This window comes from Hippopotamus amphibius, chromosome 10, assembly GCF_030028045.1.
Source record: "Hippopotamus amphibius kiboko isolate mHipAmp2 chromosome 10, mHipAmp2.hap2, whole genome shotgun sequence".
In the NCBI taxonomy this organism is placed as follows: domain Eukaryota; kingdom Metazoa; phylum Chordata; class Mammalia; order Artiodactyla; family Hippopotamidae; genus Hippopotamus; species Hippopotamus amphibius.
The window spans coordinates 61,556,651-62,133,366 of record NC_080195.1 but is presented as its reverse complement, the minus strand read 5'-3'; the positions used below and the strand labels follow the sequence as shown (position 1 = coordinate 62,133,366).

Here is a 576,716-nt window from a genome sequence, read left to right as displayed (position 1 = left end):
GTGTAAACAGGGCTGTTAATCGCAGCACTACATGTTCTTCTTCATGAGCTTGGGCTTCCTTCAGTGTGGTGGCTGGATTTACAAAAAGGGCTTCACAAGAGCAAGTGTTCCAAGAGACTCAGGAAGAAGCTGCAAAGACTTCTTATGACCTGGCCTTGAGAATGTATAACATCACTTCCACCATGTTCTGTTAGTCAAATAAGTCACTAAGGTCAGATTGAAGCAGAGGGTAACTGACAAGGTCTTATTACAGAAGAGCATGTGACTGGACAGAGCAGGCAAGAGGCGCCTAGTAGGAAAGCAGAACTTATTACATCCATCTTTGGAAAAGACAGTTTGTCACAGTCTTCTCTCCAGACATGACAACTCACATCCCTCTCATATGCGTTATAGAATTACTCCCGAAGTCTCATCAGCCCCAAATCCACATGTTGTCATTGATATCAAGTATGGGGGAGGATGTCCCCTCAGTTCTGGGTTCAGTTCTTTAAGTACAGCTCCTTGGGAACAGTTCTTTTCTAGGTTCTGTGTCTTATCCTCCACCTGCAGCTTACCTAAGCCCTCTGGAGTGGCAGTGCAGGTAGGGACGAAGGCAAAGGAGGCAGAATGTTTACATCCAGTACAAGAACATTTTGTCCTCCCTAGGCCTGGCAGGTGTTTAATGCTGCCTTTTTCTCTGTGTGCACTTGGTGGGGTCGTCAGTCTTCTGCACTGGGCTCCTCGGACTTCAGCTCTTGTGTCTGGGCTGGTTCATTTTGCTGGTATCTCATTGCCCTCCTAGCCAGGTCTCTCGAGCAGGAGTTAAAATGAGGAGTGGCTTCTGGCCTAGTTGAATTAAATAACACGTCTCCTTAGCTCAGGTAATTCAACCAAAAATGATAAATTGGCATATTTATTTATGAACAAAAATAAAGTATAACCAATTACCTTCCCTCCCATTTTTCTACCTCTAGTCCCACGGTAGAATGGTGTCACTGAAGGAACATTCTTTCCCTTGCAAGAACATGTAGCTTACTGAGTGTCAGGACGTGTTAATTGTTTATCCTGGATAACAGCTCAATTCTACAGGGCCTCACATCTTTTGAAGAGTTGGAGGAGTGAGTTTGGGTTTCATAGATGTATCCAAAAAAAAAAAAAAAAGAATGTCATATAAACTATATTGGCTTTGGTGTGTGTCCAGGACTCAGAACTTTTACAAATTTCCCTCCTTCTGCTATTTCCCAAGTTCCTACACATCAAAACCACATCTTCCTGATCACTGCCCTCAAGCCTGCAACATCAAAGACTAGGATCATCTCTCATCGCTTTATTCTTTCTCAAGGTCCAGGCAGAAGACTGCAGCTCCGTTATTATAAACTCAACCACTTTAATGAAAGTAATTTAATAAATTAGAAAAAAGTGGAATTGTAAGCCCAAAACACTAAACCAGACAAAGATGTCAATTTAATTTATCTCTGTAAAAAATGTAATCAATCAGGAAGATAAAATAGTGATGAAAGTTTAGATACTGATTAACAGAGCATAAAATACATGAAATTTAAAAACTAATAGAAATAAAAAGAAAATTGGGAAAAACAGAGTAGAAGACACCCCTCTACCAGAGGTTGACCTTTCCAATGATAAAATAATAATAAGGCTATAAAGGACTTGAAAAATAGTTAACCCAAGTGATTTAACAGCTATATATATAGAATTTAGATGACATGCTCTTTGATGTCTCTTGGCTTTAAGTCATACTGTTCCATTTGTTTGCAAAGCCTCTTCCTGCCTTCTCCATTTACTCATTTTAAGTCCTTTCTCAGATGCCAGTTTCTCAGTGATGTCTTCTTGTCACCAGGATTAAGGATAGCATCTTATAAATGCCTTTGTCCTACACTTATGTCACTGTGACTTCTAGTATGATTGGTTATTTTCATGCCCAGGTTCTGGTAGATTACAAAGGCAGCAGTAATCTTTTCATCTCTGTATCCCCAGTACTTAGCACAATACCTGGTGGCTGTGTTGAAAGAAAAGGTAGTAATACAATGCAGGCATAGCCCACTTTATCAGTTTAAAGTGGGGGCAGCAATGAGAACATTCTTTCCCATCTGTGAAAGCCCATTGACAGAGGCAAAGCAGAGCTGGGGGTAAACCACAGTTTGCTCAGTGGTTAGCCCTTTGAGGCCATAGCAGCCCATTACACCAAGATGATTTAATTAATTCTCAAAATAGTACACTTGCCTGAAGTGCTCTATCATTTCCCACCTGTGAGGGAAATGGCATCAGAGAACAAAGTTAAAAGCAACTGAGCAGAGAACATAGTAGGTTGAAGGTATTTCAAGATTGGGGTTGACAAGGGGAGGATATATATAGGCCCAACCACAAAGCAAAGTGTCATCCCCTTCCTGACTAAAGCACAGCATCTAGAAAAGCCACTCGGGCCTGTAGGCACAGACAGCTCTGCTTTGTGTGCCAGTGTGGTTTGAGGTGTGACACCCACACCCCTTCTCAGGAGCCCGTCTGTGCAGCTGAGAATGAACTGGCCCAATAGCACTCCTCCCCATGAGGAAACGGGGCCGAGAGCAGCCTGTCTGTGCATGTGTTGGGCTTATCAGAGCGCTGGAGCGCTGGAGTAGCACTGGGGAGATGTCTCCTGAGCCCTTGCTCACCACAGCTGGAACCCTGGGTCTGGAAAAGCTTCTGAGAAGCAACTTGTGACTCTGAACAAGAGGGGAGACCCTTGCCTGCTTGTGCTGTGCTAGGTCTTATTCAGCTCCCAGGTGTGAGCACCTCACTTACCTGCTGAACTTCCTACTCTATCATGGTAGTGACTGAGGGGAATTTTCATGAAGAAACAGATACAAAACAAGAGGAAAATAAACAAGGGAGTGTGATAGCAAAAACAGACTATAAATTGAAATTAACTGATTCCTTTCAGAAGTATTTATGGAGGGCCTACTTGAGATGAACTCTTCCTAAGTTTCTCTGGGGAGGCTTTTCAGAAAAAGCCCGATGGAACCACTTATTGGAAAGGTAAGAAGTTTGGTGGTTTGGTGCAGTCACAGGTGAACCTGCTGGTGAAGAATCAGGCCTTAGCCACATCATATCCTTGGGAAGAGATTGTTCTTTGTCATTCTTCCTTGCTGTGATTCTTGTGTTAAAAAGCCCTGAGGTGACGTCCAGTATAAATCAATCCAGTCTTGGAGCACATGTTGTCTGGTTTTGACAGCCATAATGTAATTTAAAAGATTTGATAATTTAACCAGTATCTCAATAGACCATGTAAGAGGAAAGTCTATTTTAAAGCAAAGCAAGCATCTTCAAAAATCTTCTTTTACCATCATCCTCCATTTTGTACCTTCCACCCAAAAAGTGTCTGTTCCCTTCAATTCTCTCTTTCCCATGTTCAACTCTCCCAAACTCCCTCCCACCTCCACCCCAACCCCCTCCCACCACCACTAACTCTTGGAGCAAATGCTCACAACCTTATTGTCATTTTAGTTCCAGATCAGGCATATCAGTGGTGAATTCCCTGCCTTTGTCAGTTCCCTCCCCATTTCTCATTTTTTTAGAACCAAGAAGTGCCCAGAAGGTGATCTGAAATGCAAAAACACCTTTGGAATCCTTGAGAAAGAATGAAAATTGAGAATGTTCATAAATTAATCAATCATTCATTAGTGAAATTTCTGTTTTTCTGAAATGCACAATCAAGCAAGAGAATAAAATTGCCTGATGTTTTTCCTCAAGTTCAGTTTTGGAATTACTTTGGAAGGTGGACCTCATATAAGAGGAGAAAATCTGATGAAGCATTGTGCTGTAGATAAGGCTGGATTTGAACAAGTAACAGAGGTAAAGTTCAGCTTGATTCTTTTTTTTTTTTTTCCAAGTTCTTTATTGGAATATAATTGCTTTACACTCTTGTACCAGCTTTTGAGGGACACCAAAGCAGCTTGATTCTTTACCGTGGAGCTGGATGAAAATACAGATGTGAATGGTCACTTTATTATTTATACTACATTTATACCAGTAACATCTGAAGTCAAATTAATTTATAATGTACTTGATGGTAAAATAACTGATGGAATTTTAGCAAGAGTTTTATTGAGTATGCTATCAAATGGAACGTATGTACAGATGTGGGGAAAACTGGTACCAAATCTAAAAGGAACAAAACTCCCAAAGTGGATGTTCACATGGCCACTAACCCTCCTGAATGGAGCGACAAGACACTTTGCTTCAAAGTCTGCCTCTGTATGTTTAAGAGAAGGGTAAAAAAAGCATCAATTTAAAAGTTACATACTTCGTAAAAGAAGTATTTTGCTGCAAAGATATACATTTTCTTAGCTACGGTAAGTTACTGGTCAGAGTTTTCAAACTGAAGATGGAGTTGCTATTTTTTTCCTGCGTTAATAAAAGAAAAAGACACCATGGCAAAGGGTAAAATGGGGAAATGTGTATACATTTATTTCTTATTTGAAGCATAAATTGGCACTCATAAATTTAGCTTATTTAGCAGATAACTTTTCAAGTCTGAACCATCAGCACAGAATTTCAGGAGTACACTGTGAATATTTATCAGCACGAGACAAAATAAATGCAAACAAGGAAACATTTAAGCATAGGGTAAGGGTTTTGATAATAGAGAAATGAATCATTTAGGACTCATTTCATTTATAGAACTGGGTTTAAAAAAGACACTACCATTAATCATCTTTCTTGGCTGAAAAAGGTCTGTTGAAAATAACTTCTTGGAAGAATTAAAAGAGAATGATCAATACATCAACAATATGTCTGTTAGTTGATGAGGTGACACACGCAAATCGCCTTCATAAAAATTTACACATCCAAATTTCTAACAGTTGCTTGAAAATTTTGTTCTTTAGATGTCCTGAACATCACAGAATAATAATTTTCCTGACCTTGTTTATAAGCAGTGAAATAAATACTGTCATGTATTGTATTAGTTAGCTAGGGCCACCATAACAGAGTATCATAGGTCGGGTGGCTTAAACAACAGATATTTATGTTCCCACAGTTTTGGAGGCAGAAGTCAAGGTATTGGCACATTTGCTTTCTTCTGAGGCCTCTCTCTTTAGCTTGTAGTTGGCTGTTTTCTCCCTGTATCTTCACATTGTCTTCCCTCTCTGTGTCCCTGTGTCCTGATCTCTTCTTATGACACAAGTCATATTGGATTGGGACTACCCCCCCCATATGACCTAATTTTACCTTAGTCACTTCTTTTAAAGATACTATGTTCAAATATAGTCACATTCTGAGGTACTGGGGGTTAAAACTTCATCATATGAATGGGGGGGGGGGGCAGGTAGCATAATTCAGCCTGTATTATGTACATACACATTTTTATGTGAGTCTAGTTTCTTAAGTTGACATCAAAAAAAAGTAATTTCCAAGACAGTGGATCTGATACACAGTGTTCTCTCTCCTCAGTTTATAACATTTAATAGTTGAACCATTGATTGCAACAACATTTTACTCATTAGACAAGAAGATGTGCACAAAAGTCTTTTTTTCTTCTGGCCCCCTTTTTAAACATTATTTCTATATTATAAAACAAATGTCAATATATTATAAAGAGAATGTACTACGTATCTACAATGCTGAAAGAAATTTCTATTAGAATAAGCTTGCTCCCAGGCCCCAGGAAGAGGAAAGCAAAGTCCATTTCTGCTCAGTTTAAAAACCTTTGTTCTTTTCAAGTTCCAGCTCCATTCCCATGAGCATCAAAACATCTATTATGACAAAATTTCTCAATAACAAAATGAGGTAGAAAAAAATTGTAAAAACACTACATACCAACCTAAATTAAATACATTTAAGCAAGCATTTGCAGATTAAAAAAAAAAAAACACTGAGGGGGGAAAATAGAACAGCAAGATGTGAAATGATGGTTTACTGAAGTAAGAAAGAAAAGGCAATATTACTTACAAATAAAGACTAAATTGGAGCATTCCCCAGGGAGAGTATATCCAGTTGAAAATATAATGAGAAGCATTAAAGAAAATAATGAAAACAACTGTGAGAACAAAATTGAAGAAAATATGCAAAAATATTCAAAGAACAATGATTGATGTAGATAAAAGGCAAAAAAGATCTAACATATGTATAACCAAAACCCCCAAAGAAGAAAAATGAAATGATGTAGCAGAATATTTAAAACCATAATACAAGGTAACTTTCCATAAATAAAATAAGGCCTGCATCTACATAGTAAGAGACACACTGTGTACCCAGGAAAATTGACCCAGAATGGATAACTCTAATATATATATTAGATAGATATATATATATAACATATTATATACATTAGTAAAAATATTAGCTTGTAAGATGAAGAAAAGAATCTGGCAAAAGAGTATGTCAATTAAAAATAAAAAGGAAAGAGAATCATGTTGTCCTCAATCTTCTCAACTGCTACTTATATGAAAGATAGCAGAGGAGCAACATTTTCAAGAAACACAAGCAAAAAAAAATACATGAGGCAAGGATTTTCAGCTAAACTTTTCTTCAAGCATCAAGGTTATGGGAAATAAAATTGAAACAAAAGAATTCAAGGGTTACTGTGCTAAGGTACTATACTTGAAGAATTAACCAGAGAATTAGCCTTATTCAGCAACAAGATGACTGGAAAACTTGACAAAAGGGTACATTTAATTATAGGTCCACGTGGAACACAAACATGAAAGGAATAGTGTAAAAACAGTAGATAAAGGCTTTGAAAAAAGGTTAACATTGTGTCAAAATGACACAAGAAAAAAAATGAGTGGACAAGGGAGAGTGAAGGGGGAAGTGGAGTAATTTTACTAATTGTTGCAAAGATAATAAGTGAGAGTCAAAGTATATCACTTAAAAGTGATAAACCAAAATAGCACAAACAAAAGGCATTTTGATAAGTAAAAATAGTAGAAAGAACTAGTATAAATGTAAACTCTAGAAAAAAAAAACTTTCTAAAAATCCCAAAGATATTTTAAAAAAACATAATCATTTAGGGAAAACACAATAAATATATTGCAAACAGTAAACGTAAAAATCCAGTGAAAGAGTTAACATCAAACACATTGGTGATATCAATAAATCAAAACTGTTTCAATTCTCTATCAAAAGAAAAAGATTATTAAATTAGCTCACTGGCAAAACCTTGTGCCATATACAAAAGCTACATTTAAAATAAAGTGATTAAGAAATGCTAAAAATTAAGGGATAGGCAAAGTTATACCGATATATACACATAACAAGAAAGCAGAGTTTGAAATGCTATGATAGTAAAAGTAGAATTCAGCCCCCAAATTTAAATGCTACAAAGACAGATTCTTTATAATGCTGAAGGATGTGATTCAGCAAATATATTTAAATGCCAAATAACACAGCAACCCCTTTCATGAAGCAGAAACAAAAGATGGCAGGAGAAATAAATAAAACCTCAGTATTTTTTTTTATTGTGGATAAGAGTCATATAAATAAAATTTACCTTATTAACAAAAGTTTAAGTGTACAGTATAGTATTGTTAATTACATACACATTGTACAGAAAATCTCTAGAGCATTTTCATCTTGTGTGACTGAAACACTATAGTCATTCAACAGAAACTCCTCATTTTCTCCTCCCCTTCAGCCCCTTGCAACCATCATTCTACTTTCTGCTTCTGAGTTTGACTACATTAGGTAACTCATGTAGGTGGAATCATGCAGTTTTTGTCTTTTTGTGATAACTTATTTCAGTTAGCATAATGTCCTCAAGATTCATCCGCATTATAGCATATGACAGGATTTCTTTCTAAGGCTGAATAATATTTTTTTGTGTAAACATACTACATTTTCTTTATTTATTCATCCATCAATGGACATTTATGTTGTTTTTATCTTTTCTCTAAGAGGTGAAGAACGCTGCAATGAACATGGGACTAACTCTTTGAGACACTAGTTTAAATTCTTTTGGAGAAATACCTAGGAATAAGGTTGCTGGATCATATGGGTAGTTCTAATTTTAATTTTTTGCAGAACCTCCATACTATTTTCCATAATGGCTGCACCATTTTACATTCTTAGACAAAACACTATTCATGATAGACTTTAGCTTACCGTTCCAAAACCAACATCGATCACACAGGCAAAAATATAAGTAACAGTATAGGAGACAAACAATACAGTCAATAAACTTGAACTTATGTGTAGGCATAACTGTATCATATATGTTTACATTCAAAGTATAGAAATTATGTTTTCTTCTCAAGTACATACTAATGTTCATGAAAACTGATCACATAAAGTCATATAGAAAACTTCAACAGTTTCTATAAATTAGGAATGAAACAAACAAATAAACATTCTATTATAGTGCGATTAAACTAGAAAATAGTCACACAATTACAAAAATAAACAGTCTCTTCCACTTAGAATTTTTGATACTCTATTCTAAGAAATATAAACCAGTATTGTAGACTCTCTCAAACTGAAACTGAAAGCACTACATATCAGAATCGGTAGGATACAATTTAAGCAGCAATCAGAGAATTTCTAGATATAAACATTTAAATATTATTAAAAAATAATAAAAATATATATTTAGGGGCTTCCCAGATGGTGCAGTGGTTAAGAGTCCATCTGCCAATGCAGGGAACATGGGTTCAATCCCTGAGCTGGGAAGATCCCACATGCTGTGAAGCAAAGTAAGCCCACATGCCCCAACTACTGAGCCTGTGCTCTAGAGCCCGCAAGCCACAGCTATTGAGCCCATGTGTCACAACAACTGAAGCCTGCGTGCCTAGGGCCTGTGCTCCACAACAAGAGAAGCCACTGCAACAAGAAGCCTCCGCACTGCAAGGAAGAGTAGCCCCTGCTCACCACAACTAGAGAAAGCCTGCACGCAGCAACGAAGACCCAATGCAGCAAATAAACTTTTTTTTAAATTATAAATATATATATATTTATATATACAGAAAAAAGAAACTTAAAAGACTAGAAAAACAAAATTCTATCCAGAAGGTAATAAATAATACATAAATAAGGCATAAATTAATGAGGTAGAATTTTTACAAATTGGAACTTGATTATTTAAAAATACTGACTCTTTTAAAAACTAATGAAATAGACCAGCTGACTTAAGGGGAAAAAATGAGAAGTTATTAAGTATACAAGGAAATGACAAGAGAGACTTATCATTGAAACAGTACCTTTTAAAAAGTAAACAACACATTTGCGGAATTCTACATAAATAAATTTGAAAATTTATATGAGATGAATACATTTCTAGGATAATACAATTTTCCAGAATTTATACTACTAAAAGAAGAAAGTTAAATGGGACAATTTTCATAGAAGAAATAGAGAAATTTATCAAAGGATTACTTCACAAAAAATACACCAGGACCAGAGAGTTTCACAGGAGGGAGTGTACAAACTTTTCAAAGACCAGATAATTTCAATGCTATGAAACTGTCTTCAGATATAGAAAAAAGATGAAAAACTTCCAAATTCCTTTTATGAAGCGAGTATAATTCTGACATTCAGTGTTTACACTTGATAAAGTTCGCATACAAAAAAGAAAACTATATACCAATAAATCTTGAATATTGATGTAAAAATTGGGGAAATATTAGCAAGTTGAATTCATCAGCACATTTGAAAAAAAGAAATCATGACCCAGTATGATTTATCTCCAGAATATAAGGATTATTCAATATTAGAGAATTTGTTAATTTAATTCACCATATTAATGGAGCTAAGGGAAAAATAATTTGAATATCTCCATACATGTTGAAAGATCTTTGAAAATAAATGGACATTCATTCCTGAAAAAAACACTGAATAAAACAGTAATTGAGGTACATCCTTAGCTTGATGAAAAGCATACAGTTTAGTATTTAAGGTGATCACTTTATTTTATGGAGGAACAACTCTAGAAGTTTTCCCAATAAGATTAGGAACAAGGCAAGAATGCCCACTCTTGCCATAATTATTTCTCATTGTATTAGAAGCTTCTAACTAGCAATATTGTTTTTCTTAATGTGGGTGGTATGATTTTTATAAACACTCTCTAAATTGTACATATGTGTTTTGTGCATTCTTTTGAACATGCATTTCACAGTAAAAAGGTAAACAGTGAGACATAAGGAAACCATCTATAAATAGATTAAAATGGGCTGTTTGATGTAATTTATTTTCATTTGTACATTTAAGATTTGTGGCTGAAGGATATAAAGCCAGGCATTTTCAGCAAAATAAAAGGAAGCACCGTAGATGCGAAACATGCAGCATGAGATATAAAATGGTCTGTGGCCTTTTTATTGCTGGTGATAAAAATCTAAATCAATGGCAGTTGATGTATTGTCAAGAAGAAAAGTGCAAACATTTTTAAGATTTAAGTATGAAACTTCCATTTGCAAAAGATAGCCAACGAAAGTTAAATGCAGGTTTCAGCTCCAACATTTAAAGAGCTTAGACGTCATCACTCCTATCCTTAACTATAAAAACAAGTTGTACAAACTAAAAATCAACACCTTTTCTTGGATTCATCGGAGAACTGAGTTTGCAGTGAAAACACTGCCCTGAAATCTAGAGAGACAGCTGAATCCAACATCACAGTGAGATTTCCTTATCTAAAGCAGAGGCCTCTGAAGGAATAAACTGATAGAAATAACTTAAATGGTAAATCTGATGACTTGCTGCTGGACTAGTGTAAGAGTGAGTAACTCCTGGGGGGGGTCTAAGTTTTAGGGGTTACCCCACACTTTGATCAGCTTTACCTCCAGGAAATCTAATAAGTTCTCATGGTGAAGATATGAGAAAGATACTCCTTAAGGCTCTGGCACGGGGCGGGAAAGAATAATTATTGTCAAATACATCTGCCCGGAGCCCCCCTCATAAGAAAAGCCTACTTTTCACGGGGAAAGACTTTATCAGAGCCTTGCTCCAGGGCTATGGTAGAAAGGCATTCGTCTCACTCCGTCCCCATCTAGCCATCCTGCCTCACCTAAGGGAGGTGGGTGAGAGCTATGAAAGAAAAAACACATGTGAAAGTCATAGGCCAGTGACATAGGCCTACATTTTAGTGGCCACTTTGGGCTGAGATTTAATGGCAAGATTACAGTTTGCCTCAACCCACCCAGCCTGAATACACACACACCCCTTGCCATCACATCAACAGGGTTCCAGTATAATCACAGTGGATGACAGCTGAAAGACCAATAAGACACTGATTCTCCCTGAAGAGGAATACTTAGGGAAGCCCAGAGTCAAGATGGGAGGCAAAAAATGAAGACGCTAGAGAAATTTGAAGCCTCTGTCCCTATAGCTACAGCAAACATGAAACCAAGCCCAACTCCTAGCCATATTAATGTAAATCCTCACACTGGAGACCTCCTGTTTCCAAATACAACATATCTGGCTTTCAGCAAGGTTGGCAAAAGGCAAGGAAAAACAGTCTGAAGAGACAAATCACCAGAACCTGACTCAGACATGACACAGACATTGGAATTATCAGACAGGAAATTATAAATAACTATGACGAACACGTTAAGGTCTCTAATGGAAAAAATAGACAACATGCAAGAACAGATGGACAATAGAAGCAGCAAGATAGAAATTCTAAGAAAGAATCAACAAGAAATGCTAAAAAGTCTTGACATGGCTGAAGAATCGTGTGACTGAAGATAGTGCAAGTGAAAATCCCCAAACTGAAATGCAAAGAATAAAGAATAAAGAAAATGGGACAGAATGTTGAAGAGCTGTAAGACAGTTTTTTTTTTTTTTTTTTTTTTTTACAACGTAACATATGTGGAATTGAAATACCTGAAGGAGAAGGAAGAGAGAAAGGAATAATAGAAATATTTGAAACAATGTCACTGAGAACTTTCCAAAGGTATGACAACACCAAGTCACAAATCCAGGAAGCCACAGAATACAAAGCCTAATAAATATCAAAAAAGTACACCTAGATAGATCATTGTCAAGCTGCACAGAACCAGAGACAATAGGAAAATCTTGAAAGAAGCCAAGGGGAAATGAACAAAAAAACCCTACCTAGAGAAGAACAAGGATGAGAGTTACAGCAGACTCGTTGTTAGAAAAGAGACAAGCCAGAAGAAGCCATTGAAACAGAAAATATTCATCAACCTCAAATTCTGTATGTAGTAAAATTATCCTTCAAAAGTGAAGGAGAAATGAAGACTTTCTCAAATTAAAATGGGGTGAATCCATCACCAGCAGACCTACTGTGCAAGAAATTTTGAGACTTTTTTCAAGCAAAAGGAAAAAGATATAGGTCAGAAACTTGGATGTATGTAAAGAAAGAATGTATTTTAGAAAAGGAACAAGTTAAGTAAAATAATTTTAAAAAAATTTAATTGATCTAAAATATAACTATTTAGAGCAATAATAGTAATAATGTATTGGGTGATTATAACATTATAGATAAATGAATGAATGACAGCAATGTCACAAGGGAGGAGCAGGAATACTCTGTTAGAAAGTTCCCACTACACATGAAGTGGAATAGTCTCATTGAAGGTAGACTTAGTTAAAAATAAATATTGCAAACTCTAGGACAAACAGTAAATTTTGTTCTTATAAAGTATAACTGGCGTGCTAGGAGAGGAGAGAAACTGGAACCTTAGATCCAAACAGAGAAGACAGAAATAGAAGCCTCTGGCAATTAATAGAAAACAGTTCCAAAACTGGTTATTAATCCAAATATATCAATAATCATTCTAAATGTGAATGGTTTAAATGCATGAATTAAAAGACAAAGACTGTCAGGGTGGATTAAAAATATCCAACTATTTCTGGTTTACTAGAAATCATTTTAAATATAAAGACACTGATAGGTTAAAAGTCAAGGGATAGAGAAAGAGACACCATCATTAATTGTGATAAATGCACCCAGTGTAATGTAGGATAATAGGGGAAATTGGGTGCGGGGCATATGGGAATTCTGTGCTATCTTTATTATAAATCTGTAAGTCTGAAAGTGTTCTAAAATTAAAAGTTTATTCAAAAGGCAGATAATAAATTATTTCAATGAAAACCAAAGCAAAACAGTTAAATATAAAATACCTTTGAATTAAAAAAAGAAGCTCCTCTGAAATATGCATCTTAAAAATTACAGCATCTCTTTAGCTTACTCCAAATGGTAAACGGTAACCGTATATTAGGCTGACAGAATAAATAATTCAAAAACTAATCTTCTATAAAATCTGCTTATTGTTCACTAAGAACTGGTACTAATTTATCCATTTTTATGAATTTGAGCTTCAGGAGAGATAAAAATTTTTTAAATACATGACAGAATGAAGTTTTCCACAATATTTAAGTACAGTGTGGATAAGTCCGTGTATAATTTAGGACCGTCTAGGTTTACCAGTTTGATTTAGCATTAATTCCATCCTGTTGGTAAATGAACATTGAGCACCTCCTATGTTTGTGGAACTGATTTAGGCATGATGGAGAAACACAAAAATGCATAAGAAATCGTCTCTGCACTAAGCAGTTTGTGTAATACACCTTGAAGTCCTTTAAAGACAATTTCTATAATATTTACCCTTTCCTACAAATCCAGATTTTAAAAATACCAGTAGACTCGGTAAATAAGTTGGATCTTTGCCTCATTGGGTTTTGCTGGACGAGTTTGTGGGTTTCACCCATAAGGAGGAAATTTGATTTCTTCTCAACCACACTATAGTTCATTTTACGTTGAGTACTATTTTTTTATTACAGAAATTTTTCTGCATTTCCTTATGTGACTAAAGCTTTTTTTTTTCTTTTGGTTATAATAAATTCAGTGTTGTTCAAATATATAGAAGTTCCTGAAAGAGCTGTAGCATTCCAATATTTATCCTTGGCCAGGATTCTCAAAATGATTGATTAGACTTTTATTTTGTCTGGGTGTTTTTTTTTGTTTTTGTTTTTGTTTTTGTTTTAAGCTCTTTATTGGAATATAATTGCTTTACACTCTTGTACCAGCTTTTGAGGTACACCAAAGTGAATCAGCCGTATTTATACACATATCCCCATACCCCCTCCCTCCCGCGGCTCCCCCTCACCCTCCCTGTCCTGGCCCTCTAAGGCATCATTGAGTTGATCTCCCTTTGTTATACAGCAACTTCCCACCAGCTATCTATTTTACAGTTGGTAGTGTATATATGTCTGTGCTACTCTCTCACTTCGTCCCAGCTTCCCCTTCACGCCCCGCCCCCCAACCCCATGTCCTCCAGTTCTCTACATCTGCATCCTTATTCTTGCCCTGTCACTGGGTTCATCAGTACCATTTTTGTCTGGATGGTTTTAAGGGCTTCACTCTGACAGCTTTTTGGTATCAAATGACGTAGATTTCTGAGCAGAGTGATAGCCCTGTGCCATGATCTCTGTCACCCAACAGTTTTGCTTTTATTAATAACCGCGCAATAATGAGCTTTTTGCATAAACATTGATTGCTAGCAATTTGTTTTGATATTTCTAACACGAAGTCTCACTGATATAAGAAGAATGGTGGCACACGGGAAAAATATATATGAATATTTACTGGAATAATTTAGCAAGGGGAACTCTCAAGTATGAAAATGAGAATAGGCAAAAGAGCCTTTTTAAAAACTTAATTCTCTCCATAGTGAGAACAGGCTAAAATTGAAAGGGTTTGTACCAAGGTATGCAAAGTACTTCAACAAGACTAAACAAATAGCAACTGTATACACACTTATGTGCTCCTTCCTTCTCCCTTTTTTGTCTAGAAATGTAGATGCTTAAAAATAATCACTTTATTTTATTATTATTTAGTAACTCTGCAGAGGTTCCTTGAAAATGGTAAAATGATGCCAGTTAAGACAGTGGTGGGAAGGGGAGGGTTATGGGTAGAGTGGTGGTTTCCCACAGGAAATCCATCTTGCAGCTCATAGTAAAACTGACTTCAAGGGCAGGTTAATGAGATCACAGCTTGCTAATCATTCTGAAACCCATCATTTGCCATTTCCAAACAAGATGACAATTGCCAGGCAGCTTTATCTTGTAACACCAGAAACCCTTAGTATCTTTTAATACTGCCATTGCAAATTTATCTGCATGTACAGTTTACAGAAAGATTCAGAAACCGATTATTTTAGCCAGCTGTGGGTTTAGCAGCACGGAACACCAACCTTACTGTAGTAAAAAGACCTTGCAAGTGCTTTTGGTGCATTCATTGCAGATGAAATCATAGGGAAAATCTCTTCTCTCAAAGTATACTTGCTATTCAATTTAGCAAATATTTAAGAGAATTCTATGTGAAAGTCTCTGAGTTGGACACTTTGGGAGGTGCAAAGATAAATAAGGTAAGGCCCTGCAAGATGTGGCCATGGCCAAGGAGAAGCGATGAAATGATTTGTAGTGGTAGATGGAACAACTGTCATAGCTGCAAGCTAAGAAAATTAAACTTTTGCTCTTTTCTCCACCCTACCCTTAGCCGTCAACTAGGTTAACTCCACAAATACTCAGTGACAGCGTTGTCCAAAGCCCTCCATTACAGAGCCAGATCTAAGGCCAATATCACCGAGCTCCAAAATAGTCCTCCATCCCAACCTGCTCCTCCCTCTCCATCACTCATCAGACTCACAACCACTAGAAGAAACACCAGTTACTTTACCCCCACTTACAGAGTGCTTCACATCCAACCATGCTGAATTCTACAGAGTAGTTTCCACTGGGGCTTTTAAGATCAGTGCTGACTGTTCTTGTCCTGGGGTTAACAGAAAAATTCTTGCTGAGTCTTTGAGGCAGCAGTTCTGGATGAGTAGGGTAGTGCATTGGGGAAATCTCAGGTGTCCCTTTGATTTTCAAAATTTCTTAGTCATATTGATAGTCATGCTTCTGCCAACAGACAAGTCTATTGAATCAGGCCTTGCCCCACATGTCTCACAGATGGTATCAATCTATACTTGTTGAATGAATAAATACAAAGAGCAGCTAGATTACCTCTAGGAGCTGCAGTTACCGTGTGTGTTGTTATCCTCTCGTGCGTTCCAGGCTGTTTTGAAGGGAGAGGAAAAGCACTGTACGTCTTGTGGGAAATTCAGATTAGATGTGAAATTAAATGACTGAATGCCATTTAGGAAAGTTAGCTATAGTAGTTACTTTTTTAGTTACAACAAACATTTGCTGAGCACTTACCTTGTGCAGTCACTTTCTAGGTAGTGGGGAAGCAGTGCTGAGGAAGACAGACACGGGACCTGACTTCCTGGAGCTTAGAGTCTCGTGGAGGAAAGTAGACCATAAACAAATACAAGCAGAATAATTTCTCTTTTAATGTGTAATGCAGGAAACAGGATATGATAGCTAAGAGTGTACCTGGGGAGATGGGTGCCCTACTTTAGTTAGAGTTATAAAGGAAGGCTGTCCTGAATATTTAAGTTTGAAGTGAATCATTGAGAAGAAGATGGAAGAAGCTTTGTAAAGAAACATTTTACCCTCTCCAAGCAGAGGGGAGGACAAGCACAAAGGCTGGAGGTAACAAAAAGTTTATCTTGATCAAGGGGGGAAAGGAAGCTAGTGAGGCTCTAGAGGAAGAGCTGGCACATTTTCCTTTCAAGGGTCTGACAGTAAATATTTTAGCCTTTTCAGGCCATATGTTCTCTGTTAAAAGTCAGCTCGGTTTTACAGCACAAAAGTAGCCATAGATGTATGTGAATGAGAGCGTGGCTGGGTTCCAATAAAACTTTATTTGCAAAATCAGGTGATGGGGTGGATTTGGACTGTAGGCTATAGCTTGCCATGCTCTAGACTATAGAGCAAAAGAAAGTGTTACACATTGAAACTGGAAAACTGCAGAGTCCAGAACATGGGGCCAAGGGCATAGCAAGAAGTTGGAATTTTATTCTTAGTGCAATGTAAAGCCATTGAAAGCTCCTGCTAAGCAAGGGAGTGACTTGGTCTAATTTAGTTTTTAAAATATTATTCTAGGTGCTGTATAGGAACAGATCATAAAAGGCATCAGTGTAGAAGTCCGGAGGCACTTGGCAATGGCTTGGGCAAGAGATTGAGATGCTTGGCCTCTAGGGGGCAGCAGAGAGATGGTGTACAAGAATTAATAGTCTTCTCAAATCAGGACATGAAAATGGATTGGATGTGAGCGTGAGAGACATGTCAACGCAACAAGGATGAGTTCTAGGTTTCTGAGCTGAATTAGGTTTCTAGGTGATGATAGTGCTGTTATCAAAATATGGAAGATGGAGAAGGAATCAGAAGTTCAGTTTCAGAAAGTTTTTGTTTGACATGTCTGTGGGACACTCTGAGTCATCCTTCAGAAGAAGAATGACTGAATAAATAACTACAAGGGCAAATGGACCATCTCTGAAGCAGGTCAAAAAGAGAAGCAAGGCCAGTATCCAGTCATTCACAGTAGAATAGCTTTGGAGGGAGTACACCAAAGCCCTTCTGTAGATCATGATATATATATATAAGTTACATGAGCCAACTTAACTCTGGACTTCTGTTAAACTGGCTATAATCATTACTTCCTGTCTCAACATAGAGGGCAACCTCCTCCTCCAGCGTAGGAAGCTTCATGCCTCACCCCGTGTCTGCTTCTGCACTGTCAATGAGCAAGCCCCACACAGCAGTGAAAGGGGGCTGATTGCAGGCAGATAAAAATAACTATTGTAGAGATACAAGATGCTAATTGTGACCAGCAAACAAAGTTTTCTAGTTAGTTGTGACCTGCAAATGTGCTGCTACACATGTGTTTCTCTTTTGGGCTTTGACTACATCCTAAAACACAGTTCAGCATGTTGATTTTTCAGAGCTAGTTTGCTTGCTTGAGTAATCTAGTCACAAACATAAGAAAAAATGTAACCATGTTTTACTGCTTTTCTTAATTCAACTTCAACTGGATGCTCCTAGGAATACTGCTGCAGAAAATAATCATAGAAATAGGGAACAAGTTGCTGAACTATGGATCAGAAAACATACTAAATACTGTTTCCCAGTCCATTCTATATTAGTAGCTGAAGTTTCAAAAGATATTTTTTGGTCAAATATGTTTAAGAAGCATAAAATTTGTTGAAGTAGGTTTATCTATGGCAGAACATCTTAATGCAAATAATTAATATCATCCATGCTTAATATGCCATGTGAAATCTCACAAGAATGATACAATATTTGGTGTTTTCAAACTTATTGAAAACATATCACAATTTGATAAACACACACGCATACACACATTACATATATCGACTATATATTTTCAATAGAGTCATCATCCTATCTTATAACTTGGGTCAGTTTGGATTAGGCTTTGCAGTCAGTGGCAGAATATCCAATTTTAGCTTCTTAAATAATTAGGGGTTATTTTCCTTAAAGAGCAAGAAACCAAGAGATAGGCTTGTGGCTTTATTCAGCGGCTCATGTATGTCAGAACAAACTCTTAAAAATTCTCTTGACCTTTCTTTTTCTGTCAGTTGCAAAATAACTTCTGCAGCTGCAAGTACCACAGCTGTGCACGAGAAAAGGAAGAGGGAATTAGGAAGGGGTAAGAAGATATCAGCTTCATCTATTCATTTTTAACAAAGAAAACAAAATATTTTTCAGAATTCCTACTGCAGATATTACCATCAGGCTCACTGACCACGTGTAACTGCTGCAGAGAGCGGGAGGGTAGGTGGAGGCTCTGGGAAGCGGAGAACAGGATTCTCATAATTGGTTTAGACACTCATGTTACTTCACCTGGCCCGGGAACATCATGCTTCAAACAAATTAGCCACAAGGAGAAGCTGGATCTTGACTAGGCAACAGATAGTGTCTGCTACGCAGGCTGTATTACGAGGCAGACTTAGCATAACTCATTTGTCATTTGCTGATTGTGGTGAACATCATAATGTACTGCCCAGATCTCCCTTCAGGGATAAAGGACTGATTACCCAGCTGCTGGTAGGGTTGTTGGAAGGAAAACAGGCCTCAAGCTAACAGCTCCCTTCAGGTATCCCTGCAAGTGAAGAGTCACCTGACCAAGGATGTACCCCCTTCAAGGCCGTCTTTATCAACCTGGGCCTGCAGTGGCCCCCCACACCCCCGTTCTTGCATTGCAGCTTGACTCTTCCCTCTTCCCAGTCCTGCTTTAGTCTCGTGTCTTCCACAGATTCACCTGATCCCAACTGCACTCTAGGAAACCTACAAGCTAATCTCTCAGGGTCTCCTTCCCGAGAACCCCACCGGCTACAAAAATAGAAATTAGATATACTCAAAACATGTTTCTTTTTCTTTTTTAGTTTTGAAGTTTGTTTGACTTGAAGCAATATTTTAAAAAAATTAGAGTTATTAAAGTTAAAATGTAGTGTTTAAGGCTGCCACATGGCACTGAAATTCTTTGTCACGCCAACATTGGCAAGTGTGAGAATATTTGCATCTGTACCAACTATTTATTTCCCCAACTGAGCAAACACTTGATTTGGTTTCTAATTTTTTTGGGGAAACGGCTTTATTTTTCTGAATTAATTAATTAGTATACTTTGTAAAATTACAAAAACAGGTGAAAGTTTAAAATAAAGAAAAAATTATCTGTAATCATGACACATCTGTTATTAACCTTTGAGTGGTATCTGTCCAGACTTTTAAAAGGCGTTAACAGCTGTCTCTTTAACCTTTTATTCAGTCTTAGGAAAGTCTGAGGATTTGATCCATGTTCATTCTTCCATGCATTATTAACTGAAAGAATTTTTAGGAACAGAACTAGAGCAGTTCTATACTAAAAGAGGATCTGGCCAAAACATACCTCATCATTGACAGCGAGTGATGAATACCTGGTATTTATGAGATGCAGCTGCAGAGACGTGGGGCTAATTGCATACACCTGAGAGAACAACGTGACAAGGACTAAAGCTTAAGGGTCCCCAGAGCTGATGATTCCCTGAGCTATGAGAGCTGCATATATTCATTTCTATGACTGTATGTGCTCTATAATCAGCATGGCAGGCTCATTGCAAGCTATGCCTGGGAGGTCCAAGACCACAGCTTTGTTGTTGTGTGTGCTGAGCTATTTCCTGTTTGCTTTCTTAAAACTAAATAACCACTGGTGCTGGGTGAAGTCTAATGTGTCCTATTAGTGTAATTGTTAAGCTGAAGTCTAAATAACTACAGCTGGCAGAAACAGACATTTCTATTCTCACACAGATAATACAGAACTCCATTCTCATTGTAGAAGATTCAAATAATATAGAATTTCATGAGGTAAACTCTCCTTCCCTGCATTCTCCCTCGTCTCTCATTTTTAATTGCTAATTTAATTTACTTATTTTGCATAGGTCTATCCAGATTTTCCATTAGTTCTCAAGTCAGTTTTTGGAAGTTTGTGTCTTTCTAAGAATTTATCCATTTCCTCTAAGTGTTAAACTTATAGGTTTAAAGTTTGTGTTTCCTTATAATTCTTTCTTTTTTTAAAAATTTATTTATTTATTTATTTGTTTTATTGGCTGTGTTGGGTCTTCATTGCTGCACACGAGCTTTCTCTAGTTGCTGTGAGCGGGGACTACTCTTCATTGTGGTGCATGGTCTCCTCATTGTGGTGGCTTCTCTTGTTGAGGAGCATGGGCTCTAGGCACGTGGGCTTCAGTAGTTGTGGCACATGGGCTCAATCGTTGTGGCACATGGGCTTAGTTGCTCCTCGGCATGTGGGATCTTCCTGGGGCAAGGATTGAACCTGTGTCGCCTGCATTGGCAGGCGGATTCTTGACCACTGCGCCACCTAGGAAGTCCCTCCTTATAATTCTTTTAGGTCCTATAGGATCTATACTTATGCTTATCAATTTTATTAATCTTTACAAAGAACCAGCTTTTGGTTCTATTGATATTCTTTATTATTTTTCTGTTGATTTCTGCTCTGATCTTTATTATTTTCTTCTCTCTACTTTAAGTTTGATTTCTTGCTTGTCAAAGTAGAAGATAAGATTATTGATTTAAACAATTTCTTCTTTAATTATGTAAGCATTTTATGATCAATATTTCCTCCTAAGCTTTGCTTTAGCTACAGCTACAGCCCATAAGTTTTGATATGTTTGATCTTTATTTTCACTTAGTTTAAAGTATTTTGCAATTTCTCTTATGAGTTCTTTGAGCAGTTATTTAGAAGTCTGTCATTTATTTTTCAAAAATTTTGGGATTTCCCAAATATCTTTCTATTACTGATTTCTAATTTAATTCTGTTATAACAAAAGTATTTTGTATTATTTCAATCCTTTTAATTTTTTTGAGACTTGCTTTCTAAACAAGCATATAGTTTATCCTGAAGATTGTTCCATGTGTGCTTATAAATAATGTGTATTTTGCCATTGCTATGTGGAGCGTCCTCCTTAAATGTCAATTAGATCCTTTTTACAATGTTCAAGGCTTCTCGGTTCTTACCCATTTTCTCTCCATTTCTATCAGTTGAGAAGACAGGAATAGCTAAGTCCCCAACTCTGGCTATTGTATTTTCTATTTCTCCTAAAATTCTGTCAGTTTTTGCTTCATTTGTTTTTGGGGCTCTGTTGTTGTGAGCATATGCATTTGTAATTATATCTTTCTGAGGTATTGACCCTTTCATCATCATGAAATGTTACCAACAAAATCATCTATAGTAATATTCTTTGTCTTGAGGTCTATTTCACCTCATATTAATATAGCCACTCTAACTCTGTTATCATTACTATATATGTGCATTTTTTTCCCATCCTTTTACCTTCACCTATTTGTATCTTTGAATTTTACCTATTTCTTTGGTAAACAGCGAGTAAGGTCTTGGTGGGTTTTTTTAAATCCCTTTACTTCTGCCTTTGAGTGGAGTTTCATATTTAATGTAATTATTGATATAATTGGATTTATATCTGCCATCTTGGTATTTGTTTTCATATCTCATTTCTTTTTTGTTCTTCTATTGCTCTATTACTGTCTTTTGTGTTAAACGAAAACTTTTTGGATACCATTTTAATTCCCCTGTTGATTATTTTAGCTGTATTCATTGAGATTTTGTGTTGTTGTTAGTTTCTCTAGGGTTTAAAATATTCATTTTTAACTTTCACAATTCACTTAAAGTTAGCACTGACATAATTCCATCAAAATATAGCACACTAGTAAAGCTCTGTGTCATTTTTCCTTATTCTTCTGTGCTATCGACATCTATATAAAACCTTCATATATATTGTAAATCTAATAATACTGTGTTAGAATTATGACTTTAAACAATCTTCTAATTTTAAAGAAATTAAGGAAGGAAAAGAAAAAAATTATACATACACGCATACAGTTTTTATTTACTCACATATTTCTGGTAACCTCCATTTTTTCCTGAGATCTGAATTACTGTGAGGTGTCATTTCCTTCAGCCTGAAGGACTTCCCTTGTTTTGTTACATTTCCTAGCAGTGAATTCTATCAATTTTTCCTTATCTAAAAGTATCTTTAGTCCACCTTTTTTTTTTAAGGCTAACTTAACTAGGCTACAGAATTCTTGTTTGCCTTTTTTTCTTTCATTCAGCACTTTAAGTATGTCATTTCTCTTTCTTATGGCCTCTGTTGTTTCTTATGAAAAGTTAACTGTTAATCACATTGTAGTCCCCTTTCACACAAGTTGTTTTTCTCTTGCTGCATTCAAGATTTTCTCTTTTCTGTGGATTCCAGGAATTTGAATATGATGTGTTCAGTTGTGTTTTCTTTTATTTGTGTATCAACCTGATGTTCATTGAGCTTCTTGGTGTTCATTGGGTCTGGAAATAAATGTTTTTCATTAAAATGGGAAGTTTATAGCCATTATATATATTATTTTTTCCAGATCTTTATTGGAGTATAATTGCTTTACACTGTTGTGCCAGTTTCTGCTGTACAACATAGTGAATCAGCTGTATTTATACACATATCCCCATATCCCCTTCCTCTTGAGCCTCCCTCCCACCCTCCCCATCCCACCCCTCTAGATACATCACCCATCGTGGAGTTGATCTCCCTGTGTTAGGCAGTTGCTTCCCACTAGCCACCTATTTTACATTTGGTAGTGTATATATGTCAATGCTACTCTTTCACTTTGTCCCAGCTTCTCCATTCCCCCACCCCCACCGTGTACTCAGTCTGTTCTCTACATCTGCATCTTTATTCTTCCCCTGCTGCTGAGTTCATCAGTACCATTTTTTTTTTAGATTCCATATATATGTGTTAGCATATGGTATTTATTTTTCTCTTTCTGACTTACTTCACTCTGTATGACAGACTCTAGGTCCATCCACCTCACTACAATAACTTAATTTCATTCCCTTTATGTATAGCCATTATATTTTAAAATAATTTTCTGTCTCCCTATTGCCCCTCCTTTTGTGACTCCCAATAAATATATTCTTGAAATTGTTCTACAGATCTTTGAGACTATTTCTTTTTTTCAAATCTCTTTTATTTTTGTTCTTAGGATTAGACAATTACTATTGATCTATCTTCTAATGCACTGACTTTTGCTATTTCAAATCTGCTGTTGAGTCTACCTAGTGAATTTTTTATTTCAGTTACTGTACTTTTCAAATCTAGAATTTCCATTTGGTTATTTCATCTCGGTTTTCAAGAGTCAATTTTTATTGACTGCTTTTTCTCCCCTGAATATGGGTCACACTCTTCTGTTTCTTAGCATGTCTTGTAATGAGTCTGTGAGATTTAGATAAAATTGTAGCACCTGTGTATTCTGTTTTATTTTTCTAAGGCTCATTGTATTGTGGGCTTCTGTTGTTTCTTTGTTTTAGTAACTTTCCTGGATATAAACCACAGAATATCTTCTGAAACTGACAATGTATCTGGTCATTTTTTTTTAGTATTTTTTTGGGGATGCCCTGGCTTCATGGTTTAGTGGTCAGCCAGTGATTTGGGCAGGCACCTTAGTCTTCTAAGGCTTCCCCAGATGTTGCCAATTGAGGTATGTATGTGAAGAACACCTTCAAAGTTGCAGCCAGTTCTCAAGTCAATCTTGGTATACCATATCAGGAGGTACATGACTTTAGTTTGTTCCATTATTGACAACATTAACTTTGATACTTAGTTAAGATTGTATCTGCTAGGTTTCACTATCAAGAAATTAATATTTCTCCTTTTAAATTAATAAATAATTTGTAGACTTTTTGATCAAAGTTTGTAATTTTAAAATAGGTAAATATCACTTTACTCATTGATCATTTACTTACTAGCTTAGCACCTATTGACGTCTTTTTCTGAATCACTTATTAAATTGATAATTTCAAAATGCTGGATGTTCTCATTCTACTGTTCCTTCCACTCTATTCTTTTTTCTTTTTAAGCTCTTTATTGGAATATAACTGCTTTATGCTGTTGTGCCAGTTTTTGCTGTACACCAAAGTGAATCAGCTGTGTTTATACATATGTCCCCATATCCTCTCCCTCCCGTGACTCCTTCCCACCTTCCCTATCCCAGGCCTCTAAGTCATCACCCATCATCGAGTTGATCTCCCTGTGTTACTCAGCAGCTTCCCACTAGCCATCTATTTTACATTTGGTAGTGTATATATGGCACTGCTTCTCTCTCACTTCATCCCAGCTTCTCCTTCACCGCCCACCCAGGGTCCTCAAGTCTGTTCTCTACATCTGCATCTTTATTCTTGCCTTGTCACTGGGTTCATCAGTACCATTTTTTTAGTTTCCATATATATGCCTTCCACTCTATTCTAAGAACCAATCTTCCCTTTTTATTTATTAATCCATTTCTTTATTTACTTATCAACATGTACTCATAGATTCTTTTCTTTCTCTTTCCTATCTCCAGATTTTTAAAGTTAGTCTTATCAAAGTATGATTTTACATAGATTAAAAATGGACCATTTTAAATTTTTCCCAAAAGAGTTCCCTTTTGTCTTTTCTTTAGTCAGTCCCTCTTCCAGCCTCTAGCCCCCAAAACTACTGATCTCATTTCTGTTCCTATTTTAATTTTAACTTCTGATTTTTCGTTGCTAATATAAAATTGTATATATTCATCTTATATTATGAAACCCTGCTACACTTGCTATTATTCCTAGCAGATTGTTTTTTGTAGCTTCCATAGAATCACGTCATCTGTGAGACCTCTTCCTTTACTTCTTGCTTTCCAATCCAGATGCATTTGATTTCTTTTGCTTATTGCTTGGGCTAGAGCCTCTAGTACAATGTTGAATTAAAGTGGTGAGAGTATATCCTTGCCTTACGTATATATACATTAGAGGGAAAACATTCAGTAATTGACGAGGATGACATCCTTAATGATTAAGGATGATGTAAGTTGTAGGCTTTTTTAAAGTACTCTTAATTATGTTGAGGGAGTTCCCTTCTGTTTTTAGTTTCCTGAGAGTTTTATTTCTTTTAGTCAGGAAGGCATGTTGAGATTTTGTCAGATCTCAGTTTTTCTGCCTCTACTGAAATGATCACATGGTTGTTTTTGTTTTTTGAGTTTTTTTAGTCATTAACCTGATGATTTACATTGATTGATTTTCTCAGGTTAAACCATCCTTTTGTTCCTGGGGTGAACTCTACTCAGTCATGATATATTATCTTTTTAATATATTGCTGGATTAGTCTTGCTAAAATTTTGTTAAAAATTTTCCCATGTATGTTTATGAGGAATAACTTTCCTGTCGTTTTCTTGTAGTGTCTTTATCTGATTTTGTTATCAGGTTAATACTGACAGCACCAACATCTGTATTTACTGAGTATTTCACATGTAGCAGATATTGTTCTAAGTAATTTACATATATTTATTCACTTTTACATTTGACATTATTTCAGACTTTACAAAACAACTGCAAGAATACAAAGTATTCTCATATACTTTTCATTTAAATTCCTCAAATGTTAACCACTTGCCATGTTGGCTTTACTAATCTCTCTCCCCTCCAGCCTCCTTTGAGTCTTTTCACTTTAAAATTTTTAATTTTTCTTAAACTCTGGGAACTTTTCACATATAGTTTCCTTTATTGTATACTCCTTCCATCATTTTAATACAACCTCTGGATAAATTTTATTCTTAACTTTGTTTTCCTGTGGCAGAACCAACTTATTATTTAGGACATCTCAGGTATTATTATAGGGTCAATGAAATGCCTTGATGAATCTAGTTAAAAATTTCAAAATTGACTGCTCTTATTCAGTCTTCTGTGCTCTGGAGAATAAGTCCACTTACAAAATTGTAAAGTCCATGTGTGGCAGGACAGATGGTACCCATCGAAAATTAAGTTCATTCTCAACCCCTTATGCACACATTGATCTTTCTGCATCCATTCTCTGTTCTTCACCTTTCTTAGACCATGTGAGGCTGACTTCTGCAGACTGTACTCTGAGGGCTGCCTTTCCCTTTGACTTGATCGGGTTTGAGCAATAAGCAAAAGGGGTGGGAGATTGAGATTGGAGGGCAGAGAACAGAACTGGGATGTTTTCCCACAAACTCTTCTTTGTCTGGTCATAACTGGCAATGGTTGGATTTTTTTGGGGGGGATGGGGAGGTGTTTAACTGAAAGCCATAGTTCCTGCCAGGCAGTCCTTTCTTACAGCTGTTTATCTCCATGGGTTCCAGTAACTGATATTCCCCTAATACCTTTAAGCCTAGGAGTGGTCATGGGCTTCCTCTGTTATAACTGGCAAGTGCTTCACCATCTCCTGTTCTTTCCATTAGCCCTGGCTGCATCTTTGTAAACAGTCCCTTCATTAAATTCATTCAACTCCTCCTTTGGACAGGTGCACCTGTTTCTAGCCAGGACCCTGACTGTGCATTACTTCTTGGTGTTCCTGCTTCTACTCTATGTTCCTCTTCCCTAGGGTCCTCCAACTAGAGCTTACCTTCTCCTAGTAAGGTCCTGGCCCCAAATCTCTTATTTTGATCAAAATTTCATCTAATGTATGTCTTACTTGAAGGAGGATCCACTGGAACTAGCCTCACTGTGTAAGCTATTCTGGGGATGCTAATTTTGTTACCTGTCCTGAGGCATTTGAGTTTTAAGGGCTAATTCCTTTATACTCTTAAGCAAAACATCTCAAGATGGAAATTCCGATAAAGGTGGTAACGTTGATATTCCCTGTGGTGCCCCTCAAGTAAGCCAGGCCCCAAATGTGGGAGGAGGCCAGAAGGTAAGACCCTGTTCGACAGGAAAAAATAAAGTTGCTAAAATACATACCCCAGAACTGTATTCTACAAAATGCTTTGAAAAAAATAAATGCTTCTCTTCTGTGATAATTTTTGGAAATACTGCATAATAAATCCTCCTCTTGAGAAATTACCTCTTAGCTCACAAAAACTACAAGTCTTACGATAAATAAACTGGTTTTAATTTGAGCCAGTTGTGTTTCAAATAAGAACAAAATTTCTCAGAATGCTTTGACTTCGCTAATAACACTCCCTCTAGGGCAGCACACATAAATCTGTGTAACGGGGCAAATTGTTTTCTTCCAGAAAATTTGGATGATTGAGCCTTTTACATGTAGGAAAATAGACTATATCTGCTGTTAGCTATTTCTCTCTTGTTTCTGAATTTTTTTATCTACTCTTTTATTTCAGTGTTTGATTTTCTAAGAATCTGTTTCTATCAGGCTATAATAAATGTAATAAAAAGATCTGAGAGTCTTATGCCAAATCCATGCAGTGTTCTATTGCTTTTAACTTGTTTTTTCTTTTCCATCTGAATAATTACCTTTCCTGGAGGATCTTAGAGTATAAACGTGATAAAAATATGAATCATCAATACAGTCTAACCAGATGCAATTGTAACACTATAATTAATTTTAAATAATTTCACATTTTAAAACGGTATAATTAGAAACACAGGGGCCCCTTCCCTCTTGTCTGTCATACAATTGTTTGGTTACTTTGTACTAGCTTCAGTCATACCAAAGAATGATTTATCAGAATAAAGAAAAGAAATCACACAGAGAGATAAATTCTGTTTCTGTGAAACAAAGGTATTTTAAAGAGCCTTTAAAATAAGGAAGCATCTTTTATTCCAACTATAAAAGTAGTGTAAGTTACTGTAAATAAGTTTAAACAACAGATAAAATATATAAAATAAATGTCAAAGTCCCAGGTAATTCCCTGCTAATACCTACTCTTAATATTTTGGAACTCCTTGGACTTAAAAAATATGTGTGTGTGTGTATGTACAGATATAATAAATATACTATGTGATAAAGATTAATTATAAAACTAATAGATAACTATAAAAAAGAGGTTGGAAACTGGGTTTCTTTTTGTACTTCGGGACCCATTTTTCTGAGTGTGGAAGCTCTGATTGGTAGCTGCCATTTTGATGTTTTCTATTTTCTTTTGACAACAAAACCTCAATTTTGTTGACCTTAAAAATCCTCCTTTGACAGGGGTCCATCAAAACCACATACCATCCCCCCAAATTTCCTACAACATTTCTAATTGCTTCAGTCTTCTCAGGACATTTCTGCTCAGTCTAGCTATCTTCTAAACTTCATTATGATAACCCCTCTCATGAAAAAGCACACAGAAGCCTCATATTTATTTATTATTTGAACATGACCCATGAAGGCATCATTCAAATCTCTGAATGCACTCACTCATATATTTCATGACAAATGTATATCCATAGGTGTTTTTATATTCTGGTAACATCTTCATGTGCTCAGCCACCTATATTTAATAAAAAGCTATCATTTTTCCCCTGACAGATTTCAAACATCTGTGGAGCGAATGCACAGACACGGACTTCCTGTGTGACCTTGGACAATTGTGTTCTATCTCCTGAGTATATAAATCTATGGCACGGGGAACATTGTGATGCAGATCACTTTTCAAGAACATTATAATAATTAGAAATCGTGAAGTGGTTCGGATTTATCAGCCCAAGTTTGACTATTTTGGAGATGCCAATCATACACGTTATGTACAATCATGTGCATTAACTATTTTAAGCCATGAGGTCATCACTCAGAATGTGACTGACCCGAAGAGGAGGGTATACCCTTCCACGGTCTCTGTTTCCTCTGCTTTGTCTTCCCCGGATCTCTGCAGACTTGTGTGTGTGAGGCCGCAGACTTGAGAGAGGCAAGCCTTAGCCATCCTCAGGCACTGTCCCACCAGCAGGTTTTGTTTGTCTGTCTACCTGTTGGGCTGTCCTGAGAGTTACACTTCTTGAGCTAAACCACGGAATTCTAACATTTTTACCTGTGTCATTATTGCGGAGTCTGACCTTCTCTGCATCCAAAGCCATTTACTGAACACCCTTATTGTTTCTAGAATTGTGCTTTATGGGTTAGCCAGGATGAGGGCATCCTTGTACCTTCTTTTCCCACCCTCTGCACTGTTCTTGCTCTAACAAGGGGATGCCTGCATCTCAACTTCCCGTCTTGAGACTCTCTCTACCATGTCCTCTGCATGCCCCAGTTGGTATAAATGGGGATCTACTTTGCCCCTGTGCTAAGCTCCTGCTTAGGTGATCTATGCAGTTCCCTTTTGAGCCTGGGGCTTCTACCCTTCTTGCCCGTCATCCTGTTTTAGGGTAGCTTTACCGCTCATGGCTGCCCCGCAGCGGGGTCCTCTCCTCTTGACCTGATGTGCCAGATACCCAAACCTCCCTGGAAGTCTGGGAACCAGCTCTTCAGCAGTCTCCATTCTTGAGTTCTTTCTAATTCTTGGATGGATGCTTTTGACCCTCTGTTGTGTTCTGGTCCCTACATGCATCTGAGACTTCTGTTCCCTTGAGCCCTTGGTCTGTGGGCATCCAGGCCTGCTTCCTACAGCCTGCCACCCTGCTAAAGGACGGAAGCTGAACACAAAGTTCTCTGGAAAAATAGGTTTAGAAAAGGTTCTGGTAAGAAAACTTTTCAGGTTTCCTTTTTTGTAGGACTTTTCTAAGCCTTTAATGTACTAATATACATCCATAGAGGTGAAAATAATATACAATTTTTGCAAACACATTTGTTGGCGTCTTTTTTTCCAAGAGTTTCTTAAAGACCTGGAACAAAATGTGTTCTAAGAAACATATTCTGAAAATGCTTTTTTAGAAGATTAGACGAGGGAATCCCCATGGCCTCTTTCAGTTTTATAGATTCTGATTCACTGATTCACAAGAACTGTTTTGGGAGAAAGTGATCAAAGTGGAAAAATCTGTTGGTGTTTAGTTAACTCTGTCCAAGGAATAGAGAAGCACTGTATTTTATTTACTAGGGAGTTGTTTTCTATGATGGAGCAGGGAGAAAGCAGAACACTAACATTCTTTTATTTATTCGATCTCTGTGAAAATGTTTATTGAGACCTGCAATGTGCCAGGCATTATTCTAGATGCTGCAGTGTTGATGATGGATAAAATCAGTGTTCTCCCTGCCCTCAGAAATCTTAGAGAAATCAGCTAGAGCAAGTCACCTAGTATCTTTGCTCTGAGTCTCTGCATCAAAATTCCCATTTTTAAGTTTCCTTTAAAGTTTGAGTTCAAGTTTTAAGTACTTAAATGTTAAGTACTTAACGTTTAAAGTTTTGTAATAAACTGGATTCAGACTTGTCATTCTTCTGTAATTAAAGAAAATGGGTGAAGTACATAAGCAAATATGCATAAGCACACAATATGTAGCAGGTATACCTACACAGAAACACATATAAACCGTATACATAGATATGACTGAGACAATTTTTATCTGATGTTAGGAATAAAATGCTACTATTGACATATATATGTGTGTATATATATACATATATATGTGAGTTTCTCAGAGAATTTTCCAGAACACCTATGTTAAAATAAGCAAGGGTCATTGTGAACATGCAGAATTCCACTCCAAATATTCTGATTCAGTAGGGCTCAGGAATATGCGTGTTAAACTAATGCCAAATAACATAACTTATGCACACTAACATTTAAGAACTTGTGATAATGAGACTCGGGGGTGGGAGAGAGCTGGAGCTTGTCACCATGTGGCCCTTGACGGACAGAGGGATTCACAGGGGCTGGGGCATGGGGTTGGTGGGAAAGAAGGCAGGCCTCCAGTCTCCCTGCGGGAAAATGTACAGAAGGTACCTGATAGACAGTAAGTGTTCAAAAAGTGTTAATTCCCTTTCCTCTGACATGCCTCAAAAACAAACAAACACACACACACAGACATCAACAGCTGAGCATGCCTGGGGGCTTCTTACTGTTTCCTCCTCAGTTTAGTATATTTTATTTTGTTTTCATGTGACCTCACTTGGGAGGAGATTCCTAGATTCTCTCCAGAGAGATGGGAAGTCCCTCCTAGTCTAATTTATACCTTGATTTTATTGTTTGTTTTAAAATTAGATTTAGGTACTGATAAAAATTCAAATACCAGAGTACAGAGGCTTGTGGGATTTTTCTTCTCATGTTTCGCAAAAAGTTTAACAGCCTGCTGGTTTCAGATCAAAACTCTAGAAGCCTCCATCACCACATTTCCTGTTTGTAACTGAACAAAGGACACAAAAGATTTTAAGAAACAGAAGAGAGAAAAAACTGAGGTACAGATAAGACAAGGTTTACTGCCATACTGCTTCTAACATAACAGAGCAACATTACTCAGAAAAAACAGTTTGTGGGAGCATTTGTAATCCACACAATTGCCTATGGCTACAGAAGGATTTTTCTGAGAAAGGAAGCATGGCAGGTAAGTGGCATTTTAAATTCTTCTGTTCAATTCCTATGCCTAAGACTTTACATAATAATTTCCAAGCCTCTAGCAGAAAGATGCTTAAGGCTTGGAAAGTAAATTAGTTTACACAAATATTTTAAAAATGTGAGATAAACTTTTCCACAATTAGAACATATTTTGAAATATATTAATGAGCATAAATTGACTACTTTCTCGTAAAAGAAAAAGTTGGACAGTGTTTTATAATATAAAGCTAGTTGTAGCTATTCACTAAGTGTTCCTTGGGAATCACACCATTTAAAGTACTTGTTATTTTTAAAGGAACTTTCATTGACCATACATATTCCTCTTTAGTTTAATATAAAGCAGGTTAGGAGTAACAGCATTCTGGGATTGATATGTACACACTACTATATTTAAAATGGATAGCCAACAAGGACCTACTGTATAGCACAGGGTACTCTGCTCAATATTATATAACATCTTAATTGGGAAAAGAATTTGAAAAAGAATTGAGACGTAAATGTATAACTGAATCACCTTGCTCTGCACCTGAAACTAACACAACATTGTTAATCAACTATACTCCAATAATAAAACAAAAGTTAAAAAAAAATAAAGCAGGTTAGGAGTAACAACATTCTAATTCCTTGGATTTTAAGCGCCATATTATCTTCCCAGAAATAATTCAGGCATTGACTTTCATAGAGATGACAATCTGCAAAGGCCAGTGAAAATGCCATCACCTGTGGAAGGGACCATGGGAGTTGAATCCACATTGATTAGCTGAGTGTCTGCTCCATGTTGACTATCATTCCTCCTTTATTGTTTTATGTACTTTCAATTTCTTTAATAAACATTTTTTTGTTATGAGAGACAACAAGCCTATTATATAGAGTGGGAGAACTGTGAAACATATATGAAAAAAATTTTACATAGTTTTTATCACCTTAGAAAATAAGTTATTTTGTTGTATTTCCTTCCAACTTTTATTTCTATATATTCTACAGTTTGCTTTTGATAACTAAAAAAACAATGTACATAAAATCATATGTTTACCTTTTTTCACTAACATTATTTTATAACCATCTCCATCTTTATGATAACTTCTGCTTAGTTGGTTTACGTGAATGCACAAGGTGACATCTATTGGGTCATAATTTACTTGGTTATTTGCTTATTGTTAGACATGAAAGTTGTATTCAGTCTTTTTATATTTTAAATGACAGAAAGATGAACAACTCTATAGCTTTTTCTATATTAAGGGTTATTTTCTTAGGAAAGATTTCTAGGCATGGAATTACTGAATAAGAAGTTATGAACATTTTAAGTCTTATTATTGTCAAATTGCTTTTCCAAGGGTGATGCCAATTTACTCTCATCCTAGAAGTGTTTCTCCTTAACAAGCTGGTCTCATTTTAAAAGATCTTTACTAATTTGATAAGCACAACATGCTAACCCATTGTTTAATACGTATTGCTTTGATTATAATGAGGATGAACAGTTTTGCATGGGTTTTTAAACTGTTTATACTTCTATCATTTGTGAATTGTCTGAATACATCTTTTGCTTTTAATTGCACTAACGGTATTTTTAATATCAATGTATATGAGCCATTTATAAAGATAAGAGATATAATTTCTGTGAATTTGTTTCCCAGTGTTTTGTTCAATGGATTTTAAAAAAATTGATTGGATAAATCACACAGGGAACATAAACTGATGTATGATTTTCACAATTCTCTTTATCTTTTCCAGGTACATATATTAGCAAAGGACAAAAACAATTGTTCCAGTTTTGCTAGTGCCCTGCAAGAAATGGACATAGCAACACTACGAACAATTGCTATGAGCTGACAGTCATGGGGAACTTGGCAAGGGTGGGAAGCCTGAAGGCAGTGAATATGATATTCAACTATTTCCCATTAATTAATTTTAAATTTGGAGGGGATGATAAAATTTCCTCCATCGCATTTCATAGTTTAGATTTAGATACCGTCAGGTGTAATACAGAAGCTCTTCCATTATCAGCTAAGACCTGTGATTCCACAGAAGAGAGAAAATGTATACAGTATTTGCCATTAAAGCCTCATAGATCTTAAAAACCAAGAAACAAAACCAAAACCCAAAAATCCTTCATGTGAAAGGGGAGACTCACCTTATAGTATTTTTTACATGAGATAGGTGAAGTAAAAAATAAAATGAGTGTGAGCACGATGGAAAAGTGAGGTTATTCCTAGTTGAGTAAAACAATGCATGAAAAGAAAAACCCAAATCTTTCCTTTTCTCGTACCTATATGCCTTGTAGTCACTGCATCAATAAATGTGGCAGCATAATTTCTACAGTTTTATGCATTCACATAAAAATCAATATTAGCTAAATCAAATGGCAAAAACAACTCCTTCGGGCTACCATTAATTTAGTTTAAACAATGATTCACAATTTAGTTACACATCGCTGTTTTGAAAAAAAGGATTTTCATTGTCTTTACTCAGTTTTCTCTTCCCTTGAGTCTCAATCATCTTTTGAGAACAATGAAAGCCTGTCTTTTAGAGACTAGATAGGACTCATTTATGAATCACCTTTGAAACTCAGATGTTCTTTAAATTAAAAATAGGTCAAAGACAATTTTCATCATTTAATTTAGGTAATATTTGACAGCAATTTTAAGAAAAGTTAATCCAGGAATGATTGTCATTTAAAGGTCACAGCGCTAAGAAATAAATATCCACAAATTGCCAGTTAAGAATACATAAATATTGGACTCTTCCAGGCATTTTTTTTTTCATTTAATTTTCTCAGTGTTCCTGAAATAAAAAGAAAAGAGAAAAAATTAACTGGCCTTCTTAAAACATTAAAAAAACATAGTAGTTACAGTATTTTGCTGGATGAAAGTTGCCACACACCCATGCCATCTTCAGAGGCTCTTGCCAAGGTGCTTCTCCAATAGGAAACAATAGGTACTTATACAAAAGGGAGCAGCTCCATACAGATAAAGAGAGGTTCATCTACAGCAGGGATTTTGGCACCACTTCAATCCCAATAGGATTTCCCAAGTTTACCAATTCCAAGTTTAATTATGAAAAAGACAGAGCCTAGTCCTGGAGGAATCATAACACACTGTCTTAATATCTACCCTCCATCTCACTCCTGTATGTCCGCTTTCCTCTGTTAAATTCAGCCAGTATTGGCTGAGAGGAGTCATGATGTACTAGAAAGAGGGGACCTTCACGTCTCACAGTTAGGGATCTGAACTCCAGTTTTACAGTTGGCTTAGTGTGAGGGTCAGTGTTTTGCAGAAAGTCACACCCTAGTAAGTGACTGCTCTCCTTCTCTTCCCCTACGCTGTTCGAAAACAGACGTTCCAAAGCCATATATTGCTGTTGTCGCTCTCCCCATCATGGCCCCTCCCTGACATACATCATTCACTTCTCAAATAACCTTCTATTCGTAATAGACACTCATTTAAGTTTGGCAGTTTTCATTTTGGATTAAAAACAGCATCTTATTTACTTGAAAGCCATGGACTAGATTTGAGAATCTCTTCCAGGGACCCTGTCCATGACTCTAATGCCTTTTATTGACGGGATGATGGGGTCACATGGTGGTGGCAGAGGCTGTGTGGGCAGTGGCAATGTGCCACATCAAAGAGTCATCAAGAATGTGCCTCGTCTGGCACCTAATGGTCACCACATTGAGAAACATTCATTTTATGAGTAGAATCCATGGGAACTGCAATATCATAACTTTTATGTTGAACTTTCTGGGGTGCCTAAAATAAATATACACATTTATGTTATGCAAAGAAGAGATGGTCACTACTCTGAAAGAGTTTACAAGCCAAGGCAGAGAAACCACCAAGGGAAGCCATGTCCTATATACTATAAACTCACACACTTGTCTCAGTTACAGATCTCCTGATGGAGGAACAATTATGGCATTATATTTATTGCTTTTCTATTGTTAATTGTTTAAGAAAAGGCTCTTGTATGAATCAAATCTGCCAGCAGAAAGACATTATATTTGCTTAGCTGGGTTTCCTTCCAGAGTACATGTAATTGTGAATTCCAAAGACAGCCCCTGCCAAGCACTTTTGGCTTTAAGTGAGTCACAGGTCTTATAATTAAACCTACTACTATTAGCCCCTGGTAACTGAAAGCTAGTTAGAAACTTGTCATGGTTTTCCTAGCTGTCATTGTCTCACTAATAACTTCCCGAAGCTTTTTGCTTTGTAACAGTATAAATAGCTAAATTAAAATTGTGTAGGAGTTCTTTTAAAATTGATAAAAGCTATATAAATGAAAGTAATTATAATTAATGAATAATGATACTAAAGATTGCATTTGTCAGGCAAGAATTTTTAGGCACTTTGCACATCCACTATTACAAGCGGCACTATCTGTATTGGATAGATACCCACATGGGGCTAGAGGACTTTCCATACTACATATGGAAAGTAACAGGGTAAGGGGAGGTACGAAGCATGTGTGTGAGTGTGTGTATGTGAACATTTATACAAATCTACGATTCAAGTTGAAAATCTCCATCATTTAGCTATTCAATATCTTCTCATCTCTCTGTGTTTTGTTTTGTTTTTCAAAATGGGGGCATTTATTGTTGTCAATCAAAAAATTACGAAAGATACCCAGAATGCGATGAAATACAAAGCTTCTAAATGAAAATCTTCCTACTTGTAACTCAGATCACATTACAAAAGAAAAATATCTTGGAAAACAGAAGGGTTAGAAAGAAATCATAGACTCCTAAAATCAGAGGAAACCTGGAGACCATGCTAAACCAACCCTACACATTAGAATTTAGTGTGTGTTTTAAAAGGCTACCAGTTGATTATGTTAAACAAATTTACCAGTTACACCAAGAAAAAAATCCAGCCCTAAAGGAACTTATAGTATGGTCCAAGTTCTTACCTTGGAGTTGCTGACGAAAATTATTGGGACTTTCCTAAAGCCTTCAGGGTAAATGTAGTCTTGTGATATTGGTTTAGTTATTTCTTCGTAGCTAAGAGCAAAATTATCTTCTTGCAGCAATTAATGGACTAATACAACTTTTCAGTGCTCCCTTTAATTAAAAAGGAGAAAGGAATATTTCTAATTGAAATATAATTTTTGCGAATGATAGGATAATTTATAGCTAGAATTAGTGTAATTTTAAAAATGAAATTAGGGCTTTCTGCTTACTGCCTTGAAGTACACCTTTTTATACTGTGCTATATTTTATTTATCCAAACCACAACTATTTATTGAGTATATACTGATTACTAGACGCTGTGAGAAATGGAAAAAAGTAAGTACAAAGGAGATTGATTTTATTAGTTCTCCCAAGGGTAATAAATTCTAGAGGTTTGTTATAATTTTCTATGTATTTATTTGCTCTCTTACCCTTCCCCCAGAAAGAGTGGTATTAGAAGTACACAGAAAAGTAGAAAGGATAACAAAATAATTCAACACAAAGAGAAAATAAGGAGCAAGGGGTACAATTAGTTCAGAAAAAGGAGTAGCTCATAAACCTAGAGATTTACTTAAGATAGATGGTGTGTCAAATGATACTCAAGGCCAGACAGATGACCAGTGACAATATTCACATGGATTATAAGAGTAAAAATGTACCCATTCTTGAGGCGATCTTTAGCTTCTTATACCTGATACCAAGTGATGTATCAAACAATATCGTCTAGTCCATGGCATGTCTATAATTAATAAATTCAACAGCAAGTTTCATACAGTTGGTTCTTTTTCTTAAAATGAGTTTTATCTTGCCCTGATACCAAAGGCAGAAAATGTACAAAATGGAAGAGAACAAAAAGAACAGCAGAGAGTTAATTTTTATTTTCTGACTACAACTTGAAGCTGTAGAATTAGGTTGAGAGAATTAGGTTGTAGTTGATGAGCAGTTTCACCAAAGCTACAGTGAGTTACTCTTCTCACAGGGATCTATTTCCCAGCCACTGGGAGAAAGGTCCTTTCTCAATAGTCCTAGAATCTTCACTTTGTGTTTTCCAGGGTTGTGGATGTTTCTCGATGTCATACTTGATCAGAAACTTTCTGTCTGGTTATTACATTTACCCTTCTTCATCCACTCTTCATTTACTTTGTCAGTTGACACATGTTTAGTGAGCAGCTACTTTGTGCCGAATAGGTTGCAGAAATAATAAGAATCTTACTAGTAGTAAGATAATAAGATAATAACAATAGCTACCATTTATTGAGCATTTATTAGTGAGAAACGCCATTCTACAAATTTCATTGTGTGCCTTAACGAATACCCATCATAATAGGTACAAGGAGGAAATTAAAGTGTGAAGATAAAGATCAGGGACGCTCACAGTCTAGGGCGGGGGTGGGGGGAGGATTTTTATACATAAATGATTACCTCAATATTTGTTGAAATATAAAGGGATATATGAGATGTCACTTGGTGAGGAACAGGCAGCACGGACTGAGTGCTTCAGAGAGAAGGTACTTTTGAAGGATAACTAGGAGTTTGTCAGATGGCCAAGGGGGAAAGGATTTCAGGAGAAGGGGCAAATACACAGACATAAAGGCATAAAATGCTAAGTGTGGTATCTATTGAAAATTGAAAGTGCTTCAGAATAACTAGAACATGGTATGTTATTGGGTGGGTATGGTAGATAAGTCCTAAAAGACAGGCAGGAAATTTAAAGTAATATTTTGTGGAGATAACTCTTGGTAAGAAAAGAAAAGTGTGATATCATCTATGTGTAGGGCAGAGACAGGAGCAGGCACCTTCTCCTGAAAGACCTATGTCACAGGCTCTAAAGAAAAAAATAAAGGGACGATTTCCTCCAGAAACCTTGGAGGAGAGGAGTGTATGCGGACAGTGTGTGTAAAGATAGTAGCCGGGTTAAGAGATGGAGTAAGGACTAAAGAAAGAGCCGTAAACATAAAGTCAGGGCCAATGGAACTAATAGGAACAGAGGCCAAATTGACCTGGGAAGGGTCTGCTTGGTACTGTGTTTTAAAGTATTGGCCATCAAGACATCAGAATTCTTTGAGATGCGCATATTCTTTGGTTCAGCAATTCACCTTCAGGAATTTTTACCTTAAAACAAATTAAGGTTGGGTGTATAGTTTTAGCTAAAGATAATTATCACAAGATTTCTTATATAACTAAAAATTAGAAGCAACTTACATGTCTAACAATAAGGGATTGATTAAATAAATTATGGAAAATCCATACAATGGAATAGAGGGCAGCTAAAAGAAATGGAAGAATATCTTTCTTATAGGAAAAGAGGCATGCTATAAAGTTATGGGGGAAATGTAGATAACTGTATAGTCAGTATAATTAATTAATTTTAATATTTGGCTGTGTCGGGTCTTAGTTGCAGCACGCAGGATCTTCGTTGCAGCATGTGGGACCTTTTGTTGCAGCGCAAAGCCTTCTCACTAGCTGTGGCATGCGGGTTTTCTCTTCTCTAGTTGTGGGGCTCAGGCTCCAGGGTGTATGAGCTCTGTAGTTGTGGCGCACGGGCTCTAGAATGCATCAGCTCTGTAGTTTGCTGCACACAGGCTCTCCAGTTGTGGCACGCAGTCTTAGTTGCCCCGCAGTATGTGGTATCTTAGTTTCCCAACCAGGGATAGAACCTGCATCCCCTGCATTGCAAGATGGATTCTTTACCACTGGACCACCAGGAAAGTCCCTAGTCAGTATAACTAAATCCTATGGTCCATAACAACTTCTACACAGAAAATAATGTTTGGAAGTGTATTAACCAAGATGTTCACAGTGATTGTCTCTTGGTAGAAGTATTACAGTTGACTCTCATCTTTTTGTTTTGCTCACCTGAGGTTACTAATTGTTTTTAACTCTGAACATGGATGATGTGTATAATAAGTCTGGCCTCTTTGTAGCAATTAAAGTTCATTTACTTAAGTGTCACCAAACACTGACTGTAGAGGGGGAGTGATGAGAGCCTATATTTGGCTGAATGAATAACCTAAAATGATAGTTGTGACATACCTCAATAGAAAATACAGTGTGCGCACTCCAGTTTCTTTAAAATGTGGATGAGCCTAGAACTGTATCTAGACTGTGGGTCCTTAAGGGACATACACAAGGAAAAAAAAAAGAAAACTTTTTAATAGAAGTAATTAATTTAATCATTACTTTAATAATCTAAACCAGAAATAACCCTGTATTGTGACAGCAAAGAGGGAAACTGAGACTCATCTGGCAAGACAGTTTGCTGGCCCCATTGTTCACTGTCATAGTTAAATCAATCACCTGAAAAGGGTTATTATTAACAGGAGGTGGGGAACGACTGAGCTCTGAAAATTTGCCTTAAAAATTCGCTTCAACCCAGGAATTCTACTCCCAGGCACCTTTCTCCAGATAAGTCCATGTACATGGAAAATGTCCATCCAATGGAGTTTCTTGCATTACTGTTTATAAAAGAATAATGTTTTAAAAAATAAGAATGTCCATCTTAGAGAATTGGGTATATAAATTATATTATAGCAACACTATGAAATTCTATGCAACCACTAAAAATAACATGCTAACATGGTAACAATACCCCAAACACACTAAGTTTTTTTAAAAAGGCTAATAAGTGTAATATTAGTGTCCCATTTATGTTTTAACAGAGGACCTTAAATGTTATTCTATATTTTGATAGTTGGAATTTTTAAAATTTATACTCAGCAGGCACTTGCATTTTTTTAAATAAACAGACATAAAAATCAAATAAATAATTCTAAAAATACATGCAGTATCATGAAATTACAATTTCTGATATATTTAAAATAGTTTATTATAGAATTCTATAAATATTTATGGGATTATGTTCATGATGAATAACTTAGGCCCCTCCAAATCTTAGTGTTTTTAACCAAATTAATTGGTAGCTTTATTGCAGAAGATAAAAGTCTATTCCAAGTCTTCTCAGTTTTCTTATACTTTATGAAATATAAAATTTCCCTTAAAGAAAATAAAACCACACAGCTCACTACCATTATCAGTTAACTTTTCCCATTTATTAATTAATTCTTGAAAAATTTTTATAAATCCTGTACTATATGTCTGGCACAGCAGAATAAAAGGCAGAAATGGTCCTGTTTTCTGTGGAGCTTATAGTATTTTGAACACCTAACTACATGGTACAAACTTAAAGAGGTAGCAGACACTAGTAGACAGAGTTTCTGGTGTTAAAAGAGCCACAGACTAGTTCAAACAAAAGCAATGTATAGATGAATAAGAGATATGCAAATTATATGCATATGTGATATACATGTACATGAATATCATAAATATACATTTCATATATTTAATCACCTCCATGCCTAACCATGCTCATTTAAAAATAAATGATGCCGATAAGTAAATAAAGCAACTCAAATACTCAGGGCAGTTCAACAATCACTGCAATGTCAATAATTCAAAGAAAATTAACAATTGAAATGTCAAATCTGAGATACAGAAAATGAGTAAAATAGACCAACACAAAGAACATCTGGATTTAGGGAGTCTTTGACGGTTTAAAGACAGGCTAGGGACATAAAACTAATTTCCCTCCTATTAAGATTTTGCCTCTTCTGCTTATTGTGTTTAACTTCGTGGTATTTGGATTTCTCTGAAAGTTCCTAAAATGCCCTAGGCAGTCACACAGAGAGAGTTGGGACTATGGAAGAACATAATCTCTATTGTAGCTATTTTCACATTGAATTTCTAATTATGTGTTTACACATTCGTGTTCCCAACCAAACACAGCTCCTTGAGGGCAAAGATTCTGTTTTCTTTACCTTTTAGTTCCTAATACAGGGCATAGTTACTGGCATGGAAGAGATGTCTAATTGATACTGACTGAATACACAAGTATATAGTATTATGCAATCACAAGTTATTTTTCTGGGGTCAGCATTCACATGGGTACATGACTACTAAGATAAGTAGCCAAATTTATATGTATGTATGTAAATATATCTCATTTATATTTTATAATATATTTACAAATATATTTGTAATTAGGCCAATTATCTTAGTAGTCACTCATATGTGTAAAGATTGCCATAAATAATCAAGGGCAACTGACAGGCAATATCCCACAAAACCCCCTTTACAGCTCAGGAATGAAAAAAAGAGGCCTTTGCAGAGGGGAAGAGAAGCAGAATCAACCCTCCATTATCTGCTCACACTATGAGAAAACTCTTTATGACCAGTCTTGACAAAACTGGGTTACTGTGATTCCAGTATTATTGTTTTATCCCAACACACAGTGTCCTACAGCGGGGGTCCCCAACCCCTGGGCCGTGGAACCCTACAGGCCCCGGGTCTGTTAGGAACCAAGCCGCACAGCAGGAGGTGAGCGCCGGGCGAACCAGCGAAGCTTCATCTGCCGCTCACCTTCGCTGGCATTATCGCCTGAACCATCGCCCCCATCGCTGGCATTACCACCTGAACCATCCCTCCGCATCGCTGTCATGACCGTCTGAACCATCCCTCCCCATCTGTGGAAAAATAGTGTCCACAAAATTGGTCCCTGGTGCCAAAAATGTTGGGGACCACTGTCCTATAATACTGGGATTAATAGAAGGTGATAAGTGATTCTCCCTAGTAATGAAAGCATGTATTCAATATGCCTACAGACTGAGGATTCAAGAAAGGGGAAAAGTATAGCCAATTATGATTCTGCATAATTTGGAAGTTCTTGATTTTGAACCAAAGTTTTTATAATCCGTCACTAGTTATCAAATCTTAGTAGCGAGACTAAAAATGTCTTCCATTTCATCATCACTAAGAACGTAGGAAACTTGCTTCCTCTTACCCAGGCTGAATTTGAATACCCATCTTGAAATCTGTAAAAAGCCTTTGGCTGTCAATGCTAATTAATTTCTTGACAGGAGATTTGTCCTTCGTTTTGAATAAATACAGTGGTTTTAATTGTGGGACTACCTAGTTCAAAACAAATGCGTAAGCAGTTACTGTATTAAGTGTGTGTTTGCTTTTGTTTGCAGAAAGCGCTGGATGCCACTTTTACGTCTGGGCAATTCTAGCCTTCCTGGGTTTAGCTCTGACTATATCACTGATCTTTAACATTTTCCACTATGTGGAAAAGCAGCGACGAGGTAAGACATTTTGAGAAATAGCCATATGATACCTGCTTGAATGGAGATTGAGTCACTGGAAAACCCACAGAAAAATACAATTTTATGAAATGTTATTCAATAGGATATTTTTATCTGTAGAAAATCTATTTGATACATTTTTTCACCATGAGGGTTCTCTTGATTTAAGCGTGTAATCATGTTAGAAATGTAAATAGACTCCCAAGTTTAGCTTTATCTCTACCAGAGGGTATAGAGTAGGAAAGGACTATCCTGTGAAAATGTATTTTTCCATCTTCCAGTTGAAAACTCATGAAATTGTAGCCTATTCTGGAGCGTCTGTAAAGGTTCTCTCTGGTGTGTAATGAGCAGAGTGAAGACTAGCTCTTTAAGGTTCCACTCAAGTCTACTCAAACTTCTCAGCATCCTTCACGGCCTTGAGAGTGCAGCAGGCTCGGGTGGAATCAGAAGGGAAGTGGAAAAGGGATAGACTGAACTGTGGGCTTGTTATCAAACACTCCCAGGATCTAGGATCTGCCACCAACAGCTTCTCTTTTCAGTAAGCTGGGCAGAAGTTTTAATCACGTGGCTTTCACCCTCCTGTGCCATGATTGAATTCGTGTGGTGCGCAGCAAGTGGCACAATATTTGCACACTGTAGGCACTCAGCACAGGGTATGTATACTGAATACAAGGATGGGTAAATGGAGGAATGAAAGCTCAGCTATTTCTGGGAGTGCACAATGTTTTAGAGCCAAAAAACTCTTGGGGGCAGGACATTTAAGTGGTAAATAGAAAAGGTAAATACATTTTCTTTAAACAGATGAAAATAAATAAGGCAAAGTTAACAAAACTAAGTTAGACACGTGTCCAAGAAAAAGTACATGAAACTAAGTTAGAACAATGGTCAGATTCCAGGGAGAGTCCTTGATCCTCCTAAGAGTGTCTTCTCAAGTGTTGATGATGCTAATGTAAGGTATGAAGAAGGCATTATTGTCATGCAGATTTGAAAAAAAAGATGAGAGGCACTAGCAAATGAAGTGACATGGCTGAGGTCGCACATCTATTCAACACCAAAATCAAGGATAAATGCTCAGTTTTTCTCATTATCTGTTTAGAACAGTTTCCGCCAGCACATGCTACTTTTAACTTGTTGACCAAGTGTCCTTAGCCAGAAACCCAACACTCTTTTAGGATCTCTGTTATACCATTTCTATGCCTAAGATGAAATTCCAGCTAAGCAACACTTTTCATTAGCAACAATTTCAGTAGCTATTTTTTTTCATTCATTATACTGACAGATTTTACCAAATATCAAGAAACAGATCATCTTAACTATACATATACAACTATTTCAGAGGATAAAAATGAGGAGACATTTCCCAACTCTTTTATGAAGATAGTATAACCTCAGTACCTAAACCAGACAAGGACAATACTAGAAAGGAGAACTATGTAAATAAATATCTAAATAAAATGCTAACCAAAATAAAAACCAACATTATTAAAAAAAGAAATGTCATGACCAATTGAGATGTATCCTAAGAATAGCAAGAATGGTTTAACATTAGAAACCCTATTTTTACAGTCTGCCACTTAACAGATTATAGGAGAAACCCACGCAATCATCTCAATAAATGCAAAAGCAAAACGCATTGCATTAAATTTAACACCTATTCATGATTTTAAAATAAAACAACAAACAAACCTCTTAGCAAACAGAATAGAAGAAAACATTTAGCTATAAGCAGCATCTTCTCATCAAGGGTGGTGTGGGGGTTAAGATTGTGGACTCTGATATTAAAATATTTGGGATTCAAATCCCAGCTCTGCCTGTTAGCTGTGTGACATTGGGCAAATGTTACAAATTGTTTTGTTGTTATTGTTTTTTATTGGAGTATTATTGTTTTACACTCTTGTGCCAGTTTCTGCTGTACAACAAAGTGAATCAGCTGTATTTATACATATGTCCCCATATCCCTTCCCTCTTGAGTCTCCCTCCCTCCCTATCCCACCGCTCTAGGTCATCACCAGTCATTGAGTTGATTTCCCCTGTTAGGCAGCAGCTTCCCATTAGCTGTTTTACATTTGCTAGAGTATATATGTCAACACGACTCTCTCACCTCATCCCAACTTCCCCTCCCCTCATCCCACATCCTCAAGTCTGTTCTCTACATCTGCATCTTTATTCTTGCCCTGACAGTGGGTTCATCAGTCCATTTTTTTAGAGTTCGTATATATGCATTAGCATACGGTATGTGTTTTTCTCTTTCTGGCTTACTTCGCTGTGTATGACAGACTCTAGGTCCATCCATCTCACTACAAATAACTCAATTTCATTCTTTTTTATGGCTGAGTAATACTCCATTGTATATATGTGCCACATCTGCTTTATCCATTCATCTTGATATGCATTTAGGTTGCTTCCATGTCCTGGCTGTTGTAAATAGTGAGTAGCTATTTTTTAAATCAAATATTTTTTCAGACTAACAAAATTTTTATGTCAGTGCAAGATGACCCATCAAACATCTTCTAAAAAGTTTCCTTCCTTTATAGAAAGGAGAGCTAAAAGAAGTACTTTTCTGTAGACAATAGCTTAAGATGACTATATTTTAATTTCTTTATTTAAATATTTAATGAATGCAGATAATATTGTCACCTGAATTAGTACTAGGTGAGTTGAGAGCTATAAAAGGTGAAATAATTTAAGGTGGGAAACAGGACAAAAATAATTATCTGAACGAGTACTTCACTCTTCCATTGAGTTCAGAGGAAATCCTCTGGAGATTTGTGTGGGGCAGGGGAACAAGTGGGTTCATGTGTTTAACTTAAACCCAACTGTCTAGCTTAAATTTATCGAGCAATTTGACCTATTTACTTTCAACCTAAATAGTCCTTTTTTTTTCAGCCCTATGACTACATTGAATTGTGGTGAATATGAATGTTTAGAATAACTTTTTATCAATGTGATCAAGATCAGTACTGGTCTAATTTTACTGACCTATTACTTCTGCCCCAGAAGTACTTGGCTGTACTAGTCTTTTACAGCACAATGTGAATAGGTTTTCCAATTCTCATTTTGGTTGTTTGTGCATTGGAACTTACTTATCTATAATCATTCTATTTTTCTACCATACAAACTCTTTTTGGGGAGTTATTTGCTAATGATGATTCGTTGACCACTCTATGGGGATATATGTATACATGTGGCTGATTCACTTTGTTGTACAACAGAAACTGACACAATACTGTAAAGCAATTATATGCCAATAAAGATAAGAAATAAATAAAGACAGTTGCCTAACTAAAAAAAGCAGGCTTTTTTTTTCCCCTAAAAGACAGATTTCTTTTTTTTTTTTCCCTTCTTTTTAATTGTACAAACACTTACCGCCTCAGGCATGCTGTACATAACTCTATGGCCTAAAATCAACAGAGTAGGAAGGAGTGCTATAAAAAACCAGGAAATTGTACATTACATTTATTGATGTACTTTTAAAAATCAATTTCAGTTCCCTCAATTGTTTTTAAAATCATGGCTTTTGAAGTCAAGGTGACCTGATTGAGAGCTCTGTTTTCAGGGTCTACCTGGAAGATCTTGTCTGAGTAACATAACTGAGTTTCAAGTTTCTTACCTACAAAATGTAGAAAATACTATCTAGGCCATAGGGCTCTTGTGGGAAGTATGTAGACACCTTACCACAGTGCTAGAGATTTAGTAGGTGCGTCCTGGACAGGGTACAGCCCACGTTACTATTCCTGGTGGCCCTGGTGCTTGCTTCCCTCCTTCCACAAATGTCTGTTAAAGGTTTACTGTGGCTTCATGTTATCTCGTTTAATTTTAGTCTGCTGTTTCAGTGAACAATAGTTTCTCTGGCTTCTTCACCCCTCCCACCGTCCCTGAACTCTCTAAGTCCTCTCCAGCTCTCATCCCACTTCTTGCCCGCATCTCTTTATTATTGAACTTCTCTACGATACCCTGAGTTGTAGCGATAACGGTTGTGTTCAAAGTCACATACAGGTTCATTTTAGAGAGTTTTCTGTAGGCTTCCATGGAATTGGTTCTAAACATTAGTCTGTCTCAAATTAATTTATTTGAGCAGTAAAGAGCTAAAGATGTCTCGAATGCATCCCTCTTCTGTACCCACACCAGCCCCTTCAGGGTGATCTCATGCCCTACAGAGGCACATGAGCCCAGTGGGTTGCCCTGCTGCAGAGTCCTGCCTCTGCCTTTCTAAGAATGGTAAAAAAGACAGAGCCCCCGGGGGAGGGGGAGAAACGGACACCTAGGGAGAGCGGGGAGCCGAGACGTGCCAGAGTGCTCCAGCCCCCAGCGCAGCCCCCCTGGCGCTCAGGCCCCTCACCGCAGCCCTGCCGCATCAAGCCCACCAGCCAACGACACTACGCCCTCCCCCAGGTCCGAGCCAGGCCCAAGGGGCTCTGTCTGATGACTCCAGGCAGGTGAAGTGTCCAGAAGGGGAGTCACAGTTTTAGCACTGGGTCAAGTATAGGGATGGGGTATTACCGCGTGCCCTCATGTGCACCTTCCCATCCTTTTAGGACTCCCTCTTTCCCCCACACCCCACCCCACCCCAATCCCTCAGACCTGCAATCTGCTAGGAATTATGATACCCCCCACTTCCAGCAGGACTTGGGTTGGGTCATGGGTAGGCACCCACCCCCCGCCCCACACACACACCCCATCTGCCACCCCCACCCCGACCCTGGGCTCATGGGTCCAGAAAAAAACAAAAAAAGACTGAGGGTTTACTCAACCTTTACTCCTCAGCGTTACCCTGGGTGTCGCACTTTATAGGTGTGTACATCTAAGATTAGCCTTGGAACAGTGTTTGTTGTTCCAAAAGAAGGCCCTTTATTTTTACCCCATTTCCCCTTTTTCTCTCTGCAGCCCTTTCCCAGCCACTTAAGTATTACTAATGGCTGCCATCCTTTCTACTTCATGTGAGCAAACAGCACTGTCTTTCTTTCTCACCCAGAGATTCCAAGTGGATTTGGGATTAGCTCTGCAAACGGTTTGTCCTCCTGAAGACGCCTCCCTGCTCTCTTTCTCTTGGACAGGCAGACTAGAAGAGATTCGATCACATCAGCCACCTTTTCCGCCCCTTGGTCTGTGCCCACAATGCCCCTGCATCTGGCCTCATGTAACTTTTTATTTTTACATCTTTGTGCTATTCTTTGTGGCTAAGAAACTTGCAAGATATGACTCCACCTTGGCGAACAGTCAGTGAATAAGTTTTGCTGGTGTATTAAATAGCTTACAAAAGAAAATCTCTATCCCAGCAACAATGCAGTATCTACACATTCAATCAGATAGACAAGATAAGCCTCTCCTTGATGTTTTCTGTAGCAGGGCTAGGTAGAAGCTTTGAAATGGAGTTCTCCCTTCCCCCAAAATAAATCTTTCATTTTTATGTGATTCTTTGTCCAAATCTGTTCTTTAGGAGGATTATATTTATTTCTTTTTCTGATAGGAATGCATTCACTTTTTCTTCCTTTAAGTCTAAAAAATATTCTTTAAACTTTCTTTTCTGTTTTGAGAAGGATAAAGAACTAGATGGTTTGCTCATACATCAAAGTCCTATCAGTGTATCTCCTATTTGCTAGAAAATCATGGCCCATATTTCACATAAAAATGTATCATAAAATTTGTATTATGGAGTTTAAACCGTGTGCTCTTTTTTTCTTGTTGATATGTATCGCACATGGAAGGGTGAACACTATAAAGGGGAAAACAAATGAAAAAATGTCAACTCACACCCTTTCAACCATGAACCTGACCACAGTGTTTATATCTGAATCACAGGAGAGGATTAAGAAAACTCATCCAGCTTTTCTCACACAGAGTCTTGCAAACGTAACTGCTTTATAATAAAATAAAAACTGTTATTTTATTAAATATAACTGAAATGTTTAAGCAGCTTTTAAATCATGCCATTTATTTTTAAATAAACCTATAAGCCCTCATGACAGAGCAAGCTTTTCAGGAGCCTGAGCTGTGGACCTTTCTCCTTTGCTGTAACCGCGAAACCTTTGATTGCTATACCCCTATTTAAAGAGATCATATTCTATCACACTTCTTATAGTATTATAAAACTAAAACCACACAAGTACTTATTGTCCCGCTCCAGATTATACATTTAAATTTTAAGTGGTGTGATATGGTGACCTTGAACTTTTAAAGTTCCCTTTCAGGGTGCTCCTTCGATACAGTTTGTTTTGATGTATAATGTCCTTTATCCAGTACTTATTTTCTCCTTCTTCACGTGTTTCAGTTCCCTCTCCTTCCATCTAAGTATCACATTATTATATCGTATCCTTTTTATAGTTGTTTCTCTTTCCTTTTTCACACAAAGCTTTTTGGGCTAAATTTTTTTTCCCTTGCTTTTCTCTGCTGCTAATACATCGAACTACATTTTCCTTTTCCTTCTATAGAGCTATCCTTTTACAAATTACAGCAGTTTATTTTCCAGGCACCATTATTTAGACTCTAAGCACCTCCAATTGGAAAATCTACCTTATCTTTAAGAAATATTAGTCTGTTTGGAGAAATATTTTTATTATACCTATTGTTTTCTTATTCCACTATTTTTTTTATCTTTTCTTTGAATTTACTACTCAGTTGGTGACAATCTTCTTGAGAAAGGTAAGATTTTGTTATTTCATTTCAAATCAAGATTTATAAATCTTTTATCTTTAAAATAGCATTTAAATTATATCGACTACTTTTCAGCTAATCCATTTAATGAAGAAACTTCGCAATTCAAATCTGCATAATTAAACATGGCTTGTTATAGGATATGGATTTAGAATGTATAACATTGATGATCAACTTTGTCATTTTCTAAAAATATTTTTACATAAATTACTTCATTTATCTTCCACATCTACTCCATGATATAGGCATTATTAACACTACTTTATCAATAAAGTAAGAATCAGAATTTTACAATGCTTTGCATGTTCATTTGCAATGAAATGCATTTAAGAGCTGGTACCCAAATCCAGCTCTTAAATGTATTACCTTATTCCTAACTTTGAATTTATCCCATGATACATCAGGCTACAGGTTGACTAAATTCTTGTGTATGCACTTCAACTTCAGGTGGATTTGAATAATAATTAATGACCCGAGTATAAATATGTACTTCATACAAAAAGAAATCAATACATACTTTCTATTTTCTAGTTAACAATTTTCTAGTCCATATTAATTTTTATTCCTATGCTTACTGATATTATTTACATTTCTCAAGCTTTCTGATTTTGCTGGGCTTCCAGAAACTTGTGGCTACTGTGCAGCCATAGACTTCTCTAGGCTTCTCCCAGCATCCATGTTGCGTTCGTATTCACAAGAGTAGTCTGCAGGTAGTTGAAAGCAGCTGCTTCTCTTAGATGCGGTCCATGGTAAGACATTTACTGTGGGCTAGAAGAAGCATATTTCTGACAGATTCCAAATGCCTTGCATTCATCACTTTCCATCCCATAGCTGCTTGATGTTTGTGCTTTGCAAAAACTTCCTGCATTTGGTCCTTCACAGAATTCTTCCAAGCACATTGACTTGTGACATGTCCGTTTCACCCTCCAATGTGGTGATTTTAATAATTTGTTTGAAACATTATTGAATAACGTTTCTCTAAGAGTTAATGACCTCTCTGGAGAATAACTCAGCATTGTTGCACATACATCTAACTAAAAATAATCTTTGTAGTTGTTTGGTGACTTGCTCAGTTATTGGGAAATGTTTTTGTTAGTTTCTTACCAACGTAGTGTTTTTCAAATGTTAAAACTGAAAGATCACCATTTGATTGCTGTTGTCTCTGAGTCACTGTCAGAGACTTAGATAATACTGGGCTTCACTTTTTTCTTTTTTTTTTGTCTGTGTTGGGTCTTTGTTTCTGCATGTGGGCTTTCCCTAGTTTTGGCGAGCAGGGGCTGCTCTTCACTGGGGTGTGCGGGCTTCTCAGTGCAGAGCATGGGCTCTAGGCGCACGGGCTTCAGTAGTTGTGGTACGCGGGCTCAGTAGTTGTGGCGGATGGGCTTAGTTGCGCTGTGGCATGTGGGATCTTCCTGGACCAGGGCTTGAACCCGTGTCCCTTGCATTGGCAGGCAGATTCTTAACCACTGCACCACCAGGGAAGTTCTGGGCTTCACTTTCTATGCCAGTTTTCTTAAGATTTTGGTTTTTCTTTAACGCCAGGTTTAAAAATATGCAATCAAAATATAATAAATATCATATTATATACATCTATCCAGTTCAAAGAAAATTGATTGATGAACAGGTGATACAGACTTCATAATTTTTATCTTTATTAAAACTGAACTCAATTTCTCTTAATTTCCTCCAATTATTGCCTCTCTAAAAATTTCTTGAAAGTATTTTTTCCAATTTTGAATACACATATTTAATTCAAAGTAAAAATACCTCCTTTCATTTGGTGCTGAACCACCACCTCCAAGTTTCAACAGTGGATACTTCCTGAGTTTGGCACATAATTTTTTTGTGATTTTACAATCTTACATCAAATCTCTGGTCAGTCTTGTTTTTGCAGACCAGCATATTGTTTCATTTAAAAGTCATTCTACTGTTTTGATTAATTTTAGAGACTGTGTTGCCAACTTTTTCCAGATTTCTTCTCTCTAGAACCCTTATCTCTCCTTAACTCTCTATGTTTATCATGTGGATGAAATGGAATCACCACCAAAGAACCTTCCTGAACATGATTTTTATGTTGTTGTCACATACCAAGAAAGGTTAATGGGTGCTGCAAAATTAGGTAAATAAGGACATAAAGGGACTTTTTTCTAGGGACTTTTTTTTTTTTTTTTTTTTGATAAGGAAGAAAAGCCCATTCAAACAAGCAAAGGCAAAGAGGGAAATTTGTCAGAAGGAAGCAGAGGTGTTTTGTGGAACCCGAAGGCAGAAAGCACAGCTGTGCCCACAGCAGACTGCAACCATAGAAAAGGCAGGGACAGGGTTCCAGTGTACTCAGCTTGGTGTGCACCCTGCATAAAATGGCCACACATCTGGGCTCTGCATCGCTTCCAAACTGCACTGTATTTTCATTCCAGATTACCAAGCAAGAACATGATTGGCCCAAATCAGAGAATATCTTTATCCTTACGTCAAACGGTGGTGGTCAAGTGGCTTGATTAAAGATGTTAACTGACATTGAGGCTAAGCTCCCCTGAGAACATGCTCTAGAAAGTTTAACACATGTCAAAATTTCTTTTAATTTGTCTATTTTTAATATTTTTCAGATAAAATATACATGTACTCCGATGACTCCTTTCCCAGGTGCGTAGAAAATGAGTCATAGATAATGATTCCCAAGTAATAAGGAAAAGTAACGAATGTTATATTGCTTATAGGTTTGGCTCAGGAATGTTTCACTTGGGTTAAAAGAAAATGAAAAGTGAGTTTTAATTACTTTTACTTCCATCTGAAAAATAATAACATTTATAACATTATTATCTGCCCTAGTTACTTACTCATCCTGAGTCAATGAGAGAGCTGGATGAAGGACAAAATGAAACTCTAACCTGGTATCTACAGAATCCTCAATTTCGGATGCAGATATCCTAGATTATGATTCAGCTCAGAGTGTAAGAATGTAGTCTAATTAAATATAGAATTGCGTGGCTCTTAAGAACTCAAGGTGGACAGAAATCTGGCAATACCTAATACAATTTAAGATAGGTATGCACACATGCGTAAACAAGGATGCTTCATGCTGTGCCATTTCTAAGGGTATTGCCAACAAATAATTCTAACATAACATGCAATTATAGATATAACAACTTAATCTCTTATACTTATTGAGTTGCAGAAAAATTTGTATAGTATAACATCTTTTTAAAAGAAGGTTTATAATATAAATCATAGTAAAGAAGTTTCATTTTCTTGGACAGTATATTCTGACTCAAACATGTCATTAGACTGGAAATTTCTCTTTTAGGATTAAAAAAAATCTAGACTATTTCCTAGAGGACTTTTTAAGACCTTTTTGAAATGGTAAACTGAAAGGCTGAAACGGTCTTTCAAAAACATAGTCTTCTCCTATATAGTGAGAAAGCTCTGTAAGCTTTTTATTGGCCTCTAAAAGGTCTTTTTAAAAAAAAAATTCTTCATGTGGAAATGTCTCTGGAAGATTCAGATCTGGGCAACAGGCAGACCCACACAAAAAAGAAAATCTATATTTTATGACTATTTTTAGCATTGAATTCTATAACATGAGATAGTTTGAGTTGAGTTCATATCAAGAGTGATTTGCTGATTTTGGTTACAACAAAAAATATGACAAAAAGAACCCTACATAACCATGGAGAAGTTTATCTGATGATTGGTTTGATACTTGTTATTTGAAAGGTAGTTAAGGTGCAATGTGATAGAAAGTCTTGTGGTACGATCGTTCTACCAAAGACTGAGTTGGTGGTTTCTGCATTAGGTTGGGAAGAATCAGAAAGGAAAATTGGTAAATACCCATCTCAAAGCAAGTAATCTCTTAGCTGTAGGGAAAATTCAGAAAAGAGGCTGGTTCTTTCATAACATACGTACCTTCAATAAATGTTCATTCAACAAATAAGCATTTGTTAGACAATAGAGATACAAAGATGAAAAGATGCTGGTCCTTCCCTCAAGGACTGGATAATCTGTTATCTATTGTAATAAATCATTTAGGCAAAATTTGAATATATAATGTAGATTGTATCTATAAAAAGAGGCTGGCATATTAATTCACAAGTTTCTGTATGTACTTGGCAGCTTGCCTATTTCTCTGATTATGTAGTTTGAGAGCCAAAGTCGCCTTTATAGGAGAGTGTGGAGGCTTCAGGAAAAAAAACAAATGAACTACCTTCAGCCATTAAGACACAAACATTAAAACAGCAAGTGGAAATAAGGGCTATCTTTTTTAGGTAGGGCTAGAACTGTGGATGCTTCCTCAGTTCTTAGGTAGTTTGAGGCTAGGTAGAAGGGAGGCAAGCTTCCTTCACACTGGGTTCCCTGCTGCGCTGTCTGCCTGCTTCTACTCAACATCAACTTAGGTGGAAAGCTATGCTGGAGAGGAAAGAAAATTGCTTCTCTGATTTTATCTTCCAGCTTCCCCAAATCCCTGCCCTTCCTGCATTAGTAAGTCAGGAACGTGATCACTTTAAGGACAGCAAAGTGTCTATATCGAATAGAAAGTCCAATATGTACTTCCTGGCATTTACCCCCGGGGCCACTTTATTTTTCCTTTAAAGGTGATTCTACACAATCCTTGTCTTGTGATCTGTGTTAAGAGGATAATGCAATGAGAATATCATGGGTTTGAGATCCAAACAGTTCTGAATTTTAATCAAACTCTTGCAATTACTAGGTTTGTAATGTTGGGAAAATGAGCATTGGTGAAGTGGAATTTTATCATCTGAAAATGAGTAGCTGATAAAAAAAAGGGGGGGTCTATCTTTGAATAGATAGAAATCACCAATGAAATCTACATGGCAAATCTTGGTCTCATTGTACGTGGCCCGTCTGTAGCATTTGACACACTGACACTCTACTTCTTGAGACACTTGCTTCTCTAGACTCTGGGCCACCCCCCTTTTGGTTTTTCACCTCAATTATTAGCAGCTGCTTCTCCTTTGCTGATTCCTGAACCTTCGACAACAGAGTGCCCAGGGCTGGGTCTAGTGAATCTCTTCTCTATCTACACTCATTCTATTAGTAATTTCATCTTCTCTCATGGCTTTAAGTAACATTTATACACTGGTGAAGTCCAAACATATATCTGCCTATTCAAAGAAATATCTACTAAGCAAATTAAGTTAACACTTACCGAAAAAAACTGCTGATAGACCCCTAAGCTTATTCTTTTATCAATCTTACAACTTCCCAGCCCCTTAAAATAGTTTTATTTAGTTTTTGCAGAAATGCCTTTCATTTTATTTGGATATTGGAATCCTACATTTATGTCATAAAATTTGGGAGCTGAAAAGAACAATAGGGATTAATTTAATATCCTTGTTTTATAAGTAAGGAAATTGAAATTCAGAGAATTTATGTCCAAAGTCACCCACGCAGAAGTAATGATTTTTTTAAAAATTGAATTTACTCATTTAATCTACTTAGATAATAAAGTATTTGAGGCATTTTCTTTAAAGGACTTCACAATAAAATAATGGTAAAATATAAAGATTTTAAAAATAGAAACTAGAGAAAATTTATGTGAAAGTAGAAAATCTGAACCCTAGTAAAAGATGCAATTAATATTATTTTAAATTTTGGATTGTCAGTAAATGTGCTGATTAGTTAGAGTATCATTTCAGACATGTTGAGAACAATGGAGAATCTCATCTGGTCCAAAACTCAGAGGTGCACTAGCCTCTGGGCATATTTATTAATTTATTTTAAGTAGTAATCAATCTTCAATATAAAACATGGTTGAACATTCGTGCTTGAAGTTTATTAGATATTTGCAATAGGCTGGAGCTATTTGGCATTGCCAAGTAAAAATATACTTTTTAATTTGTTGATTAGGCAACTGCTTCTTTATAATAGTTTATATTTGCGATGATTAATCATTTGAGACCTGCCTGTAGACACAGGGCACTGCATTATAAATCATGTCTTATTTTCATTCATAGGGAATGAAATGATGTTCATTTTTTGGACATGATTTGTCATTTGTAGGTTGTATCTGCTATCTATGTGAGCTAGGAAAAATGGATAGTTTGTCTTATTAAAAATTCTTCACCTTTTGTTATTATATTCTCTGCATAGCCAGAGAAAAACCATGAACAGGAACTACTCCATATCCCAATATTAAGCTGTAGTGAATTACCAATGGAAAGAAAGGTTATGGGTGAGTTTCTTTGTTATCAGATAAGTGAAATACATGCCAGCATCTGGACTTTTCAAATCATTTCATACAAGTATCATTTGATCTTTTTCTTTTTTAACGATACCTGCTTACTGTTTACATATACTGTCCTCTTTCAGAAGCATGGGAGTAATATAGGTGTTATGCCTTGAGATAAGAGTTCTTTTTCCTTTTGATGCAATTCCCTCCCGATCTCGGCGATATGTAATCTCAAAGTTAAAGCAGTTGCTGCTGTTTTATGAAATGCCACTCTCACTGCCAGAAATGTTCTTCTGTTCCCAACCTGCTATTGTGAAAGCTAGTCACCAGGGCCATTGTCACCGTCTGGTGACAATGTCTACTGTAATCCTAATAGGATTATTCAGATGAGACTATAAGGAAATTTAATCAAACATCAAGAGCAAATAGTATTCAGAGCTTTAGGACCAGACTTGCATTACAATTCTAGCACTGCCAGTTCCTGTCTGTGTGTCTTTTGACAATTTACCTCTATAGCTTGCAAATTCCTTATGTACACAATGGGGATTTTTAAAAAAATGCATCTCATGGGGTTGTCCTGAGGGTTGAATGAGCACTGGCATAAAGAAAAGCTTTCACAATTGGTATTTATTGATGATATTACACATAAGATAAAGGAAAGTACGTTAATCTATCTGAATCTCAGACTTATCTGTAACGTGGGAAATAATATTTCTGCAGAATTTCTGTGGATTTTTGATATAATGCATGTAAAATAGCACAGTATTTGGGTGTAAAAGGTGATCAATCATTTTATTGCATCTGCTAAGCTCAGTCTACACTATTTCTCTGGCCTTTTATTTTCTAATCATGGCTGTCAGTTAATATTTATTTAGTAAACAGAGTGTTAGGGGTCTGTTCAGGGTGATAATCTTGGCAAATAAACAGGAAGTACAATGTATAGTTTAGAGCACAGATAATCTAGGTTCTAATCCCAGCCCTGCCATTTGCTAATCTTGTGACCTTCAGCAAATTCTATAACCAGTCTGTGCCTCAGGTTCCTTGTCCATAAAATGGGAATGCTATCGTGTCTATCTGGTCGAATAATTGTGAGAATTAAATGAATGAATATGTATAATGGGCTTCAAGTAGCATCTAACACACAGTAACTGCTAAATAAGTGTTTGCTATAATTATTCCCCCAAAGAAGGTCCAAACCACAACTTTTCAGATTCATACACACACATGCAGGCACACTTGCATTTGCTCACTTACTTGCACATCTACCGTTGGGTGGTCAAGGCTGAATAGGAGCATGTAATAATTTACCCAATATTGAATTTAGCTGAGAAATTAGTTATGAACTATGTGCAAAGTAGATTCTAACAAGGCAAATTATTTCCTTACTCTAGGGAAGAGGAGTATGATCTTGAAGACACACCAATTTATGGTAACTTAGATAGCGTGGTCCCAGGTAAGTTTTATTTTTCTAGAAATTAAATTTATCTATAAATCAATTAACCCCACTTGATTCCACAAAGAATTCGAGGTAGCTTATTTTTTGTCACAGTCATATGTAAATGTTCCAATGGTAACCATAAATTCAAGTATTTTTAGCATATCATTTAGTATATATTTCCAAAGCTGCCTGTTGTAAATCGTATTGCAACATTCAGTGTAAATCAACATCCTGTTTTTCTATATTCTCTTTATTTCACTCTATAGCAATGAGAATACCGGAAGACTCTATTACCATGAATTTTGACACACACAGAATTCTGTGAAATAAAGCTATTTCTAGAACAGAAAATGGCCCAGGAAAACAATGCTTTATGCTCAGTATACAAAAGCAAATTTTCAAAGAACATGCTCTCTGGTTTCCCTTGTTTTAACTGGTCCTTTTAAAGTAGAGAACCTACGGTTACATTGATGACAAGCAGGGAAAGAGAAGCTCCAAATCATCACTGTGTGGGTTATACATTTTTTTGTTCTTTCGTAACAAGTACTCTTCAGTTCCCAGTATCCCTTATTACTTGAAACATCCCAACCACCCCCCAAATAAAATGCCCCTAAATGCCTCAAAACAAACAGCTGTGATCTGATCCCAGAGCTCTGATGAGAGAAGCTGTGAGAGGAACACTAGCACTTGCCCTGTAAGCACTTCACTTAATTCATGATAGGAGATTTGGGTGTTAACTCCTGTTGATCTCTGAGTCTCAAACACAGATTTCCAGTAATGGGCTAAATTTATCTGAAGCTCTATGTATAAAAACAGTATGCAATCTCCTAAAGTTAAGCACATGAGAATTTTATAGGAGTCAAGAATTTAGTTTTTGTCTTTCCCCCATTGTAAAGTGTCCTCTGAGCTCTGCTCTCTGAGGAATCAGAAACTGTTTTTCAGGAATAGACTAGTAAAAATAATTTCCTTCCTATTTCCCCTTGCAGAATTGTGGTGCCCACCTGTAATATTTGAGGACTTAATTTCTTATGTATTCTGGTGGCTCAAAGCCCACCATATCTGCAATGCCCATGTCTAATGAGCACAGGTGTTCCGCCCACAGGTTCTGATTTAGTGGTTCCATGGCAGGGCTCAGGAACCTACTAATCTAACAAGCCTCCCAGGTGATTCTAATGCATGTTTTCCATGGTCCATGCTTTGAGGACCATCACTCTATGGGCCTCTGAGTAAAACGTCTTACAGAAAAAATTACCAAGCCGTAGTCATCAACAGATGTGTCCTGTGCTTTATGCTACCTGCACCATTTGTAATCACACGTAAATAGAGGAGAACACAGGCAATCCTTTCACTCGTGGGAGCTCCATAGCATCTAAACAGTAAAGTTGCGACTGTCAAGTCCTGCAATGGTATAAAAAAATTAATATGATCTAGTCCTTATCCCAAGTGTCTAATTGTTAATGCTGTGGGGCACCAGGCTTCTCCACAGTCTGATCTGCAGAGAACAGTTCGTACTTCCTCACCTCTTTGCCTCTTCACCAAAAAGACTAGTCAAATGATCCCTCAGGGTTTCACATTTATAGCTAAATGTTGTTTGGGTCATGTATTTTTATACATGCCAGCATTTTTTATTTTTCCATTGTAAATCTCTTTTCAACTCCCAAGAACCAGTGGATGAAAACTGCTATGAACAAATGAAAGCCCGACCAGAGAGATCTGTGAACCAAAGGCAAGAATACGCCCCACCTTCACAGGCAAGTTTTGTTTTTTGTATCAAGGGCCAAGTTCAGCCTAGGTCGCAGCACAGCTGCATGTTTCAAAAACATAAAAAAGCAGCACATTCTGATAAACATCGGAGGCAGCCTGTTAGAAATTTTGCATTCTGAATCAGTGTCAAATTCTGGAGCCTGAGCTCTAATGAAAATCTCAAAGGGAAATAAATAGTACTCAGAGCTACACTTAAAGAGTCAAAATTGCGTACAACTACAAAGGCAGTAGATTTCAAGAGAAAAGTGGATTCTCTTCCTAAATAATTAAGCTTTTCCTTTCAGAGCAAAAAAATAAAATTACATGCATCATAGAAATAAATATAAAATTTGACACATGCAGAATGCTTAGAAGACCTAGATGTCAGGAATTTATGGCGGATGGGGTGAAAGAGGCCTTTAGTGAAGAGATAAATTTACTAACTATAAAAGACCATGGGACTTCCCTGGTGGCACAGTGGTTAAAAATCCGCCTGCCAATGCAGGGGAGACGGGTTCGAGCCCTGGCCCAGGAAGATCCCACATGCTACAGAGCAACTAAGCCCGTGCGCCACAACTACTGAGCCTGCACTCCAGAGCCTGTGAGCCACAACTACTGAGCCTACATGCTGCGACTACTGAAGCCCTCACGCCTAGAGCCCATGGTCTGCAACAAGAAAAGCCATCGCTATGAGAAGTCCACACACCACATCGAAGAGTAGCCCCATCTTCTCAACTAGAGAAAGCCTGTGCACAGCAACGAAGACCCAACACAACCAATAAATATATTTTTTAAAAGACATACTTCTGTTTTATTAAAAAAAAAAATGAGTGTAAATTTAATACAAGTCCGATGGCTATTGTCTTCTGGCAAGAGATTTACACAGGGCTTGTGTGGGGATAGGCAGGACTAAAGCCTAAGTAGAAACTGAAAAACCCAAGAAGAAATGGGTAGTTTATTCTTTTCCTACCACAATCAGCTCAGCTTCCTCAGATGTAGCCCTGCCGTTGACAATTCTTAGCATACGTCTGACTGAAGTGCTATAAATTTCAGTTATGATGGTTCTTTCTTCCCCTCTCCGCTCTCGTCCCTTTTTTTATGTGCTCTCGTGCTATTCCCTAGACGCAGTCACAGGGCCAGCATTTCCTATGCAGCTGTTACGTGTCAGGCTTGTATTATGTGCCTTATAGGCGTTATCTTTTTAGATTCCTGTAAGGGAGACAGCATGATTATTCCTATTTGACAGAGGCTTGCAAAAGATGAAGAACTTACGCTAGGGACTCAGGAACCAAGTGGGGAGACAGCATCCAAACTTAGTCCTGCCTAACAGAAAACATTCTCCTCCCCAAATGGGTCACAATTTGGAAACTTCCCATTAAGATAGAATTTCTCTTTTTCTTTATGTGCATCCCATTAAAAAATCAAATTCTTGGAATTTTTAAGAAACCAAGATGTGGTGAGGTTTAAACAAAATGTAAAGTCGCCCTCTCATGGGCAGATCTGTCATGTGGTGTTCAATTAATTGTAAGTTATATTTTTAGATAAAAGGTATGAAAAACTCCATGTTATAACATGGTCTGCAAAATTCACGATAATAAGAAAATCTCTCAAGGAAGGTTAAAATATAACTACACCACCTGAAATGCAGAGATTCACAGCACCTTAGTTATGAAAGAACTGAGAATTCTCAATAGAAGTTGCTGTTTAATACATGTGAGTTAAACAGGCCAGCTTCATTTGTGCTGCGTCTGGTTTTTACTCAGGTGGAAATTATGCAAAGCCTTAAAATGTCTTTAAAAGTCTGCTATTTTATAAATTATATATTTAAAGACAGTTCTAAGGAGATTTGTCTTTATTTCACCCTTCTCGTAAATTTAATTTCACAAATTAGAGGGAATCTCTATTTTTTAAGTTAATTTTTATTGGAGCATAGTTGATTTCCAATATTGCATTAGTTTCAGGTGTACAGCAAAGTGAATCAGTTACACACATACATATACCCACTCTTAGAGTCTCTTCCCATATAGGTCATTACAGAGTATTGGGTAGAGTTCCCTGTACTATACAGTAGGTCCTTGTTATCTGTTTTACATACAGCAGTGTGTATATGTCAATCCCAGTCTCTCAGTTTATCCCACCCAGAAGTAACTGCTCTATATTTGCTCAATTCCATTTTATTAGAATAATCATTATCATCAAAAACACCACCTAGTTAGCTGCTATGATACTTAGTTACTTTGGTCAATTACAAAACCATAAAGAATCTATAATATGTTGCAATAAAGCTTGATGTGTACAGTTCGGAAGTTGTAATGTCATTATCTAAGTCTGCTATTAACTAGGAAGAGTTGATCAGGAAACCTAATAATAAAATGAGTTCATGAGAGTTCCCATATCCTAAAAAATTTGAGAAACACAAATGTGAACTTGTTTCTCTTCTCTCATGCTCACGTCAAAACCTCTCACCCATCCCTCCCTTCCCTCCTATGTCAGGAGCATCCTCTCCCCTTTCCAGAGCCAACACTCCGACTTGCGCTCTTGACTATTTCTCCTACTTCTTTCAAGATCTTGCACCTTCAATTATTTAATTTGTCTCCATTTCTTTCTTTAAATGAATTCCTATTTACCTACCAATATACACAAATCTCCCCAACATTTAAAAACAAAAACAAAACAGCAAAGCTTGACTTCAACCTGTTTTTCTCTCTAATTCCTAAGCTGGTTTTAACTTTCCTCCATAGTTTCCATTTCTTTTCATAGATACACATTCTTTTATTCCTGTTTATATATTTTCCACCCATCTATTCAACTGAAACAGTACTTCGGATGTCGCAAATGACTCTTACACGTACAATTTGTGGTCCTTTCTCAGGACTCACGTTCTTTGAACTCTGCAGGACTTGATAAAGTTGACCAGTTGTTGACCAGACCTACATTATTTGGAATGCTTTCAATTATAATTGCAAAAACCCAATTCAAACCACTTTAGCATAAAAGGGAAATCACTGGCTCATATAACTGGGAAATGTAAGGGTGTCTTGTTTTTGAAATGATTATATATGAGGGCTCTCTCCATTTCTCTCCCTGCTTCTCTGTTACTTACTTCATTCTCTTTTATTGCCAACAGACTCTTCCACTGAGGCTGGGGGGGCCACTGGAGACTCAGATTTTCTTCCTCCCAAATCCAGGAAAAGATATCTTTTCTATTTCTGCATCTATACTTTAGTGCCAAAGATGCTGTGTAATTGGCTCTACTGAAGTCACATGCCCACTCTTGGGCCAACTTCTGTTGGCAGGAGGATGGGCAGTGTAATTGGTTCTAGCCTGGGTCAGTCACATGCTTAATCCTGTGCTGAGGTGGAGTACAGAATTGTAATTGGTAGGCTCTCCAGGACCAGATAGAGGAGAGAAATTTCCTGAAGGAAAATGGAGAATTTATCAAAGAAAGAGAGCAGAACAAAGTGCTGGGCAGTTGAAAAAGATATCCACCACTTTGTATTACTAAGTGCCTTTTGATTATTTTTCCCACTTCATTGACATCTTCTCTATCTAGGCAAAAGCAAAGCAGTTCTTAAAAGCACGAGGTGTGTTCAGGAAGCAGTGAAATGTACAGTTTGCTGGAAATACAGAGTTTATGTAGGCAACTACTGGGAATCAAAATAGAAGGTGTGAAGTATAAGCATAGGAAACCTTGAATGCCATGCTATAAAATTCAGATTCCAGGCTAAAATTTTTGAGACAGGATGGTAAAATATGGAAGTTATGCCTTAGGAAGATAATCTGAGGACAGAGTGTGGGCTGACTGGCAGAGTGTAGAGACTCAAGCAAGGATATCAGTTACCTACCCACAATTTTCCAGAAATGATTATTTTAGGAATAAAAAGTCAGACAAAGATACCAGAGAGGTTGTAAATAGAGCCATCCCCCTTGCTGGTAGAGAAGGTCAGACATTTAACTTTTAGCATGAAAACAAGTGCCAACAGGGAGAAGCTTATCCACACATTAGGGGGTTTGTGAATCCAAATGTTGCTTCTTTACACCAGACCCCACAAATTGATATAACTTTGGCTTACTCTGAAAGGTAAATCCTTAATACAGAAAATTTTGGTTTATTCAATGGCTGTCCTAAAGTTTTAGCCTACAGCTCTGATAATTATAATACCACCTTACTTTTGGACCTTGAAAAACCAGCTTTGAACTATGCAGGTCTACTTCAACACTGATTTCTTTCACTAGATGTGTACTACAGTGCTACACAGTGAGTGGTTAGTTGAATTTCTGGTTATGGAACTGCGGATATGGAGGGCTGAGTGTAAGATTATACGCGAATTTTTACCTGCTCAGGGGCTTGGCATCCCTAACTCCTGTGTTTTTCAAGGGTCAACTGTATATTATCTCTATTTGCTAATAACATTGTAAGATAGGTACTCTCATTTTATAAAGAAGAGATTCAAAATAGTTAAAACAAAACAAAACAAAAAACCCAAACAACTGCCCAAGGTCCCATGGCCAGCATATTACAGAGCTGGAATTCAATCCTGAACGTTCCAACACCGAATTCAAGGTCTTGTCTTCAGGCCTATTGCTTTCTGGAAGTTTCTCTAGTCTCCTGTCCTTCTTATTATTCTAGTACTGACCCAGCTCTAGGCCAGGGAAGATTACCAGGCTTTCTTAGATGCAAATGAATATCTCCAAGACTAACCTAAATGAGCTCAAAGGGGTCTGGGGACAGGTAGGCAAGAAGGAAGTAATAGGGAAAAATGAGAAATGCAATTCGTGCCAAATGCCAGTCATATAAACATTCACTGTTATTCTTATACATCTGAGTCTCAAAAATGTAGAAAAATTTGGGACTTTTGTGGGTACCATCAAATGACCAATTATTAAACGTATGTAAAACAGATTTTTTTAAATTTATTTTGCTGCATTGGGTCTTTGTTGCTGCACACAGGCTTTTTCTAGTTGTGGCGAGTGGGGGCTACCCTTCGTTGTGGTGCATGGGCTTCTCGTTGTGGTGACTTCTCTTGTTGCAGAGCATGGGTTCTAGGCTAGGCACACGGGCTTCAGTAGTTGTGGCACATGAGCTCTGTAATTGTGGCTCTAGAGTGCAGGCTCAGTAGTTGTGGCGCATGGGCTTAGTTGCTCTGTGGCATGTGGGATCTTCCCAGACCAGGGATCGAAACCATGTCCCCTGCATTGGCTGGCGGATTCTTAACCACTGCATCACCAGGGAAGTCCCCCAAACAGATTTTTGATTGGTTAAATTCCTACCGGTCATGCTTTGTTCTCAGTTTAACAAATCAGAATTTTGTTACTTGATAGGCGAAACATAGGGCAAGCACTCCCTCAAGTGAAAGCAGGGGTAGAGGCAGGTAAAAACCCATCTAAAAGGTTCATGTATATTTTGATTATAAGAAAGAAATAAAGCTATACACAAAAAGTTCATTTAAGCATTTTCCACTCCAAAGCCTTGGATTGACTGTTGTTTTTAATTATCATTTTAATTGACAAATTCGGCAAAAAAGTTAGATGAAGCCCAGAAAACAAGCTGTGTATTTTTTGTAGGCCCTAGAAATTCCCAGAGGTCGTTGAAGTTAAAGAATGGCTAACGATGAAAAATTAACATGTCTTTCTTTCTAGGAAACTGAATCACGGATGTTCTATGCCTCACTAGGTCGCAGCTGTGAGGGGAAGCGCAGAAAGCCCAAGAAACAGAAAACTTCTTTGTCAGACAAGGATGAAGATGGACAGGCACATGCAAAGGATATGAGCCTTTCTAAGACTACTTTGGTGGACAGTTTCCCACCAGAAAGCGAGGCAATAGAGGAAAACATTCATGATGACCCCATCAGGCTGTTTGGATTGATCCGTGCACAGAAAGAAACTGAAAACTAGCTGGACTAGGATCTAGCTCGTGATCCGGCTCCTACTGGACGTGATTGTTAAAGAAATGAAGATCCCGTATGACACAGCATGATTTCTCAGCGTGATGATCTGATTGTCTATTGTTGGTGGGACAGTGGCTTATCTTTTATACAGAGCTTATGTTATGCACACCAAATGGAATACCATACAAATTAGTTATTTAAAGTAGTTATTTGAATTTACTTTGAAAAATACCTATGCAGTCAAATGTAAATGAAATCAAGTTTGCAAACTGATCCTAATGAAATCATAACTTCAAAACAATTATTAATACTCAATGAAATAAACCAAAAAAAAAAAAAAGGTTTTAAGCATAAATATGTTTTGGATCATGTTGAAAGAAAAATAAAAGTCAATGTTTTTTTAAAAAAAAAACAGTTCTCCTTTGTCCTCAATGTGAAACACCCCATAATTGGAAGAAATTTCTGATTGAAATGGGAGACATTAAAACTTCTTTCTAAGAGAAAAAGGATAATCTTCCTAAGAAATATTTTTCACAAATGGAAATGTCTGTTAGTTCTAAAAATTATTATAAAATTAATGCATACTCCTTGTAACAATAATAGTATCAAAAAGAATTTAGATATTTCACTAGCCAGAGATAATTACCGTGATTGACTTTCTGTATATTCTTCTAGATATTTTTCTGGGCATGACCATGTATATACCAATATGTATGACCAGTAGTTATTTTGGTTTTTTTTAACCAAAAAAAGCAAAAGGGGGAATGATTATTTTATACATATTATTTAAACTTTTTTCATTTAACAATAATATATTGTAGATTTATTTCCACTGTTATTTTTAACTATAATTACAGTTATAATTTTAATGCCTGCATAGCATTTCATTGATGATTATACCAAAACTTATTTAAATAATTTTGAAGTACATTTAGCTCACTTCCAATCTCTGGTTTTTTTTTTTTTTTTTTGCTTTTATAAATAACATTGTAATGAGAATGGATCTCTGCACATATTTGGTACTTGTCTGACTTATTCTTGAGGCTAAATGCCTAGGAAGAGAATTGCTGCTTTAAAAGGTGTGCATTGTGTAAATCTCTATAGAATACATTTCTGAAAAGCCAAGAGTTTGGTCAAAGTGTGTGTCCTATTTAAACTCTGATAAGTGCTCTTAAATTGCCCTCCGAAAAAAATATTTTTAAAAAACTTTATCTTTCCCCATTTGGAGTAGGCATTTAATTGGGTGTCAAATCATCATTGACCAAGAAAATTGTATATGACAGCTATCAGCCCCCTCTCTGAGCAAAGCTTAGTAGATTTTAGCCACCCTTTGAATTGTTTGTGGAACTCCTGTGGCAGTTTACATACTAAGTTATACAATGATGAGGGAAACAAACAGAGACTCTGAACTACAGGCTAGGAGACAAGATGAGTTAAAGAAATGTGTAGCTACTAGTAAGAAAAATACTATTAAGAAGACAGAAGAATGAGAGAATAATGGAAAGAGAGCATCTCTGAAGAGGAAATTTTAATTCTGAGAACTGTACAATGAGAAGGAGACACCCAGGTAAAGAGAGGAAGGAAGAGCACATTTTGTGTAAGAATTCTATCTGTATTTGGAAGTGCCTACTTATGTCAATAATTATTTTCCATTATGAATCTGTAGAAAATTAAATGCTCATGGCAAAGTAAAATGTTTTAAGTTGTCCACAGTGCCATAGGAAATACAAAAAATATTAATATCTAAAGGCAGGAAAAAAGGAATCAGGTTTCTAATTCCAGAGAGGAGCCAATAAAAACCCACAAGAAATAAAGTTAATAATTAATAATTACATGTTGACTTTAAGTTTTTATGTTTAATTTAAAATAAAATATTTGCTATCCCATATGTTTATGTTGTTACATTTCTATATATACCATGGTTCAGTAAAAATAAAGTTACATTGTATTTTTGGCAGCTGTTTTTTCCTGTAAATATTCCACATCATTCACTTTACCTGGCACCTAGAAATATTTGAACTTTTTGCCTCTGGTTTATATCATTTGAATTCCAAAATATTTTATAGTTTTGTGTACCAGATATATCTGATGCACATTAGTCAGGAAGGTTTTTAGCTACAAATTTAAATTCTTTAATAGATATAAGGCTCTTCAAGTTATCTATTTTTTTTTTGTTGAGTGGACTTTGTAAATTAGTGTCTTTTGAGGAATTTGTCCCTCTCATTTAAGTTGTTAAATTTATTGGCATAAAGTTGTTCAAAATATTCCCATATTATTCTTTTAATATCTGTAGAATTTGCAGTGATTTCACTTTTTTTTATACATCTTTATTGGAGTATAATTGCTTTACAATGTTGTGTTAGTTTTTGCTGTACAACCAAATGAATCAGCTATATTTACACATATATCCCCATAACCCCTTCCTTTTGAGCCTCCCTCCCACCCTCCCCATCCCGCCCCTCTGGGTAGGAGACCTAAATAGACATTTCTCCAAAGAAGACATACAGATGGCCAAGAGGCACATGAAAAGATGCTCAGCATCACTAATTATTAGATAAATGCAAATCAAAACCCCAATGAGGTATCACCTCACATGGGTCAGAATGGCCATCATCAAAAAATCTAGAAACAGTAAATACTGGAAAGGATGTGGAGAAAAAGGAAACCTCCTGAACTGTTGGTGGGAAGTGTAAATTGATACAGCCACAGTGGAAAACAGTATGGAGGTTCCTCAAAAAACTAAAAATAGAACTACCATAGGACCCAGCAATCCCACTACTGGGCATTACCCTGAGAAAACCATAATTCAAAAAGATACATGTATCACTTCTCTTTGATACTGATAATTTCTTTTTTTCCCATCTAGAGATTTATCAATTTTATTGATTTCCTGAAGAACATTATTATTCACATAATTTTTCTATTGTTTTCACATTTTCTGTTTCATTGACTTACACTCAGATCTATATTATATCCTTTCTTCTGCCTATTTTGTGTTTCATTTGTTCTTCTTTTTAGCATTTTAAGGCAGAAACTGAGGTCATTAATATACGAGGGTGAGTCAAAAATTATCTGCACTCTGGCTGTAGAATTTATTTTAATTAACTTTTAGAAAAGCCAATTACATCATTTTTCAACATAATCTCCTTGCTTTTCAATACACTTGTCCATCTGTCAACAAGCTTTCACATTCCCTCATTAAAAAATGTTTTAGGCTGAGCTGCAAGCCACGAAGGCACCGCTGTCTTCACTTCATCAGAAGTGAATTTGGCTCCTTCTTGATGGCTAACACTTGTGCGACCTTCCTTGAACTTCCCTATCCATTCAAACACACTTCTTCGCAACAAAACACTTTCTCCATACTGAGCACAAAGTCTTTGATAAATAACAGCAACAGGTACACCTTCAGACCACAAAAAAATGAATCACTGCACACTGCTTTTCTTTTATGCAAATCACAAATAAATCCATTTTTGCTCACACCACAGTTACAGATGAACTGAGGCAACGTTCACAACTGCACAGCAGTGACTGGGGAGGCAGTAGCCTTGAACAGAAAGTGCTGATAAGACAGTGCGACCAACAGAAGTTTTAATATAACCAGGAGTGTGGATAATTTTTGACTCATAAAACTTCTTGTCTAAAATAGGCAATCTCACAAATTTCCCTTTTTTAAAATATTGTTTTGCTTTAGCTGCATCCCACAAATTTTGATATGTGCTTTCATGTTCATTCATTTCAAATACTTTCAGTTTCCCTTTGGATTTCTTCTTTGACCCACGGGTTATATATAAATGCATAATTTCCAAATATTTGAGGATTTTCCAGATCTCTTTCTGTCATTGACTTCTAATCTAATTCTATTGTGGTCATAGAGCATATGACTTGAATCTTTTTATATTTATTGAGCCTTTATTTATTGTCAGAATATAGTCTATCCTGGTGGATGATGGTGTGCACTTGGGAAAAAGATGTGTATTCTATTGTTGTTGGTAGAGTGTTCTATATATGTCAATTAGGTCAATTTGGTTGTTAGAGCTTTTCAACTCTTCTATATCCTCACTGATTTTGCCTACTTGTTCTATCAATTATTCAGAGGGGAATGTTGAAGGCTCTGATTATAATTGTAAGTGTGTCTATTTCTCCATACCACTCTGTCACTTGTTGCTTTGTGTTTTTTGAAGCTCTATTATTGTGGGCATATATATTCAGAAGCATGATTTTTTGATGAATTTAATCTGTATCACTATGAAATGACCCTCTTTATCCTTGGTAGTATTGTTTTCTCTGAAATCTACTTTGTCTAATATTAATATTGTTATTCTGGCCCTTTTGATTAATGTTAGCATGAAATATCTTTTTATATCTTTTTCAACAGTTACATCTTTATATTTAAAATGCACTTTTTGTAGGCGTATAGTTTTTTCACTTTTTAAAAAAATCCAGTCTGAGAATCTCTCATTTAATTGGGGTATTTAAACTATTTTCATTTAATGCAATTATTGATATGGCTGTGTTCAAAGCAACACTCTTGATATCTAATCTCTATTTGTCCCAACTGTTCTTTATTTTTTCCTCTTTTTATGACTCCTAGATTACATCACTATTTTTTTATGATTCCATTTTATCTTCATTGTTTGATTTTTAGTTACAAATCTACATTGTGTTATTTTAGTAATTTCTTAGGTTTTATGATAAACATCTCTAACTTACAGTCTATATTTATTTAAATGATATACCTCTTTAAATCTTAAAAGAGTGAATTTTACTTCTCTGAACTTTGTGCTCTTGGTTTTACACATTTTATACATTGTTATTATTTTCTCCTTTAAAAGACCAATTATCTTTTTTAAAGATTTAAATAATAACAAAGTCTTCATGTTTATCCCTGCAGTTAACATTTCACAACCCCTCAATATCATATATTAACACATATATGTGGAATATAGAAAAATGGTACAAATCAACCAGTTTGCAAGGCAGAAATAGAGACACAGATGTAGAGAACAAACATATGGACACCAAGCGGGGAAAGCAGGGGTGGGGGGGCGGGTTGGGGCGAATGAATTGGGAGATTGGGATTGCCATACATACATGACTAATAAAAATATCAAATTCTACACTTTAAATACATGCAGTTTATTGTATGTCAATTGTATCTCAGCAAAAGTTCTTAAAGAAAAAATAAAGTCACTGGGGATAGAAAAGAAAACCAAACATTTCACAACCACTCAATCCTTCGTGTAGATCCAGGCTTCCACCTAGTATCATTATTCTTCAGCTTAAAGAACTTCCTTTAACACTTATTTTTCACGTCTGCTGGTGATGAATTCCCTCAGCATTTATGTATCTGAGAAAGTATTTATCTGTCTTCATTTTTGAAAGATATTTTCATTGGGTAAAAAATGTCAAGACTGAGTTGACTAAATGTTTCTTTCAGTGATTTAAAGATATTGCTCTACTGACTTCTTAGTTGCATTGTTTCTGAAGAAAAATCTGGTGTCATACTTGTCTTTGTCCCTCTGTGAGTTCTTATTTTTTTGATTGTTTTAAGATTTTCTTTATGGCTGGTTTTAAACAATATGCAATATTTCCTTAAATATGTTTTACCCCCTTTCTCATTTCCAGGTTCTTCAATTAATTGCAAATTATCCCACATTTTACTTATGTTTATTTCAGTCATTTTTTTTTCTGTGTTTTATTTTGGATAGTTTCTCTTGCTATGTCTTCAAGGTCACTAATTCTAAAATGTCTCTCTGTCAGTTATCCCAGAGAGATATTTTTAATCTCAGACAATTCAGTTTTCATCTCTATAAATTCAGTTTGAGTGTTTTCTTTTTGCATCTTTCATGTCTCTATCAAACATGTTTAATCTTCTAACTTCTTGAACACATTGATACAGTTATAACAACTGTTTTAATGTTTTTATCTAATTCTATCATCTGTCTTTCTGAGTTTCAACTGATTAATTTCTCATTATGGGTTGTATTTTCCTACTTTTTAAAATTCTTGCTAATTTTTCATTAGGCAGAAAATATTGTGAATTTTACTCTGGTGACAGATATTTTTATAATCTTATAATATTCTTGAGTTTTGTTCTGGAAATGGTCAAGTTACTTGGACAATTTGATCCTTTAGAGTCTTGCTTTTAAACTTTGTTAAACAGGACCAGAGTAGTATTTTTAGCCTCAGTAATAGGCTAAAGTTACCTCGGGTTAACATCTATTCTGACCCTCATGAATTATGAGGTTTTTCACTCCGGCTGTTGAAAGTAAATACTATTCCCAACCTTTTGTGAGCCATAGGCTCTGTTTTCTCCACTCTTTTTCCCCCAAGCTTCGGTAGTTTTCTTACATGCATTCAGCTGAATCCTCAATGTGGGCTCTTTACACATCTCCGGGGTTCTCTCTATATGCAGCTTTTTCCTCTTCAGTACTCTGCCTTCTTGGTTTCTCTTGACCTGCAGCTTAATCTCCTCAGTTCTGGAGATCAGTGGTCAATACTTATACTCCCTCTACCTGCTCTAGGGCCTGAAAACTTTCTCCAGGCAATAAGTTAGGGCAATAGTGGGGGTCAACTCATTTATTTCTCAACCTTCAGGAATCATTGTTCTTCACTGCCTGATGTTCAATGTCTTGAGTACCATCATCTCATATATTTTGTCTGGATTTTAGTTGTTTAAAGTGGGAGGGTATATGCTCAAGTGAGAGGATAAATCCAAGATGTTATTCTGTCTTGACCAGAAGCAGAACCCCAGCTAACTCATATTACTTTAGTGTAATTTTACAATATATTTTTAGTGTAATTTTGTAATTCTGTAACCTAATCAGGACTCTTTGAAATGTCAATTAATGTTATGAATTACTGATCATCATGCAATTATTTAAAAAAATATATATATATACTTCACCTGTGACAATTCTCAGGGATTATGTCCCAGGAGGAATATCACTATAAATGTTCACATTTCAACTGAAAAAAGAAAAAGTACAGAAGAAAATATAGAGAACATTTTTGACTAGAAAAACAGATGAATTCCAAAGTCTTAAGATTTTCACCGAAAATATCTTAAGGGCCCCAAAAGTTCAACTCAAATCTCAAGTATAGAAGAAATAACTCATTTTCCTTTGATATTAAAGGACTTATTTCTAGCAGAGTAAAGGCAGGATGATTAGTTTTGAAATATGCTTAAATCTCTGAGGTTTTGCCTTCACTTGATAAACAGAATTGATAATTTATATTGAGACACTAAAAACAAGAAACATTAAAATTTAGAGAAGATAAGAAAGAATACAAATTCGACAGATGCGTTAGTAATGAGGCTTGCCATTCCTTTAACCTCTTCTAAGGAAGCTGCCCTACCCATTCACAGTTTCTACCACCTAAGAAGTCATGGCTGAGTGGGCCAGAAGTGGGTCCCTGAATCAAGACAGTGCATCCTGGTAAACCAATCTATAGATTGGACAGTTATCAGTAGGGGCAGAGTCAAAAGGATGCTATTAAATAGAACTGGAGCCTTGGGAAACAAGGCACAATTACAAGGGGGCAGAAACTAAGAGTAAACACAAGAAGATAGTTGGTAGAGAATGGAATTCAAGACTATAACTGATCAATCAGAAAATCATTATAGCAACTATTATTTATTAAGAACTTACTAATTACAAGACACTGGTCTAAGTACTTATCTGTATACCTAATTTAATCACATAACACCCTAAAAGAATGGATGCTATTATAATCATAATCTTACAGATGAGAAAGCCAAGAGTGACAAAGCTTAACTTGCCTAATATTGCACAAATAAATTATAGATTCAGGATTTGAACAAGCAGTCCAAGTCCAGAGCTGGATCTGTTGAGAAGCTGATCCCTTCAGTTGGTTAAGAGCACCTTGGCTCTAGTTTTGGATTGTCCTTACACCCTACCTATTTAATTATAATAATCTCTCTCTATTTCTAGTATTTAAAAACCAAAAGAGGCTAACCAAAACAAGTTGAAAAAAAGTATTTTTTAAAAATGTTGAAAAATAATATAATTTATTGTTGTTTTCACATACTAAGAACCTCTCTAGGATGAATCTAAGTCCACCTAATGACAGCCTGTGGCTTTCAAGAAACACCAAAACATCTACTACAACATGTTCATATTAAAGCGATTTTACAGGTGAGTATTTTATTAATGCTACTTGCTTTTAAATGCTTTAGCCTTTCTTTATCAGTCTTCTATCCCACTGACTCAATTTGACTATCTCAATACTGACTCAAATTGATTGAGGCAGTAGTTGGTAGATTAATTTTAAAAACTGGTCCAAGGGTTGAGTAACAAGAAGGTACCATTAGCATTTTAACTTAAAATGTATAAACATTTTTTATTAAACTTTTGATGCAGGGCCAAGTCCATTTTTTAAGAAAGTCTGTGATGGGAGTTCCATGCCATCTTTCTTGTATAAATCTCACTACCCATAAAACACTGTCTAGCCCCAGTTTTAGTGTCTTTAAAGTAAAAGAAGAACTAAAAAACACGTGATGAAATCTAAATGCAGAATCCTTCTAGACCAGAGGTCCCCAGACTTCTTGGCACCAGGGACCAGTTTCATGAAAGACAATTTTTCCACAGACCTGCGAGAGCAGTTGGGGGAGGAGGGGGGATGGTGCAGGCAGTAATGTGAGCGATGGAAAGCAGCAGATGAAGCTTCATTCACTCATCTGCTGCTCACCTCCTGTTGCGCAGCCTGGTTCCTAACAGGTCACTGACCATTACCCTCCAACTCTAGGGACTGGGGAGGCCTGCTCTAGACCTTTTCTTCCAAGACGTTTATGGGAACTTTACCCACATCTAATCTGGCAGCAATTTTTTAAGCAAGTTACATTTATTGTTTTCTTGGCAAAACAGTGAACTTAATTATCATACAGAAAGTTTTAACCACACCCACATGTCATTAGGATACATAATAATTAATTATCTTATGTAATTACAATAACAATATAGCTAGCAAGTTTAGAGACAAACACCACTGACTCTTGGGAACAATCCTGGTGGTGGAAGAAATTCAGCAGGCTATAAGAGTGTTATCTACTTGCCTTTACCACACAAGCAATAGTAGTACCTGAAATTCTACCAACAGAAAAATTAATTTTTGAATTAAGAATTTGTAGTCTTTTTTCAAAGAACACAGAGAGGAAACTATTGAGCCAGTAGGGGCAACTGACAGTAATCCTCCAATTTTCATTCTCCCATTTATTCTTTCTAGGTACAGAGTCGTGATTTTTAACTGGTGACCAAGCAGGCCTTAACACTTTCCCAGCTTGAAAAATTTTGGACAGATTTCTTCCTGACTATAGGGCTATATTTCTTCCTGACTATTTCTTCCTGACTTCCCTTCTCCTAGGGTATTTAATTTAAAATAGTTGTAATTGCAAATTACTTCTCTGTCCCCTTTGAAATGTGTATAAATTTCCTTAGGAGCCTCATGGCAGTTTGAGGACCCAGGGGATATCTTTCCCAAGGTCCTGGGAACCATTCTTTGAAATATAAACATCAAGGAAGATAGTGTCCTTATTTCTCAGTCTCCTTCGGAGGGTAGAAACCTAACTAGTGGGTACCTTACTCCAAGTTGTAAAACTACCCCCTGCCATAGAGATAGGAGAAAATTTACTTTTCCTTTGGGTAAAGCCAATTAGTAAACAGGTGGCCTAAGTGTACCCTTATCCCTGCTCCTAAAAACTTTCTAGTCCTTTGTTTCAGTGGAGTTGAGTTCAGTCTCCCCCTTCTATTGCAACAGTCTTGAATACAGTCTTCCTTGCCTGTTTAACTTTGTCCAGTGCAATTGATACTGGATGCATAGCTGTTAGAACAACGATCTCCCCTGAAGCTTGGTGTGGCCTACTTTGGTAGCCTTTTTCTCTAGCTGGAATAAAGATGTGATGGCCGACACATGATTCAGCCATCCCACTCCTGGACAGAAAACTCTAATATGAAAAAGTACATGGACCCCAGTGTTCATAACAGCATTATTTACAATTGCCAAGATATGGAAGCAAGCTATGTGTTCATCAACAGGTGAATGGATAAAGATATGGTACATATATACAGTGGAATACTACTTAGCCATAAAAGGAATGAAACAATGTCACTTGCAGCAACATGGATGGACCTAGAGATTATCATACTAAGTGAAGTAAATCAGAAAGAGAAAGACAAATACATAGGATATCACATACGTGGAATCTAAAATATGATATAAATAAACTTATTAACAAAACAGAAATAGACTCACAGACACAGAAAACAAACTTATGGTTACTAAAGGGGAAAGGGGGTGGGGGAGGGATAAATTAGGAGTCTGGGATTAGCAGATACAAACCACTATATCAAAAACAGATTAACAAATTCCTACTATATAGTACAGTGAACTATATTCAATATCCTGTAATAAGCCATAATGGAAAAGAATATGAAAAAGGATACACACACACACACACACACATATGTGTGTGTGTGTGTGTATATATATATATATATATATATATAAAAAACTGAATCACTTTGCTATACACCAGAAACACAATATTGTAAATCAACTATAATTCAATTAAAAAAAAAAAAGATCCGATGGCTGAATTTGAGCAGCCACGTTAGATCACAGGTTGGAAGCCACAGGCTAAAGATGACAGAGAAACAACAGGAAGAGCCTAAGCCCCAACACATGAAACATCACTCCAACCTTGGACCAACTATATCCAGCCTAGTTAATGTGAGAGCGAAATTTGTTTTATTTAAGCCATTGTTATTTTGAGTTTTCTGTTACTTCCAGGTGGGCCCCATCTAAGTAATACATTCACAAATATCTTGGTTTCATTTTTTAGCTAACTTTTTCTCCAACAGGAAATAAGGAGTGCTAAAATAGTGTCATTTGGGGTGGGGGGCGGGTGGCAGAAGGAGATCCAGTGGTATATCTCCACAGACAGCATCTGTTTCATACCACTCAGAATAATCTTAGAGATAAAAGAAAAGCCAGTTTTCAGGGAGATAAGTACATATTGAAATTCCTCACATATGCATAAACTTGTTTCCTCTCCATAAAATTTAGACTATTTTATATATGACTTTGAATTCTATACTTGCATACTGTAATTGGTTACTATATTTACAAGTTCAGAGGAAATGCAATCAAAAGAATAAAATTGTGCCTTAAGGAGAGCTCTGAAAATAAAATATTTGGAAAGACATTTACAGATACTTAATAAATATTAAACAACCAGTTTTAAAAGACCAACCATTGTCTCTTAATTGATTATACTCCATCCGCTCTAAATCTTACTATCAAATTGTTAGGGACAATAACACTTGCTGTGTTTTTAATTACTAAGTTGATATCAGTTTGACCTAATTCATTCAGCCCAACTGCCCCTGGAAGATAAGGTTCCAGTAAAGATGTAAGTCAAGTGGCCTGCAGAGTTCAACTCTGATATAGGTCAGAGGAAAGCAATGGAGAAGAGAGATGATCGGATTCTAACCAGGAGGCAGGTCCGCAGCCTCTTGCTGTAGCGCACTTAGGTGAGCAAGTTTCCTTGTTCCTCTAGCCAGAAGTGCTGCAATGTCCCTTGCTCTACAAGTTTTTAAATCTTTGATTACCTTAAAAACAAAATACCTTTGCCTGGGTCTGTTGACATCTTTTTGTCAATTTTGCCATTCTTGCATTCTTTGCATTCAATGAGGAATAGCACATACCTCATTTGCAAAATCAGAATGTAGAAGATTAATATTATAGGCACCTTCTTTCACTGTTAATAAGTAAAACTCCATTCATCTCTTATTCCATTTCTGGAAATAAAAAGGAGGTCGCAAGACTGCTTTTTACTTTTTATGCTAAGTAATGAAGTTTACAAAGCCTCACCTTCGAAAAAGTACCAGTCTTCACAATTAACAAGAGGAGTCTAAAAGAAATGAGATGTCCCCTCTCTCCTGAAGTTACAGAGATAGAGAGCTTTCTGCATCATAAAACAAATTCAAATGGTCTGATTTGATAAGGTATTATATTGAGAACATTCACAAGAATATCAACCTTGTTTCCTGCGCAACAAGAGAATTGTGTGAATATTCATAGCCATTACTAAATTGTACTGTCCTATTAATATAAATTTGTCCTTGGAAGCAGCATTTGAAGAAAAGATTCTTGTAAGACTTTGCAGACTTTAGAGATTGTTGCCATGCCCTGTAATAAAAGAAATTTGCAGTTCTGATTAGTCATGTTACCTGACTGGGTAGTATTATTGTAACTGCCATCTCAGTGTTTTTAAACAATATAAATACTTGTTGTACTGGTAAGTCTTATCAAGAAATAATCACTGGCATTTTCCAATTCTCTGACCACCATGATCGAAAAACTTAAAGCCAATAACTGCAACTCCTCTTGCTTTAGCAAGGAGATCGTCTACTAACTTATCAGGGATAATATTTCACAAATATTTGAAAATGGAGAAGTAATCCACCTATAGGTGGCCTACAAGTAATAGATCTAAAACAAGGGTACAAAAAAATAAAAATGAAAAAAGATATAATAAGGATATAAGATAAAGGAAAGCTGACATAGCTATAATAATGTCAGGCAAAATAGGCATGAAAACAGAAAGCAATGATAAAGAGGATCATTGCACTTCACAAAGTTAACATTTACAAAGAATATATAGTGATTCTAACTTGTATGCACCTAATATCATATCTAAAGCCAAAATTTACAGAACTAAAAGGAAAAAGTAAAAAAATAGGAGACTCTGAGGAGGAAAATTTCCTTCTACCCTTACTGGTTCTTCTGGCTGGTATAATAATTAAATTGAAGACAGATTAACAGAAGAAAAACCAATTTAGTTTTGTACGTATGGGGTCCCCCAAATCCTGAGACTCAGAGAAGGGATCAAAGCAGGAAGCTTTTATACATTTCAGACAAAGAAACAATTTGTGAAGAACTGTCAAGACAAAGAATCTTAGGTCTGAGTACTAATTAGTGAAGAATCTAAGCAGAATTTGTTCACACAGCCTTCTCTGCCCTAATTCCCTATCTCTGGTGGTAGGGATGCCTCTCTCTCCTGGTGCGGGGAGGCTACCTTTCACATGGGAGATTTATTTCTTGCTTTCATGGGGACAAAGGAGGGTCAGAGCGTCCTTCTGGGCCTGGCTGTTTCTTAACTTTAAAATAATCAATATGCCACTTTGGTGTGTTTTGTCATGGCCTTCCCTGAGCCACATCAACTTAAACACAACTTTCTCTGTAATTTATGGATTAATACATAAAGAAATCAATAAGGATTTGGAAGATGCAGAAAATATAGTTAATATTGACCCAATGCAAAACTTATAAGCTGCTGTGCTCTGGCGAAATGTTATGTGGTGAAAGGGTTACAAGTCGGCCCAGATCTCAATTCCCTCTGTCCTACGGAGTGCAGACAATGGGCATCCTGAGGCTCACAGATCAGTCTCCTCTGACCTCAAGTAACCTCATTCATTTATCCTAGTAATACAGGATATGAAAGCATTTGAGAAGAACTGAGACAATGGACTTGTAGAGAAAACAATATTCAGTAATGGACATTCTCTTCAGGAACAGATGGAACATTTATGAAAATTATTGAGCACATTCTAAGCCATAAACTAAGCCTCAATATATATCAAAAAAGCAGAATTACACAGAACCATTCTTTGACAACTAAGATAGAAATTGATTTTTTAAAAAATAAGTTAAAAATTAATAAATTTGGAAACTATAAAAACATTTTTAAATAGCCCACAGATAAAAGAATAAATAATGAAAGTTAAAACTGAAAGGTAAAACTGAACTATAATTCCACCTACTTGTGGGTTGTTTTTAACTGATACTTAGAAGGAAATTTATAGTCTTAAATGTTCACATTAAGAAAAAAAAATAAGGTGAAAACTGGAGCATTAAATATCAATTGTAAAAAGTTGGAAGTAAAAATTAACATCAATAAGTCTAAATAGAGAAATAAACAAAGCTAAGAGAGGCAATTAATTAGAAAAAAAACAGAATTAACAAAGCCAAAGTTTATTCTTTGATAAGGCATAATGCTTTCAAACTTCAGGATCAGTGGTCTGCCACTGAGAGTAGTTTTGCTCTCCCCTCTCACAATGTTTCCCAGGGGATATCTGGCAATGTCTGGTGACAAACTGTGATTGGCAATACAACCTGGGGTAGGGAGTGCCACTGGCATGCAGTGGGTAGATGCTAAAAATCCTGCAATGCACAGGACATCCCCCAATAACAAAGAATTATCTGACTCAAAATGTCAAAGTTGAGAAACCCTGTCTAGTTCGATGGATTAAGAACAAGGAGAAGCCATTAGTATACAATCTTAGGAATGAAAAGGGGCTCATCCAGGACACGGAAGCAACCTAAATGTCCATTGACAGATAAATGGATAAAGAAGATGTGGCACATATATACAATGGAATATTACTCAGCCATAAAAAGGAATGAAACTGAATTATTTGTAGTGATGTGGATGGACCTAGAATCTGTCATACAGAGTGAAGTAAGCCAGAAAGAGAAAAACAAATACTGTATGCTAACACATACATATGGAATCTAGAAAAATTGTCCTGATGAACCCAGCGGCAGTGGAAGAATAAAGACACAGATGTAGAGAACAGACTTGAGGCCCCGGGGTGGGGCCGGGGAGAAGAAGCTGGGACAAAGTGAGAGAGTAGCATTGACATATATACACTACCAAATGTAAAACAGATAGCTAGTGGGAAGCTGCTGCATAACACAGGGAGATGAACTGGATGATTAATGATGACCTAGAGGGGTGGGGTAGGGAGGGTGGGAGGGAAGCTGAAGAGGGAGGGGATATGGGGACATATGTATAAATACAGCTGATTCTCTTTGTTGTACAGCAGAAACTGGCACAACAGTGTAAAGCTATTATACTCCAATAAAGATTGAAAGAGAAAAAAATGGGGGCTCATGTCCACAAATACAGAAAAATATTAAGAAAGATAATTAGAATATTATTAACAAATGTATGTATGCAAAAATGGGTAGACATTTAGACAAAATGCACAAATTCCTAGAAAAATACCAGTTATCAGAACTAAAGAAAAAACAGAAAAACTAAAATGTTCTATAACTGTTACAGAAGTTGACTCAGTAGCTTACAATCTTCCTACAGAACACAGGTGCTCTCCTACTCTGCTGAGGAAGAATACAATACAGTGCACAACAGAGCGCCATTTGGCAGTATTTGTAAAAATTACAAATTCATTTGCTGTTTGACAGCATTCCCATTTTAAAGAATTCATTCTGTAGACATATTAGGATATATTTGAATATTTTTACACAGCTTTTATTGAAGCATTATTTGCAATAGCAAAAGTCTGAAACAATAGGAATCTTGTTAAATGATCTCTAGTATAGTCACTAAATGGAATACTATGTAGCCATAAAGAATGAAGACACCCTGTGCGTTGATGTGAAAAGCTCTCAGGACATAGATTAAAATTTCTTTAAAGCACAGTCTGAAACGGTGTATAATATATGCTGTCTTTTGCATAAGAAATTCAGGGGTGGAGGAATAAGAATATATATATATTTGCATTTACTTGTATTTGTATAAAGAAAAATCAATACACACACACAAAAATCAAGAAATGGGGTGACATGGAGAAGGTTGGGAGTGTGACTTCTCACCCGGAGAACAGATAAAGAGAAAATAGTCCTTAATCTGTTTTATGAGGTTATGATCATCCTGATAACAAAAACAGATAACAATGGTATCAGCCCAGCCCACTTAAGAATATAGATACAAAAAATTCTAGATAAAGAAATTAGCAAAACAAACTCTGAAATTAAAGTCAGCTTGACAGGAGATAGCACTTTACCACATCAAAGATCGCAATATATGAAGAAAATGCAACAATTTTTCATTAAAAAACAAACAAAAAACTTTGAGAAATTTAGAAGATCAAGAGCCAGAGAAAGATGCCTCCTATTAGTGCTCCTATTTAACACGATTCTGTGGGATTCCTTTTGGCATGATAAGAAAAAACAAAAGGTAAATTGAAGAAATAAAACAATTATAACATTATATTATTTATTATAAACATTAAAAATTCCTAAGTTACAGAAATATTACAATTATAGAGTTTATAAGAATGCCAGACATAAAAAAATTAAACAAAAGCAATTGCATTTTTACGTACCAGTAACAGAATACAATCAATTATAGTTACCACTTATAAATAAATTAAATGCTGCCTTTATGTAAATCTAGCAGAGAGATGCAAATTTAAATGGAAAACATTAAAGTTAGTTTAAATAAATGGAAAGAAATACCAGGTTTGTGGATCACAAGAGTCAAAGTTGTAAAGATATCATTTCTTGCTAAATATATATATATATTCAATGTAATTCCATCCACATCCCAACAGGGTTTTTCTTGAAAGTTAAAGGCTGATTCTAAAATTTATATAGAAGAGTAGAGGGCCAAGAATAGCCAAAATACTTTTGAAGGAGAATAAAGTTGGAGAGAGAAGTTGGTGCTGGTATGTGAGAGTGCACCAAAAAAGAGGGGAGGGGCTTCCTAGGTGACACAGTGGTTAAGAATCCGCCTACCAATGCAGGGGACATGGGTTCGATCCCTGCTCCAGGAAGATCCCAGATGCCACGGAGCGACGAAGCCCATGCACCACAACTACTGAGCCTGCGCTTTAGAGCCCTTGAGCCACAACTATTGAGCCCATGTGCTGCAACTACTGAAGCCCACGCACCTAGAGCCTGTGCGTCACAACAAGAGAAGCCACGGCAATGAGTAGTCTACACACCACAGCGAAGAGTAGCCTCCACTCACCTTAACTTAAAAGAAAGCCCGCGCACAGCAAAAAAGACCCAACACAACCAATAAAATAAATAAATAAATAAATAACATTTAAAAAAAAGAAAAGAATTTTACAAAGAGGGGAGGGGGAAAGAGAGGAGGGAAGGAAGAAGGGGAGGAGAGAGAGAAGGAGAAAGAGATAGAGGGCTTTTGCAAGCATGGGGGAGATGGTGAGTATTTAAGGGGTATCTTCCAAGGGCAAATGCATGTGCCTTACTTACTCTTGGGGCGCCACATTTGGCTGTGAAATGTCCGTGGAAGCAGGCTTTCAATCACAGACACACTGGGAGCAGTTAAAGGTTTCTGAGACAGAACTGGGGGAGGACTCCTGTGAGTATCAGGTCAACAGCAAAATGCTGTGGCAGGAGCAAAGATGGCATCAGGGACCTCAGGTTCGGGCAACAGGAAAGATTCCCTCTAGGGAAGTGGAGGGGTCTCTGCAAACACACTCGGGACTGAATTTCACACAATCTTAAGCGCAGGAATGAAGCCAGAAATAATTTGATTTACACAATAAAAGCAATGTAACTTTTCTTGTTCCAGAGTCTGATCTACTCAGAAACACCAACCCAAAGGAACAGGGTTTCCCTTGCAGAAACAAATCACACCACTTCGGCCAGAGAAAAGGGGGAAAGACAAAAATATGGAGCGTGACTTCTTTTGAGGCTTTTGTTTCATGATTGCCCAGATTCACCTTGCCTCAGATGGCTCTGGCAATAAGCGCACCAAATATTAACATAGCAAAGTAATGAAACTGACTTTTTAAATGTTGACATTGTTGTATCCTGATTATTTTATTTGGCTGCTGTTTATCAGTATAAAGCTGTACAAAAGCAATACAAATTTCTGTCTTGAAAATTTTATTGGCCTCACTTTCTATCCAGGATAATTAAACAAGTGAAGATAACTGGGCAAATGAAGATGAAAAAAAGCATGGTAATCACTTATTCTAATCTCATCAGCGGATAATTCATCTAGCTCAGACATGCTACTATTCAATCTACCTCCTTTCAATCTGGGTAATGTTGCGCTCTAATTAGGGGAATTAAAGCTTACTCTGTTATAAAGGAACGTTCCATAAGGTAGGAGAGCAGAAAAAGCTAAGTTATCTGCACGTGCTTTTTTGCTTCATAGCACCTGCTTATGTGTCACCAACAAAAGGCAAACTCTTTGCCTCTACTTCCAGCGTCAATTGGTGTTGAGTGAAAAGTAAATACATGTTTGCTTAATAATCGATAGCTTGTGTTCAATAAGGAAAAGGAAGTGATTCTGAAGAAAAGCGAATATAAAAGGCTCTGCTAAAATTTGAAACTGGCCCCCTTTTCCCAAAACTAAATATACTTATATTAAATCATTCCACTGGTTCTTTGGGCTCAGTGATTTTATCATGATTTATTTATAATGGCTTTTTCCTTTCATCGCTCGATATGGGGTGGAGGGAGGAAGCCCACCAAACAGCATAATAACAAACAGCTGTTGGATGTGATAGACATTTCCTAGGAAAGAAAATATGCGCAATATTATTATTCTCATCTTTTGGTTGTGTTTTGAAAGCTGCTTGTCACAGAACAGTTTGTATATAATGTATTTATCATGTTACATAAAAAGTGAGCGATTATACAATGAGCCTAATTGTGCCCTGTGTGTTGGAAACAGCTTTTGCCTGAGTAGGGCCAGAAAAGGATTCTTACCCAAAATCCAAAACCCACACTGACTCCAAACTGCTGTCCTTTACTTGTCATGCTGCTCACCGCTTGGTTCAGATATTTCTGCTTTATGCATGTATGCTTCCAAGGGAGCTCAGAGAGCTCAGAAAAGCACTGTAGTGGAGCCATGAAATCTGACACAGCACCCCCTCCCCCAGTAACTCTCAAGGGTTTTGTGGGGCCCCTCCAGGATCTGCTGCAAAGCAAAGGGTTTTGTCACTTTTCTGGCAATGCATAAACTCAAGAGGAAAGCCTCTCTGTTTTGTACTGAAATTCAGTTTCATTTCAAAAATTCAAGTTGAGTTAAATCAAACCATTTACTATTTATTGCACAGATTCTTAAGTTCTTCAAGGAGCAAAGTTCTCTACCAGACAGAATGTCGAAAAGGTCAGGGCTCCCTTTGATAAATGCTGAATCATGATTTTGTTTCCATTTTTCTAAGGTGTGGGCTGAGTAGCTTAGATACAGATGTAAGAGTCAAGGAAAGAATTTAAGGATTTTATTTTTAAATTACAAATTTTTGCAAATCTACAGAGTGGCTTAGCAGATGAGAAAAGAATCTACTCCTCTCTGGGCCTCTGCCTTGCCCACTTGCTGCTTTTGAGACAACTGCCCAAAACAATATGTCCAGCTGAGGTGGTCACATACTATACCACTCAACCCGTGGCTGACCCAAGGGTAGTCACTGACCACTGATCTATAATATGACCTGTTACAAGGATTTTTCCAAGTCAAGGTGTGATGACAATTCAACATTGTTAACTTTTTAGACTGGAGATTACTGAGAAAAAAAAAACCAAACATAATTTGTAGTGGGTCTAGAATGAGAAAGTAAGAAGCAGAGGGAGAAAGAATATCTGAGAAATAAAGTGGCATAACACTAGAACAAGGGTCTATATATAAGTGCTCCTACAGGAAGCTTTACTAGAATTCACATTGTATCACCAGAGCTGCCATCAATCAGACCATTAGAGCTATTGCTGTGTCATGAAGATGTTTCTGTCTCAATGAAACTTGGATGCATAGGTCATTTATTCATTCAACGGATATTTACTGAGCACTTAGTATATGCTAGGCATTGTTCTTGATGTGGACCACACAGCAGGGAAATAGCAGACAAGACACCATGTCCCTCACGGGGCTTATATTCTAAGGGGGAGAGGCAGAGAATAAACAAAATAAATTAATAAATTGTATGATCTATTAGAAGGAGAATTACTGCAGAGAAAACAAAGCAAGGAGAGGGACATGGTGGGTAGGGGGAGTGACAGGTAGATACACTTTTAAATGTGGTAGTCAAGAAAGGCCTAGGAAGGTAATAGTTGAGCAACAATCCGCAGAAGGTGAAAGAGCTACCCATGAACATACCTGGGGCAAGAATGTTCCAAATGAAAGAAATAGTAGCTGCAATGGTTCTGAGGTGGGAATGTGTCCAACATGCGAGCAGAATAGCATGGAGGCCACTGTGGCAGCATCAGCGTTGAGTGAGGGGAGAAGAGGAGAAGAGGTATCAGAGGTAAATGGGGCGGGCGTGGGGGGGAGCGGCGCAGAATGTATGGGACCTTATAGGCCATTGGATTTTGGCTCTGGTGACAGGGAGCCCCTGAAAGATTTGGAGCACAGTGATTAGACTCTGTTTTAATAGAGTCTCTCTGGCTGCTGTATTAAATTTAGATAGTAGGCAGTCAAGGGGAGAGCAATCATGAGATAACTGCAGTAGTTCACATGGGAGATGATGATGGTTTGAGCCACAGTGATGAAGAGTGGTCGGATTCTGGGTAAATATTTTGAGAACGTCCGTGTTCTTTTCTGAGTTTTTTTAGATTCTTCTATTTATCAAACTCAGGACGAGAGCATTTGTTGAATGAAAATGCATTAATTGAAAAAAGTTGACTGACTTCTCCTTCCAGGAGGATGGAATATGCCTAATTTTCCTTTTTCTCCTGCTAAGTGCAGTTAAAACCCCTGAGCATTATACATGCAAACATAAGAAGATTTGAGAGGTTGAGAGAAGAAGCAGACCAGCTAGGGAGTTAGAGTCCCAAGAAACAGTGTAGTGAGTTCCCTGGGTTTTCTTTTCATCTCCTGTGTCCCATACTTGGGACTGAAGAAGCCAAGCAACTCGAAAACGCCAACAAGCCCAGGCAAAAAAGCTTACCCTCTCTAGCTAAAGGACCAGGAAAGAGGCAGCCTGGCAAGACAAAAAGCTTTTAGACAATAACCGCTTAACTCCAGGCAAATACCATAGAGAAAACCGTGGCCCCACCTCCACTCACGCAAGCAAAGGCTGGGTGAGAAGCCTAGACTTCCACACTCAGGACTCTGTAAGAGACATCACAAAACCCCCAGCAGGGTGGTGTCAAAGAAGGCCAGCAGGGAGCCAGGATTTTCATCCCCCTCCCACCCCAGATGGTAGCAAGGTCCTCCTCTCCATCCCGCAGTGTCAGTGGGGGTCATGTGGAGATCATGGACTTTCACCTTTCACCCAACCATTTAAGGGAGCCCTTCTCCTCATCACCTGGCAGGGCGGGGGCACCAGAGGAGGTTTAGCAGAGAGTCAGGACACTCAGCATTGCCCAGGAGTAATGAGGCCACTCAGCTGAATGATTAAGACAAGCAGTAGGTGCCAGCCCTGAGATGACAGAAATGTTACAATGATCTGAAAAAAATTTTAAAACAGCCACAATAAAAAAAAAAAGCTTCAATGAGCAGTTATAAGCATGCTTGAAACAAATGAAAACACAACCTCAGCAAAAAAATAGAAAACATAAAGAACCAAAGAGAAAGTTTAGAACTGAAAAATACAAACCTCACAATGAAATCTGACAGGCTCAGTAGATGGGCTGAACAGCAGAATGGAGAGGACAGGAGAAAGAATCAGTGAACTTAAGTTTGAACAATAGAAATTACCCAGTATTTTTTGAACAAATGAGAGAAAATAGACTGAAGAAAAAGAGCATCAGGGAACTGTAGGATTATAACAGAAAATCTATCATTAATATCATTGGTATTTCCAAAGGAGAGGAGGAAAAGGCCAGAGCTTAAAAAGTACTCAAAGAAAAAAAAAAAATGGCTGGAAATTTCCCAAATTGGGCAAGAAACAGAAGCCTACATGTTCAAAAAGCTAACCAAACCCCAAACAGGTTAAACCCAAAGACATTCATGCCATTAACGGCTGTGAATTTTGTCAAATGTCTTGTCTGAAACAATTGATATGATTATGTGATTTTTCCTCTTTTGTCCCTTAATATGGTGAATTACATTGATTTTCTGAACACTGGACTAACCTTGCATCCCTGGAGTAAACTATGCTTGGTCATGGTTTATAATTCTTTTACTATATTGCCGAATTCTATTGGCTAATATTTTACTGAGGTTTTTGCATCTACATTCATGAGGGAAATCAAGACCCCTGCAATATTTTTTTTAGATATAAACAAGTATATTCTAAAATTTATATGAAACTGCACAGTAACTAGATATAGCTAAAACAATTTTGGAAAAGATGAAGTGAATGTAATCAGTCTACTTAATTTCAAGACGTTATATAGCTAAAGCAATCAAGATTGTGTGTCATTGGCAGAAGGATGGACACGTATCAATGAACAGAATAGGGAACCCAAAATAGACTCACACAAATATGCCAACTAATTTTTGACAAAGTTGCAAAAGCAACTCAATACCGGAAAGATAGCCATTTCAATTAAGGGTGCCGGAGCACACAGACATCTGCAGGAAAAAAAATGAATTTTGACTGAAGTATCATATCATATATAAAATTTAATTCAAAATAGATCACAGGCTTAAATGTTAAAACTATAAAACATTAGGGAAAATCATAGGAGAAAATCTTTGGGATCCAGGGTTAGTCAAAGAGTTCTTCAATGACACCAAAATCACCATTTATAAAAAGAAAAATTGATAAATTAGTTTTATCAAATTAAAAACTTTGGACTATGAAAGACCCTGTTAAAATGATGAAGAGATAGGCTACAGACAAAAAGTGTTTGTAAAACACACATGTGACAAAAGATGAGTATCTGGAATATATAAAGAACTCTCAAAATTCAATTGTTAAAAAAAAATCCAGTTGGAAAATAGACTAAAGACGTTTCACTAAACAGGATGTACAGATGGCAAATAAGCACATGAAAAGATGTCCAACCATTAGCCATTAGGTAATCTCAGAGCTATAATGAGATATTACTACATATCAGAATGGCTAAATAAAAAATAGTGGCAAATCACAAGCTGGTGAGAATGTGGAAAAACTGGATTATTCACACATTTCTGGTGGGAATGTAAAATGGGACAGCTACTCTGGAAAACAATATGGCAATTCCTTTAAAAACTAAACATACAGTTATCATATAACCCAACAATCACTTTTGGACATTTATCCCAGACCTGTATATAGATGTTTATAGCATGCAGCTTTATTATAATCACCAGGAACTGGGAACAACTCAGATGGTTAAGCAAACTGTAGTATATCCATACTCTGGAATACTACTCAGCAATGAAAAGGAACCAGTTATTGAAACACAACAACAGGAGTGAATCTCCAGAGAATTATGCTGTGCTTAAAAAACCAGTCCCCAAAGTTTGCATATTGTATGATTCCGTTTATATCATGTTCTTGAAATGGTAAATTTAAAGAAATGCAGAACCAGTTAGTGGCTGCCAGGGTTTAAGGATGGGGTGGAGGCAGGAGGAAAGTGGGCGGGGCTATGAAAGGGCAAGGTGAGAGATCATGCGGTCAGATAAATATTCTGTAGCTTGACGGTCAGTGTCAATATCCTGGTGTGATATTGCACTATAGTTTTGCAAGATGTTACCACTGAGGAAACTGAGGAAACGGTACAGAGAATCTCGCTGTATTTTTCTTACAGCTGCATGTGAATCTACAATTATCTAAAAGTTTAAAAAGTTCAATTAACCAAAAGCAAGTTACTGCATGAAAATCAATATGGAAACAGAAAATGTTATCCAGTGATTCCACGGTTTTAAGAATTGTGCTCTGCCCACACAATTATAGTAACGGTAATTAATTAAAATCTTTTTCTTTCCAAAGACTTTTATTTTCTTCCAGATAATAGCAGATCTACATAATTCCACTCCTTGTGTTTTTACAGCAATTCAACCACACATCCTTCAAAGAAACAAGGAAAGGCAATGACATAAACCCTTTCCAAGATCTCAAAAGGTATTCTGAAAATGTCATGAAAATCCTTCATGTGCACTAAATAATTCAATTACCATTATTTGTAAAAGTCTGAGCCTAACTGTCCTTGCTTTCTTTCATAGTGCTTCTCAAGATCTGCAGTTTTATACTCCTAATGTAATTTATTTGTTTAATAACGCCTATCGGCATGTAAACTCCAAGAAGGCATGGTCCATGTCTGGTTTTATTGTCTCTTGTCTCCATAGTGTCTCTCTCAGGGTCTGGCAGACAATAGGTCTACAATAGATATTTTATGAATTAAAGAACAAACTAATGAATGCCTCTTTCTGTCTCAGCCCACTTCATCAATTCCACTCTCCTAACGGCACAGAGCTTCATGGACTTATCTTTCTGTTTAGAGAATTCACTGGGCAGTAGGCTCAGTGGGGGCTATGGTTAGATAGATGTGGATGTATCTTCCTCACTTCATTTCAGTTCATACATTTAAGGGATATCCAGCTCTCCCTGGGATTATGGCTGCTGCTCCTGCCTCCTATTCCTATTAGAAGTGGATGAAAAAAGGAAACAAAGAGGATATGGAGAAAAGGGAACCCTCATGCACTGTTGGTGGGACTGTAGATTGGTACAGCCACTATGAAAAACAGTATGGAGGTTCCTCAAAAAATTAAATTAATATGTGATACAGCATTTCAATTCTGTGTATTTACCTAAAGAAAAAAAAAACACTAATTTGAAAAGATATAGACACCCCAGTGTTCACTGCTGCGTTATTTATAATAACCAAGATATGGAAGCAACTTGTATCTGTTGATAGATAAACAGATAAAAAAAGATGTGGTATAGTGGGAAGTTGCTGTATAACAAAGGGAGATCAACTCGATGATGGGCGATGCCTTAGAGGGCCAGGACAGGGAGAGCGGGATGGAGTCGCGGAAGGGAGGGGACATGGGGATATATGCATAAATACAGCTGATTCACTTTGGTGTACCTCAAAAGCTGGTACAAGAGTGTAAAGCAATTATATTCCAATAAAGAGCTTAAAAAAAAAAAAGATGTGGTATATACATACGTATATACAGTTGACCCTAGAACAACATGGGGGTTAGGGGTGCTGACCCTAACTTCACAGTTGGCCCTCAGTATTCTTGGTTCCATATCCACATAATCAACTAACCATGGATTGTAGAGTACTGTAGTATGTATTTAGCAAAAAAAAAAAAACCTGTGTAGAAGTGGATCCGCACAGTTCAAATCCATGTTTTTCAAGGGTCCATTGTACAATGAAGTATTACCCAGCCATTAAAAAAAAAAAAAAGAAAAGAAATCTTGACATTTGTGACGACATGTGTAGATCAAGAAGCTTTTATGCTAAGCGAAATAAGTCAAAGACAAATACCACATGACCTCACTTATATGTGGAATCTAAAAAACAAAACAAACAGAAACAGACTTATAGATACAGAGAACAAACGGGTGGTTGCCAGAGGGGAGGGTGGTGGGGGTTTGGGGGAAATAGGTGAAGGGGATGAAGAGGTGCAAACCTCCAGTTATACGACAGATGAGCCTTGGGGATATAATATACAATGTAAGGAATACAGTCAATAATATTATAATAATTTGTACGGGGCAGATGGTTATTAGACGTGCTCATTTTGTAACGTATGCAAATGTACAACATGGTGATCTGACGTCTGAAACTAATGTAATATTATACATCAACTGTATAAACAAACAAAGAAACTTGGTATCCACTCAGCTGAGGATAACGCAATTGTGCAAAATCACTTTGTGTCCTAGTTCATGTAATTAGATTTGGTTAGGGACTCTTTTCTTTGAGGTACAAGACCATTAGTCTGGTTTTCCACATGACTTCTTCAGTCAAAAGGTCATCCTAACAAATCATAGAGAAAAATACGTGATCTTCTACTGTAATAACTATAGTACCTGCATTTTAATGTTTCATGATCCAAAACATGTCATTCTATTTTTCTCATGTGATATGACCTTAGCATTTTAAATCACGGTTCAGTCAGTATATAAAGTATACTAGCTGTAACCACACTACCTTTGTTGAAATGTATTTCTGCCTAAAAGAATGTAGCCCAAAATACCGAATAATTTTCAAAATAGAAAACAAGCAGAGAGTGTGTGTTTTAATGGACAATCTTAGCCTATGTTGAAAAAAATAATACATTTTCCAACGTTAATCAAACCAGAGGGCAACATAGAGAGCGACTTATTTGTGTAGACACCAATTATTTTACACTGAGAGGTCACTGAGCTGTCTGTTATATGTTAATTATGTTGGGCATTCAGTTCTACTGCACAAATTTCACAGTTTTTCACAACAATGGCTCTGGAGGCTTGTCCAGAGAGAAGCGAGAGCAGTTGAGAGTATTTATGTAGGAATTGCATTTCTAATGCAACTATCTTGATTATCAGCCTCTCCTCCAACTCCCCATTTTCGCCTGCTTTCAAAAACACACTTTCCTACCCCTGGTCTTAATTTTGCTCACCTGTCCAGCCCAACTCATATTAAATTGGAGGATAGATTTTTAAAGGATGCAGTGTGTTTAAGCCCTCAAAATTTTTGGCTGGATCACAAACTACCTTTTTAGACTACTTTGGGAAAAATCCAAGTAACAAATAATATTTTGAAATCAAACTGTTTTGCTTTCAACAGTGTCTTCTTAAAGCATCAGTGAATAAAAGCGCTGAACAAATTGCCATACCTTCTTTATGTAATGTTTCAGACATTTTTTGCTAAATCACCAAAAAAGTCTCTCCCCCAAAGGAACAGTATTGGAAAAAAATTAAAGTGACCGGTGCTTCAGATGGTGATTTCACGTCTTTTCAACTCTTTTTTTATGTCATTGAATTATTTGCAGAACAGTTTTCCATATCTAAACTTGTATGTGGATTCTTGGTAATGCAGCTGTTAGAGCAAAATGTCTGCATGATACGTAAATATCTGCCTCATTTTTTGTTGTTAGTTTCAAATAAGCTATTTTTAAAACTTACTTGAAGTCATCTTCCTGTAAATGTATATCTCATTCCTGAGCTTTACCAGTTTTAATTATAGCTGTGGAAAATGAAGTTTGGATTGGCTTGATACGAAACTGTTCATATTCAAATTGCCATCAATTTTCAGGCTTAAAGTTTTTTGTTTTGTTTTTCTTTTTTGTGACCAATACAACATTATCATTTAAAATTATGTCAACAGAATGTCTAATACCACCTTTCTAAAGAGGCAAATGGTCACAACAAACATTCCCTGAATATTAGTGCCTGGTAGGTTTCTAAAAGTGTTGTTGGAAAGAAAGTATACTGAGAAAATATCACTAGTTATAAAAATGTAATCAAGAATTTGTTTAAGCCTGCTTTAAATGTTCAAATTAACATATCTGATTTCTGTGAAAAATGAAGATATATCTCAGTAATATTTTATGTAACCTAGTGGGCTACATCTGAAGGGAAATTATATGTCAAAGGATTTATAATGACATCTAATTTAAAGATATGTTGCATTTTGGATAGAAAATATGAACAAGAACAGAATTGGTTAGATAAATTTTGAGAGCATTCTGCCATTTCCCCCTTTAATTGGCAGAATTCTTAAAATATACTGAAAATAATAAAAAGCCATGAAAATGACATTTGGAAATTTTTTTTTCATCATTTTTTTCAACCTCTCTCTGTAATCTTTAACCCAAACCCTGGGAAAGAGTATTTCCCTGAAGATTCATGCTGCTCATTAAATGAGGTCTAGGTGACTCCATAGGATAATCCTCACCACCACAGCCTGTAATTAGCCTTAAGGGAAAAAAAATACTACACGTATTTATTCATCTATTTCATTTTACTGCTTTCTGGAAACAGGCACTGCAATTAAAGAGGAGAAGGAAGCCTGTAGAAATTAAGAGGTAGGAGAGAGTGGAGAAAGACATGCTGAGTCCGTGGGCTCAGGTCTAGCTTCTCATATAGGGATGGACTTTTCATTCAGTTATTCAAAAACTATTTTGCAGTGCCTGCCATTTGCCAGCTGGATGATAACCCTAAGGATAGAATGAGGGAAATAAAAGACGTGTAAATCAATGACTGAAAATAGAGAAATAAAGGATCTTGTTAGGGAATTTGGAGACATTTACCCAGGGATGTATCATTTGAGCTAAGCTCTAAAGGAGGGTAGTACTGGATAAATAGGAAAGAAAAATCTTTTCTGAGAGTGGTTACAGCAGGCAAAGGCCCTGTGTCGAGAGGAAACATGGTGAAGAGGAACTGAAAGATGGTCAAAGTACCCAGTATGAAGAAAGCACAAAGGAAGCACAATGTGAACTGAGGCTCACGGACAAAGCTGGGCAAGGTGGAGCCTTATAAAGCCTCCTATTAAAGACCTGTGGAGGGTTTGAATTCCAATCATCAATGAATTACCTCCCTTAAACACAGGCCACCTTGGCTTGAAATCCTTTCATTGGAAGATAGGCATATGGACCAAGAGCTAGTTGCCCACACTGCTAATCAGGAAGCAGCAATCTGGAGCAGGAATTTGGACCGCAGTAAAGCCACACAAAACACTGTGGTTCCCAAAAGCCCATTTTCCATCTACATGCTGATTATGGATGTCTGCCCTTGGGTCATTAAAGTGGTGAATAAAACAGGGTATCTGAAGGCAGACCTGGAGAGAAGTGATAATACAAGAGTGACTGGCTGTTTTTACTATTTTTTGGAAAGTTATACAGAGACAGATTTCAGACCATTACAACAAATAACTTCTTCACAGAGTGACCCGAAGACTGGGTGGGATTTCAAGGAGGAAGACTGTTCTCATGTTTGAGATGTTCATGTAGGGACTTGACAGATGGGTCAGATGCCTGAAGCAGATCTGGTGGACTGATATGCAGTAGCCTATCAGTTGACAATTCTTGATATTTTTTATTATGCTGTGAATGTTATCCTGTTTAATGGGTAACATTTGTTGCCTCAGTAGGTGGGAAACAAAACTGACCCTTGTTTGTCAAAGGCCAAGGCAAAGAGCCTTGAAGGATTCAGACCATAAATTTTTTGTCCTAAACAAAATTTTGGGAGTATTTGGATATATATGTGAAGAGCCAGGCTACAGCATCCCCTATTAAATATTCTTTAGAAAGAGAGAATTTAATGTGAAATATATAATAGCATTAGAAGCTGAGATTTCTGAAGATTATCTGTGTCCTATTTCAGGTACCTGATGCCTGCCTTTAACCTGGTCCAAACCCAACTCAAACCTTGTTAAGAAAGGGGAAATCAAGAGCAGCGTAGCCCTCTGACACCAAGCCTTCTCCTCCATTCTTAAGTAGAATTCAGGAAGATACGAAGCCCATAATTTCTCCCATGTCCCAAGGAGTAGTAAAAAGACATTTTCTATGGCCAAAGTGGGATAGGTGTAGTATAATGCATTCAGTGCTCCTGGGAAGCACTTAAATGTGGCACAGAAACTTTTATGGGCCAACAAGATATAGCTGTGACTTGAGTGAACCAACAGTTGAAGACTAGAAAGGCAAGGTCATCAGCACGTGCTGTTCATTTGTACTAATTAGTTACTTCAGACATCCATTTTAGTCATCTGTGCCTGCGCCATTTTGATTTTTAGATATTTTTAATATATTTTGATGATTATCCTTGAGCACTACAGAAGTCAACTCGACATATGGCAACACACACCAGATTCTACCCTCCCACACGTCAGTGTCATGGGCAAAGCCCGTTAACAATTCCCAGGAAATAAAAGTGGAATCTTGGTGATAAATAAAGTCTAACCTTTTTCTCTCCTTTGTGCTCCGCCTAGTTTCACTTGCTCATAGGGGGCCATGTGCAGAGGTCTTGCACCTGGCCCTTGAGACCAGAGTTCCTCCTGCAACATGGCTGCAGGGAAACTCAGCTCCCTGGCGGCATGAGGCCACATGCAGAGATGCAGCTCCCACACTGAGAGCTGAACCGTGAGCTGCTCAGCTGCACCAGCCCCACGAGAACTCTGCCCTTTCCCTCCATGCTGAAGGGATCCCTATAAAGCAGCCCACAAGGGCCTTTCTTGGGGAGGGCTGTGCTCCACAGCTCGAGCTTGCTCCTCACCAGTCTTGGATCAAAGAATAAAGCTTTCCTTTGCTTCTGAACCAAACTCTGTCTTGTTCCACTGGCTTGAGTGACACTGGGTAGAAGGACTCTTTTTGGGGACTGACTCGAAAGGGTTGGTGACATTAGTATTCAGTAAGTTCACCTATTACAGGTGAAAGAGAGAATGGAAAAGAGTTTCTAAATTGTGATTACATTTCCATTACTGAGAATGGCAATCTTAAGATAGTTTTTAAGGTCAATTGTAGAAAAATACATTACATTGCCCACACACCTGACTCTGTGGACTAAGAGTTCATGCGTACATGGACATTACACACACACACACTCCCCACAGTTTGTAGCAATGTCATGTTGCTATTTCATTAGTGGCTTTTTATGTAGATTCATTTTCTGTGACATCTATCAATATGAGACAGGCAGTGATAATTCAGGACTCTGTTTACCATCTAAAACAAAAATCTCTTCCACTTTGGAGAGGAAAAATTACTTATCTGAAAACAAAACAAAAAAATTCAAAATATAAAGTGACCACAAAAACCACTGAATCCAATCAAACTTAAGAATTCTCCCAGTAAATATCATCTAGGTTTCAGGACTCAGCAAGGATGTGTTTCTTTTATACAAACTTTCCACCCATAGCTCAATTCTCACAGGCATCTCAAACCTAATGAACTGTTCACTAGAGTAGAACAGCCTAAACGCCATCCTTTTTAAAATTGGCGGTAGTCACTTTAAGTCAGAGAACATTGGCAAGCTGTTCCCTGCCTCTGAGCCCAGCTGTCAGAACCATTTCAGCTAAAACACATCAAAGCCGGTATATACATCTTTTTGTCCGCATCTGGTTGGTCCCTTATGCATACTTCCACTGTTTTTAATATTTATTGTCTTTCATTTAAGTGCTAGGGAAATAAGTTTGGGAACAAGATGTAGAGATTAAAATAGGAATCTATTTGGTGAGGCTGGTATTTTAGGAGTATAGGGTGGTTGGTGGTTAGGGGAACACAGGAAGTTGCATTCATTAATCTTACTAATTTTGTATTCATTACTTTTTTCACCCTTGAAACCACAATGCTGGGAGCAGAGTTAGGAATAGAACCCAAGTCTTTCGACTTCAAATCATGATTACTTCTATCGCACCAAACTACCTTTAATCATATTCTGCATCGTAGGTTGTGGAAGCAATTTTGGGAAGCCCAACAGAGAGGAATCGTAACTCTGCCTGGTATCATTTTACACCAAATGAACTGAAAACACAAGAACAATGGATGAGACTAACTTGGCTGATGGCAGATAAATAATAAATGGACAGCAAAGAACAATTCTAATTACAGGGATTAATGTCCAAAGAAGCAAGGGAACTCAAAAAAAGATCATGTTGTAGCTCTATTACTTTTATTTTGTACCAAAGTATCATTCTCATCTTAGTTTCCCTTTCTCCAGTATTCCTCTTTCATATAGACACATTTAAAAATTTTTAATAGAGATATGTAAATAGTCTCCTTTTAAAAAATCTGACACAGTCTTGTCTCTTTCTGGTCTTGAATTTGAAATGAGAGTCAAGGATTAATGTCAGTATAACACAGAAGCTGCTTTGGTTCCTACATGAAATTTCCCATCTTATTAGTATTTTGAAGTGATCAGGGAAAGATTTTTCACAATTCAAAACCTTAGCAACAGATCAAGATGGCGGAGTAGGAGGACGTGCGCTCACTCCCTCTTGCAAGAGCACCGCAATTACAACTAACTGCTGAACAATAATCAACAGAAAGACACTGAAACTCACCAAAAAAAAACACCCCACATCCAGAGACAAAGGAGAAGCCGCAATGAGACAGTAGGAGGGGTGCAATTGCGTTAAAATCAAATCCCATAAATGCTGGGTGGGTGACTCACAAGCTGAAGAACAGTTATACTGCAGAAGTCCTGAGGGTTCTGAGCCCCATGTCAGGCTTCCTAACCTGGGGGTCCAGCAACAGGAGGAGGAATCCCTAGAGAATCAGACTTTGAAAGCCAGTGGGGTTTGATTGCAGGACCCCCACAGGACTGGGGGAAACAGAGACTCCACTCTTGGAGGGCACACAAAAAAGTGTGCTCACCAGGACCCAGGGGGAAGGAGCAGTGACCCCATAGGAGGCTGAACCAGACCTACCTGCTGGTGTTGGAGGGTTGCCTGCAGAGGTGGGGGGCAGCTGTGGCTCACCAAGGAGACAGGGGCACTGGCGGCAGGGGTTCTGAGAAGTGCTCATTGGCATTGAACCCTCCCAGAGTCCACCATTAGCCCCACCAAAGAGCCTGTAAACTCCAGTGCTGGGTCGCCTCAGGCCAAATGACCACCAGGGTGGGAACACAGCCCCACCCATTGGCAGACAGGTAGGTTAAAGTGTCATTGAGCTCCACCCACCAAATCGGATTAAAGTTTTACTGAGCTCCGCTCACCCAGCCCAACCCACCATCAGTCCATCCCATCAGGAAACACCCACAAGCCTCCTAGACAGCTTCCTCCACAAGAGGGCAGACAGCAGAATCAAGCAGTATCAGCAGCATTTCATCTTGTGAAACTGAATATCACAGCCACAGAAAAACAGAGAAAATGAAAAGGCAAAAGACTTTGTACCAGATGAAGGGACAAGATAAAACACCAGAAAAACAACTAAATGAAGAGGAGATAGGCACTCTTCCAGAAAAAGAATTCAGAATAATGATGGTGAAGATGATCCAGGACTTTGAAAAAAGACTGGATGCAAAGATCGAAAAGTTGCAAGAAAAGTTTACCAAAGACCTAGAAGAATTAAAGAACAAACAGAGATATGCAACACAATAACTGAAATGAAAATACACTAGAAGGAACCAATGCAGATTAACTGAGGGAGAAGGATAAATAAGTGAGCTGGAAGACAGAATGGTGATAATCACTGATGCAGAAAAGAATAAAGAAAAAAGAATGAAAAGAACTGAAGACAGCCTAAGAGACCTCTGGGACAACATTAAATGCACCAACATTCACGTTGAGGTCCCAGAAGGAGAAGAGAGAGAGAAAGGACCTGAGAAAATACTGGGAAGAGATTATAGTTGAAAACTTCCCTTACATGGGAAAGGAAATAGCTCCCCAAGTCCAGGAAGCACAGAGAGTCCCAGGCAGGATAAACCCAAGGAGAAACACACCAAGACATATAGTAGTCAAATTGACAAAAATCAAAGACAGAGAAAAGTTATTAAAAGCAACAAGGGAAAAATGACAAATAATATACAAGGGAACTCCCATAAGGTTAACAGCTGATTTCTCAGCAGAAACTCTGCAAGCCAGAAGGGAGTGGCACAATATATTTAAAGTGATGACAGGGAAGAAGCTATAGCCAAGAACACTCTACCCAGCAAGGATCTCATTCAGATTCGATGGAGAAATCCAAAGCTTTACAGACAAGCAACAGCTAAGAGAATTCAGCACCACCAAACCAGCCCTGCAACAAATGCTAAAGGAACTTCTCTGAGCGGGAAACATAAGAGAAGAAAAGGACCTACAGAAACAAAAACAAAACAATTAAGAAAATGGTAATAGGAACATACATATCAATAATTACCTTGAATGTAGATGGACTAAATGCACCAACCAAAAGACACAGACTGGCTGAATGGATACAAAAACAAGACCCATATATATGCTGTCTCCAAGAGACCCACTTCAGACCTAGGGACACATACAGACGAAAAGTGAGGGGATGGAAAAAGATATTCCATGCAAATGGAAATCAAAAGAAAGCTGGAGTAGCAATACTCATATCAGATAAAATAGACTTTAAAATAAAAAATGTTACAAGAGACAAGAAAGGACATTATATAAAGATCAAGGGATCCATCCAAGAAGAGGAGATAACAATTATAAATATATATGCACCCAATATAGGAACACCTCAATACATAAGGCAAATGCTAACAACTATGAAAGAGGAAATGTAAGGCAGAAATAGAGACACGGGTGTAGAGAACAAACACATGGACACCAAGTGGGGAAAGTGGGGAGGGTTGAGGGGGGATGAATTGGGAGATTGGGATACCAAATTGTACACTCTAAATAAATGCTGTTTATTGTCTGTTAACTGTATCTCAATGAGTTCTTAAAAAAAAAAGAAAGAAAAAAGAAAAAGAAAAAGAAAAAGGGGTAGGGCCAAAAGAAACAAATGGAAACAAAGAGCCCATGGGTAGCAACCTGAAACTCATTGGCCATGAGTCTTTAAAAATCCGGGCTTCATGAAATTTGTGTCAAACAGGTTTTCTTACATTGTGTTTCTAAGCAACAAATCTTTTTGAGGTACTGAGGTGTCATTCCCTGCATTATGAAGGTTTCATGGAATCATAGAAAACTAGAGGTGGAAGGGACCTTAGAGATTTGCCCTCCACTCACACCCCTTTGTGAACTGAGGAGCCTGTGATTGAGGGGTAAATAGTCTGTCAAAGGTCATAAGAATCCAGGTCTGTGTCTTAGTCCAGTGCCCTTTCTGCCAAGCCATTCTGCCTTCTGAAATATTTCTCGATGTTGTCAGTCATCCTACTGAGAAAACTTGGTATTCCCTAGGTTTAATTTGAATGTCCAATTTTGCCTACCTACAGCTGTCCCCACAAACAAACTCTGAATATTGAAAAAGCTATTCCCTATCCACACTGTTTTAATGATTTAGGTTTCTTCAGCAAGCATAAGACCCTAGCTTGGTTTTAAATGTCAGGACTTTTCTGTATTTCATTTTCATTTTTAAAGGTTATTCTCATATAAATTTGGGGGTGGGGGGGAGCAGAGGAAGCAGGCTCTACCCAGCACTCATATTGTTTCTTTAGTGCAATAACTCTTCCTTTAGGCCTCTTCATTTGCCTCTCAGACATATAATTTTAAACAAACCATATTTTCTCATTTATTTCCCCATTACATTTATGTCAATGCATTTTGGAAAGAAAAATGAAGGAAATATTTGCCCCACCGAAACCATTCCCTTGCCCCCACAGCCTACTCGTCTGCTTTAAACTACAGTTCTATGTCAGTAGACTGTTCTCTAGGAGGAATGTCCTCTCTCTGTGCCAGAAAGAACCAAGGCTTAATTGAAGGAACAGCTGGACACCTGAGCTGAGAAAGAGAAATTGCATTAGAGCTTGTTCTCATCCTGGACCAGCTGCTGCTCATTTCTTTTCCCTTTTTATTTCCCTTCTTTGTCGATACTTGGGCCAAAGAATCAGGCCATTTTCCTTCTGCTGCGTCTTTAACTATTTAGAGATGTGAGTGATAGGATTTCAGCCTTCTTTTTTAAAGGGAGGGGTAATTTTTTTTATAAGGTAAAGATTAGCTCCTTTAATACCTTCCCTTTCATCTTTCTTCTTAAAATAGTGTCCCTTTCTTCAAAGCCTTGAGGAGTTATTTTTTTTTTTTTAAAGAGGAAAACACATTGGAAGATCTAGGATCTTGTTAGATGCTTGTAATTCTGGTTGGGCTACTGCCCTTTGATAAATGGGAATGACAGTCCCCAAAATTAAACTTGTTGAGGTTCTACACACATGAGGCCCTACTTGTTATGGAATACCTTGCCTGAAATTTTACTGTAAAACCATTAGGGGGGAAACACATGGCTTTCTGATAAATACAATAAAAATGCAAAATTCAAAAAAAAGTCACTGAGCAGAGGCTCTGATTAAATCTTATCATCTAAGGGAGAAATTTAAATTTACTTTAAGATATCCAGTTTATGAAAGTAACATGACTTCATATTTCAGTTAGGACTATTTCCTCAGACTCAGCAGAAGAAACCATAGAGCAGAACATGACTTTGGGGAGATGTGGTCTTCAGAGACAGAGACTGGAAGGAAAGAGTATGGTCCTGTTTCTCCAGCCTGTTTTTTCTACCTCACCTACCCACAATTTAATCTAAATCCTTTCATACCTAAATTCCAGCTCATCTCCTTCTCAGGACCACCATTAGCAAAACTATGAAGTAGACATGATTTTATGATTTGTTTTCTAATGACAAACAACTAGCATCTTCACATCCTTCAACTACACCCACAAACCCATTTTTCTAAGAAGCTGACGAGTTTGTGTTCTGTAAGCCTGCCTGCTCTTCTCACAGGAATGGGGGGTACTGTTCCCACCTCTTCTCCACAAGCCTTGGGTCAACTCGAGAAGAGGTAGATGTGGTGTGAGCATTGGGTACAGTGACGAAACAGAGCTTAGAAATCTAAGAGGCAGCATCCAAGAAAAAACTAAAACCAAACCTGGTAAACTAGGCAAACCAGTCATGATACCAATGGGGGTGATGAGTGGAAGAGGAGGATCCAGGTAGGAGGCAACAGGGTAACTAGAGCCTGGGGAAGCCACCTGAGAACTACAGGGTTCAAACCATATAGTGGTAGATGGGACCTGGGATAAAGCAGAGCTTGGATGCTCTTACTATGGTATCTATGAGTGGGGAGGTATCCTTAAGTTGTCTCCTTAGCTCACCCCACTTATTCCATTTGTGCTGGTAATTAAGCTATAAACCCTCAGCTCCAAATCTTTCCTTCCATATTCCACTCTGTGATGTTAGGCTGAGGTCCTAGTGACTACATTGCTCTGTTGCCAGCTGTTTCCCTGTTATACTAAACCTGTAACATGTGATACTACCAGACAATAATCTGGGAAAATATCACTTCTTTGAGCTACCAGACATAAAGTGGGGATAACAGCCACATCACTGGGCTATTAGTATTAAACAAGCCCACTCAACACAATTCCAGGGTAAGGACTCAGTACACAGAGGGAAAGAAGGGGGTAAGTTTCCCACCCTAAAGAGAACTGACCCTTCAATCAGTCAGGGCCCAGGATCAGTCAGGATCCCATCAGGGAAACAGGAACCACACAAGATATTTTAACAGAGAGAATTTAATACAAAGAATTGGTTTAAAAAGACATTGGAGGACTTCCTAGGTGGTGCAGTGGTTAAGAATCAGCCTGCCAATGCAAGGGATGTGGGTTCCATCCCTGCCCCAGGAATATACCACATGCTGCAAAGCAACTAAGCCTGTGGGCCACAACTATTGAGCCCATGTGCTGCAACTACTGAAGCCCACACACCTAGAGCCTGTGCTCTGCAACAAGAGAAGCCACTGCAATGAGGAGCCTGTGCACCACAATGAACAGTAGCTCCCTCTTGCTGCAACTAGAGAAAGCTGGTGTGCAGAAACGAAGACCCAACACAGCCAATAAATAAATAAATAAATAAATAAATAAATAAATAAATAAATAAATAAAAAAAAACACATTGGAGGACTGGAAAAGCAAAGGGAAGATACTGAAGTAACACAGAAATGGCAGGGAGCAGCTCCCATCCTAGACTGGGAAAACAAAGGAAAGAGGTTGAGGTTATTAGAACATAGAAGCTTGGAAGGGAGAAATGAGACCCAGTTTTATGTGGAAGGGACATTGGGTGCCTCAGAGGAATGTGGGTGAAAAAAGAGAAATCAACTGCCACTGCAAGATGGGGCTAATGCTGGTGTGAGACTGTAATGATGTTTTCCTTTTCACTTCTACTGCTAGGAAGCTCAGAGCCCAGTAGGTAGCCCACCTTTGGCAAATGAGCAGGACTTTGTGGCATTATAGTTTTTCTCACCTTACTTTGTGATCATTTTATTTCAACATGTTTTATATTATATTATGTACTTTCTAAATCTCCTCAAAATCTATTGGAAGATCCTAGAATATTTCTACCTCCATCTATATAACCTTCATCTGTGTCTTCATCAATACATTTACCTATAACTTTCCTACCTCCACTTATACTTCATTTCTACTGCCATGTGTGTGTCTCATCTATAACTCTATAGTTTATGCACATCTGTAACTATGGGGAAGATAGGGACAGTCCACTCCTGTCTTTGTAGTTTAAGTTGGGTGTTTTTAACCCAAATTCGAATATGAAAGTGTAATTAGGAAACTTTTAATATAAAGACAGCTCACATCTGCTCTTCAATCTCCACTGTGTTTCCACAAGAAAGCATGGCATTGACAGAGGTAATAACGGGCCCGTGATATAGAACCCCAAACTTTAAAAGTTCTAACTCATCAAGAAATCCCATTCATCATTTCATTTTTGGGAAAGGATATAAAAAATGAAATGTCAGAGCTATAATGTCAGGACCGTTTAAAATGTCAAGTGCTTGTTGTTGCATAGCCTGGCTGTCTGCTGTTCTGATCAAACCTCCAACTGGCATAATAATTACAGATGATGCATCACATTTTCATGCACAACTGGACCCAGATTTATAACAAATCAGATGGAAACACTCTCATTGCCCAGCTGGAAATTTTCTCCTTTTACTACATAGTTTAAGACTTTTCCTTCAGAGCAGAACATTAGTACTGATTCAAGACAGTGTTCGGGGTAAGGAATGAGACAGAAGGGCAGGAAAAAAAAGTTTCTCAACAGACCAGAACTCAGTCATTTATAACATACAGATGCAACAAGAGCCAAGAGGCAGCAAACACATTTGCCAAATGTACGTTTAATCTAAGAAGAAGGCTAAACTGTGGAGACACTGCCCAGATAATCCAGTTCTATTTCAAGATGCAGACTAATTTAGGTGGGCAAGAAAATACACACGGGAGCTCTATTTTGAACTGATAGCTACCGAGGCAATCCTTCAGTTTAATCATCGTGTTTTAATCTGTAGAGAGGGGACTAATGTATAAACAGAAGCAACATTGTTTCTGTTTAGGATCTTTCTGACAGTCTCTGTGGGACTTAAGTGGGGTATTCATAAGCAGACACCAATGATAATGAAAACCTGAGATCAATAGCATGTATGTACAGAAAACCGCATTTCTTCTCCACTGAGAGTTTTACATCCACTGAACGCTGGCTAAGGCATTCCCATAGCCACTTCAGTTTTCACCTTCCCTAGATCACATTCGTCAGATAGTTTGGAAGAAGCAACTGTCCTGCGTCTGTCTGGCTGCTTCCCACCACAGGTTGAAGCTCTTGGAAACAATCTCCAGAAGATCCTGACTTTTTGTGCCAATGATAAATTCTTCTAAAGTCAATTCTCCCAGAAAATAATAAAACAATTAGCAAGAGTCTTTGTCTATATCACTAACATACACAGTATATTCACCGGCATTTTTATTGATATTCTTATATCCTTTCATCTCAACCACTCTTTTTTTAAGCTCTTTAATGGTATATAATTGCTTTACACTGTTGTGTTAGTTTAATTTCTTTTCTGTACACCAAAGTGAATCAACTGTATTTATACATATATCCCCTCCCTCCTGAGACTCCCTCCCACCCTCCCTATCCCAACCCTCTAAGTCATTATCCATCATCAAGTTGATCTCCCTTTATTATGCAGCAACTTCCCATTAGTTACCTATTTTACATTTGGTAGTGTATATATGTCAATGCTACTCTCTCACTTCATCCCAGCTTCCCCTTCGCCCCCACCCCCACCCCAGGTCCTCAAGTCCATTCTCTACATCTCCATCTTTATTCTTGCCCTGTCACTGGGTTCATTAGAACTTTTTTTTTTTTTTTTTAGATTCCATATATATGAGTTAGCATATGGTATTTGTTTTTCTCTTTCTGGCTTACTTCACTCTGTATGACAGTCTCTAGGTCCATCCACCTCACTACAAATAACTCAATTTCATTCCTTTTTATGGCTAAGTAATATTCCATTGTATATATGTGCCACATCTTCTTTATCCATTCATCTGTTGATGGGCATTTAGGTTGCTTCCATGTCCTGGCTATTGTAAATAGTGCTGCAATGAACAGTGTGGTACATGTTTCTTTTTGGATTGTGGTTTTCTCTGGGTATAGGCCCAGTAGTGGGATTGCTGGGTCATATGGTAGTTCTATTTGTAGTTTTTTAAGGAACCTCCAAATTGTTTTCCATAGTAGCTGTACCAGCTTACATTCCCACCAGCAGTGCAGGAGGGTTCCCTTTTGTCCGCACCCTCTCCAGAATTTATTGTTTCTAGAGTTTTTGATGATGTCCATTCTGATTGGTGTGAGGTGATACCTCACTGTGGCTTTGACTTATATTTCTCTAATGATTAGTGATGTTGAGCAACTTTTCATGTGCTTGTTAGCCATCTTTATGTCTTCTTTGGAGAAATGTCTATTTAGTTCTTCTGCCCATTTTTGGATTGGGTTATTTGCTTTTTTGATATTAAGCTGCAGGAGCTGCTTGTACATTTTGGAGATTAATCCTTTGTCCGTTGCTTCGTTGGCAAGAATTTTCTCCCATTCTGAGGGTTGTCTTCTAGTCTTGTTTATGGTTTCTTTCTCTGTGCAAAAGCTTTGAAGTTTCATTAGGTCTCATTTGTTTATTCTTGATTTTATTTCCATTTTTCTAGGAGGTGGGTCAAAAAGCATTTTGCTTTGATGTATGTCATAGAGTGTTCTGCCTATGTTTTCTCTAGGAGTTTTATAGTGTCTGGCCTTACATATAGGTCTTTCATCCATTTGGAGTTTATTTTTGTGTATGGTGTTAGGAAGTGTTCTAACTTCATTCTTTTACATGTAGCTGTCCAATTTTCCCAGCACCACTTATTGAAGAGGCTGTCTTTTTTCCATTGTATATTTTTGCCTCCTTTGTCAAAGATAAGGTGCCCATATGTGCTTGGGTTTACCTCTGGGCTCTCTATTCTGTTCCATTGATCTTCCTTTCTGTTTTTGTGCCATTACCATACTGTCTTGTTCACTGTGGTCTTGTAGTATAGTTTGAAGTCAGGAGGCCTGATTCCACCAACTCCGTCTTTCCTTCTCAAGATTGCTTTGGCTATTCATGGTCTTTTGCGTTTCCATACAAATCGTAAGGTTTCTTGTTCTAGTTCTGTGAAAAATACCATTGCTAATTTGATAGGGATTGCATTGAATCTGTAATTGCTTTGGGTAGTGTAGTCATTTTCACAATGTTGATTCTTCCGATCCAAGAACATGGTATGTCTCTCCATCTGTTTGTATTGTTTTTGATTTCTTTCATCAGTGTCTTATAGTTTTCTACATACAGGTCTTTTGCCTCCTTAGGCAGGTTTATTCCTAGGTATTTTATTCTTTTTTCAACCAGACTCTTAATTCCTTAAATATCTTTATATAGAAAAGCATTCGATGGCAGGGTTGTGAGGTGAAAATACAGGTGATGAATACAATCTCTTAATTTTGAGTTGAGAACATCTCGTACTGTACCTCTATTCACATATACACTTACATCTCTACACAGTTGATTATTTGACCTTTAATCTTGAAGATATGACCAACTCGTAGGAGCACGAAAATTGCAGACTTCTAAGATCAGAAGGAAATGACTGTTTGCAAAGCTGTTTTCAATATTCCTCTCCCTGAGGAAATAATTTCAAGGACCATCCAAAGCTGTGCAGAGGATAAATATTTATTCATTCACTAGTTCTCCTCTCCTTTTCTGATTTTTTGATTTCTCATTGTATCTCCTTGACTTAAGCTTTAGGGCTACGCTGACCAGTCCAGTGCTATAACTATCACCTTATATCCATGAGTTCCAGCTGCCATGTTTCCCACTACCCTTGTCCCACAAGACAATTTTTCAACATTGGAGGTCAGGGGTGAGGGGGTTCTCTGTTGACTTAAATCATTTGGATTGTAACTATGGGTATATTCAAGTTGAAAAGTACAGATGAATTTTCTGATCTCAAGGAGACTGCACTTAATAGGGTTTGTGGTTCAGTGGGAAGTCAGCCAAGGACAAATGAAGTACACTGAATAACGAACTAGGGAATATGCACCTGGGGCAGAAAGTCAGCAGAAACTGATAGCAAGTGCTGTACTGTCCCTGCACTTTTTAATGGGTAAAGACAAATATCTAAACACCACAATAGTGGCTCAAATATCAATAAGCATAAATCATCACATTCTCATCAGATAGTTTCCTCTCGGTTTCCATGGCAAAATACTAAAATAAGTTTGTTGTTTTTTTTTTGTTTGTTTTGAGAGAAATCTAATCTCTGTTCCTTATGTTTTCCTTGTACCAAAGAAGTCTGTGCAAAACCCGAGTAACAGAGGCTAGGATTAGAATTCCCTGTGTATCCCAGGGAAAGTGCAGCCATGGAATAAACCAAAGTGAAGTAGGGAAAGGTGAAGCTAAAAAGGTGTGGTAAGTGTGTGGGTGGGAAGGGTCATGTGGGTGCAGTGGTGGGGGGGCAGGGGATCATTACTAACAAAAGAATAACTGTCCTTTACAAAGGGAAAACACACAGCTAAGTTCACAACCCAAAAGATTTTTCAAATTTCTAAGGACTCAGCATGACCAAAAGAGAAGTGGGAGTGGAGATGGGGGGCTGAAATCTGTTTTGACTGCTTATTTATAATAATACTTCTCTATTATCACTGCTGGCAAGGAAAGACGCTGTACCTGAAGGTGCTGGGATATAGTTGCCTGTGTTCAAAAGCAATGCAGGTTACTGATGTGGAAAAGAGAAAAAAAGATACAATGCTTTTGGAGGAATTTTTATTGCAATATAATTGACATATAACATTAGTTTAAGGGGTACAACAGAATAATTCAATATGTATATATTATAAAATGATTACTACAGTAAGTTTAGCCAATATCCATCACCTCACATGGTTACAATTTTTTTCTTATGATGACAACTTTTAATATTTACTCTTAACTGAAAAAATAGAATTTTTTGCAGCTGTTTTATCACATTTTTAAAAATACTCATGAATGCTGCATATTTGCTTTTTTCATGTTATATAATCACTTACCAAAAAAAATTTATTTTCCAAATTAAGCCTACCTACAGCAACTTATAATGCTTACTATTTCTAACATACGTATTTTGAAGTTTTCCTCACATTTCCTTCTAAGTCTTAGCACTCATTCATTCATTCAGCAAACATTTATTAAGCCCTAACTACAAGTGCCATTTCCTCTACCACATGGCTCCACCAGCACAGCCAGCCAGGGTTGTGAATGTGGGAAGTGCTCAGAAAACCTAGGCTGATGAATTGCTTTCCTTTATCTGATATTCTTACACACTGCTTCCTAATCCTCTAATTTGCCTGTGAATTTACACCCAGACAAAATTAAAAGCATGGTTTCTGGGTCTCCCTAGAAAGGATTACCTGTGCAGTTCCAGAAGCTTCCCATTGAAAGATCAACCAGCCAAGAGCTGAAGCTGCTAAGAGATGATTGAGGTGGAGATCACGGGACTCAGGAAGACCTAAAATGATGTTTGAGTTTTTGTTATTTTGTTTTCTATTTAAAAACACATTTCAACCTTTGTAGGGCATAATTTAGAAATTGCACAGTTTTTACGTGTTGAAATATACGTATGCACATAATTGATATCCACGTTATTCAGGGCTGTTTTTGTGTTGGTGAACCCATTCTCTACTCCTGGGGACTCTGAAGTTCAGTGTTATGGGTGCTTTTCCATGACCCACTACCAAGTTCAGCAGTTTTATTGGTGGTAGGACAGCTACTCATGAATCTTGTCTTTAGTTTTGTTTTTGCAATCTGGTTATTTTGTTACTTATAGATCATGTATTTCTTTCTATCAACATCTTAAATGCCTTTATAACATAACCCCAAAATTGCCTTTTCCCTCCAAAAAAGTCAAAATTTACTGTACCTGCCCACATTAGCATTTTTTTTTTTTTGCTGAAAGAAGTCAACTTGGTTAGAAAAGAAACCAACGTGTCAAGGAATTGTTTTTCAGTTCTAATTCTTTCAAATAAGAACTTAATGAAAATTTGTGCTGGGGCTGGGAAATTAGCAAAGATGGGACTGTAGAGTCTCAGGAGATGAGTGACCAGATTCAAGGGAGGATGCAGGATTTTAAATGACACAAGTTCTATATTCATTAGTAAGGTGGCACTAGAGGCATTTAGCAGCGTTTTATAGCAGAGTGTTAAAAGCTGCAGTTTTTTCTCTTATATAAGGAAACTTGATTTCCTATTATCTCCTGGTAGTTCCCAGTTTCCCAGTTTGATTCCACAGTGTTCCAGTCTAAAAACTGGTCCTTCTGGTTAGCCGCTCAATAAAAGTTCTTCCTTTATGTTCTGTTCCTGTTTTCTCTTACTCCAAATATCTGCCCAATAACCACCCTCCTTCATTTCCTCTGGCTTCCTTCTGTCTCTTTCCACTTTCACGGTTTATTACTATGAGCCACTTAAGTCTCCTTTGCCCCTGGGCTATTTGGCGCTTGGTTGCCTGGACACCTTCTGCTCTTGAGGTTGTGAACAGCATCTATAAATCTTCCTAAGTCCTGTCAAGGATGACTCCTAAGCGGCCCATTGTAGCGTGCTGATTGCTATTCCTCCGGGAGTAAAGGCTGCAGGATTTCATGCTTGACCATTTATCCTTTGTCTTTCAGCCCCTCCATTTTCATTCTTCAATAATATTGAATGTTGAGCTTCAGTTTTCTGGCCTTGAGATTCTCTTCAAGATCTCCTTCCTGAATGATTTTGTTCATGAAATAATAAAACTAATTTGTTCAATGACAGCAACGATACATGCTCAAGGTAAACAACCACAACACTACAGAAAGGTGAAATGAAAAGAATCCCCCTTTATCCTCTCCCTGCCCCCCCCACCCAGTTCTGCTTTCCACAGATAATTAACTTCTGCTAATCCATCTGTGTTTATATTTTGACATTTGCAACGCAAAGTTTAAATATATGTTAATTTCCAAACTTGTCTCCTAGATGCCTTTCTTCCTACAGATAGCATTGCACATTGCTTTTGTTTTATTTCTTCCTTTGCTTTTCATATACATCTTATCAGACACTCATTCACTTTACAACTATTCAGGGAGCACCTATTATGTGCCAGAAAGTGAGAGAGCACAGGAAATACCAAAGTCCATAAAGCAAATAGCTCTTGCCCTCATGGAGCCTATGGCTCTTCATCGTTTTATTTTCTTAGCATTAAACCTATACCTCTCTTTTGATTAATCTAACTGCAATTTGCTAACTACCAAGATAATTATGTCTAGAGTTCTATATAGCGGTTGTGTATTTTTCTGTTCCAACAGATTTGATGTTGGTCATTCTTTTGCAAGCGATTTGCATTCAAATTGGGATTTTCATATGTGCTCCTGAAGGTTTTTTGGTTGCATCCGAGTGTGCTGGCATCTTCTTATCTTTGGTTTCAATATTCATGGGATCGTCAGATACCAATGGCGTGCTTGCTGCTTTTTATTTTGAGAAATCAAAAAAGATATATGTCGGCACAAAGCCAACACTATTCTAGTTCACCTAATTAAACATCTCCATTTCTCCCAACTGATGTTTTGATAACAACAACAGTAAGTCTTATTTGAGGTATATACACTTGGGCTTGTAAGAATGCGAATAGACTCTCCTCTGTGATGCTCACATTCCCTTTACGTGTGAGTGAAGCGCTTTATTCTCTTCTGTCAAATACCAGTAAAATCCTTTTACACTTCTGCAAATATCAACCCTCTACGTCTTCATTACTTTCTCTTTCTTGTCCTCAGGTGCACTGGGCTGTCTGTTCAACAGCACAATTTTGGCATCTTTTTTCTTGATACATGGTATGACCCAGCTGTCCCTTGACGAGATAATACAGCCTCCAATAGTTTCCATATAAAAGCAAATTCTATCAGTTTTAATTCTGTATATGCATTTGCCAAGAAACAGTGGTCTGTTGTTATTCCAAAGTGCAACTAGTTTATTTGATATCTTCATTTTATAGAAGCCAATAACATTTTTTCTTAAAATACAAGGTTTTATATCAGAGGAAATGATTTGTGAGATTAGATCTGTAAACTGTCCAGAAATCATAATGTATCCCCTTCCTTCTGAGATATTCTTACAGGTCAAAGTTCCTAGTTCCCTAATCTCAGGTAAACTCAGTTATTGCCTGAGCCCAACACCTTCTCTCTTCTAGGTTCACATCCTTTTTCAACTCAGCTCTATTTCCAGGCTCCTTCCAACCACATTCCCCATTTTATTGGTTCCTTATACTTTGTTCTTGAGGAAACCGCATAGATAGTAAACAAAAAGTCCTGCATAATTTTCTGTTTTCTGGAATATTTCATCCATCTCTTCAAACTGAGCCATCCTCATACTAGAGAAGTCACTTTTCCTATTCCCCCCACCAGCACTATGAGCAAGATTCATTGATATTTTCAAACATTTTTGACCTGTCCTTTTGAAATTCACTTATGATACTGTCTTAAACATTCTTGATGTTCCATCTACTTCCAGAATATTCATCCTTTGATCAACGATTTTGACTCTGGGTTGAGTGGTTTATTCTCTCTACTCCTATCCCCACCACCTCTAGGATTAAAAATTAAAACAAAAAACAAAATCTCCAGCATTTCTCCTGTTTGATGATTATTTGGAATACGCATCTGAAAATAGCAACGTTTTCACCGGCCTCATCAGGCCCTCCTCTCTCCATTTTTCTGGTTCTTTTCTAGCTTTACTTAGCTTCCTTATCAACTCTGGGTAGTCTGAATCTGTTCCTTGCGAGCGTTCACAAGAACTGACTTGTTTTCTTCTCCAACCGTGTAGACCCAAACAGGAGTGATGACACCAAATGTCTTTGATCTTGGTGAACCAGTAAGTGAGCACATGGGCTACGGACTGAGATGAGGACTAGGTCCCTAAGAGGAAGATCGATGCTCTTGATACATTTCCAAGTTGTTTTTCTGAGAATTATACTCTTGTCCAGGTGTTTGGTCTGTTCATAGTGATGATTTCATTTGAACTCCCTCCCAGCCTCCTCCTTCTCACATCCTGCCCGACTCAGCAGCCACTGTCTGACCACTACAAACGGCCACACACAACATGAGTCCCTACTGCCCTCTAGTGTCCACTATAAGAAGTGACCCATGGCGGGCGGGTTGATTCTGTGGGTTGATGACCGTGACTCCCAAACCCTCATATCTCTATCCCCTCCCCAACCTGCTTTTTAATCTCTTACTAAGATATTTTCCACAGTGTCAGACTTTGTCTTTGAAGGATCGTCCCTAGATATGCTGCCTCAATCTCAAATCTATAGGCTCTATCAGTCTACAGATTAAAGCCGTTAGGTGTAAGCACCCCCCCTTCTCTTGGAATGTCTGTCATCCCTTCACTCCTGCCTCTGAAAAAGTGCACTTTCTCTGAGATAAAGAGGAGAGCAGATTTTAGGGTAAAAAAGCAGCTGAAGAAATGGGCAGAAAGAGTAGAAATGTAGAAAAGATAGAGCAGAAGTGGAGGCAAGTGTGGACGGCTCTTCCAGAAATGTGTTGTTAGAGGGAAGGAAAAATCTGATAGGAGAAAAAGATGGCATAATTGAAGTTAGGAGGGAAAACAAGTTTATTCATAAGTTGATGAGAAACCTCCAGTAGAAAGAAATTCCCAGAGCAAACAGCAGAGGGTCCTTCATCTCCTATTCTCCCACTTTTTTTCCTTTTATCTCCCTTTACTCTTCTTTAGATATACCAAAGTGTCAATCTTGGTGCATTAAATACAAATATGGTCAATAAATATTTATTCAATTGAATTGTATCAGCTGGAGAACACTGCACTGGTCAAATTAGGAAGCCCAAATGATATCACAGATAGGGTTTGCTTGAAAGGTTCATGTTTTTGTCTAGACAACATCCCTCCTGCTCGGTAAGAAAGTGAGCCCAAGGTGAGGAGCTACTTTACTGTCATTGTTTATATCAATCTTATGAAACACCAACTTGGTAAATTCTTCAGGATTCAGAGTTTGCTGGTCATTGAGGGCTTGTACTGCTTGCAAAGAAACCAAATCAGAGAGTTCAACTTTTCTGGAAGCAAATTCATCTTGTGACATTTCTTACCGCAGTGTGACAGAATTGGGGGAATTGTTTATGTCAGTTTTGCTCTCCAACCTGTTTCAGTTGTTAAAAACAAACAAGATTGTATGTCAGCTCTGGGTAATGAGGCTTGGAAAGTAAATGAACTGAGTATAGCATAAAGTCTTATTTTATACAAAGCGATCCACTCAACATACTAAGTAAAAAAGATATTGAGCCCACTGCAGAAAGCATCGCAGTGGTAACTGCCATAAGAATTCTAGACCCAGAAAACAGTGTTATCATTTTAGACTAATTATCTTTGATCTTGTGATGAACATAAAAGGATGTTCTGTAACCAGCTAATGCTTCCTCTCTGGTTTCCGCCACTGGCACCTTTGGCTTTTTTGTGCCCTTTGCAGAGTGATCAACTGGGAAGACAGATACACATGCCTCGGAAGGACACTGGGTTTCTCTCACACTCTGCCAGCATCTTTTCCTCATGAAAGCTGTCAGGGGACACAGGGAAAATGACATTTCCAGCTTTCCTAGAGGGATGATTTAACCACCCTTCCTCTCCCCACCCTCGCCCCAGGTGATTAAATTAAATGACCCATATTTGATGTAGAAATTCATAATAAAATGAAAGAGACAGAGAGAATGGATTAGTCATCTGGGAATTTGAACATAACTTTCATGATTGAACAAGAAGGAATCTTTAGAAAAACTGCTGGAAACATATTTCAGTTAGAGGCATGGTCTTAAATAGGACTATCTCTTGCTGCTTCTGAAGCACTACTAATCCTGAATCCAAGGATTCACCACAGTTAACAGTGGCAAGGCTCCACTCTTGGCCTGAGCAAGCTGAGATCTCACAGTTAAATAATACTTAGCGCAATAGTTAGATACACACAGCCTCCTATTAGATGACAGTGTTCAAGGTTTCTCAGGGTCTTAGCAGAGGCTCCAAAAGTCTTGAAAATTTGGCTACGTGTCCAGTATTCCCACATCGTGAAGTACTATTAGACGGTGTGCATAAGTCATATGAAAAGATTATGAAATTTCTAGAATTTGTCCATCACCCAACTCCAGGCAACATAAGTGAGAGTGGAGGATTGACTGGAAGGTGGAGGAGGCCTAAAGGGATAATAATTCGGAGGGAGTTGTCAGGATGCCTCGTATCCTGCCTTTTCCAAGAGAAGAACAGGGCTGGGGGTGGGCAAGGAGGCACGGTTTGTTTCCTTCTTTCCTTCCTCATTCAGTACGTCTACTCTTTCTCCCCCATCTTGTCAAGTCCTTCTCTGAGCCCTCTCTGAGTGTGAGCAGGAGGAGGGAGGAGAGAAAAGGGGAGCAGGACAGCCCTGACTTGGCAGGTACGGTCATGATCATAGTTTCAGAGCTCTCCAGAGAGCACGTGTTTAAAGCCCACTCTTTCTCTTAGGCCTCTCACCCCCTTTTCACTACTGAGACTCTCCTGCAACTCCCTAGACATGAATCTTGCACTTTGATTCTAGCTGATCCCTCGAGGCTGCTTCTACAGGCTCCAAGTCTGGGTGTCTAAACATCTGCACCACTGACATTTTGGACTCAACAGTTCTTTCTCGTCCTGCATTGTCCTGTGCGGGGGAGAAACGTTAGCAGCATCCCCGTTCCCATAGCAACACTGCACCCTCCCCACTCTGCAGCTGACCACCAAAATGTCTCCAGACTTAGCCAAATGTCCCCTGGGGGAAGGAGTGCAAAATCGCTCCTGCTTGAGAACTACTCTCCAGATCTACCTCCAGCTTTCTTCTTCTGAGGATTCCTTACTTCTCCAAGTGGCCCAGCTGAACAAGATCCAAGACAGCTTTCTGCCAGCTCCCTCTCTCAGTAGCCCATATCTGATCCACGAAAAAACCCAAGCATCCTTTGTCCCAGCAGATTCCAGGAAAGCAGATACATCCTAAACTTCATTCTGCTACTCTGCTGCCACGGTCTGCTCTTCAGATTTCTCTAGTGTGACTCAAACTCTGAAACACTGTGTTCCCCAAACTGCAGGGAACCTCCACACCTCACTAGTCTCCTCAAAACCTCATGCTATTGATGTGAGGGCTCTTACACAAGAAATTCTCTCCAGTAATGCTTCTCCAAAACCCTTATCTTGATCATTTTACACCCTTAAAGTGAGGTTAAGATGTAATTACTTCTTAAGCCGGAAAGAGAAAAACAAATACTGTATGCAAACTCATATATATGGAATCTTAAAAAAAATGGTACTGATGAATCCAGTGACAGGGCAAGAATAAGGATGCAGATGAGGACGCGGGGTTGGGGGGGAGGGGGGTGAAGGGGAAGCTGCGATGAAGTGAGAGAGTAGCATAGACATACATATACTACCAACTGTAAAATAGGTAGGGGGAAGTTGCTATATAACAAAGGGAGATCAACTCAATGATGGGTGATGCCTTAGAGGGGAGGGACGGGGAGGGTGGGAGGGAGTCATGGGAGGGAGGGGATATGGGGATGTATGTATAAATACAGCTGATACACTTTCGTGTACCTCAAAAGCTGGTACAAGAGTGTAAAGCAATTATATTCCAATAAAGAGCTTAAAAAAAAAAAAAAACCCCAACAAAACAAAAAACAAAGATGTAACTACTTCTTTTGTAAATTCTGCCTATAATCTAGTACTTCCTTCAAATCTCCTGATACTTGGGCTGAATTCCATTTTAACATCCTGTTATGTTCTGAGAGAACTTATACAGCATGTATCATTTTTTACCCTGTTTTTTTTCCCCACTTGCCATTATATAGAAAGTATATTTGTAGACCACTGATTTTTTTTATAAGTACATATTTCATTGCATTATTTTAAATTTCGTCCTTTAGGTTGTTTTTTATTTTTACTATCTTAAATGATTCTGTGATGTAAATTATAGAACTTCTATCTCTGGCAATGTTAATTATTGTTTTTCCTGACCCAAAGTAAGGAACGTTGACTCTAAAGTGAGGATAAATTTTAGCCTGTTAATGCCAACCACCCACTTTCCAGGCACGTTTTATCCATTTATGCTCACTCCACGCTCTTCTCACAGTGCCCTTGACAGAATTACATCGTTTTTAATCTTTATTAATTTTAATCAAAGACAAATAGTATCCAAACATTAATTTCTGCTCTGTGCTTTTATTATTTCTGTTTCCCTTTTATTTTGTTCTCTTTCTAAACTTTAAGGAAAAACTCAACTAGCTACTTAATGTTTCTCTTTTCTTGACTCACTAAGTTATACATTTTAACTAATGAAAATCTATGTAAAATTCCCATAAGATTTAGAAAAAAATCACTTTTATCCTTTTGTTCTTCCTAGTTCTTTTGAGAATCTGATGACCCTCTCCCTCCCCTGAAGCAGATGGATCACATACAGGCAAAATTTTGCCCTTGATTCCAAGAGGGGCCAAGGATTCCTAAAGGTCATAGATCCATAGATTCCAGGATACGAACCCCTAATCTGAGCACTGCTTTGGAGGCACCCCCTAATATTTGTATGCTGTACTACATATTTAATGTTTTTAAAATAAGTATGCTTAAGAGGCTAATTAAAATTTTTCATGGGGTTGGGCACTCGAATATTTTAGATTCCCAATTTTGTGTTGCAACATGTAATATGTATGCAGAATTTCTGAATTTTGATGATTACAAAGTTCAGTTACAAAATATATCTTAGTACTTTCTGGTGAGATTAAAGTGGAAGTAATATTAGTATTATCATACTCTTGAATTCTTTCCATATATTGGTTAACTCTACATTTGATAAATAGTTTTAAATTTTTAACAGCTTTGTCCATTTGTTAAAATAGTCATAATTGTAGCTCTATCCTTTGATTTTTCCTCACATTTTTGCTAAGATTTATACCATACATTATGTTTGTGACTCAACTCCATGTATAAATGAGAGCATTTGGACCAGATCATTTCTCAGACATCTGATTCTAGTTCTGATTCTGTGTTACAAATTCAGTGTATTACATTCATGATGTTTATTTTACTTTATATCTTTGTTCAGACACAGTGCCCAACTTAATAATCTTTTACTCTGGGATCCATTTTATCTCACACCATGGTAATCGCTATCCTCACTCCGTTGGCAGAGGATGGGGAGTAAGATTTATAAAGGGACTCCCTGAACTTTAGAGATGGAAAGGACCTGAGATCCCGGAACTATTAGAAAATACTTTAGTCAAACTCCCAGAAAGATTAGTTCGTCGGGTACCTTTATTCTTCATCCATGTCTCTTGCTGTATAAACCATCTTGTATTTTAGCAGCTCCCCATAAGACTTTCTGCACCAAGGCAGAGAAAAAAAAAAGTTTCTTTAGGACATCATGTTTATTTTTCATCTCAATACTTTGCTAAATTTGTCAGCTTCAGAGTAGACCGCACGTTGAAGGAAATGCTGATACCCAGTTGGCACATTCAGTAACCAATAGGATGGTGAAACTGACATTTCTTCACCCATTCCAAATATATAGCCCAAGAATAACTGACCACATAGGGAACTGTCACTGACTCGATAGGGAGGAAAGTTGAATTAACTATATAATGTCCTGCAAAGGATACTTTACTACTTCACTCACCATGAAGGTGTACAGTAGTTCCCTTTTGTCAACAGAACCATTTCCATCTTCATCATATAGCTTAGAATACGAATTTTTGCTTCATTTTCCCTCGTACTCCTAGATTTACAGCAGCAATAAACTCTAAGAAGTCAATAAATCCATTCTATGGAAATCAAGGAGGAAAGGGAAATAAATATTTAAGAAGACCAATTATTTTTTATTTGCAAAGTCATCAATCACAAGCAGGACTTTCAGTACAATTTAATACAACAAGATTTTGGCATAAAACGTTTCCTTGGCACTTCATTAAAAAAATAGATATAAAGTATATAGAAACAAGTAACTTTAAATAAATAGGTGAGTACCTTTTTAGAGAAAACGTCTACTTCTCATGACAAAAAAAGGTTCTGAAATGCTGTGATGGAAGGCTGTGTCCTCACCACTGAGCACCCTACAGCAGGAGTCTTCTGAATACCTTCAGGTTTGTCCTTCACTCAGCAAGAACACCAAGTACCAATTTTTAATTGAAGGGAAACACATCAAGTAGCTAAATTCTGTACTGTTTTAGAGAAAATGGTTGAAGTTTTTGGACTCCTAATCTCCAGGATTCCTTTTAATTGCATTATTTCCAGTATCAAAATTAGTTTTTTTTTTTTTTTTAAGTTTTGGTCTCACTGAGGGGACTGAACCTGTGCCCCCTGCATTGGAAGGTGGAGTCTTAACCACTGGACCACTAGGGAAGTCCCCTCATTAGCCTTTTTTAATAAAGACTTTGCTGTATTCAATCTTAGAAAAGATTGTTTAAGGGTCGCAAGCTTAGGTAGTTCCCCTCATCCTGTTTTAAATCGGAAAACAGGATGCAGCCTGTGTCATTCTTAAGAATCATACACTTCTTAAGAATGACAGAGAGAGTAGCACTGACGTATATACACTACTAAGTGTAAAATAGGTGGCTAGTGGGAAGCTGGAGGCACAGGCAGATCAACTCAATGCATTGTGATGACTTAGAGGGGTGCGATAGGGAGGGGGTGTGGGGATATATGTATAAATACAGCTGATTCACTTTGGTGTATAGCTGAAACTAACACAACATTGTAAAGCAATTATACTCCAATAAAGATGTGAACAAAAGTACAATAAAAAAGGTGTAAAAAAAAAACATACACTTCAAGCCTTGCTCAGCCAAATGCTCAACTATTTTAAGAAAGGTGGCCAGCTCTAAGGAGGTATGTGACCCACTCTCCGCGGTGTTTCCATGTGCTTTCAGCTGCTGATGGTAGTAGCATCTTCAGCCCAGGAAAACATGTTATCTCTTTGGAATATTTGGGATGTCGAGTCCTATTCACAAAACAGGATGTGACATAAAGTACCCCTTTCCTTTGGAAATAAAGGGCTTATTGGTCTGTAAAGAGGTATGTGTTTGAATCTTAAGCTTTTGAGTCTAGTTCCACCAAGTCTCTAAAAAAAGTAACTGAGAAACCACCAGCAGTTCTGGATGTGAAACAAAACCTGTTTGGGCTGGTTAATGGCTTTTTTTTTTTTTTTTAAGAGGACATCTCAGCTCTTGGAAGCCATTGTGTTAATCACTATGGCATTGTCTTCAAAATGTATTAACTTTAAAATTTTCTACACTGTGAATAGACAGAAAAAATATTAAAAAATCATTTCACTACCTTTGGGTATTATTTTTTACAACAGGCATCTTTATCCTATCAATAATTAATGTCTTATTAGAGATAAGACTTCTGCTAACAGATAGGAGTCTGGTAGAATGGTGTCCTAAAGGTAGTTGGCTCAAGTATCCAAACCGTTAAGAGGTTTTACCTTTTCTCCATCTGCCTTTCCTACTGCACTCTAGCACTTCACTTATTAATCCCTAGCAGAGCTATGGCTGAGACAGGGGAAATATGTTGTTACAGAGTTGAAATTTAAGATGACATCAAGACATCTCCAGATTTGGTGGGACATGATCATTACAGGACTGACCAGTGTGGAGGATATAAGCTGGGTGGGACAGTATCTAACCATGGGTACCTCTGTGCCTAGGTCTTACTCCTGTGTCTCCAGGGCTAACCAATCAACACAACCGTTTCCTGGGTAGTTATTGTGCATGTTTACCAAAAGGTCACAGAAGCATCCTCCCTGCAAAGACTGAGCTGCCTTGTTATAAAGTGGATGTTCCAGCGTTTCCCTAAAACCTTGTATTTCATGATGATTCGTTTCACATTGTGAGTCCCGCTTCAGTGATCAGTTTTCAGTGTCACCTGCATGATGAATGGCAACGTCTAGATTGAGCAATGTTGTCTCTTTAGAACATTTGGTATTTTATGATGAGGCACAGTGGGTGGGTGGTCCTAACGCCTTCCAATCCAGGCTCTGAAAGCCCTAGGCAAACCCTACCAGGAGACAAGCACAAATATTTTCACCGTGTGGTTTAACAATGGGCAATCTGGCTAATCTACAGCCAGAGCTGATTATGGGTGAGGAAACCTTTCTACTTAGACAACTGCAGCCTCTTTCAAAGGCTCCTGCAAGCAAAACATTTCCTGTTTTCACTGCAGCATTCTGTTATGTAGTCAGGCAAATTAATCCTCACAATCCGCGCCAACTCTTCTTTCCAATGATCAACCTATTAAGATTTGGTAGGAATTTGCATTGGTGAGACAACTCCGGTGAATGTCATTTAGTAGTTTGTGTTCACGTCGGAGAGGGTTTTGGGTAAATACTTCTGTCAAACAATTAAAACGCAATTGTTGTCTGAAGCTGATCTACAGATGTCAAGGAAGGGAGAGGGGACTAAAGAGTGACAGAAGGCGAAATGTCTCTGCAGTGTGACTAGGGAGCATGCAATAGAGAATATCCAAAGACATTTCTTTGGGGAAATCCAAAGGAACACTGTTAAGCTTATATTTCTGTGGTTGAGCTACAGGAGCCCGCGTGGCACACAGAACTGTCTGGAGAAGTCTGACACTTCCTGGCCTTGATCCAGAAAGGGGTTCATAAATTCTCTGCATCAGAATCATGTGGGGACAATGAAATATGCAGAGTCTTAGACCCTGACCCCCGTAACAGCATCTAAACTACTTGGTTTTGGGTCCTAGAGGCTGCATTTTCAGATGTTCCTCATGTGAGTCTTAAGTGTGCTAAGACCTGGGAACCACAGACCTACCTTGTTTTTTCTCATCCGTGTCTCTTTGTAGGCAATGTTAACACCTAAACATCTCCGCAAGTGGCTCTCGTAATTGTGGCTTACCCTCACATGAATTTATAACCTTATTAAGACTAACTAGGAAAATCATGACCCACATGGTTCAGTCTCAGAATGAGACAGTCATACGAACACAGCCCAGCTGTCAAAAATTTCACAATAGCAAGTCTCTCACTTCTGTAATAAACACGACTTGCAAGACACTTATGGGTTTCTTCACAACACCCCCTTCCTCTCCCATCTACTCCTCCACGTACATGGTACTGTTCAGTCTTCAGCGACTTCCACTGCCCCATTCCTTCACTGCCAGCCTGACTATGAGAACATTTCATTCTCTTCCCATTTTTCTCATAATTCTGCATCACAAAATTCTAAAAAAAACTGAGTTTAGCAAGGGCAAGATCCTCCTTTGAGGTTGGAGCAGGGAAAATTGGATGCAGACAAAGCCATTCTGGTGAGCCTCAGGAAAGGAGACTTTGGGAGCTTATATACAAAAATATTTTACTCCCAGCACATTTATAGATTTATACATCATGTTCTTAGGATGGAGTAGATTACAGGGAGAGTTAAACGGGGTTCAAGATATGGAAACGTGAGAGGTTCTCAGGTTTCTAAGGGATTTTGGCTACATTAAAGTTATTTTATGGAGGTGGGGTTCAAATGAGAGAAAAATACATGGAAACTTCAAATTTAAGCATTCTCATCGTCTCTAAAATGTACAGGAACTCTAAGGCATAGTTTAAATCTATAAAGAAAGTATAAAAAGATTTGTTTTTTTTTCTAGCAAAGAGATGAAACTTGAGACGTCTAATAAAAAATAAGATCAGTCATGTAGTGCTTTTGTCCAACAGAAAATCCACAGGTGAATATGATCTCCAGGTGATGTTCACCACCTGCCATAGATTACTTGTTTGAAGAGTACGGTCAACTTGAAATGAAGGTAGCAAGTTAAATTATAAAGCTGACATGCATATGAAAATAACTGCTTTACTATGTAGCACTAAGTGTAGGAATGACCATTAATATGTTTTAAGTTGGGGAGAAGCCCACGTCCCAAGCACCGTGCTGGTCACTCTCCACGCATCTGTCTCATTCTAACAGCAGCCTACAGGCAGCGTTATTCTTATTTTACAGAAGAAACTGACTTTCAGATGTTAAACTAGGTAAAGTAGCAAAACTGCAGTGTGAGTGGATCCAGGATTTCAGATCCAGTCAGCCTTACTCTAAGACTGTTTTTCTTCATATCACCCAGTATCGTCCTCAAAATTCATTACAATTGAGTTCTCCTCCTGAAAGAGGTGGTGGTAGACTGATGGGACATGTTCACTGCAGTGGGCTGCTGTGGATTCCTTTGTGTAAACGACTCAGTAGTGCCGTGGTAGGAGTGTCTGAAGATGCTGCACCTTGGAGCCTGTGTTTCCTTCGTAGCTGGTGCTGCCCGAGGTAAGGCTGGCCGTGTGCTCTAAGCCGCTTAGCCACGGGGAGATTCGTGAGCCCCCACCGCCAGGCCCTCCCTAACCCTGCCACCCTAGCCACCTGGCTCAGCAGGACAGAAGGTGTTCGTCCTCCTCTGGCCCTTTCCTGCTCCCATGCTCCATGAGTACTTCCATCCTTTCTGGAATCCTTGGCCCCTCTCTCCAGGCCCATGGTTTAGCCTCCAGCTCCCCACAGACAACAGCCTCTCTCTACATACAGTTTCCCCCAGGAAACGTTCCCAGCTGCTCCTCCAGGACAGCTGATCCGCTGAACCAGCACTCACACTGGTTCTCCTTCAGCTCATCCTGTTCTTAGTCTTCACCCACACTCACAGCTAGGAATCCAGAGCTTGCCTATACTGTCAGCTGGTCCTTGCTTGGGCTCAGCATTTCCCCCTCTTCGGGGCCTCACACCTGCAGTCCTTTCTGCATGACAGCCCTCACTCCTCCATTCTCCCCACCCTGTAAAACCTGTGGGTAAAATCTCACTGTAGATATCATCTAATCTGCTCAAGATGGTCCCGCCATCACTCTGTTTGCCTGAGTGACCTTGAGATACAGATATTGAAAGGTTATCTCAGTGTATTTCAGAGATATTCTCTTTAGGGTTTTGTCTCAGTGATAGAACCACAAATTTACGAACTGGGTAATATCATTAGGGAAACTTGGCTTCATTTTATTGATTCAAATCATAGAATTTCAGCTCTGCAAACAGTCCTTCATTTTGCAGATGAAGAATGGACTGGACTAGTAATAACAATTAACAATCATGACTGCAGTGACAACTGTTGGTTTTGATGTAATCCTTGCTGTACACATAGGGCCAGGCCTCGTGCTTTACACATGAGCTCATTTAACCCTAACAAGGCACTAACGCTATTAACCAAGAAGTACAGCATCTGGGTTTTAGTAATAAGATCATGGAAAGAGAGATGATTGTTATCACAACAACTAGCCATAAAACTCCATTTGTCCTAGTGTACTCTCAGGAAATAATCCCAATCCAACAAAAATCCACCAAACTTTAGCCCAGATTAAGACTCTTTCCTCCCACAGCATTAACTTTCTGCTACTTTTCACAGAATCACCATCTGAAAAATTCACGAATCGTCACAGCCCCTAACCTGGAGACATTTAGATGTTTTCATTCTTTTACATGTGACACTTTTCAGTGACATTTTGTCAGAAGTGGCAGGTCAGTAGCAACATATGAATTGAAATTTCTGTCTGAAAATGGTTATTCAGTTGGTGAGAAGTAAGGAAACCCAGAGAGCGAATATAAGCACATCACATGGTTGATCAACAATTGTTAGTGATATTTAATCTTCATTTTAGGAACCGAAAAGAAAGTAAGCAATCTAAGGGCCATCTTTGTCACGTCAAATACATGTGAATACTTTTTAAACACTTTTGTGAATTTTTAAAACCAGTAAGGGAAACGTGATGTTTGGCATTTATGACCTAGCTCATTTTCACCTACTGACGCTTCTAAGAGCAAACATCGTCTCTTTCAGCCATGGATTTGCTGGGATATCCTGAGGAGCTCGCCTCTGTGACACAAATATTCTGCTGGCCTGGTAAATTGGTTCTGTAATGTGATCATTATGCAGATCAGACACAGTTGTTCTTGTCTTGACCATGACTGTACAAAATTCAAGGATTCTGGGACAAAGGCCTTCTCAAACAAGCTCCTGATTGTTGATAGGTTTCCTGGATGTCGAGAAGCCCTGACCATCTGCCCCCAGAATGCAGCCAGCTGCGTGCCTGGCCCACTGTGGATTAGAAGCCAGTCTCATGTGCGTTTGGGGGAAGGCAAGATAATTGAGTTTGATCACTTCTGCACAAGCTAACTACAGAAGACTCATCCTCGACTATAGCAATGGCAGCCTTGTGCAAGGAACTTCCTCAAGTGGCCAGTGTGGGTTTCTTCTCATAAGCACCTGTCTCAAACAGATACTGCAACACATAAAATAAAATCCAGCCTCACTCTTATTGTCAGCCTGTCTCCTAAGACTATTATTTCCCATGGAAGAGCCTGCATCCTAGTTCTTTAATGACTAGGTTAGGCGCACAGGGGATGTAGGCCATGGCAGACTAGATGGTGGAAAGCATATACCTATACGCCTGGCTTTCACACTTTTTTTCTTACTATAACAAAAAGAACAGTCAGAGGAACTGCTTCTGAATTAACAGTTTGGGACCCAGAATTGCCTTTGTATATGCATCCATGATACACAGCTCTTTGTACCCATGGGCCTAGAACCCAGTTTTTTTTTGCCACTTTATGGTCTTTTTTATATAACAGCAGTGCTGGCTGCATGATTGAACCATCTGACAGCATAGAACATTTAGGTTCAGTTGGACTGATGTGGAGACCCAGCCCCTGGTATTTTTAATGCCCCCAGGTGCTTCTGTTACCGAAGCAAACAAACTTGGGTCGGCTCGCCTGCAGGCAATAAGGCAACCTACTGATACCGGGTTGTGGCGAAGGAAAGTGCAGTGCTTGATTGCAAGGCTAAGCAAGGAGAATTAGCAGCTAATGCTTGAAAGACCTGAACTCCCCAGTAGATTTCAGGGAAAGGTTTTTAAAGACAGGGTGAGGGAGAGGGTTGCGGGTTCTGTGGACATTCTTCTAATTAGCTGATGGTGAGGCAATCAGGAGTCAACATCAGCTTTCTAATTCCAACCAGTTTGGGATCTATGTGCTCATGGTCAGCATGGAGTTTAACTTCTTCCACCTGCTGGGGGTTTCAGTATCTGCAAAACAGCTCAAGGGTATGGCTCTGGAGGAACTAAAGGTCCTTGACTTTTTAATGGCTATTATTTTGTCTTGCTTGACTGTTTTCCTTTGTTTCTGCATTTTCTCACTTTCCTGATTAAATTTGCTCTTTGGAATCTGGGGAAGGCCTAAGAGGCTAAAGCTTTCCATAAGCAAGAGGCAGGCAGAGGACATGGGGTGGTCTCTCCCAGGAAGGCCCCACAGGGTCCTACTCAGTTGGACTTCTAGTACATAGCCAGAATTGAGAACCACAATTCCAACAGATTTTGTTAAAGTGAGTTACACCAGCTTAAGTTTAAATGTACTGTACATCAGCAAGTATAGCTGATATCTTTAACAGGTAAAAGTCTGTGAGAGCCTCAGCCGAAATGTTGGTAATTGGTGGTATAGGTGAAAATGCTTTGTAAGTTATAAAGTGCTAAACAAATGAGGTATTTTTATTAATCACCAACCTGGCTTCCTAAGAACATCTATGCTGGTAGTTCTGAAGTTAGTAGCCTTGGTCTTTACCCTTATTGAGAGATTTAAGCCTAGTTGTTTACAATCTAACAGATGGTCATTTGTTTCCAGCAGCAGTAACTGCAGTCACCTTGCAGGCCAGACCACCAGATACAGTGTTACAGGCTGCAAGGCAGCCAGGGGGTTAATGATCAGGACCAGTTAGGACACAACAACCAGTTAGGACGGGTTGCCTGCTGCAGTTTTGCAGTTTTTAAGGGCTTTCACACAAAGAGAAGCTTAGAAAACAGATAACCAAAGGTCACTTCTGAATTTCAAGTAGAGCCGGGCCTCCCTCTTCCAGGTGTCCTGGGTTAGATTAAGAAGACAGTCAAGACTCTAAGATGATTCCCGTGTAATTAATTTCATTTTGTGACTGGCAACCATTGCATGGGGCCAGTGTTGCCCCAAACAGCAGAAATGAACGTCTGATGTGCTCAGATCAATAAAAGACAAGAAATTGCAGGGAAGTAACCCCTGCAACTTGCAGGCATGGCTTGTTGTTTAGAAATATAATTGGAGCTCGATAACAAAGAGAGTCAATCTCCGTGGGTGCTGAGGTCAGTGTTATCTGCATTTTACAGATAAACATACCCTCCCTCTGTGGGCTGTATTACACATTTTTTTCAACGTTTTCTCCAATATCATTTCCACATGAGCTCAGTGATAACGTAGGTAGGATGGGTTTTGTCTGTTTTGGAACTGAAGACTTTGACACAGAGCAGTCGTGAGCCTTGTCCACCACTACGCACAGCAGTAAGGAGCCCAGCAAGCCCACTCTTCCCGAGGTACTGCCTCTGCTGTCTCCGCGGTCACCGGCCAGTGATTTAGGAGATTCACAGAAGGGCTCGTTAAAAAGAGCAAGGACTTCTGATGCATTAAACCAAGAGTTGACTTGTGCGCTTATTGGTAAACTATCACACTGCGGTCATTAAATCCCACAGCTCGCCCCTCTTCTCCACTTTTCTTTCTGTAAACAGGTTCATCACCCGTGTTTCTAAGAATTCCTCACCATGCCCTCACTCTTGATTCCCAGGATCTGTCTGAGGTTGCTAATTTAGATAATCTGAGAATTTGTATTGGCGGTTTTGTTTTATCCTAGTGTTCCAATGTATCCTTGCTGACAACTGTTTTTCTGGCTCAAACCACCACTATTTATGGTTTTGTAACAGAGAAGGAACACAACTAAGCACATTGAAACTGTTTCCCTCAGTCTTTAGCCTACGTATTTTACTACTTTAGCCCTGTATGTCAGGAGTTAAACATTAGAGAAAGAGAAAAATGTTTCTTGTGCCCAAATAGCTCATTAAGTTCCCTAGAGAAAGTTCCCATCCCAAGGTCCTGGGTTAGTTATGGCCATAACTTGTAGATAAATTCACTTTTAGCCTGGAAACCTTCTGACTAAGCAGGGATAAGAGTGGTAAAGTTAAAGTAACTGCTAACAGCTTGACTTTTTACCGGAGTTCTGTGAGCCAGCCTACCTGAGCAAGCGGAAGAACAAAGAAATGTGATGCTTGCCTTCAAGGCCAGGTGGCTACAAGGAGCCTGCAATCCCTTCACCCTTTAGTCTGAAATCCTCCCACCTCCCCTTCTTCCTTAGCAGAAGAGAAGCCAGAATCTACCCCAAGTTAAGATAGTTCTTTAGGACATTAGCCCACCATCTTCTCGGTCTGCTGGCTTTTCGACAAGTCACTCTTCCTTGCCCCAACACCTTAGCTCCTGCCTTATTGCTGGCCGTGCGGCAGGCGAGCTGTGTGAGCTTGGACTAGGTAACAGTTTGAGTTCCAAACCCACAGACTAAGAAAAACTACTCTACCTCCCTAGTAAGACCTCAGAGTCTTACAGGAGACAAAGCTTCTGACAAGTCTTTTAGGTCCATTTTCCCCCTTCCATTCCTTCTGTACCAGTGATCAGGCTCCTGTTACCCCATCTCTGCCCTCCTGCTGGTACATTACTGACAAAAGATTACCCTTAGAGAACCTTAGATTCCGTTTAAGAGCTGACAGTGGCTCTCTGTTTGCAGAGCACCAGTTACGGTTTGTCTTGCTCTAGCCACAGGAAGCCAAGACGCTGAGATAGAGAGACTCAAGGCAAAGAGAGAGCTTTATATTTGTGGCAAGGCAGCCAAGTGAAAAGACAGAAAGACCCCAAACCTCCCTCCCCGAAGGCAAGGGGCAGGGGTATTTATGGGATGAGGAGGGGAGAGTGAGGGAGGTGGAGAAAGGTGATTGGGAAAAGGTGAGGTTATGGTCCTTCTGCGCAGGCGTAAGTAGGCTACAGGCCTCTGTGTGTTCAAAGGGTCACTGAGCGGACACTTGCGCATGCCCACTTGGAGGGTCGGTGGTCCTATCGAGTCTTAATCCTCTCAGCTGACTCCAAGTTCCTGGAGAACAAACTCAGGCAAACATCTTATTGTTTAGGCTATGTGCAGCTTGCAGGACATGCAAGGCTTAAAACCACCTTGATTAGTGAAGGCAGGTGAAATGGATTTAACCCCCGGTTTCACACCCAGATGCCTAGGTGTGGCCCTGAGGGCTGTGCATTGACCTTCACACCTGTTACAGAAGCAAGAATATAGACCAGGAGCCAGAGGGACTGAGGGCTGGCTTTCTGCTTTGAGATTCTCCAGACAAGTCACTCCTGGCATCTCGGTGCTCTGAGTCCCTCATTTCTCGGCCACAATGTAAGAATAAATGGAGTCCTAGCAACAGACTTGCCTGCATGGAGCAAAAGATATAGGTGAGGTGCCTAGAGTGTGTGCTCCCCAGTCATGCTCTAGCAGTAATCCTCTGCCTTAGTTAGGTCTCCATTGTCTCTCCCCTCTCCTACCTTGTACTTTAATTTGAGCCATTCTCTTTGTTGAAATACTCAACTATTTTGTTAAAGGTGGAATACCATAGCAATTTAGGGTGCAGCCCTTGGAGTCAGACTGCCAACATTCCAATTCTGCTGTGTAGTTTTAGGCAAGTTACTTAACCTCTCTGTGCCTCGGTGTCATCTGTAAAATGGAAATAATAAAAATAGTACCTGCTCTTATATTATTGTTATGAGGATTTTAGAAGATAATAAACATAACGTGTTTAAGACAGCGACTGCTTCAGAAATGTTCAGCAAGTGTTAACTTTTATTAGTAATAATTCAATCTCTTCACTTCTTTCAAGATCTCAAAATGCCTCAAGTTCTCCAGAAAGCCTTTCCTAACTAACTCTACAACTTAGTTTTTGTTGCATCTTCTTATCCCAGTAGATATACCCTGAATAGCACAGCCCTGCTATAGTTTGTCATATTATACTGGCTTATTTTCTTCTTAAGGTATTTAATCTTGACATGCCTTTTATCCACCAGATTGTAAACTCTTTGGGGGCACAGAAAATCATGTCTTCTACCTACCTGCTCACTCCCATCCCCACACCCCTCTAAAATTCAAGTGTGATTTTTCTGCTATTACCTGCCCTGATGGGGTGGGATTGAAGAGTTCCCCTGGCCCTTCCATCCAGCTTGCCTGTCTAGGAATAGGAATAGGCTGGACCATTACTCACAATACTGGGCAGGTTTTAAAAGCAGCCCTATGATACCCAAGACCCATCTGGAACCTTGAAGCTAGAGAGTACAATGCATTTCCCTCTTTCAATCTTTGACTCTTTATTTACTTTTATTTTTTGAGGGTGCATTTGTCATCTTACTAGATTTTAAACTCCTTTGATGACAGCGATCAATTCCTATTCATCTTTGTGCCCATCTTCCTTCCACCATGCCTCCCAGGAGCTCAATAAATTTTTGCAAATGCAGTGGGATAATAATTTGGTGTATTAAGGATGTGACTCTGCTCCTGGTAATCCCTTCTATCATCCAGCTCTCCCACATTCAGTAAAGACATTCATTGCCTGAGAGATAAGCCATTGTAGCAGAAAAGCAGAAATCAAGAATTCATTCTTTGCTCTTGAGTTTCAATAGTTTAAGCCATTTGGGATTCAGAGCATAAAATTTATGCCACAAACAAAAGATTTGGAAGAACACATAATTAGAGCCAGTTTCTCTAGTTTCTCCTGGCTACTCCCAAGCTAGATAAAAAATTTCATAGGTTGGGGAAGTGTGGAACAGGGAAGGAAAAGTGAATGGCAAAACAGTGGGGCAGGGGCCCTGCTCTGGGAGGGTCAAGGCTAATAGGAAGGACTGGGGAGAGACACACCAGATATGGTTGGCAGATGTAAGAGGAGAAGCACTAGTGATTTACTGGGTAGAAACTCACCAAGGTCCCCGGAACCTAACATAGCTTGGCGGGGAGGCTGTAAGGCGTATTTGGTCAGACAACCCTGAGCCAGCCTAACAGGCTTCCAAGCCTAGGAGTATAAAGTAGCTGAGAGAGAACCTGACTAGGAAGCCTAGCTGCGAGGAGACAGCAGCCTTCTAAGTGAATCAGGAGATGAGGAAAGATTCTATCTCAGCAAATACCAGTGTGGACAGATGCTCCTTTGGCCTCTGTTAATACCTTGAGTTTTAGATGCAGCCATGGGGTTTTTATTGCAACCCTCGAAAGTGGAGGGAGAAATCTCCTTGGTAAAATGGGGACTCAAAATATAAATTAATTTTATTATGAAAAGAAAGGTTACATTTTTAAAATGTCTGAGTGTGTGAGCTGAAGTTCTTGCCAGTTACACAAATAAAAAATACATTTTAAAATTTCCCTTGAGATAATCACTCCAGTTGGGCACTAGGTTAAAATTTGAAAGACACAGTGGCTTTCCTTGGGGAAAGGGGGACTGAAGGATAGAGAGAGGAATGGAAAGGAAAGAATTGCATATATAAAAGAAAGGGTACTGGAGTTGTCACTTCCTTTATTATTTTATTTAATGACAATATATATTTGTTCATCATCTACTTTATGCTACTACTGTGCTAGGTGCACAGTCTGGGGAAGCATGCAGGATTTAAAGGGGATGATTAATCCTTTATTTTTATTATTCAACTTCTGCACTGTTGTCTCATGAGGATGAATTCATGTACCACTTCCATTTAAAAAGAGGAAAGAGACATGAGGAAGAGCAAATTGAAGATGTAGTGTGAAGAAAGCAGTGCAGCTGGAATGCAAGGAGTGCAGGATGAATAGCAGTGCTAGGTGCTCCTTCACTGTCAGGCTCCGCCCGGACTTCAGCAGAGCAGAAGTAAGATCAACGGCATGCACTCAGGATGCATAGAGCCCAGCGTGCAGGTTCACGCCTATATAGGAAGTAGTTTCCAGGGAACCGGGCGTTTTGCATCCATCTCCAGGTGAAGCACATAGATACCTCGGTGAGAGCAGCGCACGTCCACTTTCACTGCTTTTTAGTAACCAATAGCCAGCAACAAAATCTACATTTCCACAGTGTTTCCTGTTTTTGGAATATCGGTGCTGGCCCAGACCCAGCTTGAACACTCATCAACCTTTCATCAGCTTCTGCTTTGGCAGTGAGCCGTTAGGCAATGACTTATTTTCCCTAGCAAGTCAATGGCATAAATGTGGGGGAAGGAGGTGGCCCTGGTGAGTCCTTGGAGCCCACTTAACTTCAAGTCCCACTGTCTCACCCTGTGCGGGTTTAAAACTGACCATGAGAGCCACACGGTTTCATTGTGTTGTATTTTTTTTTTTCAGTTGTTTTTTTTTTTTTTAATTTGGAGTATAGTTGCTTTACAATGTTGTATTAGTTTCTGCTGTACAGCAAAGTGAATCAGCTGTATATGTGCATCTATCCCCTCTTTTTTTGGATTTCCTTCCCATTTAGGTCACCACGAAGCATTGAGTAGAGTTCCCTGAGCTGTACAGTTAGTTCTCATTAGTTATCTGTTTTATACATAGTAGTGTACATATGTCCATACCAATTTCCCAATCCATCCCACCCCACCCACCTTTCGCCCCCTGGTATCCATACAAAATAATCAGAAAGAAAAAAGCAAGTACCATATGTTAACACATGTATGTGGAATCTAGAAAACATGGTGTTGTACTTTTTAATGGAGACTTCATGTTTTGACAAGGTTACTCACTACCAAGTTTGGGCCAGACTAGACCCTCAAATTCAAGTCTGTGGGATTTCCATAATGGAACGGACAATTCCTAGTTGTAGAAACGAAGGAATATATGTTCTTTCTTGCACTGAGACAGACCTTAGTTTTGAGGAGAGCAGTTTCCACCACTGACCTTCACCTACAACGATTTGCTAATATCTTTTGTATCATTTTTTTTATTTCTCTTTTGTTATAAAATTTTTAAAAATCAGTTTTAATTTTTTTATCATGTACATTATACACATACATATCTAAAATTAAACTAAAAGGCTTATAATTTACAACTTTGAACTTCTGGGTTATTTCTTCTAACATTTCATGCACATGTTTGCAATTGAGATGCTTATTCTTCTTATGTCTTGTCCATTTTAGACTTTATCTGTGTACTTCCTGTTATAGCAAATGACAAGTATTCAACTCTATGACCCCTGTACACATCCCAGTGGTGTGCTGGAGCTATTTTACCTGCTGGTAGGAGCTGATTGTTAAATTTTCAGAAAATCTGTAAGCCAAGTATTAAATGATTTTTAGCTTGGAATTGGCCACTGTGGGAGTATTTATACTGTGGAAACCAGCAAATATTACCAGGGCTATTTCCCGTCCAGAAAACTAGTTGTTCCACATTTCCCAGCATACCACTGTTCTCCCTCCATACTCTCACAATTGTAGATTAATCTAAAAGTCAGGAGTTTCATTTTCATGACTCTGGTGAATTTTGTTCTCTGCACAGCTCATTGGTATACCAAAATTACTGACTTCCTCACTTTATGTGGAGTTAATAATTGCCTCATCGTGCTGACACCTCCTGAAGTCAATGGACAGTCGACAAAAAGTGAGGCAACCCGTAATTATGTGCTTATGAAGTATTCTCGCCAGACAAATGAATCTGAATCTATTTAAGATTCAACAGCTAAATACCAGTTTATGGGTAATATGAAGAATAGAAAGTTAGTTAGATGACACAAGAAAGCAACCAACTACATCTAGAATGGTAGGATATTCTACAGGACCAATAACTCACTTTTCCTAGTAAAGCAATAGCATAAATGGAGCAGGGAGGTGGTTAGGAAATTATTATTATAGAAAAACCAGTCTTAAAAGTCATAACCCCCCTATTTCCATATATGGACCTTGTTTGGACAAACTCAAATCAAGGAAAAATTTAAAAGTATGCTTGAGACATTCAGGAAAATTTGCCCATATACCAGGTATTAGATGACATTAGGAATTATTGTCACCTTTGCCATTTATGGTAATGGTATAGTAGTTACGGCTAAAAAATGCCCTCATTAGTAATAGATGAATAATGAAATATTTGCAGGTGAAATCATACGTTTGAATAATTTTTTTCTTTTAAAAAATCCTGGGAAAAATATAGGAGGACAGATGAAATAAAGTGATAAAATTTTGGTAACGCTGTAAATGGAGGATGGGTCTATGCGAGATTACTAGATTATTCTATTTTGAATAATTTCAAAATTTTCATAATAAAATTTTCATAATAAAAAATATAATTGCTTCATTCTAAATCTATTCAATAGTTTTCTTTGTGCTTATTAGCCTTGTTAACTTTTTCCAAATGTACCACATCAGATTGGTTAAATAGTTAATGAATTAATATTGTTTTTGAAATCCTCAAACACAGTAGATAATCCATCAATGTCACTTCTTCAGGTTTTCCTCCCTGAGTTGCCCTTCCTCCTTTTCAGTTGGGAGGAGTAGCACACTGGGCTTTCTGTACAGCTGGTGATCTGGACGGCCCTTCTCCATGACCCTGGACTGCCCACATCTATTTTCCTATGTTGGATTCATTCCCTCCCTCTTTGCTGATCTAGTCCCTCATTTTGCTGGAGCACCTTCTCCAGCAGCTTCCTAAGAAAAAATAAGTGTGAGGAAAACTTTTCAGTCCTTGAATGTCTTTTCCCCCCCACATCTGATTTGGCTTGATACCTTCCCTCTCATAATTTTGGAAGCTGTTCTCCATTTACTTCTGGTCTTCAGTGTAGGTGTTAAGAAGCTCAACACTATTTTGATTTCCATTTTTCCCCCTTTTAGGAAAATTACAAAATTTCTCAGCATATGCTATACATTGATCTCTATTTCTTATTGTGCCAGGCCCTTGTGAAATGTGTCTGATAGTGTCTGATTTTTCTGGTTTGTTTCGTTGTCTTACGTTTTCTCTGGGTTTTATTTCCATGACTCTCATTCACAGGATATTAGACCTATCAATCCCAATTTAAGGGTTTTATTTGGAAAAATGCTGTGTGGAAGGAAACAAGAAGGAAGTCAGGGGGACTTCCCTGGTGGCACAGTGTTTAAGAATCTGCCTGCTAACGCAGGGGACAGGCGTTCAAGCCCTGGTTTGGGAAGATCCCACATGCTGCAGAGCAACTAAGCCTTTGCACCACAAGTACTGAGCCTGTGCTGTAGACCCCTCGAGCCACAACTACTGAAGCCCATGCACTTAGAAGCACATGCTCCATAACAAGAGAGTCCACTGCAATGAAAGGTCTGCGCACCACAACAAAGAGTAGCCCCTGCTCACCACAACTAGAGAAAGCCTGCACACAGCAACGAAGACCCAGTGCAGTCAATAAGTAAATAAATACATAAATCTTTTTTTTAAATTTTATTTATTTATTATTTTTTGGGGCTACACCAAGTTCAATCATCTGTTTTTATACACATATCCCCGTATTCCCTTCCTCCCTTGACTTCCCCCCCACCCTCCCTCCATAAATCTTAAAAAAACCAAACCAAAACAAAAAAAACCCCAAGGAAGTCAGGGAAGGCTGAACGAGCTGCCAGACCAGGATGCTAATCTGACCCGGTGAAGAGAGCCAGAGAAGGGTGGGTGGAAGTGTCCTTGACACTCCTGAAATCTACAGCTCAACAAAGCCACCTGGGACTCTCTGAGGCAAAGCCAGCTGACAAAGGAGTCCCCTTGTCTCAGGAATGGGTTGGCCTTATTATTTCTGCTGCACTCAATCACTGGGCATATCCTAAACCCAGGCACAGACTCAGCTCAAGTGAGTGATGGATTTCAAAGTGATGCACCTGGGGCCCTGGTCAATTACCCTCCCGGGAGGTCTGAGGTGCCAACATCATGGCCACTACTGTAAAGCAGGTTTTATAATCATCGTGATGTTGAGGGTGGTAGTCTATGTGCTGTGCCTAGAACAGGGGCAGGCACATTACGAGCACTCAGAAAGCCTTAACTATTTTTACTGAGTGCCAAGGAGCACTAGCGTGTGACTAGCCAAAGGAATAGTGGTAAATTTTATACTCCAAATTTTGGAATCTATTTACTTTAAGCACTGTTCCAATAGGGTTGGTTAACTTGAATATAAGCCAAAGCCAGTCAGAAATGGCAGAGTAGGAAGAGACTGGGAGCTTTTTTAGTACTCTAATAAATCAGAAAGCTGGGTAAATTGTGTTTGACAGCAGGGAAAGGGACAGAAAAACAATAAAAGAAAACATGACAGAAGTGCGTACTTTCAGGATTTCTGACATTAGGAAACTTAGCCCCAGCAACTTCAATCAGCATAGGTGTTTCTTGGCATTTCATAAATGTAACAACCAATGTTCATAATAATGACTTTATTATCAAGAAAATGTTTTACCAGCACCTTGAGGAAGCAGGGAAGTGTTTTAGGATGATTTCCATCCAGAATAGTAAAACTGCAGAGAAGCTCCATAGAAAGAGTAAACCCTCCAGGTTTCTGGACAGTTGATAGTTTTATTGACCTAATTAAATACATGGCTTTTTTTGTTTTCCTGTGCATAATTGCATATCATTTCTTGCTATCACTTCATAATGAATAATCCTTACTCTTCTCATTTTATGACCTGATTTTATGTTGAGATCGCCACACCTTTCGTGGCATTAGTCATCACTACCTGCCTAGGTTTACTTGCTTCCTAAGCAAACATGAAATCTCTATGATAAATCATGAAGAGCAGAACTTTCAAATCATTTCAATTGAGCTCCTGAGATGGGCTTGGCCATCCCATGACTGTCGCTGAGAGGAGTCTCACTCCAACGGCACACACGCCCCGGACACTTTGGACACTGTCTGCCCCCTGCTTCCTCGACAGCACGTTCCTGTTCTTGCATATGCACCACTGACACCCACAGGGCTTCCACAAACATTGGGCTATAACAATAAAACTGCCGGCCTGGGACATGACATCAACACCTTTGGAGAATAGCTAAAGAACCTGACCGCTCATCTTCTAAACTCTCAGGAATACCATCATCAGAGCCTGAGAAGCTGCCGTCTACCGCAACAGGCGTCTATCCTGAACTTGGGAAGGTCAGCAGCCGCCACACGAGTGAGACACAGACCGTGACAGAGAAAGAGAGAGAGAGAGGGAGCGAGCGCTGAGAGAGACGTACACAGGCAGAGACAAAGAGAGACAACATGCCAGTGTGCACACAGCGTCCTGTCTTAGTCCAGGCTGCTGCAACAAAAATACCATAGACTGGACGGTTTAAACAAAAATCTATTTCTCACATTTCTTAGGCTGGGACGTCCCAGATCAAAGGCATAGGCAGATTCAGTGTCTGGTGAGGGCCCACTTCCTGGTTCATAGACAATCGTCTTCTCACTGTGTTCTCACGTGGAGGAAGGGGCAAGGGAGCTCTCCGGGGCCTCTTTGTAAGGGCACTGATCCCATTCACGAATGCTCTGCTCTCATGACCTACTCACCCCGCAAGCCCTCTCCCCCCCACCAAATACTATCACATTGAGGTTGGGATTTCAACATATGATGTGAGAGGGGAACATAAACATTCGGTCTATAGCATATCCAAGACCTTTTTCAGAGTTAAGAACAAAAGCAGAATCTACCTCGTTTTTCCACTGATTTGTAAGCTCCCTGGGTTAGAGCTGGGTCTGCTTGCATCTACACTAGGTAAAATTTATGAAGAGGAAAACACTGTCATGATAAGCAGGCAGTCCTTAATTCATATTTGAAAACAAAGCACAAAGGACGATAATGCCCTAAAAGAAATCTGTTCCTGACGTGGCTGCAGGGATTAAAATAGGTGTTAATTTTGCATGGGTTTAATTTTCCCCAATTCCTGGCTGTTGCATCCAAGTCATCTCTTTTTTTGTTTGTTTTGATTTTTGGCTTAAGAGCTCAAAAGGCTGTATTAGATTCCATGCATCCTAATGCACAGCCAGTTGTTTTAACTGTACTGAGTCAATTATCCCTTCCTTCTCTTCCAATATCACGCACAGCCTTCTAAAGCCATCTATTTTTCTACCAGTAGTATTTCCCCTTCCCTTTTATTCTAGGTGGCATCAGCACATGTTGAAATATACAGATCCACAGGTAAACCAACTGAAATGTACAAGGAAAAGCAGACAGGGAGAATTCAGCCTAGTATTTCAGATTGTTACTCTTTTGTCTTATTTTTTTCTATTCCATATTTTCTTTTCTCATTTTTATATTTTTTAAGACATGAAATTAAATGTGCTGCAGCTCCTCAGGAATGAGTAAATTCAAGACAATAGTTGAATAACAATCTTCAGAAACTAACATTTATCTGTATTTAAAACTGTAAATTGTTTTGTTTTTCCCCAAACTAAATTGGTCAGATATGAAAAAAAAGAAAAGGATTATGAAACATTCTAACTTTTGATTTGAGTATGAACAACAGGTTGGCTAATTTGTATTGATTTTATCTGCCAATCTAGATGCAATCACACTTTTCAAAGCAGATTCCTGTAATTTGCTTTTCTATAAAATGTCACCAATGCATTAAATACTTTGAAAACAGTCTTTGTAAATCAATCTGCACTTATTAGATTTGTTTAAATGATAGCATTAGAATTCCACGCCGAGATTTAATTTGGTTTTAAAATAACTCCCTACATGCAGAACATTTCCAAGGGCGGAGAGGCTAGTCCCAATTATTTTCATGCTGGCAGTGCTAAATGTGTTTAATGACTCACTTACCTACAAGCTGCGGGTTCTCTGAAGACCTCCCCATTCAGTGGAACACACATATTTTACCTCAGGCTATTGTATATTGTAAAAAGGGGGAAATGCAGAACCATAGCCAAATGATGAGTGAAAGTTCTTACCTTGTTCTTGTCAACAGTATTACAGACTTGATCAACATGTTGACTGCCTGTTTGATTCAGACCTTGCAGACCCAAGCATGTCTTAAACTCCCGCAGTGTTTGCAGACTGGATGGATGTTTCATTATAAGATTTCTGAACCACACACAGGTCTCTTTAGCAGGAATTGCTGTCTCACCACCAGTTATAGATTCGCTCTCCCCATCCTGATTCACAGTCTATGGCTTTTTCTCCAGCTGCTTTCATGTAAGTTCTTTCTGGATTTAGTCCCTCACTCATCACTAGAACTTGAGGTTAGCATACACCATTAGAAAGCTACTCTAAACCTCTTACAGCTATAGGCTAAATAGGAATAGAAAGCCAGTGAGATTAGTTCATTTGAACAATTTTAAGACCAAGGTTACTCACTAACTGATGGGATTGTTGCTTACTGCCATTCAGAAATACAGCTTTCTGTAAAGGACAGAGACTATATTTTAGCAGGTAATCCTTGCCATATTGTTCGCCATAAATTACGCCTACATTATTGAGTGGTACAGTGGGGTTTGATTGAAGGAACTTAGAGTTGCAGTCAGGAAGTCTGCGTTTTAGGTTTTGTTCACCACTTGTTAACTACACTGAAATGTTACTTTGGTTAAGTCTCAGTTTCCCATCTGTAAAACAGTATCAAGAGTATCTGCCTTCTCACATCTGAATATTGTGAAGATAAATTTAGATGAACATTTTCTGAAGCCATGGAAAAATTAAACATTCTGAGTATTGTTAAAGTGAAAGGAATTCTATGTACAAGAGAGGGAAATAGGTAGAGATAACCAGATAATAAGTATTAAGAAGAGGTGTATGTGTAGTAGGCTGTAAAGTGTGGTCTTGCAGATAAAGGAAGATATTGGGCTATGTCTTCCAGCACTAAATCAATACTTGCCACTGCCCGCACCACACCCCGCTTTCTGTTCTTGTCTTTTGTCTCTCAAACCTGCATCTACCCATACCCTCTGCCTGCTAATTTTATCCCACTCTAGTTCCTGAGCTTATCTGGTCCCAGCCAAGCCCCAATTGCCAATAGACTTCAGAGTTGAGCCAGTGGGCCTAACATGTATTCATGATATAGTAATGGAAATGAATTGCCCTGTGTGGTCCTCAAGCCATCTTTCTGCCAACCATGCTTAAGAGTAACAGAATTACATTATTTCCACTTGGAGTCATCTTGTCCCAAGTTGGATATCCTCCCCTAAACTTACTCCATTTTTCCTCCCAGTTCTCTCAGTTCATAAGTCTAGTCACTGCTTTAGTCCCCATTCCTAGTCCTAACTGATTACCTGTTTAACACCCCAGATTCCCCAAGAATTGGAGCCACTGGGCCTAAATGAACTGCCTTGACAGGAAGTAGGGAAGTTATGGTTAATTTTCTTTCAAACATACCAATGTAGATTTTTGATAGAAAATTTCTGTTTCATAATTAGAGTTAAATAACAGGTGTTTGGTAAGATCATAGAAATTTAGAACGTATTCATTTGGAAGTATTACTTGAAACCTCTAGAGTAGATGAGATTTCTTATGCAGAGTGAAAAGAGAGAAGATGAGATAATGACTCAGCCCTGGGGATTATTCAGTTAGGAAATATCAGGAATATTCCGTTAAAATCTTCAAAAACCATTCTCTAAGGCAGTCCCCCTTCAGACTGTTTCTAACTATCTGCCAGAAAAATGCTCGGAGGCACTGACTTCTTATCGCTGTTAACATTTATTAATGACCAATTTTTAGATTAAAGGAAGAATGGATACTGATGATGGCAGAGGAAGATAATGAAACTTTTTAAGTGGCCAAGAAAATACCTGTGGAAGGAAAACTTTGGATAGATCAAGAATGCAAGGACCTGAGGTCCAGAAACTGTGTTTGGTCATATAAATTATGCTTTAAAAAAATCTGCATAATGATTACTTGAAATAAAGAGAATTCTTACACTGGATACAATATTTGTATCCAAAAATCAGAAATCTTGCTATATAAAACATTAACCAGTCATAAGATAATGGGAACAAAGATTCATTTATAATAGGCAATAGAATAAATCGAAGTAATTACAATAACTATACCTATAATGTGCTAGATGTATTTGAAGAAAAAATTTAAATACTAATATAGGTCACTAATGAAGACCTGAACATACAGAAAGGCATATTTCAGTCTTGGATAGAAAGACTTTACATACATATATATGTGTGTGTGTGTGTGACTGTGTATATATATATATATATATATATATATATATATATACACACACACATACATACAATTCTCCCTATATTAACCTACAATATTACCACAAACCCAACAAAATACAAATAAAATTTGAGGGGTGGCTAGTGAACTAAAACCTGATTCTAAGTTTGAATGAGAATTACACATGCAAGGATACAGAGGAAAATTCCAAAAAATAAAATTATTAACTAGCCCTACCAAAACAACATGGATCCAACAAGAGAAAAGATGAAACAATCAATGGAAAAAATAGAAATTTTTTTGTTATTTAGAACACAGTGCAACTACAATTAGGAATTTAACAAGCAATTAGGTGGCACTGCAGATCACTGGGGAAAAGACTGATTATTCAATTGATGATTGTGGGACATTATTATGGCTACCGGAAACATACACAACAAAGATAGATTTCTAACTTACTCCTTACATCAAAATAAATTTCTAGCTCAATCAAAGATTTAGCAATATGATTATTAAAATCATTATAGAAAACAAAGTAAAATGTCTTCATAATTTTAGCATTGGAAAGTACTCTCTAAACATGACTAAAAAACCCAGAAGCTATAAACAAGCAAAAAAAAATAAACCAAAAATTTTTGAAAATCTCAAAATTCTACAAAAACATTAAAAAATGAAAAATTATAAGAAAATATTTGTGATACATATCATATAAAAAGCTAATTTCCCTAATATGAAAATAGTTCCTACAAATAGTAGAAAAATATCACCAAGTTGAAAAATGGACAAAGACCAAATTTAAAAATTCAAATGAATTTTAAACATGAAAAGATGCTCAGCCTTACTCATAAGAAATGCACATTAAAGCTACAGGTGTATACCACTTTTCACCTATTTGATCAACAACATAAGAAAGTTTGATAATTCACAGGGTAGGTAAAGATGTGAGGAAATAGGAAATATATTGTTGAAGGGAGTTTATTAATATAATTTTTATGAAGTGCTACTAGGCAATATGTATCAATAATAAAATGTACATACCCTTTGGCCCAGCAAATCATCTTCTGAGATTTAAGTATAACTGCACACGTGTAAAATGAACATATTTACAAGAATGTTCACTGTTGTGTGCATGTAAATCCAAAAGGATAAGAAACTGTAAATGTGAAAAAAAAATAGTAACAACGAAACATCAGAAAGGGAATGTTTAAAAAAAAATCCCTTTTAAAATTGCATCAAAAAAAAAAAAAAAACTTAGGAATAAACCTGACCAAGGAGGTGAAAAACTTATATGCTGAGAACTATAAAATATTAATATAGGAAATTGAAGATGATTCATAGAAATGGAAAGATAGCCCATGTTCTTGGATTGGAAGAATTAACATTGTTAAAATGACCACACTACCCAAAGCAATCTACAGATTTAATGTGATTCCTATCAAATCCCCATGACATTTTTCACAGAACTGGAATAATCCTAAAATTTATATGGAACCATAAAAGACCCAGAATTAGCAAAGCAGTCCTGAGGAAAAAGAACAAAACAGGAGGAATAACCCTCCCAGATTTCAGACAATACTACAAAGCTACAGCAATCAAAACAGCATGGTATTGGCACATAAACAGACATATGGATCAATGGAACAGAATAGATAGCCCAGAAATAAACCCAAACACCTACAGTCAATTAATCTTCAACAAAGGAGGCAAGAATATACAATGGAGAAAAGACAGTCTCTTCAGCAAGTGGTGTTGGTAAAGCTGGACAGCTGCATGTCAATCAATGCAGTTAGAACACACCCTCACACCATATACAAAAATAAATTCAAAATGGTTTAAAGACTTAAATGTAAGACACGACACAATAAAACTCCTAGAAGAGAACACAGCCAAAACATTTTCTGACATAAATTGTACCAATGTTTTCTTAGGTCAGTCTCCCAAGGCAACAGAAGTAAAAGCAAAAATAAACAAATGGGACCTAAACATACTTCTAAGCTTTTGCTCAGCAAAGGAAACCATAAACAAAATGAAAAGAAAAACTATGGACTGGGAGAAAATACTTGCAAATGATGTGACTGACGAGGACTTAATTTCCAAAATATATGAACAGCTCACATAGCCCAATAACAAAAAAAGACAAACAACCCAATCAAAAAATGGACAGAAGACCTAAATAGACATTTCTCCAAAGAAGACATACAGATGGCCAACAAACACATGAAAAGATGCTCAACATCACTCATCATCAGAGAAATGCAAGTCAAAGCCACAATGAGGTATCACCTCACACCAATCAGAATGGCCATCATCATAAAGTCTGGAAATAACAAATGTTGGAGAGAGTGTGGAGAAAAGGGAACTCTCCTGCACTGTTGGTGGGAATGTAAGTTGGTACAGCCACTATGGAAAACAATTTGGAGGTTCCTTAAAAAACTACAAATAGAACTACCATATGATCCAGTAATCCCACTACTGGGCATATATCCAAAGAAAACCATAATCCCAAAAGAAACATGTACCATAATGTTTATTGCAGCACTCTTTACAATAGCCAGGACATGGAAGCAACCTAAATGCCCATCAACAAATGAATGGATAAAGAAGATGTGGCATATATATACAATGGAATATTACTCAGCTATAAAAAGGGATGAGATGGAGCTATATGTAATGAGGTGGATAGAACTACAATCTGTCATACATAGTGAAGTAAGTCAGAAAGAGAACAAATATTGTATGCTAACTCACATATACGGAATCTAAAAATGGTACTGATGAACTCAGTGACAAGAATAAGGATGCAGATACAGAGAATGGACTGGAGAACTCAAGGTATGGGGGGGCGGGGGGTGAAGGGGAAGCTGAGATGAAGCGAGAGAGTAGCACAGATATATATATACTACCAACTGTAAAACAGTCAGTGGGAAGTTGTTGTATAACAAAGGGAGTCCAACTCGAGGATGGAAGATGCCTTAGAGGACTGGGGCAGGGAGGGTGGCGGGGACTCGAGGGGGGGGAGTCAAGGAAGGGAGGGAATATGGGGATATGTGTATAAAAACAGATGATTGAACCTGATGTACCCCCCCGCAAAAAAAAAATTAAAAAAAAAATAAAAAAATAAAGAAATGCAAATGATAAAAAAAAAAAAAAAGTTTACAAATAACAAATGCTGGAGAAGGTGTGGAGAAAAGGGAATCTTCCTAAACTGTTGGTGGGAATGTAAATTGGTGCACCTGGTATGGAAAACAGTATGGAGAGTCCTCCAAAAAACTAAAAATAGACCTGCCATACGATCCAGCAATTCCAGTCCTGGGCACATATCCAGACAAAACTATAATTCAAAAAGATATATGCACCCCAGTGTTCTTAGCAGCACTATTTACAACAGCCAAGACATGGAAACAACTGAAGTGTCCATCAACAGATGAATGGATAAAGAAGATGTAGTGTATACACACAGACATGTGCACGTGTGCATGCACACATGCGTGCACACACACACACAATGGAACATTACTCAGTCATAAAAAAGAGTGAAATAATGCCATTTGCAGCAACATGGATGGACCCAGAGATTATTATACTAAGCAAAGCAAGTGAGAAAGAGAAAGACAAATGCCATATAATATGACTTACATGTGGAATCTAAAACATGACACAAATGAACTTACCTACAAAACAGAAACAGACTCACAGACACAGAGAACAGACTTATGGTTGCCAAGGGCAGGGGTAGGGGAGGGATGAACTGGGAGTTTGGAACTAGGAGATACAAACTATTATATATGTATAACTGAATCACTTTGTTGTACACCAGAAACTAACAAAATATTGTAAATCAACTATACTTTAATAAATTTTTTAAAAAGAATGGAAAAAAAAAGAATGAAAACACAAGCTTTATAAAAGAAAAAAAGAAAAGAAAAATGTAAATGTCCATCATAAAATGGACATTTACATAAACTAAATTTTGATCTACTTACAGAATGGAATAATAAAGAGCAGGTTAAACATAATGAGACAGGTCTACATGTACTGATCCTGATATGGAATGATCTTGAAGACATATTAAGTGGAAAAAAATAACAGCATCTTTTGGATGCTATTACACCCATATTTATATCCATATAATGATTTATATGGTTTTATATACATTGACTGATTTCGTATGAATTCATAAGTAACTGGTAAAAGCATGCCTCTTGAGAAGAGTAAAGACAAGAATGGGATGAAGACTTTTCACCATATTCCATTTCAAATGTTCTGAAATTTGTACTATGTACATAAAATTAAAATCATACAATTACACAAACAACTATTAAATGTTTTATTGCTTTCATTCAAAGTTGCAGGCATTTCTAAACAAATAAAACAGTCATCAAGAAAAATGTAAAACACAAATTCTTACATATATGTAATATGTATTCATATTACGCTTAGAAGATTGGTTCTTTCACTATAACTCAATAATAAAATCATATAGAATATATCTCAAAGTTTTTTGGGATGTATATTATCTGCTTTACTGAGTACTGGCTGTAGTGGAGAAGAGGTATAATGTCTTTCTTTTTCAACTCAAGTTTCAGGAGGTGGTTCTATAGTCCTTTGTATATTGCTCTTAAAAATCAGTGTTTTCCAGTGTTTACAATCTTTTTAGTGAAAACAAAATTTAAGCCTGAACGACATTTCCATCTTTCCTAGTAGCTCACATGGGAACTAGAGAACTCTAGAAATGGTTTCTGAAAGAACAGGAAGAGTTAGGAAACAGAACTGGGAAATATGCAAATTGTAAATCAGTCTCCATTTCTAAAATATAAAATGTTCTTACTGTTAAACAAGATAAACTTTACAATAACAAGTACAAAGGAGATATTTTTAAAGGAATTGTCCTTTTCTTCTTATTAGCATTTTAAAAAATGGAACGTCTTTTCTGACTTCTAATTTTGAGAAGTACTTTCCTTTTTTTCTAAAAGGAGACAATGTCCTGTATCTGTAGTTACTTTATTTAAAAGTCTTCTGCAAAAGGAGATTATCTTCTTTAAGCAAAGCTTCTAAATAACTGTCAATCTGCTCCAGGTCTCCTGCTGGACCACCCTGGAAAAGAGAAGCAACAATCACAGGAGGGGAAGAAGCTACAGAGCTTATTCTGTAATCTGAGCGGCCTTGGACCAGTCTTCCCTATGATTCATGTAGCAACAAAACCCAGTTTGCACTTGAATAATGCTTTTAACCTTTTGAAATGTTTTTGCATTTAATCTCATTTTATGCTCACAAGTGGTTAGGAACATGGATCTTTTTTTTTTCCTTCTTTCTTTAGTGGAGGTTAGTGCAACTCTTTCCCTTTTTCCTTCTATTTAATTACTTGCCATATTCCTAAAGCCCCTGCTCTCATCTCATTTTTCTGTTATAGGCTCTCATCTTCCATCTTAAAACTCGTGAATTTTTAGCGTTAGAGTCAAAACAGATGGGTAGGTAAATTCTGACTTCTCTGTTTCTCCTTTTTCCTCTGCAGCATCTTTTCCCACAACCTTTGGCTTGCTGCCCTGATCTGTCCCCATCTCTCTCTTTCTCTCAGTTCTCTACTGGGGTAATCTCAAGCTATCCTTCCTTGAGCTTCTTGATCCATGAACAGCTAAACAAATGCTACCTCTTTACTGACCTAAATCTCACTCCCTCAGACCCAGCCATGGGATCAACTCACTCTCCAATTGAGCTGATGGATAAGAGAATTTTTAGGAAGGACCTTTCAGAAATAATCCCAATTTTATTATTCCAATAAGTGTCTGGCACTACCATAGTTTCTCCATCCCTTATCTGGTTCCATTAAATGTATTTCTGCTTTGCTCCCTTTGCCCTTGATTTGCTCAGTTCTCTAACATGTCTGAACTGTATCGAGTCCCAGCTTTGTAACCAGGACCCTGTTTCTGCAGAGGGGTTACCATGATATCGATATTCACTAGGATTTCCAAATATTCACTGACCCTGAGGAATGCCCTGTGTGACCCTTTCTGACACCGACAGCTCTCAGCCTGTTCAGTCTGGTCTAATCCTTTGGCTCCTGCTCTCTACCCAGCAGACCAGACTTCCTCCTAGGACCCCAGGTTGGTTCTATGCCCAGCTTCTTCATGTGCCACCCCAACCATCTGCTCCGGGCCCACCTCATCTCATGTCTCTGCTTTACTCCACTGTAGCGCTCGGGCACTTAGAGGCAGTGAAAATGGAAATTTCAAGTAGGGGATGAGAGTAAACATATTTGGGCAGGAGCCTTTTGAGTACCTCTCTAATGATACTGGATGAAACGTTTCACACTCTGTGGGCTAAAACCCTTCACCTCTTTACTAAATTTTGTGAATAAGACAAATTAGGTTAGTATAATTACTCTGGCTACTGTGAGGGGACCCAAGGGTTTGACATAGAAGAGTAAACTACTATTATTCTTTTTGGCTTGCCAGATTTGCTACTGTGAGAATCAAATAATTTTTATGAACTTTCTTGATAGAGAGTGTTGTTGCATTACTATGATAAAGAACTGCTTTGGTCTCTCTAGTTTTTCTTGTTAGTGAAGCAACAGTTATCACTGAAACCCTGTGATGAGGCTCCACCAGACCTCTCACATGTAAAAACATTCACCACCCTGTGCAGCCACAAGAACCCAAAGGAGCTCCGCTCAGCTCCCACTCTCACAACTGAGTTAGGTAGTATTGCTGACAGAAGGCAAGTGTAATTACCATTATGTGAAAACAGTTAGCTGTAATCATCCTTTTTTATTTTAATAATGAAACATTTTAACTATTGCCTAGACCACCCAAGAAGAGAGGGATATTCTCCTTGGGCCATATACTTAATCAAAAATACTTTGTGTTTTTATTTTCTATTTACTATAAGAAAAATCCCAGAGAAACCAAAAGAGGTATATTTTTTGAAGGAGCAATGGACTCTCACATTAACGGACACCAGGACAGTTGGCTTCAAAGTCCATGCTCATCACGTTTGATACTGATGTGCAGCAAGTTTTCTTGTCTGCCTCTCCCCGATCCCCTTCATGGGGCAAGGCCATGCTCCAGGCCTCCAGGCAGGGCTCCCTGGGAGACAGCTCCTGCCCTCTCACCTTGCATGGCCCAGGAAGGACCTCTCTCCTATCCCAGACTTAGGGCCTATGTCTGAGTTTTCTATGGGTCCTGAGATAATTTTCTCCCTGTCAGAGCCTGTTTCCATATATTTTTTAAAAGCAGGTTAGATGATATCTAAGGATCTTCCAGGTTACCATGACAACAAACTGAGCCAAAGGCTGGTCTTGAAGCAGCCCGGAGAGTGCCCAGGTGTGCATCACCAGTGCTGGGGAGGCAACACAAAGTGCTGGGTGCTGAGTGTATGATGCCAAGTTGCTCCAGACATAGACCTGCCCTTGGGGGGCCCCCAGAGAGCTCTCTGACCTCCTCTTAGGGAGCTTTCCTAGAAGTCCCACTCAACAACCTTTGTTTATACCCCAAGGAAAGCTCAGAAACATAAACATAGTTCCTGAGCTCACTGTTGATTTCTCTATTTCTAGCATCTACAGAAAGAATTTTCAACATTGGTCATATATATTTTAATTTTTGATGTGTTCTCCCCAGCATTTCTATATGCTGTAGTAGAAGGTGGGCCTTTCCTCTCTGGCTCAATCTGTCACAGAAGCCAATTCTTTACGTATTCAAATGTATAAACAAACAAGAGGAGCAGTAATTCATACTTACATGATATTTCCTGATCTCTCTAACCTATTAGAAGAGTCTATTTTTTTTAACCTATGTATTAGGATAAAAATTAAAATATTTTGCTGTCTGAAAAAATTAGAAAAAAATTTCCTACTGGAAATATGCTATTGAGGAGACAGCATGATCAAACTATACCAACAGCCCAAGAGCACAAGCAAAGATTCTGATTTTCTAAAGGGAAAAAATAATAGGCCTTTGAAAAATGTTCTAATTTATACTTTCAAAGTTCATTTATTTGTGGTTTCAGCATCCTTTTAGAGAAAGTAAGGGCTAAGTTAAATGATTCGTCCGAAGTCAGTAGGTGGAAGACATTAGGAGAGGAAGCTGGCCCAGTGTTCCCTCCACAATGTGTGTTCCCATCACACAAATAAATTGTCATTTCTTACCAGCTGAAGTTTCTGTAATAGTGCCGCCAGTTTTACACGAAGATTATTCAGTTTATCTTCAGTAATTTTTCTTTTTCTTTCACATTGTCCCAGAGATACTTCATTAGCCACTCCTCTTCTGTTTGCCTCACAGATAATGGACTGCATCTTTCTCTTTAGTTTTTTTTCATATTGGACCAGGTAAACATCACAGATCTAGGAATTTTTTAAAACAGTTTTAGTATATTTTTAAAATGTTGCTTTCCTCTCTAATAGCAGAATTTCGTATTCCAGTTCTGCATATATGTACCAAGCGTCAACTCTGTATGTATGTTCTATGCGTGGTCTGGATTTAAGATATGCTGGTCCCTTAAGGGACTAACAATCTCATGGAAGAGGAAGAGACAGGAGGAAAAATGTACAATAGTCCAGTAACTATAACATAAGAAGGAAAGCCAAGGTCAGCTCGGAAATCTTTGCTTTGGAATGAAGAAGAAACCTAGTAATGGTTGAATTTGTTCTCCTACCAGGTTTACCATATTCTTTAAGGCACAAAGGGGACAGGTGCCTGTGACCACTCTCCACAGCACCAGTAACTCATACGTGACAACAGAGTGGCCAGTCACTTGGGGTGTTCTTGGCAGATCATGTGTGATTTATAACTCAAGCCTGTAGCATCTGAAAAGCACAGAAGCTACAGTAAGAGGAATTCCCACTCTGTCACTCTCCTTGGGTTCCTTAATTTGATGTAAAGACCATGGTTATATACTAACGCATATGTCCTTTGCTAATTCAAGAGTCTTGGTTATTTTCTAAGAGCTTGTGTTGTGCCTGAGACACTCACAGACTAGAAAGAAATAACGGAGTGGCCAAATGCTTCAATTTCAAAATGACATTAATTGCCTGTATCAGCATTCTAAGAGGGCCAGGGAATATTCTGAGAAAAGAGATACAGGGAAAATCCTGTTTTGATAAACACCTGAATGTTTCTGAAATAAGGAGATTTCTGTGTTCTAACATGCTGGGCTGCCAGGAAAATTCTAAGGTGGCCTTGTTTGTCTACTGGGTCCACCCTGTCCCCCTTCACCCTCCTCCACCACACTCACTAACACGTGCAGGCCCTTCATCCCCTTTACACTCGTTGACCTCACACATTTCTCCTTTTTCTATAAAATTCTTTAAACAAACAAAACTGCCTAAGTATACTGAATTCTGTTTAACAGACATTCACTACTTCCTAAATTCAAGGCACTGAATTTTATTATAGGCGATGAAGAGATATGTAAGGTTCAGTTTTTGCCCTCAAAAAGCTTCTAGTCCACAGAATGAGATAACACAAGTATGAAAATATTGTATCTTAAGAGAGAAAATGTACTGTGCCCCAAGTAAGGCACAGATATTAATAGAATTGAGAGGAGGCTGCAGAGTCTCTATTAAATTGAAGAGCATTGAAGTCCTGACATAAGGTACATGAGTTGGATTGACATCAGTAATTTACCTCCAATTATGTATACTTTTCACGTGCTATTAACCGAGACGAGTATTTGGGAGCAGGAACCCAAATACCACTCCATAGTGGCAAACACTGGCCACACATGCGTGCGTTTAAATACACACACACATTCACACATACATATCACGTGTTGTTTTAAAGGTGAGATTTAATTGTGAAAGCTGCAGACTGCCACGTAAAGAAATCTTAGATTTTTTAGATTTACGTTGCCTGGATGTTTGTGTGAGGGCGTGAGGAATTAGATTCTGAAATCCTTGCCCTGACTCTGCCTCTTCTAACCTTATTTCCTGAGTTCTAGGCCTCGCTCTTCCAGGCATACATTAAGCTCACTCCTGCCACAGGCCCTCTGCCCTTGCTGCTTTCTTTGTTCAGTAAATTCAGCCCCAGATCTACACAAGGCTCACTCTTGGCCTCAACCAGTATTTAAAACATGGCTCAGACATCCCTTGCTCTCTGTATCTGAAATATCATCCCCTTCCCCAATATACCACCACTGTCTATCCCCTGGTCTTATACAATTATTTTAAGGGACATCACATTGTATGTTTATCGATGTTTTATTTAAGTGTTTGTTTTCTATCTTTCCCTCTGGAACATAACATCAATGTAAAAAAAAATGGTTTTGTCCACCTCTGTATGTCCAATGCCTACCACAGGGCACTAAACAGTGGAGGGTTAGGACAGCAGATGTTCAGCATTCACAGCTAGGGGATTTCAAACGTGTGGGCCAATCCTGCCTTGAAATGCAGGCTACATTCTGAGATCTTGGAGGGGAATCTGTTTTTGAACATCCTCAATTCAACCTACAAGAAGCTGGTGGCTTACAAGTAAGGCAATAACCACCTCCTCCAGGAAGCTTCAGAGATGCTTCCTGTGGATGCTTCTGTCAAAGCCAGGACCATGGCCTGAAGGTAGCGTAGGGTAATTAACTCAACACAGCTAGAATAATGAGGACAGAGTCATGGACAGTTCAGAAGTACGCAGCCAATTATAGTTCTTAGTTTTCAGAACTTTAGAATTTTACAGCTTTTACCATCCTGAAACAATAGCCAGAAAACACTTTCTCATAAGAAGCAACAACAATAAGAAAACAAACCAAAACAAATAAAATTAAAAAGAAATATAAAATATGAACAACAACATCACTTAGAAAAATAGCAGTACTGCTCATCAGCAATAAAAAGAAACACACGACTGATACACCTAACGGATCCGAAGGGCATCACACTGAGTGAACAAAGTCAGTCATAAAGTGACACCTACTGTATGATTCCATTTCTATCCAAGGGATAGCACAGGGAGATCTTTGTGGTAATGGGAGTTCATATCCTGATGGTGGTGGTGGTTTACAAATCCATGCATATGATAAAATGAGACACACATTTTACCAATTTCAATTTCCTGGTTTTGATGTTGTACTATAATTATATAATTATGAAAGACATAAGCATTGGGAAAAATTGGACAAGGGGTACATGGGATCTCTCTACTATTCTATAATTTGCTGTGTATTTATAATTAACTTTTTAAAAAGTTCAAAAGACAGTACTGTTAATGCCGTATGACATTAAGAATGTTTATGCATTCAAAATCATATTCCATCTCTTCTGGGATACCAAATTGTACACTCTAAGTATATGCAGTTTACTGTAAAAAATAAACAAAAAGTTAAAAAAAAAAGAATGAAGGCAAAATCAAATTCCATCTCTTGAAGTTCACTATTTTGTAACCAGCAAACCTTCAAACACTAAGGGCCAGTTTAGTCAGTTTCCTGATTTATGCTTCTTTCTTTCTCAAGCTAACATCTTCACTGAGGTTTCTATAAAAGGTAACAATTTTGACAACTTTTAAAGCTCAATGTAAAAGGACTTCTGGTTGTTTTAACATTTTAATTAAGGTGAGTAGAGAACTGTAACAGGATGAGAGGCTTAGTTCTGCTGGTTAAACTCACACTTGTAGAGGTATTTGTGGCGGATCAAAAATAGAATTCTTCCAAACCCCATTAATTCAGAATGGAATTAGGATTTGAAAGAAAGGATATTCAAATGAGATTTTAATTTTCTGCCTTGAATTTAAAAAGTCAGAGCTCTGGCAGCTCTGGAGCTCCAGAATCCTAACAAGTTTGCACAAAGTAAGGCAGGACTACAAGATCTACAGATTTTGCACCCTATGTACAAGAACATGCATGTGTTTGTGTGCAGACACTACAGCAGAAACAATCGACTTTGATTCAATGCATGACAGTAAGGTCCAGATACATTCCAAGGTACTTATTGATGCCGCTAGGAAATAAGAGGATTACTAATTTCAAGGATTCAATAATATAGTTGGGGAGAAAATAAAATACAAGAAACTACTGTAATACAAGACAGAAAATTTAATGCTAAAATAGAGTTTTAAGGTTCTCTCAGAACACAGAAGTCAAGATTAATTTCACATGGAGAGACTGAGGTCGTAAAAGGTAGCATTGATCAGGCTCTACGAAGGGTGGGCAGGATTTCAAGAGGCCAACTGTGGCCTGGGAGAGTGGAGACGAGTTTTGGGGGGATAGCATGGGGAAAGGTTTCAGACGCAGGCCAGTCTAATAGGCTGGATGGAGCAGATGGCTTGCAAGAGGAAAGAGTGAAAGATAGCGGTTCAGGCTGAATTGCACAGGACCACCAATGCTGTCATGAATCATCTGCTACTCTAACAGTTAAGGAAACTGCTGATGTGGTCAGGGCGAGGTGACCAAAGAAGTCTGTGACTTAACAAGGGTCCTCCCTGTATTAAACATACACATCTTAAAGCAAGGTGCATAGAGTTATCCCCTACATGGATCTCAATAAATGATTTTAATAGTTTTTATAACCATCCACTTAAAGCTACCCATCATTAATAAAGTCCTTAAGACCAGTTTCATGTGAGGAAAACCATGATTCCAATTGTTCTGTATTTTGCTTGCAACATCTCAGTTGCAACAGAAACCCACAGTCTCCTGACTGCTTATCTTGCTTTGATTCTTTGAATTCCACTTGCCCTGAACATTAAAAAGATTCTACTCATCATCTATGTTAACACTTTGAATAAACACTTATTCAGTCTGACCTCCAAGACCCATCAACTTGGCTGCATTACTGAGTGTATACACTGAAAAAATATCACTTAATTTAGAAACAGACATGGAGGACATGTATAAGCTTGGATACACTCAGATGTATGACAAACTAATTCTTAGCAAATTTTTAAGTTTATGTGTAAATATTTAAATCAGAATTCTGGACTTCCTAGGTAGCACAGTGGTTAAGAATCCACCTGCCAATACAGGGGACATGGGTTCAATCCCTGCCCCAGGAAGATACCACATGTCGAGGAGCTACTAAGCCTGTGTGCCACAACTACTGAGCCTGTGTGCCACAACTACTGAAGCCCGTCCACCTAGAGTCGGTGCTCCACAACAAGAGAAGCCACCGCAATGAGGGGCCCATGCACCACAATGAAGAGAAGCCCCCACTCACTACAACTAGAGAAAGCCTGTGAGCAGGACCAAAGACCCAACACAGCCAATAAATAAATAAATAAGTAAATAAATTTATATATATATATATATAAAATCAGAGTTGCCCAATCAGTAGATAAAGATCTGTCAAGAGATCCTGGAGCCTTACTGGTGATTTGTCAAGCTGGCTGCCACAGAAAGAGTTGGGACAATTCCTGGTGGGACATCAGACAACTTGCCTACCACATGCCCTCCCCACACACATTTTACTGTCAGCATCCCCCCATATACATCTCACTATGTAATGTCAAGGTTTCTGATAAGTAAAGGATAATTCTTTTATACCAATAGGCTGAGAAGCTGTAGTATAGCTACTGCAAATAATACATGCAAACTCTAATACAAGGCTGAAGTATTACAGTCTGGATAAGCATGAGATGGAATATAGTGGGGTAGTGAACCTCAATACAATAAAAACCATATATAACAAACCTTCTAAGAACAGGAACAAGACAAGGGTGCCTACTCTCACCACTAGTATTCAACATAGTTTTGGAAGTTTTAGCTATAGCAATCAGAGAAGAAAAGGAAATAAAAGGAATCCAAATTGGAAAAGAAGAAGTAAAAATGTCACTCTTTGCTGATGACATGATATTATACATAAAAAATCCTAAAGATATTACCAGAAAACTACTAGAGCTAATTGATGAACTTAGTAAAGTAGCAGGATACAGAATTAAAACACAGAAATCTCTTGCATTCCTATACACTAACAACGAAAAATCCGAAAGAGAAATTAAGGAAACTCTTCCATTTACCACTGCAACAAAAAGAATAAAATACCTAGGAATAAACCTGCCTAAGGAGACAAAAGACCTGTTTGCAGAAAACTAGAAGACACTGATGAAAGAAATCAAAGATGATACAAACAGATGGAGAGACATACCATGTTCTTGGATTGGAAGAATCGACATTGTGAAAATAACTCTACTACCCAAAGCAATCTACAGATTTAATGCAATCCCTATCAAATGACCAATGGTATTTTTCACAAACTAGAACAAGAAATTTTACAATTTGTATGGAAATGCAAAAGACCCTGAAGATCCAAAGCAATCTTGAGAAGGAAAAATGGAGCTGGAGGAATCAGGCTCCCTGACCTCAGACTATACTACAAGGCCACAGTGATCAAGACAGTATAGTACTGGCACAAAAACAGAAATATAGATCAATGGAACAGAATAGAGAGCCCAGAGATAAACGCACGCACATATGGGCACCTTATCGTTGACAAAGGAGGCAAGAATATACAATGAAGAAAAGACAGCCTCTTCAATAAATGCTGCTGGGAAAATTGGACAGCTACACATAAAAGAATTAAATTAGAACCCTTCCTAACACCATACACAAAAATAAACTCCAAATGGATTAAAGAGCTAAATGTAAGGCCAGACACTATAAAACTCTTAGAGGAAAACATAGGCAGAACACTCAACGGCATACATCAAAGCAAGATCCTTCTGACCCACCTCCTAGAATAATGGAAATGAAATAAAAAATAAACAAATGGGACCTAATGAAACTTAAAAGCTTTTGCACAGCAAAAGAAACCATAAATAAGAAAAGAAGACAACCCTCAGAATGGGAGAAAATACTTGCCAACGAAGCAACGGACAAAGGATTAATCTCCAAAATATACAAGCAGCTCAATATCAAAAAAGCACACAACCTGGGCTTCCTAGGTGGCACAGTGGTTGAGAATCTGCCTGCCAATGCAGGGCACACGGGTTCGATCCCTGCTCCAGGAAGATCCGACATGCTGCGGAGCAACTAAGCCCGTGCACCACAACTATTGATCCTGCGCTTTAGAGCCCGTGAGCCACAACTATAAGCCCATGTGCTGCAACTACTGAAGCCCACGTGCCTAGAGCCCGTGCTCCACAATAAGAGAAGCCACAGCAATTAGGAGCCCGTGCACCACAACGAAGAGTACCTTCCACTCACCGCAACTAAAAAGAAAGCCTGCGCACAGCAACAAAGACCCAACACAGCCAATAAAATAAATAAATTAATTAATTAAAAAAAAAAAGCACACAACCCAATCCAAAAATGGGTGGAAGATCTAAACAGACATTTCTCCAAAAAAGACATACAGATGGCCAACAAACATATGAAAAGATGCTCAACATCATTAATCATTAGAGAAATGAAAATCAAAGCCACAATGAGGTATCACCTCACACCAGTAAGAATGGCCATTATCAAAAAATCTAGAAACAATAAATGCTGGTGAGAATGTGGAGAAAAGGGAACACTCCTGCACTGTTGATGAGAATGTACACTGATACAGCCACTATGGAGAACAGTATGGAGGTTCCTTAAAAAACTAAAAATAGAACTACCATATGATCCAGTAATCCCACCACTGGGCATATACCCTGAGAAAACATAATTCAAAAAGATACATGTACCATAATGTTCATTGCAGTACAATTTACAACAGCCAGGACATGGAAGCAACCTAAATGCCCATCAACAGATGAATGGATAAAGAAGATGTGGCACATATACACAATGGAATACTACTCAGCCATAAAAAGGCATGAAATTAAGTTATTTGTAGTGAGGTGGATGGACCTAGAGTCTGTCATACAGAGAGAAGTAAGCCAGAAAGAGAAAAACAAATACCATATGCTAACGCATATATATGGAATCTAAAAACAAAAACAAAAACAAACAAAGCAAAAAACCAAAAAACCAAAATGGTACTGATGAACCTAGGGGCAGGACAAGAATAAAGACACATGTAGAGAATGGTCTTGAGGACATGCGGGGAAGGGGAAGCTGGGATGAAGTGAGAGAGTAGCATAGACATATATACACTACCAAATGTAAAACAGATAGCTAGTGGGAAGCAGCTGCATAGCATAAGGAGATCAATTTGATGCTTGGTGATGACCTAGAGGGATGGGATAGGGAGGAGGGGAGGCAGGTTCAAGAGGGAGGAGATATGGGGATATATGTGTAAATACAGCTGATTCACTGTGTTGTACCGGGGAAACTGCACAACACTGTAAAACAATTATACTCCAATAAAGATCTGAGGAGAAAAAACAAAGTAGGATAGTGAAAAGCGCTTTGGAGTGGGAGAAATCTGGATTCCAATCTTGAAACTACTACTTACTTGCATCATGACACTGGAATGTTATCTTTCTGATTCTCCATTTCCTCATTACTAACATGGAGATAGTGGCACCTACCTCCCAAAGTTGTTGTGAGAGTTAAATGAGGTAACATATATAAAAGGCCTAGTTTAGTATCTGGTGCTAATGGCTCTTAACCAATCACAGTGTTAGATTCACTGATGAAAATAAGGCTAGTACTAGAGTATGGTCAAAAATATGTTGGGGGAAAAAGCTGTCTTTTATGCTAATTAGGAAATGTTGACAACTAAGTCTTCATGCTGAGAATGTTCAATTACTGCTTTTTCAACAAAACACTGTTCAGAAAATAAATTCACTTTTCAGCTGAACAATGATGAGAAATCCAGAACTATAATCCTTCATTTCCAGTTGCTTAAAACAGGCCAGTAGGCACTCAGGCAGAAACATCAGAGGCAAATTATCAACAGGGATATTACATTTAGACACACCCTAAAATCCAAACACTTTGTGACACAGATTTTCTAAGAAGAAATCTAGTTTAGGTTCTAATTTTCATTTCAAAGTTTGCCTAGTTATATGCTTTGGTGAACTTCCTTCACAATTCTATTTTATTTGTAAGACATGACTATTCAAATACACTCCATTCTTCACAAAGAGATGAGGCAGCCCCTCTGCTTAGAGCTGTTCTGTGCACAACTCCAGGGGGCATCATTCACCTCCCAGAATTTACAGATTTGCATATTATTATGAGAGTTTTCCAGAAGATGGCTGTAAACATAAGCACTTGGAAGAAGATGCTAGTATACGTGCTAGTGATGGAGCTGGTGCACCTCTTTGAGCAAACACAGGTGAAGTGTCAGCAGAGACCTAAAATCTCAATATTATAAAGTTCTAGACTGTTGTGGCCTCCATGAAGTGTCTGGGAACCTCAGTGGCTGTACTGGCTCCAGTGCTAATCCCCTGTACTAGCTAGGCCAAGTTCACGTTTTGGAGTCTCAGTTCCCTTGAGTGTGAATTAAGGAAGTTGAGGGCATATGATTTTTTGAGATATTTCTCTAGTAGAACTGAAGGACTCTATGGACTCTTCCCTGCCACTGCCAATGAAGTCTTTAAGAATTAGATACACAGTATTATAAGAAAACTGTAAAAAACAAAATAAAACAAAAAACAAACAAATACATACACAAAAAAATCTACCCAGAGAGAAAGAAAGGCTGTAATGAAATACACCAAAAATAGCAGTGATCTTGGAATGGTTTGGGACTATGGATGAATTTCTTAAAATTACTTTTATTAGCATTACTTTTATAGCTACTTTTAAAATAGAAAAATCATAAACTGAAAAAAAAAAACTGTTGATAGAATTTTAAAAACCCAGAGAGATATCAAATTTTCCAAAATAAAGACTTTTATGTACACAAGATTTCTGATTTAGTACAGTGTCTCGAGGATTAAGTGAATCTATTTCTTAAAGACTCAGAATGCCATGTTTCCTGTTCAAAATATAGTCCTACTCTGTTTCATAAGCTTTATGGTTTGGAAACATTTGCATCTTTAAAATTCAAAAAGATGTTGCTTTGTGACATCTGATATGCTACACATTAATCTAAGTCTTGATAAGTGAATGAAAATTTGGTTTCCTTTCAAACATACCATTTGGAAATGTATATTATTTCTCCTTTGGAATACAGGATCATTTAGAATATAAATGACTACATTGAAAGGAAGCTTACCTGGTCGAAACACATTTTCAGCTTTTTGTTTGTCTGCTCTGGGCATTGCTCCAGCTGTTTTCATAAATGATAACAGAACAGGATATTAACTTTTAGGGAATGAGCTGTCTACAGTAGAGTTATAACATGCAAGTATCTAGTATAAAAAGCATCAAAGCCTAGAACTTGACAACATTGGTACTGTGGATCTTTTAAGCTGGGTCTAATTACATTATACAACATGGTTTTAAAATTTTGCAGATGAAAAAGAAAATCAAGGTGAAAAAAAAGTAAATGATAAATAAAGCAATTGGAGTCTGGATATCTTGGAAGGGGATGCCACAGAAATAGACTGGGGAGAGTCACTGGCATGTGGGATAGTATCTAAAGTCAGAGACTAGTTGAGGTCACCTAGAAACATTTAATAGAGAGAAGAAAGTGGTCCAGGAACAAGCCCTCAGATGCACCAACATTTAGAAACCAAACAGAGAAGGAGCTGTCAGCACAGAAGATGGGAGGGAGGGAAGTAGCAAAATGAGAAGTGTGTTGTCATGAAAGCTACACAAAGAAAGTGCTTCAAGAAAGAAACAGTAGTCAGCTGGGCTGAAGGCCTCCAAGAGGCCAGGTAGGATAAGTGACTACTGCATTTGTCAGCACAGTGATCACTGGTGGCCTGACAGTCCCAGTGAAGTCGTGGAGTCAGAAGCCCCAACGGGAAAGAATGAGGTGAGAGTAGATGGTGAAGAAGCACAAACAATGACGTAGGACTTCAGCATCAGATGAAGGCATACGGCACCTCTGCAAACTAATCACGTGGTGCGCTTTTCACTGATACCTTGTCATGTGTATCCATCCTTTCCACAAGCATCACCGAGCACGAGGGTGGATTAGGAGCCCCCCGACCCTCCCGTACCCGGTGGACCTCCTCCAGCCCCGTGAACAGCTCTGGCGGCCTCGGGCCTGCACCCCTCACTCGGCTCCACCACAGCCTGCTGGGGCTCAGCAGCTCGGGCACTGCCCACCGTCAGCCAGTGCCAGGCTCACCCTGAGTGCCCTAGGTAGCTGCTCATCAAAGTTTTCCTTCCCATCATCTATAGCACTGCCCCTGAGAGGAGATTCGGTAAATGCAGTTTTCTTCATCTCTCCCTGTGATGTCTGAGTGATTCTAACCCAATCTGCACTTCAGTGCCTCATAAAAGGTGGCTGAGGAAGTGCAGCCAAGGGACAGACACTGGTTTTGGCACAGGGAGGGAAGTCAAGAACTATGTCCTGTCTCTTCTCTTCTCAGCGACCAACTCCTCTCAGTCTGTACAATCTTCCCAGAGTTTATTTACACCTCGGCCACGCTGGTTTCCAAAGCAGCTTTAATGCTGAGTCACCCACTTGGTATAAAGATCCCCATCCTCACTCACGTAACCTGTTCTAGGTCCTCTCATCGGTAACCCTTTACTATTTTCTTCACTGAAGATTCAATTCAGGGTATTCTGTGGTCCCCTCAAAGTTTAAAAAGAGCCAGCTTACCTCATAACTTGTTATAAGTTCCTCCAGAGATGTCTGGCCAAATTCTGATGGTAGCTGACACTCAGGAAGAAAATACAGAAGAATCTCCCTAGGAATATAAGTGTAGCAGGGATGGGAATATACCAGGAAAAAGAGATGCAGCACTCACCTGTCAGAACCGGCTCTGCCTCCTGGGTTTTGTTAAATAGCTTGGCAAAGATGAACATTCATGCCTGCCAAATAGTTTGTTTTTATCCCTGGCATCAAAGTGTTCTTCCAAAGGCACTGGGTGGGGACAGGGAGGTGGCCAGGGCTATAAAGGCAAGGGAAGACTCCTTGTGCTGATGGGAGTGTGTCTTCTGTATCTTGACTGTGTCAGTGCCAATGTCCTAACTGTTATACTGTTCTATCGTTTCGCAAGACGTTACCACTGGCAGAAACTGGATAAGGGGTACAAGGGATATCTCTGTATTATTTCTTACAACAGCACGTGAATCTACATTTATCTTAAAATAAAATGTTTCTTAAAGCAAGCAAGCATTAGCTCACAATGCCCGCACATAACTAAGCAGTCCAGGAAAGCCCTGCGCCTACTTGATTTGTTCTCCTTGGCAGAAAACTAAGTCAGCATTGCAGAATTCTTGGAGGAAAAGAGGCGGACTGCAGGCTTACTGACTTTTTTTCCTAAGAAAACCAAAGAACTTAACTCTCCGGAGTAAGTTTTACATCAGGGCCTCCGGGAATACTCCTAGAAATCCCACATGGACTCAGCCCTTCCCAGACAGCAATGGCCGTTTTGACAGGTACTGCGTTTTGTCAAAAGGCAGTAGCACCCACCCTTCTAGTGTGACGGCTTTTCTAGGATTAATCACCTAGATGACACATATTTCATTCCTGGGAGAACACGAAATCTAGAAATTTACAGATACCACATCTTAAAAGTGTACACAGTGCTTTATGGTGAAGTGTTCCAAGAACTTCATGTATATTATCAAAGGCATTTATAGAATTTTTCAATTATAAAATTACATAGCACACAAAGGACAAAATATAAGCTATTTCTTATATAATTTACATTCCTAGTATTTTAAGCATACTATTTGTGGCAATATTCATTTGTAATTTTAAGGAGATTCAATTCAAAACGTTAAAAATTCTCAGCATTTCACAATATCAAATGTAAAACACACACACACACACACACACACACACACACTCCTCAGAACTCTTTGTCTGGCCAGTAAGAAGATGAATGGGGAAGAGGCAGGGTGAAAAGGGGCTTCTGGGTATTTGAGCTGAACAGAAATCAGATGACATAGAAAGAAAAGCTTCAACTAGAGTCCCTGGGAAAGGGAGTCTGTGGTCAAGTTTATGGTGGGTTTGGTGGAGCAGAAGCAGTGAGCGGTTTGTTAAAAACAAACCACCCCTTTCCCTCCCTAAATCCAGCCTCCCTTCCTCTAACACAGGGTTGAAAAACCTCATCTGAGTATTGGTCCTTTTCATGGTGGGTACAAATTCTTTGGGTTTAGATTTAGAGCTAATCAGCAATGTTCCAAGGAAGTATTTCTAGAAAAACAGATATTCGGAGGCAGTGGCATTTGGTGGGGAGAGAGAGAGGGTGAGGGGGCAGGCTGGGGAGAGACAAAGTTCTGAATTAGTTCTGGATTATTCTCAGTCTGTGAAATCTCTACATCAAAATTTACATGAAACACCATTATAGCCTGAATAATGTCTCACACGTGTGTACTATTATTTCTAAAGACCGACGATAAAGAGACACACACACACACACACACACACACACACACACACACACACACACGGAGAGAACAAGAGAGAGAGAGGGAGGGAGGGAGATTATCTTAAAGTAAAACACTTTACATAAAGGTTTTACTGGAATCACTTGTCACAAGTAGCTCTTGTCATGTTGTATTTTCTCAACATCCTCAAGCTCATTAACTCCACAGACATTCCCTGAACCCCTATCAAAACACAGCCTTTATCTGGTGCACTTCCAGAGCCTGGCATCACTCCCCCATGCTAGGAACCCAATACATTCTTATTACACTGAATTCAGCCTAGTAGGGAATGCAGACGAGCAAAGTATTCCAATAAAGGGTGACAGAAGCGAGAAGGAGCATGGAGCACCATGGCTACCTAGAGGAGAGGCCCGAACTTGTATTTGGGAAGCCCCAGTGCAGGAGTAGGAGTTAGCTAGCTATGCTGGGCAGGGGGGTGCAGCCTGTGAAGAAAGCATTCCAGGCCGACTGCACTATATGTTGGGGAACTGAGTATTTTATAATGGTATTGAGAGCCCTGGTCAGATCCAACCATTCTTTATAAAGTGCTAGAAATGCGCTACGTGTTGCCATAGGCTTTATATACAAAACTTCATGTCATCTTTATGGAAGCTCTTTGATGGAGGCGTCATTCCTATTTTGAACCTGTCTGGTCCCCTAACTGTTAAGGACTCTCATCCCCACCCCCACCTGTACTCCCCTTCTTTGCCCCTCTCCCTCCAGGACCTCAGTATCTAGCTCTGCGCTCTCTCCTCCAGCTGGCGTCTGCTAAACAGCTCTTCCCTTGGGGGTTCTGTCCCGGGAGACTGACTAGAGAGGAAGACAAGTCGTCCTGCTCCTGTAGTTTACAAGCACCAACACGCAGAGCTTTACCTTTTCCTTTTCCTGAAAAATTAATTCAGGAAAACTGTTAGATCCTATTAAAAACTGTAAGATACCAAAAATCATAAATGTAGGGTCTGAATGCAGATGCTTAAGAACTCCTTAAAAATTCCTCCATTTATTGTCTTGAGTCTCTTTCTTCGATGATATCTTCGGTGACACCTTCTTTTGTTCCTGAGGAGGGTATATCTTAACAAACTCCTCTCTACCCTCAAACTTCAGGTGTCCTTTAAGACAGACACAGTGATCCTCTAACTCACAAAAGGTCCTTCAAGGAGGTGCTCAGCACAAAACTGTAGGAGTAAACTGCTGTCTGGAGTATCCAAGTGGATACCGTGTATTTTGGGGGGACTCATGAACTAAGTGCTACTATTCAAGGGGAGTCTTTTCCCACCAGGAACACCCCTTCTTCCCTTGGAGCATTTACGTGTAGTTCTACCCCCAAACTTGATAATAAAATCAGGATTTGTCTTTATTAACATTCTCTCTCTTCTTGGGGGTTCAAGAACTAAGTATCCTAAAGATCTACTAGAGCTATTGTGTACATCAGGACTGTAATAGGCTCTTGGCTGTGATGCCCATTTCAGCTGAATTCCTACAGAAACCGTATCCATATCTGCAAGTCTGAGTTGGAACTTTTTATACAGTCCAACTAGTTGAGTCACAACAGTAAGTCAGCCCTGTCTCCATATATGATGACCAAGCTTTGAAAAGTGCCAGCTAAGGGCCATTTCCAGGCCATGGTCATATCCTTTCTCAACGCAGTAATTTTTCCTTAAAAAAAATCTCTTTCTTGCATTAATACAACTCTGCTCTTTCTAGGCATGAGCAGAGATACCCAGATCCTGGTTATCCTGCTGCTCTTTTTAAAGAGTAACCTAGTTAATAATAAGCCTGGCTTGGCTAAGCAGAAGTGCAAGCCTCCTACTTGAGGTGGAGCAAAACTCTCTTCTTCAACCCAGTGAAAGCTTAGGGAAACACCATGGCTCCACTTTCTCAACCAGGAATCAAGTCCTGATTTTTGATAGACCTCAATTGCTAATGTATTTTTAAAAAAATTTTGTGGTCTTTTCTTTTGCTTCAGTAACTGGCAGCAACCTGTAAAAAGTGACCTCTCTTTAAATTTTATTTTTGGCATTTTTAAGAGTTAAGATACCATAAAGCATGTCTGCACTTTTGTAGAGGTGAAATAAATGCTGTCTGACTCATTATCAAGTTTACATATACAATGATAAACTAAAACAATGCATTATATAGGTTAGCATTTATGAGTAAGGACTGTGAGACCAGACTGCCAAGATTCAAGTCCCAGCTCTGCCATTTGAGACTTATGTAATGTTGGGCAAATTATTTAACCTCTGCATACCTCAGTTTTCTCATCTGTAAAGTGGGGATGATAAAAGTATCTATTTATAGGGTTGTTATAAGATTTAAGTGAGTTTGCATATGCAGAGCTCTGAGCACAGTGCCTGGCACATAGTAAGTGCATGGTAAACATTATTATTGTTTTGAGAGTTGATACTGCTTCAGTATTTTGGACCATTTGATACAATTTAACAACCTGGATCTCAGGTTACCTTATTTACCTCTGACTTACTAACACAATTCAGTTGCACGCCATTATTTAAAAATACTTTAACATCCAGCAATACTATTCACTGCTTTTTACATTAATCCCTTTCAGTTTAATTAAAAGTATTCTTTGAAAATCTACTAATACATGTTAGACACACTGTGGAAGATTCAATCAGCTTTCAAAGGATTTGCTATATTTGGGGATTAAACAAATTAATACACATAAAACAAAAAATAATGCAAGACAGGAAAACGCTAAACTGAGCATAATCAGGTGATAAAACAGACAATGAGAACTACTATTTTTTATTAATTTAGAACATGAACCTAATAGAAGAGGCCCACTCAGCAGTGTAGGAAGGGACAGGGTGACGTCATGTTCAAAGTGAACCAAGTGGAGGGAACACTCCACACACTTCGAAGGGCCTGACTGCTCTCTCAGCTGCGACAAGCAAGGCAAATCTGGAGAACAGCTGTGAGTGTAAAGAACACGGTGCCCTCCACACTGCACACAGCCAGCCACAATCGTCATGCCTGGAGGAATTTAAAGTCTAGTTAACGCAAGGACTAATACGTGGCCCAGACAACAGAATAGTGCAGTACAGGGGAAAAAACATAACAAAGAAGACAAGAAATCTGTTTTCACTGGTGAAAAAGTGAGAAAGCATACTACACGCTGCTAAGGGCAAAAGGGAAAACTGGTAAATAAGGAGTTCTTTTTGTTCCAGTTAAAGCCTTGTGCTGTGAACAATTTTTTCCCACTGAATATTTTTATAAGACAATCACCACAAAAAAAATTCAAGCTGGTACAGAAAGGAGCTTATTTATTAATTGATTTGGCTTTCAGAGTGTTCAGTTGATAATAGTATGATGATTTCAAGTACTAAAGATTCTACATGTTCATTAAGGAGATGGTTTCTGGGAAATTTTAATTTTCTACTGATGTCTAATTACAGAAGTGGATGCACCTTAAAGTCTTAGTATACTCAATCAGATTATCTCCTTTTTCATCACATGTAACTCATTAAAATTAATAGTAATGATACACTTAGATGCAGAACAAAAATTAGCCAAGTGAAAAATAAAGAAAATGATAATGCGCAGCTGTACCTCCAAACTCTGCTGCAACACAGCCAGGCAAGTCTGTCCAAGCTCACAGTGCAGGGAATAGCAAAGCGTGTGTGGATGTGTGTGGATGTGTGTTTGTATGTATTACAAAAAGTGTGTGTGTATATGTAATTATCTACTTAGGTATGTGTGTGTGTATACACTTACACACACACACACACACACAGAGATTAAGAGCATGAGATCCCAAATCAGGGAGCCTGGGCTTAAACCCAGCCTTGTCCTTAGTAGCTGTGTAATTGTCTTTGTGACTTTGAGTGTTGCTTAATTTCTCTCTTTTAGTTTAGCTTTTCTTTTTAAAAAAGTTAAAAATAATACCAGGCTTGTAAGTTCGTGTAAGGAGCTAATGTATACAAAGCATCTGGGTGAATGTGTAAAATATCATGATGACTCGCAAATGACAGCTATTGTTATCAAGAAGGCCTAGTTCACTTGAAGCAATGTCCCAATTACTGGACATGTCATATACATACGTTTTTAATAATATGCACGCACTTACTCAGATATGTACAGGCACATCCATATATGATGTATTGCATGCTACCACGGCTTAGGGACCAATTGACATGACTGATTCTTAGAACTAGCAAGAAAGAATCCGTGATTCAAATGTATGGCTACCCAACATCAAAGATGAGGATCTTACACACTACCTCTGGACAAACACTGACAGAAGGTAAGAAAATGGTTGGAGAATCCCATTCTCTAGGGACTATACTGTAGGCTATGGCAGCATGAGACTGACATCCACCCAGATCATTGGATGAATGGCCTTTTTCAACCTCATAATGCGTACAACCCTGAGGTCTGGCTTGCTTCTGTCCCATTCCCAGGCTAGTGCAAGCGTGCCAACCCAGGCACTGTGCAGATTCGGCGGTCAGAACTTAGTGTTCAGGAGTGCAGCACTCTGACTTCATTCGGTGGTCAACAACGTGTCTCTGGAGTCCTAGCGTCATTAGTGAAAGTGTGTTCTGATGCAAAGTCCACGGTGGATCCAGGGGCCGTAGCTCCCTGTACATACACTCTACCTCTACACCCTTCTCTTCCTTCCTCTTTCTATTCTTTGCCAACTTCCTTCTTCAGGAAGATTTTGTCAGTCACTGATTGGAAAGTCAACGTAGCTGTCCTAAGGGAAAATACCATTCCAGCTAGAGCATGTGGTATGTTTCCCTCTGCTGAAAGCCTCTTACGTCACCCAGGCCCTCACAGTCTGTGAAATGCAACCAAACCAGTTGGCTGTGCTAATTTAGTGGTGTTTCTGCTCCTGCCCCCCACCCTCTCACATGGCACCTGTCTGAGAGCAGACTCTGTATACTAACTCCTTTGACTTGATTATAAAGCCCCCTCCGATCACTGGTCCCTACTTGGAAAAACTCTTAACCTTGGACTTTATCCCCTCCCTGTCTCTGTACTTGGAAAACTGAGATCCAGACATTTAAAGCGCTCATGAGCCATGCCCACAAATGTTAAGATTCTACACTGAAGCAAAAAGTAAAACTTACTTTCTCTCAATAAGTTCAGCATCTAAAGCAACAAAAGGAGACTTTTTAGAAGGCATAATGTCATGAGGGTCTTTGTGAGGCAGGAAAAAAAAAAAAAGAAAGGAAGGAAGGGAGGGAGGCAGGGGGAAGGTAACAAGAAAGGAAGGAAGGAAGGAATTCGGTAAGAACGCTTTTCCTTTTTGCCCTCTTCATTATAAATGGCCCTCATTCATTTGCTTTGCTTTGTTTTTTGTTTTTGTTTCTGTCTTGGTACGTTGGGTCTTCGTTGCTGTGTGCAGGCTTTCTCTAGCTGTGGTGAGTGGGGGCTACCCTTCGATGCGGTGCACAGGCTGCTCACTGCAGTGGCTTCTCTTATTGTGGAGCACGGGCTCTAGGTGTGTAGATTTCAGTAGTTGCACCATGTGGGCTTCAGTAGTTGTGGCACGTGAGCTCAGTAGTTGTGGAATGTGGGTTCAGTAGTTGTAGCACATGGGCTTAGTTGCTCCATGGCATGTGGGATCTTCCCAGACCGGGGATCAAACCTGTGTCCCCTGCATTGGCAGGCGGATTCTTAACCACTGCACCACCAGGGATGTCCCCATTCATTTGTTTTCAATAGCCCTTTCTCTCCTGTCTTCTGTCCTTACAAATTCTGGTTCTTTATTACACTGGAGAGAGGACTAACATCCACCATATTGCCAGACCATGTAACAATAGGGCAGTTAGTGACAACAGTTCCATTTCAAAAGACACGTAACCCACAGTATATCTAAATCAGTGTAGTTAGGAGACAAGTCATAAAGTCATTCTATTGAATTTTCTCACTAATGTTACCACTCAAATAGAGAAAAAAAATCAGGAGTTGTCACTGCTTAGAAGATTCAATAAAGCATGTGGGAATATGTTAGTAAACATCTTTACCTTAAATTAGATGTCAGTTTTCTTACTGTTTCCTTGACAGATGTGCTTTGAGAAGGCTTTGTCAGTGAAGAAGCAACTTTACAACCACCACTCACAGAAACTCTGGCTTTGTATCCAGAACATGGATTTAAATCTTCCACGGGCATACTGGGCAAAAACAAGGCAAGGTTTATAATTTCTAAGTAGAAATAACATTAGATATTAACAAATTCAGAAATATTAATACACGACAAATGAGATGTTAATACACAACAAATGAAAGCAAGGACAAAAATGTAATGCTGGAAACTCATTTACGTAGCTATATAAAATCAATTCTCAATTATAAGAATTACTATTTACTCCTGACAAATCTTGTTTCAAGGTTTTGGGGTAGTCACAGTCAAATAGAACGGGCAGTAATTTATTCTTAAAAACAGTAATCATATACCATTTGTCTCTCATTTGCCGAAAGAGGCTTTTAAACTCAAGTTCTACTTTAGCCTGGGGGAGGACAGGTACAGAAGGTAGGTCCAGAAATAAAGCAAAGTCAGTTGAAAGGAATATTTAGTGAAGATCTGGTGGAAGAGAAGTGTTCCAGCTGAAGTGTAGTGATCCTGGGGTAGAAACAAGGTAGAGCTGTTGAGAGACACAGGAGAAGGCCAGGGCTGCAGGGGTGACATGCAAAGGAAGAAGACGCAGAGAGAGGAGGTGAAGGCACTGGTCATGGGGCGGGGACTGGAGTTTAAGCAGAGCAGGTGTTACCATTGCAGGGTTTCTTACATGGAAGTGAGGTGATCTGAATGATATATGTTTTAAAAGAATAACTGGCTGCAGCATGGAGAACAGCTCACACTGAGGATGCATAAAGTAGTGTGTAGTGTATTAATGAGACCCCAGGCTTTCAGTATCGTGGGAACAAAGAACTCAAGAGGGCTGGGGCACATGCAATGCGGGAGGCAAGCTGGGTAGGCAGGCAGGGACCAGAGCACGCAGGGTCTTGTTTGTCATGTGAAAAGGAGACGTTTGTAATCCCTTCGTGCTAACATCCGTGAATTAAGACCACAGCTCTAGAGAGTTTCTTATGCTTACAATGTATGCGCCTTTTAAAAAAATTTGGATAATAGTTTATATCAAATGGAATGTGCTTCTACTGTCAACAGTTCTTTGGCATGAATAATACTGTCTAACTTCAGCTGATACTTTAAGATTAAGAACATTATAACTAATGCTTAATTGTCTGTTAAAGAACACACACAGTGTCTGAAGCCTATTAATTATAACCTCCTTTGTGCTGAAATTTTATTAAAGTCCTTAATTATTTTCTTTCTTTCTTTCTTTTTTTTAAACCATTTTTGGGATGCTGGAAATTCATGCTGGTGTTGGGAGTGGAGGGTAAAATGCACTACACCAGAGCACAGAGACTCCTCCCTGAACCTTTGTTTCTTCTTATGCCAAATGATAATAGTGCAGACCTCACAGAGCTGTGCTGAGGATCAGACAAGACATACACAGAATTTAGCCCCGTGAGTACTAACAGGAAGCGCTCAGTAGATAGCACCCAATTGTCACTGTTACCATAACTGTCTTTATTATCACTACCACTACTAATAAATTTGATAAGATTCTTCTATTAAGGTTGTTTTACCTGGATCGTAGCTCTAACACTCATATTGTAGTTATGATTCAAAGACTATTTAAAAAAAACCACAAATTCATAAAAATGTAAAAGCAATATGTGAAATAATACACAAACAGACACAACATGTTTTAGTTTTTGGGTGGATTTTAAATTTCATCTCCAAATTTAATCAATAACTCTAGGTTAAAGCATCATCCGTAATGGCTTAGCAACAGCACTGGGAAATAATTACATAATTTATTCAATCGACAAATACTACAGGCTGCCAGCTCTGAGGCAGGTGCTATTCTGGACACTAAGGACACAGAAGTGAGCAGGACAGGCCCTGCTCTCATGCAGTGAGTTAGCTTCAAGTGAAAATACAGAAAATAAGAAAGCTAGAATGTAAAGTGTTAAATAGATGATAGAATAAGATACTTTCAAACAGTAACAAAGGCTCTGAAAAAAATACAATAGGATGATACGATCTGACAGTGTGCCTTGTGAGAAGCAGGGTGGGCCATTTTAGATGCAGCATTCGGGGAAGACCTGTCAGAGGCTAGAGCGGTCGAAGAGAAAAGATATGAGCTCTGTCCTTTAGGAAGGTCAAAGGCAGAGGGAAGACAGATACTCGGACAAGTCCACCTCACACGAGGAGTTGCTCACACTGTGTGTCAGAACATGGTTGGTATTTAACAAATAATCACTGAAGCTGAATGAACTATGATGCAGTTTGATTCCTGCAATGGTGACTCTGAGAACACATGAGCTTGCCCAGGAGAATCGGGCCCCCCAAAGAAGAGAACACGTGACCTGGGATGTGAATGAGAGGGTAACAGACTGGTGCACGAGAGGGCGTTCAAGCCCAGAAGCAGTGAGGACAAGGAGGTGGAATTTGGTGATAAAACAGAACTGTCAGTAATTTTGAGACTCTGAGAAGCAAAGTGGGGGCTAACTTGGGAGGCAGGAGCAAAGGGGCTTGTGCCATGCTAAGGAGTTTGTGCTGCATCCTAAAAAGGGGGGCGGGGGGCGATGAAAGGCTTTTGAGTGGAAGAGTTGGAGACATGGGATGTGAGGGTAAGAGTGACTACTCAATCAACAAGTGCAGGAAAATAACAGCTCCTCTCTGGTTTAGTTTTGTGTTTTTTCTTGTGCTTAATTCAATGTGCCCCTCTGCAAAAAAAGCACAGGATCTGGCTTCAGCAACACTGGGTCTGAATGCCTGGAAAGCAGCTTAGACAGGTTTGGAGCAGTGTGAGGGTAAGAATTTGCTTCCTTGAAAGCCTTTTTTTTCACTCTATTGGATAGCCAAAATAGCTGATTTTATTTAAAAATGACAAGTCTCACGTCAAGAAAATTCTAGCATACGATGATTATTATGCTTACATACGTGTATGACAATTAGATAACGAGCCACATAAAAAAACCAGCTCATGATTTCATAGTCATATATTAGATATATGTGACATTTTCAGTTCTTTGACTATATCACAGTCATTTGAATTAGTTGCTTGCTGTGAGCAGGAAGTTAAGCCTGTTCCAGTTCATTATTCCCAAATCCTCACAAAAGAAAATGAAAAGGTTTGGGAAAAGGCTAAGAAATCTAGCGTATTCTATTCTTTCCTGTCTCCTTTGTAAAATCTGGTTCCACTACTAATTGCCTCTGCTTGTTGCTATTATTTTCTTTCTTCTTATATTTAAACACTGATAATTACTTTTCAACAGTATAATTGTACTCCCGTGGATTTGCATAATCGCAGTACACTCACCTTTCCCGGTTAGGTGATGAAGAGTTTCTCTTTATTTCTGGAGTATCACTGCACAGCTCCTGTTTTTCTTCAAAAGAACATAGACAAAATGAAGGCAATAAAATTTTAGCGATCGCAGAATAAAGTGAACTGAAAGAAGTGTTAGCAGTTCATTAACAACTTGTACATAATTTGGCTTTGTATTCAAACATTCGTTTGTAAAACTGCACCAACATGTTCTTAAGGCAATTTATAATAACCTCTTAATAAAATGTGTATAGTATATAAGAATCCAAGGGCCTCTGCAGCTTGTTTTTTGTAAATTCCTTTGAATGATGCTCATTTTCTGTTATTGGTGTGCACGGGGTGACTAATTGGAACTGTCCAGTGTCCCTTCTCTCAGCAGCCTCTGCCCAGACAACCACTTGTCTTCCCCCAGTATCTTACTCTCTTTCATTTTGGGTTCAGGTTCAAAGACATCCTGATAGATCCCAATCAGAAATGTGCCTCCAGGAGAGAGCAGAACTTTACAGCAGGAAGAGACCTATCGTCACCTAGTCCATCTTCTCACTCAGGGAACCTCAGAATCAGAGGTTCAGAGAGGTCAGTGATTTGTTTACAGTGCACTGAAAAGCAGAAGTGCTTTGAGCCCCTTGGATTGGTTTCAAGAGTGTTTTGGGGAGAGTCTAAGGAATAAGTCAATGTGTTCTTCTTCCAGCTATCTAGAATTCTTTGGGATAGCTATGATTTTGTTCCACCAAGTAAACCGTTGCCAATAAGTTTAGGGCCACTGAGGGCCTAGTGGAACAGGACAGCAACAAGGAAAGTTTTAGATGGAGAGTAAATGGCTGAGGACCTGCCTGACTCCTCCAAGGAAACACAGAATAGACAGGGAGGTTTTCCAAGAATACTGCAGGCACAGTTGGTTTTACTTATGATCTGCATGCAGAGTAAAATTTCTTAACCCAATAGCCAACTAATTCATAATTACAGCCATTTGAAAATATTTCACAATTTGTTCCTTCCAAATCCAGGATGAGTATTTGAAATCAAATATTAATTTTAGGATCAAAATTGTATTAACAATTTTTCCATTACAATTTGGAAATCCAACAGGCACATACTTGAAGGCCCATGAAATAGTTTGAAACTTCTGTAAAAGATTGGCTTTAAAATTCAGAGAGTCTTACAGAAGAAATCTTGATTGTGGAATGGCAAATTATCCTAATTTTGATGAAAAAGTGTGATTTCTTATGGACCTCACTAATGGGTTCAAATATAAAGATGTGAATGAATGACTGATTAGGTTACCTAAGCAACAAAGTATAAAAGAAGAGACCGCTTACAACCAAGAGTGAACACGAAATAATGACATGGATCAATACAAAAGCAACTGGGAGTGAAGGATTCAAAATGAACTGAGACCTGTTTAGGAGACTAAGAAAGGCTTTAAAACCTATTTCAGAATAAGAAGATGACAATGGAAATAATGGTTCTGTGCTTAGGCCCAATGGTATAATATTACAATGAAAGAGACAGCGGCATAATAACAACACAACACATAACAAAAGAATTCTGGTAATAATAATGACTGGACACTAAAAATAAAATTTTGAGTCTAGTTTGTTTCTAGCTTCTCTATGCGGGGAAATTGTCTTTAGATTGAATATTATAAGATGGCAACTTTATGCTTAAAGGAAGCTCAAGTCTCTCACCTAAGACAAATGACATTCCATGGACATGAAGGAACAAATAAATATGTTTGTTGAACTACTCTTAGTGATCTCAGAGGAATCATGCAAAATGAAGAAAGAACTAAATGAGTGAAAACAGAGGAATGTCATCATAATTTTCAAAAATAGTTTCTGAAAATTATAGACTGATATCAATCCTCAGCAAATTTCTACATAGAATTCCATGAGGAGGGTGACATACACCCACTGTTGGGAATTTCAGGCAGGGAGCCAGTGCTGGGGGCATTATTCTCAGGCAGGAGGTGTCCCTCTGCACCTTTAAAACAAGTGAAGTTGGCAGCTCACTCTCTACCCACCTCTCCTCCCACTACTGGAACAACAGAGTTAATTTTTTTAAAATTCAAACTGCTATCAAACTTCTGATCTATATCATACATAAGATATGCCACGTAAGTCATATGGAAAATAACTCAAGACATTACAACTGATATACGTAAACTGGATTCTTTTTTCTTTACCTTTCTTCATAAGAGGAACTTCCTTTTTTTCTTGTTTCAATGAAACATCAGTGTCACTTTCATCTAAAATCTGAAAAACAAGCTCTTTATTTAAAGCTGTACAAAAACAAAGAACATACTGTAAGGTGCAAAAATGACCTTGAACATCAATGCCATATCAGAGAGAGACCATGAAGTTGCCAGAAATACAGTTTAGGGACATGGTATGAAGGGAAACAATCATACGTGCTGTCGAAAATTATATTGGCATGCAGCTCAAGGACAGTCTCATTAGAACTGTCATATTTACACCTATCATTTCTTTAATGGGATTTTTACATTTCTACCAAGATTCGTACAGATATTTTTTTAAAAATCCGTATCTTTTATGGATGTAACAATGACTCTCACACATGGGTCAAGTGTTTGACCACCAGGAGCAACCACGGAGCCTGTGCTATTTTGAGAAGGGCGATCACACCCCTAGTTGCTACAGAGCAGACACAGAGGATGAGCTCAAGGTCAGCACAAGGAGAACTCTGAGGAGGCTGGGGCCTGAGGGGAAGAACGTGGGGCTGGGGCTGGGGAGTGTACCTGGGAAGCTGAGGGAAGGGACATCTTGTCGTTAGACAGAATCGCAGGAAATCTGCTTAAAAGGGGTTGCAGAGCCTTAATGTGTCGAATGCAGGAGCCAGGAGGGTTGGTGGCACCTGGGGTAAGGGGATGTGTGTGTGTGGTGTTGGGGACGGAGGCCGAGGGGGGTCGGGAGACGTTGGGGGTGGAATATGGTGACCACAAACCAGCTCTCCCATCACTTTGGGAATCCTGTCAGCCTGTTTTACAAGGCTCACACAAAAGAAACTTGCATTTTGGGAACGCACTTCTTTAGATCAGAGTGAGGGAGAAAGAGAGAGAGAGGGAAAGAGAGCGCGAGAGAGAGTTTGTTTATGCCATTCAGGAAAACAGATCCAGAAGCTCCTTTCACGCATTTTTTAGTGTGTGAGAAGGTGGGGCAAAGGCAGTAAAAAAGGAATCTGAAGAAGACAGGGGTAAAGCAGAAGCTGTGTCTGCTCCTTGATCAGAAGACCCCTGAACACGTGCTGAGACACACGGGGCTCTGACTCCATCCCCTGGTATGAGGCGTGGAGCTGTCAGTTGTCTGGAGGTCACCCACTGTGTGTGTATCCTTCGCCTTTCATGCCCCCTCTAAACTGCTAAACAAACATGGGATGGAGAGGCTATCAACCCTCCTTTTCTCTCCTCCCAGGAAACAAAGGCATATATTTTACATGGCATTCTGGAAAGGGCGCCCTATCAGGAAGCAGGTTAAACGGACACACATGTAACCTAGCAACGGAAGAACTGTGAGGCCATCCATCACCATCATTTTCTATTTTGCCCAAATCAAGAGAAAGCAAGCCTTGCAGGTAGGGGGAAATAAATAAAACTGATTCTAAGCTACTTTGGTCCATTTCAAAATATTTTTACTTTTATACTGTGAATAAATTCATGCCCCAGGAAGTAAGTAAAGTGCATATATGTTTTAAAGTTCATTTTGCAAAATGACTTTAAAATGGATATCTTATTTATTTCTGATGCAACATAAAATTTAAAATTTTCTTCTGATGTGTTGATATGTAAGGCAGATCTACATACTTTAAGTGCCTCTCCTTTGAATGAATATTGTTTTGACCAGTTTATAAGCAGCATAGACTATTTCCCACCACAGTTAACAGTAATAAGATAAGTGCATGAGAGGAACTACTTAACACTTTTAGTAATAATCACTTTGTAATAATCTGTGATGCTTCTGCTCAGGATGTGTTCATTTTCTTTGGTAGCTTCTCCTTATGATGGAAATCAGACAAGATAAAAGTATCCAAGCTTAACAAAAATGACAGCACTCCCAGTAGGGAAATCTTGGTGGTGGTATTATTAACACAGCCTCTTGAAATTATTTTTGCATTTTACTGTTTATTTCTCTGCTTTGAGCTCTGCTGTGTGGGGGCTGTTTCCATGAGGATCAGATATGTCCCCTTACCCCAAAAATGTTACTTACACAAAGCTTTACCATCTCTATTGCAGGAGATATTCCCTTGTTTTCATTTCTTTTCCTATATTTCCTTTATTCTTTGGCATAGGAATGTTTAAAATATTTTGGATAAACAATCCACAGCCTACAGTATTTCCTTTTAAATGACACTGTGTAAATATCTGAGTTCATAGGGTGCTGCCTTTTTTTTTACGATGTACTTGCAGCTTTGAAGGTCTGAATTTTTTCAAGCTAAGACCAGAAAACATGCAGTTGTCTTTCCAATAACACTATTTGTATATTTTGATACTTGCAAAGCTCTTTCACATATGTTACTTCATTTCATTACAGAAATGTTTTCCAGTCATTTAGGCTTAACTGTCTCATCCTCTGCAATTTGGGGATATCTCTTTCCTAAGAGTTTACCTCCGTTATGAAATAGATAATACTTCCCACACAGTACATGAGATTACAGTTAAGTCTTAACAAGGGGTTTTAGATACCTTAATTAAAATTATGTTAACAATGAGTATAGTGGGATTTGTCAGTTCTCCAAGGGATGCAAAGGATCTGCATAATACCTTGTGCTCAATTTTGTGAAGTGTCTATTTAAGAGAATAAATAAATCACAAATAAGCAGAGAGAGGAAAAAGAGCATACCATAGTCAACTGCGTAACACTTTCTCATTCAGCTCTCCTTAAGGAAACTTAAGAACTGGCTGATATCACTGTGTCTGGTTTCTTTCCTTCTCTTTCTTTGTCCTTCCATACCCACTCCATTTTACCCAGGACCCATAAAGGCTACCAGACCAGTGCTTGCCCTCCTGCCAAGTTCAAAGGCCCCTCCTGTTTTCACTCTTCCATAGTTAACACTACGTTCTAGGTGCCTCTCTTCTGTTCATGAGTTTATTCAATAAAATTGAGTTCCCAGTATGAGCAACTCCACTGTTATGATGAAGACTACAAAGTCCTTCCTTTATGAAGCTTATTTTCTAACGAGGGAGAAAGACATTAAATAAATAAATAGATGGATATGTAATAATGCAAGTTCTTTGAAGAAAAACATCACAGGTAAGAGAAGGAGAGTGAACTAGCTGGATTACCCAGCCGCCCCTCTGGGCTCACTGTCCTCTTCCACACCCTCCTTTCTCCAGGTCTTTGACTTGCTGTTGACTTGTTTATTCCCCCAACTTTTTTCTAGTCTTTCCTCAAACATCCCCCGCCCCCGTTGGGCCTTTCTTGCCCCTTCTATATAAAGCTGCTCTCAATCTCACCACACCCACACTGACACTTCCTGTCCCCTTCCTCTGCTCTGCTTCTCTCCTCGGCACTTACCATTGACTATCACGCAATGTATTTTACTTATTTATCTTGTCTATTGTCTGATTCCCCCATTAGAATGGAAGCACCACGAAGACAGGGAACAGTGCCTAATTTTTTCCTGCCGTATCGCCAATGTCTAAGACAGTAACTGATCCTCCATATACTCACAGAACAAAACAAAGTTGAAAAGCAAGTCAAGAAAGTCCATGTGTGTTGCTGGGGGTGGGAAGTAGTAGAGTCCAGGCATTAGGAACAACAAAGAAAAAGGCTGTGAAGGAAAAATAAGCTTAGGGTGTTGGAGGCCAAGGAAGGCGAGGATGACTAGACTGGAGTGAGAGAAGGAATGAACAGTAGGCAGTGAGGACAGCAAGGAAGGCAGGCCAGGTCATGTAGTGCTCTTGGAGGGCACTACATTTTGCTCTAAGTGTGAGCAGAAGCCATCGGAGGGTTCACCTCTTACACTGTTGATGGGAATGTAAATCGCTGCAGCCACTATGGAGAACAGCATGCAGGTTCCTCAAAAAACTAAAAATAGAACTACCATATGCTCCAGCAATCCCACTCCTGGGCATATATCCAGACAAAACTATAATTCAAAAAGATACACGCACCCCTATGTCCACAGCAGCACTATTACAACAGCCAAGACAAGGAAACAACCTAAATGTCCATCAACAGAAGACAGGATAAAGAAAATGTGGTACATATATACAATGGAATATTACTCAGCCATAAAAAAGAATAAAATAATGCCTTTTACAGCAACATGAATGGACCTAGAGATTATCATACTAAGTAAAGTAAGTCAGAAAGATAAATATGATATATCACATATATTACTTATATGTGGAATCTAAAATACGATATAAATCAACATATCTGTGAAACAAAAACAGACTCACAGATACAGAGAATTTGTGGTTGCCAAGGAGGAGAGGAAGTAGGGGAGGGAAGGAATGGGAGTTTGGGATTAGCAGATGCAAACTAGTGTATACGGGATAGATAAACAACAAGGTCCTATTGTACAGCACAGGGAACTATATTCAACATCCTGTGACAAATCATAATGGAAAAGAATATGAAAAAGAATATATGTATATGTGCATAACTGAGTCACTTTTCTGTATGAAGAAATTAATACAAAATTGTAACTCAATTATACTTCAATGAAAATTTAAAAAAGCCATTGGAGGGTACTAAGTAGGAGAACAGCATAATCTGACATATTTTGGATGGGATACTTAGATTTTTACCCTGTGGAGGCCAAACGAAGCAGTGGAATCTTTTACAGGGCTACTGCTGTAGTCCTGGTGAGGGATATTAGTGACCTGGCCAGGTGGGTAGATGTGGAGGTGGGAGAACAGAGTATGTATTTGAAGGCTGATTTAGCAAGATTGGCTGACGGGTTGAGTGCAGGATGTGAAAGAAAGAAATTCAGGTGTTTGGCCTGAGCAACTGTGGGTGACGGTATCATTTACTGAGATGGGGAAGCATGAAGAAGTCCCTTGGAATCCTTTCTGCTCTTGATTTTGATAATCTTCTGTGTCCCAACTGTTCCTGGGTAATTATTATTTTTCTGTCTACTCTCAATCCTTCAAAGAAAATTTTGGGTAGTTAAATTAACACCTTTACGCAAATAATGGTTTCACTGCATCTTCAACTCTAACTTCCCGTTTGTGCCCCAGTTATTTCTAACTGACATCAGGACACTTACGCTTGAATATCTTGCTGAAATTTCAAATCCTCAGTCTCACCTCTGCTCACTTATATACCTCTGGTCAAGTTCTCTTTCTATTTATAAGAACATTTTTGTTCCAGATTGCCATCTCAAAACTGCTGTCCCTGTTCAGTCTACCATACGCCTTCCCAAGTTGTACTATTTTTCCTTCAAAATGTTTCATTTTTCCTTGTCTTCTCACACTACAGTCTCCAGGCAGCAGCATCCTACTGGGTTTTTGGTCTTCAGTTTCTACTCTTTCCAGTACTGCTCCATTATCACAACATTTTCATAACACAAAGAATTAATTCTTTAGACAAAATCTCCATGATTAAAGGTTCCTGTTCAAAACTTGCCTACATGTCCTGACTACTTTCTCCCTCAAGTACAAACCCTTATGTGGTTTCCAAAACTCTTCTCAATGTGATTCTAAGATATCTGGAAATATTTTCAGTCTTTCTTAATAAGCATTCTCTGTAATAACCAAAAATTATTCAGAATACTTCAGAATTCCCTGTAAGCACTAGGTAGACTGCTGCCTCCATACCTTTGCCCACACAGTTCTCTCTACTTGAAATGCAGTCTCTCCTCCTTCTCTTATGTCTTTCCCACTTTTTATTTTTTTAAAAATTTATTTATTTTATTGGCTGTGTTGGGTCTTCATTGCTGCACATGGGCTTTCTCTAGTTGCGGTGAGCGGGGGCTACTCTTTGTTGTGGTGCATGGGCTTCTCATGGTGGTGGCCTCTCTTGTTGCAGAGCATGGGCTCTAGGCGCGTGGGCTTCAGTAGTTGTGGCACACAGGCTCAATAGTTGTGGCTCACGGGCTCTAGAGCGCAGGCTCAATAGTTGTGGCGCATGAGCTTAGTTGCTCCGCGGCATGTGGTATCTTCCTGGGGCAGGGCTCGAACCTGTGTCCCCTGCATTGGCAGGTGGATTCTTACCCACTGCGCCATCTAGGAAGTCCCCTTTCCCACTTTTTAAGACAATTATGAGTCCTACTCTTTATGAAATATCTTTTTTATTTGCTCTAGAACATACTGAAAAAGTATTAATAGTAAATTACAAATAGTTTTAATTACTTTTTAATAGCCAAGCATCATATCTGCGGGACGCAGACAAGACTGGGATCCTGTAGCAGCCTTGATTCTTGCCATGACACTTCAAAACAGAATTCAAAACTTGGGTCCATCTCCCAAAAACATATGCAACTAAACACAGCATTAATAACTATACAGATTTTACTGAAAATTGTGTTTTACATAAGGCAAAAATCAGCTTAACATTACCATGAAGCAGCTCTACTTTACTTCTCCAATTGCTAGCTGCCTCACCTCTCTCTACAAAACTTCCCCTCCAGATTCTCCAATCCTGCAGCACCAGTATTTTCCTGCTTGTGGGATTACCTCCTTTCCCCTCCCTCCCACCCCTTCCCCCACACACAGGGTCACTCTCTAGCTCTCCCTTTTCTTCCACAAAGCAATGTCACTCTCTCAGTTTTCATTCTTTGCTCCCATCTCTTGGCCCATCCAAAGGCTGAATTTGCCTCCTTTGGAATTACAAAAGGTGTTTTTTTTTAAATGTTTTTCATAACACAAAGAATTATTTTCATTCTGTTACAAATCCTTCCATTAATTCTCATAATAACCTTGAGAGTAGGTAATATTATTATTCCCCTTCTATAGATAAGAAACCAGAAGACCATAAATTGACACAACTGACATGGCATGCAGGTCTGAATTCGAACCTGGGTCCATCCATCAGAGTTCAGAGCCTGTCTCCTTTGCATAAAATAATGCTAACTCATGGTTTTGTAAAAGTGTCTTCCAACTTTTCTGCTCCTTGAGAGTAGAGATCATGTATTTTTTCTTTTCTTTTCTTTCTCTGGTGTCCTTCAAAATCTCTAACGTACTATTGTTCAGTAAATGTGTCTTGAACTGGTGCATGGTTGCTGATAGTTCACACACTGGCACTTGAATATTTAGATTCATTATAAATTGCCCACAAGGCTTTCCTCTAGGTCGGGGCTGTATCACACATTGCATTGTGTCTGTAAGTCTGTTGGTGAGTTGTTGGATGATACCGTGGAGGATGAGTACAGGCAATTTTTCCTCCGAAGCCCTTGGGGCAGCTCTGGCTTGTATCTCATAAAGGGGCTGCTTGTCTGTGAAATTTCTGCCACTGTTAGCAACAATCACAGGACCATACAAGTTCACAGAGAGGCAATGATAAAACCATCAACCAGGAAAATCGACTGACAAATATCTTGCTTTTGAAATTAAGGGAACTTTAATAATCAGAAAGCATGTTATTGCCATATCAATGCAGTTTCCCATTTAAAAAACTTTTCTGTCAGGAGTCAGAAAAAATTGTGTATTTAGGGTGAATGCAGCTGATTTAGGGACTGGCTATACAGGTTATTCACTTTTCTTCTTTTCTCACCTCTTTTGGGTTACGGAGTCATCTTCTTTCATTGTCATATACTGATGCCAAAACAGGGTACTTACTGTTGTTTTTTGTTTGTTCATTTTGGGGTTTGGGTTTTTTTGTTTGTTTGTTTGTTTTGGCTACCACAGAACACAAACCTAGACACTGGAAACTCAGCTCTTCCAGACATTCCTCAGCTTTTTTTTTTTTTAATTAAAGCTGAAATTCTTTTTTTTTTCTTTAAGAACTTTTATTGAGATACAACTGACATACAATACACTGCATATATTTTAAGTGTACAATTTTTTTTCTTATTAGTAGACATTCCTCAGCTTTTATAACATACCATGGAGACCCCATCAATGGTCCTAGACATTCAGAGTGGGTTGATGCCTTTTCTAAGCTGGCATCAGCCTCTTTTGAAAGATGCCCTAAAGAGCTAACCAGACGTAGTTGGTAAAGGACTTAGGTCGTGCTGAAATAGGAAGATGGTTCCATCCACTCACTTCTTTTTTCATCAGTCTTTCTTCAGCCCCGGAAAGTATCACACAGGGGACTAGATGCTGGAGGTTACAGCTTTCAGAGTAAACCCCAGAGACTCCATTGCCAAACTCTTAAAATATATCTGTCAGTGATGATCTGCCCATTGAGTTTTTTAAATGTCTGCAGACTGGGAAAATGAAATGAATCCATCTGCCAGTAAAAACACCTAAATGACCACAGAGGACAAACGAGCCAAAGCCAGTCCAACCAAAAAGATAGTATGGTTCCTGGTTATTAAACAGGCAAGTCCAACCTGATTTAAAATAACCACACCCACAGATATTCTTTCACTGCCTTAGCAACTGATATTCAGAGCAGTAACTCAAAGAAGATAAAATATGGAAAAACAACAAATACTAGTATAGGATAAAGGTAAATGTTGCTTCATATTAGAGTCAGAAGATTTGCATAATGTCAACTTGGAGTACATGCTCCACCAAGATGAACAAAAGCATGCACTTGGGTAACAAAAAGTTAGTACTTTTATCACTCTGACTTGAGTCTCAGAAAATTATTCCTGCTCAACTTCTCTAACTTGCTCTTGGCATTGGAAATTTTATCCCCCTGGTGTTCCTGCATTTTGAAACATTCTTCCAATGGATCATTTGCTTGCCTGACCATCTGTTGTGGTTTGGCAACCTAATTTGCCCAGTCATCTTTCAGAATAGATCTTCTAGGATGTCTATTCTGTATAGCTGCTTTTTATATCTCAACTGATGACATAACTTGAGACTGCTTACCTCTTTGACAAGATGCTTGGGAATCTAGTCCCATTGCTTCATTTTTATTTTTATTGCTCCTATTAAGCATGGTGCAGTGACAGCTGATCAGATCACATTACTTTGAGGAGCACTGGGGTCCTACGGAGCTCATATGCCAAATTTTTGCCTGGAGTAAAGCTGAACTGCCAATTTATCACATAGCTGTGCACAAGGAGTTTTTAATTGAACTTAGACAAACCCTTAATTACAACAGCACCACGGGGCATTGCTCCGGTAAAGCAGAACTGCAGCAAGCTTCACTCAGACACTGATTCCCCTGACGTGTAAGAGGTGGAGTAAGAGTTTCTACTTCCTCCTTATCTGGGGTTAACTGGGACATATTTGAAATTTACACACGGGTTTGTAAATGCTCGAGACAGAAAAAGTTCAGAACATCCACTATTCATTAAAAGAGAGGGCAGGGTGTGTGTTTAGAGCATGGAAAATGGGAAATAATAAGATTTTCTGGAGGCCAAGGGTCAGAAAACACCAGCTTCAAGGGAGGGGCCGGCAGTACAGTTATGACCACAACCATATTACTCGACTCGTAATCTTGAGCAAGAAGACTCTCCTCTCCAGGAACCATCCCTGCGGTGATGATCCTGATGATTACTATAAGACTGTAGGCTGACTGGAAAGAAAAGAATCATATAGTGAGCACAAAAGAACAGTACTGTGTAGGTCAGATTTGGGATGGAAAAGTTAAAAAAAAGGGCTAAAGGGAAGTTAGCTTAATCTGGGCAAGGAGTGAATGATGGCTTGATTTTTTTAAAAAAATGAATTCAAGACTCTTGGCTGGAGAATGCCCATCTATGAAACTCTGGAAACCTATCTAAGCCAAAGTATGCTGAGTGTTAATCAATGCAGTATTTATCTGTACCTTCAAATCCTCATCCCTGAGCAAAGTGTATCTGTGCACTCCAACCAACTTGTATGCAATGGCCTGAACTGATGCGGGAGTCAGCACGTGGAGATGAGTGATAAAGGGAGAAGTCATAAGGAGGAGTGGTTAAGAAAGTGGGAGCTGAGGTTGAACAGCTACAGTGTAAGGGGACCAATTCCTGACTGTGACCCTGAGCATACACATTTTCTTCATCTGGAAAATGGGGATGAAAAGAGAATGTACCTTCAGGTTATTAAAAGGATTAGATGAGATGATACATGTGAAGTACAGTAGCTGAATTTCATCACAGCCACACAGAAAAAGGAAAGGCTAACTCCACTAAAACACACGTGCACACATACACATAGTAGACTTCTAGAAAAATAGTTTTGCAAAGCTGAGATAATAAATCTGGATCACACAGTTGCCCTGAAATGGAGGAGGGAATGGTAGCTGTGCTAAAAAGATTGTGTAAAATAATGAAAGAAGTTTGCTGCAGTGGAGACTGATGGCCCCATACATAATGTCTCCAAAGGTCCAATCAAGTGGCTATCTAGGGCATTTTGAAGAGGATTAAGATGTCCTTAAAAAAAAAAATCCTCATTATTTTCATGACAGTTTTTTAATCTCTAAAAAATGCCTGGAGTTTAACTGAATCCCAGTTGGAGATTTCCACAGCCCCCAACAACACGCAAGAAGGTCTTACCAAGAACGCTCTCACTGCATGGACTTTGAAAATGAATGGCTCATGCTGGCTGAAAGGCCAGCATAAATTAATATCAAAAAGGAAAAAATGCCACAGAAGTGACACCCGCAAACTATGTGATCAGAAGCAACTGGAAATAAGGAAAATGAAGCCCAACAGCACATGAAGGATTAGGAAGCATGTGAAATGTGATACACATAAGATACAAACATTACAAATGACTCAAAAATAAGGATTATCCCAGAAAGGATTATTGAGAAAGTGAAAAACAAAAGAAAACATTTCTTTTTTTAGCCTCCAGAGACTGTAGGCCTTGCAGAAAAAGGAATATAAAAAAGCATTCAATCAAGGATTACGGGGAGTAGGAGGAGGAGAAAGTTAGGAAAACAGCTGAAACTGTTATAACCCTGAGCCCCAGCAGATGAGGTGATTTTAGAGATTATATAACAATATAGCTGAAATAATCAGCAATGGTCAGATTCAACATAAATCTGAAAAGTAATAATACTCTTATCATTTCACTTGAAATTGCACAACTGTTGGTACAAGAGCAAGAGTGCCTGAAACTTGGAAGAGAGGGAAATGAAGTGCCCCAATATGAAAAAAAAAATCCTTCCCGAAGGCAGACTGACAGACATTAACAACACACAAAAGAAAGAATGTGCCGATCAGAATAGAGATGTTCTCCATCATAATTCAAAGTCACATGCACTCCAATGTTCACTGCAGCACTATTTACAATAACCAGGACATGGGAGCAACCTAAATGTCCATCAACAAACAGATAAATGGATAAAGAAGATGTGGTACATACATACACTGGAATATCACTCAGCTGTAAAAAGGAACGAAGTTGGGACATTTGTAGAGACATGGATGGACCTAAAGACTGTCACACAGAGTGAAGTGAGGCAGAAAAACAAATATTGTATATTAACGCATATATGCGAATACAGAAAAGTGGTACAAATCAACCGGTTTGCAGGGCAGAAATGGAGACACAGATGTAGAGAACAAACATGTGGACACCAAGTGGGGAAAGCAGGGAGGGCTGGGGGGGAATGAATTGGGAGATTGGGACTGCCATATATACATTACTAATAAGAAAAAATATCAAATTGTACACTTTAAATATATGCAGTTTATTGTATGTCAAGAAACAAACAAATAACAAAAAAAAAAACCTTTCGATATGTATCGTCTAAAACAAAAAAGAATAGAGATGTTCTCCATATAACGTGAGAAAAACACACTCAGAAGAGCACAGGGAGGCATAGGATGAGGGTGCTGGGCCAATGCTCTTTTAATGTTATAGTTGCAATTGGTAACATCATCCCCACCAGCCTGTGTGGGGAAGTGGACACAGCAGGCTGTCTTAGCTGAAAGCCCTTTAAATATTCAGGCACATAGCTCACCAGCACCATCAGATTGTAACTGGCCAGCTCACACAGACAGGCATAAAGGGAGAGAACACACCACGAAAGTTGGAATGTGTCTTCCAACTGGACTGAGGCTTGATTTATGTTTTAAATGACTAAGCTGTCACTATGATATTATACAACAGTCTCGTGAGTTGGGATAATGTGATGTCATTCCTGTGAGATGGACTTTCTTTGGTGAGCTGAACATATATTTTGGAGCCATTACACCTGAAAATAATACCCTGGGCTGCAGTAAATTCACCAAAGTAATAAAAACCATTTAACTGCAGTAGGCGATGGGTAGCCAATTGCTCTTCCTTAAGTGATAACCCCTTGCAGCCCTGCATACCCTCCTTCTTTAAATTTGACAGCTGCAGGGTCAGCACATGCGCGCGCACGCACGCACGCACACACACACACAAGCACCACAGTTAGAAGATGACTGGGTAGGAGCCCAGGGGTTAAGAACAATCTTTTTTAATTTCTGAGTTTAAGAAAGTACAGGCAGACAAGCATTCAGAAGCAATTATTTCCTGCCTGAATTGCTACAACCACAGCCAAACAGAAAAATTAATGGGCACCTCTGGATAATGCATAGTGTTTATCCAAGTTAATTAGATACCTTGAATTTGAAAACAGACGTCCTGCTAGGATCACAGGGACACAAATAAATCATACCACACACATTCACACAAGTAACATAAGAAATTGAGAAATATTACATAAAAAGACAATTTTAATATGTCATACCTAATTTGCGAAAAAGCACTTGCTAAAAGCTGCATGCAAAGCTTAGAGAGGTGGCAAAACAATGGCTACATGAAAAACACACAAAGACTTTGAAGACCTGCAAAGTAGGTGGTGACTACTAATATTCACAGGTACAGTTATACCACATTTGGCTTCAAAGAGGTAAAGAGGCTGAGCTATTTACAACTCTAGTTGTAGTCTTCTTTTCTGGCCTCTGATTAAATTTTGACCCTTTTCCTTTTGAAAATATATTGGTGCTCACTTTCTGCACATCCTGTTCCTTTCTGTCAATACGAAGGGTTTTTTTTTTTCTGTTCCCATTCACAAATCACTCCTAGAGCTTTTCAACATCCCTTCGGATACTTTCTTAAAACAATTACAATGATGGATGAAATGATATGATGGTTGGGAGCCATGGGGTGGCAGGGGAGGGGGAGGATACAGATGAGACAAGACCAGGCATGCGCTGATAATCGTTGGAGGTGGGAAATGGGCACACTGGGGTTGACTGTGCCATGTCTGAAAAGGTCCGTGATGAAAACTTTTTAAAATAAAGCCTCTATTATTGCTATATCATGTACCTTGTGACCATGTTTTTCTGCTGAAGGGCACATAAATTAGATTAAAGTCAGAAGACATTCTGCTCCTCCTTGGCTCATTTATAACTGAAACTTTATCCACAATCCTAAATACCATTTTGAGGTAACTTACCTACAGACATGTACAGTGGGGCAGGCCTTTTTCTAAATACCCTCACTTCTCATGTCAGAAAATGACAACCATCGAGGAAACTGCATTTATTCTTATTTCGTTTGAAGTTTAGTTATAAGCTTCTTGGCAATCGAGGTACAAAGAGAACTATAGTGAGTGATAAAATCCATATTCCGATAAAAGAAAATATCAAATAGATTTTTCCTGATATTAAACTCTAATATCCAAATGAACCTTTTTATTGTAACACAAAGGGCTCTCTATAACATAATGGACAATGTCTTTAACATGGCTTCACAGATGAAGTGTTCCTCATATTCCTTGAGTCAGTTTTCCCTATACACTAAGGGCTTTTACACTTGGTTCAGTGAGGGAAAGCAACTCTGCTGGGGTCTGCGGTACAGTAGTCCAGACATGTAGGTCTTTGATATTGACTACCAGGTTAGAGTCAGGGATACACAATCTAGACAACTAAATGAGAAGTATGTCCATATTTCTTGAAAAGACTTCTCTCAGCAGGACTTTTTAGCTGTGGCTTCAGTCAGTTTAGAATTATACTTTCTGGTGAGAATCTACGCTTTGGACTTGGGCATGTAGGTTTTGAGATGAACTTCAAGTTTTGTATACACACACACACACACACACACGCACACATTAACAATATTAAAGCTTTCTCACCCTGATAACTAAAACGAAAAGCATTACGGACTAGTGGTCAGGAGGTATAAGTCCCAGTTGTATTTTCACTAGTTTGTATACCTTTGGGCAAGCAACAAACTTTTCTGAGTCTTGTTTCTTCACCTAAAAACTAAAAACTAGGTTATTCACCAACATGTTTCAGTTACTTTGAGGCACTAATGTGAAATGTTTTTTGGATTCCGCTAATCTTTACAAATGTGAATAAATTTCAAGGTGTCATTTAGTCAGGAGAGTTTATCTCACCTCGATTATATCTGGATTGCTGTTGTTGGTTTCAACTTCAATCAAAGCCTTACATTCCTGCACAAGGTTTTGTCTCTGCTTCCTCTTCATTTCCCAAGAAAAGGCCTATAACAAGAAATTAACAAAAAATATATAAGGATTAGTAGCTATCAATGGCACACAGTAAACCACCTTCATTCTTTCCTTCCTTCAGCCTCTGTTAACTGCTGACTTCTGTAGGATAAACAGAGGAAATTTGATTTTTGATCTTTTCCCTCAAGAAGTATATGACTTAGACAAGCACATGTGAAGTTTAAATAATAGAAAACAGCAACAAAATAATATTATAATGCAAGTTAAGTATGAAATGAGTGGTGTAGATTATGTGCTCAACAGTGAATCAAAGGGCTTGTAGTATTTTGCAAAGAATCTGCATGAATTACTGTCTACATCCTGAATATGTAATGTCTCATATGGATATGTACATTGTTCTCAAAATTTATGTAGATGTTGCTGGGGGAAATAAGATATATATTCATTTCAAAATATCTATGATGGCTTTCTTTTATTATGTTGTTCTTAATCAGTAGATACTGAATATGCCTACTATTAGGTATATTAAGTCTGCAGTCACTTAAAATTTCTTTGACAGTTTCAACATACATTTTATAAAATATTGGCTATATTCCCAGTGTTGTACAATATATCCTTGTAGCTTATTTTATACATAATACTTTTTACCTCTTAATTTCCTACACCTATATTGCCCCCTTTTCCCTTTCCTCACTGATAACCACTTGCTTGCTCTCTATATCTATGAGTCTGTTTCTTGTTATATTCACTAGTTTGTTGTATTTTTTGATTCCACATATAAGTGGAATCAAAATCATATCATACAGTATTTGTCTTTCTTTGTCTGACTTATTTCACTTAGCATAATGCCCTCAAAGTCCATCCACATTGCTGCAAATGGCAAAATTTCATTCTTTTTTATGGCTGAGTAGTATTCAATTATACATATGTACCACCTCTTCTTTAGTCATTCATCTGTTGATGGACACTTAGGTTGCTTCCATATCTTGGCAATTGTAAATAATGCTGCTATGAACACTGGGGTGCTTTTATCTTTTCAAATTAGTGTTTTTGTTTTTGTGAATATATACCCAGGAATGGAACTGCTGGGTCATGTGGTAGTTCTAGTTTCAATTTTTTGAGAAACCGCCATACTGTTTTCCACAGTGGCTGCACCAATTTACATTCCCACCAACAGTGTACAAGGGTACCCTTTTCTCGTCAACATTTTTTATTTGTGTTCTTTTTGATGACAGCCATTCTGACAGGTGTGAGGTGATATCTCATTGTGGTTTTGATTTGCATTTTCCTGATGATTAGTGATGTTGAGCATCTTTTCATGCTCCTGTTGGCTTTCTGCATGTCTTCTTTGAAGAAATGTATACAGTATTTAGGTTTTCTGCCCATTTTTTGACTGGGTTTTTTGTTTTGTTTTTTTTTTGATATTGAGCTGCATAAGCTATTTGTATATTTTGGAGATTAATCCCTTGTTGGTCATATCATTTGCAAATTTTTTCTCCCATTTGTAGGTTGTCTTTTCATTTATTTATGGTTTCCTTTGCTATGCAAAAACTTTTAAGTTTAATTAGGTTCCATTTGTTTATTTTTGCTTTTGTTTCCATTACTCTAAGGGACAGATCCAAAAAAATACTTCTGTGATCTATGTCAAAGAATGTTCTGCCTATGTTTTCCTCTAGGAGTTTTACAGTATCCTGTCTTACATTTAGGTCTTTAATCCATTTTGAGTTTATTTTATTATTAATTACAAGGAAAAAACTGCAAAAAACACAAACACATGGAGGCTAAACAATATGCTACTAAACAACTACTGGATCACTGAAGAAATCAAACAGGAAATCAAAAAATACCTAGAGATAAATGAAAGCAAAAACATAATGATCCAAAATCTATGGAACACAGAAAAACCAGTTCTAAGAGGGAAGTTTATAGCAGTACACGCTTATCACAGGAAACAAGAAAAATCTCAAAAAATCTAACTTTATACCTAAAGGAACTACAGAAAGAAGACCAAACAAAACTTAAATTTAGTAGAAGGAAAGAAATCACAAAAATCAAAGCAGAAATAAATGAAATAGAGACTTAAGAAACAATGGAAATGATGAATGAAACTAAATGCTGGTTCTTTGAAAAGATAAATAAAATTGATAAACCTTTAGCCAGACAAGGTTTTTCTTTCATCAAGAAAAAAAGGGAGAGGGCCCAAATCAAAAATATCAGAAATGAAAAAGGAGAAGTTATGACCGACACCACAGAAATACAAAGGCTTATAAGAGACCACTACAAACAACTACATGTCGATAAATGAACAACCTAGAAAAAATGGACAAATCCTTAGAAAGGTACAATCTCCCAAGACAGACCAAGAAGAAATAGGAAATTTGAACAGATCAATTATCAGTACTGAAATTGAATCAGTAATTTTAAAAAATCCCAACAAACAAAAGTCTAGGAACAGATGGCTTCACAGGTAAATTCTATCAAACATTTAAGGAAGAGTTAAGACCTATCTTTCTGAAACTATTCCAAAAAATTACAGAGTAAAGAGCACTTCCAAACTTATTCTATGAGGTCAGCATCACTCTGACACCAAAACCAAAAATCTTACAAAACAAGAAAATTGCAGGTCCATATAGCTGATGAACATAGATGTAAAAATCCTTAACAAAATACTAGCAAACTGAATCCAACAATACATTAAACGATCATATACCATGATCAACTGGGATTTATCCCAGGGATGCAAGAATTTTCAATATCTGCAAATCAATCAATGTGATACAACCCACATTAACAAACTGAAAAATAAAAACCATATGATCATCTCAATAGATGCAGAAAAAGCTTTTGATAAAATTCAACATCAATTTATAAAAACTCTTCAGAAAGTGCAGAGTGAACATACCTCAATACAATAAAGGCCATATATGACAGACTCACAGGTAATATTATACTCAATGGTGAAAAACTGACAGCATTTCCTCTGACATCAGGAACAAAACAAGGATACCCACTCTCACCATTTTATTCAACATAGTTTTGGAAGTCCTAGCCACAGCAATCAGAGAAGAAAAAGAAATCAAAGGAATCCAAATTGGAAAGGAAGAAGTAAAACTCACTGTTTGCAGATGGCATGATACTATACATAGAAAATCCTAAAGATACCACCAGAAAACTTTTAGAGCTCATCAATGAATTTGGTAAAGTTGCAGGATACAAAATTAATATACAGTAATCTGCTGTATTCCTATACACTAACAATGAAATACCAGAAAGAGAAATTAAGGAAACAATCCCACTTACGATCTCATCAAAAAGAATAAAATACCTAGGAATAAACATACCCAAGGAGGCAAAAGACCTGTACTCTGGAAACTATAAGACATTAATGAAAGAAATTTAAGACCACACAAACAGATGGAAAGATCCACAGTGTTCTTGGACTGGAAGAATCAATACTGTTAACGTGACCATACTACCCAAGGCAATTACAGATTCAGTGCAATCCCTATCAAATTACCAATGGCATTTTTTCACAGAACTGGAACAAATAATTTTTAATTTGTATGGAAGCACAAAAGACCCAAATAGCCAAAACAATCTTGAGAAAGAACAACAAAGCTGGAGGAATTACACTCCCTGACTCCAGACTATAGTACAAAGCTGTAGTAATCAACATAGTATGGTACTGGCACAAAACAGACACGTAGATGAATGGAACAGGATAGAAAGTCCAGAAATATACCCACATATTTATGGTCAATTAATCAATGACAAAGGAGGCAAGAATATACCGTAGAGGAAAGACAGTCTCTTCAATGTGTGGTGCTGGCAAAACTGGACAGCTACATGTAAAGGAATGAAATTAGAATATTCTCTAAGAACATATACAAAAATAAACTCAAAATGGATTAAAGGCCTAAATGCAGTCACTTTTTGATACTGAAAAGACACCTTCATACTTGAAAACATGAGAAACCACTAGAATGAAAAATTTATGATACATTCCTTTGATTGGAATGACTACAGGTAGAATCAACTTCTTGAGGGCAAAAACTGTCTTATTTATCTCTGAGTCCACAGCGCCTAGCCCAGAGTAAATGCTTAATACATGTTTGTGGAGTGAAATGAATTAATCAAGGAAATTGAGGGAAAATTCAAAGGAATTAAAAGTTGCAGATGTAGGAAACAACTATATTATTTTTATTGTGAGCCCCATCTTCAGGAAATGGTGGGGGGTGGTTAGGATAAAAAAAGTGGAATTTTATGAGAAATTAGAGGACATGATAAAAACAATTCTCCAGGAAGAACAATTAATTAATTACCTATATTAAGAGAGCTGAATTATGGTACATATAAGGTAAAACACTGGCTAATTCCAGAGTCATTTTTATCAAGCTTTTGGAACACATGATAAGATTGAGTTGGAGTGTTTAGGCTGTTTTCCTAATTTCATCTACTTAAGCTAATACCAAAATTAATCACACTTCCTGCACCTCCTGTCTGGTAGCAGTAATGCCTAGTGTGTTTATTGGATAGATTACAATGTACTGCAAATAATCCTCAAGTAATCAAAAGCTGTTTGAATTGCAGTTTAAACCTGACTAAATTCATTTTTCAAGTGCTTATCAAGAATTTCAGTCTCCAGATTTTCAAAATCTGAAAATCACTTCCAGATTTCTTGAGTATAGATTATCTTCTGAGGTAAACTTATCTTTCCAGGAGTTGACATACAACACGTCTTCATTTATTTACCTTCCACTTGCTAATCAATCCACTCCAATCTGGTTTTTATTTTCTCCAGTCCAACAACAATAAAATTCTTCCTGTTATCATCCCAACTACCTCTCAGTCATTAAGTCAATGGACTTTCTAGGCCTTTGGCCTAGCTGTGTTAGCCTCTCAACAGAATTCAGCTTCTCTGACCCTCGGACCTTGAACTGCCTTTTTCCCTCTTGGCTTTAGTGATAAGATAAAGACCTAGTCTCTCCTCTTACAGCTCTGGCCATTGCTTCACAATCACTTCTGCACACTTCTCCTTACACAGCTAGCCATAAATGCCGAAATCCCTCAAGTTTCTGTCTAGTCTTTTCCTTCTTACCCTTTCTCCTTAGTTGACGTGTTCTCTTAGAAGTCTCTAAGTAAGATGCACTCACACTGCTCCCCATGAGCCAGTCACCTAGGATTCCCTATTTCAATGAATGGAATAACTATCCACCCAGGAGCAGGAGCCAGAAGTTCTGTAGTCATTCTTGCCATTTCCCTCTGCTTCATCTTCTACACGCATATCCCACAAATGGGTCAGTGTTCCCTCCTCAAGGCAAACACACAAGGAGACAAAGGTTTCCACTCCTCTGCCCTCCACACGATCACCCTCACCCACACCACTGATATTTCCCCACAAGGCCACTGCAATAGCCTTTTAACTGCTCTGCCCACATTCACTTTGCTCTCTACTAATCCATCTTTCATACTCAACCAAAGCAATCTTTTCTAAAGGAAAATATGACCACACCAATTCCCTGCTTAAATTCCTTCAGTGGTTTCCCATTGCTTTCAGGATAAATACAAACCCCCTTATCAAAGCCTATAGGCCTGCATGGTTCTGACCACTCCCTGCCTATCTCACACCACAGCCCCCTTTCCCCTTTCTGCCCCACTAGAACTCAGCTGTTTTCTTAAGGTACTTGGTATTCCATGTTACCTGATTAGCAAATGATGTTTGCATTGATTGGAAATGCTCTTCCTCTCTGTTTACCCACTTAATTGGAATTCAGTCCTACAAGTTATGCCATCACTTTTTCAGGGAAGACTTCCCTGTCCTCTCAGAGTCAAATCTCCTATTACAAGGACTCATGCTACAGCTATTTTAGGACTCGTGTCATAAAAACTGCCACAGTAGCAGTTCGCATTTGTCTGTATAATCACTGGATTGTCTGTCTCCATCACTAGACTGTAAGTTCAATGAGGGCTTGGGATCATATGTGGTTTTGCTCACAGCTGAATCCCCTGTAGCTGGCTGGCATACTAAATAGCACATAATAGATGATTTACACACACACACACACATACATATGTGAATCTCCACATTTAAAGTCTAAAATGTATTATTTCAACACCTGGACTAACTTCAACTTTGCGATCACTTGTATGTCGTTTTTGGAGCAGGCAACCTACGCATAAAATAGGCCTACAAATCCCAAATCTTGACATTCCACAGTTAATGAATGGAAATCAGGAGTTAAGGGAGATATATCTGTACAGTGATAATAGCTACTTTTCATACTAAAAGCATGCAGGGTTTTTTTTTAATCTTTTTAATATGAACATTTATTTAGGTCCTTCACCCATTTAAGCATGCAGTTTTTAGACAAAGCCAAAGTTGAGTATCTGCTGAACAGATGAATTTGTACATTCAAATATGATACATAATTCAAAGTAAAATTCTGAAAATTGTAGACAGATTCAGCTTAGCTTCTATAGTCTCAAGAAAAGACTTAGGGCCAAAACTTCAAAATTATAGGGAACTGAATTTCAAATATTTTAAGAGAATGAGCTACCCAAAAATGAAATGAGAAAAGGCTGCCTTAGGAGGTAATGAGTTTCCATCACTAAAGAGCTTAAAGAATCTATACACCATTTTCCAAAGATATTATAAAGGAATGTGTGAGATATTTCTGTAATGTAACTATTATTGGGAATAATTCCTTCTGAAAGAACCATGCCTAAAATTTTGCCTCCTACCAGGCTTAACACAGTATCTTACACAGGGCAGAAGCTTAGTGGATATTTGCTAATCAAGTTAGTTTCTTGCTTTCAGAGCCTATGGCAACTCATTTAAATATTTTCCATGTGGTCCATATTCACCCTTTGAGGGTGAATTTAATTTTTGGAAACAGTAAAAAGACATTAGACATCAAATTTGATGAACAAAGCAGATAAACTAGGCAATAAATTTTGGCTTGTAAAATACTTTTTAAAAGGTACTGAGATAACATCTGTAGTCATTTAACACTGAACCTGGCACAGAGTAAATGCCCACTCAATTCTGCGAGGGTGAGTCAAAAATTATCTGCACTCTGGTTATATTAAATCTTCTGTTGGCTGCACTGTCTTATCAGTGCTTTCCGTTCAAGGCTACTGCCTCCCCAGTCACTGCTGTGCAGGTGTGAACGTGCTGCATCAGTTCATTTGTAACTGTGGTGTGAGCAAAAATGGATGCCCCACTTGCGATTTGCACGAAAGAAGAGCAATGTGCAGTGATTCGTTTTTTGTGGTATGAGGGTGTACGGGGTACTGTTACTTATTGAAGACTTTGTGCACAGTATGGAGAAAGTGTTTTGTCATGAAGAAGTGTGTATGAATGGATAAAGAAGTTCAAGGAAGGTCGCACAAGTGTTAGCCATCAAGAAGGAACCGGAAGCCCGTCCACGTCTACAGCTGATGACAACATTGAGTGTACACATGAAGTGATTTCTGTCAAATAGACGAGTGACAGTGGATTATGTGGCAAATCATTTGCAAGTCAGCCATGGCTCTGCCTATGAAATAATCCACGACAGACTTAGGTTTCGATCTTGCATGACAATATACATCTGCACACTTCTGCCCACACTGTCGACACTCTGCAAAAACTTCGTTTTGAGGTGCTAAAGCATCCTCCCTATAGTCCTGATCTTGCTCCATCAGACTTTCACCTGTTTGGTCGCCTGAAAGCAGCCCTATGAGGACAAAGATTCACTTCTGATGAAGAAGTGAAGACAGTGGCACATTTGTGGCTCGCAGCTCAGCCTAAAACATTTTTTAATGAGGGAATACGAAAGCTTGTTGACAGATGGACAAAGTGTATTGAAAAGCAAGGAGATTATGTTGAAAAACGATGTATTTGTCTTTTCTAAAAGTTAATTAAAATAAATTCTATAGCCAGAATGAGAATAATTTCCGACTCACCATGTTAAGTGTTGTTATGTACTGAATCTGAGGGCAGATTCTCAAAGAGGAACAAGTATAACATTGTAAGAATGAAAGTGTAATGATTCTTTTTAAAAGAAACAAACTCATTTAGATACCTGGAAATTCTAGGGTGGTACATTCATTAAAATCAAGTTCAGCACTTAGCTACACTATCAACATCATATCTCATTTTTCCAGAACTTTGACTACAGGGATAACTACCTATGTAAAATTTGGCTAAGCATTTTTGCTATAAAGCAGTGAATGCAAAATCCTCAAGATTATAGGTTTATCCTATATGAATATTTCTCTCTTAAATACATATTAAAATTTTTTTTCCCATGCAGGTATTCTTTAGGAGCCCTTCAGTACTGATATTAACAAACTGACTTTTCCTCCAAAAGAGAGAATATAGGAAAAAAAAAAGAAATTGGGACCTTGTCTAGGAAACTCAGATTACAATGTGTATGCTGTAATTAGAGTGCTTTAAAAATGTGAAAATGAAGCAAAACCTTTACAGAATGCTATTTCTGGAAAAGTGAATTACTATACATTTTGTGAATAAGAAAAGAAAAAAGAAAAAAAAAACACACACCTGGGATCTCTCAGCTAGTTTGACATTTTCCAGCAGGATGGCTGGATGTCTCCACTGTTGAGGTTTCACTTTCTTCCGTATAGACTTCTTCACAATTTTAGTCTCTGAAACATATTCCACATCGGAATCCGACCCTTCTGTGTTTCTTTTCCAGCCTCTATGGTTGACTGAAAGCTCAAAGGATGAAAGAGACTCATGCTTCAAGTTATCATCAGAAGGCCTGATTCTCTGAATTTTCATATTTCCCTTAAATAAAAAAGAACATGTTTTTAATTTTGGTAGCTGGCTTTTTTATAATTAATTACCATTTCCCTTATAATCTTATGACATTAGATGGGATTTATTACTAACAAAAGTTTTAAAAATCAGAAGCTTAGAATTTTGGCAAATGTATGTTGCAGATACGTTAGCAAATGTATACTGCTGTAATGGCTCACTCAGAATTTGATTTAGCAGAACTGAGCTGAGTCAAGAAACTTTGTGATTTTGAGGAAGCAAAAGACCCCAAATTGAGAGTACACTGCTTCCTGACTTCCTCCCCACCAGAAACTTTCTTGCTTTTGGATCCCTGGTGCATACAGGTCAGTAATCTATTTATCTAAAGTTTGGCTGGGGCTTATCAATCCCATCATTTGCCTGTTAAGAGGTGTGAAGAACCAAAACTGTAAAGAGTTTTCCATAATTTTTTTGTGTGTGATTGGTATAACTCTAAAGGTTCAAAAAATTTTAAATTTTAGATAATAACAGACATCTGAGGAATATAATGTAATATGACATTTAGTAGAAACAAGAAACAACGTAGGAATTATATATACAACATATTTCTAGGAAAATATATATCCATAGACAAACACACAGTCTCTCTGATTTTAAATGTATGATTTTATATATACATATATATTTTCTATGAAATATATCTTAAAATATATGGGAAAGATACAATTATAAATACATTAAAATATTTAAAATGGTCATCTCCAGGCAGTAAGACAATGCATGATTTAAATTTTCTTATTTATATTTTATTTTCTGAGTTTTTCCTAATAAACATGTATTACTTTAATAAGAAAAAAATGATGACAGTGAAAAAATATCTAATTACTGCTTCACTTTCTGCACCTATTAAACCATGATGACATCTGGCCCTTGATAAATCTTATCCTTCACATGGGAAATGTTACAAATGGCTCGATTCCACTTGAATTACTCACCTTAGGTGCTGAATTTTGGCAGGTGATAGTCAATTCAGTGAGCCTACTTGTTGGTATAAACTGAGGCTATTATGGAAAAACATCATTAGACAAATGTAAGTAAAAATAACTTTTAACTGACATAATAATTCAATATTCTTCATTTCTTAAAGAAGTGCCAAGATCACAAACTCTCACCAATCATTATTAAGGAATCCCTTTCTGTTTAGACAGAGAGCAACGACGTATGATTGGTAGCGACCAGACAATACAAGACAATCCAATGAAGTATTATCGATCAAATATCTTATGAGCAACACAAGGGGCCACTGTATCAAACGCTGTCTCCACAGCCCTCATCTCCTCTCTCTGGAGACCCTTTTTCCCCACTTGTAGGTCCCAGCATTTGGAGTAAATATTGACCTTTAGCAACAGCTCTCTATAGTTCAGAGCTCTGGGCCTGAGCTTCAAGGGACTTTTGAGGGTAACTGGCCTTAACTGTGTTCCAGTAACTGAGATGCTGCCTTACCCTCAACACCCAACTCCTGCCTTATACTCAGAGGCACAGCAAGAGAGCGAAAGCATTTGCTTCTCCTGAAAAAGAAGGATCTCCTACGCTAATATTTTTTTTTTAATAAATTTATTTATTTCTTTATTTTATTGGCTGTGTTGGGTCTTAGTTGCTGCACACGGGCTTTCTCTAGTTGCGGTGAGTGGGGGCTGCTCTTCGTTGTGATGTGCGGGCTTTTCATTGCAGTGGCTTCTCTTGTTGTAGAGCACGGGCTCTAGGCGCGTGGGCTTCAGTAGTTGCGGCACATGGGCTCAGTAGTTGTGGCTCACAGGCTCTAGAGCACAGACTCAATAGTTGTGACACACAGGCTTAGTTGCTCTGAGTCATGTGGTATCTTCCTGGGGCAGGGACCGAACCCATGTCCCCTGCATTGGCAGGCGGATTCTTACCCACTGCGCCACCTAGGAAGTCCAACGCTAATATTTTGATGTGATAATTGCTACACTAAAAAGCCAAGATGTTAATGAAATTAATGAAAATAAAGAGTAATATGGGCCCTGCACCCCAGTCACTCCCCTTGGAATGAGATCCCGGTTATGGGATCTGCGTGCACCTCCTTTTTGGTGCACCCACTTTCTCTCACTGCTCCACAGACACCATCATGGTATCCAGCTCAGTGTCCACACTCTCTAGGAGAGAAAATTTACCTTGCTCTGTCTGCTAAGTACCTTAACATCCAAACTGGAGTCCTGACTCTGATTAAGGGCTGGATCTGCTGAAAAATTTTCCAATGTTAAAGGCCTGCATAGATGTTGAAATACAGCCTTTTCCTCTGTCCTGAGATCTAAATGCCCCTTGGTGGCATCTTATAAGCTGTATGAACCTTTAAGGCAACCTTTCCAAAACTGAACTATTTCCCCACTTTTCCTGTACCCATGCGCAACCTGTACCTCCTCATGCAGTCCCTCTTTTGACTAGTAACATCACCAAACACCCAGACATTCAAGTTAGGCTGTCCTGGGCTAACAGTCACTCTCAGTCCACAGGTTTGCTCCACCCTGTTTAAATGACTCTATTGTTTTTTGCTTGAACTATTTTCTATAACCTCCTCATATTCTTGCTTCCAGTTCAGAGGCTTCTCTAGACCTGTGCCACAACCCCTTTCTATGCCACATTATTCCCTTCATTAAAATAAGGAAGACAAGGGAGAAGAGGGGGAAAGAGAAGGGGAGGTAGAATTCTCAAAACTGGATGCATGTGATTAGAATCACCTGGCAAGCCTTTAAAAAATACTACTGATGCCAAGTCCTTACACCCTGACATTCTAATTCAGTTATGTGGGGAGTGAGGCCAGGCATCAGTAGTCTTTAAAGCTCTCTGAATGATTCTGATATTCAGTCAGGATTGAGACCACTAGCTTAGAAGATAGAGTCTCATTTCTATAGCACCTGCCACATGGTGTGGCAGACAGCCCACATTCAATTCAAGTTTATTAAACAAAGCCAAACAGCACCCAGCATGACATACAAGCAGCTTTCAAATGGTTGCACCTAAACTTTCTAAATTCTTCTTCTGAATGATTTTTCCCTCCAACACCCCTTGTTGCCCTCATACACTAAATGCTCGATCACGTTTACTATTCCTCAGGTTCACTTTCACGTCCCTGTGCCATTTGTATCACCCATTTCCTTTACCTGGAATGACCTTTCTCCAGTTGCCGAATTTCACTCATCCTTCAAGTCTCAGTTCAATTATTACCCACTCTGAATTCCTCCTCCAATTCTCCAAGGGAAAATTAATTGCTCTACCTTCTATACTCCCCTGACATTATTTTTTATATGTTTATATAGATATCTCTCTCTATATATATATATATACAGATAGATTCACAAGGAACAACATACATTTTAAAAGGCATAGTTTTAAGTCTCCTCATTACTCCATTCTCTATTTGTCCAATTCACATTCCACTAACAAGTAACCACTGCTACTAATTTCTTGTTTATCTTTCCAGAGATTTGCTCATATATCATATAAAAGCATATTTAAATAAGGTTTCCCCACTTTTTTAAGGTAGGGAAAAATGGTAGTATATTATACACACAGTCTGCATATTTCTTTTTCATTTAAGGATATATCCTACAGATCTTTCTCTATTAGTACTTACTTCATTCCCTTTTACAGCTGCATTGTATTCTTTCCCCACCTCCACTTTTGAGGTATAATTGACATACATCACTAAGTTTAAGGTAGTGGTTTGGCTTACGTATATTGTGAAATGATTACCGCAATAAGTTTAGTTATCAACCATCATCTCACATTGACACAATAAAAAAACAGAAAAAAGAAAAATATTTTTCTTTGTAATGAGAACTCTTAGGATCTAGTCTTTTAATAACTTTCATATATATCATGCAGTGTTTGCTATAGTTAACTATGCCCAAAGGTTTCCTTGATCTCCCTCCCTCTGACCCTTCCCTACAGCTCTTTCATGGGCAACCACTAATCTACTTTTTCGCAGTGTAGATCAACTGTATTTTCTAGATTTTTATCTTATACGGAATCATAAGTCTTTTTTGTCTGGTTTCTTTCACTAGGAAGAATTATTTTGAAATTAATCCATGTTGCTTTGTGGATCAATAATTCATTCCTTTTTATTGCTGAGTAGTGTTCCCACTGAATGGACATACCACAATTTGTCCTTTCACCTATTGATAGTAACTTGGGTGACTTCCAGTGTTTAGCTATTACAAACAAAACTGCTATGAGCATACAAGTTTTTGTGTAAACATATGCTTACATCCATGTGTTTATTTGCTATCTGTATATCCCCCTTGGTGAAATATCTGTTCAAATGTTTTGCCCATTTTTTTAAAGCAGAGGGAATTTACTAAAGTGATTGGTAACAGAAGAGATGGAAGAGGCTGAGAAAACTACCATGGAATGGAAGGTACCCCAGGTATTAGCAAAAGCAGGAAGCTCTTAGAACCCTCAGGTTGGAGGGACAATAGAAAGAACTAATAGTACCAGTTCTATAGGTCAGGAGCCCAAGAACAGTGTGGCTCAGCTGGGTCCTCTGCTTAGAGTCTCACAACTGCCTATTTTTTAAGTGTGCTGTGTGTTTTACTATTCAGTTTTTAAAGTTCTTTATATACTCTAGATACCAGTCCAGTATCAGATACAGTTTTATAAATGTTTTCTCCCAGTCTGTGGCTTGATTTTTTGATTTCTTGTGTCCTCTGAAGAGCAAAGTTTTAAAATTTTGATGGAGTCCAATTTGTTAAATTTTCTTTTATAGCTCATGCTTTTTGTATCATATTTAAGAAATCTTTGCCAAACCCTAGGCCACTAAAATTTCTTCCTACATTTTCTTCTAGACAGTTTATAGTTTTAGCTTTTTACATTTGGCCTATGCTGCATTTCAGATAATTTTTACTTGGTTTGAGGTAAGAGTTAAGGTTCATTGTTTTGAGATACATGACTATCTCATTTGTTGAAAAGATTATTTCCTTATCCCAAAGAAATGTGTTGGTCCCTTTGTTGAAAAACAACTGACCACAAACATATGAGTCTATTTCTGGACTCTTTATTCTGTTGCATGGTTCTATTTGTCTCTTTTTATGCCAACACCAAATTGTCTTCATTACCACAGGTTTATAATAAGTGTTGAAATTAGATGGTGTCAACCCCATCAACTTTGTCCTTTTTCAAAGTTACTTTGACTATTTGACTAAGTCCTCTGCACTCCATATGAATTTTATACGTTTTGCAATTTCTAACCAAAAAAAGCAAAACAAATGAAAAAGCAACTAGCCTGAATTTTGATCAACATTGGGTTAATTCTATAGATCTATTAGAGAGAAGTGACATCTTAACAATATTGAGTCTTCAAACTCATGCTCGTAGGTTCTCTCTCCTTTTATTTGCTTTATTTACTTTTTTTTTTTATCAATGTTTTGTACTTTTCAGTGCAGGTCTTACCTATCTTTTGTCAAATTTATCCCAAAGTATTTCACATATTTTAATGCTATTGGAAATGGTATTATATTTTAAACTTTCAATTACAATTGTCTGCTGCTAGTATGTTAAAATAGTTGATTTTTATATTCTGATTTTGTACCCTGCAACTTTGCTAAGCTCATTTCACCAATTCTAGTAACTTTTTAACAGATTCCATTCAATTTTCTACACAGACTATCATATCTGAAAAAGAAAACCAGTTTTACCTCTTCCTTTGCAGTCAGAATGCTTTTTATTTTTTGTCTTTATTATATTTCTAGAACCTTCTGTACAATGCTGAATTGGAGTGGTGAGAGCAAACCTCCTTGTCTAATTCCTGATCTTAGGGGAGAGAGTTTAGTCTTTCACTAATAAGTACAATTTTAGCTGTGAGGTTTTTGTAAATGCCCTTTATCACATTGAAGGAGTTTTCTTCTATTCCTGATTTGCTAAGAGTTTTGTTTTTGTTTTTTCTGTCAGTAATGGCTGTAGTTGCCTCTTTTTTGTCATTTATATCTTACCGGATTTTGTTTCCTTTTTTCTTTATGATATCTTATTTATATGTTATATATTTATATGGTGCCATATTCATATTCTACTGGATTTTTTTTCCTTTTTTGTAGATATCTTTTTTAGCTTTTATACTAGTTTGTTTCTTAGACACATCACTATAAGAGGCTTTCCAGGACTAGCTCTTGGCCCATAATTTTCTATAGGAGGGTAGGTGGAAGATAAGAGTCTAGGCAAGTTTGTTGTGTTTTGTTTTGTTTTTCACAAGCAAAACCTCTTTTCTTCTCATCTTTACTCAAAAAAACACAGCTTCTGCAAATATGACTTTTTGCAGTAATTTCATGTGCATTCCACATCTACTTCTGTGAACCAAAGCAGGTCCAGTAAGGTTCCTGTTGCTTCCCACCTACTGCAGATAAAGGCTATATATAGCTTTTCTATCTCTGGATGAACCCTTCTTCAGTAAGTGTATTTGTGCTGATTCTTTAAGGGTGCTATTGCTGGGCTCTTCCTTCCACTTCTCTTCCTTTCCTCCTGTGGAGCTCCTGCATTATCTTGATGGCTCTGGGCAGCCCTGCAGTATTTTGGTATGTTTCCTAGCCTGACTGATATTGGAGTCTGCATTTTCGCTTTCTGTTTTCTTGTTGCTCTTAGAAGACTCCCAGGAAAAGAACAGGAAGATGCTGTGTCTCTATAGCCATATTTATAGCAGAAGTCTCCTATGTCCCTTTCTACCTACATTTATCATGGTGTCATATCATACATCTTATAGTCAATAGTATCACACATCTTATAGTCATGGTAAAGTGTGTCTCTCTCTCAATAGGCTGTAAACTCTCAGTCATTTTTTATCTGTAGTACCTATCACAATATTTAGCACTTTATAGGTATTCAATAAAATGCTGATGATTAACAGGATAAACAGATGCTCCTAAAGCCTACTGCTCACCTCTTCCACTGTTGAAACACTGCCACAAGTCTATTCTGCACTCATAATGGGACTACTTCTCCACTACCTACCTGTCAGATGTTATCACAGCTTTAAGATGCTTTATATAAATGCCAGTGTCTTGTTCCCAATATAGCAAAATGGATTGAGCCTAGCTTAGTAACAATGTATGATACATTGAAATCATTTGGGTTTGTATCATTTTTGGTGCTAGCTTAAAGATAATTACTTTTTGCTATAAAGTTTTATTGTAATGAGTTTTGACCTGAACTACTAATCACATCGCTAGAGTTGTGAATAATAAAAATTTTTAAATTCCATTAAGTTTTCCTCTTTTTATATTCATTTCAGAGTTGTGTTTCTACAAAAGAACTTCAGACATCATAGAAAAACACAGCAAAAATGTCTCAACTACATTTTGAATAGAAAAATATCAACAATGGTGGCATATCTTTGACTGCATTTTTTTTGTAAAACAGAAATCCATGTAACATAGCTAATCTATTTCAAATTCTGTCTCAGTTACTTAATGAGTAGTTGTTGACTAGCAGTAACATCTTTATTATCACTGTCACCTTTCCGTCACCTTTTCAGATTTCAAAGAATCATTATCACCCTAGAAAGCTTTCTAATGTCAGCATTTATTTTTATATGACACTCATAAACTTTCCCAGCAAGACTGTTACATTTCTTTACGTGTTTGGAAAGTCCTGGAAATCACAGATTCAATAGCAAAACATGATGTATCTCTGGCAGCAGGAAAACTGAAGGATCCTTAACCCAGGAATAAAGGAGAGAAAGTCTGTGGTGCGTAAGAATCATGTGGGGAGCTGGGCGGCAGTGCAGGTTCCAAGCCTTCTGTCACAGAGATTCTTGTTCAGTCTTGTTCTGATCTCAGGAATCTGCATTTTTACAAACATGTGAAGTCCTTACACAGATGGCCCAATCATCATAGACTCACAACCCTGGAAGGCAGGGGATTCTCCCGTTTAATTTTATATCCATGCTTTGTGAGACTGTAGAGGAAATATTTTTACATTTCTGCACCATGAAGGTTTTCTGGTCAAATTTTACCAAAACTTGAGACCTAGCCTAGAAAAACAAATCTTGGAATTTAATTTATGACTAATTATTAGTGAGAGAGCAGCTGAAGAGATTTACGTCCCTGGAGGTATGTGTTTACATTTCAAGGAAGGAATGAGATCTGGTGCCATGGAGACATAGCTGGAGAAGCTAGTCTTACCTTGTCCCCAAGAGATTTATTTATATCTCAAAGGATAAGTACGAACTCAAAATCGTTCTCAAAGAGCAGAGAAATGTGTGTGTCTGATGGGCGGTGGGGCGGGGTTAGGGAGATGGCTGTCTCTCTCCTATATAAATATCCAGATTCATTTTTTCACAGATCCTTGCTGGTGGCACAGACTCCGGTATATATAGGATAACATATGATCTGCCTCATCTCATCCGTCGCCCCAGGGGTACAAATTAGGGCAAAAGGGAATTAGCACAATTATTTGCCATAATTAAATAATGATCTGCTCTGCTCCAGAAACCTCATGTTTGCATTCAGAATAAAATTAATAATATAGATACTTAAAACTTAGCCTGTAAATGAAGATGGGCAACTAATACTCATAGGCTCTAAAATTGGATGGGTCTTCACAAATATCTAGTTTAGTGTCTTTTTTGCTGGGCTGGAGGGGGAGGGCTACACTATGATCAAGGACTAGGGACATCACACAGATCTGAGGTCACTCAGCTTATAAACCACAGAGCCAGGACCTGAAGCTAGGGATCCTGACAGCAGGCCAATGTACTGTCCAGCATACCCCGCTGCCACAGTGCCCTTCTTCAAGGAGCCCCTAAGCGTGCTCCCTCTGCACAGCTTTCCAAATTGATCACTGTCTTCTAACTCTGCCTAATAATATAGACAGAGCTCCTCAAAAAAAAAAAATCTAATTACCATTAGCTATTAATTTCTCAATTTCTCCCACACTTAAGAGCTATCAATCCAAACTGAAAGCAGGCTAGCAGAGTAGTTCAAACAGATTTGAACTAAGAATCAATCTCTTTTTTTTCTTTCTTCCTTTTTTTTTGCCAAGCCACACGGCATGTGGGATCTTAGTTCCCTGACCAGGGATCGAACCAGTGCTCCCTGCAGTGGAAGCATGGAGTCCTAATCATTGGACCACCAGAGAAGTCCATCAATCTCATATTTTTGATCTAGCTCTGTCCCTACCTTCTTTCCATGACCTCAGTCAGAGAGGAAATATAGTTTAGGAACAGAGTGAGGGGTCTGGAGCCTGACTGTTGGTTGAAATCACGGTTCTATGGATTCCTATCCCACCCTTGGCAAGTTACTTCTCTGTGCCTCAGTTTCCTCACCTATAAAGCAGCACATGTAACAATCACAGGAAGGTCATAAGGATTGAGTCAGTATTTTTTTTAAGCTCTTTATTGGAATATAATTGCTTTACATTCATACCAGTTTTGAGGTACACCAAAGAGAATCAGCTGTATTTATACATTTATCCCCATATCCCCTCCCTCCCGTAACTCCCTCCCGCTCTCCCCGTCCTGGCCCTCCAAGGCATCACCCATCATCAAGTGATTTCCCTTTGTTATACAGCAACTTCCCACTAGCTATCTATTTTACAGTTGGTAGTGTATGTATGTCCATGTTACTCTCTCACTTTGTCCCAGCTTCCCCTTCGCCCTCCACCCCCCAACCCTGTGTCCTCCAGTCCATTCTCTGCATCTGTATCCTTATTCTTGTCCTGTCACTGGGTTCATCAGTACCATTTTTCTTTTTTTAGTATATATGAGTTAGCATACAGTACTTCTTTTTCTCTTTCTGCTTACTTCACTCTTTATGACAGACTCTAGGTCTATCCACCTCATTACAGGTAGCTCCATTTCATTCCTTTTTTATGACTGAGTAATAATATTCCATTGTGTATATGTGCCACATCTTCTTTATCCATTCATCTGCTGAGGGGCATTTAGGTTGCTTCCATGTCCTGGCTATTGTAAATAGTGCTGCAATGAACATTGTGGTACATGTTTCTTTTGGGATTATGGTTTTCTTTGGGTATATACCCAGTACTGGGATTACTGGATCATATAGTAGTTCTATAATTTAGTTTTTTAAGGAACCTCCAAACTGTGTTCCACAGTGGCTGTACCAACTTACATTCCCACCAACAGTGCAGGAGAGTTCCCTTTTCTCCACACCCTCTCCAACATTTATTGTTTCTAGAGTTTTTGATGATGGCCATTCTGACCAGTGTGAGGTGATACCTCATTGTGGCTTTGACTTGCATTTCTCTGATGATTAGTGATGTTGAGCATCTTTTCATGTGTTTGTTGGCCATCTGTATGTCTTCTTTGGAGAAATGTCTATTTAGGTCTTTTGCCCATTTGTAGATTGGGTTATTTGCTTTTTTGGTATGAAGCTGCATGAGCTGCTTGTATATTTTGGAGATTAATCCTCTGTCCGTTGCTTCATTGGCAAGTATTTTCTCCCACTCTGAGAGTTGTCTTCTTGTCTTGTTTATGGTTTCTTTTGCTGGGCAAAAGCTTTTAAGTTTAATTAGGTCCCATTTGTTTATTCTTGACTTTATTTCCATGATTCTAGGAGGTGGGTCAAAAAGGATCTTGCTTTGATGTATCATAGAGTGTTGTGCCTGTGTTTTCCTCTACGAGTTTTATAGTGTCTGGCCTTACATGTAGGTCTTTAATCCATTTTGAGTTTATTTTTGTGTATGGTGTTAGAAAGGGTTCCAATTTCATTCTTTGACATGTAGCTGTCCAATTTTCCCAGCACCACTTATTGAAGAGGCTGTCTTTTTTCCATTGTATATTCTTGCTTCCATTGTCAAAGATAAGGGGCATATATGTGCTTGCGTTTACCTCTGGGTTCTCTATTCTGTTCCATTGATCTTCCTTTCTATTTTTGTGGCAGTACCATACTGTCTTGATCACTGTGGCCTTGTAGTATAGTCTGAGGTCAGGGAGCCTGATTCCTCCAGCTCCATTTTTCCTTCTCAAGATTGCTTTGGCTATTCGGGGTCTTTTGTGTTTCCATACAAATCGTAAGATTTCTTATTCTAGTTCTGTGAGAAATGCCGTTGGTAATGTGATAGGGATTGCATTGAATCTGTAAATTGCTTTGGGTAGTACAGTCATTTTCACAATGTTGATTCTTCTAATCTAAGAACATGGTATGTCTCTGCATTTGTTTGTATTGTCTTTGATTTCTTTCATCAGTGTCTTATAGTTTTCTGCATACAGGTCTTTTGCCTCCTTAGGCAGGTTTATTCCTAGGCATTTTATTCTTTTTGTTGCAGTGGTAAATGGGAGAGTTTCCTTAATTTCTCTTTCTGCTCTTCCGTTGTTAGTGTATAGGAATGCCAGAGATTTCTGTGCATTAATTTTGTATCCTGCTACTTTACTAAATTCATTGATTAGTGCTAGCAGTTTTCTGGTAGAGTCTTTAGGGTTTTCTATGTATAATATCATGTCATCTGCAAAGAGGGACAATTTTACTTTTTCTTTTCCAATTTGGATTCCTTTTATTTCATTATCTTCTCTGATTGCTGTGGCTAAAACTTCCAAAACTATGTTGGAGAATAATGGTGAGAGTGGACACCCTTGTCTTGTTCCTGTTCTTAGAGGGAATGCTTTCAGTTTTTCACCATTTAGAACGATGTTGGCTTTTGGTTTCTCATATGTGGCTTTTATTATGTTGAGGTAATTTCCTTCTATGTCCATTTTCTGGAGAGTTTTTATCATAAATGGATGTTGAATTTTGTCAAAAGCTGTTTCCGCATCTATTGAGATTATCATATGGTTTTTATCCTTCAATTTGTTGATATATCATGTTGATGGATTTACATATATTGAAGAATCCTTGCATCCCAGGGATAAACCCCACTTGATCATGGTGTATGATCTTTTTAATGTGCTGTTGGATTCTGTTAGCTAGTATTTTGTTGAGGATTTTGGCATCTATATTCATCAGTGATATTGGCCTGTAATGTCCTTTTTTTGTGACATCTTTGCATGGTTCTGGTATCAGGGTGATGGTGGCCTCATAGAATGAGTTTGGGAGTGTTCCTCCTTCTGCTATATTTTGGAAGAGTTTGAGAACAATACGTGTTAGCTCTTCTCTAAATTTTTGATAGAAGTCACCTGTGAAGCCATCTGGTCCTGGGCTTTTGTTTGTTGGGAGATTTTTAATCACAGTCTCAATTTCAGTACTTGTGATTGGTCTGTTCATATGTTCTGTTTCTTCCTGGTTTGGCCTTGGAAGGTTGTACTTTTCTAAGAATTTTTCCATTTCTTCCAGGTTATCCAATTTCTTGGCATATAGTTGCTTCTAGTCTCTCATGATCTTTTGTATTTCTGCAGTGTCCATTGTTATTTCTTCTTTTTCATTTCTAATTCTGTTGATTTGCATCTTCTCCTTCTCCTGATGAGTCTGGCTAATGGTTTATCAATTTTGTTTATCTTCTCAAAGAACTAGCTTTTAGTTTTATTGATCTTTGCTATTGTTTCCTTCCCTTCTTTTTCATTTATTTCTGATCTGATCTTCATGATTTCTTTCCTTCTGCTCACTTTGGGGCTTTTTTGTTCTTTTTTCTCTAATTGTTTTAGGTGTAAGGTTAGGTTCTTTATCCGAGGTTTTTCTTGTTTCCTGAGGTAGGGCTGTATTGCTATAAACTTTCCTCTTAGAACTGCTTTTGCTGCGTCCCATAGGTTTCAGGTTGTTGTGTTTTCATTGTCATTTGTTTCTAGATATTTTTTGATTTCCTCTTTGATTTCTTTAGTGATTTCTTGGTTGTTTAATAGTGTATTGTTTAGCCTCCATGTGTTTGTATTTTTTGCAGTTTTCCTGTAATTGATATCTAGTCTCCTGGTGTTGTGGTCAGAGAAGATGCTTGATATGATTTCAATTTTCTTAAATTTACCGAGGCTTGATTGTGACCCAAGATGTGATCTATCCTGGAAAATGTTCTGTGTGCACTTGAGAAGAAAGTGTATTCTGTCGTTTTTGGATGGAATGTCCTATAAATATCAATTAAGATGAGATGGTCTAATGTCTCATTTAAAGCTTGTGTGTCCTTATTTATTTTCTGTTTGGATGATCTGTCCATTGGTGAAAGTGGGGTGTTAAAGTCTCCTACTATTATTGTGTTACTGTCGATTTCCCCTTTTATGGCTGTTAGCATTTGCCTTATGTATTGAGGTGCTCCTATGTTGGGGGCATAGATATTTACCATTGTGATATGTTCTTCTTGGATGGATCCTTTGATCATTATGGAGTGTGCCTCCTTGTCTCTTGTAATAGTCTTTAAAGTCTAATTTGTCTGATATGAGTATTGCTACTCCAGCTTTCCTTTGACTTCCATTTGCATGGAATATCTTTTTCCATCCCTTTACTTTCAGTCTATATGTATCCCTTGGTCTGAAGTGGGTTTCTTGTAGGCAGCATATAGAAGGGTCTTATTTTTGTATCCATTCAGCCAGTCTGTGTCTTTTAGTTGGAGCATTAATCCATTTACATTTAAGGTGATTATTGACATGTGTGTTTCTATTACCATTTTCTTAATTGTTTTGGGTTTGTTTTTCTAGGTCTTTTCCTTCTCTTGTGTTTCCTGCTTAGAAAAGTTCCTTTAGCAGTTGTTGTAAGGCTGGTTTGGTGGTGCTGAATTCTCTGAACTTTTGCTTGTCTGGAAAGCTTTTGATTTCTCCCTCAAATCTGAATGAGATTCTTGCTGGGTAGAGTATTCTTGGCTGTAGGTTTTCTCTTTCAGTACTTTCAATATATCCTGCCAGTCCCTTCTGGCCTGCAGAGTTTCTGCAGAAAGATCAGCTGTTATCCTTATGGGTTTTCCCTTATATGTTATTTGTTGCTTTTCTCTTGCTGTTTTTAATATTTTTTCTTTGTGTTTAATTGTCATTAGTTTGATTAATATGTGCTTGGTGTATTTCTCCTTGGGTTTATTCTGTATGGGACTCTCTGTGCTTCTTGGACTGGATTAATTATTTTCTTTCCCATGTTGGGGAATTTTTCCACTATAACCTCTTCAAATATTTTCACAGACCCTTTCTTTTGTTCTTTTTCTTCTGGGATGCCTATGGTTTGAATATTGGTGCACTTAATGTTGTCACCAAGGCCTCTGAGACTGTCTTCCATTCTTTTTATTCTTTTTTCTCTTTCCTGCTCTGTGGCAGTTATTTCCCCCATTCTATCTTCCAACTCACTTATTCATTCTTCTGCCTCAGTTATTCTGCAGTTTATACCATCTAGAGTATTTTTAATTTCAGTTATTTTGTTGTCCATCACTGTTTTTTTGCTCTTTAGTTCTTCTGAGTCCTAATTAACTGTTTCTTGTATTTCCTCTATTTTGTTGTCGGATTTTGGATCATCTTTACTATCATTACTCTGAATTCTTTTTCAGGCAATTTTCCTATTTTCTCTTCATTTCTTTGGTCTTGTGGATTTTTTTCCCTGCTCCTTTGCCTGCATGGTGTTTCTTTGTGTTCTCATTTTGTCTAATTTATAGGATTTGCTGTCTCCTTTACCTATGCTGCCTAGTAGTAATTCTTCTTCTTTCTGCCCTCTGCTCCCTGTGGCTCTGTATCTTTTCTCTTTGATGGGCAGGGCTGTGTCAGGTGGTGAGTTTTTCAGTATCAGTGTGGTTAATATGGCTTTAGGTAGTCTGTGTGCCGATGGGTGGGTTTGTGTTCCTGTCTTGTTTGTAGTTTGGTGTGAGGTGTCCAGCACTGACAGTTGCAGACAGAGCCTCAGACAAAGCCGAGTCTTAGACTCTGATACAGGGCTCTGTGAGACTTCTCTGCAGTTACTCTTCCTTGTGTCTGAGGACTCCCTAGTAGCCTAGCATCCTCGATTCAGTGCTCCCTCCCCAGAGCCTCCTACTTGACTTCTGATGGAGTAGTCCAGACTTCAGAGGTTGCTTGTCCTGGCAATAAAGGGGTTTAAAGAAGGCTGTCCAAGCCCCAGACTGACGGCAGAATGTTGAGTCAAACAAATACTAAGTCAAGGAAACACATACATACATAAGGCACTAGAAAGACATGACAGAAGAACCCCAGTATGCCATCAGACACTCAAAGAGAAAACCAACAGAAATTCAAATCCAAAAAAAGAAAGAAAAACAAACAAACAAACAACCCACACACAAACACAAATCCAGGGAGATTCTGAAAGTTAGGATCAAATATAATAAAGAGCAAGAGTACCACCAGACAGACTGAAGATTCTTAGAACAAAATCAGACAATTATACTTAGAACTAAGATAAGGAAAAAAGCCAATAATAAAAACCAAAGCAGTGTGTCATCTGGAGAATAAAGCAGGAAACAGAGCAGAGTGATAATATTGCTTGTAAGTATATTAAGATAAAATGAACTAAAAAAGGATAGAAGACAGGGCAACAGAAGAGCGTAGTGTGACTGTAAATATGAAAAGAAAAAGAAAGAAACAGAAATGTATAAAAGATAGAGATGAAAAGAAGGTAGGAGAGATACAGTCAGCACTACAAAAAACGTAGCTGGAAATAGAAATATATAAAAAGGCTAAAAATAAAAACAGGATAAAAAATAGAATAAAAAATGTTATAAAACGTGTAAATCCCTTAGGACTAAGATCATATTGAATAAAATAAAATTTAAAAATACTAGAACTGATCCCAAAATGGACCAGATCAATAGAATTAATACTAATATTTCTGTTTCCTTGGGGTCTCAGCTGTAAGTGTCCTTCTACCTGCCTTGGGTTTTTTGTATTACTCTGCAACCAGCAGAGCTTCCTTTACTATTTGTCTGTAAGCGCCAGTGTGTGGGGAGAGAGAGGGTACAATAGTGGATCCTTCTCCTGGGAGTGAGTGAGCAGTGGTGCCCTGCCTGGGTCACAGTGGCTTGGGCGGCTCAGGCCGAGAGAGCGACTCCAACCGCGGCTCCTCCCCACTGTTACGACTCCGCCGGGGCGCCCTTCCTGGGTCACGGTGCCTCAGTCGTCCATGGTGGTGCCTGTTGCAGAGGGATGCCGGTGGCTCAGCTGTAAACTGAATGTCTCCAGAGTTGGGCCACTCTGCGGACTTTCAGCTCTCGGCTGAAGGCACTTTAGGCCAGCCCCGCCCGGGGGCCTTTGTTATCCCTGAGTGCATTAGCCAGGCCCAGAAGGGTCCTTCCTTTGCCTGTCACAGGCGCCAAGAGAGAAGCTACACTCGCAGCTCCTCCCCCTGCTTTTGAGTCAGCAGTATCAAGCTGCTGCCATGGCAGCCCAGCTTTCCACAGTAGGCATTCTCTGCTGCGGATTTCTTCCCTCCTGTCCTCTCAGTCCGTCTCCCCAGTGCCAAGAATGTTTCTCACCCTGAACCAGTTCTCCAGTTCCCACGTTCCAGCTCCCAGACACCCTGTTCAGCTGTGAATCGATGTCTCAGTCTGGGCACGCTGAGCTGTGGTGTGGACCTTCCATGTGTCTCACTCTTTTCCATCTGCCACAGCTCAGCTGCTTCACCCTCTTTGAAGAGTCCCAAATGTCTCCCTTCTGACCCAGGGAAATTCCCCACTGGAGAAGGGGTTTCCCTGTCAGATAAGGGATGTTTCCCTGAATTCGGCAATCTCCCCCCTGTTTCAGATCCCCCCACCCCAGGGTGTGGGACCCATCCCTTTCCTTTCTATTCCTCCTCTTTCTCCTTTTTTTTTTTTTTCCTTCTGTCCTACCCAGTTATGTCAGGATCTTTGCAGTCCTTTCTGGTGTCCAAAGTCATTTTCTGGTGTTCAGCTGGTTCTCTGTGGGAATTATTGTGTCTTCTGGTGTATTCCTGATGCACCGGATGTGAGATACATCCATGCACAGATCATGTACACCGCAGCCGTGTTGCAGAAGAAGAAGAGGGTAAAGCAAATGATGCAGGCAATGATGAGCATCATGGAGAGGCCAATGAAGAAGGAGGCGGCTTTGAAGGCACCCGAGGGCAGCATGGAGAAGTCTGTGAACCTGCCCCTGCAAGTCAGCTCCCAGGAGAAGCCATTGCCAATGCAGTAGTGGAAGAGCCCAAAACAGTCAGCTTGGGGGTGTCCACACTGTCGCCGATCCAGTAGGGCTGGATGAAGCACACCACACTGACGATGGCAAAGAGTTGGTATATTTAAAGCACCTCTAAGGGTGGCACATTCTAAGTGCTGTTATCATTTAATCCTTCCATTCATCCTTCCCATTTAAGTTTCCACATGTATGTAATATGTACAGTTAGAGAAATCATTCAGGGTAGTTTTTAGAATTCACTAAAATATACATAATTATGGAAATCTTGGGGAAGAAATTGGAGAGGTGAAGAAAATTCGACATATGAAAACTATGCAACTATTTTTACTAAAAAAAAAAAACCCTGTGGTGATCAAATGGTGTAGGATACACAGAACCAAGCAGCAGATAAACCATGAAGAAAATGAAGTGTGAACTTCGGGACCCACCCTTACATAGGAACTTCCATGGCCCTGTCCCTAACTTCATATTGATAATTTTGCATTTTCTTTTTTGAAGGGGATCCCACAAAATGCATAAACCTCAGACTCCAAAAAACTAGATCTGCCCTTGTTCAGAAGTATTTTAAATAATCCTTTAAATAATCCTTACTGTCAAATCCCAGGTATTACTACTAGTGGTCTTGGTTAGAAGACCTTCTTGAGGTTTCTCAGAGTAGAGGAAGGATGATTCTAGAACACTGCAAAGCAAACGTCATGGACGAACATTAGTTATTTCTCTAAGACTGGATTAGAACTGCCAGGTGTGTCAAGAGACTCCACACCTTTTGTCAGAGGCTGGGCCCAGACAGGCAAGGCTGACTGGAGGAGTGGGAGGTTAAAACACATACTGGTAAAGGAGAAGGTGGAAAATGTAACTCAAATGAGCTTAAGTTTAAATTCTGCTTAAGCCTACAGGAGATAGGACAGAAGAAAGAATCAGATTCAGACCAAGGATATAATCAGGAGACAAAGTTTCACAAGGTTAAATCAAGAGGCCCAAGCTATGTGGTTTGAGTTCAAAATTAGAAAAATCATGAGGTACATTTCCTTAAACTGAATTCAAAATGTAACACTGGGTCCTGAGTAAGAAGTGAGATTAGGTCTAAGGGGATGAGAAACAAGATTCAAGCTCAGAGGGGAGGACTCAGGAGGACTGGTGCTTAGAGGTACAGGCTCAGATGCACAGGGTTCCTTCAGAGTGAACCAGAGGGCAGCCTGCTCTGGAGGAAAGCCGAATATCTGAACCTCGCTCTGAGCAGGTGAGTCCGGAATACGAGGCAGCCTCTGCCTGTTCCTTATTAGCACCTGCACTCATCAAAAACTGGCTGTGGATACAGCTCAGGAGCTCATGAAAGGTTCTCAGGGCAGAGATCAATAGGTGTATTTGCATTGAAACCCAAATTAGTATTCTCTCCAGTGAAAATCACTCAGGCAACACACCTCAACCTCTATGTTTCTCTCATCTCTACGGATGTGACTAGGAATTACTGATTGACATGCAGAAAGGGATGTAGTGTGGCAAGACCACCCACTACTGTCAAAACTACTTCTGTCCTTCGCAGAGGAAGGATGTGTTCCCCCTGGAGTTCCCACTGTCCCACAGCAGCATTTGGTCACCTCTGTGAAACCCAGGAGCAGACAACAGTGGTAGGTATTCTTGGTCCCAACCTCCAGGACAAAATAAGATGACTTATAAAGCCAGGAGCTGGGACTATCATAGGCTCTCCACACCACACTGTGCCCTGAAGCCAGGCTGTTCTGATGCCCCTATCACAGGTACTATCCTGGCTTATTTAGTAAACTACTATGCTACTCTGTCAGGTAGTCTGACATCAGCAGCTCAAGAAACGATGAATCAGAAATAATTTGGAGGACTATTTTCTTATACCATATACAAAAATAAACTCAAAATAGGTTAAAGACTCAAATATAAGACCTGAAACCATAAAACTCCTAGAAGAAAACATCTGCCATAAAATTCTTGATATCAGGCTTAGCAATATTTTTTTTGGACCTGTCTCCTCAGACAAGGGCAACAAAAGAAAAAATAAACAACTGGGACTACATCACACCAAAAAGCTTTTGAACAGCAAAGGAAACCATCAACAAAAGGAAAAGGCAACCTACTGAATGGGAGAAGATATTTGCAAATCTGACAAGGGGTTGATATCCAAAATAAATAAAGAACTTACATAATCTCAGTATCAAACAAACAAACAAACAAAAAACACAAAAAACCCCAAACAACCCAATTAAAAATGGGCAGGGGACCTAAATAGACATTTTCCCAAAGAAGACATAGAGATGGTCAATCAACACATGAAAAGCTACTCAACATCACTAATCACCAGGGAAATGCAAACCAAAACCACAATGAGATTAGATGCTACCTCACACCTGTCAGAATGGCTATTCTCAAAAAGACAAAAAAATAACAAGTGTTGGTGAGGAGGAAAGGGAACCCCTGTGCACCGTGGTGGAAGTATAAAGTGGTGCAGTCACTATGGAAAACAGTATAGATGTTCCCCAAAAAATGAAAAACAGAACTATCATACGGTGCAGCAATTCCATTTCTGGATATTTATCTGAAGAAAACAAAAACACTAATTTAGAGAAGTCTATGTACCCCTATGTTCACTGCAGCAGTATTTACAATAGCCAAAGATGTGGAAACAACCTGAATGCTCATGGACAGATGAATGGATAAAGAAGATGTCGCATATATATACAGTGGAATACTACTACACCATAAAAAAGAATGAACTCTTGTCATCTGTGACAACATGGGTGGATCGAGACGGTATTATGCTAAGTGAAATAAGTCAGAGAATGACAAATACAACATGATCTCATATGTGGAATGTAAAAAAAAAAAAAAACGGACAAAGCAAAACAGAACCAGACTCATAGACACAAACTGGTGGCTACCAGAGGGGAAGGAGGTGAAGAAATGGGCAAAAAGGTGAAAGGGATTAAGAGATACAAAATTCCAGTTATAAAATAAATACATCACGAGGATGCAGTTTATAGCATAAGGGATATAGTCAATAATATTGTAATAGCCCTTTATTGTGGCAGATGGTAGCTAAACATTGTGGTCATCATTTTGTCATGTATAAAAATATTGAATCACTATGTTATATACCTGAAACTACAATAACACTGTATGTCAATTATGATTCAATAAAAAAAGGAAAGAATTTGGATGTATAAAAATATTGAATCACTATGTTATACACCTGAAACTACTATAATGCTGTATGTCAATTACAATTCAATAAAAAAAGAATTTGGACAAGCAAATCAAGCTAAGGACTTGTCTAGTCTGATAAGCTACTATTAGACATCTACTGTGCCCAACACTGAGCCAGATGTGGTGGTGGGAGGTATATGAGAAAATGAACACACGATACCTGCCCTCAAGGAGCTTCTACACTAGTTCCTCACGAGCAAGAACAGCTTGTTTGCTATGCTGTGGACACAGAGCCAACAAGTGTGAGTATATCATGCATTATCCCTTTTGGAAAGGCAATGCATCACCATAGAGAAATGGGATCTTTGTAGAAAGAGTAATAAAGTAAAACATTTCAATTACAGGGAGTATATTAGCCTCTTGTTAGCAAGGGTCTTTAGGTGTCATAAATTTTAGATCATGGCAGTTTATGGAAGGAGGCTGAAAAGTACTCAGTGAATAAATATATTTTCTAAGGCATCTGTCCCCATAGTTATACAGATTTGAAATCTCAGCATCCTACACAATAATGACACATTAAAAAGATTAAATTCTAAATGTGAAAATGCATTCACGTTCTTCTTTATAAAGTTACACTCAGCTATGCCATTTCAATTCGAAAAACACAGCTAAAAGTTCAGCAAGCCTTCTTTGCTCTACATTTACTGCTAAAACAACCAGTGTGGGAATTGTCAGACTACATGGTTTCAGCTTTTGTGTCCACATGAGCACCACAAAAGAACAGAATGCTCTTGCTGGAGTTCCTTTTCAACAGGCATGGAATTTTACAAAGGCTATTCATTTGACGCAAAGACTGTGAATGTGTCAAATGAAATCCAAATATAGTCTCTATACTCCCACTCAAAAGCAATACTTTATTTTGGCCAAGTGTAAGAATGTTGTGATCTCCAAGAATATATGCAGAAGGTTTTAAGTCTAACCTACATAACTTCAACCAATCCAATGAAAAATATTTATTATCTTTGTACCTATTTGTGAAGAATTCTGCATAAATCAAATTGTTCCTTCAACCCTTCACTTGTTGACTGGTTAACCCCTACTATGTAAAAGGTCCAGGCCTAGCTGTTGTTCGGAATGCAAAGATGAATAAAAATGGTTCCTTCTTTCAAAAATCTTACAGTTGAATATAGGAGACAGATCAGATACACAACTAACTATAGTACCAGGTAGAAAGTGACACATGCTCTTGAGAAAGACACACATTGAGGGCAAAGGGAACTGGAAGGAAGGAGATATTTTTACAGGTAGGGAAATGAGAGAAGACTTCATACAGCAATGACATTAGTTCTGGATCTTGGAGGACTGGGGAAGGGGCAGAGGTCACTTCGGACAAAATGGCAGGAACGAAGGCACCCAGCAGCATGGAAGTGGAGAACGCAGATAAGGAAGATGGCGCAGTTCAGTGGGAGAATCCTGCAGAAGGGCAGAGATTAACTCCAAAAAAAGGACTAGTGTCAGATTAGAGAGAACCTGAACTATGGCTCCCGATGAGAAATAATCATTAATCAGAAAAGATTAACCCAGAAAGATCTAGAGAACACATAAGCAACATGGCACATTTGCACAAATGTATTGGTTACATAAATATACTACCCATTAACTTATACACAAATGGGTAAATATAGAGTAGGCTTCATTCAGGGAATCAAGTTATCACCTGGCTTTTAATGATTTGAAGTCATTAAGTGGATCTGAAGTGATACCAAAAATCCCTGAATGAAATGGACCTAAAACTACACTGTGTGCATGATTATGACATAGTTGTCCTGTCGTACAATAGAAGGTAAAAGAGATTGTAAATTGTGAGCTAGAACTGAGAAAGAGGCAAAAGTGAAGACTGGAAAGCCCTCAAATGCAGAGGACTTGACTCTGTAACTCTACCTTATGGTTTTAAAATTACTGTCTAGGTTTACTGAAAAACAGAATAACCATTATCTAGATGATAGGCCAATTAGCAGCTAAACAATCAAGAGTGACAATGAAAATGAAAATGCTTCCTTGCTTGGCCAGCAGGTGGCACTTGTCACTCGATATAGAAAACAGCAGGTGATGAGGGATGAGGGGAAACGTGGAGTTAGGAATTCATCTACTCAGAAAAAAGAAAAAGCAGAACGGGCTATTCCAGAAGCACAATTTATAAGGAGGCTGTTGGCTTGCTGACCCAGCTTATCAATTACATCTTGGATTTCAGCCCTCCTATTAGGTTTTACACGTTTCCCTTAACAAATACAATTTGCATTATAACAGCTTGTTGCCTTTGTAAGTGTTCTCATAACACTTTTGTCTGTATTTATCATATGACACTGTGAGCACACTGGTGCTGGAATTAGGCAAAAGGAAACAAAGTCCAGCTTCACCATTTAAACATGTATGACTGATTCAAGTTGCTGAATTTCTCTGATATTCACTCCTCTTCTGATGTTATAGTTGATATAACTAGCTGTAATGTGTGGGGATTAAATATGATACCATCTGTGGAAATGACAGCTTTGGGCCTAGCAATTTCATTTTCTCCTAGAGTACAAGATCTAATCATTGAGGTACCTCTTCTACCAGAAAAGTTGTCTGACTCACTGTGAATATTCTCTAACTAGGGCATCCTGTGGGTGGGGGACCTAGAATTTAGACTTTGTCACTCTACATACAGTAGGGTGTATGAGGGGTGGAGAAGAGGCTGTAGCTGCTGAATTCTGATACTAGTACCATAATGCTACCCTTCCTACCATTATTCTATCCCTTTTGGTTGCCACTGACACAAAGCCCAGAACCAAAGAATCTAAGGTCCAGAAAGGTCTTTGATTTACCAAGTTAATGCTTCATTTTTGCAGATCAGGATGCCTTCTGCCATTAAAGCTGAAATGCAAGAGAGTAAGAAACGGGGTATGCAGATTTAGGTCATTTTTATATTTGCTCCCCAGATTTAATCAATGGATAAGTGAACAGTGGTAGTGGGAGGCAGGAAGAGAGAACAGGAAGTAGGCAAACCATAATTTCATGGTGTGCAGCTCATTATTTCCTGGGCACCGTTAACAGACACAGTGGAATGGAAATATACTAGCTGTTACTTGATTTCCCAGTGGTGTCTATCCGACACCTAAATCGCATCTGCACTGAACCTGAATTACACCAATGCCCCGTTTTTCTAGCTTTCCCACCCTTCCTATGTCATAGTCTAACAGCACTTCCTCTAAAAGGCAATCAGAAAGAAAGTAAATTCTCACTGAACATTGCATGGTTTTGAGTCTTTTTTCTGGCATCAGGCAGCTATCACCAAATGAATTTCTGAATCCTTTCATGAATTATTTTTGTGAAAGGGGAACTGAGGTCAGCTTTCAGAGGTCCTCTATTCAGTAATTACCATATTTTATAATGAGTTACACAGTTTTTTAAAGACAGATATGTCCCACAAATGCTGTTTATTTTTAAAAATACACAAGTTTAGCGTGTAATTTAAAAGATTGGTTCCTTGAAGGAACAAGCCCATGTTCATCTCCAAGTCTTCATTTATAATGTTCGTCTCACCTGGAATGTCCTGTGCCTTCCCTTTATTTCCCCTAAATAGACTCCAAGATAAGTTAAATGCCACTTCCTCTATGAAACTTTTTTGAATGAAGCTGCCCTCACTGTCTCCTTGCAATAAACTTCTAATTTAGTTTCCACTCTGATCAGACAAGTAGTGAACTAGTACTGTCTTACAGTGTTGCTAATTTTTAAATAGCTGTCAGCCCTTGTCCTCAAAGGGACTGTATATTACCTGAGGGCATGTTTCATTTCATGATTCAACAACTATCTGTTGTGTACCTACTACATCCCAAGGGGTGTTTTCGATAACAGAGACAGTGAACAAAACCAAGCCCAGCCCTGCAGTCACGAGGCTTACGTTACTCTGTTCCCCACCATGCCTAGCACGGGACAGATCCAAGGGCAAGTATGTGTTCCATGACCACTTCAAAATTAACTGGTTGCCCGTGATTAGGTGACCCCTCACCAAACTCTTCCTTGACTACCACAAAAAGAGGGTCAGTGAAAGGCCCTGAATGCTGGAGGTGTATTAAAGATGGAAGAATGGGGACTTCCCTGGTGGTCCAGTGGTTAAGAATCCATGCTTCTACTGAAGGGGGCACGGGTTCGATCCCTGGTTGGGAAACTAAGATTCCACATGCCAGGCAATGCAGAGAAGAAGGAAAGAAAGAGAGAGAGAAAGAGAGAGAGAGAGAGAAAGAGAGAGAGAAAGAAAGAAAGAAAGAAAGAAAGAAAGAAAAAGAAAGACAGACAGACAGAAAGATGCAAGGTTTATTTTCACAAAATGGGGGAGGGGAGGATTGTGAAGAGTCTTCACGTCCTTTTTTTTTTTTATTTTTTATTTTTTAATTTTTTTTTAAATTATTTTTTTGGGGGTACACCAAGTTCAATCATCTGTTTTTATACACATATCCCCGTATTCCCTCCCTTCCTTGACCCCCCCCCTTGAGTCCCCCTCACATTCCCCACCCCAGTCCTCTAAGGCATCTTCCATCCTCGAGTTGGACTCCCTTTGTTATACAACAGCTTCCCACTGACTATCTATTTTACAGTTGGTAGTATATATATGTCTGTGCTACTCTCTCACTTCGACTCAGTTTCCCCTTCACCCCCCGCCCCCTCCCATACCTCGAGTTCTCCAGTCCATTCTCTGTATCTGCGTCCTTGTTCTTGTCACTGAGTTCATCAGTACCATTTTTAGATTCCGTATATGTGAGTTAGCATACAATATTTGTCCTTCTCTTTCTCACTTACTTCACTCTGTATGACAGATTGTAGTTCTATCCACCTCATTACATATAGCTCCATCTCATCCCTTTTTATAGCTGAGTAATATTCCATTGTGTATATGTGCCACATCTTCTTTATCCATTCATTTGTTGATGGGCATTTAGGTTGCTTCCATGTCCTGGCTATTGTAAAGAGTGCTGCAATAAACATTATGGTACATGTTTCTTTTGCGATTATGGTTTTCTTTGGGTATATGCCCAGAAGTGGGATTACTGGATCATATGGTAGTCCTATTTGTAGTTTTTTAAGGAACCTCCAAATTGTTTTCCATAGTGGCTGTACCAACTTACAGTTCCACCAACAGTGCAGGAGAGTTCCCTTTTCTCCACACCCTCTCCAACATTTGTTATTTCCAGATTTTGTGATGATGGACATTCTGATGGTGCTGGGAAAATTGGACAGCAACATGTAAAAGAATGAAATTAGAACACTTCCTAACACCATACACAAAAATAAACTCCAAATGGATTAAAGACCTACATGTAAGGCCAGACACTAGAAAACTCCTAGAGGAAAACAAAGGCAGAACACTCTATGACATACATCAAAGCAAGATCCTTTTTGACCCACCTCCTAGAATCATGGAAATAAAATCAAGAATAAACACATGGGACCTCATGAAACTTCAAAGCTTTTGCACAGCAAAAGAAACCATAAACAAGACTAAAAGGCAACCCTCAGAATGGGAAAAAATAGTTGCCTACGAAACAATGGACAAAGGATTAACCTCCAAAATATACAAGCAGCTCATGCAGCTTCATACCAAAAAAGCAAATAACCCAATCCACAAATGGGCAGAAGACCTAAATAGACATTTCTCCAAAGAAGACATACAGATGGCCAACAAACACATGAAAAGATGCTCAACATCACTCATCATCAGAGAAATGCAAGTCAAAGCCACAATGAGGTATCACCTCACACCGATCAGAATGGCCATCATCACAAAATCTGGAAATTAACGTCCTTTAAACTGGTGGGAGCATGTTTCTATTTAAATCCTGCTAAACTTCTTTGTTTATATCTGAAACAGACTGAATCTATAAACCTGGCTCAAATTTTTATGAAAAAATCAACTACCAAGAAAGAAAGAACAAGTAGAATGGGTGGCCCAAATCTGTCACTCCATCAGCCTCCATCAAAACCTCTACCTCGATGATAAATAAAACATCCAATTCCAAACAAAAACAAAGGTAATTAAGACTTCATGATAGGCACCATCACTATCCAAGGGTCAGCTCTGACCTCGATAAGAAAAAAAAATATCCCGAGACTGCAATAAAGACAAAATCAATTCAGGATGTGCTGAATGCCTTCACGAAGCTACAAGAAGTGGTAAGCAAAATAAGAAAAAAAAAAGATTATTTCACATTGAAAAGATCTGAATTCACCTAATTGTTTACTGAAATAACCACAGGTGGTGATATCTCTGCGTCTGACCTGTTATCAAACCCACAAACTAGATGCTCTAAGAATTGTAAACAGTGAAGCCACTTTTAGGGATTGAAGAATATTTAGGAGAATATGTTTCCCAATAACTCTCAGTATCTTCCCAAAAGAAATCCTGAGACTCCAGGCTAAAAGGGGAGATCATTATCCCAGGTAGTGGCTGACCTGCCTGGCAGAGCCCCAGCAAGGGGGAGAGGTAAGAAGATGAAGCTGGGGTAGGAAAGAAAGTTTATCTTCTAAGAACCCAGGAATACATGTGATAATCAGGTGGTATGCCTGGGTGTCTTAATTCCCACCCAGGAAGGCAATTTTCTATTCAAATAAGCATTTTATTTCCTGACATCTACACAGGAGCCAACACATCTGGACATATGCTGCTGACCTCCTCAATTTCTATTTGAGGAGCTTGACAGGCTACACAATTAAAAAATGCTGAATTTGGGTGCTAAATCTACAAACAGAGATGTAATTAATTTATTAAGAGATTAAAACAATAATTCTGCATGCCACTTTATCTTTCACTTGCAATTATCATGATTATCTACATTTACTAATAGTAATATTTTATTTATTGAATTTTACAGTTAAATATGACTTTAAGTTGCTGTACTAATAGGCTAATATTTTAAAAGAATAACTCTTTATCTCAAAAATCCACCCTCAGGGAAGAAGCCTAATGAAATAAAAAGAGCCTAATCTTTGGAGTCATTTACACCTGTGCCCTAAACTTGATCCTGTGACCTTCAACATGCTGATGACCTCTACAAGGCTGTACGCACATCCTAGAGTGGAAATATATTCCCCTTTTCCTCACACACACTGTTGTGGAGATGGACTTAGATACCTTGTATAAAATATAGTATTATTTGGAGAAGTCCTCTCCCTTTCTGGAGCCCTGGAGTATCTGTGATCACCTCTAGAACAGTCCTCAGACCCAAAATTAAAAGCAGGTGACAAAAAAAGACAAAAAAAAAAAAAAAGGCTACATGTTTTACTTGGGTAAACCACATCAGTCAATTTGCACACACAGAATCAACAGCTCAAGAGTCTGGGTAGGTTTTGGAAAGAATTACTAACAACTCACCTGTCGATGTGGTTCTGCCAGTTGGTTCTGATACCTCTGGACTGACTCTTGAAGTTGCTTGTCTTTCTCATTTTTTGATGGTGATACTGTGCTTGTAGTGCCCAGGGGGATGGAAGGTAGACGTTGTGTCTGATGACAACTTTTCACAATCAACAAGCACAAGAGATAACATCAGGAGGAAATATAAAACTATTTACTGTCCATAAAAGATGATTTACTCCTACAAGGAGTAACTCTTGGGGCTTATATCCAAAACTCAAACGCAGCATTGCTCAAGTAGAGCATTATATAGAGAATTTGGGTAATACATGACCTTAAATCTCCAACTTGCTTGGAAAAGAGCTTAATGGAAAATGTGGAGGGTAGTATATATGTATGAGAATGGGAGAATATTCATTATTTCCTAATGTTTCATTTATCTTGCATTATCATGAAATGAGGCCTTTTGCAAAAATGTTTTTTAGATTATCGAAGCTTATCTCATTACTACCAAGTGTTCCCCCCCCCCCAAAAAAAAACTGGACTAGAAGTCTACATGTCTTTGTAAAATACACCAAATAATCCTGCTTCTGAAACATACGGATCCTTTGTTTGATGACTCAGAACCACTGTGAAGACCAGTGACTACCATGGTGGCAGGCAGTACTCCGTGGTCGCCTCGGGGGTTATGGGGCCACGTAGTGGAGCCCTTCATCAAGCAGCCCCGTGGCCTGCTGCAGCATCCTAGCATCCTCCTCTCCCTGCTGCTGTCAGCGCACTGCTGCTGGAGGACACTGCTTCCCAGCCTTACTGATGTGCTGTCTCCAATCACTAGTGGGTTAATATACGTATTACATAATCAAGTAGAATTGTGTATAAATTGCAGTAAACAGGCTGTGCATGAGGGCACACATCTTTATGGTTACAAAAAATAGTAATGATTTCTGAGACATATGGTTGGGGAGGACTGAGGCCTTTTTTCTCCCCGCTACTTCTGGTTTCATGGCTGTGTTCTGGGGAGCTGAGCTAGCCAAACTAGCTCCCCAAACTGTTGGAAAATTGAGATATCATCTTATTCGCTTTGGTATGGAAGCTTGGCAGAGACAAGAATGGGATGTCCATTCCCTCTGGACATGGCCTCAGTTCAGGGTGTGGCTGGGGACATGCAGTCAAGGGGAAGGTGGGAACAAAATGCTGAGGTCAATTCTTAGAGCCTGCTCTACACAAACATTTTTTTTATCACTGGTAGGTACCAAAAAGAGCGGGAGGTATGTGTTATAAAATAAATGGGTGTTAGCTAGGAAAGGGAGGAAGAGGCTAGGAATAGAGAAAGGGACTTCTCCCACTTGAAACAGTATAGGGAAAGCAAAGCATATCATACCCACTATATTTCTCTATTTTTCAAGGCTGCAGCATTTATTTTTCTCGCCCCCACCAATCAAGAAGAGTGAGGACTACAAGCAAATCCAAGAACTACTGTGAAAAAACACTTAATTCCACCCACACATGGTATTTGTTTTTATTGCTATTTTCAAAGAAATATGGTAGATAAACAAATCGGGGGACACCTACCTATATATATACAACCACCTGCAGTGTTCATTTGAAGACATTTGTGAGGTGGTACCTACACAGGTTTCTATTTTATTTGAGAAAAGAAACTTGTGGCAGCAGTAAGTTTTTATTTAGAAAAGAGAAACCTCAAACATTTGATTAAAATGCAATCTATGAATTGTCCTCAAAGATTTTTAGAAACAAATTAAATTTTAATATGCAATACAAGCCACAGGTATTTTTTAACATCCTTTTCAAAATTCAGGCTTTTGGGTTTAGTCAAATGATAGACATCAGTTTTACCCTGCTGGTGATCCCTATTTTCAATACAGATAAATGCATAGAATGAATGTAATGGAAGGTTACTGATATTTATTTCTTGGGTACTGTGACAAAAATGTGTAGCCTCCCTCTGTGCTTAAGGTGGAAAACAAATAGAGGCTTTGGTGGTCTGAAGAAAATGGCTCCTTTGTACTCTGCCTGGGTCACCAATTCTAAACATTACCATTTGTAAAATGGTATGTTTTGTCACCATAAAGTATTTGTCTGGAATTAGGCTTCCTGAGATAAGGATCCCTTCGGAGAGTCAGTGGTGTAGTAAGACAGAAAGAGCACAGGTTTTGCAACAAAGTGCTTGGCTTCAAGTTTCAGGTTTAGGGAGGAATCCTGGACAGGTCACTGGACCTCCCTTAACTTCACTGTTTTCTCCTCTGAGAAATGGAGAAAGCTCACGTTGTTACTATAAAGATGAAACGGCATAATGTGTAACTGCTATGTAAGAGAGAGCTATTATTATGTTTCCTGCCCCAGTTCTGATTACACGGATATTCTTCACTCAAATGCTATTCACTGGCATTAACCCTGCTGACAACTGGCAATTAACTGCAGACAATAAACTGTATTTTCTGTAAGTACAGACAATGCCCCATTACTCTGTCCTTCCACTCATCAAATGTTGCCTAATAAATAACTATACTTCACTTCTCATCACTTTAACCCACTTATGTTATGTGATTCTATCCAAATCCAATAGCACATATATATCAGGGTCTTGATATTTAATGGCAGAGTTTCAAAGTATGCACCACCCACCAACCATATTGAATCAGAGGACTGAGCGCGGTCATCAGATCAACTCCTCTTCCCCTGGGAATCTTCATCTGCATGGCTATTATTGATCTTCCATAAAGGAAGTGTCAACGCTCAAGCAACTGCCCTTACAATCAGGAGTTTTTCTCTACAGCTCCCATTTTTAAATCTCTTGCTATCACTTTAAGCATATTTTTTGTCCTAATCTTTTCAGTGGAAATGAAATACAGATGGTCAAAATTATGTCAGTATATTTAAAGAATCAAAGACAAGAAATTATAAAAATAAGAAGATTTTTTGCATTTCAGGCTTTTAAGGTCCATCAGTTTTCTGTCAACATGGCAAATTTATCTTGCCTGTCATCACAAGTGGCAGTGTTTTGATGTGTAAAAGAGACAGAATTAATACAGCTCTGAAACTAATTTTACAATGTTCCATGATGGCATCACCACTTTCCAAGGAGAAGAGGGGCAAGCATGCCAATTCAAGAACAATGGTAAGATGGAGAAAAGAGAAGCTTAAAGGACAGATTCCCAGTTCTGTAGATCTGACAAGGCCTAAGACCAGGGTAAGAAGTCACAGACATATGGTTAAAATGTAGGGAGGAAAGTAAATCCTCATGGCTTGTTACTAAGGGGCCCCCAGTGACCAGGGACTTAGATTGTCCTTACAAGGGGCTCAGTTGGACCTAGAAAACATGCAGAAGGTACTATTATTACACTCCATTCTACATGACGGGAAGATGAGTTAAAGAGAGGTTATATCCTTTCTCCAAGGCTTCACAGGTTAAGGAGTCAGGAGTTAAACCCAGGCAGTCTGGCCCCAGAGTCTGAACTCTGAACACTATCCTACACTGTATGAAAGTGCTGAGCTCACAAAAAGTGATCAATAATATTAACTTTTTTTTTTTTTGACTGTTGGTGGTTTGGGCCAGTTTTATTTACATTTCCAAGCGCAAGTCTTTCCACACAGAAATTTGAAAAACAAAACCAAAACAACAACAGCAACAAAAAACTTCTTTTAAACAACACTTGGGTGAAAATAATGACAATTACAATGAAAACACTACCTATCAGACTATTCCTAATACTGAAACTGAGCCACCGCTGTGTTTCTATCTGGGAGATATTTAAGTTATAAGTTAGGACCAGAATCAGGTTGGGAGTCAGAAGACCTGGGTCAGTGGCTTCATGAACAGGCTTCTCAACCCCCATCTGGGCTTCAATTCCCACCTCTCTACAATGAAGAAGTGAGTCTAGATCAGTGTTTTATAATCATACTCCTTGGAGCTCTAGGCTTTTTACAGAGAGTTGGGGACAGAAATGAGAAGTGGATACCTCTGGCCCCCAGATTTCTCAGCCTCCAATTCAATCAGGACAGTTCTATTTTTATCTGATTTATATATTTGAGGTAACAGACAAATTTTATTTGGGGGGAAAAAAAAGGTTCTGCTGCAAATCAAAAAAGGGAGACTGAAAAACCCCTTGTGCCATGTGAAATCTAAGAGCTCCTGTCACCTCTGTCATTTTTCATTAATCTCTAAATATGAGTGACTTGGAGACTCCGGTGGAAGGGGTTTTAGTAGCAGTTTCTAAATGTTTTCCCCTTTCTAATTTTTTTCAATTGCTTTTTTTTTTTCAGGGCTGGATTAAAATAAACAAGAGTTATTACCCTAATGTCTGTATTAGTAGTATTGATCCATTTATCCAGGTCAAAGTACTTAGAATAAACTCCACAGAAATGCAATGTTTCACTTAAGGGTGCCTCCCGTTAAAGGGAGGTATTAACTCTTTTGCCCCCAAGGAAAAGAAGTAAGTCAAAAAGGGCTTGTAATAACATTGACATTCATCAATATGTAATTGATCTTTTTCCTGATATGACCTAAACAAAAAAAGCACATGGTCTAACAGTTTAGTGCCTCTAGAGACACCCTCTCGGTAAGACTCCTGCACAATAAGATTGTACCTTGCATGAAAATGAACTGCAAGGCAAAACTCTTAAACACCAGGGTGAAGTCTCCCACCAGTGGAAGCGCAGAGCTGCACATCCAACATTAAGAAAAAGTTATACCCAGGTCTCTTTTAACTTGATGGAAAAGAGCACGAACGAAATATCCTTCCAGAGGTGGCAAGGGGCTAGGAAGAATTAGAAGAGATGACAGCTACTAAGCTAAAATTTATCTATGGCTGACATTTTCCAGCTTCATACATATATATTTTAGGAATTAACAATGGATAAAGAATTTTATAAAACTATCAAAAATTACCTGTTTTCCAAGAGGTTAGGGTTATTAGCACAAATCCAGATGTCAGAAAACTCTTTTTCCTGATAATTAGTAGAGGGAGGCAAGACTCTCCAATTAAGGCAAAGATCTAAAATCATTAAAACAAAACAACATACAAGAAAGACCACAATCAGAAGTGAATCTAATACAGTGAGATTGCTGCATATACCGAAAACAGTTGCATATAACGAAAAGGTTGCATATACTGAAAGTATGAGGTATCTTTCAATCCAAAGACAAGTGAATCCTTGATCATATACCATTATACTTGATGGCACAAATAGTTCAGGATTCTATGAGCTACCCTAGGACGCCATCAAGAAATTATTATTGTTGTTGCTGTTATTATTATTATTGCCATTAATGCTTAAGTTCTTTCCAGTTGGTTTCTAACGGTTTGAGGCAACAGAATCTTAAGTTAATAGGTCCCTCTTCACCTCTTCTCAAACCACGTGAAGAAAAATGGGAGAGTGTCCTGACCTATTATCTATCTACCAACAACACCACTGTTCATCTCCAACCACATGACTAACATAACAAGGAAAATCAAGCTCTCTCTACCATTTACACAGTTCCTTGTTCTGCAATTTTTTTTTTTCACAGCTCTTATCCCACTCTCCAGTCTACAGTTCTTGACTTCTTTATCCCTTCTCCCTTTCAGTCCCTCCTGGTTTTTAGGACTAAGGCACTCTACTTTCCCCACACTATTCCTCACTTTAATCCTGAATTCCCTCAAGACCCACTGCTAATGGCTGTTGGGTAAATACTTCCCTCTGCTCATATAAGATGAAGGCAGTTTACACAATGGTTAAGAATCTGAATAGCCCCGAAAATTAAAGTTATGGCAAACTCACTCATTTTTGTAATTCCCACAAGCAATATCTACATCTCACTGAATCCAGCAACACAACAGCAAGCAGTGGTTTTTTTTTTTTTAATTTATTTATTATTATTTTTTTAAGGTACACCAAGTTCAATCATCTGTTTTTATACACATATCCCCGTATTCCCTCCCTCCCTCGACTCCCCCCCACCCTCCCCGTCCCAGTCCTCTAAGGCATCATCCACCCTCGAGTTGAACTCCCTTTGTTATACAGCAACTTCCCACTGGCTATCTATTTTACAGTTGGTACTATATATATGTCTATGCTACTCTCTCACTTTGTCTCAGCTTCCCCTTCACCCCCTGCCCCCTCAAACCTCGAGTACTCCAGTCCATTGTCTGTATCTGCATCCTTGTTCTTGTCTTGTCACTGAGTTCATCAGTACCATTTTTAGATTCCGTATATATGAGTTAGCATACAATATTTGTCCTTCTCTTTCTGACTTACTTCACTATGTATGACAGACTCTAGGTCTATCCACCTCATTACATATAGCTCCATCTCATTCCTTTTTATAGCTGAGTAATATTCCATTGTATACATATGCCACATCTTCTTTATCCATTCATTTGTTGATGGGCATTTAGGTTGCTTCCATGGCTATTGTAAATAGTGCTGCAATAAACATTATGGTACATGTTTCTTTTGGGATTATGGTTTTCTTTGGGTATATGCCCAGTAGTGGGATTACTGGATCATATGGTAGTTCTATTTGTAGTTTTTTAAGGAACCTCCAAACTGTTTTCCATAGTGGCTGTACCAACTTACATTCCCAGCAACAAAGCACTGGTTTTTAACAGAGTAACCCTCACATTAAATAAAACCATCATAGACTATATTGTACAGTTATATTGCTAACTTTCCTTTGAAATATAAAATACTTTAAGCTTTTTTTTGGTCAAAATTGGTAACATCTTAATACAAATAAAAAGCTTTTTGTGGTTGTAATATTTAGCTTATAAATCATTCAAACTAAAGTGAAAGGTTACCAGGTCATTGTTAATAACTTAGTCTATTAAGAACATATGTATTTTTGTAAAGGAAAAGCACTTTTAGATATTAAGTTGGTACTATATGTCTGTTTTGCAGAAATAAAATGCTGCTTAGAGATTCTCTTTAAATATTTTTATTTTTGTGCTCAAATCTATTTTCTGTTGATCTATGGAATGTTCTGTACAAAGCGGTATGGCTGTACTGTTGGGCTAGATACTTCTGTTTCTTAAAATCTGGACTTAGCCAAGTATATTTGACCATATTAAAAATAGTATCTTTATTATTAAAAATTTGATTGCCAAAAAAAGAAAGAATCTAAATAGCTGCACAATGACTACTTCTGTAATTTAAGAAAAATTACTTCTCTATGTTTCAGGACCATCATCTGTGAAAAGAGATTAATATTAGTATTTACCTAAAAGGGTTCGTGAGGATTATATGACATAATAATAATGATAAAGGCCAACACTGCTAGGTATTATCTGTGATGGTTATTTTCATGTGTCAATTTGATGGGGCCAAGGGGTGCCCAGATATTTGGTCAAACATTATTCTGAGTGTATTTGTGAGGGTGTTTTGGATGAGATTATCATTTCAGTTGGTAGAATGAGTAAAGCACGCTGTCTTCCCTAATACAGGTGGGCCTCAACACATTAGTTGAAGGCCTGAATAGAGAAGAAAAATAAACAGCTGACCCTCTCGCAAGTAAGAAGAAACTTCTTCCTGACTGTCTTTAACTGAGATATCAGTTTTTCCCTCCCTTCATACTAGAACTAAAACATCGGCTCTTTCTGGGTATTGAGGCTGTCAACATTTAGATTGGAACTACATTATCAGGTCTCCTGGTTCTCAGGCCTTAAGACTCAAACTGGAATTAAACCAATGGCTTTCCTGGGCCCTCAGCTTGCTGACTACAGATCTTGGGACTTGTCAGCCTCCTTACTCGTGTGAGCCAATTCCCTATAATTAATATCTATCTGTCCATCCATCCATAAATCTATCTATCCTATTGGTTCTCTCTCTCTGGAGAACCCTAATACACTATCCTAAGCACTTAGTAAACTTTGCATGTGTTAATTAACCGTATTTTCACAAAACTTCATGATGTAACTATAAACACTAACCTCATTTTATAAGTAAGAAACCTGAGGCTTAGAGAAGTTAAGGAATTTTTCCCAATTTCACACAGCTCTCAGGTCCTGGAGACTGGATTCTGGGAGTACCTTGCCCATATCAAAAGCACTGTCATTTTTAGCCAGTAATGTTATCAACCAGTAGGTTGTTGCATATAGTCATCAATTTCCTCAGTTATACCTTCTAAGTATCTGTTGTGTTTGCTCCTCTTAAATCTCACTGCCATGCCTTTATTCAGACATTTACAATTTCTCACCTGGACCCTGGATTATACCAGTAGTCTCATCAGAGTTCTGACCCAACCTTTGCCCCAGTCCTGCTCCAAATCATCATGCACTGAGCTGCCAGAGCAACCTTACTACAAGTGACAACTAACCAGTCAGGTCCTCTTGGACCATCCCAGGATCAAGGCTGGGAAAGGGTTCCCTTGGCCCTATGTAATAGCTACAGTGTGATTTTTTGTTTGCTTGACTGCCTCCCCTACTGGATGGCAGATTCCCTGCAGACAGCAGAGACACATAATAAGTGTTCAATGCTTCAATGATATTCCTCTCCTTCAGAAAAACTTCCAATGCCTCTCCATTGCTAATTAAAGTAAAAACTCCTTATCCTGCCATTCAAGGCTGTTTAACATGTTCACTTACCTAATAGTTTTGTCTTTTATTACTTATTCATCATTCATTCATTCATTCATTCAGTAGTCAACTAAGCACCTACTACTATTTAACATAGTGTTAAGTATTAAAAATAGAAAAATGACTGTTTCTGTTATCCACCACAAAAATATGAGCTGAAGTGTACACCTGATATTAACACACATTTCCAGCTACATCTCTGCTCTTCAAGGGTCTACTTTAAAGACCACAGCTCTGTCATGAAGCCTCACTTTAATCTCATCCTCTCCCCTTCCTTTGAACCCTCAGAGAACTCTGGGCCTCTTTTATGTCATTCACATTATTCTCACCTCTATCACAATTAATTTCATGCTCATCTTAACCTTTCTCCTAAACCCTGATCTCTCTGAAAGCAAGAACCCTGTCTTACCCACCTTTATCTTCCTCATGCCCTGTTTTTTAATACAACGACTTGCATGTTCGGTTTTCACTAAAAGTTTGCTAATTGGAATGGAATTTAACACGCACCACACTGAATGATGAATGGGATGGCCATGGCTAGTCTTCTTTGATATTGAATAGAATCTGAAGATTTCTCCATGTCCTCATTATTTTGGCATCCAAATTCATTCCAAAACAATGTTAGATTTCTATTACCTAAAAAAAAGAAGGAAAAAAAGCAGGCAGAGAATAATGAAAGAAAATAAAATCAATAAGATCAAGGTGATAAGCAAATGGAAATTTGGATATAAACATATATATACACACAATATGATCTCAAATATGTAAAAACTAATACATAAACAGAAATAGGCGATTAAAATATTTAACATTGGCTTCCTCTGAGTATGGGTGAAATTTTTCCTGCTTTACACTTTCTTGCATTTTTCCAAACTATATATAATAAATATGCAATATCTTTATAATAAAACCAAACACAATTGCAGTTATAAAAATATTTACATACTTTCATTGTTGCAATAAAATACACTGACACTTAAAACTTTTTTCTTAAGTCCTCTAGGAGGGATTATACTGATTAAACATAAAAGCCACCCTTAAGACTACTGATACAAATATTTATCATCTTGTCTCATAGGTGGAGTTTCTATTTTATCTCTAGTTCCCTTCTCTTCCGTCTCTATTGTTTATGCCCTACCCTTGCCCCATATTCTAAACTCCTTCCTTGCTTGGAAACTGCACTTGTCATGAAGGCCCATTCAGGAGTCCTCCTTAAGAGGCTGTGTTCTTATCCATTGATCCAGCAATCACACTGCTAGGAATCTTCCCTACAAATATACAGCACAATGGCCATATATGAGGGTGAGTCAAAAATTATCTGTATTCCTGTTATATTAAAATTTCTGTAAATTCTACAGCCAGAGTGTGGATAATTTTTGACTCACTCTCGTATACCATAGCACTGTTTGAACAGGGAAAAACAAAAAACAAAACCCTGAAAACAAGTTAAAAGCCTAGAATGGGGAATTGACAAATCTCATTTCCAAACAAGGGAACATTAGGTAAACTTTAAAACAGGAAGTTAGAGCTAAATATATTATTGCATCAAGATCTCCAAGATAAAGTTTTAATAATAATTTTTTAAAAAGATATAAAACAGCAAACCTAGTATAATCAACTTTTGTAATGCAGAAAAAGCATATACATATAAAATTTTGAAAAACACACTTTTCTTTTCCTAAAAGGACACAAAAGAAAGTTTTAATAGTGGATGCCATTGGAGAAAGGACAGAGGTAGAGAGGAAGGCAGGGGAAGGTACTTTCACTTTTCTGTTTTTACTTTCTGAACACTTTGAGTATTTTTACGTGTGCATGTATTACTTTAAAAATATTTTTGGAAAAAAGAATCCACATTTATCATTCCAATATGGTAACCAACTGGCAATACAGAATATTTCATCAATGTACAAAGTTAAAAAAGTAAGGTTCTAAAATATATACCTTGGAAATAAAATACATGAAATATGGCCAGCCTTACATCAACCTTAACATATGACTGTGTAATCCATACAAAATACCAAAAAATGTTTTTAACCTTCCTATACCTGTTAAAATTTAGGTTCAGAATGCTATGTGCCTTTAAGACCAGCAAGGAAGGAACTCTGTCTTCAAAAGGAGTATTGCAATCTGGCTGGGCTGAAGACTACCCTCACAAATTCCCTGGTCTTCTACCCTACTTTTTCAAAAAATCTCTACCAGCTCTTGCCTTGGATTTCCCTTTGGATTCTGCTTCATTGGGCTTTTCTCAACTCAGACTTTTGATTTTCTGTTCTTTGCTCAGAAGTGGTATTGGCCCAGCCCAGACTCCACTTTTTTGCTGCACACCAGATCTTGAAATACTCTTACGTGCCTGGACAGGGCTGATGAGACCTTGTTCTCCGATTTCTACATGAACTACTCAGTTCTTACTATGTCAAGGCAGGAAGTGCTGTAGATTAGTCAGGTGACTTGGAGTGCTGTCTACCACAGATTTACTGTGTCATTGTGGGAAGCCAGTAAATTTTCTTAACCATAAAGTGAGTGTTTACGATAACTTGCCTTACATGGTTATCACTAAGAATAAATATGAAGGTGTATTAAAAACAATAGTGCTGTGCAGAAATTTAAGTTGCTGCTGTATTGTATTTGTTTTCTCTCTAAATGTTCCTTCCCCAAGAAGACCTCACTTTCTCAAAAAAGGAACTGTGCATGCATCACTTTGCATGCCCTCAATTCAGAGCTCAGCAACCTGCACCTAACAAGCTCTCAAAAAATGTCGATGCCATTCTTGACAAAATAGCTCATTAATATGTTTGGGATAAAATGAAAGTGAAATAATATCTCTCCCTGAAAACATTAACTAATTACAGTTAAAACAACCCAGCAAACTTATAAAACGAATATCAACTGTGAACTCCAACATAAACATTTTAAGAGTGGTAAAACTACTAGGATGTTAGAAACACAGCCACATGCCTCTCAAGGGTAGGGTGATACCCACTCCGTGATCACATCACTCATAATGCGTACACATTACATTTCAGTTCACTTTATGTCTATTTTCCCTCCAGAAAGTGAAATTCTTGAAGACAATGGCTATGTTTAGGATCTTTTCAGCAGCTGACACTTAGAGCTAAATGTTTACTTATAAGACTAAATAACACTAAAGAATTACTGGCTGTCAAAGATATAAATGAAAACATTCAGTAGCCCAACACCTAATGACCAGGACTGATAGAAGATATTATACTATTCAAAGCTGACATCAGGACAAAGGAAACAACCAGAGATATTCAATCTGGGGATCAGAAATGGCTTCTCCTAACTTCCAATGGAACTCTGACTTTTTTTTTTCCTTCAGAGAGAAGCTACTCCAATATGCACAATTTATAATATGTTATTAAAACAAATTTCTATGGAGTGGACCGTGAAGACTAGGAAGATGCTTCAGCAAGTGGATAAGTTGACCAGAGAAACAGCAGGGGGAGGAAACATACCACACCAGTTTCTGTTTTCTTTCCTATGTTAGTCTGTAGAGATTCATACAACTATCTTGAGAAAAAAATTCCTCTCATACAAGGGAACCCCCCAAAGCTATCCGTGGATTTTTCAGCAGAAGCCTTGTAGATCAGGCAAGAGTGGGATAATATAATCAAAGTACTGAAAGAAAAATAACCTCCCAACCATGAATACACTACCTGTATCAAAGCCATCCTTCAGAAATGAGAGAGAAAGAATTTCCCAAACAAACAAAGGCTCAGGGAGTTCATTACTAGATCTGCTTACAAAATGTGAAAATATATTGGGACTTCCCTGGTGGTGGCACAGTGGTTAAGAATCTGCCTGCCAATGCAGGGGACACAGGTTCATTCCCTGGGCCTGGAAGATTCCATGTGCTGCAGAGCAACTAAGTCCGGGTGCCACAACTACTGAGCCTGTGCTCTAGAGCCCACGAGCTGCAACTATTGAGGCTGCGTGCCACAACTACTGAAGCCTGCTCACCTAGAGCCCGTGCTCCGCAACAAGAGAAGCCACCGTAATGAGAAGCCTGTGCACTGCAATGAAAAGTAGCCTCTGCTCGCCTCAACTAGAGAAAGTCTGCATGCAGCAACAAAGACCCAACACAGCCAATAAATAAATAATTAAATAAATTAAAAAAGAAAAAAATAGAATCTGCCTGCCAATGCAGGGGATATGGGTTTGGTCCCTGGTCCAGGAAGATCCCACATTCCGTGGAGCAACTGAGCTCATGTGCCACAACTATAGAGCCTGTGCTCTAGAGCCCATGAGCCACAACTACTGAGCTCACATGTTGCAACTCCTGAAGCTCATACGCCTAGAGTCCATGCTCTGCAACAAGAGAAGCGACTGCTATGAGAAGCCATGCACCGCAACGAAGAGTAGCTCCCACTCTCCACAACTAAAGAAAGCCCATGCGCAGCAACAAAGGCCCAATGTAGCCAAATAAATAAATAAATAAATAAATAAATAAATAAATAAAAATGTTAAAATATAAAACTCACTGGTAGGGACTTCCCTGGTGGTGCAGTGGTTAAGAATCCACCTGCCAGTGCAGGGGACACGGGTTCGATCCCTGGCCAGAGAGGATCCCACATGCCACGGAGCAACTAAGCACATGTGCCACAGCTACTGAAACCTCATGCCACAATTACTGAAGCCTGTGTACCCTACAGTCAGTGCGCCACAACAAGAAAAGCCACCATAATGAGAAGCCCACATACCACAAGGAAGAGTAGCCCCCACTCGCTGCAACTAGAGAAAGCCTGCATGCAACAACGAAGACCCAACACAGCCAAATAAATAAAGAAATAAACAAACAAAACTCACTGGTAAGGGTAAGTATATAGTCAAATCAGAATCCTCTAATTCTGTAATGATGGTATATAAATCACTTAACTCTAGTCTAAAGGTTAAAAGACAAAGTATAAAAAATAACCACAGCTACAATAATTTATTAATGAATACACAATATTTAAATATGTAAATTGTGAAATAAAGAACATAAAATGCTTATGGGGGAGGGAGTAAATCGGTTGAGTTTTTATATGTGATTGAAGTTAAGCTGTTCTAAACTTAAAATAGACTGTTATAACTATAACATGTTTTATATACACCTCATAACCACAAAGCAAAAACCTACAGCAGATGTACAAAAGATAAAGAGAAAGGATTCAAAGCATAACACTACAGAAAATTATCATATCAGAAAGGAAGAGACCAAGAGAAGAAGAAAGAAACAAAGGAACCACAAAACAGCCAGAAAACAATTAACAAGATAGCAACAGTAAGTTCTTATCTATCAATAATTATTTCAAGTATAAATTGATTAAATTCTCCAATCAAAAGATAAAAAGTGACTGAACAGATAAAAATCAAGACCCAACTATATGGTGTTTATAAAAAACTCACATCAGTTTAAGGTCACACATAGGCTCAAAGTGAAGGGATGGAAAAAAGATACCACGCAAATGGAAACCAAAAGAGAGCACAGACAGCTATACTTATATCAGACAAAACACACTTCAAGTCAAAATCTGTAGGAAGAGAAAAAGAAGGTTATTGTTTAATGATAAAGAAGTTGATTTATCAAGAGGCTATTAACAATTGTAAATACACACACCCAACAACAGAGCACCTAAATATATTAAGCAGATATTAACAGATCTAAAGGGAGAAATGCAATGCAATAATAGTAGCAGACTGCATTACCCTTCTTTTAACAATGGATAGGTCATCCAGAGAGAAAATTATAAGGATAAATGGACTTGAACCATACATTAGATAAAAAGGACCTAACAGACATACACACAAATTTCATCCAATAGCAACAAAATACACATTCTTCTCAAATGCATATGGAATATTCTCCAGGACAGGTCACAAAATAAATCTTAACAGATTTACAAAGATTGAATCATATCAAGTATCTTTTCTGATCATAATGGTATAAAACTAGAAATCAACAAGAGAAGGAAAGCTCGAAAATTCACAAATACGTAGAAATTAAATAATGGACTACTGAACAACCAATGAATCAAAGGGCAACGGAAACAATCCCATTTACAATCACATCAAAAAGAAAAAAATACCCTAGGAATAAATCTACCTTAAGAGGCAAAAGACCTATACTCTGAAAACTATAAGACACAGATGACAGAAACTGAAGATGACAAACAAATGGAAAGATATACCATGTTCTTGAATTGGAAAAATCAATATTGTTAAAATGACCATACTACCCAAGGCAATCTACAGATTCAATGCAGTCCCTATCAAATTACCAATGGGATTTTTCACAGAACTAGAACAAATAATTTTAAAATTTGTATGGAAATACAAAAGACCCTGAATAGCCAAAGCAATCTTGAGAAAGAAGAACAGAGCTGGAGAAATCAGGCTCCCTGACTTCAGACTATACTACAAAGCTACAGTCATCAAAACAGTATGGTAGTGGCACAAAAACAGAAATATAGATCAATGGAACAGGATAGAAAGCCCAGAAATAAACACACACATAGTGATAAACATCTACATTAAGAAACAAGGAAGATCTCAAATAACCTAATTTTATACCTCAAGGAACTAGAAAAAGAAGAACTAAGCCCAAGTTAGCAGAAGTAAGGAAATAGCAAAGATCAGAACAGAAATAAAAGAAATAGAGAAGAGAAAAACAATAGAAAAGATCAATGAAACTAAGAGCTGCTTTTTGAAAAGATAAACAAAATTGTAAAACCCTTAATAAGACTAGCTAAGAAAAACAGTGAAGATTCAAATAAATAAAATCAGCAATGAAAAAGGAGACATTATAGCTGATACCACTGAACTATCAGTACAAAGGGTCCTAAGAGACTACTATGAATAATTATACACCAACAAATTACATAACCTTGAAAATAATGGGTAAATTCTTAGAAACATACACCCTACCAAGACTGAATCATGAAGAAATAGAAAACATGAACAGACCAAGAGTGAGTAGAGAGATTGGGTTTGATTGGGTTGTTGTTGTTTTTTGTTTGTTTGTTTGTTTTACATTGAGCTGCATGAGCTGTTTGTATATTTTGGAGATTAATCTGTTGTTGCTTCATTTGCAAATATTTTCTCCCATTCTGAGGGTTGTCTTTTTGCTTTGTTTATGGTTTCATTTGCTGTGCAAAAGCTTTTAAGATTCCTTAGGTACCATTTATTTATTTTTGTTTTTATTTTCATTACTCCAGTTGGTGGATCAAAAAAGATCTTGCTGCAATTTATTCCAAAGTGCTCTGCCTATGTTTTCCTATAAGAGTTGTATAGTGTCTGGCCTTACATTTAGGTCTTTAATCCATTTTGAGTTTATTTTTGTGTATGGTTTTAGGGAGTATTCTAATTTCATTTTTTTACATGTAGCTATCCAATTTTTCCAGCACCACTTACTGAAGAGACCGTCTTTTCTCCATTGTATATTCTGGCCTCCTTTGTCATAGATTAGGTGACCATAGGTGCATGGGTTTATCTCTGTTATGTTCCATTGATGTACAGTTCTATCCAGTTCCATTGATGTATATTTCTGTTTTTGTGCCAGTACCATACTGCTTTGATGACTGTAGCTTTGTTGTATACTCTGGTAAGGAAGCCTGATTCCTCCAGCTCCATTTTTCTTTCTTAAGATTGCTTTGGTTATTTGGGGTCTTTTATGTTTTCATACAAAAAATTGGCAGAAGATCTAAACAGACATTTCTCCAAGGAAGACATACAGATGGCCAAAAAGCACATGAAAAGATGCTCAACACTGGTAATTATTACAGAAATGCAAACCAAAACTACAATGAGGTATCGCCTCGTGCTGGTCAGGATGGCCATCATGAAAAAACCTACAGACAATAAATGCTCCAGAGGGTGTGGAGAAAAGGGAACCCTCCTACACTGCTGGTGGGAATGTAAATTGGTGTAGCTACTATGGAGAACAGTATGGAAGTTCCTTAAAAAACTAAAAACAGAACTACCATATGACCCATAAGTCCCACTCCTGGGCATATACCCAGAGAAAATCATAATTTGAAAAGACACATGCACCCTAATGTTCACTGCAGCACTATTTACAATAGCGAGGACATGGAAGCAACCTAAATGTCCATCAAAAGAGGAATGGATAAAGAAGATGTGGTACATATATACAATGGAATATTACTCAGCCATCAAAAAGAATAAAATAATGCCATTTGCACCAACATGGATGGACCTAGAGACTGTCATACAGAGTGAAGTAACTCAGGCACAGAAAGACAAATTCATATGATATCACTTACATGTGGAATCTAAAAAAAAGGGTACAAATGAACTTATTTACAAAACAGAAGCAGAGTCACAGATGTAGAAAACAAGCATGGTTACCAGGGGATAAGGTGGAGGAAGGATAAATTGGGAGATTGGGATTTACATACACACACTACTATATATAAAATAGGTAATTAATAAGAAACTGATGTATAGCACAAGGAACTCTACTCAATACTCTGTAATGGCCTATACAGGAAATGAATCTAAAAAAAAAAGAGTGGATATATGTATATATATAGCTGATTCACTTTGCTGTACACCTGAAACTATTATAACACAACATTGTAAGTCAACTATATGCCAATAAAAGTTTTTTAGAAATCTCCCAACAAATAAAAAGCTCAGGACCAGATGGCTTCAGTGGTGAATTCTATCAAACATTAAAAAAAATGAACGCCTATTCTTCTCAATCTCCACCAAAAAAATTGAAGAGGGCACCCTTCCATATTCATTTTATGAGGTCTACTTTACCCCAATTCTAAAACCAGATAACATAACAAGGAAAGAAAAGTACAGGCTAATATCACTAGTGAATATAGATGCAAAAATCCTCAACAAAACAAAGCAAACCAAATTCAACAGAACAGAAAAAGGATCCTGTGGTATTTATCCCTGAATGCAAAAATAGTTCAACATACATAAATCAACAAACATGATACACCACACTAATGAAATGAAGACTAATAATCATATGATCATCTCGAGAGGTAAGGAAATAGCATCTGACAAAATTCAATACCCTATTATGATAAAAATTCTCAACAAATTAGGTACAGAAGCAATGTACCTCAACATAACGAAGGTCATATATGATAAGCCACAGCTAACATCATATTTAACAGTGAAAAGCTAAATGCTTTTCTTCAAGATCAGGAATAAAACAAGGACATCCAGTCTTGCTACTTCTATTCAACATAGTACTGAAAGTCTTAACCAGAGCAATTAGATATGAATAAAGAAATAAAAGGCAACCAAATCAGAAAGGAAGAAGCTAAAATTTTCTCTGTTTTGCAGACGACATCATAGAATATATGGAAAAACTAAAGACTCCACTGAAAACCTAAACAAAGAATTCAGTAAAGTTGCAAGATGCAAAATCAACATACAAAAATCAGTTGCATCTCTGTCACTAACAATGAACTATCTGACAGAGAAATTAAGAAAGAAATTTCATTTAAAATAGCATTAAAAACAATAAAATACTTAGGATTAAACTCAACCATGGAGATGAAAGACCTATACATTGAAATCTACTAAGACACTGATGAAAGAAACTGAAGAAGACATAAATAAATGGAAAGATATCCTATGTCCTATAACTGAAAGAATATTAAAAGAATATTTGATTGAAAGAATATGTCTATACCACTCAAAGCAATCTATAGATTCAATGCAATCCCTATGAAAATTACTGATATTTTTCATAGAAGTACAAAAAACAATACTGAAACTTGTGTGGAACCACAAAAGACCCTGAATAGCCAAAGCTGTCTTAAGAAAGAAGAACAAAGTTGGAGGCATCACACTTCCTAATTTCAAATTGTAACAAAGCTATAGTAATCAAAACAGTATGGGTGATTAAAAATCTCCCAACAAACAAAAACCCAGGGCCAGATGGCTTCACAGGCAAATTCTATCAAACATTTAGAGAAGAGCTAACATGTATTCTAAAACTCTTCCAAAATATAGCAGAAGGAGGAACACTCCCAAACTCCCAAAATATAGCAGAAGGAGGAACACTCCCAACCACCATCACTCTGATACCAAAACCAGGCAAAGATGTCACAAAAAAGAACATTACAGGACAATATCACTGATGAATATAGATGCAAAAATCCTCAACAAAATACTAGCTAACAGAATCCAACAGCACATTAAAAAGATCATACACCATGATCAAGTGGGGTTTATTCCTGGGATGCAAGGATTCTTCAATATACGCAAATCAATCAATGTGATATATCATATCAACAAATTGAAGGATAAAAACCATATGATAATCTCAACAGAGGCAGAAAAAGCTTTTGACAAAATTCAACATCCATTTATGATAAAAATGCTCCAGGAAATGGGCATAGAAGGAAATTACCTCAACATAATAAAAGCCATATATGAGAAACCAAAAGCCAACATCGTTCTCAATGGTGAAAAACTGAAAGCATTCTCTTTAAGAACAGAAACAAGACAAGGGTGCCCACTCTCACCATTATTCTTCAACATAGTTTTGGAAGTTTTAGCCACAGCAATCAGAGAAGATAATGAAATAAAAGGAATCCAAATTGGAAAAGAAGAAGTAAAATTGTCACTCTTTGCAGATGACATGATATTATACATAGAAAACCCTAAAGACTCTACCAGAAAACTGCTAGCACTAATCAATGAATTTAGTAAAGTAGCAGGATACAAAATTAATGCACAGAAATCTCTGGCATTCCTATACACTAACAAGAAAAAAGCAGAAAGAGAAATTAAGGAAACTCTCCCATTTACCATTGCAACAAAAAGAATAAAATACCTAGGAATAAACCTGCCTAAGGAGGCAAAAGATCTGTATGCAGAAAACTATAAGACACTGATGAAAGAAATCAAAGACGACACAAACAGATGGAGGGACATACCATGTTCCTGGATTGGAATAATCAACATTGTGAAAATGACTGTACTACCCAAAGCAATTTACAGAATCAATGCAATCCCTATCACATTACCAACGGCATTTCTCACAGAACTAGAAAAAGAAATCTTACGATTTGTATGGAACTGCAAAATACCCCAAATAGCCAAAGCAGTCTTGAGAAGGAAAGATGGAGTTGGTAGAATTAGCCTTCCTGACTTCAAACTATACTACAAGGCCACAGTGATCAAGACAGTATGGTACTGCCACAAAAACAGAAAGGAAGATCAATGGAACAGAATAGAGAACCCAGAGGTAAACCCAAGCACATATGGGCAACTTATCTTTGACAAAGGAGGCAAGAATATACAATGGAAAAAAGACAGCCTCTTCAACAAGTGATGCTGGGAAAATTGGACAGCAACATGTGAAAGAATGAAATTAGAACATTTCCTAACACCATACACAAAAATAAACTCCAAATGGATTAAAGACCTACATGTAAGGCCAAACACTATAAAACTCCTAGAGGAAAACATAGGCAAAACACTCTGTGACATACATCAAAGCAAAATCCTTTTGACCCACCTCCTAGAATAATGGAAATAAAATCAAGAATAAACAAATGGGATCTCATGAAACTTAAAAGCTTTTGCACAGCGAAAGAAACCACAAACAAGACAAGAAGACAACCCTCAGAGTGGAAGAAAATACTTGCCAATGAAGCAACGGACAAAGGATTAATCTCCAAAATATACAAGCACCTCCTGCAGCTTAATATCAAAAAAGCAAATAACCCAACCCACAAATGGGCGGAAGACCTAAATAGACATTTCTCCAAAGAAGACATACAGATGGCCAACAAGCACATGAAAAGATGCTCAACATCACTAATCACTAGAGAAATCCAAGTCCAAGCCACAATGAGGTATCACCTCACACCAGTCAGAATGGCCATCATCAAAAACTCTAGATACAATAAGTGTTGGAGAGGGTGTGTAGAGAAAAGGGAACTCTCCTGCACTGTTGGTGGGAATGTAAGTTGGTACAGCCACTATGGAAAACAGTTTGGAGGTTCCTAAAATACTAAAAATAGAACTACCATATAATCCAGTAATCCCACTACTGGGCATATACCCAGAGAAAACCATGATCCAAAAAGAAACATGTACCATAATGTTCATTTCAGCACTATTTACAATAGGCAGGACATGGAAGCAACCTAAATGCCCCTCAGCAGATGAATGGATAAAGAAGATGTGGCATATATATACAATGGAATATTACTCAGCCATAAAAAGGAATGAAATGGAGCTACATGTAATGAGGTAGATAGACCTAGAGACTTCATACAGAGTGAAGTAAGCAGAAAGAGAAAAAGAAATACTATATGCTAACTCATATATACGGAATCTAAAAAAAAAAAATGGTATTGATGAACCCAGTGATAGGGCAAGAATAAGGATGCAGATGCAGAGAATGGATTGGAGGACATGTGGTTGGGGGGCAGGGGGTGAAGGGGAAGCTGGGACGAAGTGAGAGAGTAGCACAGACATATATACACTACCAACTGTAAAAGAGGTAGTGGGAAGTTTCTGTATAACAAAGGGAGATCAGCTCGATGATGGGTGAAAGCCTTAGAGGGCCAGGACAGGGAGAGCAGGAGGGAGTCTTGGGAGGGAGGGGATATAGGGGTATATGTATAAATACAACTGATTCACTTTGGTGTACCTCAAAAGCTGGTACAAGAGTGTAAAGCAATTATATTCCAATAAAGAGCTTAAACAAACAAACAAAAAAACAGTATGGGGCTGGCATTAAAACAGACACATTGACCAATGGAATAGAATAGAAAGCCCAGTAATAAACCTACACGTATATGGTCAACTAATCTTTGATAAGGATGCCAAGAACACTCGATAGGGAAAGAACAGTCTTTACAATAAACGGTGGGAAAATTGGATAAACACACAAAAGATACACATCTATTTTATGCCACTCATAAATATTAACCCAAAATGAATTAAAGACTTAATTGTAAGACCTCAAACCATAAAGTTCCTAGAAGAAAACATACAAAAAGCTCCTTAACATTGATCTGGGCAGTGATTTTTTTTTTTATATGAAACAAAGCACAAGTCAAATAAGAAAAAAAAAAACTGGGACTATATCAAACTGAAAAGTTTCTATATAGCAAAGGAAACAATCAAAAAAATGAAAAGGTAACATACAGAAGGGGAGAAAATATCTGCAAATAATTTATATGATAAGGGGTTAATATCTAAAATATACAAAGAAGTCATACAATTGAATAGCAAAACAAAAACAAACCAAAAAACAAAAACCAAAAAAAACCTCTTATTGAAAAATGGGCAAAAGACCTAACTAGACAGTTTTCCAAAAAAGACATACAAACGGCCAACAGCTACCTGAAAAGGTGCTCAACATCACTAATAATCAGGGAATGAAAATCAAAACCACAATAAGATATCACTTCATACCTGTTAGGATGGCTATTACGAAAAAAGAGAAGATATAACAAATGCTGCTGAGGATGTGGAGAAAAGGGAATCCCTGTACACAGTTGGGGTGGGAATGTAAATTGGTACAACCATTATGGAAAACAGTATGGAGTTTCCTCAAAAATTAAAAATATAACTATTATATGATCCAGAAACCCACTTCTGGGTATATATCTGAAAAAAAAGGAATCAGTATCTTGAAGAGAGATTTGCACTCCCATGTTCATTGCAACGTTAGTGGCTATAAGCAAGATATGGAAATATGGAAACCACCCAAGTGTCCAATGAGGGATGAAATGGTTGAAGAAAATGTGTGTGTGTGCGTGTGTGTGTGTGTGAGAGAGAGACAGACAGACAGAGAGAGACAGAGAGAGAGAAGAGAGTATTATTTAGCCATAAAAAAAGTTAAAGATACTGCCATTTGCTATAAGAATGAACCTAGAGGGCATTATGCTAAGTGAAATAAGCCAGACAGAGAAATATATGATATGACTTACATGTGGAATCTAAAAATTATAATAATAAAGTTGAACTCATAAAAACGAAGTAGAATGGTGGCTGCTGGCAACTGCGGGCCAGAGGTAATGGGGAGATGTTGGTCAAAGCGTACAAGCTTTCAGTTATAAACTCAGTAAGTTCTGAGGATCTAATGTACAGCATGGTGACTATAGTTAATAATACTCTATTGTACACTTGAAATTTGCTAAGAGAGTAGATCTTAAGCATTCTTACCCTGCACACAGGCAACAAGGTAACTGTGTGAGGTGACAGATGTTTTAATTAGCTTAACTGTGGTAAATATTTCACAAATGTTTCATGAATGTTGTTCACTTTAAGCACACAGGATTTTTCTCTTGTCAATTACACTCCAATGAACCTGGAAAAAAATTCTTTTCTATCCTAATCTGGCAAGAAATAGTCAAATTAATAATAAAATTCATTAAACTAGGTTGGTCTTAACATATTAAGTGGTATACAACTCTGGATATTTTTAATATACAGTTTTAATAAACCATTTTTTGTTAATGTGTATTAAGGAAGGATTTTAAATTGCCCTTTCAAAAAAGTAAAATTTCAAAGTATGAAAAAGTACTTGTGTTTTAAAAATACATAAATATTTCCATCCACCTATGGAGAATGCTATGTAGATAACCCAAAATTTATGAACTTCATAATTATATTATTTTAACATCCTCAAAGTATTCTGATTTTAAAATTCAGTTTAAACAGGAAATATTTATAATATTCAAAATTATAGAAGAATACGTATCTTGAGACTTTTGTTTGACTAATCAACAAACTTGCTAAATTAATGGAATAATCAGGGATTAATGCACACAGAATTAAAGTCCTAATTTCTAGAATAAGTATCTGAGAAAAGCTGTGAAAATTTAATTTATTGCTAGCTATGTATGGAGTAGTGTATTCAGAAGATTTCTAATGTTTAAATTAATCTGATTAATTTTTTAGCAGCCTCTTAGAACCAGGAAAAAACAATGGGAACTACTGCAATAACTTACTAAAAAAACTGTCAAAAACCAGTAACTAAAAGATCAGTTCACACAGATTTTGCCTCTTAAAAAAAGGAGAAATGTAACAGCCTCCTAGATGTCAGTTTCATATCTATTCATAGAATGTACAGTGTCATCCATGGAATCAATTAGCCAAGTTGAGAAGTAATAAAACTCAGTAATAAACTACCAAAGCAAAGCTTTAATGTTTTCAATCAAAATAAGGAAACCTAAAACAGTTTATGAAATCAAAGCACCAGGAAAATCTTAAGATGGAGAAGGTATTTAAATGAGGTCCCTGCCTTCAGGTAGTTCTGCATCTAAATAGATGATTATGTTCTATTTTGAAAGATCTCAAATAGAAATTACACATCCACTCTCAGAGGACTGTAGGTCACACCTTCTCCTCTGTTGAATATTGTCTTATTTGTCAGCACCTGTGTCATTCTTAGCCAAGCTAGACATGAGACCCTTGCTAAGCTGATCCATGGTGTGATCATTTATCATTTATAGTCAATGGCATCTCTGGGTTAGGGATAGCAAACTGGTTTCAACTGATATGCCAACTCCAATCAGTTGGTGGTGATGCCTGTACACTCTTGAGGCCAACTGCCACTTATCAGGAAGAACTGCCATGATGGCTTAAAGAATGTGATGAATGTGAGATGAGAGAGGGCCTATATAGTCACTTCCCAAAAGACGCTATTTGAATTGAGGTGAGATGAAACAAGGCAAGATGTCTTCAGCTGTGGTGAAGGTGTTTCCAGTGCCATTCTTTCTCTTGGCTTCTGGACGTGGCAGGGTGGGGTTGGTTCAGTCTCACAGTACAGTACAGTCTCACAGTACAGTACAGTCAATGGCAGAAGTAGGTGGCAGCTGCAGTCAGAATACCTTCACTTTTCCACTCTACTGTGAGCACAGCAGACTCCATGGCAAAACTCCAGGAATTTTTGGAGTTGGTCCAATTTCACAGTAAGGTCATTACTTCACCGGACAATGTAGCATTATTTTCTCTCATTCCATATTAGCTGCTTCCCACAAGGATCTCAAGCTACAAAAACGATTTCAGAAACATCCCCCACTCCCGACTTGAGAAAATACATGATGAAAAATAAATTATGAATTTCATCATACTTTTGTGTGATTTTAATCTTACTACTCACAACTATATCTATACATATTTGAAAAACTGTAGCATGTATACGTACAAGATATACTACCATCTTAGACAATCACTGGTAGCCAGGGACTGAAGGACTCTGAGCCACTCTCTCAGGTCCCCTAGGGCTTCCAGCCTCCCAGTTCAGAACCCCATTGTTCTGTGCACTGGAGACTAGAAGGAAGACAGATGGAGGCCCCATGGTGACAAACCTTCAAACACAAACCTGAGCAAAGTTAGGTTTCTACTGGTTCTTTCCTTATAAAGAAACAATTTTACTTTCCCTTTTAAGGGACTAAATATTTTTATTTAGTCATGTTCATAGCTTTTCTTTAGATATACTCATTTTTTCCTATTCTTTCTAAAATGTGGGAATCAAAATTAGATATAATAATATAAATATATTCATAAGATGTTCTGTTTATCATGGGCAATAGCCTAGTAAGCTACCTAAGTCTCCCCAATACTTTGGTTAGTATAATTTTTCTTTCTACCAGGACACTCTACCTCACACAAAGCCCCCTAACTGACTTAATGGTTTCAAAAGTCTAAAGATTCTTTTTGTTGTTGTTGTTAATACAACTTGTGTTCAATTCTTATTGCACTGTCTTAATCTCAGAGTCATTAGATGTAACTTACTCTTTCTTCTAAGGCACACACCTGCAGACTAATGAGAGTTTTGAGGTCTTGCTTCCGGTATGGCAGGGAAAAATGAAACTGTAAGACTCAAAGTGTATTTAATTCCAGACAAAAGAAGAAGGGCTGGCTTTTTCATATTTTATTTGCAATATAGGTGAGATCCTCTGAGATATTTTAGCAAGAAATTTCATTGTAGATGTTAAAAATGTCATTACCAAGATAATAATACAAATGCAGTCAGAAAGAAAAGGAAGCAGAAGTGCCGTCAATGGTGATAATTTCAATTACCAGGTGAAAGCAGTGTAAATGGATAAAATCTAAGAATGTGATCTTTTTTAAAAAACAAAAATCAATCCACTGAACTCCTGAACCATACTGCTATTTGCTAGGAGCTGGCACAAAGTAACAATTTTAAACAGAGTATATATTTATGCCATATAAATCAGTTAGGCAAATCTCTATGATGTTTTTTATTTTTATTTTTTTAAGAACTTTTATTGAGATACAGTTAACAGACAATAAACTGCATATATTTAGAGTGTACAATTTGGTATTTTTTTTCTTATTAGTAATGTAGATATGGCAATCCCAATCTCCCAATTCATTCCCCCCCAACCCTCCCCGCTTTCCCCACTTGGTGTCCATATGTTTGTTCTCTACATCTGTGTCTCTATTTCTGCCTTGCAAACCAGTTATAATGTTTTTTAATATTTTAATTTTATCTCTAATTCCTGTCACATCAAGCTTTTAGCCAGTGCAATTGGTTTAGTGGTATAGAGTTCTATTGTTGCTGCTGTCAAATAGTAAATGACCAACTAACGTTGGTAACCAAATGGTAGATGAAAAAAAAAGTTTTTCTTTATAGAAGTATTAGAGTTAATAAGCAATGAAAATATGAAGGAATTAGAGTATAAGATTTTGGTGGTACTGATGAACCCAGTACAGGGCAAGAATAAAGATGCACATGTAGAGAATGGACTTGAAGACATTGCGGGGCGGGGCGGGGCGTGGGGGGGGGGCGTGGGGGATGGGAAGCTGGGACGAAGTGAGAGAGTAGCATTGACATATATACCCTACCAAATGTAAAACACATAGCTAGTGGGAAGCTGCTGCATAACACAGGGAGAGCAACTTGATAATGGGTGATGACTTAGAGGGCTGGGATAGCAAGGGTGGGAAGGAGTCGTGGGAGGGAGGGGATATGGAGATATATGTATAAATACAGCTGATTCACTTTGTTGTACAGCAACAAAATGTAAAGCAATTATATTCCAACAAAGAGCTTAAAAAATTAAAAAATAAATAAATAAAAAAATAAAGATTTTGGAACTCTTAAGGGATCTGAGCTGTGATCATTAACTGTTAATATCATTAAAAGAGAGACAATCGAACAATGTATGGCTCCTGACAGAAGAACACACTACCACCTATGAAGCATCTTTATGCAACAACAACAACAAAAATCTGAATTTGGTCAAGCTGCTAGATTCTACCAATTTACAGAGAAATAAACAGAATGGAAGAATCTGTTAATCTACACCCAGTAATGCAGTCAGCAAAATTCAAACCGTGAAAACTATCAACCAACTCAGTTTTTCCTACAAACAAATTCTGCCCCCCCAAAAAACCAAACAATAGAGAGAGAGAGTAAGAGAGTGAGCAAGGAATAAAGAGAAATATGAGGATGGGGAGGGGGCTATAAATTATAATAGAAAATAGTTAGAACTCTAAATGGCAGGCTGGATATTTTTATGATATTAAGAAAGCACTGGGACTTCCGTGGTGGTGCAGTGGTTAAGAATTCGCCTGCCAATGCAGGGGACACGGGTTCAAGCCCTGGTCCAGGAAGATCCCACATGTCTCAGAGCAGCTAAGCCCGTGTGCCACAACTACTGAGCCTGTGCTCTAGAGCCTGTGAGCCACAACTACTGAGCCCACGTGCCTAGAGCCCATGCTCCGCAACAAGAGAAGCCACCGCAATGAGAAGCCCACACACTGCAACAAAGACCCAACACAGTCATAAATAAATAATTTATACTAAAAAAAAAGTATTGGTAATTTTTCAGATGTGATATTTGTATTGTGGTTATGTTTTTAAACAGAGTTCTTTCTTTTAGAAATACATGCTAAAATACATGCTGATATAATTCTGAAGTGTCTGGAATTTCCTTCATAACCCAGCTGTAGGAGAGCAGGTGGGAGCATGGATAAAACCAGTTTGCCCAGGAGTTGATATTATTGAGGCTGAGGCTGGTTGAAGGGTTTATGGATTTCATAATACTTTCTTTAAATCCGTCTAATTTTGCAATTTTCCATATATATTAGTTTACTAAGGCTGCCACAGAATAGAGGGCTTAAACCACAGAAATTTATTTCCTCACAGCTCTGGAGGCTGAAAGTCCAAGATCAAGGTGCTGGCTGGTTGGTTTCCTGTGGGGCCTCTCTCCTTGGCTTGCACATGGCCACCTTCTCACTGAGTCCTCACATGCTCTTCTCTCTGTGCAGATCCATCCCTGGCATCTCTTTGTGTGTCCACATTTCCTCTTCTCATAAAGACACCAGTGACACTAGATTAGGGCCCAGCCTAATGGCCTTGTTTAAACTTAATCACCTCTTTAAATGTCCTATCTCCAAACACAATCACATTCTGGGGTTGCTGGGAGTTAGGACTAAAAATATGAATTCAGGGGAAGTACAATTCAGCCCATAATATCACAATAAAAGTGTTTTTAAATAAAAGATATAATACAATATGTTAAAAATATAATAAAATAAATACATAAAATCTATAACTTCAAAAACTGAATTTAAAAAAAATGACTTGCTTCTCAGCCTACACCTTCAAATAAACTTCTCATAGTCTCATCTTTCAATACTTACATAGGCCTCCTCATTCAATGTGCATCCCTAGCAGAATGTTGTGTTTCACTTTTCTTGAAGTGCCTTCCTGAGATCTCAGAGACTTAAGTAAACAATAAGAGAAACAAAATTTTGTTGTGAGCCACTAGCTATATCTAGCTACTGGACTGTTATGGGCTGAACGTTTGTGTCCCTCCTAAATTCCTACGTTGACACCTAATTCCCAATGTGAGGGTATTTGGAGGTGTGGCCTTTGGGAGGTAATGACGTCATGAGAGGGAGCCATCATGAATGGGATGAGTGCCCTTATAAGAAGGAGCCAGAGAGCTCGCTCAGACTTTTTCCACCACGGGAGGATACAAGATGTCAGCAGTCTGCAAACTGGAAGAAGGGTTCTCACCAGAACCCACTCGTGCTGGCACCCTGATCTTGGACTTCCAGCCTCCAAAACTATGAGAAATAAATTTATGTTGTTCCTAAACTGGTCAGTTTATGGTATCTTGCTATAGCAGCCCAAGCTAAGGCACAGAGAATTATCTATTTTTAAAAGAATTATTCATCTAACAAATATTACCCCTTACTTTCAAAATGACACAAACTGAGACACTGATATGATTAATTGTCCTCACCCAGTGTCCCATTTCTACCTCATTGGAGGTGATAGGTGGAGGGTCAAGTGCTTGACTTCTGTATCCTGTGCAACAGGATTTAAATAAAATCACAGAGAAAATACTGCCTAACATATCAGGAAGAATAGCACATTAGGTAAAAGTCACCATTAGATTCCAAAAAAGGTCCTGACAACATGAAAAAAATCAGCCTAATAAGGTGATAAAATTTAATAGGAATAAACATAGGATTCTACACAAGGGTCCTAAAACACTTACTGGAAAAATATAAAAGAAGTATCACTTAACAGGAACACACATTAAACATTTTATTAAGAATTTTAATTGGTAATAAAGACATTAAGGGTCAATAATGTGCTTACTGAGAATATACTAGGCTACAGCAACAGAATCACAGCTTAAAGACATGATGATCCCATCTTATTCAAGGTTTCATGTGAAATTTTTGTTTCCAGGTAATAGACTTTATAAAAAATAATGTTAAAATGGTGAATGTATTTAATGCCTTGTCAAATGAAGAATAACAACAGAACTTGGAAATGTTAGGATAAAATAAGACTGAAGAGAGACAGAAAACTTCAAATATCTGGAGGGCTGTCATTTGAAAAGACTTTAGGCCTATTCTTCTTGGCCCCAAGAGGGAAGAATGAAGTTCCTCCTCATCCTTCAGGAAGTATCTCTTCCTCAGGGAGGCCTTTTCTGGCCTCTAAACTGTGAGCTCCTGATCACTGGCTCCCATACACTCATTCTCCTCGGCTGGGCACCAATCCCATTTCTCATTGTCAAATTGTATTAGCCCTGCTAGACTGTAAATTCCCAGAGAGGGTGGGCCACGTCTAATTTGTTGGTCCTATAACACTGTGCCCGGCACAGACGAATGAGTAAAAGAACATGTGAGAAACAGATTTGACAGTAAATGAAAATGTATTTTTTAACACAGTTGTGCAGATTCATGGGCTTCCTCTAGAAGCAGCGATTTTTCTTTCATGGGAAACCCTCGTTCAGGTTTAAAATGGCTTCCACTTGCCTGGGGCAGGGGTGCATGCGGTAGAGGGGATTAAAGCATGGGTGGGGGGGAGTGACTAGATTAAATGATTTTTAACCTTCTTGCCAACCTGAGGCCCTATGATTTGAGTTCTGCTGGGAAAGACTGTGCTTATTACATCATAGATTTCATTTTAGCACATCAGCTATATTCTGATCCATACTGGAAAATTTTAGGAATACACTTCTATGTAATTGCTTCTGTTCAAACTCAAATTTCATTTGATATTTTCCTCAATCTTCTTCTTCTCCTTCTCTCCCTATTCCAAAAAGCTGATGATCAATATTTCCATTTTACTGTAAGGATGCATAAAGTTTCAGAAAACACAGTAGCAGACAATGAGGTGAGGACAGACTCAGAGACAAGAAAAACACTTCTGAGATTCTTACCATGAACTGTGCCAAAAGTAAATGTAGATTTGACAAATGACACAGGAGTCATTACCTCTCCATTTCCCTTTCTGCTGATTCAGTTTTTACAAGAGCCCAATTTTCCACAGAAACTGATCAGATTTAGAGCAAATACAAAGATTGCATCTTTTATTTATAAGGCAAAAAAATCTACCCAAATACTTTTCATTAAAATTGTGTGGTCTGTAATACCAGTTTTCAGAGTATCAATAAAGCATTATATAACTTTGCTTATTCCTTTGGGAATCAGTAAGCAAAGACCTTGAAGGTCGATCTCCTCAGCACAGTTCCTGAGACTACCAATTCTGACCCTGATCACTTGGTTCAGTTTGATAATGAAGTTTGGGGATGAAATTGTGAGATACATGAGCTAATACACGTGCTCACTGTCCTTTCTCCACTCTCTGCTTTCCCTCTAGAGGAACATCTTTTGTGAGAGTATCCTCTAGCCCTAAATCAATTCATAGACAATTATGGAATTAGGAAATCACCATGTTAGTAACCATTAATAATTAAAATACAAATATAACTTACTTATTTCGAATCTTATTACATCTACTGAGAAGGTTTTGAAAAAGGTAGGTAGGTAAGATAGAAGAAACAGGAAGTTACAGAGAAGAGGGGAGGCTGGCAAGTCACATCCTGGAGTTGAGAGTATAACGCTGGGAGGGCAACCACACTCCAGACAATGGAGCTTCCAGAGAGCGCCTCCACAATCAGGACTGAGTATGACTGTCCTGAGTAAATCTGGGCTATCACCTTTAAACTCAATGCCTAGCTCTCTCTGAGGACTTGATTCCTTATTCTTGCTTAAGGATAAGCAAGATGAGGAAGTGATTACAGAGAAAATATGAGGATGGGGAAGTTACATAATTTTCAAACGCTCAATGTTTTCTTTTTGAACCATGTCACGCTAGCATTTAAAGGCCAGCAAGTAGATCACTGATTTATATTGCCTCACTCTGTATATTCCTATGTTTTCTACAGCTTTAAGCACATCTTGCCAAATAATGTAGTCATTCCTACATTTAGTATAACTTCAAACATGTCTCTGAGAAAAAAAAAATACATGTGATAAAGTATGCCTATGCTAGGCAAAAGTTACATGGATGTACTCCTCAGAGAAGTGCTTCTTAAACTTTAATTGCATACACATCCCCTGGAGATTTTACTAATATGCAGATTTTAATCCAGTAGGTCTTGGGTAGGGCCTGAGATTCTGCTTTTCAGGTAATGCTGGTGCTGCCGGTCCACAGACCACACTTTGAGGAGGTTTTAGACCATGACAGGAAAATCCAGCTTGGGCAGGAAATCTGTGCCCTCAATTTCATTCCCACCTTTATAATTTTTCCCCTGAGTTCCTGCACTCTTTCCTGTTTCACTGGTATGAGATCAAGTGCTTGGTTTCAGGACCAAGCAGAGTGGGTACAAAAGAAAAGAAAATATTCTAAAATTACAACTTCATGTGGGACAATAATAAGATTTTCAGTTGTCTCAAGGTTAGAGACATAATTTTTGATATGCGTGAATTAACACATGCTTCATGCAATTCACTGAACAAATTCACAGTAGCCTACTTCTTCCCATATATAAAGCCCTATGTCTGCATAATTTAAAGGAAGTTTATTTAATTAATGCATAACACACCATCTCATTGTTCACGTATCTCTGGAGAGTGAGGTGATCTAAATACGTCAAATTTTCCAGATAACTAAAGTTTACTTTTTTATGTTTCTAAGCATATGTATTTTAGTAACTTTTTTCATCTAAATCTTTCTGGAATTGACATATTCAAGACTTGTTAGATATACAAAACGAGGTTTAACATATCTATAATTATCCAGGGTCAACAATGATATTCTACAGCATGATATAACAATACTGTAGAAGCTACCCAGGTCCATGTGGGACTCTGCACTCCTACACAGTAGAGTCCTAGAGTGTCCTTTGGGGGTTTCTTAGCTTATTTCCAGCAAACTTCTGCCCCCTTCCTACATGATCAGCTGCCACTTCATACTGCTCTCTGATTGGCCTCCTCTTACAATATTTAATCCACTGCTTTATTTCTCATGTAATATTCTGGGGAAGATTTTGAGATTAACTTCCTTATTTCCCTCATGCTTGTTTTTTTTTAATGCAGACACTCCCTTTCAGGGTTTTAGGTTACTGGTTACCCAAATCAGTGCAATCATTCCAGCTTAAAGACATCACTAAGTTAACCTCTGATTAAATGTCTCTCACTATGACTATTGAATACTTACTGATTCCAGTGTCCTTACAGTACTGAACCAAGTACTGTCCCATAACTTTTAGAAGATGATTATATTCTTGGACATTGAGAAATTCCTGCTTATTGTGGGATGGTTCCATGATCTCCAAGGGTACATTAACAATTCCAACCACACCTGCACCAAGTCTGGAAGAATAAATACATACAGAAATTATGTGAAATTGAGCTAAGGAAACAGAAAAAGCTAATAATATACCCTCATCTTTCAAAATCAATTTTTGAAAAAACAAATTCAGTCATTTGGTTCAAACCATGTCAAAGTTAACAAGTTATCTTATAATTGTACCTTTTAATGTCAGTCAATGGTCATCCCAGTTCGGTTTGGTCCCATAATACAAAATCTCTTAATATGTCATTACTGAATTAATACGACTCCTTTTCTAAATCTATAACCTGACATGGGGAGTTAGGGTGGGTGGGAAGAGGAGGCCTTCTAGCAATAAACACCCCTCACAATCCCTTAGAGAGAGAAACTGACACAGACCTCTTAACAATATGGGCGAGACTGCACTTTTTTCCTTGTCATTTCACCTGTCAGGTTGGACTTTTCCTCATCACTGCAGAGGTCCCCAGGTGCTCAGTGAACTAAGGGAATATACAGGCTGGATTGTCTGAGAAGTAACAGCCTGATGGATAAACTCGATTTTTTTTTCTTCATATTTTTAGCAGCTCATGATGTACATAGCTGAGATTTTCTGCTTAGTGCTATAACCTGTTTGGGGAAACGGCATCCATGAGTCTAGCTCTTCAGGGGCTCTCCGGTGCCCACGGCCTGGCACAAAAGCCACGTCTTCCCAATTTGGAGCCACTGCCTATCATAGTTTTCATCATTTTTCCCTTCCACCCTGCCCTCCCTTCAACTACTCATTCTGTAAGCCTAAATTTGGGCATCATTTCTTCCAGGAAACCTGACTTAAATTCCAACAGTTTGGTTTACTGCCCTTCTTTTTGCACCTGATACTTGCCGCTAACATATATGTGTTCATTCATTGATGCATTCACTCTCAGCACCTGGCCCTATTCCAGGAACCAGGAATACATTATGAGTAAGAAAGACAAGGTCCCTGTTTATCAAGTTTCTCTTCTATTAAAGGATGACAGCCATTAAGGGTGACAAGATCATTTCAGATGGTGATAAGTGGTATAAGGAAAATACAGCAGGTGCTGTCATATGTGAAGAGAGATAAGGTGGAGAGGGGTGATGGCAGGGGCTAATTTTAATTAGACAGTCCAAGAAGACCTTCTTTTGGAGGAGACTTCAGAGCTGGTGCCTGAGTGACATGCTAGGACCAGCAGTAAGAAGATCTGAGGACAGAAGGTTCAAGGCAGAGGGAATAGCAAATGCCAAGGCCCTAAGGCAGGAACAAGCTTGGGATGTATGAGGAACAGGGAGCCTGCTGGTGTGAGGGGAATGCAGTCAGAGGTGGGGACAGGGACGGGAGGTGTCCCAGAGCCAGGCACAAGCCAGATCACTGGCAGACTATGAAAACCAGTTCTATTTTATATGCACTGGGATTTTAAGCAAGAGAGGAAAGTTACTTATGTCTTAAAAGATCATTCTTGCTGTTCCCACACTATATAAAAAATATGTATTTATACACTTGTCCATCTCACTGGACTATAGGTTCCTTAGCAAAAGGTAGTAGGTCTTCACCATTTTGTCTGCAGAGCTTATTACAGTGCCTGGCACATGATACTGCAATACAAGTGCTTGCTGAACAAATGAGTGAATCACTAATTCCTTGAGAGTGAGGGAACAAGACGAAAAAATGTCCCCCTGAGCCATCCTACTGTTCACGGTTATCCTGTCTGATTCTGTGCTTTTCTATGGTCTTCAGGACTCTACATAATTCACAACAGCAGCTTGTGGAGTTTCAGGCTGACCACGGGGAAAGCACCGAAATGTATAACTCTGCAATCCAAGTAGGCTGGAGAGTGTTAAGAATATATGCTCACGGGCTTCCTAGGTGGCGCAGTGGTTAAGAATCTGCCTGCCAATGCAGGGGACATGGGTTCGAGCCCTGCCCCAGGAAGATACCACATGCCGCAGAGCAACTAAGCCCATGCGCCACAACTATTGAGCCTGCGCTTTAGAGCCCGTGAGCCACAACTATTGAGCCCACGTGCCGCAACTACTGAAGCCCATGCACCTAGAGGCCATGCTCCACAACAAGAGAGGCCACAGCAATGAGAAGCCCCTGCACCACAACAAAGAGTAGCCCTGCTTGCTGCAACTAGAGAAAGCCCGTGTGCAGCAACGAAGACCCAACATAGCCAATCAATCAATAAATAAATTTATAAAAAAAAAAGAATATACGCTCATGCAGGTAACTGACAGGAACTCACACATGCAGGGACTGCACAGAAGTTAACGGTTGTGTTACAAGACTATGGATTTTTCTTTTCTAAAATTTCTTTATTCTGCTTATATTATTTTTTAATTGATGAAATATCAGAAACTGAACCCAAGTAGATGGCACAAGAAATGATAAAACTTCCAAAAGCATGCTTTTTCCTTAGAGCAGGCATGCAGCTCCACTTGTATTATAAATTAGGCAGATGAATGCCTGCGCACTGATGGGAAAGGCGGATGGGGGGTCTGACACCTGCTCCCATTATGATCAATCACTTCACTTCACAGACAAAACCTTACTGCAACTTCCCTCACCCTGCCTGTGCCTCTGAAAACAAAAACATACTTACAAGGACTTCAGTTTCAATTGTGGGCCCACTTTCTCATGCATTTTGATCAAGCGGTTATTACTGTAAATGAACATTCCAGCTTGGCTTAGGTTTTCGATGTTCACACCGAAGAGCAGGGTGAGTGTCCTTGCTTTTTTTAATTCTCTAGCATCACATTTAGAAAGTAAAAAAAATTATTAAATAAACATATACAGTATACAAACTGCTAATAATTAAACTCAGAAGGTAAATATCAAAGGAACTATATACATAAAATATCCAGGTATTTTGCAAAACTTAGTAAGCACACTCCGTATCTCTATGTGGCCAAGTATTCTGCATAAATATGATAGGCAACAACTACACCAGTCAAACACAAGCATTCCCTGATTCAAAAATGAGTTTGCCAATTTAAATTTACAAGAATTAGAAAGTGCAAAGGACTTGTGAAATGTTAACTGGTCTAATATGTACATCGCAGCATTTCTGAAAAATGATGATTTGACCATTTTTAAGTTTAGGTATGTCTAACACTGGATGTGATTTCTAACTTTCAGTATGTTCTCAAACCTCCAAATATTCTACACAGGTTGGAATATGCCAAAAGATATTTTTTGGTTTTCTCTCTTTTTCCAAATTCAAAGGCAAATCAAAGTCAATTAAGCACGTTTACAAAGGCAACAGACAACAGCTCCTGTTTTTGTGACTCTGTCTGCTATACTATGTTTTATGTGACTTTGCATTAAAAGTGTAAAAACAGAAATTGAGACACAGCAGAATACGACAGAAACAGTCATAGTAATGGGAGGCTGCTTGGAGCTGTGAAGAGCGCCCAGTTATAAGAACCGGAAAGACGGACGTGACTTCAAATACAAGCTTGTCTTTGTAATAACCATATGACTGTGAATGAGTCACTTCAACTTTCTGTCTCATCTGAAAAACGGGAATAAGATCCACCTAGCCACTTGCGATGCCATGAGGATTAAAAGAGATGATGTTCAGTATAAACCTGGAAGACATTAGGTGCCTGGCAAATGTTATTCTCCTTTCCCAACCAAGGTGGTACCTAATATAATTCATTCCCTCCAGCCATGCTATAGCTTCCCTCATTTCACAAGAACAGGCTTTTCTTTTCAAATTCATGATCATGGGCTATTAAAACTGACATAATTTACTTACTGGACAGATGAAATACATCTATCATTAAAGGACAATGATAAAGTTCCATCAGTCTTTCTATGTGGATATGATATACAGAGCACATCAGACTTTCTGAGTGAGTTACTGACACGAATTAACGTATTATGTATTTTTAAACACATACACATACAGGGTTAAATATACATGAATCAAACTTTTTCTCAAAAATGTCTACTCTATAATTAGATCCCCACTGTTTAACTAAAAATACTGATTTTATAAGGGACCCCCAAAACAGGGTATTAGAGGGTATGACATAATCACTATGCAATATTAAATGGCATACTGATTGTCTTCAAATTTAAAAACAGCATTTTGCTATAAAAACAAGTTCACACCAACTGGCATTATAAAATATAGGTTGGTCACCTTTCATGCCTATCATTGTGATGACAAAAATGTCATCAACCAGATTTTTCTTTCTGAAGACTTTAAAGAGGCCTTTGCTTTTCAGTGAAGATTTCTATGACATTTAATATTTATTTTGATAAATGCATAATTAACATTTCAAATTTAAGTTTTGAGGAAAGTTATGGTTATACAGCACATCATAGTTCACATACACACCCAAAAATGCTGAAAACTAGTAACACTTCCCTAAAAATTTGTTTCTCAAAGTTATCGCAGTTTTCAAAGACTTACTTTACTTGGACAACGGCGATTATTTTCAATTTAACTTATTTAACACCTGAGCTGGACAGTAAGTCAACCTTACCAATGTAAACAATGGTTTTGTAATACTGTCTTGCTGTTTTTATTTTAACAGTATAATAAGTGCTACTTTTACTTGAAACGTATTCTATCTTAAATTGTAAGCAGTACTAGAAGAGTGAAAGAACTGGGACCACCTCTCCAGAGTTTAAATGGCAAAGGACAGAGGGGAAGTGAATTTGTTAGCTGGACCCCTGGGCAGTTCGCTTCTTCATCTAATCAGACACTGAACTAATTTTTCACTCTGTATTGAGAAGTTTTAATATAAGAGTACATGAAAATATATACTTTACAAATGCTTTCCATTGATTATGTTGGTTGGGGGATTTTCACCATATTATGCTTAATATCATAAGACGTCACAGGCTGAGGAAAAGAAACTGTCACAATAATCAACAAATCTGCCTACTCAGAAATCAGAATTTGTTTGAACATAGTGCAGAGGATTCTAGCAAACAGAAAATCTTATGTCTTACCTCTGTTTCTCCTGAAGAGTCTTCTGCTTTGCTTTTACATCTTCCAAAGCTTTCTGTAATATATCCTGGAGAAGTACATTTGGTTAGGAGAGAACATAACATCATTAAATTAACGAGAGCTGAGTTGACATTTATCATCCTATTATTGAAAAGTTTTACAAGGGTAATAGTGATAGGTCACACTGCCTAGTGCAATTCTACCAAAGCAGATACTCAGTAAATACTCGATAAATGATTAAGTTCTAACAGCTAAGAAGATAAACCAAATCTAAGCCCCATGGTTCTCTTTTCGCACATATTCTGATGTCCTTTCTGCCTTTTAGAGAAAGAGTCACTGCTCCCTGTAATGTCACAGTGGCTTTCACACAAACTACATGAAAGCTTGGGAAAGTCATTTAGTGCACCTAGACTGGCTTTTGTCTGTGGGGACAGAAAATGCTGAATTATGTGATCCATCCCTAAGGCTTCTTTCAGGAAAAAAAAAAAAAATTGCAATTAAAAAATTGTGTCAGAGGCCAAAAGAAACTGTCTTCTCTATATCAAGTTCCATATCCCCCTAACTAATATCCCCCAAACTTTTCTTTTATGGGATATCCCATCCCCGGGCTTTCTCCCTTTCAGAGTGCCTCAATACCAGCGTCCACCTGTCTTTCTTCTAATTTGATATATTGGCTCATTCACTATCCTATCTCTGGTATCCTCCCTCTAGTCAGGCAGAACAAAAATAATGCATTATTATTATTTCATAAAGAAGAACAGACTTTTTAAAAATAAATTTATTTATTTATTTTATTGGCTGTGTTGGGTCTTTTTTGCTGTGCGTGGGCTTTCTTTAGTTGTGGTGACTGGGGGCTACTCTTCACTGTGATGCGCGGGCTCCCCATTGCCGTGGCTTCTTCTCTTGTTGCGGAGCACGGGCTCTAGGCATGTGGGCTTCAGTAGTTGCAGCACATGGGCTCAACAGTTGTGGCTCAAGGGCTCTAAAGCGCAGGCTCAGCAGTTGTGGCACACGGGTTTAGTTGCTCTGCGGCATGTGGGATCTTCCTGGAGCAGGGATTGAACCCGTGTCCCCTGCATAGGCAGGTGGATTCTTAACTACTGCGCCACCTAGGAAGCCCAGAACAGACTTTTAAAGTGCTCCATCCACCTGATGGCATCTCATTTGATGGGTATATCACTGACTGAAACTTATTTTCACTGACTTTAAAGTAAAAGAAAATGGTAAATGCTTGGTAAGTATTTCACTTCAAATTCAACCACTCAGCTGCCTAGAGGAATTTAAGAGGTCAAAAGCCGAGGTCATTCTGCTTAGCTCTCCTCTCTGAGTTAAAGAAACCAGTGTGCATCAGAGCAACAAAGCAAGCTGCTCAAAGACATCCCCGCCCTTCCTGTCAATGCACTTAGAGCACAGAGCAAAGAGGCAGTGAGAGGTGATGGGCTAAGGCAAGAAGAAAGTGAGGTCCTGACCCATTAGAAAGAGTCTATTTCTCTTGTCTTCCAAATACATAAAGCCAAGGAAATTGATTTTTTTTAGAGACAAAATCAAGCTTAAACTCTTCCTTAAAAATCAATAACAATGAGATAGGCCTATGTCTACCTTAAAAAAATAAGTGAAAAGAAAAAGGTAAAAGAATTTTGGGAAAGCCAGGGATAGCTCTGGGGAATTAACACGTGCTACTCTTTGATTTCACCCCATATTCATGACCGTTAGATATGAGAGTTCTTTATCAGACAAGCTCTGGTCCTTGAAAGTGTAAGGGCAAATTACAGAAAGAATTCATGTACTGAGTCTGCAGAAGAGGATGAAGGAAGGGTGAAGTGAAGCATTTTTTTCTCCATATACCTCCTCATCCCCTGCAAGCAAATAAATACGTTGTACAAGGATTCATTGTGGTGGAAAGCTTGGTGCCATATTTTTGGTAGAAGTTAGCAAACTTACAATACATGTCCTGCAGCAATGTTCTTTTTCTCTTAGTTGCTACGCATTATAATTAATAATAACAGTTGTTTATAACCTATTTTACTCATGGGCATATTGCAAGGATTACGGAGAATGTTTATGAACTATGTGGAGCAACTCATAAGAAAAGAGCTTAGTAAGCTGGAAGCATTGTTATTAATAGTCATAATTATAGCACATAATTCCTAGCACTAGAAAGAAGGACTGCTTATTAGTCTTCTCCTGGCTCTCCCCATTTATTTAGGTCCGCAGGGAGCAATAATTTGAAGAGACATTTTCAGGGAGACTTGATAGGCTAGTTTTTTCTGCCGGCTTTTCATTATTCTCTCCTCTTCTCTATTACTTTTCCCTTCATTTTAAAGAAATGAGTTGTGACACTCTTCCCCACTGTTTCCAGTTCATCCCCCATTTTGTTCATCATTGTGCTCAATCTCAGCCTTTCCCCCACTTTCTGAGTTTCTGCCCCTTTCTCTGCACTCATCTATTCTGTTTAACTGTGTTAAAATTCACTTAATCTTCTGAGCTTGTTTAAAGGTTTAGGAAGTAAGTGATAAGAGACAACTATGTACAGGAAAAAGCAAATGGCCCTGTTTGCCATTTAAGAAGACCACACGTCATACCGTGGCAGGAGAAGACCAAGAAGTTCTGTCACAGTGGTTTACTTTGATTTGTGCTTCTTTCAATATGAATTCAGCTAAAAACAGAAGAAAGATAATTTAATATAAGGAAACTTTCAAGCAACTTTAAATGAATATTACATATATACAATACATACATGACCAGTAAGAATGGCTTACAGATAATAATCTCAGAAAATTCTATATTCCTTCTATAGCTTTCACACATTCCAATATTAGGTAGCCATACGGGGCTTCCTCTAAGGCATGACAACTTAAAGGGCATATATATATACGTGCAAATTCAAAAGTCATGACAATGAAAACTGACTGAAAACTCTCTAAAATCCATGCGATATGGATATAGAGCTACTCCTCACTCCTGGTTCACTGGGGAAGGATGGCTTTGTCCTTTTGTGGGAAGAGTGAATGTGTAGAGCATGACTTCTTAAAGTGGATGCAACACCAGTCTCTAAAATGATCTAACTCTACATCAGGACAACTGGGCTTTCTAATATACATTAATCTAGTTCCAAGTGTGTACTTAGAACTTTAACTATTTTTATAATAATGAATAACATCATATTTAGACAAAACCAAAGATGAAAAATGTGTTATGAAGTTCCTTAGAGGTAGGAATTACATTTTATTAATTGTGGTTATTCCTACATTGTCCAGAGCAGGGTATATCTCAAAAACTAATGTTTGCTGGATAAATTAACAATAATGATGTAGGCAACAGGTAATTACATACCCATATTTACTGCTTCTTCTGCCTTTTTAACTTCATTTTTAAATGCCCCTTTAAAAGAAGATGTGACATACAGATACTTTCTGAAATGAAACAAGAAAGAACATAATCAAGTCAGATTATCATTTTAAATTTCATAATATAAAAATGTTCTTTAAGAAGATTATATACTCCAGAGAGGCTCAACATCACTAATTATTAGAGAAATGCAAATCAAAACTACAATGAGGTATTACCTCACACCGGTTAGAATGGGCATCATAAGAAAATCTACAAACAATAAATGCTGAAGAGGGTGTGGAGAAAAGGGAACCCTCTTGCACTGTTGGTGGGAATGTAAATTGATAACAGCCACTGTGGAGAACAGTATGGAGGTTTCTTAAAAAATGAAAAACAGAATTACCATATGACCCAACAACCCACTACTGGGCATATACCTAGAGAAAACCATAATTCAAAAAGACACATGCACCCCAATGTTCACTGCAGCACTATTTACAATAGCCAGGTCATGGAAGCAACCTAAATGTCCATCAACAGATGAATGGGTAAAGAAGATGTGGTACATATACACAACAGAATATAACTCAGCCATAAAAAGGAATGAAATTGGGCCATTTGTAGAGAAGTGGACGGACCTAGAGACTGTCATAGAGAGTGAAGTAAGTCAGAAAGAGAAAAACAAATGTCAAATATTAACACATATATGTGGAATCTAGAAAAAGGTTACAGATGAACTGATTTGCAAGGCAGAAATAGAGACACAGATGCAGAGAACGAATGTATGGACACCAAGGGGGAAGGGAGGAAGTGGGATAAACTGGGAGACTGGGATTGACATATATACACCAATATGTATAAAATAGATAACTAATGAGAACCTGCTGTATAGCACCGGGAACTCCACTTCGCTATACAGTAGAAACTAACACATTGTAAAACAACTATACCCCAACAAAAGAAAAGAAAAATTCATCAAGTAAGTTGCACTCAGCTGGTAAATCAGCAAAGTTTATACCTCAGAAAAATGTCTTGCCTTTTAATACTTGGCAATTTTGCTTTCATAAGGGAACTTCAGGAGAGAGACAAGGAAATCTCTGCCCACACAAATGTTCACTTATACATGTAAAATAGGATAATTTTCTCCATTATCAAAGGTTCTGGTTAATATACCCAGCCCTCTTACCCAAATCATCACTGACACTGGATAAACTGCTTCTCGCAGTCCCTAAACAATCATTTCTAACCAAAATGCTCAGAAACACACATTAATATGTCATTTGAAACTACTAAAGCACATTTTCTACTTTATTGTTCAAGAAGCCCGTTTTCAAGGTCCAGTGTTTTACTGAGAGCCAAGACGCTATAGAACAATCAAGAAGAAAGAAATTTATATATATATATGTGTGTGTGTGTATATACATATATATATATATATACTTTTTTCCCCCATAAACTCAAAGTGAGCAAAATACAGGTGAGAAAAGCTCTGCAGCACACAAATTCTCTGAAAGCAGTTGAAACTATGTGTTTCATTATAGCGGGTTCCTGGAATAAGGGTTTTAAATGTTGGTTTAAATTATCATGGAGAGAAAAATTCCAGAATATTATTTAGTTTGAGAAAACTCAAAACTCTGTATACTTCATTCTATAACTTTTGCCTCATACCCACGTAGACTCGGGAGCTTACCTTTCTCTGATACCTTCAATGTTTAGAAAGGCAATGTTTAGAAAGGCAGTGAAAGGTACATGGAGAATTCCAGAACATCTCTTGAAGCCAAAACATTTTAAGACATATAAAAAGAGGCATTTGTTCAGGCAGAGGAGGGAGTCTAAATCTCTGTGCTCAATGAGTCAGTGCCAGGAACAGGCAAAATACCACTCATGGGCCAATTAGGCCAGCAGCTTGTTTCTGTTACAGCCTAAGACCTAAGAATGATTTTTCCACTTTAAAGATTTTTTTTTTTAAAAAAAGAAGCTAAAATATGCAAAAATATAGAATGTGTCCAGATATTTACTTTCAGGCCCTTTATATAAAAGGTTGGCCAATCTCTGGAATCTAGGCTAATGGCAATGGCTTTTGAATAATAAATGATCTAGAATTGCTTTTCTATGCTCTGACTTTTAAACAATGTAAGCAGCAACGCAAATTCTTCACAATACAAACAGGTCACGCACAATTTACATGGTTGTTAGCTGGAGTCTGTTTGCTTAAGACTCTTCCATTATCTCAACAGAAACTGTACAGATATACTCAAGACAGAACACCATCATGATTCATCATGGACCACCTGGAGCTCTTCTCTCTGAGTTAGAGGTCTTGTGCCCCTTACTAGTGCCAATTACAAAAGACTGGGCAAATTACTTCATTTTCTGTGATTCCATTTCATTATCTGTAAATGAAGATAGAAACAATGGTCTCTGTCTCACAGGGTTGTTATGAGAATTAAAGGTATGAATACAGCTAAAGAACTTAGAACAATGCTGGGTCATAGTAAGTACTTAATATGTGTTTTACCTAATAAACACCTTTTAAGATGTGCTTATTAGGTATGTAATTTACAGGAAATATGTATTTTAGAAGGAAAATACATTGGGAATGAGGAAATAAAATGAGTAGCTGAATGATTTCTTTTTCTTTTGAAAATCTAAAAAATCTGAAGAAGTTTGCCCAATTACCCACATTAAAAAGGCTTAATGCTAAAAAACAAAAAACGCTCTAAATGGCATCCTATATTCACCTACTTCAATGACTTAATAAACAATTCAAGTTAAAATAACTAACTGCGCATCTTTACCTCTGACTTCAATGTTAATTTTCAGAAACTTATGCAATTAGCACAGGAAAAGAACGCCCATAAAAATCTAAGGTAAAGCAATTCTCCGTTTTTTCCTTGATTTTCTTTTACAATAAGCATTATTCATTTAAATCATAACACAGGTGTATTTCAAATCAGTCTTTATTACATTCAGAGAACAGGAAAACCTAAGTTTTAAAGTAGGAAATCATGGGTCACTATGTACTGGAATTATCATTTGTTTTTTTAAAAATCACATATTAATCACATAATCAATCTGGTTTGAATCATTTAAATCAAATCTTTTTAAAAGAAAAATCAACGTGAAATCAAGAAGACACTGAACAATGAGGTAATCCTCATTAAAGACAATATTAACGATGATATGCATTAAACTGCTCAAGCATTTTTATAGACTACATGTTTACAACCAAGAAAGTACAGGTGGCATAAAGGCGCCAACTCTGCATCAGTGCTACATTTTAAACAACAAAGGCCAAAAAAATGTGCTCTCTCTGTGGTTTGCGTCATTGAGACAATCTGATCCCAGATGACCTGTACATCTCAGATGATATTTTAAATTTTATACAGAGTGAAGTGAGTCAGAAAGAGAAAAACAAATACCATATATTAACACATACATGAAGACTATAGAAAAATGGTACAAATCAACCAGTTTGCAAGGCAGAAATAGAGACAAAGATGTAGAGAACAAACATATGGACACCAAGTGGGGAAAGCGGGGAGGGTGGGGGGGGAATGAATTGGGAGATTGGGATACCAAATTGTACGCTCTAAATATATGCAGTTTATTGTATGTTAATTGTATCTCAATAAAAGTTCTAAAAAAAATATTTTATAATTGCTCACAACAATTAAAGAAAGCTAAGAAATATATGTAACTTTGTAAATTCAGTGTAATAAATCTGTTCCTTCTTGTAAAAGAAAGAATTTTTGGTGAAATCTCCATCCACAATCAGAAGCCCCCATCAGCCTCACACATTATCTTTTCCTACTACTTGACTCTTGAAGGTAAAAATGCCTCAGAGCCAGAGTAATGCCTCCACTGGAGGACAAGGAAGAGAATCCACCCAGCTGTCTGTTCTCAGTCCTTGCAACATTCCTTGCAAGGGGAGGGTGTCCCCTCTAGAACTGGCTTCCAGTTTCTCAGTGGTTAGAACTGTTTCAAACCCATCTCCCAAACTCTGTGTTTACTTGACCTCTGCCTACCACCAGAGGCTGCGGTCTCTGTCTCCATCTTATTTCTGCCTCATTCTGCTCCATTTTAGGTCTCCACTCTTTACACATTTCACCTTCTACCTCCCTACTCTCTTCCATCAACGAAACTGTATTCAAATGTTTTGCTTATGTCCACTTTCTACGTAAACCAATTTACTGAATATTTTCTTCCAAAAGAGCTTAAAAACACAACGTCAATGAAAAGTACCGAGGGAAATGAAAATAAAACAACATAAAAGTTTTGCTTCTTAGAATGGCAACAATAAAATAAGAAAATACTGTTAATCACAAGTATGGATTTAGAACCACACAAAAGCACACTCTTATACAACTGTCGGTGTAAAAATAAATTGGTCTCTACTTCTTGGAGGATAAATTAACAGCACCCCTCAAAATTAATGGTGTACCTATCTTTTGACCCAGAATTTACTTCTGTAATCTGTTCTACAGAAATAATCACATATGAGCATAAATATACCTATGTCCAATGCTGCCGAGCAGGTCCAGTTTAGCACTATAACAATAAAAACCCTAAAACCCTAAATATACATCAATAGCTAATCCATAGAGTACTAGACAGTATATCTAACAACGCCAAAGAAAGATCTCCAAGAGATCATTTGTAAGTGAAAAAAAGTTGCATATAACTTTATGTTTAAAACAAAAACTGTGTGTGTGTGTGTGGGGGGGGGGGTCTGTGTGAGTGTAAACGTGTAGAAGACGATCTGGAAAGGTACTTATTAAGCTCCAGAGAGCGGTTCTTCTTTGGAGAGGTTATGGATTGCTACAGCACAGAGTGAATAACAAGTGGTAAAAAGTGGGCTTTCAGTTATTTGATCTTCTTCAATATCTAACTCTGTATTGTTTGAGTTTTTATTAATTTTACTATTTTAGGAACAAAAGGGAACTACACCCCCTAGAGAGAAATAAACCCCTAAAGAGAAATAAAAATATAAAAAATACTGAGTAATTTTTAAGACTTCATGTGGCAAAAGTATAGAATATAGCATAATACAGCATTTTAAGTGACAAGTTTAATTAGAATCACCTGCAAAAATTTAAACTTTCATTGGTTTTTTATTTTTTTTAATTAATTAATTTATTTTATTGGCTGTGTTGCGTCTTTTTTGTTGTGCGCAGGCTTTCTTTTTAGTTGCGGTGAGTGGGAGCTACTCTTCATTGTGGTGTGCGGGCTCCTCATTGCCGTGGCTTCTCTTGTTCCAGAGCACGGGCTCTAGGCTCGTGGGCTTCAGTAGTTGCAGCACATGGGCTCAATAGTTGTGGTTCAAGGGCTCTAGAGCACAGGCTCAATAGCTGTGGCGCACAGGCTTAGTTGCTCCGCGGCATATAGGATCTTCCTGGAGCAGGGATCGAACCCATGTACCCTGCATTGGCAGGCGGATCCTCAACCACTGCGCCACCTAGGAAGCCCCCATTGGTTTTTAATACTCGCACTTACAAAATTTGTTCAAAACACGTTGGCTAATATAAAATATTTTTTTTAATTTTAAGTTGAAAAAACAGACTACAAGTAAAGAAAACTAAAGTTCTAAACTTTCAGTTATGCAGAAACAATTAGCCCACAGTTATGAATCACAACTACAGTGTAGAATTCACAATCATAATTATTTTCTTTTTTAAATTATGAGAGTTTGCCTGATTAGTCATACTATAAAATAGTTATAGCCTTTAATTATTCATCAAAACATAACAAGGAATGATCAAGAATTTTCTGGCTAGTATAATGCTGACAGCGAGACCTGGGTGTCAGATAGACCTCTCAAATTTAGCATGTCCAGAATGAGTGGAAACAATCCCGTCACCATTCCTCCTAACCTGCACAACCTGCACTTTCCCTGCCATTCCCAAGTTTTTGCTTAGGGAAAAAACTTAGAAGGCTTTCATGACTCCTCATTTTCTCTTCACCTCACATCCAATCCATCAGCAGGTCTCGTTGGCTCTATGCTTACAACATATCTGTCATCTGAACACATCTCATTACTTCCACCACTACCACCCCAGCCCAAGCCACTATAATTTCTCACCCATTATAATACACTAACAGTATCCTACCTAATTTCCTTTCCTCCATTCTTGCCCCATAAAATCAATTCTCTACTGAGCAGCCACAGTAATCTTCTAAAATAAATAACATCACTCCTCTCAAAGTCTTTACATTCTCGATACAACCATCTTTTCTTGCCATGTTGCTCAAGATCCTATGGGACCTGCTGCCATCTACCTGGCCTCTTCCCAATCACTGTGCTGCAGCTATACTAGCCTTTCCCCCTTGCCTTTACCTGGCTTCTATTCCTGGAAACATCTTCCCATAAAATTCTTATATGACTCACTCTGGTACCCACCCTCCAAGATGTCCTTGGAGTGGTGGTTAACTCCTGGGTAGTTCTTAACTCCTGGTGTTCAAGCCTTTGTGTAGTTCCCTCCCACACTGAATCTAGACTGTGTGACCTAAATAACATGGAAGAAGTGATGGTAGATGACTCTTGAGTCTAGGTTCTAAGAGACTGCAGTTTCTACTCTGTTCTCTTAAATTGCACACTCTGGTGGAAACCAGTCCCTGTACCATGACAAATACTCAGGTAGCCCTGTGTAGTGGCCTTGATAAAGAGTAACCAAACTGTCAGCATGTGAGTCAGCTATGTGAGTCAGTCAGACCTTGCAGGTCTTCAATAAAAGGGAACATAACTGAAGTATGTTCTCTACCTCCCATCAAGCCATAGCAATGCGTTAGCAACTTCATGGGAGATCCCAAAACAAAACCACTCTACAAAGCCACTCTCAAATTACTGACCCACAAACACAGAGATAATAGATAGTTACTTTATTATTACCTAAATCTTAATCTGGGGGTGATTTATTATGCAGGGATATATAATACATCTACTTTCTCAGTTTATGCAGCTCTCTGCTCAAAAGTTATTTATCGAAAAGTAACTTCCTTGATTTCCTATCTAAAATAGTCATTCAATACCCCTCACGCCATAAATCTCTATTTCTTGCTCTACTTTGATTTTATTCCTGACACTCAAAATTATCCACAAGGGCTCCCCTGGATGCACAGTGGTTAAGAATCCGCCTGCCAATGCAAGGGACATGGGTTTGATCCCTGGGCTGGGAAGATCCCACATGTCACGGAGCAACTAAGCCCATGCACCAAAACTACTGAGCCGGCACTCTAGAGCCCACGAGTCACAACTACTGAGCCCACCAGCCACAACTACTGAAGCCTGCATGCCTAGAGCCCATGCTCTGCAACAAGAGAAGTCACAGCAATGAGAAACCTGCGCACTGCAATGAAGAGTAGCCCCCGCTCGCCACAACTAGGGGAGGCTCATGTGCAGCAATGAAGACTCAATGCAGCCAAAAATAAAATAAATAAATCATAAAATAAACCTTTTAAAAAAATTATTCGCAATTTTTTTTTTTTTACTTACTGTCTTATTCCCTACTAGAATGTAAACTTCACAAGGGCAAGAATTTGTTGTTGTTGCTTGTGCTGAATCCCAAATGCCTACAAGACTGCCTCACACTGTAGACAACCCATTTCTTATTATTCACGTGTACAATAACAACCACTGTTTGTTCACAAATATGTGGGAACTCCGCTGAGCATTATGTTTAAAATAAAACATATTTTTATTTTAATCCTCACAACTACCCTGAGGGGCCAAGGAATCCCCAATACACAGTGGAGAAGTATCAGGCTTTAAGTAATTGTTGAAGGTCCACAACTAGCAAATGACAAAATCAAAACTCAGATCCAGGTGCAGCTGATTCAAATTTTGCTTTCAACTGTTTTACTACATTGAAAGATTAAATGATTGAAGATAATACAAACTCATGAAGGAATACGTAAGATGCACAGTTGACAAAAGAGACACTTTTAAAACATTATTAGTCTTTCTAGGTGGGTGGGATGTGAGAGGCTGGGGAAATTCCTAAAAAGTGAAGACTGTCCCAGAAGTATAGTGTTGCAGAGTATTCAACAGCAGACCATAAAGTCAGTGTCCCTGAATAACTCTGAAAGGATCATGCCACTGCTATGAAAGCAGGGGACTTCAATTCCACACCACCTGGGGTCCTTGCAGTGTTACAAGTCCATGGGAAAGCAGAGTTAATGAAGGATGGAGATCTTCAAACAGATACTTGGGCTCTGTCTCCCATAAAGAGCTTTCAAAAGTGACCACTCTGTGTCCTTCCTTAGTCCTAACGTGCAGAGATTTAACGCCTGCATAAATCTGAGAGTTATTTCTCTACTAAACCTAAAGAATTCAAAACCAAAGAAAATCAGTAATGTCTGTTGCCAAAGATCAAGTAATATAGCCACATATTAGCCTGTCTTATTATACAGATAACCAATATTTAAGACCCCAAGACCTCTAAAATCCTTAAGTTGAAAAAGACCTTAGAAATCACCTAGCTGAAATTCTTCCCCAAATAATAATTCTTTCTGCAGTCTAGGCTCTTTCAGGGACAAATCTGTCCTCGTCTTGGATGGGAGTGCCTTCCACTGCTTCATTAATCTCATGCCACACTCACAACTCTGAGTTGCTATACCTCGTGTCATGTATGTCTGGAGAAACTAAATTTGCCATCCTAGACACACTGAAATTAGTATTCTGGACAGCAGACCTGCAAACTGAACCAGGGACTGGTGTTCAACCAAAAGAAGCTGTGCAAGCGATCAAATCCTTCTGGTGTGTCTTGTCCCCAAACTCTGTCCAATAACAAAGTTTTGAACTTGATGGTGGAAAACTCATCCTTAGAGAAGCAAGTACTAAGTACACACAGCAAAGTCAGCTCAGTAGAGCCCAGCTATAACCTGAACAACACTGGGCTGTTGCTCCAGTTCTCTAGAGCATCCCAGCCATGGAAACACTGAGACAAAGGTAACAGCAAGGGTGCTGTACGGTGGCCTGCTCCTTGAATTCTCTGAAAATCCTTATATTAAACACCAATGGTAAAAAGGTAATCTGTGTGTCTCTGCCTTGCAAAAACAGCGTAACACTCTCATGCTGAGCTAGCTCTGTCTTCCACTTCTATCCAGCCATCCAAATTCTGCCCCCTAGAGTACCAACCATCATATGGCAGCCTTTCACGTTTTCACTCAGGCCCTAAATCTTTTCTCATTCACAGCAGGATGCTCAGTTTCATCAACGACTGCCCCCACCCCACACACACACACAGTTAATTTACTGTTAGCTAGGAAGTCCCCTTCCCTCCTAAAGCATCCTCATCTGAATATCGCCCTCCCGACACAGTATAAAGAGGACATGGCTTATTGGTACAATTACCATCTTGTTCTGCTCGTTAAGTAAGTTCCATAAACATTTTCAGCAACCCTGTCACACCATCAGTTTATATTAAGCTTATGGTCAATGAAAAGATCTATTTTTTTCATGTAAATCACTGTCCAGTCTAGTATATTAACATGATAGATTTTTAAAATCTAAATTCAGAACTGAACATTATTTATACTACATTTACCTTTCGTACTTCAACTCGCTCACATCTTGTTCATATTATGCCTGATATAAGATACTCCTCCTAGGTGAGGGTCAATTATGAATTCAAACATGTCTGTTTTTTATCCAGGCTATTGATAAAAATACTGAACATAATATGATTAAGGGAGGAAACCAATGACATGACACCAAAAATTCCCTCCTAGCTCCCTTCTGAACTTGTTAGAGACACTGGGGTAAAGAAGATACAGCAACTGTAAGTTAATCCACACAATTAAAATCCAATCTTCTTTTTTCTGTTTGCTATCAAAATATAGAGAACTGACTGTGAAGTATAGGTATGTATTCAGGGTTCATTTCTAGAAGTTTATTGGAGCCTAGGTGGTCAAGTGGACAGAGTATTCGATCATTTTTAATGTATTTTAAATGCTTCTACTCTGGTCAAACAGGGTCATTCCCAGCTTTTAATTTATTCTGATACAGCCATTAGAGCTGGAGTGCCTTTTGGGGAAGAAATAAAGTAAGGGTCACCCCACGAGGGGTGAGATAACATAGAGAGAACTCCACATATTTCTTACATAAAACTTTTGCCACCAGAGAACCTGTGAGGAAAACAATATGCAAGTAAATAAGGCAAATGGAGAGAAAGTTAAGCCTAAGGGATAAAGCCATGAAAAATTAAATCTGTCCACACTGTAGGTCCCAAAACATCAGATTTAACAGTTTATCAGAGCCCCAAACAACATTTGGCAAAGGTTCAAGTCTCCTTAAGTATCTTTTAAGCAATAAATATTTATATTATATCTACTTCTTGGTAAGATATACCTAAGAATATCACACTGAAAGGTGCATTAAAAAATATCCTAGGATGAGAAACAGCCATCACTTGATATAATTTAGGTAGACGAAATTCAATTTAATAAAATTCCCTCAGAAAATAGAGACAAATCCACATTTCCCATTGGCTTAACCTATTTTTTATCCAAACTAACTAAGGGAGGAATAATTTAATTTGAAAAGATCAGCTATATTGATTGATCCAAGAGACCCTTGGTACTTCCCAAAAGAATGAGACTGGTGAAAAGGAAGTATCACTTTACTATGAATTAGGGAACAAATAGATTTATAGAGTAAGTCTCAGGCTTGGTATACTTCATTTTTCAAAATACGACCTGCAGTATGATCAGAAATCAAAAGTAAAGCTTTTGAGGACTCCATCGGTGTGTGGTCAGGGCATTAAATTCAGAGATCCACAATTTCTAATATTAATATCAATATGAGTGATTGCAAGGCCCCAGGACAGCAACTACTTACTCATGAAAATAAGACAACATAACGAATGTGGGTCTATTATAAAGAATTAGTGTGGTATAGGGGAAGGAGTATAGAATTTGAATTGGTAAAGAATTCAGTGCCAGATTTGAGTTCTTATCTAATTCTGACATTTATTTCTAAATGATGATAAAACATAACCCACAGGGTCACTGCAAAAATTAAATAAAATAATGCACATCAAAAGGCATATGTATATAGACAATGTACAAGCATTACATGTTCCTCCCAGCAGAGAGTAAACGCCTGAAAACTAGAACTAATCTTATTTTTCTAGCACAACCTCAGAAGGTTTTGTTTAGAAAAGAAATGAATGATCACCCACAAACCACACACCAAAAAAAAAAAAAGACTGTTTTCATTGCATGCATAGTTGTGCATGATAAGTTATAGAATATGCAAATGTAAGCTTAAAAAAAGCTTATGCTTTTGGAGCAGGCGACCGTGAGGGCTCCTTGATGAAGGTTCTAGATAACTCAGGCATAGAGTCTAGAGACTGGAGGGAGGCAGGCTTTTTTGGAAAGGCATTCTGGTCATCCTGATATGAGATTCAGGTTAGAAGTCCTCCTTTAGACTTTCTTCGGTCTTTTTTGTAATAAAGCTTCTTGTGATAAAAAAAAAAAAAAAAAGCTTATGCTAAAATATAAAAGGTAAATAAAATATAAATGAACCAGATGTACATTTATACATATATTCATTCTATATATAAAATATGCATACACATATATGTATATGATTTAATAGCTGAAATATATTTATATAAAAAGAAAATATAAGTGAGCTGATTTTTGTCATAGAACCTATCACAATCAAAGCACCTAGGATTCACTGAAGTAAATAACATATTCCTACTTGGGGGGACCATCTAACTTTGAGTGTTCACTGTACTACATTGCTATTGTGGTAAAATATTTGTTTCGTATGATTACTCTTCAGCAAACCTTCTAGAATGCAGTTTGAATTTTATTTGGAATCGTAAAAATGTTACCAGCAAATCACTTTAACAGTTGGGGTGGGAGGTATTTTACAAATGAAAGCTCTATGAAGACGAATGAAAGTGAGTTACCTGGGTCTGTAGAGGCAATAACATAGGTATTTTGTTTTGACTCTTTTGGCCTGAATGAATATTCTCATCCAAGGATCAAAATACAGAACAGATGTATAGGCTTTGAATGACCGTCTCTCTGGAAAACTAGAAAAGAAAATATCAAAGGTCATACTGTAGAGGAAGTAATAACAATATTATTTGAGAAGAAAAAATAAAACACCAAGTCATAATGGTTACTACTAGCAGCTTCAGGAACTTCTTTTCTAAACCTAAAAACACAACAAACACCAGCAAATCTTGCAGCACTCACACACCCCTAAATACAAGGGCTTACCTGAATAACCTACATTTTGATTAGAACTAAACTTTTGTTGGCAACTAGCGGATTCAAAGTAATTTACATCAGCAATAGAAAAGATACTTTTCATTAAAGCTATCAGCCCAGAAGGACAAATCACATCAAAAAACAAAACAATCCCCCTGCTTAAACATAGCAAAAAGAATCTAGGCCCACATGAATGCAACACATTTCCCATGAAGTTATTGCAGGTAGAGAAATACAGTAAAATGTCTCCTTTGCTTTGTAAATTATGAACAAGAAACATAAAACTTCATTCTGTAAGTGCAATCAAATAAGTATTAAAATAAGTATTAATGGCCAACTGAGGGGAGGAGTCTGACAACATGGTGAGAAAGAAAAGAGAAAAATAAAGGCTGCAAAGGCAATAAAATGGGAGTAGAAACGACACAAATAGCCTATGAAGAAAACTACCCTTGTAAAACTGCACACTGTTGAGAAGACGCTGTGTTGCTATATACCAACAACTTCAGGGACCTTCTATGCTAAAGTCTATTTATGAACTGGAAATCCTCTCCAATTAGACAAGAAATAAGATCAAAAAGAGGCCCAGCCATGCTGAAGAAGTAGCACTTTTCATCTACTGGATCCCAGAAAAGCCTACTGTGAAGGGCTACAAGGCACAAGTGGAAAGCAGGGAGCAGCAAACCTACCATTTTTACAGTCCTACCTTAGATCAGACAGAGACAAGTTGATGGAAAGGAAATACAAAGCCTGTGGCAAGGGGGGCAGGGGTGGTGCTCGATGGGGTCACACTATTGGCAGTTACTCAGTAAGAAAGAACAGAAATCCTAGGAATTTACAAAAATGAAGACAAAGCCCATAGGCAGTCCAAGGATTTCGTGGTTGGTTGTAAGTTCCTTCAGGCAGGATCTGAAGCTCACTGTGAAGTGAGCAATTTCTATTAACTGTTTAAAAAGAAATCCTTTGAAAGTAAGCCTTCAGCGGAATCGCCCAATATAAATTATATAAAAGTATCTAGTTCGTGGCTATTACTCCATAAATACAAGTGCAGCTTTAATGTGACAAGAAAGGCTGTCTGCATTCAGGTGTAGCACTACAACAATGTGGTCCATTATTAGTATACCAGAAGCTGCACAATCAAGTAAGTCCTCAACTGCTAAGAGAAAAAAAAAAAAGTCACCTTGGGACACTATAAAAATTCTGAGGACTTTTGCCATTATTCAAATCCTTTCTGGATCTTCTGGTTTGAAATTGCCCTTATAGCTAGAAGCTCCTTCTTTTGACTCTCCTCAAAGCTAACACTTCTCTGTCATTTGAAGGTAAAAGCCAAAGTAATTCAGAGCCACGTTTGAGAATTTGAGAAATATGGTGAGAGATCAAACTGGGTTAGACAAGTTTTGGTGAAAAAAAAATTATACAAATACAAAATAAGGACACGAATACGTCTACCTCATAATAGGTCATTTTTTTTTTACTCATTCAATAAATATTTATAGGTAAATATTCATAGCATGTGTGCTGGGGATCCTCAACACCTCCCCTATGTAAGGAAGATGCGCTAGAAAGTCTCATGGGACTCAGCATACACCTGTGCTCACGGCTAACATTTATCACGGTGATGCAGCAAGGACACACAATGGCTCCAATGGAAAAGACAGATGGTGTCTGGAGAAATCTTTGTGTGTCGTTCTTACGTTCTCTTCTTCTCATGAAGGGTCACAGAGAGAATACTCTTCCCCCGGCTATGAAAAGGTAGCATCATGTGTGTGATGCTTCTGCCTAGGGAAGCCCCTTAGAGACTAGGCACTCAAGGCTTTTTGTCTTTGTTTGTTTGTTTTTTGTTTTTTGTTATTTTTACTGGAGCTGGTCATATAAACACCCTCTGCCTAGCATGTACCAAAATTTCAGAGTCTCAGAAAAAAAAGTAGGTTATTAGCATAAATCATGTTATTTGCACAGTCTGGACACAGTGAGCCACCCTCCTCTGTTAGGGAAAGATTTATATCCGTGAGGGAAACTGTTTACCAGCCAAGTTCCCAGAAGCCAGCCAAAGGTCAACCTTGCAAGCAACCCTTCTAACATTAACCCTTTTCTACACACGCACACCTAATTCTGAAAATTCCCATTTACTTGTGACAAAGAGAATGGCAATGCTTCTTGTGTTATCATGATGTCAGTGATAGAAAGACAAAGAAGGCTAAATATGAAATCTGTATATGAAATATGCCACCCAATGTTACTTTCAAATGTCTTTATATATGATGCATAAGGAGGTCCTTCATGAATGAGACCCCACTTAACTCTCCAGAATTGTCTCCTGCCAGCTTCAGTCTAGCCATTTAGGACCACTTCATATGGGGTCATGCTTTCTTACCCCAAGCCTTGGTACATTCAATTCTTTGACCATTTTCGGTTAGCTCCTCTTCACACTTTAGGAGATCTCACTTCCTCTCAAAGCCATGTCTCAGTCCCCAAGACCGGGTGAATCGCTCTCCTCCGTGGTGCTCCCCTCCTTCTTCTGTGCTTTCCCTTCACAGCACGTGCCACTTAGTGGTGTCACTGACTGTTTACTAACTTGTATCTCCATCAGGTTGCACCCTTCATGAGGCTAGCATCTTCATCAATAATATTTGTTGAATAAGCGATAATTATTCAGGATTTCCTTGGCTTAATTTAGAATGAACAACAGAGGACTCCCCATATAAGACTTTTTAATGACTGATCATATTCAATGATGTTACCAGTCTTTACAAATAAAGCCACTCACTGGGGAAACTGAGATACAAATGTACTCAGTCATCATGGTATCTTCAGAAGATCTAAGAAAAAAAAATACTCTCCACCATCCAGGAACTGCTTCATATATCTTTTCCAAGAGGAGTTCTCCTGTTTCCTCTTAAATGTCTTTTCCAACTTAAAGTTTTCCAGAAGTATCCATATCTCTCTCTCTTTGTATCATCTTTCTCTCTCACTTTCTATTTAACTGGCTACAATAAACTGAGAAAGGAAGAGAGAGCGCAAACTCCCTAATACACACACACACCACCACATGACAGCTTGAGAACGGAGAATTTTAAGGCAGAAACTGTCTTTATAGTCTGTGGAATATGACAGGAGGGGATGGGGTAGTCTATGTGCTTGTCTCCTGCTCAGCAATGGGTATTCCCAAAAAGTCTCAAATTTAGCTTCCAGCTGTGGCCGTGGCCTCTTTTTTCTCCCAGCCTGTCCATCTTGTCCTGCTGCTATTGGAAGCATTACTCCACATGTGGCGTGCCCCGGGTGGACTGGTGTGTTGGGACCACCAAACTGTGTTAAGGGTAAGAGAGGAGCCAGAAAGAGGGGTCTCAGGAACAAGGTCAAATCTCCTTTATCTACTGATTCATATTCTCTGTGGCTGGAGTCTGAGAAGGTGAATTTTTTTAAGCTATCCGGGAGATTGTTTAACTCTAACAGTTTTGAGAACCACTGTCTGGTAGGCCTACTGGACAGGGTAGTAGGTAAGGCAGTTTTCCTGAAAGAGGGGAGTAGAACAATCTCTTGAAGGTGTCTGGACGTACATCACCCTCCACAGTTATCCACACTGGGTACACAGACAACAGACTCCCATCCAGGCCAACTATTGAACTACCTTCCATATTTGAGAAAACAACTCTAAAATCCAGGCACTAAACTAAATTAGGTCCCTTTTGGAATATCTCAGAAGTGCCACGTTTCTATTCATGAAAATGCTGTATATTAGCACCGAACCTGTTTTCCAAATTTATTGCTAACGTCCCTACAAAATCTCTGAAGATTTCTTGAAGTTGAAATTAACAAGGCCTACATTAACTTGAATGTAAAGAAATGCATAAAGATTTTTAACTAGTTTAAGGTCTGAACTATAAAGGGGCTAACCTAATTTAATCTTAGGGTAGATTATACCTAACAGAAATGTCAACTCAAAGAGGTAATTTAAAAGAAAAGTTACAAGCTATGCAAAATAATGAAAGTGCTTTTGCCATAGCCACAGTATGGCAAGCAGCACATTGTAACAATGTGAACCTGTAACTTCTGATGTGTTCCCAGCCAGCTCAGTTAAGACATAAACTAGAGACATTATGAAATGTTGCCCATTGACTGCCAATTTAGAAACACACTGGCAATGTGGCACCTAATTTTAAAACACTACTTAGCACATGACTTCAATTCCATTACTCTGTATTGTATCATTACCTTCAGAGCTGTTTTTTTTTGGATGGGTTCCTCCAGTTGCCTGAGATCCAGGGACATGAAAGGCCCTTTTGCTGACAGCCAATTCCATGACATGGCTTTTTTACTAGAGTCTGTGTTCTCTTCCACTTTCTTATAAAGTTGAACATGTTAAGAAGATAATAAGTAATTGAAAGCAACATGGGCGCAAGGCAATCATATACATAACAGACCAAGTGATATGGTCATATGGTCCTGTCCACCCATAAGGGGAGTTGGGAAAAATGATATGAGTGATCAGGGCTTCACAGTTTGGAAGTCAAAAATGATGTCAAAGGTAACAGAAGCACTTTATAAAATTTCCTAAAACTCCTTCTCTCATCCTAATAAAGGTCCCCAATGATCTTCAGGTATGGAGGACAGTAGAACCCACTACCGAAAGTGCCAGCACCTTCCGATGAAAGTATTTACAATATCCTTAGAAAATTACCTAAATAATGACATTCAATTTGGTTTACCTTTTCAATTCATTTGTTGCTTGCTATGCACCAGACACTGAGTTAGTTTACAGAGCATTATAGTAAGCGCTAGAAAGAAGTGCTGGAAGAGAAGAATGAAGGGAATTAAAATGCACTGAGAAACTTCCATGTGCCGGTACTGCGACTCTTCTATTTCTACAGTATTCGTATTAAGTAGATAATGCTACGGCCTCATTCTATAGATGAGAACACTTAAGTTCAGAGACTGTAGATAACTTAGCATTAGAATGAAGGCTCTCTCAACAGAATTCAAGCCATTTGGGGGCAGAGATATTTGTTTTGTTCCCTGACACATCCCCAGCTCCTAAAGCAAGGCCTGACACTCACACTCATTAAATATGTACTGAATGAGTGAATGTAAGATGAATCTATCTATAGTCAGTTACTCAGTAGAAGAACCAGAATTTGAGACCAGTTATACGCGACTACAAAGTCCACTCTTTTTATAACGTGGCCCCTGCCTCCTAGGTTGACGGTTTTAAGAACAGCACTGCCATGTGACGTGGAATGGTGGGAGTTAGATGGTGGACTCAGGCAGCCCCCCATCCACAGCCCCTACCTGCCTATAAGCCTGAGTTTCTGGTTCCTTCAACTTAATCCACAGAACAGGATTCAAGGATATGGTGCCTACATTTTCTAATTCTGTATGGACTTCACACAGAATACATTATAAGGCATTAGAGTGCAAACACCACGCAGTCAGTCAATTAACCCTAATGTCTCTGCTGACAGACCATGACATCATGTAAAGAAATATTTTTTAAAAAACCGAAGACATAGATAGAATCAAGTTGGTAGACTAAGAACACATTTTAGTTTCCTGCTGAAATCCAAGGAAGAATAGTAAGGAGGCTTGGGTGCCTAGAGACGAATGAGAGAAGGGAAAAGAAGATCAGAGAAATAATAGGTGGCTAATATGCAGGATGCTGCAGAATATTGTAAAGACCTTGGCTTTTTCTCTGGGTGAAACGGGAAGCCACTGGAGAATTCTGTACAGAGTGTAAATGACTGCTCCGGCTGCCAGAGAGGAGCAACCGTAGGATAGCTCTTACAGGGCCAAGGGTGGAAGCAGGAAGATCAGTGGGAGGACTTCTGCAATAACCCAGGTAAGATATGATGGTGGGCTGGACCACAGCAGCAGAGGAGATGGTAAGTGGTTGGATCTGGATCTGTTTGAAGGCACAGCCCACATAACATTAATAAGTTACAAGAGTCCTCCAACTGTTGAGCATGAAGAATTAGAGTATGATAAGACCCATAGATAGACACATTTTGGGAATTATTAAGGGTTGAGAGAAAATCCTAAAAGCTATCCATGGGGAAAATGAGTATTCTACAAAATTTTAATAATCACATCTGCATCAGACTTCTCATTAACAGCATGGATTCAAGAAGTCAAATGAGTAATAAGTTCTAAGAAAAACAATTTTTAAACCACTATTCTTTTACACATTTAAACAAGTACTGAGGTAGAAGGGGGAAATAACAGCATTTTAAGGATACAAAGCTTCCATAAATTCACCTCCAATAGACTTTGAAGTAATTATTTGAGAATATAATCAAGTAAATTAACCAATAAATAAATGAAGATGATATGGGGTGGAAGATTATGTGGTAAGCAAAAGAAAATTTTTTAATCTTATAATTTAGTCTAAATATTTATGCAGGGTGTGATGAAATATTGTAAAAATTTGTAAATAAATTTAATATAAAATAGTCAAAAAAGAAGGAACTGGTAAGGAAGGGAAGTAAAGAGCATACTAAGACGTTGACTTATTTGTAAGATGATATAGATACTGATTAACTGTAAATTTTAATAAGAAAATGATATATAAGTTTATATATGTTTAAGATGTAAAGATAATCCACAGAAAGAACAGATGAAACAAACAATTTTCAAACTTGGAATGAAAAAAAATGAATCTTCCTCTTTGAAAAAAAAAAATCACATGTCAACCAATCTCACAAAGGGGGAGAAAGGAAAAATAGAGCAGAATAAAATAAAACAAATAAAAACCAAGTGTAAAGAAATAACAACCAAGGAAAAGCAATTATGAAACATAAAATAAGAAGGCAACGTAATTCCAACCGTAACATGTCATTATAAACGTGAATTACACAAATTTCCTATTAAAAGATAAAAGCACTCAGACTGAGTAAAAAATCTAGTTTTATGCCATTTATATGAGGCAGACTGAAACCAAAATAGCACTGTTGTAAGTAAAGCAGTAGTAAAACATATAGTAAAAAAAAAAGTTAACTAAAACAAAAAGAACATAGGTTAATATTAGACAAAAGTAGAAGCAAAGTTATTGGAAAGCATTAGCTGTAACATAAAGGAATATTTTAAATTAATAAAAGGTTCACTTAAACAAAATGACATATGTGCCACAAATCTAATGACTTAGAAATATATACAGCAAATACTACAGAAATACAAGAAACATGGACATATTTATAGCCACTTAAGAGATTCCAAAATACTTTTCTCAGAAATTGAGGTATCAAGGGGAAAAAAGATATGGAAGATTTGAATAATTTAATTTGAAAGTTTGATATATCAGAATCTCTCCTTATTGGAGTGTCACTTTTTTTTCCAATATTTAAAATGTTAGGCCACAAGAAAATCTCAGCAGATTTCAAAGAGCAGATATAATACGGGCTACATTCTCTGATCACCATGTAATAAAATTAGAACAACAAGAAAAAGTATATTTGATATGCCCCCAAAATAACCCTTGTAGATTTTTTAAATACTTTTAAAAAATTTTTTGAGCTAAAGAGGAAATAAAATGGAATTTATATACTATGTAAAAATAAGCAACAATGATGATTCTACATTTCGAAATCTGTACAATATAGCCATATGCACAGGGTAAGTAAGAGCCTTAATTGTTTAGATTAGAAAATGAGATTGAAAGTGAAAAGATAAATTACACACCTCAAGGAAATAGAAAGAAATGAAATAAATCCAAAGAGTATGTAAAAAAAAATTAAAGAATATAAAATTAACATAAACCTAATGGATTTAATAAAAAGAATCCAAAATTGTTTTATTTTTAAAGACAGTTGAAACAGTTAAAACTCTCTGGTCAAGAAGAAAAGAGATGACATAAATGCATGATAAAAGAAGTAAAAGTGGACATAATTATAAGATTGGAGGAAAAGAGAAATTTTATTAGAATATTTTGTGTAAAACACCATATCAACAAATTTGAAAATCTAAATAAAATGAATATTTTAATAAGAAATTATAAATGATAAATCTGGCCCAGGAATTTTAAAATTTGAATAGATTAACAGTTATAACACAATTGAAAAGTAATGAAAGTAAAAAGGAAGTAACAGGACCACAGATGATTTTTCAGGGAACCTCTACCAAACCTACAGGTAAACAAAAGATTCATTTTATATAAACTCTTCCAAATCAACAAAAGAGGTAAAAACTTCCCAACTCATTCTACTATAGTCTATACACCAATACTAAATAAGGCAAGAATAATAAATGCATAATTATAGCCAATCTCATATGTAAACATAAAGGCAAAAGAATATTAAATAAAATACTAGCAAAATTAACACAGTGAATAATACATCCTAAACTAGTTGGGTTTATTTGAGCAATGCAAGGATGGTTCAACGTCATAAGCTCTAATATAATAATACACTGTTTTAACAGATTAAAGGAGAAAAACAAAATTAAATCACCTCAACGGATATCAGAAAGCAAAGACTAAAATTTAATATCCATTTCCTAATGTGAAAAATAAATAAAAGGTACTCAATAAATTAGGAATAACTGACTTCCTCAGTTTGACAAAAGGCATTGATTCAAAGGAATAATAACTAGAACAAGTATCACACCTAATGGTCAAACATAAAAGAACTCCATTAAAATAAAAACAGGACAAAAAAGCTTGTCTGCTATTACCACTTCTGTTTAACTAGCTAAGTAGCTAAATGAAGAAAAAAAGAAATAAGAAGTATATGTAACAGAAATGAAGACAAAACCATCACTATTTGCAAGTAAAAACTATATAGAAAATTTAATTGAAAATATTAGAATAAAATAGCTCAGTAAGTGATGAGATATAAAATCAACAGGCAAAAAGTCAATGGCTTTCTCATCTGTACACTAACAAATAAATAATTCAAAAAAGCAATGGAGGAAAAAAAGTCTCATTTGAATGCCAAGGAGAATCAGAAAATACCTATGAACAAACCTAACAAGAAATATATAAGATCTATGTGAAGAAATAATAATAGCTAACAATTAGTGGGTATGAACTATGTGCGAAGAAGTGTTTTAAGCACTTTTTATATCATATATCACTTAACCCTCACAACAACTCTGTGACATCATACTATTATTATTACCATTTTCAAATGAGTAAATTGAGGCTCTGTGAGGTTAACTACCTTCCCCATAATAACGCAGCAGGTAGAACTATAAATTGAACTCAGACAGTCTAAGTACCAAAGCTCTGTTCTTAATTAGTATGATATACTATGCTGTCACAAAACTCCACTCAACTATATAAAAGAAGACAGGAATAAGATCCAAAACATAAATATGCTAGTTCTCTCTCAATTAATCTATAAATTCAATGCACTACTAATCAAAATCCCAAGAATTTTCTTATAATAAAACTTAAAAAGTTTATTTTAAAAAATTTATATAGAAAAGAACATCCACAAGCAGAGGCAATTAAAAAAAACAGTTTAGAGGTACTAAATTACAAAGCACATTATAAAGGCTATAGCAATTAAGAAATTCTAATTGGGCAGGAATAAAAAATTATATCAGTGAAAAGGAATAGATTGTTTGAAACAGGTCCATGTATGGTGGAAATCTAGTTTATATTAACAATGCATTTCAAATAAGTAGAAAAGGCTGGACTATTTTAAAAATGCTATATCCACGAGGAAAACATGAAACTAATCTTTCCTTTCCGATGCACGCACACTTCAAAAACAAATTCCAGACGGATTAAAAGGCTACACAGAAATAAACTATAAATATTAAAAGACATTATAAGAAAACATATTTGGCTAAAGAAGGACTTTCTGAGTGTAGAATGCAAAATTAAGAAGCCAGAAAGGAAAATATTGACAGATTTGACCTCAAAAAATAAAAAATTTCTATAAGACAAAGGACAATATTAACAATGGTAAAAGTCAAGTAGGGAGAGAGGAAAGGAGGTGTGTGTGTTTATAAGAAGCAAAAGGAAGCAACCTTGTGCTGATGCACTGGTGGATTTGCATCTAAGTTGGTGGATTGTATCAGTGTCAATATTCTGGCTATGACATTACACTACAGTTCTGCAAAATGCCACCACTGGGAAAGCTGGGTAAAGGGTACATGGCCTCTCTCTGTATTATTTCTGATAACTGCATGTGAGTCTACAATTATCTCAGTAAACATTTCAATTAAAAAAAGGCCAAACATCAGACTGGAGAAAACATTCTCCTCATATTTAACACCTAAAGTATTAATAGATAGACTAAATAAAAGATTCCTAAAAATCAGTAAGAAAAACTACATAATGGAAATATAAGCAAAATACAAGCAAAGTATGGAAGCGAAGTGTCCAAAAAACATGAAAATATACCCAATTTTGTCAATAATTACAAGAAAACTAATTAGAGTACAGAGAAATATGTAATCTACCAGCTAAATTTTTTTAAAACAAAAATTTATTTGTCTCACAGTTCTAGAGGCTAGAAGTCTGAGATAAAGATGTCAGCTGTGTTCTGTGTGGGCTGTGGAGAAAAATCTGTTCCATGAGTTTTACGTAGGTTCTGATTGTTTGCTACCTGGCAAAAATTTTAAAGATTCTTTATATCAAATCTTGGTGAGAATCAGGGCACGGAGAAAATTCAGACCACTGATTGGGTGCATAGAAAATGTAAACGTTTCGCACAGTACTTTAGCACTATTTATATTTAAAATTACCACCACTTAATCTAGCGATATTTTTTCTGAAATACTTGTGTGTGTGCCCCAAAATAGAAGTGTAAAGATCAGCATTGTTAAAAGAGTGAAAAAGTGAAGTCCCATCAACAGGAAAGCACTGATGTATAATGTCACATTATATATTATAATGTATAACTGAATATTATGCAAAATTGTTATACACCAACATATAGGAATTGATTATTATACAGCCATTTCAAAAATTAGGCATGCCATTTTTAAAAGTCATCTTTTAAAATGAAATATAGCATTATCTACTAAACAGAGCCAGGGTTCCTTGGAGAAATGGCTTATTGCAGTGCTACAGCAGGGGAAGAGGCCTATAATATGAGCCTGGAACATCTTGTGGTTCCAGCAAGTACAAAACATTCAAAAATGATGGTGATGTGAAAAGAATCTAAGACTCAGCTTGAACAAGCTCCTACTAGCCAGAGCCAAATCCAGGACAACTTTAGCCACAAGATTCATACTGACAGTGATGGATTATAACCCTTAGAATAAAAAGAATAAAAAAGAATCCATGGAACCATACGACATATAAAGAGAGGAAGAGCTAGAGGTTATAAAGCAAATGTAAATTATCAACATTTGTGGAATCGGAGTGAAAAGTATATTGGAATTCTTTGTGTTTATCTTTCCAACCCCTTTGAAAAGTCTAAATTATTTCAAGATAAAAGGCTAAGAAGAAAAAAAGGTCTGAGTTAAATCTAATATAAACTGACAATTATTGGGAAAAATCCTAGATGATATATTTTAAAACTCAAGTTGCAGCATAATTTCTACAGAAGAAGAGAGATTACGGGAACTGGGATGGAGAATGAGGAAGCACTATTACACTGATCTGTGTGTTTATGCAGGTTTGAATCGTTTTCAATAAATTAATATTTGTGTACCACTTGAAGCCCCTCCCTTCACACACACTCCACCCTCTGCCCCAAAGATTAATGCCCCTGGAACAGGTGACGGAACACGAGGTAAACAAGGAAGAGTGAGATATAGGAGACAGTAAAGAAAACTAATAGGTGGAATCCAGGATTCAGTGGCATCTCAAGTGAAATTTCAAGATCTCAGTTATGAAGTTACAATTCCATACTAGTATCCACATAAAAAAGTTATGTCTTATGAATGAAATTTAAAACATCTGAATTACAGAATTGTAATTCTACACCTGCCATCTACATAAACTCTCTGGGTAAGAAGCCTAAAACCCTGTAGATTTTGCAGATGCCAATTTATACTAACCACATTAATGATGGACAGTAACCCATTTTAAAACCCTCCACCAGCCTGTCATCTTCCATTTGCTTAGTCCTACTGCACTCCATCAATACAGGACCTTTGAAAATGACTCTAAATTTCAATAATTTGTGTAACTGTTACTAACAGCCACCAGTGAGGAGAAAATGGATTAACTTGATTCTGTTTTGCACAAATGGACTACTTCAAAGGGAAAAAAAATACAGCTTGGTGAGGGGAAAAGTTACAAAGGTTTGTGGTGTGGGACTTGGTTCAGAGTTCAAAAAATTACTACAACATAAATAAACAAAAATTGTCTAAGTGGGCCCAAAGAAACATCTTGTTTTCTGTTACTAGTTCACTTTTTATTTGGTTTAATATTCAGTATTCTCAGCCCTCTCCTGCCCTTCCATTTTGTTACAAACGTTTGATTTTCTTTTGATTTCTTACAAAGCTATTTTTCATATCATCTTCTTCCCTTCCCGGGAACTCTGCCTAAGTTTAACATGATATAATTCAACACGATGTAATTCAACACGATTCTTTCCCTGCAGATATAGCTCACTTTCTGCATGTCACCCTCTGTACACTTTCCTGGCACACACCACAGTCACAGATTCAAACTCCAGTTTAATATATTACACATTAAATGCAAACTTCTGCCTTATCTGCATTCTGAAATTCTGAGATGACTGTTATCTATCTACATATAATTTTCCTTAATTTAAGTGAAAACAGGTTGTCTTTTTTTTACACTTTAAATATATGCAGTTTATTGTATGTCAATTGTATCTCAATAAAAGTTCTTAAAGAAAAAAAAAATCAAGTGACAAAGCAAAACATATGTGCAGCCCCCATCATAAATGTAAGGGTCAATATTTTATGACACCACATCCTTAGTTGATAGGCATCAATGAGGAAAGTGGCCCTAGTGCCGTTACAGATGAAACAGACAACCGTTGGGAACACAGACCGAGACACAAAGCAGTTACCCAAGAGGAATGCTCCTTCATCTGCTGTTGGTTGCTGTGAGGACCACTGGCATGGCCATGCCAAAAGCAATTTTGGCAGAGCTGGTAGTTGTGGCACTGCTGGCACTGGTACCAGAAGCCCATCATACTCTCACACCAGCAATAGGAGCACTCCACGGGGTGGAAGACATTCTCAACGTGGGCACGCCTATGCATGAGAGGGAGCCAGACAAGGCACTGGGAGGAGGAGCGGCCATCATTGTGTCTAAAAACATATTTAGCATTATGTTTCTGCTGTGGAAAACAGGTGCGGACTGAGTGCTCTGTGCAACCAAAAGATGGCCCTTCAAAGACAGCTGTTGGGAGCTTCAGAACTTCCTTCAGATACTGGTCAAACTTGCTAAATATCATTAAGCCATCAGAATCTGACATCTGGGAGAAAACATACCTCAATTTGTCCAGCACTTTCCCACCACTCACGGTTGCTAACATAGCTTTAACTGAAAGTACTGTCAACTTGCCTCGGCCCTCACTGTCACATGCAGCAATCATAAAGTTGAGGAGGAGGCTGATGGACTGTTCCACACTGATCTGGTGAGTAGAAGGAAGGCTGGTAGTAGGTGGATGAGATGATGGTCTTGAGACGGGAGACACTGATCTCAGTGGTATGGTCAAGTGTATTAAGGCCATTGTCTCGGAAGGCTTCAATCATGTTCCAGATATCAACAAGATGGAGGTTGCATCATTTTTGTACAAATTGTAATTTGCAGGCTGTTCTGTAAGTTGATACTCGCATGACATCAAAATTCTGAGCACGCATTTCTATGAACAGCTGCCCCTTCTCTGCCATGGTCTTCTGCTTGTTCCCACTTTCCTCAATCATCTTTCCAGCCAGAGCTGGGGGCATCAAGAAGGTCTCCGGTGGCCGCAGCCTCCTCTGCCTCCTCCAGCCCAGCCCCGACAGCTGAGGCGGTGGTGGCAGCACCCACTCAGGCCCCCCAAAACAGGTTGTCTTTAGACTGACATTGCCAAGCACATGCCGCTGCCCTGTGCTTGAACATCACTCCTAATGAAATTTTTATGAGGTTTTTGTCATCTTGAAACAAGGCTCTGCCAATGGTCAGATTACTACTGTTAGAGCACAAACTAGAACAATGAAGGGTTTTGACTGCTAAGTTTAAAGCTGATGCCCATTTTCTGGAGAGTTTTTTATCATAAATGGATGTTGAATTTTGTCAAAAGCTTTTACTGCGTCTATTGAGATTATCATATAGTTTTTATCCTTCAATTTGTTGATATGATGTATTACATTGATTGATTTGCGTATATTGAAGAATCCTTGCATTCCAGAGGTAAACCGCACTTGATCACAGTGTACGATCTTTTTAATGTGCTGTTGGATTCTCTTAGCTAGTATTTTGTTGAGGAGTTTGGCATCTATATTCGTCAGTGATATTGGCCTGTAATTTTCTTTTTTTGCAACATCTGAGCCTGGTTTTGGTATTAGGGTGATGGTGGCCTCGTAGAATGAGTTTGGGAGTGTTCCTCCTTCTGCTATATTTTGGAAGAGTTTGAGAAGGATAGTTGTTAGCTCTTCTCTAAATGCTTGACAGAATTCGCCTGTGAATCCATCTGGCCCTGTGCTTTTGTTTATGATAAAAATTTTCCAAAAAATGGGCATAGAAGGAAATTACCTCAACATAATAAAAGCCATATATGAGAAACCAAAAGCCAACATTGTTCTAAATGGGGAAAAACTGAAAGCATTCCCTCTAAGAACAGGAACAAGACAAGGGTGTCCACTCTCACCATTATTATTCAACATAGTTTTGGAAGTTTTAGCAACAGCAATCAGAGAAGATAATGAAATAAAAGGAATACAAATTGGAAAAGAAGAAGTAAAATTGTCACTCTTTGCAGATGACGTGATATTATACATAGAAAACCCTAAAGACTCTACCAGAAATCTGCTAGCACTAATTGATGAGTTTAGTAAAGTAGCAGGATACAAAATTAATGCACAGAAATCTCTTGCATTCCAATACACTAACAATGAAAAAGCAGAAAGAGAAATTAAGGAAACTCTTCCATTTACCACTGCAACAAAAAGAATAAAATACCTAGGAATAAACCTGCCTAAGGAGGCAAAAGACCTGTATGCAGAAAACTAGAAGACACTGATGAAAGAAATCAAAGATGATACAAATAGATGACATACCATGTTCTCGGATTGGAAGAATCAACATTGTGAAAATGACTGTACTACCCAAAGCAATTTACAGATTCAATGCAATCCCTATCAAATTACCAATGGCATTTTTCACAGAACCAGAACAAGAAATCTTACAATTTGTATGGAAACGCAAAAGACCCTGAATAGCCAAAGCAATCTTGAGAAGGAAAGATGGAGTTGGTGGAATTAGGCTTCCTGACTTCAAACTATACTACAAGGCCACAGTGATCAAGACAGTATGGTACTGCCACAAAAACAGAAAGGAAGATCAATGGAACAGAAAAGAGAACCCAGAGGTAAACCCAAGCACATATGGGCACCTTATCTTTGACAAAGGAGGCAAGAATATACAATGGAGAAAAGACAGCCTCTTCAATAAGTGGTGCTGGGAAAAATTGGACAGCTACATGTAAAAGAATGAAATTAGAACCCTTCCTAACACCAGACACAAAAATAAACTCAAAATGGATTAAAGACCTAAATGTAAGGCCAGACAGTATAAACTCCTAGAGGAAAACATGGGCAGAACACTCTACGACATACATCAAAGCAAAATCCTTTTTTGACCCACCTCCTAGAATAATGGACATAAAATCAAGAATAAACAGATGGGACCTCATGAAACTTAAAAGCTTTTGCACAGCAAAAGAAACCATTAACAAGACAAGATGACAACCCTCAGAATGGGAGAAAATACTTGCCAATGAAGCAACAGACAAAGGATTAATCTCCAAAATATACAAGCAGCTCATGCAGCTCAATATCAAAAGAGCAAACAATCCAATCCACAAATGGGCAGAAGACCTAAATAGACATTTCTCCAAAGAAGACATACAGATGGCTAACAAGCAAATGAAAAGTTGCTGAACATCACTAATCATTAGAGAAATGCAAGTCAAAGCCACAATAAGGTCAGAATGGCCATCATTGAAAATTCCAGAAACAATAAATGTTGGAGAAGGTGTGGAGAAAAGGGAACTCTCTTGCACTATTGGTGGGAATGTAAGAGCGTACAGCCACTATGGAAAACAGTTTGGAGGTTCCTTAAAAAACTACAAATAGAACTACCATATGATCCAGTAATCTCACTACTGGGCATACACCCAGAGAAAACCATAATCCAAAAAGAAACTTGTACCATAATGTTTATTGCAGCACTCTTTACAATAGCCAGGACATGGAAGCAACCTAAATGCCCATCAACAAATGAATGGATAAAGAAGATGTGGCATATATATACAATGGAATATTACTCAGCTATAAAAAGGAATGAGATGGAGCTATATGTAATGAGGTGGATAGAACTACAGTCTGTCATACATAGTGAAGTAAGTCAGAAAGAGAAAGACAAATATTGTATGCTAACTCACATATACGGAATCTAAAAATGGTACTGATGAACTCAGTGACAAGAACAAGGAAGCAGATACAGAGAATGGACTGGAGAACTCGAGGTTTGGGAGGGGGTGGGGGTGAAGGGGAAGCTGAGATGAAGCAAGAGAGTAGCACAGACATATATACACTAACAACTGTAAAATAGATAGTCAGTGGGAAGTTGTTGTATAACAAAGGGAGTCCAACTTGAGGATGGAAGATGCCTTAGAGGACTGGGGCGGGGAGGGTGGGGGGACTCGAGGCGGGGGGAGTCAAGGAAGGGAGGGAATACGGGGATATGTGTATAAAAACAGTTGACTGAACTTGGTGTACCCCCCAAAAAGTAATAAAGAAAGAAAGAAAAAAAGAAAAAAAAAGTGTAAAGCAATTATATTCCAATAAAGAGCTTAAAAAAAAAAAACCTGATGCCAAATATTCACAAGAACTGCATGAAAGTTCAGACCCTTTGACTCACTGCTTCCCTTCCTGAGAATCTGTTTTAAGAAAATAATTCAAAAAAATTTTAAAAATCTGTCTCTATATATATGTTCATTTCAACATTATCCATAAATAATGTGAAACACTGAGACCAATGCTAGTATCCAAAAATACAGGAATTTTTATGCAAATTATGGTGAATCATTTCAATGGCCACTTATCAAGAAATCATTATGAACTGAGGTTTATTAAGACTATATAGGACCTCCTTGGTTAAGAATCCTCCTGCCGAAGCAGGGGAAATGGGTTTTTTCGAACCCTGGTCTGGGAAGATCCCACATGCCGTAGAGCAACTAAGCCCGTGTGCCACAACTACTGAGCCTGCACTCTAGAGTCCGTGAGCCACAACTAGAGTTCATACACCACAACTACTAAGCCCACGCGCCTAGAGTCCATGCTCCGCAACAAGAGAAGCCACCACAAATGAGAAGCCTGTGCACTGCAACGAAAGAGTAGCCCATGCTCACTGCAACTGGAGAAAGCCCACGCGCAGCAACACAGACCCAAAGCAGCCAATAAACAAATTTATGTTTAAAAAAAGCCTATATAACTTAGAATAAAGTTTAGAAGCAAATCATAAATGAAAAAAGAAAAAAGAGAAATTGCACTTGAAAACACAAGAATGGAATAATATAAATTATCAATTATAGAAATTCTTTTCCTTTAAAAGTTTAAAAATACTGTTTTACTTTTAATTTTGCAATAAACAAAATTGGAAGAAAGTAAATAATACCAGAAAACCTCTTCCCTGAGGCCAAACAAAAGCTTGAAAGCTTGGATTTTCCTATTCCTATGTAGAAAATTACTTTCAGAATCAGCAGGACCACACCATCTAAGACTAAAGGTGAAAATTACACAGTTCAAAGGTTTGAAACTTGTTTTGGACAGATGTCAAATCATGCCCAGTGGCTTTAAGGGAATACAATAACCAGTAGAAAAAGAAATGGCGAAAAAGTTGTTTATGTTACAAACTACTTTTTCTTGAAGCGAAGATTATGTAAGCAGTACCATATTAGAAATTCAAAGATCAGAAGTCATAAATGGAAAAAGAGTCAGAAAAAGATCCATCTTGGACCAGATGTATTCTTTCAGCCTCAAAAGTTAATGTTTTTCTAGTCCCTTAGTGAAGAGGAGTTAGATGTTACTGTCAGAATCCACCCACTTTGTAGAGGAGAAAACTACAGTGGCATTATTACCCCCTCCCCAGGAGGTGGTATTGCTGTCCCTTCTTGGTACCATCATGGCGCTCACATCAGAAGCCATGAAATGCATAGCATCTTTGGTGTAGAAATTATGCCCCCTCTTTATAATCATCTTTCCTCATAAAATCCCATCCTTGTCTTTAAAAGAACTTTTCTTGTGATTAAAGTGTGAGAAATTTTGTTGAAAAATCAAACAAAAAATTCCAGTGTGGTCAATGTTCCAAAATGAAATTGTACACGTCCTTGGTCTGATCCATTTTCTTTATTTTGTAATTAATTGCCTAAACGCCTTAAGAAGCTTCTGGCATCATTAAACAATCTGGAAACAGTAGGAATTTTTCCCAAAGAATTAGCTGTCAAATTATTCCTCTAATAATGTATTGTTTCCTGATGCTAGCGTTGAAATGCCAAGGCACTCTGACAGATAACTGTTTGAAAATTGGAGCTCAAAGCTTTGAAATAGTATGAGATATTGGTTTTGGAAGCAGCTGTTAAGCAGAGGACAGGGCCAGCAAGAAAAGGAGGAGATAGTAATGGAGCTGCCAGTGACAACTCTTGGCCTCCTTTCTGATACTGGCATATTAATGTTGGCAAAAGGGTTCCCAGGATTTGCAGAACAGTACTTAGGCTGGATAATTTTTTTCCAAAAGAAAAAAAAAACCTCCATGTAATAAATTAAGAATTCCACATGTTAGAATGAGATGAGAAAAAATACAAATTAGAAAAATATAGAAAAGATCCTCTAAAGTGGGTTATCAAACGTTAAATTCTCTAACCGGGGAAAGAACTTTCAAAATTTCACCTCCAAGGAAAAAGAAAAAGAAGTTGCCTAAGCTGATGTGTTTACTCGAGTCTCAGTATCTTAGTCTAAAGCTGCACTGTCCAATATGGCAGCAACTGGCTATACATGGCTATTGGGCACTAGTCCAAATTGATATGTGGTATATGTGTAAAACATACACTGGATTTCAAAGATTTAGAATGGAAAAAAAAGGAATGTAAAATGTCTCAATATTTTGCACATTGAAATTGAAATTATAATATTTTATACATACCATATTAAATAAAAACATTATTAAAATAATTTCACCAGTTTCTTTTTACTTTTCTTAAAGTAGCTACTGGTAAATTTAATATGACCTAACGTGGTTCATATTTTTGGCTCTCACTATATTTCTATTGCACTACAACGGTTCATGAAGTGAATCAGACTAGGTTAAATTCCTTCAAAACCCCTTCTAGCCCTAGCACTCTGACACTAAGAGACTACAGGCTTAAGCTCTTAAATTTTAAATTCAAAGTTACTTTAGAGAAATCTAGGTTTAACCACTGTTGCATATTTCTCCAACCCTTCTCACCCACGCCCCCAACTGCTTTCTCTACTGTGTTTCCTATGGATCCCCAACAGCCAAGAACAATGAATGTCCATTTATTTATTTATAAACTACAAGTATGCAGTTCATAGGGCCATTCTGAATTGTCATTCAGTCATACTCCTCTGAATCAGCTGGGGAACATATGAAAAATATTGATTCCTAGGCTTGATATCTGGAGATTCTGACTCAGTAGGTCTGGGACGAGATAGGATCCTATACTTCTCAAGAAGCTGCCCAGGTCACTCAGAGGCTCAGCCAGGTGTGGGAATCAGTGGTCTAGCCTAACTTACTTCATCTGTAACTGGGGAAAAGTGAATTGTTCTAGTGCTGAGGCCCAGTGGCCTCCAACCTGGAACCAGGATGCAGGGCTCTTAACTCCAGCTCACTGCCACTGTGGGCACATGTTCTGACAAACACTCATGTTACTCACTCCTCAAGAGCTCCAGCTATCAGTATATCTTCCTTGTCAGTTTTAACATCCAACTCAGGTTCTCCGCTAAGCAGAAGCTTCAAGTTATAAATAACCAGCAAGGTACCTAGTGGAAAAATAGATGTTTGACTTGTCAATACTTAACTACACTAAGTATTAGTCACAGTGCTATTATCTCACCTATGGAATTAAGCCTGCTTTTCCAAATTTCCTTTTGTACTTCAGTAAATAATATGCTTGAATAAGTTTCAAGATATATGTCATATACCAAATTCCACTCTCTGCCAAAGAGTGTTGAGTTTCTACAGTATAGTGCTCCTTTTTACTGTTCAATTCATTATGTCTTTCAATGTGGATTCTTAAACTTTGGCACTCTTCTCATAACTTGCATTATAAAAACTGTTGGAAGCCCGAGCCAAATTTGTATTATAGGCAAAGCTCTCATTGGCAGAACTGAAATCAATGCACACAAGAACAAAGATGAATTTTCAGCATTTGTATAAACATGAAGTACTGCTTTTAGACTGTAAAACAGGTGTTGGTAAACTTTTTCTGTAAAGAGCCAGATAATAAATATTTCAGGCTTTGCAGGCCTCTTACAACTATTCACAACTCAGCTCCACAGCTGTAGCATTAAAGCTGTCATAGGGAACACAGAAATGAATGATGTGGCTATGTTCCAACAAAAATTTATGAACAAAAACAGCTGTGGGGCCGATTTGACCGGCAGGCCCTCCTTTGCTGACCCCTGCTCTAAAGCACAGTAAACAAAAAAGTCCAAATTCTTTATGTAGTTGACGATAATATAAAGACAAACAGCATTGTCAGAGAAATCTTAAGAACAACCAATTACACTTTTTTTTGGTAATACTCAAACAGAAGGGAGAACAGCAGAGTGACTAAGAATTTGGACTTGGACTTGGGAGACGAAATACCTGTGTCTATATCCTAGATCAACTATTTACTAGCTCCATGACCTCAGATAAGTTTCCTAACCTCTCTGAACCTAAGTTTTCTAATCTATACGATGGAGCTCATGAGGTACCTAAAACACAGAGTTGTTCTGAGAATCAAATGAGTTAATTTTTATAAAGCATTTAGAGAAGCATTCAGGAAATAGCACATCTTTCATTAGTATTTATATGAGCATTTCACAATTAGAAGGCAACTGAGAGATTATATTAACTGTCCTTAAAGTATGCCATGTATGTTAATGAAATGAGAATTAATTGGCAATATTTTTCCTCTGTGAGAAAGGGAAAAGGATGACATAAAACATCACTTTTAAACAAGTTGCCACAGGTTAGAAAGCAAATTTCTCAGAATTTTGATATAAACATAACATAAAACAATTTTAATATAAACATAACAGAATTTTGCATATAAACATTACAAAAAGCAGAATGCAAATAGTCTTGTTTAGAGTAGGAATCTTTTTGCTTCTAGATATAAAAAGTGGTAGAAGTCTGGAGAAAGACTGGTACAGAAACCTGGATTCGTTACTTTATAAATTACTAACTCTCTTATAAACCCTGGGATCATCTAATCTTGGATGCTGCAGTAAAGCGTCTCCTGACTTTGCTATCTGGTGCAGAGACTGTGATTCCCTGTGGTCAAAGCCTGTATCATCCTCTTCTTATCCGGTTTCGCCAAGCTCATACAAGCACAAACCTTTCTCCCAGTGTCAGGGACTTAAGAGTTATTCCTGTCTGGATCTTCCTAAGACAAAACTTATATAAATAAAATGAATAACTGCCCCATATGAGACTCCATGCGATACTGTAAATAGAAAAAAATATGAAATCATATTTATAGTCTTTCATAAGACACTGAAAACAAATACTTTCACATAAAAATTTCAGGGTTATGATAATCTTACCACATTTCCCATAGATCACATCAAATTGCTGCATCAACTCAGCTTCGGTTTTAAATGGAGAATACTTATAAATTATAGACAATTCTGTTGAGAACTTTTGAGGATCATCTGTGACAGATTCTCTGGTTCTTGTTAACCATGAAGGTATTGGAACCACAACCTATAAAAAAAAGAAACCACACACACACACATATATCAATTTACTATGAAATACACAAATAAAAACCAACATTCTTTTGTCTGATCCTAATTCAGTTCATTTACCATCCAGCCAAATTATAAAACACTAAGTTAAAAGTTTATTTTTCCCAGGTATTCTGGTTTTATAAGGAAGAGTCACATAACAAATATGTATACTTGGAGTTTTATTCTAAAATGCTCCACTGTAGAATGTGGGAATAGATGGAATCTACCTAGCTCCCTATGGAATTACGGGTCGAATAGCAGAGGGGACAATACTATCAGTGTTTTAGAGGCTGAAAAGTATGACAGCATATCCAAGTAACCAATCTAAAGCCCATGCCAGAAAAAAGAAGCACTAGCCTGACTGACAATTCAGAGTCTGCTAAAAAGGCCCAGAGATTGATTGCATCAATTAACTCTGGAGGTGGGGTAAAAGGAGAAGAGAGCTAGAAATAGTATCCAGATCCCCAACTGACAACAGCAACTCCCCCACCTCCACAGGGATTGATGTTTATTTTCTGGAAAGAGTGGAATAAAGCACGTCTGGATTAGAGGCTATATTAGGCACAGTTGGCAGGGGACTTTATTTAGATTAGAGGGATTAAATGAAAGTATATATATTGGATGCTGAGATTCCCAGATCTCCTCTCATTTGGCTCCCAGGAAGCTGTCAGCTAGACCTTCAGGCAGAAGCCTACAGGAGTCTTCTTTGAGATATCTGACCAGCCCAGAAGGAAAGACATAAAGCAAATTACATGGAGGATTTTTCCAATAAAACATCCCAGTTAGATCTCATTATTGTGACCTGTAGCTGCCAAGCCCCACCCACACTCTCAGAGCTTTCAATTGGCATTTTATTGAACTAATGTTTATTCAGGATTAACAGTCATCTAAGAAAAGCCTCTAATGTAACAGACAGAGACCAAACAAATGAGTACAAACAAAGCAACTCAATGGTAACAAAAACGTAAGAGGAAGATGAAAATTTCAGGGGGAAAAATCAATCACAGTTAATATCTTCAGAATTCTAAGAGGAAATATTGTATCCATGAAACAAGAACTACATATCTTTAAAAAGGAATATTGGGAGACTAAAAAGACTCCTTAGAAGTAAAGAATATGATTACAGACAAAATTTTCTATGAAAGGGCTGGAAGATAAATGTTAGAAAATCTCCCAGGAAGCAAAACAAAAATATAAAGGACAGAAAAAACAGGGAGAAAGGGTAAGAAAATTAACCATCTCTAGACATACAAGAGCTAAGAACAGGTATTATAAAAGGAGAGAAAAAATAATACGGATGGAAGAAAATCATCAAATATTACAGGAAAATATCCCACAATTAAAGGACATGAGTTTCCAGACTGAAAATGTTCAACAAGCACCCAGCACAATGTGTACAAATGGACCCGCCCAAAGACAAGACACTGAAATCAGAACACTGGGGGAAAAGATCCTCAAAAAATAGAGGGGGAGGGAAGAAGAATGGGTCACACAGAAGACTTAGGAATTAAAATGGCCTCAGACTTCTCAGTAACAACACTAGAAATTATAAGACAATGGAGCAAAGCCTTCAAAAGCCTAAAATAAAATTCATTCCAAGAAAAAACATGAAGTCAAACGATCATTAAGTGTTTGGGTAGGATAAAAACATTTTCATGCATGTGAATTCCCAAAATATTTTACCTCTCATGCACCCTCGCTGAGAAAGCTAATGGAGGACATGCTACACGAAGAAGAGGGAGCAAGCTAGGAAAGACCTGACACAGAAGAGAAGTGAAGAGAGTTGCCAGGACGATGGCAGGGGCAGATCCCAGGATGGCAGCTGAACACCAGCCATGGAAAGCAGGAGTGTGAGGGGCAGCACAAAGGAAGATTCCAGAGCAGAGTCCTTCAAAAAAGGTGGAACTAACAAAATAGCAGGTGACGTTGTCTGGCAGGAGCTCAGCATGGGATTAACATAGTGATACAGACACATAAAACCAAGCAAATATTCAGTGATGGTGATAAGTACACAGAACACTAAGCTGACAATTATTAATTAAAATAAAAAGTTCTGTAGGAAAGGGGAAAAATAACAGTTTATGACATGGTGTAATTGTGTAGAATGCTTATATAGTCTCATAATATAAATACTGAACACTGGCACAACCAAAATTACAATGGAGCTACGTTGAGGGTGGAGAATTGGAAGGGTGTTTATGTGTGATAGGAGCAAAGAAATAGATAAATTCTCCTCTTTTATAGTGGGAGGTTAACAGATAATGCCTAAATCAAATCAAGAAGTAGCAATATAGGGCTTCCTAGGTGGCGCAGTGGTTAAGAGTCCACCTGCCATTGCAGGGGACATGGGTTCGATCCCTGCTCTAAGAAGATCCTACATGCCGCAGAGCAACTAAGCCCATGCACCACAACTATTGAGCCTGCGCTTTAGAGCCCGTCAGCCACAACTATTGAGCCCATGTGCTGCAACTACTGAAGCCCACATGCCTAGAGCCCGTGCTCTGCAACAAGAGAAGCCACGACAATGAGGAGTCCGCGCACCACAACAAAGAGTAGCCCCCACTTACTGCAACTAAAGAAAGCCCGCACACAGCAAAAAAAGACCCAACACAGCCAATAAAATAAATAAATAAATTTATTAAAAAAAAAAAGCAATACACGCATGTTACACAGAGATTTGCAGGAAAATATCAAAAGAATCAGCTAATATTGTTGAAAGAGATTTCCTCTGTAGAAGTGGAAATGGGAAGGGGTCGCTGGTTTTAGTTTTTGGAAAGAGGAAATGGCCCATTTTAGGAAGGCTATAACCTCAGCTTTGGCCCAATTTTCCAGACCCTTTACATATATAAAGTACAACACACATGCTTAAAATACTGCTTTTCCTCATGTCAGAATCCCACTCAGCTACTTCCTGTTGCTTCCAGACTATTCCTGTCAACCAGTCCCACTCCACCACTGCCAGCAGGCGTGCTGGGCTCCTGCTGGACAGTCCCACATCCCCATACTGCCCCTCCAAACCCCACAGTCATCTCAGGTCTGGGACTTGCTGCACACTATTTCTCGCCACATACCAGCCTTTCCAAGTGTAAGTCGTCCTCTCCCCATAAGCCCTCACTGACCACTCAAGGGTCTCCAATCTCTCCATCCATATCACTGCTTTTGACAATTGACTAACAGCAGGAATACACACCCACTGAACAGCATGCTTTTTAAACACTCTTGTTTGTTATTTATCCAGTTCATACATGTCTGCTTCGTCTTGTGATTAGACTGAAAACACTTTGATGGTCAGGTGGTCTTCACCTTGTTTTCTACCTTTCACAGGGTATATCCAGTGCTGGCCAGATAGCAGCTACTCAACATATATTTGCTATATTGAATTATAACTGATATTCATAATACTAAAACTCAGACACTACAAATTAATAAAATGTCTCTGGGTCAGAAAATGGAGTTAAAATTATAGTCAGCAGAGTTAAAGTTTTGTCTGTTTTACATTCAATTTCTTCAGATGTTTTCCAAGACTTCTGAATCCAATATCTATTTACTTTAAAAACGATAATCTATTTACAGACAAGTGGTAGAAATGTCTTGCAGGCTTCTTCCAAAAAGCTCATTGTGCCAAAGGGAGCCTCTTATTCTGGAAAAGTTGTGTACATGGCTAATACAAATAAAGTTCTGAAAACAGTCTAGCAGTTAAAAACCTACTCAAGAAAGGATCAGTAGGACAGTCTTCCAATGACTCTAGAATAGCCAGATACCCTCTCTCAGTTCCCAAATATATTCTTAAAATTCTAAATTATAATCAGGGACTTCCCTGGTGGTGCAGTGGTTAAGAATCCGCCTGCCAATGCAGAGGACATGGGTTCAATTACTGATCCAGGAAGATTTCACATGACGCAGAGCAACTAAGCCCGTGTGTCACAACTACTGAGGCCACGCTCTGCAACTACTGAAGCCCACACACCTAGCGCCCGTGCTCGGCAACAAGAGAAGCCACCGCAATGAGCAGTCCGCACACCACAACGAAGAGTAGCCCCCACTAGCGGCAACTAGAGGAAGCCCGAGTGCATCAACAAAGATGCAACGCAGCCAAAAATAAATAAATAAATAAAGTAAATTTATTTATTTATTTATTTAAAAAAAATCATAATCAGAAAGAACCCATGATAGACTTTACTTCCTGAAATGGTAAATTAAAATAACTTCATTACCATGGAAACTGAAGGAAACTCGCAATCCTTACCTCACTCAGACCTTCTCTTTCACAGAATGTCTGAGAAAAAAACACACAGGTCATCGTTTCTTCCTTCTTTGTAAAAAGGATAAAGTCTTTTCCAATCCTCATGGATCCGCTATATTAAAAATCAAGAACATAATGGTTTACATCTCAAACACTAGAAAGAAGGAACAGGCAGGCATGATACTGTGTGTATAACAGATTGTTCTTTTCACAGAAATAACTCCACTGTTTCGCTGACTCATCACCAAGAGGGTGTAAGTATGATGAACTAATGCAGCCCCATGCTCCTGCCTGAGATATGAGTGCTGAAGATAAGGTGCTGTACAGGGCTCCAGCAGAGAACAATCACCTGTCCCGGGCAGGTGCCACACAGGACATCATAGCCTCATGTCCTCACTTTTCACTGAGGCTGTGGACACACAGAACACCTACACTAAGATATGCTTTCAGAAACAATCGAACATAGAAATGTGATGAAGCTCTAAGGTACACGGGTGCTACTTCGGCAATCTCTGAAAAAAAGATTCATCTATTTGAGAATTAAATTTTAAAATTCTGTAAAGATTCAAGTCAGTTATGGGTATGGAAATTCTAAAACTAGGTAGGACTCTCGGGTTTATATTCTTTTTTAAGCTTTACAAACTTGGATCGATCTCTGTAAGATTTCCTTTAACCAAAGAATTTATTATTATTGGTAATAAATATCAATAAGACATGCATTGAAAGAAAAAAGTCCTCACCTTTTAAGGCCATTGCCATATTGCCCAATAAACTTCAAGGTTGATAACCGTTTCTTGGATGTTCCAAAGTAAATGATATCTGAAGCTTCCTCTATAATTGACAAAGACATGTAAGTGGTTAGGACTTAGGAGTCATTCACTCTGGCCAGAGGTCCAGTTGTCAGGATGTCACACATATATTAGGACAAACTGATACTTCTTGGGCCAGCCCAGAGACAAGGATCTTTGTCAGGCTCCATAATCTCTGACCAGGATCTTAACAGCAATATATTGAAGAAGGTCAGACAAACCTAGCCCCGTAACCCTGGGGAAGTAGAGCCTTCATTTTCTCGTCCCTAAAAGGAAGCTACTAACATATCACAGAGTTGCTGATGAGGATGCATGAAATGAATTAAATGAGATCATGTGTTAACCTTGAAGACAATACATGCCATTTGATAAACACTACTAAATTAAAGGTGCTATAATTATTGGTACCACTAGTAATTTTCCATGGTTTTCGCTCTTATCCAGCCCCATGTGAGACTGAGAAGGGCAGAACAGCTGTTGGTCTGCTACTAGCTGGGAAAGAAGGGCTTCTTATTTCAGGCTTTGAGAGTTATTCTCCTGTTCTCTCCAGGGCATTCTGGAATTCTATAGAAGAATCCTCTGACCTTCAGAATATACATACCTCCAAGCAACAAGAATGCCCCCAGGGAAACATGAAAAGATAGAAATGGGTCTCCCAACTGGGCAACCTGAATATATGCTCCAGAACTGCCCTGAGGACCCTGTGTCAGTCTGGGTGCAGACATGCTATATCTCAGTGGCACGTGGCATGGGGTGTGTAAAGACACTCTGCTGGTCTGAAGCTAACTGGACATTTTATCACATGCTCTTATTAAGGGTTGGCTATTAGATGAGGGTATCCATAACGATAATATTAGCTACTACTTATTGTTTAGTATGTGCCAGGTACTATACCATATCTTTTATTTGTACCAACTACTTAATGTTTATAACAAGACTACAAGGAAGATATTATTATTATTATCTGTACATTACAGATGAGGAAATTTAAATTTTAGGAGTTTATGTAACCTTCCCAAAGTCAACTGATAAATGGTATCCCCAGAACTAAAACCCAGAGCTGTAGAAGACCAAATCCCATGGTTTTTATCACACACCACACAGTCTCTTATGTATGGTGGCCAGAATTCTGAACCCAGGGACAGGCATGACCCCGTCCTCAATAACTTTATGTCATGGTAGGAGAAAGAAGCCGACAAACAAGATCCTTTCAGAGAGCACTACGTACAGGAAATAAAACCAGGGTAATGTTACAGGGAATTAACAAGAACGTAGCCTGCAGACACAATGATCAGGGAAGGCCTCCTTCATAGGGTGTCATCTGACATGAGATTTGAATGATGAAAGGCCAGCCAGGTGCAGCTGGAGTGCTATAAGCAAGGAAGTGAGCCATGTGAGCAGAGATCAGAGGTGGACAGAGGCCAAATAATGCAAGAAATTGAAAGTATTGCCAGGGAGTATGAATTTTATTCTAAAATGATGGAAAGCCACTCGAGGTTTTAAGCAAGGACGTCAGTATGATCTATTAGAAGAAAAAATTTCACTCAGAATTACTGTGGGGGGAATGCATTGTAATGGGGCAAGACTGGAAGTGAAAAGAGTTTGGAAATCACCACAGTAATCTTCTATCGGTCAAGACTGATCTAGCTCAGTATGGACAACAGACAGATTCTATTTTCAGTCATCAGAAAAACTCTTTCTTTTTTTTTTTAAATCAATGCAGGCATATTATTTATTTATTTTTGAATAGTATATAATTTTTTAATGTGGTACATTTCTTTCTTCAAGATTCCTTTGTGAACAAAACGATTTATCATTTCTAAAAATATGCCCCTTGCATTACATTTTTTTTCTTCACATTTTAAAGCTCTTTATTGGAATATAATTGCTTTACATTGTTGTGCCAGTTTTTGCTGTACAACAAAGTGAATCAGCTGTATTTATACATATATCCCCATATCCCCTCCCTCCCACAACTCCCTCTCATCCTCCCTATCCCAGCCCTCTAAGTCATCACCCATCATCGAGTTGATCTCCCTGTTTTATGCAGCAGTTTCCTACTAGCTATCTGTTTTACATTTGGTAGTGTATACATGTCAGTGCTACTCTCACTTCATCCCAGCTTCCCTTCACCCCCCACCCCGTGTCCTCAAGTCCATTCTCTACAATTGCATCCTTATTCTTGCCCTGTCACTGGGTTCATCGGTACCATTTTTTTAGATTCCATATATATGAGTTAGCATACGGTATTTGTTTTTCTCTTTCTGGTTTACTTCGCTCTGTATGACAGTCTCTAGGTCCACCCACCTCACTACAAATAACTCAATTTCATTCCTTCTTATGGCTGAGTAATATTCCATTGTATATATGTGCCACATCTTCTTTATCCATTCATCTGTTGATGGGCATTCAGGTTCTTCCATGTCCTGGCTATTGTAAGTGGTGCTGCAATGAACACTGTGGTACGTTTCTTTTTGGATTATGGTTTTCTCAGCACGTATGCCCAGCAGTTGGACTGTTGGGTCATAGAAAAACTCTTTCAACTTATCATTAGAATTCCAGGGTTAATAAAGAATTGCTCTCAACACTAGTGGGCCTTTTTAAAATACAACTGTATACGTCAACTGAAGTTTGAGTTTCTTCTGAAGATATCAATATATGTCACTTGTCTGTGTTTTGATTATTTTGTTTGTGGACCCATAGTTGCCTCTTTTTTTAAAGAATTACCTTAGAATATATCACACATAGTCTTTGACTATTCAGACCAAGGGGGGCTTCAGAGTCTCGAAAGAACATAATTGCTTTACTTTTTATTCTTAGCTTCTTTCATTTCCTCTGGTGTGGAACTGACCAGAACACTTCCATATTATTTGAACTCCCTCACCGTTGGTTAAATCTGGTGGTCAAAAAACCTGGCTTGTGGGACATACACAAGTGTTATAAGAATTCAGGGATAAGCTATCCCAATTCATGAAAATCCTTTATCTGAAGGAATAAACATCTCAATTCCACAGCAAACAGTATTATGTACCTACTATGTGCTGCCTTTTGCTAGCCTTGAAGACATGACGATAAATCATGCAATGCATTGTAGATGCTTTCATTATGATGAGAACATTCAACTGAAGCAACTAAACCTTTGAACATGCAGGGGAAAAAACATAAACTGCTGAAAACAAGGAGAGGTGACCTCTACCTCAAGGTTAAGCAGAAACTTTAAAATAGCCTAAAGGCACTAGCAACTGCCTCAGGTCTCTTGTAAGCAGTACCTGAACGGTATGCTAAAGACAATCCCAGAGTCTGTGTTTCTTTCCCATTCATTCCCAGATGCTGTTCCTTACAAGAAATCTGTACCCTGTGCCTGTCATTTTCCTGGCCTACTGATTCACATTCACTTTTGGTCTTGCTTTAGATGGTTACAATGAATTTACTCTGTCAGCTGGAATATTTAAACCTAAAAAGCTCACCAATATGTTAAGTCTGCGGTTTATTTTCCCTAATAGCTCCATACCTGTTTTCATATGGATAGCTCAATTTATTTTTATTTATTTTATGGCTTTTCAGACTGCTTGTTCTAACAGCCAGGTAGGAATCTAGATAATTAACTTACCAGGGCTCATACCACATCCATCATCCAGGAAGCACAGCATGAATCCCCCCTGCAGTTCTTCCTTATCCACTGTAAGAGAAAGCAGTTGTTACTAATAAATAGTGGGCTTAATTTGTTCATCAGAAAGTCATGCTGCTCATATAATTATTTGTCCTCCTCAAATGCAACCACTGAGTGACAGAGTTATGGCACAAGGATGAAGCCCAGAAAGGCGTCTTGGCTACAGTTTCATGAGAAACTGCAGGTGGGGGGGAACAATCATGCAACAAAAAGGCTTTAAATTAACATAAAACATGTACACATTAATAAATTATGTATACAGCATGACATGCCCTGTTCTGGAATCTAACTGGTCCTTTAAACTTCAGGTTATTTTCTCCCTGGGGGAAGGAATGAAGGTAGCCAGTGATGTGGCCCCAGGATCCCTCTATCAGATTGATCCATCCTGATGCCCTTCCACCAAAGCACTAATTCTAAAGTCAATCCAGGTCATTCTTATTCAATTCATCAGGTTCTCTTCCAAGCAGCTAATTCCCACAAGAGCCATTTGTGCGTGCTTCTTAGTGGCAGCAAATATTTGCCTCTTGGAAATTCATCTGATTTTTGAAAATAGCTAAATTATTTGGAATCGATTTTGATGATTAAGAGATATCACTAAATTACATAATATAATCTCTTGTTTAAAAAATTCTGAAGGTGTAACTAAAACTAATGAGACTAATTTTAATGCACAGTTTGTCATCTGGCTCTCAAAGTAATTTCAACATTTGGATATATGAATTCTAGCACACCTCTCTCTTTTTTTTGGTAACAACTTTGAGAAATAGCTTACACACACAAAAGCTACATGTTTAAAGAGTACAATCTGATACATTCTGACATCTGTAAATACCTGTGGAACCATCACCACAATCAGGGCAGGGAACATAACCATCACCCCAGGTGTTTCCTCCTGCTCCTTGCATCTCTCCCTTCTGCCCCCCATGCCCTGTCACCCCCACCCCTCCCCAGGCAGCCACTGACTTACCAATTCCATCCTTACAGATTCATTTCTAGCACATACCCTGTGTTCAATGGTCACCTCTACTTTTTTCGCATATTCAAGATAATCTATAAATAAATATCTAAAAAGCATACCAAAGCTTTCTGGGTTCATAGTTTTATGGTCATGTGTCCACTTGTAACCCCCCCTCCTTCCTCTAGTTCACGTCCTATCTACAAACCCTTTGGCTCTTCCCTACTATCTCATTTCCCCAGCTCTTCTCTCTACCTGGTCCTCTGGTCTGCTTACCTCAACTTCTGTGTCAGAATATTCCTCCCCCCCTTTAGGTATTTGCTCTGTTCAGCCCTCCCCTGACTAAGCCTGACACTCCTTGTTGAGTTCTTTGCACAATGCAGTCGTTCTCAACCTTGGCTGAACACTTGAATCATCGGGAGACATTCTAAATTAACTGGTGTTGGCTAGGGTTCAGGATTAAAAGCTCCTCCTGATTATCCTAAGGTTTATCAGAACTGGGAACCACCTGACACAAGCCTCAGCCTGTGTAGTTGCAACAAGTGATTTTGCAGCTCTTGGTACACAGTTCTCATGTAAGAAAGCAGGGCATTCATTTGGTGAATAGATAGGAAAGACTCAAAATTCCCAAAAGTTATATACAGTGCTTAATTTTTCTATAAATTCTAAAAAGGGCCTGCAAACAATCACAGCATCAAAATTTAATATTCCCCTAATACCCACTTTGAGGCTTGGCCTTGCTTATTTCAATTCCTTAAAACTATGGATTTCAGATAGATTTCTACTATTGGTTAAGTAGCATGTCCAAAACAAACCACAGCACCTTGTCCCTCATCAGACTGCCTCCTCCTTCTGGTGTTTCCTGCTCCATAAATGGCATCACTCTGCCATTAGGTTTCAGCTGCCCAAGTCAAAGCTTCAGGATCAAGTTCTCCACCTCCTCACCCCATGTACAGACATGTCTTTTCAATTTCACCTCCTCGCATCTCTCAAATCTGACCACTTTCTCCATCCCCATGACACTGCCTTATTAGTTCAGGAAACCATCATCTTTCTTCTGGATTTCAGCAACAGCTCCCCTACTCCTTGCTCCCACAAATAAGAGCATGCAGCTAGTCATGCGTTTCGTTACTCTCCTGCTCATACCCCTTGTATGCCTTCCCACTGCCCACAGGATGAAGCCTGAACCAGTTAACAAATCTAGTTTGCCTTTCATGACCTGACCCTCCTACCTCTCTGTGGCAGTTAATTTTATGTGTCAATTTGGCTAAGCCAAGCTGTCCAGTTATTTGGTCAACTAGATGTTGCTATGAAAGTATTTATGGATATAATTAACATTTATAATCAGCTAATTGTAAGTAAAGCAGATACCCTCTGTAATGTGGGTTAGCCTCAACTAATCAGCTGCAGGCCATAAAGGCAAAGACGGAGATTTCCCGAAGAAGCATCAATTTTCTGCCTCAATACTGCAACACAGAAACCCTGCTTGAGTGTGCTGGATGCTGGCATCCCTGAAGATTTAGAACTCAAGCCTGCAACATCAACCCTTACCTGGATTTCCAACCTGCCAGCTGCCCGACAGATTTCACACCTGCTAGCCCCCACAATTACGTGAGCCAACTCCTTAAAATAATCTCCCCTCTTCCTCTCCCTCTCTCTCTCTCTCTCTCTGCTATAGCTATATCCATAGATAGATGAGAGAGAGATTGAGACAGGTAGACAGGTAGGTAGATAGAATGATAGATAGATAGATAGATAGATAGATAGATAGATAGATAGATAGATAGATAGATAGATATAGATAGATACTTGATAGACAGACAGACAGACAGACAGACAGACAGATAGATATCCAGAGAGAGGGAGAGAGAGAGAGAGAGAAAGGGGCAGGGAGAGATGCCCTGGCCCTAATTAATTTACTTTTTATTTTCTGAAGAAAAATCAATTTTCTAGGTTTAGCCACATTGTGGGTTGTTGCTATAAAAAGTTTTGTAACATGAATAGGTAATTTGAAATAAAAAACCATAGTTCAATACACTAACAATGAAAAAGCAGAAAGAGAAATTAAGGAAACTCTCCCACTTACCATCACAACAAAAAGAATAAAATACCTAGGTACAGACCTGCCTAAGGAGGAAAAAGACCTGTATGCAGAAAACTTTAAGACACTGATGAAAGAAATCAAAGACGACACAAACAGATGGAGAGATATACCATGTTCTTGGATTGGAAGAATCAACATTGTGAAAATGACTGTACTACCCAAAGCAATTTACAGATTCAATGCAATCCCTACCAAATTAGCAATGGCATTTTTCACAGAACTAGAACAAGAAATCTTACGATTTGTATGGAAACGCAAAAGACCCTGAATAGCCAAAGCAATCTTGAGAAGGAAAGATGGAGTTGGTAGAATTAGGCTTCCTGACTTCAAACTATACTACAAGGCCACAGTGATCAAGACAGTATGGTACTGCCACAAAAATAGAAAGGAAGATCAATAGAACAGAATAGAGAACCCAGAGGTAAACCCAAGCACATATGGGCACCTTATCTTTGACAAAGGAGGCAAGAATATACAATGGAAAAAAGACAGCCTCTTCAATAAGTGGTGCTGGGAAAAATTGGACAGCTACATGTAAAAGAATGAAATTAGAACACTTCCTAACACCATACACAAAAATAAACTCCAAATGGATTAAAGACCTAAACATAAGAACAGACACTATAAAACTCCTAGAGGAAAACATGGGCAGAACACTCTACGACATACATCAAAGCAAAATCCTTTTTAACCCACCTCCTAGAATAATGGACATAAAGTCAAGAATAAACAAATGGGACTTAATGAAACTTAAAAGCTTTTGCACAGCCAAAGAAACCATAAACAAGACAAGAAGACAACTGTCAGAATGGGAGAAAATACTTGCCAATGAAGCAACTGACAAAGGATTAATCTCCGAAATATACAAGCAGCTCCTGCAGCTTAATACCAATAAAGCAAATAAACCAATCCACAAGTGGGTGGAAGACCTAAATAGACACATGAAAAGATGCTCAACATCACTAATCATTAGAGAAATGCAAGTCAAAGCCACAATGAAGTATCACCTCACACCGGTCAGAATGGCCATCATCAAAAACTCTAGAAACAATAAATGTTGGAGAGGGTGTGGAGAAAAGGGAACTCTCTTGCACTGTTGGTGGGAATGTAAGTTGGTACAGCCACTATGGAAAACAGTTTGGAGGTTCCTTAAAATACTAAAAAATAGAACTACCATATGATCCAGTAATCTCACTACTGGGCATACACCCAGAGAAAACCATAATCCAAAAAGAAACATGTACCATAATGTTCACTGCAGCACTATTTACAATAGCCAGGACATGGAAGCAACCTAAATGCCCATCAACAGATGAATGGATAAAGAAGATGTGGCATATACATACAATGGAATATTACTCAGCTATAAAAAGGAATGAAATGGAGCTATATGTAATGAGGTGGATAGACCCAGAGACTGTCATACAGAGTGAAGTAAGCAGAAAGAGAAAAACAAATACCGTATGCTAACTCATATATATAGAATCTAAAAAATGGTACTGATGAACCCAGTGACAGGGCAAGAATAAGGATGCAGATGCAGAGAATGGACCGGAGGACACAGGGTTTGGGTGGCGGGGCGAAGGGGAAGCTGGGACGAAGTGAGAGAGTAACATAGACAAATATACACTACCAATCGTAAAATAGATAGCTAGTGGGAAGTTGCTGTATGACAAAAGCAGATCAACTCGTTGATGGGTGATGCCTTAGAGGGCTGGGACGGGGAGAGCAGGAGGGAGGGGATGTGGGGATGTATGTATAAATACAGCTGATTCACTTTGGTGTACCTCAAAAACTGGTACAAGAGTGTAAAGCAATTATGTTAATAAAGAGCTTAAAAAAAACATAGTTCAGTTTTTCACAAAACATATATAACCTAAATAAAGTGCCCCTTTCAACTTAAACTGCAAAGATTCTTTTTTTTTTTGTAGCAATACCAAGTGCTAGAGAAAGTGAGGTGAAGTGAATACTGCCATGTCTTGCACACACCCAAAAGAACATAACATGTGAATTCTAGTCACATTTGTCGTGCTTTGTCATTCCAGATAATTCTCAATGCTTCAATCCTTCATCAATAAAATCTGTGCTCTAAATGAAATTCAGCTTGAATCTTTTCTCCCTCCTCCACTGCTAGGACTGCTGCTTTTGTTCAAATCCTCATGAAACCTCGTGTAGGTCATTCCATGGCCCAGCTTCCCTGCTGTCCTTCTTACACACTTCTACAGACCATCTACAAACCATCCTGTACACTCTTGCTGGAGCATCTTTCTTTAAAAAGAAAAGAGCACCTTTCTAATTTGCCAAACGACATTGCTCAGAACTCTCTAATGGTCCATTGGCTACAGAAAGAAACCTTAGTATGGTATTCAAGGTGCTCATCCATTTGGCTCTAACACTTGGCTCTAGTCAACCTAGCGCAGTCATTGTCCCCTGAATGCTTTTTCTCAAATATACACACAGCTCACTCCCTCATGTCATTCAAGTCTTTGCTGGTGTATCACCTGCTTAGAGTAACTTTGCCTGATCACCCCATGAAAAATAGTACCTCCTTCCCATCACTCTCTGTTCTTTTAACTCGCTTTCCTTTTCCTTTTTAGCACTTATCATGGCCTGGTATGTTATTTGTTCATTTCTTTATTGTCTCTCTCCTCATTAGAACGTGCGTTCCATGAGAGCACAGATATAATCAAACACTTTGCTCATACTCTACCCCCAGCATCTAGAAAACCTGTGTGGCTCATTCATAATAGACACTCAACAAATTACTACTGAATAAGTGAATGAGTCTCTGAACTAGTCTCCCTCCATTCTTTTTCTCACAATAATTCCTCAGACAGGAATATTCTCTTCTTCCTACACTACTTGACAAAAATCACATTCATATTTCAAGCCCTGGCTCTTTAACAGGAGGCAGTCTTTCTCTGCGTCCCCACCAGGCTTTGAGTCTCTCCTAGGCAAGAGATGCTTATTCTCTCTTATATAATTAGATATGTATGGGAAGATCCCGTTTTCTCCACCACTGGCATTTCCCTCTATGTGGAATGGAGATCAATCAGCAGTGGTAAAGGGGCCCTTCTCTGTCCCTTGATCACTTCCCCTGATGCAGTGAGCTCACTCATCTGACTGATGATTTAGGGGAAAATAACCTAAGAAGGTTCCCTCCGAATCTCTCCTGTTCCGTGAGAGCACGCTGCCTGCAGAGAGCGTGACTCGACTAGGTGGGCGAGGGCTTGATGCTCTTCCCACACCAAGCTCCACACTCCAACCCAGCATGTATCAGTAATGAAGACCACCTCTGACTTCTCAAACTTCTCAGAAGCTGAGGAGTAGAAGGAAGAAGAGTATCACTTACTACGTTTCCTCAAAGCTCTCAAGATGTCCATGTCTCTCCTCCTTGTGAATGAGAAGCACTCGCCTAGCACAAGATCTTAAACACTTAGAAAACTGAATTGAACTGAGATGCTTTTTAAATACTGATACAGATTTACATTGTGAACCACATCCCCTGGCCTGTGACCAACAGCCAATATTTACAGGAGCACTGATAGAATCTGGGTTGGGGACCAGTTTGAACGCCACAGGCATTTCTCCAGGTACTGCTAACTACAGGACTGGATTACAAAACCTAACTACTTCTGCATCCTATTCTAATGAAATGAACTAGTAAGTGCAATAAATATCTGGTGACTGAAAATGAAGTCTGTAAAGAAAACATGCTTGGTTTGAATTTTACAGCCTTCAAACATTCACACTGCACGTTCACTTACGCACTTTAAAACTGTGATAAGTGGGGAATGACGTATACTTCATTATGAATAACCATTAAGTTAATATGCATTTTAAAATATAACTGTTTTCTCGTGGCAGACAAATTGACTGCTCCAAATCACTCTGATGCTTTCACAAAACCCTGGAAGAGCTAATTTTGTAAATGAGTCCTCTAACAAGTGAACAATTTCACTCAAGAAGTGTGCTGTTCTCAATCTGACCCCCCACAGGGGCACTGAACTCATGAAGCACTTAGGTTACATTAAAAATCCATAGATTGTGGTTTGATTTTCATGAAATAAAAGAAAATGAAGATAACTACAGGCTTTTCCATTAGAAGAAAAAAGAAGAAAGCAAATCTGCTCACCTGAAAACACATCAAGTCTTGCAGCCCCTGAATCTCTGAAAACAATAGAAAAATATTATTGCTTTAGTATGAAATTGTGTTTTTAAAAATTACACTAATCTGAATAGCTCATGTGACATATGATCTACTGTCAGATAGCAAACAATGGAGAAATCCATTTAAATTGCTTTAAAAACAAGTGCTAAAATGTTTCACCCTGCATTTGTAGACTAAGACCTATGACCACTCACATTTGAGAATGTTACAAAGCCTGGAACTCAGAAACTTAAAAGAAGACATGGAATTTAGTGGTAGTTACACAGGAAGCTCAAGAAAATGGATATGAACATTAAAAAAAAAAATTGGTTGGAGAATAATCCAGAAGTCATATGAAGATTTTCATGATATATTTTGTACAAAAAAGAATAAAAAAGAAAATTACTGAGTACTGTATACCATATAATCACATTTTTTAGAGAACATATATGATATACACATGCATATCTGTAAGGAAAGAAACCAAATGTTAACAGCGGTCTTCTCTAGGTCAGAGGCTGACAAACTATGGCCTATGGGTCCAATCTTGCCCACCAACTGTCTCTGTGAATACAGTTACGGGAACACAACCATGACTGTTTATTTACATATTGACATTTACATGTTCATTTACAGACCGCCCATAGCCTGCCTTCACACTACAATGGTAGGGTTGAGTAGTTTCAATAAAGAACACATGGCCTACAAAGGTAAAGATACTTAATATCTGGCCTTTTACAGAGAAGTATGCTGGACACCTCCCTCCAAATGATGAGGTTACTGGTGTCTTTTCTTTTTTTTCTTAGTTTTCTACAATTTACAGATATTATTTATGTGTTGTCTTAAATTACTTTTTAAAGTAAAAACTTTAAAAGAAAGGGAGAAAGAGCCCGAAGATCCTGGTTTCCACACGAAGGCAGTGAGGGAAAGGAGGAAGACAACAAGGTCTTAGCTGACGAGGAAGTGGGTATGCGGAGGGGAGGAGGCGTCTAGAAGGAAGCTCAGAATAATAACCAATGGGACCCTGATGGGGAAATCTGAGTGTCTTCCAAAACTTGCATCAGTCCCAACCCAAAACTCCCCCAGGTAAATCGGAGTAGGTACAATGCACTGTTCTGCAAAGTTGGCCCCTTCGCTCTTTCCTCTAGCCAACTGCTACTTCTAAGTGCCTCCTCCACAGAAATGCTGGAGTTACCACTGCCATTTCTTGAGCATTTTCCATGTGACAAATAAATCTTAAATCTTATCTTCTAATCCTTACCACAACCCCGTGACACATAGGTATCTTATCTCCATTATATAATGACATGTTATACAAAGTACCATGTATTCAGTAATTGCTCAATAAATGCCATTGTACTGAAAGTTATTTTCATAGAAACAGTTTCTTCATAGAGAAATTCCGTGGGATAAGACAAAGAACAGTCACTCACCTTCACAGCATGTTACAACATTTCATAATAAGCTTTGTATCTGAGCCCAGGTACTTTCTCTCTGAATACCCATTGTATCAGGAAAAGTCCCCTAACCATTTCTTCCTATCCCGTCACATTTTTTCCTCCTCTTTCCACAATATTCTTTTAATACCTTCCAGTTCTGATTTTGAAAACTACAGGAAATCATCAAAATCTTGAATACAATGATATAAAATAATGTCAGAGTAACACAGGTACTTTATGAAGACCTCCATAAGATCAGCTGAGCATCTTGAGTAAGTCTGGTAAATAGCTTCACTGGCTGTCAGTTACTAGCATCTAAGCAGTGGTGACAAACTCCAGCATCCCCTGAAGACAGAGGAGCTGAGGAGTTCAGATTGGCCATGGGGATGGCAAAGCTGAAGACACAGGCTAGTCCCAAGAGAGCATCTGCTACACACCTGATTTCACTGAGGAAGGTGGCTTCAAGGTTGTTACATCTAACCTTTAAAAAAAAAAAAATGTATGGGATCCAGATTCTTTTACATGGCACCTCATGTTTCTCACACTTCACAAAAAATTCCTTCTTTTCTTGTTATTCTTTATAGATACTGTGCAAACTTTCACTATGAGTCAAACAAACTGAGACAGGATGGACTTGGTTGGGGGGCTGCCACTTTACAAATGCTGCTCAAAGAATTGCTTGATTAGTCACGTTTCTCTCACTCCCCTGAGTCTGTGGTCAGTCTTTCTTTGCTGATCACCCTCTACTCCATAAACCGTTCCCACTGTTCTATTTCTTCTACATTCTGATTTTGCTTGCCCTCCTTCTTTGAAATGAACAACTTTGTTGAGTGAAACAACTTTATAGGAGAAAAGACGGCAAAATAGACAAATGTGTTCTTTCACAGTTACAGACATCAAGTTGCTGGAAATGGACATGTAGTAGGACAGAGGACTAATGGATGCAGAAGGAGCCTTGCTTCAGAGCTTTGAGCAGAAGCAAACAATAGAAAGCCTGCATTCCTGCAGAGACACTAACCATGAACATTCACGTGTAGTGGTCCCACCCCTGCTAGCTCCATCTAAGTTGAATTCATAGCTCTTCTGACCAAGCAATTTTTTTTTTCTCTTCTTCCCTCCCTTTCCAGATGACTGTGATTCCATTAGTTCTGCAGAGTTTCATATAAAGAGGAGCTAGGGACGTTTTACTTAGCATTGAGCATGGCTGTGCAGGAAGTTCTTGATGGCTGGTTAAATGACTGTACCCTGTGGTCACACTCAGTCACCTCCCAACTAAGGCCAAAAATGAGGGGAAAATGTAAAACATTGAAATATAGTCATCAATCAGTGCATAGTTAAGGAGCAAAGAGCTAAATGTTGTTGATCTTCTACTGTGTATCAGACTGTGTTCCAAGCTCTTCATTCTTCTTTACAACAGTGGGGTGAATTTAGATCACCCCACTGAGATCCCTTGTCTAACAACCACATACTACTTCCTGGATGGACTTTGCTTTCTGCAGAAAAGGTGACAAAATCTTCCGGTACATGCAAGTACAAATATAAAACAATCAATGCCATATTCAGTGAGCTGAAAAACTGACTCCGTCGCAAACCCCCACAAACCCACTATTGAGCAGGTCTTAAATTGTTAAAGAGGTTTCCTGAAACATCAATACCTTTGTCTGAGACAGTAAAAATGGGGCAAGGGAGTTCTGAGACCAGACAGCCCGAATCTGAATTCTAGCTCTGCCAAATATTAACGGTATCACCTGGAATAGGTCATCCAACCTCTCTATGAATCAATGTCTACATCTGTAGAATTGAAATAATGATTCCCAGCTCAAAGTGCTGTTGTAAAGAAGAATGAAGAGCTTAGGACACGGTCTGATACACAGTGGATCAACAACAGTTAGCTCTTTTCTCCTTAACTATGCAATTCACTTCAACGCAGATTTCAACAAATGCCCAAACCCAAACCTAAGTTCTCAATACACAGTATACATTGACACATAACTCAAAAAAATCCAAATGAATATCTGCCATTACACAGTTATTAACACAAAAACAGATGTCCAAATTACCTGCACTTCAAGTCTCATCATAAACACAGACTAAATAAAGATGAATAATTCTTCCTTTCAACTGTTCTTTTTGCTATAATACCTTGATTTTATAGGAAGTCAAGTCACAAAGCATTCCAGGTGGGGAAAATGACAACATATTTTCATCTCAATACAACTAGACTTTATTAATGTCATAAAGTTCCTTTGCCCCTTTGAATAACGTTTGTTTACACATAAGCCTTACCTTGCGTTGTCCAGCAATTCAGCCAGTGCTCCAAAAAGGAAGCTGTGAGTGGTGCTATGAAGAAACAGAGGGAAAACCAAAGTTAAACCAACTCCATAATCAATGTAAAAGGTTCAAGACACTTGCAGACAATGTCCTCCAGTTCTAGGCAGATAATCAATTAAGGAGTTATTCTAGACACAACTTTCTCAGCACGGTCAAGATTCCAAAGTACATGTACTCCATGACAAAGCCAGGGCTAAGAACACTATTGCCAAAATATCCTGTCTAGTCCTAATAAAACAAAGACTTAAAGGACTTGACTGTACTTAAAGAATATTTTGACATTTTAAAATTGCTTTATAAGCATTTATGCAAGTTTTTTTCAGAGAATGTTTCATTAAAACTGTATTACTTAAGGCCAAATTATTTCTGAAAAAACTTGATCAAAATCCAGGCTCACTGAAAGACAAGACTCCATCTGCAGACACAGGCACTGGGAGGGGACCCTGTTTGCGCCACTAACCTACACTTTTCTATGGAATATTTTCACCTTGGAAAAGCCTGCTCCTTAAGTAATCTCACAGATTACAAGTGGTCGCTCTCCCCTGTATCCCTCTTGCCAGGTCCTGGGCGATAGAACACATTAGACAGCCATCCTAATTTACACTTTGAAGGCTGAATGTTCCTCCTTGGGTGAAATCAAGCCACCTTCAGGGTCCCAAATTTGCTCTTCATTTCCTGATGCGGATATTTCAATCAGCAACCTTACAGCATTAAGGGAAGATTCAGTAGGCAATTTTCTTTTTATATTTAGTAAACAAGTAGCAGAAGCAAGAGAGACCCATTTATCAAAAACGTCAGCTCATTTGTACAGGAGGAAGGATAATCTGCAATGTCTCAGTGACTCCAAATACCTCAGGCCACAGGCTAAGGTGTTAGCTAAAAATTGATTTTTAAAAAATACATACATATGTCTACTTTTGGAATTTTAAACTATAAACACATGCTGATGAGGGGTCTCTTGACTCCAGTCAGCTTTCAAATTTGTCATTAAAATAAACCTACTAAATACAATTGTTGCAAAAAGGTGTCCTTCACTCAAAAGAAAGTAGTTAAAAATCTAAAACAGAGCAAAAGAAAAGGGTCAGTAATATGCTTTACAAAAGCGGCACTTCAAACCAGAAGCCTTTCTAAACAAGCCTTCAGAAAAGTAACTGCAATTATTCTGACCACCGGCCCCCCCCCCAAAAAAAAATGCCATATAAGCTTCTGTACTATTTCACTTGAGATTTTTACTGCCTACCTGCCATGTGCCAATGTGGACATACATGGTCTTTACACGTTGGGGGCTCAAATTAATGGAGGATATGAAAAATACACAAGTAACCAAACATATAAAGATGATAATACAGATTATGATTAGGTGCTACTAAGGAAGAGTGATGAAGAAGAGTAACTGGTGAGGAAGGGAGAGCCTCTCTTCATAGAACACATGACCTGAACCCTGAAAGATGACAATTCGGTCCCTTGCAGAACTAGAATGAAAACGCTTCAGCAAGAGCAGGAGGTGCAAAGACCTTGCAGCAGAAAAGAGCCAAGAAGGCCAGTCTGCGGTGGCTACGGTGAAACGGGAAAATGACACTGAGATGTGGGAGGGCCAGGTCGTGCAGAGCTTCCTACTCCATGGTTAGGAGCTCAGACCTGGTCCACATGCAACTGGAAACCACCGTCATGTTTTAAGAAGCATGACACATCTGGTTTAACTTTTTAAAAGCTCACTCTGGCAACTTTTAGGAAAACAGATCATAGGTGAGCAAGAAAAGGAAGCAGGAGAACCCAGTTTAGAGGCTATGTGAAACCCAGAGGGAAGCTGGCTGTAGAGATAGGGAGAAAGGGATGAATTTGAGACACAGAGATAGCATGAAAGGACTTGATGATGGAGTGGATGTAGGGGTGAAACAAAGGAGGAATAAAAAATCACTCCTGTTTTTACTGAGGCAAGTCTCAAATAAAAATGCTATCTCTGGGGAGCTGAGAATATGTCAATTTGTATCTGATTTTGTTGCTACTGCTTCATGCTGCTGTGGCTTTTGTTATCAAGTTACCAGACAACCCACTGATAACAGGGTGGTTTCAGGGAGGTAGTTTGAGGGAGGAGGCCGCTAGGGGAGCAATAGAGGCAGAAACCATGCAAAACTGAAGCTGAGGAAATTTTCTAAGATAAAATTCATAGTCTTTCCAGCACTCAGCTTATAATTTTTCTTCAGCTCGCTCAAAATTGCTATTTCTTCATTTGTCTTCTGTCTCAGTTAACTCTTGACTATTTGTACCATGCTTTCCAGCTTGAAATCATTCTCCATGATAACGACATAAAACTAAGTATCTGCTGAATATTGTCTGTTCGTTTTATTCTGCTGTCTGTAAGAATTATACTGTTTTTCCCAAGCAGCAAGGCCAGGTTTCTGTACATTTCCATGTGGTTTCAAACCTGCTGCATCCTTTCTATCAATCGGTACTTTTAGTAAGTACAAATTACTAAAAGGTTCCAAAACGTCAACATACCACTGTGAATTACACAGCAGTCACTGCCATGCTTTGGTGCGTAGGAAATAACAGATGCACGAGAAAACCACTGTCATCTGCCTCTGCAATCTGAATATTTGATACAACACCTAAAGAGGAGCCAAAAGGGATAGTGGCCTGACAGAGAAGAAACAGTGCCCTAGCAATAACTAAAATGTGAGACTCCTATCCTCATAGAGCTTACATTTTCAGAAAGACTCAGGATGCAACAGAGGCTGGAATCAATAAATACCAATTACTCTCTGGAGGGCAACTTTAATCTTTAAAATGTCAATGTGTTGGGTAGAGAAATCACTAGAGATAGGCCAGGTTGGTAGAATGAGGCGTCCGCTGACCTACAATTAAATAGCAATCGTTTTGTTAAATGATAAATGTGGGGCCTTCCTACCACCTGGTGTTCATTGAAGAGTACCAAAGTGGTTCAGCCTGGCCAAGAATATACATCTTTATTAGTTTCTGGTTGTTTTTTAAAAAAGCATATACATTTAAAATAAATAAGTAAATAATTCCATAAATCAATGATATCAAGTTATTATTATTATTTTTAAGAGCTACTTCGCTAGGAGATGGACAAAAGTCTCTTCCCTCACGTGGAAACCCTCCCCCGTTCCAGCTACGCCAGGGCACTCACGAATTGGCGTGGATGAAATCCAGATGCAGATGGGCCCTCCGCAGAGCAGCATACTTGTCGCCCATGGCCTGGCACGCGACCCGCGCGCGCCCCTCGGGGACCCCGACGCCGAGCCCAGCAGCCTCCCACGCAGCTCCACGCCCGCGCCCACGCCCACGCCCACGCCCGCGCGCGGACACGTGATGCGGCGAGCACGCGCTCCCCCTGGTGGCCAGAGCGCGAAGCTCACCCTGCGCTGTGGGCCCGGGTGTCCAGCAAATTAAGTATGTTGCTGACCTTGGCTCCACTTGGTGATAGATAATAAGGCGTCTGAGCTAGTCTCCTCTTCCCGAATTGAGGTCTGGGTAACCTTACTAAACCCTCGTTTCTGTCATTCCCCAACTGGAAAATGGAGCCCAAGGCTGGGGCTAGAATTCGATCAGAAGTGATCTCACACACACGTAACACACATAAACACACACAGAAGGGGAAGAATCTGGGTGGTGAGGCCGGTAAGGCAGCAGGGGACGGAAGGGAGAGAAAATGGGTGGCTTCCCTCTTGCGGCTGTTACACAGCAGAGGTAAAGGCGCTTTGTGGTTTCACCTCAGCACGTACCTGTGTCGCTTGGGTTGATTACGTTTGCTCCATTTGAAGGAAAGGAGAAAAGCGATCAGCCAGAGAGAGAAAGGAAGGAAAAACTAAAGGCAATCAGATGAGAATGTGCAGGCTTGTGTTCCATGAGAAACCTTTTCACCTGTCAACTGACCTTCAACTATTTGATGTGCTGGCCCCGCTCAAAGAATAGACATTCCATATTGTTCCAGAAGACAGAATTGGGCAAGTGGAAGGTGGAAAGAGGGGGATTGGGGACAACTATAAGGAAGGGCTGTGTGTGCCAGCTGTCCAAAAGGGGATACACAGCACTGAGTCACCAAAACCCAACCTGAAACAAGATTTGTCAAGGATGCGTTATGGAAAGGTGCTGCCTGGGATGAGAAATTAGTAGACCTCGTTGACCTCTGAGTGTTCAAACTCATTCATTCTAGAGCAATGTGGCTTGCAAATAAGGTAGTTCCATAGTACGCAGCAGATCTTTATATGAGAGTTTTAAAATCAGAAACAAGCATCTATGGAATAAAGAAGCTGAACTAGATGTGTTTGTGATTTCCAGGCATTTACACAAGCAATGAGGCTCACAAAAAAGAAACACAATGTCAGTTTTGGGGTACTCATTCTACTTTCAAAGAAAGAAGTTTATCAGTTACTACATTTATAGGACTCAACAGAGGAAAAGAGAATTTGAATGGCAACCCAAGGGCACATGGTGCTCTACTTTAATTTGAAAACTGGAAGTAAATACAAACATTTCAAGTAATTTTCCTGATTGCATTTTTGTTTTAACAGTGACTATGATGGTGTTTTGATAGCAAAATTCTCTTTACTAAGCAACGTGAGCTATCTTTCCAATTTTTCCTTTCATAGAACTTCAATGAAAATATGATATTTTATTTTCATTTTATGGGTAAGAAAAGCTTGATGAGCCTCTTCTGGATTTATTTTACTACCGCAATTTCCAGCTGCTACCTCAAAGCAATTTACTATTGGGAGGGCACCAGAGCCACTAGCCTGTAATTAGTAAAGGGCTGTAATACCTAATTTCTACTAGAGGGAAGGGTGTGATTATCACAGAAGCACTCCGTCTAACAATCTGAGCAGAGCCCTCCTACAGTAAGTGGGCAGTCCCAAAGCACTAGACATTTCTGGTTGGCCTGGATGACAGGCACGCAGGGGGATCTATTAGATGGTGCTAAAAAAGAGCCCTGAGATCATTGTACACAATCCACCAAAAGCCTTTTTCTCCCATTTCAACTCGGCTTTGCCACTCTGCTGTCATAAAGGCAATTCTTGTTTCTCTTTAAGGTATACTTCTGGGATTGCCTGTCTCAGCCACCTCCCTCAGCCCTGCCTCAAGATTCATTTCAACATTATTTCATGATTAAAAAAAAGTACTAGGGGAACAGCAGGGAAGAGAAATTTAAAATGAGAACATCATCTGCTCTTCTTATGGTTGATCCTGACATTAAGAACAGTCAGTTTGGGATGAGACTCTTCAGCCCTTCCTAACTAAGCATTTCAGCTTTGCAACATTCAGGTAGTCGTCACAAACAATAGCTCAAATCTTTCAAATTCCACTTTCCTCCATCACTTGAATAACTTTGTATGAACCAACATTTCATTACTCTACACAAACATTTAAATTCAAAACAAAGTTTATAAACATAAAAAATGGACACGTACCTTCCAACCATGCACAGTGGTATGCCATCTCCTAAGAACTGTATGAAATATCCTTGGCATGTGATAATAAACACAGCAAACAAATGCTATTAAGGTGATAATGTTGAAAGAGGCCAGTGACCCTCAATTGATAATAATGAAATGTCTCTGAAAGCAACTTACACCATTATTGTTCATTTTCTTGCTTTTCTGTGAACTTGGTCAGTGTGTTTTCATCTCTTCCAATCTACTCCATGTTAGACAGTGGTGGGTTTTCATTATAGAAATTCTGTTACCCTTACAATCGACCGTCTTTATATTCCAAATATTCAGCACTGTGATCAGCACCCCTGGAGACAGAGGAAAACATGAGGTCCAAAGCTTGCCCAAAGAATAATGATGGTATTAAACAAGTTAGAAAATATGGTAATCACTCTGCATTGGCTAACCCACTAGCCGTTTTTCCCAACTTTCCTCTTTCTACTGTCAAAGCTGAAAACTTGCTTTTCTCAACTCCCCTGCAGCAAGAGGTGGCCACCTGACTCCGTCCTCATGAGTAAGATAAAAGTACAAGTATGTCGAGCGGTTTCTAGAAAACCACTAGATGAAAGGCTCAGGCAGGGCTGGTTCTATCTCCCTTCTTTCTTTTTTCTGCCTTAAATACAAGTGCAACACCAGGATTTTGAGGTGTTATTTACATCCATGAGTGAAAGGTCAAGAGAATTGCATGAAGCAGTCCCAAACATTCTTGAATTACTAAACCAAAGCCAGAAGTCACTCATCTGCAGATTTTTCATTATGAAACAAAATGTAATCTTTATTAGGGTTAAATAATCATAATTGGATTTTCTTTCAGTTGTAGCCAAACTATTCCTAACCAATAGAAATAGAGACAAAGCATAATGCCAGAAAACATCAGAAGCATATTTTCTTTCCATCATTGGGAATCAGCAGATTATTTGTTATAAACTATGATTCATACACCTTTTCTTGCCAGAAGTGGTAAATGTCAGTTGAGAGGAAGACACTTGCAGGAACCATTAGAACAAAGAGGAAGGGGCAAGACGTGTGTGTATACAGAATACCGTAACCAGAGTTGTTAGACTGAAGCACAGGAGGAGACAGTGTTGGCCAGATAAGGAAGGAGAGCATTAAAGAGAACTTGGAGTGTTGGGGTGAAATTTATGTTTAGAGTGATGTATAATTTGGAGCCATTATTGGCTCACACAGGAATCAGTCATTTATTTGGTGAGAGCCAGCTCCATGGTAGGTTCTGTGAATATAAAAATTAAAAATATCTTGTTTCTGCCTTCAAGGGGTTACAGTTTGAGGCAGAGTGTATCAGGTTTCAATGTAGGACACAGAAACGATTCCACGTACATCAGACACCAAGTAATCAGATGCAAGGGCTGGTGTCAGAGGCCCAGTACTGACAGCCGAATTCAGCTGCACACCATGAAGCTTCAGAACAGAGGGCGGCAGTCCCCCAGTGCCGCTGCTACCACTGCCTCCAGCTGCCCGTGAGGATGGTTTCCATGTACAGGAATACTGAGGCTGGGCACTGACTCTGCGCACTCACATCCCCTGTCCTGCACAGCAGCAGCAAAACAAAACAATATTTTTTACATCCAGAATCTAAGAATAGTTTCTAGTTTTTCAGTCTCTCTAACTGGAGGGATTGGAGAGAAGGTGCATGGAGACTGGGGCAGGGGGGTTAAATGTACAGTTTCTACCACATTGATGGGCTTTTAAAGCCTCTATTAGTGCATTAAGGTGTTACAGGACCTTTGAGAGAGGTTTGGGCTCCAAGAAGGGAGGTGGATTAGGAAAGATTTCAAAGAAGCGATGGCACTTGAACAGTGCCTTGAAAGATAATCCTACACTTGTTGGGTGAACAGAATCAGCATTGGCATTTTAGATGGAGTGCTCAGTTGAAAAAAGGAAAAATGTGAAGCTACACAAACATTCAGTAAGGAGCTCACTGTGTCTGGCGTGTGGGGTGCAAAGTGGGGCAGGAGAGGAGGGGCGCAAGCCTCAAGAGGACTGGGAAGGAAGTGGGAGTCAGATCATGGTGGGCCCTGAATGCTGTACTGAGGAATTTGGAATGGGTCCTGTGGGGTGAGAAACCAGAGTCAGGCCTTCAGCAGTGGAGCATTGTGAGTGAATCTGTGCTTCGTAAGGCTTGCTTTGGATGCGTGTGAGTACTAGGTTGGAGGAGTTCAAGCCCAGAAGCAGGAAGGCCAGTTAGCAGAGTGTTGCAGTAAAAAGTGGGGAATAGCCTCCTGAGCTGGGGAGAATTTGACGTTATGTGGGGAGGAGATGAACTGGATGCCCTGATAGCTTAGGTAGCTATAAAGGTCACCTCTGAAAGACTTGAAATAAAGTAGAGAGGAAACCAGGGGAGGACTGAAGAGAAACGATGAATATGAAATGTCTATGTTAGGAAAACCTGGGAGTGGGCTTTTCTAAATGGGACCACAAGATACTACTAAATGCAAGGAGAAAATATAAGCTTCGTTGCCTTAACTTAGTTCTTCAGGGGTCTGAGGAAGCAGGAAAGAAAGAAAGGGCAAAAGTTACTCCATGGTTTTAAGCCTGAAGTCCTGGAGAGATGGCCTTGCTGTTGACAGTATTGGGTAAGGCACACAAAATTACCAGTTTGAAAGGTAGAAAAGAATGAGTTCATTTTTGTCATGTTAAGATTTCACATTAAACAGCACATTCAAGTAGAGAACTGTCTTGCACTTTAAATATGTGGTTTTCCTGTCTTAAGTGGAGTTAGCTAACAACAGGTTGTCATTTTTCAATAAAATATAATTTTGTGGTATGGAAAATATTAGTGAAGTTATTGAGCCTGTGTGCCTCTGAAGTCAGAGGCTGAGAAGCTCATGGGAATGGCAGAAGCTGGTTAGAGATACCAGGAAGAAAAGAGACACACTTAGGTAAATGTATGAGGAAATGTGAATTTTGTGCCTATGAGTTAATATTTGTCAAGACTGATCAAAAAAAGTCTGCAAATAAACTTTTTGTACTGAACCCCTATTTAAATACGAATGTCTACTTTCTGAATTGAGGCTGTATATCAACTCAGTAGGCTACCAAGAATTACACACTAGCCTCACTGTGAAAAGACAAGACAGCGTTTTTTTATAATTGTATTTCTTGGGAATTGTCCATAAAAAATGAAGGGGAGATAAGGTGTCCAGGTCCCTCTGAAACTTGTTCCATCTTCTTTCAACAAAACTCTTTTTGTCTACAAAACAGAAATAGAGTCACAGATGTAGAAAACCAACTTATGGTTACCAGGGGCTAAGAGGGGAAGGGATAAATTGGGAGATTTGGGATGACATATACACACTACTATATATAAAACAGATAACTAATAGGGACCTACTATATATCACAGGGAACTCTACTCAGTACTCTGTAATGGCCTATATGAAAAATAATCTAAAAAAGAGTGGATATATGTATATGTATAATTAATTGACTTTGCTGCACAGCTGACACTAACAACATTGTAAATCAACTATGCTCCAATAAAGATTAAAAAGAAATAAAAAAATGATTGCAAATAGCCAAATTTAGTGCATTATTAGAATGCAAAGTGATGAAACAACACACATTGATCTTTGGGGCACTCTGTAACAGAAGTCTTTTTAAAAGTTCAAAGGTGGAAAAAAACCTCACACATGTAAGTAAGACTTGTACCCTGACCTTTGAGCACAGCACTTACAGGCATGCAATGAATCACTGGCAATTCAAAGGGAGAGGTAAGCACATTCTTGCTGCTGTGGCAAAAAGTACCACCTCTTAAAATTTCTTATCGAACTCAAATTGCAGACCTTTGAAATGAAACAAATTGTCCTGTGTGTTCTCCAATGGATAATTTTTGGTCTGGGAAACTTTCTTACCCAGAATTATATTATCTCCTCCTCATACCATACCCCAGTAACATCCAGAAAATGCCTGGTATATTTCAGAAATGTAAATAAACTTCCATTTTTAATATAAAATTTGCTGACTATTTTTACTACTATCGTATGCCTCCCATATCAAATTGCCAGACTTCTGTTATTGGAGGTAAGCTCAAAGAATGCTGTAATAAAAAAAAAAAAGTTTTTAGAGCAGGGACAAATTTTGTCTACAATAAAAGCTGCACAACAGTTTTAGAGCCATTTTTGGTTTTATTTATTTTACTGTTGAACTTCAATTACCTTTGTTCTACCGTAAATATAACAACAAAATAGTGCAAAAAATTCAACATGTAAAAGAAATGAGCCTGTGATGTGACATCATCCGCCTAACACTCCACCATCTTGTTATTTGTAGCCTGAAATTTCCTCAGCAAGGTGTGAAGCCTTTCATTTCACAGCTACTGCTGGGGGAAATGAGAGGGTGTGGTGGAGAGGAATTACTGAATGCGGGCTGAATGTGGAAGTAGCTAGTTTCAAGGTTCCCAGGTGAAACACTGAGGCCATACTGCTCTTCTGGCTCGGAGGTATTTTGTGGATGTCCTTATCTTGGATGGGACTGGAGCACTGTCCAGAAGAGGCAACCTGCTCTTAGACCTTATCCCGGTTATGTGGTTAATGACAGAGCATCTTCCTGGGTGTGGTGACTGATAACACATAATGCTATTGGAAAACATCTAATCAGCAAAAATTATCACAGGCTTTGATATGAAGTGTGCACATGGGGACTGAGAGTCCACCACATCTCTCAAGTTTTCAAATTCCACACCTTTTCACCCCAAATCATTCGGTTTGGGAGTGGCACAGGGAGGTTGGGGGTGGGAAGTGAGTCATTGGTTTAGAGCCTGAATCCTATTCACAGTGGCTTCCTGACTTTGTATCAGTTTCTGTAACATGCTTCTCTCCATCACTCTTTCTTTTGGGCTGGGGCGGGGGGCGCTATTTTTTTCTCTTTAATTTTCTCACTTGTTCCTCCCCATTCCTAGAAGAAGCACTCTCTACCCTCTGATCACTAGCCACCAAATTGGTCAATTGGGCTGTTTTCTCTATTCAGAACGTCACTTTCTGCCAAAGCGAATCACCCCATCATTTAAGGGATCCCCATCACTAGGTAGTCTCTCACCAATGAAAAAGTCATATTTGCAGTGGATAGCACCACTCTGAAAGTGGTATTTCCTTTTTTCCTGTATCTAACTCTTACAGATAAAAACCCCTATAATACCACAGTAATTGCTACTGTCAGCTTTCCTCTGGCAGGATCTTCCCACCAGAGAAGCAGGCCATCATATGCTGAGGAGGGCAAGGGACTGGGCTTGTTAGACTTGGCTGGATTTATTCCATATTACCTCACGTTATTTTATAACTTTGGGATTCGCAAGTTTCTTCGAGACGGCTGGGTGCATGATAGAATAGTATATAGTTGGTCATTTACCCAACCCCTCTTCTGTTTTTCATTTTCCCCTAGAGCACAAACATACCCCAATCTCTGTCATGCTCTTGTCTGTATAACCATATCTCAATCAGACCATAAAATATCTTTGTTTAATTATCTTAGACTGAGTCCTAATGCTTATTTTTTCTGTGTTTGCCGTCTCTTCCTTTTTCTCATCCTCAGGGGTTTCAGGACTACCCCTCCATTCTTATCTGACCTAAAGGGGACTGGGGCATTGAAAGAGGCTGAGATTCTGTAGCCATTATACCTCTATTAAGAGTTAAACCTCTGTTCCTTACAGTAACCCTCCGTATGGGGATAATGACAATTTCAAGAGCCTTGGAACCTGCACTAAATTTGATTTTCTGGTTCCAAAGAATAATATTCTCAGGATTGCTTGAGAACTATATTACAGTGGATAACAAAAAATGACCATAATAATGCACTTAATGCCTACTATATGACCAGGAATAAACCAAATAACCTGGTTTTAGGGCTCATGAGAAATTTGTGAATTCTATATGAAGAACCTCCTAAAAATGAAACCAGTGCTGCCATGGTACAAAGGCCTCTTTCCAAGCTCCCCAATTCACTCTTGCCCATTTATACCTGTCCTGATATAGTGTGCTTCCGTGGAAAAGAAATGCATCCATCAACCTGGCGGTCAACCTCCGTGGGAAAGGGAGCTAAAGTTTCACATTAGCCCCCACATGTTGACCCAGAGAGATAAATCACTCAAAAATTTTTAAGTTCCTAGGGTGGAAACTGAATCAGGAAAGACAGAGAGGGAGACTTGTGGGAGAGCATTTCTTATCTTTCTCAAATCTCTCTTCTACTGAAGAGAGGAAAACAATTTCACCATGGAAAATATCATCAGCTGACAGAGCCTCATTGGGGACTCTTCCTCCATCTACTATTTTTGGTCAACTTTCCAAATACTCCTATTCCTTATGGACAAACAAGAGCTGGGAGAAGCGAAACTACACGTTTGAAGGTTTTGCACTTTGCTAACCTGTTATGGAGTGAATTGTATTCCCCCTCCCCCAAATTTATATGCATTCATATGTTGAATCCCTAACCCCCAGTATCTAAGAATGTGACTGTATTTGGAGGTAGGGCCTTTGAAGCGGTGATTAAGTTAAAATGAGAACGTTAGGGTATGCTCTAATTCAGCCTGACCGGTGTCCTTGTAAGAAGAGGAGATTAGGACAGAGACACCAGGGATGTGTGTGTGTACAAAGGGAAAGCCGGGTGAAGAAGCAGCAAGAGGGAGGCCAAAGAAGATCCAAAAGGAGGGGGCTCAGAGGAAACCAAATCTGATGACACCTTGATCTTGGATGTACAGCCTCCAGAACAATAAAATAAATTCCCGTTGCTTATGCCACCCATTCTGTGGTATTCACTATGGCAGCTCTAGCAAAGTAATACCCCCCACCCAACAACAATTAGTGGGAAGCAATTTCTGCCACTGTTATCCAGCCACTGTGCCAACTGATGTCCTCCTTTTAACCTCTTGCCTCTTCCAACCCAGGACTCAAGAGTCCCTGTTTATGCTCCCCAATCCCTCTCCCCACCCATGGCATTTCACCTTCAAATGCCCTCATCCATAACCTTCTCCTGTATCTTAACTCCCCCATCTTTTCCTCAAAGAACAAGGCATTTCAAGAAAAAATTTAAATCCTTTAAAGCTATTCCTTTCCCTGGAGGATCCAGCTGTTGTTTTTATACACTAGACTGAAGCACATGCACTTACATTTTGATCCTAAGTCACACTGGTGAGGGCTCAATTACAGACTGCAGCAGAAAAAAAGCATTATAAAATGATAGAACAGTCTTTACTTCAAATCTACACTAGATTATCAAGTTTATCTCCTGAGATTACCAGAACCATGGGAACAGATTGCTTCCCTATGGAACTAATACTAATGCCCACAGAGCCACCTGCAGAGAAAAATCTGGCCCCATTCACTACTGCAGTGATTCTCCAGAAATGCCTTCTTTGCTTTGAGTCTAGTGGAGCATGGAAGACTTAGCAAATGACAGACTGTGTTTTGATATGGAGCCAATTGGGGAAGGTCCCTTGACAGTTCTGTGCTCTGTAAACTAGCTAGCACATTGCTGATGCTCGATAAATGTCACATATTATCAACTATCAATTATTCAGTGTATAATGAGGAAAATGCCTTGGCATGCATTACCTCAAAGCTTAATCAAGTTGTGTGATTCTGACATCATATCATAAAACAGATTGGCATTTTTACTTAAACTGCTAGACTATATACACCTGTATTAATGACACATCTTGACTCCAATTTGTTTATAGTGACGACCAGTAGAAATCACTGAAATTAACATGGAGAATTGCTTAAGGATGTGAGTACAATATTCCCAAGTGTTACTGTGATAGCCTCGAATGACGGCTGACCAATGTACTGTGTCCATTCGAGCACCTTGACATATACCCATGGTCTTTCCTTTCCTGGGATTTTCTTCCTCCCTCAACTGGATTTGTCCTCATGAAAAAAATCCTACTGGCCTCACTGGGAAACTTTCGCTGAAATGATCTTCTCCCACACAAGGAACAACTGTTTGTTATATCTTTGCAATGCTAGTACCTGGAACAATGTATGTGGAATATGTTCAAAACAGATGGATACTGAAAAGCACCTCGGTCATAGAAGTGCCCAGTAAATAGCTGAGTGAAGGAAACCTGAAGGATAAATCTGTAAATTCCCCATTGTCTGTCTTTATACTGCTCTGTAGTGGGTGTCCAGATTAGCAAATAAATGGGAAAGGGGGAAGAGACGGAACCCCCTGCACAATAGGTATAGCCTAGATCTTAAGACGACAATGACCCCAGATAATGGGGAACTCTGCCCTCCTCCCCAAACCACGAAGGATCAGTTCAGTCTTTCAAAGATCCTGAAAAACTTACATCTAGTAAAAGAGAAGTCTAATAGGCAAGTCCTTAAACGTTACCAAACCACTTTAAACCTAAGGCATCTTAAACTGTAGGCATCTTAAAATCTGTAGCAGTCACACTGAAAATGAATACAAAAGCAGAATACTTTTCTCCAACATTTTAGCTAATTTCTCCAAATGAATCTAGCTCCTACTATTAATATATGGGGGGAGAGGGGTGCATGCCCCTGTCCTGACAACAGCATTGAAAAGTCAATAGTTACAATAGGAAGAGGGAATATAGCGTCCTTAAGTGAAGGGGAAAGGTTAAAGAAAGACTATACCTTCTATTTGCCTTCAGCAGGGCTTCATTTTATTCACAAATTGAGAGACAAAAGAGAAAAAAAAAAAAAAAAAAAGCTCCAGCTTCCAAGGCAAAACAATATTCTACATAGCAATTCAAAAATAGTTTCTGCATTCTACCAACTGAGTCTGAATCTGACATCTTGTGCCTCACTAAACAGCTACTTTCTGCCTGTAGGACAGACTATAGAAACTCTCATTCATTCTTGGGATATAGTTGCTGTGTTATTCTCTGCCTAAATGTAAAGCAAAACCATGAATGTAATGGGCTACTCCCTCAGTCCTAGGAGGGAAATGGTACCTCTAACAGGTTTGACCTGATAATAATGACATGTTATTATTATGACATACACTCTAACTTAGAATACAAACTATATCAAACCCATTTGCAGTCAAATCAGTTTAAAACTGACTCGTTTACCAGGCGCTATGGTAAAATTTTGTCCTCAGGTAGTAACTCTTCTCAAGAATCTCAAATAACTTCACAAAACTAAGTGTTATCACCTGCTTATTTTCAATAGGCTGAATGCTGTTGAAAGCTCAGTACGATGTTTATAAGGGATAGTATCCTCTCCTTCAGCACGTTGACTAACCCTCTGCCTTTCTTGATGCTGCTGCTGTCACTGAGTCATGCTAGGCTGCACCATGTCCTCCATCACTCCTTATCAGAATTTTATAAATGAGCATTGCATTCTCCAAAGCTCTGCAGTTTGCTGGGTCTGACTGCACTGGCAGCATGACAGAGCAGAAACTAAATCCAGCTTGCTCCTTGGTAGAATAAAATTTTCTTTCTTTTCTTTTTTCTCGTTTAAAAAATATATATATATTATTAGATCCGATCTCACACATTTTTTTTCCTAGCATTTATATTTCACTGATATGGAAGAGACCATGGGAAGTTACCAAAGTCTATCAGACCTTATTAAAGTAATATTTCTAAATTAAAGCATCAAAGTTGTAAACAGACTCCATTGATGAGTTTCATTAATTCATGCCACTTGATCTTTCTATTTTTCAAATATAGATATTCCTATTTCATTTCAAAGAGCATTTCTATGTCTTTATAATTAAGACTGCCAGTTTTTATGGACCCTACATTTTTCTTTCATAGATCATAAGAAGAGACAAGCTATAGGGAACACCGCTTAAAACCCAAAGCTTAAGGGAGGGAATACAGGGATATGTGTATAAAAACAGATGACTGAACTTGGTGTACCCCCAAAAAAATAATAAATAAAAATAAATAAATAAATTAAAAAAAAGAAAAAAAAAAAAGAATCATTAGTGAAAAAGTGAAAGTCAAGCCAAAAAAAAAAAAAAAAAAAAAAACCCAAAGCTTAACACAAACACAAAACTGCTACCATTATAGTTGTTTTTTGTGTGTGGTTTTTTTTTTTATCTGTTTGTTTTTTTTGCTGCCAGTAAGATAAGACTGTATATTGACAGCAGGAAAATACTGACTCAGTTTAATGCACTTCAATTTACTTTGAATCGGTTGATTCAATTAAGCTCAATCATGTTTATTGAGGGCTACCATATGAGGCTATAGCATGAAAGGTCCTGTGCGAGGCACTGAAGGCATCCAAACAGGAGTAAGATGCAGCACCAGCCTTCAGGAAGCATGTAACCTACTCAGGAACATTGAAATGTACATATATAACCATAATACAGGGCAGTGTGGCCTACTTCCTAAAGATACGCAGATGTAAGAAAGAGCAGCTAAATCTGATTTAGGGGATCAGAGATGGCTTCATTCACCAGGAAGGACAAGATTTTCTGGCCCGTAAGGATCAAATACCTTTACTTCCCCTGTGAACCTGAGTTGCTGAGGCCGCCTTCACTTGGGCCAAACTGGGGTCACATTCACCTAATTTGTTTCATTTCCCTGGCTTTTGCCTCTAAGCACAAGTAGCACTCTACTTCTGGTTCAAAGTTTCACCCTGTAATTTCTGGACACTCCTTCAAAAGTTATTAAACATCTCTGAACGTCAGTTTACACATCTGTAAAATGATCATAATACATTCACCATAAAATCGTCATGAGGATTAAATGAGACTATATATATAATTCATGGAAGAACTACTATTATTTTATACTCGCATTATCCATCTCAGCCAAAGTAACTAATGACCCATTTTGTGCAAGAAGTAAAATAAAAGAGGATGCAACCCTGCTCCCATCCCTCCTCCAGACAAGGCTCATTTTAGGTTCCAAAACTGAAGAATGATGGAAGAGGGGAAGAGAGAAAGATTAATTTCTCCTTTGGTTCTGTAAATCTTAAACAACAAGAAAGTACTTTTCACTCTGTTTTCTTGAGATTCTTCTAGTCTATCACACAGCTGCATTTGTATATTGTTCCATTAAGTAATAAACAAGGGGGCTTACAGCAACGTGGCAGGAGCTGTTGCACCAACAAAATATTTTCTAGATGGGCTCATGGGATAGGCTGCCAAGACTTTGCTGTGCTTATTTCCAGGTACCTGTCTTCCCAAGCTTTCCATCAGTAATTGGAAGCACAGCTCCAGCTAGGTAGATCCAGGTTTCTAAACACTACGATCCAAACATAAACATCAGGAAGGTTTTCTCCTACCACTTTTCTATCCCTACACCTACTTGTTACCAATTGCATAATCTTGATGAGATTGGCTAACAGATGCATAGTTTTTGGTTAAGAACAAACTGTATGATGATGCATTTATTCATTTAACTGTTAATCATGCCACCTAAACAGGGAATTGTTTGAAAAAATCAAAATGAAAAACAGTGTTCTGATTTTAATCATTATATACTTTTGTTGGAAACAAATTTTACCATGCAGCTAAACATTCCTTTGTCTTTAATTAAACTTTTTAGTTTTAGATCTGCAGAAGCATTCGCACTTGTAAGAAATAATACAGAAGGACTTCCCTGATGGTCCAGTGGTTGAGAATCCGCCTTCCAATGCAGGGGACGCAGATTCGATCCCCGGTGGGGGAACTGAGATTTCCCATGCCGAGGGATAACTAAGCCCGTGTGCTGCAACTACTGAGCCTGTACACTCTGGAGCCCGTGCACCACAAGGAGAGAAATCCGTGTGCTGCAATGAGAGATCCCACACCACAACTAAGACCTGATGTGGCCAAATAAATAAATAAAAAAAATTTTTAATGTTAAAAAAAAAGAAATACTACAAAGAAATACTGTGTGCCCTTCACTGAGCTTCCTCCAGTGGTAACATTTTGCAAAACTATAATGCAGTGCAACATCACAACCAGGATGTTGACATTGATATTTTCTACTAATCCTATTCAGATTTCCTCAGTCTTATATGTATTAATTTGTACATGTGTGTAAGAGAGAGAGAGAGAGGTGTATTTAGTTCTATGCAATTTTCTCATGTTTGTGTGTGTGTTAGTTTCAAGTGCACAGCAAAGTGATTCAGTTATATACATATATCCATTCTTTTTCTAATTCTTTTCCATATATGTTATTACAAAATATATAGTTCCCTGTGCTATACAGTAGTTCCTTGTTGATTATCTATTTTATATATAGTAGCGTGTATATGTTAATCCCAAACTCCTAATTTATCCCTCCTCCCCACCTTTCCCCTTTGGCAACCATAAATTTGTTTTCGAAGCCTGCCAGTCTATTTCTGTTTTGTAAATCAGTTCATTTGTATCACTTATACATGGAATCTAAAAAGACGATACAATCATATCATGTTTATGTTCGCATATCCACCACCACAGTCAAGATACAGAATAGTTTCATCACCACAAGCGTCCCTCGTATTGCCCTTTTATAACCACACCCACCAGCCTCCATCCCTAATCCCTAGCAAATACGAAAACATTCTTCATCTATAATTTTGTCGCATCAAGAAGGTTATATAAGTGGAACCATACAGGAAGTAATCAGTTGAGATTGGTTATTTTTACTCACCATAATTCCCTTGGGATTCATCCAAGTTGTTGTGTCTATCAATAATTTTTATTATATTATTATTGCTGAGTAGTAATCCATGGTATAGCTGTATCTCAATGTATTTAATATTCAGTTGTTGAAGGACATCTGGGTTGTTTTCAGGTTTTGCCTATTACTAATAAAGCTGCTATGAACATTCTTATACAGGTTTTCGTATGAACAGAAGTCTTCACTTCACTGAGATAAGTGTCCAGTGGTGCAGTTGCTGGCTTGTATGGTAATTGTATGCTCAGATTTGTAAGAAACTGCCAAACTGTTTCCTAAAGTGACTTATTTTTTATCCCCACAGCCACGTAAAAGTGATCCAGTTCTCTCACCTTTTTTGTTTTGTTTTGTTTTGGTATGTTTTTTAATTTTACATTAGTCTGTGTGGATGGTAAAATTAGTAAATAAATACACAGCCCATATAAGAACAGCCTGTAAAAAGTCAGTTCAAAAGGTCCAAAGGGTAAAAAGGCAGGAGTTATATAAAAAGCTGTCTCAAGCAGCAGCCTCTCTGACTTGTCTCAGCTCACAGGGCCTCCAGGTATGCAGGAAATGCTTCATATTCCTGGGAAGTACCGAATATGCCCTAAAGCTTTGCTCAGTCTAAATTAAAATAAATAAATCATTTTTTTGTTTTTGTTTTTGTTTTTTTTCCCAAAACAGGATCATGGCCTATAAAATGCTTCAAGTGGTGCTGTGTTCAACATTGCTTATAGGTAAGAACCTATTCCTTTTTTATTTATCATGTCTTTTACAACTGTTAGGCTGATAGATAACCCCTTTCGACTTTTTAAAGATATGAACAAACATGTTTTATTCATAGACCAATTCTAAACCAGTGGGGAAACCAAACTATTGTGTCATGCTGTGGTTTTGAACATGTTAGTGTTAATTGCATGTCTGATCATTTTATTCCTAATTATGTATTAACATGTTACTGTTGCTACGAAGTCTATTTAACTGCCGCCTCCAAAGAAGTGCTCTGGTGTCCTTGAACAAAGAAAAATTTTAAATGCCTTTTAGAAACTGTAATACTTACATGATACAATTATGTGGAAACCTCAAGGTACTTGGAGAGTGCGAATTCGTTAACCTTTTAGGCAAGCCGTGGCTCAGTGAAGTGCTGAAGGCACCAGATGATTTGCTGCCAAATTGACCCAGGAACTCAGTGGCTTATATCTGAATTGAACTGAGAGGTCATTTTGTATCCAAATCCACAAATACTTACAAAGGTATAAAGTATTTTCATGCTTGAATCTTTATAATTTATAAATACTTCTGATGAAGGTGCTTAAATCGGAATAAATTTTTACTTTTTATCATGAGCTTGAGACCCAAGCAAAAGAAATATGTATTTTGCTTGAGATACACACACAGATAAATAGATATATACAGTATATCTATATCTAAAGTATGAATCTAGCTATGTGTATATACATATATATGTGTGTGTATATAATTAGCTCTTTATTCCTAAGCATATGACTAATTTTAACAAAGAGTTTTAATCATCTATATTGCACTTTGCATTTAGGACACATTTAAATAAATGATTCAGCAAATTTTAGCCAAGTTATTATTAAACAATTATCATCAAGGCATATAGAGTCATACCCAGTTACAGCCCACACCTCCAGCTGAAGAAAGTGAGGCTGGCTCAGTTTAAGAGCGTATCTGAGGAGTAACTGTAAATTGAAGTCATGGGCTGGTTATAATCCATCATTACAATGCTTTGCCTTAACTGTTGACCCAATGCAGCTGACTTTAGAGTGAATGATAGTGGATGACTGCAAGGGTAAAAGCACTACAGTTGGTCCACATTCACCTGTGAACATGGCAGGGTCAAAAATACCAGCCAAAAGGAAAGGGATTCTGCAAATTGACTTTTATAGACTTTCTTTAAAAACAAATTGGAATTAACTTTAACTCTGGCTGAGAAGAAAATATGTCTACCTATAAAGACAACTGGTTTGACTGACTTTACTTGATAAATAAGTAAATAAACAAAATTAGGTAGTTGAAGTTCACGAAAGAACAAGTTGCAGATCAGAACCCAAGGATAGAGGGATGTTGACACTGCTGGATTAACCCTTCAGATCTCAGGAGAGAAGCCTTTACTGCCTGCAGGTGGAGGAGACTGCCGTCTTTAGAACCAGATTCATTTGTTACACTAAAAACTAGTTTAACTGACATTTTCTAAGTCACATAGCTCTAAAGTAGGAAATAACAGCTTGAATCAACTTTGTTTCCCCCCCACCACACACACACCTTTTCATTTAAGAATGTAGCCTATTCATCTGCACTTCCCAGGAGCCCTTCTGCTTGCCATGAGAAAACGACAATTTTTAAAAGGTTGTTTTTATTATTAAAAAAAAGTTTTCTATGTTACAGATTAGTTGTCTAATAAATTACTTTTGTCTAGAACTTAATTTGAAGTAAGTAGGGAAAAGATCTCATTACCCATTTTCCTAGTGGGAATGCTGAAGAGGCTACTCAAGTAATTAAATTTATGAGCAGAGTCCCCAAATTATTTTACTGATTTTCTCAAAATAGTAACTTTTACACATTGGGGCTGATTCCTTGTTCAGACAATTAGAAGTCCAAGTGTCATGATTTGATTAAAAAACAAAAGAAAACAATAACCCTCTCTTTAGCATTTAGGTCAAGAATTGCTTTCTATAAGAAGTCATCAAATAGTAACATTACTATTTTAAATCTTTTATTACGTGTCAGGGGCTTTCCATACGTTACCTTAGGTCAACTCTCATAATCCCTCTGAAAATAGGTGTTATGAGTCTCATTATACAAAGAGAAAACTGAGGCTTAGAGAAGTTAAATGACCAAGCTACACAGTCAGTCAATGGTCAATGACAGATTCACATCTAAATTTTACATCCAGGTCTTCAGAGAACAAAACTCTTCTTTCTGCTATACCAACTGTCCCCTCTGTCACTGCAGGGCTGGGTATGGGATATACAGGCATCAGATAGGCAGCAGAGCACACAACCTCCCGAAAAAATACAGCCAATACGGTAGCCATTGGTTCCACAAGAAAAGGTCAGAAGTTAAGGAGCTGGGTGATTTTATAAGAGAAAATGGAGCCAAACCAGGACATGACCAGGAAGAGTTCCTAGTTGTACTGATTTAAAGAAAAGTCCCAAATCCAACTTGTTCCAGCTCAACAGTGCACTTTTTTTTTAATTTTTAGTTTTTTTGAAGGATAGTTGATTTACAATGTTGTTTTAATTTCGGGTATATAGCAAAGTGATTCAGATTCATATTTCTTTCCACTATAGTTTATTACAAGATACTAAATATAGTTCCCTGTGTTATACAGTAAGTCCTTGTTGGTTATCTACTTTTTATGTAGTAGTGTGTATCTGTTAATCCAAAACTCCAAATTCATCCCTCCCTCTTTCCCACTCTGGTAAGCATAACACTGTTTTCTATGTTTGTGAGTCTATTTCTCTTTCATAAATAAGTTCATGTGTATCATTTTTTTAGCTTCCACAAATAAGTGATATCATATGATATTTGTCTTTGTCTGACTTACTTCACTGAGTATGATCATCTCTAGGTCCATCCATGTTGCTGCAAATGGCATTAGTTCATTCTTTTTATGGTTGAGTAATATGCCATTGTATGTATGTACCACATCTTCTTTATCCATTCATTTGTCAATGGAAACTTAGGTTGCTTCCTTGTCTTGGCTATTGTAAATGGTACTGCTCTGAACATTGGGGTGCATGTATCGTTTCAAATTAGAGTTTCCATCTTTTCTGGATATATGCCCAGGAGTGGGATTGTTGGATCATACAATAATTCTATTTTTAGTTTTTTAAGGAACCTCCAGACAGTTTCCATAGTGGCTGTACCAATTTATATTCCCGGCAACAGCGTAGGAAGGTTCCCTTTTCTCCACACCCTCTCCAACATTTGTTATTTGTAGACTTTCTGATGGTGGCTGTTCTAACTGGTGTAAGGTGGTACCTCACTGTAGTTTTGATTTACATTTCTCTAATAATTAGCAATGTTGAGCATCTTTTCATGTGCCTGTTGGCCATCTGTTTATCTTCTTTGGAGAAATGTCTATTTAGGTCTTCTGCCCATTTTTTGATTGGGTTGTTTAGTTGATACTGAGTTGTATGAGCTGTTTGTATATTTTGGAAAGTAAGCCCTTGTTGATTGCATTGTTTGCAAATATTTTCTCCCAATCTGTAGGTTGCCTTTTCATTTTGTTTATAGTTTCCTTTGCTGTGCAAAAGCTTTTAAGTTTAATTAGGTCTCATTTGTTTGTTTTTGCTTTCATTTTGTATTTTTTTTTTTTTTTTTTTTGCCTTGGGAGACTAACCAAGAAAACATTGCTACAATTTATGTCAGAGAATGTCTTACCTATGTTCTCTTCTAGATGTTTTATGGTGTCAGGTCTTATACTTAAGTCTTTAAATCATTTTGAGTTTATTTCTTGTGTATGGTATGAGGGAGTGTTCTAACTTAATCGATTTACATGTGGCTGTCGGCTTTCCCAACACAACTTGCTAAAGAGACTTTTTTCCACTGTATATTCTTGCCTCCTTTGTCAAAGATTAATTGACTGTAGGTATGTGGCTTTATTTCTGTGCTCTCTATTCTCATATATCTGTTTTTATGCCAATACCATACTGTTTTGGTAACTATAGTTTTACAGTATTGTAACAGGGCACTTTTAAAAAAGAACAGCCCTATTTCTCATAAAGAGGAAATATGGCCAATGCATATATTTGGAAAGTGCTTCACTGAGTAAGTAAAGTGGTCCCTGAGGTTGACCCATCCATGAAACAATTTGGGGGTTCATGCCCATATTGTTGGCTTAAGGTCAGATCTATCCATAAAGTACAAGTATGCCTTCTGGTTTTAGTCAGGGGCAAAAATAAACTGCCTTTGTCCTGTTTCTCTAGCATAGTTCCATAGGCCAGTTTGTCTTGAAAGGTTTTTTTGTTTGTAAGCTCACATTTTCTTCCCCACAACCCTGTCAGCACCTCTGAACCTTCCCTTTGCCTTCTTCTCTGCATAGTAAGAATGGACCTCCTCAGTCGTCACTGCAGCCCTCCTCCAGGGAGAGCCTGTATTCCCTGATATAGTTCTAGTTTATTATATAAAGATTTTATTCTTAATTTAATCTACTCACTTTGGCTTAAGATTAAGACTGATGCTCTCAAGAAAGTGGGTAGTGAGAGTAAACTGGAAAATAAATTGGTTGGAGAAAAAATATACTGCCTGTGACTAGATTCACTGAGCACTCTGGATATTGCCGAAAAAGCTGTTTTCCTATACACATGCTCATGGCTCTAAGGTTGGGAATTCCATCTACACACATGCAGACAGTGACCCAGAAGGAGTCACCACTGATTGAATCATATGAAATACTGCCTTTCATGAGTCACAGATGTCTCTGTCCACAAGATTCAAAACTAATAAAAGACCTGCCAGTTTCAAAAATATGCCCCAGGGAATTACGTGGCCATGCATGTGAGCACGTATGTGGGTGTGTGTTAGTGCACTGAGAGCGCATGAAAACAGATTGAAGTTAAACTCAAGTAATACCAGTTTCTGTTTGCTTTTCAAAGTACTCAACACATCGGCAAAGGTAACATCAATAAAGACGAAGTTCCCGAGTTAAAAGTTCAGTTTCAAAAGTGTTTTATTAACAGACAGTTTAATAAGATCATGGGGATTTGTAAGCTGGCCCTGCAGTTCAGCACCACCTCTTTTTTTCCAGTTCACTTCCATCGGCCCTCTTTATTTTCTGCCTATACTTCCCCTATTTGCCCTGCCCTTTCCCCATGGCTTTTCACCTTTTGTAACCTTTGTAACTTCTCTTCTTTTGTCTCTCCTTCCTTTGATTTCTTTTCTTGATTTCTCTCTTCATCTTTCTTTTTTCTTCTTCCCAGTTTTTCTCTCACAATCCAAATTTCTTCTCCCTCTCTCTCTCTCTGAATTTTATGTGAATTACAGCAAAGTGAGAGAATCCATTATACTAAAATACAACTCCTCAATCTTCTACCATAAAGTTTCGGGTCACTGATTAAAGTTTACAATGCAAAGGAAAAAAATAACAATTTCATTGTTTGTAAAGAAAATTCTTTTCTTAACTCAGAGAATATTCAAGTCCAAAAAATTTAAATCTAAACATGAGTATTTTAATCTCTCACAAAATTATAAATTTCTCCTGCAGTTAGAGAGGTCTTTGAAAATTTTATCATATTGTTAAGACAATCTGTATATTCTTTTCTCCTCATCCTCTTCTGTACTTAATTCCTAATGACCATTTATACTTTATTTTAGTACTTAATTTACAGGCACACACAATTGCCTGGGCACTTATTTCATCTTTTTTTAAAGACAAACATTTTAATGACAGGGACTGAGACTCAGTCCAACAAAATAGTAAATAATAAATATTTTCTTTAACTGCTTATACTGAGTGCTAAGTACTTTACTTCCAGAATCCCACTCCTAAATAATTTTGATTTTGTGGCAGGACTGTAGTGCTTATCTCCAACACTAGTACAAACTTCAGTATCACCCAGCTCCTAAGGGAAATAGCTAGATGTGGGCCTAGCTTGTGAATCTGCCAGACTTTTAGTGTCTTCTGTCCCCACTGAATCCTTCACAGACACTGAAGGTTACATGAGGGAAGGAATTTACAGTTGTGGCCACCCAGGGATGACAGTTCCTGCTGTGGAGTGCCCTGGTCTGTGCTCTTTTTCTTTTTTTGCCCGTTTCTTAGTGAGGCTCTGTGACAACAGGCCTGTTGGATTCTCTGACACCTTCTGACATGCAGCACTCACCTTCGTGGTCCTGGTTTTGATCAAGTTGAGAAATAAATCAGAGTTGATTATGGAAGGCAACCCATTTCTTTATCTCTGATAAAGGCTAACTAGGAAAATGTAGCATAGTATAAATATATAAAGAGCCAGGTGACTGGACCCCAGAATTTTGCGAATTTCATATATAATTTCATGTTGCAGAACCAGAACAGAAAGTGCGCCCTCTGAGGGCAGCTCAATCTCAAGAGGAAAAAGGAAGAATAAGCTAGACATGCCAAGTTATGCCTCTTGGATTTACCAAGAGGGAGCTCTAAATGAGCCCCCTCTGCATGGGAGAAAAAGGACTCTGCCATCAGACTCTGCCCTTTCATTCTGTGTCTTAAGTTTCACATCAGGCTTTCTGAACTTTTTAGTGTATAGGTTCCTACTACAAGTAGGAATGGTCGTGAGTGTGACATATAGACTATTTCATCATCATGAGCATGGTATATAGACTATTCAGTCATTTCTCCATCATCAAATTTAAAGACTCTTTTTCAACCTCCCCTGGGTGATGGCAATAACAGGGAGTCCTTCCACTTCTAATTACACAGCTTCCCCCACTTCCACACTGCCTATCAGCCTGCCATAGGCACTATTCTCCTTGCGCCTAATGGGAATACATTTGTATTTGTTTTGCTTTAATTATTGGCTAGGTCTATGTTGACTTCCCTTTCACTTATTTCTGTCTGTCTCTGTTCAGACAGAATTAAGTCTCAGCATGTAAATTCCTTGACAGTTGTAGGGGCTGTGCCCACTTGGCATATTCTATATGCTTCCAATGATATAACACCATAGGCAGAAAGTAATTTTCAGTTAATGGCCTATACATTATGAACATATTCCAGTTCAAAATATTAGAGTTGAAAGAGACCTCAGAGATCATATGATCCAGCCTCGTTTTGCAGAGCATAAAATGGAGGTTCAGGAGTAAGAAGTGGCTTAGTGACCTAACTAGTCATTGCTGGGCTGGATCTCTGATCCTTCTGGGCTTGCATGGGGAGAGCTGTGATCTCAAATCTCTCCATACTCTGAAGTGTCTGCCTTATTTCTACCATACAGACTTCTCTGCAGAGGATATTCCAGAAATGTTTAAATAATAGGATGAAGCTTGACAGGTCCTATTAAAACTGACTATGATACAGGATGAAAGCAAAGAGGGTATGTAGGGAGTTGGAAAGAAAGAATGGAAGATTTTTTTATAGCTTATGATTATAAAGTTTAAAACTAACCTGGATGATATTGCCTACATTAAAACACACACACACACTTAAAAACCAAAAGAGTAATAAAACTCAGGGTTCAGTTTTCAATCCCCAGCAGTATTATATAGGCTTACAAACACAAAACTCTGATCTTGCTCTCACTAACTTTCAAGGTTGATCAGGCAGAATGAAAAAGGGAGGGGAAATTTCTCAAGCAGAGAGGATAATAGCATGCCCTTCTATATTACTTGCATTTTATTTCCAGCCCTGCCACTGACTTACTATGTGACCTTGAGTGAGTCATTTCATCTCTGTGTGTCAATTTTCTCATTTGTAAAGCAGAATAATAAATACTGCTTTCTGTCTCTCTCGTGGGTGATGTTATTATCACTGCCAATTAATATTTATTGGGTGCCTGTTGGGCGCATAATGCTGAGGTAGGAGCTTTGTTCGGGGAGGTGGGAGGAAGATGAGATGAAACATTTTCCGTGAGCAAAGAGATGGTAAATTTACAAAAGACAGTATTATTAGAGCTTAAAATAGCTATGGCTTATATTTTAAAGCACAACTCTCTGCCAAGATTTATGTAATGGCATTTTTTTTATTAGTTATTGTACAATGCACCAGGATAATTATGGTACAGAATACTGGTTTTACTTTTGGATGATTCCAAGTAACACTATTTTAAGCAATTACTGTACTTTCTTATGTGCTATAAATTACATTCTAAACAATTTACTTAGAAATATTTATTGGATATTGACAGTATTGGGTCTACTGGCCTAGTAGCCAATGCTTTTGTTTCCCTTTTTTTTAAACAGAAAAAAAATCTACATTAAACTTGTAACACTGTAACTAACACCTTTCCTTCAAAGAGAATAAAGAGAAATCTGAAAAGTCACTTATTAACACATCCCAGCTCACACCAAAATTTTGATGTAATTTCATCCACAGAAATCAGCCCAAATGCATGAGAGTTGCCTATTCTCTCCAAATCAATACCGTCTTCCCATACCTGCTGTCACACCTGATTCAGCTCCTACTAATCTCTCATCTGGGCTATTCAAAAAGCCTCCAACTTTGTGTCCCTCACTCTGCTCTCTTCCTTTTACCACGTGTCTTCCACACCACTGACAAAGGAATTTTCAAAGGTTAATCTGTGAATAGATAAACAAAATATTGACATATACATACACAATATTATTCAGCCTTAAAAAGTAATGAAACGCTGGCCCATGCTGCAACACGGATAAACCTTGAAGACGTTACACTAACTGAAGTAAGTCAGACACAAAAGGACAAACGCTGCCTGGCTCCTCTTACTGAGGTACCTAGAATGAGGAAATTCATTGAGACAGAAATTAATTACCAGGGGCTGGGGGAGAGGGTAATGGGAATTACTGTTTAAAGGGTACAGAGTTTCTATTGGGGGTGATAAAAAAGTCTGGAGATAGTGGTGATGGTTGTACAACGTTGCGGATATACTTGATGCCACTAAATTGTACAATAAAAAATGGTTCAAATGGTAAGTTTTATGCTATGTATATTTTGTCACAAGAAAACAATTTTAAAAGTATATCTTGTCCTGTCATTTTTCTTGTTCAGAAATGATAATTATTCACAGAGTAAAGTCCAAGCTCCTTGGTATGACGGTAATAACCCTGCTGAACGGAGCTCCAGCTTATCTTTCCAACATTATCTCTGACACATCTACACCACAAACAACCCTATCTTCCAATCACTTGGCAAAGTGAGGGTCATTGAGCCTGTGCCTTACTCTGCTCCTCTGTTCCTCTCTCTCCAAGCTTCCTCAGCCTGGAAGGTATGCTCTTTGCTTCCACGCCCTCCCTCCTGGCTGTGGAAACCTTACATCCTTTGAAACTTAACTCAAAACCAACTCCTCTGTGAGGTCTTCCTACCAATATTGGAACTAATCACTTCCCCTTCAGATATCTAGTCACAATATATCTTTTTATAATTATTTTTAAACTGTGAATATAATGTGAGTTCCTTAGTGGCAAGGACTATTTATCGTTTATCCTTCCATGCAATGATGGCTATCGGAGTAGGAAGTGGGGTGACGCAAGTGGAGGTCTTATGGCACAGAATTTGTATAACCTTAAAAGTTAATTCCTTCTTTTTTTTGTATTTTTAAAATTGCGGTATAGTTCATTTACGATGCTGCTTTAGTTTCAAGTGCACAGCAAAGCGATTCAGTTATAATACATGTGTTTACATATACATATATATTCTTTTTCAGATTCTTTTCCATTATAGCCTATTACAAGATATTGAGTATACTCTCCTGTGCTATACAGCAGGTCCTTGTTGTTTTATCTCTTCACCCCCCCCCCATCACCCCGCTATCCCCTTTGGTAACCATAAGTTCATTTTCCATGTGAATTAATTCCTTCCTATATTTTATGCCCTACTGACCTCACTTGCCTCATCCTAGTCTCAACTCTGGTGATTAGCAGTTTACCTTGACATTAGTTAGTGCACATAATGCATTGTATTGTTATCTACCACAGCATAACTAATTTCCCCCCACCTTAGGAACTTAAAATAACAAACATTTTCACAGTTTCTCAGGGTCAGCAATTTAGAAGTGTCTTAGGTTCTGACTCAGGATCTCTCATGAGGTTGCAATAAAGACATTAATGGGGGCTGTGGTCTTCTTTAGGTTTGACTGGAGCAAAAGCATCAGGTTCCCAGGTGGTTCACTTACATGACTGTTGGTGGGACACTTCAGTTCCTTGACATGGGGGCCTCTCCCTCGGGGGTGCTTGAGTACCCTCACAACACGGCAGCTGACTGCCCTTAGAGCAAGCGATCCAAGAGCGGTGCACGGCAGAAGCTGTAATGTCTTTTAGGTCTTAGCCACAGAAGTCACACACTGTCACTGCCTCAATACCCCCTGGTTACACAGGTCAGCCCTACTAAGTGAAAGAGGGGACCACATAGGACAAGAATACTAGGAGGCAGCGATCTTCGGGGATCATCTCAGAGGATGGCTTCCACAGACATGCTAGTTTGATTACATTGATTAGATTACCTAGCAGCAGGTCAGTATTACTTCTGGCATCTGTTACTATTATCTTCTGAAGCTGATGTCTGGTTTTTATTTTTTGCATCACTGAATAAATAAAACTGCTAACTTTTTATAAATGGAGAATAAATCTGAGTCATTTTTCAATCCTCCATTAGTAGTACAGTGTTCTGCACCCAGAGGCAGCTTCACTGATGTATAATATCCAGAGACGCTGTCATTTTCAATACCTGTTTAGAACTAGAGCTTACTAGATTGACAAATTAAACTAGAAATAATACAGCCGATAACTAGAAACCTGCTTAGAGCTCAAGGCCAAGCTTGGGAAAGCATGAGATCATAAGGGATGTGCAAGGAATGATTATTTCCTTTTTTACTACAAACACAAAATATTTTTATAATTATTGATAGTGTCATCTGGCCCCAAGCATTCCTCCCTCTTAGTAATAATATAGTGCAAGTGGTTCTGAAGGGAGAATTCCATCTCCTTCTCCCACTAGCTCTGTGACCTTGAACATACTACGTAACTTTTCTGTGCCTTAGTTTCCTTGTCTACAAAATAAAATGATTGACAGTACCACTTCTTAGGTTTGTTGTGGGTATTAAATAAGGTAATTCAGGTAAAATATTTAGCACGATGCTCAATAAATGTTAACTGATTTTATTTATTTATTTATAACTCTAATCCAGCCACCTCTAACCACTGTTTTCAGACATCGGTCTTGTAGATTTCTTTTTTAATTTATTGATTGGCTGCATTGGGTCTTTGTTGGTACACACGGGCTTTCTCTAGTTATGGTGAGCGGGGGCTACTCTTTGTCGCTGTGCACGGGCTTCTCATTGAGGTGGCTTCTCTTGTTACGGAGCTTGCGCTCTAGGCATCGCGCAGGCTTCAGTAGTTGTGGCACACGGGCTTAGTTGCTCCATGGCATGTGGGATCTTCCCGGACCAGGGATTGGACCCGTGTCCCCTGCATTGGCCGGTGGATTCTTAACCACTGCGCCACCAGGGAAGTCCCAGTCTTATAGATCTAATGCCGTAACTTTGTTCACATTATTCTTTCGGCTTCAAATTAAAAGACGTGCCCCTTCACCCATTATGATAAATATAATATTTTCTTCAAGGAATAGGTTAAGCAATTTCCCTGACCATGAAAATGTCTGCTTGTGCTCCAGTGCTCCAGTGCTTCATATCCACACCTTCTCCTAAGCTCCCTTAACACAATCAAATCCCATGTTGCCTCGTTTTATTTTGTATCTTGGACCCCTCATCCCCTCTCCTAAAGAAGGGAGGTTTCATATCTTATAGCTCACTGTAACCCTGATCTATACAGATTATTGGTCAATGAAGATTTGTTAATGATGAAGATGTAGAGTGCCTAATGTAACATTACCTGCAATTATACTCATAATAGATGCTTCTTTATGACAAGCAATGAACAGATTATATTGTTACCATGAATAAGTCAGAAGTATGTCCTTCCTTTATATCGATTCAACTCTGAACATGATTGTGTTTTATTTAAGAATGAAAGCACAATATAGACTGTTGACCTTTCAACATCCTAAAGAAGTACGGGTTTTAAAAATTATTTTTTTCTTAATTCTAGAGTGGGAAGAAGATAGAAAATACAAGCCTGTTTGATTTAAAGAAGGCTCTATCGATGTGAACAATTTTAACTACAGTGTCAGATGGGATCACTCTACTTCAAAATGAAAGATACGTTCTATTTTGGCAGGCTAGGAAAGCAAGGATAAGATTGTAGACTTCCAGCTTTGAACTAAGTGGCTTACATCTTTTAATGGATCCAATCCTTATAGTAAGCCCGTTATTGTCTTACTGTGTTATTATTGTTTTCAATATTACTATACCTCTTTACAGACAAGAAAATTAGAGCTCAGAGAAACTAAACAACTTGCCTAAAAAAGTGACAGAGCTGAAATGTGAATTTAAGTCTGCAGGCTCCCATGCATGAACTGAAACTCTGAAAATCTTCTCCATCCACCACACAGCACTGGCTCTCCTGCTGTACGATATGCAGGTCACATAGGGTTGTGACAGTACAATGATGCCAAAGGACTGAGGAGCAGCCATCTCCCCCGGGCATAGCTTTTCCAGAGTTTCCTTCTCAGTTGCCCATCCTCCCAAAGACCACAGCTGCTTTAAGAGGACACAATTTCTTTAAGAGGAAACGTTGAGATGTAAACTACTGCCTTAAAAGATGCTGTGCTAATTGAACTCAATTACAGGAACGTTGGGAGCACCATTTTTATTGGAGGACCCAGCAAACCAGTTCCTACGTCTCAAAAGACACATATATTTGCAGGATTACTGGGACCCAGATCTCAGTCCGAATACGTGGGGAAACACACTGGCTGATCAGGTATTTGCATTAGAAACAGATGGCCCTTCATCATCTCTCTTTTTATATTTTTTATTTTTTGAAAGTTTTTTTTAAATTTTTTGATTTTTTTTAACTTTTTATTTTATATTGGAGTACAGTTGATTAACAATGTTGTGTTACTTTCAGATGTACGACAAAGTGATTCAGCTATACGTACACACCATCTCTCTTTTTAAATAGGTGTGGCATCAGCTGGCATTAACACACCACCAGCCCAATTCCTGTTTTTTCTCTGGCTGCCCTGAACTATACCTGCTCTTCCTTCCCCACGAAGTAGCTTTTGTCTACTAAATTCCACCTCCTCCTTCAAGATTAAGATTAGATGTCTCCTCCTTTCTGAAGTCTTTTCCTTCTTCCCTGGAAGGCACTTATTCTTCCTTCTTCTTTCCCCTTTGCAGGCTGTTCACATGTGAATAGCTCTCAAATGTCACCCTGGAATCATTTGTCTCGTGTACCCAATCTCCCTACCTAGGTCATTATTCTCAAATTTCAGTGAATTAATTATTACGTGTTTGGGTAGATAGATGGATGGATCATGACCACATTTTAGTTTCCTCTTAGCTGTTCAGTAAATAATTTTCCATCATGGTAATTAACCAAGCCTTTAATATCATTCCTTCATTTGCTTGCTCTTTGTACATTTTCCTATTTACTTATATTCTCACTCCCAGAGAAATAAGAAACTCTCATTAGCTAGTTTTATCTCATTCTTACCTTTTTGATGGAAGATGACATTGAAATTCTGGGCCAAATGAAATTGCTGAATTATCTGATGATTTCAGTTATTCATGATCTCCCTATACAATTCAGCAATTTAGAAAACAAAGGTGTACAATTAATTAATTAATTCCTTCACTTATTTATTCTTTATTTTCACATGTATCAGTCTCTCATCACTATCACCAGGCATGAGTGTTGTATAAAGTCATAAAGAAATTGAATGTCCTTGTTTTTCTGGGGCCTGGATCCTGTGCTTACTCTGCTTGGCTGGGTTTTAACTCATCTACTAGGATCAGCTTGTTTCTGTTTAGCAATTGTTGATGAAAACCACCAGCTTGAATAATGCATTTAGTTTTATGTCCGTTTTTCTCCAACAGAGATCATTTAGAGGTATTAAAACAAGACATTTGTTTATCTGGCAAGTTAAATAATTACATAAGCTGGTAGACTGTGTCTTCTTTATGGAATATTGAAATTTTCAAGTATAATCCTGCCTATAATTGTAGACCATTGCTGTAATCAACTGACAGATACCATAGTGTAACAAGACTCTATTGGTTCATACTGTAGCCCCATACCTACTGCAAAACATTTGAGCACTGAAGTAAACGGGTCACTAAAAGTGTGACAACCAAACCTTACTCGGTATTATTCTTTCACTGTAATCTCTCTATCTTTTGGGAATACCTGTATGATAATCAGAATAATTGATGCAACATGTGTTCTAAATATTCAGAGATCATGACTTGAGTCTCCTTTTGTTGCAGGCTCGTGAAACATGGACTGCTTTGAAAGCAACAGCACAGTATTATCTGAATGTGAATGGTTTCACCCTTGACACGTCTACTGCCCAGTAAATGTGCTTTGCTGGTTCAACCAGGATAGCAGGAATAGAGGGAGCCAAAAAGCGGTGATGTACCCAAACCACCAGCTTTGGAGACCTGAGGGCAAATCCACACCATCTGCTAGGTTATTTATTATGTCTGCCTCATGGAGCTGTTGAAAGGAGTAAATACAAAAATCCACATAGAAACCTAGAATTAGAAGTTCTTGATAAACGGTAGCTCTTAAAATGAGAACTAAAATAAAGACTGTAGTAATAACATTTACCAAAAAGGGACTTTTATGGGAAAAGGAACTATGAAACAAAACCAGTCGTGTCATTAAAACTGTCCAAAAAGGAAAAAAACCTCTCTGTTCATAGCTCTTGCTTTCTATTGCCTCTTCTTTGAGAGTTAGTTCACTTTTAATTCAAGGAAGGAAATGGGATCTCTCAAATGAAGCTAGTCCTCTCCTCTTTTCTTCAATACTTGTCATTTCCTAAAGCCAGTCTATTCCAAGACCACACTTTTGAAACTTTTTTTAATCAAAGATGCACTGCTGTGGGCAACAGAGAATAAAATCGTAACTCATACTGGGAAACAGATGATGACTAGGAATCCACTGGAAGCCACGTAATTGTAAGTCTTCCTCAGAAATTTTGTAAAATTTGTGCAGGTTTTGCATTCAGGTCTGTAGTATATTTATGTTTATTTCAATATGAAATAATAATTTTAAAGAAATCTCACAATCGTTATCAGTCACTCTCCATGCCCAGACCCTAGTAACCGCTGATAAACTTTCTGTAGCTATAAAACACTGAAGGAAATAACATTTTAAACTTACTGGCCATGTGCTTTTATTAATCTTTCCAATAAAGCAGAAAAATGGACTCTACAGAAAAGTAGACTACATTTATCCTATAGTTTCCCATATATCCAAGGAATACTTCAGTACTCTAGCTTGAGAAGTACTGAGAGATGATATACCCAGTCACCAAGACTGCCCCCTCCAAAATCACAGATAAGTGGACTTTTTGCCTTCAAAAGCCTCTCTGTATACCTAGGTCAATTGTTTTTTGCAGGAATTTCTTTTGGTAAATAGAAGCATCCCCTACAAGACCAGAGTTGGTCTGATGTGGTCTTAAAACAGTCTTAAGCAGTTTTTCAGCAGCAAAAATTAGATGCCAAGAGGCTGCACTGTAAAGACTTTGGCCCAGCACTTTCTTCTCCAAAAGGGCATCAGCAGCTACTCAGTATTCCACATTTCTTAACCCATCTCTTAGAGGTATTTTCAGTGAGAAATTTGAGGCTAGTGCATAATTTATTGTGTTAACTATTACCCATCTCTAATACACATAAACATAGATTTTAAAATCAAAACACAACTGAATGGACAAAAGAAAGAAAACAAATCATTTGGTTTTGCACTGAGAAATAAACTTGACAACAATAATACACATTTTGCTACCATAAATTTCTACTCTTTGATTGTTTAATAAAAAATTAGAGACTGCCTATATATTGGTCAGGGTTCCCCAGAGAGCTGGAATCAATAGAAAGTGTATATAGATAAAAAGAGACTTATTTTAAAGAATTGACTCATTTTTACAGATGCTGGCAAGTCCAAAATTACAGGGTAGGTTGGCAGACTGGAGACCAGAGAAGAACCAATGTTACAATTCAGGTCTAAAAGCCATTGGGCTAGGAAATCAGGAAAGAGCCAATCTTGCAGTCTAAGTCCTAAGGCCATGTGCTGGTATAATTCCCTCTTGCTCAGGAGAGGTCAGCCTGTTGTTCTATTCAGGCCTTCAACTGATTGGATGAGGCCTATTCACATTATGGAGGCCAATCTACTTTACTCAAAGTCTACCAACTTAAGTGTTAATCTCATCCAAAAACACCCTCGCTGAAACACCCAGAACGTTTGACCACATATCTGGGCAGAGTGGCCCAGCTGAGTTGACACATAAAATTAACCATAACAACCTATTTTAAGTTATTTAGATTGTTGACACACACTCACACACACACTCACAGAGCTGTGATTGGAGCAACATGTGGTTTAAAAAAAAGAAAAAGACTTTCATTCATTCATTTTATTCAGTATAGAATAAAAGGAAAGAAGCTTGGTGGCTTGTGGGGCACTAATAATGGGAAATTATAAGTTAGCTGCCAAGTTGATTTTCATTTAGGTAACAGTAAGAAGCAATTCTGCAATTAGGTTTTTATCTGATCAAAGAAGCATAGAAAGGAAGTTTCTTGTCTAAACAAAATTTTAAGAAATTATTAGAAATTAATATGATATAAGAAAATAAACAAACAAAACACAAACAACCTAGGTACACCGAAAATAATTTATCTAGAAATCTAGTTGTTAACTTCTACACAGCTGAGCAGGAAGTGGTGAGTATTCAGTTGTATAGACAGGATTTTAAAAAACCCAGGTAATACATGTTTAGCGTCTCCATACAAAATTGGCTTAGACTTCAACTCTGAATTCAGGGTTTAAACAAATTGATTATATTGATGTACCAATTACCTGGCTGACTCAATTTAACTGATTATTTTCCCAGTGGTATGTGAATTGATAAAGTGATTTATTTTTTTTGGGGGGGGGGGATTGGGGGGTGTCCTTTAAGTCTGTATCTAATTTATAAACCTTATGTAAAAGTCTGCCTATTTAAAGGCTGAAGACTCTTTCAATATTTTTAAGAGCTCAGAACAAACCAAAGCAATCTGGACAATACTAGGAAAAAGAGAGAGGATCAGAGATTACCCTTTTCCTTGTTTACTTCTAGAGACTCTACATGATTTCCATGGCTGGGGTGTTTACATGTTCTACTGTGGCATTAAGAACATAAATGCTGTAGTGACTCTGAATTCTTCTAAGTAGAAGATTTTCATTTTAGGGTCTAAAGGGAACCATGTTGATTTGCCCTTTTTGATTGATTAAATAGGCACAGTATTTAAGTGGAAATGACTGGTAATGATATTCCCACTAAATTCAGACTCCCCTGAGATTTCGGTGCAAACTTGAGGCTCACCAACTTCACTCTTATTACATAAACAGTATCTGCTAAGTTTTCTTGCATTTTTATAGAACCAGTCAACAATCATGCCAAAGATCAGACTGACCCTTTTAATGGTCTCTTGGACACTCTACCATCTAGAATTCCTATAAAGCTGTTTCATACGGTTTCCCAGTGGATGTCTTAATGCTAAACTAGTCCAAGGAAACAATTTCAAGTCTTCCTCAAGGCAATTCATGAGAAGCACAGTTCTAATATTGTTATACCTCCTGCTTAAAAACCTGCTGTTGTTTTAAAACTTTTGACTGATGAAGACATGAGTAAATACCACTTTTTTTATTGACATATACTTTGCTGTGTACTATACTAGACAGTTTATATACTTTATCATATTAAATTATGATAACACTCTAATAAGGTAGGTCCTGCAGATCCCATCTTAAAAAAAAAAAAGGCTTAGATATATTCCCCAGATATAGCTAACTAGAGGTAGCTCTAAAATAGTAATTAGAATGTCTTAATTACCTAAATACTGGCTTCGCCATTGCTAGCTATGCCATTTTGTGCAAGTAACTAACCTCTCTGGGCCTCAGTTTCCTCTACTGTAATATGGGAATAATTGGATCTAATTAATGCAAAGAATACTTAAAATGATATACATAAAGCACTTAGAACACTGCCTGGCATGTAAATAAACACTCAATAAAAGTTAGTTCTTAAAAAAAAAAAGTTAGCTGTCATTCTTACCGTGCCAAAGGTTTCATGAAAGTTCATGCTCTTTTCACTATATCACAATTTTGCTCCTGAATTCTGTTGCCAAGAACTCAAAGCGCCCCATGATCTGGCCCTTCTCCTATTATTTTCTCTACTCCCCTCAATACTCTTGCTACTTTGCATCCTTTATTGATTCATTTATTTACTTATTTAATAAACACTATGGCCGCCTTTCTTTGGCCTAGTCAAGGTAGAGGTACAAAGAGGACTGAGACACAGTCCCTTCTCCATAGAACTTTAAATTCAGGATGAGAGATAAGTATCCACTGTGTTTATACAGATGAATTACAGAAACTCTATTTACAAATCATGTACACACAGAGGATAGACAGCTTACTCAGCCTGGGGGAGTCAGGGAGGGCTTCACTAAGAGAGAGCTTTAGATTTATGTTTCAAGGACACATAAGAATAATACGTATATGCCATCACTATAATGACAGCTTGTCTGTGATACTATGTTTTATACTTATATACTTATACTATTATTATTATAGTAAAAATTTATACTTTACACTATTGTAGTATATGTGTTTTAAGATCAAGATTTAGGGACTTCCCTGGTGGCACTAGTGGTTAAGAATCCACCTGCCAATTCAGGGGACATGGGTTGGAGTCCTGGTCCGGGAAGATCCCACACGCCTCAAAGCAACTAAGTCCGTATGCCACAACTACTGAGCCTGTGCTCTAGAGCCCATGAGCCCCAACTACTGAGCCCATGTGCTGCAACTACTGAAGCCTGTGCACCTAGAGCCCGTACTCTGCAACAAGAGAAGCCACCACAATGAGAAGCCCCTACACCACAACGAAGAGTAGCCCCCACTCGCCGCCAACTAGAGAAAGCCAGCATGCAGCAACGAAGACCCAATCTAGCCAAAAAAAATAAATAAATAAATAATTTTTTTCTTAAAAAAAGATCAAGATTTACACGAGATTTATATTTGCAACTCCACCAATATTCAGGATGGTGGCTGGTATGCAGTGAGAATTTGATGAATAGATTGGTACTATTAAGAAGGATGCCTATCAGGGAGGTAAGTAGTATTCACAAGATTTTCCTGTTACCCTTCCCTATAGACTGAATGTTTGTGACTCCTCCAAAATTCGTATGTTGTATTCTAATCCCCAATGTAATGGGTTTGGAGGTGGGAACTTTGGGGTGATTAGATCAGAGAGTAGAACTTTCATGAATGGGATTAGTGCCCTCATGAAAAAGACCCCAGAGAGCTTCCTTGCCCTTTCTGCCATGTGAGGACACAGCAAGAAGATGGCCATCTAGGAACAAGGAAGCTGGCCCTCACCAGACACCAAATCTACTGGCACCTTGATTTTAAACTTCCCAACCTCCAGAACTAAGGGAAATAAGTTTCTATTGTTTATGGTGTTCTGTTATAGCAGCACAAATGAACTAAGGTATCCTCTTACATCAGTGGCCGGAGAAAAAAGTAAGATGCAATATAATTTATCCACATGCTGTCCAGTGAATCAATACGAGAATGGAGTAAGAACTTATTAACATTTTTTTTCCTTTCTGGACTTTAGTTTCATCCACAGAGCAGACCCAATCTCAAAAGACATCCATCCTTCTGTGCCAATTCATTATAATTTAAATAGAATAACTAATGGATGGGAGCACTGTACATACAGAACAAATTAAAAATGAAGTTATTTATTTTCATGTGTTGATTTTACTTATTCCATTTATTTTCTTCAAATTGATCTAAGACATCTTAGGCAACTGAACCAGCAGAGACTATATATATATATCTCACTCTATTATCTTCAATGATGGCGACAGCCTGAATGAATTTTGTTGAAAGTAATTTAGCATTGACTGGTTAAATATATAAACTACCCACCTGAAGCCGAGATATTGCCAGACTCCTTCAAATTACAGACAAAAAATAAATGTTTGGAGATTACATCACAAATTGGAACTGTCTTGGATGGCAGTTCAAATGTAAAAATAAAATAAATTATCTACGTTCAAAATATTTTATGCCATCCATCACAGTGACAAAAACAGCTGCATTTTCTCCTTATGATCATAATGTTAGGAAACAAGCTAATTATTTTTTAACAGACAATTTCAGGAAAAGTATGCCTTCTTAGCCCTACCCTCTTTTGCTCCATCAAAAGTATATTTTAAAGGAGGTTCTCTGATGATCCAGGCAGTAAGCACAGAGAGGAAAAAAATGACTTGTAGTATAGTTGAAATTTTAAAAACCTTTAAATTTACCATACACAGCTCTCTGACATTTTTTCTGAAAGGCTTAAAGTTTAACTCCTGGTTCTGTCATTGGGTCACTTAGCCTCGCTGTGGCTGAGCTTCCCATCTGCGAAACAGGAAGGATAAGTGTGCCAGCCTCAGCGGGGTAGAGTGGGGCCTGTAGGAGGTGAGCTTCTGGCACATGATAGACTCTTTGCAAAGACTTGCTTGCAGTAATCAAATGCACGTCTCCACTTTGCTTTCCAAAATAGATTTAACTATTAAGAAAATTCTTCACCTTGTAAACACACAAGGGCTACTGATTTTTTCAAGCTAGAAATATACCTGATTATAATAACAGTGCTGAAGAAACTTCTGCTAGGGACTCCAGTCAACATTTTGCTTTATCACCTAAATTTCTGCTTTTTAGTTCACATACCAACATAGATCATTTTCCCTTAATGTACCATAAAATGGTTACCCAAATGATGACAGGAAGAAATTAAAACCCAGGGAGCTCCCAAGTGTGGGTGTTTCCAAAACAACAGAGCTTACTATTGTTCTGTTTTTCTAAAGAATTGCAACATTGACCCCACAGCTATACATTTGTGACTTGCTATGTTAGAGGCACTAAAACTACTTTGTGGTGAGGGTCAAAGATGACGGGGAGCAGTCCCTGCTCTTAAGGATCTCAAGGGACTCGAGTGTAATGAGGGGTCTCCTTATGTACACACTATGGTGATGAAAGTGCCGCAATGGAAGTTAGAGCAGCAAAAGGCTCTTTATGGCCTGGCGCCTGCCCACACCTCTGATCTCATCCTGGGGTCCTTCTCATGACATGTTCCAGTCACAATGGCCTTCACCATTATTGTAAAGCATGCCAAGTCTGCTCTGACCTCAGAGACTTACACTCCCCTCTGCCTGGGTTCTTTTTCCCATGAGGTTCACAACGTTGGCTGCTTCTTATCATTTAGATCTCAGCTCAAGTGCTCCTCCTCAGTGAAAGCATCCCTGACCAACTGGTCTTAAGTAGCGTACTGCATTAGTTTACTCCTGCTGTTGTAACAAATTACCACAAACATAGTGGCTTCAACAGTATGAATTTATAATCTTACAGCTTAGCAGGTCAGAAGTCCAACACCCATCTCATAGGTGTCAATGTTGGTAGAACCGTGTTTCTTTCGGAACAATCTTGGTGAGAATCTGTTTCCTTGTCTTGCCCAGATTCTAGGAAATCCTGGCTCATGGTCCCTTTCTTTCATCCTCAGAACCAGCAACGTTGCATCCTTTGTCCCTTTATTCACCCTCATTCTCTCCCCCCAACCCCATCTCTCCCCCTACCCTCCTTTGGCCAGAGCTGGGAAATGTTCTCCTTTTATAAGGACTTGTGATTAGATTGGATGCAACTGAATAATCCAGTATAATCTCCTATATCAATGTTCTTAATCTTACTCACATCTGAAACATTCCTTTTGCCATGTAAGATAACAGCTCACAGATTCCCAGGATTACGATGCCAACACTTTGGGATCTCATAGTTCTGCCTACCACACTGCCACACTTAACTCTCCCCTAGTCTCTATTATATTGCCTTTTTGTTTCTTATTTTTTGTAGCATCAATGAAATCCTCTTATTTTCTTAAATTTTTTTCTCTTGTTTATTTATTTACTGGTAATTTACTTATTATATTTCTTTATTTTATGAAAATCCCTCCAACTACTCATTCCCCTACACTATTCTGTAATATTGAGAATAAAAATTGGATCTACCTTGATGACAACAGCAACCCCAACCTTTAAAGCAACATCTGGCATGACGTAGGCACTCAATGAATTCCTGTTAAATGAATAAATAAACTCAGCTTTGGTAACTGATGTAAGCTTTAGAGAAAAGGTGCTCCCTAAATTGTCTTGAGGATAGGTAAGGAGATTATGGGGTCAAAATTAGGGATTGGATTTTCCGACCTGTGCAAGAGAGAGCAGAGTCACTGTAGAAGGGCAACAGTGCTCTTGGAGGAGTGGTCAAGGATGAGAGAGCCTGGAAAAAATGAGTCAGAGGCAAATTACCAGAAACTTTTCAGACTTCATCTTGCATGTAATGAGAGCCATTGAAGGGTTTTATATGGAGGAGTAAATTGATTAGCTCTGCATTTAGGAAGACACTATGCCACTGGTGTCATTGTCAAAGGAGATTATTTGGAGGAAGGCCAAATGGGAGACTGAGAAGTGAGTGTCATCCTGTCTTCCAAGGTTTTAGCTGATTAATCTGATAAATGAAAGAATGCAAAAGTGTTGGTAGAAAATCATGAGTAGAAAATCCATCTCTTCCGTTAAGTAATGCGTATTACAATAGGTCATCACTGGAGATAATTTTCTTCTTTCCCCTAGCAACTGTGAAAGATTTTGGAAGCATACTGGTCTGCCTTCTTGAGATGTTCTTGAAATCTTAAAGAGGACAGGTTACATAAAAGCTAACTGTTATAATAATTTTTTTAAAAAACCTTTGAAGAATCAGTTTTATATGTTCCAGTCTATCAGTGTCATGTAAAGTTACATTTGGCAAGATATTCCAGTTGTCTTTTTCTCATTTGCTCCAACTATGCAATGGTATAAACAAAACAAAACACTGCTATGTGATGACGGCTTATAACTAAGTGTGAGAGAGAGAAAAGAGTCAAAGATGACATTGAAGTTTCAAATGTGAGTGACTTGGGTAAAGAAGGCTTCAAAGTCAGAAAAGATTGATGACAGCAGGAAAATCTGATACGTTCATGAGGTCAGGAGATGCCGTGTTTGATTTTAAAAGCATTTAATTTCATGATCCATTCTCATTTCATTCTACTTTATATTCAGATCATATTATGCACAAACACAGGTGTTAGATTTGCGAAGTTATGGACTCACTTCCTAATGAAGATTTTTATATGAAAAAGATAATCAGCTAGTGCTACTCTGGCAAAAGCAAAACAGACAAGACGTCAAATAAGTGACAAAAAACCCACGGTATTTGGTAAATTGCAAATTTTCCCTCATTGCTCTCTTTTTGTCTCTCATTTCTCCAGTGATTACTCTTGAAAATTTTAATAAAATACATGATAATTTAAATATTAATAGTTATATATTCTATTACTTTCCAGTGTAAAAGAAAAATATTCGGAACAATAGTCTCATAGAAAATACTACATTTTATATTATTCTTTATCTGACCAAAAATAATCATGACCTTCTTCCTTATTGTCGATGGTTAAGACTGTCTCTAGATTAATCATGTTTGATGTGTTTCAGGGGACCCAAGTTGGGGAAAATGATGCAACTATTTTAACATATGAACAAAATGACTTACATAATTCAGGAATTTCTGTTTGTATATGGAGGCCTACATGAATTACTGATGAGCTGAGAGAAACAAAAAGAATTTGAAAACTGCCCATATCTAAGGCAGGCAATAATGCAGAGCAGCAGAAAGTCATTCATTGCTGGTGGGGATACAAAATAGTACAATCACTTTGGAAGACAGTGGACAGTTTCTTACAAAGCTTAAACATGGTCTTATCATAGGATCCAGCAACCACATTCCTAGGCATTTACCCAATTAAGTTGAAAACTTACATCCACACAAAAGCCTGCATATAAATATTTATAACAGCATTATTCATAATTGCCCAAAACTGGAAGCAACCAAAATGACCCTCAGCAGGTGAATAAATAAACAAATTGTGGTACATTCGTAGAGTGGAATATTATTCAACAATAAAAAGATATGAGCCATGAAAACACATGGAGCCCTTCCCTAGTGGTGCAGTAGTTACAAATCCGCCTGCCAATGCAGGGGACACGGGTTCGAGCCCTGCTCTAGGAAGATCCCACATGCCACAGAGCAACTAAGCCCATGCACCACAACTACTGAGCCTGTGCTCTAGAGTCTGAGGGCCACAACTACTGAGCCCATGTGCTGCAACTACTGAAGCCTGCGAGCCTAGAGCCCGCAATGAGAAGCCCAGCAGCCCGAGCACCAAAACAAAGAGTAGACTCCGCTCACCACACCTAGAGAAACCCTGTGCACAGCAACGAAGACTCAACAAAGCCAAAATAAATAAATAAAAAATAAAATAAATCTTTAAAAAAAAAAAAGAAAGAAAGAAAGAAAAGATATAGAGAAACCTTATACGGATACTACTAAGTTAAGTCAGTGTGAAAAGACTATATATTTTATGATTTCAACTATATGACATTCTGGAAAATGCAAAGCTACAGAAAGAATAAACAGATTCATGGTTACCAAAGGATTGGGGTGATAAATAGGGAGGGATAAACAGGTAAATCACAGGGGATTTTTAGAAGGTGAAGTAATTCTGTATGATACTGTGATGGTAGACACATGACACTACTGAAACTTACAGAACTGTACAAAACAGAATACACTTTAATGTAAACTATGTACTTTAGTTAATAAAAAGGTATAAATATGGGTTCATTACTTGTAACAAATGTACCACACCAACACCAGATGTTAATAGGGGAGATTGTACGTGTAGGGATGTAGTATATGGGAACTCTGTGTACTATCTTCTCAATTTTCTGTAAATCTAAAACTGTCCTAAAAAATAAAGTTTATTAATATTTTTAATGAAGGAGGAAAAAAGCACAGCTCTGACATTATAAACTATATTAGTGCCAACATCCACACCTGCCTTCCAGAAGATTTACTGGGAGAAAGGGTGATCATACACCTGGTTTTCCAGGGATGTTCCCAGTTTATGTCAGTTATTCAGCTATAATTATTTACTGAACCTCTATTTGTTCCCAAAAGTGTTCCATTTGGGATGATAAATTACATGATCACTGTACTTAGAAGGAAAAAGGGAAGTAACATCTTTCTAACATCTGTCTTTGAATGCAAGGAACTGGACTATTCCCTTTCCTTAGTGTCTCATTTAAGCCTCACAATATTCCCCTGAAGACGACTGTGTCTTCCCCAATTTGCAGATGGAAAAAAACTGAAGCTCAGAAGCTCATTTACTTAAGACCATACAATTCATCATTGGTAGATCCTGCAGTTAAACCTTCATCTCTGGCATTCCAAAGATTATGCTCTTTCTACCGCAGTATTTGAATGCTGAAGAAAATCCAGGTCATCTTTGGACGTTCTTTCTAGACCTTGTAGTTCTTGAAAGGATTCTATGGTAGTTATACCTAAGAAGCTCATCGCACGGTACTGAGGCAGTAGAAAGCAGAGATTATATGCAAGGAGTTTTATTTATAAAACTCTTGAGGATTTTTTCAATAAATTACAATGATGTCACAGTTTTTTTCTGTTTCATCACTGGGTCATCTGACAATAATAGCATCTGTAAACTATTATTCACCGTAAGCACAGTGATAGGTAGCACCAAGATCTATTGTCTGATCTCAGCAGAGAAAAGCTATTAACATGTGCCACCATATCTCTGCAGCCAGGAATGAATCTTTGGGGAAATAGAGAGTCCTGTGGGCCATGGCAGCTCACTCTTCTGGCTGACTGGAAACAACAAACAACCTTTTCCCTTTTTTTAACTCTCAATACAGCTGGGCTTGGTTCAAAGACTGCAGTTTCCTGGCCAGTTCTCCCAGACATATTCTTCTCCTTCACTTCCAAATTCTCAGAGTACATCAGCCATCCCAGCCAAGACCTGCCTTGGGATAATACTTTCAGTTGTGACAGAATACACTGGATTGGACGCTGTTTTGTTAGGATCTCTTCAAAAGATGATTATTTCTTACCTAAGTGGAACTTTTGAAAAGTGGGTAAGAACTTCTAGATGATTGGAGTAAATATAACAGTAATTTTTTTTAATTTTTTTATTTTTGGAACATTTTTCTATCCTTTATTTAGGCAAGGTGATAAAATACTTCATAGGTGAGTTTACTCTTTTATTCACATGGTACATAAGAAGGAAAGAGGCCCAGTTATACTAAAGTAAAATCACTTGAAAAAAAGTTTTCCCTGGAAGTGCTGTTTAGGTAAGAGGAAGAAATTTTCAGGTTGAATATTCATCTTGAAGACTTCATACTGCCTTAAAGTTATCACTCCTAGATAATTGCTACTAATAGTACAGTAAGAAGACAACAATAATAATTCCACTTGACATTTTTTAAAAAATTATTTATTTATTTACTTATTTATTTTTTTATTGGCTGCATGGGGTCTTCATTGCTACACATGGGCTTTCTCTAGTTGCGGCGAGCAGGGGCCACTCTTCGTTGTGGTGTGAGGCTCCTCATTGCGGTGGCTTCTCTTGTTTCGGAGCACCAGCTCTAAGCGCATGGGCTTCAGTAGTTGTGGCACTCAGGCTCAGTAGCTGTGGCTCACAGGCTTAGTTGCTCCGTGGCATGTAGGATCTTCCCGGACCAGGGCTCAAACCCAAACAGTAATTTTTAATGGAAATCTTTTCTTGCCTTAGGCATGGCAGATGTTAGAGTTTAATGCAACACAAAATTATTTTCAGTGTTTAGACTCCCTTTTTCTTAGCTTATTCTTTTCCTAAAGGGGTTGCTCATTCTTATCCTAAAGAAGCACTTTGAAATTGAGCCAAGGTCTAAAAAATTCAAAGTGCTATGTATGGTACCAGGTTGAATGATATGCAGATCAGGATCTCTGTGTTCCACAAATTAAGGAGTCATGGACATGTACTTAATAACTACTGTGAAAACTAGAGTGAGAACATGCCTCTAAAACATCTCAACAGACAGGGTGATGGAGGTTTCCATGCCCCCAATTGTCCTCTCAATTTCTCCTTCCTTCTGCATTGTCTAGTCCAGCTACTAAAACATAGACAGCTGGTGTGAGCTGGTCCCCAGCACACCACTGGTACTGGCCCTGCACTCTGACATTAAGTTCTGGCACTAAGTTCAACTATTTGCCTGGCTTTCCTAGATTTTTGACTGCTGGCCCCACCCTCTCACCCAATTTTGCTTCCCCAGAACCTCCAACTAGTCAGTATCCTCAGGTACCAGGGTTATCTCCTGCTAGTCCTGCTTTAGCACTTTACTACACTGTTACCTTTGGGTCCTAAAATCCCTACTTCATCTTTCTGCTTATTCATTTGCTATGCAATTTTTATTGACAAACTAAAGGACTTCTTCCTCAGTAAAATCTTCTCTGAACATATAAAGGTATCACTCACGTCTTTCCTCTAAAACGACAGGATATATTGAGGGATTATATCTAATCTGAGTAATGGTGATATTATTGGTTATCCAAAATATATCAATATGGTGCTGTGGAAACAGCTCAGGACTGCCTAGAGAGAACTGCATTCCTCCATCGCTGTTAATATACTGAGTGGTCATGGGCAAATCACTCAGATGCTCTGAGACTTGATTTTCTCATTTGTAAAATAAGGGCAATGGAATACATGATTTCAAAGAATACTTTTCTTTCCTTAAATTCCACTATTCTATAGTCAAGATACTTTATATAAACAAAAATCCTACGACTGACTCCCGTTAAAATTCAATACCCTTTTGATTTTGAAACAAGTCAATTCATTACATTTCTATTTTAAAATTACCCATTCCTAATATTTCTTGTTAAGAATAATTCTGTTCACCATCAGCTTTCATCTCAGTTCCTCTGTAAAGTCATCCTCACCCCTTTCCAACAGATAAAACAACATATATGTGCTTTTGATGAGTGATTTAAGTGAATACTAAAATATAATTTTTAACTAACTATAAAAGTGACATATCAAAGAATTGAAAGTAAAAAGGTATCCAGGCTGAAAACTCCTTAAAATGAAAGTTTGTGATTCTTAAATATTTTTGACATACTGCTAATGAAGTATTTTCTATATGACCTCAAGGTAAGAGCCATTAGGAAAAAATGATTTGAGAAAATATTTTGTTCACATGTAGCTTTATGGGAATTATCTGATGATGTGGTGGGATTAAGTCTCATATTAATTGGCAAGACCAAATGATATATTTTTTAATTCAACTTTATTGAGGTATAATTGACATATAAAATTGTAAGATTTTTCAAGTGTAGATTATGGTGATTTGATATACGTATACATTGTGAAAGAATTCTCCCATCTAGTTAATAAACATATCCATCACCACATATTCACCTTTTTTTTTTTTTGGTGTGAACTTTTAAATTCTACTCTTAGCAAATTTCAATCATGCAACACATGTCATCAACTATAGTCATCATGTTATACATTAGATCCTCAGAACTTATTCATCTTAGAGCTAAAAGTTGGTACCTGTTTACCAACCTCTCTCTATTGCCCCTACCCTCCAGCCCCTGGCAACCACTTTTCTACTCTCTTTTTTTATAAGTTTGACTTTTGTTTTAGATTCCACATAGCCAAACAACATTCTTAAGTAAAACAAAACTAATCTATGATTGTCACACAGTTATTTCTTCTATATCTTTTTTTCATCTCTACGCTGAAGTCTAGTCCCAATCTTTTTGAAATCTTGTGTTTTATTTTCTCCTTGCTCCTGTTAACTCACAGTATAGTGAGATAATTGCAAGGCAAGGAGCTGTGTTTAATCCTTTTTTTGCATGGTTTGATTTGGCATTCTGAAATGCACAATTTCACGAATAAAGACAAGCAGAATGACTCAAGCTAATATTAAATGCAAACTGTCAGCCTGCTTCTCAGCATGCTAGGTAGTAAAATCAAGGAACTAGAGGTTGTAAGTGAATTTAGAGGTCATCTGTTTCCTTGCAACTCACAGTGTAGTTAGGAACCAGCAGCATCAGCAGCATCAGTTTGTTCAAAATGTAGAACCTCAGACCTCATCTCAGACCTGCTGAATCAGACGCTGTTTTAACAAGGTCCCCAGGTGATTTGCTTCCTTGCACTACGCCACCTCTGATTAAGTGGTAAACCAGCCTCTACTTGAGTGTGTGCAGTCACAGGAACTCATTTCAATTCCTTCTTCCTCCACAGCATTCTAACCAGTACTTGAGATTCATTTGGAAGTATTATTTTAATGGTAGTGTTCTGTTGCTCAAATGAATCACTTGTCCAATGTATTACTCCAGAACTTGTAGCCAAACACAATCTGAATCTTTCCATTCTTATTTTCCAGTCTTCTTTATATGGTGCCTCTACTCCAACAAAATTGACTACCTTAAAAGGACCCTAAAAAAATGATCTACCTGTATCACATAATAACCCTAGCAGTCAGTTCTGTAGGTATCCTGTTCTGTATCATTCTTCCTCTCTGGAACCTTCTTTCCTATTGCTCTGCTCGTCTAGATCCTACTCACCCATGAAACCTCACCTCTTTGCTCTCCTGAGGACAAGCCAACTCACCTGTACTTCCAAAGACATTCACTGGAGCAGGACCAAAGAACCAGTGCCCTATTGATGTATTCTATTTAACCTGTATGGGGGCTTTCGAAAATTAGAATTTCCGTGCCTTTAAACAGGACATGTACTGTCTGGTTTGACCACAGTCCTCACTATTTTCTTTTGTATCATCCTTGAAAAGATTCATACATTTACACTACCAACTTTTCATTTAGCATCATTTGAACTAGTAATTCTCCCCTAAATAGAGGGTTCCTCCAAAGCTCTTAGTCCAATTCCCAAATTACACACAATGTTTCCTTCCACATTTAATTTTTTGACTGCATTCTTTCACCTGTATTAGTCTGCATAGGCTGCAATAACAAAGTACCATAGCTTGAGTGACTTAAATAACATAAATTTATTTTCTTACATTTCTAGAAGCCAGAGGTCCAAAATTGAGGTGCTGAGGGTTGGTTTCTGGTGAGACCTCTCTTCTTGGCTTGTAGACAGTCACTTTCTCACTTTGTCCTCACGGACCTCTTCTCAGTGCATGCACAGAGAGAGAGAGATCTCTGCTGTCTCTTCCTCTTCCTACGAGGACACTGGTTATATCAAATCAGGATTCCACCTTTATGACCTCATTTACTTTAGTTACCTCCTTAACAGCACTATCTCCTATTATAGTCACCTTGGCAATAATTCGGACTTCAGCGTTTGAAGGCGGGACGGGGGGTGGGGGTGTCCCCGAGGCCTAATCCAATTCATAACATTATCAAAACACATTTATATCCTGAAAAATCACACATGATATTGTACAAAGTTCCCTATCTTTATCATCTAAGGACTTTGTCATCTAAGACATTCATGCAGACTTGATAGCTGAACTAAAGGCAGTATCAGGGCTGCTTTCTACACCAGTAGCAATTCACAGGAAACAGAATCAAGCTGATTTCAGCTTAGTTGCCACTGACATAGAGGCAACAACAATAATAGCTGCTCACAAAGGATTTGCTATGTGCTAGACACTGTTGTAAGCATTTTTATATATACTTATAGGCTTTTGGCCTCATGACACTCTATGATAAAAATACTGCTTATATTGTTCCAATTTTACTGATGAGAAAACTGACATATACTAAGTAAATGGACTGTCTAAAGTTACACATTAGAACTTGCATGGCTGGGGGACTCCCCTGGTGGCTCAGTGGTTAAGAATCAACCTGCCAATGCAGGGGACACGGGTTCGAGCCCTAGTCCGGGAAGATCCCGCTGGCCATGGAGCAACTAAGCCCGTGCACCACAACTGCTGAAGCATGTGCACCTAGAGCCAGTGCTCCACAACAAGAGAAGTCACCACAATGAGAAGCCTGCACACGGCAACGAAGAGCAGCCCCTGCTCGCCGCAACTAGAGAAAGCCCGTGCACAGCAACAAAGGCCCTACGCAGCCAATAAGTAAATAAAAATAAATAAATAACTTTATTTTAAAAAAAAGAACTTGCACGGCTGGGATTCAAGGCCAGGCTGTTTGGCTCCGAGGTCTGTACTCTTGGCCGCTGAACCATACTCTGTTTCTCAACAATGGAGACGAAGGGATGAGGTCGACTTTATTGAAAAGGATTACAGCACAGCCCCAACATAATCATATATTCATTCATAAATATATTCATCTCATAAATATATATTCATCTCATATTTAAGTAGTAATCAGCATAAAAAGTTTAAAAATACATTCATTGACAGGACAATTTATTGTCCAAACTTGGAACTCTGGGTAAAAGAGGGGTGCTGTTAGCAATTATGTTAGAACAAGAGGAGTAAACAGAGTGTCCCAGGCAAACCAAGGTGAACAATCACACTATTCACTGAGCACCCACCATATGCCAGTGCTATGCTAACAACTTTACATACGCCATCCTCATAAACTCCAAGATAGATATCGTTACCCCCATTTTACAGGTGAAGAAAATGAGGATCAGAAAGGTCAAGTAACTTGCCCAAAGACACAATGAAAAAGTACTAGAGCTGGCATTTAAACTAGGTCTGTCTGAATCCAAAACAGTGCTCTTAACTAGCACCCAATGTTACTTTGCTCTTCCTACAGACAGCAAACAAGTTATGGATGCTCAAGACAATTATATGTGATTATAAGTTCAGGGAAATAATTAGGTATTTATTAGGCTTAGAAATTTATTTGTTTAAAGAAAACACTTAGCAGTTTTGCAATTTGGGTCTCATCACAGTCATACAAAGTGATCTGCAATGAGAAAGTTCAGAAAGGGAAAAAAAGTAAGACCTTCGTGAGTTCTGGATCAAATTTAACGCTACATCTGTTCATTCACTTATTAATTTATCAGTTATTGTTGAAGATACTGAGAATTACACCCTGAGGAAATTTATATTTCAGTTGGAAGAACAAGATATACACAAGAAATTTAAACAACAGACATATGGTATCAGGAAGGAACATGTTTAAATGTCAAATGAGAGTCACAGGCAATAATGCTGGATGTTCATAAGAGGATACGTTCATTGCAAGCTGACGGGGTCAGGGAGAGTATCACAGAAGAACTACACCTCAAGGCTTGGCCTCTTGTGATTTGCCCCTACGTATAACATGCTTTGCGTGTTTTAAGTGATTTTATTATTATTTAGGTATGGTAAGGCCAGCAGATCAGGAGATGACTGCCATCGAAATGACAGTTTGTTACTCACAGTTCCCATGAAGAGGGAGCATGGCACATCATGGAGGGCCACAGGGAGAAACACCAGAGGCAGTCAGGAGGCACAGGGAGGAGGGGAAAACATGGACCAGAGTCTATTCTGGTTTCCCTGGGAAGAAATGAGAGAGACAGAGTGAGCAGGTTTAGGATTGACTAGGTTACATAATTTCAATGGGCTCTGGGGCATAGGGGCTGTGTCTGGAAACCTGTCCCTGGGAGTGATTAGGCTGGTGGAGAGTGGTGCAGAGTGTGAGAACCTGACAGAGGAGTGAACCTGACTAAAGGTGAGAACCTGACTGGGATATGAGTTTATGGATTGACTGGTTTCCATCTGAAAGGTATCCTAATGGGCGAGTTGTTTACTGTGTCTTGGAATTGGCTAGCCCTGAAAGGGATGGTCCCTCCAGGGTCAGCAAGACCCCAAATGTCAAAGTATCAGACTACAGAAAAGAAAAGACATGGTTAACACACTTTTTAAGAAATTCAGGAGTGTCTCTGTCTTAGTCTGCAGCAGGAACATTTGTCTTTGTACTTTCCATAGGAGGATAAGAGAGGGAAATTTGAACAATTAGATCATTCTGTAGTAGTACCTCCAGCTTACACTCTTAAAGATAACAGTGCATAAGGGCATCATGGACACGAAGGAAGATTAATGGGAAAGCCAAAGCTACTGATGAGAAAGTCCTTCCCAAAGCATTTCTCTCTCTCTTTTCCTATAGTAAAGCTAGAGATGCTCCCTAGAGAGTGCATCCAGGCTTTAATTCATCAACCAAGATGTTCACTGATGACAAAACTGGTAGGCTTCTGCTGGATGGTCACATGGATGGCTCTGGGTTCAGCAGACAGGGCATCTCCTCTGGGTTTCTGACTGCTTTGCTAAATTCCTGATTTCTCAGGAAGAAAAACCAAAGTGCACCAGCAGTTTGACACATTTCCTCTCAAAAAGCTTGACAAGCACTCACTGGTTTGCAGTGGAGCATGAGTATGAGTGCACGCACAGGTACCTAGGTACACACATGCATACATATGCACGCATGCATGCACACTCAAAACAGCACATGACAGCATCCTCTGACCTAGAATCCAGTCAAGATGTGTCCAAACCAAAAGCTACTTTCTCCCCTTTCAGTGTGACTGGAAGCCTCACATTGTTACAGGACGTTAGGGAATGTAGTGAGGATTTACACAGGTCTTTGTTCATTTAAGGATCATAGGCAAAATCTTAAACAGGGGAGAGAACAAAGGCATGGATAATTTAACATAGCAAATAATCCAGAATCCACTTTTATAATGCAAAATTACTATTCAAAACTGATTCCTGGTTTCTGGTTATCCTTGACTGCTCATGTGCTCAAAAGAATGAGTTGCCAAGAAGCTGACTGAAAGCTCTGTGTTTCTGAATCAAGCTGGCTTGCTCACTGTAGGTGGAAGGGAAGGATCTTGAACCATTTCACTGAGAGATCCCCAGTTGTCACTATACAGAAGTCTTTTCTTCTGGTATATCAGATCCTCCAATGTCCTCATTGGGGGAGGTAGGTGTAGGTATAAACCTAGTTGCTAGGGTTCTGGGGTGCAAGAGGGAAAGAGGAGCTGAAGAGATGCACCATTCAATATAGACTAGTTTTCTTTATTCACCAGTTTTCAGATGGAATTCCTCCTACTCCAACCAACTATGGTCGTCCTCTACTCCAGAAACTAAATTTCTCAGCTACCTTGACAGTGAGGGAGGGGAAGCTGACTGACTGCTTAGGTTGGAGGAAGGGAACCAAGATATTAACTGTTCCTAAAGCAGAATTTCAATCAATCCCATATCCAACTGTATTTGCATTCCTGCCTGCAAACATACCTGGTATCTCCTGCTCCCGAGTCTGCTGAACTTCAACTTGCTTCTTGTTAGCTTCTCCTACTGCAAGGACCAGTGTCTGCTAAGACTATTACCACACTGATCCATTGCTGTCCCAGTTGTAAAATTCTCTTGTCCTCCCTTGAATGCTGTCATCACCTCTCTTGTTTTCTAAGTTCATGACATTTGAGAGAGTGAGGAGGAGGAACATCTGTTAAAGAGAGATGAGTTAATCATACTCCTCAGTTCATGGCACATCAACATTGTTTTCCAATACAAGGGTTGTCTCTTGTATATTTTTATACATATATTCATTCTCTTCTATCTTTCTCCCACTCCCATTTCTTTCCTTCTTCAAAGACAGTGATACCTTGTAGGTTTAATGCATATGTTTTTATTTGACGTCTTAGAAATGTATATTTTTGTTTCATGTATATGAATTTAAACTTATATGTATGGTATTGTGTTATACTTCTTATTCAATTTCTTGACTTTTTATTCGGCATAATATTTTTAAGATCCAACCACATTAATGTGTTTATATCTAATGATTTATATCTTTTCTTGTTTCTTTTTTGGTTCTATTAATTGGAGTTCTACACTATTTTTAGTTCTTAAAACATAACTATATTTCACTCTACAATTTCCAGTTTTAGTTTTTTTTTTTAAATGGAGCAAGAACTTGAAGATGTTTGTCAAAAAATCCCTGATTTTTCCCACTTGCTCACATCTAATCCAAAAGTAATTATTTTTGAGATTCTTTTTAAAATTCCTCTCCTGAATAACCTTAGTTTTTATTGAGAAAGTAATTTTCTTTCAAATTCATATTTTAATAAGTATTCACAAAATGTGATTAAATTAGATCATTGCAATAACAAATACAACTAGCCTAATCCAGCTTGAGTGTAAACACAACAGAATCTTGGTAAATATACAACTCAGCTTGAGGGAGAATTTTCAGCATAGTATAGAACAATGAGTACTCAGCAGGCTGTGGGCATCAATTGGGATGTGTTACACAATGAACACAAGTATTAGTTAACAGAGAGTCACCTATGAAAATGTCCACTATAGTTTTTGTTTGCTTGCTTGTTTTTGAAAACACCCTATCAATTAGATTCTTTTCTGTGTGATTTACTTAGCTTCTATTGTGCTTAGATAAGAGTAGATCCATAATAGGACAAAATGGAGATGACTTAAAGGTAGGTGTCTCAAAAGCTGAAAGGAACATACAGTTACTGTTGTGAGGTGTATTTATTTCAAATACATGCTATCAAAGTTCTATCAAATCAAATCTCCTCTTTCACTTAGGATTTAAAATGGGATCACGGTTGAAGGACGACTAAAGAGATGTTTGAGCCAAAACACAAATAATACAAGGCTTTAGGTTGTTTCTGATCATCAGCCACCCAGAAAGATGCATTTTCTAAGTCTGTATTCTCAGTAGCAGTTCCAGTACCATCTCAGGTGAATCCTCATGTTCTTCCAGAAAAACACTACAAAGGACCTCTCTTCCAAGAAACATAAAACATTCTGCGAATATTATCTCATTCTCTCTTTGAATGTCTTCCGTAAGGGATAGATAATGAAAAACTAATGCTCTTTTTTACAAGAAAAGAAACTGAGGCTTAGAGTAGAAATTGGTTATTCAGAGACCACACTACAAAAGTGACAGAAGTTGACTGACAACAGCCTGGTGCCACTTTTTATGGAAACTTTTCTTCTCATTCCACTTATACTGATAGAAAGCAAAGGGAAAATAAACACATGGATAAAGCTAACCACATTTGTGACATTGGTATCACAATCCTTATTGTTTTAATCTAACATGACTAATCTAAGAGGTATTAATTGAATTAATGTTGAAGACTCTTTCTCCTAAGCCAAAAGAAGACATTGCTTTATTGCTGTTTTTGTTTGTTTTTATTACTGAAGCAGTTTATCAAATTTTGTCTGAAAATAATTTATAACAACAATGGCAAGCATAAAAATATTCATCCATGATCACTTGCATCAATTCTTAATATTTTTTTCAATATCCCTTGACCATGCTCTAACACACTTTAGAAACTAAGATGTACATATTATAATGTGTCCCATTAACTTTACTGTTTGAAAGGTATTTTCATATATTAAAACCAACTTTGGTAATTATAGTCTTTTTTTAAAATGATAATATTTGACATTGGGTTGATAATTCACAATTTCCACTTCTACATTATCCAATTCTTCACTATTTTATAAAATGATGCTGTTTCCATTTTTATCTTTTCAGTGATATCCTTAGCAACATTTTCGAGGAAAAGTGTGTATTTATTATGAGGTCAAATATTATATACTTTATTTGGCCATGGAAAACATTACTAAATTAATTTATAGAAGGATTTTTTAAATTTTTTAAGTTAATTTTTATTGGAATATAGTTGCTTTACAATGTTGTGTTAGTTTCTACTGTATGGCAACATGAATCAGCTATACACACACACACACATATATATATATCCCCTCTTTTTTGGATTTCCTTCCCATTTAGATCACCACTGTGTTGCTGTTTTAAATTGGCACTTGGAAAACAGAAATGGAGTGATAAAGTACAAATGAATAAATAAACCAGTAGCACATGGCACAGTTTTTATTTTTCTTGTGTTTTAGCACTGTAGGATATTTCTTGGCATATGGAACTTTATCTACCAATGATGAGCTAGCAAACAACCAGCCAGAAAGGGCACAGGAATTTAAATTTCAAAAGCAAAGAAACTATAAATGAAAAATAATCATCCTATCATTTCTAAGAAATTTTTATTAAACTTTACATTTGGGTCAGGTCTTGAAGGAAATTTGCAGCAAAGAAGCAGCAAATATTTACACTTGTGGTCTATTCAAAACCAAATTGAGATAAAGTTAAACAGAAATCAAAACTGTTTTCATGTGTAGCAGGAGCCTCAGTTTGAATCTAAATGGTGTTTGTCTTCAGATTCACTCCTCTTGGCAGAAGTGAGGACTGTGGTCCAAGAATCCCAAGAGTCTATCCACAGATAAGCCTGAGGACCTCCGCTCTGGGAGGAAGGGTTTCCTCAGCCTCAGGGAAGACCCACGTAAAGTGCTCCATTTTGGCTGAAGAATAATGGAACAGGATGTGAGAGAATGTCTTCCTCCTCCATCGCCAAGTCAGGCACTGAGACCAGAGGCAGCACAAGGTCACAATGGCTGGAAGCAGAGCCATGATGTGCTGTGGCAGTGACAAATCATCACCAGATGAAACTCATTTCTCTATGCTTTTGGTTTCCATCATGATGAAAAATGCAAGATTTTAATAAGGTTGCAGAACAAATGGAACTGATTTATAGTTTACAATTACATAGCTCATATTGTGTATTACTATATTTCCCATTTCTAATTGTTGCATTTTGTTTTCCCTCTAGGACAAGAGTACACAAACTCTTTCTGTAAAGGGATAGGCAGTAAATATTTTAGGCTTTCCTTTTCACGTGGGTCTGTGTAGCATATTCTGCTTTACTTTTTGTGTTTACAATCTTTTAAAAGTATTAAAATCATTCTTAGCTCACTGATCAAACAAAAACAGGCCATGGGCTGACCCTTGCACTAGGAAAGTGGACACTTGTGGAGCGTGTCGTGATAACCTGGGGGCTTGGTGTGCCTCTTTTCCATCTTACCTCCTCCCTCTTCCACAATTATGACTCTTGGTCAAGTCATCCAGGTGCCTTTCACCAATCCTGGAGAATCATATCTGAGACATTGAGATGTGATTAAGAATAAATAAACAGATAATTTTGCTTTCCTGGAGATTTAGGAAGCAACGCCCTGTCCTCTGAGGTTCAGAACACCATGCTAGAGTTGAAGAGGTACAGGAGATTCTCTCCATTTCGGATAAATATGGAAACACGGACAACACACAGTAGTTCTTAACAGTGAGCTGACTGGCATACAAGCATCCTGCAGAAGAAAGGAAGAGACACCTGAGGCTCTGTGGGTGTGTCAAGCCTATAGATGTGCACATGGCAAGCCCTGGCTGTGGATCTCATGCTGGAATTAAAATAGAAAAGGAATGCAATGACGATGTGATGTGGGAGCTGGCAGAACTGTGTTTGCAATTACATATAAGACACCACCTGGGGGGAGTTGAGGGAGGGAGGGAATATGGGGATATGTGTATAAAAATAGATGATTGAACTTGGTGTACCCCCAAAAAATAATAAATAAATTAAAAAAAAAAAAAAAAGACACCACCTGGCGACATCCAGAAAGAAAGGCAACAGGAAGTTTATGGTGGGGGGGGGGGGGGGAGCGGGGCGGGGGACAGGTCAGAGTCAACAAAACACTCTTTCCTATTGTTAGTGTTAACCAATTTTGTATTTTAATTGCCTGGAGAAGCACAAGTTTGTCAGATTGGTCCTGGTGTAGTTTCCTCTCACAGAAATGGAAGCAGTCATTTTCAAATAAGAGAACAGTATTGAGCGATCAGGAAGCCAATGAGCTATGCTGGTCTCGTCATGCTACTCAATAATTGCTGCATAACTTTGGAAAAGTCCCTTGATTTCTCTTGGCCTTGGGTTTGTTCCTCCACATAGTAAGTGGTTAAAACAATAATGTCCAAGGAATCTTCTCATTTTATATGTGTTATATAATAGCTTAATATTAAGCCATTAATTAATTAACCGTTGTTTATTAAATCACCCACCATGTTCCAAACATGGTGCTAAGTAATAAGACTACTGAGAGAAAGAGAGTCTTTTCCCTTAAATCTCTCTCAAACTAAACTAATAATTACAACACAGGTTATTAAAAGTTAGGATAGAGGTACACTCTGGCTGCCATAGGATGTTGGAAGACAGACCCTTCCGTAGAAATCAGAACCTAGGCCAGCATTTTACTGAGGAGCAAGAAGGAGAGAAGAAGGGAAAAGAAAGGTTTAAGAAATACAGTTAAAATCTTGGTCACACTAGACTTTTCCAGAGACCTGTCTGGATATCTCTGTGCTTTAGAACAGTCTGAGTGCAGTTAGGGCACAGGGAGAAAGCGACAGGAATAAGTCTGTCTCTCACCGGTTGAAGTTCATGTTGTAAAAGGAACCCACTGCCTTGCACTTCTGGATTATGTGACCTCACCCCAGGGCTGGGAGTGCCAGAATCCGGACCCCACTGCAAGGTGCTTCATCTGACGCTGAAGTGGTCGGGGGTAGCTGAAACTGAGGGGGCGCAGTGGGTCAGGGTCAGGAACAAGGGTCTTTGCAGTGCCATTACGGTGGGCATAATGGAGCCATGCCAGAGCCAGTCCTCACCTGGGAAAGGCTGAGAAAGATGGTGCGTTAGGAGCTGTGGCAATGGTAGAGGAAGGGGCTCTCCTCTATGCAAGTGACTGAGGCCTACAAAGTAGATGAGTCCCAGTGCAAATGTGCAAAACCTGGGGCCAAAACACACTAAGGCAGAGTTGAAAAGGTTTCCCAGAGGAGGTTAGGTGATGCTTGAATTGCTGCTGGAAAGACAGACGGGATTTCCTGGTAGACAAGCTAGAGGTGAATGAGAGGTCACGGGAGGTCGAGGGGATTGGCAACAAGCAATTTTCACACTGAGAGAATCGTACTTGCAAAGGCATGGGGTGCAAAAGAATATCATCAGTCTAACTGCAAGCATCACCTGGTTGGGGGATGGTGGTACATGAACAGCCAGAACAGCCTCTTCATTCTGAACAGCCATTCTACCATCACCAATTACCAACCAGAAACTGAACCTACGTGGGGCAGGCAAAATGGGATAGGTTTTATTATATACAAATGTCATGTTGGAGAAATGACTCATCCTCATCATTTATTTACTTAATCAATTCATTGAACAAATATTTGTTTTATGCTTACTGTGTATAAACCATTTTATTGTACTCAAGATTTAGGCCACAGAAGGGAAGTCAGCATTCTACATAAGCTGTAGATATTCTTTAGATATTCTGACACTAGGATATTTCCAGTGACTGCTCTTCAATCTTTTTAATTTCCTCTATCTACAGTTTTAATGATCATGAGATAGATATATATATATATATAAAATTCCCATGTTTTCCTGACAGGGATTCATTAATTCTTTATTCTATAGCTAACACTCTCATATTGTGCCATCTGTGAAATTAGCATGGCAATTTGTTAATTAAATATTGACTCAGAGAATTTTTAAGCACTGACACATTCAGTCATGAATAGACTGATGCTCTTTTCTTGCTTCTGAGCAATGATATAACACATCCAGTTGTTGCTCCCTCTAAGAAAATGTGTAAAAGGATTCTTATTCACACGAAGCTTATTTCAGTGAGCTTGAGTTTCTCCTAGGCCATTTGTGCTGCTGGATCTAGATGTCTTGGGATGAATCAGAGTTGGTATGCCCACCATTATTCACTGTCCTTCCCTCTGCTCAGGTCCTTTCTTCTTCACTGGGTTTAAAGGCCATGGCTCATTACTGCAACACAATTTGTATATACCCACAACATCTTATATGTCTTCCAGTCTATTCATCTGAAAAAAACCTCCAGTTTTGCCTATTTCCCTAATCCTTTCCTTCTCTCACTCTTCTAGACAGGCATTAATACTTTCCCCTTTGATAAACCTTAAGTATCTCCTCCTCCATCCACACTCTGAGCTGATGACTTTGGTTTCTATTCCTCTAAGACAACAGAATCAGTAAGAAGAAAACTACACACTCCCAAGCATATCTACTAGCCTACTTGTACCTGTGCTCCTATACATTCACAGTCCTCCTGTTAAACAAGGTATAACTTGTCTGGACTCCTATATAAGGACAATTCTCCACTTGTCACTGAACCAACCCCATTCTCTTCACCAGCATTCAAGGATATCATTACAACCATTCTCTTTTCTCTCTCCTGAATCATCAATTTTCACTCTCTCCATGATTCTTTCCCACCAGCCTATAAACCTGCCTTATTTCTCCCACTTTAAAAGAAAAGACAAAACCTCTCTTGATCTCATATTTTCCTTCCTCTCCCTCCATTTCTCTGTTCCCATTTATCCCCATTCCTCTCCTCCCACTCATCTATAAAAACCTTTGTGTGTTTTTGCTCCCCAAAATGATCAAAAGAATTCTTCTCATGATCACCAACTTGTAAGTCGACGGTCAATTCTCAATTCTTATTTACTTAACCCATCATCAGAACAACTGGATTGACCACTTCTGCTTCATAAGGCATGTTCTTTACTTGGTATTTTGGACATCTAGCTCTTTCCCTATCTCACAACTCCTCTTTTTCAGCCTCTTTGGCTGATTTTTCACATCTCTCTGATCTCTAAATGTTGACGTGCCCCTGGGTAAGTCCTTCACTTTTCTATCTACATTCTCTTTCTGAGGGACTTCATCCTGTCTTGTGTCTTTAAATACCTTCTACATTTTGACAATGTCCAATTTCTACCTCCAAATTGAAAGTTTCCCCACTTCAGACTCACATATCCAACCACATACTAAACATTTACATGTGGATGTCTAATGGGCATCTCAAACTTAATATATCTACAACTTCTGTACTCATCCTCCACACCACAAAAACCTGCTCCCTTGACCCCAACCTTCCTATGTTGGTAATTGCCAATAGGTTCTTCCAGTTGCTCAAGACAAAAACAGTTCAGTAATCATTATTTTTTAATTGAGATATAATTCACCACCATATAATTCACTCCTTTAAAGTGTACAGTTCAAAGTTTGTTAGTATATTCACAAGGTTGTGCAACCATCATCACTATCTAATTCCATTTCAATCATTCTTTTTCTCTTGTTGTTGTTAGGACTGTTTTACAGAAATGCAAATTAAAATTGCAACGAGATACCACTACCCACTTATCAGAATGGCTAACATAAAAAATAGTGACGAAACCCAACGTTGGCAAGGATGCAGAGAAAGTGGATCACACATACATTGCTGACGCTCATGCAAAACAATATAGTCACTTTGGAAAACGATTACGTGGTTTTTTTTGTTTGTTTTCTGTTTCAGCTGTTCTTGACTCCAGCCTTCTACACGCTATACATTCAATCCATCAGCAAATTCTGTTAACTTTACACTCAAAGTATATCTATAATGTAAACATTTCTCATCACCTACACTGTTATAAAATTGTGATATGTTATGAAGATTATAGAAATAGTGTCCTAACTGGGCTCCTTGCTTCTCACCCTTGTCTTCCTCTCAACAAAGCAGCCACAGGGAGCCTATTAAAAATCTAAGTAATTTTAACATATTAAATCTTCCTAACCATGAATATGGGATGTCTTTCTGGTTTTTGTATCTTCTTTAATTTCTTCTATCAATGTTTTGTAGTTTTCAGTGTATAGCTCTTTTATCTCTTAGTTTACTTTATTCTTAAAAAGTATTTTATTATGTTTGGTGCTATTATAAATGGGATTACACTATTGGGCATACACCCAGAGAAAACCATAATCCAAAAAGAAACATGTACCATAATGTTCACTACAGCACTATTTACAATAGCCAGGACATGGAAGCAACTTAAATGCCCATCAACAGATGAACTGATAAAGAAGATGTGGCATATATATACAATGGAATATCACTCTGCCATAAAAAGGAATGAAACGGAGCTATATGTAATGAGGTGGATAGACCTAGAGTCTGTCATACAGAGTGAAGTAAGCCAGAAAGAGAAAAATAAATACTGTATGCTAACTCATATATACAGAATCTAAAACAACAACAACAACAAAAAAATGGTACTGATGAACCCAGTGACAGGGCAAGAATAAGGACACAGGTGCAGAGAATGGACTGGAGGACACGGGGTTGGGGGGGGCGGGGGGCGAAGAGGAAGCTGGGACGAAGTGAGAGAGTAACATAGACATATATACACTGCCAACTGTAAAATAGGTAGCTAGTGGGAAGTTGCTGTATAACAAAGGGAGATCAACTCGATGATGGGTGATGCCTTAGAGGGCCAGGACAGGGAGGGTGGGAGGAGGTCACGGGAGGGAGGAGATATGGGGATATATGTCTAAATACAGCTGATTCACTTTGGTGTACCTCAAAAGCTGGTACAAGTGTATAAAGAATTATATTACAATAAAGAGCTAATAAATAAATAAATGGGATTATTTTCTGAATTTTTTTCAGATAGTTTGTTGTTAGTATACAGAAATGCAACTAATTCTTGTATGTTGATTTTGTATACTATAACTTTACTGAATCTGTTTATTACTTCTAACAGTTTTTTGTGGAGTATTTATGACCATGCTTCTGCAAACAGGGATAATTTTACTTATTTCTTTCTGATTTGGATTTCTTTTATTTATTTTTCTTGCCTAATTTCTGGCTAGGAATTCAAGTACTATATTGAATAGAAGTTATGAGAGTGAGCATACTTACCTTGTTCCTGATCTTAGTGAAAAAGCTTTCAGTTTTTCACTGTTGAATATGATGCTACTGATGGCCTTTTCATAATGGCCTTTATTGTGTTGATGTACTTTCCTTCTGTTCCTAGTTTGCTGAGAATTTTTTTATTAATTGAGGTATAGTTGATTTACAATGTTGTAATGTTGTGTTAGTTTCAGGTGGACAGCAAAGTGATATATATATGTGTATATATATATATATTTATATATATATTCCTTTTCAGATTCTTTTCCATTACAGGTTAATACAAGATATTGAATATAGTTCCCTGTGCTATACAGTAGGTCCTTTTTTTTTTTATCTATTTTATATATATAGTAGTGGGTATCTGTTAATCCCAAACTCCTGATTTATCCCTCTCCCTCCACTTTCCCCTTTGGTAACCATAAGTTTGTTTTTTATGTCTGTAAGTCCATTTCTCTTTTGTAAATAAGTTCATTTGCATCATTTTTTTAAGATTCCACATATAAGTGATATTATATGATATTTGTCTTTCTCTGTCTGACTTACTTCACTTAGTATGATAATCTCTAGGTCCATCCATGTTACTACAAATGGCATTATTTCATTTTTTTTATGGCTGAGTACTAAATCTATCATATATAGATATATACCACATCTTCATTATCCATTCATCTGTCGACGGACACTTAGGTTGTTTCCATGTCTTGACTATCGTAAATAGTGCTGCTATGAACATTGGGGTGCATCTATCTTTTTGAATTAGAGTTTCAGAAAAAAATTAGATAATTGTGTAATTTTTATCCTTTATTCTGTTAATGTGGTGTATTACATTAATTGATTTGTGTATGTTGAACCATCCTTGAATCCCAGGGATAAATCCCAGCTAGTCATGGTGTGCAATCCTTTTAATGTGATCTGGAATTTTTTAATGTGATGTTGGATTGGGTTGGTTTGATAGTGTTTTCTTGAGGATTTTTTCATGTATATTCATCATGGATATTGACCTGTGGTTTTCTTTTCTCGTGGTATATTTGTCTGGTTTTGGTATCAAGGTAATGCTGACCTTATAAAATGAGTTTCAGTGTTTCCTCTTCTTCAGTTTTTTGGAAGAATTTGATAAGGTCTGGCACTAATTCTTATTTAAATATTTGGTAGAATTCACCAGGGAAGCCACCTAGTATTGGGCTTTCTTTGTCAGTATTTACAATTACTGACTCAACCTCCTTACTCATTATTGATCAGTTCAGATTTGCTATTTCAACATAATTCAGTCTTAGTAGGCTGTGTGTTTCTAGGTCCTTATCTTGTTTCTAAAATCAATATTGAGAAAAAACAAAGCTAGAGATATCATACTTCCTGATTTAAAAAATATTACAAAGTTACAGTAATTAAAACAGCATGATACTGGTATAAAGAAAGACATATAGACCAATGGAACAGACTAGAGAGCCCAAAATCAACCCATGCATATATGGTCAACTGATCTTCAACAAGATTTCCAAGAATATACAATGGAGAAAGGATAGTCTCTTCAACAACTGGTGTGGAGGGGAATTCCCTGGTGGTCCCGTGGTTAGGACTCTGTGCTTTCACTGCCTAGGGCCCAGGTTCAAGCCTGGGCCAGGGAACTAAGATCCTGCAAGCCACACAGTGCAGCCAAGAAAAATTAATAAAAAATAAAAAAGTAAAGTAAAAGACAACTGTACAAAAGATTTTAAAAAAGTGTGGAAAAAGTGGATATCCACATGCAAAAGAATGAAATTGGACACTTATCTTACACCATCCAAAAAAACTCAACACAAAATAGATTAAAGACTTAAGTGCAGGGCTTCCCTGGTGGTGCAGTGGTTGAGAATCCACCTGCCAATGCAGGGGACATGGGTTCGGGCCCTGGGTCAGGAAGATCCCACATGCCGCAGAGCAACTAAGCCCATGTGCCACAACTACTGAGCCTTGGCTCTAGAGTCCACGATCCACAACTACTGAGCCCATGTGTCACAACCACTGAAGCCCAAGTGCCTAGAGCCTGTGCTCCACAAGAAGAGGAGCCACCAAAATGAGAAGCCCACACACTGCAACGAAGAGTAGGCCCCGCTCTCCACAACTACAGAAAGCCCACACGCAGCAAGACACCATACAGCCAATAAATAAAAATAAAAAAAAAATAAAAAAAGACTTAAGTGCAGGACCTAAAGCTGTAAAACTCAAGATGAAAACATAGGGAAAAATCTTCATAACGTTGGTCTTGGCAATGATTTTATATATATGACATCAAACACATGGGTAATGAAAACAAAAACAGATACATGGGACTACATCAAACTACAAAGCTTTGAACAGCATAGGGAATAATCAACAAAGTGAAAGGCAACCTACAGAATGGGAGAAAATATTTGCAAACCATATATCAGATATGGGGTTAGTTTCCAAAACACACAAGAAATTTCTAAAATTCAACAGCAATAAAAGTAATAATACAATTTTTAAATGGAGTAAAGACTTCAAGAGACATTTATCTGAAGAAAACATACAAATGATTTGTAGATATATGAAAAGATGCTCAACATCACTAGTCATCAGGGACATGCAAATCAACACCAAATGAGATGTCACCTCATACCTGTTAGAATGGCTATTATCAAAAAAACCAGTTTTGGAGAAAAAGATGGTGGCGAAGTAGAGAGACGTGGAGTGCATCCCTCTCCACAGATGCATTGGGAATGCACGGAAGGACGCAGTCATTCCCACAGAGAACCAGCTGAACACCAGCAGACGGCCTCGGACACCAGAAAGGGCTGCGGGGAGCCCGACATAGCCGGTAGGGAGGCATCTACCACAGCTCAAAGAGGGTGAAGCGGCGGAGCTGTGGCAGACGGGAGGGAGTGCGAAACATACGGAGGGTCCGCAGCGCAGCTCAGCGTTCCCGGACGAGACATCGATCCGCGGCTAAACGGAGGGTCCAGGAGCGGGAGCGTGGGAACCGGAGAGCTGGTTCAGGGTGAGAAACATTGTTGCCAGTAGGGTGACGGACCGAGAGGACAGGAGGGAGGAGGTCCGCGGAGAGGAGTGCCGGTCCCTGAGAACTGCCCGGCCATGATGGCGGCTGGAGGCTGCAGGCTCCCGGGCGGAGGGGAGGAGCCGCGCGCATAGCCTCTCCCTCTCTTTTGCTGCCTCTGCAACAGGCAGTGGAGAGACGCCCTGCGGGCCACCTAAGGCGCTCAGGGATAACAAGCACCCTTAGGCACTCGGGCGGGGCTAGATTAAAACTCCTTGCAATGCCAGCAGCAGGGAGGCTGCCAAGAGAAAAGAAAAAAAAAAAACAGCATCAAAAAGAAAAAACCCCGAGAGAGGCCCAACTCTAAGACTTTCTGTGTACGCCTGAGCCACCAGCGCCCTCTGCAACAGGCACCTCCAAGCCTGACTGAAACAACAGTGCGCCACTGCTCACTCACTCCCAGGAGAAGGAGCCACTATTGTACCCTCTCCCTCCCCACACACCGAGCCTTACAGACGAACAATAAAGGAACCTCTGCTGGTCACAGAATAACGCAAAAAAAAAAAACCCAAGGCAAGGAGAAGGACACTTACAACTGAGACGCTAAGGAAACAGAAATAGTAGTATCAATACCTATTGAACTGGGCCATTCTGGGATCAGTTCTGGATTTTTTTTTTTTTTTCTTTCTCTCTCTCTTTTTTTTTTTTTTTTTTTGATTTATTAAATACGATCTTAGCCCTAAGGGATCTACAAGTTTTACAACATAATTTTTTAAGGATATTTTTTATTCTTTTTTTTTTTTTTTTTCCTTTGGCCATTTTATATACTTCTATATCTAGCTAAGTTTTTGGTAGTATGGACAAAATATCTTTCATACTTTCCTTTCATCCCTTTCTTTTATACACTTTTATTCCTTTCTTTTTCTTTGCATATTTCCAACCACATTACGCTCTTCTGTTCCCCTTTCTTCCAGCCATTTTAAGTGTATTTTATCTTAACATACTTATAAGCAACACTATCGGTCTGCTCAGACTCCTTGCTCTATTCTCCAGATGAAGCACTGCCTTGGTATTAATATTAGGCTTTTGTCTTTATCTTAGTTCTTAGTACAGTTGTCTAATTACATTCTGAGAATCTCCATTCTCTCTGGTGGTACTCCAGCTCATTTCTATATTTGATCCTAGCTTACAATACCTCCCTGGATTGATGTTTGTATGTGTAGGGTGTTATTTGTTGTTTGTTTGCTTTTGCTTTTGTCTCTGATTTGTTCTGTTTCAGTTGTCAATTTCTGCTAGGTTTCTCTTTGAATATCTGATAGCACACTGGGGTTCTCTCAGGTCTTTCTAGAGCCTTATGTCCTAACGGATTCAATAATTGTGTGTCTTATACATGTATGTGTTTCCTAGACTGAATATTCGTTTAATCCAATACTTGGACATTAGTCTGAGGCTTGGACAGTCTTCTATAAACACCTCTATCAACAGGACAAACAACCCCAAAAGCTTGGACAACCATGAGGAAACAAAGAAACCCCATGCAGGCAAAGGAGCAGGAAAAAAACCCACAAGACCAAATAAATGAGGAGGAAATAGGAAAAATGCCTGAAAAAGAATTTAGAGTAATGATAGTAAAAATGATACAAAATCTCGATAACAAATTAGAGAAAGTACAAGAAACAGTTCATAAGAACTCAGAAAAACAAACAGCAATGGATAACAAAATAACTGAAATTAAAAATACTCTAGATGCTATAACCAGCAGAATGACTGAGGCAGAAGAACGAATAAGTGAGTTGGAAGATAGAATGGGAGAAATAAACGCCACAGAGCAGGAAAAAGAAAAAAAAATAAAAAGACTAGAAGACAGCCTCAGAGACCTCAGTGATAACATTAAGCATACCAACATTCGAATTATAGGCATCCCAGAAGAAGAAGAAAACAAGAAAGGGTCTGAGAAAATATTTGAAGAGGTTATAGTGGAAAAATTCCCCAACATGGAAAAGGAAATAATTCACCAAGTCCAAGAAGAAAAGAGAGTCCCATACAGAATAAACCCAAGGAGAAATACACCAAGACACCTATTAATCAAACTAACGACAATTAAACACAAAGAAAAAATATTAAAAGCAGCAAGAGAAAAGCAACAAACAACATATAAGGGAAAACCCATCAGGATAACAGCTGACCTTTCTACAGAAACTCTGCAGGCCAGAAGGGAATGGCAGGATATACTGAAAGTCCTGAAAGAGAGACACTTACAGCCAAGAATACTCTACCCAGCAAGAATCTCATTCAGATTTGAGGGAGAAATCAAAAGCTTTCCAGACAAGCAAAAGTGAAGAGAATTCAGCACCACCAAACCAGCCTTACAACAAGTGCTAAAGGAACTTCTCTAAGTAGGAAACACAAGAAAAGGAAAACACCTACAAATACAAACCCAAAACAATTCAGAAAATGGTCATTGGAACACACATGTCAATAATCACTTTAAATGTAAATGGATTAAATGCTCCAACCAAAAGACACAGACTGGCTGAATGGATCCAAACACAAGACCCTTCTATATGCTGCCTACAAGAAACCCACTTCAGACCAAGGGATACATATAGACTGAAAGGAAAGGGATGGAAAAAGATATTCCATGCAAATGGAAGTCAAAAGAAAGCTGGAGTAGCAATACTCATATCAGACAAATTAGACTTGAAAGTAAAGACTATTAAAAGAGACAAGGAAGGGCACTACATAATGATCAAGGGATCCATCCAAGAAGAACATATCACAATGGTAAATATCTATGCCCCCAATATAGGAGCACCTCAATACATAAGGCAAATGCTAACAGCTATAAAAGGGGACATTGACAGTAACACAATAATAATGGGAGACTTGAACACCCCACTTACATCAATGGACAGATCATCCAAACAGAAAACAAGTAAAGACACACAAGCTTTCAATGACACATTAGACCATCTCGACTTAATTGATATTTATAGGACATTCCATCCAAAAACGACAGACTACACTTTCTTCTCAAGTGCACACGGAACATTTTCCAGGATAGATCACATCTTGGGTCACAAATCAAACCTCAGCAAATTCAAGAAAACTGAAATCATATCAAGCATCTTCTCAGACCACAATGCCATGAGACTAGATATCAATTACAGGAAAAAAACTGCAAAAAATACAAACACATGGAGGCTAAACAATTCACTCTTAAACAACCAAGGAATCACTAAAGAAATCAAAGAGGAAATCAAAAAATATCTAGAAACAAATGACAACGAAAACACAACAACTCAAAACCTATGGGATGCAGCAAAAGCAGTTCTAAGAGGGAAGTTTATAGCAATACAGTCCTACCTTAAGAAACAAGAAAATGATCGAATAAACAACCTAACCTTACACCTCAAACAACTAGAGAAAGAAGAACAAAGAAACCCCAAAGTGAGCAGAAGGAAAGAAATCATAAAGATCAGAGCAGAAATAAATGAAAAAGAAAGGAAAGAAACCATAAGAAAAATAAATGAAACTAAAAGCTGGTTCTTTGAGAAGATTAACAAAATTGATAAACCATTAGCCAGACTCATCAAGAAAAAAAGGGAGAAGATGCAAATCAACAGAATTAGAAATGAAAAAGGAGAAGTCACAACGGACACCTCAGAAATACAAAACATCATGAGAGACTACTACAAGCAACTATATGCCAATCAATTGGATAACCTGGAAGAAATGGATACATTCTTAGAAAAATACAATCTTCCAAGACTGAACCAGGAACAAATAGAAACTATGAACAGACCAATCACAAGTACAGAAATTGAGGCAGTGATTAAAAATCTCCCAACACACAAAAGCCCAGGACCAGATGGATTCACGGGCAAATTCTATCAAACATTTCGAGAAGAGTTAACACCTATCCTTCTCAAACTCTTCCAAAATATTGCAGAAGGCGGAGCACTCCCAAACTCATTCTACGAGGCCACCATCACCCTGATACCAAAACCAGGCAAAGATGTCACAAAAAAAGAAAACTATAGACCAATATCACTGATGAATATAGATGCAAAAATCCTCAACAAAATACTAGCTAACAGACTCCAACAGCACATTAAAAAAATCATACACCATGATCAAGTGGGGTTTATCCCTGGGATGCAAGGATTCTTCAATATACGCAAATCAATCAACATGATACATCATATCAACAAATTGAAGGATAAAAACCATATGATCATTTCAATAGATGCAGAAAAAGCTTTTGACAAAGTTCAACATCCATTTATGATAAAAGCTCTCCAGAAAATGGGCATAGAAGGAAATTACCTCAACATAATAAAAGCCATATATGACAAACCAAAAGCCAACATTGTTCTCAATGGAGAAAAACTGGAAGAATTCCCTCTAAGAACAGGAACAAGACAAGGGTGTCCACTCTCACCACTGTTATTCAACATAGTTTTGGAAGTGTTAGCCACAGCAATCAGAGAAGAAAAAGAAATCAAAGGAATCCAAATTGGAAAAGAAGAAGTCAAATTGTCACTCTTTGCAGATGACATGATATTATATATAGAAAACCCGAAAGACTCTACCAGAAAACTGCTAGCACTAATTGATGAGTTTAGTAAAGTAGCAGGATACAAAATTAATGCACAGAAATCTCTTGCATTCCTATACACTAACAACGGAAGAGCAGAAAGAGAAATTAAGGAAACTCTCCCATTCACCATTGCAACCAAAAGAATAAAATACCTAGGAATAAACCTGCCTAAGGAGGCAAAAGATCTGTATGCAGAAAACTTTAAGACATTGCTGAAAGAAATCAAAGACGACACAAACAGATGGAGGGACATACCATGTTCCTGGATTGGAAGAATCAACATCGTGAAAATGACTGTACTACCCAAAGCAATTTACAGATTCAAGGTAATCCCGATCAAATTACCAATGGCATTTTTCACAGAACTAGAGCAAGAAATCTTACGATTTGTATGGAAACGCAAAAGACCCTGAATAGCCAAAGCAATCTTGAGAAGGAAAAATGGAGTTGGTGGAATCAGGCTTCCTGACTTCAAACTATACTACAAGGCCATAGTGATCAAGACAGTATGGTACTGGCACAAAAATAGAAAGGAAGATCAATGGAATAGAATAGAGAACTCAGAAGTAAGCCCAAACACATATGGGCACCTTCTCTTTGACAAAGGAGGCACGAGTATACAATGCAAAAAAGACAGCCTCTTCAATAAGTGGTGCTGGGAACATTGGACAGCAACATGTAAAAGAATGAAATTAGAACACTTCCTAACACCAGACACAAAAATAAACTCCAAATGGATTAAAGACCTACATGTAAGGCCAGACACGATAAAACTCCTAGAGGAAAACATAGGCAGAACACTCTTTGACAAACATCAAAGCAACATCCTTTTTGACCCACCTCCTAGAATCATGGAAATAAAATCAAGAATAAACGAATGGGACCTCATGAAACTTAAAAGCTTTTGCACAGCAAAAGAAACCATAAACAAGACTAAAAGGCAACCCTCAGAATGGGAAAAAATAATTGCCTATGAAACAACGGACAAAGGATTAACCTCCAAAATATACAAGCAGCTCATGCAGCTTCATACCAAAAAAGCAAATAACCCAATCCACAAATGGGCAGAAGACCTAAATAGACATTTCTCCAAAGAAGACATACAGATGGCCAACAAACACATGAAAAGATGCTCAACATCACTAATCATCAGAGAAATGCAAGTCAAAGCCACAATAAGGTATCACCTCACACCAATCAGAATGGCCATCATCACAAAGTCTGGAAACAACAAATGTTGGAGAGGGTGTGGAGAAAAGGGAACTCTCCTGCACTGTTGGTGGGACTGTAAGTTGGTACAGCCACTATGGAAAACAATTTGGAGGTTCCTTAAAAAACTACAAATAGAACTACCATATGATCCAGTAATCCCACTCCTGGGCATATACCCAAAGATAACCATAATCCCAAAAGAAACTTGTACCATAATGTTTATTGCAGCACTCTTTACAATAGCCAGGACATGGAAGCAACCTGAATGCCCATCAACAAATGAATGGATAAAGAAGATGTGGCATATATATACAATGGAATATTACTCAGCTGTAAAAAGGGATGAGATGGAGCTATATGTAATGAGGTGGATAGAACTACAATCTGTCATACATAGTGAAATAAGTCAGAAAGAGAAGGACAAATATTGTATGCTAACTCACATATACGGAATCTAAAAATGGTACTGATGAACCCAGTGACAAGAACAAGGAAGCAGATACAGAGAATGGACTGGAGAACTCGAGGTATGGGAGGGGGCGGGGGGTGAAGGGGAAACTGAGAAGAAGCGAGAGAGTAGCACAGACATATATATACTACCAACTGTAAAATAGTCAGTGGGAAGTTGTTGTATAACAAAGGGAGTCCAACTCAAGGATGGAAGATGCCTTAGAGGACTGGGGCAGGGAGGGTGGGGGGAACTCGGGGGGGGGGCGTCAAGGAAGGGAGGGAATATGGGGATATGTGTATAAAAACAGTTGATTGAACCTGGTGTACCCCCCCAAAAAAAAAAATTTGTTTAATAAATGAATGAATAAACTATATTTTTGAAGGTTAAAAAAAAAAAAAAAAACCAAAAAACAGCAAGTCTTGGTGAGAATGTGGAGAAATTGGAACCCTCATACACTGTTGATGGGGATGTAAAACAGTGTAGCCACTATGGAAAACAGTATGGAGATTCCCCAAGAAAGTAAAAATAGAACTATTATATGATTCAGCAATCCCTCTCTGGGTATTTATCCAAAAGAACTGAAATCAGGATCTTGAAGAGACATTAGCATTCCAATGTTCACTGCAGCACTATTCACCAAAGCCAAGATGTGGTAACAGGCTAAATGTCCATCAATTGATGAATGGGTAAGAAAATGTGGTATATACATTCAACAGCATATTATTCATACTTAAAAAAAGAAGGAAATCCTGCAATATGTGACAACAAGGATGAATTTGGAGGATATTATACTAAATAAGTCAGTCACAGGGACTTCACTGGTGGTGCAGTGGTTAAGAATCCTCCTGCCAGGATATACAATGGAGAAAGGGCAGCCTCTTCAAATAAGTTGTGCTGGGAAAACTGGACAGTTAAGTGTAAAAGAATGAAATTAGAACACTTCCTAACACCATACACAAAAATAAACTCACAATGGATTAAAGACCTAAATGTAAGGCCAGACACTATAAAACTCCTAGAGGAAAACATAGGAAGAACACTTTTTGACATAATCACAGATTAATGTCAAAAAGATCTTTTTTGACTCACCTCTTAGAGTAATGGAAATAAAAACAAAAATAAATAAGTGGGACCTAATGAAACTTCAAAGCTTCTGCACAGCAAAGGAAACTATAAGCAAGACGAAAAGACAACCCTCAGAATGGGAGAAAATATTTGCAAACGAATCAACAGACAAAGGATTAATCTTCAAAATATATAAACAGTTTATCCAGCTCAATACCAAAAAAACAAACAACCCAATCCACAAATGGGCAGAAGACCTAAATAGACATTTCCCTGAAGAAGACATACAGATGGCCAAGAGGCACATGAAAAGCTGCTCAACATCACTAATTATTAGAGAAATGCAAATCAAAACGACAATGAGGTATCACCTCACACCAGTTAGAATGGGCATCATCAGAAAATCTACAAACAGTAAATGCTGGAGAGGGTGTGGAGAAAAGGGAACACTCTTGCATTGCTGGTGGGAATGTAAATTGATACAGCCACTATGGAGAACAGTATGGAGGTTCCTTGAAAAACTAAAAATAGGTTACCATATGACCCAGAAATCCCACTCCTGGGCATATACCCAGAGAACACCATAATTCAAAAAGACACATGCACTCCCATGTTCACTGCAGCACTATTTACAATAGCCAGGACATGGAAGCAACCTAAATGCCCATCAACAGATGAACTGATAAAGAAGATGTGGCATATATATACAATGGAATATTACTCAGCTATAAAAAGGAATGAGATGGAGTTATATGTAATGAGGTGCATAGATCTAGAGTCTGTCATACAGAGTGAAGTAAGTCAGAAAGAGAAAGACAAATACTGTATGCTAACTCATAGATACGGAATCTAAAAATGGTACTGATGAACTCAGTGATAAGACAAGAACAAGGACGCAGATGCAGAGAATGGACTGGAGAACTCGAGGTTTGGGGGGGCGGGGGGTGAAGGGGAAGCTGAGATGAAGTGAGAGAGTAGCATAGACATATGTATACTACCAACTGTAAAACAGATAGCCAGTGGGAAGTTGCTGTATAACAAAGGGCATTCAACTTGAGGATGGATGATGCCTTAGAGGACTGGGATGGGGAGGGTGGAGGGGATTCGAGGGAGGGAGGGAATACAGGGATATGTGTATAAAAACAGATGATTGAACTTGGTGTACCTCAAAAAATAATAATAAATAAATAAATAAAATGAAAAAAAAAGATGTGATATATCTCACACACACACGTGCACGCATGTGCACACACACACACACATATCTACAATGGAATACTACTCAGCCATAAAAAAGAATGAAATTTTGGCATTTGCAGCAACATGGATGGACTTGAAGGGCATTATGCGAAATGAAATAAGTCAGACAGAGAAAGACAAATACTGTATGATATCACTTATATGTGGAATCTAAAAAATAAAACAAACTAGCAAATAATACAACAGAAAAGAAGCAGACTCACAGATATAGAGAACAAACTAGTGGTTACCAATGAGGAAGGACAATATAGGGATTGGGAATTAAGAGGTACAAAATATTATGTATAAAACACGCTATAAGAATCTACTGTATGACATGGGGAATATAGACAATATTTTATAACTACAAATGGAGTATAACTTTTAAAAATTGTGAATCACTATACTGTACACCTATAACTTATATAATAATTGTACCTCAAGCATATTTCAATTAAAAAAAAGAACATCGATTTCTGAAGAAGTTAAATGCTGAGTTACCATATGACCCAAGCAATTCCATTTCTAGACGTATACTCCCACAAAATGAAAATACACGTCCCCACAAAAACTCATACATAAACGTTCATAGCAGTTTTACTCATAATAGCTAAAAAGCAGAAATAACTCAACTGTTCTTCAACTGACACAGTAAGGAGCCACACAGGTGTGAGGACTCCAAAGAAAAGGGAGAGCTAGGAGAGCAGAGGTGCTGGGGATGAGAACAGAGGCACCAGATCACACAGAGCCTTATAGGCCAGGTTAAAATATTTATTTTTTTAATATTAAATAAAAAAGGAGGTAAAAGAATTGAAAGCAGGGACTCAGTTATATGTGAATGTTCACTGCAGAATTATTCACAGTAGACAATATGTGGAAACGAACCGTGTCCTTTAAGAGATGAATGAATCAACAATTTGTGGTATATTCTTACAATGAAATATTATTCAGTCATAAAAAGGAATGAAATTCTGATATATACTACAACATGGATAAACCTCGGAAATATTATGAAAAAAGCCAGACACAAAAGGACCAATATTGTATGATTCCATTTGTAAGAAACATCTAGAATAGATAAACTCATAGGGAAAGAAGGTAGATTACATGTTAGTAGGCACTGTGAGGAAGGGAAATGAGAAGTTACTGCTTAATGGTTATAGAGTTCCCATTTGGGATGATGAAAAAGCTTTAGAAGCAGATAGTGGTGATGGCTGCACAGTGTGAATGTACTTAATTTCACAAAATTGTATACTTAAAAATGGTTAAAATGGCAAACTTTATGTTATATACTTTTTTTTACTATAATAACACATTTCAGTATAAATACAGATGACTGAACTTGGTGTACCTCAAAAAAATAAATAAATAAAAAACACATTTCAGAAAAAAAGGGAAGACATTAACAGGTTTAAAATAGGCTGTGTAGGAGTGTGGGGAATGATGTGATCAAATTTAGGTTTTGCAAAGATCACTTTGGTTTTAGTATAGAGGGACTGAATGACTTCCAGGATGTATGTGAGGAGACCAGTTAGATTTTCAGTGGGCGTGGACAGAAGTGGACATATTTGAGATATATAAATTTTATTATTTATTTATGTAAATTTTGGCTTGGTGATTGGGTGAGAGGTAGGGAGGTAATGAAGATGTCAGTATAGGGAATACGGGAATAAGTCCAACTCTGAGTACGATAGGTTCTGTGATGTCCATGGAGTGATACCAAGTAGTCTGCCATGTGAGTCTGGAGCTCAATGGAAATGTACTAGAGATATAGAACAACTTAAATCTCAATGGACTAGAGATATAAAATGACTTGAATCTCTCTTCTAAAAACTGTGATATTGTTGAGGCCACAAGACTAAACAATATGGACAAATTAGGAAAAAATACAAAATTATAGTTGATCAAATACCAAAATGTTTGGTATACAATAATAATTTTTTCAAACCATGGAGATACATAAAAGGGAAAGACAAATGCACTCCAGAATTAGTAGAATGTATTACTTGAGGGATGGAATTAGTGGTGCACTGGGAAGATAGGCAAGACTCGGTTCAATGGAGAGGAGAGAAGGCACAAAGTTCAGCAGGGCCAGTGGTGGAAAAGCTGTACTAATTAGTGAGAGCCTTAAAAGGGTCAGCAAAGAGAACTAAAGAAACAACTGGGGCTATGACAGATGGTGTAACACAGTTATACATCACCACCCATTGGGCAATTCAGACCATGGACTTAAGTCCAAAGCCAGGTGTGCTAGCCTCTCACCCCAGTGCCTCCAAAGCAGCCTGGCCTCCAGCAGGACTCCAGCTATCCTGCTGAATCTCTACTCTGAGAGCCAACCATCATGCCCAACTTGGCGCTAAAAGCCTCACCACTCTGCAGAGCACTCTTGCTGTTCCCTGTAGGGGGGGGCACCTGGCCTTGGGAAGGAGCCCTTAAGGACCCAGGGCTATCAATGACTGCCACATAGTCAGCTAATGGAGGTGAGCCAACGAGGAAGCAGTGTTCAAAGAGGAGCATCACTCTGGGGCTCTGAGCACAGCGGATCCCTTTCAAGCACAGTGATTCATAACACATCCCTACTTCTGAATCAGTGTTCAGGTTATAATCCTAGATCCACTGCATGGAACGTGGCATAATGTAGGTCTGGTGCAGTGTAATGGGTTTAGTGCCTCTATCCATACCTACCTATTAAGATTTATGGTTTTGGGATGGGAAAATGCACCAAATCAGATGAAATTTCAAAAAGGAAAAAATATCTATTGTTAAAGAAACTGTGAAACCAGCACCATATTATATATATCTCAATACATACATATTTTTAAGCAATCTGGCAGTATAGTAAATTTTATATATTATAGTGCCAATTTTAAAATTGGCAGTCATATTATCTTAAGGAAATGATCCTTAAGAAATAATCTAGGACTTCCTAGGTGGCGCAGTGGTTAAGAATCCGCCTGCCAATGCAGGGGACACGGGATCGAGCTCTGCTCCAGGAAGATTCCACATGCTGCAGAGCAACTAAGCCCGTGCACCACAACTACCGAGCCTGTGTGCCGCAACTACTGAGCCTGTGTGCCACAACTACTGAAGCCCATACACCTAGAGCCCATGCTCCGCAACAAGAGAAGCCACTGCAATGAGGAGCCCGTGCACTATAATGAAGAGTAGCCCTTGCTCGCCACAACTAGAGAAAGCCAGTGTGCAGCAATGAAGACCGACTGCAGCCAATAAATAAACAAATAAATATAATTTAAAAAAAAAAGATAATCTAAAATACAAAAATAAGTTTTATGCACAAAGATGTTCATTATAGAATTATTTAAAATAGTAAAAAGTTGGAAAAATCTTCATGTTCAGCAATTAGGGAATGGTTAAGTGAATTGAAACATTACCATACATTATAATACTAGTCACCAAAAATATTTTTATAAAGATTTATTATTTTTATTTGTTAAAAATGGTTATATTTAGCATTAAGCCACAAAACCAAAACAGAAAAACTGTATCTAGAATATGAGCTCAAATATGCTAAGAAGAAAAAAGACAATGGTTAAACAACAAAATAAATAGAAATATCTCTGTGGTTCATGGAATTACAAGGGATTTTTTAAATCTCCAGCAGCACTTTATGGATTTTCTGCAATTAGCAGATGTTTATTTTGTCACTGTAAATAAATAAACATCTAATTAGAAAAAGCAGAAAAGAAAAATGGGAGGGAAAATTGGAAATTATGATTCAATTATTTTACTTATATGGGATTCAGAACTATGTTACAATTTGTCCTGTCTGTTGACCACAAACACTGCCTTTCTGCTACCCAAAGTCATCCCCTTTCATCTCATATTATATCAATGAATACTGCTGTCAGAGGAAGTCCCAGGGCAGGCAATCTTTTTATGTTTGTCCTCAGGGAAGCTGGCTGGTCTGGGTTTGGAAGGAAGCTTTCCCGCCTCATGAGTGTCAAACACTGATTTCAGCATGGCCCCTGCTCTATCACGCCTAGTGTAGCAAGGTGCAAGGCCAGCGGGGGCAGCCTAGACTGACAGCTGGTGCATTGGGCTTTGCCAGCCTTGCTGAGTGGCTAGCCAGCTTGAAGAGGCAACAGGAAGCAGATGGCCAGCAGTCCCTTCTTTTGCTGGCCTGTGAGAGCCATCTGGAGAAAAGGAAATTGATCCGCTGCCTGGAGAGGAAGGTGCCGGTAATAAGTAACTCTGATCCTCACATTTCACAATGTGCAGTGTCCAGGGAGGAACTCAGGAATACCTGCTTCAGGAGCTGATGGGAAAACAATCCCAAGCATCACAGCTCATAGGATATATACGGCAACCTTACTGGAGGGGGCAGCTTTTTGTGGGCCAGGAGCCCACAAGGCTCAACAACACCACTAATACAATCAGTGACTCACAGTGGCATTGCGAATACCAGTGAAGCAGACACAGAGAATGCAGAAAGTTCTTTCTTCTCCCAGGACCGCAGGCTGGACAACAACCACGCTATGTGGGATTCTCCATCCCCCTGCATTTGCCTCTCAGTCTCCAGGGTCTCCAGCTGCCCTCCATGCTGCTGACTTAGAATAGGTTCAGCAAGAAATTATTCGCAGCCTCAGAACAGTTACTCCAAGCGTCTTCAGACGCTTTCTCTTTTTTTTATTTTATTTTATTTTTTTGGGGGGGTACACCAGGTTCAATCATCTGTTTTTATACACCTATCCCCGTATTCCCTCCCTTCCTTGACTCCCCCCCTTCGAGTCCACCCTCCCCGCCCCAGTCCTCTAAGGCATCTTCCATCCTCGAGTTGGACTCCCTTTGTTATACAACAACTTCCCACTGACTATTTTACCAGATGCTTTCTCTTTGATTTAAATTTCTGGCTCCCCACATGGAGGCTATAACCCCCAGTTCTTTAGTAGTGGGAGCACCTGTGTTCTGGAGGTTGAAATGTAAATAAAATGGTGCTCAAGTGATGGCCAGAGGGAAAGAAAGAAAAAGGTGAAATGAGATACCCAGTCTCCTGCTTTTGAGGGTCAACGTGCTGTTCCTTCCCTGTGCTTTCCCGCAATTCTGTAGCCCACAGAGGGCGAGGTAGACACCACTGCCCGGTTAGGGGCCTGCCAAGCCTCTTAGATGCCACCATGGGCAGGCTGGTATAAGCCCATATAGTGACTCTGGGCAAATAGAAAAAGTACCTCCTCCAGGCTGATGCAGCGCCTCTCCAGGGTATGTGATACGGGGGAGGGAACAAGGCCAGGATTTCAGACCTCAGTCATCCTTTGGTTGTGTTAATGCAGTGAACAACCAGCACAATCACAGGCAGAGACCCTGCCTATGGGGTTCAGCCACCTGTCTTCATCACCAACACAAAAACAGGGCCCAAATTTTATCACTGGCATAAATTGCTATTCACTCAGGGACCTCAAAACGCATGGTTTAATTATACACGCACGTATGCATTCACTTATTCAGCAATTATCAAGGACTTACTCTCTGCTAGATGCCAAGAAAAAATGTTGAGTGAGCCATGATCTCTACCAATAAAGTCTTCCTTATGGTAAGAGAAATAGAAGTTAAAAAAAAAATTAACAGATACACACATATACGTATGTATCATACATATATATCATACATATCTCACATATTTGAGATACATAACAAATGTTTGATAAGCATGGGAGGAAAAACTTCTGCCTGTGTAAGTGAGGGGAAAAATAAAGGCATTTTAGCTGATTTTTAAAGCTGTGCGTTAGACTCTGCCTTTCTATCAGAAATCTCACATTTACATGGAGTTGGAAACAAACCCAGTTCAGAATCTACATTTTGCAGCTTCTACATGGCCATGTGACAAAGTTCTATACAATGAGATGTAAGAACATGATGTGAGACTTCCAAGAAGTTTCCTTCAAGAGAAAGGAATGAATATTTCTTCTTGATGTCAGCATGGAATTCAAATGTGATCGTCAGAGTTCTGGAAGCCACACTGGGTTATGAGCATATTTAAGAAGTATGGAAGCGAGTGCTGACAGTGGTAACACAGAAAGAGAGGAGTCTGGGGCTGAGATAACTGTGGGGCTGCCACACCATCCTTGGACTGCCTATCTCTCGACTTCTTTTAAGTGAAAAAAATGCAAATTCAAATTTATTTGTTATAAGTGTGTGAGCCAGTTATAACATTTTTTTCCTGTCCCATAAGTCCAAATTTAATCCTAATGACACAGAGACTTAAAAGGGCATGCTGTGTTTTAAAAAAATGATGTAATGTTCATAATGGTTAGCAAGGGTGGATAAGGAGTATAGTAAAAAAAATATAGATAGGTATTCCGGAAGCAGCTTGATTAGGTTTTGGATGTCATTTGAAGGAATCTGGACGTCTTTGCATACAAAAGGGACATAATCACAATCGTTTCTTTGGAAACTGTATAAAACTTTGGATTAGACAGGGAAGAAATTTTTGGCAAGGAAATCATTTAGAAAACTGTTGCTACAGTTCAGATGAGAGATGAAAAAGGGTAGGGAAAGGCAGAAGCAATAAGGATGGAAAAGATGTGACCAGTTCGGAAGACAGTTCTGAGGTAGACCTAAAAGACTTGCCCTCCTGACGGATAAGGAGGATGGAGTTCATGATTCCATCTTGGTGGATGGTCACAGCATTAGCTAGAACAGGGATGCAGTAGGAGAAATAGATGAGGAGACAGGTTCTAGTCAAGCTCCTCTATTAACTGTCTTGTGATGTAGGCAAGTCACTTAACCTCCAGGAGTTAAAGTCAGAGAAGTAATAAAATGGGCACTGTGATGGGGTAAAGACAGGAAGTGAAGCCTGAGGGGTTTCCCTGGGCTTGTTAAGATGGTTTAGTAAAGTGTCTTTCCTGATGGCTTACTAGATTATAAAAGCAGAGGATGAGGTATCATGGAAAGCTGCACAAACATCAGGGAGCTAAATTTTGTGTTAAAGAAACATCCACCTTCTACCAGATCTTGTTTCCACCCTGATTTGAAATTTAGTTTATGAGAAGAGAACAAAAGAGAACTGACTTCGGGCACTGCTAGGAATTGAGTTCTGTTGAATGGTCTTTCTAAGACGTACTACTTTTCACTTTTATTTAGAATAAACTCAATACCCTTGTCCACAGATGAATTATAACCTCTAACAGTCACTCACAGTGTGTGGTCCGGCAAGAGATCTACCCCTCTAGTGTTTTCCCAATTGCCTTCTGCCTTTTTTTTTTTTTTTTTTAATCAGCCCATTCCATCAGCCCATTCAGCCTGATTCCTACTGCTGGCTGTGTTCTGCAATCAGTTCTCAACTCACAATGAAATTTTCATCAGCTGATCCACTGTAGTCGAATGGAGATAGTCGTGTCTCCAGGAAGTGGGCAAGATGACCTAATCGGACTTTTTCATTTCTACCTCCAGTGATACCATGAATACAGTGCAGCCAGCAGTGTGCTCAGCACTATGAAAAACCTGAACTTTTATAACTTTAAAATCATTAGTGCTCATTAGAAGCAGAATAGTGTAAATGAGTGACCCTATCACTGGAAGTTAGAACATGAACGTTTTATTCCTAGTTTTATTACTGATTTACCATAATAGCTTAATTGACATGCTGCATTTTCCTCAGCCTTATTTTCTGTACTGGAGAATCTGAGCCTACTCTTATTCCGTAGCTTCTGATTATTGGCACTAGCAGAGATAAATGGGAGTACAGATAATCAAAAGTCACTTTCACTTGGCTTGAGAATTATTAATTTATGTTTGTGAAACCGACTTTTGGGGAAGTCACAGTTCTTGAAATCAGAAAATAAAGCCACATTGTAAAACTGATTTAGAAAAAATTGGAAAAAATATGTATATCTTTTGTATCCCATCTTTCCTTTCATCCTTCTTTCCTTCCTTCCTTCACTACCCAAAATAAATTTGTCCTTCCTCTTTCTTTCCAAACAAGCATTCTAGGTCTCACCTTATCTAGAGGCTGGAAAATAAACGAGTTAGTTTTTAAGAAGGGAAGTTGAAACCTCCTGGACTTTAAACATTCATGTTTATAATACCTGTTGCCAAGTAAGATAACCTGTAAAACAAATTAGATCAGATTACAAGTACCAAGTCCAAGGTCAGAAAAATCCACACACACTGATTTCAGTGGCTTCCTTTGAATAGTCTTCAGGTAAGCAGCCAGAATGGGTTTCCATGACTGCCTGGTAACAGGCTTTCAACCAGTAATCCCCGAAAAGTTGGAGAAGAAACATGGCCATATGGCCCCATACTGTGTGCCCTGTGGCCTTCCTTGCCTTGAACCTCTCTTGGGGTAATCTGTCAAATTGTTGATGGTTTAGCAATTAGGGAATGCTCTTCACAGTGTCCTCTGGTCATCACTAACCTCAAAGAAAGTCTTTAATTTGATGCTATTGGGGCTATCAGGTATTTCTTCAGGAACAGTGCACTTTATGCTGTCTTTACTTGCCCATCATAATTAATAAAGGTTTGTCAGCATCAATACTTATCAGGGAACATCAAAAGCTTTGCCCTTCCTAACTTTAAGAAGTCATTGCTCTAGTTTTTCCAGAATTCTGCCAAAAATTATTATGTCATCTAAATAGATAAATGCCTCTAGGTAATTTATATCCTCCCAGTTACCTTCTCCATTAAACACTGAAAACTGGCAAAGGCCATGGAAATACTTTTGGGCACCCTTTCAAATTGATACTCACCCCGTTTCACATACAGGGCAGATGAAGTAGATTTTTCTCTTGGCCCTCCTTAGCCATGGGTATTTGATCATTTTTACTCTTCAAAGCCAGATATGACCTCCACTGTCTCCCTGGCAGACAGTATAAGGTGGCTCAAACTCCAGGGACAGGACACTATTTTACTGCACAATTACTCAGAATGCCGTAGTCCATGGAACTTGGTCAGGTTTCTTTCATACCACCATGCTGGACCATACCTAAGGCTCCGGGATTTGGATATAATGTTGTTGACGAATAACTCTTTCGTATGCTCACACGTGTTCAATTTCAGAACTTGCAATCTATCTAGAATGCTTCTGGAAAGTGAGTGGATCACTTATATTCTGTTATTTGTTGTCTCTCTGAACATAACATACTTCTCATTCTTAGAAGAAGAAAAACTGCTGGTGTCTTAAAAAGTTTTCTCCCTGGTCTCTTGTTCCCTTCATCAGGTACTGAGATATTTTCAAAATCCAAACATTTTAACTTTAATTTGGGAAATACTACGGCTGCAACTCTAGTTAGAAAAGCAAGGGCTTTATGGCGTATATCTCTATTTGGCCAATATGCCCCTTCTCTCTTTTCTGAAGTAGCAGCAAATGAACATGAGAAGAAAAGTACATCTAAATATGAAGGTCTGCCTGTGCTGATACTGCTGGAAAATCGCTCTTATAGAAAATTGGAATTCATTCTCATAAGTAATGACACGCTCCACAGGCCTCCCAGATTAGTGCATATAACGCTGGATTATCTACCTGCTAAATGATCCTAGAGCCAATGAGAGAAATTCTAGTCTGAAATTAAAAATAAACAAACGAAAGATAAGAATAATTCTCCGAACTTAAGACATGAAGGCTCAAAACCATCTACTTTATCATTTGTGGGATGGTATTGATATTCCCCCTGAGGGCTGGATCCAGGTTTTTAGTGGCTTCAAACTTACACAATTTAGGATCTCTCCTTAAGAGAAAGAATACAAAATTACATATGCAAGATTTCATACAAGGATGATGGCTGGGGAGCACAAAGATGAATATTTTAAGATATATTCTCCCTACTCTTAAGCATCAAACAGAAAGTCCCCCATCTTCTCTCAAGAATTTTGCTCCTTAGTGATCCCTTCTCTCTTCCACAATCAACCAACTTCTCCTCCCTGCTGGATCATTCCTCTTATGCAAAGATGTGCTGTTATCATTCATCCTTAAAAGTGTCACCATAAAAGCCTATTAACAATTCCCAGGAAATAAAAATAGAATCTGGATAATAAAATGAAGTCTAACCTTTTTCTTTGTCTTAGTTTCACTTGTTCATAGGGTGCCACATGCAGAGGCCTTGCACCTGGCACTTTGGGACCAGAGTTCCTGGTGCGAAATGGCTGCAACTGACACTTCAGCTCATCAGGCTATGTGCACAGATGCTGCATCTGGCACCTCAATCTGGAGCGCCGTGAGCAGCAAAACTGCTTTCCATCTGTAAGAACTCTGCCTCCCTCCCCTCCCTGCAGACAAGAAATCTATAAAGCAGCCATGCTCCCCACGGCCTTTTGGGGTGAGCATGTACTCTAGAGTGTGAGCTCACACCACTTGATTCTTTGATCAAAGAATGAAATTCTCCTTTGCCTCTGAACTGAACTTGATCTTGTTTTACTGGCTCGAATGACACCAGGCAGAAGGAACCTTGTTGGGCACCTGTAGGAAGGTTGGTAACAAAATTCTGGCAACCACAAAGCAACCCATCATGGCCTTGTTGCTTACATCTATCCACTGGGCTCACCAACCTCAAGCAGTCAATAGTCGCATTCCCCACAGTCACTTCTGGTTTGGTAAAGGAAAGTGGCCAGATCTGTGAGCCAAGAGGCAAGACCAGGAAAAGGCCCAGTTATTAAGGACTGCCAGGCAAAATGGAACAAGGATGCTCAATGTGAGTTCAAGGAAAGGCACTGAAGATGCCCGAGTGTTAAAGGGTCCCAAGGTAGGTATGTGACAGTGGCCTGACCTCTTTCGGTCAGTGCTGGTTTCTCTGAAGTGGGCTGAGAAGACTGTGAGCCACTCACAAGACCAGGAATCCCATTATTGAAAAGTTGTGAGCTGCTGGCAAGAACAGGAAATACCCACTGTCCAACCTCTCCTTCCTCTTTCTGCTTGTGAGGTGACACTTGGGTGATTCTTTATCAACTGAGGTTCCACAGGCTCTCCTCCCAGTACCAACAAAGAATTCCAGCTGCCCCAGCAATCTGGTGAGTATCCTATTGTGAATCCCACGTGCTTTTAGCTCTCACCCAGCAGGAAGTCTACGAACTCCTTTTCTGCAGAAAGGACAAAAGAGAAGACCACCACCTCAGACAGCTGACACTCCCTAACGGACCAAGTTGGTCAGGAACAATGTGGCTAAGTTTAGAGGCAGTCCCATCTAAACTCCTGTGGGACATTCTGAGGAAGGACTAACTACAGATTCAAGGGGGACCCTCAGTTATAACAGAGTCCACACTATTTGGATGCCTTCTATTTTGGTCTTTTGAGGAATCCATTGTTAGTTTGGTTTCAAATTTCCTGAACCAGAAATTTTATTTGGGTCAAATCTTGTGGTATTTACATGACTAATTATCATCCAGGGTCTAACAACCCACCAGGAAAAGTACTCCCTTTGCGGCAGGTCCCAATAGAGAAAAAAGGCTCATCTAGGTACACATCCCATTTACCATTTCTGATCTGTATAAGTGGAAAAGTCATAGTAAGGGGTTGAAGGAAGATCCAGAGGAGTTCTTGAATCTGATTAGATATCTTTTAGACCCATGACCCCACCTGGGCTGACACCCAGAACCTCCTCAAAGTACTGCTAATGAGGGAAGAAAAGACCAGACAAAGAGAACAGAAACAAAGCAGGTCATGCCATTTTCAGACCAGGGGATCAAGTGGTCCCAGATAACAAACCAATTGGGACCATCAAGACAATGGAGAAGGGAGTGGAAGACAGAAGCTGACCTGTTATAAAAATATGATCCTAAAGGGAATCCAAGGAGCAGGACAGAAACCTGCCAACTGGAATAAGATAAAGGAAATCAACCAGGAGCCAACAGAAAACCCTCCAGGATTCCTAGAGCACCTCAGGGAATGCCTCCAAATCTACTGCCACTGGCTCTGAGTCATTGGAAGGGAATGCAATCCTGAGGTCATGTTTTACTTCCCAAAGTGCCCCCAACATTAGATGTGAATTTCAGAAAATGAAAACAGACCAGATGCCCCTACCTATCGCCTGGTCAATGTTGCCTACCAAGGGTTGAGGATCTTTAATAACCGAGATACAGAGGAATTAAAATCAGAGAATAAAAGCGCCCAGAGGCAAGTTGTTGCCCTCAAATGTCAATTGGTTGGCATGGGAATCTGAACTAACTGTCCACAGGGACACTCAATTCCAGGGAGTGGCGCCCAGCCCCCACTGAGGGATAACAAGCCAAGGAAACTAGGACCCAATCATTGCACCATGCCACCCCCAAAGGGAAATGGCAGATCCTGGCTAGTACCCTCAAAGGCAGATGATCCAAACAGATGAAGGGTGATGGGGCCAGAGGGCTCCTAAGCCAGTACTCCAACGGATCCCCAAGGAGCCCTGGCTGACATTGGACATAGCAGGGAAAACTGTCAAATTCTTGGTTGACACCAGAACCACTTACTCAGTTCCGAACACCAGATCAGGTAAACTCAGTCATAAGAGGTGCAAAATTATGGGGGTATCAGGGAAGGCCCAAGAACAGGCATTCACAGAGCCATGAGAATACAAATTGGATGAACACATGCTCACCCATTCCTTCCTGTATATCCTTGAATACTCTATATCCCTGCTAAGAAGAAATATCTTACATAAATTGGGGGCTACAATCCACCTAAAGGGAGACAAACTGGAGACTGGCATTCTCGTAGACAAAGGGCACAGGATGACAGTGTTAATGGCTGAGGAAAAACCTCCCCAGACAGAACAAGTTGATATCCCTGGAGTAAATCTCTAGTAAATTAAGGACAGGTGGGACGAGCTGCAGGAGCCAGTCCTATCATGGCCCATCTAAAACTTGGACACACATGGCCCAATAGAAAACAGCATCCTCTCTGTGGGGTGGCCTTTTTGGGCACTGCCCCCGTTATACAAGGCTAATTGACCAGGGCTTTATTAGACCATGCCAATCAGTCTATAATACCCCTTTCTTCCTATAAAGAAATCCAATGGGGAATGCCAGATGGTACAGGACCTCAGGGCAGTGAAGCCACCTAGGATATACATCCAGCCTTCCCTAACCTTACACTCTGCTGGCCACTCTACCATCCACTAGGACCTCATATTCTGTATTAGATTTAAAAGATGCCATCTTCTGTATTCCATTAGCCCCAGAGTCACAAGAAATGTTTGCTTTTGAATGGCAAGAACCAACACACAACAAAAGCAACAATACTGCTGGACTGTCCTGCCTAAGGGTTCAAAAGTTCCCCCACTATCTTTGGGGAATCTTTAGCTAAAGACCCAAAAGATCTACATCTGGAGGAGGGAACCCTCCTCCACTATGTAGATGATATTCTGATTGCCAGCCCTACTAAGGAGGCCTCTGATGGAAATACTGTAACCACTCTGAATCACATAACCCATAAAGGATATAAAATGTCCAAAAAAAAAAAAAAAAAAAAAAAAAGAGGTCCAAATATCATAAACTTCGGTGACTTACCTAGGCTTCATTCTTACTTTTTTTTAACTTATTTTTTTATTTTGGTTGTGCTGGGTCTTAGTTGTGGCGTGCAGACTTCTTAGTTGCAGCTTGCATGCACGCTTTAGATCCCCAACCAGGGATCGAACCTGGGCCCCCTGTATTGAGAATGTTGAGTCTTACCCACTGGACCACCAATGAAGTCCCTAGGCTTCATTTTTATAGAAGGCCAGAGAAGCCTACTCCAGGAGAGGAAAGAAGCCATTTGCTGCCTGACCCCCTCTAAAACTAGAAAACAGCTTTCTGGGGGTGGCCAGGTTTTGCCCATCTGGATCCCTAACTATGGTCTAATAGCTAGCTTTCTATACAAAAGTTGAAGGGAAAGGATAATGATCCTTTTAAACGGAATTCAGAATATGAAGAGGCCCTTCAAGAACTGAAAAAGCAATTACTTCAGGCCCCTGCCCGGCCCTCCCAGATTTAGCTGAACCCTTTGACCTTTATAGTCATGAGAAAAGGGGAACTACCTTTGGCATATTAGCTCAAAAACCAGGACGCCTTACTGCAGTGTTTGCTTATTTGTCTAAACAATTAGATCTAACTGCTAAGGGATGGCCTCCTTGTCTACAGGCAGTAGGAGCTACTATAACCCTGCTAAAGGAGGCTGAAAGTTAACGTTTGGTCAGTCAGTCACTACATGGACACCACACCAGGTTCACACTTCAGTAAGTTCTAAGGGAACAGAATGGCTATCCCCTGGAAGGTCAATTCAAGTTCAGCCTATGCTTTTAGACAACCCAATGGCTACCATAAAAACCTGTCACACACTAGATCCTGCCACCCTGCTACCCACAGAAACAGGGCCCCAAGAGCATGACTGTTTAGAAACCATAGACATGATCTATTCCAGTCCCCCCAACCTAGGAAGTGAACCTCTCCCAAATGACAATGAGGAATGGTTCACAGACGGGAACAATTTTATGAGAAATGGAAAAAGACTGGCAGGATATGCAGTGACCTCCCAGACGCAAGTCAAAGAAGCACAAAACCTATCCCCAGGGACTTCTGCCCCAAAGGTGGAACTGATGCTCCTCACCGGAGACCTAGAGCTCAGGACAGGGAAGACCTTAAATGTTTATACAGGTTCCTGGTATGTGTATGTCATCCTACATGCACACGGGCTAATTAGAAGGAAAGAGGAATGCCTACTGCAGAGAATAAACTGGTGAAACATGGCTGAAGCATACTGAAGCTCTTAGAAGCAGTACAGCTTGCAAAAAAGGTGTCATTGATTGCAGGTGTCACCAAAAGGAGAATGCAGAGGTAATAAAGAAAAACAACAAGGCAGATGCAACTGCCAAAAGGGCAGTCCTAGAACCAGTAACTTGGTAACTACCCCTCATACCTTGAAGGCCAGATCCATCCAATTATTCCCCAATCTACAATAAGGAAGAATTAGATAAAGCCTGAAAACAGGGCTTCTGGAGAGAACCAAACGTCCACAAGTGGCTAGCAGATGAACATGGGCAATACTTCTTTCCCCCCACTGCAGCTTGTCAAGCCATCAGGGAGGCTCATCAAGGAACTCACCGTGGGAGGGAAGCCCTATATAATCAGTTAGTTGAGGTCATGGTAACTCGTGGCATGAAAAGTATAATCAGTTGAATAGTTATGTAGTCATATAGACATGTCCCATCTATACAATGAACAACTTCAACACCAGATCTCCCAGTGGCCCCTAGATAAGGCCCATTCAGGCCAGAGGGACATATCCTGGAGAAGACTGGCAGATTGATTTCACTGTCATGCCCATAGTACCAGGCAATTGCAGGTATCTCTTGGTACTAGCAGACACATTTTCCAGTCAGATAGAAGCATTCCCCACTAGTCCCAGTTTTTGAACTAATACTCCAAGGCAAGTCCCCTTCTCTCATTCCCCACTTAGCTGAAGTGACTAGGGCATTACTAAAAGAATCCTCAGGTTTGGGCTCCTAGGATCCCTACAAAGCAATAATGGTCTAGCATTTTTGTCTCAAGTGACGAAGGGGATAACGAGTGCCCTGGGCATAAAATGGAATTTGCACTTCCCGAAGACCCTAATCATTGGGGAAAGTACAGAGGTCCAATCAGACCTTGAAAAGGGCCTTAGCAAAGCTATGTCAGGAAACTCAACAAAACTGGATTAAGTTGCTTCTGATTGTCCTGTTCTGCATGTGGTTAGCTCCAAGGGGTAAGTTAAAGTTTAACTGCATTTGAACTCACGTATGGTCGACCCATTCCCAAACCCAAGAGAAGGGACACTTTAGCCCCCTTGAAGGGGAACAACTGAAGTGTGCCCTCCAGCTACGAGAAACCATGACAGCCCCCAAGGAATACAGTAACCAGGTGCTGCCTGCAGCCACTGACCTGGCCCTGCACTCCTTCTGGCTAGGAGACTGGGGGAACCTAAAAACCTTGGAAAACTGGCAGCCAACAAAATCAACTCACTCCTAAACAGAACAACTTCACTTGGTGATCCTAACCATGCATTCTGCCCTGAAGTTGCAGGGATCACTGTGGCTATACCACACTTAAGTGAAGAGGGCCCCCAAGCCCCAACCTCCAAGAGACAACTTGGGGCAATGGACCCTCATGACTACTGGTGTGAACCGTTCTCTGCCCTGAAGCTTCTCTTCTGAAAAACAACAGAAGTGTGACCAGGGATATTCAGGCCAAGGCAGTGAGCCTCAACATCAGGGCACACTTCTAGCTACAAGCAAAAACCTAGAGACCTGCATTTTTAGGAGAAAAATTTGTTGTGTGACCACTATTCTCTTGCTAATATTTGAGCCATGTATCTTAAATTGTCTGTTGTCCTTTGCCTCCAAAAGGTTAGACAAATGGTGGTGCTCAGGGGTGTGAACAGTTGGGCTGAGGCCTGGTGACAACCAAATGTACCTGCAGCTAGCTGGGGAGAAGTTCTGATTCTCTACCCGGGATTATGATGACTGACACCCAAAATCAGCAGGACACAGTTACAGAAGACGGCTCTTCACCCTTCAGCACCCTCGAGAGTGAGGAGGGGATCACAAGACAGAGGAGATATTTGTCACTGGCAATGCTTGTTAACAATTCCCAGGAAACAAAAATAGAATCTGGGTAGTAAAATAAAGTCTAAGCTTTTTTTTTTTTTTTTTTCCTTTGTGGTTCGTCTAGTTTCACTTGCTTACAGGGGGCTGCCTGCAGAGACCTTGCATCCAGCACTTCGGACCAAAGGTCCTCGGCAGTGCGCTGTGTGTAGAAATGCTGTGCCTGGCACTGCGATCTGGAGTATGAGCAGCACAGCTGCGCCAGCCCTGGGAGAACGCCACCCGGGAGAACACCACCCTTCCCCTCCCTGGTGATGAGATCCCCATAAAGCAGCCCCGCCCACGGCCTGTCCGGAAGAGCACTAGTTCACATCTCTCCATTCTCTGATCCAAGAATAAAGCTTTCCTTTGCTTCTGAACCTAACTCAGTCTTGTTCTATTGACTCTGCACAGAAGGACCCTTGTTGGGGACCAACTCGGAAAAGCTGGTAACAAAAGCAAAACTAAATAAAACATTCCCCAACCTTACGATTCCCACCAGTTACTGTACCAGTTCTCCTTTCTCCCTTACAGTAAAACATTATAAAAACTCTCGACACACATTGTTTCTACTTCTTCACCTTCCATTACCTTCTCAATCTACTTCAGTCTCAACAATAACCAGAAAATCCTTCATGCTAAGGTTACCAAAAACATCCACTCCTCTGACACCATCTTACTTGACCACGCAGAAACACTGACACCACTGTATACTGTCTCATTCTTGAATTATCTCCTCTTAGCTTCCATGACATCATCTTCTAGTCTGGCCACTCTACTTCAGTCTCTTTTGCCTACTCCTCATCTAAATCTTAGAAATTCACCTGGATCACTTTTCTTCCCATGTTTTCTTTGGGTGATCTCATCTATTTATGTAGCTTTTAAAACCATCTATGCTGACAAATCCCAAATTTATGTATCTGTTTCACACTCTGAGCCCCCATGGTTGTATATCCAACTACCTACTACTTGACATCTCTTAGCAATTTTACATGCATCTCAATATATCAAAATAAAACAATTTTCCCCAAGTCTTGGTAACTGAATGAGAAGCTAAGCTTGCAAATAAAGCACCAACAAAATGGGAAATCCACCCCCCAACTTTTTTAAGGAACAAAATTAATAGTCAATATTTTTAAATAAAACCATACAGGTAGTCAACAGGATTGGGGCTTGATTAGACATCTTTTCATTTATGTTATAACTTAGTGTTGTTTTTGTTTTGTATTGTTTCAAGAAAAGAGGCAGTTCAGTATTTTTCCTAATCTGCCCCCATCCACCCCCGTTTCCCACATATCAGTAAATGCTTCAGCACTGTCATTCATTTGGTCCTTGATAACATCCCTCATCTGTCATATCCAGTTCAGGAACAAGTCCTGCTATATGGTTCCCAAAATACCTCAATCCATGCTCTGTTCTTCACCACTGCCGCTCCCGTCCTCTTTAATCGCTCACCCTGACTGTTGTGAGAAAGCTCCTTACTGCATGTTCCACTCTGTGCTTGCTGCCTTCTAATGCATTCTCCACTCAACAGGCAGAATGTGAGGGACAATGTTTTGAACTGAATAACTTTAAAAACATTATTTTTTTATTGAATGATATTTTATAATCAAAATTTGGAACTTATAATCAAGTTCCAAAGTCAGGGGTACACAATTTTTTAATGTACATTAAGATAATATTGAAGCTAAAGAGCCAAGTTTTGCCAAATGCCTAAAACATACCACACAGATGTACGAGCAAACCAAAGGAACCCCCAACAAGAGGGCCTGATATTATAGGGTTCCTAAACCATCATTTATAGTCCCCATTTATGAAGTCACAAAGGTCTTGGTTACCTCATTGTTCCTTCGAGTAACTATAACTATACGGTTTTTAAGACTCAAGTTAGAAAATTATAAATTCTGGTTTTTACCTGTCTGTTGGCATCAAAATAATACTTCCCAGAGGGTCAATATTTTACAAGCAGATATAGAACACCAATAAATTAAAACTTAGAGGAAAAAAACACCAAGCCTTTTGAGTTATGGAAATTACAAAATAAAACTTTCCCACAATGGAAAAAAAAAACAAAAAAAAACAGGCAGAACGTCCTTTTAAAAACACAAAATGTTACTCCCTTGATGATTTCCCATTGCTCTTCAACTGTAATTTCAATTACATCATAGCTTTTGGGGCCCTGCCTGCTCTGGTCACTCTCCATTTTGCAGCCACACCTGGACACCAGATCACATTCCAGCCCTCGCTTGATCCTTTCCATCATTTGGTAGCAGCATTCTTCAGTGATGTCCTCTTAGAGAAATCATGTAATTAGAACTTGCTTTCTAGTTTTCCATCACTTCACCCTGTTTGGTATCACAATTTGTAATTTTTTGTTTGCTTCCTTTTTGACTATCTCAATTAGACTGAAACTGAATGACAGCAGAAACTATACCTGTTTTCTTTACTCTGGATTCTTCTATGTCTGACAGATAGTAGGGGATCAAAAAATTAATGGTGAATGGTGGATTCTACCCATAAGTGGAATGAAGGCTCAGCCTAATTCAATGACAACAGATCCCGTGCTTCTTCCACTCTCTCTCCCACTGACAGAAACAACTCTGAAATTCTGGACACTCGACTGAGCTGTGACTTATTTGCTTTTGATCATGGGATCTAATAGAGTCAAGCCTGTAGACAGTTTTTAGTAAATGACAGTGGAATGGATGAATGAGCAAGTGACTCTGGTCTTCTGTTTCCCAATAAATAAAATGAGGGCAATAATATTTAAGTTCCTTCAAGATCTAAACTTCAAGACCCCTGAAAGTCTCATCAGACAAATATTTAAGTAACAGACAAGAGGTTTAGTCACAAGTCTGGATGCTGCTTCTGGAAGCTTCCTAGCAAGTTTAGTCCTATAGCAAGTGCTGTAGAGGGATTATCAGGCATTCAGTACAACAATGTCATCTTCCTGTCTTCATTCTGTTTGGAAAAACTGAATGATATTTCATTGTCTATTTTATATGAAAATGGGGGTGCTTGATCGCAATATGAAATTCACCGGTACTTTATAAACACTGATAAGACCAAGAGGTGTTTACAGTTCAGACTAGGATCCACATAAACACTTAGTAGAGTGTCTATTGCAAAGTAAGTCTTTAGTAAGTGGCAGTGTATACATGAATTTTCTATACATATTGATACATACATCAAATTCACATAGTGTAAGGCACAGGAGATATTTGCAACATGAAAAAAGGAAAATCTGGTGTTTTAAATCTTCCAGCCCAATTCTGTCTGAAGAAGAAACATCACAGACAGCTTTAAAAAAATAACTTAAAAGCACAGATTTGGCCTTCCTAACTATGCACACTTTGTGTTTTGCTACTCTGAAGATGGCATATTAAGGAGGATAGGCAAGTTGACAAAATTCAATAAGACATTTAACAGCTTCTGATGCATTCTGACCCAGGGTTTCTCAGAATTAATATTCTAGCGTCCATAGAATTTTATATTAGGCTTCAGTAAATCTATTTGATATGTTAAAATTCAATCAACACTAAATGCAGCATGGCATTTAGACTGTTAATTTCAGCCCCTCTTTAAATGGTGGATATTATTCCAAATGACCTATCATAGTGAACAAAAATTGTTTTCTAAGACATTTTTTAAAGCTCCTCACTAGTGTCTACTGAATTATCACTCAAATATTAAACCATAAAAATCATCCATTAGAAGCTAGGAAACATAAACCCAGGATGGAATAAACTTGGTAATCATTTTGACAAGGGCGAAATTGAAGTAAGAGACCTTCCTTAATCCACAGAACAAAATGTGAGGAAGTGTGATAAAGACACTGCCCTTCAGCACTGTGCTCCACCAGACATCCATGTCTGGGGTTGAAGAAAGGGAGCCACCAGCCGCAGCCTCACTCCATGTGGGGATCTGTAGTCTGCTAAGCTTTGAACAAGCTGGCACCCAGTCCCTACTTGGGCACAGGCACACAATCTAAAATCTGCTCTTAGGCACAGATGCACTGGCACAAAATCTGTCCTTAGGCCCAGAAACTGGGATTTTTGGCTATAGTTACATAATATGTCACTCCAATAAAGCTACTGAAACTGCATGGGGTGGGCGAATTTGATAAAATGCAGCAGGCAGAGTAGGAAGAATTCAGACATTGTTGGCAACAGATCCAGAATTTTAAGGAGGAAAAAAAATACTTTGTGCAGAAAATTTCTGGAAGAATGTATGCCAAACTATTAACAGTAGTTATCTCTTAAAGAAAGGATTATTGAAAATTTTTAAAGTATATATTTCTATAATTTTGACTTTTTAAAAATATATATATAAGAAAAATTACAAATAATTGGAAAGCAATAAAAAAATGCCATGCCCATAATCTATTCACCAGCAATCAATTCCCAGATCTTTACTTTTAGATCACCGAAAGGGGAAATTTAGAATTTCTTTCTTTTGACTTCCACTAACAAGGAATAGTATATCATTTCCTCCACTAATGTTAAAAGATTCCTTTTTTCCTTTATGGAGCAAACTTCCCACAAAGTAGATTTGCCTGGTATTCAGCATGAGGCTGAATCATGCGTATAAAATAAAAGACTTTTAGTTCATCTTCAATAAAACAGAATATTCTTTAAACCAATAGTGCTAGGAGGAAAAATGATTTCATTAACTGAAATGTTTAGCCAAGATACTGGATGGTGCTTTTCACCTGCCATAGCAATTAAAATGTCTCTAATAAAATACCATTGAGATAAATTACAGTCCTTTATTCAGGGCTCATCAGAGAAGATCTAATTTATAGCATTGACTATAACATGTTCAAAAATCTCTATTTGAAAGCTAATTCCATGATAAATTTTAATCATGTGGATAGAACTAGCTTCAAAGCTATATTAATTATACATTTAAGCTCCACATACAAACTCGTACATTACGATACAGCCAGAATATGTAAAATATAGTCTGAACCAAATTAAAATATGCCAATTTCTTCAGCAGTTATTTGCTTTTGATATACTGTAGTCATTTCAGCCCATTCTTTATAAACATTAAATTACTGCTGTGCTTTCTTAGCCATTTTGCTTTCCTAGAAAGAACTCCAGGCTCCCGTTAATTTCATGGCATGCTCTTCTACTTTCGCAGAGTACAAAGCAGATATCCATCCAAGATAAATACCTTAATAAAAGGGGTGAAAATTGCTGGCAAGTTTTACCTCCTTATCCCAAAGTCTGTCCACTCCACCCATGGTAATTCCTAGTCTCACCCTCCTATTACTCACTCTCTAGGTTTTCATCTCTGGCATCAAAAATACAGGTCAAGTCACCAGAGTCCTTTTAAGTACAGGCATGCATTCCCTGTTTCAATGAAAGAAATCAAAGAAGACACAAACAGATGGAGGGACATATCATGTTCCTGGATTGGAAGAATCAACATTGTGAAAATGACTATAATACCGAAAGCAATTTACAGATTCATTGCAATTCCGATCAAATTACCAATGGCATTTTTCACAGAACTAGAACAAGAAATTTTATGATTTGTATGGAAACGCAAAAGACCCAAAATAGCCAAAGCAGTCTTGAGAAGGAAAGACAGAGATGGTGGAATCAGGCTTCCTGACTGCAGGCTATACTACAAGGCTACAGTGATCAAGACAGCATGGTACTGGCACAAAAACAGAAATATAGATCAATGGAACAGGATAGAAAGGCCAGAGATAAACTATGGTCAACTAATCTATAACAAAGGAGGCACAAATATACAATGGAGAAAAGGCAGCCTCTTCAATAAGTGATGCTGGGAAAACTGGACAGTTACATGTAAAAGAATGAAATTAGAACACTTCCTAACACCATACACAAAAATAAACTCAAAATGGATAAAAGACCTAAATATAAGGCCAGACACTATAAAACTCCTAGAGGAAAACACAGGAAGAACACTCTTCAACGTAAATAACAGCAAGATCTTTTTTGATCCACTCCCTAGAGTAATGGAAATAAAAACAAAAATAAATAAGTGGGACCTAATGAAACTTCAAAGCTTCTGCACAGCAAAGGAAACTATAAACAAGACGAAAAGACAACCCTCAGAATGGGAGAAAATATTTGCAAACAAATCAACAGACAAAGGATTAATCTCCAAAATATATAAACAGTTTATCCAGCTCAATACCAAAAAAACAAACAACCCAATCACAAAATGGGCAGAAGACCTAAATAGGCATTTCTCCAAAAAAAGACATACAGATGGCCAAGAGGCACATGAAAAGCTGCTCAACATCACTAATTATTAGAGAAATGCAAATCAAAACGACAATGAGGTATCACCTCACACCAGTTAGAATGGGCATCATCAGAAAATCTACAAACAGTAAATGCTAGAGAGGGTGTGGAGAAAAGGGAACGCTCTTGCATTGCTGGTGGGAATGTACATTGATACAGCCACTATGGAGAACAGTATGGAGGTTCCTTGAAAAACTAAAAATAGAACTACCATATGACCCAGCAATCCCACTCCTGGGCATATACCCAGAGAACACCACAATTCAAAAAGACACATGCACTCCCATGTTCATTGCAGCACTATTTACAATAGCCAGGACATGGAAGCAACCTAAATGTCCATCAGTAGATGAATGGATAAAGATGTGGTACATACATACAATGGAATATTACTCAGCTGTGAAAAGCAAGGAAACTGGGACATTTGTAGAGACATGGATGGACCTAGAGACTGTCATACAGAGTGAAGTGAGTCAGAAAGAGAAAAACAAATATTGTATATTAACACATATATGTGGACTATAGAAAAATGGTATAAATCAACCTGTTTGCAAGGCAGAAATAGAGACACAGATGTAGAGAACAAACATAGGGACACCAAGTGGGGAAAGCGGGGAGGGTTGGAGGGGGAATGAATTGGGAGATTGGGATACCAAATTGTGCACTCTAAATATATGCAGTTGATTGTAAAAAATAAAAAAATAAAAAATTAAAAAAAAAAAAAAAACAGCCTAGAGCATTGGCCAGTCAGCAACCTCACCAGTCTTCGACAAGATAAGAATCCTGTTTCATATGTAAATGAACATTTCATTCTCCACCTAGAAAGTCTTGGTACCAAGAAAAGATCAAGTGAATTGAATAGTGTGTTTAGTGGTGTCACTGAGTATCACATGTATATAATACCTCACACGGTAAAAAATTCAAATGAAAATTTGTAAATTAAAAATTTAGCCAATTTCACTTCTCCTAGTCCCTGTCCCCTAGTTTCCTAGTTTCATTCCTTTGAGATAACTTGATCATTTTACAGATATTCAATGTAAATAAAAGCATACAAGTGTAAAACAAACAACAACAAAAAAGCTTCTATTGGGACTTCCCTGGTGGCGCAGTAGATAAGACTCTGTGCTCCCAACCCAGGGGGCCCAGGTTCAATCCCTGGTCAAGGAATTAAATCCCATGTGCATGCCACAACTAAGGAGCTGGTGAGCTGTAATTAAGGAGCCTGCAAGCTGCAACTAAGGAGCCTGCCTGCTGCAACTAAGACCCAGTGCAACCAAATAAATTAATTTAAAAAAAACTTTTACTATATACCGTATTCTTCACTTTACTCCTTTAACATGATATATATTGGAAATTGTCCAAAATCAGTACATACAGAACAGTTTCATTCTTTAAAAGGCTGCATAGAATCCCATGCCATACAGGTACATGATTTACTTAACTAATGTCCTAATACAGATATTTATGCTGCTTCCAATCTTTGTGTTATTTCAGATAGCCCTATAAGGAATATCCTGGTATGTTTGTCACTTAAGACGTGACAAGCATATCTGTGGATAAATTCCCAGAGTAGTATTGCAGGATCAAAGAATATATGCATTTGTAATTTTGATTGATTATTGTTACATAGCCTTTCACAGAGTGTATACAAAATTATATACTTTGATAAGATATTGTTAAATAGCCTTTTATACAGTTTATACGAAATTATATACTTAATAGCAGTGTATTAAATACCTATTTTCTCACACCCATTTCAATGTAGTATGCTATCAAAATTATTTTATCTTTGCCAAGATAACAAGGGAAAATGGTGCTTCATTATAGTTTTAATTTTTAAATTAATTTTTCTATTATGTATTAAGTGAATACCTTTTCATATAAGACTCACATTTCCTTTGATACCATTTTTATCCTTTGTCCATTTCTTTTTGGTTTATTGGTCTTTTTCTCACAAATTTATTTATATATGCTGAGAAACATTCCTCTGGTCTATGTCATGAATTGCAGACAAAATATTTTCCCCTGGTTTTCATTTGTATTTTTTCCTTTGTATATGGATTTTAATGACAAGATAAATTTATTTTAATTTTGTATGGTCAAATTAGTAACTATTTTTAATTTAAGATTTCTTAGTTTTGGAATAACCTTAGAAATGTCTTCCCTACCTTGACATTTTTTACACACACACACATGTGTGTATACATACATAATATTTCTATAGTATACTTATATTTTTATTTTTTTATTTAAATCTTTTGGAATTTGGGAATTAGAAACAAGGTCAGAGTCCAAAATAATTTCATTTTCCAGATTACTATCCAGATGTCCCAATACCATTTATTAAATAATTCATCACTTACCAATTTGCTATGCCATTTTTGCCATACACTAACATCCAACATATATCTGGGTCTATCTACAGGCTTTCTTGTGTATTCTACTTACCTGAATATCTATTCATGTATTACTATATTAATGCAATTACTATAACTCTGTATTTAAAATACGGCAGAGACTGTGACTTGTTACTCTTCTTTGCCCAGAAATTTCTTGAATATTTTTTCCTATTTTCCATATGAATCAAACTTTCCAGTTCAAAAAACAAATGAACAAATAAATAACACTCATTGTATTTACCGATATAGAATTGAGTTTACTACTTACATTAGGAAGAGCTGACAGCTTTATAATATTGAATCTGCCTATGTAAGAAAATCTATGTTTTCCTTATTTGTACAGATGTTGCATAGTTCTTGTTAAATTTATTTATATAAATTTTTTCTACTGTAAATGTCATTTTTTATAACTCCCAGTTGATTATTGTCTGTACTTACGAAAGTTGTTTGCTATTTATTATTGTACTCAGCCATTTATAAATTCTTCTATTGTTCTTTTTTTTTTTAATTTACTTATTTTTTGGGTGGGTACACCAAGTTCAATCAGCTGTTTTTATACATATATCCCCATATTCCCTCCTTCCCTCAACTCCCCCCCCACCCTCCCTGCCCCAGTCCTCTAAGGCATCTTCCATCCTCGAGTTGAACTCCCTTTGGTATACAGCAACTTCCCACTGACTATCTATTTTACAGTTGGTAGTATATATATGTCTGTGCTACTCTCTCGCTTCTTCTCAGCTTCCCCTTCACCCCCCGCCCCCTCCCAAACCTTGAGTTCTCCAGTCCATTCTCTGCATCTGCGTCCTTGTTCTTGTCACTGAGTTCATCAGTACCATTTTTAGATTCCGTATATGTGAGTTAGCATACAATATTTGTCTTTCTCTTTCTGACTTACTTCACTCTGTATGACAGACTCTAGGTCTATACACCTCATGACATATAGCTCCATCTCATCCCTTTTTATAGCTGAGTAATATTCCATTGTGTATATATGCCACATCTTCTGTATCCATTCATTTGTTGATGCGCATTTAAGTTGGTTCCATGTCCTGGCTATTGTAAATAGTGCTGCAATAAACATTATGGTACATGTTTCTTCTGGGATTATAGTTTTCTTTGGGTAGATGCCCAGGAGTGGGATTCCTGGATCATATGGTAGTTCTATTTGTAGTTTTTTAAGGAACCTGCAAGTTGTTTTCCATAGTGGCTGTACCAACTTACATTCCCACCAACAGTGCAGGAGGGTTCCCTTTTCTCCACACCCTCTCCAACATTTGTGGTTTCCAGATTTTGTGATGAGGGCCATTCTGAGCGGTGTGAGGTGATACCTCATTGTGGCTTTGGCTTGCATTTCTCTGATGATTAGTGATGTTGAGCATCTTTTCATGTGTTTGTTGGCCATTTGTATGTCTTCTTTGGAGAAATGTCTATTTAGGTCCTCCACCCATTTGTGGATTGGGTTATGTGCTTTTTTGGTATGAAGCTGCATGAGCTGCTTGTATATTTTGGAGGATAATCCTTTGTCCGTTGTTTCATAGGCAATTATTTTTTCCCATTCTGAGGGTTGCCTTTTAGTCTTGTTTATGGTTTCTTTTGCTGTGCAAAAGCTTTTAAGTTTCATGAGGTCCCATTTGTTTATTCTTGATTTTATTTCCATGATTCTAGGAGGTGGGTCAAAAAGGATCTTGCGAGAGAGAAAAAGATGGTGGTGAAGTAGAGAGACGTGGAGTGCATCCCTCTCCACAGATGCATTGGGAATGCACGGAAGGACGCAGTCATTCCCACAGAGAACCAGCTGAACACCAGCAGACGGCATCGGACACCAGAAAGGGCTGCGGGGAGCCCGACATAGCTGGTAGGGAGGCATCTACGAGGGCTCAAAGAGGGTGAAGCGGCGGAGCTGTGGCAGACGGGAGGGAGTGAGAAACATACGGAGGGTCCGCAGCGCAGCTCAGCGTTCCCGGACCGAGACATCGATCCGCGGCTGAACGGAAGGTCCAGGAGCGGGAGCGTGGGAACCGGAGAGCTGGTTCAGGGTGAGAAACATTGTTGCCGGTAGGGTGACGGACCGAGAGGACAGGAGGGAGGAGGTCCGCGGAGAGGAGTGCCGGTCCCAGAGAACTGCCCGGCCATGATGGCGGCTGGAGGCTGCAGGCTCCCGGGTGGGGGGGAGGAGCCGCGCACATAGCCTCTCCCTCTCTTTTGCTGCCTCTGCAACAGGCAGTGGAGAGACGGGCCACCTAAGGCGCTCAGGGATAACAAACACCCTCAGGCACTCGGGCGGGGCTAGATTAAAACTCCTTGCAACGCCAGCAGCAGGGAGGCTGCCAAGAGAAAAGAAAAAAAAAAAAACAGCATCAAAAAGAAAAAACCCCGAGAGAGGCCCAACTCTAAGACTTTCTGTGTACGCCTGAGCCACCAGCGCCCTCTGCAACAGGCACCTCCAAGCCTGACTGAAACAACAGTGCGCCACTGCTCACTCACTCCCAGGAGAAGGAGCCACTATTGTACCCTCTCCCTCCCCACACACCGAGCCTTACAGACGAACAATAAAGGAACCTCTGCTGGTCACAGAATAACGCAAAAAAAAAAAAACCCAAGGCAAGGAGAAGGACACTTACAGCTGAGACGCTAAGGAAACAGAAATAGTAGTATCAATACCTATTGAACTGGTCCATTCTGGGATCAGTTCTGGATTTTTTTTTTTTTCTTTCTCTCTCTCTCTTTTTTTTTTTTTTTTTTTTTGTTTCTTTTTTGAATTATTAAATACGATCTTAGCCCTAAGGGATCTACAAGTTTTACAACATAATTTTTAAGGATATTTTTTATTCTTTTTTTTTTTTTTTTTTTTTTTTGCCTTTTTATATACTTCTATATCTAGCTAAGTTTTTGGTAGTACGGACAAAATATCTTTCATATTTTCCTTTCATCCCTTTCTTTTATACACTTCTATTCCTTTCTTTTTCTTTGCACATTTCCAACCACATTACGCTCTTCTGTTCCCCTTTCTTCCAGCCATTTTAAGTGTATTTTATCTTAACATACTTATAAGCAACACTATCAGTCTGCTCAGACTCCTTGCTCTATTCTCCAGATGAAGCACTGCCTTGGTATTAATATTAGGCTTTTGTCTTTATCTTAGTTCTTAGTACAGTTGTCTAATTACATTCTGAGACTCTCCATTCTCTCTGGTGGTACTCCAGCTCATTTCTATATTTGATCCTAGCTTACAAAATCTCCCTGAATTGATGTTTGTATGTGTAGGGTGTTATTTGTTGTTTGTTTGCTTTTGCTTTTGTCTCTGATTTGTTCTGTTTCAGTTGTCAATTTCTGCTGGGTTTCTCTTTGAATATCTGATAGCACACTGGGGTTCTGTCAGGTCTTTCTAGAGCCTTATGTCCTAATGGATTTAATAATTGTGTGTCTTATACATGTATGTGTTTCCTAGACTGAATATTTGTTTACTCCAATACTTGGACATTAGTCTGAGGCTTGGACAGTCTTCTATAAACACCTCTATCAACAGGACAAGCAACCCCAAAAGCTTGGACAACCATGAGGAAACAAAGAAACCCCATGCAGGCAAAGGAGCAGGAAAAACACCGACAAGACCAAATAAATGAGGAGGAAATAGGAAAAATGCCTGAAAAAGAATTTAGAGTAATGATAGTAAAAATGATACAAAATCTCGATAACAAAATAGAGAAAGTACAAGAAACAGTTCATAAGAACTCAGAAAAACAAACAGCAATGGATAACAAAATAACTGAAATTAAAAATACTCTAGATGCTCTAACCAGCAGAATGACTGAGGCAGAAGAACGAATAAGTGAGTTGGAAGATAGAATGGGAGAAATAAATGCCACAGAGCAGGAAAAAGAAAAACAAATAAAAAGAATAGAAGACAGCCTCAGAGACCTCAGTGATAACCTTAAACGTACCAACATTCGAATTATAGGCATCCCAGAAGAAGAAGAAAACAAGAAAGGGTCTGAGAAAATATTTGAAGAGGTTATAGTGGAAAACTTCCCCAACATGGGAAAGGAAATAATTCACCAAGTCCAAGAAGCACAGAGAGTCCCATACAGAATAAACCCAAGGAGAAAGACACCAAGACACCTATTAATCAAACTAACGACAATTAAACACAAAGAAAAAATATTAAAAGCAGCAAGAGAAAAGCAACAAACAACATATAAGGGAAAACCCATCAGGATAACAGCTGACCTTTCTACAGAAACTCTGCAGGCCAGAAGGGAATGGCAGGATATACTGAAAGTCCTGAAAGAGAGAAACCTACAGCCAAGAATACTCTACCCAGCAAGAATCTCATTCAGATTGGAGGGAGAAATCAAAAGCTTTCCAGACAAGCAAAAGTTCAGAGAATTCAGCACCACCAAACCAGCCTTACAACAAGTGCTAAAGGAACTTCTCTAAGTAGGAAACACAAGAAAAGGAAAACACCTACAAATACAAACCCAAAACAATTCAGAAAATGGTAATTGGAACACACATGTCAATAATCACCTTAAATGTAAATGGATTAAATGCTCCAACCAAAAGACACAGACTGGCTGAATGGATCCAAACACAAGACCCTTCTATATGCTGCCTACAAGAAACCCACTTCAGACCAAGGGATACATATAGACTGAAAGTGAAGGGATGGAAAAAGATATTCCATGCCAATGGAAGTCAAAAGAAAGCTGGAGTAGCAATACTCATATCAGACAAATTAGACTTGAAAGTAAAGACTATTAAAAGAGACAAGGAAGGGCACTACATAATGATCAAGGGATCCATCCAAGAAGAACATATCACAATGGTAAATATCTATGCCCCCAATATAGGAGCACCTCAATACATAAGGCAAATGCTAACAGCTATAAAAGGGGACATCGACAGGAACACAATAATAGTGGGAGACTTGAACACCCCACTTACATCAATGGACAGATCATCCAAACAGAAATTAAATAAAGACACACAAGCTTTCAATGACACATTAGACCATCTCGACTTAATTGATATTTATAGGACATTCCATCCAAAAACGACAGACTACACTTTCTTCTCAAGTGCACACGGAACATTTTCCAGGATAGATCACATCTTGGGTCACAAATCAAACCTCAGCAAATTCAAGAAAACTGAAATCATATCAAGCATCTTCTCAGACCACAACGCCATGAGACTAGATATCAATTACAGGAAAAAAACTGCAAAAAATACAAACACATGGAGGCTAAACAACTCACTCTTAAACAACCAAGGAATCATTACAGAAATCAAAGAGGAAATCAAAAAGTATCTAGAAACAAATGACAACGAAAACACAACAACCCAAAACCTATGGGACGCAGCAAAAGCAGTTCTAAGAGGGAAGTTTATAGCAATACAGTCCTACCTTAAGAAACAAGAAAATGATCGAATAAACAACCTAACCTTACACCTCAAACAACCAGAGAAAGAAGAACAAAGAAACCCCAAAGTGAGCAGAAGGAAAGAAATCGTAAAGATCAGAGCAGAAATAAATGAAAAAGAAAGGAAAGAAACCATAAGAAAAATAAATGAAACTAAAAGCTGGTTCTTTGAGAAGATTAACAAAATTGATAAACCATTAGCCAGACTCATCAAGAAAAAAAGGGAGAAGATGCAAATCAACAGAATTAGAAATGAAAAAGGAGAAGTCACAACGGACACCTCAGAAATACAAAACATCATGAGAGACTACTACAAGCAACTATATGCCAATCAATTGGATAACCTGGAAGAAATGGATACATTCTTAGAAAAATACAATCTTCCAAGACTGAACCAGGAAGAAATAGAAACCATGAACAGACCAATCACAAGTACAGAACTTGAGGCAGTGATTAAAAATCTCCCAACACACAAAAGCCCAGGACCAGATGGATTCACGGGCAAATTCTATCAAACATTTCGAGAAGAGTTAACACCTATCCTTCTCAAACTCTTCCAAAATATTGCAGAAGGCAGAGCATTCCCAAACTCATTCTACGAGGCTACCATCACCCTGATACCAAAACCAGGCAAAGATATCACAAAAAAAGAAAACTACAGACCAATATCACTGATGAATATAGATGCAAAAATCCTCAACAAAATACTAGCTAACAGACTCCAACAGCACATTAAAAAAATCATACACCACGATCAAGTGGGGTTTATCCCTGGGATGCAAGCATTCTTCAATATACGCAAATCAATCAACGTGATACATCATATCAACAAATTGAAGGATAAAAACCATATGATCATTTCAATAGATGCAGAAAAAGCTTTTGACAAAGTTCAACACCCATTTATGATAAAAGCTCTCCAGAAAATGGGCATAGAAGGAAATTACCTCAACATAATAAAAGCCATATATGACAAACCAAAAGCCAACATCGTTCTCAATGGAGAAAAACTGGAAGAATTCCCTCTAAGAACAGGAACAAGACAAGGGTGTCCACTCTCACCACTGTTATTCAACATAGTTTTGGAAGTGTTAGCCACAGCAATCAGAGAAGAAAAAGAAATTAAAGGAATCCAAATTGGAAAAGAAGAAGTAAAATTGTCACTCTTTGCAGATGACATGATATTATATATAGAAAACCCTAAAGACTCTACCAGAAAACTGCTAGCACTAATTGATGAGTTTAGTAAAGTAGCAGGATACAAAATTAATGCACAGAAATCTCTTGCATTCCTATACACTAACAACGGAAGAGCAGAAAGAGAAATTAAGGAAACTCTCCCATTCACCATTGCAACCAAAAGAATAAAATACCTAGGAATAAACCTGCCTAAGGAGGCAAAAGATCTGTATGCAGAAAACTTTAAGACATTGCTGAAAGAAATCAAAGACAACACAAACAGATGGAGGGACATACCATGTTCCTGGATTGGAAGAATCAACATCGTGAAAATGACTGTACTACCCAAAGCAATTTACAGATTCAAGGTAATCCCGATCAAATTACCAATGGCATTTTTCACAGAACTAGAGCAAGAAATCTTACGATTTGTATGGAAACGCAAAAGACCCCGAATAGCCAAAGCAATCTTGAGAAGGAAAAATGGAGTTGGTGGAATCAGGCTTCCTGACTTTAAACTATACTACAAGGCCATAGTGATCAAGACAGTATGGTACTGGCACAAAAATAGAAAGGAAGATCAATGGAATAGAATAGAGAACTCAGAAGTCAGCCCAAACACATATGGGCACCTTATCTTTGACAAAGGAGGCACGATTTTACAATGGAAAAAAGACAACCTCTTCAATAAGTGGTGCTGGGAAAATTGGACAGCAACATGTCAAAGAATGAAATTAGAACACTTCCTAACACCAGACACAAAAATAAACTCCAAATGGATTAAAGACCTACATGTAAGGCCAGACACGATAAAACTCCTAGAGGAAAACATAGGCAGAACACTCTTTGACATACATCAAAACAACATCCTTTTTGACCCACCTCCTAGAATCATGGAAATAAAATCAAGAATAAACGAATGGGACCTCATGAAACTTAAAAGCTTTTGCACAGCAAAAGAAACCATAAACAAGACTAAAAGGCAACCCTCAGAATGGGAAAAAATAATTGCCTATGAAACAACGGACAAAGGATTAACCTCCAAAATATACAAGCAGCTCATGCAGCTTCATACCAAAAAAGCAAATAACCCAATCCACAAATGGGCAGAAGACCTAAATAGACATTTCTCCAAAGAAGACATACAGATGGCCAACAAACACATGAAAAGATGCTCAACATCACTCATCATCAGAGAAATGCAAGTCAAAGCCACAATGAGGTATCACCTCACACCAATCAGAATGGCCATCATCACAAAATCTGGAAACAACAAATGTTGGAGAGGGTGTGGAGAAAAGGGAACCCTCCTGCACTGTTGGTGGGAATGTAAGTTGGTACAGCCACTATGGAAAACAACTTGCAGGTTCCTTAAAAAACTACAAATAGAACTACCATATGATCCAGGAATCCCACTCCTGGGCATATACCCAAAGAAAACCATAATCCCAAAAGAAACATGTACCATAATGTTTACTGCAGCACTCTTTACAATAGCCAGGACATGGAAGCAACCTAAATGCCCATCAACAAATGAATGGATACAGAAGATGTGGCATATATATACAATGGAATATTACTCAGCCCCAGAAAGGGATGAGATGGAGCTATATGTAATGAGGTGGATAGAACTACAATCTGTCATACATAGTGAAGTAAGTCAGAAAGAGAAGGATAAATATTGTATGCTAACTCACATATACAGAATCTAAAAATGGTACTGATGAACTCAGTGACAAGAACAAGGAAGCAGATACAGAGAATGGACTGGAGAACTCGAGGTATGGGAGGGGGCGGGGGGTGAAGGGGAAACTGAGACGAAGCGAGAGAGTAGCACAGACATATATATACTACCAACTGTAAAATAGTCAGTGGGAAGTTGTTGTATAACAAAGGGAGTCCAACTCAAGGATGGAAGATGCCTTAGAGGACTGGGGCAGGGAGGGTGGGGGGGACTCGAGGGGGGGGCGCCAAGGAAGGGAGGGAATATGGGGACATGTGTATAAAAACAGTTGATTGAACCTGGTGTACCCCCCAAAGAAAAAATAAAAAAAATAATAATTAAAAAAAAAAAAAAAAAAAAGGATCTTGCTTTGATGGATGTCAGACAGTGTTCTGCCTATGTTTTCCTCTAGGAGTTTTATCGTGTCTGGCCTTACATGTAGGTCTTTAATCCATTTGGAGTTTCTTTTTGTGTATGGTGTTAGGAAGTGTTCTAATTTCATTCTTTGACATGTTGCTGTCCAATGTTCCCAGCACCACTTATTGAAGAGGCTGTCTTTTTTCCATTGTATATTCGTGCCTCCTTTGTCAAAGATAAGGTGCCCATATGTGTTTGGGCTTACTTCTGAGTTCTCTATTCTATTCCATTGATCTTCCTTTCTATTTTTGTGCCAGTACCATACTGTCTTGATCACTGTAGCCTTGCAGTATAGTTTGAAGTCAGGAAGCCTGATTCCACCAACTCCATTTTTCCTTCTCAAGATTGCTTTGGCTATTCGGGGTCTTTTGCGTTTCCATACAAATCGTAAGATTTCTTGCTCTAGTTCTGTGAAAAATGCCATTGGTAATTTGATTGGGATTACATTGAATCTGTAAATTGCTTTGGGTAGTACAGTCATTTTCACGATGTTGATTCTTCCAATCCAGGAACATGGTATGTCCCTCCATCTGTTTGTGTTGTCTTTGATTTCTTTCAGCAATGTCTTAAAGTTTTCTGCATACAGATCTTTTGCCTCCTTAGGCAGGTTTATTCCTAGGTATTTTATTCTTTTGGTTGCAATGGTGAATGGGAGAGTTTCCTTCATTTCTCTTTCTGCTCTTCCGTTGTTAGCGTACAGGAATGCAAGAGATTTCTGTGCATTAATTTTGTATCCTGCTACTTTACTAAATTCATCAATTAGTGCTAGCAGTTTTCTGGTAGAGTCTTTAGGGTTTTCTATATATAATATCATGTCATCTGCAAAGAGTGACAATTTGACTTCTTCTTTTCCAATTTGGATTCCTTTGATTTCTTTTTCTTCTCTGATTGCTGTGGCTAACACTTCCAAAACTATGTTGAAGAATAATGGTGAGAGTGGACACCCTTGTCTTGTTCCTGTTCTTAGAGGGAATTCTTCCAGTTTTTCCCCACTGAGAACGATGTTGGCTTTTGGTTTGTCATATATGGCTTTTATTATGTTGAGGTAATTTCCTTCTATGCCCATTTTCTGGAGAGCTTTTATCATAAATGGGTGTTGAACTTTGTCAAAAGCTTTTTCTGCATCTATTGAGATGATCATATGGTTTTTATCCTTCAATTTGTTGATATGATGTATCACGTTGATTGATTTGCGTATATTGAAGAATCCTTGCATCCCAGGGATAAACCCCACTTGATCATGGTGTATGATTTTTTTAATGTGCTGTTGGAGTCTGTTAGCTAGTATTTTGTTGAGGATTTTTGCATCTATATTCATCAGTGATATTGGTCTGTAGTTTTCTTTTTTTGTGACATCTTTGCCTGGTATCAGGGTGATGGTGGCCTTGTAGAATGAGTTTGGGAGTGTTCCGCCTTCTGCAATATTTTGGAAGAGTTTGAGAAGGATAGGTGTTAACTCTTCTCGAAATGTTTGATAGAATTTGCCCGTGAATCCATCTGGTCCTGGGCTTTTGTGTGTTGGGAGATTTTTAATCACTGCCTCAAGTTCTGTACTTGTGATTGGTCTGTTCATAGTTTCTATTTGTTCCTGGTTCAGTCTTGGAAGATTGTATTTTTCTAAGAATGTATCCATTTCTTCCAGGTTATCCAATTGATTGGCATATAGTTGCTTGTAGTAGTCTCTCATGATGTTTTGTATTTCTGAGGTGTCCGTTGTGACTTCTCCTTTTTCATTTCTAATTCTGTTGATTTGCATCTTCTCCCTTTTTTTCTTGATGAGTCTGGCTAATGGTTTATCAATTTTGTTAATCTTCTCAAAGAACCAGCTTTTAGTTTCATTTATTTTTCTTATGGTTTCTTTCCTTTCTTTTTCATTTATTTCTGCTCTGATCTTTACGATTTCTTTCCTTCTGCTCACTTTGGGGTTTCTTTGTTCTTCTTTCTCTGGTTGTTTGAGGTGTAAGGTTAGGTTGTTTATTCGATCATTTTCTTGTTTCTTAAGGTAGGACTGTATTGCTATAAACTTCCCTCTTAGAACTGCTTTTGCTGCGTCCCATAGGTTTTGGGTTGTTGTGTTTTCGTTGTCATTTGTTTCTAGATACTTTTTGATTTCCTCTTTGATTTCTGTAGTGATTCCTTGGATGTTTAGGAGTGAATTGTTTAGCCTCCATGTGTTTGTATTTTTTGCAGTTTTTTCCCTGTAATTGATATCTAGTCTCATGGCGTTGTGGTCTGAGAAGATGCTTGATATGATTTCAATTTTCTTGAATTTGCCGAGTTTTGATTTGTGACCCAAGATGTGATCTATCCTGGAAAATGTTCCATGTGCACTTGAGAAGAAGGTGTATTCTGTCATTTTTGGATGGAATGTCCTATAAATATCAATTAAGTCGAGATGGTCTAATGTGTCATTGAAAGCTTGTGTGTCTTTATTTAATTTCTGTTTGGATGATCTGTCCATTGATGTAAGTGGGGTGTTCAAGTCTCCCACTATTATTGTGTTCCTGTCGATGTCCCCTTTTATAGCTCTTAGCATTTGCCTTATGTATTGAGGTGCTCCTATGTTGGGGGCATAGATATTTACCATTGTGATATGTTCTTCTTGAATGGATTCCTTGATCATTATGTAGTGCCCTTCCTTGTCTCTTGTAATAGTCTTTAAAGTCTAATTTGTCTGATATGAGTATTGCTACTCCAGCTTTCTTTTGACTTCCATTGGCATGGAATATCTTTTTCCATCCCTTCACTTTCAGTCTATATGTATCCCTTGGTCTGAAGTGGGTTTCTTGTAGGCAGCATATAGAAGGGTCTTGTGTTTGGATCCATTCAGCCAGTCTGTGTCTTTTGGTTGGAGCATTTAATCCATTTACATTTAAGGTGATTATTGACATGTGTGTTCCAATTACCATTTTCTGAATTGTTTTGGGTTTGTATTTGTAGGTGTTTTCCTTTTCTTGTGTTTCCTACTTAGAGAAGTTCCTTTAGCACTTGTTGTAAGGCTGGTTTGGTGGTGCTGAATTCTCTGAACTTTTGCTTGTCTGGAAAGCTTTTGATTTCTCCCTCAAATCTGAATGAGGCTCTTGCTGGGTAGAGTATTCTTGGCTGTAGGTTTCTCTCTTTCAGGACTTTCAGTATATCCTGCCATTCCCTTCTGGCCTGCAGAGTTTCTGTAGAAAGGTCAGCTGTTATCCTGATGGGTTTTCCCTTATATGTTGTTTGTTGCTTTTCTCTTGCTGCTTTTAATATTTTTCTTTGTGTTTAATTGTCATTAGTTTGATTAGTATGTGCCTTGGTGTATTTCTCCTTGGGTTTATTCTGTATGGGACTCTCTGTGCTTCTTGGACTTGGTGAATTATTTCCTTTCCCATGTTGGGGAAGTTTTCCACTATAACCTCTTCAAATATTTTCTCAGACCCTTTCTTGTTTTCTTTTTCTTCTGGGATGCCTATAATTCGAATGTTGGTACGCTTAATGTTATCACTGAGGTCTCTGAGACTGTCTTCTATTCTTTTTCTTTTTCCTGCTCTGTGGCATTTATTTCTCCCATTCTGTCTTCCAACTCACTTATTCGTTCTTCTGCCTCAGTCATTCTGCTGGTTATAGCATCTAGAGTATTTTTAATTTCAGTTATTTTGTTATCCATTGCTGTTTGTTTTTCTGAGTTCTTATGAACTATTTCTTGTACTTTATTTTGTTATCGAGATTTTGTATCATTTTTACTATCATTACTCTGAATTCTTTTTCAGGCATTTTTCCTATTTCCTCCTCATTTATTTGGTCTTGTGGGTTTTCTTCCTGCTCTTTTGCCTGCATGGTGTTTCTTTGTTTCCTCATGGTTGTCCAAACTTTTGGGGTTGCTTGTCCTGTGAGACAGGCTGAGACCAGAGACCCTTTGCTGCAGTGCTTGCACCTGGACAAACTTCTCTGCAGGCGTGGGAGGGCACGTTCATGTTTCTGGCACCAAAGGTTGCACAGCTTTCTAAAATAAAATAGGGACCCGAAGCTGATGGTGTGGGCGTGTCTTCCCAAGAATTCCTTGACTAAAACTAAGGTATGAAGCAGCCCTTGTCATTCGTTGGTGATTAAAAGCAACTGCAGCCTGAAGGAAACTCAGCATCCAGAACCTTCTCACAGGCAAGGTCTCCCATTTCTATTGTTTGTTACAAATTTTCATTTGATTCTTTTGTATATTCATGTAAGCAAGTATAACATTTGCAAATAAGAATAACATTACATCTTTTTTCAAATATGTTTGCCTCATTCTCTCTAATTGTACTGGCAAGTACCTTCAGAACCATGTTAAAAAAGTAGTAGTGTGTGCTCACTTGGGCAACACATATGCTAAAACTGGAGCAATATAGAGACGAGCATGGCCCTCTGAGCAAGGATGACACAGAAATTTGTGATACATTCTCTATGTTTTCTCCTCAGGCATGGGATGCAAAAGCAAAAGTAAACAAATGGAACTACACTGAACTAAATAGCTTTGCACAGCAAAGAAAACTGTCAACAAAACAAAAAGGCAACCTACTGAATGAGAGAATATATTTGCAATATCAGATATATCCAAAAAGAGGTTGATATCTAAAATATATAAAGAACTCATATAACTCAATATCAAAAAAACAAAACAACCCAATTACAAAATGGGCAGGGACTTCCTAGGTGGTGCAGTGGTTAAGAATCACCTGCTAATGCAGGGGACACAGGCTTGAGCCCTGCTCTGGGAAGATTCCACGGAGCAACTAAGCCCATGCGCCACAACTATTGAGCCTGTGCTCTAGAGCCCATGAGCCACAACTATTGAGCCCGTGTGCCACAACTCTTGAAGCCCATGCGCCTAGAGCCCATGCTCCACAACAAGAGAAGCCACTACAATGAAGGGCCCATGAACCACAATGAAGAACAGCCCCCGCTCACAGCAACTAGAAAAAGCCTGTGTGTAGCAACAAAGACCCAACTCAACCAAATAAATTTAATTAAGTAATTAATTAATTAACTTTTTAAAAAAATGGGCAGGGACCTGAACAGAAATTTTTCTACAGATGGCCAGCAGACACCTGAAAAGATATTCAATATCACTAATCATCAGGGAAATGCAAATCAAAACCACAGTGAGCTACCACATCACACCTGTCAGAATGGCAATTATCAAAAAGATTAAGAAGCAAGTGTTGGCAAGGAGGTGGATAAAAGGGAACCCTTGTTTGTGGGACTGTAAATTGGTAGAGTCACTATGGAAAACATTATGGAATTTCCTTGAAAAATTAAAATAGAACTTCCATATGATCCAGCAATTTCACTTCTGGGTGTTTACCCAAAGAAAACAAAAACACTAAGTTGAAAAGATATATTCACCTTATTGTTCAGTGCAGCATTAAATAGCAAGATATGGAAACAATCTAAATGTCCATCAACAGATGAATGGATAAAGAAGATGTGGTACATATATACAATGGAATATTAGTCATGAAAAAGAATGACATTTGCCATTTGTGACAACATGAATGGATCTAAAGGGTATTATGTCAAGTGAAATAAGTCTGACAGAAAAAGACAAATACAGGATGATTTCACTTAGATATGGAAGCTAAAACACAAAACAAAACAAACAAAACAAAATGAAAACAGACTCAGAGAATAAACAGGTGGTTGCTGGGAGGTGGGAGACAAAATTAGTAAAGGGGATTAACAGGCACAAACCTTCAGTTATAAATAAGCCACGAGGATGTAATGTACAACATAAAGAATATGGTCAATAATATCTTAATAACTTTGTATGGGGACAGATGGTTACTAGACTTGTGGTGACAATGTGTGCAAATGTCAAATCACTACGTCGTACACCTGAAACTAACATATTATTCTATATCAACTATATTTCAATTTAAAAAAAGAAAAAAGAGTAGTGACAGTGGACATTCTGGCTTTATTTTTGACGTTATGGGGATTTTCTCATTGTGTTTTCATTAACACATGATATTGGCTTTTTAGATGGTAACTATTAGTTTAAAATGTGGCCATGAAGTCCCAGCTTACTGAGTTTTTTCCCAATACTTGATTGGTATGATTATACGATTTCTCGTATTTGTTCTCCCCTGGGTGAATTATATTAACAGAGTTGCCAATGTTGAGTTATCTTTTCCATTTCTGGAGTAAGCCAATACTACTATCCCCACTTAGAGGCAGCCCAGGGGAAGGAAGCATGGCTTTGGTATGAACACCATAGTGGTTTTAAAGGGGTTGGCAGCTGGACTCTGTCATCAACTATGCTTCACACAGCAGATTCTCTTGAAGGAGATTTGAACAGCACATTTCTACACCACCACATGAGTCAGTAAAGGACTAGAGTCCTAAAACTTGAGCTCCAGAACTAACACTGCCAACCAGTTATCAGTGTTATCTTAGACAGGTAATGTGCTCTCTGAGCCTCACCTTTTCCTTGTTTGATAAGACAGACATAAAAACAGGACTTGCATTTAAAGTTCTTGAAAGAGATTCTGGTACATAGTGCGCTATAAATATTAGCTATGATTATTATTGTTATTACCAAAAATCCCTTCAGGAAGGAGCCCCAGAACCTGGAAAGTAACAATAACTGCCATTTATTGAGCACTTATTACATGCCAGTCAGTGTTGGCAAAGAGACAGAGGATCAGAAGGGAAGAGAGAAAGAGAAAGGAATTGTGGCACTTAAATTGCTGTTACCACCTTGAGCAACTTACAGTAAAGGAAGAGGCTCTCTAGCATTTAGAATTTGCTAGAACAAAAAGAGAGACTTACAAGGAAGAAGTAAAATGATCCCCCCAAATTCCATCCTGGATGTGTTAAGTTTACTGAGAAGGAAAGATAGCAAGGATGTAGGGTGTCAGCAATGTTCAGAATAGGGTAAGCCCTTGGCTGGAGCCTTCATCTGGCTCTATCATCTGGGTCCCCCTGGTGGCAGGACGGGTGAAGGAGGATGAGCAGGATCAACAGAGACAGAGCAAGGATTTAGCACAGGCAAAAACGGCTGCTGATCCTGCATCTTCCACTTACCAAATCTGAATAAAATCCTTAAGTTTCTGGTCCTTGTCTTTTACCAAATCTGAATAAAATCCTTAAGTTTCTGGTCCTTGTCTTTTAAAGGGATTGGTCTGAGGAATAAATGAGATAATTCTGTATAATTTATGTAAAGCATTTGACATAGAATAGTCGCTCAATAAGCATGGCTATTATTACTAAAGCATAACTCATATGTTTTATAATGACCTAAGTTTTACTTATAAAACTACTCTCAGAATTTATGTTAATTTTGGAATTTCCTGATGGTCCAGTGGTTAGGACTCTGCTCTTCCACTGCAGGGAGCATGGGTTCAATCCCTGGTCGGTGAACTAGGATCCCACATGCCATGTGGTGGGGAAAAAAAAAAAAAAAAGATGTTTTAATAAATATTGACAGCCACCAAAAATATTTTTCATGAATTTTTATCATAGAACTTTTGGGAAAAATCACATAAGCTACAATGCTTTTCAATAATTATACTTCTCTAATTGCAGTTTGAACTTGCACTGAAAAAATTTTAAAAGAACATTTTTTTAAATAAATTTGTCTCTAATGGGCAAACTAGCTGAAAGGGTCCTTTTCAAAATAAATACTATCCAAAAGCTACTCACTTTCCAACTCCTAAGTCACATGTAATAGTTAAAAATATGAGAATCTAAGCCACAAACACCCAGTCATTACATTAAGATGGTCTTTTATGTAAACATGAATCAACACATGCCCAACAGACTATAATACTCAATTTGGAGATACGGAAGTTCTTGTTTCAATGGATGAAATATGCATGCTTTTGAAAAATTCAAATGTGAACTTTTTTTTGTCTAAGAGATTTTCTTCTGAACTGGATAACAAAGATCAGGTTAAAAGTTTGCGTGAAAATGCGCACCAAATCTATAAAAAGCAAAGATCACAGTTGATATAAGATGGTTTCTAGAGAGAAAGCATTTATTGTACAGCCTTGTAATTGTTTCCATTCACATGGAACAACTCCAGCTGCTTTCAAAAATCAACAAATGATAAGCAGAAGGAAGATGGGAAGAAACAACAGAATTTTTGTTATATCCAACTGATAAACACTGCGCTGCATATATATTATGTTAGGCATAATTAAGCACAGAATTAACATCATTTGTAATGCAGTGAAATAAGGCAGCTGAGACAAATGCAAAAAAGGTCTCCACCACATTGCTTTGATGATCTAAATTGACACTGCCAAGTTATATGTTTACAAAAAATACGGTCAAAGGGTCAAATAATTAATTTTTTTCTGGATGTATGTGCATAGGCTATGACTAAAGGTCTGAAGCAATTTTCATCCTGTTATTCATCTAGTTTGGTAAATCTTAACCTTCCATGAACCATGTACCTCACAGTGTATCTAATTACCTAGAATGGATCCAAAAACTGTCCTAACCCTGCATTTCGGTAGTTAAAGCATCATAAGTAAAAGATAAATCTTACCCTTGATAAAACTTTGGAGGCACAATTTTACAAAAGAAGTCAAGAACAAATTACTGAATGTTTTTAATATTTTAAGTACTGGGCAAGCCCTTGAAATATGTCATTCATTCACTCAACAAACATTTACAGAGCTCATACTCTGATAAACAGGTACCCTGTTTAAGTGTTGAAGACATAAAGGTTACAAGGATATCATCACAGTCTAGTGGCAGTGACAGGTATACGTAGGTGCAATTTAGATATGGTAAGAAATGCAGTGATAGCAGAGGGTCCTGGTGTAGAGTGGGAATAAGTGTGGGGGGTGGGGCGATGCCCAGAGACAAGGTATTTTATCTTACCTTGTGGGAGAGAGAGTCAGAATAGCTTCTCAGAGGAGATGATGACCACACTGGGACTTCAAAGATGAATAATGGTTGATTTTCATAATAATCTCTAATAATCCCCATAAATAGGTAACATAATTATTCCTATTTTATAGATGAGGAAACAGATGTACTCTGACCCAGAGATAATAACTGGTAGGACCAAGTCTTCGTGATCGCAGTATCATACATTTTGTATTGCCTCTGACGTTCAAGAAAAATACTGTTTCTCCAAGTCACAGAATTTTTTCACCATTACTTATCTCTTTTAGCAATCCAACACACCATTCCCTTCTTGCAATTCTCACCATGCTCAGCTAAAAGAATATATAGTAATTGCTGCCTTGTACTTTTAGAAATTCTCATGAAAACTCATGATATTACAGTTATTACAGAGAAGAATAGATGTGAAAAATCTAAAACAGTACCTGGGAAGATGGAAGTCCTATTAAGACTTTTATAATAAATGTCTAGAAACATATCCTTTAATTGATCAAATAATCTCAGATTCAATCAGAGGGAGAGGCAGCAGTCTAAAGATCATCTACAATAAGGAGTTTGTTTACCTCTCCTTATGATGGGATACAACATGATTTTTCTTGATCTTTTGCCTACCTTTATAAAAGTGGGTAGTTTTATTTTCAACCTACTATGGTCTCCAATTGAAAGAGACTATGTAAGAGCTGTAGGAATTTAAGAGCCATCCTGAGAAGGAAAAATTCACTTTCTTATATGTCTCCCCTTTACTACTAACACAGCACACCTCACTTCTGACACTTCTGGTCACCAAACGTGTGGGAATTTTTCCCACACCAAGCAATTCTGTGACACCAGCTGGGTATCCCACTATTTTCCTCAATTCTAACACTACCTGGAGATAGCGTCAGATCCATAGCTTAAGGGCTCAGTCCCACAAGACTGCTCCCCACCCCAAGTTCAATGGCAAGTCCAGGTTGTCACCTGTGTTTCTGACCTATCGGCTATAAATCAGAGGTTCCCAAAACCCTCACCTTGGGTTCAATTACTTTGCTAGAGCGGCTCACAGAATTAAGAAAAACAGTGTACTTTCTGTTTACTAGTTTATTATAACAACAGGATATGATAAAAGATACAGATGAACATCCAGATGAAAGAGATGTGTAGGACCAGCTATGTGGGAAGGGACACAGAGCTTCCATATTCTCTCCCAGGGCACTACTCTCCCAGCACCTCCAAGTAGTCACCAACCCAGAGGCTCTTCAAATCCGTACTTTCGGGATTTTTATGAAGACATCATCAGCTAGGCATGATGGATCATTAACTTCATTTCTAGCCCCTCTCCTGTCTCTGGAGAATGGGGAGTAGGGCTGAAAATTCCAAGCTTCTAATCATGGCTGGATCTTTCTGGTGACTATCCCCATCCAGGACCCACCAAGAGTTACCTCGTTAGAAGTCAGAGACCAATATATACATATATTTTTTTCTGTTATCTCATGCATCCTAATCACCTCTTGCCAGCAGTTCATCATATTTCATATCCGGCTACCCATGGAAACATACATCATCATCATCATCATCACAATCACTGAGCCATAAAATAGGAGAACTGGAGGGATCCACAAATGCGCACAGGCTACTCTCCGTTGTGGTGCGCAGGCTCCTCACTGCCTTGGCTTCTCTTGTTGTGGAGCACGGGCTCTAGGCACGTGGGCTTCAGTAGTTGCAGCACATGGGCTCAATAATTGTGGCGCAAGGGCTTAGCTGCTCTACAGCATGTGGGATCTTCCTGGAGCAGGGATCGAACCCATGTCCCCTGCATTGGCAGGCGGATTCTTAACCACTGCGCCACCTAGGAAGCCCAATATTCTTACTCTTTAATGAAGATATCCTAAACAGAAATTTATCCTTCAGATGTACTTGCAGAAGCTCCAAAAATAAGTGTTTGAGAATACTTATGCAGTTTTGATTGTATTAGAGAAACACTGGGAACAATCTAAATGTCTATCATTAAGAGATTGATTGAATGAGCTATAAATTACTGCATGGCAATTTAAAAGATGAAATAGATTTGACATCATGTAAACAAAAGAGGATATTCAAGAGCTATTGATATGTGAAAAAACAGCATGGATGATATAGTTCTATCTTTGTATGAAAAGGAAAAAATCATCACAAGTAAATGTTTAGAAAAATAAATATCACGGAAATGTATACTGAACTATAAGCAGTGGTTAATACAATAGCTACAGATAATCTCTATCTTTTACGTTAATATTTTGTAACGCTGGAATCTTTTCCAAATAAAAAGTGTGTTCGACTAAGTTGATGTGATTTTTAAACACTGTCAAATTTCAAAAAATTTGACATTTCTAGGTTTTTATATTTATAAAAGTTCTTTGAAAACTGTAAAGGTTTAAATAAATCATAGGATTATCTATTTATATTAATGCTAAATAATAATAGACATTATTTTGAGGTACTCTAAAAGAGAATATACTTATGCAGAAAAAAGATTTTAAAACCATTAAAAATAATATTAGGAATTAGGATAACAACATAGTTTCCTAGTTTCTTTCAAGCATTTCTGAACTTTAATCCAAGTCTCTGGAGTCCTGGTCTAGTTCTTTTTCTATGCAGTTATTGCTTGCCTATGGGTAGTCTCTTAAAAGCTTTTGCTCAAAGGCAAAAACTCTTCTAAGCAACACTAATTCTCATTACAGAAAATGCAAATATTGGAGTGTTTCTATGGATGGAAAAGAAAGCTGCTATTATTGCTAATATGCACTTGTGATGATCCACTGTGGAAACTGCAAACTTTATAACACAAGAAAGTAAAACTGAAACAATCAGTGACTTAGCCTGTCAACACGAAGGCCTCACAGTTATCTAGAACTCACAGTTACCAATGTATTTGTGAGTTATTTTTGTACAAAGTAATCATAATATTATTCAAATAAAATATTTATATTTGGGTGGAAGAAGATGTAATATGAGGGCCCCTCTTACCCAAACAGAAAACTATCAAACTGAGATCAGAAACTCTGTGTGTAAGAATGAGGTGAACGACTGAACAACTGAAGTTCCTATGCCTCTGGGCAAACTGCAGCCAGGCTCTGAGCTTACTTAAAGAAGAAAAGTTTGCTTGAATAGCAAAGTCAGGTGTAAAACCATCTAACAGGGACTTTAATGAATGCTGAGTGTTCTCTTTGCAAGTTTATAAAATTCACACCATAAATTGAAGAAGGTAGAATTTAAAGGGAACATAAAACTTATCAATCTTCAGATTTGGCTTTCTAACATATAGAAGTGAAGATATATTTTTACTCAACTCAAGGTTTGAATTTCCCAGTTGGGTGGTTGAGTATATAAGGGGATGTTAAGATAAAAATTTCTGCTGAGACTTTAAGACAAGAATCATGAGATAACAAAAACAGTTGTGAAACAGGCTAGCCTCTAGAATTTGGAATAAAATCTGTGTATATATTCCTAAACCTTCTCACATAAAAGGTAAAAACTGGTACTCTTATGAGAACACACGGATGATAAGAAAGAGAAACAGCCTTCTTGCTGATATGGAGAAAGTTTTAGTGATCTGGATAGAAGATCAAACCAGCCATAACATTCTCTTCCTCAATCAACTTCAAAGAGGGAGACAGTTAAAAAAAAAAGTAATGATTACAACAGCATGTGTCAAGTGCTATAGAAGGACAGAGTGGGGGACTTCCCTGGTGGCACAGTGTTTAAGAATCCACCTGCCAATACAGGAGACATGGGTTTGACCCCTGGTACGGGATGATCCCACATGCGCGAAGCAACTAAGCCTATGTACCACAACTACTGAGCCTATGCTCTAGAGCCCATGCTCTGCAACAAGAGAAGCCACCGCAATAAGAAGCCCGCGCACCACAACGAAGAGTAGCCGCTGCTCGCCGCAACTAGAGAAAGCCTATGCACAGCAATGAAGACCCAACACAGCCAATAAAAATAAATAAATAAATTTATAAATAAATAATAAATTTATTCATTTATTTTAAAAAAAGAGAGAGAGTGGTATAGTGAAAAGAACATCTGCCACAGAGCAAGGGAGACTTGGGTTTGAATCTTGGCTCTAATCTTAGGAAAGTGGCCTTAAGCCAGTTCTCCATCTCTCTGCCTCAGTTATATCTCCTGTAAGCACACCTCATTTAGTTCTGTGCTGTATGGTACCAGTTTGTTACAGACTGTTTGTCTCAGAAGTAGTTTTATATTTTTAAAGAGAATAATGTATTTATTATTCCACCGAACAGTAAAATTAACATATATTTTTCTTTTGACCCATCAAGCAACACAGAGTAAGCAATATCACACACTCCCAATTTATTTGCTTACTCTGACATGATCTTTTTTTCTGCCATTATTTCATGTTTTTTTGAGCACTGTGAACTTTCTTTTTTTTTTTTTTTTTATTATTTTATTTTAAGCACTGTGAACTTTCAATGGCTGATGAATGGCAAACAAATTGATAGTGTAGGAGATGTTGCAAGGTGCTATGGCAGAGTTTTACAACAGATATTAAAATGCACATTTTATGATAAGTGAGCACCTTAAAAATAAAACTGATGGAGGTAACTAAGTAATGGTAGAATTCAGAAGTCAATCAAGGGCTTCCTAGGTGGTGCAGTGGTTGAGAATCCTCCTGCCAATGCAGGGGACACAGGTTCGATCCCTGCTCCAGGAAGATCCCATATGATGCAGAGCAACTAAGCCCATGCGCCACAACTATTGAGCCTGTGCTTTAGAGCCCATGAGCCACAACTATTGAGCCCATGTGCTGCAACTACTGAAGCCGACGCACCTAGAGCCCGTGCTCCACAACAAGAGAAGCCACGGCAATTAGGAGCCTGCACACCACAATGAAGAGTAGCCCCCACTCACTGCAACTAAAAAGAAAGCCCATGCACAGCAAAAAAAAAAAAAAAAGACCCAACACAGCCAATAAAATAAATAAATAAATAAATAAATAAATAAATAAAGTCAATCAAGGATTTGTGGAGGCCTTCTGACATCTGAAAGTCGACTTAAATAGCCTTGAGGGGGTACTTCCCTGGTGGCCCAGTGGGTAAAACTCTGAGCTCCCAATGCAGGAGGGGACTGGGTTTGATCCCTCATCAGGGAACTAGATCCCACTTGCATGCCACAACTAAGAGTCCGCATGCCACAACTAAAGACCTCATATGCCGCAACAAAGACCCAGTGCAGCCTAAATAAATAAATAAATGTTTAAAAAAAAACAGCCTTGGGGGACGTGACCAACAATTGTTTGTATAGTAGCTTGCAGAAATTATGCCTAGATACATGTCACAACTTCTGATTTGAAAAGAAGCAAATGCTGATTGCCTGTAGACAAGATAAAGAAAAACATTTCTATTTCCCTTTCCAATACAGATCTCACATAGTCCAGATTCAGTTACCCTTTCCATGTCAAATGCAATAACCCTGTGCTAAACGGGATTTGTCTGCAATAATTCTCACAGTTCAGGTTGTGCGGATTAAATGAGATTGTCTGTAAAAGTACCCAATAGTGCCTAATAGTGTCTCAATATTTTCGAGACAAAACTCTCCTTCCCCTATAATAAAGGATTTTGCCGAGAGTTATGACAAGAAACAAGGAAACAAATAAAGAGGCCTAGCTCAATCTAAAGCATCAGATGACACATAAGATAAATCTTGAAGAATCAAAATTTACCAAGAAGAAGCTGGATGACTGCATTCAGTGTGAAGACAGAACAGCATGAGCTAAGGATGGAGTGTGAGAGTATTGGATACGTTGAGACAACTGTTAGTAGATTCGCGTGGCTGGACAAATAGAGTGAAGGAGTAGGAGATAAGACAAGGAAAACAGACTGAGTAAGAACATAAGGAACAATGGGCCTTATACAGAAATGGTGGAAAAAGATGGTAAGTCGGAATGATCAGCTCTATGTTGTACACTGGCTACAGCATGGAGATTGTACTGAAGAGGAAAACACTGGACATCTGGAAGTCTGTAATACAGGCTAAATATAAAGAAGGCCCTTAATTTACTATGAGTAGTTTGGGGAATGAAGAGATATAGACAAAGGATATTGAAATAGAATCATCACAATTTGTTGACTGATTGGATGTGGGATATGAGGGAGAGGCCAAGGACGACCTTGGGATGCTGGCTCACTCTACTGAGTGGGTGGATGCAGCATCCACTGAGAATGCAGGATAAAGCAAATGCATATGGTTGGAATTCACAGGTATGTTTGAGGCTGGGCAAGATCTCTAGCACAAGTCTTATCTGCTCCATGTTTTCTCAGTAATGCCACAATGATCTGTTTGCCTCTCTAATTCTTAAGATACTTAAAGGTTACTCCCAATTTTATCAGTTGAATACCTACTTGCATATAATTTCTGTGTATAGTTCTCTAACTGTCCCAGGCTCTATGGCAGAAAGGTCATTTGCCCATCTGACAGCTATCGCCCTCCACCCCTGTTAACAGAACATCTGTTTTGTTAGGGATGATGATGCAGCCAGCCACGTATGATAAGCTGTGACTGATAGAAGCCAACTGTGCTGGTCTCGCTGCATTTTGTGATATATTTCCCCAACTTACCATAACACTAGCTGTGGCCCTGTGACTTTGTTCCAGCAATTAAATTAAAGCAAAATTTACTAGGAGGTTTCTAGGAAAATTTTTCCTCTGCAATTTTTTGTGTGTGTGTGTGCACGGGCTTAGTTGCTCCGTGGCATGTGGGATCTTCCTGGAGCAGGGATCAAACTCATGTCCTCTGCATTGGCAGGCAGATTCCCAATCATTGCGCCACCTAGGAAGCCCTCCTCTGCAATTTTATAGCAGCTTGGGCTGCCATAACAAAATCCATAGACTGGGAGGCTTAAACGATAGAAATTTATTTTCTCACAGTTCTGTTGGCCAACTTGATTTCTGTTGTGAAGGTCCAGATAGCTGCCTTCCTGCTGCTTTTCCCTAACTGGAAACTACCTACATCCAGATTGCTGATTACATAAGGTAACAAAAGATAATGACTGACAAAGCCACTGTGTGCTCTGATATTCATAACTGAAAACACTCCTTAATGATACAGGTGTCTAAATCTTATGTCTCTGGACTTCCCTGGTGGTGCAGCAGCTGGGAATCCGCCTGCCAATGCAGGGGACACAGGTTCGAGCCCTGGTCCGGGAGGATCCCACAGGCCTCGGAGCAACTGAGCCTTGTGCGCCACAAGTACTGAGCCTGCACTCTAGAGCCCGCAAGCCGCAACTACTGAGCCCGCACGCCTGGAGCCCATACTCTGCAACAAGAGAAGCCACTGCACTGAGAAGCCCACGCACTGCAAAGAAGCCCCACCCGCCGCTCTCCGCAACGAGAGAAAGCCTGCATACAACAACGAAGACCCAACACAGCCAATTAAATAAATAAATAAATAAATAAATAAATAAATAAATAAATAAATAAAAATAAATCTGTGTCTCTAACTTTGAAGTCAAGAATCATGTGCTTGGACTCATTCAATATTGGACTTCAACTAACTTACTGACATGACTCCTATTTCCTGTTTCCCATGTACATTTCCCTGAATTTACCTTTAGAGAACTTTCATGGAAAACTCCATTCTAATGAGCCCTGAGCATACCTTGAGGCAGAAATTGGCACCTTACTAAAGGGAGCATGGGAGATAGTTTTTGCCTCCCCACAATTGCTGAGACTTGGAGAAGTCAAGGACATCTAACAACCATGTCCATTTCTCTTACTTTCTGAAAATAATGACCAAATTTATAAGACTTTATGACACTTTCAGTATGCCATTTGTTTCAAGTTTTATTGTTATAACAACATGACATCAAGACTTTTAATTCCTCCAATGATAAAACTGAGGCACACAGAGATTAAGAAACTTGCTTGAGGTCACACAGTTGATAAGTATTAGCAATGACATTTGAATCTAGGCATTTTGAAACTGGATGCTAAGTTCAGACAGTTACAGAAACACTTCTCATTGGTAAGCTCCAATTTTGGGGAACTTAAACTAAACCAATATTTCCTTTCACCCAAAAATACATATTGAACAGTATTTTATAAGAAAATCTACAGTACACATTCAAAAAACAGAATCAGGGAACATTTGTACATGATATATTTGCTATATATTATGGTCAGTGTTGTTCAAATCATAATTTGACATTACATTTTACAATTACTTTTTTTGATAAGCTTTCATGATGTTATAGCATCAAGCTAAGAAGTACATCACGTGAGAGAAATATAATAAAACTTGTTTGTTCTTTATTCTGCCTATAAATAAGTTTCTGCCTTAGGATGATTCAAAGGGTCATAAATACTGTCTAGAAACACAAAAAATGCAATTATTAAAGAAGAATGGAATCCAAGGGCAGGAATCCACATATATGAAGAGAAATAGGTCTACTAATTATCTGTGACATTTTTCAGGGTTCTATAATTACTTTAGGATTTTTCCATAGTCTACTAATAAAATAATTTTCAATGTCACAAACAAAAATCTTCACGCTAGAGTCTCAAATTTTCTAAATTTGGAAAAAGTTCTAAACACACACCAAGAAACCAGGGAAACCAACTTTAACCTAAACTAACAATATCACATTTGGAAAAATCTGTTGTTTTCTGATTCAATCTGGAAAGTTAGGATAATGACTCAGCTTCTTGAATAATAACAGAAGCCTAGTGGTGGTCAGGAAATGTCAGTGTTTACATAATGAAAGATGGAAGAAACAGTGTGCAGAGAATTATGTCCTTGTCCTCCAGCTTTGGTCTGCATGCTGTTTTGCTGTTCAGGAGTGCAGGAGTTTAGAAGAAACCTCCTTGAAAGGAACACACTCTATCCCACTATACGTGATATTGAGAAAAAGGTAGTTCCAATAAGCCAAAGAGCTTTGGTTCTGTGGAATTGAAGTCAGTGGGTTCAAGAGTCATTGGTAAAAGGCCAAGTGCCCCTCCCCCCCCCCAAAAAAAGATATTCCCTGCCTCCCGTGCAGCTAGAAGTAGCCATGTGTACAGTTTTGATCAATGACACGTAGGCAGAAATCTGTTGGGGATTTCTGGGGAAGTTTTATTTTCCTGACATAGGCCTGAGTGTTCCTTCCTGTTGCCCCTTTTGTTGTCCTGCGTAGAATGCAGGTATGAAGTTACACTGTGACTATGAAGTAATCCTGGGGTAAAGCTGCTTACTGAGGACGTTGAAATAAAAAGAGGAAGGCAGACTGGAACATGGAGGACTCAGCTCTCAGCTGCCTATATCTAGAGTCTCATTTAATGGGGGAAAAAATCCTCTATTTTATACACCACTGTGGTGGGGCTTCTGTTACCTGCAGCTGAAGGGCATCCTTAATGATATACATTTAAGTGGGATTAGCCTCCAGGGAAATTGTAAAGAAGACAGTTTTCAATATTGACAACACTTACCTCTCTCACCCTCGGTGCCTCTGTTCATGCCATTTCTTTCATCTGGGTATCTCAGTTCTCTGACCATCTCTGCTAGGATGCATTCATTTATTTATTAGTGTAGCAAATGTATGTCAGTATATGTGCTATTAAAAAATAATCACATACATACACCCAAAGTTTGGACAAAATCTAGTGAGGGAAGTAAGATGTGCAAATAAATCCTCAAGGTTAAATGTGAAATAGAGAAATCTTAAAGTCTCAGGTCACAGAAGACCGGGTAGCCAGCACCAAGGAGTCAGAGACGGCTTCCCAGTGGAAATGGTGATTGACCTGGCTCTTAAAGAATCAGCCAGAGTTTTAAAAGGATCTTTCACAAAGCAGCCCTGAAATGGCCTCCATCAGAAAAGATCTTTCCTACAGAACCTTATTTGGCTTTGATAATATCAATTCCTTTCTTCCCTGAAGGCTGCTTGAAATTGTGTCTTCCCCCTCTTTACAGGATTTAATACCCCTGAAGGCAGGAACTACCTCTGAATCAACCTCTTGGTTGCCCATGCTGCCTAGTTCATCTTAGATCCATGGTAAATATTAGTTGAATGGCATTACTGATCTTCCCATGACTTTAGACACCGAGTGTCTTAGCTGTAGCTCCCCTGAGATTTGGCTTTTTCCTTGGATGAAGTAATCTAAAAGACATTTGTTAAATTAACAATCTTAAACTGGGAGAAAAGTTTAAGCAAATACGAAGCATTTTTGTAGCATATATTTAGAAAAGGGTTACGTGTTGGCTGACTATATATTCTCTCCCGAAGAGAACTGGTCAGGGGTCAGGGAGAGGGCAGACCCAGCTGGGTGGAGGGCTCTACTGAAAACAGTCAGACTGGAAAAGCTGTGTATCCTTTTCCTGTGGCTACCGTAAGAAATTACCGCAGGGACTTCCCAGGTGGCGCAGTGGTTGAGAATCCGCCTGCCAATGCAAGGGACACGAGTTTGAGCCCTGCTCTGGGAAGATCCCACATGCCACGGAGCAACTAAGCCTGTGTGCCACAACTATAAAAAAAGAAAGAAAGAAAGAGAAAGAAAGAAAGGAAAAAAAAAAAGAAATTACCACAGACTGGGTGCGTTAAAACAATGGAAGTTTTGTTTTTGTTTTTTTTTTTTTTACAGTTCTGGAGGGCATAAGTCTGAAATCAATGTCTCGGCACGCAGGGCTTGTTCCTTCTGGAGGCACTTGTGAGAAACTGTCCCATGACTCTCTTCTAGCTTCTGGTGGCTGCTTGGCAATCCTCAGCGATTCTTGACTTGTATGTGCATTGCTCCAATCTCTTCCTCTATCTTCACATGACCTCCCCTGTGTGTCTCTGCCCCTTCTCTTCTCTTCTAAGGACACTTGTCATTGAATGTAGGGCCCACTAGAATCCAGGATGATCTCATCTTGAGATCCTTAACTTAGTTACAACTCCAAAGACCTTTTTTCCAAATAAGGTCACATTCACAGGTCCCAAGTGGACATATCTTTCAGGGGGACTTCTGTTGCTACCTTCTCTCCCCGAAAGGATTAATAAGACTGGCTGGGAAGCAAGAGTTTTTCTTCAAAAATCATTTTTTAAGGCTCTTGAGGGAAAAACTAGAAGGCTCCTAGGTTGTAACAAAGAAATAGAACCATTTTAGAAATGGATGCCTAGCCCCTATCAGGTCTCATTTCTGCAGAAACTCAACCAGGCAAGATTCTTTATTCCATAGAGTAATTTTCTCTATCCAAATTCATTTCACCTCTACAGCTAAGCCCCACACACATAAATAGGCTATAGGAAAATAAGATGATTGAACTTGGTGTACCCCCAAAAAAATTAAAAAAAAAAAATTATCTTCTGCCCAAGCACAAACTGTCTGATGCCATTCTCATTTTTTAACAGAAGGAATTGTTTACACTGAAGTTCTCAGACCTGAATCTAGGGGGCAGTTGCTTACATCTAAGTCTGCAGGCTTATAATCTTGGATCTGCGTTACTTTTGTCCTGTGACAACACTTCTATAATAGCACCAGGCACAGTTTTCCAGGTATGTTATAACTTTACTTAATAGGCCACCTCTGCTGGATGACTTTTTCCTTATTAAAAATAAATTCTATAACATAAAAGTTATAAAATTACAGAGTTCTTCAGAGGAAAACATGATTTTCCTCAAAAGGCTTTTAGTAAAAGAGAACACATTTTCCTACTGCAAGTTTGACTATAACCCACAATACATTTTCTTTACAAACAAGGTTTTACTAAGAATGTGGTCTCTGAGCTTACCACCAAGACACAACTGCAATAGCCCTGAAAGCTATATTGTGATATTTACCAACTGCATTTTCTTATGGCCCAGGTAACCTATTCTTCCAGTTAGGTCTGCCTCACATCATCACCCTCTGAGATTACATCGATTGACAGACTTTTTTTTATAAGTTAGGTATATTTTTATTTATTTATTTATTTATTTATTTATTTATTTATTTATTTATTATTTAATTGGCTATGTTGGGTCTTTTTTTGCTGTGCACGGGCCTTCTTAGTTGCGGTGAGTGGGGGCTACTCTTTGTTGTGGTGCATGGGCTCCTCATTGCCTTGGCTCCTCTTGTTGCAGAGCACGGGCTCTAGGCACGTGAGCTTCAGTAGTTGCAGCACATGGGCTCAATAGTTGTGGCTCACGGGCTCTAAAGCACAGGCTCAATAGTTGTGGTGCACGGGCTTAGTTGCTCTGCGGCATGTGGGATCTTCCTGGAGCAGGAATCAAACCCGTGTCCCCTGCACTGGAAGGCGGATTCTCAACCACTGTGCCACCTAGGAAGCCCCCAGACACTTATTTTTATAAAGATTAATTGAATACAAACTTTCCCCCAATTCTTTTTAAAACTTTCCCACAATGAAGCAAAGGTTTTGACATCACCACTGAGAACCCAGTGTTGAGGACTGAATTGTTTATTTTAATGACTTTGTTTAACCTCTCTTCTGCCTAATTTTATTCTTTTTAATGTACATTCTCATGCCAAATACTTCTATATGTTTTATTATGAAAACAAGTAATCACTTGACCCCACTGTTATCTTCCATAGAGGCAACCATTTCCAACTATTCTGGTTTTTTCGTTTAGTATTTAACTCATCTCTAAATAATATATTTATAATGCTACTTAATAATTTTTCAGCCTTAGCCATTTTTAATGAATTTCCTATGGAGAATATGAGAATTTAGCTCCCTTTCATGCTTATCCCTCCCCAAAGCATAGACTTTTCCCTTTCTTTAATCCTTCCAGTAGAGGTAAAACATAATTTTAATTAAATAAATAAACAGTATTTGCATTATTATGACTGTGTAAACACCATCTACATGAGCCATGATGTTTTTTAATAATTTTTCATTTTACCTATAATTAATAACTATCCCTTTTTAATTAACCTGGATTTCTATGTACCTATCAGACTCATTTTCCTTGGCAGAAGTACATTCCATCCAATTCCTCTCCTTGCAGCGCTCTGCCCTCCTGATCCCCTCTGGGCTGCTCATCTCTGGGCCTGCTGCCCAGCCATCATCATAGCATCTCCCTTATCCATCTTCCAAGGGATTTCCTTTTCCTCTCACTGTGTTTGGATCTCCTGAATCTCATGTTTTTCTCTTTCTTAGCTTATTTTCTCCTTTTGGAATAAAACATTCTCCTATAGCTTCCTAAGAGATGGTACACTATAAGTTAATTTTGTAGGAACACTCGTTTCTGGAAATGAATGCTTTATTTGCTCACTAGACAAGCCTTGACATATTTCTCAAGACAGGTCAATTCTCACCTTCTTCAGAAAAACTTTTCTGACTGCCTCAGGCAAAATGAAGCTCTCCTACCTATGCACATCCATGACACTTCATTTATTAATTTATTCAGTGTTCTATCCGCTCACTTCTTCATTCACACAGCCAACAAATACTGATTGAGTGCTCTCATGAGCTAGGCACTGGGATAGGCACAAAGGTGAAGAGAACAAACTTGATTTGAGTTTGTCCATGCAGGAGAGGCCAGAAAAAGAGACTGAGAAAGAGAGAACAGTGAGAAAGGAGGCCAATCAGGCAAGGATGATGTTACAAAGAAAGGGAGGAGAGTTCTGTGAAGAAAATCATGGTCAGATTTGTTACATTACATTGAGAGGTATAGTAAGATAAGAACCAGAAATAGCTATTGGAGATGACAACAAAGACATCATCGATGACTTTGGTAAAGGCAGTTTCTGTGGGAATATTGGGCAGGAAACCTGACAGGAGTGAAATTAGAGGAGAAATCAAGGAAGTAGAGATAGTAAGCACAGGCAGCTCTTTGGGGGATTTTTTTTTTTTTTTTTTTTCTGGCAAATGGAGCAGAGAAATGGGGTGGAAATTAGGAGAGAAATGTGCAGTTTAAATCATGAAAGGAACTGTGGCATGCTGAATGCTGCTGAAACTGATCTGACGGTTTCTGAACTGACACAGCCAGAGAAGCTGAGATGTAGGAGGACCAAGATATAGCTCTTGGTTTCTGCCACTCTCTGTTCAACCTTATCCAGCTTCCTTTGGTAATTTTTTCTTTTGTTCACTGTCCCAAATTAATAATAAGTGAAACATTTAATAGATTTCTCAGTATCTGGGAATTCCCAGGTGTTGCAGCAGTTAGGACTCCACGTTCTCACTATTGAGGGCCCAGGTTCAATCCCTGGTCAGGGAACTAAAATCCCACAAGCCACACTGTGTGGCTAAAAATCAACAACAACAACAACAGATTTATAGGTATCTAAATTAGGTTCATTTTTACTAATTCAACCTTCAGTTTTGTTTTTTATTTTTTGCTTTTTTTTTTCTGTCTCTGTCATGGTTCATAACTGGGGGAAGGAAAAAAAAAAAAAAAAAACCAATTCCCAGGCTGCTGAGAAGTTATCCTTAGGATAAAGTTCTGACACTACTTAAAAATTATTTTAATTTGGAAAAGTTACACAAGTTGTTTTTGCTCAAGTTTCATGAAAATCTGTTTAATGGTAATACCCAATCCACAGGCTGTTTTAAAGATTAAATAAAACGCTAGTAAAGCATATAAAATAATGCCTGATTATTATTCAGTCTCTAACATTAGAGACGTAGATAAACGTCAGCTGCTGTTGTAACTACTGTTGTCACCGACATCGTCATCACTCGAGGCTGAGAGGGGGGAGAAAGGATGGCTCCAACGAAATGTCATTTTGCTTAAAACCTGGCCCCTTAAGTGGAGGTGAGGGTAAACGTTGATCTCCACAAAAACACAAACCCATACACACATGCACGTACACACTCACACTTAGAGGATTCTCACCTGTGGCACAAACTCTGATGTCAGATGTTAGATTTTTTTATTTACGTTGGGGTTTTTGTTTTAAAGTATTAACCCGAATATAATCTTCTATGAAAAATATGTATTAGCTATTTCTGAAGTCTCTATAAATTTTTCATATGCAGTAAAAAATTAAATTTTGAGTTTACTACCTTCAATTATAGCTGAAGAAAATAACAAAATAGGAGAACCAGGCTAGTCTCACCTACAGTTCTGGGTCCTTTGCTGAGTTTGTGGAAAACCTACTTATTATATCTGTGTACTTCGCCTGAATGAGTTCATTTCAGGATGCCCCTTCAGGCTCCAACCCTATTTGAAGGTTTGCTGCAGTTCTATCCCCTGACAAAGCACTTCCTTTCTTCACAGTAAACAAAAAAGATCAATTAAGAAATGCTAATTAACAGTCATAGGCAAGTTAATGTTTGCAATGTGAGAAAGGAAACGTTAACAAACACAGGATGTGGAATATTTCAGGCTGATATTTAAACACAACTTAAATTCGAAGAATGGAGTTTTATAATGTTGTCACAACCCAAAAAACAACAAAAACACAAGCTAAGGGATGAGCACCTGACCCCCCAGTCAAACCAGTATCCTAATAGCTTTGTTTCCCACATGGTAAATGCCTCACATTCGCAGTACCAGCAAATTAAAATAAGTTTAGTTTCCTTATTTGCAAAAGGTGGTTTTAAATAATGTTTACTACCTCCAGACTATTGTAGAGTGTTTAAACACCCTTTAAAGAAGTAGAAAAATGGTTGAGTTCTTCTATGCCAATGATGAAAATGACAAAGCCAGTTACAGTATTAGAATATTAATGATGAAACATGAAAGGAATGTTAGAAATAATCTCACTCTAATCTCTTATATTACATAGAAGAAAACTGAGTGTCAAGAGTTGTGAAGGGCCTGAGATGTTGCCCTGCTTAGCCTGCTTACAGTTTCACAGATGCTAGCAGAAGACAGGAATCCTCCCGGTCAGAGATAAAGAACTTTAGTGCCCAGGGAAGAGCAGGCAACATGAGCTTCAAGTTCAAGTCGATTCCCATTGCTCTCCAAGTCCCATGGGGGTATGAGGATGTGAATCCAGGTGAACATGCAGTGGATTTGTGTCACAGCTGAGGAATTTTGAGTTTAGGAAACCCTCAATTTTATAAGGAGGACGCTAGCAAACCTGCCTAATGTTTCCCAGGAAGGAAAAACTATCTTTATCACCCTGGTCAGGAAACAAATCTGTCATCTGCTCTGGAGGGAGACATTAGCTATACAAACATCTGTGCCAACAGAACAAAGAAGATGTGCAGAAATGTGAGAGAGACATAGAAAATTTTGTCCTAACACTGAGATTTAGTGAGAAGACAAATTATTTAAGGTCACCAACTAAAGTGCTGAGTTGTTAATTAGTATAATAAAATATGGTAGAAATATATTATTTAATATTTGATAGTTAAGTGGACACACCCTAAGGTGAGACCTAATGAGTTAATCTCCTTTCCTTGCATGTAGGAAGAATGTGTGACTTGGTTTTAACCAAAAGAATATGCCAAAGGTCCCAGGATGTCACTCCCATGATTGGTTACCCTATTTATCTATCTATCTATCTATCTATCTATCTATCTATCTATCTATCTCTATCTATCTATCTATCTATCTATCTATCTATCTATCTATCTATCTATCTATATCTTAGGAGACCCATAGCATATATATAGATTAGATAGATAGATAGATAGATGAATATATCACCTAAAATCATATATATATATGACCCTTAGCAGACCACGTCCAAGACCTGCTGGTCTGGAAAAAGCAAACTGCCACATTGTAACTGCTTGTGGAAAGGTTCAAGTAGTAGGAAACTATGTGTCCTCTAGAACCAAAAGGCAGCCTCCAAGCAACATCCAATAAAAAGCTGGGGTCCTCAGTCCTGTAGGCAAAGGATCAGAATTCTGCCAATAACTTAAACGAGTTTGGAAGCAGATTTTTCCCTACTCGGGCCTCCAGATGCATCCTGGTCAACGCCTTGACTGCCGCCTTTTGAAACCCTAAGCAAAGAACCAAGTTGAGCTAGGCCCATAGTTTCTCTTGCCCCAGAGAAACTATAAGTTAATAAATATGTGCTGTTTTAAGCTGCTACATTTTTGGTGATTTGTTACCCAGCAACAGAAAACTAATACAATAGCTTAGCCCAGCCCAGAATTTAATCTGCTGAATACCTCTTCTTCTTTATCTCAACGAGATAGAAATCAGATCTTCTTGAAATTTATCTTGTAAATTTATTGGTCTATGCCTGGAAGGCTTAAATGGACCTTACTTAGATCATTATAAATCATTTCTACCAACAAATCTGGTTGTTTGTTTATTTTGCATTACAGTCATCCCACCCAGAATAGAACCAAAATTAATAAGCATCCAGCTAATTCCCCATTACCTTTAGTAAAACCTTATTAATTATTCCAATCCACAAAAAGTCTCTCTATTGAACTTACATTTGTATATCACTACAAAATTTATTTACTTGTTCTTAACAATTATATTATTTCTCCAGCATGACTGTAGATCCTCTATTTGTCTTACAGATATTTTTATATTTCCCACAGTATTTGCAACAGTGTCGGGCAACAAGGAAATGCTCATTAAGTTCTGTTGATTAATAAACATGACCTGATTTTTCAGAAGTTCCTGCTAACAATTGATCTGTCTGGATACTGCACAATTACCTCAGTATGAAATGGCTCCCTCACCCCTCCCATTCTGAGTTGTTTAGACTCATCCCCAAAGTCTGGGACTGAAATAACCTCTGGAAAAAAACAAGGTCTTATGTTAAAATCACTTTCTCGGTTAGCTCCATTTTCAGTCACTATGTGGCATAATTTATCCCCATGTCAGACGGCATATCCATCTGAATACTCAGGATCAGTCTTTATACATAAATTAGTGTTTCAACATATTCACTCTAAAAATAATAATGGGATGGATAACTGGATAAATCATAAAAGTGAGGGGCAAAGAAATTTCAGATACTTCTAAAAATACAGATTCTGTTGTAAACAAAAGACTAAACGTGTCTATAATTATTGGATGCTGATAAACTTGGTTATCATTTCATTAGCCATAATTTTAGGCAAGTTACTTCTCATCCCTAATACTTTCTGTAATGGTAAGCAGCCAGCATTCTTGGGATGATGTATTATAATATTTTTGCATCATAAATCTTTGCATTTCACCTCAAACTGGAATATATATGACAAGATAAAATAACAAATAGTGTCAGGTTTAGCTTTATGCCTAAGAAAGCACGAATTAGGCCAAAAGATTGATAGTAATTGCTATGATTCTTATATGCTTGTTCATTTTCTACAGTGACTAGGAGGGGACAAAAGCCAAACATGTGCAAAAATCCATTTATTAAAAACAACAATACAACACATCTTTCTTAACCTAGAAATAAGGTGCCACAGGAATATTTTTTGACCCATTCATATTTGAGGAGAAGTCTCTCTTTCTCTCACACACACACACACAGACACACACACACACACACGCATACACAAACACATACAATTTGAAATTTCTGCTTATCTCTTATTTACATTAACCTGTTTGAGAAATTTTACAATTGTAAAAACACTGAATCAATCACCTACCACTCTGGCCTTAAACTAGTAGCTATTTACTGCTTCCTTTTGTAAATAACCTTGTTAAAACAACCATTATATGGGAATTCCCTGGTGGTACAGTGGTTAAGACTCCACCGCTGTCACTGCCAAAGGCACGGGTTCAATCCCTGGTCAGGAAACTGAGATCCACAAGCTGTGCGGCGCAGCAGCCCACTCCACCATACACACAAAATTTTTATAACTCTAAATCGTAAGTGTAAATATAAAGAGAGTGATAATGTTAATAACTTAAATAGGATTTTTTCGTTACTTACATTTCTTTGAATGAATCACCATTCTTTTCCATGAAATTACTTGAATTTCAGTTTCTTAGTGGCTTTTAGTTTTAGTTGATCCTGACTTGCTGTTATCTATTTTTCAGTCTATACTAAAAACAAAGTATTTGAACATGGACTTTGAAAACAGTATCAACACAAATGACTTTCCTCATGAAGAATACATTAGACAATTACTTAGTGCCTTGCTCATATTTTGTGCTCAGTATATTTTTGGAGAATTAACAATAGCAAAAAAACCCACAAAAAACAAAACAAAACAAAAAGCAGGAGAGTTCATTACAAGCAGAACTGCCCGACAATAAATTCTGAAGAAATGTTTTAGACTAAAGGGCAATGACACCAAATAGAAACTTAGTTCTGTAGGAGGAAAAATTACGAGCACTGGAAATGCTATTTTTAAAAAGACAGTAGGGCCGTCCCTGGTGGTCCAGTGGCTACGACTCCCTGCTCCCAATGCAGGGAACCTAGGTTTGATCCCTGGTCTGGGAACTAGATCCCACACGCCACAATGAAGATCCTGCGTGTGGCAACTAAGACCTGGCACAGCCAAATAAATACATTATTATTTTTTAAAAGACAATAGATTGTTTAATGCAAATATTATAATACTGTGCTTTGGGGATTATAACATATGTAGGTTTAAAATATGTGAAAAATAACACTACAAAGAATGAGGGTAAGTAGAAATATAGGATTATGCGATTCTGACATTACACGTTAGTATAAGTTATGTATTAATTCAAGGTAGACTGAGACAAGTTATAGATGCATAATGTAAACCCTAAACAGCTGCTAAAATATAAAATATAAATATGTATTTAAAAAGCCAATAGCGAAAAGAGGCTTATGTTAGCAAGATGGCAGTATAAGAATTTCTAGCACTTGTATTCTCCCAGAAACTATATTGAACAACTTTATGGTAAGATATATAGTAATCTTTTACACTGTTCCTAAAAAATACAGGAAGATGGAATGTGTCCCAACTCATTTTATAAGGCCAGCATTATCAGAGTTATCCTAAGAATGCAAGGAAGGTTTAACACTTGAAAAAAAAATTATCATCTCAATAGCTATAGAAAAAACGGTTGACAAAATTCAGCAACAATTTATGACGAAAAAGGAAAAAAGAAAAACTCAAAGTGGTGATAGAAGGAAACACTCTAAATTTGGTATCAGGGTTATGTCAGCATTAAAACAAGACAAATTTATTATCTTACAATTCTAGAAGTCAGAAGTCCAAAATTGGTCTTGCTGGGCTAAAATCATGGTGTTGACCAGACTGAGTTCCTTCCTCAACGTGCTGTAGGAAAATCCATTTACTTGCCTTTTCCAGATTCTAGAGGCTGCCCACCCTCCTTAGCTTATGGCTCTCTTCCATCTTCAAGTTAGCAATGACCAGTCAAGTCTTTCTCACACGGCATCACTTTGACTCTGACTCAGCCTCTCTCTTCCACGTATAAGGACCTTTGTGATTACATTGAGCCCAAATGGTTAATCCAGGATAATCTCCTTATTTTAAGGCCAATTGATTAACAACCTTAATTCCAAACCTTAATTCCTGCAGATTAAGACAGACATCTTTGGGAAGCCACTGTTCTGCCTACCACAATCTATACCTCCACATACTATCCACTCACCCTCTGGATTATTTCAGAGAAAATCCCAGACATCATATCATCTCATTCATAGTTACTTCAGTATGGATTTTTAAAAGATAAGAATTTTTTGAAAGAAAACAATCACACCTAAAAAATAATAACAATAATTTCTTAGGATCATCAAGTGCTTTTAGAAAGCTGGCACTCAATCAGTGTTAAATAACTGATTAGACTTGAAAGCCTATATGTTAATTGCCCAGTTAAATCTGGCAGGCATACCCAGAGAGAAAGAACCATGCCACCATATTTCTCTTTTTTTTGCTTTAGAATGAAGCAGCAGTGAGTATGTGTGTTTGTGTGTTTGCAATTACAATGAAGAGAAGAATGCTTGGTGATAGTGATGGTGCAACAGCCACTGTGGCAATTTGGAGCCAAGCAAGTCATAAAGCTGACCTCGGTGGATGCAGAGCCTCACCAGTCAGTGTAATAGATGGATAGCTATTATGGGTCAACAGTGATAGATGGAATTTGCTCAGAATAGCACAACACATTCAGCTCTTTGGAGACCATGAGCATTTATCACTGATGATTAATCCTTTCATGAGTCCATTTCGAGGTTAACAGAGCTCTTTTCTTGCATTTTTCTTCCTTGTATATCAGTCCCACAGTGCCACTCATTCAGGAAATGTTTACTTTCTGGGACTATGCTATGTATATAGCTCCTGAGTATTTAATCATAGAACTGCATGGCAGATTTCTCCCAGTTCCTAGGACTATCTCACAATCTGTCTTCCAGCATGTGCACGGTCCTTATAATTTCTCCTACCATAGAAATTTGGGGCTTATGCCATCAGACAACCTGATACAAATTTCAATATAATATCTGAAAGAGACTAGGCAGTAATATACATTAACATATTTTAAAATAATAGATTAATATGTTAATTCTCAAAGGGCAAAAATCTCAGGTACAGTATATTAAGGGAATGCAGGTGAGTTTTGAAACACATGGCACAAGCTGTTACTGTCCAAGAGGGTAGGTAAAATTTGGTGACCTTGAGAAGAACAGGACTGTAAAGACACTAAAAAAGGAGAGCTATATCACAATTACATAAATCCAGGGTGTTTTATTCATGTCCATGCTCATCCCTGACAACACTATAAATCTTTTAAAGGTGGAGACCAGATGATACACATCTTTGCATTCCAAAGCAGAACTCCTTGTGCGTCACAGACCAACATCATTGCTATCACCTGGGAGCTTATTAGAAATGCAGAGCCGCAGGCCTCATCCCAGACATACCGAAACAGAATCTGCACTAAAGAAAATCTCCAGGTAATTTCGATGTACATTAAAGTTTAAGAAACACTACAGTACTAGCAGAGTGCCTTATACACCTTAACATTCAATATGCGCGTTAATTACCCTCAAAAAACAAAGGCTTTATAACTTGTAAAAATACCATGTGTGAAGGTCTGAGAGACACAACATGTGATAACAGTTTGACAGAGAAAGATAAAAAGCAGGCACTATATTAACATTCACATACCAGAAATAGTACACTTTTTTGGGAGGCTGCCATAATTATATGCCAAAATAATAGGATACTCTGCAGGACCTGTCTTCAAAGTGAGGTGTTTGCCCCTGGATGTGTGCAAAACAATCCAATGGAGTATAGGCACAAAATACTAGAATTTTTATTTTTAAAAAGCGCTATACTAATATTTAATATTCAGGTTGACATTGTTACTTATGCTCAGTATGCCAGACAGTTCATGAGATTAGTAGTAGCGCTCTCAGTTTACCGAAATTTTCTGCAGTTTATGTGTGCCTTGTTAAGTAGACTGTAACTAAAAGAACAAATGACTTCAAAAGGTTCCCTAAGGGATATGTACTGAAGACAACACACAAGGAAAGCAGCAATGGCAAAAAAAAAAAAAAAATGCAGACTAGGCATACATATCCTTTGTCAGTTACATTCAAGACAAAAGCAGTGGCAATAAAATCAAGTGTGACCTGAAGTCAGCCTAAAATTCCTACATTTTTTAAAGCTTTATTGAGGTATTATTGATAGACAAATAACTGCACATATTTAGCGATATTTAATGTGTACGTTTGTTCATCCTTTTTTTTAACTAAATATATTAAACATTTAAAAAATTATTTAAAGGTACCCATATAACCCAACTATCACTCATGATGGAGCTTGTCCTAAGAGTACATTGCCATCTCTGTTTACCATGCTCTGGGAGACAGGCTTTCCAGTAAGGACAGCTGATATGCTGAGATCTGAGTATACACTTAGTGAAAAAAAGCAAGGAGCAGAATGGTGCAGAAAGTGAGTTATATTTTATGGAAGAGAAGAACTCACAAATTTCTTTTAAAATTTAATTACATATTGTTGTGAAATTTTAGAAAACTGGACTCAAATAGAAGGACCTACAATATTCTAGAAAAGAGAGGGGAAAGTCATATTTAAGGACAGGAATTAGAATACCTTTAGATCTCTCAAGGGCAATATTGGAAAAGAGAAGACAATGAAAAATATTCGATAACATTTATGGAATGCTTTCTATGTAGGCACTCTTCTAAGCACATTGCATCTGAACCTTATCCAATGGATATGTGTATTGCCCCTATTTTACAGATAAGAAGAAGGCAAAGCCAATTAACTAGCTAGCTCAAGGTCACACAGCTAGTAAGAAGGAGTACTGGGGCTGAAACCCAGGCAATTTGACTCCAGAGACTTTCTTGTAACCCTTATTCCATCCTAATTTTCCAAAGGTACAGAAATGCCACCAGTTAAGAAAAAACAAGAAAAATCAAATTCAGGAAAAACAGAAAATGGTATAAGGAAAAGTAATTATAGTTTTCTATATGGTTGTGATGTAAATGGTATTTTCATAGTCATAACAATGTGAATATTAAATACTGATCTAACAGATATTATGATACACTGCTATTTAAAACACTGGGGGAGGACTTCCTGGGTGGTGCAGTGGTTAAGAATCTGCCTACCAAGGGGACATGGTTTTGGTCCCTGGTCTGGGAAGATTCGACATGCTGAGGAGCAACTAAGCCTGTATGCCACAACTACTGAAGCCCGCACACCTAGAGCCTGTGCTCCACAACCAGAGAAGACACTGCAGTGAGAAGCCCACACACCACAATGAAGAGTAGCCCCTGCTCGCCACAACTAGAGAAAGCTTGTGCACAACAACGAAGACCTAATGCAGCCAATAAGTAAATAAATAAATAAATAAATTTGTTAAAAAAAAATACTAACCCTTTATCAAGTGGTGGAAAATATTTTTTTTAAAAAAGGGGGGATTCAGTGAAAACTAAATCTCTAGGTCAGATTCTTGTTGCTCCAGACTCCCTTTCCAGAGGAACCACAATGACCAGTTTCTTGCATATCCTTTCAGGGACTGCCTATAGATTAAATGAGTTAATACATGTGAAGAGCTTAGAACACTGCCTAACTCAAACCAAATGCCAATGCAAATGTCTGTCACTAGTAACAATAAGAGTGGTGGAGGCAGAGATGGAGTACTGGTGGTAGTGGTGGTGGTAGGTAGGGCATATATCTAACTACCTCAATCTTTTTTACTGGCTGCATGGTATCATAATATAACAGGGGAATACGATTTTTTAAACATTCTCTTTACACAAGGGACACTGAATGACAAAGTGTTACTATAGTTACCATAATCTCCTAAAATAATGTAATAAACAAATACAGGAATTAGATGTGTCAAAAACAAATTATCTATAGAACTCTGCATGCCCTAAGATCTGAATTAGAGCATTAGAGTGAGAACTGGGAAGACTTGTGATAATGTGACATTGAGTGTGGAAGAGAAAGGGGAGTCATATAATTCTTCAACTTCACCTCTAGTTAAGCATATGTACTAGTAACTTAACACCTAGCATGATCAACTAGCATATCCAAATGTGTTTATTTGAGGAGGTTTTATAAGCAGAGCCATGAACCAAAGAGATTTTTAATTAAATCAGTTCCATTGGAGGGATGGAACTTAAGGTCACTGCTCAGAAGATGAGGTGACGCCAGTAGCCTCCACATTGCTTTGGTATAACATGACCTAAACTGCAGAGGTAGCTTAATGTCAGCAACATCTCACAAACAGATATGCTTTCTTTCAGAATAGTTTTTAAGAGAAATAACTGGGCTTACAGTGTCTTGGAGTTTGAATTGTGGCTTTACCATTTATAGTTGGCTGACCTAGGATAAAATTACTTAACTTTTCTGAGCTTCAGTTTCCTATCAGTAAAATGGGGAGGGAGGTAATATGAAGGACCATATGAGTATTTGCAGCTATTAGCAATGGTGTACGATTTAACCTAATTTTCCAATTTAATCTAATTCTAGTCTCTGAACACTGGTATGCTCAGTTATGATTAAAATAATTTCATTTAAAAGAGAACCTTACCCAGAAGTGGGTCTTAAGTAATTTATGAAGCCATGAAACTACCCCTAACACCCCAAGTCATCAACCCACCAACAGGAAAGTTTTAGCTTTGGCACATCTGACAACAGAGCTGAAGGATATGACCCTATCCTTGTAGCAGACCTGAGACACACTCAGAAGCAGTATACAGCATTTCCCAGAGGAAATCAGACCCTGGTACTTTAAAAATGATTAATAATGTTAATGAGTATTTAGCACTCTTGGAAGGATAGCTTAATTGACTACACAGTCCTAGGGGGTTAAAAGTGCAATGTAAGAATGGAATCCTGGATTTACTTGAGTCAACTTTTGAAGCCAAGAAAATTAAACAAGGATAGGAATCCATGTGCTTCAAAGACGTTATTTGAATAGTGTTCCATTTAAAAAGTCATCAAGAGCCACTGGGGCATGGTGGGATTAGGAGGGAAAAAAACACTATTAATTTACACTGGGGTTGCATCATTGCTTTAAGCATCCTGTTTTTGCTTGTAGACTGAAACTTTGGTACAGAGAAATTAGGCTATCTCTAAATTAACAGATGTCCTCTAACATCCACTTGCCCAATAGGGGGCGCTCCTGAAATAGGGAATGATTTACAGTGCAATAATCACTGGGAGAAAATAGTACATCAGGCAGAAGTAGCTGAGGGAACCTCAGACCCATGTGGCTTTTGGATTTAAAAAGTCCTAATTCCTTAGATGCATTATCAAAATTATTAGTAAAGGGGTAATTGGACCTGCTGACTTCTTTTGTAGAATTCTCTAAGAAACATAAATTACAGATACTAGCATCTAGGTTGGATACCAAGAAATAGAACAATCAGCACCTTGAGGAAACACTCTTATTGAAAAGACAAGGGATACTCCTAATGCAAAGTTAAAATACAAAAAAAGAAATAAGAAACCATGAAAAGCAGCTCTCATCTCTTATGTGGGAGGGCATTGCTGTTTGGTCTTTTTACTGGAGAGGGGGACTGGGACAGGTGAGTGACGATGACAGGGCAAGGTGGGAGGACCGCTGGAACTGAAGCCTGGAAGTGGACAAGGAAAAGACCATCTCCAGTGCCAGGCAACAGGAGTAGAGGTTTTGCCCTTTTAATTTTGAAAAAAAAAAAAAAGATTATGAACAGACATCAATGTCCTAGTAAGACACTGGCAGAGGTAGATAAAGAGATCTCAAGCAGGAGAGTTAAATGAGAGAAAAAGCTTAAGATTATGTGTTTGATGGTCAGAACATTTTGGAGAACACTGCTACGGGAGGTAACAAAGTGCTATCTCAGTTCCTACTATAAACTCTTCATAATTTTCCAAGGTTCCTGCCTGATATTGGTGTAGGCTCTCCTTCCTTTTCCACACTTTCTCTCCTGTCTACTAAGAATAACAATAATAGCTACCATTTACTGTTAAGGATCTGTTTTCTGCAAGGATTTTTACAGACATTCACAAAGCAAAACTCAGCCTGGTAAGAAACATCACTGTCCTTTTGCTGATGAGGAAGGGTAAGGAGCACTCTACCTCCTCACAGCTGTTAAGTGGTAAAACCAGAATTTTACCACTGCTCTGTTTAACTTTAACATCAGTATTCTTCTCACTATGCCCTTAAAATCCACGGAAGCTGAAGAAGACTACGGATAAGTGAGTGCTTTGTCTTTCTGAAATTTAGCAACCTGTGGGAATTTTATGAATGACTACATTTCATGGTTAAACATCTTCATGATACCTCCTCCTTTTGCTGTTAGTCATATCAGTTGGGAAAAAGTAAAGATTGAGAAATCTAGCCCCCTTAAGTATCACTTGAATTTTTATGTATAAGCTATTCCTTCACACATTAAAGATACAGTTATTTAATATGTACTATCTACTAGGCTTGGGGGATCATAATTCAACAGAGAAAGTGGAAAAGATTCTTGAGTCGTCTCAATAACACACACTTAGCATGCAACAAATAGGCAACTGTGTGTTTCATTACCTCATATACCACTGTCTACCTTGAAGGGCAAGTTCAATTTTTAAAATAGGAATAAACTTTAACTCTATGGAACATTTACTGCTCATATTTAGAGTTTCTGAAAGTATATTTTGCTAACACGAAAAGTGGGCTTTTTAGAAAGCCTCCTTCTCTTTTTTTAAACCTAAGATCATTTTAATGTTAGATAATTTACAATTTTGGTCATATAGCCACTAATTTACCATCACACAGTAGATGAGAAAAAGCAGAAGGTCAGCTGTGTTTGCACTGAGTTGTTAATCTCCTTCCCTGGCTAGTGAATGCTTAGTATTATAGATTAATAACAGCACAACTCTGATACCACACTCATTTTCAATGACTTGTTAATTCACTTGTAACACTTTTCAAAAGTCAGAGCAGTCAGAGCACATGGCACTTTGCCTTCTTTCTCCTGGCTTCCTGAGAGCCTGACTGGGAACTAGACTAAGGGTTCTAAATCATATTTGAAAGGGAATGCACATAAATGTTCCCATGCATACGTACAAGACATCTCTAGAAGGCCATTTAAGAGACTCCAACATTGATTCTCTCTGGGGATAGAACCCATTGGATAGAGAACTAAGGCTTTTCACTCTCTGGTATCTTGAATTTTGAACTGTGTGAATGCATTTTCTATTCAAAAAATTAAAATGAAGGTTAACGAATCACATTTGTTGTACCTAGTCTCACTTCCAGATTTGACTTCTTCTAAAATAGACTTTGACTTTAGACCACAGTGGCTCTAAACTTCCTTTGCCTAGATTCAAAGAGTCTCATTTTAATTATACAAAAGAAGAACTGTAGTTCACAGAAATGCAGTTTCTCAAAAAATTTTTTTCTCAAACTTTAATCAATGAAAGCAAAAAATGGGGTATTTTCAACTTTGGGTTAATGCATATGAGTTCTTTGTGGTAGGATTATAGTGGTAATGGCCCTAATTAGTTCACATTTCTCTACAACCCTCCCCTGGGAAGTCCCATTCTCTCCGATGTTGTGCTTAGCTGTGACTAGATTTGGCCAGTTGGAAAATGGAAAATGTGACTTAGGCAAAGGGTTAAAAAGAGCCTGTGCATTGAGACTTGCCTTCTCTTGCTGCTGGGAACCCTCTGGCCATCATGGGAAGGAGCTTGGGCCAGTCTGCAAGATGGTGAAACTCACGTGGTCATCGCCCAGCTGACATGGAGCCAACTTTCACAGTTATGAGTGGGAGTCTCCCTAGACCAAGTAGCCTGTACTCTCCAGAGTGTAAGTGAAGTGTCCTGGACCTACATATCCCACACCAAAAGAACTACCCAGGGATTGTTTTCAATGTCTATGTTTTGGGGGATGGTTTATTAAACAGTAAAAGCTAACCAATAAAGTCTACTATATATTAAGACTCAATTAGAAACTATAGTTAAGTAAATCTTGGAGCTATTTTAGAAGTTTCTCTTTCACTTAATATGTGTCAGACAGCTTTCATATCAGTAAAATTATCCCATTCTTTTTAATAGCCCGATTATATTCCATGGTAACATGATTTAACATTCACTGCTTGATATATATTACATAAAATTCATCTTAACCGAAACAATCCAAATTAAATTCTTTCCAGGACAGTAATGTGGCACTAACAACGATTAGCTCACTGCCAATTCTCCAGTAGCATCAACTCTGAATTTTTGGATCACACTGGCAAGCAACACATTCCCCACATCTCTCAGCAAAGCCTGTCTCTTATGTTGACATATTAAGATTTGTTTCCTCTTAGATCTCTACATTATGCTTTTCATTATATATTTCACCCCAAAGTTGCTCTCCATTTTTCCTGAAATAGACATATTTACATTAAAGATTCAACTTGAAGACTCAGGATTCCATCAAGTAGCCAAGTTCTAGCCGCTGTGCCTTATGATGGCTACAGTACTTAAGCAGGTATTTTCCCATGAGAAAGCCACCCACACCAATGTTATCAATTTGTTTCCTTGTTTGTTAAGCAAGAAAGACAAGATCTGATGATTCATCTGCATGTCACTATTTCCTCAGCTGAGGATGTGCAGTTTACTAGTTTTGAGACAGAATTTATAGTCTGTGTTGAAAAGAAATTTTATTTTTTAATCACACTCTTGCTTTATATTAAAAAGATATATATTTATTTGTATGAAATTTAAATACCATGTCTTGAAATTTAAATACCATGGACTAAGAGAGCATTATGCTTAGTGAAATGAGTCAGAGATAGACAAACACTGTGTTAGGTGTTTCGCGTCTACACTTTATATACTTAATTAAAACAAAGCCAAATATTTATAAATGCATTTTATTTTGTTTAGGTTAGATTTTTTTCAAACTGGTAGGTAGCAGAGATTCTCTTTAAACAGAGTCATACACGAAATCCATCAAAATAAAGTATACCTGCCTGGTTTAAAAAGGCCTATTTTGTGCAGAAGACCTGAATAGACATTTTTCCAAGAAGATATACAGATGGCCAACAGGCACATGAAATAATGATCAACATTGCTAATCATCAGAGAAATGCAAATCAAAACCACAATGACATATCACTTCACACCTATCAAAATGGCTATCATCAGAAAGTCTACAAACAACAAATGTTGGCAAGGATGTAGAGAAAAGAGGACCCTCATGCACTGCGGTGGGAATGTAAATTGGTACACCCACTATGCAGAACAGTACAGAGGTCCTTCAAAAAACTAAAAATAGAACCACCATACGATCTAGAAATTCCACCACCACTGGGTATATATTTGAAGAAAACGAAAACAGTTTTGAAAAGATAACATGCACCCCAATGTTCATTTATAATAACCAAGCTATGGAAGCAACCTAAGCATTCAACAACAGATAAAGAAAGAAGATGTTATATACATATATTGTATATTTACATAAATATACACACAATAGAATGTTATTCAGCCATAAAAAAGAATGAAGTTCTGCCATTTGCAACAATGTGGATGGATTAAGAGAGTATTATGCTTAGTGAAATGAGTCAGAGATAGACAAATACTCTATGTTATCACTTATATGTGAAATCTGAAAACTAAAAGAAACAAATGTATATAACTAAACAGAAACAGATTCATAGACATAGAAAACAAACTAGTGGTTACCAACAGGGAGAGGGAAATGGGGAGGCGCAAGATAGGGGTATGGGAGTTAGACACACAAACTATGTATGAAATAAATATGAAAAAGGATACAGTACAGGGAAATATAGCTATTATTCTATAATAACTAAATGGAGTATAATCTATAAAAACATAGAATCACTATATTGTAACTTGAAATTAATAAAATATCATAAATCAACTATACCACAAGAAAAAACAAAAAATAATAAAAAGGTACATTTCTTGGCCACTGAGAAACAGCTTAAACATTACTAGCTCAGATGGTGCCAGGGAATGTATAAATACGGATTTTTACATTTTTTTTCTCTTCTAACAAATTTCTCTACTTCTCCTAAAAATTCAGCTTCATAGTCATGGGGTCATACGTCACTTTGAAAGGGACAGCTTCTAAGTTTATCTATCTTCTAGGGAAAAAAGAAATGAAGCAACATAGAGGGAAGCTTCTGTTTGCTCCCTTGTGACTCTCCCTCAACTCTTAGTGCAAGAAAATTCCACTGCGAAGCATTGCTGGCTTATTTTTACTTCAGAGCATATAAACCCACGAGTTACATCTTTTTTAACTGGCACGAGAAGGAAACAAGCCCTCTGCATCATTTTCTTTGAAAAGACTCTTCTATATACCAGCTCTCAAAGTAGCAATCACTTTGGTTGGATCCTGAAGCCCAGTAGATCCTAAACAGATCACTCCTTTTATATTCTGGTCTCTTCACAATGGAGACACGATGGAGACGAGCATTGTGAGAACAAAGATGCAGCATTTGTAGGAACCAAATTGTGGTCAACGTACCTGGAGTTTATTTAATCAAAGTTCCTACACCAGAGGATGCTCTTGGCTGTTCATAACAATTCCTTCTCTTGCTCATCTGAATTGATTGGGAGCTTTTCATTCACCTCAAAGGCTTATGGGGCAAATAACGTGAGTTTGCTAAAGAAGGGTAGTCAGAGAGACCATTTTACACTGGCCTCTTTCTTCAAAGTGGTCAGCTAAATAAAGAAAACAGTTGCAGCAACACCTGAGAGTGGTGAGTGGGGAAGGAGGTGAATGTAATAAAGAATTTTTCTCTTATTCTTCACTGGGTCTCTCATATCATACCATGCTAGTGATGATGCCCTTCCCTACATCTTCATCAACTGTTATGGACTGATTATTAATGCCCACCCCCCACATTTACATGTTGAAATCTAATCCCCACTGTAATGATGTGTGGAGGTGGAGCCTTTGGAAATAATCAGGCGGTGGGGGTGGAGCCCTCATGAATGATCAGTGCTTTCCTAAGAAGAGGCCAGAGAGCTTGCTAGTATTCTTTCCACCACGTGAGAACACAAGTCAGTTGCCTGCAACCCGGAATAGGGTCCTCACCAGAACCTGACCACGCTGGTACCCTGATCTCAGACTTCCAGCAACCAGAACTGTGAGAAATAAATTTCTTTTTGCTCCTCAGCCACCCAGTCTCTGACATTTTATTATAGCAGCCCAAACTGACTAAGACAATCCTATTCCCAGTTGATCATAATGTCATTTCTCATCTTATCTCTAACCTACCCATTTTTAGTCTCCTCTACTCATCTGCTTATAAAATACCAGGATCTTTAGGGCTTTTTTCTCAAGACAAAACCTTCTCTCTGTGCATTCTAAGCAACCTCGTTCATTTCACAGGTGCCAACTACCAGTACTTGCTTGTGTCTCCCAGAAGGGTCTCCAACAAAAACTTTTCTCCTGAGTTCCAAATTACCCCAGATAGATCTGAATTTGAATTCAGTGCCTTTATCACCACATCTAATTGTCTGCCTCTATTTCCTATCTCTTAGATAGTAACACTAATTGCCCACATCACTTAAGCCAGGAAGCCTAGAATGAGGCCAACTCATCTCTCAACTACACACTCAATATTTCAAAAGTTCAGTGATTCTTTCTACCTTCCAAAGTTCTCCCGAGTTTGTCACATTTTTATCCCCTCTACCATTTCTTGATTTTAGGTCCTAAATTATTTCTCACTTACATTCCTGACCCAATAATTGATTCCTCCTAATTGATTTTCTTTTATCCTCTTCTAGTCTTTCCCTATGATGCAGGTCAAACGAGTTCAGTAATCACTTAACCTTCAGGACCAGTAGCTGAATGTCATAACCTGGGATGCATATAAGTTATTTAGGAGCTGAAATTTTATACAACAGTATGTACTCACATTTTCCTGACAAGAGGGTATATATACATTTCATGAGATTATCAGGAGCTGATATCCCAGAGATAATTTAAAAATTGGCCTACTGGACAAAAGTTATGATATTCTTGGTTCTTCCACTACAACTATATACCAGGTTTTAGTCTTATTAGAGTTACTAAAATGAATTACATTCCTCACATTTTCATGCTTTGTGTTCCCTGTATCAAAATATCTTCCATTTCTCTTTCCATCCAAAACACTACTGAGTTTGGACCTCCCCTCTGGGAGATATCCTTTCTTACTCTGAAAGGAAATGTACAGTTAGGTACCTTCTGTGAATTCTCATAGCACCTGTGGTTCTCATATTATGTATATTATATATGAATATATATGTATTCTGTCCTTTGAGATTGTTAGTTGCTTGAAGACAAGGATTTTATCTTGGTGTGAAAGATGAAATAATATACTACCAAAGATATCCTATTCTGGACTTCCCTGGTGGTGCAGTGGTTAAGAATCTGCCTGCCAATGCAGGGGTCACGGATTCCATCTCCAGTCTGGGAAGATCCCACATGCCGTGCAACAAAGCCTGTGCTCTAGAGCCCACAAACCACAACTACTGAGCCCACTCACCACAACTACTGAAGCCCGTGCAGTCTAGGGCCCATGTGCTGCAACTACTGAGCCCACGTGCTGCAACTACTTAAGCCTGCTTGCCTAGAGCCTGTGCTCTGCAATAAGAGAAGCCACCACAATGAGAAGCCCGCACACCACAACAAAGAGTAGCCCCTGCTTGCTGCAACTAGCGAAAGCCCACACACAGCAACAAAGACCTAACACAGCCAAAAAAAAAAAAAAGATACCCTATTCCCTGGAACCAGTGAATATGTTACCTTACATGGCAAAAGGGACTTAACAAAAGTGATTAAGTTGAGGATTCTAAGATAGGGAAGTTATCCTGGGTTATCCTAGTGGGTTCAATATAATCACATGGTCCTTATATGAGAAAAAGAGGTGGGTCTGAGTCAGAAAAGGGGATGTGAAAATGGAAGCAGAGGTTGGAGTAATGAGAGAAAGGGGTCAGAAGCCGAGGAATGCAGACAGTGTCTAGAAGCTTTAAAAGGCTAGGGACAGGGCTTCCTAGGTGGCGCAGTGGTTAAGAATCCGCCTGCCAATGCAGGGGACACAGGTTCGATCCCTGCTCCAGGAAGATCCCACATGCCATGGAGCAACTAAGCCCGTGTGCCCCCCCCCCAAAAAAAAAGCCTAGGGACAGATACTTCCTTAGAGACTCAAGAAGGAAAGAATGCAGCCGTGCTGATATCTTGATTTTTAAGACTTTTGAACTCTAGAATTGTAAGATAATTTGTTCTAGCCTGCTAAATTTGCAGTAATTAATTACAGTAGCACAAAGAAACCAGTACACTTGATAATGCACAGCATATGGAATACAGTCAATAATATTGTAATAACCTTGCATGGTGACAAATGGTACTGTGGTGGTCATTTTGCAATGCATAAAAACATCAAACCACTATGCTGTACATCTGAAACTAACATAATATTGTAAGTTAATTATACTTCAAGTAATTAAAAGAAACTAGCGTACTTGGTAATCTGTGTATTCTAGATCCTAGTAGAGCACCGAGATAAAAATAAACAAACTTATCCTGTAAGAATGTCTCTCTAAAGCTGAGTGTGGCTAAAGTCCTGACCATGTTGGTAACTCACTGTATGCCTACACTAAGTAGCCACTAAACTGATTAACAATTTAATCAAATACTCTTTCTTGGCTATTTATGCCTAATTAAGAACAATATACCTTAGCCCTCTTGACCCTCTTGGAGGAAGCAGGACAATATAAAGAATGAATTAATTACGATAGCTAGTGGGAAGCTGCTGCATAACACAGGGAGATCAACTCGATGATGGGTGATGACTTGGGGTGGGATAGGGATGGTGGGAAGGCATCTCGGGAGGGAGGGGATATGGGGATATATGTATAAATACAGCTGATTCAAAGCAGAAACTGGCACAACAGTGTAAAGCAATTATACTCCAGTAAAGAGCTAAAAAAAATAAATAAATAAAAAAGAAAAGTGGTAGACTGTGGCCATATCTCTGAGAAAGTAATGACTGAGTTAAGATCTGAACTATAAGCAGCTTTTAACTAGACAGAAGTTCAGGAAGAGTATTTGCCATTGGAGATGAGAAGAGGTTGGTAAAAGGAATGAAAAGAAAATCAGATTAGCTGAAGGCTAGAGAGCAAGAAAGAGAGGTTGTGAGATACAGAAGACACAGGAAGAGGAAGACCCAAAAGTGCCTTCTAAGGGAGTTCCATGGGCTAAAAACAATGAAAAAGCACCCTAAGGGGGATTTTAGCAAGGGGTGTGGTGGGGATACAGAATGACAAGACTTTAGGAATCTGGATATTGGATTAGGGCAGGTGTGCATTAAAGGGAGGGGATTTGAGGATTTGCTTCTTTGTTTTCCAAACAAATTTTTTTAACTGAATAAGATGAGCTCTGCTAATATTATTATTATTATTATTATTATTATTATTATTATTATTATTATTCTCCCTTGCTACACCCATGAATTCCTATCAATGAATATCTAAAGCCATTTTATAAGCATTCCCTGAAGAGAAACTATATTTACATCAAAGACTATGTCCACTCAATTCCAAGGGCAAGTGGAAATGGTGGCTATAGTAGTGTGCCTGAGAAGTGACAAAATTAATGTTGGAAGAGGAAAACAAATCACTACTTGTTACAATATACTTGACTTTTACCCACATCACCATTTTCAAAAAATTCATATCATTTATTTTCTGACTTATTTTATTATCTTCCCCATGTACCCTAATCAATATATTTATCAATTGAGGTATTATGTTTATAATTTTCATTAAATTAGCTGCTACAAATTTTCCATAAAAAATATTTTTTCTTACAAATCTATCAACTACTATTTTCAAATAGATTTTATTCAAAACATGATAAAATAAACAGTTATAAGATATAATGAAAGAAAAAAGCAATAATCATGTATATGTGTGCATATTTATTGACATACATATACATATCTTTAAAATACAGAATAAACTCCATTGAAAATGGGAATAATTTATATGAATAAATTAATAGAATACTACTGAAAGTCATACATGAAGATTTGAAAAAATGGAAAGGTATATAACATATTCTTGGAAAACTCCAAGACCTAAAAATGTCAAATCTCTTTTGAACAAACATGTGGTTGTCAAAGGGATGTGAGGGATGGGGAGGGATGGATTTAGAGTTTGAGATTAGCAGATGCAAACTATTATATATAGAATGCATAAACAAGGCCCTACTGTACAGCACAGGGAACTGTATTCAATATCCTGTGATAAACCATAATGGAAAAGAACATGAAAAAGAATGTATATATATGTATAACCGAATCACTCTGCTATACAGCAGAAATTAACACAATATTGTAAATCAACTATACTTCAGTAAAATAAATTATTAAAAAAAAGTAAAATCTGGGACTTCCCTGGTGGTGCAGTGGTTAAGAATCTGCCTGTCAATGCAGGGGACACAGGTTTGAGCCCTGGTCCAGAAAGATCCCACATGCCGTGGAGCAACTAAGCCCATGCGCCACAACTACTGAGTCTGCGCTCTAGAGCCCGCAAGCCACAACTACTGAGCCCATGTGCTGCAGCTACTGAAGCCCACACGCCTAGAGCCCGTGCTCTACAACAAGAGAAGCCACCGCATTGAGAAACCTGCACACTGCAATGAAGAGTAGCCCCCGCTCGCCACAACTAGAGAAAACCGAGTGCAGCAATGAAGATCCAAGGCAGCCAAAAAGAAAAATAAAAAAAAAAGTCAAATCTCTTTCAATTTATCTATAAATTTGATGTCGTTCCAATAAAAATGCTAAGAAACTCTTTTCTTCTGGGAGCCAAACAACGTTAAAGTTTATGTATAAAAATAAACTAAATGATAGCTCAGAAAAAAAATTTTCAAAATAAGGGTAGCAAAATATGCCACCCCAAAATACGCTGCTTTGGTATATTGATTACTTTGACCTTTTTCATTGTTGTTGAAAAAAACAAATGCAGGCAGAAGCTTTCTCTGAACTCCTAATATCTGCCTAAAGACAAAAGGAGCTCAGTTGTCATAAATGCCCTCCCCAGGAATTTCATCAATCAGGGAAAATTAACACATCACAGGAGAGGAGACTAGAAGCCAACACCAAACTCTGTCATAAACTATCATACCTCCCATCTATTCTTCCAAGGGCCCATTCATCTTTCCTAAAAATCATTTACTCTCCCCTCAAAGGCCTACATCTCCCCTCCCTTTTCCCTATTATGATGATATTTAAGCCTAAATTCTAAGCCACTTATTTGAGTTATCCATTTGTTTGTAGATATCTCCCATGCATACAAGAGGTATATGAGTTAATAAACATTTGTTTTTATCTTTTTAACCTATATTTTATTATAGGAGCCTCAGCCAAGAACTCAGAAAGGCAGATGGAAAATGTTTTCCTCCTCTACAATATTAAAATTAATTATGAATCTACATTAAAAAATGCTAACCTAAGGAAATTCATACAAAATCAATAAAACAAAACTGAAAGCCCAAATACAGACTCAAATACACAGATGCATTTAGATATGATAAAGGTAGCATTTCAATTCAGAGTGGAAAAGGTGAGTTCATAGCTCACACCTTATACCATATATGATTCCAAGTGGATAAAAAGACTTAAATATTTAAAATGAAACTCTAAAAATAACCAGAATAAATCACAAAAATTTACCTATTTGTGTGTGCATATATATAAAATCTAGGAATGAGGAAAATTTTTCTAAGTATGACACAATCCAGAAATCACTCAGAAAAAAAAAATTGATAAAGTGAACTACATGAAAACAAAAAAGGGAGTTCCCTGGCGGTCCAGTGGTCAAGAATCTACGCTTCCAATGCAGGGGGTGCCGGTTCCACCCCTGGTAGAAGAACTAAGATTCCATATGCGGTGTGGCACGGCCAAAATAAATAAATATATAAATAATATTTTAAATGAAAACAAAAAGGTTTGGCATGGCAACAAAACAAAAAGCCCAAATAACTCAATGGAAGAAAATAAACAAATTTAAACGAATAGTTTAAGGAGAAAGGAAATAAAAATGACTATTTAGAGGAGAAAGGAAATAAAAATGACTAATTTATGAAAAAATGCTCAATCTCAATATTAATCAATAAATCAAAACTATACAGATAATGTCTCATGCAGAAAATTCCAAATAATGCATTCTGATACTCCTTCCTCAAGGAGGTGGAGCACGATTCCCCATTCATTAAGGATGGGCTATAACATAGTGACTTCTCTCACAGTACAGTTTGGAAAGGAGGCAGGGGAAACCTAAACTTATGGTGGAGAGACCTTACAAACACTAGTTCAATCAGGTGACCAAGGTCAACCTCAATAGTAATATGGTGTTGACAGTATGCACTCTTGATATGATGTGATGAGAATAGCAATTTACCTCTGTGCTCTTCCTCCCCAAAGGGTCTTCAACCCCAGTCTAGCCATGAGAAAAACATCAGACAAATTCAAATAGAGAGACATTTTAAACAAAATGCATGACCAGTATTCCTCAAAACTGTCAAGATCATCAACAATAAGGAATGTATGAAAAACTGTCATAACGAAGAGAAGTCTAAGGAAATGTGACAATTAAATGTGAAGTAGTATCCTGGATGGAATCCAGGAACAGAAAAAGGACTTTAGCAAAAACTAAGGACATTTGAATAAAGTATGGAATTTAGTTAATAATAATGTATCAACACTGTTTCATTAATTGTAAGGAATGTACCATACTGATGTAAGATATTAATTAATAATAAGGGAAGCTGCACATGGGATATATGGTAACTCTACTTATCTTCACAATTTTTCTGTAGTTCTAAAACTGTAATAAAAAAAAGTTTATTTTAAAGGAAAAAATTCTATACAGATATGCCATTTGCAGTTATTAGATTGGCAATGTTTAAAATTTGATTTTAAACTCAGTTGGTTACAGTGCAAAGAAACAGGTGTTTTTATACATTATGGGATGAGTAGAAGTACACACTTCTGCTCCTCTCTGGCAGGCAATTTGGCAATACATTTTCAATTATTCACATCTCTACTTTTTCTTAGCAATTCATTTCTAGGAATTTATCACAAAAAAAAGACTCATGGGATTTTGCCATTTGAAGCAACATGGATGGACCTGGAGGGTATTAGGCTAAGTGAAATAAGTCAGACGGAGAAGACAAATACTGTATGATATCACTTACATGCGGAACCAAAAAAATACCACAAACTAGTGAATATGACAAAACAGAAGCAGACTCACAAATATAGAGAATAAGTTAGTGGTTATCAGTGAGGAGAGGAAAGGGGGGAGGGGCAACATAGGGATGGGGAGTAAGAGGTATTACATATAACATAAGCTACAATGATATATGGTACAACACAATATAGCCAATATTTATAATAACTATAAATGGAGTATAACCCTTAAAAATTGGGAATCACTATATTGTACTCCTATAATATATAATATTGCACATCAACCATATTTCAATAAAAAGATTAATATTCAAAAAAGCAGTTAATTACAAAAATTTCTCATCTTTAACTTTATGTTGATCTCACTGTTTATCTTCAGTGTTATTTTATGTAATATGTTCTCTCCAAACATAACCCTAATTTATTTCTAATTCTCTTTCACCAATCCTTTCATCTATTTCCTAACCCAAACTGTCTAGTATGTTTGTCAAAGATTTGAAAGCAAGCCTCTCCCTCATCCTGGAACATGATTGTTTTAATGTCTTTAACCTTCTACTCTTTTTCCTATAAAAGCGCAGTGTTTCAAATGCATTTATTTAGTAATAATTCATTAAGTGCTGAATATGTGTTAGATTTAAGATAGGGTGATACAAATACAGCCCCTGCCCTTGAGAAGTTTACTCTCTTGGGAACTATTGAGTTATTAAATAGCAGTTATGATTCTGGAATCAGGCCAACTTGATCTGAATTCTGGTTCTAAAAGTATTAGTTCTGGGACCTCCCTGGCAGTCCAGTGATTAGGACTTTGCCTTCCAATGCAGGGGGGGTGCAGGTTTGATTCCTGATCAGGGAGCTGGGATCCCACAAGACTCGCAGCCAAAAAGCCAAGACATAAAATGGAAGCAGTGTTGCAGCAAATTCAATAAAGACTTTAAAAATGGTCCATATCAGAAAAAATATCTTAAAAATAAATAAAATAAAAGCATTAGTTCATTTCTGCAGGCAAAGTATTGGCCTCCTTGAGTCTCAGTTTTCTGAATGGCTCCTTTTCCTTCTTTGGGTCCAGATACGACTTATTTAAAATCACATAATGATAGAGGATCCCTTCTACTATTGACTCTTGTTGGCCCTGTTCTCTTTCTTCATAAAAGTTGGATTTCCATTCATACATTGTATAATATTCATCTTCCCTACCATACTCTGAGCTATGTAAGGGCAACTATTCTTTCACCAGGGTTCACTTCGCTCCTAACATATAGCCCCAGCACATAGAGTCTGCTAATAGGTACAAGCCATTCTTATTCTTTTTACCCTGGTTTCCAGGATTAAGTTGAACAGACCCATTTACTCTGTCCCTTCCTTGCTTGAGTCAGGTACTCTCCCTCATCTGTCCCATCTGTAATGTCGTCTTTCATTTGCCATATCCCCAACCACAATGTCAAGCACGGCAGTGTTTCCAATCAGTTTAAGCCATCAGAGACGAAGACAGTCTAGTTCCTTGAAGGACCATTAACACACATTGAATGAACAAATATAAGACTGATTGCAATGACTTTATTTTAGTGGCTTCTCAGGCCCTTAAAAAGGTTCTTTTCAGATGGAGCTGTGTCACTCAGGCAACCATCTTCACTATGGAGTCCTAATCACTATGATTCTGTTTTTTAGGTCACAAAGATTAATTCAAATGATCTCTTCTATTCATTCATATTAGATTACATGGTCTGAAAGTACATCCCTCTTTCTCTAGTACCTAGAGGCAAACTCGAAATTGTACATACAAATCAGGAGAAGCTTCTAGGTATACACATTCATTCTGAGGTCAAGAAAGAAAGGGTCTTGGTGTGGTAAAATAAGAAAAAATAGAATGAATAGAACTTTTAATGAAGAAAGGATGACACTGAAATAACAGAAAATAAATAACATACAGCTAAAGTTGATTTTCTTTGAGTCACTGAATTAGACTCCTTCTTAGTTATTTCAAAGACTGATGGTATCATGTTTTTTAATCCTGTGCTGGTCTCCAGGCAAGAAATTTTTACACTAGCAGACATTCATTCATGATGCTTTTAGAAGGCAGACCTCATAGCACTTTGCCCCAAGTCTATTTTGCCCTGAAAGCCCAACAAAGCACTCTACTGGGAGATCTTCCAAGTGACATTTGATCTTTCTGGTCTAGTCTTCCTGCTGGTTTGGGCTCCCTCTAGAATAGACTGATGATTGGAAACTGTGTCATTAGCCATCAATAGCCTGAGATCAAGTTAGCCTCACCTTAGTCCTACAAAATACACTGCAGGTCACAAACATTCATACCTGTAGAGTTCTAATTGTAAGCAATAAAAGTGTAAAAGGTGAAAGTAAGTGCTTACTTGGGACCATAGACTGTCCCTTCTCTGCCCTCCTTTTATCCCCTCAGAACAGAGGACAAATTATAGGTAGGTAGGTTTAAAAACACAGGTATGAAATGGAAGCATTTGGAGAGAGTGCAATAACTAGAAGCCATTTGTTCTGTTGGAGGATTAGATATAAATATTAATGGAAAAGAAGAGTAAAGCACTTTGGAGCCTGTGGCTGGGACAAAAGTAACAATGACATGAGCAGGCTTTTCTCCCACTTTGATCCTGAGGTGATCCTGGAGGTGGTGGAAATCCTGCTTGCTTGCTAAAAAGCAGAGCTACATGGTAGCATAAATTTACTCTGGGCAGGCAGAAGAGAAGGAAGAATCTAGGAACTGCTTGTTCTAGACTCCTTCCATCTGGCAGATGCCTTACCAATCCTGATCTTCCAAACACAAACCCAAGATAAAATTATGAAAGAAAGAAAGAGCTATTTAGGATAAAAGTGAACAATATTTAATAAGAGACCTAGAAGAGGGAAAAAAAAACAGAGGGAAAAATGTTTTGAGAAATAATGACTAAAAAAAAGAATTAATGACTGAGAACTTCTCAGAATTAGAGAAAGCAATTGTTATGAGGAAAGTTCTAGCTTTAAAAATATTGATCAAGGAATTCTCTGGCAGTCCAGCGTTCAGGACTCAGTGCTTTCACTACCATGGCCAGGGTTCAATCCCTAGTTAAAGAGATTACGTTGGCCCAGCAGACAAAGCAATGGAGTTTATGCATGTCCAGAAAATAGGAGAATTGAATATAAATGAGTCAATAATTTAATTCAAGGAAAAGTACAACTCAAGCTAGAAAAAGAACCACTGAATAAGTTCAAAGAGCCATACAAGAAGGAAAAAATAACAAAAATTAAGGGAACAGAAAACAAAACAGCAAGGCAGAGAGTGATCAGAATCAGAAATCAGCTGTGGTGGACTTGGACATGAGTTGCCCAGACTCCCTGTCAGTGAACGAGAGTGTTTTCAGGGGGCAGTCTCCAGCTGTTAGCCCCTGGAAGAGCCCCTTAGTTACAGACAAATGCCCTTGCCCAAGGTCATAATCTTCACCGAGAAGCCCACAACCAGTGACTAATCTGGCTAGGGTATAAGGCAGAAATATTTAACCTAAGGTAGGCCAACCCTGATATTTTAGCTCCAGAACTGCCCCCAGAGGTTGGCTAAGCCTTTGATTCCTGCCTGCATCACTTTTTGATTTCTCCCTCTCCCCAATCCCACTTTCTTCCCTTTCCTTCTGTGTTAGTCCTAAAGGTGCTCCCCAATATCCTGTAGCCTACCCTATGTCTCAGAGTCTGATTCCTGAAGAACCCTACCTGGGCATTGGTCTTTGGAAAGATTAGTAACATGAACAAATCTCTAACAAGACTGAGTAAGAAGACAAGTGAAAAAATCAAATACACAAAATATAGCATCTAAAAGAGAAATTAACTGACAGAGCAGACAAAAAAATATGGTGATAACTTTGAAAATCTGCAAGAAACAAGTTCTGCAAAAATCTAAGATGAAATAAGTAGCATAAAAATAAATAGAAAACTTTAATAAGCCAATAATGATTTAAGAAATTGAAATGATCATCACCTACTTCCCTCAATACAAATCCTGCCTAGATGTTTTTACACATGAATACTACAAGCTTTCAAGTATTAGATAATTCCCTTATTATACAACTTCTTCCGAAAAACAGAAAGAAGATAACATTTCCAAACTCTGTTAATGAAACCAGTATAATCTATATCACAAAACCAGGTAGGCTGGTATGTAAAAAATATGATCAAGCTAATCACTCATGTAATGCAACAATTTAAAATAAAATATGAGCTAATTGAATCCAAGAGTCTTTTAATGCATTATAATAATATTAACTGGTCATAGCACATAATCAAAAGTTAAATATAAAAACAATTTTTAATTAAAAAATAAATTTTTTAAATAGTTTTAATTCATGAGGCCATAATAATAGTACACAAAAAGGAAAGAGAGAAAGGAAAGTTCTTTACAGTAGAATGTCAGCTAAAAACTGAATAAAGACATAAGATTTTGCAACCTTCAGTGTAATAATTGATTCAGACATGGATGACCACTGGATGCTAAAATTCATTAGGTGAAGATTTGCTGGGAGGAGGTGAGACAGTCACATGATGTCAAAGTATCACCCTAAAGAGTAGTTACAAATTACAAAGTGAAATCTGCATCTAGCCCTTGGAGAAATCTGGTGGTCATCACTTTAATAAAGTGATAACAATTTGGGGACTTCCCTGGTGGTCCAATGGGTAAGACTCCATGCTCCCAATGCCGGAGGCCTGGCTTCAACTCCTGGTCAGGGAACTAGATCCCACCTGCATGCCGTGAATAAGAGTTTGCATGCCTCAACTAAGGAGCCTGAATGCCACAACTGAGGAGCCTGCATGCCACAACTAAGGAAACAATGAGCTGCAACTAAGGAGCCTGCCTGCCACAGCTAAGACCTGGCACAATGAAAAATAAATTCAAAAAAAAAAAAAAGAAAGAAAGAAAATTAGTCAAAGAACACCATGAGAAGACAAACAATCCAGAATGTGGTATATTGTACAAGAAAACTGAACTTTTCTAAAGGTAAATATCATAAAAAAACAAAAGATCTTTTTTCATTAAAAGGAACTAAAAAGATATTATAATCAAATAGAATGCCTAAGACTATACTGAATCCTGAATTTTTAAAAGAAAACTACAAAACATATTTTAGGGACAATTAAGCATATCTGAATACAAACTAGACAGTGAATGGCTATTTCTTTCTTAGGTTTTATAATGATTTTGTGATTATGTAGAAGAACATCCTATTCTTAGAAGATGCATGCTGAAGTACTTATGGGCCAAGAATGTGTCTGCTTACTCATTTTGTTAGGGTAACCAATTAACAACAAATAGAGAAAGAGGTTTATCAAATATGGCCAAAATGTTAACAAATGGTAAATTATTTCTATTCTTTCAACTTTTCTTTGGTGCAAAATTTTTCAAATAAACCGTATAAAATATAACAATAAAATGAATCATGACAAGCTAGCAGTATAAAAAATATGTTTCTACATTTGAAATTGATCCGTTTTTTTTTTTTAACCATACTAATTAACTAAGTGGGAAAGGTAATTTCTTTTAACAATGTTTTATAGTTTGCTGTGTACAAGTCTTGTACCTTCTTAGTTAAGTTTATTCTTTATTATTTTATGCTATTTTTGATGCTATTGTAAATCAAATCATTTTCTTAATTTCTTTTTCAGATCATCATGCCAGTATAAAGAAATACAACTGGGCTTCCTGGGTGGTGCAGTGGTTAAGAATCCACCTGCCAATGCAGGGGATACGGGTTCGATCCCTGCTCCAGGAAGATCCCATATGCTGCGCAGCAACTAAGCCCGTGCACCACAACTATTGAGCCTGCGCTTCAGAACCCATGAGCCACAGCTATTGAGCCCATGTGCTGCTACTACTGAAGCCCACATGCCTAGAGCCTGTGTTCCGCAACAAGAGACGCCACAGCAATGAGGAGCCCGCGCACCACAACGAAGAGTAGCCCCCACTCACCACAACTAAAAGAAGGCCCGCGCACAGCAACAAAGACACAACAAAGCCAACAAAATAAATAAATAAATTTATAAAAAAAAACAACTGATTTTTTGTGTTGGTTTTTATATTCTGCAAATATAATTAGCTCTAATAGTTTGGGGGGATTGTTTTTTGTTTTGGGGGGTTTTTTGTTTGTTTTTGGCCGCACCACATGGCCTGTGGGATCTTAGTTCCCTGACCAGGGACTGAATCCATGGCCCTGCAGTAGAGGTGCAGAGTCAACAACTTTATTCTTTATTTATTGGCTGCACTGGGTCTTTGTTGCTGCATGTGGGCTTTCTCTAGTTGTGGTTAGCGGGGGCTATTCTTCATTGCAGTGCTCGGGTGGGCTTCTCACTGTGGTGGCTTTTCTTGCTGCAGAGCATGGACTCTAGGCTGTGGGGGCTTCAGCAGGTGTGGCACACAGGCTCAGTAGTTGTGGCACAGGAGCTTAGTCACTCCAAGGCATGTGGGATCTTCCTGGACTAGGGATCGAACCTGTGTCCCCTGCATTGGCAGGCGATTCTTAACCACTGCCACTACCAGGGAAGTTCTGGAAGTGCAGAGTCTTAACCACTGGACCACCAGGAAAATCCTATAATTAGCTCTAGTAGTTTTTTGATGGATGATTTCGAGTTTTCTATATGTAATATCATGCCACGTGTGTACAGACATAACTTTATTTCTGCTTTTCCAAATAAGATTATGTGTATTTCTTTTTTCTTGCCTAACTTCTCTGGCTAGAGCCTCCAGCACCATGTTGATAAGAAGTGGTAAAAATGGGCATTCCTGCCTTGTTCCTGACTTTAGGGGGAAAAAAGCTTTTCACCAGGCTTCCCTGGTGGCACAGTAGTTGGGAATCTGCCTGCCAATGCAGGGGCACATGTTTGAGCCCTGGGCTGGGAAGATCCCACATGCTGCAGAGCAACTAGGCCTGCGTGCCACAGCTGCTGAGCCTGCACTCTAGAGCCCTCGAGCCACAACTATTGAGCCCATGTGCCACAGCTACTGAAGCCTACATGCCTGGAGCCCATGCTCTGCCACAGGAGAAGCCACCGCAATGAGAAGCCTGTGCACCGCAGTGAAGAGTAGCCCCCGCTCTCCACAACTAGAGAAAGCCTGAGCACAGCAACAAAGACCCAACACAGCCAATAAATTAATTAATTAATTAATTTTTTTAAAACAAGCTCTTCACCACTGAGTATGATGTTAACTGTGGTCTTTTCATATATGATCTTTATCATGTTGAGGAAGTTCCCTTCTGTTCCTTGACTATTCAATGTTTTCATCATGAAATGCTGTTAGATTTTGTTAAATGTTTTTCTCTACATCAATTGAGATGTTTTTCTCTTTCATTCTATTAATGGGTATAATTACATTAATTTTCATGTTGAATCACCCTTGTATTGCAGGGATAAATCCCACTCAGTAATAGTACATAATTCTTTTAATATGCCATTGAATTCAGCTTGCTAGTATTTTTGTTTGGGATTTTTGTATCTATATTCACAAGGTACATTGGTCTACAGTTTTCTTATACCGTCTTAGGTTTTGGCATCAGGGTAATGCTGGCCTCACAGAATCAGTAAGAAAGAGTTTGAGAAAGACTGGTGTTAATTCTTCTTTAAATGTTGGATAAAATTTAGCAGTGAAACCATCTGGTCCTGAGCTTTTCTTTGTTGTAAGGTTTTGATTACTGATTCATTCTTCTTGTTATTGATTTATTCTGTCTTTCTTGAGTCAGTTTTGGTAGTCTATAGGTTTCTACGAATTTTTCCATTTCATCCAACTTATACAATTTCTTGGTATACAGTTATTCACAATATTTTCTGAATAATCCTTTTTATTTATGTAAAATTGACAATGTCCCCCTCTCATTTCCAATTTTAGTAATTTGAGTTTGTTTTGTTTTTTAATCTAGCTAAAGGTTTGTCAATTGTCTTGGTATTTTCAAAGAACTTCTGGTTTCACTGATTCCATTGTTTTTCTATTATTGATTTCATTTATATCTGCTCTAATTCTTATTATTTCCTCCATTTCCTAACTTTAGGTTTAGTTCTTTTTCTGGTTTGTTAAGGTATACAGTTAGGTTATTGATTTGAGATCTTTCTTCTTTTTAAACATAGACGTTTACTGTGAAAATTTACCTATGATCACTGCTTTCACTACATCCTTGAGTTTTGGTGTGTTGCATTTTCATTTTCATTAATCTCTAAGTATTTTCTAATTTCCATTGTGATTTATTCTTTGATCCACTGGTTATCTTAAAGTGTATTGTTTAATTTCCATATAGATGTGAGTTTTCTAGCTTTCCTTCTGTTATTTCTTCTATTCATTTCCTTCTGTTATTGATTCTATTCATTTCTTCACTCCATTTTGGTCAGAGAAAATACAATGCATGATTCCAATTTTTAAAAATTTACTGAGACTTGTTTTGTGGCCTAATATATTGTCTATCCTTGAAAATGTTTCAGGTATACTAGAGAAGAATGTGTATTCTGTTGTTTTGAGGTAGTCTGTAGATATTTGTTAGGTCTAATTGGTTTATAGTATTATTTAAATCTTCTATTTCCTTATTGAACTTCTGTTTTCTATACATTATGAAAAGTGGAGTATTGCAATTTCCAACTATTGTGGAACTGTCTATTTATTCTTTCAATTGTGTTTGAGTCATATGTTTCTGGACTTGTGTTTGGTACAGATATAACATATCTTTTTGGTGAACTGACCCTTCTGTTAATATATAATTACTTATTGTCTCTTGGAAGTTTCAAATATAGAGTTTTTAGTTTCTACATTTCTTTTTTGAATATAATGAGCATGTAATCATTTTATCATAAAAAAAATAGTAAGGCAAAGGGAGTAATATCTTTTCACTCAGAATGTAGGACCCATAGAAGGAAAATACCTCAACATAATAAAGGCCATACATGACAAACCCACAGCTAACATCATACTCAACAGTGAAAACCTGAAAGCATTTCCTCTAAGATCAGGAACAAGATAAGGATGTCCACTCTCACCACTTTTATTCGATATAGTTTTGGAAGTTCTAGCCATGGCAATCAAAGAGTAAAAAGAAATAAAAGAAATCCAAATTGGAAAAGAAGTAAAACTGTCGCTCTTTTGCAGATGACATGATGTTATACATAGAAAATTCTAAAGACACTACCAGAAAACTTCTAGAGCTCATCAATGAATCTGGTAAGGTTGCAGGATACAAAATTAATATACAAAAATTTACTGCATTTCTATACACTAACAATGAACTCTCAGAAAGAGAAATAAAGGAAACAATCCCACTCACCATCACATCAAAAAGAATAAAATACCTAGGAATAAACATACCTAAGGAGTTAAAAGACCTGTATTCCCAAAACTATAAGACTGATGAAAGAAACTGAAGAGAACACAAACAGATGGAAAGATATATCATGTTCTTGTATTGGAAGAATCAATATTGTTAAAATGATCATAGTACCCAAGGCAATCTACAGATTCAATGCATTCCCTATCAAATTACCAATGGCATTTTTCACAGAACTAGAACAAAAAATTTTGAAATTTCTATGGAAACACAAAAGATCCTGAATAGACAAAACAATCTGAGACAGAAGAACAGAGCTGGAGGAATCCCTGACTTTAGACTATACTACAATGCTATAGTAATCAAAGGAATATGGTACTGCCACAAATGCAGACACATAGATCAATGGAACAGGACAGAAAACCCAGAAACAAACCCACACACTTATGGTTAATTAATCTATGACAAAGGAGGCAAAAATATACAATGGAGAAAAGACAGTCTCCTCAATAAGTGGTGCTGGAAAAACTGGACAGTTACATGTAAACAAATAAAATTAGAACATCTTCTAACACCATACAGAAAAATAAATTCAAAATGGATTAAAGACCTAAATGTAAGGCCAGACACTATAAAACTCCTAGAAGAAAATATAGGCAGAACACTCTTTGACATAAATTGCAGCAATATTTCTTTGGATCCATCTCCTAGAGTAATGGAAACAAAAGCAAAAAAAAAGGGGGGGGGGTGGGAGGGGGACATAATTAAACTTAAAACCTTTTGCATAACAAAGGAAACCATAAGCAAAACTAAAACAAAGGCTACAGAATGGGAGAAAATATTTGCAAATGATAAGACTGACAGATTAATTTACAAAACATACAGAGTTCATACAGCTCAATATCAAAAGAACAAGCAATCCAATTGAAAAAATGAGCATGAGACCTAAATAGATACTTCGCCAAAGAAGACATACAGATGGCCAAAAGGCACATGAAAAGATGCTCAACATCCTTAATTATTAGAGAAATACAAATTAAAACTACAGTGAGGTACCACCTCACACTGGTCAGACTGACCATCATCAAAAAGTCTACAAATAGGGAATTCCCCACTGGTCCAGTGATTAGGACTTGGCAGTTACATTACTAGGGCCTGGGTTCAGTCCCTGCTCAGGGAACTAAGATCCCACAAGCAGTGCAGTACAGGAAAAAGAAAAAAAGAAAAAAAAAGTCTACAAATAATAAATGCTGGAGAGGGTGTGAAGAAAAGGGGGACCCCTTTTACACTGTTAAGACTGCTACTGGGAATGTAAATGGCTACAACCTCCATGGAGAACAGCATGGAGTTTCCTTAAAAAACTAAAGAGTTGCCATGTGATCCAACAATCCTACTCCCCACATACACCCAGAAAAGGCAAAAACTCTAGTTGGAAAGGATACAGGCACCCCAATGTTCATAGCAGCACTATTTACAACAGCCAAGACATAGAAGCAACCTAAATGTCCATCACCAGATTAATGGCTAAAGAAAATGTGGTGCACACATAATATATATTTTATATATATTATACACACACACACACACACACACACAGAGGAATATTACTCAACCATAAAAAAAGAATGAAATAATGCTATGTGCAGCAACATGGATGGACCTAGAGATTATCATACTAAATGAAGTATAACAGACAGAAAGATAAATATCAAATCACTTATATGTGGAATCTAAAAAAAAGATAGAAATGAACTTATTTACAAAACAGACTCACAGACATAGAAAAACTTATGGCTACTGGTGGAGTGTGAGGGATGACTCAAATTCCTCTTGGAGGCATCTTTGAGCTCTCTGAGTAGACATCATGTGCAAAGCTCACCCTCCCAAGTTGAAGAAATTTATGGACAAGAAGTTACAAAAATTAAATGGTGGCAGACATGTCCAAGGAATATTGTGGGGATTTGATCCATTTATGAATCTTGTGACAAATTAATGTGTGGAGATGGTAACTAGTGAGCAACAGAACAATATTGGAATGCTAGTAATAAGAGGAAATAGTATTGTATAATCATGTTAGAAGCCTTGGAACAAGTACGAACAATGGCTGTGTTCACCAGAGAAATCAACTGCTTCCACATGACCCCTCTCCACATTTTACTATGATAAAAATTGGGTCATGTACATTTTCTTACTGAACCTTTTTGCTAAATAAACTTTTGCAATAGTCAAAAACAAAAAACAAAGAAAACAAACTTTAGCTTACCAAAGGGGAAGGGGAAGAGGGGAAGGATAAATTGGGGATTTGGAACTAACAAATACACATTACTATATATAAAACAGATAAAAAGGACCTACTATATAGAACAGGGAACTATATTTAATATTTTGTAATAATACATAGTGGAAAAGAATCTGAAAAGTATACATATGTGTGTATGTACACCTATAACTGAATCACTTTGCTGTATATCTGAAATATTATAAATCAACTATACAGCAATTATATTCCAATAAAGAGCTAAAAAAAAATAAATCAACTATACTTAAAAACAAAACAACAACAAAAAAAGTAAGACCTCTGCAAAACAACTGGATTAGGCTCTTTAAAAAAACTTTTAACTGGTAATTCCCTCATGGTCCAGTGGTTAGGACTCCATTCTTCCACTGCCCAGAGTTCAGGTTCAATCCCTGGTTGGGGAAATAAGATCCTACAAGCCACGTGGCACAGCCCCGCCCCCCCCCCCAAAAAAAATGAAAGGAAGAAAATAATGGAGGATTTGATCCTGAAAAAGTTTTAATAATCAAATATAATGTGTAAACAGTGCTGACTGGATTTTGTTTAGAAACATTTTGAACAAATGTGAAAATGTGAAAAACTCTGGTTACTAGATATTATGGATATATTATTTTTATAAGGGTGATAATGGTATCATGCTCATGTAAAGATTACCTTCTTTCTTAGGAAATAAATGCTGACTCTTTTGGTGAAATATCATGATCTCTAAAACATAAATAATTTAGTAAAAAGTTTATATATGCTATAATAATATATATCAAATATAGAAACATATTAACACACTAAATTTAGGTGGAGGGAATACAGGTATTCACTGTAGTGCTTTTTCAGTTCTTCTGTGTGTTTTAATGTTTTCATAATGAAGGTCTGAAGGAGAAAGGGGAAATTTATGACATCTTTTCAGGAAATATGCAAGCAAGAAAAGATTCAAGCGATATTTAAAGTACCTACAGGAAAAAAAAAAAAAACCTAGAATTTTGTGTTTGGCAAAATTTTCCTTCAAAAGTGAAGGAGAAATACCTTACAAAAACAGAGGTAACTGGTCGCTAGTACATCTGTCTCGAAAGAAATGTTAGAAAATTTTCAGAGGAGGGTGTGGAAAGTGAGTGGAAGTGCTGAAAGTCTCCCGAAAGGCGGCGGCAAGAGGCTGCTATCACTGCACCTTACCCATTTCTTCCGTCCATGTCTCCACGGGACCGTCGCGAAGTCCACAGACTTGCACAGGACCCAAGCACCTCTCACGACCTGCGCAGCCCAGTCGGCGTGCTCCGCGCGGTAATTCCGACCGGAACCCCAACGGGAGCCGCTCAGGTTCCGGAGAGGCGGGTGCGCCCCCTCTGGACAGAAAGGGGAGAGGACGAAGGCTCACTCTCGCCTGGGGCTCCACCCACAGGTACGCCTCCGGTGCAAACCCCGCCCAGCCAGGCATTTTTTGAGGGCGCTGAAAAAGAGCAACCACGTTTGCACAGAAAGGTGGCTCTGCCAGGATTCCTGGAGCTTGGGGGAGACTCCGTAAAGGCCCCTAGTCCAGTTGGGGTTTCAGGGAGGCTCGGGAGCTGAGTACTGAAAGAGTTATCTCGGCAAAAGGGGACGGGAAGAGCCTCCTGGGCAGAAATTGTATGAAGAAAGGTCTTGAGTTAGAGGAAAAGGAGATGAGGCTTGTAGGCAGAGGCGGATTTATAGTGAAGCTGATGAAGCTTAAGTTTCAGAACCTATCATTTGCACTCCCCCTCTCAAGGTTCAGTACCTAATTTTTGCATTATTTTTCTCAAAAAGGGCCTCCCGAATTGTGTAAGGTTTAGACATCACAGAACTTGACTCCACATAGGCCGCCAGTGGGAAAGACGGACATGATCAGATAATTGTTTATAAAAATGATCATCTGATAGCCGATGATTGGAGCAGGCAGGAGTAAGGCGGAGCGATCAGATGAGAGAAGATAACGGTCTGGATTAGTGCGGTGGCTGTGAAGATGGAGAAAAGAGGATGGATTCCACTTACAGTTAAGAGAGAGAAGTGCAGGACTTGCTGACTGGCCCTATCTAAAACAGTAAGTACTACACCACCAGTTAATAGCTGTCCTCTTACCCAGCTTTTATTCTTTTGACTTATTACCACCTGATACTTATTTTATTTTCTTATAGTTTGCGAAATAATTTTCAAAAGGTTGAAAACATACCTCTTATAAAAATATAAAATGAACACACGACAAATAGTTTACTCATTATAATAAACTACTCATCCATTATCATCTTAAATAATGAGGGAAACAGTAAGATGGTAGGTAAGACTTGTTCAAATGAGAATTTGAGTTTCGGAGATTTAGATTGTCAGCCAAAGGAGTGCTGAAATGAATTTGCTAGTAGTTGCAGAAACACTAACATCGTATTAAGCATTAAGTATAATGTTGGGAGTTATTTATTCTACCAGATGGAAATGAATGCCATCTCTACTAGACAAAATCCCTTTGCATTACTAGGGACAGAAATTATTTCCATTGCTCTCAGACAAGAATTATTTGCATTGCTATCAGTTTTCTACAAGTTAGCCTCTACCTTTACAAAGTTGTAAGATAGCCTATAAAGTCAATCAAATGTATACCCCAGCACTACAATGAAAGATCACCCAGGAATCCTCTTCTGCCCATTTGTGGACAGTTTTTCTGGACATGTCTACCCTTACTAAATGTAAGACCTAGAAGAGCAAGGATTTTGTTTAATTCATTGTTATCAGCACCTAGAATAGTATATGGTACATAGTTGGCTCTCAATAAATATATATTGAAAGAGTGAAAGATGAGAAAGTAGGGATGTGAGTGTAAACAATTTCTTCAAGAAGTTTGTTACAAGAACTTAGCAGTTGTAAGGTGGAGGGAGGTATATGTATAGAGAAGGGCCTTTTTTAAAAAAGCACAGACATTTAAATCCAGGTAAGGATCCAATGATGAGAGATTGACTATACTGGAGAGGAGGTATCCCAGACACACCTGTTTTCAAAGACTTATACCAAGTATGGAATGTCAAGACCAGAGCCACAATCTCCCCAGGAAGGGCCCCTTCCCACTCCAAGCCTCTGAAAATTGGGGGAACAAGAGAGAGAGATTTGGACTAGATCAATGATTCTCAATCATTTTGGTCTTAGAACTCCTTACACTCTTAAAAGTTATTGAGAATTAAGATTTTGTTTATCTATCAATATTTGCCAGATTAGACATTAAAACTGAGAAATTTTTAAAAATATTTGTTCATTAAAAATAACAATAAATCCATTGCATGTTAACATAAATATCTTTATGAAAAATAATATATTTTCCTAAAAGAAGTTTAGTCATAAGAGTGACATACTTTTACAGATCGCTTGCAAATTAATGTCTGGCTTAGCAAAGCTGGACTCTAAAAAGAAAATCTTCAGAAAGAATATGATATAGGTCAGGAACTCAGCTCTAAAGAAAGAAAGAGTTCTAGGGAAGAAATAAAATAAAATCTTTTATTTTTTCTTATTCCTAATTGATCTAACATATAACAGTTTGTTCAAAATAAACAAATGGATAAATAAAATGAATGACAGCAATGTTATAAAGAAGTAGGATTTGGGAATACTATATTCAAGGCACTTGCAATACTCATGAATTGGTATGTTGTTATTTGAAAAAGAACCTGATTACTCGTAACAATAGCAAACTCAAGGGCAAGCACTTAAAAAAAAAAGTAGTGAGAGTGTAATTAATATACAGAGAGGGAAAAATGGAGTCATATAAAATGTTCACCTATAATGAGAAGGGATAGGACTTCCCTAGCAGTACAGCGGTTAAGACCCAGCGCTTCCACTGCAGGGCGCTTGGTTTCCATTCCTGGTCCAGAAAACATATGTGGCCAAAAAATAATATTTAAAATAAAATAAAATGAAATGAGAAGGGAAAGCGGGGAAGACAAAAAAAATTCAAAAAGAGGGCAGTGAAAACAAATATAGATCTTAATCCATCTGTATCAATCACTTTAAACATCAATTTTCTGAATATGCTAATTAATCCAAAGAATGACAGAACAACCACAGACTGGGAAAAATATTTTCAAGGCTTATCTGATAAAGTACTGCTATCCAAAATATGAAAAGAACTGTTGAAAGAAAATGAGCAACCAGATTAAAAAAAAAAAAAAAGTGAGCAAAAGACCTGAACAGATACCTTGCCAAAATATATGAAAAGATGTTCCGAGCATATGTCACTAGGGAATTGCAAATTAAAATGTTTCTACTACACACCTTTTAGAGTGGCCAAAATCCAAAGCACCGACAACCCCAAATGTTAGTGAGGATGTGGAGCAGAAGGAACTCTCATTCATTGCTGGTCAGAATGCAAAATGGTACAGCCACCTTGGAAGACAGTTTGGCAGTTTCTTAGAAAACTAAACATACTCTTACAAGATTCAGAAATCATGCTCCTTGGTGTTTACCCAAATGAGTTGAAAATGTGTGTTCACACAAAAACCTGCACACAAATGTTTATAGCAGCTTTATTCATAATTGCCAAAACTTGCAAGCAACCAAGGTGGCCTTCAATATGTGCATGGATAAATTATGGTACATCCAGACAATGGAGTATTCAGCATTAAAAAGTGAGCTATCCAGCCATGAAAAAACGTGGAAGAACTTTAAATACATTTTTGCTGTGAAAGAAGTCAATCTGAAAAAGGCTACTGTGTATGATTCCAACTGTATGACATTCTGTGAAGAGGCAAGACTATGGAGACAGTAAGATCAGTGATCTGGAGTTGGGGGAAGAAAGTATTAAATAGATAGAGCACAGGGCATTTTTATAGCACAGTGCAATGTTTTGTATAATACTAAAATGATGAGTATGTCTTTATACATTGGTCAAAACCCATAGAATGTACAACACAAAGAGTGAATCCTAATATAAACTATGGGCTTTGGGTGACAATGATGGGTCAATGTATGTTCAACAACTGTGCCACTCATTTGCAGGATGTTGATAGTAGAGGAAATGGGGTGGGTGGAGGGGTGGTATTTGAGAACTCTGTACTTTCTGCTCAATTTTTCTGAAAGCCTAAAACTGCTAAACAAAAAAATCTATTAACGAAAACAAAACCAAATTACATTCTATATAGCTAGTACTTGAAGCAACAGTAAGAGTCACTTTTTGGTAAACCTCAAGTACAGAATCCAGACATTCCCATCTGTACTTAAGGCACCAGGCAATATTGAGGATGGCAAGGACAGAGCATAGCAATCATTGGGATGCAAGTCACTTTGGCTGTGGGTTCTCCACTATTTATTATTTTTCTTTTCCTGATTACTAGTAAGGAGGTTTAACCATAATCAAAAATTTCCCAACAAACAAAAGGTCCAGGACTAGATGGCTTCACAGGTGAATTCTAACAAACATTTATTTTTTATCATGGTAAAATTGGTATATAATATTATGTCACAGATGTACAACATAGTAATTCCATATTTGTGTACACTGCAAAATTAATAGACCATGATAAGTCTATTTACTATTATAACCATACAATTACCCTCCTTCACTCATTTCACCCACCCCCCACCTCTTCACCTCTGGCAACCATTTATTTTGTATTAAGACATGGCCCATCTAAAAGCAATGAGGCTGGTGTGTCCAAACCAGGTTTCTTCCTCTTCCCCATTGCAAGTAATCTTTTCATAATTTTCTTGTTCCTATAAAGCAAGTTGGAAAAGAATTTTGAAAAATGGTTAGGATAAGATAGACCATTCCTTACCAGCCCCTTGAAAATGACAAATAAAATGAGGAAGACCCTTCTGGAGTTTGTGAGTAGTTTGTCCCACCGCCTAAGCATGGTGGGTAAAAAGATTTTATGTAGTAAACAAAGGAATAAGATTATCCACTTCATATCAGGGCTCCTATTCAGTAGACTACAATTGATTCTACTTCCTTTATTTTTATACTCTCTCCCCCCATCCCATCTCTGTTCACACACTCTATTGGTATTCCCATTAAAAAATAAAAGGAAGAAAAAGAGGAAGGAAGGAAGGAAGGAAGGAAGGAAGGAAGGAAGGAAGGAAGGAAGGAAGGAAGGAAGGAAGGGACACAAACAAGCTCCCTTGATATTACTGCCTCAGCGAGCTGCTATCACCTCTTGCTCAGCTCCAGTAGTAGAGATCATCAGTGTGTCCTGTTTCTAGTTCTGCACAGACTCTCCTCCAACCATCACTTGACCCTCTCTACTTACTCTCCAAAGGCCACCAATGGTGTCCCAAATTGACGTTCCCAACAGCACTGCGTTAATCAGAATCTTACATGACCATCTCACTGCCACCCATTTCCTTCTGAAACTCTTTACCCACTGCTTTTTTTCCCTCACTTATCCCCCAGTCTCTAACTGCACTTTTTCAATCTTCATTGCTCACCTGCCATTGATAAGCTTATTCTCTTTAAGGTTCTTCTGCAGTCCCTTCTAATTCTTACATATTCTTATGTCAATGTGTATGTTAATGACTCCCAAAGATGTTTCTCTCTAACCCATCCTTCTCTGAGCACTAGACCCATGTCAAGCATGTCCCACATTTCATTCTTTGCCATGCCATTGAACTGAACTTCTACCTTTCCTCTAATAAGATGGCATCCTGTTCTCTATGCTCCTGCAACTCTTGCATTCATCCCATTCCTATTTAAATTCTTTGCCAAGGTCATAAATTACATCTTTCCAGAATTATTAGAGTAATCTCTTACCCTCCAATCTAGTCTCTGTTGCAAGATTTCAATCTACTTTCTTAAAAAAAAAATCTTACTTTCCCTTCACACCCATCTTGCCAATTCTATCACCAGAAGCTGAATTCTGTGCTCATGGATGACCATTAGGAGTTCTATGTCTATACAAAACCTAAAGCACTGCTTATGTGTATGCCCAATGTGTATTTTCTTGGATGGAGGAGATGTCATTATCATCATTTCCTCAAAGAAATCTATGTCCCAAAAGTGACTGAGAAACTATGACTCACAGGATAATATTAGACCTTCAATATAGATACCAAACCTTCAATAGTCTGCTTCTCCCCTTCCCAGACTTATTTGTCAATATAAGCTTCAATCACATTGGCCTATTTGCAATCTCTAAGTAGGTCATATTCTTCCATTTCCATGTATTGGTGGGGGCTGTTTCCACTACCAAAATGCCCAAATTGTTATTTTCTAACTGGGAATCTCTTCCTCAGTACATGTAATCCCTTCTGAAGTTTCTCTAAGCCACTCCAATATAGGTACTACCCTTATATCCCATATATTTCATAGCATCTCTTACTTATTTTCATCCCAGCATGCTACATAGGCAGTTAAGTTCCTAAATTGTCAGATACTTTGTTAAGGTTGCTAAGAAGCCACATTTAGCTGAGTTCTAATCCACTATTAAATTACTTTTGCTTCCTATTTTTGCCTGATCTATATGGCAAATTAAGAAAACAGCATGTTTACCCTCTGCCTTCTTCTAAATTACTTAGAAACCCATCTAGACATCTACTGTTCTGTGTGCCGTACTTAGAAAGATACTTAAGGCTTACCTCTTAGCACATTCAGGGCATAACATGTTATCTTCTAGGTCTGGGGATGGGAAAGTGCAGGCAGGTAACATGAAGAGAGAGATCATCCTCCTGGGAGTGTCAGGCACCCAGGTCTGACCTGCATGGAAGTGCAGGCGAACCCAGCCTTCTTTGTCTGTCAAGAGTGGTCTGCCATGGACCACACACCACCGGACACCTGGCCAAGGAAAAAGAAGTAAATATAAACTGCTAAGATCAGGTAACAGCACCCCAACCCAACCCTTCCGTGAATCACTCTTGATTCTGCTCTTATATTCTGTTGATGAATCAACTGAATGAGAAGCATGAAAAATGTAGACCAAAAGACACCGTAATCTAACTTCACAAACTACATCGCACAAGGGACAATAACAATTAACTTTTGGGAAACCTTGCTTTGTGTCCAGGATTTTGCTAAGTAATTTACGTGTATTAATACATTTATTCTCAAGAACATTATTAATATTTACCTTCTATTTACTTTTCCTATTTACAGGTGAGGTAAGTGAAGCTTACAGTGTTAAACTATCATAATTTTTCCAGAACAAAGACAAAGATCTAGGTATTCTGATTCATAGCCCATTTGTCTAACCACTACATGGTACTGCTTCAACTATAGAAAAGAGGCAAAAGGCTTTTTATCTAAAATCTAAGGAACAATCTAATTGGGGATATGGGATATTTGAAAGAAAACAGAGTAAGTCCTATAGATATCCAGTGTCTGAAACTGAGAGAAAGGAGCAATCACTGTAGGCTTAAATGTCTATAAAATCTCCCCAGTCAGACTGTAAAACAAGAGTAGAGATTATCTTGCTCTTGGATTGGAAGAATTAATATTGTTTAAATGGCCACACTGGCCAGAGCAATCTACAGATTTAATGTGATCTGTATCAAATTACCCATGAGATTTTTTCACAGAACTAAAAACAAATAATCCTACAGTTCACATGGAACCATAAAAGACCGAGAATTGCATCATGGCCCAGCTAAGATGATCAATAAAGTTAACCCATCATGAAGAAAAAAAAAAAGACCCAGAATTGCCAAAGCATTCCTGAGGAAAAAGAACAAAGCAAGAAGCATAAGCCTCCCAGACTTCACATAACACTACAAAGCTCAGTAATCAAAACAGCATGGTATTGACACAAAAACAGACATGTGGATCAATAGAACAGAATAGAGTGCCCAGAAATAAACCCACACTGTATGCTCAATTAATCTTTGACACAGGAGGCAAGGATATACAATAGAGAAATGACAGTCTCTTTAGCATGTAGTGTTGGGAAAGTTGGACAGCTGAATGCAAATCAACGAAGTTAGATTTGCCATACACAAAAATACATAAAAATAAACTCATGCCGTACACAAAAATAAACTCAAAATGGCTTAAAGACTTAAATATAAGACATGACACCATAAAACTCCTAGAAGAGAACATTGGCAAAACATTCTCTGACGTAAATTGTAGCAATGTTTTCTTAGGTCAGTCTCCCACGGCAAAAGAAATAAAAGCAAAAATAAATAAATGGGACCTAATCCAACATACAAGCTTTTGTACAGCAAAGAAAACCATAAACAAAATGAAAAGACAACCTCTGGACTGGAAGAAAATATTTGCAAATGATGGGACCAACAAGGGAAAACCCAATCAGGGACTTGCTAGGTGGCGCAGTAGTTGAGAATCTGCCTGCCAATGCAGGGGACACGGGTTCGATCCCTACTCCAGGAGGATCCCACATGCCATGGAGCAACTAAGACTGTGTGCCACAACTATTGAGCCCATGTGCTGCAGCTACTGAAGCCCACATACCTAGAGCGTGTGCTCCACGGCAATGAGGAGCCCGAGCACCACAAGGAAGAGTAGCCCCTGCTTGCCACAACTACAGAAAGCCCTCGAGCAGCAAGGAAGACCCAATGCAGCATAAATTAATTAATTTTAAAAAAGATTAAAAAAAACCCCAATCAAAAAATGGACAGAAGACTTAAATAGACATTTCTCCAAAGAAGACATATAGGTGGCTAACAGGCACATGAAACAATGTTCAACATCACTAATCATTAGAGAAATGCAAATCAAAACTACACTGAGGTAACACCTCACACTGGACAGAATGGCCATCATTAAAAAGTCTACCAATCAGACTTCCCTGGTGGTGCAGTGGTTATGAATCCACCTGCCAATGCAGGGGACACAGGTTTGATCCCTGGTCCAGGAAGATCCCACATGCCACAGAGCAACAAAAGCCTATGTGCTGCGACTACTGAAGCCCACATGCCTAGAGCCCATGCTCCACAGCAAGAGAAGCCACTGCACTGAGAAGCCCGCATACCTCAATGAAGAGTAGCCCCCACTTTCCACAACTAGAGAAAGCCCACATGCACCAGCAAAGACCCAACACAGCCAAAAATAAAATAATATAAATAAATGTTTTAAAAGTCTAGAAATAATAAATGCTGAAGAGAATGTGGAGAAAAGGGGGAACACACCTGCACTGTTGGTGGGAATGTAAATTGGTACAGATACTATGGAGAACAGTATAGAGTTCCTTAAAAAACTAAAAATAGAGCCAACATATGATCCAGCAATCCCACTCTTGGACACATATCTGGAGGAAAACATGGTTCGAAGTCATAAACAGAAAGACAAACACCATGATATCGCTTACATGTGGAATCTAAAATATGACACAAAAGAACTTATCTACAAAACAGAAACAGACTCATAGACATAGAGAATACAGATTTGTGGTTGCCAAGGGGGAGAAGGTGTGGGAGGGATAGATTGGAAGTTTGGGATTAGCAAATGCAAACTATTATATATAGAATGGATAAACAGGCCCTACTGCATAGCACATGGAACTATATTCAATATCCTGTGATAAACCTATGGTTTATATGGAAAAGAATATGAAAAAGAATGTATACACACACACACACATATATATAACTGAATCACTTTGCTGTACAGTAGAAATTAACACAACATTGTTAATCAATATACTTCAATAAAATAAATTTTTAAAAATAAATTTAAAAAGAGTAAAGATTATATGTGTTTAGCCCAACATACATAGTGGCTAGGCACAGTCCTGGATCCCAGTAGGTGCTTGATAACTGCTGAATGAAGAGGAACTGAAAGGATGAGTAAGTCTGGGATGCTACTAGCTCTCATGGCACATTAACGAAAATTAGAAAGAGGTGTCATCTTCAGGAAAGCAGGTGTCCAGAGACAGCTTTGTGACTGAACAGTGTTTTTGAAAATTACTAAAAGGTGCTCATTTTTCCTCACAGAAGGGAGTACAGCTGGAAGAGCGGACGGTAGGGCAATTTCGGCTCCCAGTCTTTTTTTTTTTTTTTTTTTGGCTGAGTTCTTTGTGTAGTGAACAATGTACCTTACCACACAAGTCAGTCCTGAATAACAGAGGATCTGGAACACCTCTGGAAAAGGGATGGAGAAAGGAAAAGAACGCAAGCCAAAAAAGAGAGTGACTTTGTACTGGCCTGCGGTAGGGTCTGATGGCAATGAAAACAGAAATATCAAAGAGAGGAGCAGGAATTGGAGAAAGATAGGACTAAATTATTCTCTGAGATTTCTCAAGAAGACAGGGCCCCCAGACAGTTTAGTTATTATTGCCTCCTTTTAACATGCCAAGTTGTATCTCATAAGCCTCACAATCATTCGATGAAGTAGAAGAGTTGAAATCTTCACCTTATAAATCAGGATACCAGCGTTTATACTGAGTAACTTGCCCATGTCACATACCTAGGAAGTGGTAAGACAGGTGGCCATTTTAAATAATTCTTCCAATCCAAGAGAAAGGGGAAGACCTCAAGCTGTGGCTGACCACATTACCAGATTATGCTTTCTTCCCACCTTGGATGTGTGCTTAGTGACGAGAAAGGGTCCCCACTCAGTCACCTGGCTCAGAGAGCCATTCAGGCAACACCTGGCTATCTACCAATCAAAAGATAAGCCCTCTATGAACCTAACATCCCATCTGCAGCTATTTTAACTAACTCTTCCCTTTAACTACCATCAGTATTGGACTAATAAAAGTGTTCCTTCTTTCTCTGGCATGGTAACCATTCTTTAAGGTTGATCTTACCAGAGGCTTGGGGCAGAAAGGACTCAACAGAGGTAGGAAGGGGCCGAGAATTCACAGCCTTAGGTTGAACAGCTCTTGCAGCAATTCTTGACCATGCTGCCAACATGGCTTCATGAGCTGAAGTTATCACTTCAACCATGTTAGTCTTTTCCTTGCTCTCACTCATCTTCCTTTTCCGAACGCTTGCTCCCTTGAGTTTCCTTGAACATGACTGCAATCTGGCCTCCTGTGATGATTCAGGAATATACTGCAAAAGGAATTCACGATGAGTATGCAGTGAAGTGCCACTGCCCTAAGGACATTTGGGTTGATTTTATCATTCTTCATACATTGACCCATGTATGTCAGTGTGGGTAGGGTTTAGAAATGTTAGTTATCTCAGAGCAACAGTTCTCAACTGGGAGAAATTTTGATTGCTAAAACTGTGTGTAGGGGGAGGGAGATCACTGACACATTGTCAGTAGAATCCAGAGATATTTAGGCTACTAAACATCCTAAAATGCACAGGACAACCCCCAGACAAAAAGAAATTAATTGGGGACTTCCCCGGTGGCACAGTGATTAAGAATCCACCTGCCAATGCAGGGCACATGGGTTCAGTCCCTGGCACGGGGAGATCCCACATGTCGTGGAGCAAATAAGCCCATGTGCCACAACTACTGAGTCTGCATGCTACAACTACTGAAGCCCAAGTGCCTGGAGCCTGTACTCTGCAACAAGAGAAGCCACCTCAATGAGAAGCCCATGCACCAGAACGAAGAGTAGCCCCCTGCTCACCACAACTAGAGAAAGCCTGCATGCAGCAGCAAAGACCCAACATAGCCAAATAAATAAATAAAATCACCTCAAAGAGAGGAAGGAAGGAGAAAGACAGACAGACAGACAGACAGAAAGAGAGAAAGGAAGGAAGAAAGAAATTGGCCCTAAATGTCAATTGTGTTGGTTGAGAAACCTTGCCTTCGAGGTACAACGTATATAGAGATGGTGGAGAGGAGGAAAAATTCACAATCAGAGTTTACATCACCACATTCCTCACTCACCTGATCTTTTTCAGGATAAGCATGTTTCTGGAGTCTTAGATAAACATCTATTTTCTAAGGAAATTAAGAAAGGAAATTAAAAATTAAAAGCTGGCAGAGCTCCCATACTTGTTCCAAGCACCAGAGAGTCCCACCACTGCACTCACCTGACCATCGGTACTCAAATTAAGTTGCTGGCACCATTTCCGCAAAGTGTTCCGGCTCACATTGTTAATTGGAGGCAGCATGGTCGGCAAGGGATAAATTGGTTTACTACAACTGGATTTTCGGCAAGCTTTCAATTGTCCATTTGTTTGAGGAGTATGAACTGAGAAGAGAACCAAAGAAGTAATAATTTAATATTTGTAAATTCTTTATAATTTTACAGAGTTCTCACTTATTTCTCACAACCTGATTTGTACATATATGTATCAAGTATGTTTCCTCCTCTTACAAATAAAGTAATAGATTCATGAATTGAAAGACTTGCCCAAGATCACACCACCTTTAAAATGACAGACCTAGGACTCAAATCCACATTTTGAAATTCTAAATTCCACTTTTTTTACAGTGCATATAGCAATCTTTTTTTGCAGCCATCAACAACAACCTGGATAGAACATTATATTGGATTGCTCCTCCAAAATGTCTAGATGTTGGACCACAAAATATCTGTCCCTAAGGAAATAATTAAAACCACCCCATCCAACAATGGTCCTCCATTCTGTCAGCGTGCCACATGTTTCTCTGCAGAGAAAATATACCTTGTCTCACATCACTTTACTTCACTGTAACTTGTTCACTATCTACTTTACCTTGAATTCCTCATTATTTGCCCCCAAAATAAAATCATTCTGAAAATACCTATATTCAATGCTTTCATATGAAGCCCTGAGAACAGATACAAAAGTTCATGATATTAAGAGCTGCTAGATATCTGATCAGTAATTACTCACAGAGCAAGACTAGATGCTTTTCAAAATGATTCAGTCTCCCAAATACCATCTGATCTTATATGTGGAATCTAAAAAAGCTGAACTCAGGAATGGAGAGTAGATTGGTGGTTGCCAGGAGTTGGGGGTAGGGGAAATGGAGAGATGATCAAAGGATACAAATCTTTAGTTATAAGATGAGTAAGTTCCAGGGATCTAATGTATAGCATGGTGACTATAGTTAATACTATATCATATGCTTAAAAATTGAGAAGAGAGTAAATCTTAAAATGTTCTCACCACGGGAGGGGGAAAGTTAACTGTGTGAGATGATGAACCTTATTTTGGTAATCATTTTGCAATATATACGTACATCAATCATCACATTATACACCTTAAAATTACATGTTTTATATGTCGATTTTATCTCAAAAAAACTCGGAAAAAAAATGATTTCATAAGCGGTATGTAAAATATGTATTTACCAAAATGGAAAGAAGATTGAACTTCACGGGTTGGGAATTTGAGCTCACATCTAGCTGCCCCATAAGGTCATGCTCTGTCCAAAGCACTCCACATGCCTATTTTGGGGGTCTTTTTAAAAGCAAGACAGTCATACAGAGTGAAGTAAGTCAGAAAGAGAAAGACAAATATTGTATGCTAACTCACATATACGGAATCTAAAATTGGTACTGATGAACTCAGTGACAAGAACAAGGACGCAGATGCAGAGAATGGACTGGAGAACTCGAGGTTTGGGGGGGGTGGGGGGTGAAGGGGAAGCTGAGATGAAGCGAGAGAGTAGCACAGACATATATATACTACCAACTGTAAAATAGATAGCCAGTGGGAAGTTGTTGTATAACAAAGGGAGTTCAACTCAAGGATGGAAGATGCCTTAAAGGACTGGGATGGGGGGGGGGGGGAGTCAAGGGAGGGAGGGAATATGGGGATATGTGTATAAAAACAGCTGATTGAACTTGGTGTACCCCCCCCAAATAATAAATAAATAAATAAAATTTTTTTAAAAAGTTAAAAAAAAATTAAAAAAAAAAAAGCAAGACAGTAATGATGCTTAGCAAATGAGAAGTATGAGAGTTTGAGAAATCTCTCACCACAGGAAATCAAGATGAAATGTAAGCTTGGTGTTGCATAGTTTAAGGCCAGGGGAAGAAGAATCTTACTTTCCCTGGGCTTCCCAGAGCTGGAGGAGCAGCAAACTGAGCTAACCCTGTTATTCTCATACCTTGATCATTTGGACTTAGTGGCTCCGCTTTGACTTCTGAAGTTGAAGAAACACCTGGTTCCATTTGATGGTCTTCAACAATTTCCTCATTAACTGGAACCAATGTAAGAATCACATCTTCTTCATCTAAAGGCTCTTCAAAGAAATTCTGGAAAAGGAAGGGTCAATCACTGATTCTCATCGAATGCTGTACAACTAACATGTTTACTTTCATGGTGCAACTAATGAATAAGAAACTGAGAAGCCAATAGTTGGATGGAAAGACTGAGATTCCCTGAATTTGATATTGATTAATAGACCCTTCATTACATAAGAAAAACAATGAGGAAACAGGCAAAAGCAGATTTACATATGGATAATGAGGAAATTAAAGCATAGATCTTGGGTTTGGGGAAACCATTTCCTTCATGGCCTTCCTCTCCATCAGCTAAAACACCAAATTCTTTCATTTTCTCTCCTAAATCTGTGTAGAAGGTTTCTGCCGTTTCATCTTCTGCTGTGTGATTTAAGCTATCATCAACTCTCACTGGCTGGAGCAATAATCTCCTCTATTCCAAAATCCATTCTGGCTCCTTTCTGCAGACTGCTCTCCTGCTTGTTTAAAATACTTCATTTAGGGCTTCCCTTCTGGTGCAGTGCTTGGGATCCCGCCTGCCAATGCAGGAGACACGGGTTCAAGCCCTGGTCCAGGAAGATCCCACATGCCTCGGAGCAATTAAGCCCATGTGCCACAACTACTGAGCCTGTGCTCTAGACCCCACGAGGCACAACTATTGAGCCCACATGCCACAACTACTGAAGCCCATGCTCTGCAGCAAGAGAAACCACAGCAATGAGAAGCCCGTGCACCACAATGAAGAGTAGCCCCCACTTTCTGCAACTAGAGAAAGCCTGCACACAGCAACGAAGACCCAACACAGCCAATAAATAAATAAATAAATAAATAAAATAAAATAAAATATTTCAGTTAAAGACAAAACTCCCTGCTGTAGCCTATAAATTTTGAACACACAGGCCCCTGCCTGCCTTCCCAGCTTAAGACCCCTGAGCTGTCTGAGCTTCAGCCATACCAACCTTGTTTCTGTCTTACTCTCCATTGCAATCACAGGGCTTACAGTGTCCAGCACAGAGGGGACACTCAGTGTTCATTTAACAATTTAATGAATCAAAGATAAAGTGGATAGGTAGGAAGGAACTGATATTTACTGGTTTTGTACAGTACACATGCACTGTTCTAGGAGCTTTCTGTATTTCTTATTTAATCCTATAACATACTTGTAGTAATTTATTTTCATATTTTACAAATTAGGCAACTGAGGCTCAGAAATTAAATGACTCAATGCCGTAGAGTCATATATGCTTAAGTTTCTAGCTTTTCCTCTCAAATCTAAGGGTGAATAAACTCCATTCCAGCTCAATTGTTATACGCTCTTCTCTGAACAGCTAAGGGGATCTGATACTGGCCACGCCCTTCCCCATTTAAATCTCTTCAAAGACTTCCCCTTGCTCTCTCTTTTTAGCTTGCAAGTAGGGATTTTGCATTTGTACATCACTCTTTCAAAGCACTCCCGGAGCATTTCACTGGTCAGCTTAAGGAAAAAATAAACATTATTGGGAGGGTATCACTCCACTCAAGAGGTAAGCAGCTATATGATTTGCCTATAATCATATACTTAATATTGGCCAATTCAGTCCTCTAGCCTGGTATAGTGGTCCCTGTAAATACCTATGAAGCCCACTCTATTTCCTCCTCTAGTCCAGGACTACCCAAGCCTAGTCAGGAAACCCATTTGATACCGAGGCCATTGGGAGTAGGTTGCTTCTTACTCCTGGAGGAATGAAATGAACTAGTCACTTCACTTTCTGACCTTATCCACATTATTCTTTTCACTTTCTTTTTTACTGCAGCTCTCCTTTTCTTTACCGTTTTAACTTGCCCAGCTACAACGTCTCTCTACAAAATAAATATCTCACTTTGAACTAGGAACAGAAATATTTAGTTTCCCCTTTTTCCATTCACCGGAGTTGTATACCACAATCACAGGAGAGAAAAGTAATAATTCACTTGCAAAGAGGGGGCGATTCTCAGAGATTTCTTACATCCAGAAAGAGGGAAATGTAAGCGAGGTCTAGAAAGGTTTTAAAAAGTGAATCTGTGGGAAAATAAATGAAACTCAAACCAAACTTACTTTCTCATAACTCGGGTGTGCCATTTCTAGGAATTCTCAGAGAAAGGCAGAGCCAGCAATGTTAAGGATAGCTGCAGTTTAATCCTCCATACCGGAGGGTTTCTAGTCCAGTTTCTCCTTTTATAAGCAAATGTCTCCTTCTGCTTCCTGTTTCCCAGAAGAGCTGTTTTCCTTCCTCCTCTTCCCGCCCCCCCCCCGCCCTTGTTATCCGACAGTGTGATAATTTCATCAGTTTTATACCCAGTCTTGTCTTTTCAGTGAGAGTTAAGTTATTGGGTAATTAATATCACTCCTGATTTTTTTCTTTAATTTTGGTGTTTATTCCTTGAAGGTGAGGCTTAGGAGAAAACTGAAAACTACAAACACTTCTTGACAAATTACAAACAAATAAACAATCTTTGTAAACAATATTGTGATAGATTGAATGATGTTTTGTGGAGGGAATAGCAGTTCAAAGGTATTTTATAACTGATTTATGCCTATGTGTCTGTCACTCACTGGGAGATTAGATTTAGATTATAAGGATTGGATAACTTGAATCTCTCCTGGATCTAGCTCTGAACACAAATTTTAAGCCTGCAATAATGGTGAGTTCAGTGGGAGGGAAAGGTTTGGCTACTCAGAATAAGAACAGCAGGAGCCAAAACACTAAGGCAAGTGATGTACTAATGAAAGCAGGAGAAGGAACTTCAAAACCTTGGGAATTGCTGGATGCTAATGTTGGGGGAGGATGTGATAAGGGATGAGGCTAGGGAAGTCACAGATGTTTTCTTAGGTCACTATAAGGAGCCAGCGCTTCTAAAGGAAAATATTCACAAACAATATGGCCGCACTGGCATCCATTGTTGTCATGGTGGGCTCTCTCTGCCCCTAGGAAAATGGTCTGGTCCATCAGTCTCAGGACCCAGGGAGCCTGTGTCAGTTTAATTTAGTGCTATGGTATATTCAAAGTGCAAGGGCTCTGCCTCAGTTTGCTGAAGAGCTGGTTAGAAAAATAAACTATGAGTCTCCATTCCCAGACCTTCAGAATCGGATCCTTGAGGGCAGGACCCAGGAATCTAGGCTTCAACAAGCCCTCAGGGTAGTTTTTATGTGCTTAAAGTCTATAAACATTGGCTAGATCAGGGTGTGAACAAATAGTTTTGAATTAGACAGATAATGCTTGGAATCCCGGCTCCTCCCTTCCAGGATGGGAACTGAATTGGCCCTTGGAGATTCAGCCAAAAAACACTCCATCTCCCCACTTGGGTGTGGCCCCACCTGACAGGCTTTTTCTGGATAACTTAGAAGGGAGCTGACCTGGTAGCCTGAACAGATTCCAGGGCCTTAGGTTAAGATAGGACTTGTAGTGGAAAGATAGTTCATTATCATGTTTATTTTCTTGGCATTTATTACAATATAATTATTTATTTTCTTGGGTTTTCCCCCCTGATTTTTGAAAATGTTATAGGAAAGTTCAAACATATAAAAGCAGACGGGGCGGGGGGGCAGGGGGGGAGTGGGTTTCTCTGGTGGCACAGTGGTTAAAAATTCACCTGCCAGGGGTGGGGAGGGTGCGGGGGACTCGAGGCAGGGGGGAGTCAAGGAAGGGAGGGAATACGGGGATATGTGTATAAAAACATGATTGAACTTGGTGTACCCCCCAAAAAATAATTAATAAATAAATAAAATTAAAAAAAAAAAATTCACCTGCCAGTGCAGGGGCATGGGTTTGATCCCTGGTCTGGGAAGATCCCACATGCTGCAGAGCAACTAAGCCTGTGCACCAGAACTACTGAGCCTGCACTCTAGAGCATGTGAGCCACAATTTTTGAGCCTAGAGCCTGTGCTCTACAAGAGAAGCCATTGCAATGAGAAGGCCGCGCACAACAATGAAGAGTAGCCCCCACTCCCCACAACTAAAGAAAGCCCAAGCAGCAACGAAGACCCAATGCAGCCAATAAATTAATAAATTAATTATTTTTAAAAAGCAGACGATGATGTCACTAGCCCTCATGATTCATCATCCAGCTATTGACTCCTAGCCAATCTGATTTCATTTAAACCACCACCTATTCCCCTCCCCTAGGATATTTTGAAGGAAACACCAGACTTCATATCTTTCATTTATAAGTTCAGGGGGAAAAAAAGAGTGTTTCTAACTATAGTTAAATATCTTTTTAATATCTAAAAGTAATTTAAAATAATTATTTAATATTATCAAACTATTCAATCTGTTCAATATACAGCAGTATTTAAATATTCAATTGTCTCATACTTTCTCTCCCCATTTTCTTTTTTAACAGTCTGTTTGAATCAGGATCCAGATAAGGGCTACGCAGTGATTAGATATGTGCCTTAATATAAAATAGATAACTAATAAGAATGTACTTTTAGCACAGGGAACTCTTCTCAATACTCTGCAATGACCTATATGGGAAAAGAATCTGAAAAAAGAGTGGATATGGGAATTCCCTGGCACTCCACTTATTAGGACTTCGTGCTTCCACTGCAGGGGCATGGATTCCATTCCCGGTCAGGGAACTAAGATCCCGCAAGCTGCATGGCACAGCCAAACAAAACAAAATAAAAAAGAGTGGAGATATATATATATAAAATATTTTAAATATATATTAAATTTAAAATATATATATATCTCTTCACTCTTTAATATATATTATATATTAAATTATATAAAATATATATATTATATATAAAAAATTGATTCACTTAGCTATACAACAGCAAATATATAATACATCTAATATATAAATATATCTATATTTATAAATATAAAAATAAATATATAAATATATTTAATGTATAATATATTTAATAAATATATATTTTAATAGCTTTACATATTAATATATATGATATATATATAAAATTGATTCACTTTGTTTCACTTTGCTGTACAACAGAAACTAACACATTTTAAATTAACTATACACCAATAAAATTTTTTTAAAAAAAGATATGTGCCTTAAATTTTCTTTTTTTTTAAATAAGAACACTTTCCCCTTCTCTTCACTCATCTGACTCATTCTTTAAACTTATTTTTTTTAAGCTCTTTATTGGAGTATAATTGCTTTACAGTGTTGTGCCAGTTTCTGCTGTACAACAAAGTGAATCAGCTGTATCTATACATATATCCCCATAACCACTCTCTCCCACAACTCCTTCCCACCTTCCTTATCTCACCCCTCCAAGTCATCACCCATCATTGAGTTGATCTCCCTGTATTATGTAGCAGCTTCCCACTAGCTATCTGTTTTACATTTGGTGGTGTATATATGTCAATGCTACTCTCTCACTTCGTCCCAGCTTCTACGTCACCCCCCCACCATGTCCTCAAGTCTGTTCTCTGCATCTGCATCTTTATTCTTGCCCTGCCACTGGGTTCATCAGTACCATTTCTTTAGATTCCATATACATGAATTAGCATACAGTATTTGTTTTTCTCTTTCTGGCTTACTTCACTCTGTATGACAGTCTCTAGGTCCATCCACCTCACTACAAATAACTAAATTTCATTCCTTTTTATGGCTGAGTAATATTCCATTGTATATATGTGCCACATCTTTATCCATTCATCTGTTGATGGGCATTTAGGTTGCTTCCATGTCCTGGCTATTGTAAATAGTGCTGCAATGAATATTATGGTACATGTTTCTTTTCGGATTATGGTTTTCTCAGGGTATATACCCAGTAGTAGGATTGCTGGATCATATGGTAGTTCTATTTTTAGTTTTTTAAGGAAACTCCATACTGTTTTCCATAGTGGCTGTATCAACTTACATTCCCACCAACAGTGCAGGAGAGTTCCCTTTTCTTCACACCCTCTCCAGCATTTATTGTTTCTAGATTTTTTGATGATGGCCATTCTGGTGTGAGGTGATACCTCATTGTGGCTTTGACTTGCATTTCTCTAATGATTAGTGATGTTGAGCATCTTTTCATGTGTCTGTTGGCCATCTGTATGTCTTCTTTGGAGAAATGTCTGTTTAGGTCTTCCACCCATTTTTGGATTGGGTTGTTTGTTTTTTTATATTGAGCTACATGAGCTGCTTGTGTATTTTGAAGATTAATCCCATGTCAGTTGCTGCATTTACAAATATTTTCTTCCATTCTGTTGGTTGTCCTTTTGTCTTGTTTATGGTTTCCTTTGCTGTGCAAAATCTTTTAAGTTTCATGAAGCCCCATTTGTTTATTTTTGTTTTTATTTCCATTATTCTGGGAGGTGGGTCAAGATGGATCTTGCTATGATTTATGTCATAGAGTGTTCTGCCTATGTTTTCCTCTAAGAGTTTTATAGTGTCCTGTCTTACATTTAGGTCTTTAATCCATTTTGAATTTATTTTTGTGTATGGTGTTAGGTAGCGTTCTAGTTTCATCCTTTCACATGTAGCTGTCCAGTTTCCCCAGCACCACTTATTGAAGAAGCTGTCTTTTCTCCCTTGTATGTTCTTGCCTCCTTTGTCATATATTAGGTGACCATATGTGTGTGGGTTTATCTCTGGGCTTTCTATCCTATACCATCATAGAATTCATTTCAATCTGTATATATTTGAAATTTTTCAGGACTTCCCTGGTGGCGCAGTCATTGAGAATCTGCCTGCCAAGGCAGGGGACATGGGTTCCATCTCTGGTCCAGGAGGATCCCACATGCCATGGAGCAACTAAGCCCATGTGCCACAACTACTTAGCCTGCACTCTAGAGCTCTTGAGCCACAACTATTGAGCCCATGTGCCATAACTACTGAAGCTCTCATGTCAAGGGCCCCTGCTCTGCAACAAGAGAAGCCACTGCAATGAGAAGCTTGTGCACCACAAGGAAGAGTAGCCCCTGCTGGCCACAACTAGAGAAAAGCCCATGTGCAGAAATGAAGACCCAACAGAGCCAATAAATAAATAAATGAATTTATTTAAAAAAAATTTTTTTATTTCTTTTTTAACTTCACCTCCCCAGTTAGACAGCAAGCTGCAGAGAGCAATGGTCTAACCTAGAGCTTTGCACTGTGTCTGGATCAGAACAGAGGTTCAATCAATGATGGTTATTCATCCTGCATCAGCCTCCACTTTCCCCCCCTCATGCCACCAACACCCTTTTGAGTAAGTGGTCCTCTCTGTGCTGCTGCTCTAACAGAGATGGTGTAAATGCTGCTAACACACTGACCTGACTCTCTAGTGTCATACTGTGATATTGTGAAGTTCCCACTCTCATCTTTAATCTCGCCGTGCTCAGCTCAGTGCTTGGTTTAGAGAAGGCTGTTATTTAGGCACCACAAAGGACTCAAATCATATTACACCAACTTCAGTTAAGGGCTCAGTATATACCTCAAAGCTGAAAAACAGCCACTAAATGGATGCTAAGCTATTAAAAAGTAACCTAGACTGTATGGTAGAGATTTTAAAAAGAAAAAAAAATTGTTTATGGTTACTTGGATTCTAATATTTATCCCAATAATAGATAATAGTTCCGAAATAAAAATGTATTACCTATTTCAAATATATTTTATTTACTATTCTGTAAGTTAAATATTTAAATGCATTGTATTTTTTTTGTTTGTTTAGGTAAATGTTTTTCAAAGCTTTTTTTTTTTAAATCAAAGGAACATGCTCTATAATAGTAAATGTTTATGGAGCACCAATACCTAACAGGTGGAAGTGGAGCAACTCTGGTTGAAAAATAAAAGCCCATAAGACACCCTACAGAACCCTCAGGTTGTAAGAAACAGTTTGGAAACTATGGTTTGGTGTCACTCTCAGGAGGAAAGGACAGCTACTGAGTTCTTTAGTTTTCTGAGGAGGAAAATAAAAATTGCACTCTGAAAGATGTTTGCAACTTTGCCACAACCTTCATTTCAAGGAATTCCCACTTCCAAGAACTAATGATAATTCATTTCTACTTTATTTTTTTTTATTTTTTTAAATTTATTTATTTAATTGGCTGTGTTGGGTCTTTTTTGCTGTGCGTAGGCTTTCTTTTTAGTTGCGGTGAGTGGGGGCTACTCTTTGCTGTGGTGCGCAGGCTCCTCACTGACGTAGCCTCTCCCGTTGCGGAGCACGGGCTCCAGGCACGTGGGCCTCAGTAGTTGCAGCACATGGGCTCAATAGTTGTGGCTCATGGGCTCTAAAGCGCAGGCCCAATAGCTGTGGCACACAGGCCCAGTTGCTCCGCGGCATGTGGGATCCTCCTGGAGCAGGGATCAAACCCGTGTCCCCTGCATTGGCAGGCAGACTCCCAACCACTGCGCCACCTAGGAAGCCCCCATTTCTACTTTAGAGCAGTAGTTACAGATCTTTGCCTTCTGATCGAGAATAAATGAGCATTTTTGTGTTTTGTTTTGTTTTTTTTTCCTGAAAAAAAATCTCTTCTCTGTTATGAAGCAACAGTCATGATTAGGAGAATCTTAAATTCAGAGTCCAGACCAGTAAGGTCTATCCTCTGTTCTGTATGGGTCTGTGGTTAGAACAGAGCATGGCAGTCAGGGGAGATGAGGTGGGGAGGACAACTTTTGATGAATGGGCAGGGAGATGATTGGCTGTAGATTCTCCAATAATAGTTGCAAATTTAGGTCTCACCAGCAAGTGATCTTGGTCAGTCAAACCAAGTCTTTTCTCATCCTCCTCTTTCCATTTTGAATGCATGCTGCATTTTCATAAAGATCTGTTTCCTATGAGACAAATGGAATGTGTGTGAAACATGTTGGAGTTGGAAAGCTTAATTCATGTTGCCCTCTTGAAGTGGCTGAAGATTGGTGCCAAGAAATTTTGGATCGCTGAGTAATTGCCACTATATGAGGATTGTGGGTGGGGAAGAATAGGGACTCAGGCCAAGAGAAGTAAACTGAGATTGCTCCCTCCTTTGTCCCTATTAGTCATTTGTTCCTTCCTGAATTTTCTACCTCTCACTCTTTACAAGTCGTACCCTACTACCACACAAACATTTTTAACCTCACCCCACTTAAAATACATAGCTCTTTTGACACTATCATTTTATTTAATTACTATTCTCTCTCCCTTTTTTCACAGTTCAACTCTTTGAATATATCTTTTTACTCTGTCTAGTTCCCTTCCACTCTGATCTAATGGTTTTTCTGTCTCCTTTTCCCCACCTAACTCCTAAAAACATTGATGTCCCATGGGGGTGCATTTCTCTACTCTAGACCATGCTTCATGCTTTTCTAGAGCAGTTTTATTCATTTTTCCGATTTCAACCTCCACCTACATGCTGATGACTCCCGTATATGTATTTTTAGCCCAATCTTTTTGCCTACCTTACTGACCCATGTTTAGGCATATCCTGCTATGCACTTCAAGTACAGTAAAAAATAAACTCAGTGACATCCCTACCAACTTTTACCTCCTTTGGTATTTCTTCTTGAGATGTGTTATCATCCACCCAGTCATCTAAAGGAAGAAACATAAGAACTACTTAAAACATCCCTTCTCCTTAAACTCCAATAGGTCAAAGTCCTATGGAGTCAAGCATGTACACATCTTGCTTGATTTTGCCTCTCCTATAATTCTACTGCCATTCCCTTATTTCTTATCTAAAGCATCTCTAACCAGTTACTGAAATCTCCTACTGACCATATCAACTCCCAGCCAACTTATTCTTTTTTTTTTAACTGAAGTATAGTTGATTTACAATATTGTGTTGGTTTCAGGTGTATGGCAAAGTGATTCACTTTTATACACATGCGTGTGTGCACGCGTGCACACGTGCACATGCATATATACACACATATATATTCTGTTTCAGCTTCAACACATTCTTGATGCTTGGTACATGTTACCTCAAGCTGAGTTTCATAACTAGGGAGTTTAGGATTTATGCACACCAGGATGGGGTAGGAAGCAGTTTTATGTATTTGTTTTTAGTTAAATTATTTATTTATTTATTTATTTATTGGCCACACCATGCAGCATGCAGGATTTTAGTTCCCCAGCCAGGGACCAAACCTGCATCCTCTTCAGTGGAAACATGAAGTCTTAACCACTGGACCATCAGAGAAGTCCCAGGAAGCAGTTTTAGAGGTTTCGAATTGGCTTTCTACTGTGATAGCTCTTATCCCACAGGCCAAGAACCCAATGTTGCAGTTACTTCATCTGTAAATTATATCAATTCTTATTATACATTCAGAGATTGGGGAAATGATCTCTGGGTGTTTTCATAGAAACAGTGGGCCTCCTTGAGCTAGCCTTTAGCCAGGACTCAACTATTACTGGGCTCCTTCAAGCCCCAACCTAATGAAAAGGGGATCATGATGATAATTTGAGTATTAAAGTCAATTTAGATCCTGTGTTCAATAGTCTTTAAAATGTCTCATTTATCTTTTCCAGTGTATAATCACGTGGTTAAATGGCTATAAATCCCTTTGGGGAAGGACTGGGGGAATAATTATAAGAAATACTTGTCATGGTGGTTACAGGGTCCTTCTTCACAGGAAGCCAGCCATCTCATCACCTAGTGGGTTCTGGATCTGAAAATCAGCTCAGGTCTGGGAGCTGAGCAAGAGATGGTGACTTTTACTAGAGTGACCGCCTTCAACCTCCTGCTCCTCTATCCTTGACTTTAATTGTAGGTGTTAAGAAGCATCCTTTTTCACGATAGATACACATATCAAATCATTATGTTGTACACCTCAAACTTGCACAATGTTATATGTCAATTATATCTCAACAAAATTGGAAAAATTTTAAATTAAAGCAATTGCTAACTTCCACATTAAAAAAGAAGAAGAAACATCCTTGTTGGCTGCCCATCTGTTGATACGTTGCCCCTAGCTGCCATGCTCTGTCAACCATCTCCACAGCCTCCTGTAAATCAAGCCCCCCTGGCTGCCTTCTAACCTGCTTGGTAATTGCAGCCTCCTGGTTTCTTCTGGTTAAGTGCCACCATCTGGCTCATTTACTTCAGGGCCCATCATCCACAGAATGACATTAACAAGCCCAACTCTGTGACTGCCTCACCTACCGTCAGCCTTGTCTGCAGAGGACCACTCACCGTCTCAGCAATACTGGTGCGCCCTTCTCCAGCATGTTCCTGATGGCCTTGGTGAACACTGGGCCCTCCTGTGGAACATCTTCTGGTGGGTGTCTGGACTCACATAACTTGTGCATCCCTGCAGGTCCACTTTCCTCAGCCTCTTTATTCCCTTCTCTACTCTCTTGCCAGGGCAGTTTGGGCATTTATACTTTGCTCAGTATTGGCTGTCACTTTCCCCAGGCCTTTAAAAATCATCCCAGCAATGAATTTGTCCCATCTTCTGTAATCCTTGCTAGGATCTTAAATCCTGTGCGAAGAAAAAATATCCCCCCAAGACGGTACCTTCTTCCTTATCTGATGTTGTATTCTAGTCCTTTAGATCAATTGCTTTTAACACCTAACCCAAGAATATTCCCACAACTCCTGCCAGAACATGCTGGCTAATGTCTGTGGATCCTTTGGTGTATATTCTGTTTCCTCCCTTGCCAGGCCCATCACTTCCTCAGCTGGGTTCTACTGGCCATAACCATATTTAAGTCTCAGTTATTGGGAGAGGAGTTTAGAGGAATTTTTGAAGGGAGCACCTGTCACAGTTGCCTTTGAGGGAGGGGGGCCCATGCAACATCTTTCAGCATACAGGTAGTGTTAACTCTTACTAGGGAACCGCACACCACTCTGCACAGTCTGCAAAGTTCAAAGGGCCGTAGAGAGCCGACACACTCAGAGGCACCTGTTCCAATGTCCTCACCTGATGTTTTAGGGTCTGGGATTTTCCCAATCAGGTTGCTGACTTTAACGTGATAGACCTAACTTGCCTAAAATTTTAAGTCTCTGTAGTTCTGCGACTTTAGCTATTAGAGCTTCTGTTTGTTGTTCAGCTGTGTCCATTCATCCAACAGCGGGAGATGTGGGCCTCTGTAAATTACTAGAGGCTCTTTGGGCCTCACATCTCATACTTAGTCTTCCAATGCTTGTCAATGGCCCTCAGTTTCTCATTATCCCATTAGTGGACATTAATACGACTTACCAATAACCAGCCAACTCCACTGACTTTGTAGGCTCCTTTACACCTATATTTTCCAAATGCATGAATTACTGCATTTGTGAGGACATTCCCCTCTACCAGGACATTTTCCCAGATCACCTCCAGTAAAATCTTCAGCAGTTGGACCACCACTGTGTGCCAGGGACTAGCCATCCTCCATACAGCTCTCAGAATGCTGTCCTTTTGTGTTCACCAGCAGGTCAGTGAGCCAGTTCCAGAATCTCATCTTATTATCTGTTTTCTCCTGACTGATCCCAGCACAATATGTATTTGTTCATGTCTTCCAAGAAGCAGATGGCAAGAAGGAATTAGGTGTGCAAGAGATTTGGAATAGAAAACAACTGCCAGGGGGACTTCCCTGGTGGTGCAGTGGTTAAGAATCCACCTGCCAGTACAAGGGACATGGGTTCAATCCCGGGTCTGGGAAGATCCCACATGCTGAGGAACAACTGCTGAGCCCGTGCACTGCAGCTACTGAAGCCCCTGCACCTAGAGCCCTGTGCTCCACAAGAGAAGCCACCACAATGAGAAGCCCACGCACTGCAAAGAAAAGTAGCTCCCACTCACTGCAACTAGAGAAAGCCCACATGCAGCAATGAAGACCCAACACATCCCAAAAAGTAATAATAATTTAAAAAAATAAAATAAAATAAAATACTCCTGCTTTAAAGAAAAAAAGAGAAAGAAAAAGGAAACAACTGCGGGGGCTTCCCTGGTGGTCCAGTGGTAAAGAATTTGGCTTCCATTGCAGGGGACGTGCGTTCAATCCCTGGTCAAGGAACTAAGATCCCACATGCCGCAGGGCAACTAAGCCCATGCGCCATGACTAGAGAGCCCATGTGCCCTGGAGCCTGTGCACCACAACTAAAGAGGAGAAAACCCACATGCCACAACTAGAGAAAAGCTCACGTGCCACAATGGAAGATTCCACATGCTGCAACTAAGACCCAATGCAGCCTAAATAAATACATAAATAAACAAACAAATAAATAAATAAAATTTAAAAAAGAAAAAAGAAAGAAAGCAACTGCAGAGGAAAGTAAGAAGGGATCTGGAAGGCCGGGAGAGCAGTCAGACCATGATGTAGATATGACCCCTGTGAAAGAGAAAGAAGGGAGTTTGGGTAGGAAGAGTCTTGAACTGCAGTGTGATTCTAAGACAGTTTCAGCAAGGCTGATGAGGAGTCATTGAGTTTAAGCCATTAGAATGCCCCTGCTTTAGAATCCCTGCTGAAAGACACATTTGCATGATCACCACACCATAATGCTCTACTCCCTTTGCTTGAATGCCTTGAAGAAAGGGAAGAAAAGTAGAGTATACTTAGGTTGGGGCCCTCCTCTTCTGAGCACATCAACACTTTATTCTTCCCTCTGAAATTATAATTACACTCAATGATGGGAAAAGAACAGGGGCCAAATCACTTGGCTTAGAAATCAATTCAGGAAAAACACTGATATCTGCCAGTAGTAAGTGAGCTACAGCAAATGGAGAGAAGCTTTATGGAAGAATATTTCTCAACCTATGGACTGTTAAATGGTAAGTGGCTTGTTCCATCACTTTATTTCCACTTGAAGTTAATTACATTGAGCTTCTTACCTCTTCCTGACCAGCACTAACTATTATCAATCTTACCAGAGACTTTCTGGGTCCAGGACTCAGAAGTGGCAGTAACAATAGCTAAGGCAACTGCAACAGGGATGTCTGATCTTGATCCTTTTCTTGAATGTAATAGTTGTACAGTTCCTTTGTCTGAGTTATTTATCACAGATCTTTCAGCCATATCAAGGGTTGTGACCACTGCATTCTTCTGCCCTCTTTTAGGTCTGTGCTGAGACATTGCTGAACTGGCTAATATCAGGTCTCTCTAGCTTTCTCTCGCTCTCTCTCTCTCTCTTTTTTTTTTTTTTTTTGGTTTTTGTTTTAGTTGAGCTGTATACACACACATACATATATATATATATATATATATATATATATATTTTTTTTTTTTTTTTTCCTCTTCCAGTTGTATCCAGATAATATCAGGTTTCTTTTCAAATGTGATCATCTCTGGACCATTTTTGCTGAGGTGAGCATATTCTGCAAACAGGTCTCATGAACAGGGTCCAAAAGTAACGTATTACTACCATTTTTTAAAAAATGAATGTTATTTATCTCAGTAGTTCAAAATAGAGTATGGAGAGAGTAATGTATGGGAGTAGAGACTAAGAATAATGTCCTCCCCTTCTCTATCTATCTGCTTTCTCTGGCCTTGCTTTATACCAAAATTAGGCAAAGTCATTCGATGTAAGAATTATAATTTTATAGCATTAATGCCTTCCCAACAAATGACTTTTTTAAAAATGCATGTTTACACAACCTCTCATAAATTGCCTTTTTTTTTCCTGCAGAGAATGAGGAAAATAAAAGTTAATAAAAGGATTCACATTCCCATCTTTGTTCTGAGCAGCACAGATTCCCAATTTACTAACTTTGCTATCTATCACTACTCAAATTATGTTGTTGGTACCAGCTACATAAAGTGTCTCAAGATAGCCCATCCATAGGAGGCAGACTGGTTGGCCAGGGAAATATTCTGTTTGGGGCAACTTAACATTGAAGAAAAGAAGCTAAGAAAGAATTTAATAAAATAGGCATAAATAGCATTTGCATAGACCATCAATTTATGAAGTATATTAGATATATTATCTCATGAATTCTTATAATCTTGTGATTTAAATATTATGATCATTGCTATTTAGGTAACAGAAACTCAGTATCAACTATCTACTAAAATATCACATCTGGTCTCAAACCTAGGTCTTAGACTTCTTACTTCCTTAATCTTTGCAGGTCATTGACACTTTACCCAAAATGTGTGTCATCTTTTTTGTTTTTATAGCCCCCACTTACAGGTCAGATCACTGCATTAGATTGTAGCTGAGTTGCATTAACCATCTAGGGCAATGAAGCCTTAGAATTTAAAACAGTTGACTGTTATCTATCTTCATTTCACAATACCCTCCACACTACATACAACCCACCTGCATTCCATTACTGCCTTCTACTTTGCAGACCTCCTTACACACTGCATTCTATTGAGTTGGTCAAAAAGTTCATTTGGGTTTTTTGCAAACTGTTATCTACTTGAGGGTAGACATTTTCTTAAAGAGGAAAATACTTAAATGCATTCTTCTTGCAAGAAACACAACTGTCCCTAACACACTACAACACAATACCAAATATCATTTTTCTAGAGTTAGTCCATCCTGTTGGACCTGCAACAAGCTGCTTTTCCCATTACTCAGTGGCCCAGAAAACTCATCAAAATCTCTATAGGATTTTTGTTGCAAAAGGTGACATGCTGATTCTAAATTTATGTATAAAGAACTCCTCAAACTCAATAATAAGAAAACAATCCTGCCCCCCCACCAAAAAAAAAAATCAAGAAGCTATACAGAGAGCAAATTAATACCATAGTTAAGATACCATTATACACCTATTAGAATAGCTAAAATTAAAGTCTGATCATATCAAGTGTTGATGAGGATATTATATGTTTCTAGTGAGAATACGACATGTCACCACATTTTGGAAAACAGTGGGAGTTTCTTGTGAAGCTAAACACACTTACTATATGACTCAGCGATCTTCCTCCTTAGGTATTTACCTGCAAATGAGTGAAATTGGAATGTTGACACAAAAAAACTATATATGAAGGTTTACAGAGGGCTTATTTATAATCACCAAAACCTAGAAATAACCAAATATCCTTCAACTGGTGAACGGTGTAGGAGCAGAAAACTCTTCTAAGTACTTTAGCTGGTCTAATAATTACATTGACATGAGACAGATTAACACAAGGAAACCAAATTTTGTTTGTGTGGGAACCCCATAAAAATATGTGACTCCCTGGGACTTCCCTGGAGGTCCAGTGGTAAAGAATCCGGCTTCCATTGCAGGGGACGCAGGTTTGATCCCTGGTTGGGAAACTAAGATCCCACATGCCACAGAGCGACTAAGCCCAAGCACCACAACTACTGAGCACTCATGCCACAACTAAAGAGGAGCCGGCAGGCCGCAACGAGGAGAGCACAAGCTGCAGCAGAGTATCCCACATGCCGCAACAAACATCCTGCATGGCACAACTAGGACCCAACCCAATGCAGCCAAAATATTAAATAAATAAATATTAAAAAAGAAAATATGACTCCCTGGCAGTCAGGTAACTGAGGCGTTTATACCATCCCAAGCTAAGGAGAGGGGGTAGGGCTCTGGAGCTTCAAAGGGGAAGAAGACAATTCTCAGGAAGATGAGAAGAGCAAATGTTTGGTAAGCAAATGTTTGCTCTGCCATGTAGATAAGTTTTTTTTTTTTTTTTTTGGCCATGCCCTGTGACATGCGGGATCTTAGTTCTCTGACCAGGGATCAAACCTGTGCCCCCTGCAATGAGAGCTCGGAGTCTTAACCACTGGACCACCAGGGAAGTCCTGTAGATAAGTCTTTCTGATACAAAATATTATCTCTGGTAACAGCTTTCTTGCTGGTATAGGTCCTCCATCTAAATTCTTTGAGGCAGTTAAGGGGAAGGTAAAAAGTTCTTCCTGAGTCGCTGGTCCCTGATTGTTTTCAACTCAAAATAATCTACATGAAAAAGCCACATTCTGGGGTGGCGTATTCTGCTCCCCATCAATGGGTAAACATGATACATCCACACAATGGAATACTACTATTCACCAATAAAAAGGGACAAACTGATGAGTTTTGATGACTCAAAAATATGTCAAACTCAAATGCCTTATATTAAATTAAAGAACCCAGACTCATCCCATTTATAAGACATCCTGGAAAAGACAAAATTATAGGAACAGAAAATAGATCTCTGGTGTTCAGGAGTTGAGGAGAGGGTAGAAGTTAACTACAAAGAGGCAAGAAGGAATTTTCTGGAGCGATGAAAGTTCTAGATCTTGTGATGGTAGTTACATGGCTGCACGCATTTATCAAAACTCATAGGACTATACACTAAAATGGGTGAATTTCACTGTATGTATATAAACCTATATGCTCAACAAACCTGATTAAGGTTAGAGAGACTAAATTCCCAAAGCCACATAGCTTTGAAATGGCTAATAAGTACTCGGTAATTACTGATCACCTCAGTAAAGAAAAGAAAGAGACAAAACATAGTAGAAATTACAGCAATTACTTTTGGCTGAGTTCCTATCACTTTCCTAATAAAATTGTTTTACGTACATTGTTTTTTTCAACCTAGCAACCTTGCAAGGGTGAGCTGTTATCTTCATTTTAAAAATCAAGCAAACTGAGCTTTAAAGATAGAAACTTGTGAACTTATATCTAGCTGCCCCCAAAGCTTGAGCTCTTGTGTTTCTTAACAGTAAGAAATAAGTGGTGACTTCCAATCCAGTATGAACAAAAAAGGTAGTAGTTTTAGTAGCTTTAAGAATTGCAAGGACTTCCTAGGTGGCACAGTGGTTAAGGGTCCGCCTGCACATGCAGGGGACACGGGTTCCATCCCTGCTCCATGAAGATCTCACATGCCGAGGAGCGACTAAGCCCATGCACTGCAACTACTGAAGCCTAAGTGCCTAGAGCCTGTGCTCTGCAACAAGAGAAGCCACAGCAATGAGGAGCTGGCACACCACAACCAAGAGTAGCCCCTGCTCGCCACAAGTAGACAAAGCCCATGTGCAGCAACGAAGACCCAACACAGCCAATAAATAAATAAATAAATAAATAAATAAATAAATAAATAAATAAATTTATTAAAAAAAAAAAAAGAATTGGAATATAGTGACTTCCCTAGTAGTCCAATGGTTAAGACTCTGAGCTTCCACTGCAGGGGGTGTAGGTTAAATCCTTAGTCGGCGAACACAGATCCCGCGTGCTACTCAGTGTGGCCAAAAAAAAACCCAACAATTTTAATCAGGGCTTTTGAGGAAGAGCAGAACAAAGCAAGTTCTGACCTTCATTTTCCAGCATTAGAGCTACATGAGTTCTGAGATATGAGGAAATTTATCCAGTCTCTGTGAACCTCTTCCGTGTTATAAATCCCCCTAATGTATTGGGGCACTCCTCTTTGTCATCCATCATGAGAATAAATAGGACCTCCTCAGTCTCTGCTCTGAGGTCTCTGTATACAAATCCTAGCAGTAGAGTCATGGGACAGATGCAATTCCTCTTTGATCTTCAAACTAAACCTTTTTTCCTTTTGAGGTAAAATTTACAGTAAAATACACAGATATTCAGTGTACAGTTTGATAAATTTCAAAAAAATGGTAGGCAACTCTATGGTTGAGATAGAAAATATTTCCATCACCACAGAAGTTTCTCTTTGTCCCTTCCAGGCAGTTCTGGCCACTTCCACCCTGTGGGTTAGTTGGATGAAGAGAAGTGTCATCTTATTTACTTTGGGTAGGTGGACCTTTCCTCTTCTTACTCATCTTGATTCCCAAATGGTTTTTAATATAAAAGATGAAGAGAACACAACATTGTTAATCAACTATACTCCGATATAAAATAAATTTTTTTAGACGAAGAGAGTAAAAAATTGAACAATGGAAGTGATAATTTGTTGATAGACATCAGTTTAAGTAATTAATTAATTAATTAGGTTGAGTTGGGTCTTTGTTGCTGTGCACGGGCTTTCTCTAGATGCAGCAAACAAGGGTTACTCTTCATTGTGGTGCATGGGCTTCTCATTGCAGTGGCTTCCCTTGTTGCAGAGCACAGGCTCTATGTACACAGGCTTCAGTAGTTGTGGTGCACAGGCTCAGTAGTTGTGGCTTGAGGGCTCTAGAGTGCAGGCTCAGTAGTGCAAAGTGGTGCAAAGGCTTAACTGCTCCATGGCATGTGGGATCTTCTTGGACCAGGGATTGAACCCATGTCCCCTGCATTGGCAGGCAGATTCTTAACCACTGTGCCACCAGGGAAGTTCCAGACATCAGTTTTAGAATCACTTTTTTCTTACTTTCTATTATCCTACCCTCAGCATCCAGTCCCATTACAGCTTACCTCCACCTCCACCAGCCTAAGCTGCCAACATCTTTTGCTAGAAATAAATACCTCCTAACTGGTCTCCTCTAATTCACACCCTCTTCCTCTGGTCCTTCCTCCACACTAGAAGCAAATAATGTTTGCAAAATGCAAATCTAACATTTCAGCCCAGCCCCTTGAACTCCCAAATGCTTCTATTTTTAAAAGTAAAGACAAAAGAAAGAATTTCTCATCTGGGTTTCCATTCCTTCCCATCTCATCCAATATCCATGTTCCCTGGTTCTGAACTCCCAGCACACTGTTTTCCCACCTCAGGAGCCTCACAACCCCTTCTACTGGCTGGAGTGTCCTTTCTTTTTTTTTTTCCAATTTAATTCTTCCTTGCCCTTCAATCTGTCAGCTCAAAACTTTCTCAGAGAAATCTATCCCTTAAGTAATGGACTTAGAAATGAAAAATAGCATCTTTTGGAGTGATTTACCTCCTCCAGGCCATTCCAGTCTGGGTATTCCTGACAGGAACAAAAGATGACGCAAGCTAATTCTTCTAATGAGAAGTGTCTTCTGGGCCCCTTTACTTCAGTTTTGTCATTTGCTGTCTCCCCCTTAGTCCTGGAAGTTCTTTTTCCTCTTCTTATCTTTCGAAAAATACAATTTAGCTATATCCTTCAGGTAATGGTGATTGAAATACTGGGTGATTACTGCCATTCTTAACTTTGACCTTCATATTCTAAAACAGGAGGGTGGGGCATGGGTAGGGGGGAGCAAATCCTGTTAAGCAGTTTTAATAGAATTTAATAGAGACCTTCTAAAACCTTATTTTGGAGGAAATTAAACTAAGAGATTTATGGAGGAGGTAAAAAACAGAATACTGGGCGTTAACACAAGAGACAAGTTTTTTCTTTCCAAGAGGTAACTCACAGCAATTAACTTTCCTAGAGAATATAGACAGGACACAGGTCTATTTTTTAATATTGATTCCTATGTAACTTGTGATCCATCTCCTTTTATAATTCACTTCAAACCTTTTCATTCATCATTCACTGAATAAACCTTTATTGAGCGCCAACTATGTGTCAGGCTGTTCTAGGAGGTTGTGATACCTATGTGCACAGAACTGACAGAAATCCTTTTATACTGTCAGGGGAAAACAATAAATTACAAATTAACATAATCTATTAAGAGATAAGTGTTATGAAACATAGAAATCGGGATAAGAGGGACCCAGGATGCTTGTAGGGGTGGAGAAACAGCTTGTGATTTTAAATAGGGGGTCAGAGTATGCCTTTTTGACAAAGTGTCATTCAAAGACTTAAAAGATAAAGTTTACCACATTGACATGTGGGGAAAGAGCATTCCAGCCAGTGACAAAGCCCTAAGGTAAGAGCGTGTAAGGCATGGTCAAGGAACAGCAAAGGCAGGGTGCTGGAGATGAGGCCAGAGATGAAGGGGCATGGGGTAGAAGGCGCTTTAGGTAAGAGCCTTGGAGGTCATTACAAGGACTTTGATTTTCCCTCTGAATGGGATCCATGGGAGGGTTTTGAGCAGTGTCATATCTGACATATTGCAAAAGGATCATTTCACATACACAACTGAGTATTTTATTTTAAAAGCCTTCATTTCAAAATTTTCCAGTTGCCTTTTTTACTAGAGGCACTATAATTTATCATTCTATCCAGGACACTTAAAAAAATTATATATAACTTACATATAAGTAAAATACAGACATCTTAAGTGCATAGTTCTGTGAATATTTACATACGGGTGCATCTATGTAACTGACACCCAAAACAAGGTAAGCTCACTTCATTATGCTGAGACAAGAGGCATAATCAGGACTGATTGCTTCCTTGTGAATGATTCTTTTGGGCAAGAATATTATCAGTGATATACTGTATCACATCAGGAAACACATTTCTGCTTGTACCATTTCTAGTAAGGATAAGTTTGAATACTTGGTTAAGGTGTACATGACCAAATTTCAGCTTTTGCCTGTAAGCCCCATCTTGCCCAATGTAGAAATTTACTTGAGGCACTTTCAAGTAAATTAATTCCACCCATTAATTAGTATTTTTAAAATGTCCCCATCTCCTTTCTCCTCTGCTCCCCTAGGGCTGGGAATCTTTGGAGACGGCCTCTTCCAATTTCCTTTCCGGTCCGTGTACAGGCTTTTGTTCATGCAGCCCTGCAAGCTGTGCACCCTGTAAGCAAGAAGCATGGCAAGTGCAGAGCGGCCTGGTGTGCAGCTGTCAAATGGCACCATGGAGCTGATTGCAGTCACTTCTCGATCATTAATATAATCAGAGCTGTACCCCTTTTACTGGGATTGTGATCTCACTGCAGGCTTTTCGTTAATACTTTATTCCTATAAAGCAAATGAAATGTTTTAGAATTGAGATGAAATATCAAGTTGCGTTCTTGAAAATAACCAAGAAACCAACTCCTGAAATGCCAAAAAAGTTGCCCTTGGGACTTCCCTGGTGGTCCAGTGGTTAGGACTCAGCGTTTTCACTGCCATGGCCCAGGGTTCAATCCCTGGTGAGCGAACTAAGATCCCACAAGCCAAGCAGCATGGGAAAAAAAGAAAGAAGAAAAAGACAATTGCCCTTAAACTTTAGGGTCATATGTAGGAAGCATGTGGCCATGTCATCAAGGAATAATGATCATCCAAGTTATCACGCCTAATAGGTTCCTGTCCTGTGCAGCTCATGGGCAGGAGAGGCCCCAGAGTGGAACTTTTACCATTTGCCCAGTGGCTGAAGAATATTATTAAAGGGCTACCCAAAGTAAGCGCCACTGTATTCAACTTGCTTGGCATAGAACTGTGGTGGCCAACAGGACAGCCAAATGGGAAAAGACGAGTGTACACTCACATACTTCCTCCTGTGGGACATATTAGTGCCAGGGTATGAGGGTTGCCACTCCTCCACTCCTGGCTGTTGGGTGGAGGGTCTAGCTGGAGGCCCAGCACCCCCACCCTTGAGGCTTCTATCCTCTGCCAGCTGTCCTAGACCTCTGATGTTCAGTCATCATGACACCAAAGGTGGGTCCCAAGCAAGCCAACACAGAGCTCGGGATGAAGCCCAGGATGACTCCTGGACAATTGCAGGATGAGGAGGTGGATGCCTGGGAGCCCAGTCTAGGCTGTACCAAGCCCCTCTATTCAGAGGGATGGGCTTCTTTCTGTCATCCTCCTCCACAGGCCCCTCTTCCCAAGCTAAGGCCAGAAGCACTTAACCCAATTTAACAGAAAACACATGACAATTCCCTCCAAGCATCCTACTGCTCCCCTTCTCCATTTGTGCCTTTCATAAAAGGCAGCCACTATTTCTCTCCGTCCCTTATTCAACCCTCACCAAATTATCTATATTCTTTATTGCTTTGAATCCCTTATCTTTTCTTTTTTTCTTTCTTTTTTTTTTTTGAGACCTTATCTTTTCCAGTCAGGTATGTTACCTGTACCTTCTTCAGCTTCACTTGGTATTACTTCAATTTCCCCATGCAAATTCTCCCCACTGACTTCATATTTCAGCTTTTCTCCTTGTTTCTTTTCTGCCTCCTTTAACATGCCCCTAAAACACTGCTGTTCCTTGAAGCTCCATCCTCAGTCCCAGTGCAACTCTTATCCTTACCAGTGTTTCAGTAATTATGAAATAATTATCTAGAAGCCAGGTTTCTTTTTGGCACCTATAGAAGGTGCCAGGCCCTTTAAACATATGAGAAACTGAATTTTCCTAGTAGATCTTGTACCCTCCCCTCCTCAGCAGTGTAAGCCTCAGTCCATTTACTTGCTTAAAAATATCACCCAAGGATGATCTGACGCTTATTTCCCACCATATTCTGTCACAACTTGCAATTTCTACTTTGTCCTGAGTCCTTTCACAACCTTGGTGCTGGTCCCTATACTGAAAAATGACCTTACTTCCTCCTTTTCATCTAGAAAATTCTTCCTTGAAATTAAGAAACCTCTTTTTGGATACCAGTGATCTCATGGTGATACAGTGGTTTACATACCAGTCATTCCCATTAGACTGTAGGTCACTTAAAAGAAGTGGGATTTTTTGTTTGTTTGGTTGGTGGTTTTTTTTTTTTTTTTTTTTGCTAGTCATTATTTCTGTGTAGTGCATATACCTGGAATACAGTAATTATACAATGGTTACTGCTCCAAAATTATGGGTCTCCAGGTAGAAGCATTAAGCTTTGACATAAAAACGCTCTTTTTCCTAGGAATATACTTACCCAAGTAAGAATTTTTGTGAAACTCTTTACTGATAACGTGTACTTAGAATATGGGGCTAATTAAGATGAACATGTATCTCCTCTTTTACCCAGCTAAAAACCAGATGCCGACTTTTAGTTTGTAGAAAAATACCAGGTAATTACCTGTGTACACACTCAGGGCACAGCATGTTGTCCTCCAGGTGTGGGGGTGGAAAATTGCTGGCCGGTAGCAAGAAGAGCGCAGACACCCTCCTTCGTTTTTCAGGCACCCAAGCCTGTCCAGCGTGAAATTGTAAATGAACCCAGCCCTCTGCGTTAGCAGGGAGACTTTTCCCATGGACCACGCACCACTGGACCCCTGGGAAAGGAAAGAGAGTTTAAGTATGAGCACTGAAAGACCAAATTCTAAAGTTTGAGTTGGCATCATGGCTTTGATTCTGTCTTTCTCAAGTGCCAGCTGTCAGATATGAACACTGAAATCTAACTTACCCTACCCTGTTCCCCTTTAGAAAATAATGCAAAAACAGTTCCTATTAAATTTTTTAAAAGAAACTAAAAATACATTTGGATTGGGGGTGGGGGTGTGCAAACCTTGACCTCTGCCCATCTTAGGTTTTCACCTGGGCCTCTTTAACAAGAAAATTAACAAGAGAAAAACAGTCGATGAATTCATGCAGCGCACATAATGCAGGGAAAATGCAAACACTAGCCGAAAATGGCAGCTTAGAATTCCATCTGATATAACATTTTCCACACAGAACAATACATTTGTAAAGAAATGACAGGACAAAGGAAAGCAGGTTGAGGCTCCGGAGGGTGGCAAACTGTGGGAAGGCACATATACGGGAGGAAGCTAATAGATGCGGTTTGTTTGCAGGTTGCTCTGGCGCTCACTCTCAGTGGATAAATCTGTCTCCAGCAAAAGGAGAATAGATATCCTGCCTTGGGCTGAAAAGGGAGAGTTGTTTCTGGGTTTGCTGCTTTTTAACTGCCTTCAGCTCAAGATTTTTATGGCAAAGAGGCATATTCCGGGGTGACATTCTGGCTTCCTTCAATAGAAAGACTAAACAGCGTGGTCTATGAAGGCCTTCATAAAATTCATGAGTTCAGGGGTGTCGACTCTACCTCAGTGGTTTAAGTGGGTGGGGGATCTTACCCGTCTGAAGCAAGGTCCTGGAGTGATGGAGTGACACCCCACTGTGTGCAGCCAGACATGGCAGCGGCCTTGCTCCCAAGGGGAGGGGGAGGGTACCAGTTATAGGAGGACAGGGGTCTCAACAGGCATTGTAATGTGCTAACCAGTTCATGGTTTTCCTGAATTTTATGTCCTGTAACTCTTACAATAACATGAGGTAGGTATTATATTATTAACCTACTTTACCAGGAGCAAACTGGGAACTAGATTAAATAACTGTTAATGTCATTTACTTTGCCATGCCGAAGATCCAGGGCTTAACTCAGGCAGTTGATTTTAGAGCCTGCTTTTACTTCTAATTCCTTAAAGGAGGCAAAAGAAATGAAGACAAATTGCTGTCCCCTTCTGATGATCTCATTAATTTATTCAAAGTGTGGTCCCCACATTAGCAGTGGCCGGGAAATTATTGGAAATGTAAATTCCTAGGCCCTACCCAGACCTGAATCAGAAAAATCTGTGAGTGGGGCCCAAGAATCACCAGGCCTTCAGATGATTTTGATAACACCCTGAAGTTAATCAGCATTTAATATCAACTAAACTTATTTTCCCACCTGAACCGGAACCAGATGTGAACAATGAGCTTACCACAGGTCTCTCGTGATTGCCCTGATTCCATCTTCACAGCTGTGGCTGTCATTCTGCTCCAGGAGGCAAACACAGCTTCTGGGTCAGGGGCAAAAGTTGGGACGACTCCCTCAGGAGCAGGAGACCCTTCCAGTGCGGATGCTCCCTCCTCAGGCGGAGCAGCCGCTTCAGAAGACATCTTTTTATCAGAACGTTCCAGACATAGTCCCACCTTGTCCATCTCTGATTTTCTCCTAGATGGTGATAGGATCCTGGCCTCCTCTGCTGTGGCAGGAATGTTCTACAAAGAGGGTTTAAAAGGTTAAAGACAATTCTTTTACTTACCTTTTGATGCTAAAATTGGTAATTAGGATGAGAACTAAACCTTCTGTCTCGGCCACAAATTCCCTACAAAATTACTCACTTTTTGATGAGGGTAAGCATGTTCACAGAGGCGTTTATACCCGTCTAGTTTCTAAGATAACAAAAAAAATGAGTTAATAATCAAAGTAAGGTTGGTAGTCTTCCTCCCAAGAGCATCATCTCCCACCCTGGACTCTCACCGGGCCTTTGGTGCTCAGTTTTAATTGCTGGCACCAAGCGCGCACAACGTCCCTGTGAATCAGGTTGACAGGGGGCAGTATAGAAGGTAAAGGAGGAATCGGTATCTTCTTCTGAGGTTTCACATCGTCACAGCATCGTGGCATTTTTCGTGGACAGTGAGCTGAAGGAGCATGGGATAAAATTAGCAATAATTAACTTTTGTGTAGCCTTTTAAAATGTCAAAAGTACAATCACTTTTAGTTCTCGTAGTCTAATCCCCACTGGACAATTAAATGACTTGCCAAAGACCACGTAACCTCCAAGGGACAGAACCGCAAACCTATGACTGACAATATTTCTGAATCCCTCAGTTTTTCTATCTTCCTAAAACTCCCCACTACTCACTCACACACACTTTATCTTTTGCGAGAGCTCTAAACCACATACTCCAAGGAGGTTGACCTAGAGATTGTACTTCCGATGCAGGGAATGATAGAAGTTTTAGACCTGAGGTCATAAATACTCAGCAGTGCCTTGCCCTCTCACCACAAAGCAAAATAAACCTCCCAGAAATGCTACACAATGACTAATACCCATAATTCTGGCAGGCCACACCAGCTAGGACAGCACTCCTGTCTCCTGCTACACCTCACTCACTCTCACCATTTAGCAAAGACTGACGCTAATAGTCGCTAGGGTTTATTGAGTGGCCATTACTGTCAGATGGAGTGTAGGCTGTTTACCTAATTATTCTCTGTAAATTACAACTGACCCTCCACTCTGACCTCGACCCAACTCAGCAAGGTGTAGCTACTTTCCTCATTTTTTAGGACAGGAAGTGAAATTTCAAGGATGGGATTTCAGTTTATAGCTGTCTGTCCCCAGATCATTGCACATTGAGATCCTTAACTTCCAGCAGCTAGAGTAGGCACAACAATGATCTGAACCAGGAGGTGAGATTTAAATCAGGCTTTAAAGGAAGTGTAGGATTTGCAGAATACAGGTTGGAAATTTCTTCCCTACTTTTTAAGAAAAATCCCTCAGTCTTCTCAGACCCAGGGAAATAGGATTTGAGGAATTGTAGACCTCTTACCTCTATTATTTTTTATAGATCTTTTTCTTTTGGTCCCCTTTGCCGAGTTTCCTGGTACACATGGTTCACTAGAGGCCGCCTGTCCCTCTCCGGCTTCTACTGATGTAAGTTTGAATTTGCAACTCATATATTCTTCCCCTGACTTCTTTGTGGAGTTGCACTGGGGATAGAGGAGCCAGTCAGTCATTCCTCTGCTGTGCGACCCACCACATACACTACCTAAGATACCTCACATCCAAGGCACTACGACAATCATTGAACTCCACTGGCAAAGTGGATTCTCTTCTGGATATCATCTTAATACTCAGGTTTATTTATAAGAAAGGGAAGCAATCATGGGGAAGTGGAAGGCCAGTTTGAAAGTATGAGAAAAGGAGAATTCCCTTGTGGCCCAGTGGTTAGAACTCTGCACTTTTGCTGCGAGGGCCCAGGTTCAATCCCTGGTCTGGGAATTAAGATCCCACAAGCCTCGGTGGCATGGTTAAAAAAAAAAAAAAAGTACGAGAAGAAAAAACAAAAAATATATATAAACAAAACTTGTAGAAGAAACTAGCCTCGGGACTTCCCTGGTGGTGCAGTGGTTAAGAATCTGCTTGCCAATGCAGGGGACAGTTTCGATCCCTGGTCCAGGAAGATCCCACATGCCACGGAGCAACTAAACCCGTGTGCCACAACTACTGAGCCTGCACTCTGGAGCTCACAAGCCACAACTACTGAAGCCCACGCACCTAGAGCCCGTGCTCCACAAGAGAAGCCACCACAATGAGAAGCCTGCGCATCGCGAAGAAGAGTAGCCCCCATTTGTTGCAATTAGAGAAAGCCTGTGCACAGCAACGAAGACACAACTCAGCCAAAGATAAATAAAATAAAATAATAAAATAAAATAAAATAAAATAAAATAAGAAACTAGCCTCTGCTTCGGAGAAAGCCCTTACATCACCCACAATATCCATTATCCCTCGCCTGGAAGGTTTTTTACCCCCCTTCCCTTCCTTGATCTCTTCCAGATAAGCCTTTCCCATACTATTGCCCCAAGCTACTGCCACAAAACTACCTTCCTTTCCAACCTAGTTACTTTGCCAGCTCCACACATACCACCCTCCCTTATGTTCATATTCTTATACTTTAATTCTCCTTCACAATCTCACTTCAAGTCGTAATTCATCTGGTAACCTTTTCTCAACTTTATAGACCAATACAAATCTATTGAGCCATTGCTGCATTCCTACCACTTGCCAGTTGTGCTTGGATGCTTTGATCCACGCCTATTACTCCATTTGATTATAAACTCCACAGGGATAGAATTCCTTTCCCTTTGTTGTAGGCACTCAATAAATATTGGTTAATTCAAAAGAAACAAGAGAACCAGTGAGGATAAAGCTGTTTGATACAGAGAAACTAACACTTGTTGACCCTATATCTTCCATCAGGTATTGTTCCACAGGACAGACTCTTTATTTTCTTTCTTTTAATCCCAACAGCTACCTGGCAACAATTTATTACTTTGTTTCCCAGATGCGGAAGCACATGTAGGCACTTAAGATAGAAATTAAACCCCAGATCAATATTAAATCCCTGATTTGCTCCCAAATCTAAATCCTATCACCTCCAAGAAGGGAGTACAGGACAAACTACATCTTTACATCTCTACAGCAGGTTTACATTCATATTCAAATCTCACATTGCATAACCCTTACACAAATTACTCACTTTGTACCCCACTCACTTTGGGGCCTCACAAAAGTCTTAGTTAAGATTAGGAGGGCAAAAAATGACCTGGCTCTAGGAAGGAGACCTGGAGAGCAGTGCTCCTCTGCATGTCCGGTTTCGGATTATTCCTTGGCCCTAACAACCCTACGAAAAGATGAATCCAGATGCAGCAACTTTGGTTTCGAACCTGTCTGTAGAAGGGAAATTAAAGGATCTGGTCCAATATACCAGGGAGCAATCCTATCCAGGAATTTGTTTTTTTGTTTTTGTTTTTTTTAATAAATAAAGAGAAGGAAATTCTAAGGCACCTTCTCTTCTCCTCGAAGGAGGGATTAGATGTGCCCGAAAGAGAAACACAAAGATTCACAAAGACAGACAAAAAGCAAACCCATTCAAAGTGTACTTACCTCCTTGTTTGCACTCTCCATGTTCAGAAAGCTCAAGGTTGATAAAATGAACTCTCCTTACTTCTGAAATGGCCCTTGGCACGAGACTGCTCTTTTAAAAGGCTCCTCCTACTTCCGCCACCCACAAGCACTTTCCTTTTTCTCTTCCCCTCTGTTCCCTCCCCCACAACCTGTGAAAGGTAAGCTTGCACACTTTCTTATTCCTGAGTGAGTATTGTGTGAATGAAAACACAGTAGCATTCCTTGCCTCTCCTATGAGTATTTTAACACTATTATCCAGGGTGTGGTTCTGGAAACACTGGGAAGTTGAAAACTTCCTCAGAACAATTTCAAGGAAAAAATAAAAGTTGCTAGAGACTTTGTCTGAATGGGATGTGTGACAGGATTTAATGATAAAACTTGTGGAAACAACAGACTTCTGGGCCAAACCAGTGGCTTGAAGAAAGCAAAACTGTTTTCTTGTACCATATACATTTCATTTCTTAAGCAAGTTACTCAACGAATTAAAACTTCGGTTTTCCATCTGTACTAATAATAACGAATACCTTCCCATCTGCCAACAACTAACAATCATAGTTTTAAAAGTCCATTGAGTATTTGTTTTGTACTAATTTTGAGTTTAAAAGTTCACAGCTGTTACTATTATTATCAATTTTTGTTTTAGCCTCACCATGCGGTTGTGGGATCTTAGTTCCCCGACCAGGGATCAAACCCATGCCCCCTGCAGTGGAAGCGTGGAGTCTTAACCACTGGACCACCAGGGAAGTTCCACACAGCCATTATTTTATTGTTCTCCATTTCACAGATGACAAAAGTGTGTATAAAATTGTGTTGGTAACTTGCTTGTCACAGTAAGTGAAAAAAACAGAAATCAAGTTTAGGTTCGCAGATTCTACCACTCAAGCCCCTAATCTACCCTACCCTAAACAAGATCGAGATTCTTTCCTTAAAAATAGTTTGAAAAACTTCTGAAATCGCTCCTTCTCAGATCACTCCTTCCTATCAAGCTGTTGGAATTAGATATGAAGTGAAGCAGTTTCCTGTGTTAAGAACCAGTGAATGTGAGATTCAAACCTTCCTTTGTCAGGTTATACAGTCTGTTTTGTTCTTTTGTTTTTCTGTTTCGGTTATTTTCCTACATCCCATTGCTTGTCCTAAAATGATGAAGAAGAGATGATCCTTACCTAGAATGGGGGTGATAATCTCTTCACAGGATAAAAATACATGGACATAGGAATTAAGTGAATGGGACCCAGGAGTAGAGAAGGACGTGTAATGTGAACTGAGCAAGCCCCACAGCACCAAAGAGGAAAGCAGGTATTTAAAATCTAGATCATCTGGGAGACGGTAGTGGGACTCTGACTTGGTTCATAGACAGCAACTCATAAATACTTACTAGTTAAGGTTTGATACATAAAGTACTTTGTTGAATCATCTTCCTTTTCCCAGTGTAATTGAAGGTAGCATTGCTGAGTTCTAAGTTAAGAGATACTTAATCCTGGGCAAGATACAGTCTGTGATTTGTGTGTTAATAGATAAGTGTGTGTTGAGATTATAATTTAGAAATTCTTAGGCCAACCACCATTTGGAAAACACAATTCTAAAAAAATTGCACCTGGAATTCCCTGATGGTCCAGTGCTTAAGACATAGGCTTGGTACTTCCCTGGTGGCACAGTGGTTTAGACTCTGAGCTCCCAATGCAGGGGGCCTGGGTTCAATCCCTGGTCAGGGAACTAGATCCTACATGCATGCCACAACTAAGAGTTCACATGCCACAATTAAGGAGATGGTGAGCTTCAACTGAGGAGCACACATGCTGCAACTAAGGAGCAGGTGAGCCACAACTAAGGAGCCCACCTGCCACAACTAAAAGACCCAGTGCAACCAAATAAGTTTAAAAAAACCAAAAAAAATGATGCAGGCTTTCATGCTGTGGGCCCAGGGTTCAATACCTGGTCAAGGAAATAAGATCCCACAAGTCACATGGCACAGCCAAAAAATAAAAAAATTAAAAAAAGAAGGGGGACTTCCCTGGTGGTGCAGTGGTTAAGAATCCACCTGCCAATATAGGGGACACAGGTTCGATCCCTGGTCTGGGAAGATTCCACATGGCATGGAGCAACTAAGCCAGTGAGCCACAACTACTGAGCCTGTGCTCTAGAGCCCATGAGCCACAGCTACTGAAGCCTGCTTGCCGTAGGGCCTGTGTCACAACTACAGAGCCCATGCATGCTGTAACTACTGCAGACTGCACGCCTAGGGCCTGTGCTCCACAACAAGAGAAGCCACCACACCGAGAAGCCCGCACACCAGAACAAAGAGTAGCCTCCACTCACCGCAACTAGAGAAAGCTCAACGTAGCCAAAAACAAAACAAACAAATAAATAAATAAGAATTGCACCAACCATTCAACAAAAAAGTGGGTTAAATTATGTGCTATATATTCAATATAAAGAGGATTAGTACAACTTGTTAAAATATTTGAGCATAATTAATGCTACTGAATTCTTGAATGAAACAAAAAGCCAAATATCTCTTTATCATATATATATATATCATATATATATGTGATATATATATATATAATCCAAACAAATGTAAACTATTCAATTATGGTGTTTGAAAAGGAGGAAAACTCCCTACATTTGACAGCCTGCAATAGGGGGTTAGACTTCATTGAGGAAGTCAGGTAAACAGCAGATCTGAAGGACCAGGTGAGCTGACCTAACTTAATAGAGGAAGGTGGGGAGGGATCAGCCCAGCTCTGTTCTGAGGGGTAGGAGGAACGTGTAAACTGAATCTGGATAGTTTGGCCTTTTGATCCATAGGCTAAGAGCAATGGAAAGCTATTTAAAAAATGAAGATGGCAGTGGGGGGACTTCCCTGGTGGCACAGTGGTTAAGAATCTGCCTGCCAATGCAGGGGACACGGGTTCGAGCTCTGGGCTGGGAAGATCCCAGATGCCGCAGAGCGACTAAACCTGTGAGCCACAACCACTAAGCCCGCGTGCCGCAACTGCTGAAGCCTGTGCACCTAGAGCCTGTGCTCCTCAACAAGAGAAGCCACAGAACTGAAAAGCCTGCGCACCACAAGGGAGAGTCGCCCCAGCTTGCTGCAGCTAGAGAAAGCCTGGGTGCAGCAAAGAAGACCCAATTCAGCCAAAAAAAAAAAAAGATCTCCCAACTGCACTGATGAGAAAGAAGTGGAGATGAATCAGCACAGACAATGGAAAATGAGTTAGGAGACTACTGAGGCGGTTTTAGGTCTGTGATAACTTGTGACTGGGGCGGTGATGTAGAGTTGTGGTTAAAAGCACAGACTCCAGGGACTTCCCTGGCAATCCAGTAGTTAAGACTTTGTGCTCCCAACGCAGGGTACATGGGTTTGAGTCCTGGTCAGGGAACTAAAAAAGAGCACAGACTCCAAAGCTAGACTACATTTGAATCTCAGCCTCTCCTCTTCTAGCTGTGTGACCTTGGCCAAGTTTATATGACACCTCTAGGTCTCTCCCTTCCTTCACTTGTAAAATGAGAGTGATGAAAATGACAGCCCTTACTTGAAGGGTTGTAGGGGAGGCAGAGTAGGCTCTCACGTGTCCCAATATATGGTGTCTGGCCCAGCATGTGTTGGATGGATGTTAGATCTTTCTATTATTAGCATGTTGGAAAGAAGACAGATTTGAGAGATATGGCGTATTTCTGCCAGGTTTTCTTTTTTCTTTGTTTTTGTGTGTATTTTCTCTTCCCCCCAAATTTTGATTGAAAAAATGAGCTGTTAATGCGGCCTATAGTTGTTTGCCTGGAGGCAATGAATCTTAAAAGGCCATTAATCTGCATTTACAGAGGATGAAACAGGATTATGTCATACATAACCACCAATTCATATTTGATAAGATAAAGAGATTTTTGTGGGAGGTGTGACTGTGGAGACTGGTTGGAGATCATGTCTGAATCTGTCTGGGCTGAGTATTCCTAGAAGTGCTGTGTCCAAAGTTAGGCTTATTTAAAATTTATGTATAATTCAATTCATATCCAGAGTGATTTTACCAACTTAAAAGTATATGAGAACACTTCTTTCTCCATACCCAAGAGACTGGTACTTTAACAAGTACACTGGAACTTGACACGCCTTTATTTATTTATTTATTTATTCATTCATTCATTCATTCATTCATCTAGTGGATTTCAATTCATTTCTTTTAATTAATTAATTAATTTAGGCTGCGGTTGGGTCTTCATTGCTGCTTGTGGGTTTTCTCTAGTTGTGGTGAATGGGGGCTACTCCTCATGGTGCACAGGCTTCTCACTGCGGTGGCTTCTCTCATTACAGAGCATGGGCTCTAGGCACATGGGCTTCAGTAGTTGTGACACACAGCCTCAGTAGCTACAGCACACGGGGTTAGTTGCTCCGTGGAATGTGGGATCTTCCCAGCCAAGGGCTCAAACCCGTGTCCCCTGTATTGGCAGGCAGATTCTTAACCACTGTGCCACCAGGGAAGTCCAGACACACCTAATTTATGAATGTACCTTTTAAATAGTATCTCTTATAGTGGGAAATTATTGCTCTTATGGGGTTATTTTACTTTAAGAAATAGGTTAGTCATTTAGAAGTAAATCTAGACAGTAAAGTAGGCCATCAGGTTTGTTAATAACTTTGGTTAAAAAAGGGAAAAGTTGGAGGTAGCTGGTAGAGCTGATATCATGAAGTCAAAAAAAACCAGAAAACAAAATCCCCCAAAAACAAAAAACAGAAAAACCTGTCTCTTTATAAACTATCTCCCAACTTCCTTCCATTCTGCCTTCCTTCCTTCATTCTTAATTTCTTCACAGTAGAAGTTCCTAAAATGTGACCAAACTTAGTGGCATGAATTACGTACCTAGTTTCCTTTGGCATCTACTTTAAAGAACAAGCCGTGCTAATCAGGGCAGATTTGCCATGAAGCTACTAAAGCTTAAGCTTCAGGTACTTGACTTATACAGGCCCTTCCCAAGTTCCTGTGAGGGCTCTAGCAGTTCTGCATTGATAATTTTATATTCTTGTTCTTAAAGAGGGAACTCCAAGGTTGTACAAGCTTCAGACCCTATAGATCTGTCCCAGTCATTATACGTAAATACTGAAATGTTTGCATAAAACAATAACATTCCTCGACAATCTCGCCTGATATGTTCTCCTTTTGCTTCCCCTTCCCAGCTTCCCTCTCTCCTCCCAATCAACTGCTCCAGGAGAATCATTACTCTATTATCAGGTTTCTAGCCTTTGGTCTTCCTGTATGTGCTAAGTGCCAAATTAATTGTGCGTCCTAGGGGCATTACCAGCACTTATGAAATTTAGTGTACATCCGAAACCGATAACACCTTGGGGCTGACAAATTGCAAAAGAGCATCCACTCAAGTGGACCAACTAGAAAAAAGTTGCCACTTTCTCCAGGCTGATGCAGCTCTGAGTGAGGCCACAGGGCTTGGCAAGAGGCTCCTGAGATTTATTCCAGCTTCAATTCACATCCTTTCTCTGGAGCTTCCATGTGGAGGCCACAACCTGTACTACTACCATACTACTACCATGGCAGTTCTGGGCACCTGGTTTATTTCAAATATGTTATTGAGGACATCCTCAAATGCTTTTTTTTTTTTTTTTTGTAGTTGAAAGCAAAGGTAACTTTGTACTAGATCAACTCCAAATCTTGTCCAATATGGATTCCTTTTAGCTTGTTCAGGAAAATTAGGTCAGGGAAGATTCTGCCTCTGTCTCCTGGTGGGAACTTGTTAGGTTTCTAGGTAATATATGGTGTCCTCCAGCATCTCTTCGTTTGGCCTGATTTCTTCACCCAGCATATTTTTCTTTTCTTTTCTCTTCTTTTCTTTTTTTTAATAAATTTATTTATTTATTTATTTATTGGCTGTGTTAGGTCTTTGATGCTGCACACGGACTTTCTCTAGTTGCGGTGAGCAGGGACTACTCTTCGTTGTGTTGCACGGGCTCCTCATTGCTGTGGCTTATCTTGTTGTGGAGCACGGGCTCTAGGCACATGGGCTTCAGTCGTTGAGGCACAAGGGCTCAATAGTTGTGACTCACGAGCTCTAGAGCGCAGGCTCAATAGTTGTGGCATGTGGGCTTAGTTGCTCCTTGGCATGTGGGATCTTCCTGGAGCAGGGATTGAACCCGTGTCCCCTGCATTGGTAGGCGGATTCTTAACCACTGTGCCACCTAGGAAGCCCCTTCAAATGCTTTTTGGAGCCAAAATCAATTTTATCTATCAATCCTCCAGGAGATTCATCCCTGCCGTAGAAGATATTGATGTTTCCCAAAGGTTGTTCTCTCCAAGCTAACTGATAGTGACTGTAGACTGGTGAGTGTTAATTTTCCAAGTCTTTGTATGTTACTGGGGAAGAGAAGCAACTGTGAGCCTTCAGGCCTTACTGAACCTATTTCAACTGAAAACAGGGGCATTCCTGGCTCTCTACTAGTCTCTGTGATCATACAAACTCACCTAGATACGGTGACCTACTTCAAAGTAAAGGAAGGGGAATACGAAGATTTGTACAAGATGTGGTGACTGAGACTATTAATAGGGAAGAATATTTTGTATCCTATTACAAGTTAATCACTAAAAGGATGTTGCGTATAAGCTTGAATTATACATAATGGCCCATCTCTGGAAACCCTGCCTCCCAGGGAATGACCATTAGGCTAAAATACCTTTATATAGCTCACATGAAACATCCTGAACAGGCCCACCTGTTTATGACTACGGGGAGGAAGAAATGAGCACATCTCCTCAGGAGGCTGACCAGGAATTGTTTGCCATTACTCCTTCCCCTTTTAGCATGAAGGAGGCCTGGATTTTTTTTTTTCTCCCTCCACACCATGTGGCATGTGGGATCTTAGTTCCCCCCAAGGATCAAACCTGTGCCTCCTACAGTTGAAGTATGGAGTCTTAACCACTGGACCTCCAGAGAAGTCCCAGAAGCCTGAATTCTAACCCAGCAAGATGGTTCTTTGGGGCAGGAGTCCAGCGTCTTCTCAGTCTGCTGGCTTTTCAAATAAAGTCATTATTCCTTGCCCCAACAACTCCTCTCTCAATTTCTTGGCATGTTGTACAGTAAGCACTATGAGCTTGGACTTGGTAACAACACCATTCCTCTATTTCCCAGTGTGAGGGATGAATCCCTACTTGCTCCTCATTCCCCACCAAGTCCTAGTGGGTCCACCTCCTCAATGTTTCGCATCAGTGCTCCTCCTCCTCATCTTCATCCTTGAAGCTACCGTTGTGCTCAGGATTTCATTTCTTCTCACCTACACCACTGTAATAGCATCCTTATTGCTGTTCTTATCTTCATTCAGTCTCCCCCTTCCAAACCACCCTCCACACGAGGCTTTCTATAGAAGGCTGCGCTGTCTACCTCCAGAGGACATGGGTATGACATGAATGGCATCCCCTAGAGTCCTTTCAGCTCTAAAATCCCAGCAACACAGGGAATAGAAAACATGAGTACATGAGGCTTCTTTACCTAGACAACCATCCCAAGGAATTTAGGAGTGATATTTTGTATAAAAGCAGGCTTAATTTAATTCTGGGGCATGTATGCATTTTTGCTCAGAAGACTTAACTGCTGTTAAATATAATTCACTTTCTTTGACTTTAAATGTTACCCAGCTCTGAAATTGGGTGGCTTTTATAAGAATTGCTTTCCTCCTGAGCTAAAAGCATAACCATGCATAGAACAGTAAGAGTAACTTAAATGAGAATGATTACTAAATAACTGCAACCTCAAAGAGAAGATAGGTAATAACATTTTGCATTCAGACAAACCTGCCTTTCATCTATCTCAAAGAAAGGCAAAATGTAGCTGATGCTGTGTTATGGTTGAAAATTACAGCTGTGCAATTTCCTTATTTCTGAGTGTTTCCCTTCTCAGATATGACACTGAGTTAAAACATCTCTAGAATTCAATGTGTGTTGATTTTGAACACAGGTTTCTCTCTCCTTTTTCCTCCCCTCTAACATCAGCCCCGAGGTGCGAAGGCATCGATGGACCACCTGCATTTGTGGCATTGAAGCATTTGCTATCATTGGAGAAAAACATAATGGTAGGTGATGAATGGACATCTTTCTGAGCTGTTCTAAAGTTGCGGTGGAAAAATACAGAGATGAAGATGGAGATAAAACATCTCTTGCTCCCCAGAATCAATTCAATCACAGTGCTAACAAACGCTTCAAAAATGCATCGGAGAACTGGCCTGTTCAATTGCTGAAGCAAAAGACTTACAGGATGTGCTCAGTGGTATAAATGGAAACTATGGCTATCAGAGCCCTGAATTGCACTATTGTAGGTCTAGAAATTTCCAGAAATGCATCGTGACTGATCCTCTTTCATTATTATTATTTATTTTTAATTAATTAATTTATTATTTATTGGCTGCACTGCATCTTCGTTGCTGCACACGGGCTTTCTCTAGTTGTGGTGAACAGGGGCTACTCTTCGTTGTGGTACACAGGCTTCTCCTTGCAGTGGCTTCTCATGTTGCAGAGCATGGGCTCTAAGCGCACGGGCTTCAGTAGTTGTGGCACTTGGGCTCAACAGTTGTGGCTCGAGGGCTGCAGAGCACAGGATCTGTAATTGTGGTGCACAGGATTAGTTGCTCTGTCCCCTCCATTGGCGGGTGGATTCTTAACCACTGTGCCGCCAGGGAAGCCCACGACAGATCCTGTTTACATACTTTCTCTGGTGAGGTTGTGACCTTGTATTTTTTTGGTGACTTTAAAATGCTCGTGTCATACCTGTCTATAGGTGCATGCATTTTTGATTCCTCACATAAGAGAAATTAAACAGTGAGCCTCTGTGTCTAAATAGATTAAAAAAAAAACAATTTTTGAAGGTTAATCACTCACAGAAAAAATAATATAAGCAAAAAGCAAACAATATATTTTTCCCAAGGTAATTAAAATTTTCATGATAAGACCAAGTGTTACCATTGATGAAATAAAATGCATATTTTGTGGCAAGATGAAAAAAATTTAAACATAGAATTTTTCTCTGTCTATTTGGGCCTCATCCCTCCCCTTTAGTGAGTATTGTGCACTGACATTAACAAACCTCCTTAGGAGATAACTTTTCTTCTTAATCTCATCAAGGGTCACAACTCCTTAGGCGATAACCTCCTTTCTTAACCTCTCTTCTTAATCCCTTCTTAAGGGCCACAATGACTCATGACAGTGACCATGACCCACTACTAGCGTTGTACCTGTAAATCTGCATTGTGCAAATGGTCAATAATACATCATTTAATGTATAGCTGTCTGTCTCAAAAACTTATATAACAGTGCTTTGACCTCTAGAGTGGAACAGTTCTTGGAGATTTCTGAGAGGCTGTTCCTGGGTTATAATCTTCAGTTTGGCTTCAGTAAAATTTTCCACCTTTTTCTCAGACTGACTGATTGTTTTGTTGATGCCGTAAGGGAAACCAAGAGATCCAGGCTTCACATTCTCAAAAAGCCTCACATTTAGATAGTTCAAAGATCTCCAAAAGAGGTTCTCCATATAGCCAAGGATATACTATCAGGATTAAAAGAAAAATATATCAATTGTGCAATTTAACTGTTAGAAGTAAACACTTTGTACAATTGCACAACAGTTTCTGTACATTTATATTGTCATTTCTTCGGTTTTTATATATTGGATTGGCCAAAAATTCCTTCGGGTTTCAGGAAACCCGACGTTCAGGAAACGAATTTTTTTTTTTTTTTTTTTTTTTTTAGGAAACGAACTTTTTGGCCAACCCAATACAGGAGTGTCAAAAATGGGAGTGTCTTGGACCTTTTTCATTGTGATATTGTGATTAATAATAAGAAATATGTATTTGGTTTTCATTCCCCCTTTTTTGGGAATAGCTTCTAAAACCTTTGGAATTTCCTAATTGATAGAGCAGTAAGGGCGTCTATTCTTATGTTAACGAGGTGATTTTTTTGCAAATGCTTAGGGTTGGGGGCTGGTTGCCAGGGGAACCAACTAGAGGATTAGAGGATTGGAACTTCCAGTGCCTGCCCCCACCCCCACCTGACTTCTGGGGAAGGAAAGGGAATGGAGATTGAATCATTCACCAACGGCCTATGATTTAATCAAGTGTGCCTAATGAATCCTCCATAAAATCCCCAATAGGTAAGGTTCAGAGAGCTTCCGGGTTGGTGCACTTGGAGAGGCGCTAGGAGACTGATGCCTTTGGTGAGGGCGTGGAAGCTCCTGCCTCCTCCCCATGCCTTGCTCTATGCATCTCTTCCATCTGGCTGTTCCTGAGTTATATCCTTTTATAATAAACCAGTGATCTAGTAAGTAAAATGCTTCTCTGAGTCCTGTGAGCTGTCTGGTACTTTCTTTTTTTTTTTTTTTGGCTGCATTGGCTCTTTGTCGCTTCATGTGGGCTTTCACTAGTTGTGGAAAGCAGGGGCTCCTCTTGTTGCAGAGCATGGGCTCTAGGGGGGTAGGCTTGTGGTTGCCCCACACAGACTCAGTAGTTGTGGAACATGGGCTTAGTTGCTCTGAGGCATGTGGGATCTTCCTGGAGCAGGACTTGAACCCGTGTCCCCTGCATTGGCAGGAGGATTCCTAACCACTGCACCACCAGGGAAGTCCTACTTAAAAGTCTTTTAAGCACATGACATTCAAACCACACTAAAAAGATATTTAATTTATGTCCAACATTAATGACTGTGCATTAGAGTGAAAAATCTTCCCTTTTTGGTTTGGAGCATGGATTCAGGCCAACTAGAGGAAAGGAAAGTATAACTTTCCAATTCATCAGACAAGACTTCTGAATGGAACAGATATTCTGCATTTTACGAAGGGTGAGAGGGTCAGGACATCCTTAGAAAGTGGTGAACCTGCTAAAGACTGTGTTTAGTGTTGCCATTCTTAAAAATCCTCTGATATTCCTTACCCAGTGACACAGTTAGTACCCCAAGAGCCCAGGATCTTAGGCACTAGGGCACTCTTCTTAGGGACCACTTTGAACTCCCTAATCATGATCTCTAGTGCTCACTTCCTCCTCATCCACCAAAAGTTACCTTTTCTTGACCGATTTCCTCTAGTTGTGAATCATTTAGGTAATAGGATTCAGTATTGCCTATGAATCAGGTACTAGGAAAACTAGGTAGATATAGGTAATTATAACAACATTTATTGAGTATGTGGTAAGTATTATATTTACATTATTGCATTATTGTTCCTATTTTACAGGTAAGAAAACTAGTGTCCAGAAGCTTACTCAGTGTCATACACTTAATGAGAGGTGGAGTTAAGATTCGAACTCAGATGTTTCTGTCTCAGTAATCTAAGACGTTAACTCCTAAACCAGTACTCATCAAAATGTGGACCCTGACCAGAAGCATCAGCATCACCTGGGAACTTATCAGAAAGGCAAATTTTCCATCATCTCTACCTCAGATCTACTGGATAAAAAACTTTGGGACCCAGCTATTTTCTTTTCCCTAATAAATTTATTTATTTATTTATTTGTTTGTTTGTTTGTTTATTTTCAGCTGTGTTGGGTGTTCATCGCTGTGTGTGAGCTTTCTCTAGTTGTGGAGAGCAGGGGTTACTCTTCATTGTGGTGCTCAGGCTTCTCATTGCTGTGGCTTCTCTTGTTGCTGAGCACAGGCTCTAAGCACACAGGCTTCAGTAGTTGTGGCACATGGGTTGTGGCGCACAGGCTTAGTTGCTCCATGGCATGTGAGATCTTCCTAGACCAGGGATCGAACCCGTGTCCCCTGAATTGGCAGGTGGATTCTTAACCACTGTGCCACCAGGGAAATCTTCAAAGGCAATTTTCTGACAGGATGTTGGCTGTTTATACCATAAAGGGAGGAAGTAGTCAACCTAAAAATCAATAAATGTTAAAAATTGTGTAAACTTCAAAATAGTAATCTGGTTTGAAAGTGGTGGAAATGCAGAGAGGCAGTATGAGCATGCCCTGTTATAAACCAAAGAGTAGGGTAGAGAAAAAGAATATATCAGTGCTTGTATTTATTTAAAATTGTCCAAAGGAGAGAGAAACTCCAGCTACTGCACGTAAACATTCTTGATACTACAGGGAAGCAGATACTGTCAATATTAAATCCCCTCTGCTTACCTTGGGAATTTCCTTAGCAGGAGACAGGGGTCATTCCAGCACACATTTGTTGACTGCTTATGGGTCAGCACTGATGAGAATGTAATGGTGAGAACAGCTGTGTTTCTTAGAGAGGCATGATGGGAATTGTGCTTTGGGAAAACCACTCTGGTAAGAAGCCATTGTGGGGTTCCCTTCTAGGGACCACAAAGACCAGAACGAAGTGACTGTTGGTGGAACTAGAAAGGCTAAGAAGATTATGTGAAGTGTTATGAAGCCGAATCTCATAGGAACTTATTAGATATTGGGGGACTGAAATTTGTTATAAAAATGAGGTTTAAATATGGGTACTAGGGGAACTTCCCTTGTGGCTCAGTGGTAAGAATCCACCTGCCAAAGCAGGGGACACGGGTTTGACCCCTGGTCCAGGAAGATCCCACATGACTCGGAGCAACAAAGCCCATGGGCCACAACTACTGAGACTGTGCTCTAGGCCCTTGAGCCACAACAACTGAGGCCCGAGAGAGAGCCCTAGAGCCCGTGTGCCGCAACTGCTGAAGCCCATGCGCCTAGAGCCTGTGCTCCACAACAAAAGAAGCCACCACAACGAGAAGCCTGCACACCACAACAAAGAATAGCCCCTGCTCGCTGCAACTAGAGAAAGCCCACATGCAGCAATGAAGACCCGACAGAGCCAAAAATATAAATAAAAATTTTAAATAAATAAATAAATAAATATGGGTACTAGGAAAATGGTGGTATTATTAACACCACATTTGAACCAAAGGGGACATGGAAGGGAGATGTGTCATATTCTTAAGAGTCTGCAGCACTTCGTAACTGTTGATAGGTGTTATTTCCTGCCAAAGGTATGTAATCAAGTATCTATCAGGCTTTGGCGAAGATTCTGAAGACAGCATAGAGGATAGAACCATAATATATCTTTCTTTGTTAAAGAGCCTGGAATTGCAAATTCTGGAGTCCATTTAGTGGTCCAAAGTATAACCAGTTTGATAAAATGTCCTAGTTAATTATCTGACAAATTGCTTCACCCCATTTAATTCCTCCCTTTTGCAAATCTTACACGACTCTTATTCTATAGTATAATGATATGCTAGATTAGGATTTCCTTGATTAAAAGGATTCTGATTTAATTTTGTATTGCCAGCCCTTGTCTAAGAGCCTACCCCACAAATATGGGCTAAGAAATGAGTAAATGCCTGAATGGATGAGGAAACAATTTTCCAGGCCTTGATTTTGTCCTTCTTATTGTTGCTGAGACTGAGTTTGGGTGTCTGCAAACAGGATCCTGACATTGGCTCAGATTGCTCCTCCAGTTGGTGTATACTGATGTTGGGTATGTGTGACTAGTCAAGGCTTTGGTTAACAGGTGGTGGTGATGTTGTGATGGTTTGTGATATGAACTCGGGGGAGGGTGTTGCGGTGATGGGTGTAAGGCAAACAGAATAGAAGACATCTAAGTAGGTACGTTTATTTTCAGTGCCCTTCTACTTCCCTTTCTACTATTCTGATCAAATTTTGATTTTCCTTTTTCCTAATTCTTATAATAGGTACCAGGAACTGTGTTAAGTGTTGGGGTACAAAACACAAAGAGCAAGTCCTGGAGTGCGAGGTGTTCCATGCATGGGGCTGCGTTCTTTCTTTTATGACTTAGGTTGGCATGCCCAGTTAATCTGTGTTAGCCTTCTTGCTTTACAGTGCAATATGATACCCTATGTTCATCTTGTATTGCATCATCTCTTTTTGAAATATTTTCTTACTTAAAAAAAACACATAATAAAGACTGTCTTACCTAAAAATCTTCTCAACAATCTTCTGTTTCATAGGGAGAATGTTTCAACCTTAATAAAAATTAACATTGGGACTTTACTAATTGTAAGATATACGTTTACTTTCCTTTGCAATTTAATGGCATCTTGATAATTGTCCATGAGATTCAGCAAAGTGCCAACAGTAATATTTAATATTTTGAAGCAAATCTCTTTCTCAGTGATTCTCATATAGATCCAGTATCTGCTTTGGATTTGATGATGACCTCAAGTAATATACTGGTTAAAAAACAGATTTAAGCGTACATGTTTTTTAAAACACTGACCTTGCTTTGGAAAGCAATTTTTTCCCCCACTGCTAAACAAAGGAGAAGTTACCAATGAACTCTACCTTCCTTGTCCCTTATCATGTCTAACTGTTTGAGAAATAAATATATCACATTTTCTTGTGTGAGAATTAGATACTTGTTTTTATGATTCATATGAATATTTTACTGTTTCTATTTAGAAATTATGTAAGAAAAATAAAAGAACTAAAACTGTGTTTGTCAAACCCTGAAGTGAGCACACTGAAATTGTAGACAGTAACAAAATAACAATGCAAAAAGAAAAAAAAAAAAAGCTATTACATAATTATGGCCTCACTGGAAGAGGATATAAGACAAGCTTGTCATTCTAAAGTAAAGCAAGTTGGAGGGGCTTCCCTGGTGGTGCAGTGGTTAAGAATCAGCCTGCTAATGCAGGGGACACAGGTTCGATCCCTGTTCCCCGGAGATCCCACATGCCAGGGAGAAACTAAGCAGAGCAGCTAAGCCCGTGTACCACAACTACTGAGCCTGCACTCTAGAGCCTGTGCTCGAGCCACAACTACTAATCCCATGTACCATAACTACTGAAGCCTGTGTGCCTAGAGCCCATGCTCCGCAACAAGAGAAGCCACTGCAATGAGAAGCCTGCACACTGCAACGAAGAGTAGGGCCCCTGCTCTCCGCAACTACAGAAAGCCTGTGTGCAGCAACAAAGACCCGATGTAGCCAATTAAAAAAAAAAAAAAAGAAAAGATAAAGTAAAGCAAGTTGGGACTTCCCTGGTGGCGCAGTGTTTAAGAATCTGCCTGCCAGTGCAGGGGACACAGATTTGATCCCAGACCCCACACTAAGCCCGTGCACTGCAAATACTGAGCCTGCACTCTAGAGCCCATGAATCACAACTACTGAGCTCATGCTCCGCAACCTACTGCAGCCCCCACACCTAGAGACTGAGCTCTGCAACAAGAGAAGCCACCACAGTGAGAGGCCTGTGCACTGCAACGAAGAGTAGCCCCTATTCACAGCAACTAGAGAAAGCTCGCACACAGCAACGAAGACCCAACGCAGCCAAAAAAATTAAATTTAATTTTAAAAAAAGTAAAACAGGTTATAATAGCAACAACAAACAAATGAGTGGTTAATTCAATATGATTTAGCCCACTGGTTCTCAAACTTTGGTAGGTATCAGAACCACCCTGAGAGCTTGTTAAAACATATCTTTCTGGACTTCACCCACAGAGTTTCTTTCTTTCTTTTTAAATTAATTAATTAATTTTTATTGATTGGCTGCGTTGGGTCTTCATTGCTGTGCATGGACTTCTGTAGTTGTGGCGAGCAGGGGCTACTCTGCAGTGCACAGGCTTCTCATTGTGGTGTCTTCTCTTGTTGCAGAGTACTCGCTTTAGGCATGCGGGCTTCAGTAGTTGTGGCATGTGGGCTCATTAGTTGTGGCTCTCAAGCTCTAGAGCACAGGCTCAGTAGTTGTGGCACACAACTTAGTAGCTCCACGGCACGTGGGATCTTCCTGGAGCAGGGCTCGAACCCGTGTCCCCTGCATTGGCAGGTGGATTCTTAATCACGGAGCCACCAGGGAAGCCCCTAAATAATGAATTTTTAAAGTAATGAGCTCTACTGGTATAGTTGAGTTATAAGCTTAGAAGTTTATTTAAATATATAACATTTGTTAATGACATTAAAATATTTCAGTGGGTTTGGGGGCTTGGGAAAATTATTTGAAACATACTTTCATCATTCATTGATGCTAGTACAGCATGACTTGCTCTTGGTTTGCACAAATAATCTATGTGCATTCTTCAGGAATGGTAAACAGCTTTGCTAAAGCTCTTTATGAAGCCTAGCTGAATTCAGAAGTAAGCTATAATCCCAGTTGATTTAGTCAGCATCATTACCCTTCCTTACAGGTGGGATGACGGTACTGCAACTATGATGCTTTTAGTACCATGGGAGGAGATCCAGAGGGTCCTGGGAGGCAAGTGCAGATGACTCCCAAGTTCTTTGTGGACAAGGAAGTAAAAGCTAAGAAAAAGTGGCATGTTTCTTGGGAAACATTTCAATATTGTTATTTATACAAGGAGGCCGAGAGCAATACAGCTGGGGAATTAAGTGGAGAGATGGAGCACACAGATGGGTAAGAAAGCACTGTTTTGCCAACTGGATAACATCTGGTACATTACAGTCAAGTAAAATACCTAACAAGCTAAACAAAAGTCCAAGGAGTGGATGATCTCTTTATCATTCTCAGGAACATAACAGCTCAAAATAAGTCATGTTAAATGTGAAAACTGGAGATACAGCTAAAGAAAAAATTCTCCTTTAAACATATGTGGAATACACAGCTGGAATTAAAACAGTATGGAATATGAGAAGAAGGCAGTTTACAGAAAACCTAAATGGTGTTTTTTTTTCTTCAATTTTTTAAATTTACCAATTCAATTTTATTTCCATTTTAACTAGTTCATTATCCTTGGCCCTAGGGAAAGAGTCCACCAATTCTGTGTTCCTAAATAGAAACCCATGAATACATTTGAGGCCAAGTAAATCAAAGACAGTTTATTCACAAAGTGCATTCTTTAGAGAGTTTCAAATAAAGTCTAATAAACTAAATAGCAATTGGAGGTTCAGAAATATTAGAATGGACTATACGAAGAAAACCAATACAAATCTTTTAAAATCATTAAACAAAAATAAAATGCCATTAGCTATTTTACTTACATATTTGTAGCTTACAGGTATGTGAATATCCTGTCTTCCGGCAAAATAAACAGTGTTATGCCTACCCACCATGGATTAAAGCCTAAAGACTTCACATTCTTTACCTTAATTGTGAATAAAACCTTCCTAATAATTTAATTCATTGGCTTTTTAGTATATAAAATTCCACTGACTGACTAAAATGACAAAATAAAAATTACTTATCATACATAAACTCAACTGTTTATATTTTGGTTTTTACTAAATTTTAGACTTTTGGAAAAACTTACAGAAGTAGATATGGTAAATGTGATTACGTTTTTGTCCAGTTAAGCTGATAATCACTTCGAATTTTGATACATAGCCCAAAATTCCTAGGCTCCTAACAGATCAATAATTGTCTAAATCTAGAAGACTTGAAAATCTATTTGGATTCGTAAATGGTGTATTGAGTCTGGTAGTGGGTTACAGTATAAATATAGCAAATTTCTCTTCCTTCTAAAAATGCTATGGCTTATCAGATTATCAGCAGTGCTCACAAGGCAAAGCACATATAAATATTTTTTTCAGAAACTAAAGATATATTTATTGGTAACCAGTTACAGACCCATGACTGTAATAAAACTTTTCTTTGACGTAAATTTACTTGTAAAATGCTTTGTGAGTTATCAATAGTATTGAGATGCCTTTCTTGCCAAGATTTATCTTCTCGATCCTCTCTTTATTTTGTATCACCATGGCCTGGGATATCTTCCTGAGACAGTGAATCCAATTTGAGTTTTAGTCACAGTGACAGAAATTAAAATGGCATCAAAGATCCAATCTCTTTTTCGTTATTCTCTGACTTTGAGGGGGGAAAATAATTCCTCAGGTTTGCAGTTCTACTTCCATCATTTAATGTTTCATTATTATTGAAGAATTGTAATTTTCAAGTCTTCGGTAAAGCAATAATATATTGAAAAGTTTCTGTTGTCTTTCTGATGCATCAAAGGCAAAGGTTCATAATGTTTTATTCCAATTACCACAACTGGATGAGATGGTCACAACACATCCACACCGTTTTCCTGACAGGTCGTCAGCAGGGTTTGTTGAACATCCACCGTCTCAGAAAGGATTCTAGGTGCTAGGGTTACAGCTGTAAGCAGACAGACAAGGACCTCAGGCATAGGAATCTTCATTTTAGGGAAAGGAGAGACCAAAAAAGAAGCCAAACCATTTCAGACAGTGCCCAGTACTGGGGGAAAAGAGCATAGGGTGACATGATAGTGTCTGGGGGACTACTTTAGACTGAGCAGTCAGGCGAAGGCTCTCTGAGGAGGGAACATATAACTGAGAATTAAATAACAAGCAGCCAGTTATATTAAGAGCTGAGGCAAGAACATTCTAGGCAGAGGACAGAGCTAGTGCTAAGGCCTTAGGGTAGAAATAAACTTAATAAGGGACAAAGCATGGAAAATATAATGCACATGTAATGAAGTCACTGAGTGTGTTACATATGCTTAAGATGACAGTACTAATAGTGGAAAAACCAGTTTTGAAAGCAATTAAATTCAAAGTATCCAAGAATGGTGCTGATTATTGCAATGTGACTGCAAGAATAAGCAAGGCCCGTTGACAAAGGCCCAGATGTTACAGAATGAGTGAACTTAATTCCTGAATTAACTCCAGTTATTCTTGGCCTAGACTCAAAGTCAACATAAGAACACCATCCAAATGGACTCAAAGAGTAGAATATTTTTTCACTGATTAAACATTAGGAAGAAGGCAGACTATAACATCTCTAACATCACCACTGCAAAAGGCAACGGCTTGTAACAACTCCCTTCTCATTTTATACCTGTCCTGAAAAAGCATTGCAAAAATATTTCATAAAACACCTTTTAGTTCCCTTGCAGTGTTGTAAGCAGATAGAGTAGGGGGTTCCTGCAAAAAGAACCAGGAATAGCTTTCTTGACATAAGAGGAACCATTTTTGGACTAAGCAATTTTGTGATCTAAGCCTGGCCACAGTGTTTTCCCTGGAACAGGTTTCAATAATTAATGATCTTAAGAGAATGAAGGAACAGAGGCAAAGCAATCAAGAAGTAATAGTTCAAAGATAAAACAGAGCCTGAGTTCCTCTTTAAGGGATATACATAACAATCTGGTACATACCTTTGAGTTCAGCAGGACCTAAGGCCTTCCCTCAGGTGGAGGATGGTAAGACAAGCTGAGACCCCAGATGGGTGGGAACCTAGAGGATGATGATTTGACCTTTTCTACCCTCAAGACTTCAATCAACGAAAGCTTGGACTCTGGCAACCTTTGCTCCAATTGCATGCTGATTTCTCTTCTGCTGAAGCCTCCTCATGAATATTCATGCACCCTGAGCTTAAAACTTTCCCAATTTTGCTACTGGGGAGACTGCTTTGGGAAAGATTTTCCTGTGTTCTTCTTATTTGCTGCAAGTAATAAAACCTCCTTCTGATCTTTGACTTGATTGTGTCTTTGGTTGTGTTTTATGACAGCTACCAAGAGGTGAACCCGCTTTTTCAGGTAACAGTAATCATTCATACTCATCATTGGTAAGGGGAAGATGTCTTAAATTTCCATTCCCCTCCTAATCTAATTGTTTTAGGTTAGTTTTGAGCAAAGTTTGCATTTTCATGTAGTTATTTGTCAGTCTACTCTGATTCGTCATTGGTAATTTCAATGCTTTTACTGACAAGTTGCCAAGCAGTAGATTTAAATGATAACTACTTGTTGAGGCTGAAAGTTTAGAAAACCTAAAGAGAATGAGATGCTCTCTTGGCAGTTGCCCTTTTAAATAAGTAATGGTCCTTTAGAAAGGCGATTTAAGCTAAAGCTTTTGCAGTTCTTCATTGAAGCCCCGAGGCTAAATCACTGTGTGAAAATTTGGAGTGTCCCTCTCCCTTTTCCCTTACACTCATCTTGACCCAGTATGAGAAGTTTAATGTGAAAAGAAATCACTTTATTAAAGAAAGGAGAGATATTGCAGGCCATTTGCTGCAATTTAGGGATCGTGGGACCCTACTTATTGGCTCCAGAAGTCAACCACAGAAGTGACTTAAGAGGGTTGGCAAAAAAGGCCGGGGGGCTCATTCCTGCGCTGGGTGGGATTTGGGAGGAGCCAACTCTTCAGAGATGCACAATTACAGCTCCCTTGGTATCTGCAGAGGGTGGGGGTGGGGGGGTGGGGGGGTCTGTTTGTTCCAGGAGCCTCTGTGGATTTCAAAATCCTTGGATGCTCAAGTCCCTTACATAAGAAGAGGGCGTAGTGCAATGAATACAGTTGGCCATACTTCTCTCCAGGTTTCGCCTTCGTGGATTCAACCAGCCGCAGATCCACTGGTCACATCCACCAATCTCTTGGTAGAATCTGCGGCTGAGAAACCCAGTGCTTAGGAAGGGTGATTGTATTCAGTTTGAAGAAAAAGCCTTTCCTGAATGCAGGACAGTTGGGACTTTTGAAAAGCTGAGGACTGATGGAGAGTGGAGTTCTTCACTCCAGGCCTTCCATTTGAAGGGAATTAAGCACTTTAGACTCGGTCACTTTTGTAAGAGCATTGTGGGTTTTGTAACTTTTTCAGGATTGTTCTATTTGACAGCCTGTGGCCTAGTAGAGAAAGCAGTTAATGCTTAACCTTAAAATCCGGCGTGTCTGTCTTCAGGGCTAGCCAGACTGCTCTCCTTCAGTGTGAGCAGTTGAAAATCCCCAGGGAGAGAAGTACTTCTGCTAATGACCAGAGAAAGGGAAACAGGGTGACCCCCTGGGGACGGCTAGAAGGGAAAATAAAGAAAAAAGAAGCAGAGGAAATTAGCTGAGCATGGAAAATAGCTGCTGGTCACCCACCGCGGCTTTTGGGCAGTGGTTTTCAACCTTTGGAAGATGAATGGCTTCCGAAGTTCCCGACGCCCTGGTTGCACCCCAGACCAGTTCCCCAGCCTCTGGAAAGAGCCTAGCATCAGTAATTTTTATATCTCCCCCAGGTGGTTCCAGAATGCAGTCAAGATTGAGACCCCTGGCTTAGGAAGCGCTCCTCAAACTTTAACGTGCTCCTGAATCACCTGGGGAGCTTATTAAAATGCAGGTTGTGATCCAGTCTGGGGCAGGGCCCGACAGGAGCAGGGCATTTCCAGCCCAGCCCCCAGGAGTTACCCATGCTGGGAGAGGGGAGGAGGAGCTGGGCAGCACGAGCCCTTGGCTATTAACTCAGGACACTGGCCCATTCTGTGCAGTGACTTCACCGTCTATCATTAAGTCAGTGCTCAATATTTGTGTGCCAGACCTTTTAAATCAGAAACCTTGAAAATCCCATTAAATTTAGAGTAAAATCTAAGCGGATGACTATGGCTTGCAAATATTTTAACGTGGTGGCAGGGATTCAGCCCACTTCTCTGAACTCTCCCCCAGTCTCCTCTGGCTCAGCCTGCTCCAGGGCACAGTTACTCTTGCCTGCTCCTCCCATACCAGACCGCTCCTTTCAAGGTCTTCACTCCTGCTGTGCCTTCTGCTTGGAATACTTTCCCTTCTACAGAACCTCATGGCTCCCTCACTCTTCATTTGGCTCCAATGTCACCACTTTAGCCCTTCCCCCATCACCCATTCTAAATAAGCCACTTCCCCTCCACCACTCTGTCTCCTCTCTCCGGCACATAGCGCTGATCACTTTTTGAAATTGGTCTGCCTATTTGTTTGCTTATTGCTTTTCTCTCCACCTCCACAAGAATAGTAGCCATGAAGGAAAAGCTGCTGTCTGTCTGGGCCATCAGTGTGCTACACTCCCAGCCCCTAGAGAGGAGCCTGTCACATGGAGAAATGTACACATACAAAGTGAAAATGAATGGTAGGAATATCAGGTGTGTGTGTGTGTAGAGAGAGAGGGAGCGAGAGAGAGAGAATTTTCAGTAAACAGAAATACAGGCTGTTATTTAAGAGATTTAATCTGGGTTTCTTGATAGTGGTGATTAATATAGCAGAAGTGTGGCTGAAACAATGCCATAGCGAGCCTGACCTTGGCTCACAGGGGATTTCTTTTTTATTTTATTTTATTTTATTTTATTTTATTTTATTTTATTTTTTTGGGGGGGGGTACATCAGGTTCAATCATCTGTTTTTATACACATATCCCCGTATTCCCTCCCTTCCTTGACTCCTCACAGGGGATTTCTGATCTATGTTTTTAGGAAAAAGAAGCTGAATTCACATTTGCGTTAAGGAAGAACATTACCCAGTTTATTAAAAAAAGACTGCGGGCATAAACTGAAGCAATATGCTTTTGCTTTTTTTCGGCCTTTTGTTTTGTTGAAAACCATAGTCCCGGGAAGTGATTGCTGAGCCTGGCTTCTTGGTGTGAAAGCTTTGACACTTAGACCAATTGAATACTCAGGAAACAGTCACTTTGGCAGATTACAGGTAATAAGCTAGGAAGACATGTCTGTGATTAGATTGGAAGGTACAAACCCTTCAATGGTTTTTATGCTTTGATTTCTGGTCAGTCTTGTCTCAATTACTCTTAGTTGAGTAAGTGCTCAATTGTACTTAACGTACTTGTTTGTGTTCCTAGCCCTGTGGTTTTGCAGATTGGCCCTGCATATTTTTATAGTTAGATTGAAGTGGTTAACAGATGACATACTCACATTGGGACAAAATTCAATCTGTACAAAAAGATAAACAATGAAAATCAACCTCCCTTTCATTCCCCAACCTTTGGTAAAAATGGTTAAAGACAATTTAGGTGATACAAACACTTTAACACTTCACAAAACAGGCAGTCTCTGTTCTTAAGGGAATTGTGAAGTGGGGTGAAAGGTAGGAAGCTTTCATAGGAAAAAAATAAGGAGCAAGGAAGTAAGTCAGAGTTGGTTTGGTGTTTGGGAGCGGCTGGTTGGATATACTGTGCGTCTGGGCAAACAGAGCATTTCCAGGGACACAAATATTATCTAAGTTTTGGTTTGTGATGTGGCACCCTGGGGCAGGAGAGGCACCTTCTTGGGCCTAGAAAGTTATTTCCACACCTGAACCCCTAATTCCTCCTCAGGAGACCACCACCATTGTCCGTTTCCTGTGTACCCTTACAAAAATGTTCTATGGAGGATCTGTGCTTCAGTTTATTAATCTGCAAAATGGGGTAATAATAGTGCCTATCTTACTAGGTTCATATGAGAATTGAATGCATTAACATGTAAAAGCACTTACAAGGGTGTATACCATGAATTTTATGATTTTTAATAAGTATTATATATATTAGTATGAAGTATAGCAGTGCTGTCCAAATAAAAATACAAAGTAATCCACATATGTAATTTTGATTTTCTTTTTAAAAAAATTATTACTATTATTTTAAAATTCATTTTATTTATTTATTTATTTACTTATTTATTTTGGCCACATCATGTGCGGCATGCCAGATCTTATTTCCCCAACTAGGAATCGAACCCATGCCCCTTGCAGTGGAAGCACAGTCTTAACCACTGGACCACCAGGGAAGTTGCTGTAATTTTAATTTTCTAGTAGCCACATTAAAAAAATAAAAAGAGACAAATGGAAAGGCTTTAGTAATATATTTTATTTATCTGAATATATCCCAAAGAATATTTCAATATAGAATCAATGTAAGCATATTTTAATGTGATAATCTATAATCTTTTTTGGTATTATTTGAAATTTGGTGTGTATTTCATGCTTACAGAACACCTCAGCTGGGACTAGCTCCAATTCAAGTGCCTACAAGCTACATGTGGTTGGTATCTCCTGTATTGGACAGAGCAGGTTTACACATATTAATTTATAAACTAGTCAGATTTTTTTTTTTACTCTATTCTAATAATACCATTTCTTGCTCACTTGGATATTGTAAAATATTAGTATTTTGGATGAATTTGGAGAGAAGTAAATAGTATTTAAGCTAATGTAGCTTTAGCATTTCAAATGCCTAAAACAAAAATTGATTTCTAAAATGCTTATTATGATGGAAAGAACAAGCGTTTCTCATTATTCTTAGAAAAAAAAGTAAATTTTTCCCCAACCTGCTGCAGGGACTGGTCTGCCTGGCCTAGCCCCTGCTGGCTCTGCACCAGCCGGGCTCAGGGCTGCCTAGGAGTTCTTCCTGTGGGGAGCTTATCAACCCAGGGGGGTGCTTCCTCCCACTGACCCCACACACACACGCACACTCCCTCCTTGTCTAGTGTGTAAGGTAGCAATCACTTTAAAGGAAAAAAACATACATCTTCCTGTGTTCAACTATTGATTTAAATTATTTTATGACAATATAAAACAGTACAAACATAAAATTGTAACTCCTTATATTGACAGTTCATATACATCACATCCAAAATAAAAACATTAAAGAGAAAGAAATTATGTAATTACTAAAAAGGTACAAAAGGCTATATAGCAAGAAATAATTCTCCCTCCTAACCATTGTCTCAGCCTTGCAGTTCCACTTCCCAAAGGGGAAATAAATATATGTATCTCCAGAGATATATAGGTTCTTTAGTTGCAGTTTATTTTTATGCAGATTTGCTGCATTTGTTTTCAAATAACAATTCGCATTACTAACTTAGTGGAGTAGCTGATGTTTGTTGAAGTCCATTTGTGCAGTGCTTGCACCTGACTTCCACGGCCCAGGTTCTTTGGCGTTCAGCATGACCAGTGCACAGGTGATGTGCAGTGACACACTTCACCCACTGCTGCCCCCTATGAGAACTGCCATGAAACTTTCATACTTACAGCGTGTATAGTGGGCATTTGATCTTCACTTGGCAGGAATGCAATATAGACACATTGTCAGTCCCTGCTCCTTTCATATGAGCCCGAGACAGTTAGAGTAGTACCACTTGTGGCCAACTCAATCAAAAACACATATGTTCAAATGGGCTTTTGAAGCTTTGGGCAGAACTCAATCATTAAAAAAAAAAAAAAAGAAAATGCTTCTTTTTCTTTTTTCTTTTCTTTTGGCCGTGCTGTGCAGCTTGTGGGATGTCAATTCCCCGATCAGGGAATGGACCCAGGCCACGGCAGCGAAAGCGTTGAATTCTAACCACTAGACCACCAGAAAATGTTTCTGTCAATCTTTAAGGTTGTCATCAAAATGAAAATAGGAAATTAAAAAGTCTTATAGAGAACAGATGGACCCAAGAATTTCTTAGGTTGAGAAATACAAGCCTAATTAGTTCTGTATATATATAATCTGCAGCAGGAGTAAGATTTTTTTTTAATAAATTTATTTATTCATGTGTTTATTGACTGTGTTGGGTCTTCGTTGCTACACATGGGCTTTCTCTAGTTGCGGCGAGCGGGGGCTACTCTTTGTTGTGGTGTGTGGGCTCCTCATTGCCACGGCTCCTCTTGTTGTGGAGCACGGGCTCTAGGTGCGTGGGCTTCAGTAGTTGCGGCATGTGGGCTCTCAAGCACAGGCTCAATAGTTGTGGTGCACGGGCTTAGTTGCTCCGAGGCATGTGGGATCTTCCTGGACCAGGGATTGAACCCGTGTCCCCTGCATTGGCAGGAGGATTCTCAACCACTGCGCCACCTAGGAAGACCTAGGAGTAAGATTTTTTTTTTTAATTAATTAATTATTTATTTATTTTATTGGCTGTGTTGGGTCTTTTTTGCTCTGCACAGGCTTTCTTTAGTTGCGGTGAGTGGGGGCTACTCTTTGTTGTGGTACACCAGCTTGTCATTGCTGTGGCTTCTCTTGTTGTGGAGCACGGGCTCTAGGCACATGGGCTTCCATAGTTGCAGCATATGGGCTCAATAGTTGTGGCACACGGGCTTAGTTGCTCCGCAGCATGTGGGGGATCTTCCTGGAGCAGGGATCGAACCTGCGTCCCCTGCATTGGTAGGCAGATTCTTAACCACTGCGCCACCTAGGAAGCCCTGGGAGTAAGATTTTAGTGACAACTCTCAACCCCTCAGACTAAGACAGCTCCCCCAGTTATTTGTATATATACTACCAGGTTCTCCTTTAATACAATCAGAGTTATTAACTATATGGGTATGTGTTTAATACTGTTTCCCACTACAATGCATGTTCTAATTTATCTACCACTATGTTTCCAGTGCCTAGCACAATGCTTTTCACATAAAAGGCATTTAACAAATAGTTTTTTTTTTTTTAATTTAAGCTCCTTATTGGAATATAATTGCTTTACACTGCTGTGCCAATTTTTCAGGTACACCAAAATGAATCAGCTGTATTTATACATATATCCCCACCCTCCCGTGACTCCATCCCACCCTTCCTATCCTGGCCTCTAAGTCATCACCCATCATCGAGTTTGTCTCCTTATGTTATGCAGGAACTTCCCACAAGCTATCTATTTTACATTTGGTGGTGTATATATGTCAAAGCTACTCTCACACTTCATCCCAGCTTCCCCATTGCCTGCCCCCACCCAACCCTGTGTTCTCAAGTCCGTTCTCTACATCTGCATCTTTATTCTTGCCCTGTCACTGGGTTCATCAGTACCATTTTTTTGTTGTTGTTTTAGATTCCATATATATAAGTTAGCATACAGTATTTGTTTTTCTCTTTCTGGCTTACTTCGCTCTGCAGGACAGAATCTAGGTCTATCCACCTCATTACAAATAACTCAATTTCATTCTTTTTTATGGCTCAGTAATATTCCAGTTTATATATATGCCACATCTCCTTTATCCATTCATCTGTTGATGGGTATTTAGGTTGCTTCCATGTCCTGGCTATTGTAAACAGTGCTGCAATGAACATTATGGTATGTGTTTCTTTTTGGATTATGGTTTGCTTCAGGTATATGCCCAATAGTGGGATTGCTGGGTCATATGGTAGTTCCATTTTTAGTTTTGTAAGGAACCTCCAAACTGTTTACCATAGTGGCTGTACCAACTTACATTCCTGCCAACAGTGCTGGAGGGTTCCCTTTTCTCCACACCCTCTCTAGCATTTATTGTTTTTAGTTTTTTTGATGATGGCCATTCTGACTAGTGTTGAGGTGATACCTCATTGTGGCTTTGACTTGCGTATCTCTAATGATTAGTGATGCTGAGCATCTTTTCAAGTGTTTGTTAGCCACCTGCATGTCTTCTTTGGAGAAATGTCTATTTAGGTCTTCCACTCATTTGTGTATTGGGTTATTTGCTTTTTTGGTATTAAGCTGCATGAGCTGCTTGTATATTTTGGAGATTAATCCTTTGTCCATTGCTTTGTTGGCAAGTATTTTCTCCCATTCTGAGGGTTGACTTCTAGTCTTGTTTATGGTTTCTTTCACTGTGCAAAAGCTTTTAAGTTTCATTAGGTCCCATTTGCTTATTCTTGATTTTATTTCCATGATTCTCGGAGGTGGGTCAAAAAGGATCTTGCTTTGATGTATGTCATAGAGTGTTCTGCCTATGTTTTCCTCTAGGAGTTTTATAGTGTCTGGCCTTACATTGAGGTCTTCAATCCATTTTGAGTTTATTTTTGTGTATGGTGTTAAAGAGTGTTCTAATTTCATTCTTTTACATGTTGCTGTCCAATTTTCCCAGCACCACTTATTGAAAAGGCTGTCTTTTTTCCATTGTATATTCTTGCCTCCTTTGTCAAAGATAAGATGACCATATGTGTGTGGGTTTATCTCTGGGCTCTCTATTCTGTTCCATTAATCTATTTTTCTGTTTTTGTGCCAGTACCATACTGTCTTGATCACTGTGGCCTTGTAGTACAGTCTGAAGTCAGGGAGCCTGATTCCACTAACTCCGTCTTTCCTTCTCAATATTGCTTTGGCTATTTGAAGTCTTTTGCATTTCCATACAAATCATAAAATTTCTTGTTCTAGTTCTGTGAAAAATGCCATTGATAATTTGATAGGGATTGCGTTGAATCTGTAAATTGCTTTGGGTAAGATAGTCATTTTCACAATGTCGATTCTTCCAATCCAGGAACATGGTATGTCCCTCCATCTGTTTGTATTGTCTTTTATTTCTTTCATCAGTGTCTTATAATTTTCTGCATACAAGTTTTTTCCTCCTTAGGCAGGTTTATTCCTAGATATTTTATGCTTTTTGTTGCAATGGTGAATGGGAGTGTTTCCTTAATTTCCCTTTCTGCTTTTTCGTTGTTAGTGTATAGGAATGCAAGAGATTTCTGTTCATTAATTTCGTATCCTGCTACTTTACTAAATTCATTGATTAGTGCTAGCAGTTTTCTGGTAGAATATTTAGGGGTTTCTATGTATAATATCATGTCATCTTCAAAGAGTGACAATTTTACTTCTTTAACAGTTTGGGTTCCTTTTATTTCTTTTTCTTCTCTGATTCCTGTGGCTAAAATTTCCACAACTATGTTGAATAATAGTGATGAGAGTGGGCACTCTTGTCTTGTTCCTGTCTTTAGAGGGAATGCTTTCAGTTTTTCCCCATTTGGAACGATGTTGGCTTTTGGTTTCTCATATATGGCTTTTATTATGTTGAGGTAATTTCCTTCTATGCCCATTTTCTGGAGAGTTTTCATCATAAATGGATGTTGAATTTTGACAAAAGCTTTTTCTGCATCTATTGCGATTATCATATGGCTTTTATCCTTCAACTTGTTGATATGATGTATCACATTGATTGATTTGCATATATTGAAGAATCCTTGCATTCCAGGGATAAACCCCACTTGATCATGGTGTATGATCTTTTTAATGTGCTGTTGGATTCTGTTAGCTAGTATTTTGTTGAGGATTTTTGTATCTATATTCATTGGTGATATTGGCCTGTAATGTTCTTTTTTTGTGACATCTTTTCCTGGTTTTGGTATCAGGGTGATGGTGGCGTCGTAGAATGAGTTTGGGAGTATTCCTCCTTCTGCTATATTTTGGAAGAGTTTGAGAAGGGCAGGTGTTAGCTCTTCTCTAAATGTTTGATAGAATTTGCCTGTGAAGCCATCTGGCCCTGGGCTTTTGTTTATTGGGATATTTTTAATCACAGTCTCAATTTCAGTGTTTGTGATTGGTCTGGTCATAGTTTCTATTTCTTCCTGGTTCAGTCTTGGAAGTTTGTACTTTTCTCAGAATTTATCCATTTCTTTCAGGTTATCCAATTTATTGGCCTATAGCTGCTTGTAGTAGTCTCTCATGATCTTTTGTATTTCTGTGGTGTCTGTTGTTACTTCTTTTTCATTTCTAATTCTGTTGCCTTGCATCTTCTCCCTTTTTTTCCTGATGAGTCTGGCTAATGGTTTATCAATTTTATCTTCTCAAAGAACAGCTTTTAGTTTCATTGATCTTTGCTATTTTTTCCTTCATTTCTTTTTCATTTCTGATCTTCATGATTTCTTTCCTTCTGCTCACTTTGGGGTTTTTTTGTTCTTCTTTTTCTAATTGTTTTAGGTGTAAGGTTAGGTTGTTTATTCGAAATTTTTCTTGTTTCTGGATGTAGGATTGTATCACTATAAACTTCCCTCTCAGAACTGCTTTTGCTGCATCCCATAGGTTTTGGCTCGTCATGTTTTCATTGCCATTTGTTTCTCGGTATTTTTTGACTTCCTCTTTGATTTCTGCAGTGACTTCTTGGTTGTTTAATATTGTTTAGCCTCCATGTGTTTGTATTTTTTGCAGTTTTTTCCCTGTAATTGATATCTAGTCTCATGGCATTGTGCTCAGAGAAGATGCTTGATACGATTTCAATTCTCTTGAATTTACTGAGGCTTGATTTGTGACCCAAGATGTGATCTATCCTGGAAAATGTTCTGTGTACACTGGAGAAGGAAGAGTATTGTGTAGTTTTTGAATGGAATGTCAATTATAAATATCAATTAAGTCAAGATGGTCTAATGTCTCAGTTAGAGCTTGTGTGTCCTTATTTATTTTCTGTTTGGATGATCCGTCCATTGGTGAAAGTGGGATGTTAAAGTGTCCTACAATTATTGTGTTACTATCGATTTCCCCTTTTATGGCTGTTAGCATTTGCCTTATGTATTGAGGTGCTCCTATGTTGGGGGCATAGATATTTACAGTTGTTTTATCTTCTTCTTGGATTGATCCCTTGCTCATTATGTAGTGTCCTTCCTTGTCTCTTGTAATAGTCTTTAAAGTCTAATTTGTCTGATATGAGTATTGCTACTCCAGCTTTCTTTTGTCTTCCATTTGCATGGAATATCTTTTTCCATCTGCTTTCTTTCAGTCTGTATATGTCCCTAGGTCTGAAGTGGGTTTCTTGTAGACAGCATATATAAGAGTCTTGTTTTTGTATCCATTTAGCCAGTCTGTGTCTTTTGGTTGGAGTGTTTAATCCATTAACATTTAGTGTAATTATTGACTTGCATGTTACTATTACCATTTTCTTAATTGTTTTGGCTGTGTTTTTGTATGTCTTTTTCTTGTCTTGTGTTACTGCCTAGAGGAATTCCTTTAGCAGTTGTTGTAAGCTGGTTTAGTGGTGTTGAATTCTCTTCACTTTTGCTTGTCTGTAAAGCTTTTGATTTCTACATCAAATCTGAATGAGATTCTTGCTGGGTAGAGTATTCTTGGCTGTAGGTTTTTCTCTTTCAAGGCTATAATTATCCCCTGCCACTCCCTTCTGACCTGCAGAGTTTCTGCAGAAAGATCTGCTCTTATCATTATGGGTTTTCCCTTATATGTTATTTGTTGCTTTTCTCTTGCTGCTTTTAATATTTTTCCTTTATGTTTAATTTTCGTTAGTTTGATTAATATGTGCCTCAGGGTGTTTCTCCTTGGCTTCATTCTGTATGGGACTTTCTGCACTTCTTGGACTTGGTTTAGTATTTCCTTTCCCATGTGCAGGAAGTTTCCCAACATAATCTCTTCAAATATTTTCTCAGACCCTTTCTTTTTTAATTCTTCTTCTGGGATGTCTATGATTCAAATGTTAGTATGCTTAATATTATCCCTGAGGTCTCTGAGACAGTCTTCCATTGTTTTTATTCTTTTTTCTTTTTCCTGCTCTGTGGAAGTTATTTCCCCCATTCTAGCTTCTGACTCATTTACTTGTTCTTCTACCTCAGTTAATCTACTCTTTGTATCATCTAGAGTATTTTTAATATCATTTAATTGTATTGTACATTTCTGTTTGTTTGCTCTTTAGTTCTTCTTGGTCCTTAACTCTTTCTTGTACTTTATTTTGTTATTGAGATTTTGGATCATTTTTAGTATCATTACTCTGAATTCTTTTTCAGGCAATTTTCCAATTTCTTCTTCATTTATTTGGTCTTGTGGATTTTTATCTTGCTCCTTTGCCTGCAAGGTGTTTCTTTTTTTTCTCATTTTGTCTAATTTATCATGTTTGCTGTCTCCTTTCCCTGTTCTGCTTAGTAGAAATTCCTCTTATCTCTGTTCTGTTTGGCTTGAGTTGTCAAGCACTGGAGCTTGCTGGCTTTTGGTTGGGTTTGGAACTTGTTGTTGAGAATGAGAACTCTGGGCAAGCACTTGCTGATTACTATTCCATGGGGCCAGGAGTTCTCTGTTGGTCCAATGTCCTAGACTCTGCTTTGCTGTCTCAGAGGACCAGGTTTGGCCTTGGCTGGGGCACCAAGACCCTGGAAGCTGCACAGCACAGAGTAAAATGAGGTAGAAGGAGAGCAAAGAAAAAAAGGAAAAAAAAAGGAAAGAAAGGCAAAGGGCAGACAGATCCCAAAGATTTGTGGTGAAAGTAACTCTAATCAGTCAAAATCACACTAGGAGATGTGCACACTTGCATTTGCAGAAGGAGATGAGGCAAAGAAACCAATGAGAAGAGAAAACGGGAGAACAAAGAAAAGAAAGTAGAGAGTACTCATACCAATTACAAGCAAATCTGCATGTACATATGTACAGTAAATATTTAACTAACAAATACCTAAAACCAGAAATAAAATAAGTATACCAAAAAGTCCTCTAATATTTCTAGGTATGGTTCTGTTGCTGCTGTGGAGAGTTCAGACTGTGATGTGGTATTAGTCCTGTGTGTATTTGTTCCCATAGTCCCCAGTTGTCCCCTATGTCTGCAGTCTCTATTGTAGAAACACTTGTCTAATCAGGTGATCCACAGATGCAGATTCTTTCAATCCTATTGTGGGCATTAAATCTGCTCCTGTGGCTGTTTCTCTTTCTTTTCTTTGGTCCTGTAGACCTCAGGGAATAGTTTTGGTTTTGGTCCCCACTTTGCACATGGGTTGCTCTCAGGAGTTGCAAGAGGGTGAAAGAGGGTACTTGGGTCTCACTTGAAACTTCAGGTCAGAGGTAGGGAAGGATATGGTAGTCTTACAGAGATCTGTGGGTGGCACAGAGAAAAAGGAGGTAGAAGGAGAGCAAAGGAAAAAAGGAAGAAAAAAAAAAAAAGGGAGAAAGGGAGAGGGCAGACAGGTCCCCAAGATTGGTGGTAAAAGCAACTCTATAATCAGTCAAAATCACACAAGGAGATGGGCACACTTGCACTTGCAGAAAGAGAAGAGGAAAAGAAACCAATGAGAAGAGAAAACGAGAGAGCAGAAAAGAAGGAAGTACTCATACCAATTACAAGCATATTTACATACACATATCTATATATTAAAAGTTTAACTGACACATACCTAAAACCAGAAACAAGATAAACATACCAAAAAGTCCTCCAATATTTCTAGGTATAGCTCTGCCCCTGCTGTGGAGAGGACTGTGGAGAGCTCAGACTGTGATGTGGTATTAGTCCTGTGTGTATTTGTTCCCATCGTCCCCAGTTGTCCCCTATGTCTGCAGTCTCTATTGTGAAACACTCGTCTAATCAGGCGATCCACAGGTGCAGGTTCTTTCAAGCCTACTGTGGGCAAAATCTCCAGGATTGCTGGCAGCAGCAGAGCTCAGTGTGAGCCTGAGATGTTGGTGGACTTCCCCTGCTGCCGGGAGTGTGTGGCCAATCACTTGCCTTACACACAGGACCCTTGGCGGCTGTGGGTGTACCGGCCGCAGGCCGGCAGCGCGACATGGGCGGGGGAACGGGACCAGCGGGCAGGTGGGCGGGCATTCAGCGGGTCCCAGCGTGGCGCGGCGCTGACTCGGAGCTGCGGACCTTTGGAGCCAGCAGCCTCTAGTCACGCCACTTCGCCACTGCCTGTGGGTTCGCAGAGAAGGATTTTCCTCCCAAGCACTCTGAAACAAAAGTCCCCTGACTCTCCGTCTGTCCCAGGTTTTTCCCCAAACTCCCTATCTTGCTGGCGCACCAGCCCGCCAGGCTTTTCTCATGCAGCCAGTCCCCACTCTCTCCCTGGGGATGCTCTCCGAAGCCCTCGCCTGGGTGCCCAGCCCCCACCTCCTCCGCTGGTGAGCAGCTTAGCTTCTCTGGGTGGGGAGAGCTGCCTGATTCCTCCGTGCTGGGATCTCTCCACTCCGCCCTTGGCTGACCTGCTGTTGCTCTCTCTTCTGGGGGCTCCGTGGCTCCCCGGCTCCCCCTGTCCTTCCCCGCCAGCGAGGGGACTCCCCTCCATGTGTGGGAGCCTTCCCCCCTCACGGCTCCCTCCCAGAGGGGCCAGTCTCCTCAGAATTTGTTGTCTCTTTTTTTTTTTCCCCTTCTTTCCTTTGTGCTACTTGACTACGTGGAGTTTCTCTTGCCTTTTTGGCAGTCTGAGGTCTCCTGCCGGCATTTGGGAGGTATTCTCCAGGAGCCACTCCCCAAGTGGCTGTGTTTTTCAAGTATTTGTGTGGAGGAGAGTGATTGCCACGTCCTACTCCTCCGCCATCTTTTTCCGGTCCTGCATTGGAAAAAATAGTTTTGAGTGATTAAGTAAAGCAGCTATGGGACTTTCCTGGTGATCCAGTGCTTAAGAACCTTCCTTCCAGGGCTTCCCTGAAGGCAAGGTGGTTGGGAATCCACCTGTCAATGCAGGGGACATGAGTTCGATCCCTGCACTGGGAGGATCCCACATGCCACGGAGCAGCTAAGCCCATGGACCGTAACTACTGAGCCTGAACTCTAGAGTGTTTGAGCCACAACTACTGAAGCTGGAGTGCCTAGAGCCTATGCTTCACAACAAGAGCAGCCATTGCAATGAGAAGCCCAAGCACCCCAACGAAGAGTAGCCCCTGCTCTCTGCAACCCGCAACTAGAGAAAGCCTGTGTGCAGCAACAAAGACCCAACACAGCCAAAAAAACAAAAAACAATCTTCCTTCCAATGCAGGTGACTCAGGTTTGATTCCTTGTAGGGGAATTGAGATCCCACATGCTTCAGAGCAACTAAGCTTTTGAACTTTGGAGCAAAACTAGAGAGAAGACTACACCACAACGCAGATCCCATGTGGTGCAACTAAGACCCAACACAGTCAAATAAATAAATAAATAAATAAATAAATATTTTAAAGTTATATTAAAAGAAAAAGTAAACCAGCTGTAAGTCAAGAGACGAGAGTTCAAGTCCTATCCTTACCTCTGTTTGTGTAAATTTGACCAGTAATTTAATGTCCTTAGATCTCAATCTCCATATTTCATGAAGTGAGACAAGTAGAATTCTCAAACTTGGCATCACCTGGAAAGACTTTATTTTTTGTTGTTTTCTAAAAATAAATTTTTTTATATTTATTTATTGGCTACATTGGGTCTAAGTTGCTGTGCTCGGGCTTTCTCTAGTTGTGGTGAGCAGGGGCTACTCTTTGTTGTGGTGCTCGGGCTCTAGGCTCGTGGGCTTCAGTAGTTGAAGCACATGGGCTCAGTAGTTGTGGCACACAGGCTTAGTTGCTCCGTGGCATGTGGGATCTTCCCAGACCAGGGCTCAAACCTGTGTCCCTTTCATTGGCAGCCAGATTCTTAACCACTGTGCCACCAGGGAAGCCCCTGGGAAGCCTTTTAAATAATACAGAATGTGTAGTTCCACCTGTAGCCACTCTGATATATTAGCTCTTGGTCAAGGCTATATAACCTATTTTAAAAGCTCTGGAGGTTACAGTGTGCAGCCAGGGTTGGAAATCCTGAATTAGTTCTAACACCCTATTCTTTGTATATATTAGTCCTTGGCTTGAATTCAGCATATTGTGTTTGAGGACCTAATATATGCTAAATATTTCTAGCACCGGGACTAGTAGTATGAGGAATATTTAGATTCCTTGACATTGAGGATTTGTTGGCTGAGAGATACTTAGGTGACAACAGCTTTTTGAACACATTGGTAGCACAGGATGGGAAAAAGGCAGACAAAAAGCATTCTTCTCAATCTGAGGTTTAGGGAAAGATTGCATGAAGAGATGAAACTTGAGTTGATTATTGAAGGTTGGGTAAGAATTAACCAAGAGGGAAAGGTATATAAACCGAAAGGACAGAATGTGCAACAGTCCAGGGACATGAGAAAATCTACTTCCCTAGACTCCTATAAATGATTCCCAAAGTTGTAGCACAGCCAGAGGTGGTAGAGTTTAGGAGAAGTCTCTGGAGAAGAAGCTATTGTTCCAGCTCAGTGGCTGAGAGTAAAGTTTTTTTGAACCAGAAAAATTTGATTTAAATCTTGGTTTTGTCACTCTTTTTCTCTCTCTGTGACTCAAGAAAATTAACTTGTTCACACTCAATTTCCTTATCTGTAAAGTGGGAGCAATAATACCTGTCTTGTAAGTTCTTATAAAGGTTAAATGAGGAAAAATGAGGCAATATGTGTACAACTCTTAACACAGTGCCTGGTAGATTGCAACCAAAAAATATACCGAAGAGGTGAAGTTCACTGCAGCTATGCTTTTTGTTTTTTCAGTTTTAATGAGTACACGGTACTGATATTGTATTTAAAGCTTTTTTTAAAAATAAAAATTGTAAATGTTGTTATTTGCACATACAAAAAATTCAAATAGTATAAAAGGATGGCCAAGGAAAATTAAGCTTCCTTCTTAAACCCAGATGTCTATTCTATGATTTGTTCTTCTTAGAGGCAACCAGGATATACTAATTTTTAATGTGCCCTTTAGAGATATTCTGAAGCACATGCAAAATAGCAAAAAAGAAGAAATCAAAACATTCATCAGCATGGGAAATGTCTGTAGGATAGGCGCCCTTTGGATACTATGTAGCAATTAAAAAAAGAAAGTTGCAGAATGATGTGTTCATTGTGATATCTTCCTTTTAAACACACATAATAATGTTACATAGAAATATACATACAAATAAATATATGTGCATACACATACATACGTGTAAACACAATTTCATGTTTACAACCAATAAGTAATGATTAAGAATTTGGTGCTTTTTATTGTAGTATTTCTGTAATCTGACTTTTAAGTATTTATACCTCAATTATATAATAGTGTGCTTAATGAATAAATGTATTTTCTTGTCTGCTAACTTGAGGGGTTTCTCTGAAAAGTAATTTAGGCATTGTGAAAGGATTGCTGACTAGGTCTTTGTAAGTCAATTCTCATAACCTTAGACACCAACACATCATTTGGAATTCTATAACTGTCTTTGACATAGTGGCTATGGTTACTCTGTAATTTTATTGAATTATGGTTCACTAGCAGAAACAAGTGAATGCTTTAGGTATGACCAGCTGTAACTTACTTCCTTAGGTATCCCTGATTTATACATAGCTATTTTTCTTATACACTAAACATACATGTTGGTTGTAAGATACATTTGGATTTTAGAAATGATCAAATGTGAAAAAAGTCTTTAAATCAAGTATCTATGATATTTAAAAGACATTTCTGTTCACTTTGACAGGGAGAAATGATGAAAGAGGGCAGCTTGTTATTCTATGGAATCTCATAGATTTTCCATTTAGTATGGTTATTGTTTCCCAATGCCATATTTTTTACTTTTTAGTCACTTTTTAGTGGAAGAGTGGATTGTTTGCATTACTTTTCTTTGCTTTTACAGGTCAATAGGCCTCAATTTCCTTCAGGATTTTTCTTTTTAAAAACATAAAAACCTATGTGTGTTCACTATACTACAGTTTTAATGTATATGACACACTACATGACACACCCAGGAGGTCTGGGATCATGCAACCCATCCAAACACATTAACATTTCACCAGCAAAATATATTTATTTATTATATTTACATAATAAATTATATTTACATAATAAATTAGACTATATTTAGCCTCATATAGGTTCTGGGTAGGTCTTACTGCCAAATGATTTTGTGCCAAACTTAGAAAATATATTTTAAATATATTTTATTGCATTGTAGATATGGGATTATATGATCATAATATATATACATATATGTTTACACACACACACACACTATATACAGTTCTTATATCAATCTGAAGATGTAAGATTTAGTGGTGTCATTATTTAATAAATAATTAGATTTAACTCTATTTTCATTCCTATACTTTGCTTGGCTGTGTACAGGGCATTTTTTTCCCCGGTCAAGGTGCAGTGTGGGAACCTCTGTAATTTGAAGAAATAATTGTGTTTTCTTTTTCTTAGCAATTTTACTATGTCCGTAGAGAATGGAAACAACCATTAGGAACATTCGAAAAGCAGAGGTTTTGTATTAGAGTCGAATTTGAATCCCAGCTCCACCATTAGTTGGCACAATAATGAAATATCAACAGGAGCTCAGGTAAGTCAAACTTGGATCCATGTAGATCACAGATTGTTAGAGGTTGGTTAGTGGTTAACTTTGGGGAGGAGGAAAGAAGTGGTGACTGTAAGGGCAAACGGAGGCCGTTAGATGCTAACATTTTATTTCTTTTTTCTTTTTTTTGGCTGTGCTGCACAGCTTGCGGCATCTTAGTTCCCCGACCAGGGAAACTGCAAGCGTGACATTTTTTTTTTTTTTTTTAAATTTTTTTTATTTTTATTTATTTTTATTTTTTGGCACACGGGCTTAGTTGCTCCGTGGCATGTGGGATCTTCCTGGACCAGGGCTCAAACCCATGTCCCCTGCATTGGCAGGCGGATTCTTAACCACTGCGCCACCTAGGAAGCCCAAGCGTGACATTTTGAGCGTGGGAGAGAGAGGAGTCAAGGACAACTCTGAGCTGCTTTGCTTGTCTTAGTGGAAGAAGATGCCATTCCCAGATAAGGCTGTCCAAAAGGGGAGGAGCAGTTTGAAGAGAGAACATATAATGAGAGGCTGTCATATTAGAGTTTAAGATTTCAGTCTTGCACTTTTAATTTTGATGTGACTGCAGGCCATTCAGGAGGAGATGAGTGTTGCGAGATTAACCTGGAGCTCTGCACAGAGGTTTGGGTTGGGGTCTGGGGTTGATTCCAAGGAGTGAATGTCATTGTCCAAGATTAGTATATAGGGAGAGGGCTAAGAGGAGACAACCACTGTCTAAGAGCTGAGCAAAAAGATCCAGGAAAAGGGAGGAGAAAGAACAACCTGGGAGAAAGGAGAACCAGGAGAGTATGTGTGTGGACAGAAGCCTGATGGAAGTGAGTTGACACGTATGGTATTTGGAGGTAAGAAAGGGCAGACCAGTGATTCAGATCATTTCATCCTGAAATGTGGTTATGAAAAGAAGGCAAGAGATTGGGGCAGCTGGTAGAGGTACAAGCTCAAGGAAAAGATTGGAAAAAAAATTTTTTTAAGATGGAAAACGATAGAGAATATTTACTTTGCTAACGAAAAGAATTTTGTTTTGCACACCTTTCTTAGAAGAGGCATGCTTAGATTCTAGAATGACTGGCATAAAATTAAGTGGTAGCTTTTCTGTTAGTCTTTGAATCAAGCCTTCACCTCTCTCTTCCCCATACCCCCTTTAAAATGATGGTATTTAATTGTAGTTTTTTCCAAATGGAGATTTCCTAGAAATCCTTTGAAATCGATGGGGCTTTTAAACCAAGGGAAATGATGAATCCAGTCTCCTCAATTCATCCTGGTTTCAGACTTTTACAGAGTGGCAAATCACTAGAGGGCGGACTTGTCACACTCCCTTGGAAATGGGATTGAATTTGGTGAATTCAAGCAGAGCCAAGAGGAGGGCTTATAGGAGCAGAAGAGAAGATTTTAGTGCTATGCCTCGGTGTTTTGGTCTAGATCAGGGGTAATGAGTCCTCATGAATTGCCTCTTGGTTTTGGCTATCATGGTACGACATTATCGACAAGCCAGGGGGTAACAAGGATATCCTCTTCCTTTTTTTCTTCAAACGTTATTTTATTTGCTTTCATTGTTTTTATTTGATCTGATCCATTTCCCCTATAGTTTCTTTAACATGTACTGGGCACTGTCATGATTGTTCAGGCGTACCAGAGGCTAGTGACACAACAGTGAACAAAACAGACAAAAATCTTTGCCACCACGGAGCATATATTCTAGTGTAAGGAGACCCAAAAGAAACAAAATAAGTTAATTTATATACTATATTGCAAGCTGTTATATGCTGTGTTGAAAAATAAAGCAGAGAAAAAGGATCAGTGTGGAGGGAGTTGCAATACTGTTTGTCGTACATGAGGATGTTTGAGAGGCATAAGTAGTGGTGGAAATGCAGCCAATCTGCTGGGGAGAAGGGTGCCTTTTCCTGACTAATTGTGGTAGGGCTTTAGGAGGCTGCAGGTGGTGACCAAAATATCTTCCTTTAAATACGGCACTCTTTTTTTTTTTTTTTGGCTGCATTGGCTTTTCATTGCTGCATGTGGGCTTTCTCTAGTTGTGGCAAGCAGGGGCTACTCTTTGTTGCAGTGCTTGGTCTTCTCAGTGTGGTGACTTCTCTTTGTTGCAGAGCATGGACTCTAGGTGCACTTGGGCTTCAGTAGTCGCAGCACGTGGGCTCAGTAGTTGTGGCTCACAGGTTAAGTTGCTCTGAAGCATGTGGCATCTTCCTGGACCAGGGCTTGAACCAGTGTCTCCTGCATTGGCAGGTGGATTCCCCACTACTGCACCACCAAGGAAGTCCCTAAATAGGGCACTCCTTGAAATGTTCTTTAGGCAATATTGAATTCCTGAACTTTTGAACCCTTCACCTAAATTTTACAAATCCTGTAGTATAACTATAAACCTTTTTGGTTGATGAAAAAATAATCCAGTATTATAGAATTAAAATCTTACTCAAGTCCACAACATTCCATCAATTGTAGTCACTTTATCTACATAACCTGGCGTGCTGTCATAGAATAGTAAGTGGGTTTGATGGCATTTCTTCTTCATAGAGTCAGGCTGAGCATTCTTCCATACCTGGCGTTGTTGATATTTTTGCACTGATTATATGAAGGATAAATCCAGCATCTCTTTGGGACTCCAAGTGAAGCTGAATAGTCTATAATTTACAGGGCTATCATAATTTTTCATTAAAAATGAACATAACCGCCCCCCCCCCCAAAAAAAAACCCCACGGGGTATACCATGAATGTATACAATTTTTATTTGTCAATGATACCATAATAAAGCTGGGGTAAAAACGTCCTGTCTTCCAACGTTACTTAGTAAGAGCTAATGTCTTGGCAGTGTAGGCTAATTTCTTAAGTATTTTAAGTTGGATGCCAATTAGTAAAGCACATTTTCTTCCCAAGACAAGTCAGCCTTGACTTATCTGCCACTCTTTTGGTACAGATGGTACATATTACGTCTATTAGATTGTAGTTACTTTTTTACAAAGTTAAGATTAAGGTTTGAGAACTTCTAGTCTACTCAGAGATATCAGTTATGGAGTATGCCATGTAAAAAGAGGGCAGCATTTTCACTGCACCTCTTTTTCCTGATATCATTAATAATGTTTTCTTTCTACTTTTTATTTTCCTTGCAATTTATTATTTTGCTCAGGTCGACTGATTTTGTCCTGTAAGTCTCTGTACTCTCTCTTAACGGGAATGAGAACCTTTGGTTAGTCTTAGAATGGTAGAAAAAGGCAATTTACAGTTGATAGAGGAAAAGACAGAGAAGGACACTGGCCTGTGTGGATGAAGATCATCCTGACCCCTTTGGATAGAAAGTAAAATCCTACTTAGAATTATCGAGTCTTGTTGTCTTTTCCTATTTGTCCTATTTCTTTCTGCCTCTGTCTCTCTCTAGCACCTTGCCAAGCATCCCCCATGACTCTTTTCTTGGGCTAAAGCCAGTCGATCAGTCACTGCAAGAGTCCTTCGCAGTGAAAGTACCAACCCGTCCTCTTGAGTCTATCTTCATTTACCTTTAGATTTTTCTCCCCTTAATGCATCTTCATTACATTCTCTTTGTGTCTATTGGTGAAGGGATGCAGTCCTTCCTCAAAAATAGTCTAACTTAGCACAATCAAATTGGAAACAAAAAGAAACTGACTCTGCTGAAAGTATTCCATATTCATTCTGAATTCCTTTAAACCTTAGGCACATATGCCTACATTTATGACAATATGGATATATAAGAAAAGGAGGAGAAAAAGATCTGTCCTTTCTTCCCTGCAAAATGGCAACACATGTGACCATGAGAGACTGAATATACAATGGACAACGGTTGGACCATATATACAAACAGAATTCTGACTCACAAACCTGCAGCAGCCTGCACAGGAAATCAACCCCCTTACCTGTAATAAACAGCCCAGGAAGCCAGCCTGCTACAAATGGTGGGGACCCACTTGGAATTCCAAAGTTGATACGAAGATTATTTTAAGCTGAAGACATTTGAGATTCAACAGATTCAGAGAGAAGCCTTCTTTTATCTGACAAAAAGCAGCAACTTCTGGGAAATGCGACTACCTGTTTTGGGACACTAAGAGGTGAAACCTTTGGGAAAGTGAGAAGAGTGAAAGAGGAGGATATTCTAGTGATTGACAATGAAATGGACAAAATTCCCAGCACAGTCCGACCCCTAGGACAAAGGAAAGCAATGCGCAGCAACCATAACCCCAGCCAGGAGGGCAACCTCCCATTCAGGAAGTGTTCATGATGAGAGCATATACTCCCTCTGAACTTACTGACATAGCCGCCAAGTTCCAGGGAAAGGCCAGGGACAGGATCCAGGCCTGGTTAGTGCAGCGATGGGATGTGGAGTGTGATGACATTTCTCTGACTGGGCAGGACGCAGAGAAAATGAGCCCCTTTGGCAGTTCCTGCATGGTGCTGGGGCATGGGGGGGAGTGCAAGGAACTCACTCCCTTGTAGACTGGATTATTCTAGCTGCAGGGAGGCTTGGTGCAATGAAGAGGATCTCCCTGGGCATGTGGGGCCCTGGAAATCCATAGAGGACCTGGACAACGGGAAGCCAAGAGGTGACCGATCTTGAATAAGCCTCTGTGGGGTCAGGGTATGGGGAAAGACATTTAGGTTTGCCTGCCAGAGCCTGAGGCAGTCCTCACTGCCTTCCGTGTCCCAGCTCATAAGGCGCTGACATACCCTAGCTCCATACAAACTCTAGCAACTGACCCTTAGATAGATACAGCAGATTGGGTGTTCTGTACACACAGAAAGAGTGGCCACCATAGTGCCTTGTGTGGGATGGCATATTGCCAAGGATGCCAGATTGCCCTTGAAATACAGTGACTTGGTTAATGCAGTAACAGCATGTCCTGTGTGGTCTAAGTAATGCCTAAGGCATTGTTGCCAAAGGATGCCAGGGGCCATCCACTGGAGTTCCCATCTGGTGAGGGATTGGTCACTTGGTTATATTGGCCTCTTCCCTCTGAGTGAGGGTTCTAAATATGCCTTGATTTGTTTGGGCACTGCATCTGGCCTAACCCAAGCGTTGCCCTGTCACCATGCAAACCAGGCTGCCTCTGCTAGGGGATTAGAGAAGCTGAGTACTATGTACAGATACCGTTGCCCTTGTTGAATAGACAGTGATGGGGGGGATCACATTTCAAAGGTCATGATATGCAAGACTAGGCAAAAAAAATGACATTTCTTGGAGGTTCCATTTCCCCTGTAACCTGTAAGCAGCAGAGTTGGTAGAAAGGAAAAATAGAATGTTAAAGCAGCAGATTAAATTACTAACCACCTTGGCTGAGAGGACTAAAATACTGTCCCAGGCTTTAATACATTTGAATGATTAACAAGTAGGGCCTGTTGCTATGCGGCTGAGAACACCAAGCTCCAGCACACTTGGGAAAGGTATCATCTACTGGAATTTATAATAGGACATCTCACTGGATGGGTGAATTACTTGCTCCCCTGGGTGAGGGGAACTACTCAGCCTCCTCTGGGACCCATTGTTTTACTGAAAGCTGGACCCGTTGAAATGCACTGTACCCGAATGGAACACACACCATTGAGAGAGGGAGGAGGTGGGGGTCCTGATTTGGCATACCCCACCCCAGTCCATCTCCTCACACCTGACAGTGCTGCCTCCCCCGGCCAACGTGTATGGTACACACAACCAGGTCAGATTCCTAAAGCTGCAGTCATGTTTACATCTAAGGATCAGGCCACGAATGTAATTTTTATACAAGGGGAAGACCTTCCCATGTAAGTTCCTACTAAATATCTGTCTTTTCCACCTTATACTTCTGCTGCTCTGTGGTTTCTGGTCAAAGGACAGGCATATGATGGAAATACCTTTCTACAGTGGGTCCACATGCATGCCTGGGTATGTGGGCAGCTGCCCTATCTAGTTCATTAGAATTGCCATGGTGGGCATCGCCACTCCAGGGAGGGTATTGGAAGGCCCTATAGCAGTACATTGAGGGATAATAAGCTAGGACTAGTAGTCTCTCTCTCTCTATTTTTTTTTTTGGCTGTGCCATGTAGCTTGTGGGATCTTTGTTCCCTGGCTAGGGGTTGAACCCGGCAGTGAAATCATGGAGTCCTACCCACTGGGCAACCAGGGAATTCCCAGGACTAGAAGACTTAATTCCCCTGATTTTACCAATACTGACCCAGAAGCCTGACCTGTGGCATATACTACCAATAACACTGGACATGGGTATTCTTTTTCTGTCAAATTACACAAGGAACCCATCAAACTGCTGACCAGAAAGGTCTCCAAAACACCACCATCAGAGCCATGGTGGCTACATTCAGATTTGGGATGGATTCATGTAGCTCACCCAGGGTTATGAACATTTGAGCAGAAATGCTGGGAACAGAAAGATCACTCTAAACAGAACGAACCCGAGTACACCAGGGATATGGGATGGATATCACCAGAACTGTGTAGTTATTCTTTCATATTAAAGGATGGTGACTGGTTTGGCATTGACTGGTCACACCTCCCAGATGTTTATTGGGTATCCCCAAGCAGGAAGCCATGGCTTTCACCTGGGAGGTTGGGGCTCTGCACCCTGAGTTTTCCCTGGAACAGAGGGGAATCTGCCCATGGTAACAAAAATTGCCAACCTCCTTCTCAAGCCCAGATGATCACGTTCTATTTTCCTCTGGTACAGTCATTTGGCCACTGGCCCTTATCCTCCACTGGCCTGGAGGACATTATACCACGCATAGATGCCCTCACTAAATTCACCCAGCAAAACTTAATGGCAACTGGCAAAGCCTGTCTTTACTGAACACTGAAATTCTCTTGTCATTTGGACATGATGCCAAGAGTACAATGGCCTTAGATATTATTACTGCCTTGCAAGGAGGCACCTGTGCCATTATCCAGAGTGTGGTGTGTTCATACCTGATGAGTCTGCTAAAGTATCATCTTTATTAAATCACATGAAGCCAGAAATGAATGTCTTGAGTGATCTGACCCTCAGCCAGGGGGGTTTAATAAATCAGGAGGCTCTTGGTGGAAAAAAATCGTTACTTACTTTGGGAATCATTATTTCCATCTGTGTTTTCTCTCGCCTGTGCCTCTACTGCTGCTCCTCTAGTATCTGCCTCCAGTGCGGCCAGGTAACCACCTAATGAACCGCCTCCAAGCTAGTGGAACCCCTGACTGACTGCTCAGGGCACACTGCAGAAGAGGGGGGCGTGTGAGATTGTAAGAGCCGGTCACGAGGGGTGGAGGGTTCCAGGAGGTCATGGAAAGGACGTGACCTCCGGTTGACCTGAGAGCTGGATCCGGGGAATCACATGCTCCTCACCTCACCCCTGCTCCAACGTACCTTCTGCCCACCCTTCCCACAGCCAGAGCTTTTGTCAAGGTGTTGTTGAGACCATTTCCATCATGTACGTGACTGAACCCAGGTAAGGCTTTAGTGTAAGCTTTTAGATTCTGATGGCGAGTGCGGAGATCTACTTTTGCGGCGACTCACAGCAAGCCTCTTAAATTCAGTTGCCTTTTTTTTTCTCCGTTGCTTATTAAACCTACCACTTTCTTTGTTCTCTCCTTGCCCTCTCTGTTTGGGGGTCACTTTCAGATTTCACCCGCCAAGCTCCTGGGTGTTGGAACGAATGCACCGTTGCTCTAGCAAGCTCTGAATGAATAGCTTTAACTTTTCTCTTTTGGTTGGTCTTGGTTTATTTCCACAACTGTGTGCTTCATTCATACTATTTAGAAATCTCTTTGGAATAAGTTGCAAAGTAAAATAAATAAAAGTAAATATTTATTTGCTATGATACTTTCTATATGTTTTTTATTTAAGTTCTCTACTGAGTTTGTGAAATTATCTTTGATGCAGGTAGTACAAAAATCTTACTTGAAGCAAATCAATTAATCCTAAAGATGACAGAAAAATCAATATGAGATAGCTGCAAATAAACCTACCATTCTCTAAGCTCTTGAAAAGCCTCAAACAGCACAAATCTTCTGCATTTTAATAGAAGTATTTACACACTGATTTTAGTTGTAAAGAAAATGAGGAAATTCAAGTATTAAAAGCCTGGGACTATGAAAATGAAGTGCTTTGTCTAAAAGATCTTTTTTTGTTCAGGAAGAAAGATTTTCAGAAATTTCATAAAGTTTTAAATTTGAAGCATCCTTTGTCGATAGCCCTCCACACGCATACACCACCACCACCACCACCACCAAAAAGGAATAGAGAGTAAATGCCCCAGGCTAGCTAAACCTCGAGCAATTAAAATATCGTTAGATTCTAGATAGATTAATGTTTACATTAAGACTTTATACAATGAGATCAGGGAGCTGAGCCTTGCCCTCAGCTGCTACGGATTGGGAGTTGGGGGTAGGGACTGGAATATGTGGAGATATTATGTTTGGTTTTATAATTAAGTTCCTAGTTCAGTGGTGGGAACCTGAGGCACCGTTTAGGATTAACTGGTGACGTTTCTCTCTGCGAATGCTGGAAAGGAAATTGATAATTTGATAAACTGATCATTTGTGTAGAAGGCCAACCTTGAGTCTCTTCTAATTCCAACCCCAAAGGATTTTGGTCTGCTTTCATTTCTGGAGTTCCAGTCATGTCTTCTTTGTTACTAGTACTTCTATAATTTTTAGAACTGAAACACGTTTAAACATAGCTACATGTATATTCAAAAACATTATTATTATTATTATTTAAATAAATAAATACGGTAACTAATTATTTATTTATTTATGTCTGCGTTGGGTCTTTGTTGCTGCGCGTGGGCTTTCTCTAGTTGCAGCCAGCAGGGGCTACTCTTCGTTGTGGTGTGCTGGCTTCTCATTGCAGTGGCTTCTGTTGTTGTGGAGCACAGGCTCTAGGCACTCGGGCTTCAGTAGTTGCAGCACATGGGCTCAGTAGTTGTGACTCGCGGGCTCTAGAGTGCAGGCTCAGTAGTTGTGGCACATGTGCTTGGTTGCTCCAGGGCATGTGGGATCTTCCTGGGCCAGGGCTCAAACCCATGTCCCCTGCGTTGGCAGGCGGATTCTTAATCCCTGCACCACCAGGGAAGTCCCTCAAAATCATTATTAATACAGGCTAATTTTTTCCCATCCCAGAATAGTGCTTGTAAAAAAAGCAAAACTCAACGCGCAGAGTGGAAAGAGCAGGTGCTTTGAAGCCAGACTGTCCCCTCCACCTGCACGTAATAATGAGTATGTGTTTTGGGGGTTGGTTCACCTTGTGTTTGTGTGAGACCAAAGTCAGAGCCTCTGTACACCCTGTTTTCAACATCTTTTAAACTAGTGTGAAAATATTTATCTCCCAAAGAGTTTGGTGAGAGTTAACTGTAAAACACATAGAATTGCTCAAACAGTAGCAGAGAAATCTAGTTTCCTTGTCTCTCTCTCCACTACCATCGTTTGCCAGGCTAACTTTCAAACCAGGTCTTTTGAGCTCAAGTTCCAAATATCAGATGTCTTCATTATAATTAGGCTCTTATGACCATTTATACTTTGGGAAACTCATAGTTACTTTTTGTGGTTTGGTTCTTCTTCTCCCCCCACCACACTGACTGGCAGGATTGAAAGGAGATGGCAGCTCCTGGTTGCATGCCTCATATCCCGAACTAACCCACCGGCCAAAATATAAGCTTGTTCATAATGAGTTATTTTGAGACCCCTGTCCCTTCAGGCACCCACCCGCAGATACTTCCTGTGGCAGTTATGAAAATTAGTAGGCTGTGAGTTTCCAACCTTCTTCTGTGATAAAGCTAATTAAACAGCAATAGAGAAAGCAGTCTTTATTTATTTCAGAAGTTCTCTCTTAATTAAAACCATTCCCATTTTCTAGATAAATGAGTTGAACCTGTTGATGATCGTGTGCGCCTGCTTTTAAAGGCGTGGGAATTACCATCTTAAGCACTTTCTCCATTTCTTTGGTGTTAAAGCATAGCTACTTATCTGCTTTATCACAACATGAAGTTGAGTACACTCCAGCTAGCACAGGCACATTCAATGGAGGGTTTCAGCTTGAATCATGACTCCCCCAGGCTCAATTCTTTTGGTATTAGCAGCTTAAATGTGCACAGCACAGAGAGAGGCTTTGTTTGGGGCTTGGAAAAGAGTAAATCATTCAGCATCTTTAAAATGTCTGGAATAGTTGGATAAAGGCAACTGCAGTGCAACTTGCTAATGTAAAATATTAGATGCACCCTAAGTAACCACAACAGCTTGGAGAGACTCTAATGGTCCCTCTTTAATTTTGTTGCTGACACCTGGCTACGTTCCGAACTATAAATAGAGTAGCAGGGAGGGAGAAGGAAAGCCAGAGAGATTTCTTGTTGCTGTCTCAATACATAGAATGAGAAGGCCTTTAAAGAAAGAAGGAAAAAAATCACATCTGAAAAAGAATTAGGGGTCCGTTCTATTGAAGCATGGCTGCTGCAGGGCTGGGTAAAGTATATTGTCGTTAAAACACCCTGAATTCTAGTTGGATTTGCAAGATTCCTCATAATTATGGGTGAAGCTGCAGGAAGCTGCTTAATCTTTCCAGGAATAAACCCAATTGTAAATCCCCAGGGCTCTAGGCTCTAAAACCAGGGGGCAGGAGCACTGTCTCCTCGATTAGATTTTTTCATCCACAGCAGAGAGGGCAGGCAAAGAGGGGAGTGGTAGAGTGAAGAGGGGAGGTGGAAGGTTCCCAAATGGTCTTGATTGGGTCCTGGGAAAGGACCTAATTAGCAGTGTCAGCAAAGTAACCTACGGCCAGAGAGCTTTCTAGAAACTGTTCAGTAACTAGACTGTTCAGCTTATTATCAGGTAGACAGGAATAGAACCTCTGCCTATGTCTCAATATGGATTGATTTTTTTAAGCTATTTCTCTTTGAGAAATCTAGGATTACAAGAAGGCAGAAAGTATTGCTTTCAGTAGCCTGATAATCTGTTAGCAGGTGTGAGGGTGTGAAGGGCGTAAACCGAGAAGGGTAAGCAGACAGGGTTCCAATCTCAGCCCTGCTTCCACTAGCCTCCTGGTCTCAGACACGAGCCCTAGGTTTCCCAAGCCTTGGTTTCCAAAATCTCTCATCTCATAAATACACTGTGAGAATGAAATGAAACAATCCCTGTTAAGTGTCTAGTAGAATACTGACAATTATCTTTAGTTTCTTCCCTTCCCCTGGAATGCAAAGAGACACTTACTAAAGTATCAGATAAATTTATTTAAATATTTCTTGTTTTATTATTTATTTAATAATAAATATAAAATATTTAAATATTTATTAAAACCAATAA

The 576,716-nt window shown here is 38.6% G+C and overlaps 6 protein-coding genes, 1 non-coding gene and 2 pseudogenes across 8 annotated transcripts; 4 read left to right on the top strand and 5 right to left on the bottom strand.

Moving 5' to 3' along the window:
• The first annotated feature begins 31,424 nt into the window (after positions 1–31,424).
• Positions 31,425–64,823, top strand: LOC130830307 (T-cell receptor-associated transmembrane adapter 1). 2 transcript variants are annotated; one of them, XM_057697475.1, is made up of 7 exons: positions 31,425–31,560; positions 42,540–42,650; positions 49,266–49,289; positions 51,905–51,941; positions 56,877–56,938; positions 58,586–58,674; positions 64,307–64,823. In XM_057697475.1, the coding sequence occupies exons 1-7, from the start codon at positions 31,554–31,556 to the stop codon at positions 64,559–64,561; spliced, it is 585 nt and encodes a 194-aa protein (XP_057553458.1). In that variant the 5' UTR covers positions 31,425–31,553; the 3' UTR covers positions 64,562–64,823. The 2 variants fall into 2 exon arrangements, with proteins under 2 accessions (XP_057553458.1, XP_057553459.1); XM_057697476.1 differs by lacking the exon at positions 49,266–49,289.
• Positions 64,824–103,368: 38,545 nt separating this feature from the next.
• On the bottom strand, positions 103,369–138,111 carry GUCA1C (guanylate cyclase activator 1C). The gene is given in 6 exon segments (XM_057696412.1): positions 103,369–103,503; positions 112,113–112,195; positions 116,828–116,901; positions 116,903–116,976; positions 136,911–137,114; positions 138,091–138,111. Coding segments are annotated over 6 exon segments (591 nt in total).
• A 5,356-nt stretch (positions 138,112–143,467) lies between these two features.
• On the bottom strand, positions 143,468–485,544 carry MORC1 (MORC family CW-type zinc finger 1). Its single transcript, XM_057697690.1, is given in 31 exon segments — positions 143,468–144,137; positions 144,139–144,222; positions 147,269–147,463; positions 157,136–157,189; positions 158,636–158,723; positions 166,401–166,547; positions 169,770–169,836; positions 171,961–172,030; positions 186,155–186,259; positions 194,772–195,017; positions 195,983–196,048; positions 222,587–222,725; positions 227,475–227,580; positions 231,646–231,774; positions 255,104–255,258; positions 257,836–257,979; positions 260,202–260,266; positions 262,782–262,855; positions 263,533–263,612; positions 275,451–275,576; positions 295,779–295,884; positions 297,658–297,817; positions 302,090–302,198; positions 302,827–302,917; positions 306,506–306,574; positions 313,760–313,794; positions 317,500–317,553; positions 323,136–323,302; positions 368,634–368,750; positions 370,488–370,695; positions 485,426–485,544. Coding segments are annotated over 28 exon segments (2,841 nt in total). The 5' UTR covers positions 323,141–323,302; positions 368,634–368,750; positions 370,488–370,695; positions 485,426–485,544; the 3' UTR covers positions 143,468–144,065.
• On the bottom strand, positions 288,591–289,548 carry LOC130830454 (dystrobrevin beta-like; annotated as a pseudogene).
• On the top strand, positions 336,052–350,777 carry C10H3orf85 (chromosome 10 C3orf85 homolog). Its single transcript, XM_057697691.1, has 4 exons — positions 336,052–336,115; positions 336,238–336,290; positions 348,926–349,059; positions 350,568–350,777. The coding sequence occupies exons 2-4, from the start codon at positions 336,242–336,244 to the stop codon at positions 350,655–350,657; spliced, it is 273 nt and encodes a 90-aa protein (XP_057553674.1). The 5' UTR covers positions 336,052–336,115; positions 336,238–336,241; the 3' UTR covers positions 350,658–350,777.
• Positions 429,693–429,797, top strand: LOC130830712 (U6 spliceosomal RNA). The gene has a single exon (XR_009047879.1). It is a non-coding gene; the product is annotated as a U6 spliceosomal RNA (small nuclear RNA).
• On the top strand, positions 483,827–489,423 carry LOC130829836 (small nuclear ribonucleoprotein G-like; annotated as a pseudogene).
• Positions 489,424–489,846: 423 nt separating this feature from the next.
• Positions 489,847–501,346, bottom strand: DPPA2 (developmental pluripotency associated 2). The gene is made up of 7 exons (XM_057697709.1): positions 501,323–501,346; positions 499,134–499,281; positions 497,123–497,283; positions 496,977–497,030; positions 495,937–496,183; positions 491,813–492,008; positions 489,847–489,955 (listed from the first exon to the last, which is right to left on the bottom strand). Exons 1-7 carry the CDS (start codon positions 501,344–501,346, stop codon positions 489,847–489,849), a joined length of 939 nt encoding a protein of 312 aa, XP_057553692.1.
• Positions 501,347–520,668: 19,322 nt separating this feature from the next.
• On the bottom strand, positions 520,669–528,088 carry DPPA4 (developmental pluripotency associated 4). The gene is made up of 7 exons (XM_057697710.1): positions 528,068–528,088; positions 525,951–526,110; positions 524,878–525,038; positions 524,739–524,789; positions 524,336–524,615; positions 522,718–522,913; positions 520,669–520,699 (listed from the first exon to the last, which is right to left on the bottom strand). The coding sequence occupies exons 1-7, from the start codon at positions 528,086–528,088 to the stop codon at positions 520,669–520,671; spliced, it is 900 nt and encodes a 299-aa protein (XP_057553693.1).
• Between the last annotated feature and the right edge of the window lie 48,628 nt (positions 528,089–576,716).

What these genes read in the sequence shown, in the direction of transcription:
- LOC130830307 (XM_057697475.1), top strand. An exon ending in TCCGATGACTCCTTTCCCAG is followed by an intron (nt 51,942 to 56,876) that starts GTGCGTAGAAAA and finishes TCCTTACTCTAG; the next exon opens with GGAAGAGGAGTATGATCTTG. An exon ending in AATACGCCCCACCTTCACAG is followed by an intron (nt 58,675 to 64,306) that starts GCAAGTTTTGTT and finishes CTTTCTTTCTAG; the next exon opens with GAAACTGAATCACGGATGTT.
- C10H3orf85 (XM_057697691.1), top strand. Translation starts at nt 336,242, where the DNA reads ATGGCCTATAAAATGCTTCAAGTGGTGCTGTGTTCAACATTGCTTATA. An exon ending in GTGTTCAACATTGCTTATAG is followed by an intron (nt 336,291 to 348,925) that starts GTAAGAACCTAT and finishes ACTCAATTACAG; the next exon opens with GAACGTTGGGAGCACCATTT. An exon ending in GAAACACACTGGCTGATCAG is followed by an intron (nt 349,060 to 350,567) that starts GTATTTGCATTA and finishes CTTTTGTTGCAG; the next exon opens with GCTCGTGAAACATGGACTGC.
- DPPA2 (XM_057697709.1), bottom strand. Translation starts at nt 501,346, where the DNA reads ATGGCACACCCGAGTTATGAGAAA. An exon ending in CACACCCGAGTTATGAGAAA is followed by an intron (nt 499,282 to 501,322) that starts GTAAGTTTGGTT and finishes TTCCTTTTCCAG; the next exon opens with AATTTCTTTGAAGAGCCTTT. An exon ending in ACTAAGTCCAAATGATCAAG is followed by an intron (nt 497,284 to 499,133) that starts GTATGAGAATAA and finishes TTCTCTTCTCAG; the next exon opens with TTCATACTCCTCAAACAAAT.
- DPPA4 (XM_057697710.1), bottom strand. Translation starts at nt 528,088, where the DNA reads ATGGAGAGTGCAAACAAGGAG. An exon ending in TGGAGAGTGCAAACAAGGAG is followed by an intron (nt 526,111 to 528,067) that starts GTAAGTACACTT and finishes CTCTATCCCCAG; the next exon opens with TGCAACTCCACAAAGAAGTC. An exon ending in AACTGAGCACCAAAGGCCCG is followed by an intron (nt 524,790 to 524,877) that starts GTGAGAGTCCAG and finishes TTGTTATCTTAG; the next exon opens with AAACTAGACGGGTATAAACG.